The 516,905-nt window shown below is 28.7% G+C and overlaps 11 protein-coding genes and 3 long non-coding RNA genes across 24 annotated transcripts in view; 7 read left to right on the plus strand and 7 right to left on the minus strand.

The window, feature by feature from the left end:
- Positions 1–39,228: 39,228 nt before the first annotated feature.
- On the minus strand, positions 39,229–69,299 carry LOC148234802 (trissin receptor-like). Of its 2 annotated transcripts, XM_088185720.1 has the most exons (7): positions 69,024–69,299; positions 55,763–56,022; positions 52,836–52,980; positions 51,416–51,575; positions 48,744–48,941; positions 46,461–46,595; positions 39,229–40,884 (listed from the first exon to the last, which is right to left on the minus strand). In XM_088185720.1, the coding sequence occupies exons 2-7, from the start codon at positions 55,959–55,961 to the stop codon at positions 40,378–40,380; spliced, it is 1,344 nt and encodes a 447-aa protein (XP_088041846.1). In that variant the 5' UTR covers positions 55,962–56,022; positions 69,024–69,299; the 3' UTR covers positions 39,229–40,377. The 2 variants fall into 2 exon arrangements, with proteins under 2 accessions (XP_088041846.1, XP_088041847.1); XM_088185721.1 differs by lacking the exon at positions 69,024–69,299 and having other exon boundaries at positions 55,763–56,371.
- A 14,206-nt stretch (positions 69,300–83,505) lies between these two features.
- Positions 83,506–84,104, plus strand: LOC148234803 (uncharacterized). The gene is made up of 3 exons (XR_015809545.1): positions 83,506–83,610; positions 83,674–83,812; positions 83,878–84,104. It is a non-coding gene; the product is annotated as an uncharacterized LOC148234803 (long non-coding RNA).
- A 74,887-nt stretch (positions 84,105–158,991) lies between these two features.
- Positions 158,992–163,651, plus strand: Mpc1 (mitochondrial pyruvate carrier). The gene is made up of 3 exons (XM_088185530.1): positions 158,992–159,105; positions 162,821–162,921; positions 163,065–163,651. The coding sequence occupies exons 1-3, from the start codon at positions 159,041–159,043 to the stop codon at positions 163,250–163,252; spliced, it is 354 nt and encodes a 117-aa protein (XP_088041656.1). The 5' UTR covers positions 158,992–159,040; the 3' UTR covers positions 163,253–163,651.
- A 6,336-nt stretch (positions 163,652–169,987) lies between these two features.
- On the minus strand, positions 169,988–180,370 carry wts (serine/threonine-protein kinase warts). 2 transcript variants are annotated; one of them, XM_088185844.1, is made up of 5 exons: positions 180,264–180,370; positions 176,838–177,298; positions 172,636–174,862; positions 172,272–172,555; positions 169,988–170,913 (listed from the first exon to the last, which is right to left on the minus strand). In XM_088185844.1, exons 2-5 carry the CDS (start codon positions 177,069–177,071, stop codon positions 170,491–170,493), a joined length of 3,168 nt encoding a protein of 1,055 aa, XP_088041970.1. In that variant the 5' UTR covers positions 177,072–177,298; positions 180,264–180,370; the 3' UTR covers positions 169,988–170,490. The 2 variants fall into 2 exon arrangements, with proteins under 2 accessions (XP_088041970.1, XP_088041968.1); XM_088185842.1 differs by having other exon boundaries at positions 172,272–172,570.
- Positions 177,292–180,366, plus strand: LOC148234806 (uncharacterized). Its single transcript, XR_015809567.1, has 2 exons — positions 177,292–178,469; positions 179,056–180,366. It is a non-coding gene; the product is annotated as an uncharacterized LOC148234806 (long non-coding RNA).
- A 2,329-nt stretch (positions 180,371–182,699) lies between the features above and the next one.
- LOC148234807 (NADH dehydrogenase [ubiquinone] 1 alpha subcomplex assembly factor 4) lies at positions 182,700–183,736 on the plus strand. The gene is made up of 4 exons (XM_088185791.1): positions 182,700–183,061; positions 183,118–183,224; positions 183,282–183,486; positions 183,557–183,736. The coding sequence occupies exons 1-4, from the start codon at positions 182,920–182,922 to the stop codon at positions 183,679–183,681; spliced, it is 579 nt and encodes a 192-aa protein (XP_088041917.1). The 5' UTR covers positions 182,700–182,919; the 3' UTR covers positions 183,682–183,736.
- On the minus strand, positions 183,723–189,173 carry escl (embryonic ectoderm development protein escl). The gene is made up of 7 exons (XM_088185789.1): positions 189,024–189,173; positions 188,810–188,946; positions 188,168–188,339; positions 187,796–188,095; positions 185,205–185,444; positions 184,979–185,131; positions 183,723–184,312 (listed from the first exon to the last, which is right to left on the minus strand). The coding sequence occupies exons 1-7, from the start codon at positions 189,099–189,101 to the stop codon at positions 184,112–184,114; spliced, it is 1,281 nt and encodes a 426-aa protein (XP_088041915.1). The 5' UTR covers positions 189,102–189,173; the 3' UTR covers positions 183,723–184,111.
- Positions 189,174–190,255: 1,082 nt separating this feature from the next.
- On the plus strand, positions 190,256–193,003 carry LOC148234809 (pfs47 receptor-like). Of its 2 annotated transcripts, none has more exons than XM_088185768.1 (5): positions 190,256–190,335; positions 191,220–191,488; positions 191,560–191,765; positions 192,242–192,391; positions 192,463–193,003. In XM_088185768.1, exons 2-5 carry the CDS (start codon positions 191,245–191,247, stop codon positions 192,562–192,564), a joined length of 702 nt encoding a protein of 233 aa, XP_088041894.1. In that variant the 5' UTR covers positions 190,256–190,335; positions 191,220–191,244; the 3' UTR covers positions 192,565–193,003. The 2 variants fall into 2 exon arrangements, with proteins under 2 accessions (XP_088041894.1, XP_088041895.1); XM_088185769.1 differs by lacking the exon at positions 190,256–190,335 and adding an exon at positions 190,339–190,451 and having other exon boundaries at positions 192,463–192,708.
- A 2,823-nt stretch (positions 193,004–195,826) lies between these two features.
- On the plus strand, positions 195,827–374,935 carry LOC148234810 (angiotensin-converting enzyme-like). Of its 2 annotated transcripts, XM_088185990.1 has the most exons (13): positions 195,827–196,082; positions 216,345–216,372; positions 239,397–239,595; positions 359,358–359,575; positions 368,031–368,180; positions 368,251–368,344; positions 368,414–368,737; positions 368,808–368,899; positions 368,975–369,263; positions 369,325–369,472; positions 369,556–369,726; positions 373,066–373,173; positions 373,253–374,935. In XM_088185990.1, the coding sequence occupies exons 4-13, from the start codon at positions 359,369–359,371 to the stop codon at positions 373,848–373,850; spliced, it is 2,181 nt and encodes a 726-aa protein (XP_088042116.1). In that variant the 5' UTR covers positions 195,827–196,082; positions 216,345–216,372; positions 239,397–239,595; positions 359,358–359,368; the 3' UTR covers positions 373,851–374,935. The 2 variants fall into 2 exon arrangements, with proteins under 2 accessions (XP_088042116.1, XP_088042115.1); XM_088185989.1 differs by lacking the exon at positions 216,345–216,372.
- On the minus strand, positions 321,430–323,065 carry LOC148234811 (uncharacterized). Its single transcript, XR_015809613.1, has 2 exons — positions 321,969–323,065; positions 321,430–321,878 (listed from the first exon to the last, which is right to left on the minus strand). It is a non-coding gene; the product is annotated as an uncharacterized LOC148234811 (long non-coding RNA).
- A 301-nt stretch (positions 374,936–375,236) lies between the features above and the next one.
- LOC148234812 (uncharacterized) lies at positions 375,237–386,012 on the minus strand. Its single transcript, XM_088185987.1, has 22 exons — positions 385,971–386,012; positions 382,750–382,930; positions 381,440–381,508; positions 381,027–381,382; positions 380,834–380,957; positions 380,649–380,773; positions 380,279–380,584; positions 379,922–380,218; positions 379,390–379,857; positions 379,162–379,323; positions 378,904–379,101; positions 378,104–378,248; positions 377,778–378,038; positions 377,580–377,713; positions 377,239–377,508; positions 376,965–377,180; positions 376,616–376,904; positions 376,367–376,549; positions 376,075–376,302; positions 375,741–375,913; positions 375,454–375,675; positions 375,237–375,392 (listed from the first exon to the last, which is right to left on the minus strand). Exons 2-22 carry the CDS (start codon positions 382,925–382,927, stop codon positions 375,246–375,248), a joined length of 4,551 nt encoding a protein of 1,516 aa, XP_088042113.1. The 5' UTR covers positions 382,928–382,930; positions 385,971–386,012; the 3' UTR covers positions 375,237–375,245.
- A 3,817-nt stretch (positions 386,013–389,829) lies between these two features.
- On the minus strand, positions 389,830–484,787 carry Cad99C (cadherin 99C). Its single transcript, XM_088185986.1, has 25 exons — positions 484,601–484,787; positions 422,676–422,733; positions 401,847–401,948; positions 398,839–398,904; positions 398,584–398,762; positions 398,157–398,279; positions 397,828–398,082; positions 397,588–397,737; positions 397,306–397,524; positions 396,688–396,882; positions 396,291–396,428; positions 395,965–396,229; positions 395,703–395,905; positions 395,492–395,632; positions 395,295–395,424; positions 395,045–395,205; positions 394,807–394,980; positions 394,530–394,739; positions 394,055–394,303; positions 393,442–393,987; positions 392,880–393,373; positions 392,128–392,355; positions 391,819–392,063; positions 390,530–390,923; positions 389,830–390,450 (listed from the first exon to the last, which is right to left on the minus strand). The coding sequence occupies exons 3-25, from the start codon at positions 401,932–401,934 to the stop codon at positions 390,321–390,323; spliced, it is 4,983 nt and encodes a 1,660-aa protein (XP_088042112.1). The 5' UTR covers positions 401,935–401,948; positions 422,676–422,733; positions 484,601–484,787; the 3' UTR covers positions 389,830–390,320.
- Positions 484,788–494,305: 9,518 nt separating this feature from the next.
- mRpS24 (mitochondrial ribosomal protein S24) lies at positions 494,306–495,118 on the plus strand. Its single transcript, XM_088185539.1, has 3 exons — positions 494,306–494,410; positions 494,521–494,710; positions 494,775–495,118. Exons 1-3 carry the CDS (start codon positions 494,378–494,380, stop codon positions 495,062–495,064), a joined length of 513 nt encoding a protein of 170 aa, XP_088041665.1. The 5' UTR covers positions 494,306–494,377; the 3' UTR covers positions 495,065–495,118.
- Positions 495,119–504,339: 9,221 nt separating this feature from the next.
- The window catches only part of twin (CCR4-NOT transcription complex subunit 6-like twin), a 136,008-nt gene continuing 123,442 nt past the window's right edge, over positions 504,340–516,905 (minus strand). For 2 of the 7 annotated variants that reach the window (XM_088185995.1, XM_088185997.1), the window contains 7 exons: positions 508,455–508,523; positions 508,072–508,384; positions 507,844–507,995; positions 505,277–505,522; positions 505,029–505,206; positions 504,813–504,952; positions 504,519–504,740 (listed from right to left, as the gene is read on the minus strand). In XM_088185995.1, the coding sequence (XP_088042121.1) occupies positions 504,664–504,740; positions 504,813–504,952; positions 505,029–505,206; positions 505,277–505,522; positions 507,844–507,995; positions 508,072–508,384; positions 508,455–508,523 (1,175 nt within the window). In that variant the 3' untranslated portion in view covers positions 504,519–504,663. Of the gene's footprint in view, positions 504,741–504,812; positions 504,953–505,028; positions 505,207–505,276; positions 505,523–507,843; positions 507,996–508,071; positions 508,385–508,454; positions 508,527–516,905 lie in introns of all 7 variants that reach the window. The other 5 variants (XM_088185992.1, XM_088185991.1, XM_088185994.1 and 2 more) reach the window with 4 other exon arrangements.

Genomic DNA, 516,905 nt, shown 5'->3' on the forward strand with positions numbered 1-516,905 from the left:
TGTATGTATTTGAGGGGCTACATATTTAGTCATACAAGCTTTCTTCGGATGTGACGCGCAAATTAAATATTTTCCTACCAGACGCCCTTATGTCAATTTACATATCCTGACAGCTATGTATATACAAATTAAGCATAAGCAATATATCTGTAAATTGTAAAATATCAGAATTATTCATGAACGAAACTGAGCTCAGATGTAAATAGAATAACGAGAGATTGTTCACTAAATGTAATTTGATATATAATTCCTTGAAATTATTGACTAAAATTCCGTTTATCTTAACACTTGGTTGAACCCAGCCACATATCAGAATATTTGGAACTTGGTCGAGTGAATATATTGTATTAGGATGCATAGAAATTAATTATCAATGTATAACCTATAAAATAAATTCAATTAAAATAGTAAATATATAATATTTATTTCAATATAAACCATCATAATAAGCAATAAATTAATAGCAACAATTTTATTTTCAAAAAATAAATTAGGTATTTTTTTATACTAAATACATCTGATAAATACAGTTATTTTAGCAGGATTAAGTCATTGCATCTGTATAGTTTTAAATAAATATTTTTGAGTAACTTCTTTGGTCCTCTTCGTTCATTAAATTCACCAACCCTGACTAATTAGTTCGCAAACAAATAACTTTAATAAACATATTTTGTCATATTCGTTCACTTTATTTATCAACCCCTAACTAATTTATAACGCTACTTACTAGCGGATTTATTTGCTTAAAATAAACATATCAAGCTCATAAAGGACAACATTCGAGTTGAAACTAGTTTGAGATCAAAACTTTGCACTTAGTCATTGAAAGTTGTCTAGAATGAGACAGCGATAAAATGGAGGATGTTTAAAGGAAAATGTGTTACACTACTAATTGAACTATAATTAATGAAAGGGAAAATGGGCACATTTTTCATTTACAAACGTCCTTTGTATCATTTAGTCTTCATTAGCTACTGTATTCGTATATAACTTTGCACATACGGTGACTAATAGAGGTACTAGTCTTTCCTTTAATAATAAAATTATTTTTTATATAAACTAATGATAATGTGTCAGAAAATAATCAAATGATTAAAAATGTGGGCAATAGAAAACATAATAAGCAGAGACGATGACAAAATAGATGTAGTATATAAATGTTTTTTTTTTTTGCTTCTTCTCATATAACATGATAAAGGAACGACGTTTTTTCAAGATATCGCAGCAAAAAAGATAAAGATTAGAATAGTAGCTCTTGGATTTTTTTATTGTCGGAGCTTTAAGCACTACAACATGGTTTCAATTCAACGATAAAGATTTGCTATTTTGATATTGAGAAACAAAGTGAAGCTAACTTGTCAATTATCTTATCAGTGGGATAACCCTTTGTGACTCGCCCTATATTTATGTCACATTAAAGAGTTAAGAACAGAACTATCATTCATTATTCTTGACTTGAAAAAGAGCAATATCACATCTAGAGGGATATTAATGATGTTTAAATAGGCACATGGTCGAATCAATGTAACGAAATATGAACAAACAACCATTAGATTATTTCCAACGCTTTAACGTATATTTTAATCAACATTATATTAATTATTTATATATTGTATAAGGCTAGTTTTTGTGACTTGATATAAAAATAACCATTGCACCTTTTTGATACATAAATATATTTCTTAAAAATATAATTTCCATCTACATAACATTTACATAAATTAATTTTATTTAAACTTATGAAAAAAACTCATAAAATCCATAAAAAAATATTTGTGTTTGGTATTTTATTATATTTATTAACTAGCTTTTTTTCTTAAAACATATGCTAATAACATTTTGTGTGATTATTACGACAGGCAGAATTAAAAAATAATATATTTAACAGTATCATTTATTACTATTTTCCTGAATAATAATTATACAACAATTTTAAGTCAGTTTACATATAATTTATATAAACATTGTTACATATACGCCAAGTTTAAGGCTTTCACTGCGTTTGAAGAATTCATTTGTTGAACTCTGAATTACGGACGCTGGACCAAGAATGACATGAAGAGGGTAGCGGCTGTGGTCTTGATAATCGGCGTAGATTCACTTGGTTTTGAATTTGGATATACTATTGTGTGTCAAAGTGAAATTGTTTATGATGTGCTCTTGTAAGTGAATTCCGAACGGAAGTGTAGATATAAACGCTATGTATCCACTTTTATTCGTAAGACATAATTAAATTTGTAATAAATGCTACTTATACAATATATATATATAGTCCCAGCATCCTCATTTTTTTTATAGTACACTTTCAAAAAAACTGTGATTTTCTCGCGTTGTTTTTTTGAATAAGTCTCTCTATATTTTGCCGGAGATTTTCCCAGCATCCTCAGGAGTTTTCAAATTTTTTTATGGTAAAAAATTCTTCAGTATGCTCCTATCCGCGGAGCAGTGAAGGTGTAATAATATTCAAACTAAAAAACGTGTTTTTAACATTTAAACCAAAAAAATAGTGCGAATAAAAAATCTTTCCCAGCGCGAAGTAAGGGGGGATAGGAAGAAAAACTATATTTTTAAATTTATTACAATGTAGGTGAAGCTCGTAAAATAAGGGGAATGTGAATAAAAACTATATTTTTAAATTTATTACAATTTAAGTAAAGCTCGTAAAAAGCACGAATGCTCTCAATCTCACATATGCGCTACTATACAATTAAAAAAAATAGTAAAGAAAATCGTATCGATGATTTCTTCAATGCTCAATTTAAGGCAAATGTTGAATTAAATAATAAAAAAGTTACTGCAAACAGATATATTATTTCCAAACTAATTGACGTGATTTGCATTTTATCTAAACAAGAACTTTCTTTTTGAGGACACTCTGAAAATATACTGATTATATAATGCGGTTATTTCTGACTTTTGTAAGAAGGAGCGTCGAATAAAATTAATTTTCAATAAAAATAAATACATAATATGTTTATAAAGTAAAGAAAATAAATTTCAAAATATAGTTTTGTTCAGCCCCCCCCCCCCTAACCTCCATATTATCAATATGTAATAAAAGTATATATTTTTCACTATTTTCAACGAAAGAACGTCATTTGAAAATGTCGTAAATTTGGCACATATAAATTAGATTTAAATAATATAAAACTTGAAATCATCGACATTATACTTTTAGAAGGTCAAAAAGTCCACAACAAAGGTGACCTTCGTGTCACTCTCGCATTAAAATATTAAAAATAAACAAACAACTTGCATTAAAATAATTGGAATTAGAGATAAATATTTTAAAAATAGACAAATTGTCAACTTTCGATAAAAAAATTTTTTTTTTGTAATCTGAGATGCACGACATTTTAATCGTTATGGTTTATATGAACATGACACGTAGCATAGCCTTGAACTCGTTTGCACTTGTTTATGCATCTCGAAATATTTTTAAAAAATCAGTAGCTATATGACATTAGTCATTAACGGTCGTGTTACATTTTTGTCGAATAAGTGTTTTCGTTGATATTTTTTATAATAATATCCCTTTCGGTGTTTTTAATTAGCAGTGCTTTATAAAGTGATTTCAATTCATTTTAATTACCAGTGTAATTTAGTGTATGTGTTAGAATTAAGCAGTGTATACAAAAAATTAGTGTTTATAGCTAAAATTTGTGTGTTATACACACAATATATTGTTGCTATGCAAGGTCGTTGCATCAGAGTGCAATCGACGCGTCGCTTCTACCGCGTCCCTTCCACCGCGCCCCTTCCGCTATGGAGTGACGCCGAAGTCGCGTGGCCCGCGAGGATATTTACAATTGTAGGCATCATAATGCGGTTAACAAGGTAATGTCTTTGCAATTTTGTGTGTAACCCTTTGTGCTAGTAAGTCGACATCGTATTCCAAGCGTTGCACTAAAACTTGAAATGCATTTATTGGCTTTGTGTTGGAGCTAATTTTGCCAATTTCAATTTATTAATGATAAAAAAAGTTGTGGTAAACACATTTTAGTATTATTCAATTTTTAACTTATGCAAATAAGTGAATAATGTTAAATTTACGAGTGTAAGTTTATTGTAAAATTTTTCATCGGAACATGGTCGTACACTTTTGGTGTTAAGACCGATACTTGACAGTTTTACGGTGTTAAACTGATTTTTTCCTTCAAAGGGAATCTATATTTTTATGATATGGGATGAAACGGGATTATATGCTCTAATTGTGCATAATTCTTACTTAATATTGTGTGTCTGTTATGAAATAAAAACGATTTTAGTATGACGGAAAAAAAGAGCGAGATGCAGCAGAGCTCGCTATCTCGCTCGCACTATTCAAATCAGCGATTGACAACCATCGACATTTTTAGCGGCAACTCAAATAATAATATTATATTACTCTTTTCGACCTAGTAAATTAGTAATCTGTGTTTTAATTATTTATAAATACATATATTGATTTATTTTTAGAAATTATCCATATAATTACGAATGACGATATAATAATTTGATATTAACTGTGTTATTATTACTGTGATAGTAATACTACTGAAGGGCGGGTCTGGCGGGTATACCTAAAGGTATACCTGCCCTATAACAGTACGCATACATTGCAAGTCGAGTCGAAAATTATTTATCAATTTAATGAAACATTACAGAACAAATGTAATGATAAATTTAAAATCAGCGTTTCATTTTAGTACAAAATATAATTATAATATATATATATATATATATATATATATATATATATATATATATATATATATATATATATATATATATATATATATATATATATATATATATATATATATATATATTGATGTTAAATCTTCCCTGGCGGCCTTCTATGAGGTTCTTTATTGTGCATTCGACCAGCTCTTTATTCGAAAGCGCCCTCAAGTGCTTAACGTGTCATATCCTAGATGGTTTTCTCATGAGATCATCTCATTGCTAAAAAGAAAGCACGCCTTTCATAAGTTATGGAAGAGATCGGGACATCCATCTGCTCTCGAGGAATTTCGTTCATTAAGAGCACGCGTTAAGTGTTTGATAATTTCCTGTCATCGCAATCATTACAAAAATTGCCAAAAACAAATAATTAATGATCCCAAAGCGTTCTGGAAATTCATTAGCACTAAACGCGCTACTCAGTCGACGTCGAAAGTGATGAACCTCGACGATAAAACATTGAACGGTTCACAAAATATAGCTGACGGTTTTGCGCAATATTTTCGTTCTGTTTTCGAGGAATATTTTACGCCTTCTGCTCAGTTGCTTCCTTCTTCATGTTCTTGGTCTTCAGTACTGACCACCAAAGAAACTGAGCACTCAGATCTTAAATACGGATTTAATAAATTAAAGACAGGGCGTTCTTCTGGACCTGATTTAATTCCCGATTTTATTTTGAAGGGTTGCGAAGTAAGTCTCGCTGCTCCTCTAAAATGTATTTATGATCTGATTCTCAAAACATCATCATTTCCTGATCTATGGAAATGCACAAAAGTCACCCCTATTCATAAAAAGGGTGACAAATTATATATAAAGAATTATAGACCAGTAGCAGTGTTGTCAGCTCCTGCTAAATTATTTGAAATAATTATTCATAAATATCTCTACAATCACTTTCAGCAAGTTTTATTAGACCAACAGCACGGGTTTCGTCCTGCCCGTTCCACTGTTACTAATCTTCTGTCGTTCACCAAAACGGTGACAACTTCTCTCGATGCCGGAATTCAAGTAGACGTCGTGTATACAGATTTTGAGAAAGCCTTTGACAAAGTTTGTCATACGTTATTATTAAAAAAATTGTCGAACCTCGGTTGCTCAGATAATTTAACTCGGTTATTTTCGAGTTATTTAAGCAATCGTAGACAGTTTGTAACCTATGGTGGCCGATTGTCAAAGGAATATTTTACCCCTTCGGGGGTTCCTCAAGGATCCAATCTGGGACCTCTGCTTTTTGTGTTATTTATTAATGACATAAATACAGCAATTAAAAATTCAAGTTTTCTTCTTTACGCAGATGATTTAAAATTATATAAATGCATTCGATCTGTTGCGGACTCCTTCTCTCTACAGAGTGATTTAGACTCTCTGTGGAGATGGGCTTTCGTTAACCGTCTGCCCTTTAGTGTCGGAAAGTGCCATACTGTGTCATTTTCTCGATCCCGTTCGCCATCAGCTTATTTCTACCATCTCGGTGGTAACATTTTGACTAGAGAAACTTCCATTAAAGATCTCGGAATCACTTTCGAGAGCAAATGGAGGTTCTCTCTACACATACACGACGTCTGTGAAAAATCTTCCAAGATGCTCGGCTTTGTTATGAGGAATGCCTTTCACTTTGACGATCCGTCAGTTATTCGCATCCTCTATGACACCTTAGTTCGTAGCATTCTTGAATCGGGATCTATAATTTGGAATCCCCGAATAGCCAAATATTCCCTTTTAGTAGAAAAAATTAAAAAAAGGTATTTAAGATACCTTTACAAAAGGACATTTGGTTATTATCCGTTCTTATATCCCAGCGCCTTTCTTTTAGGAGCGTTGGGATATGATTCGCTGAATTCTCGCAGAAAGCTGTATGTCGCTAAGCATTTTTTCAAACTACTAAAAGGTGCTGTCGACAATCTAGCTATTCTCGAGGAATTCCAGTTTTGGGTTCCGGAACATTTTCGAGAATCACGATCGAGACCTCTTTTGATGGCCGTTAAAAAAGGCTAGGACATCCGCACTTGCCGACTCGCCTATAGCTGTGGCCATCCGGCTCCTTAATACGCTGGCATTACATATCGACTTATTTAATGTTAGCTACGAGGATCTGATCCAGTTTATATCATTTAATTTTGATATTTTATAATTTTTTGTTATGTTTATTATTTTTAAGTATGTTCTATTTATGTATATATACGTTTTTTATGTTTTATAAATTTAAAATTTGTTTTCGACCATCGTGGCGCATTGGGGTAACCTGTTAGGCCACGATGGTCTTAATTTAATCTAAAAAAAAATAAAATATATATATATATATATATATATATATATATATATATATATATATATATATATATATATATATATATATATATATATATCGATTTTTTCAATGGTAAATCGATATTTTAGTATAAAGTGTATAAATTAACATCTCATAAGTTGCAAAAATATCTAGAAAATCTGCGTCAACCGAGATAATCAAAAATATACTTAAGATGATGACCCCAACATCAGAGGTTGAAACGTTGACAAGAAATATAAAGTGAGTAAAGGAATGATACACATGTGTGTATATTTATATATGTACATACCCTTTTTATACGTCAGAACATAATAAAAAATCACGTTTTATCACGTACGATGCACAGGGTCGTATTAGGTTTTATACGCGATAAAACACAAAAATACGCTAACAATGAGATGTTTGTATGCTTGTCCAATTTCTTGACAAAAAATTTGCAGGGCAAAGAAAAAATATATATGTATTTTTTGCGACGCAAAATTTAACATATATTAGACTTGATAGAGAGCCTGAGATAAATATGTATCTTGCTACAAAAATATTATGATTTTTTGACATTCGATTACCGATTAGTTTTCTCGTCAATGAAAATGCTTAAGCTAATATTTTGTACATTTTTGTGGGTTATTTATTATTATTTTTTTAGAAAACGTATGTAACTGACGACTATATAAATATAATAAATTATTTTAGGTTTAATAATTTAATTTATTTTAAAGGAATGTATCATTGCCTTAATATTATATTGATACGTTGATGTAAAAATTATATGAATTACACGATAAATATTTTGTTTAAGATAAAATAATGAAAAAAAAAATAGATTTTAAGTGAAAAAAATTAAATATGTAGAATTATTAATTTTATTGAATTTAAAAAAAACTGGTAAGAATTATATAAAATGTTTATTTTGTGTAAGGTTTACTTGACTATTTTTAATAAATTACAGACAAGCTAAGGCTCATTTTTATTCCAAAAATTGTTTTTATAAACTGTTTTCAGAATCATAATTGTATTCATTAAAACATTTCATAATAATTATAAAAGGAGAAAATAACATAAAATATATTGAATACAAAATATTTTAAATAAGCTTTATTAAACATGTGTGTGGTGCTATAAGAAACTTTATTTGAGCATTTATCGTTTATCTTCCTGTGATGTATACCGAGTGTACATGTTATGGCCATATAAAAATATATTCGATTTATACACTTTATTATAATTATATAAATATCTTACAGACATGAATTTAAATAAAAAACGTGGTACCCATTTAAATTTAAATAATTACTTTTATATTCAGAATTTTAATTTTTTCGTAAAAAATATATAATCAAAAAATAATTGTTGACATTTTAAATTATAAATTTCCTATGATGTACACTGAGTGTACATGTAATCTGGTTATACAAATATATTATAAAAAAAATTGCATTTAAAATTGACTATTATTAAAATGACCATGTTTTAATTTAAATTATACATTTTTACAACAACATCACCGTAGGAGGAAAAAAACACGCATATCTTATATATATATATATATATTTTATTTATTTTATTAGAATTCAATCCATATTTTAAGTCTTTATTCACATAACTATTAATATATTATTTATTATAGTATTCGCTTGAATTAATTTTTCGCATTTATAAAACAGTTCTATGTGAATCTTCCTTTTTTAAAGCATCACAATGGACAGTATATTTAATTGCTGAATATGGCATGTGTACATTCTATAAATAATTTAATTTATAAAATAATTTCCGAGAGAGATTTGTGTACATATTTACCAATTAAGTATTTATATTATTAACTTATTTATTATATAATGTAGCTATGACACAAAATTATTTTATAAAACAAACGATTTATTTTGTGTTACAGATAAAACCTTACTTTCCTAAAATAGTCCACTCTTATTTTATAAATCACTGGTTTTATAGATATATTTGCTTTTACATGTACATTCGCCTTTAATAATTAGGTTTATTCTGAATTTCATATATCTAAAAATTAATTCTATTAAAAAAAAAAATTTATGTTCTAATCTTGATTATTTACAGAAAAGTATTAAAACGTAATAATACACATTTAAAAACTAAACACACTGCTTTTAACTTCTTTATAATACACCTCATATAATTTTTTTTTAATAAATTAATAGCACCCGCAATATAATAATGTTGATGTGAAATCTGTCCTATTGGTCTTTTATGAGGTGCTATATTGTGCATTCGGTCGATACTTACTCGCTTAATGTCAGCTATGAAAAGCTGGTCTAGTATAATTTATTTTCAATATTTTCAATATTTATGATTTTTTTTATTGTTTATGTCTTATTTTTGTGTAATAAAATATTTTTGGTCCATTGTGACCGATTATATAACCTGTAAGGTCATGATAATATAGACAAATAAATTTACATGAGACTTTCTATTATATATAATTAAATCTAAACTTCTGGGTATTCAATTTAAACAGTTATATGAGAATATATATTACAAAAAAAATTGAAGGCTCGTTTAAGGTAGCAAGATGTTTTAAAAATTCATACGACAAAATAATAATGTAAAAACGTTATCTCGCAAATTATTATTATTATTGAAAAATTAAACGTAAGAGCTCATCGCTAGCTTTGATATATTACACATTAAAGATTGAAATAAACTGCTATTTATTTATTTATTACTGGAGCTTCAACAGTTCAAGATTGATCTTAATATTAATTGAAAGTATTTATGTACATACATCATTCTGTGGGTATAAAGGTAAATTAATTAACAGTAAAACGATTTTTTCTGCTTTATTTTGTATTTATAAAGTTTTAATTTCGTTTGGTTTCCAACAATATAAAACTTTATTTATACATGTATCTTTGTATATAGAATTAAGGTAACGTATTATATATTATACGAACGCAAAGTTTTTATTTTTTCAACTCATACAAAACAAGATTAGCTAAATCAAATTCAGACCATATCTATCTACAAAGTTGAACAAAATACCTAGTATATTTTATTCTAAAAATACATCACCTTGTTATTGTACAACTTTTATCACGTAGCATATTTTTTGGAATATTTTATATTTACCTTTCACTTTTATTTAGTCTATATAAAAGGAGTTAATCATAGTGTATATTATTTTATAGTTCTGTAAATACAGCTTTATATATAATAATTAAAACTTTAATAAAGTAAGGCGCTGCTAGTGATATATGCTTAAATATGTCAATTAAAATTAAAATGCCTTATAATTATTATTAAGATTAAAATATAGCGTATAAAAAGACGCAGAATCACAGATGATGGTTGGCCGATTGCATCGCTTGCATGTTCGATCAATGAAATATGTTCACGCTTTAAATAAATGGAACTACAAAATGAAATAATTTCTATGGTCGTTAATGCAAGAAGTAACCAACAATAACGGTTTTTACAGAGGTAGACACATTATATATTATATTCTTTACGCACATAATAGTTGTTTTGTGGTTATTACAAGCGGTTAATGGACGTGCTAATAAGGTATCTGTTTAGTTATGCAATTATCTTATTGTTATTAGACCTTTTGTCAAAACGTGTTGCTATTTCCTTTTCATGAGTTCAAAATTATCGTTTGAATAACCAATAGGTTCACTGCACACCTAAATGGAGTAATATAATTTTCACACAAATAAATTTAAAAAAATGTATATCATTCAAAATATCCTGAATAAAAAAATTTTTATTATAGAATAAATGGCAATGATAAAGGAAAATCTTGTTATAAAATAAAACTTGTAGGTTTAAAATAGCTTAAAGTAAACCATTTTTTAATCATTTAAATTATTAATTTTATGTTGAAAATAAATTTAATTGCCAATAATCGTTGATTAAACAAAAACTGTTGCTGTAAAAACTAAGAATACTAATGACTGATATTAAAATTTATTAATATATGCTTCGGTTCTTATCTTTCTTATTGTTTTATAATATTTCATTAGATAATTTTTAACTTCTTTATTAGCAAAGTTTTCATCGAAATATTTGTGAAAAATCATATCCATAAAAATAAATTTGTAATAGATATTTTATTCCCAATGATGTATATTGCTTCTTCGAGCGTAAAACTATGTGCATACATTCTAATATGAATAAATCTTACTGTAGCTTATAAATGGTTTTGCTGTTCTATCGGTTAACTGGTAAACAAATTATCAGTGGCGTTTCAGTTAGTTGTAGTAAAATGGTAAAAATAAATTCATACCTGTTTTTTTCAATTATATTTCGAACGACGATTAACTGCGAAATAATGTTAATGGTTAAAATATGAAGTAGCCAGAATTTTAATATAAATTTTCATGTATCATTATATTGACAATCTCTATTTCCCGTGGCGAATCAAAACAGAGGCTATTCTTGTTTATCTGTGTCAATCTTCTGTGCGACATATATGTATTTAATCGAATTTAATCATTGCGTCATCAAAAAATATAAGAACTGACACTTTACACTGTTAAAATGCCCGTCATATTAATACATTTTCAAGGTGGGGAGTATGTTGAAGTCAGATTCGTGTGCAATGTGCGTTTTTTCCAAGCGGTTCAAAAATTTTGGGTAACTTACTGAAATCTGATATATTTCTTATGCTTGATTGGCGAGATAAAATACATTTTAATTTGTTTCAATAATTTTTTTTTTTTCCAAATATATATTTTTATGCAATATTTTGATATTATAAGTTAACAATTGAACTAGTATTAAATGATATATTTAGCTACGCAACGTGAATATTTAATTTTTACGAGTCAAATAATTTCCACCGGTTAGTAAAACATATAAAATTTTTTTTATAGAAATCTTTTTGTATCATTATTTTGTAGTAGTAGCGGAGCGTATTTTGCTATGAAAATTATGATTTTCAATATTAAATAATAACTTAATTATTTAAATTTAAATCCATCAATTATCTTTATTAAGTCTAAATAGACGAAGCTGTGAAGTTTTTCTAAAAAATGAACCAAATTAATTTTCAGCTGGAAAGCCGCCACTTGTCAATTGTCAATTAAAATATAATTTAGTTAACTCTTGTAACCACTTGATATTTCTTAATGAAATTTCATAATATAAAACGCAAACTTTGATTGTAAGACATCTTTTTTTATGATAATCGATCGGAGTTATAAGTATGTATATAATAATCAGTTTGATCCAACAGAAACAATAAATATATAAAAACACAATAATTTATATAGAATTTAAACCATTTTAAAAATGAATTATCAACTTTACCACTGTTCTATCGTGCTGGTAAGTTCAGAAGAGCTTGCTGTCATTGCGACCTAAAAACCGATACTTTGCATGATAAAACAAGCAAAACAATAAATATGTATTTTTATTTCTAAGCTCCAATGAATTATTAATATTAAATAAAGTAAGATAAGTAATACATTATACATTTCTCTGCGATAATATATGCTAGAACGTTGGGAAAATTTATGTTTTAAGGCAATTACTTTACTACAAAATTATTCAAAGCCTTTAAATATTAAAAACCAATGAAACACATTGATCTAATCACAGTCCATCAAAATTAGCTTAATAAATTATTAATGTATCTAAACTTTTGCGGAAATTTTCTTAAATAATTTTAAATATTTATAAAAATATTTTCTGGATTTTTTTATGCACTTGTAGATTCACCTATGGCTATTGCCATCTAGCTCCTTAATACACCAGAATTGCACATTGATATGTTTAATGTCAGCTACGAGGAGCCTGTCCGATTTGTATCATATAATTTTATTATTTTATGATTTTTTTTGTTTGCTTCTTTCTTTGTATTTTAATTACATATTTTTGTTGTGTATTGGAATTACACAATGTATTTTTTTCAACTATCGTAACATATTGGAGAGAATTGTCAGGTGACGATAGTCTTAATTTAATTTTGTAAATAAAAAATCAATGTTATTCGTCGCAGTTAGATACACGTTAATATGAAGTAATAATAAAAAATCATTTTTTTAGTTAAACTCTAATAATCTGGACGTCTCATATTAATTTATTAAAAAAACACTAGTCAAAATATTCATTAATGAGTCACCCCTTATCTCGCCTTTTTATATATTTGTTCTATTTTTATTGGTGTAGCTGCTTCAAAATAATTTATACATAATATTAAAATTACTTCATGTGATTTTTATTACTCCTGTTCGGTAACGCCAGAGAAAACTCAATAAAAAGTATTTTTTAAAACAGAAAGTAGTTAATAATAAATAATTTAAATGTTCGACAAACTATGTATGTTAACAGTATAAAAAAATTTAACTGTAACTAAAAACAGGTTTACTAGTATAGTAAACGCTGACTGAGAACCTAGATTATTATTTAAAAGAAAATAAGAAGACATCTCAAAGCTTTCATTATTAAAACACATACCTATTTTTATTCCTCTTTCATAAAGATTCGGCTCGTATAACACATTTTTTAAAATTGTAATAATAAAAAATCAGAGATATGAAACATTTTTATAAATTGCTTTTTATAATAGGTATTATATATTTAAATACAACCCCTTAAATATTTTATTTATATACCGAGCCTGTGATATTTTAATGAATAATCAATTTAGATAAATTTTAGCTATTTATATTGCTTGTAATTTCTTCATAATTAATTTAAAAGAAACATATGGTAATTTTAATTTGAAATTGTTTAGTGACTTCTGAGCTGTCTTGTACTGTATAAGTGTAGATATTAATATATTTGTTTTATATATATAAAATTAATTTTTCGTGTATAATTTATTATTAATTATCCCTTATAATTGAATTTTCTAATTATATTTTCTTACACACCTTCCAAATTTTAGCCTTTACTATTTAATAGAAGCAAATTAGTTTTGCTCAAATTCAATAACAAATTATTTTCTTTCAGACAATCTCTAATGTATAACTAAGCACTTTTCCTACATTTAAACACATTTCCACGAATGTATCATCCTCATTAATATTATTCTTTTTGAAAATAATGTTTGTTTATTAATTTTTGCTTTTTATTAATAAACAGTTTTCAAACCATTTAAATCCATACACTTATTAAGTCTCATTTATATTTTTATAATTTTTTTTCTTAAATCGAGAAACACCGCACGTTTTTTCTGTCCAATTTAACATGATAAGTTGTAGGGGCTGTCTCTGTTGAGTGCTTTTCTCCGAATTGTTAAGGTAAAAAAATCGCGAATTCAAGAACAAAGTAAAAATTACGCATGTTTTTCATATTCAAGTATCCGGCGCCTTTGGCATTTGCCTTCGTCATATCTCGTACCCCACTGTAACCACAGCACAACGTATAAATTTATCCTATAACACTTTGTTTTAAGCTTTGTCATTTTATAGCATAACGGTGCTCCAACGGTGTACCGCGATAACAGCATATTTTTTCAGGGGTAACGAATACGGTGCGTCGAGCTTCATGCGCCAACGTCGCACTACCCCTGACTTGCCTCTGAGACTTCTTGTGTGGGTGTTAACTCAAATTCATAACTGCTAGACACAAACAACAGCGAGTGTGTGTGGGTGTCCTGATATGTGAAATTGGCCGTATTAACGTTACGTAAAAGAGTGAAAGAGTGTTTAACCCGTTACACGCCATAGCAAAAAATAAATACGACCCGCTTCAACTTGCGTATAATCTTTAGGGCTAATTTTTTCTCAAGCTCCCTTAAGCACGAGCGAAATTAATTGGAGGAAATTGCTGCGTGTAATTTCATTACAAAAAGTGTCGGGTTTAATGTAGGGGGCTGAATATATGTATATGTAAGTAGGGGGGTTTAAAGATGGGTTCTCGATACTTTTAATGCCCCCGATACGATCTGTAGGGAAAAGAAGTAGGTTTTTTATTGAAAGCAACATTAAATGTTTTAATCAACTGATCCGGATGCTTGTTTATTCGGGTTTTTATATATTTCCTAATGTATATTTGTTTTACAATCGAATACAAAATTATTCAAAATTTTGAATAAATAAATAAAATAAATTCGTTACGTATCAAAATATTATGTTAAACGCGTTACAGGTAAACGTAAAAATTCTTTATAAACAATCAAGTAAGAACTGTTAATTTAAATTAATATTAAATACAAACTACGTAATATGTACCTAAATGAACTTATAAAAAGACAGGCTATTCATAAAATAAGTTGTAAGCCTATACGACATCTACTTGTGGTAAACACATTTATTACAGTTCAAATTGAGAACTCACAGTGACTAAAACATGACTGCTACACTAAACCAAACTTTAAAGATTGAAATGGAAAGACCGTTTAGAGACAGGTTAAACATAAAATAAGTTATGGGACAAATTATAAAAAAATTGCATTGGATTTTCGACTTCAAGCTAATATTAACTACTGGTGACTCGGATACAATTTCTGGGATGAAACAAAATTTTAAAAATGAAATAAAAAGGCTGCTAAAGTCAGCCTGAAAGTCTATGCTTGTACTGGATCGTCTGTTTTAATTTGGGGATGATCAATGGTTGTGAGTTCAAGGTCTGATATTAAGTAAGTAAAAATGAAAGTGTTGAGGCGGTTTCTATGTATTACTTTTAAATGTAAATTTTTAAAATATGTTCAAGCTTAGAAAAACAGTTTTTATTATTCGCTGGTTTATGTATAATATATTGCATATAATCACGATTCAAAGCAATAAGGAAGCAATTTAATGAAATAATATATGTTACAAATTATAACGTATTTCAAGATATATGCTATAAGGTATATTCGTAAATATTATAATGACTTAATTTAAAATGATTTAAAGAAAATAATAAGACCCGTGTTACTCCACACCAAGCAATGAAATATTTAACTATACCTGATTTTTATTTTTATAGTAGACACTTTTTAGTTTCTAGACGTATTCATTAAATTTATACTCGAAATTTGCGTTATTTAGCGTTAGATTTTCACCAAATACTCTTCTATATTCATCAATAAAAGTCCCGTATTATTTTCACATTAAAATTACTGCATATAAATATTTTTTCGTCAAAATTAGGTTGGCGTGTTATTAAGGTTTTTGCAAAAGGAAAACTGTTTCTTAATAGTTTTTTTACTTAAATATTTTAATATTGCACTTAATTACAGCAGCGAACTATAGGAATGCTAAAATCCGTATCAGACCTTTTTTGTTAGATATTGAATACAAATTCAAGAAGGTGAATTATTAGTGTGTTATCTGATGTTCTGAGAATTTTTGCCAATTTAAATAATGTTTTTCTAGCTACAGGTGTTCTTTATTAAGATTTACATTCGAGTTACTTTGCCATAAATATTTTAATTTCAGCAGTGTTTTTTTATGAGTAAAGATTTACGATTAACAAAAATGTTGGCTTCTGGTTTGTATTGCCAATATATATTTTTAATTTCTGTGAATTTTGATCTACTTGGTTATTAAAAAGATATCAACCTTTTAATTATAAAATAGCGAAAGGCTATGTATTTATACCGCTGACAATTATATTTTATTTGAGTTATTTGTTATGGGTTTTCACGTGTGTAGGTACTTTTATGTAATACTGAAAATTATTTATAAATTTATACGATAATTTTTCTTGATTTGTATTGCCTATTTTTTTATTGCAGTGTATCATGTATATTATTTATGTAATTATAGAAGGAACCAGTTTATTTTCAAATAGTAAATATATATATATAGGGATAAGTGTTTATCTACAGCAGATGTTTATATTATGCTTAACGCTCGGGCTACTTTGTCATGGGTATTCATGTGTGAAATTGTGTTAGTACTTCTATACAATATAGAATTTTTTTTAGTAAGCTCATACGATATAGAAAACGCTAACTAACATCTCAACTTTTTTATATTGTTATAATTTTTGTGTAATTTGAGAACCACTGATATAAATAGTTCTTTACCAGAGTTGTTAATATTTTTCTTAACACAAAGGCTACTTTGTCATGTATATTTTTTATTTGTGTAATTTTGATAGTGAGGCAGAACAGTTTGCTAGAAAACGAAATCTATGATTTTATATTGATTTTTTCATAATTAATGGCGTAAGCTTAAAATATTGAATTCTCCTTGTCCACTGTTTTTTTTATTTATTCCAAAAGTGCAATTGTGGCTGATTAGAATAAATCTTCCCTAATCCAAAAGTGCAATTGAGATAATAATGAAAAATATATATTCTTTAACTTAAAAAAATATCATAAAAAATGACGCTTATTTTATTAATAAAAATTTAATTATTAAAAGCGATAAAATTTTACTTATGAAATTCTTTCTTGCGTCTCTGAAAACATGTTTGTGGCAAACTGTTTGTTAACTGATTTTTTTATTCGCGTGACAACATGTATAATAAACAATTGTAATCGTGCTGATTGATCGTATAATTAGAAAAAATGCGTCGGATGGTTCAAAAGTCATTTTTTTATAATAACAAAATAAATATGCGTTGCTTGCGACGAGTCTATTAAGCAATAAATTTTATGACTTCCTTGGCAGGCTTATTCTAATCGCATAACTATGCATATTTACATTATTACGTAATTGTAAATATGTAAATTAAAATAAAAGTTTTTATACGTTTTTACTAATCATCCTTGTTTGTCTATCTGAATAAATTAATCTACTTATTCTGATTTAATTCAAGTAGCTATAATAATATACTTGTATTTATCTTACTTTTGAACGACAGTTTATTTTGATTCAAGGTAAAGATTTTTGTTTGATTTAATTTCATATGTTTTTTAGTCATAAATCGCAATTAAAAAATCATTATTTATTTATATCTTAATTAGTTAATTTAATAAAAAAAAATGAATTATTGGTAAATATTTTTGTTATGTATTTTATTATACTGTTTTTTTTCAATCTATTATTTTTTAATTAAAAACCGAAATTTTTATCTATAGATATTTTTAACAAAGAACAGCGTCGCGTTTTTTCAGACAAATGATATGTGCCACACAACCCGTAGTAATGAAATCAGCAATAAGTGTAGCATATAACGCGTATAAAAAGTGGTTTTGCGTTTTAAATAGAGTATGACACTATCCTTAACGTTTTAAACTAGGATAATTTTACATGGAAACAAATAAAAAAACAAAATTTTTAGACAGTTTGAAAGTATCCAAATTTCAAGAATAAATACATTTTTTGTATATTTTTTTTAAACAAAATTATAGCTTACAGTTTTTTTTTAATAAAATATCGTGGTTCTTAATCCGTTTTTCTAAATGTTTTTAAATTTTTTTATTGTGTCTTAGAAAATTAAATAAGTGATAAATATCAATTTTTTTATCATCAACATAGAAAAAGTTTTTTGACGTTTAATAAAATAATAACCATAACTTTTGCTAAAAATTTTTTTAGAAATAATTGCAATACATATGTAGATAAAAACTAAGTTATTTTTAGTTATAACAATTAAAATAGTTATTTAAAAAATCCTTTAAAAAGTTATCTTTCATTCCACGAATTTATTATAATATGCCATACGTCGTCTTTTATTGTTAAATAAAAAAATCATATTAAAAAAACAGTTGATAAATGTCTTTAAATATTATCCGATAAATCACCAAACTTTAATTTTTACAAATCTATTACCTATTTTAATTTCCGTAAAAGGTAATTTGGGAAACCATTACGTTGTAATCCATTTCTTTGTTAGTTTACTATAAACCGTTACGATGTATAATAAATCTACCTTAAAAAAAATACAATATATACTTATTGTACATATAGTAATTATTTAGCCTTCACAATATGTAAAAAATCTTTAGCTCAAGCATTAAGTCAATGATATGCAATAAATACAATATTTCAGTCGCTGGCATATGTATTATGCCATACTAATAAAACAATAAAAATGTCGAAGGTTTGGAAAAACAAAAATTTAAATCGCGGATGTTTGGGTTACTTTGTTATCAGTATTTATATAGGCTCAGTTTTCTCCTGGTTTGTATTAGTCATACTGTATTATATCAATTTTAAACAATTATTTTTCCATAATGAAAGTTCTCTTAACTTATTTATTTTATGTCATTTCATTTTCAATGGATTAATTGTAACTTTTATCAAAACAAATTAAAGCTGTAGACAACAATAAATATATTATATACATACATTAAATTATTAAAAATAAACATCAATGAAAGTTATAAATAAAATATTTAATCAAAATATATTTTTATATAATTCTATAATCTCACTCTAAATTGAATTAAAAATATCAATGTAAGGGTAAGAGCTATAAAAATAATCGTAACAGTCAAAAATTTTTAACGAGAGAGAAGTGGATTAAAACTTACTTGAGCCCCTATTTTTTTAAGATCGAATTAAATAATTATAATTTTAAAAAAATAAAAAATTACACATTTTTAAATATTGTCCCTATAAAAGCAAAATTGCAACATTTTCTTTTTAGTTTATTGAACAAAACTGAACACTGCTAATTTTATTTATTTTTTATTGGTTTATTAGAACATAGGGTGAAAGCCCAATGCGTTACAACGGAGTAGGAATCGGTGACATATATTTAAATAATTATATATTGTAATGTATTAAACATATTATAATCAATATATGTTACTTTGTAGCTAAGCCTGAATTTTTTAATTTTCAATTATATTTTTTAAATATTTAATAATATGTTTTTTAAGTTTGCTACCGTGGCTCGAACTCGCGCCCTCTGGCTTACCAATTTTAAACCCTGCAAACTACGCTATTCCGACCTTAATTTGGTAATAAACTTTTACACTTTATTAAAATAAAATTTAATAATGCTCAGCAAAATAATAATAATATTTTGATTTAGCTATTGAGAAACGGACCTTCAATTTTATAATTGAACAAAATTGACACAAACTCTGTTGAATAGCTTAATATCAAGCTTTTGAGGTCCTTGACATTTTATTCAAACTACATAAATTTAAAATAAAGTATATAGGAATAGATTTTTTTCTCAAACAATGAATCACAAAATATTATTATTACTATCGTCTCTGAAAACGTTTTTGTGGCAAACTGTTTGTTAACAGATTTTTTTATTCGCGTGACAACATGTATAATAAGCAATTGTAATCGTGCTAATTGATTGTATAATTAAAAAAGTGCGTCGGATGGTTCAAAAGTCATTTTTTTTTTGTAACAACTAAATAAATATGTGTTGCATGCGACAATAAATTTTAAAAATATATTAAAATATTATTATTACTATCGTAAAAATAGCATACAGTGTGTTTATATGTATATTAAAATGTACAGGTGTTTGTCGATCGATCGATTAGGAAGAGAATATACAGTGATTCGCCTATATCCCTAATTACTTTTCTTGATGAATCTGAGTCTTTGTGGGTTATGGTTCGTTAGGAGTAATTATGTAGTATATACATATGTAGGTATATACTATTATATAACACTATGCTGTTATGTGTCACGAGCAGGACTTACATGTGATATATTTAAGGATTAAAAGTTATCTCCTTTTCCCTTCTATATACATACAGTATATATTTTTCATATTAATGTGAATATTTTTTATCGTTTTATATCTGTTTTTTAATATGTATTAAAATTAAAATAAGTAGGTTTACGCTGTTGAATTATTATGATTGCAAACAATTTATAATTTTATACAATTTTTATTCGATATATAATTTTTTAAGCCAATTAATATATCTCAAAAATGTGAGTCTTTTGATATAATGATTTTTATAATCAAATATGTTTATTAATTAAATTTATATAAAATATTAAATATACATTATAGGTCATAAGATAATGGTAAACATGATTGAAAATCTAATCATGTGTGGCAAACAGAAATATTAAAAGTTGATCCTACGACTTGAATGTATTATTTCTTCAGTAATACAGCTCAATGTCTGTTAAGCAACAACAAATAAGTTTCAAAGGCTACATTGTATTAAAAAAGTTTTTTTATATAAGGTATGTTTTGTACTAAATTAAAAAAATATTTGTTTTACAATTCTACAACCGTTTTCATAAGAACATATTTTTTAAATCTAAAACCTAGTACATTTATTTGTATGTAAATTTTATTTAAAAAAAATACATTTGTATATAATTATGTTTGTACATTTTTTTACAATATATGTACAAGCTTATATTTTTTTGGTTATGGTGGTTTTGGTACAAAAAGTGTATCGTGTGTAAAATCCTAATTAAATACAAAATATAATTAATAATACAATTTTTTGATTTATGGAATTGCAATGTAATAATAATAATTGCAATAATTAAATACAGCAATTTATAAAAAATATAAATATGTAGAATTTAGGCATTAAAAAAACTATGATGCTATAGAAAAAATAAATCATTTTAAAGCATTTTAGAGCACCCAGAATTGCATAATAACCACGCAGTCTAAAGCAATCAAAATCCGACAATTACTATCAATTACTACAAAACTTTTTAAACTATATGTTAAGATTCGAAACTAATGCCCTCGCAACTAATATGCGTTGCTTGAGATATCCTTTGTAATTGTCACACATCCACATTTGAACCTAAACTTTCACATAAGGACGTATTGGAGATGGAGTTAATCACTACATAAGATTTTATACTCAGTTAAATTTTACTTATTTGACCAGAAAGTCTACGATTTTTCCTTGTTTGACACCGATTCTGCCATTTTGTAAACTATATATGTTTCAAATTAAACTGAAAAAATATTTCAAATAATCATTTTAAAATGCTCGTTTCCTGTTATTTAATATATTTAATTCATAAGGTTTACATTGTGTTTTATTATATATTTTTTATTACGATCACTCTGTATTTTTGTATAGAACAGTACATCGTGTGAATTAGTCTTTAAGAGGTGCTAATTGCCAGCAAACCACTTTATTGAGTAGTGAAGCAGATAAAAGAAATGTCGGCAGATACTTTTCGAAGCTTTCGTGCTTAGAATAAGACTATGAGATTCATTAATATTACTTACAATAAAGCAGATAGAATACAAGTCCAGAATTTTAAATATATTCTAATTTACATTTTCAGTCAATGAATTTTAAGTAAGTAGTGCAATTACAAAAGAGCATATCGATTAATATAAGCTTAAAACTCTAAACTTACTGATGTAAATTGTTCATTTATATATACTATAATAAGTCAAATTTCGCAGTATTAAATCCATATTATTATTATTTAATAATAATTTATTTTTGCAATAAAAAAGATGTAATTTTTATATAAACAATATTGTATACCAATTATTCCAACATTTACTACAATATAAAATAATTTCTATTCATAAAACATATTTTTTGTATAAAAAATAAAAAAAAATAAAATACATTTTATATTCAGATTATTAGCATTTTAAAGACCTGATTTTTAACAGTTTTATTAAAAATGTATGAAAATAAATTTTACGTTAAATAAATGCATTTAAGCAAAACGCAAAATGAGAACACCCATAATTAAGAATCGCCAGAATCGCCAAAAAATGTAAACAAAAACGTTTTAAATAGATCAGTTAAAATCATTCGACCGATATAATAATTTTAATGCCAAGGAGTGGAAATTAAACATATGGCCTAATTAGATAAAATAAACTCGTTTACTATTAACCAAAGCCGTTTATATTAAACATATAAAAGGGTAAAAAATAAACACAATTACAAATATAAATTATATATATATAAATTTTGACAATCACTCTTTTGACTTAAATGCTATAAATAAAGCTTAAAAAATGCAATAAATACAAGGAAAACTAATTTTTATTCTCTGTAAATGAAATAGGTTTAAATGTAATATTTTATTTTTAATATTAAATTGTTGCTATTCATCATTTATTTATATACAGCTTTTTTATTAGAAGCTTTAAGTTTAATTTAAAAACGTTTATGTATATATTTTTCTTATTTAAAGAACGGTTATTGCCGTAATAGTTTTCAGGTCGTCTCGAATATCGCATTAAACTATTGACAATTCAAAGTGACTACATGGCTGGAACAGATCTAATTATTAAAGTGAAAGCTGAAGTTTTTTCAGAAATTTGTAAAATAATAAATTATATTTAGACGCTTTTATTACACGGTTATTCTTATAAATTCAGTTTCACCCTTTTTTTGATGTTACAACTCAATCTTGAAAGTTTTTTCTGAATGTTTTGCAAGATACTGATTTTTCTAGTTTATCCATATAACGACTTCTTTGCTATGATCATTAGAATTCGATTAAAATTTTCATTAAAAATGAATCAAGAAATTATTTGAAATCCCAAGTGAGACGTTGAATTATATTATAAAGGTGACACAGCTTTTTTTACAAAAGCTGTCAAGAAAAGCCTTATCAAATTAATTCAAACAGGAAACGCCAAAAAATTGGATAGATAGACAAGTTAAATATCGTTGGTTCAAGCTTATTTTCTTCTCCAAAGAAAATGAGGATTAGATTGCACAAAATATCTTATAAAATGATATCTTGAAGGGATACGCTCATAAGAGATGAAATCAAGAATCGATTTTACCATTAACCCTGCTGAATCCACGTACGACTAGTCGTCGTTTAAACTGCATGGATAAACTTTAATGATCAAAACGATCCCTAACATTTTAATGAAAACTTCATTGCTTAATTTGGATTACTTACATTCAGATCGTTTCACTGCATTATGGTTCTTTGAGCGCTAAAAAGCGTACAAGATCTCCTAATTGGCGATCGTTGAACTTCTATATTCGTTTGTGACTATCATCCCTTTTGTAATATATTTTCGTATTCATTGGGTCATGTAAATTTATATTGTTATGACAAAAATTAAATTTACCCTTAAAGTTAAAATCGAATTTACCGTATGCTGAAAACATATATTTGATTTATGAAAACGAACTTTTGACTTTTCTTTGTCTTGTATTTGTTTTTATTATTTTTTACCTTTGATGAAAATAAGGCATTTATTGCTTGTAGAACTTGATGGTACGATTTTTTATTTGTAAATAAAAAGTGTTTATTATTATTAAAAAAAAATTGTTTCACGCTTGTGTCGATTCTACGTAAGCGCCAATGGATTTAAGTTTAGGTGCACTTGTGTGTTTCGTGTAAATGTTTCAGACAGATTTAAAAAGCGGGGTAAATCTGTACCAACTGAGTAACTCAATCAGACCTACACGTAAGAATCGGTGACATCTAATTATTAATTATAAATTATTATGTACTATACAATTTATAAGCAATAGAGACCATCTCTTTTAAATAATAACCCATTTTTATAAATAAAAATTCGAGTGGCGCTGCAGGGGCTTGAACTCGTTACTAATCTGAGACGTTGCGGATTACGCTATTCCGCAAATCTTTTAAATTGTTTGCTATGCATCGATTGTGAGTTTATATATAATATATAAAACTTATTGATTACTAAGCCGATATAAACTCAAAAATATAATGTAGAATCCATACGGTATTATGAGTTATCATTTTTGTTACAAAACTGTTTTTTTTGACGCGTGTCAAGTGAGTACATTAATATTTATTTATTTAATAACCAAGACAGTGTTTAATAAATTATTTTTTTATAATATAAAAGTTTAAGAAATTGAAATAATTTATACAGTTTCACACAATTAGCAATATCATTCATAAATAAAATTAATAAATATTTTTTTGTCATTTGAACAATCACATAAAAAACTGCAGTTAAAATCAAAGAAATATAAACCAGGGCACAAAACTGACATTTTAATTAATGTAATACATTCTATATAACATAATAAATAATATATCTCAATTAAAAAATTGAGTGTTTTATTAGAACAACAATGTTAAATCATAAATAATTTTGCTGAAAATTTCTAAGAAATCGTAAAATAAAATATTATATCAATTCTATTTAAAATGAGCCTGTAAATTTACATATAAATTGAGCGTTCTCATATTTCTAGCTAAAAATAATTGCAAATTTGTTGTTAATTATTAACTTCAATATTTATATTACGTTTTTGTTTTATTTGTACTACGCCCTTTGATGAAAACAAACAAATTTATACAACCACACACATTTTTTTGAGTTTGTCGTTGAAATAAAACGGGTCAAAACCATATGTTTGTTTTACGTTACCATACAACTGTTGATAAATAAAAGCCTTTTCCTTACCAATTATTAAAATACGATTTGTTTACTTGCCATTTAACCAATTCACAAAAATGTATCTGCTCCGCTTGATTTAATTAAATTCCATTAAATTATTCCCAATTAATCATTATGTTTGCGATTTTCTTTGTTAATGACAAGGCAGCCTATTTCGTATAATTTATCATTAATATAATAGGATTTAGAACTTACTACAAGGGTTATAAATGAATAATTACCAAATCACAAAAATCCTTAAAGCTTTTAACCTTTACTGTTTATTTTCATACAAAAATTTAAAATGTTTATTGTTGATTTTATAAGAATGTTTTACATACATAGGTTTTGTATTTTTATAATATAAAAAAATATAATATACTATTAACGAGTTCTTAAACTTATACATTAACAATAATTATCTAATCTTATACATAAACATGTGTATTATATAATCATATAAAAAAAAGAATTAAAAATAAATTGCAATATCGACAGTCTTTTGATGTACGAATATATTTTTAATTAAGCCCTCTTAAATAATTAACTAGCTATTAGCTGTCGTAAATATTTTATAGATGTACTAAATTTTTACCGTTACACATTAAAAATCCCATAAATAATCAATACTTTATGCGTCTAATAAAACTGATTAACTTTTTATCATTGATGAAACTGTATTATTATAAAAATAAAATGGTATTGTATTTTTTTACTTTATTCGACGCTTATTTTAGTGGCAGATGGATTGACATCCAATGTGTCTTGATTGAATACTTTGAAAAGTTTCTTTTTAAAATATTGAAAAACTTGTAAAAAGTTTTGAGACTATATTATTTCTATGTAAATTATTTCACAGATATTTCTTTGCAAATATGAATTTCAAAGCGATTATAAATTGATTTTTAAAACGAAATGGAGTCATATACTTTTGATTAGACCTTTTTGTTCAAAATTTAATTAAAAGGTTAAAACGTTTCATTGCTAAAAAAATCCATAATTTATTCTTAAAAATACATACGTATTTAAATAAAGTATATCTAAGATATAATTATGTGACATAGACACCAATCTTAACAACTTCTTAAAAAACAGATTTTTCATTATATTCTTAGAAAGTGGGTACAAATTAAACTCCAAACGAATCTATAATGCTTGACTATAAATATTGATTAATGAATCGAGTTATTTTATATTATTTTTTACAACAATAAGAAACAATCGTGTAGTATGTCTGAAAAAACATAATTGTAGTTCAAAAAAAGGCTTATTATTAGCTTAGTCAGATTCTATGAACTGTGTTTAAATCGAGTGGTATTTTTATTGCATATTTGGTTCCAGTTATCTGATAAAACATTACCATATTTCTAAGCATTTTATGATTTTTTTTATTTAACAATGTGTTTTCATTTTGAGAATAAGATATTAAAACCTTTGATTCGATTAATCATGATCGTTTCTCAAAGCTTCTTATAATATATATCGTGTTCAGTAAAGCGAAATAATTTCTCATCTGAGAATTGGCTTACTTGAGTCTTGTTATATTAAACTACAAAAAAGCTTTTTTTACTTATTAGTATTGCCCTTATATTTAGACTTCTATATATTAAAATTTAAAATTAAGAAAGTGAGTCTGTGCATCAAAAATAAATAGCATCATCAGTCTTTTTGAGCAATTTACATATTCTTAAAGATAGTCTATTCAATCTTTAAATTATTTATTTGCTTATAAGCAATGTATCAAATAGTAGATACTAAATCTAATACTTTGAATTTTGAACGAAGTCATTCATTGAGTGATAATACATAATTTTGAGACAATAAAACCTGATTTTGCTTTGATAAAACTTATTCGGTACAAATTATGTCGTAACATATTTTATTCCTGAATTGAAGCTTTGTAAATATAAATATTTATCTGACAAATTAGCAGCCTTTCAGTATTTAAAATTATATATATATTTTATTATTAAAATATGTATATATTTTATTACGGAATTCTAACGACCCGGCGAGATAAAAAATGCATCACTAAAAAGTTTGTATGTCACCCAAACAGCCGAATTGCATTCCAAAGCTCACCACTAAAAGAGACAAGTCAGATTTGCAGTTGATATGCCTGAAATTAAAGACGAGGAGGTAAGGCTTACCGCCGGGGCTCCGCCCGTGGCCTGCCTTGGGAGACTTTCAGAGCTAAATCTAACTTTTTTAACCCAAGGGCTCCTTAAATGTTCAAACTAGGCCCTCTGCTTTTCGCGGTATTTATTAATGACATAAATACGGCAGCAATATTTTTTTTTCGGTATGAATTTGATTTAAAATTGTTTAAATGCCTTTGATCTGTGGCGGACTTCTTCGTCTTACATAGTAATTTATATTCCGTCAATCCTTTGCCATTTAAAGTCAGAAATTGCCATATTACAATGCTTTGATTTTATATTTATTTTATAATTAGTTACTGCTCACAATTAAATAAAAATTTTAAATTTAATTTTTTTTTAACATTAGCATACATATGTTACCAGACGCATTAAATGCGATAGCTAATTTTTTTTATTATTTAACAGGTTAATCAAGTACCAAACGATAATCAAATCACTGTACACAATACAACTTATGAGTAATGACAAATACATTCTACTTACTATCGAAAGACGTGCTTTCAACTTGACTTTATATAGTTTTAACAAGTTTGTCACACAGTGTTTCACAAGTAGTTATAGTTACCCCCAAACATCCGTCCAACTCTAAATCTGGCAAACAATATCTTTGTTTGTCTTAATTGAATTAATAGTAACATTCACCTCGTTCTTATTGCGTTTCTAGAAGTGTCAGTTTATTTTTAATATTTTAAAATAATTCCATTATTGATTGTTTAAAATCATTGATAGTTGTATTAAAACTTCATTTATTTAAAAAAATATAATAAATAGCATGAATTGTAATGAATACTAAGAATAAGTCGTCCCAAGTCTAAAGCAAATTATTATTTAAATTGGGATGCTATTAGGCTGCAATAGTCAAGTCCTGTTTTTCTACTACATATCTTTACTCATAGAAGGAAATAAATGTTTTTCTATCTTCTTCTCTCATCGGCTCAGAATCCAATTATAAATAATGTGGCGTTAACATAAAAAGCTTTAAATAAAAAATGTAGAAGGTTAACACTTAGGTTATCCAACCAAAAATTACGATTTTGTGAAAAAGGAAATAGCAGCACGATTTGACAAAAGGTCTAGTAACGATAATATAATACCTAATACCACACTTGCGTAACTGAACAAACACCCTCTTAGCACGATCGTGAACCGCTTGTAATGACCATAAAAACAACCCTTTGTGCGTAAATATACAATAGACAATGCGTCTAACCTGTGTAAAAACCGCTATTGCTCCTTTGAAATATACTTATTTAATATATAAACATATCAAGTTAATCAAATATGCAAACCATGTAATTTTCCAACTAATTTCTGCAACTGTAAGTATAATAAATCTGACACATTGTCACATCAGGAGATGATCAAGAAATTAAAGATAAGAGGGTCAGACACAATCAGTTGCATCGAGAGCAGACAAGCACACGATTCAAGGCGGCAGACAACCAGACCGAGACCGAGAACAAATAATAACAACAAACACGAGAGACCTCAGTGAATCATTTCAGATGACATTAATTAGTCCATAAAATAATTACAATTAAACACTTTTTCTACAATTCAACTAATTAAACTCTTTTCCAACGTCTTTTTTCACTGCAAATGCACACCCTTTCGGCCTCAAGCGGTATTTTAAAAGATTTAATATAAACCGAAACAATAGATCAAGTGTCCTTAAAATCCAGAGTTCAAATTTCATATTTATTTTTATTAAATCTACCGTTGTAACCTGATAGGCGTAAACCCAATGCGTTACAACAGACAAATCTGTACCAACGGAATTAGTCAATCAGACATAATGAATACCTATAATATAAGTATTAATCACCAGACTGAAATTCTGGGAATCGGTGACGTTTATATTATTAATTATAAATTAGATTTACTATTCAATTTATAATCAATAGATGTCACTGCAGCTGGGGACAGTCTTTTTAATAATAGCACCTTTTATAAATCAAAATTCGGTGTAGCTGTCGGGGCTCGAACCTGCAACTTGAGAGTTGCTAATCTGATACGTTGCAGACTACGCTATTCCGTCCTTATGAAAGTGTTTTTTTTTATTCCTTAATGTAATTAATTTATTTTATTAATATATCTGATAATTTAAGAAATTTAGTTAGTTTGTGCATAGTTAAATTTATTGACTGTAAGCTATAATAATAGTTTATAATAAAAAAATATTTAAAAATATTAGATTTGGATCTTATTTTTGTGTCTTATTATTTATTTGAATGTGTCTATAATATCTAACACTATTGTAACGCATCGGTCAATCGCATCTCATGTTACAACAAAATATTAAAATAAATATAAAAATAAACAATATTTGAGGTCTATCTGGTATTTTTTTTTTCAATTATCGTGTGGTAAAATGTCATTGTAAATAAAACAGAAAAGATCATCATTTTTTTCTAAATTTGTGCTAAAGTATTACATAACATTAATACTAATTCAAAAATATTTAACATTATAAATAAAATATATACTAAATTTCGCTTACTGCCTATTATTTTAACAATAATTTCCACTGCGCATGACACAAACGTCAGAGGAAAACTAAACACACGAAGACTCGATAATTAAGGTCGATGTCCTGTATAATTGCTTTCACATCTTAGCAGTATATTTATACATTAAGCTTTTTGATCCTTTTCACTGTACGAAATACACATTTCACAAAGCTTAACAGCAACTGAAACTTTTTCTATATTACAACGCGATCTTTCAGAGCTTTTCTAAATAACAATTTCTAGATCAAAGTTTGAACGACTGCTTCAAAGACTTAGTATTCTTATTGGATGACAACATACAAAAGGCGTGTCTTATGACCTTTGCTTACTCTCTAAATGAAATAAAAATTATAGCTGTACTCAAAAAATCACAAAAAAAATCGTTTTGTTTTATACCATCGTATATATTTAATGACATTTTTAATATACAAAACGTCTTCGGTTAAGAATCGTTTATCAAAGTAACTGGCTTCTCCGTATATTTATATCATTAATTTTGTCCCTTGCCAAGGTTCAATTAACTGATTGGTGATTCAACAATTGTGTCTTAAACATTAACCGTTTAGTTACTGCATACCTATTAAATATATACGTATATATTGTATGTATACTTCTAAAAATGTAATATTCTTAAATTTGACATTACAACAGATGTCACTATATTAGTTTCATAATTTTCGATATTCTGGACGTCTGATATTACAGTACATCTTCAAACTTTACACCTGTGCCTTTCTTAATATATTCGCTCTCCCGAAAAATAAGAGAGAGATACAAATGTATTACTTTATCATAATAATTCGTAAGAAACGGCCATATCTTTGATCAATCGCAAATGAAAAACCATTCAATACAATTAATTAAAGTAATTTCTGATAAATATTTAATATTAGAATACATTTTCTAACAAAAATTTTATAAATATCGAAAAGGTCAGTCATTTTTTAGAGATAATTAATGTATTTTAGATATTTACATGTAGTGTATAAATCATATATATATATATATATTATATATACTGACAATAGTCACTAATTACAGTTTTTTATGAAATTGATACCTACAAAAAAATATAATTTTTGTCAGACATACAGCAGCTTGCTTCAGAAATTTTATAGATGTTTAACCCTTTCAGACCTGGTGTTCATAATTATGTACATCAAGTTCATTATTTTTTTTTATGAACTTGGATCGATATTTTTTATTCACACCTAATTTTTTTAAGTCTGGCAACATTCATTAACCTTACTTAAAATTTACGTCAGCGTGTGTCGAGTTGTTCCTGAGATATTCGGTAAATTAAGACATCATGGCCGAGAAATTTTCAAAAGTACAAGGTAAGTGTATTTAAATTGATTTTTTTCACAGAACTTATAATCAAAGTTTTAAAATATTTACATATAATAATGTAGAAAGATTACAGTTGATTTATTATTATTATTTTTTGTTTCCTAAAAACATTTTTTTTTAATTTACGATCAATTAAAAATGATGTACATAATTATGTACAAATAGTCCCCATGGTTGCAATATAAGAATTAATATATTTTCGATAATGTTTTTTTTTGTACTACTCAATCGTAAATTATGCACTATAAATAATCAATTACTTATAAAAATAGCTATTTAAATATTTTTAGAAAGAATCTACGACCCTACAAACGAAAAGGATATGGAGGAAGTTTACGAATTACTTGAAGATTCTGATTTTGGACTAGATGATGACGAATTCGAAGACATGGACACTGAATATGAGGCTACATCAAATATAATAAGAGTAGGTGCTGATCGCATGGATGCAAATAATATTCCAGCAGATAGACACGACATTGAAATTAGTAACACTGAAGATAACGAGTTGATAACTAACAAACAAAATATTAAATGGCGGCGTAGAAATTTTGAAAATCCAAACATAACTTGGACTGATAAAACGAACTTGAATTATACTGATATATTGGATCCGATAAATTATTTCAATAAATATATAAATGAAGAGGATTTTGAAAAAATGGCCGAATTTACAAATTTATTTGCAATTCAAAAAAATTGTAATAATTATAAAATGTCAGATAAAAATGAAATGAAAACACTTTTTGGACTACATATAGCAATAGGAACTTTAAAGTTGCCTCGAGTACGTCTGTTTTGGGATAGATCTCTTGGTATTAATTTATTTATTGATTCAATGTCAAGGGATAGATTTTTCCAATTGAGGAGTAATTTACATCTTGTAAATAATTTAGAAATACCTGCAAATAATATTGATAAACTTTATAAAGTACGTCCAATATATAATTCAATTAGAAAACGTTGTCTTGATTTACAAAAGGAAGAAAATTTATGCGTTGATGAGCAGATCGTGCCTTTTAGAGGGCAACTCTCAATAAAGCAGTATATAAAAGGAAAACCGTCACCATGGGGAATAAAAATTTTTGTTCTTTGTGGAAAATCAGGACAGATGTACGATTTTATTATTTACCAAGGTAATACGACGGAGTTAAACTGCAACAAAATAAAACTCTATGGTTTAGGAGCATCGGTCGTGCTTCATCTAACAGAGAGTATTCAACAGGAAGGGCATAAATTATATTATGATAATTATTTCTCTTCATTCGATTTATTAAAAACATTATACCGCCGTAAAATATACGCTGCAGGAACAATACGAGTTAACAGGTTTGCTAATCCTCCATTACGATCCGACAAAGATATGAAAAAAGAAACGAGAGGATGTAGCGATGAAGTTACAAGCATAGATGGTGAAGTAGTTTTAGTCAAATGGCTGGATAGCCGTGCAGTTACACTCGCATCAAATTTCGTTGGAACTGGTGCAATTGATGAAGTTGAACGTTGGGAGAAAAAAGAAAAAAAATACATCAAAGTAAAACGTCCTGAAATTGTAAAGCTATACAATCAATCGATGGGAGGCGTCGATCTTTTAGATCAATTGATAGGGCTTTACCGAATATCTATTAGATCGAGGAAGTGGACCCTTCGATTAATTTTTCATGCGGTGGACTTGGCAATTGTAAATAGTTGGTTAGAATATAGATGTGCAATGAGAAAATTAGATATACCACATAAAAAACAATTAGATTTATTACATTTTCGGATGCGTCTTTCTGAAAGTCTTGTAAAGATGGGCAAATCTAATATTTTATCTAATAGAGGGAGACCAAGCAAAAGTTCGCCATCACCATTAGCAAAGCGATTAAAATTTGGTCAGGAAGTATATACGTCCTATATCGGAAATACGATATGACATGACAGACCACATGCCATTTCTCGATAATAACAAAGAGGGAAAAAGATGCAAAAATAACTGCAATAAGAGGATATTGTGATAAATGTAAAGTACATTTACGTCTCACAAAAAAACAAAATTGTTTCGCCTCGTACCACCGCAAGTAAAAAGTTTTATTTTATTATCAATATGTTTTAAAAATAAGTTTTTAATTGTATTATAGTATAAGCTATAAAAATTATGTCTGTGTGGAATTTATTTCATTTAATTATTAAAAAAAAACTGCATCGATTTCATTACATTGTGACGCTTGAGACGGTTTGTACATAATTATGTACATATTTTTTTTTATAGTAAATATGAGAATAGAAAATTTATTTTAATGTTTTTATTTTCCTTAAACCTAAATGAACCCAAATATATCAAAAAATATTTTTTATCGCACTTAACAATAAATCAGGTCTGAAGGGGTTAACAAAATCTTTTTCAAATGCTTTTATAGAATTATTATATCTCAGCAATGTCACAATGACTTTTGTCAGTAGATAGACGGTATATTGTAAGATGTTTGGCAGTTTTCTTTGCAGTTCTTTTTGTCAATAATAATAGAGCTTGCGGATCTTAATATATAATAATATAACAGAAATAAATAAATTTTATATTGTATTTTTTTTTTAATTAAATAAACTTGATTGATGTCCTCAAAAGAAATAATATGGTGACGTTAAAATCTTTACATTTTAAATTATTTATATTTATCTAAAATACTCTAAATGTTAGTATTTTTTTTATATTCCGTCTTTTTGTTTGTTGAAGTCATCTGAGCTTTTTAAGCCGATTTTCTAAAAGAGAGTGTAAATATTTCATTTTCGCTTGTAAGCCTATTTTTATTGCGGTATATGGTAAACTTATTTCTCGAGGTTCTGAAACCATTCTGAAACCAAGTCCATTGCCGAAGACGCAAAATTTTTATTTATATTATTCGATGGTAAATTAATTCAACGTACTGCATATTTTTTAATTTTTCGATAACCATTTTTGGTAATGTAAAATAAATCGAATGAAAAATTTTTCTAACAAATTATGCTTCTATCGTTAAAAGTCCAAAGCGGCCTATCAATGGCAGTCTTTCGTTTATCCTTGAGAAATCTAGTATTAAAACAACAATATTTTAAAAAACGCAATTGATATAAAATATTAAAGATATGTTACAATTTTTCTAAATATATTTTTAATATAATTAATTTTCAAGATAATAGTAAATCTCGTATAAAGTTGATTTTAAGCATTTGATTGTTTTTGTTTAGTGTAGTTTGTTTTTTACCGCGAAAGCCGCTTCTATATATTCTCTGTTCTGTGGCTACGTCGAACGCATTCCCACTCCCCAAATTGCAGGTAGCACGAATGCAGCGATCTTGTATATTCGTGTCTGGTGTGTCTCTTCTTGACTTATTTATATGAATTGCTACAAATGTTACAGACATTTCATAAAACGAATTTATACTGATTTAAAAAAAAATAAGATTTGCGAAATATTTTTACTGAAAGTATTTAAAATCACCTGTTTTGAATTTTAATGAATATAAGTATGTTATAAATAAATCAAATAATATTTTATTTAATAAGCGTATTTTAATAAAAAATATATATAAGATGCAGAATAGAAGGCAACCCTAAACTACAAATATACCTAAACTTTAATAAGAAAGAAAGTTAATTTTTAAAAAAATGGCAATACTCAAGATAACCCATTAAAAAAATAAAACTAAATTATACAATAAAATAACTGAAAATCCTCATGAAAACAGAAAAAATTACTAGTCTTATGCCAACAGAAGCTACGGACAACTCTTTATGCAAAAAAACGTCACCAATTCATATTACTGATCAGGCTATAGAAAACAATGAAAAATCTAAACCATTTACTGAACATCAATAAGAAATCTTTCTCTCAGTGCAACGACTTACCTGATATGTAAAAAAAATGACGAATAAACTTACGGACCTTAGGTCTGTGGTGTTTTCTATAGGTCAAATATTCAATAATAAAGTGCTCCATATACTACAAAAATTAAAGCTCCTTTATATATTGCAAACAAGTACATTGGCAGTAACTGCAAGTATGAAACTATTATATATAAAAAAAAATAAAAGTAAACTAGTTAAGGAACCATCAAAATGTAAAAAAACTTAACCGTATAAATACATTGTAACAAACGCACAGCAACATATATTTAAGATATATCAAGACTAAACCACAAACATATTAAAAATGAATAGAACAGGTAGAAGAAGATTCCACTGGGTACCTTCCAGCGTTTTATTCTCTTTCAATTGTATTATTATTATAACAAAGGATCCACATGAACATCAAATTGTATCTTTATCGTAAAATAAAATATTTTATCGAAACGTTGTATTAATATCGCTGACGCAAAAAAGCAGGCGAAAAAAAGCGTTAACATCTTTATTTTATAATGGACTTTCGTCTATATATTCTATAACACAAATATATCCAATTCAAGGAAGAGATATGAATAATTTGAAGTAGAGCCGTCAGCATTATCTAAAAGTATGTAAATGTTTTACCCACGATATTCATGTATGGTTTAAAAACTCACTTCTAGGAATGTATACAACATTTGCTCGATATTAATGACTCCTAAATACGAATACTATTAATATTTGCTATATTAAGCCGCTCATGATAACATTAAATACAATTAAGAGTAATTTTGTGTGATTTTAATATATATTTTTATTTACCTATATAGTCATGTTTCTAAATAGCTATTATTGTGTAGATATTTTATTCATGAACGGTATACGAAAGCTCCTTAAGATTTTCATGACAATCGCAATCGAAAAACCCATCTTGAGCCATGGTAAAAAACCTTTTTACAATCACAGTAAATTAAATTTGTAAAACGCACACTTTGTCTTTAAACGTTGAACTGTTTTATAACAAAACTTTTTTTATGCGTGTAAAAAAGGTTGAAGATAAATTTTTAACGACTTTTTCAATCTTCAAACAATTTAATTATTGACAAGATCAAAGACTCGCTGATAGCATGTTTATATAAACATTACTTTAAGAGGCTTAACTTATATATAATTTTCGACGTGAATTAAATTTCTAATAAGATTCACAATATATGCAAAGTTATTTATATTCGTGGATTTAAACGACCCTTAGAATATTTTGTCATGTACAACCTTCTCGGGTGGATATAAATAACTAAAGGTTAGGTCTCCCGCTTTATGAATAATTAAAATTCAGTATCAAACAAGTTTTTCGAAAAATATCATTTTGCTTTGTTATTGTGTACGCGTAAAAGGCAATATTTACCTTCCGCTGTAATAAATTTTCCATTCATTTTTTTGCGCAAAAATATATATGTACTTCCTTTCCCTTCTCAATATGAATCACCATTTAGCGAATTGCTTTCTGTTTTGTCTTCGTACTAGGTATATTTATCATATTTCCAGCCGATTTTCGATAAGAAAAAATTGGCTATTTAAGATAATAAAAAAAAATAGCAAACTTAAATTTGTTTGTACAATGTTTTAGTATGAGTTTTAGAATGCAAATATTATATTTTTAGAATGTTTTATTTAATATAAACTCTAGACTATTTATTTGTAGGTATATTTTATTTTGAGACATAAAAAAATATTTAATTTTTTTGCACTTACATGAAGTTGAAAATATATTATATTAAATATAAAAATGTAGGTGCCGATTTATTTGTCAACGCACAAAGTAACAACACTGATGTGGCGGCGGCGAGAGCAAAACTTTCTCTGGCGACCACGACGGTAGATCCTTCATATCATATTTACCAAGAACATATATAATAATTCAATAAAATACTACTGCAGTAGCCCACTTTATGTATAATTGTTACGTGTCACGATACGTCTGCCAAAAGAAACTTTAATACCATTACACTTTAATTTATAATATTATACGATTTCAAATTCTTTGCTTTATTGCCTTAAACTTTGACTCAGAATTTAATATTAAATATTTTTTTAATTATAGAAAAATATAATATACTATCTATAAGAAAAAATAAAAATTATTACACATCAATCTATAAAGTTATGTTTCTGATTTTTTTTCTCTGCCAAACGGCATATAACGTACAGAAGAAGGCTCACGTCTTCTAAAACGGTACCGGGGCTTCGCCCTTGGTTGGTCAGGTGCACGCAAAAGACTATTGATTTCACTTAATACTGCTTCATTGGATTTATACACCGAGAGCTGCACCACTACTTCCTACAGCACTAAAGTGCTTCACTAATTACAGCTCCAAATTCTCAGTGGCGAAATAACTATTTTTATTTATAATATATTATATATATATATATATATATATATATATATATATATATATATATATATATATATATATATATATATATATATATATATATATATATATATATATATATATATATATATATATATATATATATATATATATATATATATATATATATATATATATATATATATATATATATATATATATATATATATAATAATAAATGTGACTTTTAATTATATATTTTTTTTCTTAACTTTCAAGTCTAAATTTCATCATATTTGGCAGCCACATACATACTAGGATAGTGGTGACATCCGACGTGATAAAAATAGCTAATTATTAAAAAGAAAAAATTCATTAAAGAATGAAAATTAATTTTAAGGCGTATGAGCCAAACATGACTTGAATCCATTTTAGCCCGACTGAACGAGAAAAGCGATATTTTAACAGATTTTGACTCCTAAAGACATATCGTTGACCCAATAATAGACGAGCGCATTGAGTATCCTTAAATATCGTCATAGTCCGCTGACTTAACTCTACAGACTCAAAAATTCAGCTGTTGTGTGAATCTTCACCAATGTGAAGAAGGATCTAAAGGACACAATTTGTTTGTAATTTAATATAACTGTCAAGTGAGACTGTGGCGACAATAGGGATAAAAAAATAAAAACTGATACAAGTAAAAATGCTAGCTTGTTGATTGAAATATAAATAGATCATCAAGATCTATCAAGTTTTGGTTTTAAAAAATTAAAAAAATACTACTGGTATTAAATATTGTTATACCGGTATTATTGCCGATATCGGTACTACCGGTATTTCAAACCCTATATATATAGATTGTAAAGGTATTTAATAAATGTTTACTATGACATACCTCTTTGATTTAAACAAACCATAGCGTTTAGCCAAAAAAATAGAGTAGACTCTAAATGTTGACCCATGATCAACTGTTCAGCGTGGCTCTCAACTGTTGCTAATCCTGGCGCTTGGCAAATAAATGGAATTTTTATAAAATGTGATTAGATAATTTTACTATATTTCTTCTTATAATTTCTCTCTTTAAATTCGTTCCAAGAAACATTGTTACTAAATTCAAAAGTAGTGTTGAACGGTCGCCAGTTATAAAGTAGTTTGTGTGTCACTATTTATTAAATAAAATAAAAATTCTCAGAATCGAACTTAATTGCATACGTAAATATAAAGCAGACATTATGTGAATCACACAACATTTAGCGTATTTTAAAACAAAAGTTTCACTAGAAGGAGCATGAATTTTATTTTTTGTGTATGAGCTCATTATACATCTGTGTTTTACGTATTTTCAAACATAACACAAAAAGTGTGGAGTTTAGTAAAAAGCTGCCGATGAAGCTTTCTCAAAATTTATCACAAATAAACATCTCCATTGTTTAAACTTTATTTCGTTCACTTTAATTGCGTTATGTAATCTGAATATTTTAAAATTCATCAAATTAAAATTTGGGGTGAAAGTTCTATTCAAACTGAATTAAGAGGCAAAGGGGAAGTTCTAATGGGTAAATTACGCACGTAGTACTATTTTAGAAACAAAGGAGGACATCTGTTATGATTAGTTTAATTACAAGAACGGTGTACTGAATACATGTCTCAATAATCATACATTACAATAAAAGCTTTATTACAATTCCAAATATTATTTATTACCAAAGACACAATTATACATTTATTAACAAACATGTAATTTAAAATAATTCCACAGATTTATAAAAATAAATACATACATTAATTAAATACAAAAATAGAACTGCACAACATTTTTGTTTCAATTATAATTTCATCTTATTTTTGCGTTAATGTATTTTTGGTTAGACAAATAATCATAAGCCATTTTAATGGATATTTTATAAATAATTAAAATGTATGTACTATGTTGCATAATGCAATTTTAAATTATGAAATAAGCTCTTTTTCTTATTTTAGTATTAAAATTGCTCATTTAAAATACTCAGTATATTTTCTTCTGTATATATCATAAATATTATTTAAATATTTTTAAAACCGTAATTTAATTTTATATTGTATTATATTTTAACACAGATTAAATTATCTTATCTTTATGTACAACCATATGTATATCACCATTCAATAAAATCATTGTTTCCAGAAAACCTACCTATGGTTATAAAAATATTACCATATCTATAGCCAGCTTTACGATTAAATCTTTGCGTAAATAACATGCTGCGAATAATAAAATATAATACATACAGCTGTATGGTGAAGTAGTCATACAAAATATAAAATCTACTAGAATATAGAACTATACAAAATTTTGGGTAAATAATACTGAGTATTTTTATAACGATTTTTAAACAACAAAAAAATACCATATTTTGCTTAAAAATACATAATTTTAATCTCAAAATTGTATTACGTATCTTAGTGTGACATTCATATTAGGTCAACAAAATATAAAAATATCAATATTGTACTTACAAAGGATATAATATTACGAATCACGATTTTGATTAACTAACCACCAAAAATATCTATCGAAGTACATTATAAGAAGCTTTACTATCGCATATTCTAATTTTCTGCAACTAATTTGACCAAAAAAAAAACAATTTTTACAGCTCACAAAATAAGAAACTCGCTAAAAGCTAACGCCATATTCGACAAAAAAAATACATAAACACTGACCCCTAAAATCTAGACATTTACAGCTTAAATAAGCATAGAATTTTACATTTAAATTAAATTATTATATTTCTTGTCAAAAAAGGTACAAATTTTTTATTCAGTATAAATAACATTTATATTTTTATTTATTGTATACTTTTATAGTATGTAAAATATCATCTAAAAGCGATTCTTGGAATCGTTTTAATATTAAACTTTGCCATAAAGTCTTGCGCAAACAACACAAAATGTATTATAAAAATATGTTTATTGTAGAGAAAACACCCTTTTATCCGTTGGTTCGCTTAAAGTGCCTAATTAATTCTCAGCCTGTGTTATACGTGTCAGAGCTCGTCGGTGCTATAGAGCTACAGGGTGCTCTAGTAGAATGCGTGGAGCTGCGTCGCAACAAAGACGGCAATTGATTGTTGGAATTTTGTTTATAGAGCAATTTTTGCTTTTTTTGCGATGCTCTGCAATTGCAAAACAACAGTTCGCGCATGCCCTTTCGGAAGTTCCTAGATAAGAACGCGTACAATAACGGGTTTATGGCTGAATTGAAGTATGTTACCAAAAACGTGAGGGGAGTGAACAGGGTGCTAAAATTCGAACCACCCTGATAGTTGCTTGACCAATACTGCCACATTTTTCGAGCATGGAATGGTAAATTGCATACGGCAAAGGTTAAAACGACCGCAATAAGCATTCTTATCACTCCTTTTCTGGCCCTCAGAACATTTTTGGATAGATGAGTGAACTGCTGGAATTGACAGGGTCCACCCCTATTCCGCCAAGTCATAGCTGTCGGCTTCAGTTGGCTGTTTATCTTGAGCTGAAAAATATATGATTAATTGGAAGTCTATAACTCTAAAAAAAATATTAATTTTAAAAATATATAAGAACCATCTTGACATCTTGACCTAACAGAGTATCACAATGCGTCACAATGGTCAAAAAACTACAATTATTTTTTAAAAAAGTCCTGATATATTAAAATTAAATAAAACAAACTGAACCAGCTTATTGTAGCTGACAATAAAAAGATCAATGAACAATATCAGTATATTAAGGAGCCCGATGGCGAAAACCATTGAGCCTCATTTACGTTTAGAGAGAATCAAACTTTCGCTCAACAGTGATTTCGAGATCTTTAATCAAACTTTTTCTATCCAAAACATAGAAATAATCTCATGGCAAATGAACTCGAGAAAATGACATAATATGACACATTCATACACTTAAAGACAGACAGTTGAGAATAAAATTAGAGAGAAGAAGTCCGCAATAGATCATATGCATCTAAATAATTATAAATCAGCTGCACACATAAAAAAAATGATTTATAACTGACTTATTTATGTTATTAATAAATAACGTAATGTGTAGAGGTCCCAGACTGAAACCTTGAGGTACCCCTGAACTATTCTTTTTTTTTACAAACTTTCTGCGATCGCTTAAATAACTTAAAAATTATTAATTTAAATCATCTGAGCAATTAAGGTCCACATTTATTTTTTACCACTAATCATAACAAACTTTGTCGAAGGCCTTCTCAAAATCCGAATATACGACGTATACATATATTTACGCAACGAGAGTTTTTGTGAATTTAAATAAAAGACAAACACAAGTTGATATCAGATTAATAAAAAACTCTTAATTAAAAAAAGTCTAGTAATAAATGTAATATTTAAAACAATATTTTTTAAATTAATATAATTAATTAATAGTATTAATAAATTTAACTCTGTCAAAATAAAAATTATTTCATATAATATACAGCAATAGATTTTTTTTACTCAATGATCAGTAGATTTATATTAAATTATTAATTATTATGATTATAAATTATTTTCAATAAATTGTTTAATATATTCAATAAAAATAGCTTGTACTTGGGGCAACACTTAAACTAACTTGCAGCTTAAATTCAGGGATCGTCAAGTGATCCATATACTTTATATAAAATAATATTTCTTAAATTATTATCAATTAAATTCCATTCAATTATAAAAATAAAATTTTAATACGAAAAACTTTAATGAAATAAATATAATTTTTTTTAAATATTCAATATTTTTTAAATTATTATAATATTACTAATAGTATTAATAAATTTAACTCTGTCAAAATAAATTTGATTTCATATAATATATACATATAGATTTTTTTTATATTTAATGAGCAATAAATCATTTAATTAAATATATTAAATAAAAATAGCTTGGACTTGGGGCAACAATTAAACTTATTATAATTGCAGTTTAAATTTAGGGTTCATTAATTAATTTACTTAGTTTAAAAAGGGAAACTTTTATTTAATTCATTAACTTGTTTCTGTTTATTGCATTAGCGTTAGAAATAAAAATAGAAACAGTGAAAAAATATATATAAAAGGCCATCTGATGTTACTATCGATCAGGCGCGTACGGTGAGATACTTTCCCTTTCGCTCGCTCTCGTGCTAAGTGACGAGAGTGAGTGAGATATAAGGGTCTGCTATCGATAAAAATTTAAATACGCGTTTTTAAATTAAAATTATTACCGAAAAATTAAAATCAGGAACCGAAAAATGCACGTCATGTTTAATCAAATTTTAATGCTCTCTTTCTTCAATTAAAACGGTATTGTCCACCATGATTTATTACAATCGTATTATTTTTTTAGTTAAGCGCTTTATGCGTAAAATAATATGAAGAAGTCAACCAGAATTCTTGGCAAACAAATCATTGATTTTACACCGCGTAATGAATCGACTTTGAACGGCTTTTTTGACCCCATTAAATGAGACGGAGGTGCAAAGAATCTTGGTGGATAAGTCATAGAATCTTCAATAAGAAATGACAAAAAATTAAATATAAATCCTAGGCGTAATTGAAGCAAGATCAAAATATATTGAAAAAAAGGATATATAATATATAGTTCAGGACATACAAACAACAAACATGTTAAAAATTGTATACTATTATCTGGACTATTTATAATGATACAAATAATGTATATTAAATTTATGTTAGGCATATGCTCCTACAGCTGATAAAAATAACGAGGAAATCAAATAAATTTGAGGATATGTATCATTGTTAATTATATTTTTAACTATTAGAAAATATTAGATAAGGTTCAAAATATTTTTTGAGAAGTGAAATATGTAAATAAATTTAGAAACAGTACAAGCAAGTCACTAAGGGTTCATTCAATCACACGAATAAATGAAGTTTCATAAGCTAAATTGGTTCAAAGTTGTTTTTGTAAATTAGTTTGTGAGAGTGTCAATTATAATAATTTACATTCAAATGTATACAACGTCCACAATGGATACGACATAATCTACATGAGACATGTATTTAATTGTGTTTATTATAAAGTCAAGCGTGTTTACATATTTAGATTTTCGAATAATAAGTATAAGTACATACATAGACAGCTGTGCTAAAGTTTATAGACTTTTGGGTATCGTGAAAGGTTATAGGTAAGCTTTCTCAATTCCCGAGACTCATAAACCCATTACATATGTATGTTTCTTCATAGCATATTTTTACACGTGCTGCTCTTATATCAAATGGTGAAGTTAAATTTTAATATATTTTTCTATCGGTACATTAAAATATTTACTGTAATATTACGGTGATTTATATGACAAAATTATGAATTTCGAAATCTAATACAATTGTTTAATGCTTATATTTTTTTTAATAACGACTTTAATTAATGTAGATAAAAAATATATTTATTTTTATTTTTATCTCGCAGAGTAAGATAAATAACAAATACATTATTTTTTAACAATAATAATAAAAATATACCATTATTTTAATTGATATCAGATATTATTACTTCAACTTATGTTAGATTTAATGTCTTTAAAACTAAAAAAATAATATTTAATATACATATATAGTGAAAATAAAGAAAATATATAACAATTGCAAAGCTAATATAGTACGTGATAGTAATAAAATACCATTATCTGCTATTCCAAATATTTGCTATTGCCGAGTAGTGAAGGATAAAATATTCAAGTATACGAATATATTATATGAAGTTATTAAGATTTAAAAAATCGTTTGATTAATGAATACATTTTGTTAAAAGGCGAGAGTGAGTGAGAGTTAAGGGCGTGTTTTAAATACGTTCCGCACGCCCACTTCTTCTCACTCACTTCCGTCACTTAGCACGCGAGCGAGCGAAAGGGAATGCATCTCACCGTACGCGCCTGACATACACGTAATTAAATATGACATATAAAACAATAAAGTGTCAAAAATATTTATTTTAATTTAAAAATAATAAAGAATTCTGTGTTTTAAAATTTAAATCAGTATGAAAAAAAAAAATTTTATACTAACTATTGCTAAAAAAATAGCATAATAAATTAACTTGGTTATTAATTATATATTATCTGAATTGATTTAAAAAATAAAAAGTTCAGTACCAGCGATTGATAAAGTCCACAGCTGCACAAAATTTACTCTGAAATATGAGTATTTTTTGGAATTTCAGCAAAAATAAAGTGTTTTTTCTATATTATTTAGGTGTTTTTTTCAGGGCTGTGAAGTCGGAGTCGGAGTTGGAGTCGTGGAGTCGTGGTGTTTTGGCCGGAGTTGGAGTCGGAGTCGGAGTCATGAAAAATGAGCGACTCCGAGCATTTTTTTAAATTATGAAATTTATGAATTTTTAATTGCGTAATAATTAATGTGTATAGCGTATGAATATTAAACGTGTAGAAAAACGCCAAAAATACCTGACAAAATTAAACTTTTTTGAGTCGGAGTCAAAGTTGGAGTCGGAGTCGGAGTGGAGTCGTGTTGTTGGTAAATATCGGAATCGGAGTCAGAGTCGTGTTTTTTTTAACGACTCCACAGCCCTGGATTTTTTACTATATTATTTTAGTATTTCCTTTGTTTTAATGACTAAGAATTGAATTTTTATTTGCTAAAAACTCTTTGCAGAATAGTGGCAAATTTAAAAACTTAAGCATTCATAACACGGTTGGATAAAATCCTACAAAAATGTTTGCTTATTAAAAAATGTTTATAAGCTAAACCTGCATCGAAATAAAATATTTAAAAAAAAAATTTTTTGCTTTAAAACAAGTTTTATATTTAATTTATCGAACCTCCATACAAGCTTTTTTGAGACTTGCAATTTTCTTATGGATGGTAATATTTAACTAATTCTGTTATAAAAAACATATAAAAAAATAACATGAAACAAAAATTTTAATTATGCAGCAGTACATCAAAAAAAATACTACATCTATATACAAAAAAATTAGAAATGGCACACAACTTGATCGTTTTTTTATGGAAATTATAAATATTTTACTTTAAATATAAATAGTACTTGAACAAAACTTGATATAGGCCTATTAAAAATAAAAGTCATTTTATTTAGTTTGTATCACTGTTGTTTTGCTTAGGGTCTGGGTGACAAGTGAGAATTAACCATTATAATTAAAAAAGTATTAAATGTATGCTTGTGGCTTTGAATTCAGGGTTTGATAAGTGATCTATTTATAATAATTTACTACAAATATTAATAAAAAATAAAATAAAAAAGGGCAAATATATTTGGCATTCAAATATTGCAATGTTCGGATTAGACTTTATTTATGTTCCTATTTATTTAAATTAAATTATGACTATTGTGACCAATGCGTCACGAAGGTAAAAAATAATACATTTTTACGCTTAGACTTTTGTGCATTTCCCAAAATTAAAAAATAAAATCGTTATGAGAATTGCATCAAAAAATATATACTTCATCAGATCAAAAAGGATATAAATATAAAGAATAGTCAACCACTTTACATATATTTATAAATATGTAATTGTAAAATATTAGTTTTTAAATCATATAGTGAAAAATATCGTAACCTATTCTTAACCTATTTTTTTACGTATTACACATGAGCAAATATAAAATTGTTTTTGACATTTTGTGTATTATATTACAATAGGACTTTCTTTTATTGCGTGATTTCTACTGTGAAATAGATAACAAGAAAAGTATTTTTATTTCGCTTGAAAAAATAGAGTATTACAATCGAATGAAAGAAAAAATGAACGACGAGTGAAAGGATATCCTGAATGTTTAAAAATATTTTTTTATTTAAGACATAAATAAAATACAATACAAAATTTAAGTGTGATTTCAATAAAAAGATTTATAAAACATTAAGAATTAATTTTAAATATCCTGATATAAGATATTTATTATTTTTAAATAAATCTAAAAAAATTAAAAGACCACAATGATGTTAAAAAATACTGTTTCTACGTCTATGTTACATGAAAAATATGGACAAAAAATTTTATTTACTATTTGTAAAGTCTACACAATAACTACACAACAGCACAAGCTATACCATTGATGCAAATAAAGCCATTTAATAATATGTTTTTACCCGATTGCCGTTTAAAATCCTTTGACCGCAATGTCTTGCACAATAGGAAACCCCACACGTCCTATTGGGCTGGGCGATTAGCTCTATCCCCTGCGAACTCTGCCATAATCCTACAGCTATCCTTGTGTATAATATCTGCAATATAAGGTGTTAAAAAAGCACAACATTTAATAAAAAAAATATCAGTCATAACTCTTTGCGGTCGCTTATCTAAGCACCTAAAAATCCAGTCAAAATAACCAATCATAACATTTTTTTACAGCGTTATAATTTTGGTTTTGCGAATGAATTTTTTTTTCACTTTATTTATATTTAAAAGTATTATTTTATTCATATATTTTAATACGATCAAGAAATGGATCGTTTTTGATGCATAAAAGAAGCACAAAACAAATATAATGGAGTTGGATTACCTTTGTGTATGATTCTTAATTAAGAAACATCTGCAATTTTATTAAAAAATATTACTAACATAAAAAAAAAGAAATAAAATAATCTCTGATATTTTATGATAGTAAAAAAATAAAACTTTAAATTACAACAACAAAAAAATAAATGTTTTTTTAATGAAATAAAAAAATATTTTAAAACGTTTATTTTTATTTTACTGATTTAAAATAAAATTTCGTTCCAAATATCTAAACCATTTTTTACCTCTCGGTTATTTTTTTAATTCCATTAACATGAAATGTCGAAAGCTTTAATTTAAAATACTTTTCACATCGTCTGAATTTTTTCATCGTATATTTTTTCTGGTGTCCTACATCCAAGACTATTCTTATATTGTATTTTCATATTATAATTTTTCAAAGCATCTTTGACATTAACGAATATCTAATGAATCACCTACTATTTCACAAATGTTATGTTTTAAGAAATTCATATGCAATATCGTTTAAATTTCTTTAAGGCGCAATTTTATTTTTAAATATTAGAATACTGTTTTTAAATATGCACTAACAACGGCTATTAAAATAAAAATAAAAAAAAACACTTATTTTGGGATTACCTAATATTATATTATATTATTTTCTAAGCTATTTTTTAAATCATGAATTACACTAAGTCCCAAATAAAGCTATATATTGTAAATATATTAAGAAATATCGCTTAGAAATTATTTTAAGCAATTTTATTATTAAAAAAAATTATATATATATATATATATATATATATATATATATATATATATATATATATATATATATATATATATATATATATATATATATATATATATATATATATATATATATATATATATATATATTTAATTTGTCTCAAACTATAAATAATTAAATGTAAAACGTTAATTGTTAGCCTATTTTGTATTAACTGGATCACTGTGCAGCTAGCGCGTACGGTGAGGTACGGACGTGCGTTCCGCACGCCCTTATCTCTCACTCACTCTCGTCATTTTACACGCGAGCGTGCGAAAGGGAAAGTATCTTACCGTATGAGCCTACTGTGCAACAAAAAAATATATAATATTTCTCAATGTCGACTAATTCATATATTAATATCAGTCCAATGCATTTCAATTTGAAAAAGGTTATTCATAGAAAATATCGTTTAAACTGAATGTGAGCATAAAAAATATGGAACGGAAATACAGCTATTCAAATATTATTAAATAATAATACTCAAATCAGTCAAAAAAATAAATACAACGCTAATCAGATGTAATATATAAATAATGTTATATTTCATACAATATTTTGAGTATCGGTTTCCAGCCTAGAAATAACATTAATTTGTATTCTTGTTCAATATCTTACATTTTATTTTTTATTACTATTTCAGTTACATGTTTATTATATAACATAACATAAAAGGCAAGATAAAGACAATGTAATTTATCACAATCACGTATCAGTTACCAAGAGAGATAATCCTTTCATACATTTTCATATAATATTTTATATATTTAATTTCAGAACTATATAAATGTAAATGATAATATTAAAAACATACACATAATAATTAGCTTAACTCTTATTCTAATGTTACCAACCGCAAAGAGTATATGAAATCGTTTCTCTATATATGTACAATTTCATTGAATATTTTAATGTACACGTATTTTCATGAATAGATTGAGGAAAAGCAATAAACGAATGTATTGCTGCGTAAGCGTGAGATTCATTGATGAAAAGCACAATTGTGGGATTTTTCGGTTTAACGACTGAATTTAGGAAATTCACCCTCGGGGAGTTTTATTTTATCCCTCGACCTGAATAAGACTTCGAAGAATTTGGGTATACTTATGTATATCATACTAACCGTCATTATGCACAGCGGTGTCAAATATAAAAAACAGAAGTTTATGATGTCGAAAAGCTCAGAGTCGTACTTCTTTCGATGTGATATGCATATGGTTTCTGTCTCGTTATTTCCAAGCTCGTTTGTGATGGTTTGGACCCATACGAATTTAGGGGCACTGTACAATGCACTCGTCATCCATACACCAACAATGACAAACTATTAAAAAATACATATAATGAGTAAGAACAATCAATTAATATTTAAAGTTTATTTATTAATATTATTTTAGAAAGTTTGTATGAATATTTAGTGGCAAATATAATAATATTATAAAAGTTTTATCTTTCAACGTTTATTAGATAAGTTTGAGTCACTCGTTTATAAACTTTTTCAGGTAAAAGTAATTCAACAAATATATTGGGAAGCTCAATAATATAATATAATTACAAAAATGTTATACATAAATATGATATAATAATCACAAAAATTGTGTTAGATATTGCCAATTTTCTTTTACAAAAATTTTGATTTTTTAATACAAAAATCATATTTAATAATATTTTTTGAACTGATTATGATCTACTGTAATACATAGTACACGTTAAATATGTTTTAAATTAAGTTCATGTAATGGTCTGATTACATGGATTTTTAAAATAACTACACTTTCTGTGTTTATATAGTTTCATTATTATCAAAACTGTTATTATATAATTAAAATGTGTTCAAGCTGAATTTTATTTATCTTATTTTTATGGCAAAAATATACATTAAATCCAAAATAATTGTAAATTCATTATCTTATCTTTATGGCAAAAATATTGTTATACAAATATGTGGCTTTATAAATATAAAATAATGTCGTATTTTATATTTATAAAAGTAAAATATACATAAATAAATGTATAAATAACGGATTTTATACGGCTTTTTAATATCCACGACGTTTCGCCAAAATTGTTCTTCAGCATCACTTAGTGGTATTTTTTTTGTCACGCAATTTTTGTTTTTATAGTAAAAACTAATGCGTTAATTAATTTACACTAAAAAAAATGCGAAGCACAACTTTTATTATTATTTGCAGGAGTTGGTGATTGAGTGTTGTGGCTTATTTATTTATTAAAATTAAGCAGATTTATTTAATTCACTAAATTTAGTATTAAAACATAATTTGTAAATAAAAAAAGGAACCATTACTAATGAATTGGATATACGTATAATTAAAGCAACATGCGAAATACTAATTACATTATTAAGTAAATAACGCATTCTCCGAAGAAAAAATCGGTGTGGTCGGCTCCAACGTGAAATTACTAGTGTATTGTATTTTACACTGATATTGGAACTTAGTAATTATTTTTTTTTTTAATTAAATTAAGACCATCGTGGCCTAACAGGTTCCCCAATTCGCCACGATGGTCGAAAACAAATTTTAAATTTATAAAACATAAAAAAAGTATATATACATAAATATAACAATACTTAAACATAAATAAAAATTATAAAATATCAAAATCAGATCCTCATAGCTAATATTAACTAAGTCATTATGTAATGCCAGAGTATTAAGGAGCCGGATGGCCACAGCTATAGGCGAGTCGGCAAGTGCGGATGTCCTAGCCCTAACGGCCATCAAAAGAGGTCGCGATCGTGATTCTCGAAAATGTTCCGGAACCCAAAACTGGAATTCCTCGAGAATAGAATTATCTTGGCCGATCCAGAAAGCCGTTTGAATTTTTTTTCTGTCACGTCGCCAATGTACTCCACTGCTTTGGTGTAGCCAGAGTAGCTCTAGGTTTATATTAATTATAATATTCCCCCCCCTACCCCATATTATATTTTTTTAACACAGATTGGTATAAAAAAAAATATTTACATTATTTATTTGTTGTTTTTTAATGTCCACGACGTTTCGCCAAAAGTATATTTAGCATAATTTGGTGCACTTTTTTAATTTGACTTCCATTAATAATAATGGTTTTAAACGCTTTTAATAAAAATAATATTTTTCACAATTCATGCAGACACAAACACACGTATTTAAAAAAAAACACTACATTCAGGAAAGTCATAAATTTTAAAAATCTATTTTTGAGCTCATGGAATTAATAATAAATTAGTTAATATAACATTAGATACAAATTATTAAACAATAAAATATATTAAAATCAATGAGAAACATACAATTAAAAATATTTTAGTTTAATGTATCATATAAAACAATGAATTTAGTCCAAAAAATCGAAGATATGTGAAAAACTAAAGCTAGATAATAAAAAATATTTTTTTTTAATAAATTTAGTCAATGTTTTAAATAACTGGTGATTTATAGAGAACATAATATATCAATGTTCTATGTTATCAACCATTAAGTGATAAGCTATTCAACCGATTATCGTTGTTCGAGTTAACACATGAGCTATACAATAATCCCCAGGCAGTATTAACCACTATTTGTACTTAGCTCAATTTGCTATTTGATTGAGATCAATTTAATTTGCTTCTGTTGAATATCTATTTACTATATTAACATATCTAATGGCAAACCATTTTTAGGTCACCTATTGTATGTAGGAGTATTATATTTATGTATAAAGAAGAGGGTTATAAAATTTGTATAAGCAAAATGTCGACAAAAATTGTTAATGGACTATTGGAAGCGAAGTACAAAAGGTAGTTTTAATACTCACCCTCAGTCTGGTTGAAGTGAGGATCTGTTTACATGTTATGGGGTGGATGATGGCGAAGTATCTCTCAGTGCAAATAACCACGAGAATAAATATCGAAGTCGTGTAGCTCAGCGAATGGACGAACTGATACATTTTGCACAAAAAGTCTCCGAATACCCAACTAATACGTGATAAACATAGATTTTATTTTTTTTCACAATCAAAAAATAGGAAATGTGTCAGATGTTTTTTTCTTCATATGAGTACAAAAGAACCCAGAAAATAGAAACGTACAATTGTGTGATTTACTTCCTTTTTTAAGATACAAAGGTGTCAATCGACACAATGGCTCAAGACCCGCCTTTGTTAGCGTAGAAAGTTGCGGTGTTTTGATAATCACAATGCATTCAAACAAAGAACGCTTCCTTGTGTACAGGACGTGCCAAAATAAATTTCCGATTCAATTACGTAAATAAATCAAATATTGACAATAAAGAGAATGGGATGAATTCTTAATTAAATACAGTGTACAATCAATAAGCGCAAAACTCATTTAATCTTTTGAAAGTGTCTTTCATAAAGACGCTAAAACTTATATATGTACATTATAATGTTTCAGTGTTTTAGGTTCGTCTTTATAAACCAAGTTTTTTTATAAATTCTAAGCATGTCATATGTCTACTAATGGCAATGAAACGTGAAATTGTTTTTAGATATTGGAAAAGTTTTATCTTATTGAATTCTCATATACATTTTTATATTAGTATTGTTCAATAAATGTAAACATATAGGAAGCAGAAAAATCAGACGGGTTTTTAAAAGATCATTTTCCCTTTTATATTTATGCTATAGACCTTTTTTATAAATGTTTAATTTTACTGCCATAGTATCTTTATAATGAGCAAAAAATGCCACAAAAGAGTTAGACTTTAGGGATACCCTTAGAACTTTTAATGCTACAAGAAAAATAAAAACATGAATTAAGAGGTTTTTTTTTTAAATATATAATAAAATACTCGATTCTTAAGATATTTAATTTTTCATACTGAATCTATAAAAGTGATAATAACTAAAAGCTATTTTTACAGATTCAATATCCGCGACGCAATATTTTTAAATAAAAAAATGTTTTTAATACTTTTCCCTAACTGATAATAATATAACAATAAAAAGCTTCATTTTATGGTTTCAGTTAATTTTTCAGAAATTTCTTTTGGCTTAATCCATACATAGGAACGCAAAATATATTAGATTCTATCAACCGTTACATTATGTACAATGTACTTATCGTATAATATGAACTTTTTAATATCCGACACACACTTTGAATATTTTATAAGATCGTAACGTTATTCACATTATATACACATATGTGAAACACATAAAATAAATACGTGTTTTGACTGTGTTAAAAATATATATTATAGTTCGATATGCATACCTGGGTATCAAATATATCGAAAGGTTTTGAAACACGCAGAAAACGCCCACGCAGAGATCGGCTAGCGCTAGATTCGCCAGAAAAAAATTCGTGGTGGACCTCAGCCTCCTCGATAATGTGACTACCAGAATGACAAGGAGATTACCTGGTAGGAAAATGTGTTTTGAATAATTGGTAAGGCATGCTTTAATTAAATAAAATACAGAGTAGACAGTGAAATTCATTACTGATTTAAATATTATAAATAAAATTTACTGACATATTTATTTCCTCAACAGTATAAAAATGAAGATCGATATAAGAACCTTAATTAAAATTTAAAAACACTGTACTTAAAAATCCAAATAATTTAAATCTAATTTATCAGAACTTTATTAAAATCAAAATAAAAATCTGTTCTTATTTAAATCTATAAAACCAAAAATTAAGCAACTGATCTTGTTAAAATTATCGATTAAAATAAGGTTGCACTTTTCAGCTTGTCATATTTTTATTTGTATTTTAATAAAGTTCTTATAAATTATTTGGATATATAAGTACAGTTCATGTTTCTGAATTATACTTAAAATTTTTAAGAAAAAGTAAAATTTTAGTTTTAAAATCAATACAAACAATAAATGTTCATATTAGGTTACTAATTTTGATTGCTTTTGCTCAGTGGTAAAAATAAATTGACAGTTCTTTTAATACAATTTTAATATGTAAAGCCAGTAGTTTTATTATTATACAAATATAATGCGTAGAGGTAAATACGAGCACGCGGGTCCCGAGGTTGCAAATAGGAGTCAGCTATCGTTGTGACGCAATAAGCATCGACAAAGAATGCCGAGTGCATTTATAGTGAATATAATAGAGATGACTATCATTTTTTTTATGTAGAAGTATATTTTAAAAAAATATTTGTTATTGTTGCATAAGTTGTCAGTAATTTTATATATTTTACTGTAATTCTTTATCTATTAAACAACTTTGTCACTAATATTTTAATTAAAAATTATTTAAAGAAACTTTAGGACTTTTTTAAAAAAAAAATCATTGTGAAAATTTACAATAGAGTATAATATTGGAGTATTAAAAAAAATGAAATATAAAATATTTCAGATTTCTTAAAAAATTATGTAATTTCAACTAATCTATGAAAGAAGTTCGTAAAAAATTGAGCAAAAAACTAAGAACTACTTGATTTAAATGCACAACTAATAATAATATAAAGAATTTTAAAAGCCACAAAAGCATCTGAAAAACTACTTATATTGTCAAATATGCCCTTTTATAAAACTCCTTACTTTTCGATGATTAAACAAAGGTTATTGTTAGTTTTATATAAACTAAAATATAGGGGAATATCAAATTTAATGCAATTCTATATTTTTTTCAGCAATAAAAATACATTTCAAAACAATGCATTGATCTATCAAAAATATTTTTAGTAAATGTATTTATAAAATAATTAAATAGCTTTTTCAGGAAATTTAAACTTATAAATTTATTTTGTAAAATACTGTATACTAACTGTGATTTCTAAACAAAATATACATAAATGACTAACACCTGATTTTTTTTTTTTTTTTTGAAAAAAAACGTATTTTTGCATTTTTCTCGTGCCTGTAAGATAAAAATTAGTGATTGTTATTTAATTATAATTTCAATCAAACATTATTAGGTTTTTCTATATGTTTCTAACATTGCGTATGAATATTTAAAATATTGACATACATGAATTGTAAGCTGTCATATTAATTTATACCCCCGAATTGAACGTCCAAACCTGATTTTGTATATTACAAGTACATTGACATTATTTTTTGAGCAAAAATGACTTATTTATGTTCCCACAGATCAAGAAAACATTAAAAGAACAACGTTTTACGATCATAAAGAAGATCAATGAATAATTACTGAATATACTAAAGACCATATTTAATAATTATTGATTGTTTCTATTCTGTTTTGACGCATTTGTCTAACGCCTGTATTATTGAAACGGAATATTAACAATATAAAAGAGCAAATTATACGAATATTTTACGCGCATTACGAAAAGTGGAAAAGTTTTTGACTTTAACAAATTTATTGACCTGTAAACTTATCTGATTTTGACGCTCGATGTCAGCTGAATTATTATATATACGTATATATATTATATAAACTGAAAAATATTGAGCTTATAATTAAATAAACATTATCGAGAAATTTATGCAAGAGAAAGCACCGATAACTCTATAATAATAAGCTAGAATGTATATTTTACACCTACACTTACATAAATTATATAATATATATAGAGATCTTACATAAATTATATAATATATATAGAGATAATATATATAGTTTTAATTTAATACACATATACACTTATGTATATTTATTATTTATCTTTTGAATATATATATATATATATATATATATATATATATATATATATATATATATATATATATATATATATATATATATATATATATATATATATATATATATATATATATATATATATATATATATATATATATATATATATATATATATATATATATATAAAATACATGGCTAGTTAAATTATAAAAATAAATAAATAAAGACAAATTTATTAAATCTTGAATTTGGCGTAATTTAATATATCATTTTTCAGTAAGAAAATAAAGTTATATTTAAGAGTAAATATATAAAAACACAAAAGTAATATTAAAAATGATATTTGTATAGTTAGGATCGTTTAATTCACAAATTGAGATTTTTTTCAATGAGATTAATTTTAAATGAATTTATGTTGACAATACAACATCCATACAATACACAAAATCATTATTTGTACCAAGAAATGTATATAATATCAGAAAATGTATTGTTATTTATTATATATATTTTATATATATTGTAAAAAATCAGTAATGAGTTATACTGCTACTCTGTATATATTTTATTACCGAAAAAACAACAACAGAACACGATAGAATACAGGCTGATGAAAATCACTCGTACATCTGTTCTATCAAATATATATTCGTCCTCTTCTGGGATTGTCGCAATAGATATGTTATCGACATTTTCCCGTAGGATGTTAATTTTCGATTCGACTATGTAGAATGTTTCATTGTCCCCAACGCCGCTGATCTCTTGCTCCATTTTACGTGAAAAAAAACTACGTTGTATTATGCTAGGAAACTTTCATGGCTGAGATCTAAAGCTGTAAAAAAGAATTCATTAAAGATACCCATATAAATTTAACTCGATTAATCAGTCGATTGCAGCTCTCTGGTTTATAAATTATATACGAAATTTACACGCATAATTAACTACCGGTCTGGCACAACGTTAAAATATTAAATGTATTATCATAAAGTTAAAATTTAATTGAAACCTTTTGGGTATAATTTTAAATAAATACCTCTTGTTAATGATTACATTGGCTTGAAACCTCTTTTAATCATGTTAACGTTAAATCTATTTGTAATTTAATATAGCTATTAATTAAAAATGCATCGTATATTGTATTTTAAAAAAATATAGCACAAATAGAACGTTTCATAAACAAGTGTTGCTATAGAGTTAAAACATTTTAAAACTCTCACTAATGAGACTCAAGTGAAGAGAACCAAAGGATTAATGCATAAAAAGCGTTAAAGTGTAAATTTTCTTGTTATATGAGTACATATGTAAATAGTTTATTGTTACCTTATGCATTATGTTAATGTAACTGATATTTAACACAATTAATACATATTGAATTTAATAATTAGCATTTAATAAAAAAAAGTGATCAGACTTTTGATTAACTGCGGAAATTATTTTCATGTTACCTTAAATTATAAATCAATATAGAAGGCTTAATAGTTTTTTTTAACGACGTTATGATTTCGTCAAATATAAAATAATTATACGTATATCAAACATGTTATTATTTATCAAATATTTTCATGTACATATATTAAAAAAAATATCTCTTTTTATTAAACTGTATAAACCAATTTAATTTGATGTGAATATTTATTTTACAATTTAAGCATAAACTTATTTAATACATGCTATGAAATTAATATTTATAAAATAAAATTTGATGTAATAATAAATAATCAATTACATCGCAAATCAGTTGACACAATATATACTCACTAACTAAAGCACACGGTAATTAATAAAATATATAAATATATATAGCATATTCGTTTAAATTAAATATATATAAATTTATTTTTATATATTTTTACATATTATAAAAATTAATTTAATAATTTATGTTTTATATTTTTTATTTTATTTTAAACACTTTTAGGTTATGTATTAAAAAAAATTAAAAATCGATTAAATATTTCTTCAGTTAATTATGATGTACAAACAAATAAAGTATACGTTATATTATATGAAAATTTACCGTCGGTTGCGAATTTATGCGAAATTCGTGTAGTTGGGCTGAACGTAGGTTGTCGACTGAAGCACGCACAGTTTGAAGGCAAAACCACCTCCAACAAAACACCCCCCAGTTCACCCCCAATGTTCTCCATCATCTGGACCTACTATTCACAATCGCTGCGCGAAACAATTTTTTTCAAATGTGCTTGAAGGCTCGTTCGTAAATTGTGAATATTATAGCTTTATTTCTTTGGTATTTTAAGAAAGCCAATAAATTTTTAATACCATATTTGCATAGGTATTCAACACGCTTATATATAAAATACAAAATATGCTACATAGCTTTGATCTCAATCAAATATTATTAAGTCGTAAAATTACCATTTATAAAATAACAATTTCTAAAAAATATATGATCCAATTTCCCCATGGACGAGTTTACTCGCACATTTTGATTTACGATATGCACAAAACTCTCCACTAATATATGTATATCTAATCCTAAAAAAAATGTGTAATTCAATATTAGAAATGGTTCCAAAATGTTGTCCTTTTAATATTTTCTGTATCTGCGAGAGCTTAAAAAATTACAGAAGACCACATATAATAAATACAGTGGATACGGCATCATAACGGTGTCAGCTTTAACCAAAAAATAATGAGTTTTTATTATAGTCTATGCATGTATATTATCATATCATAATTTTAATCACAATTGTATTTATTGTGAATATTTCGTTGCAACATCACAGGCATTAGTTAGTTAATGCGTTACGACCATGTTAACACAATCAATATCTACTAAATAAATAGTGAAATATAAAAAAACACCAAAGTCGCTGGACTAAAATCAAAGTCTAATGGCTCACTACTATTAATTTCCAACTTTTTTTGTCTTATTTAATATTAAAAACTTCTTTTAAAATATAAAATGGTTGAAAATCAACAACATACAGTAGACCCCCTAATAACACGGTAAATTGGAGACGTGCTAATTGCATTCCCGTTACTTTATGTGTATTTTATATTCCCGCAACTACACGCACACAAATAGCACGCTCCCAATTTACCGTGTTATTGGGGGGTCTATTATATTTTAATATATTTTTCTGTACTTTTAGTTTTGTAAAAAACATTTTATATAACAAAAAGCTTGATTATTGGATATCTTGTTTTCACGACCTAGTACAATACTAATTATTATTTTATGAGTATACATAGCTATCTGTGATAATCGATCGGAATTAGTATTATACAATATAATAATTACCAATTCTTATCTTCTAGACACGATTTATATTTATTTCGTGTCCTTTAGGTATTCGACATGGACCTTATCAATGGTCTATTGTACTGGTTTTTTATCGCCTCATACAAAAAATTTGGATAGTAATGCTTTAATGATTATACAACCGAAAAAAAAAACTATAAGAAAATGTACCTTCAAATTCGGTCAAACTTGGCGTACTTTTTGGTGCGCTTTCATTAAGGTGATTTGACCTTTGTCTTAACCTATTGAGTAGTGAGCTATTTTATTTACATTTGTTAATTTACCCCAAGAATTTATTTTTTATTGCATTTATAGAAAAAAAATCAGTGGTTCTCGACATTTTATTGCTTTGATTAATATGTTTTATTAATTAATTTTAACATTTTTCTATTATTAAATTTTGTTAATTTATTATACATATTTATTATTCGGCTATTGTGTATTTTTTATATTAATACAAAATCTTGTTTAATAATTCATTTCGTAATCTTTAATTTATATGTATTATTTTCTACAAAAATCGTGGAAAAAGGATGAAATAGCGTAGTCCGTAACGTCTCAGACCAACTCTGAGGTTGCGGGTTCGAGCCCCCGCAGCGGCACTCAAATTTATAGTTATAAAATTGCGCTTTTATTAAAAAGAACAACCTCAACTGCAGTGACATCTATTGATTATAAATTTTATAGCACATATTAATTTATAATTAATAATAAAATAACTAAAAGTCTGGGAATTGTTGACATCTATATAAAGATTGATTTACAGATTTTCTCATTGTAATACATTGGGCTTACGCCTGTCAGATTACAACAAAAGATTTATTATAAAATAAAAAAAAAATCAATAAAATTTAAAAAAGTATTACTTTTTCAGTTGTAAATGTAAATAAATAACTATCTGGGGTACCTCAAAACAGTGAAAGATCGACCACCGTACATGTACGGCGATACTCCTCAAAGGATTAATGGCATGATTTTAAATCCACGATTAATTACCTGTTATGAACCGTAAAATAAATAATGGTTGTCAGTGACTTTATATTACTCAGCAATTTCTTTAATATGTTTTTAAATACTAATACTCGTAATATAGCTATTATTATTACTACCCTTATTTGTTACATTTTATATGTAAGCCACCCATCTCTCTCGTCACCTTTGACGTATCCGTGTTCTCCTAAAAAAGTTTTAGCAATTAATAAACCCTCAATCAGAACAAAGCATTTTTACCTAAAGTATTTTTTACCATAATTTATTCTAAAAATAACGCAAAATTGTAATCAAATTAATAATTTTCTGAGCGTGATAAATTCCATCGTTTTTTTAAATGCGTTTATTTCAATAATCTAAATAATTTTACAAAAATACTAATTATATATATTATAATTGATACTAGTTTATAAACATTACAATTTTTTATTTGCCACATTTTGACAAATAAAAATAAGAATATAAGGTATAACGTTAGCGGTTATAATTTAAGGAAAAAATTTTACAATTCAGCAAAAAAAAAAAAAAAAAATTAAGTGATAATTTAACTTAAATTCGCAAAAGATGTGGAACCATAGATATGTTGTATTTAGCCTCTAAAGCAATATCGATGGCTTAAAGTGTAAATTTTCTAAATCCACTTTAGGGTGAAAATGGGAATGTCGTCTCGTACTTTTAATCGAAAAACACGTGCTCAAAAAATTGCTATCTATAAAATCTCAAATTAAACACTACAAACACTCAACTAAAATTTGATATTTTGTTTAATTTTCCTATTTTCAAGTTGTCTACTTAGTTTTTCTTGGAGCTTGCAATTTTACATTTTAAGCTTGGGCGGTTTGTGCTTAAATTTCAATTTAAAGTCATTAAATTTCTTCGTGATTGGTTTAAGGCCATTTGTTAAAATATCTGTATTATCAACGTATACAATTTTACTATTATATATTTATTGATAATAAAGTTAAAATAATGAATATTGCAACAATTTAATATTATATTGAAAAATAGTTATTATATTATATATGGAAATTATCAAGAGAAATACAATTTTTAATATGAAATAAAGTATTAGCTGCTTCGTATTAAATAAAATAGTTTAAAGTGGTTACCTTAATGATACTGGTAATATTGAATTTTTAAATAAATTAACCATATTTGCCAGAAATTCACAATATTTCAAGATTTACTCAAAGTAATTTATGTGAAATGTTATCAAATGGTTTTATTAATTAAATTATTCGAATAAAAAGAATATTAATCAAAAAATTTGATTAATTTAATTTAAAAAAGTAATTTAATAACATTAAGAGAAAAATCTCTAAGAATCCTGATATTTGTACCACGCAGTAAAATTAATAAAGAAAATTTTCTAAGAACCCTAAGGTTCGTACCACGCTCTTCTGCTAAATTCATATACACACAATTAGATTATTATATATTTAGCTTGTTAAAAGTCAAATAGAACATAATTAACCAATTTGGTCAGAAACTGATTATTATTTAATTACTTTACCGCATACAAAATTATTTCTATAAATATAAAATTTAATTTGCATTACCTACATTTATTTAAAATCCAATTCATATGAATATAAAACATAGTTACCATTCGGTATCTATTTTTATAAATTTAATAACATATTAAATTGCTCAGTATTTTAATATAACAATATTCCCTAGACACACGCGTCAAAAAAATATTTCATAAAAATAATGATAATATCAAATACCGTTTGAATTCCACGTTTCCATCAATACTGTCAGTTGGATGTTTTTAAAAGTAATTGCTTGTCTGGTTTAAGGTAAAAAACAATAACTTTTCCATGTAGTCCTTTTGGCTAAATATTGTATATAACAGTTAATTTAAAATTTAACTTTTCTAGCTAAAATGAATTATTAGAAAAAATAATATTTTTCGGAAAATTTAACTATTAAATAGTTAAAATAAAATTATAAGCTATAGCTAATATTGTTTACATAATTTAATAAAAATATAATGATAATGTAATGTATATATCATACAGAAAACAAACAAATTATTAAAATAATCTTCCTTTAATGTAAGAAATTCCTAATTTATAATATATATTAATATATGCTGTTTTCCTTATGTATTTATAAATAAATCAGTAAAACGTACTTAATGTAAAATTTAAATTAGATATTGTTATTTATATATTAATATATACGTTATATATCATGTGTATTATTATAAAATATATGTAATGTTAAACATATTTTTTTATAAATTTATATAACAAATTAATCAAAGCAAAAGATAAATTTTATTACAATAGACATATTAATACAATATATCATATATTTTATATTTAATATATAATAATGAGTTGTTTGCAAAAAAATTATGCAAAAAAAAATTTTTAATATAAAATTTTTTTTTATTCGTTAAATGTTTAAATATAATATAAACTGAAATTAATTATTTACGTATTTCTTTATACGCGATAAATATATTAGAAAAATTATTGTAATTACGTCATTTATATTTCGCCAAAATATTTTTGGCATCATCAGGAGATTTTTATTTTTATATACACTTTTTTTTACATTGCACAGATAGAGTTTTATAGTTTGCTTTCAAAACTTGAGTTCGTTAAATACTTCATATATTTTTTTTTGTACCAGACGGTCGCTACTCTAAACAATAATAATAAAATAAAACCGATAGTAAAAATTTTTACCTAATAAGTTATTATAAATTTTGCTAATCATGAAAATAATAATGCTTTCGCTCAATTAAGCATTGTTCTCTTAAATTTGCGGAATAATTAGCTGTTTGTGAGAAAATTCTTTATAAAGACAATCTGATGAAAGACAAGTATTTATATTAAATAAATTTGATTGAAAGGTAAGACATTTCATAAAATACGGCATAAGTACGCAATTAGTTTTTGATGTAAAAATAGTCACAATCTTAAAATTTATATTTCGAAAGCATTGTTGTTTAATTAAGAATTCTATGGTTTCAATATTATATTTTGAATACCACTGATGATGAAAGCATATAAAATATTATATACATACATTTTTGTTTAATAATTGATACAGTTGCGAACAAATAGCTTCAACTTTCAACGTTAGTTGTCCAAGTTGGTTTAAAATCAATGTAGTTGTTAATATAAAAATGCCAGTAGAATTTTTACTGAATATAACAATCGAAAACTTAACGATAAGTTTTTATGTTTATTACCTATAGGGGTAAAAATATTTATATTACATAATTAGATTTAAAAATATATAATATTTTGGGTTGTAGAATTAAATTATGTGACTTTTTCAGTCAATTACATATTTTATACAATTAATATATGTGTACTAATATATAGACAGATGAATTAAAATGTTGAGCTAGCAGTTTGATGTAGTGTTTATTTGTTCTTGCAAGCCTTTTTATATATTTTTTGCGAGTAACATATTTATTTCTGCCAATTATCTTCCATCATCTAATGCTCATTATTTTATAAGAGTATAATCCGGTATCTGTACAGTTTTTGTAAGCAGAGAAATAACAGTATTTTTTAAGCATAAAAATACCATATTATATCTTAACTACGCATTCAAGTTAGTACAATTATATTGTTCAGCGGTGATAGACGGTTTTAAATTATTTTACAAGATTACATTTATTGTTTTAAACTATTAGCTGATTCGTTTTACAAGTTTCTAATAAGCTTTATTTATTCAACAGTAAAGTCTGCGAGGACTTTTAATTCTGTATCATTTTCGTATAATTTTTTTGTAATGATACTATTATTAAAATTATACTTATATTACCATTTTTATACTAAATGCAATAGTCTTGATAACGCGTAAAACTAAAGGAAATTAAAATCACTTAATGCTCTTCAACGAGACTGGTTTACATGCCGAATGCGTTCCAATTTTGGCTAACACGTGTAATGCTCGGCAGTTCACACTTTATACAAATAAAATATACGAATTATTTGTTAAGTTTGATTTGTAAAAACAGAATATTTATCAAAAGCTAGATCTCACTTAAGTTATGAAATATAATTTAATTAGACTCCTACAAAAAGGTGCGACGTATATTGTTCAAAGCAGAGCATACTTGTCTAAAAATCTATCAATTGGTAAATCTATTTTTTTTATTAAAATATGTATTAATTGAAAAATTTATAAACAAAAAAATACAATATAAACCTGATGGCTTTTGAAACCATTTTGTACAAAAACCCTAGAATTTAGCATTAAAAAATCATGAAGAAATAGTTCAAAACAAAAACAATTTTTAACCAAATTTTTGCATAAATGCGTTTTAGAATAGATAAAAAATTATTTTACTTTTTTACTTGAATGTAATTTTTTAGAGTGGTTTCGTTGTCTTTGGAAGAAAAAAATTAAAAGATTAATTGATAACATGTCACATAGTATAAATAATTGTCAATTGTTGGATCATTATATATTACAGATTTCTGCTCTAAATAATAAATATTCACTTTAACAGATAAACGAATTCCAGATATCGCATTAAAAAAATGTTTCGTCCTCGCTTTTAACCGATAAGCATCACAAAGCGAATATTCTTGTTACCTGCATATATGAATGTGTTAATAGAATGTTAACTATCGACATAAAATTTAATGATTGTGTAAATATTTGCTAGATACATTTACCAAAGCTTAAACTATGTTTTAAATATTTATATATAACTATAAGCGTTACAGCATTACACACGTATCTATTTGTTACCTACCATATTAGTTATAACAGTAATTATAGTTGTGGATATATTTTTATAATATTCTATAAGAGTGAAACTTAATTAGCAAATTTTTATTTTGTGACTGATTTTTTAATATGAAATATTATTTTTTATATAAAAAATGATTTGCTTAAAACTTTAAAAATTGAATTACGCTTTCTTTAGATATTTATACCAAAATGCGTCGGTAAGTGACAAATCTGTATATTGTATATTGAAAATGTTACTTAAAATAAAATTAACCCTTTTAATTGGAGCATAAGAAAAACAGGCACTGTCGTTACTAATTACTTAAAGAGTGTCTTACATATGGCAGCAAAGTGCTGCGATCTATATGACGTCAAAGTAATAATTAATTATCTGTAATTATACGAGTGTGTAGTTTAGAAGTATGTAAATAAGTAACTATACAACAATAAATAATAATAAATATATTATAGAACAGGAAAATAATTTTAAAATAAGTACTATAGTGAAACGGTAAAATGTAAAAAAGTGCATATTACTTATTTATTCAGTGAAAGAATGAAACCTCTCAAACATTGCTAGAAATCAATTTGACTACAAATTGAAAAGTTAGGTTCTGTGAAAAACCAGATACACCAGAGACGAGTGTGCAATAGGTATGACCTGTCCTTAACTATTTTTTCTAGATCCAACATCAAACTTAGCTTCTAGCTATAATAACTTTTTTTTATTTTTAACTAGAGATATTTTTATTTAATTTAAATTATAAATTATAGAGTTGATTACCACTTTGTAATAAAATAAAATTAATGCAAGCAGCATATTATTTTTTTTTGTAACTTACTAAATTTTGCCTACATATATTATTATTATAACACATTCAGATTTATAAAAAAACAATTTTTTAAGGCACAATATGTAATATGCATATAATATATAATTTGATTGTACCACTAAATAATTTTACCAGTACCTCTCTATATACTCGAAAATAAACTTCGGATAAATACAATTTAGAGATTATCCAAGTTCGATTGGTCAAACGTCGTTGATGCCTAAATAATTAAAATGCCTAGAATTTCGTCCAAAATAGGAATTTTGTATATAAATAAATTAGCATTCACCAGTTTTCCACGGATTTTGTCGCTCTATCCTTTTTGTAAAATAATGCATCGATTATTTATAAATTAACAAATTATAACACTACCTTTACTGTACAATAATATTTTTTCGCATATAAAAATTAACCTGTTTTTTAATTAAAGCTATCTTACAAATATTAAATATCATAACACATGTAATTTATTTATATAACATGATTCATTTAGAAAGTATTATTTTATAAACATACTTAAAACCACCTCTTGAATGTAAATATTTATGCTTATTATTTTTATAGAAAAAAAACAGACAGGTTTTAAACACATTTTTTATATTGTTGAACGAAAGTGCTTAGTATTTTTTATAAAATAATAGTTTTTCTTATAGAAAGTATGTAAAATAAATTAAACAAAAAGATTCATAATAATCAGCGTTCACAGAATAATCACACGTCCCTAAAAAAATAAGAATTGACTACAACAAAAACTATATTTATTAATATAAAATTATTAATCATCAAATAAAAAAATATTACGGTCCTTTTAATGTTAGATATAGAAAAGGCTTTTAACACGGTATAGCATGATGGGTTGATTCATAAAATATACAAATAAAAAACCCTTATCTATCTGCTACGCTTTAAACGCGCATATCTAAAAAGTAAAATCTATGTTGTTCATTTTGAAGATATTCTTAAAATAAAATAAATTTTAGCAATTGCTCAGTCTTAAACCAATCGCTAATTAATTACGAAAAATATTTTTAAGAATCCTAAATGAATATTTTGAGAGGTGGAAAATTAAAATCAATTGAATTGAAAAAACACGAGCATTTCCATAAAACCTAGACAAACTATTTCACTACCTATCTTAAATGAAGATGGCAGTAACGTAAAATATAAAATAAGCATTAAATACCTGTGCCCACATCTAGATTACAACCATAAATTTAATATACTACAAATTTTAAAACTTCGTTGTAAAGGACTTGCAGCTATTGCGACCCTTAAATCAATATTTAATATAAAAAAAAGCGTATTACAACATACAAATTCTAAATCTATTAGCAATTAATCAGACTCATTTCTTAACATAGGACTGCAAATATCAGCAGTAATACAAATTTTACTAAATTGCAAGTAGGATTCTCAATCGAATTTATTTTGATTTTCAGCTATATGAATATTTTAATTATTGATAAAATATTCGTTTAAACTATCTCACAACAAAATTAGAAACATATTAGAATGAAAAAATTTGTACACTTGAGCAACACAGGTAGTCAGTTTATATCTCAATATACCCGAGTGACTAGTGCTGCTCCAAAACCCATGGTCCTTTATGCGCTTTTATTTTGTTTCGAAATTCAAGACTATAAGACGCTTACTCTCAACTAAAAAATCCTTTAATGCCTTTGAAAAATATTTGCCAATAAAATGCTTATCGGGGTATCTACTACGACCGAAATTCACAGAATTAATTTGTTATACGAAACAATCTGTTCAATAACCCCACCCTCGTTATAGTTAAACACTTACTTTAAAATCATAAGTGAGTCGCAAATTTTTGATAAAGTTTGTGTTACGTTTTTTTATTTGTTGTTTCAAGGCGCAAAGATTTTATTTCAATCAGCTATATAATTCGATCAGGGTTAATCTATTTGAAGTTATTTAATTTATATGCAAATCGCCGATACGAATTCGATCTTAATGTTTATTAAATTCGTTCTATTGTATATAGTGTATATGTTTTATATTTATAATGTTCAAATAATTTTGCTAAATTAATTCAATCACAGCTAATCTTAATTCTAAAAAGCTAAAATGACGTCATTGATCAAAGAATGTGTAATAATAAATTAAGCATTTTTCTTTTGACGCCCTTAATTTGCACAGCATTGTGTTATGCATATATAATAAAATTCAAAAAGTGTAACGATTATAAACGTTATTAATAATTAATTAAAATAATTATAATCAACCAATTTTTTTATTAAATAAAATTAATTGATTTTTTGTTCTGATTCGTTACATAAATTAATATTAGTAGAGTAAAAATAAAGAATAATATTATACTTAAAAACTACGAAATGCCAATGCGCATATAGCTTTAGAGGCTCAATAAAATATGGCAGCCGGTCAAAAGAGCGTGCGTCAAATGAGCGCGGTCATATAAGCGCTGCGTCATAAGAGCGTTTATCAAAGTAGCGCTGTAACAAAATAGCATGCGTCAAATGAGCTGAGAGACATATGAGCGCCTTAAAAAAGAGAGCGCGTCATAAGAGCGCAAAAATATTTGGAGAATATCAAGTAATGAATATTTTAGGAATTAGGAATATAAAATATAAGTAAATTGTGGGAAATTTACAAAGAATTAAAATTCACGAAATATAGGCGGTAAAATTAGTATTTTATGTGTCAGAGCATAATGACGATTAAAATGATTAGTAAATGAAAACATTATTATTTATTAATCATTACGTACATACGAAAGTATGGCTCACCATTTCCATACATACGATATACGTCAGTGAGATTAAGATTACTATAAATAATACTGTAAGATTTACAATATTTGACAAAATACCATTTTTATCTATAACTAGCTTTGAATATCGCCCCAATATTTTTAGATATTATAATTTGAAAGATAAAGATAGACATAAAATCTTGTGGTTTTTAAGAAAAATATAAAAAATAATCACTAAAATCGAATAATTAATTTTTTTGCAAAACAAGCACTACAACATTTTGAAACAATGCTCAATGAAAAGATCAAATCTCCTAAAAAGACTTACCAAACTCCAATTGACAATTATACATTAATTTCAGTGGAAGAAAAAAATTGTAATTTCTTATTAGAAAACCCAATACCTTGGAAATATGAAAATACTGTTATTCCCTAATGATTGTTGAAATTAAAACCATATTTGGACATATCAAAATATTTAGAATTTACAATTTTAAAAGGGGACCATATATAAACTTGTTTTAGAAACAATATTTTTATTAGCTTACAAATAATAATAATAAACTAATCTCCCTTAGTAAATTGATTAGTGTTTTTATAAATCGATATATTATTTTATAGTTTCGGGTAAATGGATCTCTTGGTGCAGAGGTATTATATTAGGTTAACAATATTTACTTGGCGCACCATACCAATTAATTTTCATAATATTTAAGATTAAAATAAGCATAATCCATCTTGTTTTAAGTGGTTAGATATCGTTCCTACTACTATCACTGTCACAGTAATAACATTATTATATCGTCATTCTTAATTAAATGAATAATTTGTAAAAATAAATCAATATATGTATTTATAAATAATCAATATTATTATTTGTGTTGTCGATAGTTGTCAATCGCTGATTTGAATAGTGTGAGCGAAATAGCGAGCTCTGCTTGCATCTCGCTCTTTTTTTCTAATCGTTTTTATTTAATAACAGACACACAATATTAAGTAAGAATTATGCACAATTAGAGCATATAATCCCATATGATAAAAATATAGATACCCTTCGAAGGAAAAAATGAGTTTAATTGACACCGTAACTTATCGGTGTCAATTATTAGTCTTAACAACACGCGAAACGACCATATTCCGATTAAAAATTTTACAATAAACTTATTATTGAGTTATTTGCATAATAAATGTATTTCAAGTTTTGTCGACGTAAGAGTGCAACGCTTGGAATACACTCGGATGTCGACTTACGAGCACAAAGGGTTAACTACAAATAGTATATATTCGAAAGACATTACCTTGTCCTTCGGCGTGACGGGTCGTGCAGGGGGGGCATCGGCGCGGCGTCTGTAACGACGCCAGCGCCACGCGCCACGCGCCGCGCCGATGCAATAAACACTATTATACACACTACACTAATTTCAATTATACACTGCTTAATTCTAACACATACACTCAATTACACTATCACTTTATAATTTAAAAAAACATCGAAACGGATATTATTATAAAAAAATATGAACGAGAACACTTATTCGAGAAAAATGTAACAAAACAATTTATTCGACTGTTTACGACAGCGGTCGCATAGCTACTGGTGTTTTTTTTAATATTTCTAGATGCATCCAGACAATTCAAGGTTATGCTTCATTAAAAATAACAAATGTCATTCACCTCTTTGTCTATTTTTTAAATATTTATCTCTAATTCGAATTATTTTAATGCAAGTTGTTTGTTTTTTTAATGCGAGAGTGACGCGAAGGTCACCTTGCTGTTGTTGTTGACCTATTTAAAGTATAATGTCGAAGATTTCAAGTTTATTTATATGAAAAATATTATTAAATTATAGTTAAAACATTCATTTTGCTGAATTTAATTTAATCATATTGTATAATTATCAAAAAGAGGGTTACTTACGATTTTTTAAATATTATACTAAAATTAAAATTAAAATTATGTTTACGATAATAAGACTTAAAGTAGTAATTGGTGAATCTTCATGATTCTTTTATTAGTCTGATATTTAGTTTTAATGTGTTATTACTAGAGACCTAAATTTTTCGCGATTACGATTAAACTATTTTTTTGTGAATTTCGTGTTCCTTCCATCAATTTCTTAAGCCGAACCGCGATGCTGTGAAAATTGAATATTATATTTTATTTATTGCATATAATTAATATACCTGCCCTATAACTGTACGCATTTATTGCTAGTCGAGTCTACAATTATTTGTCAATTTAATGAAACATTACAGAACAAATCTAATGATAAATTCAAAACCAGCGTTTCATTTTAATAAAAATATATGTATATCGTACGCATGGGGATGGGGAGCCATACTTGAGTATGTACGTAATAATTAATAAATTATAATGTTTTTATTGACTAATCATTTTAATAGTCATTACGCTCTGGCACATAAAATACGAATTTTACCGCCTATATCTCGTGAATTTTTATTTTTTGAAATTTCTCACAATTTACATATATTTTGTATACCTAATTCCTAAAATATTCATTCAAGTATTTTTGCGTTCTTGTGACGTGCTCTTTTTTGTCAAACGCTCATATGGCTGTCTGCATATTTGACGCACGCTATTTTGTTACAGCGCTACTTTGGTAAACGCTCTTATGACGCAGCGCTTATAATGCAGCGCTCTTTTGACGCACGCCCATTTGTCCGCGCTCATTTGTGACGTTGCCAGAAAATATATTAATTGTTCCAGATCTTTAGTTAAATACACTCAATTTTTTTTTTATTTTACTTAAATTGTAAAAGTTTTTTAAATTCGTTTTCGCAAATTATTACCATTAAAGTTTGATTTTTATATATATTATAAGGTTGTAGCTAATAACAAATCAAATCAGACTTGACTGCCTGCAACAACTCAACTGATATGAAAATAAAATAAAAATGATGAATTTTGCTGACAAACATAAAATGTAAAATATACGATATTGTAAAAACTAATTTTATACGAGTGCGTAATTTTTACAAATCAAGCAATCTGGCCTTACAGTAAACGTCTTGTTATACGGTGTAATTGAAAAAATGATAAAGACGATTTTGGACGCTACGAGATAAAGAAACGATTCGGAAAAATAAGAATAAAATCCTTGAAGCTGGTCTATGGCACAGACGGGTGCCTTTGTTCTAAATGTACCGCTAAGCTATAGAAAGAAAATTTGATCACCCACGTCGAAGGATGTTATGTATAAAATGCCATTAATCGATTTTCGAAAAGATGAATGAAACCAATAAATCCGGCAAACCCGAACATTTCTGATAAAAATCCAATTTCAAACACAAAAGTCGGATATCGATTATAATAAATGCTTAATTATAAAATACAATGCGGTAATAATTTATCAACAATTGTTGCTAGAAGTTTAATAGTTTATATTCAAAGAGGTTTAGTTTCGAAACACTTTCAGTTAAATTCGCTCATTAATTATAAATAAAGTCAGCCGTTCGACCGTTAGCTTCAGTTTACTGATAAAATATTACATAATTTAATTAAAATATAAGCTTCCTTTATTATAAATATCTTTGTATGTTAAATAATACGGATCGAATTTAATAATCGAACTAAATATTTTAGTAACGGTTTCGGCCAATATTAATTTAATTTTTTCATTATAAATCTGACCATCATGATATGACAAGTTTACCTAATGCATCAAGATGGCCATTATACAATCAACAATAAACATGTAAAAAATATGAATTAAAAAATACGGTGCACACTTAAAATATATAAAAACCATTCCACATATTTTTTACTACTCTCGTCGAAAACATCCAAGGAAGTTCGTTGAGACGTGCAAAAGGAGCGTTCTCAACCGCTGATGCCAAAGTCACGTTCCTTATTATTTAAGAATAAGAAACGCGATCGCGACTCTCTAGAGCAGCGTTTCTCATCTGAGGTCCACTTGGTTCTTGGGTTCACAGGAGCACAATTGTTTGCCTCTGGAAAGACCATCTCTCAAGACCATGCGGAGGTTACAACAAACACGAATAATCTCGAAACGCACGTCTGACGCACGAATCAGACAGCGTTTCAATCGTGCGTCAGTATTTTTTTGACTGTTGTATTTGAAGCGCAAAATATTCCTGCGCTTATCAATTATTTTTACTTCGTTAAATAATTTTAATATAAACTAACTTTAGTTTAAATAATGTTTATAGCAAATAACTTGAATAACCATTAATCGTGTTTGCACCACGCATACTTTAATTGATAATACGCATCCGCAGAGACGTCGTACAGCGTGCATCGAAGAAATAGATTCTATTAAGGAGGATCCGAATAAATCGATTTGTGTTATTTTAAAGCTCTATACCTTTAAGAAAAACGGCCTTAAAAAAGCCGGCTCAGCCTCTACACATATTTGAGATATTGTCAAGAGATATTTGCATACCATTTCAGGGTAATGATCACGTAAAACACCATTTTCTAATAATATCATTTCTTTTCTTATTACGGACATAAGGCCAGTGTCATTTTTAACTTTAGATTCACTTTAATCAAGCTTTCTGTTATTGCTTCATTTAATTGCTCTTTCTTCATTATTTGTTCAACTGATGAGAATTGTACTACTTTGATATTATTACTAAATCTCGCTCATGGTCTTCAGTTAACCTTTCAATTATTTCATAAATGTCTGCCTTTTAGATTTACGAGTTGTTAAAGGGAAAGTTATATCAATATTATTCTCATCTAACGATTTGGTATTTATTAAATATTTAAGCGTATCCGTTAAATCTATTCGTTAAGAGTTTGCTCGTTTTTTAAGCGCAAAAAATATTTAATAAAATGAGAAATATTTTTTTTTATATATAATATAGTAATAATATAAAATGGCATTTTATGCTTAAAATTCGTTTTTATTTTAAATTTTTTTAAGAAATAAAATCGACTAAACATAAGTGTTTATTAATTTATATTATATTTATAATTTAAAAATAAATACTGTGTGCGCTTTCAATATAAATAAATATATAATAAAGCACAAAACTACTTCTATTTATAATACATATCCTGCTTACAAATTATTTTGTAGTTACACTGTCATTGAAGGATCTTATCAATTAATCCTAAAAAAAGGGACAAGCAAAGATTTATTTGAATCAATTTTCTCTGCTTTAATGAAAACTTCTTGTCGAGTGTTTATCGAACTCTTAAGTGGAGTGTTTATTGAATTAACTGAAAAATGGTCCCACTGAACTTTGCATCGCAAAAATACATTAATATCATTTTTCAGTCTGTGCATATTTTAATAATTTGTGACACTATGCACATAAATTTTTATATACATAATGTATTGATTTAAATATGTTATTATATATTAAATCAAATATATATAATTGCTTAAAAAAGTTGATTAACGTCCAAATATATATATTATATTTAATATATTTGTTTCATATGTGATATGAACTGAAAATTTATTTGACATTTTCACGGCAGGGTTAAGTTGTAAAGATTTAATTTTATTATTCGTCTATGTGAAGATTAAAAACCATTTTAACACTCAACACCCAAAAGCGTATTAAACTATTCTATTTAGCGAAAGCTTTAATTAAATTTAATTTACCCGCTTGCAGCAAAATATACTTTGAAAGCAACTGTAACAATGATAAAATTTTCACTAACATTTAATTAGCATATCTATTGTGCGAACAAGTAAGCTCCTTTTAAGTCCTTGCATTAAATTTGAGGCACATCTTAAAAGATTCTCTTTGGTATACTACTTCATTTAACACTTAACATATTATATAAAAAATATGATATTTGCTCAACAACTTTATATATTATACATATATACTATGATTTTCTTTAAAATTACGTACATATATATAATTTGAAAAATTACACTTTTTCAAAGAATCGAATTTCCATTTTCGAAAACCATAATTAAAAATATGAGTTCTACGGCGGTGTCTATTTCAAATATCTATTACATCAAAGCCTTACACATAATTAAAATTCAAAACCATTCATTGTAAAATTAATTTATAACGTCAAAGTTACACAAGCGCGTGTTTTGAATTTAAAATCATTAACCTAATATTAGACACGTCATAAAAGTTAACTTAAAAAATATAAACTATAATTATCTTAGTAAAATTCTGCTGCAATTTATTTTATTAATAATATGTAATTATATATATACTTATATTATTACTTAAACTACGATAATATAATACAGATTCAGTTACATGCTTTTATAACAATTTTAGAATGTAATTAAAATGATTACATCGTTCAAAAGTTTGCTTCGTTCTTACTTACATTTATTAAAAAATGTACTTAGAATTTTTATACAAAATTATATGCTATTTTTATAAACTTTTAAGCCTATAGTCGTTTTTATCATATTTTAGAAATTACTATGTACTATATTTACATTTACTGATATAAAAAATGATCACTACGCTTACTTAAAATATATATACAATAAGCTAAAATCAATACTACCATTACCAATATTCTAACCTTTTGATATATACTAAATTGTATCATTTACACAGCGAGTAAAATATATAATTTATATTTAAAAAAAAAAACATGCTTAAAGAAAATTACTAACAAATTTTAAATCAAAACTTATCAAATAAATCAGATAATTGAATCTGTAACGAAAACATAAGTGTAATACAGCTATGTATCACAAATAGCATTATAAATTTATTATATGTACATTTTTATTATAAATTTCCCCAATGTGTCATGATGATCAGTATACGAATAATATTTTTTTGTTTTGAGGCCGAAAATATGTCCAATTTAGTCAAAAAATAGACGTCGGAAAAATCTGGTAACGTTAAGTTGTACAATTTACCAAATTGCTTATTCTTAAAATGTCATATATTTATACTCTAGATTTGAGTTTTCTCGTGCGAATCATAGATGTGGAAACTGGTTGGCTAATTGTATGTTTATATAGTGGTTTTTACGCCAGAAACTCATTGTCTATTGCATTTTTTATGCACAAAAGGGTTGTTTTTATCTGCCTATAAATGAACAGTTAATATGCGGATGCTGTCAAGAAGGTTTTAACACTATTGTTGCAATTGTGATATTGAATATTATCAAGCACATTTAGGTGGACCTCTTTAATTTTTTTTTAATCTTTAATAAATAAAGAAAACTAAAAAATCAGTGCACCATTTATCCTTTAAAAAAGTTAGTGAAAGCAATTTTTCATTTTTAGAGATAAAGCAAATTTATTTTATCACGTTCGCTTTATTTAATTTACAACATATTAAAGCAAAAAAAGCTTGTAATTGTGTTGGTTTAGTTAAATTCCGTGTATTTAAATAAATTACCACAAACTAACCCTTAACTCTATTTTGCTACTTTATTAAGTAAATTTATTTTAATCCAATTTATTCATAACGATTGACCTTTTAAATTCAGTTAGGAAAATTTTTTTATTTGGTGTTAAAAAAAAATAAGAAAAATGAAGTAAATAGTATTAGCATATATGTACACAATTAAATTAAAATATAATATTAACTGAAAAAATCTAAAAACGCGTTGATAGATTAACGTGCCTTTTTTGTTAATAACTTTAAAAAATGTAATGGAAAAGTATTTATTTTTAAAAGTCGATTAATCTTAATTATGAAATTAAAGAGTAAACAAACCCGGTATAGGGGATTACGGCTGACTCACACCGTGGATATAGTTCTGAAGTTCACAATCTCGGCGAAGGGCCGTGAACGGAGGATGCCATAAATATGAGTGTATATTTCTGGCTGACCTTCTAAGGTGAACTATGCTCCACTCTAGAGGCTGCAGTCTCAGGAATTAAATAAAGTCTCACTTGCCAACATCAAAAACTCGGTGTAAAAGAATAATTAATGGGGTTAGCCGGCCAAGGACGAGGCTTAATAAGAGGACTTAAATGGAATATCTGATAAGGCAAAGGTTAAAAGATATTATTAATTATAAATTATTATGTGTAATATAAATTATAATTTATAATATCGTTTTTTTAATAATAATATAACGCTATTATTAATCATAAAATCATAAAAAATAAATATGTAATAATGATTATTTTTATATTTACAATTCTTCTTCCGCGTTTAATCGAATTTTTATTCTTGACGTTTCGCCAAAAAAATCTTTCGGCATCTTTAAGAGATTAACTTTGGGGTACTTTATTTGTCTTTGCACAAATTAATTTAATCGATGCGTTTCGAAAAATTGGTTTCTCATATCAAAAATACGACTTGATAAAACTAGTTTATAAAACTTGTCTGTTCCGCGGTTAGTGCACTATATTTTTTCGTTTGATTTTAAATTTGTACGTAAATATATTTTTTTGTAAAAAAAAAGTAAGACGATCGCATATATAATTTATATAATTTGTTACATAGTATTTTTAACGCAAATTTATATGATTATTTTCATATTCACAAATTATTTTCTGAGTTCAATTTATCTCTCTTCTCGCATCTCTTTTGCAAACGTTTCAACTTCCCATGCTTAGGTCATCATCTCGGGAGTTTTCTTGATCTTATCTCTGTGACGCATATTTTATATCTGCGTCGTTTTTGACTCTTATGACTTTCCATTTTTTTGTTGCTAAGGAAGCAACTTATCTTTTTTTAATTATTGTTTTTATATGTGTATTTATAATATAATGTATTGAAAATAAATTGCGCTTTTATCTCTTTTCTTATATTTATAGCCATTTATTTTAATTATATTTCAATCGTTTCTCTATTATTTTTGACAGTGTAAATTTTAATTTTGGCTAATATTTATGTTGCGGTTTGTGTTTTGTTTTTCATTTTCCGGTTAAATTAAATAATTTAATTTATATTTTACGGTTAAATTAAATAACCGTAAATAATTTTCCGGTTAAAATAAATTCAATCCACTTTAAATATTTTTCTTTAAAAAATAAATTGTTAATGGAGTGCTTCTTGAAATTAATTAAAATAAGTTTTAATTAAAAATAATAATACAATTTTTTTGTCGCTGTGTGTATTTTTTTTAAATAATTTACAGCCTCTGGAAAAAATCCCTGCTTTAACTCTTTTATTCTATCTATAAAATCTACTAATATATATATAAATTAATTATTAAGTTTGTAATCCACGCATCGACACAACGATAAAGCTAACTTTATCGTAATACTAATATTATCTTAGTACATTGAACAAATATATTTACACCATAAACTATCATGTTTATAGAACACATAGATTACATGTTTACATGAATATATTCTAAACATATCTAGAAATTCCTCAAGAATGAGTGGCTGGCTATCTTGAAAGGCCTAGTTGAGATATTGCTCTCATGAGAGGTTAAGTGTAGTGAATAAAAAAATTTGTACGCATCTATATATTTTGCTTTACTGCATATGTGTATATGTATATATATATATATAAAAAAAACGGCTTTTCCACTCATCCCTTTCGTTGCTATCTGCCTTTCGGCCATTTGCCACTACACACTACCTTTTATACATCGCAACCTACGTTGAACTCCAATCGTATACATGTGTAGGTGCTCTTATATATAAGAAATATATGTTTAAATGTAATATAAAATATTAAAATGTATCCAAGAGCTTTTCATAAAAATCAATTGAATGAAATGAACCGCAAGATCGCAGAAGTCAAAAGCTATCGATTGTGAAAAAATGTTTAAAGGCTTTATTTACCTTTCTTGTCAGATGTTTCACTTGTGTGATTCATGAATAGTATATATTATCTATGAATATATGTATATTGTATTGTCAAATACAGATTTATATGTAAATAACACATTAAACAAATAATATATAGCATCAAGAGTGAAAAATAAAATAACATACATATATTTCAATAATCCAATATAAATCTGCTATAAAATGCATAAAATAATATAGTTATTAAGCCGCGTAGAGCGAAATTTCTAGTAAAATCAAAAGATTATTTTTATATGCTCTTGAAAAACTGTTAAAAAACATACAGAGCCATTAATATTTTAATATAAGTGACTTTAACAAATGGTGAACGGGTTTATGTCGACCACTTAGACTAAATGGCCAAAGCCAGTTCCCTAATGAATGCTCCTGTATATCGTGTGCATTTCATCAGAGTGTAAATGAGTCTTTATTTGGTGGCGGTACGATCCTTTTACTCGAATGAATAAAATCATGTAAGAGTAAATTTGAAAGTATGTTTAATATTACATGCACGAACGTGTTCCAGGGCAAAAAACTAGAGTAAAGATAATTCATGATTATCTTTACTATTCTGTAAAAATTTTAGATGAAATAAACAAGTATATTAAAATTAGAGTATCGGTATTGAATATTAAAAAAATAAATAATAATGTATATTTGTTAAAGTAATGTATTTAAATATTTAGAAATCGTTAGCATACAAACAATTGCTTTGCTTACTATTCATAAACTAAAAAATAATTGATCTAAAATTCTCTTTTGAAAATTGCGAATCATAAGCAAAAAAATGTCAACAAATAATTACAAAGGTCGAAAAATTCTAAAACCATTTTAAATTGAAATATTTGCTTTTTGATTTAATTTTATGTAAAAAAGATTTTAAATAGTATATAATTGTAATATTTTATTTTCTTGTTAAAGAATCATATTAGTTAATTGCTAAGCATACATATGCTTTCACATAACTGGGAATAAATAATTCTATAAAGAAAGGTTGAAAAGGAAGTTACAAGAAGACCTTTTTACGACCCTTTATAAAAAATCCAGTATAAATTCAGAATCAGATATGTTACATTACAATTTAACCCATATTACATATCGTAGTTTGATTTCTTTAATAGATGAAATTGAAAACTAAGCCTGAAACAATTTCACAACAAATATAAAACACAGATTTAAAATAATCCGCACATCTATTGGCAATATTCGTAGAACCATTATAATAAATAATACTAATTATAATAAAAGTAATAGAATATATCTTGCATAATTTAATGATTCGCCTTTGTACAAATTATTTAATTAATAAATTGCTAGCAATTTAATTTCATGGAAACATTTCTGGGTTCGACTTTATTATTTATTAACCAGTTTATTTTTAACATTTTCTGCGAATAATATCCTAAAAAATATTTTAATAAATACTATTATTCTCGACAAAAATAGGTTAGTTAAAACAATAGCACTGATAAATGTTATTTTGTCTGGACGATTGCCTGATAAAAAATATATCATCATAAAAAATACTTGAGCATTATTGCCGACATGGTGACTTAACCATAAAGGAAACGTATCGCTCGTTGCGTGCATCACGCTACGGCGTAGAGCTTGCATCTTCTACGTACTACGGTGGACAATATCAGTCCGGCAATAAATCTTACGCAAACTAAATATACACACATCGGAGGAATTCGGGTCAATATGTTTGTGTTAAGGCGTCCTAAGTATGTAACTATTAGCCCGTAGCTTGTTTTCTAAATGAAAGAATGAGGGTCGGTATAGTGATGAGTTGTAAACATACTTTGTAGTACGTGTAAACTATTTAAGCTATACTGTGTTTGTATCTCGCTTATTATTTTAGATATGAATGAATCGATCACTTAATATATTTTTTTATTTGTATTTTCTATTATATTTTTTTTGAAAAAAATATATATTTAAAAACAAATAAAATAATTGAACTTATCTGCAGCTAATGGTTCAAATAATAAATGTCTTATGTTAAAATTTTACAGAAAAATTATTTTTAATAAGCCCAACAGATGTCACTGCAAAATATATATATATTATTTATTATTTTGTTTTAATATATATTTCAAAAATATTTTATTATAAAATTATAAAAAAATATTTTTTCAAATTTAATAAATAAAATAATTTATATCAATATTTTCCGAATAAATACGGATTTGGAAAACTTAAAGTACGTAGCTCCATAGGACCGGTTGTAAGTTCTTTATTTTAAAACCAGGAAAAAACGTAGTATATGTAAAATCTTACAGAATAATTAGTCTATAGCTATTTTATTAAAAATGTTTTAGTAGCTACTGCTACTTTAAAAATCCAATACTACAGTAACGAAAGATAATCCCAAACCACAAATTTGGCTTCCTGTTGGTAAACGAGATTTTTTAAATTTACAACAGAGAAAATATTGCTCAACTGCTTACCCGGATTTAAGTTTTAAGTTTAAGTTTAAGCTTTCAACAAGTTGTGGCATATGGGATTAAAATATATATTAGGTAATCCCGGAATTAATGTCGTTTTTTTAATAGGCAACTTTGGCTTAGTATTTTTGGGTCCGATGAGCAGTGAAGACGTGCGTTGTAATTTTTTTCTTCTCTGTGTACCTTTGCCTTCCTTTTAAACAAAAAAAAAAATTTCTACCCCATTTACAAACAATGGCAGAGACGTGTCCTTCGGAAACACATTTAAGAAACTGTATGCTGTTTTCGTTTCATTAAAAAAAAACTGCGACAGAAGCAACAGAATGCATTTATGACATTTACGATGATATACTGGACAAAAGAAAGTGCCAAAGTGGGTTCAAAAAATTTCCAACGGGCAATCTCGATTTGAAGGACGAGCTTCGAAGTGGACGGCCCAGTCTAGTGGATAGTCCAGCTCTAAAGGCGGAAATCGAAGCAAATCCGATTATGACCATTGATGAATTATCGAAGAAAGTCGGCACATCACGGTCGAACACCCATCGTTATCTTGAGAAACTGCGAAAAGTTAAAAAATAAGGTATCTCGGTTCCTCACGCGCTCACCGACGCAACAAAGCTCAACGCCTCAACACATGCAAAATACTGCAAGAAAAGCAATATTTTACCCCGTTTCTCCATGACTTTATCACCAGAGACGAAAAATGGGTTCTTTATCATGATATAAAAAAATAGAAACAATGGTTAAATCGAGGTCAAACCCCAATTCCAACACCAAAACCAGGACTACATCCTCGGAAAGCATTATTGTGTGTGTGGTGGGATTCGAAAGGTGTAATTTATTATGATGTTTTAAAACAAGGGCAAACTGTTACTGCAGCCCTCTATTGTGAACAGATGGACAAATTAAATACGACGTTACAAAAAATTAGACCTGCTCTTGTAAATAAAAGTAATGTCATTCTTCAACATGATAACGCCCAGCCGCATGTTGCCGATATTACCCGTAAAAAAATCCAGAACCTTAGCTGGGATGTTTTATTGCATCCACCCTATTCTCTGGACTTGGTACCGAGCAACTTTCACTTATTTCGCTTTTTAGAAACGCAATTAGGGAACAAAAAATTCGACAATTCGACAAAAACTGAAATCGGGTCTTTCGGAGTTCTTCGAATCTAAACCAAAAGCCTTTTATGAATAAGGAATTTTAGATCTAGTAACAAGATGGCAAAGAGTCGTAGATAACACTAGAAATTACTTTGTATTAAAAAAATATTAAATAATTGAAAAAAAAAATAAGTTTGAGTTTTAATAAAAAACGACATTAATTCCGGGATTACCTAATATATATATATATATATATATATATATATATATATATATATATATATATATATATATATATATATATATATATATATATATATATATATATATATATATATATATATATATATATATATATATATATATATATATATATATATATTACATATTTTTTTAATAATTTAAATAAAAATTAAGAACACCATGACCTGACAAGTTAACCTAATACGTCACGATGCGAGAAAATATAAACTATAATACAATTTTAATCAAATTAAGTGGTCTCCCACGGTATTTCATTTAAAGAAAAAAACATTTTTTTAAACGGGTAAAACGCTTTTATTGCAAGTCGAACTAGCCTTTTTATGAAAAAATGCATTAAGCTTTTCAATTATAAATAGAGGCGTGGTTTAGTTGATAAATCCTGCAGTATAAATATTTGGGAATACAAAATAAAAAGCAATAATTATAGTAAAATAACTACGAAGACGCAAGTACAGAAAATATTATTGAGTAATGGGGAAAACCTTCCAGCTTAAAGTGTAAAATAGGCATTCGTATTCAACTTTTGAGATCAGAAAGAAAATCATAAATAATTCAGTTTTTATACAAAATTAAATTTTAAAGGTGATATTAGATTCTCGTTGCTATCTATGTTTTAAGCCTTTATTGCTTACAAAGACTTTAAAATTAAATTTGTAAGACTGGAGAAACATTTAATTACGAAGAGATCAACTGGAAGATTGTAAAAAAACTATTGATTTAATGTTCTGATGAATCGTTTATGGGCGATTTACCCACATGATATTTATTGATAGAAGTAACGATAAAAAGAGAGATGGCAAAAAACAAAATTAATAAAATATCTAATTGTATAATTATTGTTTAAATGTCAAGTCATGATAATAAAAAATAAATAAAATATTGAAGTCCACTGTACATAAAAAAAAAATACTCTTTATGGTCCGTTTGAAAGATCCATTAACGTAATCATCAGGCACGTTTGCGAGGTGACGAATACACTTGTTCAGCAAATTGTAAATAACTATAACAATTTTATTTATAATTTTTCTCAGTGTGTGGTTCGAAATATGCTTTAAAAAATCACAAATTATTATAATACAGACATTAAATTTCAGCCTCAAATAATTTATTACGTAATATATATTATAAATAAACATTTTTCACATTTAAAAATCAACAATAATATTAAAAGCATGCCATGAATTTTTTATACTATTAAATGAGTCAATATGTAACTTCAATTACGAACTATAGCTATGTAAATATCAATCGCCTAATCAAATAAATGTATGTTAAATTTCACGCTGCTATCGCTTTGTGAAGTTAACTGCCAAAATGATAGTACAACAAATCCCAAAAAACGTCAAGCTTTTTTTCTTATTTTATGAAAGCATATGCGGTATCTTTGGATTGAAAAAATTAAAAATACACAATGGCGAAATAAAAACGATAGGATTATACTATAAAATTTACTCAATATCAATAAGCATCTGCCTAACGATACCTGTTGTCTCATTCATGAATGAAGACTTTAATCGCTTATTTAAACTCGTCAACAACATTTTTGTATGTGCCATAGTCATAACGGAAATATCATTTCTAAGGTCTTACTGGAATGTAATAATTTCCAGCGCTTTATACAATCCAAAACACATATATAAAATTTTCGTAACTTTTATGAATGTAGATAAAATTATAAATTATCCTTCAGAAATATTGTCAAAAAAATTTTGTTACAAATATTTGGTTTATAAAGTCTCTTTCATTACAATATTTATTATGTATGAATATTCTAACATGTTTATGTATTCGAGAGGTGTTTATTTAAAATTCATGTTGCACTTCATGATATTAATAACAGATCTAGAAATTTTACATTTTTTAAACATTTTAAATTGCGTATCTAAAAGGTTGGAATATATGAATAATAAAATCAAAACTTTTATCTGTATAAATTTTGGTAAAATTGATGAAGTGCGTGAATGTTTATCGACTTTATTTTGGGCAGAAAACTTCTCATGCGAATGCCGCAGTGATTTTGAAATATTTTTCAACGATAAAATACATGCTTATAATAATTTGGTTGATATCATAAATAGCCTCAACAAAAATTTTGGATTGATGGTAAAGTCGAATTTAATCTTAATTTATATATACAAATCATATTTTTTTTATAATTAAAGTATATAAGTGATTCTAAGTATATTGTCTACATTTGACAAATTTCATAAATAATAATATCTGTAAAATTAATTTCAATTAACAATAAATCATACATATTTAAAATAATAACTTAATTTTTGTATTATAGATACTATTTTTAGGATTAGATATTTTTTGCGCTCTTTGGACAAGTTTATTTGCAATGATTTGTTATGAAAATTCTATGCGGGTAAATAAAATACACAATTTTATAAAATATATATATAATATTTTAAAATAAAACTTTTTATAGGAGAAAATATGGGTTGTAAATTGGTGTATTTATCAAGGTATAAAATTTATGATGTTTACTATTACTTGTGAATTTTTTGAAGAAGAAATGCGAAGAACTAGATTATTATTTGGTAAAATATTATTATCGAATAAATTAGGTACACTATATATTTTAAATATATTTACTATAATATTGCTTAATACTAATAAAACCTTGTTACAGAAAATACGCAATGTGATTTGATAAGAAAGCATCTTAATGTAATATCTCAAGAGAACTACAAGATTTCTGGTTGGAATATGTTTAACTTAAACTTCAGATTTGTTTTTAACTTAACAGGTGTTATTGTGTCATATATTGTAATCTTGAAACAATTGACGACGTAATACATATTTTCATGTATGCTTATAGACAACGTATAATAAATAAACATCCAAATACAGCTACTTTCTTGCATTTTTTATTTTACAGTGACATTTGATAAATTACAAGTAGCACTCTATTTAAATATGAAAAGCAACTCAATTTATCAATCGTGTAGTAGTGTTTTATTTTCCAGTTCAGTTATTAATAAACATTGCTAATCATGCAATTTGTCAAGTGCTTGCATTTAATTCTTTACTTAAAAAACAACTATTGAAAAAATACAGTCTAGAATTCATATAATAATTAGAACTCATAAATATATTTGGCGCATATACTAATAAATAGCTTGATTTTCCTACACAGAGCACGCAACATATAATTGAGCGTAAGAAAAACATGGATTCTCCAAATTCAATCCACATACTTGCAACGATTGACCTTGTAATACTAAATAAGTATATATTTAAACAATGTCACGTTACATGATATGACGTCAAAATTATCGCGAGCGCGTTTGAGCCTGAAAACACTGAAAAACAACAGTGTAACTAAAAATATTTCATTCTCTAAGCACTTCTGATATTAATAAGAACAAACTGTAAATTTTTCAGCGAAATCGATCCAGTAGTTTTTTATTCTTTAGGGCACACACATACGAATGTTGCCTTTTATTTATATAGATTAAAATAAAACGTGGTTCATTTTACATTATAATTATATTAAACTCTGATATATTAATGTTAAGTTAATCGCCAAAATGGCACTACAACTATTTTCCGAAAACGTCAAACTTTTTTATTTTACGGATACATATATGGTATCTTTAGATTGAAAAAAATATAAATACACAATGGCACAATAAAATTGACTAGATTATATTTTAAAATACATACTTTAACAACAGGCATTTGTATTACCAGTTTTAGCTTATAAAAAAGAAAATACTTGGCATTTATTTAAAAATTAGCTGTCGGTACCTCACTGCTGAGAGGTACCATAGCTACCGGATCCTAAACTTTTTGTGTTTTTACCATTACTTTTATTTAATATTTAGCTTTAAACGTTTTTTTATTAAATACCGATTATTAATATATCTTAATTTATATATTATACTATATACATAAAAAAAGATTGATATTACTATTCTTCAGATAAACAAGACTGTCATGTATTATTAAATATTTTACGAATCTTGCAACATCACAAACATGAAATAACTGCAAAAGGATTTTTTAATTTAAATAATTCATTTATGTTTAATTTTTCAGGATTCATCCTATCATATGCGTATATTTTTAATCAATTAAGTATAAAATAAAAATATATATTAAACATTAATGTGTATATTGTTTAAAAGCACTGTTAATAAATCGATACATAAACTATTTGTTCTTATTTATCCTCTTTAATATTTTATTATCAAACTTTATTGCAATTTATAAACATATAATCTATTAAAAACGTCAATGTTTTACACTCATATTAATAAATAATTAACAAACAGTAGGTTTAAAAATACAACACACAATTTAGCTCCTTTATAAAATTCATTAAAAAATATTTACTACTTGTACATATAGAGTAACATTAATGGATTACATTAACATGTGTATATTTCTAAAGTAATCTATTAGTAACTCTAATAATGTTATCATTCAATTTATTAAATAAATTATAAATTTTGACAGTTTATATAACCATATATTTTCATTTAACTATCTAACATATTGTTGTGAAGTTAGCTGTCAATATGATTCACAAAAATGTCAAGCTTTTTTTCTTATTTTACGAAAACATATGTGGTATCTTTGGATTGAAAAAAATAAAAATTCAGAACGGAAAAATAAAAACAATTGGAATATACTATAAAATATATACTATAACAGTATGCATTTGCATGACTATACCTATTATAGCTTACATGAAAAATGATGCTGAAAATTTATTCAATAACATCAGCCCAATATTTGTAACCGCCATATTTATGGCAGAAATATCATTTATGAAATCGTTCTGGAACGTAACTATTTCTAGTGCTTTATACAATCCAAAAAACGTCTATAAATTATTTGAAAGCCTTAAAAAAGTAGATCAAATCTTAAATTATCCATCTGAGATTTTATACAAAAAATTTTGTTACAAATATTTAGCTTGCACTGTTTCTTTTATTGCTTTATGTATTACATATAAATGTATTAACATTATTATGTGGTCAGGATTAATTTATTTTAAATTTATTATGCACAGTATGATAATGATAACGGATCTGGAGATACTACATTTTCTATTTATTTTAAATTGCGTATCTAAAAGGTTAGAATATATTAATAATAAAATTAAAACTTTTATCTGTGTAAATTTTGTGAAAATTGACGAAGTGCGCGAAAGTATTTCGACTTTAATTTGGAGAGAAAATTTCTCATGCGAATGTTGCAGTGACTTTGAGAATTTTTTTAATGATACAATACAAGCTTATAATATTTTAGTTGACGTCATAAATAGCCTCAACAGAAATTTCGGATTAATGGTAAGATTCAATTAAATAAATATTAAAATCATACATATGTATATATAATACTTTAAATATGTTCAATATATTTTTTATATTGCTAATTTTTTTTATTATTAAGCCATATTGATTTAGTATATATTTACTACTGCTTAATATTTAAATTAACAATAAAATATTATTTACAAACAAACTTTTACATAAAAAAATATTTATGTTGATAATTTCAAAGAAAATTAATTTTCGTTTCTTAACATATTTTATGATATTTGCTTAATTTTTTATAGATACTGTTCATGGGATTTGATATTTTTTACTCATTTTGGACAAGTATGTATGCAATTATTTGTTATGGAGATGCTGAACGGGTAAATAATATTTATAATATACACTATACAAAATATTATATTTTAAAAGTACATAAGATAAACTCATTATTTTAAGGAAAAAATATGGGTTGGAAACTGGTGTATTTATCAAACTTTAAAATTTATGGTGAATGCTGTTATTTGTGAAATTTTTGAAGAAGAACAAACAAGAACAAGATTATTGATTGGTAAAATATTACTATCGGAAAAATTAGGTATTTAGTTTAATTTTAGTCCACATTTATATACGAACATATTTTTACATTAGTTCATGCTTTTTACAGACAAAACGCAATGTAAATTATTAGTAAAATACTTAAATGTAATTTCTCAAGAAAACTACAAGATTTCAGGCTGGAATATTTTTGAGTTGAACTTCAGATTTGTTTTTAACCTTATAGGTGTTATAGTGTCATATATTTTAATCCTTAAACAATTGACGAATTAATCTATGTTGTTTTATGTATGCTTATAAAAAAAATATTAATAAATATGAAATCTATGACATTCGTTTCGTTGCACCCCTTGTTGTTTTTTGGGTAAAATGGACTCTAGAAAAAAACTAGTACACATATGATTATATTTAAAATACAACAAAATTTTGTAAAAATATATATTAACTAAAATTTATGTAGCCACATTAAATATTTATTTTTTTATTATCAAAATCTACTACATTTTATTAAACGCTGTTTCATTTTTTTTCAGTTCTGTATTCAGTTTGCTTTCTAGAATATATTCATATAATAAATATGATGTTCATAAAAATATATGAACTATTTTTTTTAAATAAATTTAGTTCATTCTGAATCAATTGATATATAAATATATTCTTCAATCTTATAGGATCGCAAAGTAGATTGCAGCCTTGATAATATACTTCTATCAAATGCATACAAATTCACAATAATAAATTGCTTCAGTCGTAAATTTTCTTTTCAATGGTTATGTCGTCTAAAAATTTTTATTACACATCATTTTGTGGCGATCACACATTGATGCTTGCGTTAATTTACTGTGACCAAAATCATTATCCATCAACAAGGAAGCAAGACAATATGGTAAAGGATGGACCACACAAAAGCCCTCGTTACGACCAGAGAAAATAACACGCAAGTCTACTTATTGAGAGAATATTTCTTTGTTGCGAAAACGTCACGGATATAATAAATCACAAGATCCATTAGATTCTTGTTGCAGTAAACGACCTTGGACAATGCCCCTTAAGTGAATTTCGCCGTTCTAAGAAACGAGTACATCTATTGGCTAGATGATTGCTGCATGATTGTGATTGGTCAGCAAGATTTTAAGCTCTGAATACTTAACCTGGATTCCGATGAGGAGAAGGCAATCACAAGCAGTCTTTAGCCGCCTGTGGATAACATACTGTCATGGGCGCTCACATCCCTAGAAGGACTCATTTATACGAGCACCACCATAGCAGATAAGGATCATCTTCCGCTATACTGTCACTGCCACGCCACCTACAAGACATTTGAGGACCTCCCACAAACATCATTACAGCGCCAGCTTCTCCACCACCACTCGGAGAAAACATCTCACCAAATATCGTCTGTCGCAATTTTTATAAAATTTAATAAAACTCTAAATAGCTTCGACTAAGCGTCTCACTGGCTACAGTCACACCCTTAGGGTTCTCAAACCTTAAAATTTATTATTTTTTACTAATATATATGTATATTACAAATTTTAGAAATATTTTTATACAATACAAAAAATATTTATCGGTCTTTAATTACAATTACTACATCATAGCACTGTGTAAAAAAAATTGTGTACCGTTTATTTAATATAATTTTCTATTTGCGGCTCACTGTCATTGAGACAGCTCGCTATTGACAATTAGAATTTAGAAGTGTTGCCATAAGAAAACCGCAAGTTAAAAAAAACTTTTACTGACGCGTTCAAGAGAAAACTACACAATTTATTATAATAATAAAATTGTGAAACACTAATATAAATATTTTTTAAATTATGAATATATATACATTTAAATTATATTTAGTCAAACTATTATTTTTTTGCATAAAAAATAGTTTTTAATATATGAGATATTATAAATATATTATTTATTTTCGTTTTATATTAAACATCAAATTTTAAGATGTATTGTGTTTTTCCTCACAAGTATATTTCTTTTATAAAATTATTAAAAAATATTATGCTGTACAGAAAAAAAAATGCTTAAATAAAATGTATAAATTAATACAAAAAAAAAACAATGGTCCCAACACAACAACACAATCAATGAAATATAAATTATCTCATAAAAACAAACATACAAGGGGTCAGTCAGTTAGAATGAAATATTTTTCAGTGTCATATTTTAAAGAGGGTGTATAACATATACTATTTATAATCATTACTTAGAAAAAGTTTACCCCACTACAAATAGAACAATAAAAATATATATTTTGAAAATTAAATATTTATCAAATAATAAAGCTCTATCTTGAAATGTATGAATATTTTAATAAAATATTATAGATAAAATTCTTGGTTCAAGAGAAAAAAAATTAAAATAGTTCTTAGCAATTTGATTTAGATATCAAAAAATTTTAGTTTAATTATAGTCGATTCAGATATTACTATATTTTATTTTTAACACTATCAGTGTTTTTTTAAAAACATTATAAATAAATATTGCTTAATTAATTTAACAATAAAACTGCTAAGAATGTCATTTAAAAAAATATTTCCATTAAAGTTATTAATATTGAATAATTGTTTTTGCTACTAATAAACCATTATATTTATCACACCCTTGAGATTATATTTTATAGAAATGCATGCAAATGGAAATTATTTCAGTTTTAATTGTATTTTTCTATGGTCATGTTGTATAAAACCATGCTAACTTTTGCGACAATAGAATCACATCAATTTATAAAAGGAATTCTAGGAATCAAAAAAATTAAAATTAATAATGGAAAAATAGAAATCATAGGCCCTTTTTATATGACATATTCGCTAGTTATATGTTTGTTAAATTTAGGTGTAGCTGGTTCAATATTAAAAGTTTATATTAATAAGTTATTTGAACCAACTATGAATAAAATTCTTTTTAATACAGTAATTCTAAACATATTAACATTTTTAATTTCCTATTTTATAATATGTTTTAATAGTATTTTTATTACCACAACAAATGTTAAAATTATGTATGAATCTTTTATTAAAATAGATAATATTCTTGGTTCATGCAAAAAAAATGATTTTAATAAATTTCACTTAAGTTTTTATTGGATTCAGATATCATTTTTATTTTTTAAAATAATCCAAGAATATCTGTATTATATGCTTTGGGCAACTCAAACAGCTGATGCATGTTTTCACATAATGTGGATAATTGTCGACATGGAAATATTATATATGATACATGAAATTTATATAATAGCTAGAAAATTTGAATCTGTAAATAATCTATTGCAATATTTTGGCAACGCAATCTCACATAAAAAGTTAAAAATTGAAAATAACCTTTTAGAGAAAATTTGGAAAGAAAAACCTTACATAAATAATGTTTCGTTTAATTACCCTAAAACAACAAAATTGCCTACTTCTCAATTTATACAAGCTTATGATTATTTATTTAAATGCGTCGATTTGTATAATAAAATATATGGATTTTTGGTAAATAAATTCATAGCAACTTTACTATTTACAAAATGTTATTTCTCAATTTTTTTTTTAGCATCTATCTTTAAATATGACGCTTTTCTGTTCGTTTGTATTAACATTTACAATAGTTTTTATAGATCAGTCAGATATATCGGTAAGTTAAAAATAGTTGTAGCTTGAAATACGTTACTATTTTAACCTTAAATTTATATTACTTAGAAATTGCTTGCGAGTTTTACTTGGTTTATTTATCAAGCCATAAGAAATATTATGTTTGCAACAATAAGCGAAATATTACAACGAGAAATAAAACGCTCTAAATTGTTAATCAATAAGCTTTTAATACTGCAACATATAGGTAAAAATATAATGTTTTTATATGTTTTTTTATAAAAATTAATATAAAATTGCCTCATTTCAGATAAACCATACGATCATAAATTGCTAAATTTTATGAAAATTTTACAGCAATATAAACACGAGATAACCGCAAATGGATTTTTCAATCTGAATTTTTCATATATGTACAATTTTTTGGGGATCGTTTTATCATATTCTATTATTTTTATTCAACTACGTTAAATATAAAGTACTCTAATTTTTATTTTAATAAATATATAAACGCAATATTTTAATATTATTTTTTATATTGTAAAATTTATTTATTAGCTATATAATTTTATTATGTAATTATTTCTAAGATATTATGTATTATTGAATAGTATTTAACATGTAAAAATATGTTTAAGTTTATTTTGTGTGATATTATATAATATAATATTTTTAATAATAATAATTAATAATTTAACTCAATCTTTACTTGTGTTAAATAATATTAAAAACAATTAAAATAATCGTTTTAAATAAAAAAAAATATTTAATGCTTCTTAAAAACACAATATGAAAATATTTACTAATAAACTTCTAACATATTATATAATTGTTTTTAATGTATTGATTATTTTTAATTTAATTTAAAATACAATAAATATTCATAAATATGTTTTTTATTACCTCAATTAATTATAATAAATCTGAACATTAAGTAATGCTCTTTTTGTCATCCTATTTTATTTTTTATTTAAAGTATTTAAAATATTTTTGCTTTTCAAGCTTTAACCCTTTGGACGCGGAGTCGCCCAATTTAAATTTTTTTATCTCTTTACGCAAAAATCGGTGAAAAAAATGTTTTTTAAAACTTTTTTGTGAATTAACATAAAATATCATTTTAATTAAAAAAAAATTAAAAAATTAGAACATTTAAACACAGTACCGAGATAAAATTTGCATTTAAAAAAAACAATTTTATATTTATTTTTGATTAACGCGTCCAAAGGATTAACAAAACATTATTTAACACCCAAGAATATGAAACGCATAAAAAATTGAACCGAAATTTTTAATAAAGATTTATTTATTTTTGCTTTTAAAGAATAGCTAAATAACTCATATTTTTTTTTGACTTGTGAAAAATTCTAGATTTTGCAAATAATTAATGACATCAATGTCTGGTTTCTACGATTAAATCATATTGATATTTTCCATTAGTAGTGCAATAGTATTTATTCCATAAGTAATTTATGGAATAATTACTATTGCACTACAATATATTTATTGTTCCCTTGAGAATATATTTTAATCAGACGCTAATGTTATAAATTAATTTAGTTGCAAATTTGCATTTTAATAACAATGTCGTCCAAATATTTTCTGACGTTTGCAAATATAGAAACAACTCAAATTTTAAGTGGACTTTTGGGTACTCAAAAAATAAAAATTTGCAATGGAAAAATAGAAACCATTGGCCCTTTTTATATGACATATTCGTTAGTTGTTTGTTTAGTGAACCTTACACTAGCGAGTTTTATATTTGATGTTTATTTTAATAATTTATATAAATCTGCTGAAAACGAAATTCTGTTTACTGCTATAATTTTAAATGCAGTCACATATTTCAGTCTTTATTTCACACTTTGTATAAATAATATTTTCATTAAAACAAGTAAGATTAAAAATATGTATGAATATTTAATTAAAATAGATGAAATTCTCGGTCTATGCGACAAAAATAATTTTGTCAAATTCCGCAATAACCTGTATTGGATCAAGACATCATTTTTTGTCTTCAAAATATTGCAAGAGATTTTGTTTTACATGGTTTTATCGGTTTTGACAACTGATATTGGTGTTCGCCTAATAGGCATAGTAATCGACATGGAAATGTTAAATATAATAATTGAGATCTACATTATAGCTAAAAAGTTTGAAGCTATAAATATTATATTACAAAATTTCGGAAAAGCAAACTCATATAATAAGTTTGAAATCGCATGCAGTATTTTAGAACAAATATGGAGAAAGAAACCTAAGATTACCAAAATTATGCAAATTAGCCCTGAAATAATAAAACTACCCATAGCTCAATTAATAGCTGCATATGAAAATTTATTTAAATGTATTGATTTGCTTAATGAAATATATGGATTTCTGGTAATATTTTTATTATTAAATACATATTTTAATGACAGAATATATTGCAATTAATTTATATTTTAGCATTTGCTCACAAACATAAATTTCTTCTGCTCTTTTATGTTAACATTTACAATATTTTTTAAGAATCAGTCAGACATTCAAGTGAGTTTTAAAAAATATATTTCATTTCAATATCTTATACACCTAACCTTTTATTTTATATTATTAGACATTATGTTTGAGTGTAATTTGGTTTATGCATCAGAGCCTCAAGATTATTATATTTTCAACAATAAGTGAAATTTTACAACGAGAAATTAAACTCTCAAAATTGTTTATCAATAAACTTTCAATGGCGACAGATATAGGTTCGTATTTTTTATATATACATATACACTATATATTTTTTAAAAACATACATACATAAAATATGTGTTTTTAGATAAACAAGATAGTTATGCATTATTGAATATTATGAAAGTCTTACGACAATATAAACATGAGATAACTGCGAATGGAATTTTTAATCTGAATTTTTCGTACATGTACAATTTTTTGGGTGTTATATTATCATATTTTATAATTTTTGATCAGCTACGCAAAATATAATTTTTTGTAATGTTTTAAATAAATTAGTGAATAAAACTTGTAATATTTATTTAAATATGGCAAAGGTCATTCCTAAAATAATATATATATATGTATTTTTATATTTGTTTTATTACTAAAATATGAAAAATTGTTTTGCTTAATATTTTTTGCGAAAGTTTTGCATCTTATGTAAGACTTAGATACTTTGCCATATTTCTACAGTCTAGAAATCAGCTAATTTATTGAGATATTATTTTAATAAAATGTATATTTAAGTTAAAGACCAAGGGGTATATTAGTTTGTTTATATAATATAAAGGTGATATTTATTCAAGTATTAATTTTTTTCTCTTAAAGCATATAATGAGAATTTTACAAAAATATATTATAAAGGGATCATCAGTGACTAGCCATTTGTCATACTATTTTTCATCTGTATTCTGATTTAAAGTCTACTGTTCTATTATAATATATATAAAATTTTGTACTGTTGGCAAATAAAACGCACATAGTAATTCGAAAATCTCGTAAATATTGCAGGCACACCCTTTTAATTAAAAATCGGTCTAAGGGCCGCAATAGCGGCAAGCCTTTTAACACTTAAAAATCATTTTAGAACGGCGGTGGCTAAGTCAGCCTATATTATGTGAATATAATTGATTGTTTTATTTTGGTTGATTTCAATTTTCCACTATTTAATTAATAGCTGTTGATTGTGTTAGCCCGGTTGGCAACAAATATTTAATAATTAATTTATCTTTAGCAAAGTGGTAAAATAAGAACATCTAAAGCCATCTTATTTATCAGGTAAAATATTTTTAATAATAACGTGTTCATTTTGAATTGAAATGAACAAGCGTAGACATAAAATATGCACTTAGCGTTAATTGATTCCTCGGCTAGTCTTTTAAATAATTTATTACATTCCCAGTGGTCATTTTATTGTGTCGCATAATTGTAATTGTGTATATTGTTACTGGTAAAGTAATGAAGTATTTCTAGAAATTATTATTCAATATTTTATTTGCCATTTTAAATAGTGGTAAGACGCCGTCAATAATAAGTTTAGAGACACTAAAATATTGTAGAAAAATATGCATTTTATAATACATCAAATTCAGTATGTCTGCTTAAAATATTAATATGGATCATAAATTATCTACATTAGATTGATCGTACCCTAGATGTTATATTTCAATATAATATATTTAGTTGCAAATTTATTTTTTAATAGTTATGTCGTCTAAAAATATGTTATCGTATATGACAATAGAATCAAATCAAATAATAAGCGGACTTTTGGGTACTCAAAAAATAAAAATTAAAAATGCAAAAATAGAAATCGTTGGACCTCTTTATAAGACATATTCGTTAATTCTGTGTATTTTAAACTTAACCATGGCGAGTTTTCTATTTAATGTTTATTTTAATGATCCTGCTAAAAACAACATTGAGTTAATTGTAATAATTATATCTTTAATCTTATTTTGTATTACCTACTTAATACTGTGTTTAAATACTATATCTATTAACACAAAAAAAATTAAGAAGATGTATGAATATTTTATTGAAATAGACGAAATTCTGGGTCCATGTAACAAAAGTGATTTGGACAGATTTCGAAATTATTTATATGGGTTTAGAATATCAATTTTGATTTTTAAAATATTACAAGAAATGGTGTTTCAACTTGTTTGGTCGATTATGACTACTGATATTGGTATTCGCATAATGGGAATAGCAATTGACATGGAAATAATAAATATAATAATTGAGATATTCATTATAGCAAAAAAATTTGAAGCTATAAATAATAAATTACAAAAGTATGGAAAGACAATCTCATATAAAAAGTTTAAAATCGCAAGCAACACCTTGGAAAAAATTTGGAGAAGAAAAAAACCAAAGATAAACATAATTTTGTTTATTAATCCTAAAACTTTAAAGATACCAATTTCTCAATTGATAGATGCCTATGAATATTTATTTAAGAGTATCGATTTGCTAAATGAAATATACGGATTTTTGGTAATTATATTATGAAAATTATTTGAGTTAAATATTATATTGCAGTTTATTCATATTTTAGAATTTAGTTACAAACATCAATTTTTTCTGTTCATTTTTATTGACATTCACAATATATATTAATGGATCAAATTTTCAAGTAAGTTTTAAAATATATAATATGTTCCACTACATCATTTATTTAACCTTATTATTCAATATTGATAGACATTATGTTCGGGTATAATTTGGTTTACGCATCAGAGCCTGAAGATTATTATATTTTCAACCATAAGTGAAATATTACAAAAAGAAATTAAACGCTCAAATCTGTTAATCAATAAGCTTTCAACGTTGCCAGATATAGGTTTGCTAATATTAATATATATTTATAAACATTTTATTTTAATAAATATATATAAACATTTTTTTTAGATAAACAAGACAGCCATGTATTATTGAATTTTCTGAAAATTTTACAACAACATAAACATGAGATAAATGCGAATGGATTTTTTAATCTGAATTTTTCGTATATATACAATTTTTTTAGTGTTATATTAACATACTCTATTATTTTTAATCAACTACATACATAAGCTTTTATTAAATAGATAAATACATATGAATTATTAATTATTGCTTCTAAAAAACCAGAACCTAAGATAAATGTTAGAGTTTTTTCCAGTTTAAACATTTTGTGTATATGTAACTCAAATATTTTGATTACAATATTTAATAAAAAAATAATAAAACTGATTTTCGTTTCATTATCCTATTTTTTTTTTAACTAAAATATATATTCAATTTTTTATTTGTAATTAAATTTACATGAAAAATTAAATTACCAAAGGTTTTTGAATACAGTTGATTTTATATATTATTTAAATATGATGTTTAAATAATAAAATTAAATAAAAAAAATAAGTAATACGTTTAAGGCATTTCAATAAAAAAAATATATTTTGTATATCTTAATAATGTGTTACAATACTTACTCATGATGCTTAAATAGTTAAAAAGATATTTATTATACGAATATAAAAATTGTGCAGGACACCTGGTTTTGCATAATAACCACAAACATTCAAAAGCCAATAATAATCACAATTGTAACAGTCAAGACACGCTAGAGACAATATATATTGTTTTAAATTGAATACCATGGATGTGTATTTCCATAGAAAACGCGATTAGTTCTTAATTATTCATCAGAGCTTCCTCAAACGATCGATTTAAATGAGACATTTTTATCTGATGATTCAATTATGAGACAGATCAAAGACTAAGGAGCATTTTTTCAAGCTGAAAGTAAAGATTGCTTATTTTTATTTGTGGAATTAATTATAATTTGCAAGTAATAAGAAAATAGTGTTTTAAATATATAAATATTTAAAAAAAGTAGTCAATTTAAATGGAACTGTATTTTACAATACTAATGAAACATTATATTTATCGCACCCTTCAATCAAATATATACAAATGTTCGGAATATCTTCAGTTGCAAATTTGTTATTCAACAGCTATGTCGTATACAAATATGCAAACATTTGCGATAATAGAGTCAAATAAAACAATAAGCGGACTTTTGGGAATACAAAAATTAAAAATTCGCAATGACAAAATAGAAACCATTGGCCCATTTTACATGACATATTCGTTGATTCTGTGTTTAATAAACGAATCACTGATGATTTTCGTAGCTAAGGATTATTATGATAAAATGTATGAGCCTGCTAATATCGAAATCCAGTATATTGTATTAATTATAAATCTAATCACGTTTTCTATTCTTTATTTATCTCTTTGTTTTAATAGTATATTTCTAAAAACAAATAAGGTGAAAAAGATGTATGAATATTTCATTAAAATTGATGAAATTCTTGGTCCATGCGATAAAAGCGAATTTAATAAATTTCGCAATAAATTAAAATGGCTACAAATATCATTTTTCCCTTTTAAAATATTTCAAGAGTTTATGAATCACATGATTTGGTCTATTTTGGCGTCTGATGTGAGTGCTCGTTTAATAAACATAGCTGTTGACATGGAAATGTTACATATCATAATTGAAATATACATTATAGCTAGAAAATTTGAAGCTATAAATAATATATTGCAAAATTTTAGAAAGACAATTTCACATAAAAAAATTAAAACTCCAAGTAACCTTCTGGAGAAAATTTGGAGAAAAAAACCTAAGATAAACAAAATTTTGTTTAGTAGTCCGAAAACATCAAAAATTCCCATAGCTCAATTAATAGATGCCTACATGTATTTATTTAAATGTGTGAGTTTACAAAATGAAATTTACGGATTCTTGGTAATTTAATAATAGTTCAATAAAACCAATATTTTTTATAACATGATATTGCAATAAATTAATATTGTAGCATTTGATTACAATAATCAATTTCTTCTTCTCTTTTATATTAACATTTACATTGATTTTTTTAATGCAGTCAGATATGCAAGTAAGTTTAAACAAATAGTTATACGATATAATATCCTACTTGTTTAACCTTAGATTAAATAATAGTAGACATTATGTTCAGGTTTAATTTTCATCAGAGCTTAAAGGTTATTATATTTTCAACAATGAGTGAAATTTTACTAAACGAAATTAAGCGCTTAAAATTGCTAATTAATAAGCTTTCAATTTTGTCAGATATAGGTTTGTAAATTATAATATATATTTACATTCATATACAGTATACACCAAAATATACACATAAAAAACATTTTTTCCATATAAACAAGATAGCCAAGTGCTATTAAATATTATGAGAATTTTACAACAATATAAACACGAGATAACAGCAAATGGATTTTTTAATCTAAATTATTTGGAGTTATTATGACATATTCTATTATTTTTAATCAACTACGTACGATGTAAAATGTATAATACATACTATATTATGTTTTTTTTTAAATATATGTTTATTAAATGCATGTGTGATGTATACTTATTTATAAATATATAAATATATGTATTAATAAATGTTTACTACAAAAATTATAGAATTTTCAACACAAACATAAAGTGTATTTTTACTATTTTAACCTAAATATTTACAATATAATAAAAATATTTTTTGTGAAATTTTTTTGTACATTTAATAAATCTATAAATAAAGTAAATATTATTTATTATCAGTTTTTTCAATAACCGTCCATTGAGCATTACTTACAAAAAAAACGCTAAATTATAGATAAACAATTTGTTCTTAAATAAAGGAACATATTTACATACGAAACTTCATAAGCACGAAGCGGTAACAAAAAACAAAACATTCAAATCAAGATTCACTGCTCAAAATCTTACTTTATCAGCCAGTAAAAATATTATTTTGTTACGAAAGACCGCAAGGCTAAAAGTATGAATGAATCCTTAATAAATGAAGTATATAACTGGTCGATCAGCTAATGATTAATCCCTCGTCAACCGACTCAAGCAGTCCTGCATAACGTACAACGGCTCACCTACTTCAACTTAAAATACCTACACCATCTTTAATAAGAAGAGGTATTGATACGCCTACTCCAGCAGATGCGCCTTGACTCAAAAGTATAGCTACATGGTAACCATTGCCGTTACCAATACTAGCGCCATGCGAGTCCGACCCTTATGGGCGGGCACCCAGCTTTTGACGACTAGATGAATGGGATTCACACACCCCGTAGTGCTAAATATTTTATTGGAGTTGCATTATCATTTCGGTATTATCTTTGTAACAGTACCACCCTCTTCATTATTTAAAAAGCACCTGTTAGCATTTCATCCTCTTTGAGCAACAGGAATCTATTTCAATTAAGGATAGTTTAAGTATTAGTGAATCTCATATGAATAAACTATATTATATTCTTTTGAACAGAATTGCTAAACGCCAAGTATCAGACCGAATTGGATTAGATTTAGTAAAACCCGCAATTTTATACGCTATCAATGTAGATTTTGGCGAACCAACTTTAACACAGCAATTTTTCTGTCTTGCCGTTTCGGCTACTACAGTTTCACGACGCGTTAAAACTCTTTCATTTGACATTGAAAGTCAATTAATCAAAAGTAAGTTGATTATTTGCTCTTAACGAACTAGTTATTAATGCCAAAATAATACATCTAGTGTGTGAAGAATAAATTGATCGATTCTGTACAAAAGAAAGATATTATGTAGCGACATCTTCGCTGAACGTACTCTTTCGACATTGAATTTACGCCTCGCTTCTTGTACGAGCAATCACCTCTAGGACACGCGCAGAAGGACAAGCACTGACGCCTTCCAGAAGGAGATATTCATAAGAGTTACTGTGTACAGTTTGCTGTACAAACGTCCTCCACAAATCAACAACTAACGCAACCGAAAATATCGAAGCTACTACACCTGACTAGAACGCTTAAATTATTTGTTTAATATTTTTTTGTTTAATTTTCATAAATATATGACTTAAAAAATTCAAAATTTTCACTTTCAACTTAACCGTGATTTTATTTTAAATTTATATTTTTAAAATGTAATTAATTGTATTTAAAAATATAAAAAATTTTGAAATGTTTTTAGTTGCATTTTTTAAATAATATTGTTATCGACCTCTACTGAACTAGCAAAAGTATGCCAATAGCGCGAATATATGCGTGTAAAAATGGTGTGGCGTACACTGATTTAAGGATTATGCGTTATTTTTACAACAGATGTTAGTTTCATTATTGATTTTTTTTATGCTGTATTGATCAATCATTTGCGTCACAAATTGCGTTTTGATTACTTATATGTGCACTATCAACAGATTGCTGTTTTATAATGCTTTATTTATTACCTTTTTATTGTGAAATTATTATAGGCATAATAAACTGTTTTTATTTATATTAAAATAATACCATACACCATCATATAACATTACTTACAACGACAAACTAACCCACTTTAGTTGCGACAAATACATTACGTACATTACACGTGAAGAGCGTTATATTACCTAAAATGCCAATTATAAAAGGCTACAAAAATGCTAAGCTACTCTTCAATTTCTATGAAAAAACTTGTGGTTTAATCGGATTAATGAAACTCAAATTAACAGATGACGGAGTAAAACCAATCAAGTCGATGTATAAAATATATTCTGTATCAATCAGTCTCATTATGTCTTACATCGTCTCAAACTACGTGTATAAATACCTTAAATGTAAAAAAAACTTGGACACGACTCTATTATGGGTTATAGTTATATCTATTATATCTTACATCAATTGCTATTTAACCACTATTGTTTCAAGCGTGCTTATAAAACCAAAGTCGGCTTATAAAATATATAAATATTTCATTAAAATCGACAAAAAGCTCAGTTATCCATCTGAAGTTTTTAATAAGCGGTTTGCAATAAAATATTTATTTCTCAACATAGTATTTTTGACTTTATGCATTTTATACATGCACGTAAATACTATACTATTCGCGAATAATAGCTTTAGGAGAGTAATTTTACACATCATGATCATGATATCGGATGTTGAAGTTTTACATTTGTTAATTGTGATCAATATGCTAAGCAGAAGATTTGAATTAATGAACGATAAAATTAAGTCTTACTTCAGAAATAATGTATGTATTATTAACGAAGCTTGCGACGATATAATTATGCGCTTTTGGAGGAATCATAATTTGTATTACACAATCAGCAATTTTGAATCATTTTTTGATAACATTATCAGTGTCTATAACGATTTGCGGGACTTGATAAATATAATGAATAACAGCTTTAAAACAGTGGTAAGTTCTTATTATATTTAATTAAAATATTTAATTATAATGTTATGATTTTATAGGTATTTTTCTTTGGAATGAATATATTTTTCGCGTATTGGACAAGTTTATACGTAGCTATTTGTCTCAAAGACTCTTTGATTACAGTCAGTATAAAAATATTTAATAATGTTTTTAAAACATATATTAAAAATTAAATTATTGTTTCAGGATAAAATATGGATTATAAACTGGTGCTTTTTTTATATGGTAAAGACATATATTTCAACGATAATATGTGAAATTTTTGACGAAGAGCAGTGCAGAACAAAGATGTTGTTTGGTAAAATGTTATTAACTTCAAATCTAGGTAAAAAATTATCAACTTACAAAATTGTATGTATATGTAATTGACTGATTTTTTTTATATAATATTTTCTAGAAGAAGTGAAGTACAATAATTTGAAAAAATATCTAAACATTGTCAATCAAGAAAGCTGTGTAATTGAAGGCATTTTTTTTAATATGGGTTTTAAGTTTATTTTTCAAATAATTGGCAACCTTATGGCATATATTTTAATATTGTACCAGTTGGTTAAGAATTAGTAAAAAAAATAATTAATAAATTAAAAAAATATTGTGACTATTAAAAAAATAATTATTGGATAATCAATTTTAAACTAAAATGTGAGAGAGTTTCGACTAAAACACTGGATTGTTTTGCGTATTTTTCACTATTAAGACATACATATTGTAAAAAAAGACTAACAGTAGAGCTATCAATACTGAAATACCATTATTTTTTTATTTTTTTTAATTGTGCGAATTTTTGGGTAGATTTTTCCATCTTAATTAATTGACCAAAAATCCATCGTCAATTTTACAGGGCCTTTGAACCCCTATATGTAAAATAAACAAGAGCTAGAACAACTGCAATGTGTCGTTTTTATGAATCTTTCCTTAACCATTGTCTTCGTCGCAATAAATCAAGAAAATATATAAACAAACAATGAACCATTAAGACGTACATGTCAGATCCTGTGTTTTATTCTGATGATGTTTTAAAAATCACAAGTGTTTCAAATTTCAACATACGTTGATTGTTCCTAAGGTGTACCAAGTATGCAGGGATGCATTTAACTAGCGAATGTCAAAGGAAAGGCTAAACTAATGACGTAAAATGTGCAAATTACAATGGAAACTACCCAGCAAAAAATAAAAGATGTTTAGTATATAATCAAATCCAATAAAAACAACATCCACAACTTTGAACAAAAATACAAATAGAACCAACCAACGCCACACAAACAGTTAGAAAAGACGCTGCGCAATCGATCGAAATATGAGAAGAAACGATGACTTATCCGAAATAAAAAAAAAATGATGAAGAAGCAGAATGACCGTCATGCTACATATTGGAACGCTAACGGTATATTACACCACACGCAAGAAATTTAAGAAAAAATCTCGAAAAACACATTATTTGAATTTTATATGAAATTACAATATTATATTAGTGTATTTTGAATATTATTAAATATTTTTTGTATTTATTTAAAAACCTGCATATATGTAGGTGCAAAGTCACGCCCTTTTGACATCAAAAGTCAAAACCCAATAAAGATTGCCTAAACAATATAAAGATTTTTCTAAAGCTACATACTTCACTTTAATATGCATATAAAACAAAATACCTGTAGATGAAAATTACTTGATAAAAAATAAGTATTTGTTTTTAATAAATTAAAACTAGATCAAATTAGAAATACAAATACAACTTTTTATCATAATAATAAACATTAGCCCACTGTACTTTAGCAATTACTTTAAATCGATTTTTGTCAAACATTTTTCGGTCTGCATTTTACCATCATTAGTATGTGTGTATTTTGACATGAAAAGACAGTGTTGAAATGTCATACCATAGCAATGCCGCCCTGTTAAATTCGTATAATATTATTGGTGGATTTTTCGGAATACTTAAAGTACCGCCAAGAAGATACTATAAACTGTACGCTTTGGCACTGTGTGAAATATTATTTATATCGAGTATGGTACATACCTATAACTGGTTCTGTACACGTGGAAAAAAGGCGATATACGGTACTTTAGACAAATACTCTTATAGCATATTCATAACGATGAATCAATTCACGTTCATGATTTTGTATAAGACTACAGCTATAAATAACATATTTTTTTGTGCAAAAAAGTCTAAAAATCTGTTCGAACACATGACTATTGTAGATAAAACATTAAATAAATATCTACTGAAATTAAGACATGACGATAAAAGCTCGTACATATTGTTTGCCATGATTATTATTATACTATGTTACAAATTAATTCAAATAACAACAGTTACATGGAACTGGTCTTTGAATTTCTTTTCTGTTACATTTAATACATTAGCCACGATAACTGATCTGGAACAACTCTTTTTCGTGTGCGAAATAAATATGATTGCGAAAAGATTTGAAAATCTTAACAAAGTCATGTTTTATTTAGGAAATGAAGGATATGGAATAAAAGAAAACCAACTCGAAGTTCCAAGTGGTATTTTCACTAAAATGTGGAGGAGAAATTCTATTGAAATGCAAGTTTTGAGTTACAGAAATCCTAAATGTTGCATCGATGACCTCATAGATGTTTATAACCATTTAATCATAATTATACAATTACAAAACACAATTTATGGATATACGGTATGTTTATCTTTTTTTAAACATTGCTGCATAGTATTCTATAGCTTAAAAACATCGACTATAAAAGGGTTGGGAAATTTTCTGGGCAGCGAATTGGATTGGATATTTTTTTATTAATTTTTATTGTAAAAACGACTCAATTAGCTGATGCTGTGGTTAATTTTAAATAAATAAAAAATACACTTTCTAATTACCGTAATTACTTATATTTCTAAGTTAATATTTTGCAGCTGTGGACTTTCTTAATGAATTTTAAATTAATTCGAATAATGTTTATTTTGTTGATTTTTTAACAGGTATAAATAAAATTAAATTCCGTACTAATTTTTACTTTGAAACACTTTTAAATTTATATCACTAGTCTTAATACCCCTTAATCTTTTTTCTAACATATATTTAAGTGTGTATAAACTGTATTAATTATTTAATATACTATTCGATTAATGAATAATTAAATAAAGAATATTTTAAAACTCAACTGCCTAAAATGTAAAATATTTGTTTTAAAATAATATAGACGTTGAACTTATTCAGTAATATTTCTAAATATTGTATGTATGTATATATATATACAACATGTATATATTAATATATGTATGTTATTTCAGCTACTGGCAATGGGTTTGAATATTTTTTTTTGCTTTGTGAACTCGGTTTACGCATTGATTTACATAAATGGAAATTTTTATGTAAGTATAGCAATTTTTACTTAAAATTGTTCGATATTGCAGCGAGATTCGAATCAATTTTAGAGTTGTGATCATGGCAGGTCTCTCACTGCCGAAATATCAAATAATAATAAGTCACAATCATTATGAAAATCACTTGTAAACAATTATTATTACTTGAAAATTATTTTTTACATATACGTATGTATAATACTTTTCAGATTATTGTAGAATTTATCGCTTGGATTCTACTGCTATTCCTTAAAACTTTTACTATGTCGGCCTTTTGTGATATTCTACAGACAGAAACAGATAAGACCAAAATATTGATCAACAAACTAGTAACATCGCCTCTACTTGGTAAAATGTGTTCATGTACGTTTCTTTGATAGTTGCAACATTAATTTTTTTTATTTTAGAAACTGAAAACCACTTTGTATTGATGAAGTTCTTGAATCTAACAAAGAAATCTAATACTCAGATAACGGCTCATAACTGTTTTAATATTAATTTACCTTTTATACACAGTATATTGGCTATGATAACTTCGTATATTATTATACTTAATCAGCTATCATGAAATTAAATATATTTTAAATAAAATTACTCTTACGAACAATAACTGTTTTCCTTAAACCTAAACAAAACCAAAAAATATATTTTCCTTTTAAATATTTTTTTGTAATACTAATAATTAAGTAGTATTTGTAGTATGTTAATAAAATATAATAATCTGAACAAAAATAAATTATTTAAAATATATATTTCATAAATAAATTTTATTATATTATATTATGTGGCGGCTAAAATGTGTCACACTAGCAAAAAATAACAGAATTTCAATCGCCTTAAAAGCTGGTAAGATGAAGAATGATCTATCAATTAAAATTCCAATGATGCACTTCGGTTTTAAAAAACTTCCAAAGAAGATAAGTCATAACAAGCAATCCAGTTAAAAGTTGCTCCGCCCTTTTTAGGACCCCAGAAGTCCTGAAAAAGTCCAGCACTTAACTGAAAAGACTGCAGCTAGTAGAACTGCGCTTTGGAGATTAGGCCTTCAGAGAGCCTGCCCCTAACGGAGAGTAATTGCGCCACTGCGACTACGCCTTCTAGAGGATCAGCGCTAGAAGAGCGCCCTTCAGGCACCAAAAGGTCAGCGCCTTCATACTAGATGCACTTTATATATTTTTTTTATATATATACACTTTATATTCAATAAAGATGTAACATACCATTTTAAATTTATAGCCTTATTCAGTACCTCACACATAAATCTCTAAAATTATAATTAAAGTTTACCGTTTAAAAAACATTTTAAATATAAATAATAACTACTTTATTTAAATTTAAACATAAATAATAAATATATAATAATGAAAATTTACAATAATTAATTTTAATTTACCTTAAATAAATTTTATCAACTATTTATTGTGAAAAAATACATATGTATAGCCTCTTTGCGAATTATAATATAATGGTCATAATTACTAGTTATATGAATATAGTTATCCGATTTAACGATTACTTTCAATCATGTTTTTGATATTTATTAACTGAATGGTTAGAGAATTAGCAATGAGACACCAATTGGCCGCTGCAGAAGTTTGTATTATTGGTTAAATAGTTACATGTCATCTAAAGTTATTTACAGAGCGAATCAGCGCGCGAAAAAACCTGTGAAAGAAAAAAAAAGTATCTGTCCTAGCCGCCGAATTGTTACCATAAAACATGTATGACTCCGAATAGGAAACTATAACAAGTTTACAAACAACTTCCACCATAGCAATTTGATATTGTAAAATTCGACTAGTAAGAAAGACAGTGATTTTAGCATTCACTTAAAAATGCAGATTAATTAGTACAAGCAATGAGAAGTAGTGCTCTAAAACACGAAGGGTCGGTGCGAGCGACTGTTGTTCCGGCACGCAGTAAGGTCGGTGCGAGCGAGCGAGAGTGATAGTGATAGCACATTTGAGAGTTAATATTTTAAATTATTGCAACGTTATCCAAATATCATAAAATTGTCTATATTGCTTTTAAAAAATAAACTGTCTAATATAAAATTTAAAGTTTTATAAATTAAAAATATATATTTTTCTCTTTAGATTACATTACTGCTCTTGTAAAAACCCTTAGCAGAAATCTCTATTTTTATATGTATTATGTTCTGAGGCCAAAGGGGTATGCCTTTGCAGCTAAAATAAACACTTAAAATCTGGTATCCGTTACGCGTTCCGGAATGACCATCTGTACCGTTTCACTTGAGGCGTAGACATATTTTGGGGGCGTGTTCGAGAAACATCCTCATCTGCGATTCGCCAAAGCTGTTATGAAATAGCATTGAAGAAATGAAAATTGATCACAGGAGAATGTCACAGCAGCTGGGTCGAGCCAGGACACTTTCAGAATCATGGCAGAACACATTACGACAAATCTCAACTGCTCCGCCAACATCATAGCCGACAATAATACAACTCGACATGCCAGCGAAGATTTTCTGACTGTCAAGACCTGCATATATTTGGGTGCAAAGTCACACCCCTTCGACTTCAAAACTCAAAACACAATAGAGATTGCCTAAGCATTATAAATATTTTTCTATAGCTACATAATAAGTCTTAAGATAGTACATACTTCACTTTAATATCCATATGAAACAAAATACTTTAAAACTCTTATAAGTGCCTTTAGATGAAAATAGTTTGATTAAAAATAAGTGTTTGATTTTAGTAAATTAAAACTAGAACAAATTAGAAATACAAATACAATTAATTTAATTTTGTATGATAATAATAAACATTGCCCCACTGTACTTTAGCAATTATTTTAAATCGATTTTCGTCAAATATATTTCGGTCTGCATTTTATCATCATTAGTATGTGTGCATCTGGACATGAAAAGACATCGTTAAAATGTCATACCATAGCAATGCTGCCTTGCTAAATTCGTATAATATTTTTGGTGGATTTTTCGGAATACTTAAAGTAAAAACATATAAGAATACCGTAGTACTACCAGGAAAATACTATAAACTCTACGCTTTGGCTCTGTGTGAAATATTATTTTTATCGAGTATGATACATACTTATAACTGGTTCTGTGAACGTGGAAAAATGGCGAAATACGGTACTTCAGGCAAATCCTCGTATAGCATAGTCATAACGATGAATCAATTCACGTTCATGATTTTGTATAAGACTACAGCTATAAATAACATATTTTTGTGTGCAAAAAAGTCTAATAAGCTATTCGAACACATGACTATTGTAGATAAAACATTAGATAAATATCTACTGAAATTAGCACATGACGATAAAAGCTCTTACACATTGTTTGTCATGATGTTTATTATACTAATATACAAATTGATTCAAATAACAACCGATACATGGTACTGGTCTTTGGATTTTTTTTCTGTTTCATTTAATATATTAGCCACTATAACTGATCTGGAACTGCTCTTCTATGTATACGAAATAAATACGATTGCGAAAAGATTTGAAAATCTTAACAAAGTCATGTATTATTTAGGACATGAAGGATATGGAATAAAAGAACACCGACTCGAAGTTCCAAGTGGTATTCTCACAAAAATGTGGAGGAGAAATTCTATTAAAATACATGTTTTGGGTTATACAAATCTTAAATGTTGCATCGATGACATCATAGATGTTTATAACCATTTAATCATAATAATACAATTACAAAACACAATTTATGGATATATGGTATGTTTATATTTTTTTAAGCAATGCTGCATGATGTTCTATAGTTTAAATACATCTACTATAAAAGATTTGGAAACTGTTCTTCCTAAAATGTAAAATACTTGTTAATTGTTTTATTTATTATTTTCTAAATAAACTCACATAAACCAATCTGTTTTATAATGATAAAATAAAGACATGGAACATATTCAGTAATATTTTTAATATATATATATTTATATATATATATATATATATATATATATATATATATATATATATATATATATATATATATATATATATATATATATATATATATATATGTGTATATATATATATACAATATGTATTTATTATTATATGTATGTTATTCCAGCTACTGGCAGTGGGTTTGAATATTTTTTTTTCTTTTGTGAACTCGGTTTACGCATTGATTTATATAAAAGGAGATATGTATGTAAGTATAGTGATTGTATTGTTTGATATTGCGGCAGAGATTTGAAATAATTTTAAAGTTATGATCATGGCATGTCGATCACTGCCGAAATATCAAATAATAATAAGTCACAAACACTATTATTATTTTTTAACTATTTAAAAATATATGTATATTAATTTCCAGATTAACTTAGAGTTTTTCACTTGGATTCTACTGCAATGCCTTAAAACTTTTACTATGTCGGCTTTTTGTGATATACTACAGACAGAAACAGATAAGACCAAAATATTGATCAACAAACTAGTAACATCGCCTCTACTCGGTAAAATGTGTGCATTGATTTTTTTTCTAATAGTTGTAACATTAATTATTTTTTTCAATTTTAGAAACTGAAAACTACTTTGTATTGCTGAAGTTCCTGAAATTAACAAAGCAGTCTAATACTCAGATAACGGCTCATAACTGTTTTAATATTAATTTGCAATTTATGCACAGTATATTGGCCATGATAACTTCTTATATTATTATAATTAATCAGCTATCATAAAATAAATATATTTTCACAAAAAATAACTGTAAAATATTAAAAAAATAAATAAAATTTGTATTCATTTAAAAATGCACTAAAATTTTAAAATATATAAGTAAAAAAATAAATATTTTATTATAATACATATTAGGAACACACTACTCGGACGGCGGAGGGACTTTTTGCAAATACGTGTTAAAAGCGTAATAAATTCGATTTTAATTAGTCCATTTGCATAGCAGAACAATTATTTTCGTAACGATCGGAGATTTGGACGCAGAAAGTCAATGCTTTCATAAGTGAATCATAAACAAAGGTCAGTCGATGCCTTTACTAATACAAAATAATGCTGTTGTTTTTAAAAATATCAACTATCGGTAAGATTTACTAGATTCAAATATCTACCTTTATGCAAAAGTAGCAGACAATAGCAAATATATGATTAATAAAGAAAAATAAGCTCTTTATATAAGGGCTGATTTTGATAAATGGCCTTTTCACTTCAATCGTTTAATTTTGGACCAGCCTGTGAACGACCATGAGTTTGAGCCACCTCAAATCCAGATTTAACACTCCATCCACGTATAAATATATAAAATATTACAAAGAGTGTCATAGATAAAAAAAAAACAATATTTTATAATTAATGAAATGTTTTAAGAATACGATTTGAATTACTAAAACTCATTGTACTTTAGCAATTACTATAAATCGATCGATTAAATATTTAACGGTCAACATTAACAGCTATTATTATTTATAAATTACATAAATTATTTTTATTCTCTATTAATACTAGTCTAGCCCAATTATACAATGAAATACAACGTCAATATGTCATACCATGGCATTGTTGCATTGTTAAATTCATACAATATTTTTGGTGGAATTTTCGGAATACTTAAAGTAAAGACATATAAAGATTATGTAGTACAGCCAGGAAGGTGCTATAAATTATATGCTTCGGCTTTGTGTGTAATATTAATAACGTTAAGTTTGATACACAACTGGTTCTGTATATTAAGGAAAATCGCAGTGTACGGAACTTCGAGTAAATCCTCCTATAGCATAATCATAGTGATAAACGAAATAACGTTCATAGTTTTATACAAAACTATCGTTTTAAATAACATTTTTGTGTGTTCTGAAAAATCGAAAACACAGTTCGATCACATGATCAGTGTCGATAAAATTTTAAATAAATATCTTCTGAAATTAGGACACAATGATAAATGCTCTCGCACATTGTTCGCCTCAATGATACTTTTGTTAATATACAAATTGATTCAAATAATTTCTGATGCCATAGCATTGTCTTTGGATTCATTCTACTTGTGGTTTAGTATCCTTGCTACGATTACCGATGTGGAAATGTTTTTTTACATATTTGAAATAAATACAATAGCCAGGAGATTCGAATATGTCAACAGAGTATTGTATTATTTGGGACAAGGGTTTGGTATAGATAAAAACCGTCTCGAAGTTCCAAACGGAATTTTCACAAAAATGTGGATGAAAAATTATATTAGAATACAAGTTTTCGGTTACAAAGATCTGAACTGTTGCATCAGAGACATCATAGATGTTTATAACTATTTAATCATAATAATTCAATTACAAAACTCGATTTATGGATATATGGTAGGTTTATATAATATGTATTAACTAAGCAATTGCGTTTCACGGCTTCTATGATCATAATAAAAATGACAAAATATTACATAGTTATATACAGGGCTTTTTTTAAAACAAAAAAGGTGCCGGAACTCACTTTTTGGGAAGCTTTTTACTAAAGAAATTTTATTCAAATAGCATTTAAATGAAATTTTAAGCACCTTTTCAAATGTCTCGAAACGCATAAAAAACAAACCTAAGGTAAATGAACAAATACAAATATACAACTGAAGATTAAATGTAAAAAAAATTATAAAACATAGTGATTTCCAAAGTTTTGTCCAAATTTTCTTCATTCTATGGCCGAATGAAATTTAAGAAATCACAGATCAACGTATTTTGAAGGATCGAAAAGTGGCAAAGGTAGTACAATGTGATTGAATAACAAGGGTCTTGAACGAAGTTCCTATTGAGGTAATAATTAGATTCATTTAAATTCAATTCCTATTTCCTTATGTTCACATGAATAAATAGGAATTTAATTCATAGCACATATCAAACGCAATATTTTTTCAGGATGTTTTTTCGAGAGTGTATTCGAGAAATCTACGAATCATTTTTATTTAGTTTATGGTAGTCTGATTTACATGTTCCTAAAATCCATCTCTCCAAATGTCCAGTGAACATCAATATCTTCAGGCCAATATTTTTAATTAAGTTCGCAAGACCAATGTGCAAATTCAACATTTTTTCTACCTAGTATCCTGTTTAAATTGACTCTTATCTTAATCCAAAATCAGGGATTCATTTGCACCTCATGAATTTGGCCAGAAAAATGCATGTTATTTAATGAAATCAAAATTTTAATAAAAACAATCACTGACTAGCCAACTTTTGTCCTCCTCTCCCTGAAAAAATCATAAATGACGTATCTGATTCGGAACCAGAAAATCTCGGGTTATCCCTCAAAGAAAATACAAAAAAGCAATTTCGAATACATCCCAAAAATATGTTATTTCAGTAAAATCATATCGGAATACATTTTCACTAGTAGATATATATATATATATATATATATATATATATATATATATATATATATATATATATATATATATATATATATATATATATATATATATATATATATATATATATATATATATATATATATATATATATATATATATATATATATATATATATAATTTATCTGGCAGATGCTAGTGAAATGATAGGATTTAAACTTTTCCATATGTAGTAATATAAAAAGCTACATACTTATCATTATTTCACTAGTGAAGTCTAAATACAATTACGCCAGTATATATATATTTTTGCTAGCGAAAATATAAGTAATAGACGCTAGTGAAATTATATGCTGTTCTCAATTTGACATGACTATATGCTGTTCAAACCCAAACCTAACCTACACAAATTAACTAAACCCAACTTAACCTAATGAAAGTTTAAGACTAGAACTAGAACTTTCATTAGAGTTTAGTTGACTAAGTTTAAGATACAAACTTAGTCAACTAAACTCTCAGGGGTAAATAAACGAAAGAAGAAATACAGACAGACGTCGCATCTCATATATTGCTCCATAGTTTGTCTGCACTTTGATATTGCATTATGTTTTAAAATATGATAGCTATCCTTACCAATATTACAAAAGACTTCTAAAATAGGAGTATTGGTCAAAATATATTTAAACTGAATTTTGGTAAATAGGAGGGTGCAAAAACAATCATCACTTTTCATAAGTAAAAAGTTCACGTCAAAAGCAATAAAATTGTGTGCGGTCGTTTGTTCATACAGCAAACATTGCAACGTCGTTTATACTAACAATGAAATTTATTTTTGAAAAAATCTATGTAGTGAAATCTTACGTTAACTTTTTTTTAAATATAGTAAATGAATTATCAGTCTTTTTTCATACGTTTTTAACAGTTATTAGAGTCTAGCTCTATGTATATAGACCATGGTCTAAAATCTAGAACCGATCGTTCCCAATACGACCACTTATTACTTTTGACATGGATTTTTTCTTTCTGAAAAAGAATTGGATGAAGTTTGCCTGCAATTCACCGCCAGCAATTTATCGCTAGCAGTTTACCGCAACGTCAATTGATCGTATAATTTTAAATTTTTATCGCCAATAATACATATCATTTATATAAATTTATTGGTCATTTTAAATTTAAAATAATGTGGTATTTTTAGAATTAAGTGCATTTAAAAATGGAATGGACTCATTAATTCTAATAAATAAGGATTGGTTAAAGTATATTAAAATCAAATTTTGACTAATAGGAGAGCACAAAAACAATTACTTCTTCTCAGAAGTCAAAAATTTACGTCAAAAGCAATAAAATCATATCGGCGACGGCACGATTTTATTGCTTTTGGCGTGGATTTTTGACTTCTGAGAAAGGATAATTATTTTTTGCGCTCTCCTATTAGTCAAAATTTGGTTTAGATGTACTTCATTATATTTTTACTATTTAAAAAAATTGAAACAGTAAAAATACCGTAAAAAAGTTGCCGTACATAAAAATATTTTTGGTTCCATGACAAAAGCTCCAAGGAAAACGACTTAAGCTCCAGTCGACAATTGATCCACATTGCATAAGATCCAACTCCAAACAAGATATTTAAAATTATATTTTTAATAAATAAAGTAATAAAAAGAGGAGTAGCGGAAATTTGTATATTGTTATTTTTCAAGTTACTAAATATCGGTGAGTCATCCATATATCATATTTGGAATAAAATAATATATATCATAATTAAAATAAATATGTATATTATAAAGGTCTTATTTTATTATCGACTATATTTAGAGGCCGTGGAACATATTAATAAATATTCTTTTAACAACTGTTCTATGTATATTATATGCTATTGTAGTTATTGGCTATGGGTTTGAATATATTTTTTTCATTTTTGAACTCTACTTATGCAATAATTTATGTAGCAGAGATTAGTTCTTATGTAAGTATTTTTATATGCTTTTCTGTATTCTAAGTTTGAATACTACATTTGTTTAAATTAAAATTCCAGGTAAGTACAGAGATATCAATCTGGTTTCTACAACAATGTATTAAAACGTTTGTAATGTCGGCGCTTTGTGATATTCTACAGACAGAAATAGATAAAACAAAAATGTTGATCAACAAACTAGTTGCATTGCCACAACAAGGTAAAATATGTACATTATTAATTTTTTTATTAATCATAGAACTAATATTTTTCAATTTTATTTCAGACCCCGAAAATTACTGTCTGATGTTAAAGTTTCTAAAACTTGTAAACAAATCCAAAACTCAGATTACGGCGTTTAACATTTTCAATATTAATTTATCTTTTATACACAGTATCATAGCCGTAATAGTATCTTATATAATTATACTTTATCAACTGTCAAACAAATAGGTTAATTTTGGAAAGAATGGCATCAAAAGCAAATACGTAATACTTCTATCTACAAGTTTTCCAAAATTAAATACTAAATCATATACCATATTAAGGATTTTTAGTAGTTTTATTCTTTACCTCAAATGTCTTAAAACAAATTAAAAAATACTTTTAAAAAATTCAGACATAAAACAGTAGTAGTATCATTTCATTTTAATAAAATAAAATAATAAAATAGATATTAAAAAAATAATATTTACCAAAATATAGTATTTCAACAACAATTAGATATACTTAGAGTGCCCTAGAGTTGTGATCACATCCTTTATTCTTGCTTGTCGCGGCAAGAACGCTTGAGAACGCTTCTCTCGCATAAATAAATTAGATTTTCGTAAAACTAATATTATAAAATTTTAAAAATCGTAATTTGAGTAAAAATAAATAATATAAAATGACATTATTTTACTAATTCTAATAAATATAAATTTATTTAATTTTTGCGGCCATTACCGGACGAATTTGCTAATTTTTAAAAATATTTTTAATAAATAAATATGTTTTTTTACAATACAAAACACAAATAAATCACAACTTTATTTCCTTTTAAAAAATAACATTAGTTTTTTGTGCTGCAAAAATTTGTTTAAATGAAAAATGCTTAATTGTTTCTTCCTTTATATAAACAAATTTTAGTTTAGAGAGGAGGTAGGATTTTTTTCTCAGGGTCCTAGCTTTTAACTGAGAAATTTCAGAACAGTATTTAAAAAATATAAGAGTAAAGATTCAATGCATACATACAGACATTCACTCAATTTTATATAAGCATGTATATTACATATATTTATTATATACTAAAGTTTGCGAAAAAAAATATAATGAACATTTTTAAACAACACAAAATAAAATATATGATTACATAAATAATTGTTTAGTGAGAATTTAAGATGTTACGTTATGTTACGTATATTGTTTTAGAATAACATAATTTACTTTATTTACTTTAAAACGCAGAAAATGCAATTTATATTTTTGAATCATAATCAGTATTACTGAGAATCAGGTAAAAATACTATTTATATGTATTTATAGCAATCAATAAATAGAAAAACACACATAAACCATCAATTTTAACGACAAAACAATTTTCTGTAAATGAATTATGTAATTAAAATTTAATTTGTGACACTCAGCTCTAATAAATAATTTTTTTTTTAATATATTATTTTTTAATCCATATATTTAAAAAAAAAGTTTCACACACTTTGATTACGGATAAATTATGTTTAATTAATGAAAAGCGTTTGCGAATAGATACGCTCTCTCTTTACTAGGCGCTGGGCATAGACACAGTTTTAAGCCACTTCATGAGTTGATTTTGGGTCGACAACCAGAAAGGATAGCGCGCATCATTTTTTTGAAAAACGGTATGCTTTTTACTTTTTTTTATATATATGTTAGTGTAAATTGTGTAAAAGTGTTTTTGAGTTCAAAATCAATGACTGAAATTGCGTCGGAAAAAAATTTTTTTTTGACGAAACTTCATATAAAAAAACTTTACACGAATACAAAAAGTTCATAAAACATTTTATTTAAAATTTTAAATCAGTATTTTTGGATAGATATGGAAGAAACATTATTTGTAAATTGAAAAAAAAAACAGTACTGGTGAATTAGATATTAATATAATTGTAGAATATTGAAAAATATTCGATATAAATATAATTTAAGAATATTGGAAAATATTCGATATAAATATAATTAAAGAATATTGGAAAAATTGCCAGTGGAATTAAGTACGAAGGTGTAAATTTGTATAATAATATTCCAAGGATAATCTGCAAAAATGAAATAAAGATACACCTTCGTGCAATAAGAAATAAATTAAAATATTAAGTATTTATTTATTTGTTTTGTGTAAAAATTAAACAACCCTGACTTGAATAGGGAAAAATAATTCCGTTTTTCTTGGTAAATAGCAGTGAAAATGTCACATTGTATATTTATTTTATATGTCGTCATAATATACCATCGATACATTTCCGAAAAAACTATTTTCAATAGATTTTGTTTTCGCTATATAATTCCCGGCCCGTAGTATACGTCCGTATCAATAATTCGCGGCTTTTAAAAGGTTAAGTTAAATAAATTAATAAATATTAATAACAAACTGATAATCAAAATTCGGCAACAACAGTGCTCAAACGCCACTTAATTATAATTAAGTAAACACCTAACCATGATTCGGGATATTTTTAATAAAAAAATTGCATAAAACGTATTTTTTCACATTTTGCTCTAAAAAAAATTACGTGCTATGTAAAACAATGTATACCAAAAGTTTTCTAGTTCTAAGGATTTCGAGAGACTAATTTTTCTACAAAACGTCAAGTACAAAAAATCAACTTACGCAGAAAGAACGAAAAATAGTTAATCAATACGTCACTTACCTTTTTGAGAAGTGGGTGCTTTTGTACCGCGCCTTTTCTTACTCGCATCTCGTTTGCCAACGTTTCGATCACCGATGTTGGGGTCATCACCTTGAGTGTAATTTTGCACTTATCACAGCCACCGTTGCACTTATCACAGACTCTTGGGATCGCAGACATCGTCTTGATTCGATCTTGTGTTTTGTTATTTTCTGTTTGCTTGTTACTAAGGAAACAACAAGTGAATTAATTTTCGAATTGATTTTTTTAAATGAATTTATATTTGTATGAATTTTGTTTAAATTTAATTTTGCTTGGTTTGCTTTCGTATCGTATTTTTTTATTTACAGCTATTTTCTTTATAAACTTACAAAATATTTTTCATTAAATAAAAGAGATGACGGCTAAACAATTCCAGATACTTGGTTACTGGTTTTCATCTCGTTTGTTCAATGCGATATTTTACCCATAATGCTGTGTCATCAAAGTAGTATGTAATACCTAAATGCATTTTTAAATAATATTTTTATATTTTGTTCGAATTCCTTTGCTATTGACAACACAGAATTATCTCTTGCTTTAAGTTTATTCTTTCAGCACAAGTAAATTATTAATAATTAATACATCTACAGCAATATTAACTTGTTTAGATATTGCTTATTGTTGCGACATAATTTATTTGCAATATTTCAGTGCTTTTATATCTAATTACATGTATACATAATAGATTCTCAACGTATTTATGTTGCATAAAAAGCAATTAACCTTTATGTGTATAATAATATTTTGTATTACAACATCAATCGATCATACTTTCCCGATTATTTCAAAACAATTTTCATAAATTATTTATGAGTCAACATTAAAATATACACTTTATTTTTTATTGTCCATCAACTACTAGTTTTCTTCAATTTTATATTGAAAGACAACGTGAAAATGTCATATCATAACATTTTTTCCTTGTTGAATTCTTATAATATTTTTGGTAGAATTTTCAGAATATTAAAAGTAAAGATGCGTAAAAATATCGTAGTACTTCCGGGAAGGTGCTTTAAACTTTACGCTTTTGCTCTGTGTGAAATATTATTTACATCAAGTATGATATATTTATATAACTGGATATCCGATAAGACGTCAGTTATCGAAAATACAGGCAAACCTGTATTTTCGCGAAATCTGTAATTTTTGAAAAATCACTGCAATGAACCAAATGACATACATAATATTATACAAAACTATTGTTTACAATAACATATTCGCGTGTCCCAAAAAAGCGAAAACACAATTTGAATACAAGAAGAGAGTCGATAAAATTTTAGATAAATATCTACTGAATTTAGCACACGACAATAAAAGCTCTTATGCTTTGTTTGCCACACAGATAATTCTCATATCATACAAATTGATCCATATATGCGGTAATACAATGAAATGGACCGCAGATTTCTTTTTTGTGTCGTTCAGTATCTTAGCTATGATTACCGAACTAGAAACAATCTTTTACATATTCGAAATAAATAATATCGCGAGGAGATTCGAGAATCTCAATAAAATCATATTTTATTTAGGGAAAAATGGACATGGCTTGGACGAAAACCGAATCAAAGCTTATGACGGTATTTTTACTAAAATATGGAGTAGAAGATCTTTTAAAATACAAGTTTTGGATTACACAGATAATAATTGTTGCATCGAAGACATCATTAATGTTTATAATAATTTAATTATAATAATACAATTACAAAACGCGATTTATGGATATACAGTATGTATATATTTATTAATTAAGCAATGATTTCATGCCTTTTAAAATATATCCTCAGGGTCTAAACAACAGTTTGTTACAATAATAAAAATTAAATTGTTTTTATGATTTTTGGTAGTATTAACACATTTGCTATGCCAAAATACATACAAATTAATTTTATTGCTATTTTCATATAATACGTTAAGTATTTCTTTAATTTTAATTTGAGAACTAATTCTACTAGTTCTTTTAGTAAATCTATTCTAAAAGCCATGGAACATTTTTATTATTATTTATGAAGCAAATATTATTTATACTGTTATATATATTATTGCAGTTATTAGCGATGGGTTTGAATACTTTCATAACATTTTTGAATTCGGCTTACTTATTATTTTACATAGCAGGTTCAAATTATTCTGTGAGTATAAAAATAAATATTCAAGTTAAACTGTAACTGTTTTTTAAAATAAAATCAAAGGTGGGCACGGATATTTCTCTATGGTTTTTACATCAATGCAACAAATTTTTTACTGTGTCGGCAATATGTGACATTTTACAGACAGAAATAAATAAAACAAAAATATTTATCAACAAACTAGTTGCTTCGCCATTACTCGGTAAAATGTGTACTCTTACAGTTTTTTAATAAATCAATTAATACTATATTTTATTACTCCTTTCAGAAAAAGAAAACTGCATCGTAATGTTAAAGTTTCTGAAACTAATTAGTGAAACAAAAACCGAGATGACGGCTTATAATGTTTACAACATTAATTTATCTTTTGTACACAGCATTTTGGCCTCCATAGTCTCTTACGTTATTATACTTAGTCAGCTAAATTAAACAGCATTAAATTTTTTTCTGTATGCTAAAGTAATGTTGTATTTCCTAATATAAATGTATTTATTAATATTATTTATTATGTCATTATTATATTTATTACTTCAACTATATCAAATGCGCATTGTTTGTATTATGTTCAAATATAATACATGTATGTATCAACTATGTTTTTGTGAGCTCCAAATATAGAAATATAAAAACGTACTTAATATTTAATCAAACGTAAACATTATATTATAGATACAAAGAATCTAATACAGAAAACATTGACAAAAAAAATTAATTTTAAAAGCTTTAAAAAAGCTGTTCAGATAAGGTGTATAATTTTTTTGTGAATACTAATAAATAAACGTAAATAAACAAACAAAGCAGCGGATAGAAATTTGTGCAAAAGTCAACAATCAAAAAATATAAAAATAAAGGAAATACGTTATAAAAATATGCTCTAAACAAAATTCGAATAAAATAAATAATGAATATTCTGAGTTTTTGGATCTGGACCTCCCGCCAATCTTAAATATTGGTCTATGTAGTGCGTAAATTTACGCAGGAACGCGATAACAGTAAAAAATGCACAAGTTTGAATATCTATTTTCAACTAGAAAATTTAAAAATTTATTTAAAAAAGCCACAACGTAGCAAAAATAATATTTAAAAAATAAGAAGTTAATGGTCCGGTGTTCGCACCCTCGCTAGCTTCGGTACCTAATGACAGTGGGGTATCGACAGCTAGTTATATAATTATAACGTAAATTTATTATGTTTCTATTTAACACGTAATTGTTAATTGACATAAATTTGTAGAAAATAATGTTGAATTATAAATAAATTATTTTATAACGACTTTCATTGTTTATTTATACAGCAAGATGTTATATATTTAAATGCATTTCATACCTTTTTACTTGTATATATGTTCGTATATTCTCAATTTATTTATACTGTTAAAAATCAATTAACATAACTGTGTATTATAATATTTAGTAATACAAAATCGATCAATCATACTTTCGCGATTATTTCATAGCAATTCCCCTAAATTATTAATGAGTCAACATTAAAACAATCTACATTACTTTTTAATTGCACGCTTTATTTTTTATCGTTTATTAAATGGTAGTTTCATTCAATTTTATAACGAAAGACAACGTAAAAATGTCATATCATTACATTTTTTCTTTGTTGATTTCTTATAATATTTTTGGTAGAATTTTCGGAATACTAAAAGTGAAGACGCGTAAACATTATGTAGTACTACCGGGAAGGTGCTTTAAACTTTATGCTTTTTCTCTGTGTGTAATATTATTTATATCCGGTATGACAAATTTATATAATTGGATATGCACACGCGAAAAGACGTCAGTAATCGGAAATACGAAAAAATCCTATAGAAAAATCATTGCAATGAATAAAATAACATTCACAATATTGTACAAAACTATTGTTTACAATAACATATTCGTGTGTCCCGAAAAGTCGAAAACACAGTTCGAATACAAGAACAGTGTCGACAAAATTTTAGATAAATATCTACTGAATTTAGCACACGACGATAAAAATTCGTACACTTTGTTTATCACACAGTTAATTCTAATAATGTACAAATTGATCCAAATATACGTTAGCTCAATGAATTGGACTGCAGATTTATTTTTTGTCTCGTTTAATATCATCGCGATGATTACCGAACTTGAAATAATCTTTTACTTATTCGAAATAAATACGATCACGAGAAGATTTGAGAATCTCAACAAAGTCATATTTTATTTAGGAAAAAATAGATATGGCTTGACCGAAAATCAAATTAGAGTTCATGGTGGTATTTTTACTAAAATATGGAGAAGTTCTATTAAAATACAAGTTTCGCGTTACAGAGATAATAATTGTTGCATCGAAGATATCATAGATGTTTATAACCATCTAATTATAATAATACAATTACAAAACGCGATTTATGGATACACAGTATGTATATATTTATTATTTTAGCAATGATTTCATGCCTTTTAAAATATATCCATAGCGTCTCATAATGCACAACAGTTTATTATAAATTTAAAAACAAATCTGCTGAAGCTTCATTTTTAAAAGGTTTCATTCTTTAGATATCAGTGATTTTTTTTCATGATTTTTGGCAACATTAATAATAATTTTTCCATACTTTTGCTATGCCAAAATACTATTCTATTTTTATATAATACGTTTAACGTTACTTTGATTCCAATCTTTAGTCTAGCTTCTAGAATATATTACGGATTTTAATATGGTAAAAGCGAAACATTTATATATAAAAAAAAACTATTAAAAACTTAGCTCAGTAGTAGTTCATAAAATGACTTTTTGTTATATTATATTATACCAATAATACGTTACTTAAATTTTAATACATTTTAGATGATTTTACGCGTTCTTGTAATAGATTTATTCTATAAGCCATGAAACATATTTATTAATATTTATTAGGCAAATATTATTTATGTTATTGTATATGTTATTGCAGTTATTAGCGATGGGTTTAAATACTTTCTTTACATTTTTAAATTCGGCCTACTTATTATTTTACATAGCAGATTTAAATACTACTGTGAGTATACAAATAAGTATTTAAGATTAACTGTAAATGTTGTGTAAAATAAAATCAAAGGTGGGCACGGGTATTTTTCTATGGTTTTCACATCAATGCCTAAAAACTTTTGCTATATCAGCAGCTTGTGACATTCTACAAACAGAAATAGATAAAACAAAAATATTTATCAACAAACTAGTTGCTTCGCCATTACTCGGTAAAATGTGTACTCCTACAGTTTTTTTAATAAATCAAACATTTATATATTTTATTATTACTTTCAGAAAAAGAAAACTGCATCGTTATGTTAAAGTTTCTGAAACTAATTAGCGAAACAAAGACCGAGATGACGGCTTATAATGTTTACAACATCAATTTATCTTTTGTACACAGCATTATGGCCTCCATAGTCTCTTACGTTATTATACTTAGTCAGTTAAATTAAACAGCATTGAGAATTTTATCCGTAGGCTTAAGTAATGCTGTATTGCTTAATTTAAATGTACATATTTATATTTATTATATTTAATACTTTAATTATATCATACATTATTTGTATTTTGTTTCAATATAATGCATTGATGTATCATATTCTGAGCTAAAAATATAAACATATATAAACGTTCTTATGATTTAATCACATGTTCTTTATACAATTGTAGACAATATACACATAAACAATCTAATACAGTCTACACACAATTCATACTAACAAAATCAAACAGTTCATACTGTCATTTAAAAAGCTTAAAAAAGCGTTTCAGGTCAGCTGTACTGATTGTCGTGAATACGCATAAATAACAATAAATAAATAAACCACTCAGCAAATCGCATTCCATATGACAAAGGACAAAAAAGTAAATTTTAAAATTCATTGTCTTAGAGTACGCTCGGGATAAGGATGCTGGTTTGTTATTGTGTGCGTGTACATGTATATGAGAGGGATAAGCGATGTAGCATGTACTTCGTTGTCTCGCTTTCTCTTTTAAGGACAGTCGCTGATTCGTCAACGCTTGTATTCGTCATTAAAGTGCAGTGTGGCACAGAAGTTCGATCTTCTCTAGTGATTTATTTTAAATATTTTTGTGTGATATTGGTTTAAAACCCAGATATGCCCACTGTCCCATGGGTAGGTCACTAAACTCGTGCCACTGTTTATTTTATTTATAAATGAAATTTTAAGAGAGCAAAATTTCTTGGGCATATCAAGGCTTTAAATATACACTGTAAGTTATTCGTTCTCTTACCCGTGGATTAAAATATTTTAATTATTTTTCCATTAATCCGTACGTTGCTGGTTTTTTTACACTATTCTCTGTAAGGCTTAAAAAAGTTATTATTCTTATCGTTGCGCCAATGATAAAGTTTTAATTTATTCAATGGATTCTAATGATTTAATAGATTCGTCGAGCCATTAAACTATCTGCGAATAATTTCTTTCCCCATTTTATATCTTTTTGCTTTTGAAGAATAGCTAAAGACTTCATTATTTTTTTTGACTAGTGAAAGATTTTGAATTTTGCAAATATTTAATTAACGACAGCAACGTCTGGTTTCTTCAATTATATAATATATTTTTAATAGTCCGTTGAAATTACCAACTTAGCTAAGATGTATGTATTTTAAATAAACATATATTTTCTTTTAAAATAAAAAAAAATAAATATTCTGAGCGAAATTGTTTTGAGCCACGCAGTTCATGCACACAATAACAAACCGGAATCCTTATCCCGAGCGTACTCTACAATGAACCGATTCATTGTCTTACAATGAATCGGTTTTATTATTGTACATGTATATATTTATTGTGAAAAGTCCTCAAATTAAAAATAAATGTATACATATATACACTTATATATGAAAAAAAAAATTAATTATCTTTTAGTAAAGTTTTTGTAAAAGTATTGAGAAACTAGAAAGCATGTATTTAACAAGCTAAATATTGTCATCAGAAAAAAAAATTGTTTCAGGAAAGATATATACATATTATTAAAAAAAGACAATGCACATAGCACAATATTGTTTTGACTGTTTTTCATTTAATCGGATCCAAAAATTGCTAATCAAAAATTAAAAATTGGATTTTGAGGCTGAAGGGGTGTGACTTTGCAGACAAAATAGACGCCGGAAAGTTGGCTACAGTTTATTGTTGAAAAAAATTACCAAATTAAAATAGAACATGGTGTAAATATTTTGAAGATAGCGCTATTGGATAAAATGATGTACCTAAGACTTCTGAACCGAAAACTCTTTTTTTTCCTTGAATTTCAATATAATATATGATTACTCCATATGAAATATCTTTCTCACCCAAGTTAACAAGATGCAAAATTCTACGAATATTTATCTATTTCACAAAACCCATTTAATGATAAAGTAACCCTTCCCTGCAACGATATTCGATGTATGCATAAAGTCCGCTGTATTCGCAGCGACATTAAGACCAGGTAGTGAGAGCGGTGTATCGAAAAGAGACAGGAAAACCCTATTTAAGAGTCTGAAAATTTAGATATTCAAGCACATTTCGTTTTAACCTCCTCCAGCATTTGTTGGTTAACGAAAAAAAAAGTTAACAATTTTTATGCAATATGAAATATCAAATGCATTGATATTTTTTAATTATTACTTTTTAGAAAATATAATAACAGCAATAAAGCAATTAAAAATAATATTCAAAGTATTATGCGTGTAATAAAATGTAAAAATATTACCGGGAATTGAATGTTTCTTGATGATCCGCTGAGATCTCTCGTGTTTATTGTTGTTTGTACTCGGTCTCGTTCTGGTTGTCCGCATCTCGAATCGGTTGATCTTCTCTCCTGGTGCTTTTGAACGTCTCTGATTATTTTGTTTTGAAACGCTTGCTCCTCTGCCGGTGTATCACGCCTTTTTTTGTCTTGATAGAAGAAGTTTACGGAAAATTGCTTTGCTCGCATTTTCAGCCAACAAAATCAGTTCCCATCTTAAATAAGTGAAACTGCAAGGTATATTTCAAAAGTCGTTAATGCTATGAGTATATTACATATAAATATATTTCGAAAGTCGTTAATGCAATGAGTATATTACAATAGCGGTTTTTAAGCGGGATAGGCGCATTGTCTATTACATACTTTACGCACAAAAGAGTTGTTTTAAAGCTGCCTAACGAGCGGCTAGCGGACGAATACTGACAGTTAAATTTCTGATAAACATATTAATAAGTATTATTCTATTGCTATTATTTGTCAAAACGCGTGCTGTTTACTTTTCGTAAGTTTGAAATTGTACGGTTGTAGGTCTTTAACTATTTTGAGATACTCACTCCCAGGTGTATACTTGCAAATTAATAAATGTGTATAAATTAACTCACTACTCAAAGGGTTAAACAACTTTTTAACATTGACTGTATAATATCTGGTATTTGAATTAAGCGACAATAAAATAATAAATATACATGCTTTTTATATTCTATGGAATAATAAATAAATAAAAATAGCTTACGATGACAGTGTAGCTTTAAGTGCTCTTAAATAACAACATTGGAAAAACAACTTTTTGTTTTGGTCGAATTCCTTTGCTATTGACATACCATAATATTATTGTAAATAATAAACACTCTTACAGCATTATTTTTATTGTTTGTAGTTGATCGATTTTATGCTTATATATTGCTTAACGTGCTGGTATTATTATTAAGTACATGTCAATTTAATATATTTTTTAAAACTAATGCTTATTAATATTAATTTGTATAAAAAAGTGTTCAATTATATTTCAATTAATTTAAAACGAAATTCCTTTATGAGTCAACGTTAAAAAAATTTTAATTATATTTTAATTTAAATGGAACTCGGATTTATTTTTCATGTCATTTAGTCTCATAGCTCTGATTACTGACATAGAAACAATCTTTTATGTATTCTAAATAAATACCATTGCAAGGAGATTCAAAAATCTAAAAATTATCATATATAATAATATTCAAAAATAATATTTAAAACCTAATAAGTTTATGGTCCGGTATTTGCACACTCGCTAGCTTCGGTACCTAACGGCAGTGAGGTATCGACAGCTAGTTATATAAACTAATTATGTTTTTTATTTAACACGCTATTGTTGATTAACATAAATTTTTACAAAACAGTGTTGAATTATAAATAATAATATAATAAAATAATACAGCATTGTGTTAACTTGTATGTTGTTAATCGTCTTTTTGCTTATATTCTCAATTTATTTATGTTGCTAAAAATCAATTTACATGATTGTGTATTATAAAATTTAGTAATACAAAATCTATCAATCATACTTTCGCAATTATTTCATAGCAATTCCCATAAATTATAAATGAGTCAACATTAAAACAATCTACATTACTATTTAATTGCCCATTTAATTTTATATCGTGCAGTAACTGCTAGTTTTGTTCAATTTACAGTGTGACAACGTGAAAATGTCATATCGTAACGTTTTTTCTTTGTTGAATTCTTATAATATTTTTGGTAGAATTTTCGGAATACTAAAAGTGAAGATGCGTAAAGATTTAGTAGTACTACCGGGAAGGTGCTTTAAACTTTACGCTTTAACTCTATGTGAAATTTTATTTATATCGAGTATGATACATTTATATAATTGGATATGCACACGCGAAAAGACGTCACTTATCGGAAATACGAAAAAATCTTATAGAAAAATCATTGCAATGAACCAATTAACATTTATAATGTTGTACAAAACTATTGTTTACAATAACATATTCGTGTGTCCCGAAAAGTCGAAAACACAGTTCGAATACAAAAACAGTGTCGACAAAATTTTAGATAAATATCTACTGAATTTAGCACACAATGATAAAAACTCTTTCACTTTGTTTATCACACAGATAATTCTAATATCATACAAATTGATCCATATATACGGTAATTCAATGAATTGGACTGCAGATTTTTTTTTTGTGTCGTTTAGTTTCATAGCTATGATTACTGAACTAGAAACAATCTTTTACATATTCGAAATAAATACGATCACGAGAAGATTTGAGAATCTCAACAAAGTCATATTTTATTTAGGAAAAAATAGATATGGCTTGACCGAAAATCATATTAGAGTTCATGGTGGTATTTTTACTAAAATATGGAGAAGTTCTATTAAAATACAAGTTTTGCGTTACAGAGATAATAATTGTTGCATCGAAGATATCATAGATGTTTATAACCATCTAATTATAATAATACAATTACAAAACGCGATTTATGGATACACAGTATGTATATATTTATTATTTTAGCAATGATTTCATGCCTTTTAAAATATATCCATAGCGTCTCATAATGCACAACAGTTTATTATAAATTTGAAAACAAATCTGCTGAAGCTTCATTTTTGAAAGGTTTCATTCTTTAGATATCAGTGATTTTTTTCATGATTTTTGGCAACATTAATAATAATTTTTCCATACTTTTGCTATGCCAAAATACACAAAAATAAATTTTATTGCTATTTTTATATAATACGTTTAACATTACTTTGATTCCAATCTTTAGTCTAGCTTCTAGAATATATTACGGATTTTAATGTGGTAAAAGCGAAACATTTATATATAAAAAAAAAACTATTAAAAACTTAGCTCAGTAGTAGTTCATAAAATGACTTTTTGTTATATTATATTATACCAATAATACGTTACTTAAATTTTAATACATTTTAGATGATTTTACGCGTTCTTGTAATAGATTTATTCTATAAGCCATGAAACATATTTATTAATATTTATTAGGCAAATATTATTTATGTTATTGTATATGTTATTTCAGTTATTAGCGATGGGTGTCAATACTTTCTTTACATTTTTAAATTCGGCCTACTTATTATTTTACATAGCAGATTTTAACTCTTATGTGAGTATACAAATAAATATTTAAGTCTAACTGTAAATGTTGTGTAAAATAAAATCAAAGGTGGGCACGGATATTTTTCTTTGGTTTTTACATCAATGCCTCAAAACTTTTGCTATGTCAGCAACTTGTGACATTCTACAAACAGAAATAGATAAAACAAAAATATTGATCAACAAATTAGTAGCTTCGTCATTACTCGGTAATGTGTACTCATACAGTTTTTTTAATAAATCAAGCATATATATATTTTATTATTCCTTTCAGAAAAAGAAAACTGCATCGTAATGCTAATGTTTCTAAAACTAACTAGCGAAACCAAGACCAAGATGACGGCTTATAATGTTTACAACATTAATTTATCATTTGTACACAGCATTTTGTCCGTTATAGTTACTTACATTATAATACTAATTCAGTTAAATTAAACAGCATTGAGAATCAACCACTTAGTGTTTTAATTATATATATATATATATATATATATATATATATATATATATATATATATATATATATATATATATATATATATATATATATTTAATAAATCTTCTGTTGCAATCTGACAGTCCAATGCGTTAATCAGATATAATAAATACCTACAAGTAAATATTAACCACCAGACTGAAAGTTTGGGTATTGGTGACATATATATTATAAATTAGTATGTGGTATATAATTGTAACTGCAGCTGTGACCGTTTTTTTTTATAATAGCGCTTTTTAATAAATAAAAATTCGGGTGCAGCTGTCGGGGCTCGAACCCGTAACCTCAGAATTACTAGTCTGAGACGTTACGGACTACGATATTTTATCCTAATGGTGATGAATATGAAAGAAGATCAATCAAAGCTGAATTGAATTAATTTTTTGGTAATAAGCAATGGAATTCTTTTTGCTTAGATTTTTTAAATGGCCATAATCGCGTGACAAAAAAATGAGCATGTTTTCTAAAGTATTTTAGCGGTAATTACACTAGTTTTTTTACAATCTAAGTGCATTTTCAATCTAAGATATCTGTTTGTTATCAAATATCGTCCTATTTAATATTTAAAAACATTTATCAAAAAAGTACTTAACGATATTTTTATCAAGGAGCTGATATTTGTAAGACGCACAATGCAATACTGTATTTATGCTTGATAAAAAAGATAAAAATATCTTACGTTAGAAATGTAACTTTAACAGTTTTCCATTTTGGTCGAATTCCTTTGCTATTGACAAACCATTGAATTACCTCTTGCTTCTGGATAAATTATAAATAATTAATACAGCTACATAATTATTTTTAACTTCTATAACTATTGTCTGTTGTTGTCGGGTTTTACTTAGATTTTGTTTAAGCAACGTTGCAATATTTAATGTATTATATATTATATAATAATAACGTTATATTATTTTCCTATTTAACGCGCTGTGTTTGATTAATAAAAAAATTAAATCAATTATACTTCAATTACTTTACAACGACTTTCATTATTTATTTATGAGTCAATATTAAAACAATCTTTAATACATTAAAATTCAACACTTCATTTTTTAATCGCTTATAAACTACTAGTTTCGTTCTATTTGCCAATGAAATTCAACATAAAAATGTCATATCATAGTATTTGTGCCTTATTGAATTCTTATAATATTTTTGGTGGAATTTTCGGAATACTAAAAGTAAAGATGGGTAAAGATTCTGTGATTCAACCAGAAAAGTGCTTTAAATTATACGCTTTAGCCCTGGGAGTAATATTATTTATATCTAGTACGATACATATATATAATTGTATTTCCATACGCGAAATAATGACGATTGTTGGAAATATAAGCAAGTCCTACAAAATAGTCATAGCGATGAACCAATTAACGTTCCTAGTTATGTATAAAATTATTGTTTTAAATAATATATTTGCGTGTTCCGAAAAGTTTAAAACACAGTTCGAACACAAGAACAGTGTCGATAAAATTTTAGGCAAATATCTACTGAAATTAGAATACGACGATAAAAGTTCTTACACGTTATTTGCTATACAAATGATATTGATATCGTACAAATTATTTAAAATATACAGGGATGCAATAAGATGGAATATTACTTTATTTTTTATTCCATTTAGTCTTATAGTTATGATTACTGACATTGAAATACTTTTTTATGTATATGAAATAAATATCGTTGCAAGGAGATTCGAAAATTTAAAAAAAGTCATATATTATTTGGGGGAAAAAGGATATTGCTTGGACGAAAACCGAATCAAAGTTCATGACGGTATTTTAACTAAAATATGGAGGACAAGTTCTATTAAAGTGAAAGTTTCGGGATACACAGATATTAACTGCTGCATCAAAGACATCATAGATGTTTATAACCATTTAATTAGTATAATACAATTACAAAACGCGATTTATGGATTTACAGTATGTTAATTTATTATTCAAGCAATTATTCCATGGCTTCTAAAATATCACATTATGTCACTGAACAACAGTTCGATCCAAAAATAAAATTATGTCTGCTAAAGTTTTATTCTATAACCCTTAAATGCATGGTGTTGCAAATCTGCAACAATTTATTTAAGCGCTTATAACTCAGTCTACGTTCAATAAAGGAACTTTATTTCATAGTGTTACATATGTGTGACAAACGCCGAGCCATTGTGTTTTCAAATTATTCCGATAGATGTCTCTATACACATGATAATCCTATTTAAAAAAAATCGTCAGGTGCAGATTTTTCACATTTTGGGAATTTCAACATTTGAATTGACTCTTTCAACGTCGAATAAAATGTATTCGAGTCAATAAAAGGATCATTTTTTTTAAATTAATGATGTTAAATGTACAGCAGCTGCAGCACATTTATAATATGATTCAAAATCAGGGACGTCATTTGTCCCCCTTGTATTTGGCCAGAATGTTATGAATTTTAATGAAATAAAAATATTTAAAAAACGATCACTGACTAACCAACTTTTGTCCCCCTCTCCCTGAAAAAATCATTAATGACGTCCCTGATTCATTCCGGAAATTCTCGGGTTATCTCTCAAAGAAAATCTAAAAAAAACAATATCGAATCTATCCCAAAAGTATGTTTAAAAATATGTTATTACAATGCAATCATATCGGAATACATTTTCACCAGTAGATATATATTTTAACTAGTAAAAATAATTTATCTAGCAGGTGCTAGTACAATATGATATAAACTATTCAATATGTATTAATATACAAATTTACATACTTATCATTACTTCACTAGTGAAGTCTAAATACATTTTCACTAATAAATATATATTTTTACTAGCGAAAATATAATTAATAGGCGCTAGTAAAATTATATGCTATTCTCAATTTGACAGTTGCAAAACATAAATTTGCTGTTCAAACCCAAACCTAACCTACACGAATTAACCAAACACAACTTAACCTCATAAAAGTTTAAAACAAACTTAGTCAACGTAACTCTCAGGACGAAATAAGCGAAAGAAGAAGTATAGACAGACGTCTCATCTCACATATTGCTCCATAGTTTGTCTGCACTTTGATATTGCACTATGTTTTAAAAATATAATAGCTATCCTTACTAATATTACAAAAACTTAAAATATGGGAGTATTGGTCAAAGTGTATTTAAGCCGAATTTTGGTAAATGGGAGGGTGCAAATCACTTCTCAGAAGTCAAAAGTTCACGTCAAAAGCAATAAAAATGTGTTGGGCCCTTACTTACATAGCAAATACTGCAACGGCGTTTATAGTGACAATGGAATGTAGTTAAATTTTACGTAAACTTTTTTTTAAATATAGTAAATGACTTATTTAATATGTTTTTAACAATTACTAGAGTCTAGGTCTATGGTGTAAAATCCTCAATCGAACGTTCCCAATATGAAGACGACTTATTACTTTTAACATTAATTTTTTACTTCTGAAAAAGGATCGGATGAAGTTTGCCTGCAATTCACTGCCAGCAATTAATCGCTAGCAGCTTAGCGCAACGTCAATTGCTCGTATAATTTTAATTTTTATCGCCGATAGCACATATCATTTATAAAAAAACTATTGGTCATTTTAAATTGAAAATAATGTGATATTTTAAGAATTAAGTGCATTTAAAAATTGAATGGACTTTTTAATTATATTTAATAAGGATTGGTTGAAATATATTAAAATCAAATTTTGATCAATAGGAGAGCGCAAAAAACAATTATCACTTCTCAGAAGACAAAAATTCACGTCAAAAGCGATAAAATCGTGTCGGCGCCGTCGCAGTGGGAACGCTCGGTAACGAGCGTTCCCACTGCGACGGCGACGGCACGATTTTATTGCTTTTGACGTGGATTTTTGACTTCTGAGAAGTGATAATTGTTTTTTGCGCTTTCCTATTGGTAAAAATTTGGTTTAGATGTGCTTCATTATATTCTAATAATAAAAAAAGTCACAGAAATATCTATTGACAAGCAAGCAAACAGCACGATTTTATAGCTTTTGATTTGGATTTTTGACTTTTGGCTCTGCATTTAAATATTTGCTCGAAACGTATATCAACCTTTAATCTTTAATAAATTATAATGTATATATTATACATATAAATATATCTTGATCGTACCAAAATATAGATTAATATATTATATGTAGACATATTCTAAAAGCCATGGAAGATATGTATTAATATGTAATTTATATTAATAAATATGATATTGCAGTTATTGACGATGGGCTTAAATATTTTCTTTTCACTTCTAAATTCAGCTTACTTAATATGTTTTATAGCAGAATCAATTTCTTATGTAAGTATTGTATATATATATATATATATATATGAATATTTAAGTATAACTGTTATTATTATATAAAATAAAATCAAAGGTAAACACAGAGACTATGATCTGGTTTCTACAACTATGTCTTAAAACTTTTGCTATGTCAGCTGTATGTGACATTCTACAGACAGAAATAGATATAACAAAAATATTGATTAACAAATTAGTAGCATCGCCTTTACTAGGTAAAGTGTATATATTTACAGTTTTCTTCTAATATGTAAAACAATAATATATTTTTTTTATTACAGAAATAGAAAACAACATAATAATGTTGAAGTTCCTAAAGCTAACTAGCGAGATCAAAACACAAATGACAGCTTATAATGTTTATAATATTAATTTGACTTTTTTACACAACATTTTGGCCATTATTGTTTCTTATATCATTATACTCAATCAGCTAAATTAAATATTTTTAATAATACACACACATACATTTTTATTTATTTTTATTATTATTATATTTTATATTGTTTTTTTATTTAAATAAATAAAAAGATATGCGTGGACAATTTATATAAGTATTTCTTACTTGCGTCTCATTTGCCGTAGTTTCGATGCTGATGTTGAGGTCATCATCTAGGGCGTAATCTTGACCTTATCTTAGCCGCCGCAGACTCGATTCGATCTTGTATTTTGATATTCTATTGTTTGTTTGTTGCTAAGGGAACAACAAATGCATTAATTTTCGAATGGGTTAGTTCAAATGAATTTATATTTAAACATATTTATATTTTTAGCTTAATAATAATTTAGTACAATACAATAATGAAACATTAAATGTAAAATTTAGTAAATTTAAATCGGTATCTTTTGAAGAAATTCACAACATGATTTGTAAATTAAAAAAAACACTGATAAATTAGATAATGAAAGAATTTTTTTAATAAATAAAGTACTAAATACCTGATAATTTGAATCAGTAGATATTTTTATGAATTTTTATCGCACTTTAAATTAGATTAGTACAAAGTAAATAGGATTGAAATAATATTAAAAAATATAGTGAAAATGTATGTAATCGATTATGTTAGCTAAGTACATAAACAATACACGATTCAATTTAATTCATTCATTATAAATTCATTGCAATGTTCTTGGGACAGCGTAGGACAGTTTAATTAATTCATTCAATATATTATCAGACGTTGAACATAACGGCAGTTTATTTGTTAATAAAAAATGTCCAAAAATAAAAATAAACGCACACGTGAAGACTTAACTTGGATTATTAAAGTTATGAACATACTTTGTAAACCATTCGGAATTAAAAAAATAAACATTATAAACAAAAAAAAACATGTTGTAATGGGATTTTACTACAAAATATATTGTGCCTTATTGGTGACCATAATAATTTTAGTCGCAATTTATGGACACATACAATGGGGAAATTCAGATAATTTTTCTAATTATATTTATGCCTCATATACCTTTGCATATTACAGTTCTGTTTGCGGTTCTGCTTGTGTGATTTTAAAAAATGTATACTGTTCAGCTGAGTATTTTTTAAAAGTTTTTCAAAAATTAGATATGTTCGATTGTGAGTTAAGCTATCCAAAATGTAGCAATATTAAATTTGCAATTGCTACAATTTTATCCTTGTATGGATTGTTTAAAATTCAAGCTATTTATTTGGACCTAAATTATTTTAGTACCGAAGTAATATTATACATAACTCATTTCACATGGATAATAATCGAATTAGATCTGTTGTATTTTATGATAATGGTGCTTTACATATCGACTCGTTTTTTAATTTTAAATGTATATTTCAAAACCATGATTGATGATGAATTATCTGAAATGAAGATTGAAAAAAATATTACTATGAAATTATGGCATTGGATTTTTTACTGTAAAATACCTATAGTTCTAAAGACCGATTTAAATTATTTTTATTCACTGTATGCACACTTAAATGATGTAGTTAATTACCTTGTTTCGTGTTTTGGATTTAGTGTGAGTAATAATAGTGCAACTTGAATTAATAAATCAAATACTACAAATTATATTATTTATTACAGATTTTAGCTGCTAGTCAACTATATTTTTCAGGATTTTTAGCTACTATAGCAATGTTATTTCAATTGTGGCAAACAAATCATCCAGATGTAAGTATTTAAAATTGATTTTAAAATAATATTTTAATAAAAACATTTATAAAAAACAGAGAAATTATGCAACTTTAATGTGTACTGCTTGGTGTGTGACACAGTTATATTTTAATTTTTTACTGACAACATTATGTGAAGTGTTACATTCAGAAATCGACTCGATGAAAACAACAATTATAAAATATTTCCTTAATAATCTAGGTAATTATTTCTTACTAAAAAATATGTTTATATGTTTCTAAAAATTTATTTTAATTTATTTACAGACCATGCAAAAGAAGATTTCATTAAAAAAATAATTATAATACTATATCGGAACGAATCGAAAATTTTTGTTTTAAACTGTTTTACAATTGATTACAAATTCCTGTTTATGATGATTGGATCTGTTATTACATATTTGATTGTTTTATATCAATTATCTCCGTTCAGTAAATGAAATAAAATTTAACATTGTAAAAATCGTTTTACGGTCGAATTCCTTTGCTATTGACAAACTATTAAGCGGATTCTTTCAGCGTGCGTACATTGTAAATAATTAATACTTTTAATAAAATTATTTTTTTGTTGTTAGTCGACTTTTTGCTTAGATATTATTTAACGTACCGATATATATAAGTATTTATATAATAATAATGTTAATTTAATATTTTTTTATTTACCACGATATTGCCAATTAATATAAATTTGTACAAAAAAGTGTTCAATTAAACTTCAATTACTTTAAAACGATTTATGAATCAACATAAAACAATATTTATTATATTACAATTTAACACTTATTATTTTATCGCTTAATAACTGTTAGTTGTGTTGTATTTGCCAGTGAAATTTAACGTAAAAATGTCATATCAAAATATTCGTGCCTTGTTAAATTCATATAATATTTTCGGTGGAATTTTTGGAATATTAAAAGTAAAGATGTGTAAAGATTCTGTAGTACAACCAGGAAAATGCTTTAAATTATACGCTTTAGTCTTGTGTGAAATATTATTTATATTGAGTATGAAGCATGTGTATAATTGGATCTGCATACTCGAAAAAATGTCGATTATCGGAAATATAAGCAAATCCTACAGAAAAGTCATAGCGATGAACCAATTTACGTTTCTGGTATTGTACAAAACTATTGCTTATAATAACATATTTGTATGTTCTGAAATGTTTAAAACACAGTTCAAACACAAGAAAAATGTCGATAAAATTTTAGGCAAATATCTACTGAAATCAGCATACGACGATAAAGGCTCTTATATATTATTCGCCACACAAATTTTAGTTATATTGTACAAATTTAACCAAATATACAGGGAAACAATGCAATGGAATACGAATTTATTTTTCATCTCGTTTTACCTCATAGCTATGATTACCGAAATAGAAACGATCTTTTACATATTCGAGATAAATATGATTGCTAGGAGATTCGAAAATCTAAACCATGTCATATTTTATTTAGGGAAAAATGGATATGGGTTGGAGAAGAACCGAATCAAATTTTATGGCGGTATTTATACCAAAATATGGAGAAGAAGTTCTTTTAGAATACAAGTTTTGAGCTATACAGATATTAACGGTTGCATCGAAGATATCATAGATGTTTTTAACCATTTAATCATAATAATAAAATTACAAAACGCGATTTATGGATTTACAGTATGTTAATTTACTTTTTTATTTAAGCTGTGATTCCATGGCTTCTAAAATATATCTACCACGTCAAATAATGATTCTGCATAACAGTTTATTACAGATATAAAAAGGTATATGTGTAAGCTTTATTTTAAACACTTTTACTAAAATAAAAAAATATGAAGCAAAGTACTATTATTTTAATTTAGATCAGTTTAGTCTCTAGATATAATTAGGCTTTTAAATTGTTGTAATAAAAATAATAGCTTAAAAATTACTAAATTATTTTTTCTGTAATATACGAATAATACATTGCATATTTTTTAATAGATTTTTAAGTATAATATGTTGAGCTTAATCTGTGGTTTTTATTTTACATCTTTGTTAAAATCGTATATCTATCTTTAATATATAATATTAAAAACATTTTTCTGAAATTAAAAATAATACATATGATATATTTAAAGATATTTTGATTGTACCAAAAAAAAAGGTTGATTTATTATATTATAGTAGATATATTCTAAAAGCCATGGAACATATATATTAATATATATGTATTAAACAAATATTATAATTATTGTCATATATACTATTGCAGTTATTGACAATGGGTTTAAATATTTTTTTTTCATTTTTAAATTCGGCTTATTTATTATTTTTTATAGCAGATACAAACTCTTTTGTAAGTATTGTATATACAATATTAAAGTATGATTGTAATATTACATAAAATTAAATTAAAGGTAGGCACAGAGATTATGATCTGGTTTCTACAGCAATGCCTTAAAACTTTTACTCTCTCAGTGGTTTGTGAGATTCTACAGACGGAAATAAATAAAACTAAAATATTGATTAACAAATTAGTGGCATTTTCCTTACTCGGTAAAATGTGTACTTTACTAATTTTGCTCTAATAAATAAAACATTAATAAATTATTATTTATTTCAGACAGAAAAAACTGCATCATAATGTTGAAGTTTCTGAAACTAGCTAGAGAAATCAAGACTCAAATAACGGCTTATAATGTTTATACTATTAATTTTACTTTTGTACACAACATTTTTTCTGTCATTGTTTCTTACATCATTATACTTAGTCAGCTTAAATAATTATTTTTAATTATAAATTACACATTTATTTATTTACAATATTTTTACATTTTTTGGTGTTTTGTTTTAATGAATATGTAGGGTCTAAATATATGCGCGGAAAATTTTTGTAATTATTATTATATAGTATATATAACAGTGTACGTATATTTTTTCAGTAAAATTATTTTATTTCTTAAATTTAATTTTACTAAAAAAACTAGTGAAAATGTACAAAACAATTTAATACAAAAATCGTTTTTCTTTAAAAAAAAATATGCACGCTTGTGAAATGACAGTTTTTAGTTTGTAATACAATTTTACTAGCAACTGTCAGTGAAATTATATTTTTACCAGTAAAGATATACATCTCTTGGTGAAACTTTATTTCGATATAATTTCACTAATATGCACAATAGAAAATATATTTTAATTATACACATTTACTGTAACATATATGCGTTTTGTTTCTCATACCTTTGTCTGCAATTTAGATCCGTAATTTATTTAATTCTCTGTTTATTTATTTATAAACATTTGTAGCACATATGCATCCTGCAAAGAAAAAAATATACATATGAACAAAATTAATAAATCGTTCTAGGATAAAATTCTTAAAAATTGAAATTTTTTTGTATGAACGATTTATAATAATAAACGCAAAGAAAATAAAAATAATAAATTATTAACCCTTTTTATGGCATAAATTATTTAAATATTATTTCAATAAATTTATGATAATTTATTTAACCCTAAATTACATAAAAAAAATATATTACAAAGATCAAAGGTTTATGACACCAGGAGCCCAATGAATACTGGCGATTTTACAATCATGCGCGGTAAAAGGGTTAATAATATAAATAAAAATTGAGTTTTCTTGATTGATTTAAGAGCCCTTTTATTTTAATTGGAGGCTCTCCATCAATGAAAAACCAACATTTAAATTATAAGCAAAATGACCGACCCCTACAGAATAATTTTAATTCCGTGAAAGCTATCAAAAACTCTTTCTACAAAAATAAAATCGACAAACTTATAAAACATATTTTCTTATTTTTTTTTAATACGTGTGCAAGTAAATATTTTTTGGTTTATATCAGAAAAAAACTACGTCATATATAATTTCTGATACACAATTTTTTATTTTTTTCGCGGTTATAACCTTTTACAGTACTCTTCAACCAATTGTCACAAAATTAAACATTTTTAAATGATACAGAATCATATATTGTACTGCTATTCAAGCTTACATCAAATTGTTCAGTAGGTAATTTGTGCATTTGTATAATATAAAGATATGCATTTGATATAAATAATGTTATTTCATTATTTTTTTATTTAACATACTATTTTTTAATAATATAAATTTATACGAGTGTTTAATCAATTATACTTTAATTATCTTAAAACGATTTCCATTATTTATTTATGAGTCAATTAAAAACATTCTTTAATATTTCATCGTTTATAAGCTGCTAGTTTTATTCTATTTGTCAATGAAATTCAACGTAAAAATGTCATATCATAATATTTGTGCCTTGTTGAATTCTTATAATATTTTTGGTGGAATTTTCGGAATACTAAAATTAAAGTTAATTAAAGATTCTGTAGTACAACCAGGAAAGTTCTTTAAAGTATACGCTTTGGCACTGTGTGAAATATTATTTATATTGAGTATGATGCAAGTATATAATGGGTTTTGCATACGCGAAAAATTGGCGACTATCGGAAATAAGAGCAAGTCTTTCAAAATAGTCATAGCGATGAACCAATTAACGTTTTTAGCATTGTACAAAACTATTGTTTATAATAATATATTTATATGTCCTGAAAAGTTAAAAACACAGTTGGAACACAAGAGCAATGTCGACAAAATTTTAGGCAAATATTTACTGAAATTAGCAAACGACGATAAAAGCTCTTATACATTACTTGCCACACAAATACTACTAATATCTTACAATTTTAGCCAAATGTACAGGGATGTAAAGGAATGGAATGCGGATTTATTTTTCATGTCGTTTAATCTCATGGCTATGATTACCGACATAGAAACGATCTTTTATATATTCGAAATAAATACGATTGCAAGAAGATTCGAAAATCTAAACAATGTTATATATTATTTAGGGAAAAAAATATATGGCTTAGACAAAAACCGAATCGAAGTTCATGGCGGTATTTTTACCAAAATATGGAGGAAAAGCTCTATTAGAATACAAGTTTTGAATTACAGAGATATGAACCATTGCATTGAAGACATCATAGATGTTTATAATTATTTAATTATTATAATACAATTACAAAACGCAATTTATGGATTTACAGTATGATAATATTTATTATTTAAGCAATGATTCCACGGCTTTTAAAATATATCCATAAAATGACACTGTACAACATCTAAATATAATACTTAAAACATGATTTACCTGGGTATAAATAAATAAATTGTATGATTTAAAATTTTTATATAATGTCTATAATGTAGAGTATACAAAAAATATAGGTTACTATAGAATATATTCTAAAAGCCATGAATATATACATATATTAGTATCTATTAAATAAATTTAATTTATATTTTTATATTATATTATTGCAGTTATTAACAATGGGTTTAAATTGTTTTTTTACATTTTTAAATTCGGCTTATTTATTATTTTTTATAGCAGATTCGAAGTCTTATGTAAGTATTGTATATATATTTGTACATTATACATATATGTAATATATTAAAGTATGACTGTAAATATTATATAAATTAAAATCAAAGGTGGGCATAGAGATTATGTTTTGGCTTCTACAGTTGTGTCTAAAGACCTTTTTTATGTCAGCGGTTTGTGACATTCTACAGACAGAAATAAATAAAACTAAAATATTGATCAACAAATTAGTAGCATTGCCACTGCTCGGTAAAATGTGTATGTTAACAGTTTTGCTCTAATGAACACATAAATAAAACACTAATATATTAATATTTATTTCAGACATAGAAAACTGCATCGTAATGTTGAAGTTCCTGAAACTAGCTAGCGAAATCAAGACTCAAATGACAGCTTATAATGTATTTAATATCAATTTGAATTTTATACACAGCATTTTGGCAGTCATTGTTTCTTACATCATTATACTTAATCAGCTCAATTAATTATTTTTAATTATAAATTACATATTTTTGTATTTAATAAAATGACTATATTTAACATTATTTATTATTTTGTTTTAATAAATATATTAATTATTAATATTTATGTAGGGTCTAAATATAGAAATAAATTTGGATACATATTATATTATATTAAATTAAGAAGTACATCACATGACAAAAAAATAACGCCAATAAAGTAAAAAAAGTGCATAAAGTTCGATTTACCGTCAAAAAATAACTAGCGATATGACGCTAAAATTTCCTTTCCTGCATAATTTCTAGAATATGTGGAGAACAACGACTGCTGTTTTTTAATATTAAAATATAATAATCGTGAAACGAGCGGAACATACATTTTTCCAAACCAAATTGACCCTTTATCTACGCTCGCACTACTAAATCAAAAGTAGAATGAAACTGTACATTTAAACATTATTGTTTTATTCGTTATAATAAAAAGAAAACAAACTAGTCATTGCCAATAATAATTTAACCCAAAATTCTCACGCATTAAGAAAAATTAGCTGTATTCCAGAATATCTTATATCAATGCTGACCACGAATTAAATTAGAAGCGTTTCTGAAGGGCTTGTTTACGACATTACTTTTAATGTTCTTTGCTCGTCAGCAGCGATGATTTTCTGCATATGTAACAAAGTGTCGGTTTTTTTATACTTTTGCTTTGAAACGTCTCCATCGAATCACAGATGCTGATGATAATTGGCCAATTGCATCGATTGAATATTTGACCAACGAAATAAGTCTACAATTTGAATAAGTAAAACTGTAATGCTTGCACTACACTCTCTGGAAGTTGTCCGAACCGAGGTCGCCGCCTTCCGAGTAGCGGCCACACTGCCACAAATTTCATAATTTTATAAAATCAAACTTTTTTATAATTAACGTTACAAACAATGTTTAATTTTAAATTAAAGAAAATTATGATATTCGGTATTTGTTTTTAATCGGCTAATATACTTTAATGCCTGTACAACACTCTCTGGAAGTTGTCCGAACCGAAGTTACAACTGAAGACAGCCGAGACTTACGACATCGAGTAAGCGACCACACTGTCGCAAATTTCATATGCCGTTCGTGAATTACGTCTGGACGGCGGCTTCTGTCACGTACAGCCGGTATATTTGCGCGCGATCGAAAAATGTGACAAATAATCGCAATTTTTAAATCGTCATATTATTAAAATTACGCTACTGATATTATAAAAGTTTGTGTGGGCACTCACTAATACAATATCAATGACAACTTTTCGGTCGTAAATATTCAATTTACGCAAAATCTTTGTCGACATATGATACTTCAGAATACGATAACCATATGTGTGACTATCCTAGAATTTGTCGCCATCGATTATAAATAAGAATTTGTTATGGTGAGACATTTATTTAAACTGATCTAGGAAAATACGTAAGGATATTGGAAAAGATTTTTTTAAACAAAATCAAGTACCACAAATTATTTTTTAATTATTTAATTTTATATGAAAAAAATATAATAACGATATCTGTTAAAAGAATATACTAGCAAAAATATAATTAATCCCTTTTGGTGCCCTAAAATATTCAAAGATGTCAGTAAGAGTCTGTTGAAGTCCCCGATAAGCATGTAGTACTATAACTTGACCACGTGACCACGATGCAGCGCTTGTCATGCGTGTTAACCATGGGACGCCTACGATACAGATAAATGATATGATATATGAACGATAAATGATACAGAAGCATATATTGTATTGTTTTTCAAGTCTACATCAAATTTTTCAATAGGAAATTGTACATTTGTATAATATAAATATATATTTTGATACCAAAAATGTTGCGTTGGTAAAAAACATTTTTAAAATCGTTTTAAAGTCTGATATCGATTAGCTTTTTTAGATATTGTTTAATTTGCCAACGTTATTGCTATGCAATATGTAAAGTACATTATATAATAATAACGTTTGATTAATATAAATTTATGCAAAAAAGTGTTTAATCAATTATACTTCAATTACTTTAAAACGATTTTATTTATTTATTTATGAGTCAATATTAAAACCATCTTTATTATATTACAATTTAACGCTTGATTTTTTCATCGTTTATATACTGCTAGTTTTATACCATTTGTCAATGAAATTCAACGTAAAAATGTCATATCATAATATGTGTGCCTTGTTGAATTCTTATAATATTTTTGGTGGAATTTTCGGAATACTAAAAGTAAAGATGGCTAAAAATTCCGTAGTACAACCAAGAAAATTCTATAAATTATACGCTTTGGCCATGTGTGAAATTGTATGTATATTGAGTATGATACAAATATATAAATGGATCTGCATACGCGAAAGAATGGCGATTATCGGAAATACAAGCAAGTCTTACAGAATAGTCATAGCGATGAACCAATTAACGTTTTTAGTGTTGTACAAAACCATTGCTTATAATAATATATTTATATGTCCTGAAAAGTTTAAAACACAGATGGAACACAAGAACAATGTCGACAAAATCTTAGGCAAATATTTACAGAAATTAGCAAACGACGATAAAAGCTCATATACACTATTCGCCATACAAATAGTAATGATATCTTACAAATTATTCCAAATATACAATGATACAATAGAATGGAATGCGGATATATTTTTCATATCGTTTAGTTTTATGACTATGATTACCGATATAGAAACAATCTTTTACGTATTCGAAATAAATACGATTGCGAGGAGATTCGAAAATCTGAACCATGTCATATTTTACTTAGGGAAAAAAGGATATGGTTTGGACAAAAACCTAATCAAAGTTCATGACGGTATTTTTACCAAAATATGGAGGAAAATTTATTTTAGAATACAAGATTTGAGTTACACAGATATTAACGGTTGCACCGAAGACATCATAGAAGTTTTTAACCATTTAATCATAATATTACAATTACAAAACGCGATTTATGGATTTACTGTATGTTAATATTTATTATTTAAGCAGTGATTCTATGGCTATTAAAGTATATCTATAGTGTCACATAATGGCACTACACATCAGTTTACTACAAAACTAAAAATATATATGTTGTAACTTTATTTTAAAATGTTTCATTCTTAAAATTTTGGAGACATTCACCGCATTTCAACCAAAACAAAATTAACAAAAATTAAATCGATTGTTATTTATTACAATGATATAAAATATAAACTATATTACTCTGATTCAATTCTTAAATTTAGTCTCTAGAATATAATTAGGATTTTTAAAGTAGTAAAAGCGAAACATGTGGTATAACAATTGCTGTTAAAAAAGTATTTATAAAATTATTATGTAGTAGAATTTTATAAATATATTTTTGCTTTAATATACGAACGATACATTGTATAAATTTTAATATATGCTAGATAAATTCGTAAGTGTATATTACATTAACTTCAATCTGTGGTTTTTATTTTTCTTAACTTAAATATAACATCTAGAATATTTAACCCTTAAATGTATGGTGTTGCAAATCTGAAACAATTTATTTAAGCGCTTATAACTCAGTCTACGTTCAATAAAAGAATTCTATTGCATAGTGGTACATATGTGTAACAAACGCCGAGCCATTGTGTTTTCAAATAATTCCGATAGATGTCTCTGTACGCGTGATTATGCCATTTAAAAAAAACGCTGGGTGCAGATATGTCACATTTATGAGAATTTTAACATGTATTTTCATTGGTGCTAGTGGATATAAAACGAAATAAAAATTATTTATATACTCTAAAAAGGTTAGTCTACCGTTGTTTATTTATTTTTGATTTATATTTTTTGTAATAGTTGCATAAAATAAACAAAACATGCAGTTGTAGACACTGGCCCATATTAACCAAATGCAAAATTTCACAAACATTGTGTAAAAAATGTGGAGTGGTCTTATGTATTATAAAATAAAAATTGTTTTAAGAATTTCCACTTGAAAATATTTTTTGTATGTTTTTAATTTTAATATATTTTGTTCAAATTCTGCATTATGCTGCATATTTACAATAAGATGTTTTTTAAATATAATCCGCAAATAAACCTTAATATTTTTTAATTATTTTTCAGCCTAATTTTATTATAAAAATATTTTAATTTTTTAATTTGTAAAAATCATGCATTTAAGGGTTAAATTATAATTTTTCTGAGTATAATTGAATCAATTTTTATATTTAAAAACAATATATAGTGTATATATGATATATATATAGAGATTTCTCAATTGTAGAAAAAATATAGATTAATTTATTATATGTAGTAGATGTATTCTAAAAGCCATAGAACATACACATAAATAAATATTTATTAAACAAATATTATAATTATTATCATATATGCTATTGCAGATATTAACAATGGGTCTAAATATATTTTTTTCATTTTTAAATTCGGCTTACTTATTATTTTTTATAGCAGATTCAAAGACTTATGTAAGTATTGTATACATACATACTATATAAATACAGATGTATAATTGTTAATAGTATATAAAAAAAATCACAGGTGGGCACCTCGATTGTTATCTGGTTTTTACAGCAAGGCCTTAAAACTTTTGCTATGTCAGCAGTTTGTGACATTCTACAGACAGAAATAGATAAAACTAAAATATTGATTAACAAATTAGTAGCATTGCCACTGCTCGGTAAAATGTGTACAATAACAGTTTTGCTCTAATAAATAAAACACTAATATATTAATATTTATTTCAGACATAGAAAACTACACCGTAATGTTAAAGCTCCTAAAACTAGCTAGCAAAATCAAGACCCAAATGACGGCTTATAATGTTTATAATATTAATTTGACTTTTGTACACAGCATTTTGTCAGCCATTGTTTCTTACATCATTATTCTTAATCAGCTTTAATAATTATTTTTAATTATAAATTACATTTTTATTTATTTTCTGTTTTTATATTTAATAAATTTACTCTATTTCACATTATTTGTTTTTTGGTTTTATTAAATATATTAATTAATAATATAAATTATATATATAACTTTCAGTGAAATTATAATATTACTTAGAAAAAACTGATCCAGTGAAAATGTATCAAACAATTGAATACTCTCTGGAAGTTATCCGAACCGAAGTTACAACTAAAGTCAGCCGAGACCTATGACTTCGAGTAAACGACCACACTGTCGCAAATTTCGGCATCAGTGAATGACGTCTGGACGGCGGCTGCTGTAACGTACAGCCGGCATATTTGCGCGCGATCAAAAAATGTGACAAATAATCGCAATTTTTAAATTGTCATGTTATTAAAATTACGCTACTGATAATTATAAAAGTTTGTGTGGACACTCACCAATACAATATCAGTGAAAACTTTTCGGTCGTAAATATTAAATTTACGCAAAATCTTTGTCAGCTTTTGCAAAATGCCATAAGGCATAAAAATGATACTTCAGAATACGAACACCACATTTGTGACTATCCTAGAATTTGTCGCCATAGATTCTTAATAAGAATTCGTTATGGTGTGACATTTATATAAACCAATCTGGGAAAATACGTAAGGATATTCGAAACGATTTTTTTTAACAAAATCAAGTACCACTTATTATTTTTTAATTATTTAATTTTACATGAAAAAAATATAATAACGACATGTGTTAGAAGAATATACTATCAAAAATATAATTAATCTCTTTTGGTGCCCTAAAATATTCAAAGATGTCAGTAAGAGTCTGTTGAAGTCCCCGATATGCATGTGGTATTATAACTTGACCACGTGACCACGATGCAGCGCTCGACATACGTGTTAACCATAGGACGCCTACGCGCATACTGAAATTGAACCGAGTTATTCGTTCTATCTCAATTTGCGAAAAACCATATCATTATCTCTATCACGCGAGAGAGCGAAAGGGGAAGTATCTCACCGCTCGTGCTCGAAAGAGCAGCTCCGACTTCGGTCCTTTTGCTGACAATGTTCGGAAGCGCTCGAAGCTGGCCAAGTCGACTGAATTACCCCCACTTTACCTCCCGTTCTCGATAACCTCGGACAACTTCCTAGATATTTTAGAGCGGGCAGAACCGAACTCGACCGAAGTAACCCACTATATTCTCCGTCCTTTGCCAACCTTGTCCAACTTCCAAAGAGGCACAAGACGCCATCGATTAAAAGACGCACTTCTGAATTCAAATTACATAATTTTTTTAAAAACATACTTCTGATAATGTATAGAATACTGTTTATGTGTCTAATGAAAAATATATAAATAACTTAAGTTGACAATGTAACTTTAAGTACTGCGCTTCAATTCCATTAGTAGGTTATGAGTCAACATAAAACAATTATTATCATATATTAAACACTCAATTTTATCGTAATTTATAAACTGCTAGTATTGCTTAATTTGTCAATGAAATTCAACGTAAAAATGTCATATCATAATATTTGTGCCTTGTTGAATTCTTATAATATTTTTGGTGGGATTTTCGGTATACTAAAAGTAAAGATGGGTAAAGATGTTGTAGTACAAACAGGAAAGTGTTATAAATTATACGCTTTAGCCCTGTGTGAAATGTTATTTATATTGAGTATGATACATTTATATACTTGGATGTACATAAACGAAAAAATGGTGATTATTGGAAGTATGAGCAAGTCCTACAAAATAGTCGTAACAATAAACCAAATCACGTTTATAGTTTTGTACAAAACTATTGTTTATAATAACATATTTATATGTCCTGAAAAGGTTAAAACACAGTTCGAACACAAGAACAGTGTCGACAAAATTTTAGGCAAATATCTACTGAAATTAGCATACGACGATAGAAGCTATTACACATTATTGGTCACACAAATACTAGTGACATTGTACAAATTAATCCAAATATACAAGGATGCAATTGAATTGAATTCGGATTTATTTTTGACGTCGTTTAATCTCCTAGCTATCATTACCGACATGGAGACGATATTTTACGTATTTGAGATAAATACGATCGCAAGGAGATTTGAAAATCTAAACCATGTCATATTTTATTTGGGGAAAAAAGGATATGGCTTGGACAAAAACCGAATAGAAGTTCATGACGGTATTTTTACCAAAATGTGGAGAAGAAGTTCTTTTAGAACACAAATTTTGAGTTACACTGATATTAACAGTTGCATCGAAGACATCATAGATGTTTTTAACCATTTAATCATAATAATACAATTACAAAACGCGATTTATGGATTTACAGTATGTTAATATTTATTATTTAAGCAATGATTCCACGGCTTCCAAAATATATCCACGGCGTCACATAATGATACTGCACAGCAGTAGATATATTTTAAAAGCCATGGAACATATTTATTAATATCAATTAAACAAATATTATGTATATTATCATATATGCTATTGTAGTTATTGGCGATGGGTATAAATATTTTTTTTTCGTTTTTAAATTCGACTTACTTATTATTTTATATAGCAGAATCAAACTCTTACGTAAGTATAGTATATATGATATATGTAAATACATGTATATGAATATTTATTTATTACTTCAAATAAAATCAAAGGTGGGCACAGAGATAATGGTTTGGTTTCTACAGCAATGCCTTAAGATTTTTATTATGTCAGCAGTTTGCGACGTTCTACAGACAGAAATAGATAAAACTAAAATATTGATTAACAAATTATTAGCATTGCCACTGCTCGGTAAAAATGTGTATATTAACAGTTCTTTTATAATAAATAAAACATTAATATATATTTATTGCTTTCAGAAATAGAAAACTACATCGTTATTTTGAAGTTCCTGAAACTAGCTAGCGAGAGCAAAACCCAAATCACGGCTTACAATCTTTATATTATTAATTTACCTTTTGTACACAGCATTTTAGCCGCCATTGCTTCTTACATCATCATACTTAATCAGCTAAATTAAATATTTTTACATTTGATAATTTAACTTTTTTTTATATTATTTGCTTTTTTGTTTAAATAAATAAATTATTTATTAATGTTTTAGGGTCTAAATATATAAATAAAAAAAATGTGTGGATATTTTTCGTAATTATTGTGAAATTAAATTATCATTTTTAAAAATATAATTTTACTAACTAGGCCAGTGAAAATGTATTTAACAATTGAATAATCGTTAATTTTTTTTAAATACGCAAATGGACATTTAAAGCCTGTCATATAAAAATTTAGAGTAGCATTAATTTCACTAGCAACTGTCAGTAAAACTATATTTTTACTACCAAATATATATATATATATATCTAGATAAAATGATTTTTAAATTTATTATGATTTCACTGATATGCACAATAAAAATATATTGCATTAGTACACATTCACTACAAAATAAATCCGTGACTTATAAAAAACTACAGCAATGCATCATGCAAAGAAAAAATACTACATATGAACAAAATCCATAAGAAAATGAATTTAAAAAACATACAATAATATCTATACCACAATGTGCTTACAAACTGCTTATACCTAGATAAGAACAATACAATAATATACGACAAATTGTTTAAATATCATAAGAATTTGCATATTTCTCATCAAACAATAATCGGGAACAGAAGCACTTGTAATTAATTGAATCTTCTAAAATCTCTGATTGTAATATAATAATATTTCCAACCAGCAACTTAAAGAAGTGCTTTTCAAAGTTTACGTCGACGCGACGCAAAGGAATCATATCCCAGCATACAATATATTGTGAGAAATAAAAGTGAAATTTATTTATATTTTCTCGTGTACAAGTGAGTCGGTTGCATTATTTGGCAACCAGACCAGAGAAGCATGCTTAAAAGTAAGTATATAAAACACAGAGTAACTATACGGAGTATCTAAGATACTTTTTTGTATATGTTTTATATAAGCTGATGGAATATAGAGTCCTTGAATTCTCTGAAGTCATCTGTACGATGAAAGGTGTTGTTATCTATTTTAAAATCAAATTTAAGTTATGTTCCTACACGAACATAGATTTTCAACATTGAATTAAAGTTTTTTACAATTCTCAATTTAATATATTTTAAGAAATAATTTATGGTCATCAGCGAAAAAAAAGAGCAAACATCTTTATTTATATTAAGTAGATCGGATTAATTATTTTATTTTAATGACTAAGACTTGAATTTTTGTTATAAAATAGAACTCCTAATAACCCTCATAATATTTTCTAAAAAAATAAAATACATTTTTTTGCAAAATGGTGACAAATTAAAAAACTTAAAAATGTATAACACCGTTGGATAAAATCTTACATAAAAGTTTGCTTAATAAAAAGCATCAAAATAAAATATAAAAAAATAGTTTTTTGCTTCTAAACAAGTTTTATATGAAGTTAATCGGACCTCCATATAAACTTTTATGATACTTGAAATTTTCTTAAGGCTGTTAATTCTTTTGTTTTAAAGATTTAGACTTGAATTTTGCATACAAAATAGAACTTCTAATAAGCCTCATAATATTTGCCAAAAAATAATATTATATGAAAAATTTATTTATTTCAAAATTTATTGATATGGGAGTATTGGTCAAAGTGTATTAAAACCGAATTTCGGTCAATAGGAGGGCGCAAAAATACTCACTTCTCAGAAGTCAAAAATTCACGTCAAAAGCAATAAAATCGTGTCAGCGCCGTCACAGTAGGAATTAATGTTCCCACTGCGACGGCGCCGACACGATTTTATTTCTTTTGACATGGATTTTTTACTTCTGGGATTTGCTACATGACAAAAAAGCCATGGTTTGTGCCCTATTAAACAATATTACTATATATTCTGCGAATCGTTGGCTCTTTTGAACTTTTAAAATAAAAACGGTGCATATGGTCACTTTGGCTAGAATAACAATAGTGCTATGCGCAGGGTGAAATATATTTTTTTAGACTCCAGCGCATCTTTTTAAAACAAATAGTAGTTTTTGCTGTTGATAATTATGTGTAAATAACGTCTCGAGATGGATGTGCTATAAGTTATTCCGTTGAATATTTATAATTATTAAATTAATTGTTTGGTTACGAGATCTCTCTTTCATTGTTGTGAAAAATACTTTACTTTGAGCCGTATATTCATTTGTTCGATATTATCGTTTGAATCACTTCTAAATCATAACAATTTCAGGTGGTTGAAACCCATTGTTTAAATTTTTTAAATTTAAATGAATTGTTGGTTGATCCCTATCACAATGTCTAAAAATAAGGATAAAGAAATGTTTAAAGATAAGTAATGGAATAAAAAAATTTAAAACATAATATCAATAAAAACGTAAAATATGTATAATAATAAGAAAATATGTCATAACTATTATTACAAATATATTTGTAAATAAATATATATTTTCTTTAGTATAATGTTTTAGTGAGCAATCAAATTTCAATTATTAATAATAATAATAAATATTATTCCATCGTTCTTAAGCAATTACTTAAAAAACATTTTAATAAAAACAATATTTGTAATGGTGACATAATGACATAAAAGGCTTATCATGTTTCAATTAAATATATTAATTTTTCTTTGCTCGAAAATGAATTTTTACAATAAATTTGATACTGCAATACAACGTGAAACAAGTCATACGTTTAATCAATAAATCAACCCTGGCCTAAAAACCCTTAATGGATCATTCTCAAGGCAATGTTTCGTTATGTAAAATTTATAATATTATTGGTGGAATTTTCGGTATACTTAAAGTAAAGACACGTAAAGATTCTGTTATACTATTAGGAAGATGCTACAAACTATACGCTTTTACTGTGTGTGAAATATTAATAATATCATCTATTATTAATATATATAACTGGTTCTGTACTCTAGAACATATGGCTAAAAATACAAGCAAATCCTACAGCTTAGTAATAATTATGGGCCAATTAACGTTTATAATCATGTACAAAATTACTGTTGTGAATAACATCTTCGTGTGTCCTAAAATGGCAAAAACACTGTTCGAACACATGAATAGTGTAAACAAAATTTTAAATAAATATCTTGTACATGAAGATAAAAGCTTTTATACATTGTTAGTCATAATGATACTTATGATATTGTATAAAATTATCCAAATAATCTTCAATAGCATGGCGTGGTCTATCGATTTTTTCGACATGTCGCTTAGTATTATAACTATGATTACTGATATAGAAACGCTACTTTATGCATTCGAAATAAATACTATCGCCAGGAGATTCGAAAGCCTTAATAAAATCATGTTTTGTATGGGACATACAAGATATGGAGTTGAGGAAAACCGGCTCGAAGTTAAAAATGGAATTTTCAACAAAATATGGAAGAGAAGTTTCATTGGAATACGAGTTTTATGTTACATAGATTTAGGTAACTGTTGCTTTGAAGACATCGTAGATGTTTTTAAGCATTTAGTCGCTATAATAGAATTACAAAACTCGATTTATGGTTATATGGTATGTACATATGTTTTATAAATTACCGTACTTTTTATATAAGAAGTCATTATAATAATTGTAACATATTTAAATTATAGTGTTACATAAAGTGTATTTTTATGTAGTTGAACTCATAATTTTGTACAGCTACGTGTGGTGCGTTTTTATTTTTTATATGAAATTTTGTCAACAAATAGTTTGTGCGAAACTATAAATTTATCCATTTAACAAAAAATAAAAACAATGATCAATAGACATTTTATGCTAAATATATATTATGCACAATATATTATATTTTATTACAGTTACTGGCAATGGGTTTGAATATATTCTTTTCCTTTTTGACCTCGACCTACGCATTAGTTTATGTAATTGAAGCAAGCCCTTCTGTAAGTATGCATATAAATACATAAATCTTAATATAATTTCTAATATTTCACAATAAAATCATGAAAGACTGGCATAGTGATTTTGCTCTGGTTTACACAACTATGTTTCAAAACTTTTGGTACATTGGCGCTTTGTGACATTCTAGAGACAGAAATAAGTAAAACAAAAATATTAATCAACAAACTTGTAGCATCGCCTTATCTTGGTAAAAAAAATGTATACAAAAACTTATTTTCCTAACACATATAAAATTTATATATTTTTAATTTATTTCAGAAACAGAAAACTACATCGTATTGTTGAAGTTTTTGAAACTAGCAAGCATATCTAAAACGCAGATGACAGCTCACAATTTTTTCAATATTAATTTACCTTTTTTGCACAGCATTTTGGCCATCATAGTATCTTACATTATTATACTTAGTCAGTTAAATTAAACAGCATTGAGAATTTTATCTGTAGACTCAAGTAATGCAGTAATAACTTCTTATACTATTATTCTTAACCAACTATCACAATTTTAAATATTTTTTACTGATTAACATACAGAAGCATATATTATATTGATTTTTTTTTTAAGTTTTCCAATAGGCAATTTGTATATTTATTTTTATAGCAAAAAATACATTAGTACCAATATTCAAGCTTTAAAAATAATTCATGGCCATAACACTAGTTGTTATGGCAAAGATATATTTGGCTCAAGTCGAGCGGAAACTCCCGCTCGACTATCCTTGCACTACTGGCTCGCGAACTGCGCGATCGCGATGCCGGACCAATATAATATAAATATGTAGAATAAATTACAATTACTAAAAGCAGCCTAATCTGTTTCTTATTGATCCTTCACATATGCCTACAATAAATCTAGTTGTTTATGCCGCAAAGGAAATTTTTGCATCATATCGCTAGTTATTTTTATGCGGTTTTTACTTTATTGACAGTTAATAGTACTAGTACTATTTATTTAAATCAATTTATTATGATTAAGTTCAATTAAAATTAAAATAATGAGAGAATCCTTGATTAATTAATGCTATTTATTAATGAAATACTAACCAAATCGACGATAAACATTATTACTATTTTTTTAACTAACATTGTGATTATACATTTATAATTATAAAAGACTACCTTTCTCACAACATTATTTTAACCAATCTAAATTCACATTATCGTTTAATACTATGCTCTATATTAGTCAAATGTGTCCCCACTACGTACTTTGGTAGGGATCAGAAGATCGCAGCGCAGCTAATAATTGCCGGCATCATTCCATTAAGTATATTAGATAATTATAAACACTGGTGCCAATTGGCATGATAATAGAGCGTATTATGAATTTTATCGCACTTTTAATATAAACGATAATGTGAATTTAGATTAATATAAAATAAATAGAGTTAAAATATTGTTGTGAGAAAGTGTAGACTGTTATGATTATAAATGTATAATCACAATGTTGATTAAAAAATAGTAATCATGTTTATCGTCGATTGTGTTAGTTAAGTACATAAGTACAAAATAAACAATGGACGAATCAATTTTATTCATTCATTAATAATTCATTGCGATTATATTGGAACAGTGTATGTTAGTTTAATTAATTCGTTAAAAAAATAACTCATTCAATACATTATCAGACGTGGAACATTACGGCAGTATATTTCTAATTAAGAAAAATGTCTGAGATTAAAAATAAACGCACACATGGAGACTTAACTTGGATTATAAAAGTTATGAACGTATTTTGTAAAATATTCGGAATTAAAAAAATAAACATTGTAAACAAAATAAACCCTGTTGTAACAGGGTTATACTATAAAATATATTGTGCCTTGTTGGTCACTATAATAATTTCAGTCGCAATTTATGAACACATACAATGGGGAAATTCAGATAATTTCACCAATTATATTTACGCCACATACATCTTAGCATATTACAGTTCTGTTTGCGGTTCTGTTATTGTGGTATTAAAATCTGTATACTGTTCAGCCGAGAATTTTTTAAGATTGTTTCAAATATTAGACACGTTCGATTGTAAGTTAAACTATCCAAAATGTAGCAATACTAAACTGGCATTGTGTACAAGTTTATGCTTGTATGTAATGTTCAAAATTCAATCTGTTTATCTGGATGTAAGTTATTTTAGCACTGAATTAATCTTATACGTAAATCATTTCACTTGGATAATAATCGAATTAGACCTGTTATACTTTATGATAATGGTGTGCTACATATCGACTCGTTTTTCAATTTTAAATGTATACTTTAAAACCATGTTTGAAGATGAATTGTCTGAAATGAAGACTGAAAAAACTATTACTATGAAATTTTGGCATTGGATTTTTCACTATGAAAGTCTTTTAGTTCTGAAGACAGATAAAAATACTAATTTGAAATATTTTTATACTATGTATGAAGACCTAAATGATGTCGTTAATTACCTTGTTTCGTGTTTTGGATTTAGTGTGAGTATTAAAAATGTAACTTGAATTAATAAATTAAACACTTAATAATACAAATTAAATTATTTATTAGATTTTAGTTGCTAGTCAACTATTTTTTTCAGGATTTTTAGCAACCATATCAATGTTATTTCAATTTTGGAAATCAAATCATCAAGATGTAAGTTTTTTAATCTTAATTTTAAAATAATATTTTAATAAAAACATTTATATAAAACAGATCGAGTATGCAACTTGTATGTGTACTGCTTGGTGTGTGTCGCAGTTATATTTTATTTTTTTATTAACTACATTATGTGAAGTGTTACATTCAGAAATCGACACAATGAAAACTACACTTATAAAATATTTCCTAAATAATCCAGGTAATTATTTTCCACTAATAAATATGTTTATATGTTTCTAATTTTTTTTTAATATATTTACAGACCATGCAAAAGAAGATTTCATTAAAAATATAATTATAATAATATGTCAGAACGACTCAAAAATTTTCGTTTTAAACTGTTTTACAATTGATTACAAATTCCTGTTTATGCTGATTGGATCAATTATGACATATTTGATTGTTTTATATCAGTTAACTTCATACAGTAAATGAAATAAAATTATAATCAATATTATTATCTCTCCTAAATATATTTTTCTATTCGTTCTACTAAAAATGTAAATTTATAATTAAACAAACTATAAATATATATATATTATTTTACATACATTTTTTTATTAAACAAACTATAAATATTATTTTTTTAATTAACGTATCCCTTTTTACTTCATATTAAGACATGAATTAAGGTTTCTTTGTGAATAATTTGAGCAAATACTGAAATAATTGAGAAAGTCGATCTTCTGCAATAAAAGAAACGAGCAAGTTTCCTTTAAACAATTTACGTAAGTATATACAGTATATAAAAACTGATGGTTCCTGTCTCTAATTTATATTTGAACCATAAGATTTGTAAATATATATATATATATATATATATATATATATATATATATATATATATATATATATATATATATATATATATATATATATATTTGGTTTGAAGGGTTGAAAAATCAATGGAGAGTTTTTATGAATGCCTTTGTGACGAATTGGGAAAATATTTCTTTATGATGGTAAAATTTTCAATAAAAAATAAAATGGTATAACCTACAATTTTCGTACATTTATTTATTATGCTGTTCCAAATATATACTGCTTTCCAACTCCAATTTAGAAAGTAGTTCATACTTATTAAAAAATAGAAATATGTATGTCCAATTTCATAGAAATTAATAGCATTGTTTCACCAAAGATTCTCTCGATTTATGTAGATACATATTCCATTCATTTTAATTTTAATTGAACTCAACTGTAATATTTTAATCTTAATAAATTGCTTCAATTATATAGTACAACATAAAACAACAAAAAAATGCATAAAGTATAGCTTACTGCAAAAATAAACAAGCGATATGACGCAAAAATTTCCTTTGTGACATAATCAACTAGATTTATTGTAGGCATGTGTGGAGACCAACGATTGACAACCGCTGTTTTTAAATATTATAATAAAATAATCGTGTAACAAGTGGAGAATATACTATCAAATTGACTCTTCGACTACACTAAATCAAGAATAGTCTGAAACAGTGAATTTAAAAGTTAAAAAATAATTCGCTAAAATTAAAAAAAAAACAAATTAAACTAATTTGAACTGAAATTCTCACCCACAAATTAAAATGAAATTCCGTTACGACATATTTTACCATAAAATTCGAAATATAAAATCTTTTACTCCACATTAGAGATAAAAACAATATAAAAATTGTAATTTTTACAACTGCCTGTAAACCAAAATTGTAATAAAATGACGATATTGCTAAATATATTGTGACAAAAGCACACTATATTTAGATTTCCAAACTGTAAGTATCAATTTTTCTTTCAGTCTTTAACTGTGAGCTACATATCTGCTATTGTATCAAGCCTTTTATCAAGATGCATAGCCAGTCGGTCGATGAGAAATTAATCTTGTCGTTGACCGAGCTCTGTCAGCTGATTCTTTGTCTACTAAATAAACCACAACTCTGACATTCGTCGCTCACGGACTTTAAAGTAAAATCTTTTTGAGTAATTTTGGCTTTGGGATCAGCTATAAAAGGACGTCATTAAACCATTAACGGACCATGATTTAAATAAAATATGAATAATTAATAACAATATTTCTATGCATTATTGTGCATTACGAGTTGCGGCGCAGGCCATGAATAAAATAAATTTGGGATTAAACGAGGGTAGTGTTAGTCAGAGAACTGTGAGACATTGATCTGAGAAATTTATTACAGGCGATAATAACATTGAAAATGTACCATGTAAAAAACCTCCATCTGCTGTTAAAAAAATGAGAAATAATGTTGAAGCTAATCTATAAAAAACTGTACGGACACTCGCGGCAGAGTTTCTCCTACAATCTATATGTCATGTGAAAGGCACGAAAATGAACAATTAGGTACCACAGAAAAGATGTTTTTTTTTTAAAAGTTCGGATAAACCTTGACCTATTAAAATGTAACCAATAAGCACAAGTAATAGTTATAACGAAATAATAAGCCCAACGAACAAAACACGTGTTATAACTTCATCAGACTCAGAATCAGATAGTGATGAATATGTTACCGATGTAAGTGGTCATAGTAAAACTAAAGATGACAAAAAATAAAATAATACTGACAGTATTCTGAATGACTGGTTTTTTTAAAAATTCATCAAGACTACCGTTTCCCTTCACTACCTAACCAGGAAAAATTTTCGACTCTTCTGGCAAAAAACGCTTTCGTAAAAATCCAATGGTTAACGGGATAAATAAAATCATTACCTGCGATTAATCAGGACTGGTTAGACAGCAAAGAAATTCCAAATCCGAGTTTGCACCTGTAACAAATTATAGTGATGATATGGTGATATTCTGTGTGAATTATTCTTAGATAGTTTTTTATACAGCAGAATACTATTGTAGGGAAATTAAAACCATGCACCGAAAATTAACCATAAAACTTCCGATATTGATAAACAGACTTGGAGCAATATTACTTCAAGATTATGCACACTTTTACTGTTGCAAAATTAAACGAATTATGATTAATTTTTTTACCTCGTCCTCCAGATTTCCTTCACCGTTCTCCTTGAGATTATCACCATTTAAAACATTAATTCTTATTTCTTCAGTTTATATGAAATTCAATAATAATAGTAATAACACAATCTCTAAAAATGAAAAAAAAATATAAACAAGAGAATCATTTAATCTTAAATCGTCGATATATTTTTTTAATTTAGTCTATTATGAATATTAAAAATATAGTGTTTAATATTTCACTAAAAACCCGCTACTTCATATAAAACAACTCAATACTTATGTTGCTGCTTTTTTGAGTACCCATTCGGTTGAAATGCCCACAGTCTCAGGTCACTCGTTGATTTTATCGACCATTTCTGACGTGTGACCTCATTTGGATGGTCTGGACGCTCATCATCAAAAATGCTCGTACAACCGCGTTTAAATTCAGCAGTCCAATATTTTATTGTTGATATCAAAGACGCAGAGTCCCCATAAACATCGTTTAATTCGGTGTTGATCCCATCGTTCGTTGTATTTTCAAAAACAAGTATCTAATCACTGTACAATATTCGATTTTATAAATTTTTCTAAAAATTCAAAAAGTATTCGCTTTCAATAACTGTTGAACACAAACTAAGTGACGTAGCAGGCTGACAATTGACAAGTAGGCATTTAAAGGTTTGTATTTATGAATAACACTATTTTTATGATACTGGTAGTGACATATCTTGCCTAGGCCGACTAATATGGCCATTTAATTCATGTTCGGTATTGCCCCATTGGCTATAAATATTATTTGATGTTTATTTAAAAAATATTTAGATATCATTCGATGTTGACCATATACGTTTTATTTTATGCGCTGGCAACATTAAACTGTTTTGGCAGCTGAAGTGTGGCAACTGTTCGTCCAAGTGTCAGTCTGCTGCACGTCGATTTCAACTCGAGTCGCGATGGCAGCCGTAGGAAAACTTTTAGGACAGCTCAAAAGCCCTGAATTTAGGCAATACTTAATGAGGTATAAATAAACATTCAGGTCAATACATTCGACATTGATAAACATGTAAATATATCATCTCAAGGTCTTGTTATGTATTCCATTCATATTTATAACCATTTTACCATAGGATGTTTCCATCTCGTTTTGTTTACAATCGAATTAGAATATCTATTAAATTTAAAAAAAAAATCGTATTTTTTCTTTATTTTTTTATTTAAATATATGTTTTAAAATTAAATATTATTTCAATACTTGTAAACGATTTAAAAAATAATAATTTTACAAAAGTGTGATCATGGGTAAATTTTTTAAATTTTGGCATCAATCCATGGCCAAATTGATTGATTTGAACCTTGTCCCAATTCTGCGTGTGGAGTTCAAGTTTAATATAATAACATATTTTCAATTGCTTATCTATTTTAATGAGTCATTACATAATATAGTGGGTTATGTGATATAAATAAGAGGGTTCTATGAAAAATTAAAAAAAAATATTTTAAATTAATTCTTAGCCTAAGAGCATTACATAAATAACATTATTATTGATGGAGCCTACCTTTTTTCCTGAACCTAGAAATATCTAAAAAAAAAACATTTCAATTACGAGTCAATTGATGAAGCTCTATAAAATAAGAGAGAAGCCTTTGAAGTTAATTGCAATCAAATTTTGGGGTTGGTGAGACTTATGTTATAGAAGTCCTTGTTGGTATCTCTAAATGCGTGAGTGAGTGTCGAAGTGATCCTATTTAAACCATTTAAGCCTTTCAATCGTATGTCAATTTCAATTTCTAATAAAGCATGAGTATATCTCCCGGGTAACCATTATAAACAAAACCGTTGTGGTCCTTTCCCTTTCGTTTAATATAATCCATATAAGAAAGGCATTTTTATGAGCAAAACAATGATTTTGTGTCTACGACCATTTTACATTATATAAGTAGTGACAAATGTTTAATAAGTTTTGGTTATTGTGATGTTTATGGTGAGCATCTATAAACGAAACGAAAGGTAATGTTTTGGGACCATATCTTTGTTTATGTCATTTTTGTTTGCTCTAAATATAATGATTTCTCTTGAGGGTTTGTTTGTAAAACACCTTTTGTTTAATTGACACTTTCAATTAGCAAAAAAAATTAGAAAACTCAATTAGCTTAAGAACTAGAGATGAATGAAGAGAGAAGCTATTTCCAATCTGTTGTTATATATACAAAATTCCAATGGAAAGAAGTCCTGCCAAATATAATTTTGTATAAAAAATAGTTCTAATAATATTTGTGTTGTACCAAAAAATCTCTTAATAAAAATCTATAGATGTAAAATAAAACTGGTTATAATAATAAAAATAGGAAATTTATATCATATCAAGAAAATTTATGTTTGAAATAAATTTTGTAATATTTATGAACCAAAATATTATTTTGTGTATTACTTATGTGAAGCGAAATATTGCAATAAAAAAAATTATATCATTTTTATAGTCTTTCACCCGAAACGGGTAAAAACCTAAATATCTACATAAAAACCCATAATTTAACAAAACATTGCTAAATATAATTTTATTAAAAAAAAATCCATTTTTGCGTCTTAGCATAATTATTTGCAAATGTACTCTAAATTACTTAGTTTTATTGACATCTGTTATCTTATCACCATTACTCTTAAGTGTTACATTTGTCGATGCTTCAAAATATGTATATTTTTTATGCCTGCTTCTTTCATTGTTATAAACTGAACCAATTGATAGTTAATAATATTCATACGTATGAAGGTCTCTACTTAATACATAGCGTTCGACACTGAATACGTTGCTACATTTATTAGCTTGAGTAAATAAAATAATTAACTGCTTAATATATCTTATCAGATATACACACACATCTATTCCATAAATGCAAAACAAATATCATTCGTTCTAAATTTGAAATTTTACTGATGATCTCCGGCCTTGCTTTTTTCAACAGATTTGTGAGAAGATCTACAAATCTAGAAGAGGTTCATATCACAAACTATGTTTATTTGCTGTTCAAAAAGTTGGCAACTTACCGAATCAAAAAAAAAACAATACCAGAATAATTGTATAATATTAACTTTTTACTGAAAACATATAGATAAGTTTATTATCACAAAACCCATTAATCAGTTCTATTGCACCTAATCTTATTGAATGACCTTCCGCCTTTCAAGTCATTCAGATATAAATATGAAACTATTATATAATAATGATAACTATTACTGAGTATATTCGATGGTAATGTAATTTAAAACATAAATTCTAGTATGAATTATTAGCATATTAATAGATTGCTTTAAATTAAGATGCTTACAAAACAATATTTTATTAATCTAGTTATAAACAAACTATTAACAATATACTTTTATAACTGAAACAAAATATATATATTATAATCAAATTCTTGAATGAGTAAAATGATAATTTTATTTTATACAATTGCCAGAACCCTCAGTTCTGATCTTAGCTTTATCAAAATATAGTTTATTTTTAAATTACTCAATATTCATCCAAGAAGAGTCATCATAAACTTTTCTGCAAATGGTTGTGGGTGGAATTTTTTAGGTTTTATATAAAATATGGCACTGATTTTAACTCAATCTCTTAGTTTTTCGTTAGTAGTTTCATCACTTAAAAATACTGCTGCTCAGTGAGTTTTCTTCACAGTATTTTTAACTACTTAGTGTCGAGAAGAGAAGAATCTGCTGCAGAACTCTTTTAGTCCACGTGTACTTTTGTAAGAGTGGCATACATGCATCATACTACTTTTTTGCTGCATGCGTGATTTGTACTACCATCTGTCCGATGCTCTTCGATCTATATTTATATAAAACTAGTGTCAATTTAAATATTTATATATATTTTTTTTTTAATATATATATATATATATTAAAAAAAATATTTACGTGTTTTTTTCGCGTTCATCTTGGTTTTTGAATGAGTTTCTATATTTTGCTGAAGATTGTCCCATCATCATCAGGAGTTTTCACATTTTTTAGAGTTCATTTTTTTTTATTTCACGCAGGGAAGGATTTTTTATTCGCACTATTTTTTATTGGTTTTAAAGTTAAAAACACGTTAGTTTGAATATTATTACCCTCATTGCTCCGCGGATAGGAGCATACTGAAAAAATATTTATTGATCGTTTGTCGTATTGTTGCAAATGTCGAATCGTTGAAAACGATATACAGCACGTTACTGTTATTATTATTAAATTGTTTATATTTTACGCGATATTATATTTTTAAAAAAAGAATTAAATAATAAATTAAATAGCACTAAGTTTCGTATGGAATTCAAACCTAATACTAAACTAAACCACTGGTCAAATATGTTAATATCTATGAACACTTATTTATTTATGCATCTGGTGAGCATTGAAACTTGTTTTTTTTTCCGGCGCCCAATGCGCGCAGAGATTCTGATTGCCTAATCAAATCAGTAACTTATATAAATAATGATTCAGGGCCCTATCAAAGCAGTTTCTCCTTTCGCACAGTAGAAATGGATCACTGAACAAACATTGTATTTGTAGAGCTGTGAATTCACATGGCCATTTTAAACACATACAAACATCACCTTACTAAAAAAAACAATCACTTCCATTTTTAATCGCCTGTTACCTTCTTTTCAGAATATCCTGTATATATAAGATACCTAATTTTTTTACTGCTTTTATTTTTATATATGAATATAATATTTTTTTTTTATTTAATTTCCAGCACCCATTTTTGGGGGCCAGTTGCCAATTGGGGTATTCCAATAGCTGCCATTGCTGACATCAAAAAAGATCCAAACATAATTAGTGGAAAAATGACTTTTGGTAATTATTTTATTAAATTTATTTATGCAATTTCAACGAATCTGCTTTGTATAAAATTTAAAAATAATTCTACCATTGTTGCCAAAATTCATACATCTGTATAAATCACTCCATTATGCCAAAACATGCTTTTATTTTTGCAGCTCTCTGCCTCTACTCCATGTGCTTCATGCGTTTCGCATGGAAAGTACAGCCGAGGAATTTACTACTGTTGGCGTGTCACGTCACAAACGAATGCGCTCAAGTGACCCAGGGTTGTCGATTCGTCAACCACCACTACTTAGGAGGCAGCAAAGAGAATGCTAATGAAAAAAAAACCGACACGAAATAACTTCCGATATATATTTATGCAAATGTTAAACATGTAGAAAATTTTATTTATTCGTCGACAATCTTGATATTTTTTTATTTAGTTATATTCGCACTTATTCGCGGCGATTTACTTTGTTGTTTTGTTTTTGTTGACCGTTTAGATGAATTGGTACAATTCGTTAGGACGTTAGATGCATAAAAAAAGCACTGTAAGTGCCTAGAAATAGTTTTAATCAAATCGAAGTGTTCTATATTGCAAATGGCGCAAGCTCAAAGCAATTGTATGCTATTTACGTATATAACTTTTACCACTCCTGAATCGAGAGCTGTGTATTTTAAATATAAACGAAAAATATTGTTGTGAACAATTGTATATACATATAAAAATTATATCTGAAATATAATATTTTTTTACGCACATACCTCTTTTATTTATTTCTAGTTTTAAGCATCAAATATTCACAATATTATATTATGCAATACGATAAAAAATTAGCCTGTTTATGAAGTCATAACATTTAAATATTATAAGAAGCACCTGCATAAGTAGTTATGTGTCGGAGAGACAAGACCTGCCATTTTCAACGATATACACTACCAAAACCTGCAACGATGTTCATAGCCCTGATTTAAAATATTGTTACCCAATTAAAGAATAGACTATTTCCTGTATTTTCCATAATGATATTATGGCATACGTTTTTTTAGACTCATCCTTTCTTATTCGTCCGTAAAAAAAAACACGCGTAACTAATCCGTTCTGTTAAATATGCAATGGTGAGTGTATAACTCTTAAATTTTTTTTCTAAACACATTCATTGTGCATTCGAATCTATACAAATCATAATCTGCAGAATTTTTGTTCCTTTTTTTTCATTTGACGACACGAGTTAGTTTTACGGGTGTTAAAAATAAAAATCTCTGGCTACAATGAGACAGAAAAAAGAGCTGTAATTGTCGCTCTTCACTAGGACGACAGAACCTGGCGATATATTGCCTGAAAATTAAATATTCTTAAGACACAGTGGACAGTTATTAAAATATTTAAAGATACATGGCTAAATTGTGATAAACCTTGATCTGAAAGTTCTAGAAATACCTCGAAACAATGGGATCAGCATATTTTAAGTTATAGAAATACAATGCTTACGGCAATAGAAATTGCTTCAAATGAAAGAGTGGTTTTGAAAAAATATCATTCTCAACCGTTCAACATCGATTAAGGGTAGCGAAACTTAGAGGACACATTATTGCCAAAAAGTCTGTATTACGACGAGAAAATGAAAAGAAGAAGTAAGATTGGGTATCTAAATTGCATACTTGAATGTTGGTGCATAGTTTTATGGTGTAATTGAATCAAATCGGAGAGTATTTGTTAGACGAACGTGGGGTTTGAATTATTATTTCTCAGCAGCGGGATTTAAAAACCTCGTAAAAACAGATTTTCAAAAACAAAAAATTTAAAGCAATTTTAGAAGAGCAAGTACTATCTGTGGACAGACATTTAAACAGGCCAGGTTTTATTTTTCAACATGACAATAATCCCAAATAATTGTGCAGGGGGTTTCTACATATAAAAGAAGAAAGAGGAATATTAAAAAATATTATTTGGCCACCCCAAACGCCAGATTTAAATCGAATTGAGCTTTAAGAGGATGAGCTTGATCAGAAAATTCGCCAGCACTCACTATATTCCCAAAAAGCTTGATGGGAACGACTATAGTGGGTATGCTAACATATTAAGCACTATATTGAAAAAGTTAGTTATTAGAATGCCAAGAATAATTAAAGCAGTGCTATATAATTGGGATAGATTTTTTGATAAAAAGGCAATAAAATATTTTTTTATTATTTTGCTTTAAAAATACTATTTTAGATTTATTAATGAACATATATTCCATCCTTCCTACAATCTTGTTGTTTTTTTTATTAATTTATCTAATTTATGTATACTAAGAATATTAAAATAAAATAGTGTGGCCTTAAACTTTTGACCGGTAGTGTATATGCCAGAACGTCGCCTCAAAAGTGGTCATTTCTTATTTGGAACAGCAATTAATATTTATCAATGCAATCAGGTTTCTTCTCGGCAATAGATATTGTGAAAAAACAACCATTATTTTAATCAAAGAATATTGCATAGTGAAAATTTTAACTTATTTATGAAAAATAAACAGAGATATCTGATTTTAGAAATACCATTTAAATGGTGAAGTATAAAGACAATATTTATGTCATTGTTATACTTTTTTTGCTTAACGTTAACTGCATAAGATCATTTCATCTATGAATTCTACAGTAAATGACAAGTACAAATTAAAGGTGCTAGAAATATTTTAATGAAAAACTTGAATCATAAGAAAAACTTTTGAGCTCGGTGTGCCAAAATTCTAAACTAGCTTAACTCTGGTGCCGTGTAATATCTAGAATATTTTTTTAATTTTGTGAAACTTGCAGCCCTAATAAAAAATAGTTATATTTTTAATAAACTTGTTTACTATAAAAGCAAAAACAATCAATATAAATGTTGTTGAATTGCATTTGCATTGCATCTTCAATTGAAGGTTGGTATTTCGCACACTTCAAGCCGGGGCGGGGCCATCATCTCAGCTACAGAGGGGGCAAAAGTTAGCCAGTCAGTAGTCGTTTATTTTAATATTTCGATTTCATTATGAAGTATTTCATTAAATGACGCATTTTTCTCGCCAAATACAAGGTAAGTCCACATCAAAAGCAATAAAATCGTGCCGTTGCCGTCACAGTGAAAACACTCAGGTATCTAGCGTTCATATTAATACTTTTTATAACATTATTATGACTTACAATAAGTGAGAATCGAATAAGGCATATATATCTAAACCAAATTTTGCCCAATAGGAGAGCGCAAAAAACAATTATCCCTTCTCAGAAGTCAAAAATCCACATCAAAAGCAATAAAATCGTACCATCGCCGTCAATCAACGGCTTTTATGTATACAAACATTACATTAAAACCTTGTAATTTTAAGTTCAGTTCATTCATATGAACAAAGAAATCTATAGATAAACATCATTGTGTTAAGGAAATTTTGCCAGATTCTTACCCTCAATAAATATCTTAATTTCTACAAATCTCTTTAACAATTACCTTCAGCTCAGCTACCTCACATTAATGAACATCAGAAGTCCTCCATAGGTTGAATCAATTCCCTGCTTGTGGAAGGTTCGAGCAGCTATTAAATTCACTATTTTTGTTACAACTGACATTCAATCATTTAATTATGTGAATCCTCCTTTAAGGTTTAGTAACCCTAAGGAATGTGACTTTGCAGCTAGTAAGACGCGGGTGGAAACTATTAAAAATGTTATTACATATATTGCGACTACTACGATGGGCGAATATTGTTTTCTACGAGCAGTGGTGGAAAAGCTGGCGCAGAGATGATGTCCGTGGAAGATCCTCAGGGGTCTTGTAGGTAGCAGTGAGTATCTGGAGGCAATTCCTCTTGCTGCGCTGATCGTGTTCGGGCGGCTTAGATCGTATTTTTGCATCTGTCGGTGGGAGCGTGTCTGCCTTGTCAGGGCTGCAATGCTTGCTGACCAATCACAATTATGCAGCGATCATCCAGCCAATCGTTGCACTCACTTCTTAGAACAACGAAATAAGTATACGCTTTTAGAAAGTGACATTTGCTTGATGTATATATCCGAGGTTGAATTGTGTAACGGGAATGTTGTGGCCATACGGAGCGTTTTGTCTTCCGGTGATATGTTTCCGCGACCGTTTCGTAGCACAGAAATATTCATTCCATGCACCAGAGAATCCTTGCGTGTTATTTATGGAGGAACCTTTTAGTTCTAGTCGTAACGAGAGCCTTTGTGTGATCGCACTATTGTCTAGTTTATCCTTATTGATAAATAACTTTTGGTCACAGTAATTAATGCGAGTTTCAAGAACATGACCCCCACAAACGAAGGCCATCTGTGTGGTCCCCCACACTCTTGTTGGTATTTCACATCTCTTCCGACCATATCGGGTGCCGCATCTGTCGTTACTGACACAACTTGACACATATCATTTTTAAAACAACTTTAAATATTCGTACTATTGGTACTGATTGTAACTTTATCAGCTCTTGTATCATTTTTCGCAACTGATGCGTGTCACCTTTGTCATCACTGCAATAGGCAATTTAGACAATCTATTGATATAAAGTTTTTATGGCACATACGAGGTAGGAATACATATAAAAAATATTTTTTAATGTATTTATTTACAATTATATAATACCATATTACACCAAATATGATTTTTCACAATATTCATTGATCCAACGAGACATAATAAAATCATTCATTTATACAAAATATACATTGGAGATTGCCTTATCTTAATAATAACAATATTCCTTTAGGCACTAGTCTTTTATGGGAAGACACTTATTTTTTTAACAATATATGTATATATAAGATATATTAAAATTCATAGAATATATTCAATAAATAGGCACAACGTAGAGCACGTTAATTCAACTAAATAACAACATTTTCTTTATATTAAATACACATTTAAATATAATGGATTCAACGTTTGTATAAGTTTATAAAAATCGTAGTTTTTATAGATTTTACAGAATATATATATTTATTCAAAAATTCATAAACAAAGCATTCGAAAAATCCACTATCAGTCTAAATATTCCGAGATAAATGTTTTAGAACCATTACGAACCGTTAGTCTCGAGATATTTTCAGTCATCCGATTTGGATATCTTGAAAAATACAATTTGTGCAAGACGGACATATTTAATATTTATACAATTAGCGTAGGCTGCAGAGGACAAATTATACAAACAACACAAAACTGACACGTCTTCGTCTCAGTTTTAATCGCTGATAAGTCATTCTAAAATTCATTTTATTCGCACTGAAATCTGCGATTTAAAAGAAAATAAATTTTAACGATGTTAGGAACTGAGTTGACGATTTTGAAGAATTAAAAATCAATAGGCAATCTCTAAATATAATTTTTTAACTTCTGTTATTAGGTTATTGGAAAATTTTAGTACCTCGTGCCTTATTTCAAAATCTCAGATTTGAAACACACTACAAAGTCACGCGTCAAAACTCAAAAATATAAATTAATTAATTAAATTGGGGGAAATGTATTAACCTGACTTAAAAATTATTATTGTTTACAATGTTGGCAAAGATACAACATATTGTCTAAAGCTAAATTATACACTTTTTCCGGTCATATATTGTATTACATCAATAATATAATTTATCGATTAATGATAAAATCAACGGTGGACAAGAAATTGAAGACCTTTTTACTGTCAAAATATAAGAATCTATTGTCACAAAAAATATTACCATTTATTGAAGAAATGCTTTAAACGAATCATCTTCATATAAAACCGACTCTTAGCAGCTAAACAGATTAGTCACTTGAAGAATAACAAATAACAAATCTGTCGACAGTTTTTACTCTCTTCTGTATTTCAAATAAGGTCTTCAATTGCGTATAGTATTAATATTACCGATTGCTCAAATGCACACAGTATACGTTTACGTATGTTTCGTGTCACAATTTAATTGTGTCGCAAATAATATTTACACTAGAGACAAATCACAGTTGTGTTCGAAGAAGGCGACAAATAATCTCGGAGAAGAATGCAGCGTAAATAAAAGAGTAATTGTTAACACAAATCAGTAAAATCTAATTGAATAATAATAAAAATGCATCGACGCAATTTCGATGAAAATAAAAAAGAAACACTAAAATGATTTACTAATTCCTGCTATTCTAATAAAAATACTGAGTATTAGCAAATTTAAAATAATTTCAGAAGAAAAGCTGGCATTTTCCATCAATTAAAGAATCGAATCAATGAGCTATGGCACAATGGAACCAGATGCTCTCCTCGGCATAACAAGCGTGATCGACAATTCGCCCATTTAGTGACAAGTGTAAAAATAGTAACATGAACAGTGAATGACTTCTTAGAGAAAGTAGATGTAAGCCATATTGTTGAAAACTCAATTCCAGACAAGGTAGCTAGATTAATTAATAATTATTACAGCTCACCAATGAATGAAGTTGGATGTATTTCAAATTTTTATATTACTAATCCTTTGGCGAGTCGAAGAAATAAGCCACCTAAAACAACATTTGACAGATGAAGTAAACCAAAGTTTTTTGAGCAGGAGTGACCGATGAGAACCGGGAATGGCCGAGCTGTAGGATTAAGTCAGTGTATAGATAGTTACATTACATCGTGAGTATTGAACTATGGCCAAAATAATTATAATGAAAACCACAGGATATTAATCTAAGGGTATGGACACATCGCCATTGTTAATAAATATATTTCATTTAACACACTCTCGACCATTCGCCAGATCCAGCGAGGATCCACTACATTAATATTACATAACGATAATAATAATGTTAGTTTTTACACTTGTTCATTTACATACCGTAGCTGTAATGCTAAAAATATTGAATGCAATTTCAAATGCTTTATATTTACATATTTATTAATTTAATATAATATAAACCTGAATTTTAATAACATTTTCAACAATACAGCTATGATATATATAATACATCATAAGATTCTCATTGACAGTGAAATTAGATTGGAAAAACGCATACAATAAAACCGTAACGACAGCACATCCATTGAATAAATAATAATAAAAAAAAAAGTAAAATGGTATTGTCAAAGCAATGCACATATAAATAATGTTTAATAATACTATATTTATATACATTTTATTTAAATATATTTTCTATCAAAAGAGAATTTCACGTATATATGCAAACAAATACTTAATCACATAAAATTGAAAATTTAGACATTTCTTTATGTATATTTATTAACTCTATATATATAACTTAAAATATATCTAAAAAAATATAGCAAAGGCACCAAACGATATAATACAAAATACAGATAGTTCTTATAATATATACATATAAGCCAGATATAAAGTATGTTTCGTGTGAATCATGAACTGTGCGATCTTCAAGCAACGTCACTTTAAAAGGTCCAAATAACTTTACCTCTATAAGTCTATATTAATAAATAAGTGATCGAGCACTTTAAAGCTTCTAATATTGTTAAAAACGATTATTAAATATACACAGCCACTAGACAACAGTGATGGTAAATTGTATTGCCAAAATGTATCTTTGCAAGAAATCAGGGGCGAAATACTATATGACGAAAGCGTAAGCCATAAGAAGTTTTTAATATCTCAATGCGAAGATTATACATATACTGGTCCCTGATTCTCTTTATCGTCCAAGATGATTCTGCTACCGTATTCGGGTCCGCCGTCGACGAAAAATCTCCTAAACGTGAACTCGAAGAATCCATGACTGTTGTTCAGCAGTTCGTTGTCGGACTTGTTCGAATCCGAACTGCCCGAGTTGCGCAGCTTATCCGGGTCGATCGGATCAAAGTTGGACGTGTCGGTGGGGAATTCTATTTTGGGTATGTACGGAGCGTCCTGTCCACGCAGCCCTTTGTTGAAATCGATCTTTCTAAAGAACGGATGGCTTTTGACTTCGTTCGCATCTTTTCCGAGACGGTTCTCCGCACCAGAACATAATTTGAGAATAAGATCGGTGCTCTCTCGTGACAAATTGGCCGATTTCGGAATATGCAGAGTTGTCTCCCAATTTATAACCTGAAAATAAAAATTCAGTAATAATTAGTCTCGTTCACTAAGATAAGATACGACAATTTATATGAATGGTTTTTTAGATCTTTATTTTTTCTTTTTATAATTTTCTTGGGAACTCCTTTCTCATCCACCGTATTCTTCAGACATTGCTCCAAATGACTATTGTCTATTTATACCTCTACAACAAATAATTTATTGCTTCCAAAAATACTTTATTTTTTAATCAGAGATAAAAAAATATTTATGATATGGAGAATAATTGTAGAAAAATATTGAGAATATAGAATTCAGAAAAGTATTACACGTTTTAATTTTTAACTCATTTAACCCGCACCTTTGAAGTCGCAAAAAATTATGGAACAACCTGATACTAACACAACATGTATTTTAATTTAATTGGAATGAAGACAATTTTTCGCCTAATCTCTATTCGTTCGATTCTATAGTCTATTTTTTTAAAACAGTCAGTCGACAAACTTCAAAAATATTCATAAATAAAAGCATATAATTGTTGATAATATTGTTAACCCTTTACTCGCCAAAGACCTTTTCAAAAGTTTTTCAGCGAATTTGTCAATAATTACGTTTGAATTAAAACCAAGGGGGAAAACACAGATTTTGATATATACAATAGTAGACCCCCCAATAACACGGTAAATTGGGGATCTACTATTTGAATGCCCGTTACTTTATGTGTGAGCGAGCCAAAGGGAGAATATCTCACCACAAGCGTCTGATTCGTACGTACGTATTACAAAAAACTGTATGAGTATTTTCTAGTTCCCAAAATAGCACGTTCCTAATTTACCGTGTTATAGGGGGGTCTACTTCTGGTGTATATTGCACAAAAATCATGAATTTAGTTAACTTAATTACTTCAAAAATTAAAGCAATTTTATAAAATAGTAACGATTTTTAATAAAAATCATAACCATTAATGTTGAATGAATAGGTACTTGGTCATTGAATAAGAAATTGATTTCTTTTTAAAATATTATCTGATATTACCAATAACAAAAATATGTTTCCAATAAACTATTTAAGAAAAAGCTTAAAAAAAACGTCGAGCTTACCTCGAATTTTTTTAGCCAGAAAAATGCGTGTCATTTAATTAAACACTGAATCTTATTGAAATAGAAATATTATTGTCGTCAAAAAGTCACTGGTGTTTCAAAGGTTAAATTGCGCAAAATTGGTTCCGACTGGTCAAACTGTAATTTTCCGATCGCAAAGGGTTAATAATATCCAGTTGATAATTGTATAATTTTCGAGCAACAAAACCAAAAATATTTATCCAAAGGAAAAAACCAACGACACAGTTTAAGAAAGCATATAATTCTACATATTTATACAATACTAACTTTGAGCTGAGTTTCGTCGGGAGACGAAGCCGAGAAGGGCGGCGATCCAACGAGCATTTCATATAAAATGACGCCGACAGACCACCAATCGCATAGCTGTGTATAACCGGTACGTTGGAGAACTTCAGGGGCTATGTAATTCGGAGTGCCGACCAAAGAATGCGCTAAACATCTTTGATGTTCCTTTTTTCTTCTCCATTCAAGCGGCTTCATCTGTCGGCAACGACAACCGCCATCGCGCCACTCCCCTTCGGGCTCCATCGAATCCTGCCGATTATGCTCCCCTGCGAATAAGACGTCTACAAAATATAATAACACATTATCGTTAAATCAAAATATAAATCGACCACAATAATTCACTAACCGCTTCTTTGATAATATTTAGAGTTGTGAGTCCATCGGAAGCCAGTGCACAATCCAAAATCGGTGAGTTTAATATGTCCATCGCGATCTATCAAAATGTTGTCAGGCTTAATGTCTCTGTGGATGAAACCCATTTTATGAACACTTTCCACAGCACACGTGAGTTCGGCTATGTAAAATCTAGCCAGATTCTCCTCGAATATTCCTAACTTTATGAGCAAAGACATTAAATCTCCACCAGGTATATAATCCATAACAAAATATAAATTATCTTTATCTTGAAAGCTGTAATACAATTTGACGACCCATTCGTTGTCTGCCTCTGCTAAGATATCTCGTTCTGCTTTGACGTGAGCCACTTGGTTTCGTTTCAAGACGTCAGCTTTACGCAGCGTCTTCATGGCATACAGATGTTTAGTGTCGATTTTACGCACTAGCGTCACCTCGCCGAAAGCGCCCACTCCAATATGCTTGATCTGTGTGAACATAGACTTGTCCATTTTGGCTCTTTTCAAGCGAATGTAATTGGACTCTTTTTGCGACAGCATTCTTCTCATCTGACATTGAGTTTCATAGCTTAAGCCTATTTTGTTCATCTCCATTTCCAATTGCATCTTTCTGTTCATGCGTTGCTTATATGATTTGATTACATTTTCAACATGCTGCTCCATGAAGAACTTGAACGCTTGAGGTGAGTAATTTCTGACTTTAGAATCTCGCCGTTCGTCTTCCTTTTCTTTAGTCATTCGCTTCCGTTCAGGTATCGGTGATTGGTGACGTATTTTTTTATAAGGTGGGAGATTCGGCCGCATTTGATCGTTGCCGTTGACGGTCAAAGCTTTATTTGCAACGCAAGACGAAGGCATCGGCGGTAGAGCCGGAGGTATGCCATCATTATTTGAACTGCAAGCATAATGGGGATTTTGACATCCTTCGTTCGAGGCACTTTGAGGACTTTCAGATCTAGAATCGGCGTTGTTAATAGAAAACTTTTTGGAGATTGCTAAATGTGAAAGTTGAGAATTGACTAACGGTCCGTCTTCTTGATTTCCGTAAGGCGGTGGAGGAAGTTGATGATGGATTCCTCTCTGCACGGCCAGCGCTTGCATAGTGGTGGCGTAACTCGGAGGTTCCGTGGTCGGAACGTTCGGATTAGAATTCGAAGCCGCAGAAGGCATGTTGGTGGTGTTGGGAGATGGCGGCTTCGGACTGACTGAATATCCGGATACGTGATTTTGCTGTATCGATTGCTTTTGTTGAATAGAACTGGCGTACGAAGGAGGAGGCGGTTGAGGCGACGGAGCTGAGCACACTGGTTGAGGCGCAACCGGCGCAATGGCCGTTTGTAATATAGGTTTTTGCACTTGAGTACTTTTTACAGATTGCATTATAATCGGAGGTTGAGTTTTCGCCTGTCTAGCGCTCCACGCTTGCAGAGGCGTAGGTCTAGCCATAGGCGAAGACGTTCCCATGTTTTGTGAGAACGTAATAGGACTAGGTGAGCCGGCGGAATTTCCTCCGGAATATATACTAGAAGATGGGCTTTTACGATAGTCTTGTTGCGACTGAGTCGGGCTTTGCCTGTTTTGAATCGAAACAGAATAAGGCGGAGGAGGAGGAGGGCAACCGGGTATCGAATAGAGAGGAAGCAATTCGGGAGTATTTGAGTTTGATTGATATTGAATACTGAGCGCTTGCATTTGTTGGTTGAGTTGTTGTTTAGCCTGGGGTCCGTTCTGGACTATCATAGGCTGTCTTCCGGACGACGAAGTCGTCGTCCCGGAACTCACGCCGGAGGTGACAGGACTGGCGCCTCTGGCCGGTGGTACCGGAGGCGCCGGGGGCATTCGTTTTAACAATTGTTGAACGGAAGGATGCATCAAATGCGGAGGGGGCGGAGGCGTCGACGTGCATCTCGGCGGCGGGGGAGGAGGAGTCTCGCCGAAACTAGAAGGAGAATATTGCCTCGTCAATTTTTCGTGCGGATGAGATAAATCGGTCAATCTCGGACTGTCAGAACGGGAACTTCCAGCTCCCGAATCTAACGCCGGACTGCCACGGTGCAGATTTAGCTCCCTTTCTAAACTAGGTTTTCTTATAAGCTTATTGCTCGATGGACTCAGTCCGGTGCCTTTGCGGAGTCCATTGTTCGAGTCTTGTTTCAATAAAATATCAAGCGCCGCATCATAGCGACCGCCCACATATTTTAACGCCTTTAGTGCGGTATCCTTAAAATAAAAATATTATATTAATAAAAGATTAACATATAAATTAAATTAATTAAAGACCTCATTAAAAAAACAACCATTACTACAAAATCAAATTTTATTCATGAATAATTGATGGTTTTTTAAGCCTTTTAGTTATATACTTTTGCTACCTTGACGAAAATTAATACAACCACCATCATTAAAAAAAATCAGATACCTGTTTAGTTAGGGTTCTCAATCAAATATTCGAATTATCCGCCGATTTCCTACACAAATATTCTATGCGATACAGAATTGTTAGTTAAGCGATCCATTTCGTAAATGTGTTGTTGCAAACTAGCATTTGAAACTTTTAACAAGCGTGATTATTGACAGCTGTCTGATTTACAGTGCTAAATATTTAAAACAGGAACATTTTTATTATTTTATTTTATACTCAAAGGTCTTCAGCCCCGCAGCTATGGTTCTTTATCGCATATTCGATTATTCAAATTATTTGCTTGATTTTCAACTATACGAATATTTGTAAAATATTGGTATATACTACCTCTAATGAAATTTAAAAAATATCTTAGAATGAAGCAATTTGTATAGTCGTTTTTTCTCTCAATATTCCAGAGTAACTAGTATAGCTCTACCATCAATGATTCTTTATGCGCTTTTATCTTATTTCGAAATTCGAGACAGTGATACGCTCCTTCTCAACAAAAAAAGATTTTAAATGCTTTCAAAAAACATTTAAGAACAGAATGTTTGTGGCGGTGTTTACTATGACCGAATTCGTAGAATTCATTCGTCGAAAGAAACAAAATGTTGGAATGGCCTACCCTTTATTATTGTTTAATGCTTATTTCAAAAACAGGTGTACGTGGCAAATTTTCGTAAAATTTTTGCAAATCTGCACAAAACAAACGTCAATATGGATCCGATTTTTATTCCTAACATTATTAGCCATTGTATATACAATAAATTCAATAAAATTATATATTTAATATGTTCCATCAATTTTGCTGAATTAATTCAATCGCAGCTGATCTAGTGATTAAATTTACATGCAATTCCTCACAAAACAAACGATGAAACGACTCCGATCTATAGTAAGTTATTGGGCATAAACTCGAATAAAATTATGTATTTAAGCTAATTTTGTTTCTCACAAACTGTATTTAAATGAAAAATAAATGTTTTTTTCATTGTGAAATGAAAACATGGAGAATTGAAACAATCATTTTACCGTGATTCAATATGACTTCGTAAATTAGCTATTAGTGAAAGAGCACTTTTGGTAAAACCTACGATAGGAATGGTTCATTCTTTATTATTATGGATCTTGAAACACATGCATCATATTTTCTTAGATTTCGTTATATAACGAATTTTCGTATTTATTCATTTTGAGATACAGAGGGGTACATTTGCTTACTCTTAATTTTGCCATAGGCATGTGTCATTTGAGTTAAAATAAAATTCACCGCGTCTCATTATTTTATGTAAACAACATGCACGGAAAATACAAGAATTTTCTTTAAAAAATTTAAATCATATTTGATTTAAGTGATTTATTAAAATATTTAATGCATTTTTTTTAAATGTAGCAACATTGATATAGATCCTAGAACCCGCATAAGATCAGCCACAGTGAAAGGGTTAATGATTAATTAAAATAATTATTTTTTAATTAAATATTATTTTACATTAATTGGTTCAATATATAAATATCAGTAGAAACCAAGAAAAAATAACGAATATTATTATATAAATATATTCAATATTCGAATAGTTGATAACCACTAATAATTTATTGAGAACATTAGCTGTAGTGCTCAGGGGTAAATGACATTTTTTTAATTATATAATATATGAGTATTTAAATAGTAATTCTAATAGGTTCGGCAACTAAAGAGTTAACAATTTTATATAAATTTCAATAGAAATATTTTCGGTAGTTCTTTGTTGAAATGGTTGTTTTCAAATAAGGTTATCGATTGTTTACCTCTTCGAATCCTTGAGCGAGAAGCTGACCGAGTGAGTTTCTAAGCGCATTGTAGTCTCCGGAAGCGGAGCTGACGCCCGAACTGACGGTGCTGGCGGCAGAAGAGCCAGCCTCGCGCTCTAAGCTGTTGGCGAAAGGCAGTAACGAATTTCTAATCTCCGCTAAAGCTTTTTGATGGTATCCTGAGGAACGCGCGGCTGTCTTACTGAGCGGCGGCGGCGCGCCCGGGTTCATGGCCTTCGCTTCACCCCATTCCCTGCCGCCGCACCTAGCCCCGCATCTGCGTGCACTCAAGCTTTTGCACTTTTAACCGTAATAAAAAAAGAGCCACAGTTCCAAAATAAGGCAATTATCAAGTCTATGTATAAAATTGCACTTAAACGTGTCCTTAAATATAATCCACAAATTTTATAGGCACTTTATTTCTTCACTTCGCACTTTATTTCTTCAGACGAATCAACCTGGAATAAAAAAGAAATACTTATTTGAGATGATAGTAGTGATTTTCTATATATCTAACTATAATAAATTATGATACATAAAGCTCGTATTTTTTGGGTCAGAATTTATATTACATGGATCAGAATTTATATAAAGAGGTAAGAATATAAGCAGCCGGAATAAAAATAAGATGGTCAGAATCATTTTTTTCAGTCGGCAATAGTGTTATCGAATAGTGTGGTTATTGCTATAACGCTGAAGATTCGTCCAATTGATCGATCTGTCATTTGCATATCGGCAAGGTGGATTTATTAATAAAAAAAATTATATCCAATTTTTATTTTTCTCTTAGTGTGATGACCACAGGTGTCGCCATAGTCAAACAATTTGGCTTGTATTTATTCCAGCTTCATTCGCCGCTCTGAATACCTTCACGTCATACATACAATTAAATTGATATGTTGCAGATTCGTTAAGTTATTCATGGGATGTTCAATGTTCGCTCACTACCGCTAGCGCGCACCTAGCTTATCAAATAATTTAGGTGCGAGCGAGATATGTTATAAAATATTTTTTTATTTTTTTTAATTCACACGATCGTCCTATATTTTTATTCTGATCATTTGATATTTATTCTGACCCTGAAAATTTTAATTATGACCATTCATTATTTTAATTCTGATTGTCTTCTATTTTAATTCTATCCTATATATTTATTCAGACCATATGTTATTTTTATTCCAACCATTTGATATTTATTCTGACCCCGAATAGTACAAGTATGGCGATTCATTATTTTAATTCTGATCGTCCTATATTTTAATTATGAACGACAAATACTTTTATTGCGATGGTATACTATATTTATTCTAACCATTTGATATTTTTTGACCCTTAATAATATAATTATGATCATGCATTATTATAATTCTAATCGTGCAATATTTTAATTCTGATCCTCCCGTATCTAAATTCTAATTGCCCTATATTTTTATTCTCACCATATGCTATTTTTATTCTGACCATTTGATATTTATTTTGACCTAAAGTTAATTTAAATTCTAACCACTTAATTTGTTGCCTTAAATATAAGAGATTTAAAATTCAAGTTAGTATGTATTATATAAAGCAAAATTCTCAGAATGTTTGTAGATTTTTCGATTTTACTTTACAAGCCGATTACTTCATAATGTGTAATTTTTAAAAAACTCTCTTTAACTGTTTAACCGATCAGTTTCTTATTATGTGATTAAAAATAATATATTCTGAAAGGGCAGTCAAATTTGTCAAATTTAATTTTTTAAATTCATAAGTTCATAAAATAAACAAAATGCAGAGCAAATGACTATAAAATTGGTCACGCACTGGATTTTATGATGACATAATATAATGTACAAGTCATCCCTCACATTGAAAACACTTTTTAAAATTTTTGCGTCACGCTTGTTATGTATAAAATATAATTAAGATGCCTTTAGGCGTCATGCACAGTTAAGAGCAGATGACGCATATATGCGTCATTTGACAACTACCAACGTATATTTCAGGGATGGCATCAATACACGCTATTTCGAAAATCGGCAGAACGTGGTGGAAACCTATATGGAAACCTACCTTCATAAAATTTAAAGACACTTAAAATAATATAAAATAGATGTGTAAATTTTTTGGATTATTAATTGTCAAGACATATTGGGTGCATAGTTTGTTTGACAGTCAAGTATTAACGATGTATCTTGTTACGTTCGACAATTTCTTTATTATGATGATGACGGAGCAATGAATTTGCATTAAATTTTGTTTTACAAATAGAATAAAGCGCAGTGAAGTGGTACAAAATGTCAGAGAAGAATATTGGCGAGTATGCTATGTTTTTTAGAGAGCTGCAAAGACGTCCAAAATTACGAGAGGGGCAGTCTAGCATTTCCCACTGGTGAAAAATTTTCTTCTGAAATAATTTGTATAAATTTTTGTAAGTAATTTTTTTCTCAATAAAAAAGCGACCGAACTTAAAAAAAGTCATTTATAATTGTAAAAAATGTTTTTTTTTTAAATAAATTGGACCCCGGATAACAGAAAAGGACGCTTTACTTTAACAAAAAAAGGTTGGATCTATGAATGACACATGCTAAATGTATTATTACGCCACTTCACATTCAAAACAATGAGTCTGGTTCCACCTTGAATCATTTGTATTGGTCAAATGATCGAGAACTGATAAGGATGTAAAGTCTTTCCCATTACTCAATAATATACAGGCATTGTAGTACTCGATCACTTATACCTGGAACTTGATCACAGAGCTACCACTTTCGTAGTTATACCAAATCGACCATGATAAGCAACCGCTTTCACTTTGATAGTCTGATTTGGCTCAGCTGAGCAGTTATTCCAAATCACCTCGAGTTTAACTTTATTTTCAATATGACTTGAATAAATCAGTTAGCTATTGTATATTAACAGCTACATCAGCAAAAAATATAAAATATTAGGTCATAGCATTTAACTAAAAGTTTAAAATTAACATCCAGTAAAATTTTGACTACTGTCAACACAATAATAAATAGCAAATACAAACAATATGAAAAAGTATACATTTCCATGGAGACGAAATGTTGATACATTTTGCGATATTGAAGAGACTGACAGCAAACGTCGCTTATAAGATTCCATTTAGAAATTGACATAAACCATGAAAATTTAAAGAGCTGTCGTCGATCTCGACGAGGATGCGTTGTTTAGCATCCGTCAAAATTACGAACGACACAAATAAACGGAACGAGGATAGGAAGGTCGCCCGCGAACCGCGTCGACGGCGATAGTGACATTTCGATAGGGTAAATCCGACGGCACAAAGGGGGCGCGAGCGGAGGCGCTCAGGTTTCTCGACGCGCCGTCGAGGTCGCGACGGTCCGAGGTCTGCGGGCCGACGACCCCGAGGCGCCCCCTCGCGACTCTATCGTCCCTCGGATAGGCGATACTCACAGTGCGGGGGCGGAGGCGCGGTGGCGGGGGCGGAGTCCCGGCGCGGCCCCCCGCGGCCGGCCATCTTGCCCGACTGCCACATTCCTCGACCGCGTTCGCGAACGCACGGCGCGACGACTTCGCGAACGCACCTTTTCGCGCGATGCCGTCAACATTTTCACTTTTTTCATTTATATTCATCGATAATTTTAAACAAATATCAATAATCATTAGTTACAAGTTAAACGAATATTTAAAACGTAAGAACTTTTTTACTTCATTGTACAAAAATATTTGTACAATGTTTTTCTATGAACAAAATTTACAATAAAAGACCAGTGAAAATGTCATATGTATTTGTAAAAATACCAAGATTATTACAAAATCGCTGTAATACGTAATAATTATTGTAATGTAAGTACTGAAATATGCGAATGCATTGGACATCTAGACTAGCGTTTCTCAACCAGGGAGCATGTTCACAAAGAAAAAAATACATTTAGGGAGAGCGTAGCCAACTCTAGAAAGAACATACAAACATAAAATTCAATTTTGCATATATTTATGTAATTTTTTCTTAATAAAACTATAAAAAATAATTTCATTATTTATTTTAAATTGTGTTAATAATGACAATAACTAAACACATACACACTGTACATATGTGGCCAACCTTTCAGCAGCCGGGGCAGATTTTGAAAATGAAATTTCTTGCCGGGCTGCACAATCAATTTTTATTATTATTCAAAGCAAATAAAAATATATCATTCGTATAAGACGTAAAGTGTTCACTGTTGCCTAGAATAATAATTTTAGTTAATATCAGTGCAAGTATTTCAAAAAAAGACTGTTGTCGCGATTTTTTTTTGTATGTATGAAGTATGTATGAAGTATGACAACAAAATTTCAAACTCTCGAAACGTAATTTTTTCACTTTTTCTTTAAGGTACTGAGCGATATTATGCTCTTGAATTAAATAAAACGAAACTAATGTGAAATCAACATATTTTTTAACTTAGAATTACATAATTTTACAAATAATAAAAATAAAAATTGTTGACGTTGCTACTATTCGCAAAGAGCCTTTTAGGCGTTTTCTGATTTGAGATTTAGTGTGTTTTAAGCGACTAAAAAGTGACTTACATGTGTAAGTATTACGAAAGAGGTAAATCGTTTTTAGAGCAGATTTATAAATTCCGGGATATTTCCTTTTGTTGTTATATTTTTATAAGAGTCTTTTATTCTAATCTGGTGGAATTTTTGTCTTAACTGCGTATAACATGCTAAATCACAGTGTTTCATTTGTAGATCCCCTGGTAGTAAATTAACATCTACCGAGAATGATGAAACAAACGCGGTAAAAAGCACTCGATGTTTTTTAAAATCGTGAAATATGTTTTCAAATTAAAGTTTCAAGTTGAATATCAACGAGGCGTATTTATCCGCTGCCGCATGTGTGGCGTCGGTTTGCAATAATAACGTAAGAAAGTGAGTAAAGATTTTTTCTTTATCTGTTGTTCCCAAATCCCGAGTTTCATTTCAAATGCGGACATTATATCAAATATTTTGTTAATAAGTTGTTGTTTACCCCGTATACAGATATTAACAAACTAGTTATATCAATGAAAAACTCCGGATTTTGATTTCAAGCTCTGGGATACTTTTTGGCTTGCTTGCGAAGAATGATTGTATTTCTTTCTTTGATTCAATCACCCTTTTCCACATTTTTATTTCTTTTTATTCAGAATATTTATATATATATATATATATATATATATATATATATATATATATATATATATATTTTATTGAATCAGCAATGTGATGCACCATAACAATTGTAGAAGATGAATTTTGGGACGCAAAATTGATTGTTTTTATATTACATTAGAGACATTCGGCTATGAATTATGAAGTGTATGCAAAAAAATACTTCGTCTTTACGTTTCGACTCCCGATTTTAAGATCATTATCTCGATCTTACGACTGTTTTATTGATTATTCTGTAATAAATAAAAATCAAATATCTATAGATTTCTTTTAAATAGAAATTAGTTTTAGGTTTTAAAGTCAGTCATAGAGAATGTATTTAATTTTCTGGAAATATTGTGAGGTCTATGCAAAAGGGCTTAATTCTTAATTCACACAGCTATGTGCATTTAATTATGTATCAAAGGCTTAGTGTCATATTAAAATTCAATCTAGGTAAATTATATTACAAATAGGTATGCCTGATGATTTTATTTTAAAATATTTTTTTTAATTTTTGTAATTGTAGTATTTTCTGAATAAATTGAAGCGTAATTATATTTTATATGCTGAAATTTAGTTTTTTCTTTTTTTCAAAGAGAAATATTTTTTGTTAATATCGTTATATGATCTTTATTACTTCAACAATAAAATTTAATATTTTTATATATTTAGTGCACTTAACGGCATTAAATGCATATTTTTATTATTGCCGTCGCAATATATAATATATTAGGACCAAAACGTATATATCTAAATAAAGTAGACATGACATCTGATTGAAACATAACCTAAAATTAAAGCGTTTATCTTTACGATTGCCGAATATTTTGTTAATTATTTAGCACATAAAGGAAATAATGCTTTATATCGATCCATATAAATGAAAAAAGATAATAAATAGTCTAATTGTACCAAAAACATAGCGATGGGCATCTTTACGTTTTTATTTCGACCATTTAAAAGTTTCAACATCGAAAGCAGAACCTTTAGGTTATTAGATAAAGCGAAACCGATCCCGGCGCCCAAGCATAAAGCCAACATAAATGAATTACAACAAATTCTAAAAAGTAAAACGTGTTATATAATTTGCGCTTTTTGTATATTAATCTTGTTTCTTTTTTAGAAAACCCTAATCTTGCCAAGGAAATGGCTACAAAAAGCATTCCACTAGATGATCGATTAAAAAACGTTTTCGTATCGTCTATCGATCCCAGCGAAATTCATGCCGCGGTATTTATATTTGATTTTAGAAACAAATAACTTTTATTGATTATTGTATTTTTACAGGATAAAAAAAGTAATAATAAATTGCCGAAAGACAGAACTCCTCCATCTGATTACGAATTTGGATTCAAGGAACCGGAATTCATCATTCCTGGTCGTCTAAGCCTACGTGGTGTTTTTGAATTATTCTCTTTATATGAAATGTCAAATAGAAAGATCGATCACAAAGAATTGGGAGAAAAATTCAACATAAGTGCTGAATCTGTTGGTAAATATATTGCTTGCATTAATCATTTTTTGCGTACCCGCTGCTAATGTCAAATATTATGAGTTTATAGGACTCCTTGTTAAGTATTATGGCTGCTTTGAAATGCTGGAGACAGTAAAGAGTAAGCGGACTGGAAGAGAACAATATATACCATTAAAACTATGGGAGGGTGAACATAAGAAAATATCTGAATAATAGATTTAAAATAATTTGTTTTCAATTAAGTAGAAAATATATTGATTATTGATCATATTGTTTTTTATTAATGAAAAAATATAATTTTACATACTAGATCCAGTCATATAAAATAAATCAATTTTAAATATAATAAATAGTTCATTTACATAAACAACCACATCTTTTAATTTCATTAAAAAAATAACTTTCGATTTGAACCAGCTTTAACTTTACTAAATTTAAATCCTGGTCTAGTAATACAGTAGTCTCTGTTATTATAATAAATTATTCACTTCCACTATTGAAGAATAAAAAAGGATTGTACAATTATAAGAGATACAATCTTAGAACAACCAAACAAAAATTGATGTATTACGTGAGAAGCAACTAAAACGTTTATTATTATTACAAAAGATCGCATTTATACGAATGTCTATAGTATGAACTTTCAGGTTTGTCTGTCCCATCTCCAAATGGTGCCGTCGTCGCAGACGCATATCAAAATGTTTCCGTCTTTGCTCAAAGAGGTTTGCCGGATAGGAGATATACATTTTGGATGCTGCAGAGTAGAAATACGAGTGTTGATAGGATCGTTTTCGTCCAATTCCCAAACCATAGTTTTTCCTATTTGATTTCCAAGCACGATAGTCTAAAAAAAACAATTTACAATCATCAAAATTAAATAAAACTAAAAATTTTTGCCAAAAAAATAACTCGATCTATATTTATTTATGAAATTAAACGCTGATTTTAGCTGTATCGTTAGTTTCTTAGGTAGATTTTGATAAAAATACTACAAGCTAAAATATATACAAAAAAAAAAACAGTTTTTAAGCTATCGATTTTTAAAGAATGATTATAAAAAAGTTGAGTGGTACTCAAATGGATAATGATAATGAAGTTGATTTCGCCAACAAACTGTCCACTAAACAGATAATAAAATTGAAGAGTAAGCTTGTGAGAAAGGTTAATATGGTAATCTATATACAGATTACTTGAGCGCATAATTTATTGCTATAATTAATTTTTGATTTTTTAATTATTTTAAATAAAGCATTTTGCCCAAAAACTTTAATCTTATGAATTGATTTTAATATTGATATTTTTTATAGCGTATATATTTTTTTATTTATACGGGTGATTTATTAAAAGGATTGCTCTATAAAGTTTGTCTTTACTTAGTTTTCAGTTACATATGGTGTTAAAAACAAGATCTTATTAGAAAAATAACTAAAGATAGAGCTCAAATTAGCTGATAATTTACATATAAATTTTATCTTGATAGCAAAAAAGTGAAAAATTGTACATCGCTTACCTTTTGCCAATAATCAACAGCAAATCTAATAAACCAAATTTCGCATTCCTTATAATCGAATCGGTGAATAACAGTCACAGAATTATCACCTGGACGGAGTTCTTTGTCTTCTAAACGACCGGGTTTCCAGCACACGATCGAATTCTCGCAGGACTGAAAGTTACATAGTATAATAATACAATCAATATTTATTAAAAAATATTGCTTCATAAAAATATATACTAACCTTAGATAAAATTAAGTCTCCCATCCACCTGACACAATCGACATAATTTCTATGAATATCCCTGGTCGAAAAGTCCGGAAAGTGTTCTTTCAACGAGTTGAAAGGCCTTGTGCTTCGATGGACGTTAAACGTATAACTTTGTTTAATGGCTTCGTGCATCGAAGGCTTATCTAACCTCCACAGTTTTAAAGAATGATCCATTCCGCACGACATAATCCTATTGCCGAGTAGATCAAAATCCTAAAATATAGTACAAATTTCATAAGAACTCGTGTAATGGTAAAGGTTCGTGCTTGTTTCCTAATTAAATTGACGCCATCTATTAGCCACTAATGTTAGTGAAAGTATACTTTCACTGGCGTTTTAGGGAATTCATATTCCGAATAAACTTTCACCAGTGGATGTTTTTTATTATAAACGAAAATAAAATTTCACTGGTATACGCCGGTGAAAGTATAGGTTTTGACAGCAACACCTTCACATCCTATACACAATTAAATAAATTCGTTGAGAGTTATTGATTGGGTGTTAAATGTACAGAACAATGCTCACACGATCGTCCTTTCTTTTTAATATGACCCTGAAATACATAATTATGACCATTTATTATTTTAATTCTGATTGTCCTATATTTTTATTTTGACCCTAAATAATGTAATTATGACCATTCATTATTTCAATTCTCATTGTCCTATATTTTTATTCTGAACGTATGCTATCTTTATTTTAAGGATTTAATATTAATTCTGACCCTGAATAAAATAATTATGGCCATTCTATATTTTAATCCTGATCACCTATATTTTTATTCTGACCGTATGCTATTTATATTTTAACCATTTTATATTTATTTTGACCCTGAATTATTATGACTAGGTTCACAAAATATGAATTCACTGACCTCGAGCAGTGAATTTATAAATCTATTGTGTGATATGCTTTCACTGAGTGAATTGGCGAAAGCATACTTCCACTAGGTAAAATATACTTTCACTGGGGAATACAGATTCACTGTAACATATACACTGCCAGTCAAAAGTTTAAGGCCAAACTATTTTTTGTCAATATTCTTAATATAAATTAGATAAATTAATAAAAAAAAAGACAAGATAATACAAATGATTAATATAAATATATTTATCAATAAACCTAAAACTATAATTTAAAATTGTATTTTTGAAACAAAAAATATTTAATTGCCTTTTTATCAAAAAATGTATCCCTATTGGATAACACGGCTGTAACTATTCTTGGGATTCTAATTACCAATTTTTTAAAGTAGTGGTTGATATGTTAGTCCTTTTAAGACTTTTTAAAAATATAGTGAGAGCTGGCGAATTTTCTGATCAAGCTTATCTCCTAAAAGCTCAATTCAAACATTTCAAATTTTGATTCATCAGACCACAAAACTTTGCACCAACCCACAAGTGTCCAATTTCGATGCCCAGTTGTACCTCTTCTTTTCATTTTCAGGTCGTAACGAAAGGCTTTTTGGCAACGATGCGTCCTCCAAGTTTCACTACCCTTAATCGACATTGAACGGTTGGCTGATTTTTTCAACACCATTCTTTTGCACTTGGGAGCAAATTTCTATTGCCGTAAACCATCCATTTCTTTCACTTGAAATTACTATATTCTGATCCCTTTGCTTTGATGTGATTCTAGGACTTCCAGATCGACGTTTATCACAATTTAGTCATGTATCTATAAATATTTTAATAACTTTGTTTAATAATTTTAAGGCGACATAACGCTAAGTTATGTTGTCCTGGTGAAGAGCGACAATTGCAGCTAGTTATTCTGCTATCAAAATATTTTTCCGCTCCATTGTAGCAAGAGATTTTTATTTTTAACACCTGCAAAACCAACTCGTGTAAATAGTAGTAAGTTCAATAATACGAAACTAAATGATATAAAGGAACACAAATTCTCCAGATTGTGATTTGTATAGTTTCGAATGTACATAGCAAAAAAATTGGAAGAATTGTTAAACCCTCGCCATCGCATATTTAATAGCTAGGTCGGATTAGTTACATTTGTTTTTATGACCCTCTAAGTAAAATAAGAAAGGGCGAGTCTAAAAAAACAAATACCATAATATTATTATGGCAAATACAGGAAATAGTCTATTTTTTAATTAGGTAAAAATATTTTTAATAGTTGAAAGAAATAAAGGTAGATTCATGAGTATGAATATCGTTGCAGGTTTTGGTCTTAAACTTTTGACCGGTCTTGTATATACATATATATATATATATATTATTAAAATTTATTTATTTTTATCATAGAGCAGTGGTCATCAATCTAGTCCGTACTGTCCTTCCACGGTAGGCGTTACAAATTTTGGTTTTCCTCCATAAATCGAAACATGGCTATAACAACTTCGCATGTTTGATTATATATTTATAAATATAGTACTATTTTTTTACAAAATTTTCCCCCCTCTAAAATATATTTTACACTTGAAATAAATTGAGTTACTGTGACATTGTTAGGCGGTAAAGAAATTTTTCTCTAAGTTATACACAAAAAATGGGCAGTAGGTATAACAAAGTTAATGGTACTATGATATGCAAGATGTGTTTACTTACAGCACTTAACACTTCGTCACGATGTCCCTCAACGCCGCCAAAAATTGCAATACAGACATCAGTCAATATGTTCCAAAGTCGCAACGCGTGATCCTTACTCGCCGATAATAGCAAATTCGGATTTATAGGATGGAATTTGACCTCATTGATGGCATGACCGTGTCCCGTACAATGTTTGATGCAAGCTTGGGCTGCCGGACTGAATATCCGAACAATTCCACGTGAACCAGCGACAGCCAATATCGGATTTCCGGTATCTTCTTCGTAAGACCATGCACAAGTATAAAAATTTTCATCGCTCTGTAAAATATAATCATGTTATTTATTGATCAGTTTATTGATTTATTAACATTAAAATGTCTTGATATTTACGTCGGGATCTGAATAGCACTGCAACAATTTAAAACCGCCCAACTCAGGACATTCGTATATAGATACTCGATTGCTACCGACGACGGCAAATATCAACGGCTGGCCTGCTCCGAGGTGATGGTTGAATTGAGCTCCGAACAGCGGCTGTCCGTGATCTTCTTTTGCAAAACACCTGTTTAGAAATTAATTGGTTACATTACATAAAATTTCAAAGAAAAAAATATGAAAAATCGAAACCAAGGTTTAGTAGAAGGGATTTTCAGCAATAAAATATATAATGGTGATAAAAATAGTCTTTTCAACAGCCCGTCGAGTTAACAAGATATAGCAATATTGCTGCATTGATGTCTATAAATATATTATGAGTATCAACGTTATATTCCTGTCTTTCGTAAGAGTGTAAAGTATTGGTCGCTTGTTAATAATTAATAATCCATATTGGTACTATATACGTTATATTTGAGTATATATCCAATGGCAACGAGTGCTAGTCACTAAAACATTGGGTTATTTACATTTGAAAAAAGGTGCGAGACTTCTACATGTTAATCAAGAAACAATTCATTGATATATATATATATAAATGAGTGTATTCTAAATTTTGTATCTTTACTTTTCGAATATAAATAAAGTACCACATACATAAATTTGAATGGTGCTTTGACAACTTTTGGAGTTTTTCTCCTCCCGCGCCTTCCTTTGCGACCTCTGATTGTAGGAGTCTCACTACGAGAAGTGTTATCGGTGGTTGATGTACTTCCGACGCTTGAAGTGTCGTCCTTTTAAAAAATATAAACACAAAGACTTATTTAAGGTTAGAGTTGTAAATGAAAAACGTAGCTAAAGAATCACATACGGCGTCGTTATCGGACTCTTCGCAAGCATTTGGCGCCGGACAAGCGTCTGGCAATCGCGGAGGGGCGGTAGAACACATTTTAACAAAATAACAAACAAGACTGCCCGGTGGGACGCGCCAAGTTTTGACAATATTGGCCTTAATACGTTTAATTTCGACTATTAAAAATAAAATTTTTAATGTAAAACAAAACACGACATTGTAAATTCTGTACTAAAAGATTTTTAAATGGTATTTTAAATGTTTTTAACATTAAACTCTTATATTTAAAAAAGTAAGACTCAGGTATACCGTATATTTTGCACTAGTTATATCATAAGTATAGAATCAAATATAATAAAAACGATTTAAATAAACTGCTATGTACAACTCGAACTGGAATTTTATGAGTTATTAAGTGTATTAAGTGTACATACCTCCAACTTTTAAGTAATGCGCGTATTATATGCTTAAAATAATCGAGAGCATTGTATTTTTATTATTTATGTGTTAAACTAAAGTGACCAGACGTTCTTCTTTGAGAGGGATTGTCTTTTTTTAGCTATTACAGCATCCCTAAATTAACAAGAATTTTCAAAACGACCACTTTTTAAACTCTCGCAGAATTCCTAAATGAATGAAAATTTCTTCCAATTTATTAAATTAGCGAATTACAACCAATGGCAAAAAGTTTTGATCAAAACAAGATTTAAGTTGTTACCGATACTTCTGTTGAAGTTATATCCGCTTTTTCAATATTTTTACAATTAAATGAAACATAGCTGCTAGATTAGGAATAAAATATAGTTATTAAATGAAAAAATGACGATCGAGAGACATTTTTCTAAACTTAGGAAGGTTGACTTTAAAGGTTCGAATTAGTTGATCAACAACTGTCTCAGTTTTCGTCGGTTGCCTCGGATTTCGTTGGCGTACGCGACCCGCGCGCAGCGCAATGTTACGTTATTTCTTGTTGTATGAGAATCTAGCCTGCCTGTCTAGCCAAACGATTCCATTGCTTGCCAGTGTTAATGTTTTTGTGCTTTTTTTTATTGATTGCGAGTGTTAACGAATTAAATGGATTTACATTGATTCATATGAATAATTACCTCGGTTTTCATCGGTTTCGGATTTCAACGATTGTTTTCAGACGGATTATCGATGAAAACTGAGGTACCACTGTCCTTGAATAGCTTTATGCACTCAACTAAGGCTTAAGAGAGAGAGAGAGAGAGAAACTGAGTGCTATCAGTTCTTAAAAACACCAGCTTCTTATGTTGAGCAGCGGTGTGGCAACATCGGGAACTGTCAAAACGACTCCATGCAATAAATGGTTGGTTTTTTAATTATATGTTGCTCTAAACTATCATTTGACTAGCATGATACGTGTGAAAAAGTGACCTTCACTGTAACAGTAGTGAAACGTCCATTTGCTATTCAAACCCAAACGTAACCTAATGAAAGTTCTAAACCTAATTATAGTTTTTAAATTTTTTGCAAAAATGTAATTTAACTGATAGGCGCTAGTGAAATTATATGCCGCTCTAAAATGTTTATAAAACTCAATTTGACAGTTGCGAAACGTCTATTTTCTGTCCTAATATAAACATATCCTAATGAAGGTTCTAAAACAATTATAGCTTAAGAACTTTAATAAGATCAAGTCCGAAATACGAACTAAGCCAAATTATCTTTCATGGATAAATTAGCAGAAAAAAGAAGTACAGACAGACATTGTATCTCCCATATTGTTCCGTAGTTTGTCTGCACTTATATAGTACATTATGTTTTAAAAATATGATAGCAATCCTTACCAAAAGCAATGAAATCGTGACGGCGACGGCACGATTTTATTGCTTTTGCCATGAATTTTTGACTTCTGAGAAGGGATTTTTTTGCGCTCTCCTATTGATCAAAATTTGGTTTAAATATGCTTCCAACATTCGATTCTCACGTATTGTAGGTTGTAATATTTTTATAAAAAGTCCTCATATAACACTACATAACCGAGCATTTCCACTGCGACTGCACGATTTTATAGCTTTTGACGTGAATTCTAAACAAAGTAGGGGCATTTGCCCCCCCCCTCCTCCCCCTTTAATTTGGCTACAAAAATGTGTCATTTAATGAAATATTATGAATCTTAATGAAATCGAATTATTAAAAAAACGACTTCTTCTGACACTATCCGTGCTAATTTTCACATTTATTTTTCAGAGTTATTATAGTATCTACGTCAATTATGGATGAAAATTATTTAGATAGTTTGAAAAATTTATCTGGCGAGTTGAAATTAATTGTCAAGGACACGGTATGGAAAGAATTTACAAGATATTTGCTGTCTTCGTGCCAAGATTTTACTTCTTTTTTATTACACACGGGAATGACAGTAATTATTCCATTTATTTGGAACAAATCTTGGGAAATGTTTAAAAAAAAAAGAAAGTCATCATTAGACGAATTTAATAGTAAAAATTATTTACGTAGTAAGATTTTTATTATAATACTTCGTTTTATTATAAAAAGTTACAAAATTGATACTTACATTTTTTTCCAGATAAATACTGGAGAAATACATCTACCAGTAATTATACTTATGAAAATGATCACTTGATTGTCGGCTATGAATTTGATGGAAATAGACTAAGTTTAGGACGAGTCATGTTTAATGGGGATTATTTACCCTGTAAAATAAATACATATAAAAAGAAAGTCTATGTATCATGGGGTGGACTAGAATTTGAAATAGAAGGAGACTTTCAGGTATATTTTTTGTTTTATTTTATCTAATAGAAAAAAAGTATATATTTTAAAATCTTGGTGTAAAATTGAAATTCTGACAAACCATGGAGCATTTGATACGATTATTAGTGAAATATTATGTGAGTTTTATTTGTAACTAACAAATGTTAATTATATATCTCTAAACCGAGGCACCATATTAAATTTCAGGTATTATTGTAAAATTAAGAACTGGTAATTTATTTTTAATATTAAATTTACCTTTAAGACAAAATTTTACTTTGAGTGTTTTAATTCTTTTTATATATTTCACAAATTGACTTAGTTATCTGACGAAATGAAAACCTTAACAAAAGCTTAAATCTTCTCCTTAGAATATATATAAAAAGATTTCGCGATAGGGTTTAAATGATTTTTTTAATTAATGAAGAATTATTTTCTAATGTGGTTTTAATTTCATTTTGTAATTTATTCAGAAGTTTTTTTTAATATTTCAGGTATGTTGTTTGCCTGAAGATGATATAGATTGGATCGATAGTGCACTAGGAGAAGTACCTGAAAATGCAGTAATTGTTGGTAGAACGCACGATGAAGAATTATTATACGCTGGTCGTGTAACTCACAACAATACGCTTACAGTTGGAAAGGTATGATTATACATCTCATTATAAATTAAATGTATTTTAAATAATATATTAATAACAATATTATTTTTTAGGTACATCCTTCACATGGAACCTTGTATATTCCATATGATGCTCGCGAATATAGGTATGAAAATAATTATCAAATTTTGGTGATGCGCTCGCAGAATTTGTAAATCTGTACTTACTTTCGAATATATGTAATACATCAAATACTTTTTTATTAAGCATATATTACATTCTAAAAAACATTAGTGAATCGAAATTTTAGGTACTGAACAAAGTCCCACTATTGGGCCCGAGGGCGTTGGCCTTCTCTGTAGTGCAATAAATGTTCAAGAAATATTGAAGGTAAATGTTTTAGTATTTATATATAAGTTGGAAAATCATATATGTTAGCAGAGTATTTTAATAAGTATTTAATAAGAAATAAAGATACACATAAATAAAGATATTAGAAATAGAGACAATTTAAGGATAGTTAGGTATAAGAAAATGAGTACGAACAGGGTAAATATGTACGGAGGTGTAAATTTGAATAATAATATTCCCAGGACAATCCACAAAAATAAAAGTAGCGGGTTTCCTAAATAGAATAAAATACACCTTTATGAATTAAGAAATAAATTATAATATTAAGACTATATTCATTTTTTATTTTTATATTATGTATTATATGAATGTTTAATTAAAATTTGTTTAGTGTAAAAATTAGCCAAATTAATAATAATAGTAATTTGACCACATAACATAAAACTGTAATTAATGTGCCTTTAGTCAAAAAGTGTATTGTCTAGTTATTATTATACAAATATTTAAAATATATTTTTATTATAAAGAGTCTTTAAGACATATATAAATTAATCAGTTACCATATTTATTTCATATTATATTTATAATGTAAATCAAATTTTATTTATACATCATTTTCCAATTAACAATTTATTGGACAGAACAGAATACGGAAGAAATAAGACATCCTATTGAATTTCATATATAATAGAATGTATTTATTATATAATATGTATATAAAAAAAACGTTTGTGTTATTGTTGTTATTTTGATAAAAAATCATTTTTATCATCTCCATTTAAGAAAACTTTAAAATTTAATATTTAATCTTATGACGTTGAGTTTTTAAAATAGTCAATTTTAATTATTTAAGATATTGTGGATAAAACAAATAAAGTTAAAAGCTTGATTGTTTACGGTTCCACCATACAATTTGCATAGCAAAATTAAATTAGTAAATGATCTTATGTAACTAACGTATGATAAAAATGGCCTTAGTCTGTTTGTCATTATTTAAATTTATTTACTAAAACCAAAGATTGAATCTAAATAATATTATTTAGAAATTAAACATATTCGATATTTTTGATACAAGGAGTATGAGCTTGTAATACTGTAATACTTAGATCACTTGGACACAATCAATACAGCAATAACATCTTAACAATATTTAATAATAATGTGTTAAATATTATGATATAATCACAAAAAGTGTGTTCATATTCCATATTATGTATATTTGATGTATATTTTTTATACACTGCTTATATTTGTACTTTTTTATAAATAAATTATTAAATTGATCAAGTGTTTTGGTATATTTAGGTAGAAAAGGTATCGTGTAGTTTAAATAGGTGGTTGGATTATTACGCAAGTGAAAATTATGAGCATAGCAATTTTTGTTTGCACAATAATCCCCGAACCATTTTATTAATATATTATACTACAAAAAAAGTTTACTTAAAATATCAATTAAGTTAATTAGAACAGATATATAATTATTAATAATAGCCACAATTTACACTAATAAAAATGGTTTGAGTCTTAAATATTATAATATTATTATCATATAAAACTAATAGATGGCAAGCTTATTAAATTATTTTCATTATACGTAATAATATGTATTAGTGGAATAATAAGAATGTGAGAAATTACATTGAATATTTAAGAGAATTTTCTAAAAGATAAAGTGCATTCCGAAAAACGTTTATATACAAGTATACTATATATTAATTGAGTGTCTCTCATTTTGTTTCATACCGGAACGCTAATTAATAAATATAAAATTATAGAACGTCTTTACAACTTCATAAAAACTAAACACATACATTTTGCAAATATTTTATTAAATAAGCGATAAATAAGGGTCAGAAATTCCAACCGCTTTGTTTGTATTTTTCACGTGAAAGCAACCTTTCATACTAAGGTTTAAAATTCAGGCAGATATGGTCCATTTTCTTCTCAACGTTCGCAGCATTTCACGAAGACGTAAAAATATATTTTATTAAACAGAAATGCCGCTATTTTAATTATAAGCCACAATATTTTTAAAGTTTATTTTGTATTTGAAACATATTCGGAAAATTTTCAGTTTTGGCCGTAATAAAAATGCTACACATAATGAATACTATAAGTCAAATCATTTTAATATTTGCCTTTAATTAACCTATTATACTTTAAAGTCGCCTTAGGGCGCAAAAGTACCTTACGTTTGCTCCCGATTAATTCCGATACTTGTTATTATGTAGGTGTGGATGTGTTTTACTTTTAAAACTACTTTCAAAATTTTGCTTGGGACATTGGATAGAAACTGTGAAGTCCAAAGGTTAAAATTTATATTGTATCTAGTTAAAACTGTTATTTTAAACATTTCCAGATTCGTCATATTATTTTATTTATTTATTAAATCTTTCATTGTAACCTGACAGGCGTAAGCCAAATGTATTACAACAGGATAAATCTGTACCAACTGGGTAAGTCAATCAGATGCAATGAACAAGCAAGCATTAACCACCAGACTGAAAGTCTGGGAATCGGTAACATCTATATTAATAATTATTAATTATTACATGTAATATAATCTATTACTAATAGATGTGACTGCAGCTAGAGTCGTTTTTTTAATTATAGCACATTTTTTTGTAAATAAAAACTTGAGTGTCACTGTCGGGGCTCGAACTCACGACCTCTGAGCTACTATTCTGAGACGTTACGGATTACGCTATTCCGTCCTTGATTTAACGAGGGCCAAAAAATACTTTTGAGCAACGACTAGATAGCCTCTGATGGTGGGAAAGTATTTCTTATAAGTTTTTCACATTTATTTGACTCATCGGCAAGTAACATGTAGTAGGCATTTGCTGAGAAGCTGTTATTTATCTTGTTTTTGATTTTATGAGAAGCAGTTTGGCATTACAGACAGTTGCCATAAAACTAAACTAATATCAGCAGCATTTTTCATTACTCATTAATAGGTGTATCATATTAAAATAATTATTTAATATGTACTATTGTACACTTAAAAAATGTGGAATATTTTTTTATTCAGTTGTAGCAACATTTCCTTTGCGATTGATAGCAAACAACGTTTCAGTGTTGCTAGCATGCGCGCACGACAAAAAATTAGCGCCAAGCCAGTCAGTCAGTCGCTCAGCGGCGCTCGTGTGGTGTGTGCGTTCTCGTCGCTATCTCTTTCGATAGTTTCCGGAAACTTTTTATCGTTATATATCAAAACAATAGTTGTACTTTCTATTTAACATATTAAATTAATACCGTTGTGTTGTGACTATCATCGCGTATGTGCGTCAGTGAACTTTTTTTTAAATATATGCATAATGAATGAATGCATTGTTTTTATAACAAATAAAGCATAGTGACCGGTGTTTGATTATTGCAAAAGGTAAGGATTCAATATTGTTTTTACATACTATATGATTCTTGTAAGAATCGGACTTTATTTTTTAAATATTATCGTACACATACATATGTAGATAATCTCTTACGATTATCTCCGGATGATTAAAGTTGCCCTTGTGATGCGTTTTCGATTATTCATATTGTAAAATAATGCTCAAAGTTCACATATTTTAGCGATAAAGTAAGACAACTGTGAGAATTTCCTGTTGGTCTTGCAACAAAAAACACACAGGTGAGCAATTCGCGAAATTGTTTCGCGCCTCGGGCAGAGAATCGCTCTCGCTATAACTAAATAGAAAATACTATCGGAATTAAATTATAGTATGTTGTATAAGTGTGACGTATTACATACATAGCTGTATTATTAGTGAATAAATTAATTTAAAAAAATGTATGGCCGAATTTCACGGTGTTATAGGCACGTTATTAAAATAAATTTTGTAGGTTAAAAATAGCGATTTGACACTTGTCAAAACAGACGTTCGTCGCATGTCTATAATAAATCTTATTTCATATTATGTAACACTATTTTTTGTTATATTAATTAATAATAACAATTACAGTGTACAACGATATTTTTGCTACAAAGATAAGATATTTTAATTATAGTTAATAATGCACTTCAATAATGTCAATTATTTTTATTAAAAATTAATTCTTTTTTTATCTTATAGCTGCGAATAATTGAACGTATGATTACCAACCGATGTAATCTCGGGAATATGGATCTACATGGTAATTGAAATTATTATTATCAATTTAAAATATTTTTTGACGCGAGTGTCTAGTGGGTAATTTTATATTAACCATACCGTTCGATACCGATGTTATCCATTATTTTAAAACAATATCGATTGAAATTTAAATCTACTTTATATAAATTAAGTTTTAAATAGTAAAGAATCATAGTTGATTATTGCAAGTGAAGTATTATGTTTATAAATAAAATATCAAAACTATACATTGAACAATAGATATGTGAATTATTTTCTATTTGACTTTTAAAAAGTGCTGTATTGCTATATATATAGTAATCTAATTGGGTATATAGATTTCAATATTTTAAAAATGCGTAGAACAAATACAAGGTCTACTACTATAGTCTTTTCATAAATGTAATCAAGAATATGACTATTTTATAATTGTATGAAATTTAATCTTGAGTCTTTTTAAATTTACTGATATTTAAGCTGGGATAATAATTATTAAACTAATTTATTATACTATTGTTTATTGGGTTTAGTTGTAATTTTTTTATATATAATAAAAACAATACGTTTGCCACAATAATAATATTCAATAGAATCTTATGTTTATATATCATCGTTTTAATTTTTGTGAAAATCATTTTTCAAAACTTCTGCTTTGCTATACGTTAAATCATTTTTCAATATTTTATAATATAGACGAGTTAAATAGTTTATTTGTTTATAATACGTTTTTTGTAGGATAAATAAGTTTAAGTATTTCTATTAATAATTTTATTATTGTTATATAACAATATTGAAGAATAATATTTTTTCAAGAAAACTTAGCTAACTATATTTAAATACAATATATAACAATGATTTTAATTGTCATAAATATTTTTATTATGCAATAAGTAGTGCGGTTAGTAATATTCAATAAAATAAAGTATCATGTGTCGAGCTAATAAAAAAATCTAGTCTGAAGTAGAGTAGAAAAACCTTTTATATGTTCGATTTTCAGTAGTTTCGACTAATTACAAGTTCATGCAAATAAGAAATTCACATTTTTTATCACGCCCCTGTCGCCAAAACTTTACGTGTGTGAACGTTTTTCATTTTCCTATATCATTTATATTAAATTATTTGATTTTCAACTATGGATATCCTTTGGGTTAGTCAGTCATAATGGCTCTGTGAAAATAAATATTAATTTTGTTTATCTTCCAAGCGTCTCTATTGATAAGGTCTGGCGTCACAATATTATGATTAGACCATGTCAATAATTTTTAAAACCCCCAAGAATGTATTATTTATAAAAAAATGATAGTTCGTAAATAACAGCTGTATTTACTGATTTGTATTATATATGTTTTGTATACGATACAAAAATGCAAATCGTTAAAAACAATATGATTATAAAAATATACTTATCAAACCACACTAATTAAACATCACACTGGAGAACATTATCCGGGAGCGCAGACCCTTGACGACGCGCTATGTCCAATAAAATATTCTATAAAAAAACACATCGCCAGTTTGTACCATTCGCGAGCTTTTCATAAGACAGTTAAACAAATTTTGGTTATTATTTTCATATTAAATGATTTTAATATTCACTCAAACATCCGTACGCTTCGGGTAATACGGTAGCTCCGAAGAGCTAACGCATATTCCAGTGTTGCAATATGTGAAAATAAATTATCAAATTTATCTTCCGGAGACTTGCCAAAATTACAAGCTTTCTGTAGCGAGCGTTCCTTATCCTGCGTCATATTGGGGGGCGAATTCTCATTATGTTGTCCCTAATTATCATCCGAAACTGTGATGACATTTTCAAGAAGACGTTTTCATTTCCCTGTTACGCGCCGGGAGGCAGCTGCATTATTATCGCAAAGAACCCTCAGCATCCGGTAGATGATTTTTTACTAGAATAAAATTAGCCCTCACCCCTTGACGCATTAAAATTAAAACGCTTAAAATTCAACTACAAATAAAATGTACAGGCACACTAGAAAATGTTTTATTTTCAGTAAAGTGTAAGTGATGCTTTTTATCATCGTGTTTTTGTTTATAAATTGTTTACATAAGCAAAAAATGATAATTTAAGATTAACTAAAAAATATAGTTCATCTTGTAAATGGTTTTTATTATTTAAGTATATATAGAAAATGAATTTAAAAAAATGTTAATGATTAACATTTATGTCAAAAACATATTGTTGTTGCAATATTACATTACAAAGTGTACAGAAATAAAATATATATTTTAGGTTTCATAATAAAGCATAGTCAATAAATTACAAAAAATCAATTTATTTAGTCAGTGCATAATACATTACACATTTTTGCTGAAATTAATGTGTCAGCTTTTAATAAATTCTATACTATGAATTTAATAATAAAATACATGTTTATCAACTAAATATAAATCGGGTAACTTATTACAGATTTTTTTTTATTCCTAATTGTCTCTTATTTCCGCCATATCTAAAAGCCACCCTTTTACTACTCTATAATTGCTTTTATCCACTCCTTTGTTATGGATTTTGTGTTATTTACAAGATATTGCTCGCAATTATACCGCAAGAATCTCAAAGGTTCGCAAGAATATATCCTTGACTCGATATTCGGTTATTATTATATATAGCTACGCATATCGTAAATGTAGAAGATAATAATTGTATATTAAACGTTCTGTATATACAGTTATGAAGTCGAAGCATAATTCTATACATAACTTAATAATTGGGTCCGAAACATTAAACGATTTATTTTTTGTATAATTCGAGATTAAGTGGTTAGATTCATTTTAATAATGCTTAGTCATTAAATTACGAACATGCCGAATACCAATGTCATTAATATTTATATTTATGTTATTTGTTAATAACACTAAGTTGATTTGCTGTATATTTTTTTATGTTCGCTACCATTTTTTCAATTATTTGGTCGTGATAGTATGGAAAATTACGAAAGTAACTCCCATACATAAAAAGGGAAACAAATATGTGTCGATTTTATCAGCACAAGCCGAATTACTTGAGATCTTCATAAGTATGTTTTGAAGCAAGTTTCATAAATATGCTTCAAACCATATCGAAAAATATTTGATTTATTACCAGTATGGTTTTAGTATCCCAAGATACGTAGCAACGAATTTTTGGAATTTGTGATGAAAAATCTCGGCATTGATTATCAAGTAGATGTCATCTACAAATATATTTTTCATGTTTATTAACTTAAAAATATAAATCAAGTTTGATTTAAAAAAAACACCCGTCAACACATTTTAATTATTACTTATTTTAATTTGACAGAATATGTTTTATTAAATATTGGTGTTAAATATTAGCAATAAGTAAGTCTCAATAATTATATTTAAATATAAAACGTATTTGAAAAAATTGCGCAAAATGTATGTTTTTTTTTAAAAAAAAAAATTTAATTGAAAAATAATGCAATGGTATTTTTTTCTGTTACATAACATATGTCTGAATGGAAATAAAAATGTACAAATAGTTGAAAGAATTTCGTGTATGCAATACCTACTTTTGTTTTTACTTCGCCAGCCATCCTTATCATAAAAAGAAAGCGCGGATTTCAATGTCACATTACTGGGAACTGCTAGGTACCGTTAGATTAGCCTGAGATAAAGAAAATAAATTCCTTTTATGTTAATACGTCGCGCATATACAAAAATACAAAAATTTCGAGCATGTTAAATATTTTTTTAAAGTTTACGCTGAAATATCAGCCGGCGTGATTTTTCATATTTTTTTCATTTCTCGGCAGAAATCGCATAACATTAAAATATAGTTGTTTTGAACTATCATATAATTCACTGTTAATGTTTATTCAACTACAAGTTTTTTGTTTTTATTGTATATTTTTTTTCAGATCCATAAAAATCGATTACATTCACTTTAAACTTTTGCCCTTTTTATTTTTACATTTCGATTTGTAAAAGCTGGGAGGGCTACTCAACTTTTGTTGGGGCAAATACAAAGCCCTATTTGCGACAGTATCTATAGTACCATCCCTCATTTCTAGTGTCGTCATAAATTGCCCGCGGGGGTGCATTAATTTCCCCCGAAGCGCCAAAGTACATTTATTATGTAGCAATTGTGCGAATTTTATAAAAGAGGCCACTTAGCGGAACCCAAAGCGACTATGCCATTATTGAATTTATACGTGCGATATCGGATAGCCTTTCTGATGCTAATCCACATCATCGTGTGATTTGCTATTAATTATTTGTTAACGGGTGTTCCGACAGTGAATTAGATCTAGGTGTAAGCGCCAAAGGGGTGCAGAGGTTTAGTGTCACTGTACCGTAAGCGTTTGGATTTTGCGCAATTCGATTTGAATAGAACGACCGCAGGACTATGGAGTGTTTGAGAAAACGTGATTTTGCTTATACATTTGACAGTATACATATATTGGTACGTCGATTGCGGACTGTCAGTAGCCCACGTAACATTTTCTGGTAGACTGCGAATCGTTGAGAGGCGAGGTAAACTTTAAATTATATGTTTACTTACACAATACATGATTAATACACAGCTCCCTCAGAATTTGATAATATAATTTTTATTACTTGATTTATAGAAGCGAAGGATTTGTAAATAGATCTTTTAGTTTAAAAATATATAACAATATAGCTATTAATTATACCTAATAATACTGGGCTTACCAAAATCACTTGAGCGTATCTTTGATGAATCTTGTGATTGTGATGGTTTGAAGAAGGATTTGAGGTCTTTTAATTGAGCTCTCTGTGATTTTTCAAAGCTTATAAATATACCTATATATTAAAAAATATATTAATGGCATAAAAATATTATTTTTATGAGCTAGTTGCGTCTCTGACTGATGAAGATAGATATTATCGGTGTTCTGGCGGACTGTATGGTACAATGTACCATTTGATAATACTTGTTAAATAATTGAGATTCCGCTATATATACCGTTATTGATTACATTTGTTATAATGTGCAGCGACAAGATGACGTCATTTTCTTCTTCTCGGTTCAAGTCTAAAGTCCAAACTACGAGCGAGAGACTCGTATCAATTTTACATTGATAAAATGTATAGATTTAAACCAGAAAATAATGTATATTTTATTAAAAACTCATCTAAATAGATTTTTAAGTTAAAAGAAACAGCGGAAATTTTTGCTATTTTTCAACAATTTTGCATTTAGACCAGAAAATAATTTATATTGTATTAAAAACTCATCTAAATAGATTTTTAACACCGAAAAAAACAGCCCGAAAAATACAATACTTATTTGTATTAACCAAAAATGCAAGTGTTTGTTATTATGATTAGATTGTTATTATGATTAGTTTGTTATTATGATAAGATTGTTACTTATGATTACTTTTTATTATTTTAGTTTGTGGTATATATAATATTATCTTGTAATTAACTGCTGATTTGATTTTTAATGTTGATTTGTATATGGAGCGCTGTTTTTAGCAGAAGCCAAGAAACGGTGAGATCACGTCGGTGGGTCACCACTTTAGCGCCTGTCCTTCAGGGAGGCGCTATGGTTGTGGAAGCCAGAAATAAGTGAGGCGTGTGCTCTAGAAATAATACGATAGTAGTTCTAGCGACTCATATTTATAATAAATATTTAATTCGATACACGTGTGAATAACGATAATGACATATTAATGCGCAACACGTGTAAATAATTAATTATATACAATTTAATTATTTTTTAATATGTGAATATAATAATTTATCAATGCGAATTTATTTTTAGTAAAACTATATGTAGTTTATTTGTTGGTTCCAACATATGTAATTATACTCGGGTTTCTGTTAACAAATATACATTTTCAACATGGAGAAAGTGTAGTAATTTTACACCAAAATTTTTACGCTAAGAATTATAATTGTCATATTCAATCCATTTTTCTCAAGAATCAGTGCATAAAAACAAACAAACGCCAAACTCAAATAGCTCAAAAACGGGAATAATTAAAACGAATACATTTTTTTAACAAATAAAACCGTTTAAATATTAGAATTAAATCAAATTAAAAAAATATTCATAGGGATTATATTTATTGAATCATATATCAACATAAAAATAGAATAAATAGCGATAAAATAAGAACCTCGTTCCTTAAAAAAAAAATCAATACTTCCCTGTGTACTTACACATACCGGTACTACCCTTCAGGGCGACTGACTATTCACATGGCACGTCATGATTACGCATCGCAACTGTTAAGAATATAGTTATATTTCAGCAGTGGTATTTTTTTGCTAACAAATTGATGATATTAGTCGATTAAATAATAAGCTCAACTATAATAAAAATGAGCGTATACTTTCCTTAAAAAAATATCTTTATAATTTTTTTTGTGAATAAAAACTGTGCAATTTTGAAGTGATTAACTAATAATAAAATTTAAAAAAATCATATTTGTAATGTAGAGGTAAAATCCTAGCTTAAAAATAAATTAGATTCAATCATAAATGTGTAATTAAATTGTTTCAATTATATTATTAAAGAAAAAATTGAAAACGAAGCTAACGAAACCTTATGTTCAATAGAAAACTCAAATACGGTAATTTAATATTATAGTTTAATAGAAAACTCAAATACGGTACGTTTACTTTTACATATAATATAAATCAAGTTACCTTCTTTATGTGGCAAAATCTCGTTGTACAGTTCAACGAAACAAAACTCATCCCAAAACTCTGGACTTAATGTACATATTTGGCTTAATTTCAAAATACATCTATCAAGAATTAACTTTATTTAATAAGCAATTTGTGTGTGTGGCGTTTCCTTCAAAAGTTGGAGAAGAATTCAAAGTGGTTTGTAAAGTTCGACCCCAAATCGCAATGTTGTTGAATCGATATAATCGTATAAATTTTCATCGAACTTCTGGTTTGTTTAATTAACTCGTAATATCAACATAATTGATGAGTCACAAATATTACAATATAATGTACCCAAAAAGCAGTGTTCTACTTTTGCCTATAAAAATATTAATCATATTATTGATATTGCTGTAAAAAATAAATTTTTGTACCTTATATATTTTTTTTTATTAAATTACGTAGATCCGCGTTTATTTGATGATTACTAAATTATAAATATAATTATTAAGGTACATGACTTCCAAGTAAAATTGTGCAAAATATTGTATGTATATTTTTAGAACACGTCGCGTGAATAAAACATAATCCTTTCATACTTTATCGGAGATCAAAAGGGACGCTGTGCTCAATCTTAAGGGATGAATTTTCTTTTGCATGCAACGAACTGCTTCCATCAGCGAAATGACAACATGTGAATAGCGTGTAAACATGTCCCGGATACGTGTACTTTTTCTAAGCTTTTTTTATTTCAAATACGTATTACTTGCTTTAAAAAATTGTCAACGCGCAAGGGGAAAACTGAACGCCTTTTGTTACATTACATCAACACTGAGATGGATAGTTTCTGATTAAAAGAAAGTCATTTCATAATTAATTAAAATAGTATTTATTTATTTAAAATAATTTAAGACCATTGTAACCTATCACGATAGGCAGAAAACAATAAATAGTATTATTTTAATACCCAAAAAATAAAACGGATTAAAAAATAATACATTAAAAAAATCATGAAATAATAAAATAAAATGATACAATCATTTCTCCGAGTGGTGGTTGAGAAACTAGCGGAGGGACGTTGTCCAGTGGATGGTCATCAGAAGTCTGGTAGTTGTGACAGCGACGGTTTAGTGCAGATTCGTTACTCTGCTGCAGCGATGGCTTCCGGGAGTCCCTCTCTGGCCCTTACCGTCTATATCCGTATGGCCTCGGGCCGTGTCTGGCCGTATCTGACTTCTCCTCATTGAAGACCAGCCTTGGAAAACTCACTGACGAATCACAACAATGCAGCGACCATAGAAATATGTCGACGCCTCTAGAAAGTGACATCTGCTTGATGGACATCCTTCCGTCGAATTCTGTAGTAAGTATATTGTGGCTATACAGCTCAATGATATGTTTCGCAACTAATAAATATTTTTTCAATTACGTGTTATTTATGTGAAACCCTTTTTTTCTGGACGTAACGAGGGCTTTTGTGTGGTCCTTTTCTTTACACTCTATTGTCGAGCTCATTCTTACTATTACGGATGATCATCCTTGATTACAAAATAAAAAAAATGACGGTGCAGCCGGAGTCACTTCTTCCTGCCAGTGTGATAAATTTTAGCACCAGTTTTTTATTACACATCACTAAACAAGGCTCATACATGACTGGATTAAGAAGTGACTGCCATTTTAAACACACAATTTAATTGCCATTGAGGCCTAGAAAACTCTGACTCGTTACGCAAATCTTGACATAAATGGCAGTATTGTAAATTAAATTAAAAAAAAATGTTCCATTCGTCTATTTAAATTATATACTCGTATAGTAATGATTCTAAAACTTTTTTCAATTAATTATTTTTCAACTATTTCCGATACTTTTATGTAGTAATAAACATTAGTTGAAATGGATAAAAGGAAAAGAGATTTACATAGAAATATATGTGATTCAGTCACCATAAAATATTATTTTGATATCGAAGCATTACGCATTTCGCACAATTCGACTACAAGTCATCTATCCGCCTCGCGACAAAACATGCCGTATACGTTTTTTTCACCGAAAGTGTGGGAATAAGTGGTCTCTGGGCTATTATGTCGAATCCACATCTGTTGCCGGAGTGGATTCACTCGTCATACAGCCAATATATACACCTCCGCGGTGACGTAACGACTTGTCCACAATGCCTCTTTTATTGCCCAATTTGTGATTTACACCACATTTAACGATTACTTCCACGTTTTTTCTTCCATTCCGTTTATCCATTTGACACTATACGGCGCTCGTTATCATAAATTGTATACAGACCCAAACATTCTGTCAAATTTTAAAGAATTTAATGACGCTACTTAAAGCATAACATTTGATATATTGTCGTCAATCACTGCATTGTCTCAATTCGGTAAAACCAATGGTTATTGCGAACACGTCATATCCAGTGTCGAAAATTTTGCACCCCCCGATTAAAAAATATAATTAATTTATATTTGTTACGATCATCTTGAACAAAGTTTAAGTTTATGTTTATACGCACGGCATCTCAGTAAGACTAGCGATACGACGCTAAAATTTCCATTCAAGCGCAATTAACGCTTTTAAAAAACATTTATTATAAACTGGCACAATTAAAATAACGAAAGAATGCGCTATTTTAAGATGCCTTACCATTACGCAGACAGACAAAAAATGCCAGCGAAAATAGTTATTTAAACAAATCTCACGGTTGCTGGTTTAAAGCTAGAACAGTATTGTTGTTAAAAAAATATAACCATTTGTCACCACCGAACCATAAAATTGTAATTGTAATTGAATCGCGCGGCTAAATAATTATATAGTATTGCCATACTATAGACTGTTTAAAAAAAAATTTGTTAAGTTTAAACCAATATAACTCTTTCGAGTTAAAATGGTTATATATTTATTTTTTTCGCTTTCATTGATTCAAAAAAAGTTTTGGGGTATTTAATACCCCCGTATCATCGTGCAGCCACTAGATAATATACTATCTTGTTGAAATATGCACGTGCCGGAAATGCAGCGGCGTTTATTAAGGGTGGAGATTGACCACGCGGCTAATTAGTTAAAATAAAACCATTTACCAATTAGAAAAGTCGCTCGCAGCAAACATATAAATCGTTCGTAAGAACTTAGACCACACACACGTCACTTTCACCTATTTTAAATATACATATTTATTTATTATATACATACATTAATAAACAAAGATATCACTTCCACTCAGTAACTCGCTAGCTAAAAAATTCAAACACCACTTGGTCCTTAAATCTAGTCATAAAAAATGCATTATATCAGAACAGAAATATAAGTATTTTACAGTTAATACAAATCGCTGCCGGCAGAAAGAGTTCGCTAAAAGATAACATCATATTCGACAAAAAAATTACCGCTCTTAAAAGTAACCTGAAAATCGCTTCTACAACTTGCACATTGTTCGTAGTAAAAAATGCTGTTAGAATTCGCTATGTATTATAATTAACTTTTGTCGCAAATTGCATTTATGGTTATTAGACTCAATTAATAGGATAAAAACACGAATGATACAATTCTCCTCTCTTGAAGATGGATGTTATGGAAATAAAAACCAATACTGTGCTTCAAATATATAGTAAAAGAATTTGAATTACATTAATATATGTTTTAAAAGTAGTCTAATCCTGACAAAACCATAAATTATCTAAATATTTTTTATAAAGATGTCTTCTCGTTTTTAATGGACCTTTTAAAGCTTTTTAATTTCAATTATTCATATCATTTACAATATTATTAGGTCTGATCATTAAATTACCATACCTGGCGTATCGTCGTTTGTACATTTATTTTATGTATCATATTAAAAAAGTGCTAAATTTGCACAAATATTATGATGCTATTGATACTTATAGCATATCTTTGCATATAAAAAATGTAGGTCAAACGCAATGGGTATTTTTTCGCACTTGCTGATAGTGCACATTTTATATTAATTTTAAGAGCGCATAACAGAAAATCTTAATATTTATTTAGTTATATTGCAGTTATAAAAGAGCAAACGTTTGCTTAGAATTAACATTATTTGGAAAGTAGGTATTGTTAACTACGATAAAAAAATAAGTAGATAGCACAAATATGGGCTCAAGTGCTACTTTATTTAACTTTAAGTACTATATAATTCAATAGAGAAATAAAATTTATATTTCGCATTAAATTATTAATTAATACTTTATATATATTACAAAGCGCACTGACATAAACCACAATTGATTGCTTAGAGTACTTCATGAAGTGGAAGTTATAACTTTGCACTTCTCACCATCTCGGTATAAAGTGGTTGGCGATTATCTAGCGTTCGCCACTCGAGTTAAGTGCTATTTAGATTCGTAGAATATTAAAGTCGATGGAAAATTTGTAAACATGAAATGTTTCCATAGTGAGTTTAAATGGTAAGATGTCTACTATTTTGCGCTCATAATCTCGTACTTAGCGCTCGTATTTCTGCGGCGTTTTACCTGCTTACCTTTCAATAGTAAAATATCGCATAAAAATAACTATATTTAAAAAAATGCAAAAATATTTGTTGTAAATAGTATCGTTTTGTATGAACGGTGTATAATAATACACGTAAACAAAGGAAATCTATTTAATTATAATAATAAAAATAAAAATTGAATTTGCTTCGTTGCTTTCTATGGCACCGGTGATGCGTTGTGTTGTTTCGACCAATAAAAAATAAGCATTCAAATATAAAACAAGATGGCCGACAGTACCGTGACAACAGTTTTAAATAATTGTTATTTAATAATAAATTTTTGCTAAGCGACAATAATTTTCATTAATTCGTCATTTGACTGAATATAAATAATCGGATTGCAAATTAACTAGGTGTGTTATAACTATGAAAATTTTATATATACATAATGTGTTGAGGATTAGAAGAATACATTGATTAAATTAGATAAACAATCTTCGTTATGAAATCTTCAAATTTTGTATTCCCGGCGACGGGCTACGAGGCCGAAAAGTGAGTTTTTTCCTTTTATATTACATCAACATTATCATTGCTTCCAATTTAATGCACATATACGTTAGATTTGACTGAACGTTTAAAAAGTACCTAGGTACGTTTTAAACGTGACATGTAATATATACTTAGTATGTATGAAGATTGAGATTAATGTCGATCAAACCGTATAAATGCTAATAAAACGTTTTTTTTCTAATGATATTTGGGGAATGTTTCATTTTAATTTATGCGCTTCCGGAAGCGGCTTGTATCACTATATAACAAAAATATTTTATTAATTTTTGAAATGTTTTTACTTGCATTTTTTAAATAATACATTATAGGTGTAAAAATTTACGATCTCTTTTAAAATTTCCAAACTATGCCGATACGCTGCAGTTTCCCGATAATAACCTTTATTGCAGTGCAGGTAGAAAAAAAATCACACACACAATCGTATTTTCGTGCGACGTATACGAATTTATTCTTGTGACTGGGCTCTAGCTCTAGCACGCACGAATGTATGTATGTACAATTTGGAAGCCGTGACGTTCATTGATCTAGAACATAGTTTCCCAAACTATGTTCCGCGGAACACTGGTGTTCCGCGGATCCAAAATTGGTGTTCCGCGGAGCCTAAATAGATATTTCACAAAAAATTATAGTAAATTAAAAAAATTTAACATATTCTACTTCATAATGAAAGGCGAATGACGGTTAAACTTAATTGAGATTTATGACGTCAAGAGAAGGTGAAGATTTTAGTACCTAGAAGTTGGGTACAGCCAGTGGCGTAGCTATGAGGGGGCGGGCCGCCCCAGGCGGCACTTGCTTAGGGGCGGCATATTCGCGATGGGATCGTCTAGTATGGTTTTTAACCCTTAATGCACTAAAACATATATAAATCCACAAATAACAAGAGCTTAATAATAACCAATTTATTATTTTAAGAAATGCTGATTTTATGACTGCAAAAAATGTATAGGGGAGGGGGCGGCAATTTTAAGGATCGCCCTGGGCAGCACATACCTTAGCTACGCCACTGGGTACAGAAAAATAAGCTAAGTGTTCCGTCAAAATTTTCGGATTTGCCAAGTGTTCCGTCGCTGAAAAAGTTTGGGAAACCCTGATCTAGAACAACCATTCCCATTTAACTTGATTAGTAGTTTTGAATTAAACTATTTTTTTATTTGTTATATTTAGTCAAAATATATGTATTTATATATGTGATAATAATAACTGAATACAATTGTATCGTATATTGATAGTAAATCTGCACGTTATTATATACAAGCGATGTTTATGGAATACAACATTATGCCTCCACTACACTCTCTGGAAGGGGTCCGAACCGAAGCTACACTGATCTACGACTTCGAGTAAGCGCCAACGCTGTCGTAGACATTTCATATGCCCGCGCGCTTCGGACGATGACGTTCGGACGGCGGCTGCTGTCACGTACAGCCGGCATATTTGCGCGCGATCGAAGAAAGTGCCAAATAATCGCAATTTTTGAATTGTCATATTATTAAAATTACGCTACTGATAATTATAAAAGTTTGTGTTGGCACTCACCAATACAATATCAATGAAAAGTTTTCGGTCGTAAATATTCAATTTATGCAAAACTTTGTCGGCTTTTGCAAAATGCCATAAGGTATAAAAATGATACTTCAGAATACGAACACAACATGTGTGACTATCCTAGAATGTGTCGCTATCGATTCTAAATAAGAATTCGTTATGGTGTGACATTTATATAAACCGATCTAGAAAAATACATAAAGATATTCGAAACGATTTTTTTTAACAAAATCAAGTACCACTAATTATTTTTTAATTATTTAATTTTATATGAAAAAAATATAATAATTATACATGTTAGAAGAATATACTATCAAAAATATAATTAATCCCTTTTGGTGCCCTAAAATATTAAAAGATGTCAGTAAGAGTCTGTTGAAGTCCCCGATAAGCATGTGGTATTATAACTTGACCACGTGACCACGATGCAGCGCTCGTCATGCGCGTTAACAATAAGACGCTTACGCGCATACTGAAATTTAACCGAGTTACTCGTTCTATCTCAGTTTGCGAACCATCATTTCATTATGTCTGTTACTCTCGTCACTTAACACGCAAGAGAGCGATGGGGAAAGTATCTCACCGCTCGCGCTCGAAACAGCAGCTCCGACTTCGGTCCCTTTGACTCGAAAAAAATGCCGACAATCTTTGGAAGCGCTCGAAGCTGGCCAAGTCGACTGATTTACTCCCACTTTACCTTCCGTTCTCAGTAATCTCGGATAACTTCCAAGAGATTTTAGAGCAGGCAGAACCGAGCTCGACCGAAGTAACCCACTATATTTTCCGTCCTTGGCCAACCTTGGCCAACTTCCAGAGAGTGTAGTTCAGGCATTAGTCTCACGCATCATAACTGCTTGAAAGGGTTTTGTGAACTATAACAATATTTTCAATTACATTTATGCTTTTTGATTAATAAATATAAAACACATTATGTTTAATTTATACTACTATTATGTACTATTCATAGATTTTAAACTAGTATAATCAGTATTCAAAAAGGAAAACACGGAAGTCATTAATGTTTTTATGACCTGCGTCAAATATAAAAAATACCATATCTGTACTTTTATGAGCGTAGAAGGCTTATTTTTTCTGATTGATTATTTACATAAATAATGTAGTTATTCTATACTTTTGAGTCATGGCAAAGTATTCTGAAACATTGTATTTTGCTTTTAATTTGCGACACATATTTGTGCCACGCATAATATTAAAAAACAACACGATTGTTATGATTAAAACTGTCACGAACTCAATCTTACGAGGATTGTGCTATTGTACTGAATTATTGCGTGGCATTACTAATACAATGGTTTGAAAGATTTAGTATTTTGATCGATCTACATAAATAATATAATATTTTTGAAATATTCGCAAGTGTTAAACGTTTTTGTTATAAGCGTTAACAATACGTTACACCCCATTAAATTATTCCAGGGGGCGAAAGGTATCATTCTCCGATTTCAAACGACATATTTACATATCTCGAGCTTTTAATCTATCACTATGCGTTACGTGGTGGCATTATAATGCTACGAGCAGTGGCAATAAACGAATATATTGAACAGCTTTTAGGATGTGTTCAACGACTGTTGCCATCTGTTGGGGTGGTGCATGCAGTCGTTCTCCGTATCCAATTAGGAAACATTGGTACATTCTAAAATGTCTGCTACATATATAGAAGCACTGGTAATTTAATAAATTTGCGGTGATTAAATCCACACCATAAAGTCTGCACCTGCACGTCATTGTGAACGAAATCTGTTCATGGAAGTGAAAACACTATCAGGGTGGCGTTGCGGATTAAGCATTTGAGATATTAGAATATTTATATTGTGATTTCGTCCCAAAACTTTCTCGTTAGGGGAGACTTTCTTTGTGAACTCCCTTGGGCATCAATGATTGAAATATCTAGTTCGAAGGGGGCAAAGTTTATATTTTGCAAGAGGCAGGTTTTGATTTGCAGAAATCGTAGAAACAATAATTAAAGAAAAGTAATTGATTACGATTACTCTCTATTAGGGTTTGTCGAATTTTAAAATCGGTCTTTTCCTATAAATTTGTGAGATTAGAAAACCTATTTTTAAATTAAGGAGATTTTATTTATTTTAACAAAATTAAAACTAGCGTGACCATCAGGTTAACCAAATGCATCACGAAGGAAAAAGAACAATACATAGTTTTATTACAATACAAAAAAGTAAGAAAGAAAATAAAATAAAATTTAAATGATACTAACTGTATCAGCTACACTTAGTTGACATTAAATTGACTAATGTGCAAATCCAATGTATTATTAACCACTTCAGGATCACAGTACTTTTTAAAAATTACGAAAAATATCTGGTACGGACCCACCCTTTTCTATGCAACGGTATAAAAAAATGCAGCCGTTGTAAGACATTTAAAAGTATTTATATAAATTTATTTTTTAACAAAAAAAGGCTATGATAATTTTAATAAATCGGGCATGAATTTAAGATCAGATGGCGGCAGCCATAGGCGAGTTGGATTGTGCGAACGCCCTGGCTCTAACGGGCATCAAAAGAGGACGCGATCGTGATTCTCAAAGACGTTACGGAATCCAAAACTGCAATTCATTGAAAATAAATCAGGAGATGATGACGTCTTGAAAATCAGATCAAAAATATGATTTAGAAGAGCAGCGATTTTCTTCGAAACCCTTCAAAATAAAATAGAGAACCAAATCAGGCCCACCTCATGTCTTCAACTTCTCAAAGCCGTATTCAAGATCTGAGCGCTCAGTTTCTTTGATGTTCAATACTGAAGACAAAGTACAGAAATAAGGCAACGACTAAACGGAAGGAGAAATAGATTCCTCGAAAACAGAACATTTAGAAATATTTTGTGAACCGTGCAAAGTTTTTCTATCGAAGTTCATCATTGAGTTTTGTGCTAATAAATTTGCTGTGATGTTTTGTGATCATTTTTAATTTTGTTTTGGCATTTTTTGTGTTGACAATTTCGAAGACATTAAAGTAAAAAAATATATCTGATCTGTGGATATGCTTGAACAATAATATAAATTATTTTGCAAAATATTATATTTTTAACTTGAAACTTACAAAAATGTAAAAGATTTGCCAGTATATAAATCTGAATATATTTCCTTCGTATTTTTCATCCTTGAAGGATATATTTTTGCTCCAAAACCACAGTGGAACAAACCAAATATAGTGTCGCTAAAAAGGACACGCAATTTGGTGCCACGCGAACGGCAAAAACGCACATTCAAAGCCGGGTGCTAATTAATTGGTTAAAGCTGGAACAATGCGGCCGGTAAAGCCGTAACGGATTGTCGGAACGTTGATGTAACGTAACAATAATGACGGAGTTACGATGTATTCTTCAAAGTTCAAAGGAGTGCGGTGCGTGCTTTGTGGTTAGTTGACTGGGTGGGTGTGGTTTGCGGAATTTGCTAGTGTAATGTATAGCCGTCACGAAATCTCACTTTGGATTGGTGCTGAAAAAAAGTACTAAGCTCGATGACGGACTCTTTACATAGCTGATTCTCATGGCTTAGGACTGGGGTTGGCAAACTTTTTTTATAAGGGCCAGAAATAAACGTAATTCTCTAAAATTTTCAAGCACCTATTTGCATATTTTTTCTATTAAAATGTATTATGAATTTGGGACACTAAATATTACATTAAATTTTTGAGATAACATTTCATAAAACTGGGGGTCGAAAATCGCCATTTCTTATGTAGAAAAATATTGCAAATGTTAACCTGAACTTTTCATTTTATGTACTTCATCTTTGAAAATTTCTTGTCACACACATAGGTGCTGCTAAATGAAAATATAAATCCTCAAGCATGTAATACTAATTTACCATAGCCTTTACCTGAAAGACACACTTAAAAAAAACTGTGTGAAGACCACACAGGCTCTCATTCTTGAAACTCGCGTAATTACTGTCACCAAAAGTGATTATGTAACAATAGTGTGATTATACAAAGGCTCACGTTACGACTAGAACTAAAGGTTTCCCTCATAAATAACACGCAAAGATTTTCCGGGCATTGAACGAACATTTCTTTGTTATGAAACGGTCACGAGAAACAATATATCACAGGAAGACAAACAGCACCGTAAACCTAATATTTCGTTATACAATTCTTCGACCTCGGAGAAATCTCTAAAATGCGTATATTTAAGTTCTAAGAAGCGAGTGCAGTGATTGACTGGATGATCGCTGCATGATTGTGATTGGTGAGCAAGCTTTGCAGTCCTAGATACTTAAGCCTGGACTCCGTTAAGGAGAGGCCAGTCACAAGCATTCACCTGGCAAACTCCAATAGAGTACTCGTTGGAGAGGCCAGTCATAAGCAGTCACTTAGCAGACTCCGGCTGACACTCAAAGAAACTAGCAGACGCCCGTCCGCCCGCCTGCAGACAACATACAGTCATGGAAGCTCACATCCTGAGAGAGACATAACCATTCGAGCACCGCAACAGAGAGGGATAAATCTCCGCTATACTGTCACTACCAAGCCACCTACAATACCTCTGATGATCTTTCACCGACATCATCCCTCCGTCAGCTTCTCCACCACTGCTTGAAGAAAAAAAAAAACTTGCATAAAATTGAGTCAATAAATAATACATATATCATTTATTTATTATTTATTGACTAAAATTATATATATATATATATATATATATATATATATATATATATATATATATATATATATATATATATATATATATATTATTAATTTAATATTCATTAAATTAATAAATAATATTTATTATTAATTAAATTAATCATGTATAATAGATACTATTTTATTATTTTTTGATAAATAATAAATAATATTTATTTATTGACTGAAATTTTTTTTTGATTTCCTTATAAAAACGGCTTTAAATTCCTTATTTATAATTATCATTATACATAGTAAAAAAAATCTTTATATGTTCATTTTACTAATAAATTAATATGTTCCTTGTCGTTTTTACGATAATGTCTTAACTACTAAAATCGACAAATAATAAAATGAAAAAGCCTTATATGTAGTTTATACTTGGTCAAGTTTAAAAACCGGAAAGATATGGTAACAAGGAAAAGGGTACCGAAGACAACAACAAGGGTGACGGAATTACTGCAGACAAAAAGTCGGTATTGTATTCGAACCAGGATCGTAAAAAATAAAGGTTCTCGAAAGGTCAGGTAGGAGAATTGACCCTTGGAGCAGCTCTTACACAAAAAAGGTATTATTGTCTGTATGCTAGAACTGCGAGGGTGTAATTCATTTAAAACACTCAAACCCAAGCAGATAATTACCATATTTTTAGACAGTAAAAAATAAAATGTATGAAGAGGTTAAAGCAGAATTTGTGTTTTAACTTGAATCCTCCTGAATTTAACGAACGAAGCATTAACATTTGACAGATAAGTAAAGAAAGGTTATATTGAATGTAGGATTTATTTTATCAAATTTACTAATCTATGGTCTATATAGGATTCGAACCCAAGTTTGTTAAGTATTAGTGATCGATTTATACCACTGGCTAAGTATATACGTAGATTTACTTTAGTGGTAAATCTCAAAAAAATCACGTATAATGTATATCCTATGTTTTTTTCTTAATTTTTCAATGAACGTATCTTAATAAAATAATACTTAAGCGATCAGTGAGCTATTCAGTAAAAGTTGTAGTATAGTATGAGCTGGTGCGTTATCGTGGTGCAAAATCTAAGTTCTTTGGTTGCAATTCTGGTCGTATTTTTAAATTGCATCTCGCATTCCGTTTAGATGCAAGGTTATATTTATTATTGACCATTAAGATCTAATGGTAAAATACCGCAGATATTTGATTGAACTTGGCGTGCGTTCTTAGCAAAAATTCTCCCTGATGTTAGGAATTCATAGTTTTAATCAAGGAAAACAGGAAGGAGTATCTTAACATTTACTAGAACTTGACTTTTTAAAGCACTTACATTGAGATAATTAGATCTTTGTTTTGATTTTACAGCTATATATCAATGTTTTGTTGGAGTATTTTTAAATAAGAATTGATTTTCAAACTCATATTATTGAATTCTTTTGTTTTTGATTAAAGGCTCTGTCTGTCGACCAATGAAAAATCTGCATTCAAATATAAAACAAAATGGCTGGTAGCAACGTGCAGTTGTTTATAAAAATAATTTCATTCATTTTTTATGTGCGTTGTTTGATTTGGATGAGTGTTACAAATCAACTAGGTACGTTTTAACTATGAATATAAAATATAAACATAATGCGTCTAAGGTTTAAAAGTGTACACTGATTAAACTATATATACAATTATAAAACAATCTCGGTAATGAAATCTTCAAATTTTCAGTTCCGTCGATGGGCTCTGAGACCGAAAAGTGAGTTTTTTTGATTTTCTATACATCAAAATTATCATTGCTTTAGAAAAATAATTAAAAATAGTAGGAGCTTTATACAATAGTTAATAACATTACGAAACATTATATTGTTACATATAATTATCCCAAGGCGTTGGACGTATACATTTGAATTTCTCATACTACGTCATATGTACCCTAGGGTGAATGAAAATATTATACACATGGGTTAGATTTGTAGGAAAATAGTACACAATTGCATCTATAATTTAAAGAAATAAAAGCCAATATTTTACCAAAAAATATCATTTCAGTAGTTTCATTCCGAGTGATCTACGTTAACGGTTTTTATCCATTTTTGCTCTATAGGATTATTTTTTGTAAAGAATGACTAAATTCAAGATATTTATTAGAGAGAATCTATTATGTTCTTAATAGAACAAATACCTACAGATGATATAACAAATAAAGTATTTATAGTTAGTAAATATCATAAATTAGCATGAATCATATTTCAAATTAACTCAAGTCACCATTTATTAAGATACATATTTATGTATAATTAACTTAATTCTATCAAAATATCATATCTTCATTAAGGGTTTTTAGCATTTTTGTTCTATTTGAGCATTTTTCTTAAATAACAGTCATATTCAGTATGAACAGTTGTAGTAAACTTAGTATGTTCTTTATAAAACTTAATACTCGCAGATAATGTGAAAAATTCAGTACTTAGTCTGTACAACATACTTATTCAAGTCAAATTTTGATTTGTTTTTTTAAATATTTGTGTTTCTTTCAATGTTACAACCATAAATACAAATTATATATCTGAATTAACTATTATGCAACTTAAATAAGTAACAATGTGTAAGTGAAAGGATGTAGAAACGTAACCAATTTTATGTTTAGAGTGAGAGTGTTATATATGTATAGAATAATAGTAATGTGTTTCATACTTAAATTAAGATTATAGTTTGTATGTATGTACATACATATATAAACACAAAATCAGTTGAAGTGGTGATTACATTTTGACCCTTAATATCAATTTTGCATTATAAAGTAGGGAGTACAAGTCTGTGTCCCATACTTAACTGTAACATAAAACAATAATCATAATGTTGTTATAGTATTTATGTTTCAATATATAAAATACCTACTGATGTCAGACAAATCAGACATATATCTGATTTTTTCATTCACAGTATATTTTTGGCATCATTTAGTATCTGATTCCACTGTGATGTGTATATGAAAGAGTTTTACGTGTAATCTCCTGAATGACAGCAATTAAAACGATTGGTTTAACTTGTTTGGATAAACATGGTTTTTACCTACATTTTGAAAGACGTAGAATATCATAAAATGACATGTTTTGTAAACAAACGTACAAACGTCAACGAAAGCACGTGCGCGCGATTTGACAGATGATCTAAAGCAGATTCTTGAACGGCCATTTAATTTTAACGTCTGCTTATATTTAATAATACTTTTTTTATTAAATTAAAAATATTATTTTGCTATATTATACAATAATATATATTTTTAGTATCAAAGTAATAATAAAAAAATATTAAAAAATTACAATTTACAACTACTAAGTAGTGAGACAGTAGATTAAAATCAGTGGGATCTATTTAATTAATTTAAAATTATTATTAAAATACATCATACAATTAATGTGTGTCACTAAGCACGATCTAGATCGATTTTATTAAAATTATTCATCCTTGAGATTAGGAAAATCTAAGAAACCCTCATCTATGAATATCGATCGGAATTTTAATTATGTAATACTAATCACTAATACCGATTTCCCAGATACGAAGGAACTTAAAAAAGCAATTTGATTCATATGGGATTTAAACTATGGTCTTTCAGGTATTAGTCACTGACTTTTACCACTGGTCTATTGTACTGGTTTATCAGTCTCCTACGATAAAGCGCACCAAAATTACCAGAGAAACTAGCTTTTGTCTTAAGCAACTAATGAAACAGCAATTACATTAATACGTTTCGTATTATTTTTATTCAAAATTATATTTAAAAATATAATATATTTGTAGTGAAAATATTAAAATAATGTCAAATAAATGCAAAATTATATTATTTTAGTTACTAAAATGACTGATATATAACTTTACATAACAGATGACCTAATCGATAAATAACAATAAAATATACAACTTACAAATGACCATTCATCCCACACCATAGTTTGAATATGTAACGAATGAATACTAAAATTATATTCGACAAAATCAGAATGAATAAAAAATTTGAGGATCCGGTATTTACACACATTCACTGGCTGCAATCACTATCGTGAGGTACTGACAGCTAGTCTTATATAATATATAATTATTCTAAGCCGCTTCCGTTTCCGGACGCGCTCGCTTCAAAATTGAAACACTCTACGTTCAAATTTTACTCTGTAAATCGTACCGCTCTACATGACCGGTTTATAATAAGACAAGTAAACAAAACAATAATATAACTGTTTTTAAAATTAAAGCTTTACAATAAAATTAGATTCAGTCAAAATATTTTTTTAACTTAAAAAATATTAAATTCTAGAAAATTATTTCTTCCTCTGTCCCGTAATAATAGTAGCAGTTGATGCATTTAATTTGTGTAATAATAATAGTAGCAAAAGAAAATATATATAGAACGCAGCATTTATTATCAAAAAACTAGATTAAATTAAAAAATAAATTAAAAAGATTACTACTAATTTTTATTTTAATTGTTCGAATAGTTTCTGGATTTTTTAATAATTTTAAACTTCTGGGAAGGTAGGAAGTTTTACTTTCCCTTTTTTTCATCTTTCACAATGGGTTCAACTGAAAAAAACAATTAAATACTGAAAAAAACAATTGATTTTGATCGAAAATAGCTATAATTCGTAATATGTGTTAAAACATATGACAAATGTCATGAAACATTGATTTTGATTCAAGGCTTCGCAATTTTGCGCTACAACGTAACTTACAGCTGCATTCGCCAATAATTTCCGTTTATATATTTACTTGCTACTATTATTATGGGACAGAGGGACTAAAAATATATTATGCTACACAGAAAAAAAACATTATAAATCAATTAATTTTATTTAAGGACTAGCTGTCGGTCCCTCACTATCGTGTGGTACCACAGCTAATGAATGTATGAATACCGGACCCTAAACTTTTTGGGTCATAAATATTTTTTTGATTTGTTCTGATATTTTTTAATCTAGTTTTATTATTTATTATTATGACAATTATTGTGATTCGGCGATCACTAAACACAATATATCTACTTATAATAATATTTCTATAACAATACAATTAGATGCTTAATAAATTATCACAATAAAATCAGTGATTAATGTTTAATTTTAATTTAATTAATCTTTCTTGTCATATCCGATGTCTTTGTGGCTCTCTTGAAAACATTTGTTTTATAGGTAAATCCTGAATTTTGACTTAAAATCCTTGCCAAAATCATTATCTAACATTCGCCTTACTTTACTATACAATATTCCATTGTAAACGCAAACTTATAAGCGAATTCCTTGTACCGCCATCGTAAAAATAAAGATATCGCAGAGCGTGATAAAATGCGTCGTCAATAAGTATCTGTAAAATCCAAAATACGTGTTTAATATGGCTGGAAATTGCCACACGCAATAAAGATAATAACACTAAGATAAAAAATGAATAAACTTTACATACCTCAAATCCAAAAACATGTGTGAACTTTTCAATATGACAAGTTGATGCTGCTGAAAATCAAAGGAATATAAAACCATTTAAAGGAGTAATTGCTTATCCTTATTCAGAGCACTGCATAAAACGAAATTTGTGCAAACGTTAGAATAACGTTCCACCCAAATAGAGTGCAGTAAATTATCCATAAATTAATTTGGCTCACCTATTCCATATACGTTTTTGTCGCTCGTGTGGCGCCAATCGCGTGCCATTTTCAGAACAGCGCGTTTTACGATCAACAGGAAACGCCTTTGCCGTAGTCCTTTTTTGCTTATTTTTTTCACGTATCACGTACACGTTAATCGGTACGCTTTTTCAGTGTCGCGTTGCTGGCGGTCGGTTTATTAAATTTTCAATTTCGAGACCCCGCCAGTTTATACTGGCGCGGCAGGAAACCGCAAACAGGCTATATTACGTTTCCGCTGAAGCCTTCAAAGCCATTATTCAAGTGTTATCGTCGAGAGGTATAAAATGGACGGTGTAGAGTGGACCACGAAGTCACAGCGGTCCATTCTACACGAATTCGACTTAAGCGCGAATTGGGTCAAAGCACTTGTGCGGTTGGTAAAAGCAAACGGCTATTGGGAGAGGTCGTTACGCTACTTTGTATTGTGCCGATTGTCGCCTGATCTCTACAATATGCGTAGATTCAGGGTTTCTTGTATGGCACCATAAACAACAGTATTCGGCAGTAAGTTTGCACTAGGATATTGCTACCCCTCATCCTACGTTCGCTTTCTTTTCTTGAGAAATTATGCTGTAAATCTTGGGCTTTCACTAAAGAAGACAGCAATGTCTTCATGTGTGAAATGTCTGATTATTGAAAAATCAATACCAACTATAGTCAACAACTTACATATACTATTATATGTAACACATATGTATATAAATGTTATCATTACTACAAATATACATACTAGTAATTGATAACGTTTGAGTTTTAAGACCTACAATTAATTTTCAACTCAATTTTTTTTTCAGCATAGGGCAGATTGTTTTTGATTTACTATTGTCAATAAAAATACATTTACCTATGTATCATAAAAGTGATTTAAAATGCCTTCGCGTTGAAAAGGTTAAAACCGCCTAAAAATAATGCAATCTAAATTTGCTATTGAAATAATATGTTTTTATTTTATTTGCTACTAAACTTTTATAATAAAATAAAGTTTAGTATTATTGGTGCATTTAAAACTAGGTCTTGCGCCATCCAATTTTGCCAATGTAAAATGCAATCGATTAATTGCTTCAAGATTACATAGTTACGGTAAATGCGTTATCGCAATCGATAGTAAAATAAACTAGTAAACAAATTAGCTTAATAGTTCGTTATAGGCCTGTAATTTTATTATATTTCAAAAACGAAACTCATTGTTAATAAAATAATAAAAAAAACTTCAAAGAAATCCTTGAGGTGTTTAGTTTGTAGCTTCTTTTAATAAAGGCAAACAGCACACCCATTTCATAATTAGTGCCGGTATCAAATTTCTTATAATAAATTAGCATTGAACCTAATGCGTCATAATTGTATAATAAAAACATATGTACATATATATAGGTGAGCCAGCATAAGGCGCTGTCTTAAAACTTTTAGATGTCAGGGAAAAATAAAATTTTCGTGAAGCGAGATTTAAATGCAGGAATATTATTGCTATTATGGCGACCATTCACTACCATTAAGGAGATAATGACGTTTCTCGGAACCACTTGTTTCTCTTAACGATGTTTAAAATTGTTTTCTAATAAATATGTAAAGCGAGAACTTATAGAAAGAGATTTCAGTAAGTCGTACGTTTCTAAAAAGTTTTCCGAAAAAACTTTTATTTCGCTATAAATGGTTTAGAGTGAGCCACAGTGAGCCCTTATTTTTGGCCCAATCCTTGGCTTGTTTGAAATCTACTTGTGACATAAGTAACTAAATTCAATACAAATATAAATCTATTTTATTAATATAAATACAAGAGTTGCAGAATTTATTTATGGGGGACTTGTTTGAGCTGCAGACTCTAGGCACGTTAATTTTTACTATCTTCAGAGGTCCATATGTGGCGAGCCAGACTGACCAAGGGCGTAGCCCCGGTGGCAATTCCGTTGAAGCACTTTCTGTGTATAGTTTCACTAGTCAAGGACAAAGCCTTGACCTTTGGTCTTAAGCCATGCGTCTTTTCTGATGTGTATATACATATTTCCAGCGCCTAAAAATATATAAATAATAAATTGCTGTGAATGATAATTACCTATTATTAATGACAGTAGTTCAGTGGTATAAATCAATGGCTAAAATAATAGTTTTTTATGTGATTAAAACCCAGATTTTAGGTATTAGTTATTGTGTCTGATAGATCTAAAAAGGTGCTTATTATATAATATATCTATAATTTTTAGCGATAATCGCAAATAATGTTTTCCTAGATTTTTATAAATCTCTCAAAAGAATTCTAAATAAAATACTAAGTATGTATATATATCAACGATTTACAGACATTGATTTTACTCTGAATAAGACACAGTATTCACCCAAACGTAACGCATTAGGATAGCGCCTTTCATATTGTGCAATTAATTATTATAATAATTCTGATAAAAGGGAAGGGCTTTTGAAAACCAAACTTTAAATTTAAATGGCTCATCAGAGTGTATTCTTACGAGTCATCCCTTATCTCGGCATGCCTATAAACTATAAAGATTTTAACTGTATTTGTTTGTGCTTTTACATAACTATATTATATAATATATATGTGTAATCATACTATACACTCAATTTTTTAATTTTTGGCAGTGAACATGATTTTGCTTTGAGGTCGATTAACATTGAAATATAATATTAAAACTAGCATATCTGATTAGCATACCATATCTGAAAGATCTGTGTCTGAATCATATATTGACTGGGAGATCAGAATTAGTAATTAACAGATTCAGTTTTCCTAGATTTTCCTAATCTCACATAATCTCACTTTAGTATTAGTGTGATTGTTTTAATATAATTCCATGATAATATTATATGAGTTCACATCTGTCTGAATAATGCAGTCGTATGTGGCTGCTTTCTTAGTATTTTTTGTCGCTATCAAATGGCGCTATCCACTTGGTGCAATTTCCAAAGTCTTGTATCCCAAGTTGTATCACGTATAAGTTCTTAACACTTTATAGGCCGTTAACGCGGTAAGGTGTTAGTATAAAATTGTTAGGAGCCGCTGATTCAGTTATAAAATAAATATCCACACCCAAAACAAATATTTTTAAGCTATTTTTTTGATAGCATTATTAGTGGAAAAATAGTCGTCAATAGATCGTTTATTAACACTGCACCCCAATCGTAAAAGTTTTAGGTTTCGCTCGTTAAACTGTCGGACATAATTTAATTGATAGCAATAAAAAGCAATGACTATCCTCGAATCACATTAAAATAATATAAATTTCAATTTATTGACTCGTTTTGTATGCAAGTGATTACTTAAAATTAAAAATAGTGATTTTTTCAGCGGCCTATGAAGTGTTAATAAAGTACACAGGCGCTATGTTTGCGCTTTTATATGGGATAAGTTTTCCATACTTTCGCCGTAACTGCTAATTACAAAGATTTAGGGGTGTAACTGAATGATTTTTTTTGTTAAAAAAAAGTTCTGTATCTACGTTGGAGATTTGACAACCTCGCACTTGTCATTTCGCATTTAACTTATTTGTAAATGTAATACATTTTCTGTGTGTACGTGTAAAGTATTGAATATTTTTTTTTATTCAATTCATTTATTGTCACGCACGGTCTGCACTCGACGGACAAATCTAATGCCTAAAATGATAGAACCAAATTAAATCAAACTAGGAAGATTTATAATATATATTATTATATTTGTTAAGTTTCGAATCGAACTCGAATTCACTTTTAAATAGATATAATATTATAACTAATTTAGAACTGACATAAAAAACTGTTATTGATCTAGTAAGATGCAGATATATATGTATGTATATAGTGGTACAGTAAAAACGGTTTCAATACCAATGTTCATCTTATCTCTTTAATGTATTTTTTTATTATATGTATAAAAAGTGATATATTTTTCACACTGGCGATTTTCTTTCGCCTCCATTTATCACCATACGCCATCTTATTATTATGTAATATATAAAGGGAAATTATGCAAAACTGATACATTGTTTCGCTCGCTACGTCGCCGCTAATGTATTCACGTTGTGACCGGCGATTGGAATATTAAATTTTTCGGGCATGCTAAATTTATGTGGCCGAAATACTCACGTCAATCACGTTCCGTAAGGTTGAATGATTTATTTTCCTACGACAAAAAAAGGCACTCGTTTGTTATAACAACGTAATCGTCCCCCCAATAACAGTCTATCTATATTTTTTTTTGTGGAATGAAACTCAATACACAATATGTACACATGTTATATTTCTATACTGTTATCATTTATCGATAATATCTTTTAACAGTCACAACAGTATGGGTGGTTTGTCACACCTGCCGATTGTCGAATTTTCGACGAAATGTCGAACAGGTGATGTATTTTATATACATACACGATTCATATAATGCATGCAAGCAGTCTATATATAATTATTATTGCCATTATTATATTTTACGATCTAGATGTAGTAGTTTAAGTGTTGCGGTTCAGAACCTTTAATCGAAATAAATATACGTTTGATATGATAATTACGTATAAATAATATTTTTGCTTTTGTAATATAATAGTAGTAACAGTATTGTGTAACTTTATTTTATTATTAAATACTCTGCAGGTTATTTGCAATTTCTTTTATTAATTGTAGTATATAACGGTTTTGCGAATTCAGCTGTGTACTGAGTTATCCAATTCTTTAACGTTTCCTCTAGGGATATTGACTTTTTGTAATTAAAAATATTTCTTTGGTAGATCGAGTTGAACGTGAGTTAATAAGTAAGCGTGTTTTTGTAAGACATTATTACATAAAGTATACATTTTTATTTATTAATTTATTTTAATTTAATATATATTATATACATAATCTTATATAACATATTAACCTTTGATTGGTGACTTAATTTTAAGCATATATGCACATATTAGGAGTGAGTTAATTTAAATATTGAAAAAATCAATAATTAAAAAAAATATTATGTTAATTATGAAAAATTAAATTAATGTTACTCAATATTTTGTGTATATGGTTAATTACAATAAACACATTTTATTAAATTATTTTTATATTTCAGGGGTGTGACAAAATAATTGGACCACCCCAATATTTCACATATTTTGATATTTTGCAAGAAACTAATGTAGGAAATAAATGTCGTGCGTTAAAAGATATACAGCTCGTTAGTAAGCGATGGTTTTAAACAAAAATATGTATATGATACAGTTACAGATTTAACAAAGGAACTGTATTCAGTGTGCAGCAATTTGTTGGTTCTGTCAAATCATTCGGATAAAATAATTACATTTTATTTTCTAATCTCTTTCTAAACTATCATCCTTATCATAATTGTTCGTAATTAGTAATTTGTGGATTAATAATAATTTTTATTTTTGTGTGTAAAACAGTGATTCTTATAAAATGGTCAAAATAAAATCAATCGGGTGACTATAGTCAATTTACGCGTTCAAAGGGTTCAGGAGGTGAGGCCAAATTCTGTGTCCAAGGAAGTTCTTGAAGTAAAGCAGTGATCCAAGCGTCAATTGTGTCTTGTATGGTTTTCCTATCGCGTTATGTACGATCGCTGTATCCCCACTACGCATGTTGGTAGGCATCAAAATATCACGTCCCGGTACCTTGAAGCGCCACAAAAAATATATGCGTCATGCTTATCTGAGCAATGCTGTACTGGCATTTTATTAAATAAAGGTTTTATATAAACGGCTTGTTCTTAAAACCTGTTTAAATAAATTGCTTTTAGGAAGCCTTTTTACTAATATTTCCATAAAAAATATTATTTTATATAACTCAAATCTGACTGTTTAAAACATTTTTTTATGGATATTTTATAAACCACTTTTTAATGATCATTTATTTTTTTTAAGGACAGTACGTAGTGTAGTCCGTATGTATCAGACTAGTAACTCTGAGGTTGCGGGCTCGAGCCCCGGCAGCAGTACTTTAATTTTTGTGCTATTATAAAAAAACCGGTCCCAGTTGTAGTGACATCTATTGATTATAAATTATATTTCACATGTTAATTTATAATTATTAGTATATATGTCACCGATTCCAAGTGGTTAATACTTACTTGTAGGTATTCATTATATCTGATTGACTCACTCAGTTGGTACAGATTCACTCCGTTGTAATGCATTGCGCTTACGCCTATCAGGTCAACGGAAGATTGAATAATAATTAAAAAATTACTACATTCTAGATTTTTTACCCCTATCATTTTATTTTAAAATAATCACGTAAGAAATTTAGCTATGTGCTAATTAAACTGCTTAGGACAAAATCAAAAGATCATGAAAGGTTTTTTTAATGCGTCATGATGATCATTCTACAATTAAACATTAAAAACAAAAAAACAGTTATGGTGCACATTTAAAATAGATAAGCGCCATTATACATATTTTTTTGCCAACTCCTCATAGCTATCGCCGAAATCATGAAAGAATAAGGGACGCGATCGCGACTCTAAAGCCTGCATCCGAAAGTTACGCTTTGCTGAAAATGCAATGAATTATATCCCAATGCTTCTAATGCCACTAGGATACAAATACGGATACTACCTGTATTGTCGCTTGTAGGTTGGCAATGTCTGTCGTCGCCGTAGTGTTGTCAAAGTAACGCGTGACTCCAGAGTAACCAACATATATCAGTCCCCCACAATTGAATTAAAATAAAACGTATTCCAACGTCTAATAAAATTTTATACAGAAATAAATCTGTAATCGTACAGTGATGATAAATATATCTTTATTGTTCGACTTATGTGTTGTTTTGGGTCAATCTTGAATACTGCATGGGCTTCGTAAATAAATAAAGCACATGACAAATTCTGGTTGCCATAAACTTTAGTTTAATAGAAAGATGACTAGATGTTATATATTATACAATATTTAAAGGATCTTTTGTAAGCTAGAGATGAATTTAAAGCACTTCTATTATTATTTGCATAATAGATAAAATATTTTACGCACTATTACGAGCCGTTAAGTTATATTACTTGTGCTTGTATGATATATTGTCGGTTAAGTAATTTATTATTGGATAATATGCAACTTATACACGCATTTTATTAGTAATTAAGTTTAATCTTTAAACTGAAAATGCGATGTTTGTATAAGCATGTATATATATTCTTAGTATGATATTATAATACGTTACAATTAATTATTATATATACGCGGAAAATATATTATAATTGAAATTCTGAGAAATATTGAAAGCGATATTTTATTTTTCCATCTCGCATATGAGGGATTTGTCAAAAATTTTCGCATGAGTTAAATATAATTTAATCATAAAAGATCGTTTATTTAAGTTTGCTTTCTATTTTTCATTATAATGTTTAATGGATATCGAGCAATATTTACGTATAATTAACTTTAAAAAATATTGTATTAAAATGTAAAATAAAATTTTAATATGGCCTAGCAAACATGTTTTTTATAAAATATATTTAAATTAAATTAAACGTAATAAAAAAATATTTCATTATTTTAAAAAGATTAAAACGTATAAGTACCAAAGTCTGACAAAATATAAACATATATAAAAACGCTGTTTGCCATTTTAGTGACATACGTAGTTTTTTTTATATTCCATAATTTTATTATACTTGGTAGAACTTGTAATAATACCCAATTGTAACTTACTTCTTAGGAATGTCGATTCAAATTATACTTAACAGTCCCATTAATTTTGCCAGTCAATTCAGATACCTCATCAGAGGATGGCCTAGATTCACCGCAAACCAGATCATCCTTACAGATCAATTCACAAATGCCCTGGAACGCTTCATTCTCACGTCTCGTTGAGCGATTATGCAAAACAAATCCGCATAGTTTAAGGCTTAGATTATCAAAGACAAAGTCTGCTTGTGACATTTCGAACCTCTGCTACCAAACCAAAGTGCAAACCTCAGGAATTGTGACCTCATTGCACAGTATCAATGTCACGAACCGATATCTTAGTTCATTATGTATTATCGATATAATATCGATTGATCGATACAGAGAGATTAAAAGTCGTTTCGCCGAAACATAACGAATGACTCACGGCTTAATGTGATTAATTAAGTGCTGGAGATAAGAGTAACATAATTCGTAAGGAATTTTCACCGGCCAGCGTCTCTCGCAACGATTCTAATTGCTCTCAATTAATTACAATTTGTGGCCTTCGGTGTTAGCATATATAATAAAAAAACACGTTTATCTAATAGTAAATAACTCAACTAGAAAAATAGTTACCTATTACTCTTTAGAAAAGTCTGAATTAAAACAGATGATATTTTTCAGCTATTTGAGTGAAAATAAACTGTGCTGGTAGAATGCAAATGGTACCTCACCGTATATATTGAATTATATTTTATAAATGCATTTTTAACATTTTTAATCTTTCACAAACTAAATAGTACAAATAAAATAAAGTCATAAGCTATGTATTATCAAGGATATTTTATGAAGCTAATGTTAGCATAGAGTTAATGTAAAAACTATGTACTTTACGTAATGTGTTTTTATTCAAAATGCCTCTAATATTAATTATATTATTAAAAATATCTTACTATAATTATTAAACTTATGCTGTAGAGTAGATTGTACATAAGTTAGTGCTTAAATCGTTTGTTTATAAAATGATCCTTTTTTTTATGTGATGCGTAATTTAATCAATGCTTTTTACTAAATAAATGTATTGCCTATTTAAAAACTTTCTTCTTATGTTTTTTAGCTTCGTGTTACTTTTTAGATATATATAGTCAGTGGAAAATAAGGGAAAGTAGATTCTATAGATAAATCGTAACAGTGTAGCAGATCGTGTTAGTAGTCCGAAGTAGAATAGTCGTCAAAGGCAAATTCTTAACATTTTAAACGCCGCGAACTATTAGTATGGTCGTGCACTGAAAATCGAGAATTTTAAAATACGTTTTTTATTTAAATATAATTATCGGGAATTGTGAAGCTTATTTTGAAGCATATTCCGTTGACTATTTGGGTAAAAATATGTATGAATGAAGATAAAAATGTATGAATAGTATTAGAAAGAATTCCGTGTATGTAATACATGTTTTTATTTTAACTTCGCCAGCCATCCCTATCATAAAAAGGCCGCAACGGCGCGATGATTTCTCTATTACATAACAGACCTACTAAAAACTGCTAGATACCGTTAGACTTGCCTGAAATAAAACATTTTTTTTTATATAGACACATTGCGCATATCGTACACAAATATTGAACATCTTAAATTAAATTTTAAAAATGTGTTGAAATATAGCCAGGTGGGATATTTTGCATAGTGGGCCGATATTTCAGCATTCTGGCTGATTTAGAGTTAATATTTTTCTTCTTTGATACCCCAATAAAACTACTTGGGTTGATCCCCTACAATGCATCATTTTATGCTCTGCTTCTGCTTTCAATCAATTTGGGGATCATCGTTTTCGTAGTTCTTAGCCATAGAGATATCGTATTTAACAAATAATATGCACGGATTTATAAGAAAATATTATTTGTTAAATATTTTATTTTGTAATACCGGTAGTATGAAGATAAATTTTTGCCCCAATACCGGTATTTGCAACCGAAAAATTGCGTTCGTTTTTAGTAGACGTGAGTTTGATAGTAGATAATGCATTTTTCAGTTGCTGTAAATTTTCTGTCTTTTTGCCAGTTGTTTCGAATTTATTAAATTCTTTAGCTAGAGACCGGTACATATTTTAGTTATCGCAGTTATCTCCGTGCTTAAAATTTTTAAGCTGTTTGTTATGGATTAATTGCTCTTCAAGACACATTTCACTGTCAGCATGGGCTATATTTAGTATCACACAAACTTAACTTCGCTGCTTCCATTTTTCTCGCTATATTGTGTACATATTTTTTAGATGTAGTTTAAAAAATATATCTTTTTTCTATTCATTATTAAGTACACTAGAGTTTTAAAGAAACTTACATATAATATATATTTTTTATGGTAATTCTTTGGCTTATTTCATTTTTAATTTCATAAAGTTGCTCCAAACATATTTGATTATTTTCTACGGTTTTGAATAAGAATTTCAGTGCTCTTTCTGCAGATAGCAATGTCAAATATTCGAATGGCTTTTAATGCTGTCATTAACATTTCAACAGTTTCAGTAAATTCTAAATTATACATATCATCGATCTTCAGATAAAGTAACGCCCTTTTAACTTATATTTTTATTTAAAAAATCGCTCAATCAACTCCATCGTATTTTATTGGTTTTGCAATCCAAAATCAGTGACAGCTCTTTTTTTCAATTTCTTCTACAAATTTTTGTAATACACAATTTTAACAGAAGACTTTTTAAATACTTTAAATCAATCTTACGGATACATTTAATTATTTTTCGCATCTGAACATCTATAACAGTCGTATTAACTTATTTACATCATCGGTATAAAAATATTAAAAAAATATTTTACCTAATAAATCCCGTTACAATAAGAATTGCATGTTTTAAGACCATGCTGATGCAACTTATGTACACCGAAGCGAATATATGACTGATTTGCAATATTCGCAAATAATAATTCAGCTAGTTATTGCAATACGTTAATTTATATATATATATATTTCATATTATTATAATTTTGATATTGAAAGAATTTTATATATAATGAATTATATAACACATATAAAATTGTAAAAGTATTTAGTTTTTGAGAAGCGAGAAATAAAATAATATAATTAATTAAAAAACGTCCATTGTTTATGTTTTTGGATGTCTGGTGTATATATCTAATTATTGAGCGTTCTCCTATGGCGATTTCTATCAAAGGTTATTTTTCAAAGCGCATTGTTTAAAGTAACGTTTTCAGACGTGGAAAGATCATACATTTTTTTCATGTGAAAGTGAGTCGAATAAAAACATTAAAAGTGCGTAAAGTTAAAAACACCGATTTTTGACCTGTAAAAAACACAAAGACAGTAGATTCAGTCTTTCCAAAAGCTCTAGTAAGCATTTTTTGTTTATGTTTGCGAAAGTCTGTGAGGTTCTTATTTTGTGTTTTTAATTTATGTAGGATCTCTTCCATTATATTTTAATTCATCTATAATATAGCTGGACATTTATATTTTTATAAAACACATATTATTTCAAAATATTCGGCGAAAATTTAAAGGTTAAAAATATTACTAGTAGCGGGAAAAATAATTAAAAAAATGTAATATATGGATTTTCTTATTAAGCACACACATTATTTTTATATTAGTTTTATTCTGAATGTATTATTTATTTAATGTATAATTAATTGATCAATGTATTTCTAACATAGAAAAAACTAATGTATTTATTATACAATACAAGTGACTCTAATCCGATAAATTTATGTGCTAGTAACTGGATGAAATTATGCGATTAAAACTAGTTTTTCGTAATAAATTAGGTGTGTTCTAGGCGCGGAATGATTGATTCGTCAGATCGTATTTTTTTCACACGATCACGACACATCAATAACTATTAAGTAACACATTAATCTTTTTTTGTGATGCTAATGTAATGTGGCGAAAATCGATCGCTAGAAAGTACGTAATGAAGTAATGTTTTTGGCGAAATTTTTTGACGCAAATTATGAAAAACGGCGGAAAACTTATATTGGCGTCTTGAGGTGCAAACGTTATTTATTGCACGATCACTGGAGTTTTCTTTTTCTCATAGGGTTTAATATTATTTAACAAATATAAATATGATATCTAAATAAGCTCTTAAATATCATATTTTGTGTGGCAGAAAGTTGCAACTTTACAGTATAATTATTATTAATTAAATTTTTTTATTTAGATAAATTACTGAGTTGCTGTTTTGATATGTAAATAATTTACTAAATCAAATTATATCTGCGTCTTTAACGACTAATTATTGTACTTTAGTAGCCGTGACGCAATTGATTTCACGATTTATCTACCGCATTGTGTACATAATTCCACAGTTTTCTTTTTATTACACACCCGAAAAATATAATAAGATCTTCCAGTATCAGAGATAAGATAGTAGAAAGTTACAAAAATATTTTATTCTGCTCACAACTCAACAATAGATTATACAAAACGCGCTCGTATAATCGCACGCATCTCGCATTCCTTTCGGAGTTCTCATAAATATTCATTGCACAAATACATACTTTATTTTTTTAGCTATCGACATAAAAAAGTTCCGAAAAAGGCTTTATTTGACCGCATGTCTCGCAAGAACAACGGTCCAAGTGCCCAAAATTTATTCGAGGACTTCACGCGTGCACGCACGTAGTCCAATACTAAAATAAATCTTGAGTATCTATACCAATGGCAATGTCATGGTATATTACAGTCTATTTTGCACAGTTATGGAATAATACATTATCGATTAAGAAAGCAACGTTATTTTTTAGTAACATTTATTATGCTTCCACATATATACGAATCAAATGACTTTTAATTTAGGAGGCTATATAACAAAATTTATTCTAATCTGAAAAAAAATTGTGGAATGCACTCACTCAAAAAATTTGCATATAGATCTTATATGCTTTAAACACCTTGTTTTGTAAATATCATTTTTATCTGCAATAAAGTCCCTAACTAAAGTGCATAAAAAAGTAATTCAGTACAGCAATGTTCCGGTAATCATCACTTTCAGTCCTCGGTCTTTGACAAATCTCGATGATTTGGGGCGGAAACAGACTCATTGTTATCTTGTTGAACTGTATTTGCGTCATTACGACGATATAATTTAACAAGTTCAACAGTTCAACAAAGAGGTTCAAATCACCACTTTGTGAACGGTATATGTTGTCTTTCTAAATAACCTGTTATACTGATCTTGCTCGGCGTAATTATTTCAGTACCGACCTTCTTGGCTTTGCTTACAGTTTTTATGTAAGTGCTTTGAGACTGTTTGATACGTTTATTGGATGTCAAACTTTAAATTCCGGATGTGGACTTGGATCAGTGTATGCGAAGAGAGAAGCGGTGGTTTCTGCGATCTTCGCTAGTCTGATGTTCGGTCGGCCTACTTTGGTCGATGTTCAAGATAGAGAGCTCTTGAATATATGATTTCGACAAATTATTGTGTGGATTTTAGTAATAGTGTCGCTTATAAATTCTCAGACGAAGTGTCTAAAAGTGATTGGTACTTGATTTCGTTCCCGTATTTTTATACTCGTGTATGAGATTTGTTGTTCGCCTCCTTTCTGTAGAATGACAAATTACAGAAGGGTAGCGAGTTTTTTTAAAACAAATTGTCGTTGACCGGCGAACAAATTACGAACGGCCATTTTGAGGGGAAATCCGGCGTTTACCTTGTGACTTAAGCTGTTAAAATATTTCTCACGGTGGTGTCCCATTTTTTCTTATACGGGTTAAACGATTTTTATGATTTAATAGCATAAGTTAATGCCTACCACTGTGAATAGAATAAGAGTTCAATTGATAAACCCGATAAGTAAGGTTGAGGAAATATAGTTAAATTTTGGAGGATATTTATTGAGAAGATTTAAAAAACAGTTTTGTGTTCAAGACCCAAATTTTAATTATAAAATACATAATAAAAACATGATTAAAATTGAGCTAACATAATTATTTAAGTACCTTATTTACATGAGTAAATCAAATCAATGATGTTCAGTTTGTTTCAATTTTTTCTGTTTTTTTTTATGATGCTGCTAATTTTATTGATTGCTATTTAATCTATTTTTTATATATTGTATAAAATAAATATTTTCTTGATCGTGTATTATATATTAGAATTCTAAGAAAAAATCGTGGTAGTTAAATTTAAAGGTTATTTACTGAGAAGAATAAAGACACACCTTTGTGTTCAAACACCCAAATTTTAATTATGAAAATTTGGATAAAAAAGTACACAGTAAAATTATAATTATAATATTTTATTATTTAGTAATTATAAATGTCAAAAGCAACGACTGCCATCGAGTGTATGTCAAATTTAGTTAGGTTAGATTTGTTTAAATATTTTTTATTTAGTTAAATACATATACATGATTAGGTATTTGGTTTATTTTTCTATGTATATTATAACATAGATATGTACTGTCAAGTTATCAGTTTAAATCGCAATCTTATTTATATTTGTATGTATCTTTTTTGTATTTTTTGTATGTTACTCAATTTCTTTAAATAACTATTCTTATATACTTTTTTTTAGCTTATGTCGTATTTATTTTAATCTTTGTTTTAGTAATGTATTTTTTAACTCGTGAGTTCTAGTCTTGTTTTAATTTAGTACTATCGAGCTGTTTGTGATTAAATTAATTTGAACTTCTTTCTGGTTTTTTAATTGATATATGTTTTAAAAATGTTTTAAATTCTTTCATCTTCTTATTGATTTGTTATCATATTTTGATATTAGTAACGTCTCTTTTTTGTTGATACACTCTTCAGATAGATTCTGATTTAATCACTTTTTAGGAAAATCCATTTTACATAATCTGAAAATAAGTCATTTTAAATCTGTTAGTGCATCCTTAAACTGTATTGAAGCACAATCATAAACTTAAGTGTAGCCCGTTCTGTAATTTTGTGTAATTCCACCTGCACAATTTGTTATAACAAAAAAGGCATTCTAATGATTATTTTAAACAACGATAATAAGGCTCAACCACAGTGTTTTTCACTTCTTATAACAATGTAAGAGAGGTCTCGTGACTCATGAGTAAATAATTGTGTTAATACTTTACAGATTTCTTAATAGCTCGTACGCTTTGAGACGTTAATCACTCTTAAGTACAGCTTAAAATCTATTATTTGTTTGGAAAGGATGCATGGTAGACGATATGTTCTACTCAGCGCATAAGACTATTGTTTTTCTACCATTGGTTAACAATCGCTGAAATGGCAATCTGAACTGTTTCTCTTTAAAAGCGTAAACACATCTCGTGGGTGTGTCCAAGAAGCGATGCAATTATACCGCAAACATCCTTATCTGTGATTCGCCAGAGCTGTTTTTAACTAGCATTATAAAATACGCGAAACTCGCTCACAGCACGAGACATTAGCAGATTGTCCAGCATCTCATCTGCAAAATTATAATTCAATTAAAAATAATTCATCTTGACGTTCAAGCGAAGATTGCTTTTTTCAACTTTTAAGACCTGAAAATATTAAACTTACCGCTAAATTTCTTTATTTGTGTTGTAAATTAATATATGTTTATAAAATAAACTACCTAAACATTTATACCCGAAAATTTTAATAATTATGGTTTATAAAACTAAGACTTAAATCAATTAGTCCAAGATTTTTTTTTGTTCTTACACTATATGTTGATTTTATTTCATTATTAACTTTTGGTTAGAGTCAAGCTATGAATGTTATTTATATTAATAAAAAAGTTTTTCTTAGATACACATGATTAAGTCTGAGAACAACATTTATGTTTTATACCACAGTGATTAAAAATCAACTGTATACAGTTCGATGTAATAAGTTAACTAATCCTAATAAAGTCAGTTCAAAGTTGAACTCTGATTTTAACCAGTGGGCGATAAGGTTTAATTGATCCGTCAAACGCAGATTAATCACCGTGATTCGTTTAGTCGTCGGACATTATGACGCTTTATGGCTTTTTAACGGTGTTTTTGTAGAAAAACATAATAAATCTCTCCTTACGTTCTCTCGAGATATTCAGGAGCGGTCGTAATTGAGGCTGAGATAATCGCAGAGCGGTTTACGTATAATTGAAAGTGCAATCAATGAAATTGAAAATGATACGGCAAATCGCCCGAGGGGAATTAGTTGCCGCAATCAAATACTTGCGATTATGCTTTTATAAGTATTTATGAATATTATTCATGAATGAATAATACAAATGAACAGTACATTTTAAATGCCAGTTAAATAAATATAAAATAATGATATTTTATAAATGTAATATGGTTTTGAAGTTGCCTTTATTTAATAGTTATTTTAACGTAGCGCTCACGTTTTATATATGTATTTTTTTAATGTGACCGTAAAATTTGTGCAAAAATAAGTAAATACATATATGTTTTCATTGTAGTACTATAATATACTAAAATAGTCTTTAAGTCTTATCGAAGATCACATTAAATTCTAAACTAGATCGGATTTTCCCGTGCTTCTAAATGTCTTCTCGATAGATTTAGTGTAGCTTCGCTTAAACTTACGTTATTTGAAGTGGTGGAAGTTAGTGTAAAAAGTAAGAAAAAATGATTATGGCAATGTTTAAATAAACGTGATAAATCTATCGTCACTTTAAACGACGATGATTTGGGGTGGAAACAGACTTTTTGTTATTGCTCAATTCAGATGTTATCAGACTTTTTGGTGTGGATTCAAAACCAGTACATTTGACAGTGTTGTTTTTATTTATTTTTATTTATTAATTGCATAACTGCAAAAAAATCTGATTTTTAGGCAATTCAAGCGACATAAGTCAGTTAGTTTTATGACCCTATTAGCGATTCTTTGGCGACTAATTTTGTCACAATTTAATATGTAAAAATAATAATCACACTTTAATTTATATTATCTGCTTTTATAAGATTTTAATTTATAATTTCTATTATATTATGTATTAAAAATAAATAATAATTTAAAAATTTTATTTACTTGTGCTTGGTAAAATAAAATATATAAATGTAATACGTTTACATTATTGTTAATGTCGTTGATTATACATCATTTTTGATTATTATATAATTATTATACCGATCGATCATTAAATATTAGATTTTCATAAATTTTCCTTATCTTACTGATGATTAATTCCATTCGAGCTATCTCGTATATATATAAGGGTTTAAATCTTTAAAAATAAGCTACTTTGATTAATAAGAAATATCATAAATATTTTCGAAAATGTCTAGATGTTAAATAAAGGTCAAATGATCCCCCAAAGTTTGTTCAAGTATTTATATTCGTATATACCAGCATCCGTAAAGGTTATAAATATATAATATTAGTTTTAAATAGGGTGGGAGTAAATTTATAAAAATATTGCTCTTGTACGAAATTACATATAATTTTAGACAATTAAGATTGTTTTCATATATATAAATTTGAAACTAATTATATATATTTTCATTCAAAAGCTACATATGTATGTAAATAATTTGTATCCATACGTAAGTAAATAAATAATTTTCCAAATTTATAAATTATTAATTAAACATCAAAGCAAATGTTTCAAGATATCGTTAAGACAAATAAATTTTGGTCATATATCGTGATAAATTAATTTAAATCAAAGTACAATTGAATAAACAACTATATAAATATATATATGGAAATATAATAATAATTAATATATATAAAATCCAAAATATCTCAAATAGCTGGTATTAAAATATTATTATAATATATAATCATTATATTTATAGTTATTATATTGTAGGATTATGAATAAGTTTAATCTTGCATATTGAGATTATAAAAAAATATTCTATAAAAATAACCAAATTGTTATTAAAGTAAAAAATATTATTTTCCAAATAAATATGACCTTTCCAATGAAACTAGAAAAGAAACATTATTTAATAAAACATACTTTTGAGTCAAATATATTTATAACATCATACGTTTTAATATTAAAATGTATTAGTTAAAGCAAAGTTTATAAATTATTTAATAATATGTGTTTTATTGGGTATTTGATTTTGATCACATATGTATTTATATAATATTTGCTTCGTTGATTTTTCAACGGGTTCAATTCTGGTTTTCTTAGAATTATTTTTATACATTAATTTAAAGCAATTCGACAAATTATATCGCAACATAATTAATTAAATTAATTAATTACTAGAGCAATGATTAATGTAAGCATATATTTACATAATAATGTCAAATATGAGTTAGAGCATCTTATATAAATAAATACATTTTTAACTATATACATATAATACATATGTCATATAGCGGCTGTTGCTACGGCTAATACGATGACGACGTTTCTCAGAAACAGATTAAAGTTGCTTTCCAAGAAAAATATTTAGAGTAAATAAAACTGCTTTTTAAGAGAGATTATAAGATGGCTTATAGAAAAAATATGTTTCTGAGGGATTAAGTTTTCGAAAAACCCACTTCTTTCGCGGTTCGCCAGGTATATAAACGGTTTTAAGCCACCACAGCGGATAATGAATTTTGAGACGTCGATCATAATGGACCGCGCGTTTATTTAGGACGAGGGTATAAGTCATTGGATCTGACACCGGGGCTTTTGCCCTTGGATATACTGACATATCAAAAAAGCGTTTTACACTAAAACGGTTATAAAAATGTCTATATTTTATTATAAATTATTCAAAAGTATTTTTTAAATATTGAGGATTAGATTATTTTTGTAATATAAAAAAATACTGCTGTTTTACAAATAATAAATATAAACAACTTAGGTTATTTCATACAGTTTTATCTTCTTTCTATTGATTTTTTAACGTGTACAATTCTAGAATAATAAAATTGCATCATAACATAAGTCTCTTTTAAAAAGATACTTGAAATAATTGATATACTGTAACACACTCAGTCTTAAGTGTACATCTGACGATATATCTGTATAGAATATATATTTTTATATTTAATATGTAATATGAATATATTTTTTTAGGGGGAATAAGTAAAGAAACTTGTCGTTGATTTTTCACACTATTTATTATAGTATATTATAAATGAAGCAGAGTGGTAAATTGTGTTTTTGATTTCTTCTTTATCTAGTAGAGTTGCAAATAATAAATTGAAAATGTAGCATTAAATTGAAAAGGCTTTTAAAATATAAGTATTAGGTTTTACCATTCAATGGTTGACATCATGTACTGCATGATTTTTATTATTAAATGTCAAATAACCTATTGATGTAGAGCCTGCTTTTTCGACCCATTTCATTGCCGACTATATTTCATCGTTTTAATAACATCTTGTACGTACAAATTGAGAATCGCTCTTGTGCCTTACGCACGATGGTTGTCATACGAATTTATGGATACAATAAAATATTTTTAAAGCTCTATATTCCATTCCATTTCACCACTATACAATAACATCATAGCTTCGAAACAGAGACGCCGTTGTTATTTTTTCTTTATCGCTTCCTCCTTATTGTATCATGGTGATATTTTTTTATAGCCGTAACTTAATAACCCTCATTCACTTTTCAGGTCACTCGGCCGAGTTTCAGTGCACTCAAGTCTGGTTTTATTGCTTGGTGGACAACATTCGACGGACTCAAGTGTGGATACTTAAACACGCTTCATTTTTGGGACGGGTTGATGTGCTGTTGAACCCGGAATAAATCTTTTGTCTCGGATCTCGAATCTGCCAGGCCGTTCTGGATGATCTTCCACTAATAAATCACAGGTGAGACTATCTTGATAATATGCTAATAGACTGTGAATGCGGTCGAACTACAACGTAGTATTAGTAGGTTAACAAATTGCTTGGAATGATTGATGGATGGTCTGGTAGAAATTGGAATTAGAATCAATCGTTATGCGATGTTTTTTTAATGGCTATTTACCTGCGATGGATTATTACCGAATAAAAATGTACAACTGTGTACCTTTCTGTCCTAAAATTAAAATATGTATGTCAAAAGTATTGCAAAAATATTTATTTTGTCAAAGAACAGCTCAAATCAGTGTTCTTAAATGCTTAGACATAATCGCTATTTAGTAGAATAATGACTTTGAAATTTATAAAGTCACAGTTCTATGAAATTACTATCTTCCACTTAAATGCGCATTGTGTCTTTATTTTATACTTATTCTTTTTAATGAGTTTTATATGAGTTTTATAGATAACATTATTGTCCGTTATTCTATATATGAATGTTTTTAAAATACTGCTAAATCCTCTTCGTCTTAGATCTATCGATTCTAAGAAGTATCTTATGAATGACAATTAATATTTAATAAATATAACTCAGCCTGGAATCCTTGTTTGATGATTCATATTTAAAATTAGAAGCATTTTATTATTAAAACAACGTTGAAATCGTTGAGTATCCCTGGCACAAGTACTTGATCGGTGATTATTATATTATTAGATATTATTGATCCAATTAAACGTATAAATTGCGCTAAACGTTTAGCAGAATTGATTCTCCGATATTAAATCGCGGTTTTATCTTGCATCAGTTAATTCCAAGATTTTAGCGCGTGCTTAAAATAAATAAATAATCTTAGATTTGTTAATTTAATAAGTATCTAAAAATTGTTAATTTAATAAATATTAAAAATAATTAATATTTATATGTATTATGTAGTTTTTAATAATTAAATATTGTCTACCTGTCGTTTATATGACAGTATGAAAGGTATTGGAATTCTTGGAAGTTTTCTCATTTTTATGAAAAGGTATTATCCCATATGACGCTTTAATACTTTTACGCTGAGCCTTGAGCGAATGTATGTATGTATGTCACTAATAATCTGATCGGTTTTATAAAAGAATATAGATATAACAAAGTTTATGTTAAATAAAACTAATCGCTCTTGATGTGTGTAAGCTTTAAATTTAATTAGAATTTAAAAGTAGTTCTCTAATTGTGCTTCCCTAAAAGCGGCCATTTTAATTAAATATTAGTTACTTGGTCTAATTTGGTAGCTAAAAAAGGTCACACGAATCTATTTTTATTACAAGAGATCGAAAGTGTGACGTAATTATAATAAAATAGATGTTTATTTAAATAAAAACAAATCCAATTGTAAAATTTATTTATTGTTTCAACACAATATTTAAAATATATTTTACACAATCGTATAATACAGATTAAATAATTGATGGTCAGTAAATTTTAAGTAAAAGTCTTATGCCTGCACTATACTCTCTGGAAGTTGGCCAAGGTTGGCCAAAGACGGAGAATATATTGGGTTACTTCGGTCGAGTTCGGCCTAAAATCTCTCAGAAGTTGTCCGAGGCTACCGAGAACGGGAGGTAAAGTGGGGGTTATTCAGTCGACTTGGCCAGCTTCAAGCGCTTCCGAACATTGTCGGCATATTTCTGAGTCAAAGGGACCGAAGTCAGAGCTGCTCTTTCGAGCGCTAGCGGTGAGATACTGCGTGTTAAGTAACGAGAATGAGAGAGATAATGATATGGTGCTTCGCAAACTGAGATAGAATGAGTAACTCGGTTCAATTTCAGTATGCGCGTAGGCGTCCTATGGCTAACACGCATGACGAGCGCTGCATCGTGGTCACGTGATCAAGTTATAATACCATATGCTTATCGGGGACTTCAACAGACTCTTACTGACATCTTTGAATATTTTAGGGCACCAAAAGGGATTAATTATATTTTTGATAGTATATTCTTCTAATATATATCGTTATTATGTTTTTTTCATATAAAATTAAATAATTAGTGGTAATTGATTTTGTTAAAAAAAATCGTTCCAATTATCCTTATGTATTTTCCTAGATCGGTTTAAATAAATGTCACACCATAACGAATTCTTATTTAGAAATGATGGCGACAAATTCTAGGATAGTTACAGATGTGGTGTTCGTATTTTGAAGTATCATTTTTATGCCTTATGGCATTTTGCAAAAGCCGACAAAGATTTTGCGTAAATTGAATATTTACGCCCGAAAAGTTTTCACTGATATTGTATTGGTGAGTGCCCACACAAACTTTTATAATTATCAGTAGCGTAATTTTAATAATATGACAATTTAAAAATTGCGATTATTCGGCTCATTTTTCGATCGCGCGCAAATATGCCGGCTGTACGTGACAGCAGCCGCCGTCCGAACGGCATATGAAATTTGTGGCAGTGTGGCCGCTACTCGGAAGTCGGCGGCCTCGGCCGACTTCAGTTGAACTTTGGTTTGGACAACTTCCAGAGAGTGTAGTCAAGCATTAGTAATATTATTTAGTAACATTGCTATTTAAATTAGATTTATTTTAGCTATCTCATTTCATGGCTTAGAAAATACCAACATTTACTTAAAATTTAATAATATAAGCAGAAAGTATAATATGATTACTAACTACTGAGCCCTTAATTAAATTATCGACTAACATCAAATAAAATTACTAATCCAATAAATAAAATTCTGAAAATAACAATGCAAAAGAATCGTGTCAAGAAATATGTATAAATATAATTACGACTTTATTGAGCATCCTATTAAAATTTCTATTTAAAGGAAAACAGAAAAGCGCCGTACTTAATTCTTTTCCCCAGAAACTCATAATACTCGAATCACCTCCAATTAGTACTCGACTCTTATGTTTATAACCTCTGGAATTCAGAGGCACATTTTTTTATTACAAATTATTTACTTGCAATTTGAACCTTACGCTTTACGCTACAACGACACTAAATAAACATAGTACAACGATTTAATGTAAATAATGTAGAGTTGCAAAAATACGATGGTTATATTTTCTCGAGCCTTGTCACGATGGCGGGTACACATTTTAAAGTTAAGCCGCGCGGTTTTCGCTATTTCCTGTCCAAATTTGCGTTTTTCGCCTGAAATTATGAACGCAGTTTTTTTCTGGAATCCATTTTTTTCGCTTTTCCGACACATTAGCGAATTTATTAGTTACATAAACGCCCCGGTCGCAGACACCGTTTCGCCATATTTCACACGCAACGTTCCGTTTTTACGCACGCTCTCATGACAACCGAAAATATTGTGCATCTATTTTAATCACGATACAACTTGGCTTACGTTTTTGACATATATACAAAATAAAAATAAAATAGTTTGATATATTAGGTCCATATATAGCTAACTGTATACCGAAGTAATGTATAAAACAGATACTTCCAAGTCCTCTAAATATTTTGCCATTATATTGTTTCTAATATCTAGATTTTAGCAGTCAAATTGACACGGAAAATATTATATAAATTACCGTATATATATAGAGAAATAAAGATGCCGCTATCAGGCGGTTGAGTTGGAATGGCAGGTCTCAGAGAATCTTCGCCGGCGTGTCGAGTTGCATTATTGTCTGCTGTGTTTTCTGTGGAGCAGCTTGGATTGGTCGTGATGTATTATCGTGATGCTCTCTAGATGATCCGCTGATGTCTTTCTTTTCGATGTGACTTTTAGAGACTGTGACAAAGTGTCATATTTTTTATAATGTTGGTTCAAGACAGCTCTGGCCAATCGTAGATAATGATGTTTATGAGCTAATTTCATCGCTTCTTATCGGTCCCAGTCGATCGATAACCAAGCAGTTGAATGACAATATTAATGTGCACATAGTATAATGTATTGTCTGGCGCGTGTCCTATCCAAACAAAGTGTAGTTTTATTAGTGATTAATGTCTCGAGACCGATGTTTTATTAAGTAGTCTGTGGATCTCACTTTCGAGAAAGGTTGATCTCTCCTTTCGTTTGTTCGAAATACTCGTTAGAATGACTTTTAAATTGTGCAGGTGGTTGAAACCACTGCACTAACAAGTAACATTAATAAGCCAGTTTATATTTATTTATTTTTTATTAAATATTCCGTTGTAACCCAATGTGCTACAACGGGGTAAATCTGTACCAACTGAGTAGATCAATCAGATATAATGGATACCTGCAAATAAATATTTACTATCAGACTGAGTATTGGAATCGGTGACATCTATATTAATAATTATAAATTAATATGTGTAATATTATTTATAACCAATAGATGTCATTGCAGCTGGGACCGTTTTTTTTAAAACACCGCATTTTTTTATAAATAAATTCGAGTGTCACTGCCGGGGCTCAAAGTTATTGGTCTGAGACGTTCATAAGATTCCCATGTCGTCTGGACGAAGTACCGTTACACGAAATAGCATGCTTTATCTCTTTCTTCGTTGCGTGCGACACCCCTCCTACTTTTATTTCTAGGGGATCGGCGTCAGTTCTGGATTGTTAAATGAATAAATTTGATTACTCTACAATACCACTAACTACATTCCAAAATTTTGCTACTTATGTATCTGATTTTATTTAATTTTGCGCAGAATTTCAAAGTTTTTTTAAATAAATATAATTATTATAGTCATTAAACGTGTTCCTACTATTTCTGTTTCCAAAAGCAATAAAATATTTGTATTTATTATAAAAAAAGAGCATTATTACATAATAAAAATAAAATGGTGAATATTTCTTTAGAAGCGCAGGGTAACACCCCCACGGTTTATGGCTGAGAGGCAAATAGTAGTGGATTCTAATTAGAATGTAACGGTAAACCGTCGAGCTCGATAGGGAATCTTATGATGCTTACGGATTACGCTATTCCGTCCTTAAGTAAGCTTATGAAAGCTTTTGCCATAAAGCGTTGGAAACAATTTCTTATAATCTTAGTATACATTTAAAAGCTATGAAAGGCTTAGATTTGTTCATTTAGACTTTTCACCGATTACATGAAATCTGACTTTTATAATATTTTCGCTGATGAGAGAAAAGTAAAATTCCTCTTACCCTTTTCTTCCATCGGCTAAGAAGCCAATTATGTTTGATGAAGCGTCAATGAATAATTTAAAAATTTGTTTGTGGTTATGTGTATGAGATATAACGATTTTTGCCACTACAAAAATGTTTATAATAGGGAAATTTAAATATTATTTAAAATTATTGTTATTTATATGGGATATAGTGAATTTTGAGAACAATATAATCACCGCTGTTACCATTATATAACCATGAGACTTTTATTAAAAAATAAGCCTTACAAATCTCTTACTCTTAGCTGGCTTAAAAAAGATAATCTTTATCTCCGTTAAAAACTTATTAATAATAAATTTGTTCAGCCACCTTGTTTTAAAATATAATATAAATAATCGTATATTTGTAAAAACTCTTGAAAATTATAAAATAATATTAAAATATTAAACTAATTTTATAAAAATACTTTTTTTTGTCAAATACATATATGGAATATAACGGTTTTATGTGACTAAAATAACTGTCATAGTTCTTGTATTATTTCCATGAAACTTAATGTATAGATCTCGCAAATCTCTTGAGTCAGTTAGTCAAATCTGCCATCTTGTTTCAAAATTGCAGCTATTTAAATTATTTGTTGAAAAATCTCAAAGGTAAAATTAAAATAAATATTATCATGTTTGATTTGCCATTTTGTTTATAAATAACTTAAGAATAATCGTGATATAAAATGATAGTGTGGTAAAAATATTTGTGGTTTTTTTAACCGCAATAACAGTCGTAGTTTTTATCATATTACTATAAAACGTAATAAGTTGGCCTCACAAATCTTTTAACTAGTGAGTCATTCAGCCAAATTCGGCATCTTGTTTTAAAATGGTGGCGATCAAAATATACGTGAATCATATCTTAGTTAAAAATATTAATTCAAATAAATTTTAGCACGTTTGATCTTGTTCCAAAATGGCGGCTATATAAAAATATGAAATTCAAATCTGGTAAAAATCAGAAAAAAATGTTGTATTACATTTTTATTTATCAATTAAAAAATAGATCGAGTGAATTTTGATAGTAAAAAATATTATATCTTTACTATTTTTATTTACAGATTGTTTTACGAAAACTCGTATTTATGTAATTATTTTTATATTATATATATTTATATAAAAAATAATTATAGAACATCTATATTTGTTGATTTTATAAGATAATAGCGAACTCAGCCAAACAATAATAAACAATCCAAAGTCATAGTTTGCTTACATAATCGATCCTTACTTTGTTGTTAACAATCACAATAACAACTACGGTTAATAATCTAAATAACAATTTAACTGTTAATTTATGTATATGACTAAAAACCTACAAACTGTACTAAAACAATCGAAACAACAACTGTAGCTGTACTTTAGATTGTTTTATATTTTGTATTAAGTACAGTTGGTAGGTTTCTTAGTCATATACATAAATTAACATCAAATAAGGACATGTCCAAACTGAAATTCAAATATAAATCAGTAAAATTTGATACATATGCTTTATTTTTTATCAAAAATATTAATTATTTTATTTATAAGTGAGTAAATAGGACATGTGCAAATATATCTAAATATAAAAATTAGTGTCCTTGTTCAGTTTTTTTTATAACATAAGAAAACCGTCAGTCAGTTAAAGACACACATAAGCGCTTCTACTAGGAAATGACCATTAATTCAATATGATTATAGCTCAACATTGTTATTTATCTTTTTTTTAGAACCGGTATATTCTTTTTGTGCTCATCCTGTGCATAACCTTGACCATATCTTACCGGTAATTTTGCATATCCTGCCTTCGCACATCATTCCGAATAACCTCGCGAGAATTCCTTTTACGACAATCGTAAATCTCTCATGTCTTTGCCTCTTACCTCTTACTCATCGATCATAATTTAATTATTAAGTCTTTCAAACGTTCATTTGTGATTTTTCATCGACCTGTTGACCGAAATTGCATATACAGTAAACTCCGTATCCTTTTAAGGCTATGTTTTATGGAGATGATTTTATGGTAATGTGCGATATAAATCAAATGTATGATTTGGCCTCATTACGACAATTTCATTATATTGTATGGTAAAATACGTGATCATTTCATTATTGTGGTATTGCACATGTTGTCTTGTTTAGATAATGTAGTTGTTTGAACAGCCTTGGAATTCCACGTGGGAGATTCTTCTGTATTCGTTTGTGTATAACGCACAAGGTGATCGTGACATAATATTTATCTAATAACATAAATGTGCTTATCAAAATGTTTTAACGAATTCTAATTTCTCCAAATATTATACTTTGCTCAAATTTTTTTTATGTGAATAAAATTGATAAAGAATTACACATAACGTTATCCACTTTATTGAGAAATTTTCCAAAGTCTTTACATTAATAAAATTCACATCCACGTGTAAGTCCGGAACTCAATTTAAAGTTTATCTGTGGAGCTTAAGAACTTTTCGAGTGAATCGCGTGATTGGCACCATAGATTAAACTCAAGAAAAAAAGTTATTTTTATCACCACGACATGATATATTAGGTAAAATAATTGTCTTAATTTCATAAATATGATTAATGTACCATTTAATCAAATTACTCAAAGCTAATTGGACCGACAAAAGCACAAGCTGACAATACTAACAATATTTCTTGCATAAATGCATTATTTCTATTTTGTTTTAATCGGACGCTTCAGCGTGCATGCCCGAGCGTGTACAAATAATTGATATATTTATATATATTCATACATAAACGACTGTTTTATTAAATGTATTACATTAATAATATTAGTTCTAAACCGAAGCGCCACTTTATGATCTCATAAATATACAGAAAGAAATGTATATTGGCCGTTAATGTTAATATAAATGTAAGAAAAAACTTCAAGGTCATACTGATAAGTGAAGAACCGGTTTCATCATATTTTGCTAAATTATGTTTCAATGCAGTTTTTGATACTTTAAACTTGCTATTTACCTCCTATTGGTATTATATAATTATTTGTTGATTTAAAAATATTATAATCTTATCATTGCACTTCATAAAATAATGAAGAAAAATATTTAAAAAAAAATAAAATAATAAAACTGAATTATTTTCTCAATGCTATTAAATTAAAATATTTTTTGCAATGTGTTGTTTAAGGCTTATGGATTAATTGTGAACAAATATATTTGGTAGTTGTTCTTTTTTCTGAATTCGGTGATTAAAAATTTTGAATTCTCGTTTTTCTTAAAAGACTTTTTTTGATTGTGTTTTTACCCAGGTGATTATTTAAAAACATTAAGTCTCGCATAGAAAAAAATTGTATTTTTTGTACAATACTATTTAGTTGTTTATGCTAGTAGTAGTAGTACTTTTGAGTTGAAAGTTGAGAGCGGCTGCTTCTTAGAGTCGTTTCGGTCGACACTCGGCGTAGCTCTACTTGGTGCGAGTTCAGCTGGATTCGTCTGTTTCAAGTCAAAAATAAAGCCGTGAAAGTTCCTCACCTTTCCGTTTATGATCGTTAGGCTAACGCGATGAATTGGGGTGGAAACAGATGGTTTGTTATTGACTAAAATATTTTACCGTAATAATAATCGGTGAATTGGCAATGATGTAATTTTAATGTTATATGTAATCTAAGGTTTTAGTATTTCAGATACTGTTTTTTTCTACAGAATATATCATGAATCAATGATTAAAAAAGCTTAACTGGACTAATTTTAATTCTCAATGTAAAGCTTTGAAACAAAAAGATATAACATAATTTTATGACAATTTATACATTAAGATTAAACTCGTTTTGTATTTATTTATTTTATACAATAGCATATATAAGTTAAAATAATAATAAAAATTTCCACAAAATAATCAAATATAAACAAAATTGAAATTTTTTTTTTAATATATTATATAAATACATATTTCCTTAGTATTTTTTCTTATTCTCTGTTCTAATTATTAAATATGAATATTCTTCAATGTACGAATCGAAATGACCAACATTGATTCTTATCTGTTTTTTTATCAAATAACGTTTGCTAAAATTTTTTTTAGGTTCCAATAATAATTTTAACAAATGTACGAAACATAGATTTTTATCTTATCTAATTAAAAACGCATTAAATATAACTCAAAACAAATATATATTGAGTTGTGAGGAACAAAACATGACTTTGGAAGCGAAGCGCGAGTTTCTAAGCATAAAGCGTGATTTCTTGAGCGCAAAAGTCGCAGGTTGGTCTAAATTTTAGTGTAGTATAGCTCTTACTATTATAAAAAAATATGCTTATGCATTAATAGTTTATCAGATACTTTCGTTTTAAATTAAAACTTAAAACATTATTGAAAACTCCTTTATTATTATTATAAAAATAAATTGCAGATGGGTTGTGATTTTTTCCTGGTTTACTAAAATGATAAAAATTCCAATAATGATATAAAAAATGTACGAAACATACATTTTTATTTTATCAAATTAAAAGCTTCTGATAATTATTAATTATGTATTAATTATGTACAAAACGAATACATATTTAGTTGTGCGCAAAACATGGCTTTGGACGTGAAGCGCGAATTTTTGAGCATAAAGCGTGATTTTTTAAGCGCAAACCCCGCCAGTTGGTCTAAATTTTAAATTAGTAAAGCTCTTACTATTATTATAAAAATATACAACATTAACAATCAATCAGATACCTTCGTTTTAAATTAAAACGTAAAACATTATTGAAAACTGTTTTATTATTAACATAAAAATAAATTGCAGATGGGTTGTGATTTTCCCTGGTTTACTAAAATAAAACAATTCTAATAATAATATAAGAAATGAACGAAACATAGATCTTTGTCTTATCTAATTGAAAACGCCTGATATAACGCTAATTATGTAGCACAGGGGTTGCCAACCCGCCTTGAACATTTTTCGGGCTGTTTTATTATTATTATAAAAATAAATTTCAGATGGGTTGTGATTTTTTGCATTTATGTATATATGTATATAGCTTTTTTTAAGGAAGGGGATTACTAGTCATATTGTGAATTTTTGTTATTGTTAAGTCAGTCATCGCCAGGCAATGCATAGACGAGGTTATCAAAAATTTATGCAATATATTTGTATAAAAAAAGTACATTCAAAGATAAAAGAAAAATACCTTCTTTTGAATGATGGGTGGACAAGTTGATTATGTAAAATGTAAACTTTTGAGTTTTTATCATTTAAAATGATATAATTCCTCATTTAAGAAAATAATAAATAATATTATCATAGAGCAGATTATTATAAATCTGTACACAGTTAAAATAGCTTTAAATGATTCGTAGCTTATTTTTGTAGCATTATTAGTTTACGAGCTATTTGCGTTTTTAAATTAAAATTTAATGCACTATTTTGGAATCTTTTTTGTTATAGTATAACAGTTTTTTTCGGTTTATTATGTTTTAATATATATTTCTTATTGTTATGTTAGTCATCGCAAGTCAATGCATTAACGAGATTACCAAAATTTTTTGCTACATAATATTATTCTCAATAATTAAACCGTAAATTGTATATTTTTTACTGCATAAAATGTGTCTTTTGGAGAATTTCTGATTTATAAACATTTAAAGTGAGTTAAAAATAAGTTTTACCTTTCACATTCTTGCTCATAATATGAGGTTCTAAAGTTCTGATTGAACCTAAATAATATTGAAGCTTTTGAAGCTGAAGTTTATTCTCGTTAAAACGAAAAGCAAGGCAATCGTTTTAAACATAATTGCACCATTGGCAATCTGATTGACGGCTTAAAAAATCACTTGGAACTCTTACAGCGTATACTTTCAATATAAAATAAATGGAAAACCGTATATTGCGCGATACAAAATTTTATAACATATTTGGTCTGTCATAAAAAGACTAAATACAAAAATTTCATTCTAACCGATTTTTAAATAGTAAAAAATACGATAAAATTATCGGTTCACATACAATTTTGCAATGTATAGAGAATATATAAATGGCAAAATAGCACCAAAATGCATTAAAAATCCTTTTTTAAAAGACACTCGAATCAGTTAATATTTTGTAATGAAACAGTCAAGTGTATTAATATATACATTGATTTCTATCCCCTGAGTAATAATTGTAGCATTGTGTAGGAGGTACATGACAATTAGGCTTTATTTTGAAGGGACTTGAAAATGATAAAACGTCATGGTCGTAAATCACCAAATACGCTCTTTCTGACTCCATTTTACGGCGTAACGAGCGTCTCAGTATTAATTATTTTGGTCGCTGCTTCACGGGGAAAGAACAAGAGAAAGATGTCAAGTCAGGACAGAAGGGGCGAATTCGGAAGAAACGTTCCCTAAACCAATTGATGCGATCAAAGAGACGCGACACTTCTCCCCCTCGAGTTGAAATTTCATACATCATCAATTCATTCGACGACAGAACAAAGTGAAGATTGAGAGTGTGGCATCACCCCCAAATGTCTGGTTACCAACTTGACAACAGTATTATGATTGATACGTGAAGATCTGTCAGAAATGGGATATTCGATATTATCCAACGCAAAGAACGGTTGTTGAATGTAACTCTGACAATTTTCTATATATGCCGAATCCAAAAGCTCATTCATAAGTGGGTAAGCTCGATTGATTGCCCACATGATAGATCAAAAAATAATTATTGTGATCATATTGTTTAATACCGAGAATATTTGAATAAAGCTCAATCACAACACCAGTAAAAGACCTAGAACTGGATTATTACTACCCTTAAAAACCGAGTGACACGTAATGTTAAATATATTTAGAAGCGGCTTTATTTACGTATACGCATCTGTAAGTGAAAAGCCATGTATTTCATCTCAAGTAGTAAACAACGTGTGATTAAGCATGACTTTCTAATAAAATATTATCAATTAACTTGAAGCGTTATAATTTGAGGTTGAATGATCATATGTAAGGGTCACATAAGTTCTCCTAAAATGTTTGGTGTGTCACAGAAAAAATCCTAAATAATTTTCCTTATTTATAATTGGTTTGGTGTCGAGTGTTATTTTGCAGCAGAAAGTGTATGTGTCATTATCGCTCTTGAGAATTAAATTGAGAGTCTGTAGAGTAGTCGCCAGTGATTGAATATGTAACTTAGTGTCATAAATTTTATAAATGTTATTTGAGAAGGCTTGGACAAATATGAGATGAGGCATATTGAGTGTTAATCGCATTATAGTCAAACACCACATTTAAATCAATATATTTAGTGAAAGTTGGTTTCAATGTCCCAGGTTGGAATACCGTTCAATTATTACAATTAATATTTCAAACAATGCTTAATCGATGCGAGGCTTTTAGTGTTTTTTCTAGACAAGTTTCTATGGCTGTTAAAGGTCTGCGTGGTTATTGTGCAAATCTTAGTGTTCTCCCGTTTTATAATGTACATTTGTGAATCAAACATTTTTTTTGTAATGATTTTTAAAACCTCTACACCTGTTAACTTACCTAATTATTTTATCAATTTTCGTGGCACTTGAATTTTGCATAGATCAATAAAAAATTGGCATATTGATTTTTTAAGAGGAAGTGTATAAAAAAATCATACATAAATCAATTACCTATATTTTCATAATTATGTATATTTTAATAAATTAAATAAAAGTTACAATAAAAAAGTATTTAATTTTTAATGATAAAAAACGTATGTCTCCATTATAAAATTTGCCATTTTTTACAGACTTTTCACTATATTTTCCTGTTTTTCATAATAAAATTATAATAAAGTTAATTCTGCAATTTTTTTATACGTGTAAAACAATTTTTATAGTCAACGAATATGGTTAGATATTTTTATAAATCCTAAACTTTTTTTAATCAATAAAATTTTTACCATAATTCCAATTAGGGTAAGCTTTAGTAGTTGTAAATTAGATAATAATTAAACTAGATTTATATTAAAAACTGTCAAATACTATTTTTTTTATAAAAATTTAGTAATTTTTCTTGAACATTTTATTATTTTTACAAATTTTATATTTAGCCATTATAATATAGTTGCTTTTGCTTTTGTAATTTTATTTTTCAGATTAAATTAAGACCATCGTGGCCTAACAGGTTACCCCAATGCGCCACGATGGTCGAAAAATATGTAAAGTTAAATCATTGTATTAGTAATTTAAAATTATAGTTATTTTATATATATTTTTAATACCTGCGCTATTCCGCCACAAAATAAGTTAAATATCTCTAAAACTCCTTTATTTTTAGATAATTTATTTCGTATTAGTATTAGTTTTTAATAATAGCCATCAATTAAATTAAAATTGCAGTATAAAATTGGAAAAATATCTGTTTTTCAGTGATAAAAAACTTATGTTTCGATTAGAAATTTTGGCATTTAAATATGTTTTTATCATTTCTCACTTAAACAATATAACATAGTTGCTTTTGCAATTTGTTTTGTGTACAAAAAAGCATTAATTGTGTCATCTGACATTAGTATATTTTTATCTATATTTTAGACTTTTTATTTGTTGTTTTTTTTATGTCACAAAAGTGGTTAAATATTTATGAAGGTCCTCTATTTTTAGATAATTTATTTTATATTCTAAAATTGTAGCCCCTTTTTAAATCCTCTAATCTAACTAAGACTAGTATTTAATATAAGCCATTTTTTAATTAGAATTTCAGTTAAGAATAGCAAATTTATGTGTTTTTTCAGTAATAAAAAAATTGCTTGATAAAAACGATTAGAAATTTTGCCATTTTTCATTAACATTTACATATTTTTTGTTTATTAATTAGACAATATACCATAGTTGTTTTTGCAATTGTTTTGTGTAAAAAATACATTGTTTTTGTCATCTAAAATACAGTTAATTTTATCTATTTTTTACAATTGTGATTCATTTTTATAACCAACATAAATTAGGTTAGATATTATTTTAATAGATTTTTTTATTTAACACGAAAGAGTCGCCTAGTGTATTTGGCCATAGTAAATAAATAAATAGATATTAATATATACATATATACTTGACAAATAAAATAAAATCTGCAGGAAATATTGTAGATGTAGTAGAGAAAAATATATTTTTTTAGTATATTTTTTTGATAAATATCGCATATATATATATATATAAACTCTTGAAAAATTTAGTACTACAAAATTGCAAGCTTATGTTTTTATTACCATTACAGTTTTATGGGTTATAAGAGCACTTGAAATGCGTTTAGTTTTTTTACAAACCTATTTTGTGGAATATTTTTAATACTAGGTAATAAACAACGTGTCTTTTATATAAGTTCATGATCAATAGCGAAACAAGTTTGTAAAGGTGTTAGTATTTTTTCTTAATTTATTATATTACATTCATTTATATTTTTAATTTTCTATTGTAAACTAGAACATTTATTTAATTTTAAAGCATGTTTTCCTGTGTTCTCAATTTTGCAATAAACATATATAATAGCGAAAAAATGTATTAAATATTGAAATAATATCACAAAAAAAGACAAGATGCATTATTAATGTTTTTCAATGTCTCCCTTAAACTATGTGGCCTCCAAAGTTAACTACAAATTTTAATTACCTTTTCTTTATATCGTTTTTAATTAACGATTCACGAATACAATCATTGAAGATTGATCAGTTACCATCCTTACTATTCATCCTTCGTATTTATAATCAGCATAAAGGCAAATTGCGTAGTTCTAATTCCATTCCATTGTGATCCCTATTGATGGCCCATTTAGAGATTATCTCACATTTGTATTCAACACTCCAGCGCCGAAGGTTATTTGCATTTTTCTAATTATCGCATAGATTAGATTCCATTGTCGTTAGTCGCTTGATGATTTTCTTGGTTATTCAACGTTTTTGACCGGTCAAATTTGTACGCATACGTTTCATCACGTGTAATGACGAATTGTAGTTTTTAAATTTATGCGATGAGGTCATCGTGCGTAGTTTTTTTTTTGTTATACTGGTTATAACGTAACGTTAAGCTTTGTTATACACCGTTAGATTGTATCGCATTCTTATAATTTTCAACAAAATTATTGTCTTGTATTGTACATATATGCATATTTAAAACATACACCTACTATCGAATATCCACATTATTATCCATTAACCATTTGTGTGCTAAACCTGTATACCCAGTCATTCGAAATAATTTGAAATTATCAAACGAGTGCATATATAATATGTTTGCACTTGCATAACGTGTTTATAAATTAAAAGCAGTGCTCTTTCTGTGCGCTTAAAATAAGTGGGTAAAGGTGCACGTATTGCATCAGACATCTGTGTGATATAAAAAGTGTGCAAAGATGTGTAAAGTTTATTTTTAATATATTAAAGAACAGTTTTTGAACTCCTATATCGAGGTAAACTCGACATCGGTTTTTTTACCAGCCACTCCTATTTTTAGTTGGGCTCTACGTTTCTCTAAAGCTGTTAATAATTTAGATCTATTCTGATATTTTTTATTTCGGAAACATCAGGTAATGGTTAAAAAAGAGACGAATTTTTCATTCTACCACCAAATACCCATTCATTTATCATGTGAAATTAATTAAAAACGGTCTTCCTTGGGTTGCTCGACAGATGCAGCGGGTGCTTGATACAATAGTCTGTGTCGCGACGTATCACCTTGCATATTTCTGCAGAAATTCGTCTTTATTTTGTACATACGTTCAAATGGTTTTATCGTTTATTAGCTAATTATACAATAAAATGGTTTTTGCCTGCACTACACTCTCTGAAAGTTGGTCAAGGTTGGCCAAGGACGGAGAATATGATGGGTTACTTCGGTCGAGTTCGGTTCTGCCCGCTCTAAAATCTCAGAAGTTGTCCGAGGTTACCGAGAACGGGAGGTAAAGTGGGAGTAATTCAGTCGACTTGGCCAGCTTCGAGCGCTTCCGAACATTGTCGGCAAACGGACCGAAATCAAAGGATCCGAAGTCGGAGCTGCTCTTTGTGAGATACTTCCCCTTTCGCTCTCTCGCGTGTTAAGTCACGAGAGTGAGAGTGTTTCGCAAACTGAGATAGAGCGAGTAACTCGGTTCAATTTCAATATGCGCGTAGGCGTCCTATGGTTAACACGCATGACGAGCGCTGCATCGTGGTCACGTGGTCAAGTTATAATACCACATGCTTATCGGGAACTTCAACAGACTATTACTGACATCTTTGAATATTTTAGGGCACCAAAAGGGATTAATTATATTTTTGAGAGCATATTCTTCTAACAAATATCGTTATTATATTTTTTTCATATAAAATTAAATAATTAGTGATACTTGATTTTGTTAAAAAAAATCGTTTCGAATATACTTATGTATTTTACTAGATCGGTTTATATAAATTCTTATTTAGAATCGATGGCGACAAATCAAGGATAGTCACAGATGTGATGTCCGTATTCTGAAGTATCATTTTTATGTCTTATGGCATTTTGCAAAAACCGACAAAGATTTTGCGTAAATTGAATATTTACGACCGAAAAGTTTTCACTGATATTGTATTGGTGAGTGCACACACAAACTTTTATAATTATCAGTAGTGTAATTTTAATAATATTACAATTTAAAAATTGCGATTATTTGGCACATTTTTCGATCACGCGCAAATATGCTAGCTGTACGTGACAGCAGCCGCCGTCCGGACGGCTTATGAAATTTGTGGCAGTGTGGCCGCTACTCGGAAGTCGGCGACCTCGGCCGACTTCAGTTGAACTTCGGTTCGGACAACTTCTAGAGAGTGTGGTACAAGCATTAGTCCAGATGGATGTCTCAAACTATGAAAAATTAATTTTATTGCAGTCAAGATACTATTATATGAATATTTTAGATGAAGCTTCAGAACAATTAAAAAAACCATAAATACTCATAAATATGAGAATTCTTATTGTTTCGAATATGCCTTTTGCTTGCGGAAATTTTATTCTAGAATGCATTTTTTTGTGAGTTTTTATTTATATAATCTGTGTATTTTATTTAGAATATATATATTTAAACATATCACAATTAAAATTTAAGGACCAGAACCACAAAGGTTACAATGTTAAAAGTATGATTTCATTCATAAATACTAAAATATTTATAGTGATTTTTGAAATACAATTTTGCTTCTTCATTCTAAAGATTATAATAAAAATCTAGAACGGGAATTAACTTTAACTAAAATAGGTTATAAGTATCATAGCTATCACAAGTATTAATAATAATCTAATTAAAATTAATTTGAAGTATTTATCAAAGCAAAAGTGTTGAGCCTATTAAGATTTATTATAAACAAACTATTTTGAATTAGCTTACAATTTTAATCATGATTCTATTGTAGTTATATTTTTTTCATAGAAAACTGAAAAGCGCTTATATAATATAAAGACTTACAAGTTAAATTTCTTGTGTTGATGAAAGGGTAACTAAAAATACTTTAGTATGCATAATTTATGTAAAGAGCCACTTAATCTGTTTGCATTAACATTCGACTCTCAATTCTAAATATTTTTCTCACGCTGTATAACTAAAATATGTACTTGATTTTATTTGAAGTAATTTAAACCCATATTATACAATATAAACAACTGAGCTTAATTATTATAGCCATAAGAATTAATATCAGGTCAAGATTACTTGATGAATGAATGCGAAAGGTGACATAGCACGCACAATTAATACAACAATAGGCAAGGTTACGCATTTAATAAGAAAAATACACCGACAGTTTTTCCTATTAAGAGAAAAGCCACACCCAACATTTTTCCTATTATTTACCCATCAAGTGGCACTTACGCCCCCATCTAAGACCCTCGATACATTCATAATGCTTGATTTTGTTGATCTTTCAATCGATTCGTAATATTGACTCAACCTTATTAGGTATTGGTTACAAGCTTCTTTTATATTGGATTTTTTTATCAATGAATCCGTGGAGTAGTACTACAATTTTATTATTTATTGAATTCGTTCACCGCAATTATCCTCTCGATGACTTAATCGTTGCGCCTAGTCCATTGTTGGCAGTTTTATGGTTTTCGCGTCAGTGCGCTCAATGGATAATTGTTTCGTTGTTGCTTCATTGAAACCCCCTCACTGGTGACGTGTTATTTTGAACAGGGTGTATGTACTTACTGGACCGTCATAATCGTTTCGTTTCGACCGGATTTTTCGAAACAATGCCTTTTTATCGCAAAATCTCGTTATATATTTTATGCTATTAAATTCCTGGAAGTTTCGGGAAAAAATTAAATCTTTCTTCTACTCCAGTGCTCTTCCGATTCGTGAATGGTTCGTGAACTTCAAAATTAAACATTAGCGTCGCGAATCGCTCACAATTGGCCCGTATCAGCGTTCGTGACGGCCTGAGCTTCTCAAACGTTGTTTTCGCCGAGTCACTCGAGCGTAACCCATTAACCGTAGGCGAGAGAGAATACACACGTGTTTTACATGTGTGACACTATACATGTATATGTATATGTTGCCATTGAAAATGACAACAGTGAATTGAAAGTGTTAGTCCCGAAACGAGTGCGATGAAGTGTGTAACGCGGTTATGTCCAGGCTTAGAGATTATGTGAGTATTTTTATGAAGATACTCATATAAAATAAATAATAAATATAGAAAATAAAAAGAAAGGTATTCCATGTTGCGCGAAAAACCAAATAATCCACTAAAATACGATGGCCATTTTTGGTGCTGGGCAGGGAGGCATTTACCCCCCCCCCCAATTTTGTATGTCATTTAATGACATACAAAAATACAAAAATATAATAAATATTAAAAAAAATTACCACTGACTGGCTAGCATTTACCCCCTCCCCCCATGAAAAAATCTGAAATGACGTTCCAGATTCTAAACAAGAAATCTGTTAATCAGATAAAAACAGTCTCGAATCTATCTCGAAAATAATTTTTCATATTAGTGAAATCATATCGGAATACATTTTTACCAGTGAAATTATATTTTTTTATATTTTTTGTTGAAAAAACAGAATACTGAAAATCACAGGAATGTTGTATTTCTTAGGAATCATATTATACAGTGAAAACTCTTTGTAACAAATACTGAAATAACGAAATTCCCAGTATAACAAATTTTCAATTTGTCTCCGAACAACTTTTATACACAATATTTTCATTGTAACGTAGACTGATCACGGTATAACGAAATATTATATTGATGCTGTAGTAGATGTTAATTAAAAATAAAATAAAAATATATCTTCTTCCTTACATTAAATATAACGATTTTTTAGTATAATGAAATTTCTTTTTCGATTCCGTGAGCTTCGCTATACTGAGATTTTATTGTATTATATATTAATTTTTATGCGCAGAATATATTTAATCCAAGTGCTTAATCCAATCCAATTTATTATTATTTTTATCTCAATTTTTTAAACTCCCTCTCAGTCATCCAGCCACGTATCTACAAGAAACATACATAACAAAGTACGTGCTTAATTAAAAATATTTAATAATGTTACAATATACCAACCTTTAATGGCTGATTTGTGCCTTGGCGCCGTTGCAGTGGGAACGCTCGGTAACGAGCGCTCTCACTGTGAATGCACGATTTTATTGCTTTTGTCGTGGATTCTAAACAGGGACGTCATTAAGAGCGGGAGTAGGTAGGATAATTTCCCCCCCACTTTTTGAATTAACTTATTTATTTAGGAAAACTGCATCTTATTTGATAAAATATTATGAATCTTAACCCTTTGTACTCCAAAGTATTTTTAATAAGTGTTTTTCCAAATCCAATCCATTTTAAATAAATATATTTAATTAAATAATTTAATGATCATTAAATATATACATAAAAAAAATATTTCTATTATTTTATCTGTTTCTATATTACATGGAATAAATTTTATTTTTACGTTGACGTTTAATTAAATAGTAAATAATTCATTCACACACTTATTGTTTCAAGATAGTTATAGAAGTCCACATAATACTATAATATAATGCGGTAATTATAATAATAACTATTAAACAATTGAAATAATAAATGTGATGTTTATATATAACACATTTATTTTTACAGACAGATTTATTTCCGTTCTTTGTTTAGCTTGAAAATTAGAATATCTGTATGTGTCAAATATAACATGTAAGTGACATTTACTTGTGAATATTAAATTAAAATATTGTACAAATATTAATATTCTTTGTATATATGTATTTACTTTATTCAAATATTTTGGGATATGATTTAATTTAATATTATTATGGTAAAAATAAAAATAAATGTTCAAATCAAATTAATTTAACAACCAGTGGTTCATTAGTAATTTTTAGAACACGTTTGATTTCGACCGTTTGTATGACTCAACAAATTTCTATTGATGAGTCATCTCTTATCGCACTGCTATTTTTTTGTATTTTTGTGACACATTTTGGTTGCCACGCTGTCTATCAATATAAAATAAAATTTAAACAAAAAGATCAATATTTTTATTGTCAAATAAAAAATGACACGATCTGATTTAAAATTAATGATAACGTTTATTATATTTAATATAAATTGTTTTATCTTAGTGGTAACGATCTTTTATTTATTTGTTTATTTTGTGTCATTTAATCCTATTAATATAACATTTAAAAACGCAAAACATAAAATGCAGAATTGCTTTATAATTAATTTTATGAAAATCATTGTAAATTATTACGTATCGTATACTATTAGTTGGATTAAGTTATATATTAGAAATGTAATCAAAGATAAGTTTATATATTTAACTGTTTGAGAATTCAAAAAAGTACTGAACAAATATTTTTTTTCTATAATTTATTATAAATGCAATATAAAATATTAATAAATAAATAGCAACAAAAATAATTATAGAAAATTAATTCACTTTAAGGTTAATTCACTAACAAATTAACAAATGTTTATAAATGAATTCACTACTCAAAAGGTTAAGATATAGTATATATGTATATATTTAATTTTACATGTGTTAAGTTTTGTTTGATATACAGTTTAGTAGTAATATTCACAAAAAATATCATATGGAGAAATAATGGCTCTTAATTTAAAGTTTCTCTCCAAGGTCGTTTGTAAAGCAGTGACCGCGGGGCACGAATTTGATCCCAAGTTCGTATACATTATAAGTATTATACATAAATTATAAAATATACACCTAATCCACGTGTCGTAAATTTATGACCTAACGAGATATTACGAAAGTCCGTAACCGTAGTAGTATATAGAAATATTCGAAATCCAGAAGCATTTTAAATTTGTCAAAAAAAAAACCATCTGTTAGCAGAGTCTAGATTTATTGTGTTGTTTTTGTGCAGAAGCTGGTGCCAAATAGTCTCTATGATGGTCGATGATTCATCTGGCGAATCTTGGTAATATTCCATATAAAAAATATCCTTCTGGACTGTGTTGACCTCGAAATTCAATTAAAACTGACAACACAATCGAGATCTGTACGTAGCTCTTCAAGCGCGGTTTGCCTCTCAGTTTAACGCCAATTTAATCCTTTAAAATGAAAAAAATGTGCTCGTTCAACTTGAATTTGTATAATAGACAAGCACCGAATTCTGAATTTATTTTCACCGGACAATGCAAAGGTCCAGCCACAAATCAATAGTGTCGCTTTCGAATGCTTAGTTGGAATTGCGAGAAATATTATATATTATATGGAGAAATGGGTTGTGTTATGGGAGCACACGATGACCGTTGGTATAATAATTTGCACCGTATTATGGGTAATTTATTTAGGGTCATTTGTGTGCTCAAATCATTGTTATCTCGTGTTATGTAAACAGTTACTTGTCTTCCAGTGGGAATACCAAAAGCTGTTAAGGGGATACGACCTTTGGTCCTTGTTATTATTATAATAACATAGTGGTTTTGTTGTTTTAAATTGGAAATATATAATACATATACTTCTATAGCAATACTAGTATCGTAATCGTTTAAAAATCAACGAATAATACATAAAATTAGTAACACGAAAATTGGTTATAAATCGATCTCTCACAGACGGCTTAAAGAAAGGTTCGGTTTTTAGGGAAATTTTTTTAATTAATTGAAATAAGACTTTACAAGAATTATCTTCGAGTAAATAAATAATATGGCAATTAAGTATTTTTGCTTTGAAAATCGAAAGCATTTGAATAAATTTAATTATGAAAGCTGCTGATTTCTTAATCTTAATCCGTTTCATAATGTTGCATATCTGCAGCATTGTTTTTTTCTGAAATAGTTCGAATTTAATATTCAAAATATATTTTTTCATTATTTTTTTTATAGAGTAATACTTAACCTATATTTTTTTCAATGCTAAAAAAACATAATATGAAAATATATAAAAATAGCTGATCTTTTAAAATATAAAAAATCAATTTAATGCAATGTATTAATTTATTATATAGAAAATATATTTTTTTAACTTCCGCCATAATTCACAATTCCGATTTATTCCTGTATTTTTCTATTTAAAAATATTTCTGCGAAATTTATAAATAAATAAATAAACAAAGAGCAAACGTTTCAATATATCACAAAAAAATGTAATGGTATATTAAATTAATTTTAAATAAAATATATATCAAGTTAATCTACAAACATATAAAATCCAAAATATCTCAAATAGCTGATATTAAAATATTATTATATATAAGCATCTTATTTATCGTTATATTTAATTCTATATATTGAGATTATTTTTTTTCCTTAATATTAACCCTTTGAGTAGTGAATTAATTTATACACATTTGTTTATTTGTTAGTATACACATAGGAGTGAGTTAATTTTACGTATTTTTCCATAATTATTTCTGTTGTTATTTATTATTATTTTATATAAGGACGGAATAGCGTAACGTCTCAGACTTTATGACTAGAGGTTGCGGGTTCGATCTCCGGCAGCGGCACTCGAATTTTTATTTATAAAAAATGCGCTATTAATAAAAAATACATATATTGCTTATAAATTTGATAATATAGTGTGACACATATTGGGCAATATTCGTATGAGTCTGTTCACTTCTTTTCTTTACTTCAATAAAATAATTTTTCATTTTTCTTTACTTCAATAAAATAATTTTTCAGAATTAAAAAAAAAGTCGAGACTTAAAAATCTCTCTGAATAGAATATCTAAATATTTATAAAATACATACTTATACAATACGATGTATATTTATATACACACAGTACAAAAATTGTTAAATAAATTGAACCAACTGGACCAACTCAGAGGGGAGCTTTCAAGTGCTGTAGCTTAATCAAAATTATGTCGAAAGTTTGGCAATAAAAAATACTTATAATGAGCTTTCATAATGTAATAATATTTTATGTTATATCAGCATTTCTTTAAATATCACAAATGTTTAATATCAGATATACAAAATTATTTTATAGCATTGTTGTAAATTTTGCGCATGTCAGTTTTGAAGAGGGTCTAAAGTTTTCGATGCATTACTGCGACTCTTCTCAACTTTCATGTTCAAGATATCGTATTGTAATTGAGACTCTCGAAAACTTCTCTGAGCTTTCAGTTATATTAATATCTCTTCAATACAACACAAATTAATATTATTTTCATGAGCAAACTGCGACCCGCTAGCTGTTAAGATCGATATTCTTATATGCATATAAACTGTACATTTCTATGTTGTGGTGCAAACGAGCTATTTTTCATTTGCTAGTTTAACTCTATATATAACTTTATGCTATGCTTTGTATAATCAGCCCTTTCTAGATGACGGGGGGAGAGGGGACAAATTCCCGGAGCCCGTTCTCCTTGAGGGGTCCGACTCTGCAAATATATTTATAAAAAAATTAAAAACCGACCACAAATAATGAATCTGAACTAAACTACAGCTGTTTAAGATGTACCTATATACTGATGTATTTCAGGTATAAGTTCCTTTAGCCCTTTTTTATACATATTATACAATAAATAAAAGAAGCGGAACATTGCCTTCAAAAGTACCTACTTTCTAGGTAATACTTTCACAATAAACATTATTATTCAAAGGGACAGGTTGTAATTTTTAACGCAGCTCTGTTTGTGTTGAAATTTGTATGCATAATATTGTTTACTTTTTTTGCTTTTTGAACATTTAAAAATATTAGTCATGAGATACAAAATATTCAAGGAATGTAAATTAGTAGCAGTAAATTTAGGTATTCGATCTGAAAATTCAGTACCGATTACAGTGAAATCTCAGTATAGCGAAGTTCACGGTACCAAAGAAAAAATTCGTTATATTGATTGTAAGGATGATTATATATTTTTAATTTATATTTTACTACAATATCAAAATAACCTTGAATAAAAGATTGAAAGATCGTTTTTTGTTCATTTTTAATAATACTGTAATGAACACAAAAAAAATGTTTAAAAATGTTTTTTAAAAAAAGGTTGAGGGTCGGTGAAACACTTTGAATGTCACTTGTGAATACATGCCAATAATTCAGAGAAATATTGTGTGAAGTTGTAACGTCATTCTTAAATCCGGATCAAAATATTTCGTTATACTGAAATCATCTTCGTTACAATGAATATATTTTGTATGAAAGTTTTTCGGGAACAAATTAAATATTCGTTATACTGAAAATTTCGTTATTTTGGTATTCGTTACAAAGAGATTTCACTGTATTATTTATTCATATATATAAAATGTCATTTTTGTTATGAGGCGGCTCTGTGTATAATACATCATACAAACAACGAACATACGGTCTCTATATATTAGGTAATCCCGAAATTAATGTCGTTTTCTTAATAATAAAGCAAAAAATCACTTTTAAAAGTTTATTTTAATGATTCAAAATATTTTAATATTCTAAAGATATAACCTTCTCTTATCTCTCTGGCATTCTTTAAATTCCTTTAGCATAAGCTGTTATGCATAAATACAAAATATTTCGATAGACCCCTTTTCATGTTGTATTGATCGAAAAAAATGGTATTCGGAAGGAGCAAGGTCTGGAGAATAAGGTGGATGAGATAAATTCCGGCCAAGTTCCTTGATGTTATCGAGTCAATTTCGCCACATTGGAACACGCATTCTATTGCACGCAAATTCTATTGACTATTGCAGACTTTTTTTGCTTCCTCGTGCACAATAATTCAGCTGATAAATAAAGAAGCTTTCTGTTATTGTTTTGTCAGGTTAAAGAATTAATTAATACACACAAAATATATTTTTTTAGATTGAGCTTGGGCTTCGAGGTAGATTTTGTTATTTGACTTTTGAATAACCACTGTCTTCTACGATTGTTGTTCGACAACACCCATTAATCATCTTTAATTATCAAATGATCGATAAATGGCGACCAGATTTAATTCGTGTGAAATCCATACACATTGTCTCCAAGCCTTCCCAATCTTCTTTGTGTCTGTGCTCTGGTTTAGTATCTCGTCCAGTTAAAGTTAGTTTGCTTCCATTTATGCAACATCTTTGCTAGTCTTTTTTCACTTATTCTTATATGGATATAAACTGTACATTTTTAGATATTTAATCAATCATCTATCACTGTACAAATATTTTTAATGGCTTAAAAGATTTACTTTCATATACAAAATACGTACTCAGGTATAAACGGCCAAAGTAAGACTGACTGTTAAATTAAAAAAAGCGACATTTTTTTGATATTACATAATAAATAAGTCCGTATTATAAAAACATACAAATACAAATTAAAGCATCAAATAAAATGATTTTATCATTATTCTTAAATGTGCACAAAATCAAATACCAGTTTAATATACAAACTTACATTGTAATTGAAATTACCATTAATCCTAAACCAATAATATAAGATTAAAAACCATCCACTGAACCACAAACTCAATTGAATAAGATTTCCCAAACGAACCATTCAATAAATCCTGGTATTTTATTTATTTATCTCAAAAATCTCTCAAAGCTTAAAGCTTCTACATACATAAAACATGAGCTTATCGACGCATTAAACGCATTGCGATTATTTCCATTGCGATTTTCCCTGTCTCTTTTTATACCGGAACGGGGAACAAAGTGGCGATTTTCCGAATCGAAACACTTCCATCGCATGACATCAGCAGGGGTGTCACGTGCCAAGTGCTTCTTTAACGTTATTCAAGGAGATGTTCTAGATTCACAGCCAAGTGGCGGCATATTTTTGAAATTACGGAATAGTTTGTTGCGTATCAGTGTGTGTGTATCAACGCACAAAGAAGATTCTGTATAAAAATAGTACGTGAACGGATAAAAACTCGGCTGAACGTAAACAGAAACTGACGTATACGTATGATGCGTATCCAACACATACAAAGCATTTACATAATCTGAACGAATTCAAACAAAAAGTCGAACTTGAGACTTGTGACGAGCAAGAAGAGCTGGAACAAAGTTAACGTCGGGGGCCAAAATTGAAAACAATGAGTTCGGAATACTTTCGTTAATTACGTGGGATAATAGGCAAGGGATAATTATGGAATTTAATGACACATAAAATAATAATAAAATTTAAATATTTATTTATTTACAAAAAACTGATTTAAAACAAGTAAAAATTTGTGAAGCGAACTTCATTCCCCTTTTTAGCATTACTGCTGACCAATCACAATCATCCAGTCAATAGTTGCACTCGCTTCTTAAAATAATAAAATATGTATACGCCTTTAGAAAGTGACATTTGCTTGATGAATATCTCCGAGGTCGAATTTTGAAACGTTTTTTTTTTGTCTTCCGGTGATATATTGTTTCCTGTGACCGTTTCGCTACAAATAAATATTCATTAAATGCACCGGAGAATCCTTGCGTGTTATTTATGGAAAACTATTTTTTTCTAGTTTCATCCTATACACTATTGTCTAGTTTATCTTTATTGATGAATGATCATTTTTTGTCACAGCCATTAACGCGATATTTAAAAATGATATCACATACAAAAATAAATCATATATAAGCGCAAAAACTATAATGTTACACATGACGCATTTTTGCGTCATTGGCTCTCAATGTTATTTGCACGATTATTGCACAATTAATCTATCTGCGATAAATCTTTTAATATGTTTGTTATGAAGAACACATTTCACTTTGACAATCCGTCAGTTATTGCTTCATAGTTTGTCTGCACTTCAATATTACATGTTTGAAAAATATGATAGCTATCCATATCGATATTACTACGAATTTTTGATATGAGAGTATTGATCAATATGTATTAAAACTGAATTTTGGTCAATAGGTGGGCGCAAAAACAATTATCACTTCTCAATTATCACTTCTCAGTGGAAACGCTCGGTAACGAGCGTTTCCACTGCGACGGCGATGGCACGATTTTATTGCTTTTGGCGTGAATTTTTGACTTCTGAGAAGGGATAATTGTTTTTTTGCGTTCTCCTATTGGGCAAAATTCGGTTTATATGTTCCTCACTTAATTTTATATATTATTTTTACAGTCGTAGTGTGAACGCTAGATCACCGAGTGTTCCCGAGTTGTTGCGATGTCGACGGCGCGATTTTATTGCTTTTGACGTGGATTTTTGACTTCTGAGAATTGTTTTTTGCGCTCTTCTTTTAGGCAAAATTCGGTTTATATGTTCCTCGTTTAATTTTTAATATTATTTTTAGTCGTAGTGTGAACGCCAGATTACCGAGCGTTCTCATTACGACGGCAACGGCACGATTTTATTGCTTTTGACGTGGATTTTTGACTTCTGAGAATTGTTTTTGCGCTCGGTAATCTGGCGTTCACACTACGACTAAAAATAATATTAAAAATTAAACGAGGAACATATAAACCGAATTTTGCCTAAAAGAAGAGCGCAAAAAACAATTCTCAGAAGTCAAAAATCCACGTCAAAAGCAATAAAATCGCGCCGTCGACATCGCAACAACTCGGGAACACTCGGTGATCTAGCGTTCACACTACGACTGTAAAAATAATATATAAAATTAAGTGAGGAACATATAAACCGAATTTTGCCCAATAGGAGAACGCAAAAAAACAATTATCCCTTCTCAGAAGTCAAAAATTCACGCCAAAAGCAATAAAATCGTGCCATCGCCGTCGCAGTGGAAACGCTCGGTAACGAGCGTTTCCACTGCGACGGCGATGGCACGATTTTATTGCTTTTGGCGTGAATTTTTGACTTCTGAGAATTGTTTTTTGCGCTCTTCTTTTAGGCAAAATTCGGTTTATATGTTCCTCGTTTAATTTTTAATATTATTTTTAGTCGTAGTGTGAACGCCAGATTACCGAGCGTTCTCATTACGACGGCAACGGCACGATTTTATTGCTTTTGACGTGGATTTTTGACTTCTGAGAATTGTTTTTGCGCTATTTTATTAGGCAAAATTTAAATTTTATGTTCTTCATTTAAACTGTAATATTATTTTTACAGTCGAGCGTTCCCACTGCGACGATTTTATTGCTTTTGCCGTGAAGTTTTCACTTCTGAGAAAGGATAAATAATTTTTGCGCCCTCCTATTTGTCAAAATTCGGTTTAAATATGCGTCATTCGATTCTTACTTATTCTAAGTCTTAAGTTTGTAATAAAAAGTCATACTATGAACCCTAGATAACAGCGTTTTCGCTGCACGATTTTATTGCTTTTGCCGTGGATGAGTTTGGCCAGAAAAAATGCAGTCCCTGTTAACTCATACCTGTTAATATTCATTAATATCAAAAAATTATATAATGACGATAAAAAATGGGGCCCATAATAATTATTTTTCCAGGGCCCACTTTCGGCGGCCCTGTGTACTTTCTACATATTTTTAACATATATAAATTTATGTATGTAACAAAAACAAATAATAATAATTATTATTTCTCTCGCAACTAAATATATTATATACAGATATAAATTTAATTAAAAATTTAAGTTATTACACGAAAGAATAGGGTTCTGTACATTGTAACAGTAACGATTGTATCAGTAAGCTCACTATTGGATGTTTCATATACTGTCCTTTTGTTTTGCAATTTATGCATAGGAGAATTGATTACGTATTGGAAATATAATTGGATAGCATAGTTATTAAAATATTTTACAATGTAACATTGAGCAATATTCAACATTGTAAAATCAAGCTCATCACAATTTATATTCTCGAAGATTAAAAAAATCTAGGAACACATAATTTCATTAATGCATTAAAGTTTTAATTATAATTAAATATTATTAATTCTTATTTCTCAGGACAAATATGCTACGATAATAATAAATTAAATAAATATTAAAATAATATGTTAATCACTTGTAATCTTGCATTTTTAACGTTGTTTCATTAAATTGTTTATTACTTAAGTATAAAAAAATAATATATACTGAAATAAAATGACAACCCTGTCCGTGTGAATAATGATAATTGCAGTTGAAGCGAAGATAGATGCAATAGAAATCTATTCACTTCAAAGCGAAAGCTCGAGGGTTAAAAATGCTCTTGGGGTGAGCGAGCAAAAAAAGCTCATGTACATATGTACATACTCACATGCGTTGAAATTTCGTTTATTCTCCTGTCAATACCAAAAACATTCAACCATTGTTCACCTCATAACTATTGAAATTTATCATGACAATCCTTATGAAAAAAATGATAGATTTATTTTTTTCAGCACAATAAAAATTTACATATATACGATTGCATTGTTATAGACCTTTTTATGCAAGATTAATTAATATTATAATTATTTTCACCTATATGGCTTATAGATAAAACGGCTCCTCAAACAATCGGTCGTTCAATTATTAACCACGCCTGATTGTTAATTAACACCCACTAGCATTTGCATGTATTTGTAAACAAATTACTAATCCGTTTTAACAGGTTTATTATTATTACATATTATCTATAATATTGGGTTAAAGTTAAATATTTACACCACTCAAATTTATTTTTAGCGGTGCTAAAGTAAACAGGAAAAGCATTAATCCGTTAAGCATGCAAACATATATTAGTTATATTTAACCAATGATTATATAATATTAAACTTGCACGCATGTGTAAACATTGCTTATCATAATATAACATTAATCAATATATAACGGTGTTAAATACTCATTTTTCTAATATGCTTAATAATATTAAAAAAAAATATTTTAATTTCTCAATACATATATTGTTATATAAATATATTAATATTATAAATAAAAGCTTATTTATTGCAAAAAATATTTAAAACCAAGCTTTAAACATATTATATTAGAAAACATTGAAAAGAATTTGAGTTTGGCTTAACATAATTATTTTATATAATTAGTAATTCTTAAGATATGTAAATTATATAATAGTGTGATGCGGATTATAATATAATCGAGTTTTACAAAAATGTTTTTATTTTCTCATATATTATTTAGTCAATTAAAAAAACGCTTTGTTTTTGTATATTATTTTATTTTATATATATATTTAATATTACTTTTTTTTTAACTAAAAAAAGTAATGTAAAAATAGTATTTTTAAACGAAATCGATGTAAACAAAAATAGTCTTAGACTAATTTATTTTTTATTTAAATTCAATGTAAACCATAGTTTAGTTTTTATATATAAGTTAGATAATAATATAAAAATAGTTATGGAAAAATCTATATATAGAAATAGTTGATAATATAAAATATTTAGGAGTAATTGTAAATATATAATTAAATTTTGTAAATTATTCAGAATGAAAATTATGCTAACTATAAACATCTAATATGAAATTATATTACCCCATTTTAATCAATGTGCAAAAATATTATATATATGTTCAGTGTAATAATTATCTATATTATATGAATAAATTATTAAAATAAATAAATAGTGACCTAACCGGTTACCCCAATGCGTCACAATAAAAAAAACAACTTCGTTCATTAAAAAATAAATTATAATAATAATATGAAATATCTGTAACGAATACCGAAATAACAAAATTCGTTGTATAACAAATTTTAAATTTGCCTTTGAAAAACTTTCATACAAAATGTTTTCATTGTAACGAAGACTGATCTCAGTATAACGAAATATTTTGATCTGAATTTAAGAATGATTTTTTTTTATTTTCTGTTAAGGTATTAAAATTTGTTTATTGTAAAAATAGCTTTATAAGCTGAATAAATTAATAAAATAAATATATATATGTTATATTTAAAGTATTTAAAAAAATCTTAATCGCATAGATCTATATATATATATATAACAATTTAATATAATAAATATCAATATTGTTTTTGCTGTTATGGTTTAAAAATATGGTTAAGTATAACTAATTTTATATTAGTGCCAAAACTATTAATCATACAAAGCAATGAATACAAATAATAATGAGCTTACATATGATGTTTCGTTTTGTAATGAATTAAAAGTTTAAGCTTACTTCAAAAATACAAACTTTTAACGACGAGATTCGAAACCACATAAATATGTTAATCCTATTTACGGAACATGTTATACTTTCTGAAACGCCCTTTGAAAAAAACTTACGGCCCTAAAAAAATACATAAGTCGAAAAGCTCTATTCTACTTTTAAAATTGAAAAAAATTATATGAGTAATATATATATTACTATTGAGATCAACAAAAAAGCAATCGATTGCGCCTCTACAAAAATTGAACTACGGTTAATCCGCTAAGCACATGACAAAGAGCCGGATAATCCAAAAGTAGGAAATAGAGTACATACATACTATGTGCGTATGTATATGTAAGCATTTCAAATTTGAACCACTCTACTGAATTTCGTGGAAATCGCGAAAAATGCTTAGGGAGTGTATCTCGAGCGTTTTATCGCTCCCCTTCGCTTTAATAAAATTTTAGTGATAGCGTTTAACAGGGCGGCAAGGACCTATTTGATGCCAGATAAAATGCGAAAATGACCTTAATTTTTCTTCCAATGTCCCAGTCTGCACATTAGTGTAATTATTTCCTCGTATTTGCTATCATATTTCGCCAGCTGTAAGGTATTTTCACTTTAGAGCTCTACATTTTTAGTTGTATTGTAGCTTATTTGCCACTTTGTATTTTGGTAAATTACAAGAAGTATTGAGGCATATTTTGATAAAGTGTAAAGACGAAATAAAAACTAACTAGATTGTAAAAGTCTTGATTTAATAACACTATTAATTAAATTTATATCTTTTCTATAAAAAGCTGGATTAAAACTAGAGATGCAAAATAAAGGAAATTTTAAACACGAAAATTTACATATAAAATACTAGTTTAAAATAGTGTTTTATGCTTCAACGTATATGGGCAACGTAAAAATCTATTTTCCATTAAAATATTTATGTATTATGTTCCTAGGAAAATAATTTAGGATTTTTTTAGTGCATTTTAACGTAAATATGCTAATTTTTATATTTATTTTTAAAAGCCTTTTCCGGTCTGTATGTAGGTAAAATTTTATTTTATTTTAATATGAAATTAGAATAAAATTAAGACGTTGTTTGTTCTGTGCTCGGTAACATAAACGATTTATATTTCCATCGTTTTAAAACCTGCGACAAAAAGTGGATCATTCACAACAATAAAAAGCGGTCTGCGCAATGGTTGAACAAAAATAAAGTCACAGAGCATTTTACGTTACTGAAAATACACTAAAATAAATTTATTTTGATTATTTGATGGTCTGAAAAATAGATCATAACTCTCTCACTGGTTTATATAAAATATTTAATTCTCCTGCACGACAATGCGCGATCACACAATATATTAAAATTAAGCTATCATTTCACTTACAGATTAACATTTGGAAAAGTTATTATAGGGTTACCTAAAAAAATATTTAAAAATTTTAGGATCATAAATATAACAATCCAACACATGAATACATCTCTCGGTATTAGGCGCGTAGTGAGATACTTTCCATTTCGCTCGTTCGCGTGCTAAGTGACGAGAGTGAGTGAGACATTGTAATTATGACTCTTGATCGACCCTCTAAGGAGAGCCTCGCTCTGTGTATGCAACGTGGAGACTGCAATTTAAAAAAATGAAAATGTTATAGTTTCAAGCGACGTGTCAGTATATTATAACTGTCATTTAAATACATAAAAATATATATTAAACGATTTTTTTAATTGAATATATAAAAAAAATATTTTTAAATAAATACTAGAGCATAGATGATTAAATTAGCTTATTAATATTTTTACTACAAATTAAAAAATGTTCATATATATTTACTTGCTTTGTTATGCTTTTCTAAATAATTAAATTATGATGAAAAACTGTCATTGTCATCACAAATATTATTCTTCTATTGTAGACATAAGTCTTTATTTCTGCTTCTCATAACATAATAAAGTCACTGTTTAACTGTAATTTAATACGAGGGGTAATAATTTATTTCATACCCAACAATAACGCGCTTAGAAAACACATTAAGATCGTGAGATCGCATAAATATGTTTTAACGCTCATGTGATATTTTAATTACTACACATGTGATACGTTGTCTGCTCTATGATCTATGGAGTGTTTCTGTTTTCTAGACATTTAAAATTAAAATAGCACACAGTCAGCGCCGCACAGTCTGACCGATTATATATTTATTCCGTGGAAAAACAGTATGTTTTAAAATAACCGGATGAACCTTTATTATGGACATATTGAAGTTTTTCACTAATCCCAAAGACCCGCTATAAATGATAATCCATTCTGAATTTCCAATTTGAAATTACAATAATGTTAAACTTTTTCAAAGATGGAATTACAATTCGTTTAATCCTTATGTTTTATTGAACAGCACCTTTAGTTGAACGAAAATTTCCCTTTTGTGACTATTTTTGGAATATATTGATCTTTCATAAATCGATTATTCCACAGCTGTTTTGCGATGTTAACAAGGTACATATTTTAAAATACAGAGTGCGGTCTTTGAACTTATCTAGTTTGTGATTTTAATTTTAAAAATAAATCTTGAATTGCCAGTCATGGAATATATGTATTATTTTACAAAGCAATACAGAATTTATGCAAATATGTATTATATACATTTTCACGTGTTAAGAGTGACATCATAGTGCCCCAATTAAACGATATTTTATAAATTTATATTTTTATTTTTAAAAATACATTTATTTACATGATACAAGAAAGACAATTTCAGTAGCAAAGCAAATTATGGACGCGATTGTAAATGTAATAATTAAACACGCTGTATGTTACTAAGAATATATGTTACAGTGAATGTATATTTTTAGTAAAAATATATTTTCACCGTAGATATGAATTTCTACTAATGAAAATTTAATTTAACTGATAAATGCTAGTGAAATTATATTTTGCTCTAAAATATTATTTGAAAAAAACGTATTTATGTCTATCAAATTATTAAATATGTATTTAATTAAAAATGTATTAAATAGTAATTATTTTTAATAAAAAATTGTTACTTTTTTTTTGACGTCCGCAGAAAATATTTTTTAGCATCTTAAGATTAATTATTTGGGTTAATTTTATATCTTTGCATTAATTAATGTAATATTGAAACAAGCGTTTAAAATGTTTCCATTTATCAAAATAGTTATTAAAGATTTTTCTAAATTTATTAATATTTTACATCAAAGTTTTTGCCACAAAGATAAAATAAATTGCTTTAAATGTGCCAATATTTTATCCTTAATAGATATTTTCTTATATTGAGATATTTGCTGCAAAGTGAAATAAATTTCAACCAAACATTTTTAATTATAAATTTATGATTGTTTCAATAAATTTTGCTATTTATATTATAATAACTAAAGCTTAGACTTATTTTATACATATAAAAATTATATACATTTTTATTATTAAAAGAATTACAAAAAACTATGATTTTTATAATAATATCAATGATATCTAAAAACATGTTGCAAAAAAGTTACAATTTTACAATTTGTTTATAGTATAGTTTATTATTTGTATCAGTTTAATAAACACAGTAGTATGTTATAATATCAATGTGTAATTAAGTGTACTTTTAAGGCAATATAACAATTAAAATGGGCACGGCAGTCTTTCAAAAGAAAGTTCCACAAAAAAATACCTTTGTATTAAATAACATTATTAAAAAAAATAAAAAACTCAATAAACATTTATTTTTAATCTTTTTGATTGATAGATTTTAACTGGCCTAATTAGTGAAAGTATATTTCTTCTAGTGAAAATATAAATTTACTGATAAATATACATTCACTGTAACATGTATATGTATAATATAAAATTGTTTTACAGAAAAATACCTACATATTATAATGAATATTTTTATATTAACGGAATTTGCGTTATGCTGAATTTTTTTTTCTTGATTTCGCTGACAAATACAATTTCACTAATAAATACACATTTATTAGTGAAATTGTACCTACACATTATAATGATTGTGTGTTTATATTAACGAATTTTTCTCAGCGTTCAGTTAGAGTCTTTCCTTTTGATTTCACTAAAGTATACAATTTCATTGATAAATACACATTCACTGTAGCCTAAATTGTTTTACAGAAAAATACTTATATATTATAATGATTATTTTGCGGTTAAAGTTTTTTTCTCGACGTTCCACCGCAAATATTTTTCAGCATCTTTTAGAGAATTATTTAAGTGCATTTTATATCATTGCAGAAACTTAATGTAATATTTTAATCTGCGTTAAAAAATGTATGCATTTATTATAAAAATTATTATAAAAAATTATAAGATTTTTCCAAATTTATTAACTATTTATAACACGGATTTTGCCACAGAGATAAAATAAATTGCCTTAAATGTGCTAATATTTTATTCCTAATAGATAAGGTATTATATTGAGATATTTCCTGCAAAGTAAAATAAATTTCAACAAAACATTTTCAATTACAATTTTATGCTCATTAACTGATAACTTAGTTTAAAGCTAAAATTTAGATATATTTTATATATACATATATATAAAAAAAATATTATAAAAATTGCAAACTCTTGAAAAACCATGATTTTTATAATAATATTGACGATATCTAAAAACATGTTGCAAAAAAGTTATATTTTACGACTTGTTTGGTTTTTATATAAATAAAATCATCAGCTTAATAAATACAGTAGTATGTCATAACATCAATGTGTAATTAAGTGTACTTTTAAGGCAACATAACAATTAAAATGGGCACGGCAGTCTTTCAAAACAAAGTTCCACAAAAATTACCTTTGTATTAAATAATATTACAATTTTTTTTTTTAAATCTCAATAAACATTAATTTATATTTTAGATATTTTAATTAAGCTCTCGGTAGCTTCCCAGCTTAGTGATATTGACACGACTTAAAATAATTATTATCCAAGATCGATATTATCAGTGTCCTGACGGACTGCATAGTACAAAATAAAAATGTCGCCTATAACGTTATTTTAATATAAAATATAAATAAATCAAGAATCATTTCAGCGTTCTTAGCCCAAACTACGATTGATTTTTGTATAAACCCATAATATTAATGGCACATTCTAACCAATTTTTTTATTTTAGTATTTTTTACCACACTTTTTAAATCACATTAGAATAACAAAGCATCCTATTTTGTCTGACTTAATAATATATACTCAAATACCTACGATATATCATTAAAATTGATTACAAATTAATTTCGTATCGATGTTTGAAACAATCATAATCGTTTTACAGATCAGCACTTAAAACAGCGATTCTCTCCATATCCGTAATCACAATGAACTTTAGAATTTAAATACGGCATATGTGTTTTATTTAATGTTTTTTTTCACTCCTAACGTCAAAGTTTGTACTATGACTTATGAGCGTTTTTTTGCTATCTCTATTCTACGTTTCAACGTTTGCGCACAAGACTCGTTTAATTAACATACAACTACTAAACATGTTTATCACTAATTTTACTAAAAAGTGATGAGAAAAAGTAAGACATATACCGCGAATTTAATAAACAATTAATAAGTCTCTCGGTGATTCTAAACGATCAGATGGCGTGCCGTTGACTAGTAGAAAATTGACGTCGCACTTAAAAATACGTATATAATTCAGCGGTGTCATTTGAGAAGCACCGTTGATATAGTCAATTGCCTCAGCGACGTATCGAAACAAATTTGCGAATCAATTATTAACATTGCATAAAAAATACACACAAGTACTGGAACAAACATGTTTTTCGTTTCTCCGTAGACCTCTGAAATGAAGCGAAGTGATTTCCCGTTTCGTTATAAATCCAAGAATAGAAAGGTCGAAATCCACTGGAAAAAAGCTCTTCAATTTAATCATGTTTCCGTTATTAAATTTTTATTGTATTACCATTGAAAGCTCGTAGGAATTTTATTTTGTATTTACAAAATTATAATTACCTGTTGAATACTTTTAGTTAAAAAAATATTTATTTAGTTCATGTATATATATTTTATATACTTTATTTTATACACAATAAGCACATTTTTTACGAATATATTAAAGGTTAAAGATTTTAGCTGATTATTCGCTCTATATATAATATAATACTTTCATTAAAATAAATATAGTTATAATGAAATAGACTCTAGAGCCAACAATAGTAAAAAATATATATTGTATTATTATAATACACACACAAAAATATACAAAAACAATACATAAAATATTAAAGCTAAATTATACAAATCGGACCAATGAATAAATAGATCAATGTGCAATGTCAGCGTATTAAGGAGCCGGATGGCGAAAGCCATGAGCGAGTCGTCTATTGCGGACGCTATGCATCAAATAAGGTTGCGATCGTAATTATCAAAGACGTTCATAACATGCATAGAAAATAGTTTACCTATCTTTCACCGTTTAATGAGAGATAGAAGGTAAATAATAGAAGAACGGGCGGGAAGAAACCCATATATTTTATTGATAAAATTGCTCTTTAGATATTCAAAATTAAACAAAATTATTTCACCGTTTTATGAACGCTTCAATAAATAACTTTATTTTTATATCTATATCCGGTCCGTAAATAAAATCCACAACACCAGGCAAAATATATTTTTACTTGTATATCAATATTATATTTTAATTTTAATATATTGTTAATTATATCGACTTAGATAATTTGTGAAAAAATTTATTCGCATGCACTGAAGCTAAGCTTATTAGATACTGCATCACGCGATACACTCATTATTTCACGCTTTGCGCCCCCATGAATTCTAAAACCAATATAAAATGAATATCAAATGCATATACTTTTAAAATTTAGTAGCAAATTAATTTATTATCATATAATATTAAAACAACTTATATTAGTTATCAAATTGAAAATTTGTATATACATATATTAAAAGCCTTAAAGAAACTCATACAGATAAATCGATTAAATATTAAGTATAATTAGTATACAAATAGTTGGATTGGATACATTAGAAATGTATTAAAATATATTTTTATACATTTAATTCTTTGAGAAGTATCGCCGTACATGTACGGTGGTTGATCTTTCACTGTTTTGAGGTACACCAGATAGTTATAAATTTACATATATAACTGATAATAATATTTTTTCTAAATTTAAATTAATGTAAATGATTGCTTTAAAAAATCAAAGAGTACAAAATAAATTAATATAACAAATCAAAGAGTACAAAATAAATTAATATAACAACATTTTTTTATTATTTTATAAAAAAATATTAAAAACCTCTGTAGTGACTATTAACGCAAAAAACTACTGCTAAATTAAGATTTTCAAACAATATTTTACTAAAATTTAGAAATCTGAATTAAATGTAAAATTGCAATATAAAACAAAAAGTATTGATCATAATACTGCTTTAAAAGCTTTAGAAAAAGCAATAAATAATTTTAAAATATACGGAAAGCTTAATAAAATGTAAATGCTAAATAAAATAGTAACAGAGATGGTATTTAAATAGAGTAGTAACATAATAAAAAAAAATTTAACACATTATATACCGTGTGCATAAATTTATGTGTTTCGTCATTTTAATTTCATACAAAAAAACATACGTTAAACTACTTATCTACTATAACGTATTTATTTAGTCATTTAGCTAAAGATATCACAAATATCATATTAATTAAAATGTGTCTCTTAATACATTTCAAGTCCTTTTTATTACTTACTTTCCGTCATCATATGTCGACGTTCCTGCGCACATTTATTAATCTCTAACTTATTTTAAATACCTTTAGATATTTTGCTGCTTATATTTGCCCCTTTTTTATACACGAATAACAATTTTATCAGTTCTAAAGCAAAAAAAAACAATTAAAAAAATTATATTAAAAATTTATTTTAAAATTTTTGACTAATAAAAAAGTTAGAATTATTTAAAAAAAAATGTTTTATCCCAGATTATTGAGCAATAAGTTGCGATATTTCGTACTGATAAGGTAGTGTTTAATTGTTGTTTTACAACACCAGTAAAGACAACTACTATGTTAATGTGAACAACCAGCTAGATATTAGGCTGCAATAAAATTAATAAACATATTCAAATGCTATTTTAATTAACCTTAAGAATATTTTTTTATGTGACCTGGGTAAATAAATAATCACTATGAATTTTCAATCGTATTTTTTAATAAAGTGGCTATTTATTAGTACAATGATTTCACGCTTCTTTAAAAATGTTTGTATTTATAGAATAATTAAAAAAATATATAAAATCTTCTCAGCTAATAAACCATTCACATTTTGATTTTATTAGAAAAAAAAAACATCATTCGCGTGGATTATTAAATTTTAGTATTTTTTAGCAAAATAATACTATAAAGTAATTTTATTAAAATATTCTACAAATATTTTTATTGGCAATTATATATTTACAGCTAGAGATTTCAATCAAAATATTTAGATATTCGAATAACGAATATATTCGTTTTTTTTTATGTATTTGTTATACGATTATTTGTTTAACTATTTGTAAAACATTTTGATATATTTGTAGGGAAATATTTGAATCACTAAAAACCAACTTACTCTAAAAACACAGTTGTGTATAACAAAAACGCGGGTAGTTATTTTTTCTTTGATGTACCGCTGCCTTACTAATATCCTGTTTTGTTTAGAAAAAAATGTCTTATTGTCTTTATGTTGAATATAACAGCAATAGCCATATAAAATAAATAGCCGACAAACAAAAAATATCTTTTTAATTGCAGAACTTCCAGAAATTACTCATATTTTTAAGTTATTATTCTGCAGCTATGGATTTTCTAAATGACTGGTATTATTTATTTTATCTGTTAAAAAGTATGTTTAATGTAACTTATATATCTTTTCTGTAGCAGGTAAAAATAAAATTAAACTCCCTGCAGAATATTTATTTTTTAATAATATATTATTTTAAAGTCTTGATACTTTTCATTGTTTTTTTTATAACATTGTATTCATTATTTAAAACTTATAAATATTATTGTTAAAACTTTTTAATACATTCGAATATTTTATCATTTAATATTCAATAATAAATTAGTTAAAAATAAACCTCTATAATAAAACTCTATTTTCAGCCTATGAGTCTCATAACAAAAATTTTTTTAATAATTAGATTTATATAGCTATGTATTTTTTTTAAAATATTTTTCCAAGTTAATATTGCTTGCTTTACATTTTTAATTATTTTTAAATTTATATTATACATAAAATAAATTTATGTATATAGAAAATAGGAAAGCTTAAAATTTGGATACATAAGATTACACTTATAATTCGCAAGCGTGCGTTTTGATTGTAAATTTAAACCGTTCAGTATCATGTTATTAATTAAAATTGCAAAACTCAGTCAGGTCAATTAAGAAAGATGATCTTGTGCGATTATAATGAAAATAACGAATGAATGAATAAGCAAAGCGATACGTTTGCTCTTGGAGTGATCTTGACATTCTCATGTGAAGTTCAAATATAATTTAGCAAACATTTAAAATTGTATTAGTGTTAATTTTTATAAGTTATATTTAAAATAAAAAAATATATTTTAAACACACGTTTCAGTCAATAGGTTTACTACGGTTTTACATAGTAATCGAGGCCGTGTCGTCAGTTTCAGCCATTAACTCAATTCTAGACATTCATCACGAATGCATATAGTGTGTTTAAAACTGACTTATAATAAACACAAGTCATCTTCAAATCGGTCCTGCTTATTTCGAAATTCTGGCTTAACCACACTGAGTCGTTCTAAATAGTCGATTAACGAATAAACTTTAGACGATTAGCGTCTCTAATGGAGAATGACCAGCCTGGTTAATTAACCTGCATTTTACGATGGTCATCGAGATGAGTCTTGCTGGATTAATTGAACGGAAAAACGGCGTTTCTCAAATTTATATGTACTAAACTACTTCATGTAGTGTTAAAAAACTGCAATTATGAGCAAAGCAATCTATTGAGAGCGAAACATTATGATAAAAATATAAATTGGTATTAAATTTCAAGGTTAAAAAGTCACTTGCAATATGATGCATTGCAGTTGAAATGTCAATAAAATCTTGTTACTCGTTGAGTTGTGAAATTTAATATTTAATATTTATAAATAAATATATTGCTATCATATGATGAAAGTTTCAATCTTTATTACGTTCAAAGCCTAAGCTTTCTTTGACTGCGAATTTTGGCTATAACGCGAAAATGCGGGAATGGTCCGTAATATGTTGATTATGATCCAAAGATAGTTCAGTAATATTACTATTTTAGTGTCAGTCCAATAATTTTCACCCATATTTTTCCTTACATTCTGCAATTTTTTTTTTTTTTTTTTAATCTTATTTTTACATCATTATTTAAATTAAAAAAAACGCATTACATACTATTTTTGCGTAATAACAAGTTAAAGAAACATTTAATGAATTGCAGTTTAAATTTGAGTCTACGTGTTTTTCCATCAGAGGGATTTAAAATATCATTCATCAAACTGTTCCGTCGATAAAGTCGATACCTTCCAATCCGGATAATAAGAAGCACCCCCAGATCATTTAGCTCCCTGATTTTTGCACAGTCGCCTTGATACATTTTTCGCTGTATCCTTAACCACCTTGACATCAAACAAAGTGCACCCTATTTGAACTGTATAAATGTGTTCAATATTATTAGAAAGCCTTTTCCTTCCTTAATCTAAAACAATAAAACTTCTGTGTCAACTGGCTCATATAGGAACATAAAGAGTGTCTATATATGTTTTTATCAAAAGTTTCACAAATACTCATTGGTAAAAAAATCCTTACATTTAATATAACGAATTTTCAGTGTATCGAATTTTTTTATTCGGTCCCGTGAGCTTCGCTATACTGAGATTTCAATGTATTTATTAAATACGTTTCATTAACTATAAAACTATTATTAACATAAGTTTATTTGCAGGATATATAAATGGTATATAGTTGATGCTTATTACGTTTTTCAATTTATGAAAATGTGTAGCCATTTGCAACTTGAAACATTTTTGTAATGAAAATTTCGGACGATCATATAAGATTAGGGTTTGATTGATTTTCCTAATCTTACAAACTATTATAATGAAAAATTTTAATTTTGTTTGGTTACTATGCAGTAATTATGAAATGTATATATATTATTAGGTAATCCTGAAATAAATGTCGCTTTTTTAATGAAGCAAATTTTTTTATTTTTTATTTTAATAATTCAAAATATTCTAAATATATAACCGTCTCTTGCTTCTATGTCAATTTTTTCAACCCATCAGAAGAAAATGTTAGAGTCCTTGATGCAAAATATACCGTATTGCAGTAGCACGTAATCGGTCGCCAAAGCGTCGCTGTTCAGTTCCTCCAATGCTTTTATTGATACATATTCGGTAGTCAGCATGTAGCTATTTAGCTCAACTTTCAACATAGTTGAAAATAGCACAGTTGACCAAGAAATGACAGCCAGAATGATATATGCAAATGAATCGTCACCTTTAGGACGAGTTCTTGTTACATACAGACACACATGTATTTACTGTTTTATAGTACAGTTTAGTGTATTTTAAAACTTTGATGTATACCATATGCCAATACATACAATACAATACTTCTTCCCTATATAGCACAATGATTGTTCAAATGTATTTTATCACACACATAAGTATTATAAACTGTACCTGTATTTATGTGATTAGATTTCAAAGATATTATTTCTTTTAAGTTGCTGCAGTTTCACAGTTAAATTTGATTTAGAAACTTTATACATATCACACAAAAGAAAACGTGTTCAATTGAAGCATATCATCCTGTACAGTTAAATTTATTGAATTTACTACATATGGGCATTATATTTTATACACCAAACGTATTAACGCTCCGCTGCGCTTTGTTGTTAATTTACATTATTTGAGTTTGTGGCATGCGTTCTAGTGCTGGTGTTATTTATTTTTCTGTTAATATAAACTATGCAGTTTATATATATGTATATTAACAGTGCTTTCGTTTATAGCGTTGTTTACGTATGAACGTTTTAACGTTTTTATCTAATACTTTTTCACGTGTGGAGTTGCTACGTTTTCAAGTTTTTCAATGAAACATACGTTCGTTGTTTGTCGCTTTTAATTTTATTTGGATCTTAAATTAAATGTCAGTTTCATTTTACTGACATAAAATCAATCTCATGTATATATTTTAAATAAATATAAAATTCCGGCTTAAGAAAAAAAATTCAATGTTGCTTAAAAACAATTTTTAATTATTTTTTTTAATAAAAAACGAGTATTACGGTATATTGACCGGGCCCCCGACGAGCTTTTATGCGACTTGGCATATAGTTAACGCTCGTATTTGGTTCCTTTTAAGGACATAGACTTGAATTTTTGATACGAAATAGAGCTTTCATATATACTTACGATACCGTTTAAAAAATTAAAAATTAAAAAAAAAAGTTTTTTTTTCCAAAACACGTTTAGTGTTATGAGTCGATCGACCCACCATACATACGCTCATAAGACTTGCAATATAGTTATTATTTATACATATTTAAAGTTGCATTTTTGTGACAGTATAGAATTCTTAAGCACCCTGTGTATGCTCGTTAGCAAAATCCAATGTGTCAATATTTTGCAAAATGGCGACAAGTATAAAAATTTAAACACTCGTAACTCAGTAGGTTTAAATTTTAACGAAAAGGTCGCCTTACACGAAACGTTTAGAAGTCTAAACTACATCCAAAAAAATAAATAAAAAAACAGTTTTTTGCTTCAAAACAAGCGATGTATAAGTTCGATCGGACCCCCATACGAGCCATTTTGAGACTTTCAGAAGAGCTAACGCTCTTAACTGCTTGGTTTTAAAGATTAAAAATTAAATTTTTAGTATCGCATAGAACTACCGTGCACCCCCTATACGTTATGTATTAAAAAAATATATAATTTTTTTTTACAAAATGGCGGCCAATGTAAAAATACAAAGTGTCATAACTTAGTAAAATGAAATCCTACTGAAAAATGTGGTATGCAAAAAAAATTTAGAAGCTTAATTTGCATTTAATTCGGTAGATTTTGTATTAAAATATGCTGCTTATTTTATTTTAATTATTTATTTTTAAATATAATATATTTTCAGTAATAAAAATAAAATTATTTAATTGCTATGTTATATAAACTAAATGTTTTATTCGTTCGTCAAACACTTGATGTGCCATTTATTATGAATAAAAATAAGTCAGAAATCTGAAAAAAAATATGCAATATAAACATATAATATTTTACTAATAGCATTCAACGAATTTCAGAATTAATTAATTTTCAAAGCGTGCATTCAGTATATATTTAAAATTGTAAATATGTACCTATATTGTTGATTTTCTGCATATTTATGATTTTGAAGCCAAATGCTTGTAACTTTGCAGCAAAATAGACGCTGGAAAAGTTTATTTTAAAAGCATATATGTACCATATATATGTATATATAAAAATATAGATGCCGCTATTAGACGGGGAGTTAAAAAGACAGGTCTTGGAAGTCGGAGTCTTGTTTCTCTTTAAATTGCTAGGGGAGGATGTACTGAGAACATTGATTTATGGTGGCTAGACTGGACCCAAATGCAGTCCCTTAACAATATTGAACGGTGGAGACAAATTTGGTCGCAGAGATTCAGCGACTGGCCTTGTAATCAGGCTTACCATGAGTGAGGGGGGGGGAGAGATGGGACAAATTCCTAAGGGGCCAGTTCTCCTGGAAGGGACAGACCCTCATAAAAATCATAGCAAGAATATATTCATAAAAAATAGTTGTTTGCGATTTAATGAATTTCAGGTATAAGATTCTTTTGCCTTTTTATACATACTAAAATAAATAAAAAGAGTAGAACATTGCCTTCAAAAGCACCCACTTTGTAGGAAGTATTTTCACAGTAAGCATTTTTAATTAAAGGAACAGTGTATTTTTTGATGCTCTATTTGCTTACATATTATTGTTGATTTTATTGCTTTCTGAACCTTTTAAAATATTAGACTTAGTTGATAAGAAATCTACAACGAATGTAAATAAGTATTTTAATTTAAAAAGGAAGAAGCCAAAAAATAATAAAGAATTAAAAACAACATCATTGTATTATAAAATGGCAATAAATTTAGAATAGAATCACAACAACTATTGTTATAATAATTTTATATATATAGTCGACTTTTTGAAGTACAAAGCTATTTATTAATATTAAAACATTTTTTATTAAATGACGCCAAAAATACAATTTATATTATCCATAATAAAAGGCAAAAGTTGACGATCGCTAAATTAACAAATCAAATATGGTTGGATACCATATGGTGAGATAAAAAAAATCTAACCCATATACTCTGATTTTTCCTGATATAACTTCGTTAGTAGAAACATAGCTCTTATTTATTTAATAAGCGATGATAAAGTATAAAATCTAAGTAATAAAAAATCACTTAGCGATTATTTAATTATTTTTAATAATAAAATAATAATACATATACAATATAAATTGTTATTTTTTCTGTATGAAAGGTTCTAGATTATTTCTTCGGCGTTTGGCACATATTGGTTTTTCTCGATTGCCCTCTCATCTCAGCCTTTCTTACCCCACTGAACTCAAATACACACAAACACACACCTAAGTTAATTACCTTTTTGACCCAAAAGCTAAGGATAGGTTATTTTTTCCCTTAACCGTTTTGAACCATCTATTTTTTATTGACCCCGTGATTGATCGAGCCTTTTGACCCAGCGTTTAATTCTGAGACACTTATTCCGATTAAAAAAACTACCGAGAAGCTGATATATTTTTTATGCGAATCATCAGAAACCGTCGATCTTAGAGGAGGATGATGAGAAGAGTGCTCGCTTAAGTGGTCCTGTGTCTTAGTTTGTCGTCAAGTACCATTATTACACAGGCTGCCATTAATCAGATAAACAGCGGTACTTACCATGTCCCCATAAAGACTTTTGGTACCATTTGATAATGGTACCTTTGTGCTAAACCGCGAGCGAACTCACTTTGCGTTGCAGATTCAGAGTGCACTCGACTTTATACTTTTTTCGCAGTTAAAATTTAACTCGATTTTTCAAGTCTACATAACATACATATCCCTAGATAAAACATAATTTCAGATATTTTTTATATAACAAATAATTAATATGCGTAGAAATCTTTTGTACACAAATTAATTATCAGAACTATTGATAGTAATTAAAATTAAAATTTCCTTATTATACAAATTAATTACTTCTTCTTGTAATATGAAAAGCTAGGAGAGTTTTGTGTTTACCATACATGCTTTATTTAAGTTAGCATTCCATTGATCTTCAACCTAATACAATGCTAGTATGCTAATAGTAAACTAAAATACATACATTAAACGCTGGCAAATATTGCTCCAGCTGTATTAATTCACATGTACTAAAAACAGTCCAACTGGCGGCCCGTGAACTTACTTTTGCGGTCTGCAAAACAATTCATGTTTCATGATCTCGGTCAATTTGGCGTAGCTCCGATTGGTGCGAGTTTGACTGAGCTCTTGTTTATACCAAGTCTTAATGAAATAGCAGAAACACCCATCTTAGTCGTTGATCATCTCACCAATGTTGATATTTTGGGACGGAACCAGACTATTTTTGTTGTTGTGTAATACATATTTTAAATAATCAATTAGTGAGTGTAACAACATACGTTCTATGGATCGTGTAATACATGTTTGTTAAGCATAGGTATGCACCGACCCATATTTTTGTTAAAGTACTGTCTACGATTTTTTTCAAGTGCTTTGAAATTTGAATGCGATAATTATTTTTTGTTTACCCAAATGTTTTTTTTTAATCAATTAGTTTTATCCCTATTCTAGCGTGTTTTCCGTATACTAATTTCTATTTAATGACTAGAGGTAGTCCTGACACGTTTAAAAATACTATTTATATAAAATGTAAGTCATAATATAAAAATACATATTTCAAAAAAATCTTATTTTCATATCACAGTAATAAAAATGAATATATAAAAACCCACTTTATTCACCTATCACTGCCTTATATCCATCACTTAAACGCGTCGCGTCGGTTAGAGATGAAGACGGAGCGTGATTTTTTTTGTAATATTTTTTTACAACATAAGTTACAGTTAATCGATACCGTTAGAAAGGGCTTGAATTGTGCTTGTATCAACATTTTATATTTACCATACCTTCAATAGTATAAGCTTTTAAACATATAGACATTAGGTATAAGCTTTTAAAAAAATATTTTTTCGGTTCACCCTACATATTTAATATTGCAATTTATTTACTATATTTTATTTTATAATTATATGCAAATTAATATTATTCAACTATTTGTGTATGTTAATATAAAATAGCTTAACCCAATCGATCTCATATTATATGTCAGAAACATTATAATTATCAATCTGTTGCATTAAAACTATTGTACATCTAAAGGCTGTTTTGTAGAGTATATTAATGCATTTAAATGTATGAAGGTAGTAATTGATTATATAATCAATATTTTAATACTAATAATATTTAAAGATATAGGAAACATTGTTATTATATGATTTAAAGTTGGCGAAGTTTATATGTAATAATACTTATATTTTTATAATGTTAATATCTAAATATATCAATTATATATATTTGGGTGATGTGAAATATACTTTCCTTCAAGTCGCTTTTTTGCCATCCCAAAGGAAGCATTTTCTACTTAGCTTCAATACGGTTTCAAATCGTCATCGGTCGTGTAACGATCCTAAATTGAAAATATATCAATGGAGTATAATCAAAATAAAAATTATTTATAAAATTAAATTTATTTAAAATAATTAAGATATCTTGCAGAAAAAACTATTATTGACTAGGGCTAGATTGGGGCTAGGACGTCCGCACTTGGCGACTCGCCTATGGCTGTGGCCATCCGGCTCCTTAACACTTTACCTACCGGTCACATCAATTGGCGTCCTGAGCTTGCCGAACGTTAACTACTGCGGATGCCAATTGGCGTCTTTTGTATGTGGTTTACACATCAAATTGAAAATTTATATTTTAATTATTAACGACATTTTATTTTGATAAAAAATATATTTAGACACATATTATTCAATACAAATTCTTCAATTTCAATAACATGTCTAAAAAAATCGAACCTGTATCAAAAGATAGATAAATTTAAATAAGAAGGTAATATTTGCCCAGATCTGTGAAAAAATGCCGGTATTTAGCGTAAGTCTAACAGTGAAACTGTTGGTAGGTAAAGTGTTAATACGGCATTACACATTGACCTGTTTAATGTTATTTTTTTTTTTAACGATAATCATTTAATTTATTGATATTATAAATATTAATAAATTTATTAATTATTGTTTAAATTTATTTTTAAAAATGTAACTTTTAATTAAATTACTATTTTCGCATAAACCTAATAATAACATTCTGTCGTTATTTTATAAAGTTTTTGTTTAAACTTCTGCTACCTTTTGTATGTTCACTTTGTAGATTTTTTGACAGGTACTATATCGATAGATAAAAAATGGTTATTGTGTATCACGAATATATTATGTTTTTCAAGAATAATAATAAATACATAAAACATCCATACTACTTGTATGTTTAATAAGACGTACTTGAAAACTTGTATATGGTTCATTGATTATTTTTTTATGAAAAAAATATGTAATAAAAACAGTAAGCAATTAAACGATACATATATATAATTATAAAAGCATTTAAAATTTAATCAACAATAATTTGTATAAGTACTGACTGATTGGTCAGATATCTGAACGCAATGAAGTAAATAGTAGTATTATTCTATCGGAATGGAATTCACTTCTTCCAGTTTCTAAAATGTTTGCTATGTAGAACGTAGTAGGAACGAGCTCATTTCACTGTGATCAGATTAACCGTATTAAAGAGAACGTCTCTTCAACACAAAGCTCCATTTTCGTATCAGATTTCTTGCTTCATTATACACCCTGCACATCTGCTGAATGTTTGCAGATTGTCAGATACACAAGAGGCGAGGCACTTACGCACATGTACGTAATATGTATGTTTTTTTGCACTATGTATATTAACATAACATATACAAAGTCATGAACGTGACTTGTCTAATTAAACGCCCGCGTATGTTATAATAAAATTATAACATTGCGTGGAATTGTTAATTTTTTTTTTGGTAAGCTTCGTTAATTACAAAGATGATTTTGCTTTTAATTTATTTAATTATGGCGAAGGAGTGTTTTATGCGACTATGATATGTAGTAGTCCATATTTATTCTACGTGTAATTTTTGACCCATTTATGAGCTATTTTTAAACGTTGCGTATAATAGGTTATTTATAAAGTAAATATCGGCTGTCGATTGAGCAATAGCGAGAAAGTATACAGCAGTGTTTATTTTTAATGAATTGATATTTAAGTTTAAATTTAGTACAAAAAATATGTATTTCATGTTGCTAAAACTATATTCAGATAAGTATAGTTTAAATTAACCGTAAGAGTTTTGAATATTTTTATTTTATTCATTTATTTACAATTTATTTATACGTAAAACAAAAAATATTTTTTTAGTACGATATTGATTTGTAAAGAAAACATCCGATTGAAAGCCTTTCCGTATGTATTTGTGCAAAATCTAATTTATTTTCTATAATACTAAATTATAATATATACTATTTTTAATTTATTAATTGTCATGTCATGTTTATAAAGATATGAACTCTATTTATATGTAAAAAGTAAATGTTTTTAAACAATTTTGCTTATCAAAATACTATTAATATGAAGTATGTAAGACAAAATATTAAAATATTTTTTTATATGTATTTTATTAAATTTTAACACCTATTTAAATTTCTAAAACATATTAATATAACTATAAAATGCGTACAAATATTTTTTGTTATATTTATTTTATATTTGAATAAAATATTTTTTATAACCGAGTCTTCAGTACTAAATTATAATTATCGATTTGTATACCAGTATAAATTATATTTTCGATTTAATTGTTTTTACACTGTAGTGTTCATTTTAATTATAATGGTAATGTATCAATGGCTTAGTGTGACACGAATTTTAGGTAATATTTTACTGAGATTAAAACCATTACAAATATTTATATATGAGACGAAAAGCTGAAATCCGCAATTCTGTTATTATATTTGTATATGTTTAATTATTATATTAACATTTTTTTATTTTTTTACAGGTAAACATCTTTCACAAACTTCTATTGGATTATACTAAAATGTGACTTCTAAATCCTGCATTCTGCAAACAAAGGTAAAATATGATAAGATAATATTAGGGGTACCCAAAATAAAGAACGTTTTTTACTGAATAATTTTTACTGTCAGTCGTGATTTATTTGTCATGTCTTCATCTGGATAGTGCGTTACAAATATGACAACAAAAAAACATCCCAAGTTTTAATTGATGATGTATGAATTTCACAAAAAAAATCATTTGCGCTGTCTATGCTTAAGTTTTACTAGTTCGGTTAATAGTTAGAAATTTTTGTTTGGGCATGAGACACCAAAAAGTCAAGCCTAGAGGTGGGACGCAAAAAATCATCGATGATGACACTATAGCTGCATAAATTAAGGCCACTACAGAGATGTTGATTCAGGAGCTAACAAATATTTATGGTCTAGCATTCAAATAAGTTTAAAACATATTGGGAAGGCGTGTGCGTTCCACGCGCATAAGCGACGAGAACAAGGCGACGCGCCTGCTTCATACTGCAAGAACCACGCAAGAAAATAATAATACACTCGGATGGAAAACTGTTGCTCACATTGCACCATCATATTACCATTTGTTTAAGTCTCTACAATATAATATTGATGGTAAAAAAAATAAAAGTATTAGTGAAGTTATAACATTTCTTTTTGAATATTTTAACTCATATTCAGACAGTTTTTATAAATGTAGGATTAAAAATCTGCCTGATCGATGGAAGTAGGTTGTATCTGTAAATGGAGATTATTTTATTTTATAGAAAAATACTTTTCATTAAAAAAACGTCCTTTCTTCTGGGTACCCCTAATATTTTAATAGATATATATGCTTAAACTTGTATGTGTATATGTTTGTATTATTCTGCGTTATTTTAACTTGTATTTTCAATTAAGTCAGCCATTGAGTTATTTGATCTGATCATTTTTTACAAATATATTCATAATTACTATCAGCAAGTTTTGGTGGTAGTACAAATATATTCATAATTACTTATCAGCAACACGGTTTTCGTCCGCGTCGTTTTACGTTCAATCCCTGATACCTTACAAATTCAATTTGCTTTTTATATCTATGACGTTTTTCATTAACTTCTTCTTTAGAAGATAAGCAACTTTGTTTTCGAGAGCTACTTGAATGTCCACTGTCAGTAAAATTGTATCGTTTCTCTGGTTCTTAAAGATACATGAAGGGTTATCAAAAACTTAAGACCAGTCAATCAAATCATATCGTATAAAATAAATTAAATCTTGCATATAAAATATTTTCTTCTTGCACCTTAAAGCTTTTTTATGTAATTTTTCATATACATGTATATTTATGATCACTAGTATTTTCATATAATATTTAAGTGACCACCGTCAGTGAAATATTATTGCTTTCTAATTCTTTCTAATTCTGTGAAAGTGATAAATACTATATTATAAACGTTGCACCAATCACTGTTTCTTTGCGACTTTACAAGTTTTTCGATATGTTATTCACAAATATAATTATAATCACCCTCTGCAGGCTTTAGTAGACCAGCAACATGGTTTTTGTCCGCGTCGTTCTTCGTTCTATATCCTCTAATGCCTTTCGAACTCAGTAACAAAGTCTCTTAATACTAAAATACTGATTTTTAACAAGCATTTGACAAAGTTTATCATGAAACGATCTGAAATATTTAAGGGAACTTTGGAACAATCGCTGTTTCTTTGCTACCTTACAAATTTTTCCATGTAATTATTCACATATATATTTAAAATCATCGGAAAGCTTTAGTAGACCAGTAAAATGTTTTTCGTCCGCGTCTTTTATCTCTAACCTCGAAGGCGATGATGACAAAGTCTCTCAATTCTAATATCGAAGACAATGTATGTAGTGTAATTAATCTCTACTAACATTCAAAAAGCATTCGACAAAATTTGTCACAAACTTTGGTTTACAAACTTGTTGAATTTTGTTACTTTTGAAATACAGCAGGTATCCAATTTGAGTCCTCTGTCGTTCTTTTTGTATCAATGAAATTTACGCTGTAATTTAAAACTCAAACCTTTAATTAAATGCTGATGACCTGAAAATATTACAGGGTATTCGCTGTCTCTACAAAAATACGTAGAGTCACTAAAGAGGTAGTAAATATACTTTTCAAAATTATCGACGTCACATTTGTGGAGACCACTCAGCTAAATAGCGTTAAAAGCGCAATAAACCATATTGGTATAAGACTTAACAACTTACTATCAAGTGCAAATGCATCAATAACGACCGTTTAGTGGCTATTGACATAATAATATTGCGTTGATTGGATTGTGCTAAGCGGAACGACAAGTGCAGTGTTGTCAAATTTTATAAAAAAAGAATCTTATTTGCCCCACCTTGTTCTTTTTTTGTAAAAAAATTTTCGGTAAAAAGCCTCCATACAGTTTATCAATATGTCGTTTTCCACGCAGAGTAATATATTCTTATCTGATTATTGATGCAGTTCTGAGATTACCAATGCAAATTTAAGGTCGATTAGAGTAATTGAGAAATTCTTTTTTTTTGCTATTTAAATACTTCGAACCTCTATTAAAATAATTTAATAAAGCATGCATATTTTCAAACATCTCGCACGGACCCACCGTTTCTTATGCAGTAGTTACTACAAAAATACAATGGTCTTAAAACATGTAATAAAAAGCTTGACAAATTCAATTTTTAACAAAGGAAAGCTTAATAAAAGAATTTTTCTCGCAAAATTATAGAAGCTTTAGTCAAAACAGTTTTTATTTTTATAAGATCTCTTTGTGCAGCGAAATCTTCGAAATTTTAAAATATATGATTTTTCATTGTATATTTTTCATTACATATATGTATATTGTTTATAGTGTAATGATTCACCGTATCAACGTCCGTCTGTATGTTCTCATTTTTATTGGGCAAATACACTATAAATAATTGAATTTAATATATTTCTATGAAATCCAATCACTCATTTTTTACAAAAATAAGCTCAACGGAAGTGGCTCATATTTTTTATTATTTAGAAAGCTCCTACGAAATCTGGCGAACTAATTAGTAAACCTCAACCCCGAAGCTCCTGTTTCTGCATTTGTGTCTACAACTGTTTTTCCGAATGACAGACATTAATTCTGGATGTGTGCACACACAACACCATGAGATTGTGGTCTTAATGGTGTTTACACTCATGCGTGTAATCACCATAAATCACAAAGTGACTTATCTCGCTCGACATTGGAAAATTGCATTAAGGCGACGCTCGAAAGCTTATTTAATCTCCCCCGGTGGTCGCTATCAATTTCAATCTTGCGAATCTTGACTGCAATTGCATTATTGCTACATATGTATCCTATTTAGTGTGTGTGAGGGTGGTTCAATAAGTTCAAAATTTAAAATTTGTAGACAGTATGAAATATTTATGTAAATAGCGTTGATTTTAACGTTTTCGATAGCCTAATATTTTATTAAGCAATTTTCTTGACGCATAAAAATAATGAGTTGATTATTTATTTACACAGAAAAAATCTTAACTGATAATAGTAAACTGACCCAGCAATTTTAAACACTGCAAGCTAATTTTAGTAAACTTTGCTACGTCACGCAGTTATTTTGCAAATGTTTAATAAAATAAGTATTGGTCATATATATGTTCATATAACTATACACAATATAGTAATAGATGTAATATTTCGTAGTTTATTATTTAGTTATGCAATGCTTTGAACTAAGAAAGTTAATTCAGAGTTTGACGCTAACGGTGGTTTTACATAAACTTTTCTTAGTACGTTTCTTTGATCACAAAGACATATTTCTTAGAAATTTAATTAGTTTAAATAATTCTTACTACGAGCAAACTTTATTTCCATAGAGCTTAAGAAAAATTCTCGTTGCGAATCGGAGCGTTTCATTAAACTATTTTTATAAATGATATACATATAATAATATTTCGGAAAAATATTGTTACTTTTTTAAATTAAAAATATACCTCTTGAAAAAAAAAAATTATTGTATTTTCCATTATGTTACATATATGATACTGTAGAGTCGAGTCGACACGTAAACAATATTTTAAAAAACAATCGATTGTTTTTTTTTAAATTAACGGGTTTCAGTAAAATATAAAAAAAAATAGTTTTCACATAACGATTATTAAAAAAAAATATTTATTTGTGTACAGAGATTCTTATGTATTTTTTTGTGCACTCAAAGAGAAATGAAAAGGGATGATTCAAATCGTCAATCTAATATCCAAGTAATGGTCCGATTAAAGTATTTTAAATATAATATACCTTCAGATAATCGCAGATTTCGCTCTTGATTAGTCGCTTTGCAGGCTTATAGTCGTACGCAGGACAAATGTCCGGCCCATCTAAAACGTTGAATTTTAATAAATAAATTTTCAAAATAGGTCAGTAAATCTTTATCAATATCTTTCGCTTGAAGCTTAGTGTTTACATATTAAGCCCGAATACCAGGAGTGGTCATACCACTCTTGTATGGATATAATAATGCTTTTGAAGTGTTTTATTTAACACTTGTAAGGCGAATTTATTTTCCAAATAATCTCGGCGCTGATTTTAATTTTTGCGTTGATAGGATCATGTGCATACAAACGTCGTGGGTGAATTTTTTCTTTAATCAGATGGATAGAAACTAAATGTATATAGGAATAATTATAAAGTATTTCGAATAAAAATATTTGCCATTCAGTAAATTGTTAAGTCCAAGGCGTGTGTATGAAAGTTAAGGCCAAGAAAAAATAAGCTTAACGGCCAAATATATATAAACTATAACTCACTGCGGTCATTTACAACTTTCGGCAACAAAAATACTCTACGACTCACGAACCATCCGGACACATTTGTAATTTGTATGAAACTTACTAATTTAATCATCACTTTAAACTGCATTTTAATTCATTTTTTATTCAGTTTTATTGATACTGAGCAGTTAAAATATAAATTAAAGGTTTGATACGTTTAAACTGGCTGAGTTAGTGAAATTCGCTGTAACATAGACTAAAAAATACTAAATAGTATGTAAAGTAATTTTCAAGCTCTTTATTCAACTGAAAAAGCTGCTTTGAAGTGCTTTTATTGTTTAAGTTAAAACTTTTGATTATTACTTAAACTTTAATCAAATAAAGCCCGAAGAATATAATTAAATTGCAGCGCATTGTGTATATAGTCGCAAATAAATAAAGCAACTTTTCATATAACCCTTGGTTATGTATAATACATTCACATTGCATATTTTTTGCATCAATGAATGAAGTCATCATCTGTTCAATTATCGAACGGATTATGTTAGCTTATGCCAATCATAGCAGATATATCCTGTCGGTTAAAATAAACTATATGATTCAACCTCTAATTATAACAGCTTTGACGTCAATTGGAGCTTTTACAGAATATTGAAATACGATTCAGATGCCATAAATTTGCTTAATCTATAAAAAAAAACTAGTTTTTTGCGTATTGCATTGGAGCGTATAAAAAACAACAGGGAACTTTAGTAAATACGCTCATGTGTAAACGATCGAGCAAAAAACCCTTTTGTGTTTAATTTCATTAATCTTCGACCCTTAAAGGGTCTATGCGACCACATCCTTATCGCTCTTAATGGAATATGCGTGTAGTTCAATGCACTTTGTAATTAATCATATGGTCTTTTGATTTTAGAGTACACAATATATTTGCTTCATATTTTTTGTATATGCTATTAATATTTTTTGTATATGACATTTTCAATTATTATGTATCAAATCAATTAGACAGCACCGTTGACATGATGGGATAATACAATGCATTAGAGTACATTACACTGAAATCGATACTCGTATAGTGTTACTAATCCGATACTATTATTCGTTTAGACAGCAGACAATAGTGAGAGCTCTATACAAAACCGGGATTTTCCCTTTGACAAGACATAGAATTATGTACCGACAAATGCACCCTTTCAATTATTGCTCTAGTGGTACTTACACCCCGTTAAGGTGGGATATTCATCGTTAATTTAGTACGTTTCCGAGGTAGCCATTAGTAGGGTCTCACTTGAAAAGTTATCCGAGTAAAGTGCCCACATATCGAATAGCCATGGAATAATGGCGGTTATTGGTTCACTGCTGTATCTCGGCCATGCTTCATTAAGTATTCGATGAATCGCCAAGTGGTGCATTCGAAAGGTAACAAATCATAAATCACTTGGTTGAAATTGGGGAGATTTATGTGACAGTTATGTCAGCTTGTTCAACGAACCTTTAAAGCGTTCAAATAATTTATACAGCTTTCTATTTGCAAAAATCGTTTCAATTTTAGATTTATTTTCAGAGAAATATGTAAATTATAACACTGTATCGTTGCTTTATTTTTCAATAAAATAGTATTGATATTTGTGCAAAGTTTGTTGTTATTATTTATTTTTAAGCAACAATTGAGATTATTATGTACAGTTTTTTTTATATATTAGATAAAGTGCGTTCGTATGCTTCAGGTAAGCAAGCGTTCTCAATTATTCGTAGCATGTATTTTTTTATTCATGAAAAGTTTTTTTTGTGGTGGTTTCATTTTAACAGAAGCTCTTTTTGTCATAGACGATTAAAATTAGTCTTTGTATATCATATTCCAATACTGTTTTTTTTACGATGGATCTTTCCGATTTATGGCAAGTACTTTGACTTAATCTGCAAAAAGGTTTTCTCATGTTGGTGTTCAATTTCAACAAAGACACACCGTTTAATCACTTGCCAAAACTGGTTTTGTCATTGGTGCTTATGATTTAATAGCATAATGTTGGTCAATTTTTCTAAAAGCATTGGGTGGTCCAATTGCTAAATTAATGGGTGGTTTCATTACTGAATCCGACAGCAGTTATTATGAAAGAGAAGCCGCCGCGGTTTTGATAAGATTTCCAACATTTTTTTTAAGAATTGTCCTTCTTAATATTATGCCTAAATTTACTAGCAAGTCTAATATAATATTTTATATAAAATAAAGGCTATTCCAAAAATAGTGCACTGAATTAGAAAAAATCTTAAGGAAAAAGTTAACGAGTTCAAAAATGCTTCATTACATCTATTCTAAATAAATTATTTAAAAAATATTTTAAAAGCTTTCAACAAACATAGTATATCTACCCGATTCTTGCGATCTTTACCGAGAAAAAAGATATAATCTATTTTTTATAAAAAGTTTAATAAATAAAATTAGGTTTGCATTAGCATTTAAAGGTACAATCACTCTTGCGATTTAAATATAAAACTTTTTATATTTAAATCGCAAAATTGTTTTTATTATTATTTAAAAAAAAGATTATTAATATTATTATAATAATGTATTAAATGAAATTTAGATTAATATCAGTGTGACCCATAAATACAGGTTGTTCCATAATAATTTATTTTTATATGTACCTACATGCTGAAATGCATAACTTTTTGTAAACCAAAATTATTTTAATTGTTCTCTAATAAGAGAATATTTTTTTATTTTTTTATTGCTACTTGACAATCATAACCCAATGCGTTACAACAGAATAAATATGTACTAGTAAAAATGAGAGAGTCAATCAGACATAATGAATACTTACAAGTATTAACCACCAGATTCAAAATCTGTAAATCGGTGACATCTATATAATTAAATATAATTTATTATATGTACTTTAATTTATAATCAATAGATGTCACTTTGCAGTTGCGACTGTTTTTTAATAAAAGCGCATTATTTTATAAAAAAATTCGAGTTAGCTGCTGTGACTCGAACCCGTGGCCTTTAGTAAACCAGTCTTTAAAGACTACGTTATTTCGACCTTATATATTCAATAATATTGAACCGATGACAGTAAATAAGTTTTATTTTAAGCATAATCCGACAATGGCAGTTAATTTGTTTTTATCATGCAATGGATAGAGAATTAAACTTATCTTAGGTTGCCAGTAGAAACGAAATTCAAGCCATTGATTTTTTTTAATCTTTAGTTATAAAATGACAGGCGCAAGCCCTGACTGAAGTCTTGAAATCTATAACATTTATATTAAATAAATGATTATATGTAAAATAAGTTTGTCACTTTGATATTACTTTGTTGATAGGGACGGTTTTTTTAAAATACTAATTTATTTTTTAAATATAAATTGGGAGTCTGCTGCAGTGGCTTGAACCCACTACCTTAGGATTACTAGTTTGGTATGTTACGTACTGCGCTATTTCGACCTTGATAATTTTAACAATACAATATTGTATATGAAATGCATGAGTTAAAAAAACACATTATCTGGGAGCACAGACCCTCGACAGCGCGTCCTCAGAAAAACCAAGTGACACAGACTCGTAGCTGAACCTCAAATGAGGGCCTCACTCTATGGAGGCAGCTCTAAAGGCTGCCGTCTTGGTAGTGGCGTATGCTATAAATTTGGGTGAAGACTACTAACGGAAAGAAAGAAGGGATATATAATAAATTATATTTATTTTATATTTCATGTTTTCGTCTTTTCAATAGCACACAAAAAACAACTTGATACATACTTTTGTTTTCTGGATTTATACATTAATATAATGTTTACTTCATTTATGTTTTGTGGTATAATTCTTTTTCTATATCTAATAGAGACTATTTTAAATGATAAAATATCAATATTAAAAAATTAAATAACTGATTTATTAGTATCGAAACTTTATATAAGTTTATCTGTGTTATCTTGACCACTGCTTAATTATTTTATTTTAATTTAGAAACCTTTGTAATGACCTGAATAGGTGAAAGTCGAAAGGAGTAAGGTCTAAATAATATTGTGGGTGTGGTTGTAATAGACAACCCTTGTTTTGTTCACTAATTTAGATCTGTTCTTTCGAAGGGCGATGCTTAATCTTGTTAATTGTTCAATTTGTTGACTATCTATTTTCCATCTTTAGTCATTAATCAATGTAAAAAGTGTCTGAAAAAAGACATTTAACACGATCCCTTATTTGATAATGAACTCAAACATCATTCTGATATGATGTTGAAACTTCACCGTTGATGATTGTTTGACTCTAATTTGCAACTTTGTGAATTTTTAATGCTTATTAACAATAAGTATACATAAAAATCATTAATTTAATATCTCTATTAAATATAATATGTATATTTTTAATACATAATACAAATATTATTATTGTCTAAGAATACAAATATATAAACGTACATTATTTACATAAATTGTAAAAGATCATAATGGTCTTTGTTATTTTAGAACTAAATAAATCTACATATTTATAATTTATTATTGTTTACAAAAAATACTATAAAAGATATTTGAAATATATTAAAGATACTTATAACCTAATATTTCACCCACGATGAATTCAGACGCTATGGATATAATTAAAAATGCGTTATATGTGATTTATTCTCCTTTAAACGAAGCTTAAACGAGATTTTTTTAATATTCGCCCCTCGAAAAAGATGTATGCGGCAGTTTAACAGCGTTATTAATACAATAAAACGCTTAAAATTTAATATGTCCTTTTCACTTTTGTTTATCGGAATATATAATAATATTTTTTTACTTAGTTTGATTTAAATTATTCATCTGTGACATTAGGAAAATCTAAGAAACACTTACTTAGATTAACCAGAAACGATAGGGTTCATATGGGATTCGAACAAAACTATTTTAGGTATTAGTCATTAGCTTTCGTATTATTAAATATTAACATTATTAGTTTTTTATTGAATATTTAAATATTTCAAATTAAAATATCATATAGCTTTGAATATTTGGATTTTCGATTAATTATTTCACTGATAGACTCGATATTAATTTAATCATGTCATGCAGGATTATTTCTGTATCTATTCAGTTCTCTTAAGAGAATAATTAGCCCTTATCTATTGACGCTATTAAACTTCGTACGCTAAAGATCAATTTAAACTGATTTATATATACAACCAATATTATAAATAATTTTGAAAAATTGTATAGTATATATATTTTTTATATTTACAAAGTTCGTTAAAATTTTGCGCACCTCTAACTTGAAAGGTCATCATTTTGAATCAGTATAAAGACGTTGAACTATTTTTTTAACTTTTTTTTTACATTTATAGTTTATATAAAAAAAATATTTTAGCAAAATTGTGGTGATGGGTTTAAATGAGGCACAGCTTATCTGCTGCAGAAGATTTATTGCAGCTCAAGTCAATGAGTGTGTTGTTATTTAGCCGCCTCGCTCCAGAGTAGCCAATTAATTTCCCCCCACATTTTATTATTTTTGTTCAATGAATATTTTTTTTCAATGGCTAAATATACACATAATTTAAGTAATGCGTTTTTAGGGGTTGAACTTTTGAGTTTCCATTCAAAAAAAATAATTCTACGCGATTGATACGTTTAAAATATAAATGCGCATTCAATATGTATTTTAGCTTTCGTGCAATGTATCATACAATATATACATTTATCCCAAGATATTTATTATGTTTGCATACAAAACCGTCTTGCGGTTTTTTTGACATTCTCGTGGGGGGTTCCAGCGTGTATTTTGGCACCGTTTTTCGGACATTTGTATAACATATTTATTTTACAAATTTGCACGAGCATTCCTCCCCTAGCCTCCCTGCGGAGTTCGGATTTCACCCCGCTTTAATCTTGGGACCTCACAATGAGCTAGCTCGGCTTTCATCTTTCTTATTTACATAAATTTCATATACACACATTTATTATAAATATGCACACTTATATACATTGTACTTTAAAAACTCAACCCTTCGCTTTATTCACTTTAAACTCCATTACCTTAATGAGCGAGCGTCGTTGTTAACTCTACCGTTAATTTGCGTCTCCCTGTGTTCAATCTAACCGACAAAATGAGAATTAATATTGAATCTCGATGAAATTTGAAACGTTATCTCGTATGTTTGATTGTATGTTAAACATCTTATAATTATTACATAATACAGGCATGTTTCGCATAGAACATCGATTGAACATTAGCTATTCAACATGTTTATTGTACAAAATCCATATTCTACGTTGGCCAACAACCAATAACATGCTTAATGGTATATAATTCAGTTTTGCTGTGAAAATTCGGCTATTGTTAATATTTTAATATTACAAAATACGATTTTACAAGTTATTTTCCGCTTTTTCTGTATTTTATTCCTAATCGTATCAAAGATTATTTTTGTCTGCTAGCACAATTTTTTTTAAGACATTGTAACATAACATTTACAAATAGATAAACATTCCTTTTAACTTATTTATAGTCCTGACAAAGGTAAATCGAATCAGGCATTGAAGCCGCTTAACGCAAAAAGGGATTTTTATAAGAATCATATTATTTAAGTTCCATATATGTATATATTTTATAAAATACCGTAACCACATCCTTTTGTGACAATTAACTTGAATCAAATAATTTTAGAACTCGACTAGATAACTTATGCAACTGACATAATATAACAATGAATGTTAACATCTTAAGTGCACAATGGAGAATATATATCTTCATTAACTAATAATGCTGTTGAGCAGTTAATGTAACATTTAGGGTAGTGTTAAAACAATGTACATGAATCAGATATTGAACCTACTGATTTATTTACCATAACAATAATATGTTTTAAAACACTCCAACTTATACAAATGGTACTTTTTTAGACTCTTGTATTGTTTATTTATTAATTAATAACTTTTTTAGGGCTATTTGTTTACAACATATGTTTTATTATAACAAATCAATAAGCTATTAAAATTATATTTTTATTACATTAACTCAATGAAAGATTATACCCATTTCCTTCAGGTGATTAGCTATTAATGTGGTGTCATCTGCCTTAGGACATAAACCATCCTACTCATCCTCTCAGTGATTTCCTTATTATATATTTTTCACATTAATATGTTAAATATAATTCGATATAATATGCAACCGAAATTTGTTAGATTTAATATAGTCATATGCCTTTTTTATAATATGAAAGTTAAAAGTCTAATAATTATTTTTAATTATTCTCTGTACAATTACATTTACAGAGGTATCCTTGCCAAGCATATACATATGTAAAGATACATATTTATAAATAGTAATATTTAAAATAAAATAAAAATTGTTTGACTAAGATGCTTTGACCAACCCAAGCGTGAGTTTCCGCTCGCTCTTATACCGCTGGCATCCAGGAAGCTCGGACGCGTGATGATCATAATTATACTTAAATATGTAGAAAAGACAGAATAAAATATTGTAACAGCTTATTTCGCTGGTCTTTTGAAGCTCAATTAGATGGTCTTCCTGCTAAGGTCAAGATCGTACGCAAATAACAAAAACGTTGACTTTTCTTCGAAGGGAAAAATAAAACAATATGTATTATATATTAATATCTTTAGAATCAAATTAACTTCAATTAAAATTATTTACTTAGGAAACCTGCGTGTTTAAGTAGTATTTTATATTAATTTAGTTTTTCTGGACTGCCATATTTTTATCCTGTGTTTATTTTGGTGACCGGATTATTGCACAAACAAAAATTCTAAATATATGTGATTGTTTGATTGTCATATATATTTTACTTCTAATTCCAACAGATAAATTATTTTTTCTTTTTTTAAGTGTATGATACTAATTTAAATTACTTATATAATTGTAAAATATTTTTAATTATAAAGACATTATTTTTATATACATTGACGTATTCTTAAATATACATATATTTGTATATTGATTATCTATGATCAGAATTTATTTATTTTATTGGTTTAAGCAAATAATGGACGATTTATGGAATATTAAAAAAATACAGATAAAATAAAACTAAAAATAACGCGAAAACTTCAGTTATAAACTAATCAATACATCAAATGGGTTTGAGGAAATTCTAAGTATTTATTAGTATAAATTTTTCAGATATTTCACTTGCCTTAGGTTTGTCTGAATTCACAAAATCACTTTTATTACCATAATTTTCGTTTAAGATCGAACTAGAGTCACTGTTCCTACTTTAAACCAAGATTAATATACTCAACGTATGGCATTTGTTGAAACTTAACTCGTTTTGTTGCTGGTGTTAGATATGTCTTAAAAAACTAATATTTAATTGATGTTATTTTTGCTCACGCGCGCCTTTCACTCTAGTGGGAAGGTCATACTTATAGAGCTTCGAAGGACCAGCGAAACACCTTTTATTTCGTATTTTAAATACAAGAAAGATCCAAAATATACTTATAGTATAATGAATGATTGATTCACATAACAATAAATCTTTTATTAATATTATCTGATTTTTTTTGAAAAAATATAATAATGCAGAACTCAAAAATATGACACAACCGAATAAATTTATCAAGTCATCCATATCCTTTTCAGATTGAATTGCATGCATCACACATACACGCTCGGATGATTTTAGTCACATTCCAAATACTTGTGTTTAAATATGAACATTTTTCAGATATTTGGTCTGAATTCACTAAATCTTATTTACCACTAGAATTTACTTTTATGATCGAACTAGTGTCACTGTTTTCACTTTAAACCAAGATTAAGGTACTCTAGGTATGGTCTTTGTTGAAACTTGGCCCGCTTCTCGTATATCTGTCTCAAAGAACCTGGTATTTAATTGGTGTTATTCTTGCTCACGCGCGATCTTCACCCTTGTGGAAAGGTCATACTAACGGAGCTTCGAAGGACCAGCGAAACATCTGAGTATTTAATAATGTAAGAACGCGCATGTTCCATCTTGTTATTCATAAATCGAATAACATCCATATTATTATTTTTTTAAATTGTATCAAGTAATCCTTTAATTAACAACAGTTTTGAATACACTTGAATCGTATTATCGTTTCGTTGCTGAAATAATCAAGATAAACATTTAAGGAATAATAAATCAAATATCTCTATATGCTTTTATTTGTATGAAAAGTATTATTTAATAGCAAAACTATTTTTTGCAGTAGCGCTTTACTTTTCGATTACTTTAACCCATTTGGTTTTAAATTTTCGTAAATTCCTTTTGATCCATGATTTTAATAAAATATTTTTAATTTTATCTATATAATTTAATATGATCTATACCCATATAATCGAATGTACACTATATGTGATTCGAAATGCAACCAAAAAAAATATATTAAGAACACTGCATCAAGATCTAAAAATTAAAAATATAAAATCTGGATAGAAATGTACCCTTAAATGTTTCACAATTAATTGAATAAAATAGAAAACACGAAACGCAATAAAACAAAGGGTTTATTGATTTGATAATAATAATTCGCTGATGAATGATTTATCTATATGTCACAAGAGAAGAAAGAATTTCCTGAATGTCCAAAAAGCAGAAAGACTGCAAATAAAAATAAAATGATTTATATGTGACTTATTGATTTATTTTTCACATGAATTGACTAATCAGATCATTTTTCTTTATACATTACTCAGCGACGCAAATGGCAAACGAACTTTACAAATGCAAATGTAATGCATTTGATAAAATATGCGCTCAAGTTAAATACTTAAATTGAAATATACGTTAAAGTCATACTTAATTACTAATATTAAGTTTAATTTATTCAAAATTATTGTTTGGTGTACCTACACATTACCAAAGCAGCCCACATGCTCCTGTTTGAAGCCAATTCTCAATTAAAATTATCTTTCATCTGCACCGCCCAATAGTTTATACCCACATCGTGTTGCGTTTATTAAACGGTTAAATAATTTTGTGTCACACGTAAACTGAATTAAAACAATATACCGTGTGAATATTCTCATGCGTTAACGCGAAAGTGTATATTAAAAAATATATATTTCAACGGTATGGAATTTATAAGCGCATATTATACGAACGTATGAAATATTGTTCGTATTTAATACACAGTACATAAAATGCGAAAATGTTTATTCCGCTTTTCAACGTATCGAATAACAAGAACGGAAAAATGCTGAAAGCTGATTTATGAAAAATATTCACTTTTCGAAAATGAACTAATTCAATACTGTTCCTTATGCATTATTTTAAAAGCAACACATGTGTAAGCTTTTGAAATCAATATAGTCATGCACTTCTTTTGAATCGACATATTTTATACCACAATATGCTTTCTCAAAAGAGTACATAAATATATCATGGCATCGGTATATAAATATATATATTTTAAAAATAAATCGTAGAAGAGATTTAGAAAAACGCAGTTGGATATTCAGAGCTGACCTATTTAAGCATAAAGCGACTCCACTTGCCAAGTGCAATGTACAAATCCTGGACATTTCTAGTACAAAGGATAATATAATATTTTAGATTCGATTAAACGATATATGGACTAGCTTTTAAATTTAAAATATGTACTATGTATATTTGCTTATAGAATATTATTTAAATAAGAAAATATTTTCTTTGATTAAATGCTAATTGTTTAACTGTTTTTTTTCTGAATGTTAAGACTAGGATGTTCAGAAAAACAGTTAAATAATTATTGCTACTATTTTAGTCACGACTTTTTTTCACGACGATTTTTTAAGTGAGTTTTTAGATAAATACGAATAGAATTTTTGCTTTAAAATCATAATTGAAAGTTGTTTGTGTATATTGCTATAATAAACAGAAACAATTTGCAATGAATTTTAGTAGTAGTTTCTCTTTTTACCACAGAAGAAACGCGCAATTTATTGTAATGTATTGAAAAAGTCTGAAAAGTAATTGCCTCAAACTCTTAAATATAATGCAGATACTGAGCGAAATCTGGCTATTAGCACAATATTTATTAATGAGATAATCGGTTTCTATGGATGGCATTTCAGTTTTAAATTCACAATTGCATATTTTCTGTTCGTATAAAAAGTAACTTTTCACAACCATATAATTTTGTGTAGTCAAATTATATGTATATTTACTTATATACATTATATTTATTTACTCAATTAATTTAACAACTGATTAAAATAAACTTGCAGTGTCTCTTGAAGCAAAAAAATATTTTATCAAATAAATCAATATTAAGCGGCGTAGTATCCGAGGGGCGCAGAGCCTCTGGTTACGCGGCATCTGAGAGTACTCTGCTGGCGTCAAACCCCCGACGGGCGTACGTTCTCTGTGTGTTGGCAGGCATTCTCTGGGAGTGCGATAGGAATTTTTCCGCATGTTCTTTTTATAAAAAGCGTAGCCCCAGTATGCGACTCTATTTAAGGAATAGGCAAAATATAGTCCATTGCCTATTTTATCCAGTCCGCGATCATATATATTATTTCAGATATACCCGTATGTGGTGCTCTTATTGCTTTGCATTCTACGGTGATAATACGCAGTTATAATTCAGTGCTCCTTATATTTTTTTGCAATATTATCTATTGCTCCATAAATATTTTATCATTTCACTGTCGAAGCCAGAAAAAAAACTTCGAATGTCGTTATTTTAAAACTGAATTTAAATTAATTTATTGTTGAATTAGATGATAAAATATATTTATTTGCAATGAGGTTATGTCCGTATTAAATGAATAGTATATTCTTTTTCATAGCAATAGCATAGTTTTTTTTTTAAATTAAACTATAACCAAAGTCAGTTCACGTGTAGCTTATTTTTTAATTATTAAAGGAAAGTCATTTATCAGTGAAAATTTAATTAAGTAATGTTTGATTGTTGTCGCCGAAGCAATGTATTTATTTTTATCTAGCAGTTTTTTCAATCAAAGACAGAGCACATTGTGCGTAACATCAATAGCTAATTTAAAGTGGTATTTTTTCAGCCTTACACTGTCAACATTGACTACGAAAAAGTTAATATTTTGTATTAATAAAGGTTGGGTAGAAATTATAGCACTAAGTACAATAAATTACTTAAATTTACTGTTTGAACTACAATACATTGTTTCTTAGAGGAGTCAATGGCAATAATTAGCTTTTATTAATAGTCTAGATAGAGTAACTATAAACAAAAATATTTTTAATAAAGTACATACTAAAGTGAAATCGATTGTGGTAAAAATATATGCGGAACAAGTTAAGGGTTTACTTGAAAAAATATGAGTATTAAGTATTAAAGCCTATGATTAATAATTGTACTTATTATTAGCAGTTATTTGTGAATAACATTTCAATCTGCTCTCATAAACTTAACTGTCGTCAGTTCTATACTTTTTATTAGAAATAAAAGCCGATATTTTTTATCAAAAATGACCCCTGCTCTAGCTTATTATGTATCACCTGACAGGGGGTGTCTAAAAAATGCAAATTTAGAGATTTAATTGACTTAAAATTTTCCTCGATGAGTTATCCCTTATCTTGATATCATCAATGATTCATCCTGGTCATTGTAATATCCATGTTTTATTAGTGTGGCTGTTTAATAAACTTTAAAATTCGTTATACGTTGACTTAAATAAGGGAAATAATTTAAAATCAAATTAAATCAATATATTTAATTTTTACGAAGAACATATTTTCCGTCTCTGTCTCAAATTGTGCTTTTCAGCTTTTACATATAATAATGCTAATGAAAATACATATAAATTCTTTAGATAAAACATATATATTTACATAAACACTTTGAACTGATTACGTTTCTCGATACTGTGAAAAACTACAGTTTGAAAAAATTGATTCGGGCCTCACGAATTTTTTACCTTTTTTATAAAGGGTTATGGAAAATACTTTAACAAAAAATACTTTACTTTCTATACGTGCCTTTTTATGCTTTTAAAACCCCATAGCAAATCGTTCAAATTTAAAATTAATTTTATTGAATGGCTTACGAAAAGATATTGAGTTGATTTTTAACTGTAATGAGATCATCAACTGTATCTGAGATATGAGCGTTTAAAAATGTTTTTTAAGCCTCTCAATGTAAACGATTTGCGATAGGCGATATATTTTTTATTTGTGAAAAATGATTTGGGTCGAAATGAATACATTTGTCAAAGAAAAAATATTACTACAGCAATCCGACTGGATTGAACGCGCAATCTGCGACAGTTATATATTATTGAAATTTTCCCGAAACTCTTGGCGCTTCATTGCCATCTTGCGTCTTTGGGGCAAATTCATTATTTATGTAGGTCTGCCCACCCTTGCGAGGTCTTAGGGTATTACGCAAAGTGATTCACAGTGTTTTGACCCCGGTGTCTGAAATCACGTGCAAAACAGCGGTTTTCGAGCTTAATTAACTCCAACGATCGCAAATTTCCGACAAATTTGACCGAAACTCAAAGCAAAGGCGAAAGAAACAGCACAACATCAATCATTGCCTATGCAACCTCATATAATTATCCGAGATTAATACGCGAAGTTCTTGCGATATTTTTTTATATAATTCAAGAAGGAAATAAGTATGTAATATATGACTGAAGAAATCGGCAAATTAAAATCGAAAATCCATTCTTTATTCGCAGAAGAAAGCCGTATGAGTGCATGAGATGCTCAAGAGCTTTTGAAGCGAAGGAGTGAAGAATAAAATGTATTTTATTGAACCATATACGAAGAAAAATGCAAATGTTATCTATATGTGTACGCATTCCTTTTTCATATAGAAAGAAAAAACTTATATCAATGATATTCTATAAACGTATATTGTATAATACAAAATTTATATTTAATTTGTTTTGCTGTCTGTATTCGTTTAGGCCTTTATAGATATTATATTAGTTAAAAGCACTATAAATAAATACAAAATTGCTGCAAAATATTTATATTATTGGTAATTTTGGAATAAAATATGTTTTTTTATTAACACAAATTTTATAATAATATTGTTTTATGTTAAAAATTTATAAAGCAAAAAAATAGGCCTTTGGTATAAAAATCACTACAAAATTTTATTTGCATGTATTTTTATTTAATATTTTAAAAATAAACTGTTTTTATTAATGTTACAATATTAACAAATCATAATAAGATTATTATTTTTTTATTCAATTCTAAATCATTATAAATTAGCGCATTATTTACTAGTTAAAGATTTAATTATTTACATACTGTTGTTAGAATAAACCTTTTAAATTTTTACTTACGCTTTTCATATGCTTTATATTTTATATTATATAAAGAATAATTTATAAAAATCTCCTACATTTTATTAAAAAAAATACCGAGTTAATTTGACGTTATTTTTATGTTTACAAAAGCAATGTTCTCCCTCGAGACGACATCGCTTCCTTTTAAAAAGCGACAATATTACATTTTTAAAATTATTCTTAAGCCTTTAAAACACATTATTAGATTCTTTATAAACCTAATTATGAAACAGACAAAGCTATTATAAATTAGACTCATATTTTCTAAATCAAGCTTACGAATCACTCAGCTTTGTTTATTAAAATAAACTTTTGGCAACAATAACGATCATTCGGGATTAAAAAGTTTACGATTTTTAACTGACTGAATAACAAACGATTGGCACAGTTCTGCGCAAATATTTGGCGCACATCTTACATGTCTTTATGTTCAGTTTAAAAGCACAAAGAAGAGAATTAGAACATCTTTGTGTGCCGATTATGAACGTAAATCATGTGAACAACGTTGAAAATTTTCGCCTGGACGTGTGCCAGTTGATTTTTAATATTGATACTAATAAGTTAATAAAACATATATATATATTTACTAATACTATAAGACTCACCTTTTCCGTCGGCCTTCAATTTGTGATTTATGACTTCTTAATTGAGTTATAGATATATTTTTTTGGATTCGATCCAAACTACTTTTATAATAAAATTAATTATTGCAAATTGTTATTCCTTAGACTTTACGCTTACACAACAATTTTATTACTTTCATATAAAAACAATTTAATTTTTATTTTTACGAGGCGCCATTAACATTCACAGCATTGTTGGAAGATTTTTAAAATTAACCTTAATGGGTTAAAGTCGTTAATAATATTTAAGGATTCTTGAACTTTTTAACTTCAGAACCAAAAAGTAATTCGATATCTTCCATTTATTTTAGTAATAATCGATGAAGTTTTGAAGACTTACAAATGCTTTTGTGTTATATAAATATTTTCTCTTTGTTCTCAGGTAAGAAGAAACAACCATTTCCCACATGAGCTTTTGAAGTCATGGTAAGATAAGGATAACCGCAACGCTCTGGCTAAACAATATGGTAAATTATGAGCACTCCTCTTTGGCATTATCGTATCCATAAAAAGTCCTCTTCGATCCTTGGGACAACGCCCTCTGAATACTTATGAACATTGAACGCCTTTCCTGGATTGGGATATGAGATCGGGAAGGAAAAGTGGAATATTTTTACATATTATACATAAAGCGAAAGCTTTGTGTACACAATCAAAATTTGCGGTAAACTTTAATTAAGTCACGATTTGCCTGCGGAAAAACGTAATACCTCCCACTTGGAATACCAAAATTTGATGAATGACAACTAAATTTATGCACTGTTTAATCAAATTTTATTTTTAATGCCCGAATAAACAATCACAACGTAGAATAATAATAAATCACGTGTTTGACACGGTTATACGTGGAAGGAAGTACGTGACGTGAAATATTCCATTGCTCATGCGTTGTGTATATCAAATAGCTAAAATACGTATTTATATATTATACAATTCATTTAATATATTAATAATAAAATATTGGACTACTTTATCATCTGAAAAAAAAGCAATTTGATTTATTGAACGTTCATATTTCACGAACGATTTTCTATTAGTTTTCTTTCTGATATTATTGCTTGCGATTTTGATGAAAAATGTTAAAAATGTATCCTTATGGACACATTATCCAGTAACGCCTTCCACATTCGTCTCTCGAATCTAGCATTATCCATAAATTCCTTTAAGTGCGACATCTACTGCTTTATCCATTGTAGATATAAGATAGCCACAATACGCCTCCTCTATAAAACGAAAAATAGCATTAAAATCTGTAAGATCAGACAATAGTTTCTTATTTGATTTAAAGAAGTGACCCTAAACAAATATTAACAGATAATAATAACCCTTAATCTTGTTCATTAATATATAAGGCTTAATAAAAAATGTTGGTTTTGAGACGTAATTTTGTACATAAATCTACAGAATTATATCATATTTAGTACAACTTTACAGATGTTAAATAAATTTAGCACTATTAAAATATTTTAGTTGAGTTTTAAATTATACAGCAATCATTTTAATAGTATTTTATCTAAGTATTAAGAAGACGTTTGTTATTAATAATAATACATAGTAATAATAGTAAAGTATCATGTTAGATGTTTATTTAGTAAACTATGTTGTTTTCTTCTTATGGCCTTAGATAAGATCTTTTATTCTTTTGATAATATCATATTTGATTATAAAATAATAGTAGAAGTTGCTCTTGAATGCTGTGAAATTTTAATATTATTGTCAGTTGACTTTTATTATGTATTAGGTTATGTTGTTCATTGATTTTAATATTTAAAACGATTAGTTAATGCGACAATAAAACATATTGAACTATTGATATTTTAATAAAAATAAATAATGTTTCGACGCCGGAACAGTTAATAATGCTTTATTTTTATTAAACATAAATAAAATACCACATATACCGAAACGTAACTGCCGTTAAAAGTCGGTGACTTTTTGCTGGAGTGTCGAATTGAATTATTGCCGACTGTAATCTGTCGTGATGTGGTATTGTCATGATACTGGACTATTCGCTGATGTGTCTCCTTATGGTTAAATCTCTTCTGTGACCAAGTTTCACATATTTTATATGGCGAATCGCAGGTGAGGATGTTGGTAGGCCAATTGCATCGCTTCCTCCCCCCCTCTCTCTCTCTCTCTCTGCCTCTCCGTCTGCCTTTCTGTGACCAAGTTTCGCATATTTTATATGGCGAATCGCAGGTGAAGATATTGGTAGGCTAATTGCATCGCTTCTTAGCCAGACGTACGAAATGTGTTTACGTTTTAACCGCTTCCCGGGCAATTTTTTTCAAATTTTTGTAAAAACATATATTTTTTTCATAATAATTTATAGTACATAATTAAAATATAACGTAAAAAATATTTTTTTATTTTTGTTATATACATATGTATTAACTAATTATTTAATATTTTTATTTAAAAAAATATGTGTATAAAAAATGACCGAAGTCGCTCATAAACTAACATAAACGCATGCTCGGTATCGGATTTCTTCATATAATGATATTATTTTTTCAATACAATTTATCACGCATATGTGCGCTCGCCTAAAATGCTACAATTTTTTGCACTTTGAGAAACAGTTAAAAGTATAACTTCCAGATGGCCATTTTGGAGATCGTTAACAATGGTGTAAAAATAACAATAGTCCTTTTGTGCAGAGTGGAACACATACTTTTCACACAAATAGTATTTTTTCTGTGTTGATAGGCGGTCCGTTAAATATTATTAATTTTTAACGCAATTGTTCTCATATATTGTTAGGTCTTACTTATTTTTTTTTCATTTGTTAGAACTAGTCGTAAGAATGACCTCTAAATTGATTATGCAAGTGGTTGAAACCCCCCCACAAATGTTATTAAATAAAAAGTTATTCTAGCTTCATGCTATCTTTGAAACTGGATCGAAAATCTTCGCCATGAAGATAAGTAAATCAACCACAACCATCTTAAATAATATTTATTTACACACTAAAGATATGATGTTATTTCCAATATTGTCTTTTAATACCTATTTCTATGCTAATATTAAAAAATGTTTTCCGTGTGCGTGTGTCGTATGTTTGATTGTTTTTTGTCATATTTAACTTTTGATCGTATTTGTTTGCAATTTTATATACAAACATCGCACAAGATGGATCCAGAGTTTGCTTCGTAAATATATTTACCGAATCATATAATATTCCGATTCAAGTAACCAAACGCACAGCAACTTTTGAAAGACTCGAAAGTTTTGCTTTCGCATTTTCGCTCAATTGAAATTGAGTCGTAAATAACAGTCACGACGAAAATTGCTCGCTATAATATTATAAATTCTATACATAATATTATAATATATAATAAAATACAACTGGTGCTCGGATTCTTTGTAAAATAATATTATACCTGAAGTACGATAAATTTAAAGGCGATTTATGTTTTTTAAGAACATAAAAGTAATTATATTTTAAGTAATAATATTTGAGTTCAATGATGGCAATGGTTATTTTTATATATCCTTTCAATTTACTATGATTTTTAGGATGTAATCGTAGATTAAATCCATTTAATAACAATGACATTTCGCATTTTAGTCCAATGGTTTATATTACAGCTTATATTTATTATTTTGTTATTTACAAGCTTAAGTTTATATTTAAAACTATAAATCATAAAAAAATGGCATTAAATTCGTGTCATTTGTGTACTCGTTGTTTTAAAATCGACTTGGATAATTATTTGAAGTGACACATATTTTATATTGGTTTTTAATTAGAGCTTATTCATCTTATTACGTGATTCTGTTATTTTTTTATTAATGGAAAGTTAGCTTTATTTAATTATACTCAGCAAGACAATACGCACGATTTGCAGGTGCACGCGTGGATTAAAGGTTAGTTTGTTCTAGCAGTTTATCTTTATCTGCTCATTTTTACTTTATTATCATATGACGCGTTTTGCGAAAATTCCGTTGCACGTTTGTTTTTATAAATATATTTTCGAGAATATTCATTGTACGATTCACCAGCTTCTATTGGTCTAAAAAAGGAACAATTAGAAGGAGCTTTATCTTCTCTCATTGGATGAGATTTTTTTGTATGTAAGCCAATTCTTGATGTTGGCAATCGAGCGGTACTCCGGCTTCATTCTTTGGATTTTGCAAATGCAGTCAACAGAAAGCAGCCGCAATAATCTACGCGGTCCAGGTTTGCTTTATTTAATCCTATAATATTATTGAATATTATAATAGCACACATAATTTTAAAACTATTGCAACAATTAACACAATAATTGTGTAGTATTTTCCTGATTCTTAACCCAATATGTTAATTTTCCTAATTAAATCAAGAGTTTTTCAAAATTTACGATCCGAGTCGAGTCGTTCAAATTTAACTGCGAAATTAGAACTCGGCCAATACGCGCTCATGGGCTGGGACCATAAAATACTTTACTCGTAAAAAAACAACACAAACGTAAAGAACGAAACAGGAAACAAAAAATAACGCAGCAGCAGAGCAACTATGAAATTTTACTATCGCGGAAATCTTTGTTCTCGTAAAAGAACGGCGGAATAGCGCAGAATAGAGAATAAGACATCGGACGGACGGGCGAGAAGCACGAGAAGAATGGAAATTATTTATATCGCACGTGAGACTTTGGAAAATTTTATCACTAGACACAAAAGACTGAAAATATTGCCTGAATGCCTTTCGTTAAGTTGTGAACGAATCGGCGTTTTAGAATTTCAGTAGACGTAATTTACGTCGAAGTTATTGTGTGAACTTTTTGATGTGTAACATTTTTGCACTTTAGACAACAATAAATTGCCGGAAAATTGACGGGTTACTATTGTCACGAAAAAGAGTCACGGTTAATTGTTTAATTTGTTTAAAACTTATATTTTGTGCTTGTATACATTTAAAGTTATAATTAGTATCGTAACTAAAGTTTATATGTATTTATATATCATATGAAATATAATTGGTTCATAGTAAATAATATCATTTAGAAAGTTTTAATTAATATTATTATCAGTATTTCATAATATTGCTGTGTCTTATAAAAATCATATGCATTTTTTCTTTACATGTTATTTTTAATAGTGAAATATCAGATTTTAGCGATGCGATTCGAGCAGCACGTATTGCATCATTCTTTCCACAACTACTGATAGTCTATGATTCTTCTTGTAGTTAAGACACGCCTTTTGAGTTATAATTTGAGAAACAAAAACATCACACAATTGTATTTTCGTGCGACATATATGACTTTCTTCTTGTGGCTCGGCTCTAGCACGCGCGAATGTATGTGTGTAAAAATTGGAAGCCCTGACGTTCACTGTTATAAATATATTTTATATATAATATTTCCACATCGCGACGGTTTGGTTCTTGAACGAAAGTTACCAATTGCCGATGAAATTGTATCCTTGTGGACTGGAAGTGAATGGTGAAAGTGAAATGGTGAAGTGAAAGAAGCTAACCTCCGAAGAACCAATAGGATAAAAAGAGGCTGAGAAACCCTTACATCAATTGAGATTAGGGATATATATAAAATGTGGGAAACAGTGCAAAATTTCGTGGAAAAGCATTAACTGAATAAAGCTGTAGAAGTGCGAGCTCTGAATCTATTCAATTACAATGCAATTTAACATTTTTACTAAATCCTCAAAGAGGGGCAAATGTGTCAGTAGATATATTCTTAATTGAAGTTCCACGAAAAATATTTTATTGAGCTATCAGTGATACACAGCAGTGATTCCAATATATTTAATAAATTCAAATATTTTATAATAAATAAAAATAATAAAATACACTTCTATTTTGTATTAATTAATTTAATATCATTATTTTTGAATTTTAGAAAAATCAGTATAAGTTTTCATTATTTCTTATGAAGAAATTTGCTTTGATATACGAGTGTTTAGAAATACATTTCTATTTATTTATTTATTATTTATTTTATTAATTTATTTAGCTTAATAGCTAATCTTTACATCTAACAAATTTAGTAAACATATATAAAAATATATAAAAAATACATAACAGAAAGAAAAAATAAAAATATACAATAATAAAGTCTTAATATTATAATTTATTTCTATATGTACGAAGGTGTTTTTTTATTCCATTTATGAAACCCGTTATATTTTTGCTGCTTCGGATTTCTCTTGTAAGACTATTATATAAATCAAAACCTCCGTACATAATTCCCCTAGCCGTACTTGTTTTCTTATACTTAATTATCTTTAAATTTTCTTTATTTCTAGTATTATATTTATGTACATCTTTATTTCTTATTAAATACTTATTAAAATATTTTGGTAACATATTATTTTCTAACTTATATATAAATACTAAAACATTCATACTCAATATTTCTTGAACATTCAACCATTCTAATCTATCAATCATACTTTTACAATTAGTTAATCTATTTTTATTTAAGATTACTCTCATTGCCCTATTTTGTAAGTTTTGCAACATTTGTTTATCTAATTTATTTAACATATTTAATAGTGTTGCACAATAATTAAAATGGGGCAATATTATACTATTGTAAATTTTTTTTTTGTATTTATACTTAATATATTTCTTAATCTAGATAATAAACCTATTTTTCTACTAATTTTTTTTAATTTGTAATTACAATGTTCTTTAAAATTTAATTTTGTATCAACAATTACTCCTAAATATTTTATATTATCCACTATTTCTATACTAGAGTTATTTATTACTATTTTGGTACTATTATCTAACACATTTTTATAATTAATAAACATACATTTAGTTTTATTCTCATTTAATTTAAGTACATTATTCTTTAACCATATTTCTAATATACTTAATTCATTATTTAAATTATTTACAATTTCTTTAATGTTATCACCTATGCAATACATTAATGTGTCATCCGCAAATAGATGAATTTTACATTTTTTCACGTTATTAACTATATCATTAATATACAAAACAAATAACAATGGTCCCAATTTAGACCCTTGTGGTACTCCATAAGACACTAATTTCTCTTCAGAATATACATTATTTATTTTAACTTTTTGTTTTCTTTTATATAAGTAATTATTAAACCATCTTAAAACTATATCACTTATACCTATACTCTCCAATTTCTTTAACATTATTTTTCTGTCTATTGTTTCGAAGGCTCTCTTGAAATCCAAGAAAACTGCTCCAATGATTTTGTTTGTATCCTTAGCCAACAGCCAATCATTTATCACTACTTGTAATGCAGTTTCAGTCGAATGCTTTTCTCTGAATCCCGATTGTTGTTCACATATTATGTTTTGAGAAGTAATAAATTCCTTTAATTGTTTGATTACTACTTCTTCTATTATTTTTTCTATACACGGTAGCATGTTGATTGGTCTCATTTCTTCAACTTTTTTACTATTTTTTATTTTAGGTATAGGTACAATAGTAGCAATCTTTAAATTTTCAGGCATTTCTCCTAAGGAGAGTGCTTTATTTATTAAATAATTTAATTTAGTTCCTATTATTTCCCATGTTTCTTTAATTATATTTATATCTAGTTCATCAGTACTAGTTCCTTTTTTAAATTTACATATTATGTTATGAATTTCATCTAATGATACTGATTTAAATTTACTAAATTTTACAATTATTGCTTTATTATTATATTGTACTAAATTACTAATCCTTGGTATTGAATTCACAATTTCTTCTATGCTCTCAATGTAATATGTATTCATTTTTTCTGCTATTATATAAGGATCTTGATATATATTTCCATTAATTTCCATTTTTATTATGTCGTTTTTCTGAGTTGGATTAATTAATTGTTTTATTGATTTCCTCATCTTATTTGGATCATTTTGTATTTCATCTATCAATTTTTCATACCATTTCTTTTTAGCCATTCTTAATACTTTGACTGCCATATTTCTACATTGTGTGTATGTTTTCCATTTTTCATTAAAGACTTTATATTCTATTTGTTCTGTTTTTAATATTTGAAAAATTTTGTATGACTCATCTCTTTTCTTTATAGCATTTTTAACATCATCATTAAACCACGGTTTTGGGTTGTAACGATATTCCTTTTTAAAATTATATTGACTTTTTGTTTTACAATCTACTATATTCTTATAAATTTTGTTCCATATCATGTTAACATCAATATTATCTACATTCCAGTCACATTTTTGTAATTCTAATCTTAATTTATTAAAATTAATTTTTTTAATATCAATTTTATTTGTTTTTTTAACCTTAAGTTCATTATGTTTTTCTATATAAATATATACAATAGAATGGTCAGTTATTTCTGAAACAAATTATGCTCTTAATCGAGGATTCACTGTTTATGTATTATATTTAATCAAAACTGCATAAAACATTTAAAGCTACTTTAATGCCTGCACTACACTCTCTTGAAGTTGTCCGAACCGAAGTTACAACTGAAGTCAGCCGAGACATACTACTTCGCGTATGCGACTACACTGTCACAAATTTCATATGCTGTCCGGACGGCGGATTCTGTCACGTACAGCCAGCATATTTGCGCGCGATTGAAAAATGTGCCAAATAATCGCAATTTTTAAATTGTCATATTATTAAAATTACGCTACTGATAACTATAAAAGTTTATGTGGGCACTCACCAATACAATATCAGTGAAAACTTTTCGGTCGTAAATTTTCAATTACCCAAAATCTTTGTCGGCTTTTGCAAAATGCCATATGGCAAAAAAATGATACTTCAGAATACGAACACCACATCTGTGACTATCCTAGAATTTGTCGCCATCGATTTTAAATAAGAATTCGTTCTGGTGTGACATTTATATAAACCGATCTCGGAAAATACATACGGATATTCGAAACGATTTTTTTAACAAAATCAAGTACCACTAAATATTTTTTAATTATTTAATTTTATATGAAAAAAAATACAATAACGATATCTGTTAGAAGAATATACTATCAAAAATATAATTAATCCCTTTTGGTGCCCTAAAATATTCAAAGTTGTTGAAGTCCCCGATAAGCATGTGGTATTATAAATTGACCACGTGACCACGATGCAGCGCTTGACATGCGTGTTAATAGGACGCATACGCGCATACTGAAATTGAACCGAGTTACTCGTTCTATCTCAGTTTGCGAAACACCATATCATTATCTCTCTCACTCTCGTCACTGTCTCTCTCACTCAACACGCAGTATCTCACGGCTCGCGCTCGAAAGAGCAGCTCCAACTTCGGTCTCTTTGACTCGGAAATATGCCGACAATGTTCGGAAGCGCTCGAAGCGTGCCAAGTCGACTGAATTACCCCCACTTTACCTCCTGTTCTCGGTAACCTCGGACAACTTCCGAGAGATTTTAGAGCGGGCAGAACCGAACTCGACCGAAGTAACCCACTATATTCTCCGTCCTTTGCCAAAACCTTGGCCAAATTCCAGAGAGTGTAATTCAGGCATAACGTTTGACCTTAAACTATAATATATAATTAAATTTCTACTGACTATTGTGTTACTATAATATATTCACTGAATAATTTTTTTTTATTGATATTGAATCAAATTTAAATTACCTGTAAAACAATAATTGATATTATAATTAAACTATATTGCTACAAATTAAGATTTAAATAGCTTTTAACCGTCGTATCTAAAGAGCCAATTTCACGGTTAAAACTATGTGTTTTTACGCCCACATCATCACGTCTGGGCCGTTGAACTGAATATATTGTTCTAATATACATATTAACAAGATGATGCTTCTTCCCTGAAGAAAAAATTCAATTAGAGTATTTAAATCTAGCTTCAATTATTATAACTGTTATATAATACACACATTGAATGACCTGCGTGTTTCTATTACGAAATATAGATATTGAAAGTATGTTATAAAACATTAAGTATAGATCAAGTATTCGTGTCACGTTAATATTAAAAATCAAACAGGTGTGTAAATCATAGTATGCCTACCGCAAATATTTGCAATAATTTCAATAGGCCTATCGATTATGTATTCAACGTTGGCGTGCCTTTTTAACGACACCGTTGATTGATAGTAAATTAGTGTTTTCAGGTCAGTTTTTTCACACACTTGCCAATAGCCGGTTAACAGTTTTACTATGATCAATTGATAACTCGATTTAACTGCGAATGTAATTTGTATCTGCATAGTCGCAATTTTTTTTTTATTGAATATTTATAGTCAGTAGGTCAGGGTTTTTTATTGAATTCTATGGGCATTGAAAAGGCATTTCATATGGTGCATCATCTTAATAGTACTTTCACTGTTCCACGATGACTATCATCTCGTAACGGTTTTATCTTATCTATTATTAATGTGATCACATAATTTAGTGTGTATCTTTTTTATAAATAAACACTGCACTCTTAAGCATTCTTGATAGTGCGTTTATGTAAATATTCATGTAAACATTATCTGTATAGCACGCACTTTTATTATCAAGGTGGTTCTAATCGCTTTTTAACTTATACAATTTTATAAATTAATGTTTAGCCTTCTTTCTATTATTATTGTATAGATCATTTTTCCAACATAAATATGAAAATTGAGTCACGTTATTAATTGATTTCAAAGGTTTTTATTTAAGTCAATTTTCAATAAGATATGGTTAGTTTTAAATGATGACTTAAGAAATTGTTTATTAAAATATGTAAATATTATATTAAATAAACACTAGTAATAACTACTTATTGAATTTTGTAGTTTGTACTTAAATCTATGTAGTGTTTGCTTTGTAGCCATTGTCATAAATTAATGTATAGCATGAAAGAGTTTTTGACACTTTCGCTTTTTCGCAAACAATTTTTTGCTCGGCTCCGTTTGTGTTTAAATTTGTTTGCAAATTATTGTATTGTATTGTACTTTATTGCATTTTTAATTTTTTTTCTTAAGTTCTTTCAGCCCTTTTTATACATATAATACAATAAATAAAAGGAGCGGAACATTGCCTTCAAAAGCGCCTACTTTCTAGGTAGTATCCAAAAGGACAGATTGTAGTTTTTTGACGCGGCTCTATTTTTTGCAAATTATTGTTGACTTTATTGCTTTTTGAACGTTTAAAAAATATGTGACACGAGTGGAAATATTCAAAGACTATAAATTTAGGTATTGGATCTAAAGATTCAGATGAAAAACCTAAGAGAGAAGCAATGAAATAACGAAAAATTAAGCTGAATCATATAAATTTAATTTTTTTGTAGATTGTATTATCAGTAATTTGACAACTAGATTTAATGCAGCAAAATAAATAAATAATAAATTCAGTTTCATGTGGTTATTCCTAAAAAAATTCTAGAAAAACAGTATCGAATCTATCCCGAAACTATTTTTTAAAATATGTCATTTCAGTAAAATCATATTGGAATACATTTTCACTAGTAGATATATATTTTTACCAGTGAAATTATATGATTTGAACTTTTCTATATATATTTAAATGCTTATTATTATTTATTTACATCTGATGTATAAATGAGTATTTTTTGGTAAAGTTATATTTTCACTAGTAAAGATAAAAAAGAGGCACCTTTGAAAGCGATACCATAACACGTATCAATTTTATTGTTAACGTAATGTATCATTATTATGATAAATAAAAATAAACCGCGATGGTATTGTATATAATTGTTAGTGAATGTGTATTTTTTGGTAAAGTTATATTTTCACTAGTAAAGTACAAATACATTCTCACCAATAGATAGGAAAAAAATTATTTAACTGATAAGCGCTAATTTACTACTCTAAAATGTCTATGAAACTCAATTTGAGAGTTGCGAATCGTCCATTTGCTGTACAAACCCAAACCTAACCTAATGAAAGTTTTAAAACTAACTATAGTTTTAGAACTTTTATTAGGTCAAGTGCAAAATACAAACTAAGCCAATTCATCTCTCAATAATTACATACAGACATTGCATCTCCATAGCTTGTCTGCATTTCGATATTACCCTATGTTTTAAAAAATGATAGATAACCTTACAGATATTGCCATGGATAATATAAGAGGGCTGATTAAAGTATATTCAAACCGAATTTTGGTCAATAGGAGAGCGCTAAAATAATTATCTCTTCTCAGGATGAAAAAATTCACGTCAAAAGCAATAAAATCGTGTCGTCGCCGTCGTAGTGGGAACGCTCGGTAACGAGCGTTCCCACTGCGACGGCGCCGACACGATTTTATTGCTTTTGACGTGAATTTTTGCATCCTGAGAAGAGATAATTGTTTTTTGCGCTCTCTTATTGGGCAAAATTTGGTTTAAATGTGCTTTATTCGATTCTCACTCGTAATATTGTCATAAAAAGTTTTTAGCGTTTTAATCGCGATGACACGATTTTATTGATTTTCACTATTCACTATATGGCAACACATTACTTATTTTAATAGTACATTCTAGTACAATTTAGTTGCTAACTGAAAAAATTACATTGCATTATTTTACAATTTAAATTATTTTTTTAAAAAAATACATTTGACGCAAATTTTTCAAATACATTTTTTATTAAATATACTTATTGCTAGCTTATTGCTAATATTTAAAACATATGTTTAGTGAAGCACATTTGTGGACTATTTTTAAATCTATTAAAATATATCTGAATGGAGATAAAAATGTACAAATAGTAGAAAGAATTTCGTGTATGTAATACACACTTTTATTTTCACTTCGCCAGCCATCCCTATCATAAAAAGTGACCGGCGGTAAGCCGCGGTAGCGTGGTCATTTCTCTGTACATAATTACTGGGTACTAAGTACCGTTAGACTTGCCTAAGATAAATCAAATTTATTCCTTTTATTAACATTTAAGTCAGTTGTTTAACGCAGTAGTTATAGTTAATAGTATTTAAATTTAAACTAAATGTTTTTATTTTAATGTAGCTAATAATCGAAAATATTCAAAACAAAAACAGTTTTTTCACATACTGGATAGTACATATATGTAAAATTCGTTTATATAACGAATGGCTCAAAGTTCATTATTAAATAAATATTTGGAAAGTGACTTCTTAGGCTGGCTTTGGAAGCAACAAATTTAGGAATGAATCTTATAATAAAAATGTGACATATTATCCCTAAATATACGGTTAAGTAGATGCTTGATCTAAATAGTACATATATATTATTAGATCCCAACAACGCAGTACAAAAAAAGTTTCGTCTTCGTCTCCCGATTTTTTCTCTAGCTAAATGGTGAATCATAATAAATTTAGTTCAATTTTTTTCTAGAAGAAAATCGACGATATTAAAAAAAAATTAATTTCACATTGTAATATGCTTTAAAAATAAAACGATTCAATATTTATTTATAAATTAAATCCACTCTTATTAAGCTAAGCAGAAAATATGACATCATACCACTAAAATAAATTAAACGTGGCAACACAGTATAAATATAATAATATTTAGAATTTTAATAATAATATATTCCAGACATCTGTCCTTTGCCAGTTGTTTCGAATATTTTAAATTCTTAAGTTAGAGACCGGTATTTATCATTGTTATCGCAGGTATCTCCATGCTTAAATTATTTTAAGCTGTTATTGATACATTTAATTGCTCTTCAAGAAACATTTCAGCATGGGATATATTTAGTTCCATACAATCCTCAATTGATTTAAAATTATTTTCGCAGCTTCCGAAGAGTCTGTTTAATATTTCTCAGATACAAGATTAAAAAATGTATCCTCTTGTTGATTGAATACACTAGGGTTTTGAAGAAACTTATTTAATGGCACAATTTTATTTTTTATTCTTTGGTTTAATTAATTTAAAATTTCATAAAGAAGCTACATATTTATTTAATTGTTCTCTGCAGATAGCAATGTTAAATCTTTTGTGTTCAAAAATTTGATAGTTATTTGAATGGGTTTCAATGCTATCATGAACATTTCAACAGTTTCAACAAATTCTACATAATACATATCATCGATATTCAGATCAAGTACCACTCTTAAAACTGAAGTTTATGTTTTAAAAAATCGCTCAATCATTATATCCTTTGCATTCCACCAAAATTAGTGTAAGCTTTGCAAAAAATTTCACTAGGATATTTCGGTGAAAATTAAAATTGAATTTACCATGTTCGAAATTTTTGTATGATATGCTTATTATAGTTTTTCTAAATATCATCGATTTTCTTCTCGATAAAAATGAGCTAAATTAATACTTTTATTATATAGACGCCCATTTATTAATATGTACTATTTAGCTCAGGCATCTACTTAACCATATATTTAGGGATAATATGTCACATTTTTATTATAAGATTCATCTTTAAACTGGTTGCTTTCAAAGTCAGCCTAAGTAGTCACTTTCCAAATAATTTTATTGCAGTTACAATAGTTTTTTTTTTAATGTAATTAATATTTATTATAATTACTGCGTTTAACAAAGAAAACAATTGACCGTCTGATTAAATTACTGAACATAACCGAACAAAATTACTAACTCAATAAATACAGGTCTTTAATATTAACTGTAATTTTTAACTCGAATAATATTATTCATGATGTATACAGCTAGTTTAAATTTGCCACATACATTTTTTATAGCATACATTATCAATCATTGAGTTCAATAATTGAGTGTCTAGAACACGCAAAACCTAATATTGAATTGCATTTTACATTGATGTATTCGTTCAAGTGCAAATTTACGGTAATATTATATGATTACTATTATGGATCACGACTAGAATATTATATATGCATACGTACTATAATATAAATTTACATTTATTGCTTTTTAATTCAATTTTTTTATTGAATATTTTGTGGAGTAACGTATGTATTTTTGTACGTTCGAGTCACGTTCCAGAGAAATTGTCCGTCTAGCAATTTATTTTCGTGAACGCTTAACTTACAAGGGTTAAATGAAAAAGCGTTGAGTTGAACAAAGTTAGATAAAATATTACGTTACACAAGATTTTAATTTAATACGCAGCAACTGATTTCCGCGAAGTGGTCTGAAAAATATGAATACTCTTCCGTGCATAAAACATATCGTATTTTTCAGAGAGAATATTTTTTTATAATATATATATGATCAAAATAAGTCCCAATGGATTTCAGGCGTGTGTTCTATATTTATTTATAGTAGGAATGTTGCTATTTGTATTATAAATATACTGTTTTTATTTGCATCAATGTTTTTATATTAATCATAATTATTTAATAAATAAATTATATTTGCAATATACATATGTAAGAGTCGCATATAAAGAAAAATTCAGTTCAGTTAACTCGCAAGGTAAACATACGTTCTTTTCTCAAGTGACCTGACATAAAAATCTTCGGAAAACCACATAGTAGATACTAAAACATAAATACAGTAATACATTTATCAAATACGAAATCAATCATTTATTTATTATACATAAAAAATGGATCTAGTCTGAAAATGATAGTTATGTTTCAAAATTAATTTATTTTAATGAAAATATAATAAATTATATTCTATTTCTTAAACATCATATAAAACATGAATCATAGATTATTTAAAATAATTATTATTATTTTAGCAAGTTTTAATGGACCAACAATATGGTTTTCGTCTCGCCCGTTCCACTACCACTAATCTTCTGTCTTTCATCAAAACAGTGACAAAATCTCTTGAAATATAAATACAAATATAAGTCGTATATATTGATTTTTAAAAAGCCTAGGAGTATATTTGTCATTAATTATTATTAAAAAAAATCTGACCTTGACTGGTCAGATTTTTTCGATTATTTCAGATTTAATAACTAACTCAATTATTTCATATTTTTTCCTGTTATTTACAACTGAAACTATATTATTTTAACAAAGTTATTTGTAGATATTGCTAATAGCACCTTGAGCGGTATCGCCGTACATGTACGGCGGTCGATCTTTTACTGTTTTATAGTACCTCATATAGCTATATATATATTTACATATATAACTGAATAAACATAAAATAAAAAACATTATATTTTTATAATATTATTTTAACTTTAATTTGATGTAAATGGTTTTTATGAAAAATAAAATTAATAATTTAAAGAGTATGTAAATGAACATAACAAAAAATATGGTATATTAATTTTATAAAATAAATATTAATAGCTTCTAAATTAATAAAAAAAATTTCACAAAAAATATATTATATATATATATGTAAAATAAATTAACAAAATTTAATATTAGAAAAGTGTTAACACACTAATAGAAAAAATAGTTAAATATATCAAATCAATTGAGGTTGAGAAAAAGTGTTTTTTTTTCTATAATTGACTATAAATGCAATATAAATAAATAACAATATTGAAAAATACGTAAAATTAACTCACTTCCAGATGCTTACTAACAAATTAAGTTTATTTAAATAAGCTCACTACTCAAAGGATTAAATATAGCAACGATTTAAATATGCACGAACTCAAATGTAAAATTCATAGCTTTATGTTTGTAGTCTTGCCACTTCCACAAAGCATTAAAACTGCAACTCTACTTAATATTCTATAGACTTTCCATGACTTTTGATTAAGTGAGTCATATCCGTATTTCTTTGCATATTCCATACTTTTCACGTTTCTGCTGATTCAAAATATTCCATACTATTCACGTTTCTGCTGATATATTATTATTTTTATTAAAAAAATACAGGTGATTGTTTCAGAAGGTAGACCGAATTGATTATTTTTTAGACCGTCGCGGGTCTGAAATTAATCGGGGGGTGGTTGGCGTAATCAGCAACACATTATTATTTTTCTTAAAATTCAATATAGTTCAGAAGTAAAAGTAATTAAAAAGGAAGGAATTGAATCGAGCATTCCCACTTTATAATGAGCACCGCAGGCATTTTTTTTTAATAAATATTTTTAAAATTACTTTAATGTCATCATAAAAAAATTTTTATGTTGTAAGCAGGTTCTAAATTTAGAAGATTTTTTTGTGATATACTCTTATGTAATCATGATAATCACATCATAATTAGCGCTACATGATTTTTTTTTAACATACTTATAATATCAGAAAATGCATTTATAATAAATAAAAAAAACCCAACTCTCTGGTATTTTTTTTATATTAATAAAAAAGCAGTTAATAAATTTTTCTTTAACATTCATTAATAAAACAATACATATTTGGTCACTATGATATAACAGGTTTCCTTAATTCGTCATAGTGGGTTAATAACACAATAAAAGATAAAAAATAAAAAATAGTAAAATAGCAAAAACAACATTGCAAAAACGCAATAAAAACATAGGGCACGTGCTCTTGTTTATAAACTAAATACAAGGTCATTTAAAACATAAAAATAGGGAAAAAGTTAGATTTGTTGATTTAGTTAAATTCGCAAAATACAGTTGAAAGAACCTAACCTCAAATTTTGTATGGGTGACTAGTGTTCCTATAACGGAGTCCCAATCTCTACACTATAGGAAGGTCGACTGTATTTTTTTTGTTGCTTGATTTTTGTATTTTTCAAATCATTTTAAGCAGCATAGAAATCTAAAATTGACATATTTAAAAAAAAAATTGTCACTTTGTAATACTAATAATTTTAAATGAATTTTTAGTACAGTTTTTCCACTTCGAATGAAAATAGTGAACCATGCAATAATAAATAATTCTTAATGTCTTCAAAATTTTGCAATTAGCGGTCAAATTCCCCATGGTCTGAAATAATTAAACCATAATTTTCCAAATCTGATACAGAAATTTCAGTCACAATTTTCTTTATTAAGAAAGTGATTTTTCGTTTTCAAATATTTTTAGAGAAGAGAAACAATTGAATACTATATAGTATATATTTTCCTTGTAATTTAATATTTAATTTATTTAAACTATTTAGAATATTCACTAAAAAATTAAAACTTCAGCCGAGGAGTCTGTTTCAGTTCAGGAAAATTATTAATTTTCTCTTTCACGTCTCAGACTCAACCACATGTGAGTAATATGAAATCTGTATATATTCAGATTCAGAAATCATCTAAAATTTATACAAATCAGTCTTAATTTCCACTACATAAAAAAATATTTTCGGGATAGATTCGAGGCTTTTTTCTAAATTTTTTTTAGGAATAATCACATGAAACTGAATTTATTATTTATTTATTTTGCTACATTAAATCTAGTTGTCAAATTATCGATAATACGATCTACAAAAACATTAAATTTATATATTTTCTTTGCTTCTTCCTTAGGTACTCGATCTGTATTTTTAGATTCAATACCTAAATTAACTGCTACCGATTTACGTTCATTGAATATTTCCTATTATGTCTAATTTTTTTTAAACATTTAAAACGCAGCAAAATCAAAAATAATTTGAGAACAAATTTTAACACAAATGCAGCCGCGTCATAAAACTACAATCTGTCTCTTTGAATCATAGTGTTTATAGTGAAAGTACTCCCTAGAAAGTGGGTGCTTTTGAAGGCAATGCTCCTTTTATTTATTGTATGTAGGGATTCCAATTATTGACAACATCGTTATATTTCGTGTACAAACTTGCGCGAGTTGCACGTGTCATCTGTGAATCTTTGAGGCTGTGAGTCTAAACGTGCTTTTTCAGCAGCAGGCTGCTTAGGAACCAAAATCAGATTAAGGCTAAATGATAAAACACTTGATGCTTTGATGTTACTTCGTGAGTTTTATTCAAAATAATGTTTTCAATTAATTGTGTCTATGAATGTACATAGAATGTACATACATAGTCAAAAGTTCATTTTTTTCTTCTCAAATAAATATATAAGACCTTCCCTTTTTTATTTTTATTATATTATTTTCTATTTTAAGTCCAAGACTAAAATTATACGTACTTTATACATTGTACGTTATAAAAAACAGATGTAAAAATATATTGTATTATTCATTTTAAATTATTTTTATCGATAAAATAACATGAAAATTATCCCGGGACTGGTCCCGGGATCCCGGGATCGACTAATTGCAATACCGAAATCCCGGGATCAAAATTTTGGCCCGGGATTGGAATCCCTAATTGTATGTATAGCTGAAGGAACTTATACCTGAAGTACGTCAGTACATACATCTCAAACAACACTAGTTTTGTTCATATTTATTATTTGAGGTCGGTTTTTACGTTTTTTATATATGATTTTTTCCAGAGTCGGGTTTCTCAAGGAGAACAAGCCCCGGGAATTCATCCTGACCTGATTACAACATACCTTAAGTTATATTATTAAATGCAAAAATAGATTCAAATGGAACTTTTTTTCGATGAATCAATGAGCTGTAAAAACTCGACCATGTCAGGCCATTAGCGTCATAGATTTATGTTGTTTTTTTTGTCTACATAATAAAGTTCAATTAAATATGAATGGCGTGTCTTTAAGATCAACATCTTGGAACGCACTATAAATACAACGTTTCGGATATAAATAACGCAGCGCTTTCTAAATACAAAATTAGCGCTCGGCAATTCTGTATTAAATCATCCTTTTGATATTCTCTTAGTCACGTAATGTGTACCTTTGTGTCGTTGTCTATTGTTTTTACCAACACAATTTGTATTCCTCTATTGTGAGCGGGCGGTGTGTGTTATTATATTTTTAACCCATTCACGGCCATTGTGACGGCGCTTCAACACTTTCGCGTTTGTTTGCTTTTCATGCAGATTCGCACATACACATAAGAGGAGCCTTATCTGGACAAAGGAAAATAAGGGTGCGATGATAATGGATGTACGCTGGGGTAGCTCTTGACCAGCAACAGTTGGCGAGGGAAAGAATGCGCAAATGATGGAATAATTCTTTCATTAAACAACCAGGGATAGCACGAACAATAACAGCATGCACATTGTACGTTTAACAAAAACGTCATTGAAATAGCTATTACTCATTTATATGTACTCACAACTGTAGTTATCGCCAAGTTCGTTATTTATATTAAATAAAATTGTACAAAAACAGATTTTTGAAGAATGAACTTAATATAAGTAATGATACATAAATTTATATGTTAAGTAGGTTCTGATTAATTGTTTGTATAATAAGATTGTATTTTTGGTGATAAGCGCGCTTTTTTAATAAATATCGGTCTGAGGGTCGCAATGGCAGCAAACTCTTTAGAGCGAAGTCGAAATAGTGTGGAGTTTTAAATATTTTGTAGACTACTGAAATCTTCTGGATGATCCGCTGAGGTCTCTCTTATGTTTATTGTTGTTGTTTGTTCTCGGTCTCGGTCTGGTTCCCTATCGTCTTGATTTGTGTAATCGTCTGCTTTCAATGCGTGTTCTTGTCTCTGATCCTCTCAAACGACGGTCAAACGCTTACTTTTATTGTAAATATTAATAAAATATACATTAAAACGAAAAAGTATACATCTTAAAAACAATTTTATTTTAAAACTATTAACTCAAATTACAATTAATTTATATGTAGTACTACGTAAATATTATATGACATGTTCTCTATCGTACCAAAAAGTCTTTTCGTCAACTTCTTTGTAACGTATACGTTTGAACTGATATTCAAAACCTGCTATATTTCTCTAATAATCAACATTTTTCTGAGACCACTGATAAAAATCCATAAATTTGAATCACTTCTGATGACATACCTTGGCAAAATTATTGATCCTATCGCTTTCGTTTAATGTTTTATGAGTAACATACTAAACGTTAAAGGGAAAAAATATATGAAGCTTTTATAAACCACTTTAAAATTTGTTCCAATTCATTAGATAGACGATTCTTCAGTTCAAAAATAACATGTATAATATCTTTTTCTGGAACATTTTTGTGAATTGTATTTGGTCAAGAGATTACATTTTTAAGGCTTAATAACCCTGTGACTTTACAGTAAGTAAAACGCAGGTGGAATCTAGTTATTTAATTATATTTACATATGTTATGACAATGTTTTCTCCAAACAGGGGTGGAAAAGCTGGCGGAAGGATGATGTCCATGAAAGATTTATTATTTATGTAATTTTTCTGGTCGTAACGAGGGTTTTTGTGTCGTCTCTTGCTTCTTTGTTGATGAATGATCATTTTGGTCACAGATTTTTAAGAATAAGACCCCACATATTAATCTAAATGCTTTCGAAGATTACGTACAATTTATGTTAACTTGTGAAAATACCGTAGGCAAAGCTTGATGAATTTAAATTTAGATTTTGAAACGAATCAACTAAGTTTTTAATATTTCTTATAGGGAAATTTGCTTTGATATACGAGTGTTTTGATGTACAAGTTTCTGAAATAAATTATGTTACACTGTATATATTAGGTAATCCCGGAATTAATGTCGTTTTTTATTAAAACTCAAACTTATTTTTTTTTTCAATTATTTAATATTTTTTTAATACAAAGTAATTTCTAGTGTTATCTACGACTCTTTGCCATCTTGTTACTAGATCTAAAATTCCTTTCTCATAAAAGGCTTTTGGTTTAGATTCGAAGAACTCCGAAAGACCCGATTTCAGTTTTTGTCGAATTGTCGAATTTTTTGTTCCCTAATTGCGTTTCTAAAAAGCGAAATAAGTGAAAGTTGCTCGGTACCAAGTCCAGAGAATAGGGTGGATGCAATAAAAGATTCCAGCTAAGGTCCTGGATTTTTTTACGGGTAATATCGGCAACATGCGGCTGGGCGTTATCATGCTGAAGAATGACATTACTTTTATTCACAAGAGCAGGTCTAATTTTTTGTAACGTCGTATTTAATTTGTCCATCTGTTCACAATAGAGGGCTGCAGTAACAGTTTGCCCTTGTTTTAAAACATCATAATAAATTACACCTTTCGAATCCCACCACACACACAATAATGCTTTTCGAGGATGTAGTCCTGGTTTTGGTGTTGGAATTGGGGTTTGACTTCGATTTAACCATTGTTTCTATTTTTTTATATCATGATAAAGAACCCATTTTTCGTCTCTGGTGATAAGGTCATGGAGAAACGGGGTAAAATGTTGCTTTTCTTGCAGTATTTTGCATGTGTTGAGGCGTTGAGCTTTGTTGCGTCGGTGAGCGCGCGAGGAACCGAGATACCTTATTTTTTAACTTTTCGCAGTTTCTCAAGATAACGATGGGTGCAACCGTGATGTGCCGACTTTCTTCGATAATTCATCAATGGTCATAATCGGATTTGCTTCGATTTCCGCCTTTAGAGCTGGACTATCCACTAGACTGGGCCGTCCACTTCGAAGCTCGTCCTTCAAATCGAGATTGCCCGTTGGAAATTTTTTGAACCAACTTTGGCACTTTCTTTTGTCCAGTATATCATCGTAAATGTCATAAATGCATTCTGTTGCTTCTGTCGCAGTTTTTTTTTAATGAAACGAAAACAGCATACAGCTTCTTAAATGTGTTTCCGAAGAACACGTCTCTGCCATTGTTTGTAAATGGGGTAGAAAAGATTTTTTTTGTTTAAAAGAAAGGCAAAGGATCACAGAGAAGAAAAAAATTACAGCGCACGTCTTCACTGCTCATCGGACCCAAAAATACTAAGCCAAAGTTGCCTATTAAAAAAACGACATTAATTCCGGGATTACCTAATACAATAATTCTGAGATGAAATTTGTTCTCACATGGCAAATTGGTTATTAAAAGATGAAGGTAATGACTTCAAACTTCTTAGAGAAAAACCAAAAAGCACTTTATTTATTTACGACATTGTATCTTAAGTGAATTTTGTAAAAAGTAATTTGATTACAATGTGCCTATATAGGTATTATATTTTTTTGTCCACAAAGAGTCTGAAATTAAATCAAGCTAATCTAGAAAATGGGAGTTTTACATATTCTTCTTCTTTCTTATTATATTTTCCTCGTTATTTTTGATTTTCATTCCAATACCCGCCGTTGTTAAAATTGTTATCAAGGAATTGATACGCTCGATGTGGCTCAATTATTTGCCTCCAAATACAGAAATGTATAATAAATATTATATTTCATTACCGATACATGAAATTACACTTGGCGATAATAATCTCTAGCGTCGTAAACACAATAAAAATATTACGACCGTATTCTATCTGATCTAATTAAAAGTGAAAATAAAAACAAGCCTGGGTGGAATCAAAAGAAAATTCTCGGTAGCCGTAAGTTTAGATTATGAAACATTTGTTTACATACTATCTATGAGTTATTTTTCTTAAAAAAAAAAAAATTTACGACCGGGATGGGCTTGACGCGTCTGGCCACTGGAAGAAAAGTCCATATATCAAACTTGCACGCGTGCATAAAGTCTTGTTTAGAAAAATCTACATGAGTCCGATGCTAGAATTTGGATAACGGCACAATGTTGATGGCGGCGAAGCCATAAAACGAGCCAATATCATATCAGTATATCATACGAAACGCATAAAATGTAAAATATATAATGCGGTCTGTGTCGCAGAAAGGGCCTTTTTTCGCCCTAGGGGTCGGGCGGTTTGTTTCCTGTCCTAGAAAAAGTTGTACATACCATTGCTTCCCTTAGAATGTCATACTCATGTTAAGGGTGAAAGGCCTAGAAGTAGTAGTTTGTAATAATTAATGGAATTGGAGAATATAAGAAAATTTATATAATACAATATAGTGATATTTCATAATAAAATTCCTTTTAAAATTATTATAATTTATGGTAGTTATTTTATAGCGTCAGGAAAACGCAAGGATGAATAGCATAAATTCTGATAAATGGAATAAGACTGGTATTAAAAAGGGTCGAGTTTTCACGCTATGCAGTGGCGTATAGTGATTATTTATGATCTCAAATTATGTTTGTTTATACAAATATTATTTTCTTCTTACAAAATTACAAACATAAAATTATATAAAAATTCAACAGCTAATAACTAAAAATTAATGTAATAAATAACAGCTGACTAATTAATGTATTTTTTTAGCACAGTTCATTTTTATTTTTGTATGACATGTGGTTTTAATGGAAAAAAATAATAAAAATGTAAATGAAAATAAATATAGTATATATTACATTAATTAAAATCACAGCTTAGGACTACAAATTTTAATTATGGGATGAAAAAATAATAATGTAGAACTTTTGCCATTACAATTTACCTTTTCCTGTTCTAAAAATTCCTATTTATAAGCTGAAGCTTAAAAATGATCTATGGTTGCTTTTAATATATATGTTCATTATTTTTAAAAGCTGTATTTAAATATTTTAATAAAATCGAAATTGTCAAATAATTAATAATTTTGCCATTATTTGTACATAAAAAAAATCGAGACCTTATATTATATATAGGTGTTTTTAATCAACTCTTATGTTGAAATTCTTAAAAAATATTTATAACTGCATGTTTATTATTGATCATATTATATTTTTATTTGTAATAGACTTTGGATTGATTTAAATCTGTGTTTCGAAAAACTTTTAATAGTGGTTTTTTAAAATAAACCGTATTAAAAATATATAACTTTCGTCATTAATAAAATAGTTAACAATAATTTTGCTGTTTAAAAAATCAATTTAGAGCTCGAAACTCGAAATGAATTTAATATATAATATTTATAAATCATACATATACATATATGTATTTGCTAATTAAATATTTTAATAAATCAAAAATGTTGAATTACGGTTATTTTGACGAAAATTCTGAACAATAAAATCGATATTTTGTAGAAAAAAGTAATAATTTAAATCAACGTACAATTTTACATTTAATCAATTTATCTTATCTTTGTGCCAAAACTCACAATTCTAAAGTATAAAAAACAAATGTATAATATCATTAATTCAAGTCACGACTAAAAAAATTGCTCTTTATTTTTTTATTGCAAAATTATTATTTTGCCAAAATACTTTAAAATAACTCATGATATTTATATATTAAAATATATATATACGTGGTATTTATTTTGCTTATTAAAATCTGAATTAAAGCTTATTATTATTTTAATTATGGATTTTTACAATATAAAAATAGCTTTAAATTAAAATATTCGACGAAATTCATTATTTTAACAAAATACTGATTTATAATTAAAATTTGATTTTTATTATTATTATTATAAACATTTTTTATTTATTTAATGCGTGTTATGGGACGCTCTAATGTACTTAAATATTTAAAAAATAAAGTAAAATTATTGATATTTAAGTTATCAAGTAAAAAAATTGCTCTGTATTTTTTACTACAAAATTAAAATTTTTAATTTGTAAAAATATTTTAAAATCATTCGGATTTGCCTATATTTTTAAAATATCATAAGTATGCTACGTAGTATAATTATTATTGTTTTAAATCTAAGTTTAGAGCTTAATATCAATATTATGGATTCTTACAATAAGAAAATAAAGCTTTAAATTAAAATATATTCGACGAAATTCATTGTTTTAGTCAAATATTTATTTATAATTAATTTTAATATTGATAATAATACCTTTTTTATTTATTGCAATCATTTTATAGGAGGCTCTAAAGCACTAAAAATATTTTAAGAAATTATAAATATTAAAGTCGATTGTAGTAAAATTGAAAGTAAAATTGATCTGTATTTTTTACTACAAAATTAAAATTTTTATTTTGGCAAAATATTTAAAATTCATTCAGATTTGCATATATTTTTTAAATATAATAATTTTGATACATAGTATGTATTTTGATGTTTTAAATCCGAGTTTAGAGCTTAATATCTTAATTATAGATTTTCACAATAAAAAAATACTGCATTAAACTAAAAAATATTCGATGAAATTCAGCGTTTTAATGAAATACGTATTTATAATTAAAATTTAATTTTTTTTATTGATAACAATACATTTTTTATTTATTAAAAGCATTTTATGAGAAGCTCTAAAATACTAAAATATTTTAAGAAATAAAGTAAAATTATTAAGAAAAAAAAAATTTGCCCTGTATTAAAAGTTTTATTTGACAAAATATTTAAAAATAATTTACAATTGCATATTTTTTAAATATAATAATTAATATACGTAATATATATTTTTTTGCTTAAATCTGAGTTGAGAGCTTATTATCTTAATTTAAATTATACGTGAAGCTCTAAAGTATTGAAAACATTTTAAGAACCAAAGTAAAATAATCAATAATAAAAGTCATCTAGTAAAAAAATTGCTCAGTATTTTTTTTTTGAAAAACCATAATTTTTTAACTTTCACTTAAAAAAAATACTAAAAATCATTTATATTTACTTGTTAATTATAGATTGTGATAAATAACGATAAGTAATATATGTATATCGCATTGAATTTAATCTGAGCTTAGGAATTCAATTATGCTTTGTCATTAAAATACAAAAACATTAAAAAGCTACAAAAATATTACGTTTTTAGATTTTTATTTATTTTTAAAATTTTATTAATGTATAATACATATTCTTTAATAGGTTTAAATTCATATAATTGTATAAAATAAATATATATTTGTATATATTTTTATATAAGAATTGTAACAAAAAAATTTAGTTTACTCTCACTGAAAAAATGCAAAAATATATACATATAATAAAAATTGATTTTAATATACTATAAAAACTAAACACATAAATAGATTCCTAATAATAATACGATATTAAAAAAATTAACAAAAATTGTAGCGAGTTTATTTTTATTATTTTACTACTATTTTTTTTTTCTATTTTGAAAAATCTTGAAATTATTCTTTAAAATTATATTTAGCAAGTTTTTTAATAAATGACATTTGAGTGTTTGGTGTTAAATAGTAATGAATTTAAATCAGCTTGTTATGTTTAATTAAACTCGATTTATTTATATAACTTTGAAGCAAAACTGTTTTGTTGCCTTATACAACTAACAATATCTACTTACAATTAATGTGCCTTTAACCTGAAAAGCAAGACTCGTATATATTATATTATTATCCGTAATACATACACATTACCCACATTCGTTACTTAAGTTTTCCGATAGTAATTAGTTAAAATTTTACCTCGGGGCTTTCCCGTCAAAAACTTTACGTTTAGACTTAACTAGAACGACTGAATAAGTTATTAGTTCAGTTGTTTGCGTTCGCAATGCTTTTTACTTACATATCGTCATCAAAATTATTAATATAAAATATTAAACAACGTCACGTCACATACTTTTTGTGTCTGAGAACAATTTTTACATATCTTCTCATAAGATTGACCCTTCTTTACAACGTTTGAATATGATGAACGCGTATGGAATTCCAATGTGTACTCTAGGTCTAGAACGCCGGCGGAAGAGGACGATCGTTAATGCCTGTAAATATTACTATATATAGAATGTACATATATAATACGTGTAGAGGTTATCCGAAAAATATCAATGTTTTTCTATTTCTTATTCCACGTATTTAATATAAATAGTACTTTCGTTACATTTATATTTATACTTCAACGTAAAACGTTATTCGTACCTAAATAAATAGGCGTCCATGGATACAATCGGCAAAGTATCGCTTTTATTCCCATCGGTCCATTATTTCCATCTGCTTATTAATTTTACATTTTAACCAAATATCGCGTAGGAAGATTTTCATAGAAAATGATCTGCCGCTATATAGCGTTTAAGTAACCTGAAAGTATTTTTGTTGTTGTTATTAAGTAAATAAATAAATATAATAAAGCATTAAAAGCCTGTAAATACATTAATAAAACCAATCCTTGAAGTTTCGGGATTTTTCGTCAAAAACAATATAAACAAATTTTAAATGTTTGATACACCTGCACCTGTCATGTGCGGGATCGTTTAAGTAATAAATAATAATTTAATGTCTTGTTGGCATTATGTAGTTTACTTCTTTTACTGAGATTTTTTAAATTGTTTTTATCTGAAAACGTGCATTTAAAAAATCGTAGATTTCATTGTCACTATTATGATTATGATTATCACAAGTTCCCTGGAAAATCATTTAAATATGTTAAGTAAGTCGTCGCTGAAAGCTTCGGCTTTTCCTTTACCGTCTCTGACCCATTTTCCTTTATTAAGTTTGATTAGTGGATAAGATGGTTGAAGGTTTCTTATTCTCTTTGTTTCTTATTTTCTTCCTTCCAAAGCGAAGACTCTATAGCAGTAATGCTATTAAGATATTTTTAGAACGCCTTGTTCTTTTCTTTGGTCATTAGTTTTTTTCTTGAAGAAGTCTTAAAAAGAGACTTTTGTTTATCTTTTGCAGCTTTAAGTTTATAGATTACAACTCATTCTTTTATTTAATGTTTTTTAGAAATTTACTTTTTATTGTAACAACTATTGGAAAATGGTCGAATGAATCTAGCAAACTTTGTTATATTTAGTTAAATAGTTTTAAAATTACAAGATTACAATTTTGATTTGGGATTGAAGTCGCAATTAAACCATATAACATTTTAAAGAATTTATACCATACTTTATTTGTGTTGTCTAAAAGTACACTTCGTTTCAGTAATAGTTTAGGAAAAAGTTTTCTATTATTTAATTAAGACCTTAACGTAACGGTGTTCTTATTTTAGGTAAAGTTAATGACGGCATTTATAATAATTAAGTTTGTTATTGTTTGTACACCAATTTGTTAAAGTACCGTCTCTTTGGAAAATTAAACAATTTTATACACTTTCTATCTGGACTGTCAGATTTTTTTTTAAACAACTATTAATAAAGGTTTTATGTAAGATCTTCAAGGAATACCTGAAGTAATATATTATAATATTTTCTCTCACAAGTTGAATTTAACTTAGAACATATAATTGTTACTGTGAACTTTCAACTTTATGGTAAAATACTAGATTTAAAATAGAATTATATATTCAAGTTGGACAACAAACTTGTACGTCTAAAATTATTTTGATACGGTCTTAAAATCTGGTATTTTAAATATTTACAATATCGATTTAAGAATCTCAGTAAAACAAGATAGAACTCGGTCTTACATAAACATCTGTAAATAATTACTGAAAACTATATATAAATGATTTTTTTAAATTATAATTGAATTTCAACTCTCTCATAGTAAATATTTATAATTAGGTATCAAAAATGCTAATTTAGTAATATTTAAGGAATTCCGAGCCAAAATTTTTATCCAAAAATATATTTTTTTTACTCTGAGAAGTAAAAAAAATATATTTTTATACACATAAAACTTATATTAGCCTATTTTATAAACCAGTGGTTACAAACCTTTCTCAACTCACGGACCACTAAACTCAAAATGTATGCCGCAGAACACTGCTATAATTTTTTCATACAAGTAACATTATAAATATGAAACAATGCTTGTTTTTGCACTATTCGAATTCGATATTATAATAAAAACATATAAAAATATTCACAGATTATTATGAAAAATGGTAATGTTGATTCACAAAAAAAAACGTCAAACTGTGGATCTAGTAATAAAAAATAAAATAAAAATTAGAAGCATACTTGAAACAATTGATTTCAAGGATCTTTAGAAGACCGATGATACGACATGCGTGTCATGAATCCGCCAACAGTTACTATTCGGTGATACAAACCCTGTGCCACATTTTTGATAAATATTATCAATCAATGACACAAACCAATTATAATGATCTTAATCCATATTAACATTTTTTTAATCAAATTGTTTTTTTTAAATATTTTTTTATATTTAAAAAAAATAATTTGTCATTCCCAGCAAAGTTTACTAGAATATATATAGTGCTATGATACGTTAGAGATTGATGGGATGTAAGTAATAAATAGTGACTTGAAATGTGCTTATTACCAAGAAATACAAAGGAGATTTTTTGAACAATTTTAGTAATATCATATTTGTGACATTTTCGGCTAAAAAGCTATATATTATTATGTTAAAATAAATATGCAGTTTAACGTATTATATTTTTTAAAATGCACAAATTTGTACACTTGGTATTCAATGTGTTAATCAATCGTTTTTTAGTACATATATTTATACTTCTTTCCTATAAAGTAATTATGCCATATTTTAATAAAAATGTATTTGAATTTGGAGGACAAAAGCTGCAATTAGTTTTCTAATAACTTACTATCAAATTGTTTTTAAAAATACTTAAAAAACATTATTAAAAATATTTTCTGGTATTGCATGCCTTTATTAATGGCAGTTTCATTAATTAATTAAAATGTGTTGCTTGTTCAATGTCGAGGCATTTACTTCATAAGTCTCTAAGGAAATAAGTAATACAGGTAATTAAATATATTTGTCGTTGAGCAAATAGTATGTAAATTACTGTAATAAATATTTAATTTTGATTCTATATGCATTGTTTACAAATATATTTTGTAGAAGCTATTAATCTAATGTTGAATTTCAACTATTTCAAGCGTTCCTCACCCAAAACCGACTCTTATGTCCCTATACAGAATCTATCTTGAATTCTTCCCCAAATATCTTTGTTTGAAGTGCATATCTCAGCACCACATTAACCAATTTTCAATAAAACGCTCCGTTTAACTAACGCGGCGTTAGCGGGAATCGAACCCGGAACCGTCGAACGTGTTTGTATAATAAGCTCATGTGGATACCGCATCGACGATATATTTTTATTTTCTATCTCTATTAAAATTTACGACCTGTAATTTTGTGCCCGTGCACGCCTCACGTGCAGTAATTGATTTTATGGAAATCAAGCTCGTGTGTCATTACTGAAACGTGGCGCACTTATTGAAAAATGTCTGTACGCTCACCCTGTACCGTCTGGAGAGTTTCTTCTCTATGGCACGATAAATAAATTTTGTACGCCCTCGAAAATAAATATCGAAATATACAGTGTGTTTGTCATGATTCGCTCTAAAGGAACTACATAGAAAAATCCATGTCGACAGACACTCGCGAACAAAATATTATCTTTATAACTAAATCCAAAAAATAGTTTTTATTGCGCTGCTTGATTTTTCCGTTATATTATGATAGTTCCAAAAAAATAAAATACGGTGAAATGCCTCTTCGTAAAGGTTGAGGTTAAGCTTTCATGGTGGGGGGTACGTTGACGCTAGATTTGCATTAATGTGTTTTTGCGCAAACTTGCGTCAGTAAGTCACCGTTAATCAAACGAAGCGGTCAGTACGCCAAACTTTTTAACACATGCAATAAGCACGTCTGGTGAATATGGTGGTAACAAGTCTAGCTTCTGTAATTCAAGCAGTGTTGTTAAGCCAATTTCGGCTGCTTAATCGCATCTTTTCATCGAATTTGTAGCCATCAACATCCTCTGTAATTGATTGGATAGTTTTCATGAAGCTGTAATAAATAACAACAACGCTTATGACTAATGATAATAATAAATGAATTTTATTTACAAAATACAGATAAATTTATAATTGCATTTGGGAAACAAAAAGCGGTGATTTAATAAAATATATTAGTAAGAAAAAAGGAAGGGTTTGTAAACTTCAACCGGCAAATTCAATTTTTTATAAAAATTAGTACTTTAAAATGAATTACAGTGGCGGCTAGAAATAATTTTTGTTGCGGTTGATGCTTAAAAATATTCGTAGAATAGCGGATAAATAATTTGATAACTTATATTACACCGCATATTAAACTAACGTAATTTTTTTCTGTTGTATCTAAGAAAGATTTAATTTAGTCAACAGATAAGATTCAATTTTGTAATGAAATTAAAGTAAAATGAAAAAAATAGCAAAGAAATATTTCAGAACCACTCTTGTTTAGATTTTGTCAGTAATTTTAATCGTAAAAACACGTAAAAGGGCTCACCCGTCCCAATATATTAATGTTCTATTATTAACAGATACTTCATGAAATGCCGATCATTATCAACTCTGGTAGATAATAAACTTGAAATCATCATAACATTTTGATTGAAAAATGTATAATCTTCTATTTATGAATCACATAATTATACAAGCAGAATTTGTTCTTTACATATTTTAAAAAATGAAGAATAAATATTTTTATCACTTTTAAATCGATAATAAATATTAATTAACTAATTAAATAATTTATTTTGGGTAATTGATATTAAAATTGCATTGGAGTATTAAAAAAATCTGTTCACATCAAGATTGACGATAAATAATAACAATATACTTAAATGCCGTTTTTCGTGTACAACCGTCCTCCGAGTATGCCGTGTGCATTTTTAAAAAATACTCCTATTTTTTTTGTTTATTTTTTTTTAATATTTGAAGGTCAAATGTAAAGTAGCAGCTCTATTAAATATCTCAGAAATATTTGAATTTGATATAATTATAGTCCAACAACACTTCTAGTACTCGATCCTTTGACCAATGCAGATGACTTGGGGTGAAACCAGACTGTTCGTTTTAGGTTTATATACATATTATTAAAATCATTGGCATATGTAATGTAGTATAGATTAAAAAATGTATACACTTAGTTACGTAGCTAGTCTTTGAAATATTGAAAAAAGTATTAAACTGTTTTAGTGCAAGTGCTTCAGCATTATTAATAGATACCGTTAATCCATCACTACTTTTTTGTATGTAATACCAACAAAAACACACTAAGTACACTTTTGACAAGTTTTTTTTCAAAATTCTATTGTGTCAGAAAAATCAGATCAAAAAAATTATTATTTCGATCGATTATCATAGATAAGATTTTTCTAGATTTTCCTACTCTCATAGATACATAAATATAATGAAATTGCAATAATTTATCTTGAAGTATCATTATAATTTATTACAATTTATGAGTCACAGTACTTTGTACTACAATTTAATAAAATATTATTAAAGGGCAATAACATTTTATTTACATTTCCCTCTCTCATCGTTTAATGACATTAACAATTTAACAAGAATTCAGTAAATCATGTATCAAAGAGGTAATGTCAAAGGTATCTAATTTCGGAAAGTTTCATAAAAACCGTTTACCTACAAATGTAAGTCCTTTTGATATTAGAGACTTCTGCTGTTTTGTCACGAGATCATCGATACCTTTCAGTAGAAAAATCTCACTATATATTTTAACAAATATTGCATATACACAAATTTATTGAAATTACTTTTTTAAAATATGTATATAAAATAAATTACTTTTACGTATGTATATATTTATCGAAAGTCTGTAATTTAATATCCTTTCCTCGTTATTTTTTAAAATATTACAGATATAATATTTTTAATACTTCATAGAGTATTTTTATTTAAAGTGACATGCCTCAATAATTATATACATATATATACATACATATGTTACATAGTACACACTCGATATCCGCTCTTAACCCATTCGATTCTTGGTAAAGCCTCGGGATATTTAAATGTGCGGCAAAAGCTACGGTTAAAGCCTTTGATGTACATGTTTCGTGTTATTCAAGCGGAAATAAAAATTTTCGCGTCGCTCCGGAACACCCTGTAGCGTTTGCTGAACTGCTCCGTCCTTTCACATACATAAAACTGCGTTCACGTGTCGGGTGTGTTTTGTTCGCTCCGTTCGGATGCACCATACGTTCAATTACATTCCGGTTAAATGAAACCGATACATGTAATACAGTAATGTTATTTGCACTCCTTACCGCATTGAAAAATTTGGAAGTATATAGTTTATCGTAATGAGAATCAATGTGCATTTACCAAAAATTATATATTTACAATAATAGATATATAGTATCAAAGTATATGATCCTCAATTCGTGGATCTATTGTATATCAGGCACGTATGGTGAGATACATTACCTTTCGCTCGCTCGCGTGTTGAGTGACGAGTGTGAGTGAGAGATAAGCGCGTGCGTTACATGCGTTCCGCACGCCCACTTCTTCTCACTTACTCTCGTCACTTAACACGCGAGCGAGCGAAAGGAAATGTATCTCACCGTACGCATCTGCTGTATATACTAATGCTATTTCAAAATTAATCAGAATTAAAAACAAATATGAGCTAAACTGTCGTTTCCTCGATCATTTTTATTTTGACAGTTGGTCTCAACTTTTTTTTTATTAAAAATATTAAATATTTTATTTATACATATTTAAAAAATTTCGTTATTGTTAGATTATGTAATATAAATTAATAAGAAAAAAAATGTTTTTTTACGCAATTAATTTAAACACGGTAACTACAAAATAACCTAATATAAAAACGACTAAACTGACATATTTTAATATTTGCTTGCTAGGTGTGGAGTAACGTCAGTAACTATTATTAAAACAGTACAATCTTTGTAAATTATTTTTACAGAAATCAGTGCTTAATATTTTATTTATAATAATATAATACACGTTACATATAACATATTATTATAAATAATATACGTATAATATTATAATATATTTATTATATTATAATATACGTTTTTTCAAATATTTACATCAATTATTGTAAAAGAGAAATTATTTTATATGTAAAAAAATATATTGTTAAATTAAAAATACGTTAGGCATTTATTTAATCTCAACAATCTTCTTATTGAAATTGTTTTGTTATTAAACTGGTAGTAAACATAAAGGACGATGAAAATTAATATTGTGGTATTATAAGTCGATGACTTATAATATGAGTATATCTCCGAAATATTGTCCTCTTTTATATTGTGTATATTTTTAATAATAAAAATGCCTATTCGAAAGGAGAAAGTAATTGCGTATCGATGATAATTCAATTTCACGATATTTTTTTACTTAATAGAATTTAACTGCTTAATTTAAGCTCAAGCTATAACATATTATATATTATACAAAATAGTGAGTGCTATTGATAGAAATTGAATTAGTATGATTAACTTTTTTTAATAAATATTTATATTATATAACCATACATTTTTTAACATTTTTTTAACTCTATCTTTGTATGTGATAATATATATTTTTTCTCAATTTTATTTGTATAATTACAAAACAAGTCATTTTTGCAATAATGATATTATATATTCGTGTCTGTTTTCGCCATAGTAATGCATCACGTAGTCTCAAAGTCGTATCGAAGATCAAATTGAACTCTTGAAAATTCGAGTGACTGCTTTATTATATTTGATCAGTGAGAGTAGACTTTTAAGGATCTTTTCAAGCAATTTGGTGTAGTTCCGCTTGGAGCGAGTTAAAATGCACGTTATTCCAATTTGGAAGCGAAGTGATAGTCCTAGTTATAAATTAGTAATTTAGGGTTTAGTCAAACGTCGCTTCATTTATTTTTTTATAATTCATACATTTGTTTTTCTCTAATACATATCGTATTAAAATATTTTTTGTAACGACTTGTAGATTTCGTTATTATCTGATTATCTGGTAGCTTTGTACTCGTTCGGCAAATATTTTTGACACCAATCCTTTTTCTTGTTAAAGTAAGGTCCACCGTCTATTTCATGGAGTTTAATTGGCATCTGCTCTGATATTATCTAGGCCGTATACGTACGGCCTAATTGGACAAAATAAGTGCTAAATTCATTCTCTTTTTACGAAAATCTGAACTACGTATTTATCGAGCATAGCAATGCCATAAAGTTTCTTAACCGCGCTATTTAATAAATACACTTACATTGTTTAGTGGTGACTAGTGCTTATAGATTTTTTACCACGTTAATTAAAGCTTATTATTACGGTTTTAGAAGCGTCTATTGAAATTTCAAATTGCACCCCTTAGTGTCCAGTTCTAAAACTATAATTAGTTTAAGAACTTGCATTAGGATTTCTAGATATTTATAGGGGAAAAAAGTGCTAGAAGAAGTACAGACAAACGTCGCAGCTCGTATGTTTCAATTCGATTTTACACTACGTTTTAAAAATGTGATGATATCTTTACCGATATTACTATGGAATTCTGATATGAGGTATTGGTTAAAGTGTATTCAAATCGAATTTTGATCAATAGGAGAGCGCAAAAACAATTATCACTTCTCAGAAGTCAAAAATTCACGTCAAAAGCAATAAAATTATGTCGGCACTGTTGCAGTAGGAACGCTCAACGTTCCCACTGCAACGGCGCCGACACAATTTTATTGCTTTTGGCGTGGATTTTTGGCTTCTGAAAAGTGATAATTGTTTTTTGCGCTCTCCAATTAGTCAAAATTTGGTTTAGATATGCTTTGTTTGATTTTTATTTATTGTAAGTCGTAATATTGTTATAAAAAGTATTAATAAGAACGCTTGATAACCAAGAGTTCATATAAATGCAACGGCACCGACACGATTTTATTGCTTTTGTCGTGGATTTTTGAACTATTAGTAGTGATATATTTTGCGCTCGTTCATTTCATTCTCATTTTTTTAATGTTGTACTATTATTATAAAAATCATTGAATGAAGGTTAGTTTACCGGTCGTTCACACTGCGATGGCGACGTCCAGTCGTTGAATTTTGACTTCTGACATGAGAGTAAAATACATTTATACGGGTCAGATGGGGGTGCATTATGTTCGTCGGCAAAATGGAAAAATATAGAGCATAAAATGGCGAAATTCTCTGGATGCTTTTTATATTTCGACGGAACAGACTGTTGCAGTGAGAACGCTCGGTACCGAGTGTTCCCACTGCAACGGCGCCGCCATGATTTTATTGTTTTTGACGTGATTTTTTGACTTCTGAAAAGAGATAATTGTTTTTTGCACTTTCCAATTGCTCGATATTTGGTTTAGATATATCTTCATTCGATTCTCACTTATTGCTAGATTACAAATCGTTTTCACTACGATCACACGATTTTATTTATTTTGACGTGGATTCTGAATATACTGTGAATCTTAATGATATGAAATTGTTAAAAAGAATCAGTGATTTTTTTATATGTTGGTTTATCTTTTATATTAAAAATATCCTTTGCTGATTTTTCAAAACTTTAATAAATTAATATCCATTGACTCTATTGAAAGTGTGTGTATTATCTGATTTATCTCACGGTCTCATTAGTCTTCTGGGAGCAGAGTTCGACACCAAAGGTCGCAATTTCTATACAAAAAACATATTTTCTTCGCACCACTTCAGCACATTTTTTTCAGAAACTCACTCGAAGCGCGGATCATTTTCACAATTCACACCCACGAATCTCTGCGTTGTATTCTCCTCCGTTGTGCCGATCTTACGTGATCCCTATATATAGTTCGTGTGGACCGTATAAACACGGAGTTATTGACGCCAAAGGGCGCTTTTGTGTCGTGGATTCGGGAATTTATTTGTGGCAATCGATTTATGGATATGCGGACGATATTCGAATACCATTTAATATTTTAATGCGATTTTCCCTTATCCCTCTCATTCAGAAGAAAAAGGAAACTAGATTGTGCGCGAAAGAAAGAGTGAATGATGTGTTGTTTTGCAGCCACACAAAAGGAGCCAAATATTAAATCTGCGGAGCTAAAACGAAATCCATTTAGCACCAACTCGGCACAAACGTAGCCCAAGTCATTAGGCGTTTCGTAAACACCCGTTAATCATACACAAAATGCATGAGAAGAAAATAAATTTCATCTAATTATACCGCTGTTAGCCTTAAAGTATAAAATGGTGTTTAAAAATCTCATTTAGTTATTTTATATTACATTTTTCGCATTCAACGCTTAAAGGGTTAATGAGTCTATTTAATTTTAACACAATCTATAAAATTAACAATTTGGCTTAAATTGATTGGTACACAGATTGATTACTACCTGATGGTTAAGACTAAACCTCAGATTCGATCGAGTGTTAACTGCTTTTTTATACTGTCATCAAATTACATTCCAGTTTTAATTGAGGCATAATTTAGACATGAATATTAAACAATCTATCCTATCTCATATTATTTAAAACATTTTTTAAATTATTCAATCCAATAAGCACTTTTACATATTCCTCAATAACTCTTGTCACTTTTCAATAACTTTAGTTTTCTTGTATTAAATTTAAATTTATTTTCTTAAAGCTTATATTTAAGATTTTTAATTTTTTTCTATAATATGCATTTAAAAATGCTTTGCAGTTTTTAAGCCACCTTGTACGATTTGTACACTTTAAATTTCATTTAAAAAGATTAAGTCTTAAAAAAAGAATGATTCAAAGCAAACTCGTTTATCTTACGAGATTTTTCCGCCTCCCTCTTCCATTTTCCCTCGGAGGAGAGAGCAGAATGCGCGCAGATAAATGAACGCGAAGAAAAAAATGTTGACGATCCCTTTCGTAATCGATCTGCCGCACATATTCACGCCGTATCGGATAACGTTCGATGGGTCGAAACTCTACCGCATAGTGGCGAATTCACACGACACGACGTATTAACCGAAAGTTTTTTTTATCACTCTCTTCTTCCCTTTTCATCTCTCGTGGGTTTGATGCGTGTCACCGCCGCTTTGTACAACCGCAGATAAATAGGGAGGATCGCCTCGTATCTACATGTCCACTTATCGAGGCCTAACTTTTGTCCCTTCTGGGAGAGGGACTTTTATCTTCGTTTCGCACTGTCATCTTTAAAAAAATTACGCGCTGGCGAAAAGTCTGTTTTGACAGGGCTTAATTTTAATATTTCCGTAATTAAAAACCCGGCACGAGTTAGGATTACGGATTACGGCAGTTTAGAGTTTCGGGTGCGTGATAATTCCGCGTGAAAAAAACTTAACTCAATCTATTTGGTTAACATCATGAGTTATTTTTAGCATATTTATTATATAATATCAATGTACATATTCCAAACGATTTTTTTATTGAATTATAGTTGTACAAAATATAATCATTACCATAAGATTTATTTTATTTCATAATTATATTTGTATTTACTGCAAATCATTCATTGCTACAAACCAGTTAGTTAAATACATCAACAACTACTAAGAAAGTAGTGGGACACCAAACTGAAATCAAAATCTATGAACCAGAAACATTTATTTTAATAATTATAAACTATTATTACACCACGAGATTAAAATAATATAAAAAAACCTATTCTGTGGTAATCGATAAAAACTATATTTATTTCATAAACACAAATTCCAATCTCCGAGACACACTAGAAATAGATAAACACTAAAATTCATATAGGATTCAAACCCACGTCTTTCAGATGCCAGTAATTTATTAACACCGCTGGTCTTACGTGCTGGTTCTTGTTCTTGTTCTTGCATAAACAAGTCCCATAATGTATTTTTGAAAGCAAAAAAACGGCATAAAAAAATCAATGCAGATATTTTATTATATCAACATAAAACTTTTTATAAAAGCAGATTTCTTAAAAATCAATGCCAAGTTCGTTAATCAACTTTATCTAAAGTATTGTTCCAAAATAGCAGCTATTTAAAAAAATAAACTTTGTTTAATAACTTTTTTTTTAAATTAGTAAAAAAACGTGTTGAAAATTGAGTTAGTATATGTATGCCAAGTTAAATAGTCGGCCTAATTCACCATCCTGTTTCAAAATGGCGGCATTTTTAACTCTTCCGTAATTCGGTTAAAAAAACCTGGGGCGACCACACGCAAGTGTTTTTACTGTAAATATTCTACGTCATTGAAAGAATATTTCTTTGTTGCGAAACGACCAAAACTCGTTTTAATTTACTGTGACAAAAATAATCATCCATCAACAAGGAAACAAGACAACAGCGTAAAGGATTGGAACCACACAAGCCCTCGTTACGACCAGAAAAAATGTATAAATAATACGCAAAGAATTTGCTACAAAACGGTCACAGATATAATAAATCACCGGACCCACAAGATTCCCGTTGTAATATACGACCTTGGGCAATGCCTATCAAGCATATGTCGCTTTCTAAAGGCGTATACCTATTTTTCTGTTCTAAGAAACAAGTACATCTATTGGCTGAATTGTGATTGGTCAGCAAGCTTTGCAGCCCTGGATACTTAAGCCACAAGTAGACACCCGCCGCACGCGGACAACATATTGTCATGGGCGCTCACATCCCGAAAAGGACTTCTTTATACGACCACCGCTGTAGCAGAGAGTAATCATCCTTCGCTACTTAAAAGATCTTTGAGGACCTCCCATGAACATCATCCCTGCGACAGCTTCTCCACCACCTCTCGGAGAAAACATCTCGCCATCTAGATTTCACCAAGTGTCTCACTGGCTACGAAGTCACACCCCCTAGGATTCTCAAATCTTAAAAACCCAAAAAAGTAAGAAGATCAAAAATGTTCTATAATAAATGATAAAATTATATAAAAAATAAATTTAAAACTTTTTCTATCACACATATTTATATACATAAATTAATTTAATTCCTGCGATTCTTTTTTATTTATTAAAATTAAATCAAGACCATCGTGACATATCCGATTATTCCAATGCGTCACGGTGGTCGAAAACAATACATTTTTTATATAGAAAGTAGCAAAAAATCATAAAATATTGAGATTAAATGATACAATTTATTTAAGATTTAACGATATCTGCCCTAGTTTTATTTAGATCGCTATAAAACTTGCCTCAAAAATAGATCTTGTAAATATTTTAGTTAAATTCGCTAGTCTGTTCCGCCATCTTCTTTCAATATGCCGGCTATGCAATTTAGAAAAAAAATCACAACTTTCGACAAGTCTTTTTCTCACGGTCGATGATGTTTTTTATGATACATACTCAAAACTATGCTTAAGGTTAATACATAAATAATTATATGTAAAAAAAACTGTGTTTATTTTTATTTTTTTTATATACATAATTACATGAGAGCTTTTAAGTAGTACATCTTTTTTCTTGTAGCCATTTTTATTTAATATTATTATGTACAATTTGATGTTGTATGAAGGATATTCAATAAGTAAAGATACATATGTATGTACAAAGTCAATATTTTATTGCAATTTATATTCCGTAGTCAGAATATACCTCAATTAATTTGTATTCTTAGATTAAAAATACTAAATCTAGATAATAATTTTGGATCGGCTTACAATACCTTTATTATTTTGTTAATTGGTCTTGCAATTACTGTATTTAAAATATTTTCTGATATTATAGATTGATTTCTAAAAAAAAAAAAAAACACAAAGTTTTTCATTGACATTACACTTTCACTCTATTTCATCTTAACCATCCTTATCCTGCCTAACATACACTATACCAATTTGCCACGTTTTATTTGTTTATTTCATCGTATAATATACTTTGTAGATAAATTAAATAGAACTTTCTGCTTTCGCTCATAAAAAAACAATATAAACGAACCTCGCACTCGATGCTATATAAAGATATAATTTTCTAAACTTCCTTCGTAATTTACCATTATCCATTAGGCTATGTTGGTGTTTATACAATGATGCTTTATATGGAGAAACTTCGCCAAAAGCATCATACGTTTTCTTTATGCTTCGGAAAATCTGACACAACTACACCACCGCAACAACGTATTTTCTCCAAGCCAAAGCAGTGGAAAATGTACGTAGCACAGAAGCGGTTTAAAGCGCGTGGCTTTCAAACAATTCTAGTAGATAGAACACGTGGTAAGCGGGATAAGCTTCACGTAACGACTATAATACGCTTTTGTCGGCCACACTTTATGAGTAACTGCGATTTGTAACTATAAAAAACAACGTTTACCCGCTGATAAACGCAAGCAAAAAATATTTGTGTCTGTGTGTAATAATAAATAAAATCGAATCATTCAACTGGCCTAAATAAAATATAAAATTAAACATTGTTTCATTATTTATCTCCTCCGTTAGTAAACGAGTCACATAATTTCATGATTAAACCAAAAAAAATGAATTAAATCCGTTGTGTCCGGCAAATAATTATCGCTCGCATAAATCTGATTTATGTGTTTTGATATGTCGAATACTTGCCTTAATCTGGTTTATGAAATTTAATGCGATGTATCACTGTGATATTTTTTATTTTTTATACATTGAATTTATATTTTACAGCAGAGGAATGGTGTGTGTCAATTAGTTATAATTATGAGGGTGGTGCCATAGTTTTAATGACTCAAATGGTTCTAGTTATGATATAAAAATATAAAATTATTTAACATAAACTTTCTTTAATATATACAGTACAGAAATACATGAAAGATATATTTGTACAATTATAAAAAAATTCTGTCCTTAAAGCCAGCAAAAAATATTAATGTCCTATTATATCTCTATATATATTTTTAAAAAATGGGAAATTATTAAACATAATTAAAAGTTCTTACACCAGTTAAGTATTATATTCCAAAATTGCTTTAACGATTTTTGCTGAATTAAATAAAATAATATAAACTTTTAACAATTTAGGATTTTAATGCTTATATATATTTTTTATACATATATTAAATTCTCTATAAGCAAAAGTAGCTCATTTTTAGATAATTTTTAAAACCTTATATGTACGACTTGAATTAATCACCACGATATTTATCTGTGCGATTAGAAAAATCTAGGAAAACCTCATCTCAAAAAAATTAAATTAAAAAATTTAAATTAATATGTTTTTTATTTCTTTAGTTACATATGTAAATATATTATGGAACTATCTGGAGTACCTAAAAACGGTGAAAAATCGACCGCTGTACATGTACGGCGATACTTCTCAAACGGTTTCTTCTCAAAGCAAACCGTTTTAATACATTTTAAATTATTTATTTCCATATTTATCAACGAGTTTGAAAAGATCTAGTAATACTGATCATAAAAGCTGAACGTTTGTAATTTTAATTATAAAAATCATTAACCCTGATTTTCTTTTAGATATTTTTATGTGACATTTAAACGCACTTTTTCACTAGTATAATATAATTTTCTTAACATCCTTAAAACATATACTAAGTAAAAACTTAATATTTCTTTTCATCATTCATTATCGTATTGAAATCTATCAAAAATAAATAAGGAGCCCAGATTAGTCTACTCAAGGCTTACCATAAAAAAGGTCACTTCAGAAACTTTTACATTTTGGGATACTAAGATGTGCTTGGTTTGAATGTAGAATTGTATTGAGAGCTAAATAAAACAGGTCATTTGTGAAGTTTTTTGAAACCGGGATCGAAGGTACAAAACTGGGAAAATCCTGATTAAACCGGGAAGTATGGTAAACATACGCTGAAGGGGTAAAATATTTCTACAATATGCCATAATTTGCAAACTGTCTATAATTTTTTAAATAACTCGAGAATAACCGAGTTGAATCATCCGTGCAACCGAGGCCCGACATTTTGTTTAATAAATATACCCATAACAAAACGTGTCAAATGCCTTCTCAATATCTTATCGTGCAAGATAAGGTTAGTAACAGTGGAACGGGCGGGACGAAACTTATGCTGTTATTTACTAAATAAATTTCATTGTTTTTTTTTAATCCTCTTTATCATAAGATGCCGTCGTTTTTTTTATGTAGTATAGAATTTACATTATAACGTAGTGGTTTCGCAATTTTTTTACATGAGAATATCATTAGACAATGTATTTTTTTAAAATATAATAGTGTTTCTATCGAAACTTATGAATTATATAATATAATATCTATATATGTTGTAATATATATTTTTATTTAACAATATGAATTCTTATTGTTGCATCACAATTAATGGCATAGTATTTATATAAGAAAGATTTAGAAATTCCAAACAGAAATGATTTCCTCCATATAGCATTTAAACCCACGTTTTTACTAATATAATATTCCCTTTACATCCTTTTTAACTTATTAATAAATATGTTTTCATTATCTTATTGAAATATATTATGTAAATTATTATATTATATAATTTATAATTAAAACGAACTGTTGTATTTGACCTAGAGTATGTCATATAATCTCCATGATTAATTCCGATCCCTCAGTCATGCCAGAATTACAAAATACATATACTTGGGATTATCAGGATTTGAGCCCTAAACCGCTTTCAAATAGATTTATGTAGCCGTTTTAGATCTATTGATTAAATCCACAATTACAAATAAAATACATCTCGTACGTAAAATCTGTGAAATTTATTCAAAGAGAGTTGAAAGTTGTTTGAGCCGCACGCTTTTCCAAAAGCTTTCCCTTTGGCGCACTTTATTTTTCACTTTCCTCACTTTGACGTGCGCTACCTACGTATTAGCACACATACCCACAACTATGTTCGTGAGTAGTAGGGTAGAATAGAGAGAAATACACGAAGGTGTTTCGAAATGAAACAGTGATGCATATACGGTAATCCGAGTCCTCGTACTGAGACACGTACACACTGAGAAACGTATGTTGTAAGGTTTTCTAAAATGTGCGGTAACTAGGTTTGTTAATTTCCTTCCTAGAACTTTAATTAGTTACTTGCAATTTTAGAGTCTTAACTACAAAATAGTTTTTAAGCTGAGATACTCGCTTATGAGACTACAGTAAATTTATAAATAACCTTTTCCCAAATTCATATTAATAATACAAAAAAAAATACAATAAAAAATAAGATATCTCTAACATAAGAAAAACGCATTTTTAATTTAATTTGTATAATTGATTATAATTTAATATAATGCGTAATTAGTCTGTTGTAATAATCCTTACATATGTTATTGCTATTGTAGTGATGTACAAACTTTAGTGATATGAAAACCAAATAAGATCTAAGTAGTCTCCATGACGTTTCTTAGCGCTAAGAAAGTACATGAATATTCCTAAAAAAATATTTCCAAAATATGCATACGCGTGCACCGGTTGCTGCAACTCTTTAATAAACCTGAACTTATTTTATTTCATTTTTTGCCGTCTAAATATGTAAAAATCACGATTACAGGAGGTGTTTTAAGACGCTTAAAGAATAGATATTGTTATAAGCGTAAAAAGAGTATTTTAACGCAACTTTTATTATGCTGCTACAAAATAATCTATACACAAAATCTCAGGAAATTTTAATTATATTGCATTTCAAAGATTCTTCTTAATAATATCTGCGCATATAATATTCCAAAATCACCATTTTTTAATCCCAAAAAAGCCGCTTTCCCGGATGAAAGTGGTGAAACAATTGATCCTAAAAAGCCACCAATTTCTATCTCAAAAGTAACAAGCAATACTATTACATTGTTCTTTTAATTCTGACACATTGAGGAACTGCAGAATGTTATAGACCACGTGGTCATATTTAAAAGTAATGTATTTCGTACACTGTTACTTTGCGATTTTTTTTCACAATACCTAAGACTGCTTTATTGAGAAGAGTGCTAAAAAAATCACACTGTTTTAGATTTTTCTAGTCCACTCGTATACTTGGTGGAGTGACAGGCATACATCACCATACTAAACTTTATATATTTAATGAATTTCATTAACTTTTTGATTCACTTTGGCTATGCATAAAATTTATTTTGCTACATACAATTTTAACAACTTTAACCTCTCAACTACGTACACAATGAATAAAAGAGCGCTTCGTCACTTTATGTAAATTTTTTCACGCATCATTGCATAAAATTTCTACTTACGCTGTTTCGTATTTTTAATGCACTTGACGTATCATACCATAGTGAACATTTATTCGTCGATGAATTTTAATGGAGCTTACATTTATACTACCAAAAAAAAAAACGAAAAAATAATGCATATGCGGCGAAAATTTTAAGTTATTACAGCGACTATTCTAACTATATGTAACACTGCTAATAATTTGCAGAACTATATGTTTTGAATTTTAATCGCATTTTTTTGTAACATATGCTAACATAGAGAAATGTTTTAATAAATTTGATTGTATTTTTACCACAATGATATGATAACATATGCGCTGGTGGCAAATCGTTAGTTTTCCTCTATTATTTATAATATTTTCTAGTATGTTATGCTTGCACTACACTCTCTGGAAGTTGTCCGAACCGATGTTACAACTGAAGTCGGCCGAGACCTACGGCTTCGAGTAAGCGACCACACTGTCGCAAATTTCATAGGCCATGAATGACGTCCGGACGGCGGCTTCTGTCACGTACAGCCGGCATATTTACGCGCGATCGAAAAATGTGCTAAATAATCGCAATTATTAAATTGTCATGTTATTAAAATTACACTACTGATAATTATAAAAGTTTGTGTGGGCACTCAACAATACAATATCAGTGAAAACTTTTCGGTCGTAAATATTCAATTTACGCAAAATCTTTGTCGGCTTTTGCAAAATGCCATAAGGCATAAAAATGATACTTCAGAATACGAACACCACATCTGTGACTATCTTAGAATTTGTCGCCATCGATTCTAAATAAGAATTTGTTATAGTGTGACATTTATCTAGAAAAACACATACAGATATTCAAACGATTTTTTTTTAAATCATGTACCACTAATTATTTTTTAATTATTTAATTTTATATGAAAAAAAATATAATAACGATATATGTTAGAATAATATACTATCAAAAATATAATTAATTCCTTTTGGTGCCCTAAAATATTTAAAGATGTCAGTGAAGTCCCCAATAAGCATGTGGTATTATAACTTGACCACATGACCACGATGCAGCGCTCGACATGCGTGTTGACCATAGGATGCTTACGCGCATACTAAAATTGAACCGAGCTACTCGTTCTATCTCAGTGTGCGAAGCACCATATCATTATCTCTCTCACTATCGTCACTTAACACGCAGTATCTCACCGCTCGCGCTCGAAAGAGCAACTCCGACTTCGGTCCCTTCGACTCGGAAATATGCCGACAATGTTCGGAAGCGCTCGAAGATGGCCAAGTCGACTGAATTACCTCCATTCTCGGTAACCTCGGACAACTTCCGAGAGATTTTAGAGCGGGCAGAACCGAACTCGACCGAAGTAACCCACTATATTCTCCGTCCTTGGCCAACCTTGGCCAACTTCGAGAGAGCGTAGTGCAGGCATTATAAAGTACCATATGTTTTTATTATTTTTGACGTAATTATATGTACTTATCCGAATTCCATGCTTTCACAAATATAATGGGTTATTGTTTGATTGTAGCACAGTGGCTTAAGAAGTTTTAAGTAATACATACAAACAATAGTATGTTGTGAAGTTATATTATAGATAATATTATAATTTAATATAAAATATTTATACATTTCAGATTTTTATTTACATGTTGTAGCTCTTTCTTTACTATATAACTATTTTTTAGCCGATTTTAATATCTACATCAAACGTAGTTGTTGATGACATTACATTACTTCACACGCCCTTGATCTTCATATCATATTCTGGCACACGTCCAATCCTAATTTCTGTCCATTCCAACATTAATATCCTCACAACCTTGTCTACGACCGTTGGACAGATATATAACTTTTACGACTGTTCAGCATTTTTTTCCTTCTGACAAAACCTTATTTTTTTACCTTATACAAAACCATTAGGCGTATAATGGAAAGTCAAAAAGTTTTGTGTATAAAACCCGCTATAACATATTTGCGGTCTATTTGGCAAAACTTTGCAAATTTACAATAGTAGTTACGGTTTCGATATCCGAATACGCACATAGTATATAAAAGATCGGTAATTTTACTCGGCTAGTGAAAAGTTTTTCCTCTTGTAGAAAAGCGCTTTAGCTCTCTAACATCTGTTGGTGCGATATTTTCGGATAGAAACTTTGGCCACAGGCCATCGCTGGGTTCAAGTCTCCGGTGTGTGTACCTAAGAGGATTCAGAAATAAAACCAGAAATGGGTTACCGTCTTTCGGCCGAGGAATACATTTTTGTTTATTAACATGTGCATATTTTTTACGGTGGCTAAGCTGGTTAAAATTAAAATAGAAATAATGTCAAAACATTTTTGAGGCTTCAAAATCTTTTAAGTAGATTAAAAAGACTCGCCTGTTTAATCTACCAAATAAAACTAGATAATCAACAAAGGGAGTATTTAAGAATATATAAATTAGGACTTACAAAATACAGAAATGACGCATAATAAAAGAAAATGTCAAAGAAGGAGAGCGAGGTCAAACCGGGACTTTATAAGCTGCTCAGGTGTTCCTTGGTTTGATTGCCAATAATTTTACGTAGAATTTTTCTAACGATATTTTCATGGCCGGGAACACATGCTTTGTATATAAGTAACACAAGATGGATATATAATATTATAATAAATAAATAAAAAATAGTTTCTATATGTATTTATTAAGTAAAATTAAAAATAATATACAAAACATACTCACAAGTTTTTAAAGATTTATTAATCAAAGACATCGTTTATTTAAAACTGTTTTATGACATATAAATTAAAAACATAATTTTGTAACAGAATAAAAATAATAAAATCAGGGTCAGTCAGTCTAAAGTTCACATTAGTTATGTATTACGTAAAGAGTTCTTTATATTTATTTTCTTTAATTTTAAAAATAACTAAAAGTGAATATAACCATTATAAACCAATCAAAACTTTTCTTTATTCATGTATACAATTAAAATAATAAATAATAATGATTTGCCCAAAATTATTGTTGTATTTTATAAAATCAGATAGTATTTTATACATTCATAAATTGACTATTAACATAAAACATATTTTTTTAATACATATATATTATAATATACATATATTTCTAACTAATTACTTTTTATCGTTCTTCTGAAAATCGATCGCACGACTGATAATGTATGTTATAATAAAACAGATTTATTGTATTACCAGTGAGTATCTCAGAATACCAATATGTTAGCAGCATTTAAGTTTTAACAAGTAAATCGTATTCATATTGATGTTAGTTTTTGTGAAATATTATGTGACAGTATAGTAGACGTGACTGTTTTATTTTTTTGTGACAAGAATAGTTCACAATATAACGTCAATTAAAATGTAAGTTTAATTTATCTACCTATAGATTTTCATTAAAATGGTTTTACACCTTGCAATGTAATTTATAAATTGCATATATTGTTACCTTAATTTTCCAAACGATTGCCTTTTTTGTACAGCCAGTACAAAATAAAAATATAGCGTAGCAATACATCAAAGGTATACACACATTCGGCTTTGTTTGTTGGCAGTGGTAATAGTATAAATCTATCAACATCGTTTGGTATTTGGAAAATGTTTACGCATGTTTTCCGCAGCATTCGTTGTGGCCCATAAAATTAACTGAGTCTTTCACGGTGATTTTTATTATGTTTCATATAACGCACTTACGATGGTTCTTAACGTTCTGTTTCTTATAAATTTGCGCTAATAAAAATAATCAATAACTGATAAATTTATATGTTATTAAAAAAATTATCAATAATTCATAAATATCATAAAAAAATCATTCACAGATAGTTACTATCATTTGCCATCAAGATTCTTAATCTTTTTGGCCAGCAAACCAACGTAAAGAAAGACAGAACTAATAGGAATATCAAAGAATGACATTTCTGATGTACCAATATCTCAAATACTGGCTTAATATTCATTAAAGATAGTGAAAATGCTTTTTTAAATTCTCTGCTAATTAAAAACACTAGAAAAATCTGATAATTTGAGCATGAATTTAATTAACTAAGTGCTAAAACTTTTTTTCTTTTGCAAATGAATATTTTTACTTGTAATTCAATAATGCCATTATATCACAATTCTTGATTTTTAACATATATTGGTTCATTAATTGTTTTTAGATGAATAAAGTCGTCTTTAGATGCAACTCCCAAAATTAAATTTATCTGTATGAAGAAATAAAGCTGCTAATGTTAGCATTAAGCTTAGTTACTATATTTAAATTGTGTTCAGTTAGATTCACTTGCAATGTAAATTATAGTAGTGTAACTTGAATATTGCCATATATTTCTCACTCATGAATAACGTCCCCCTACTGACTGTGATTTCTTAACTTGAAAAATAGACTATGTTTGTAACATTTTATTTTTTTTCAGATAGTGAAAAAATGGCTTCCCACCGCTTCTGCGTTTGGGCCGTCCTCTGCCTGGCATTTTTTACTGTCCTTGGAAGAGTATCCTCTGACAGCAGCGACGATAGTGAATTGTTGTCAATTCTAGACTTTTTAGAATTAGAGTATGAAGACGTGTGTAACGGTAGTGCAATGAAAGAATGGGCAGTGCTGGAACAGAAACCGAAAGCTTTTGCTGAACACGTAAGTATACCGATAAAATATTTTATATGTCACTAACTCAAGTTTGAAATGATAATCTCTTGGGTGATTACTCAATGACAAAAAGTTTTAATGGTCAGATAGCAAGATGTCGAGGGACGTCTTAGATTAGACAAGACAAAGGTATATAATCGAGGCTTTTGATCTGATAGCTTAGTGTCTATAAGAGCAAATAATGTATATAAACTATGTTTAATATAAATATTAGTGGTTCTCAAAAATTATTTGGTTTGGCTTCAATACTCTTATATTCTAATGTTTCTTATTTTTTTTATTATGTATGTTATTTTCTTATCAATTTATATTTTTTATATATTCTATACTATGTATACTATAACATAAACATAAATAACATTTATATAAAATTAATTTGCTGTTATTAGTATTTATTTTAAATTAAGAAATCATTATACGACCAGCACGATAGGCAAATAAAAGTCGGTGAATACCTGAAAGGATCTGGGTTCGAATCCCATATAGATTTTAAATATTTTTCTATTTTTTTGAGATCATTATTTATGATTTTTATATAATTAATTATATAATTAAAACGTTAATTTTTACTAATTTTTTAATTGTAATGTAAAATTCATTTCTGGTTAATATTAGTTTTAACCCTTTGAGGAGTATCGCCGTACATGTACGGCGGTCGATTTTTTACTGTTTTGAGGTATCCCAGATAATATTATATGTATATAGTATGTAAATTGTAAATGATTTTTATAGAAAATAATACCATTGAATTGATTTTAAAAAAAATAAAAAGGCCGAATAAATATGTTAAATAAATTAACAAATTTTAATAATAGATTAAAATATACTAATACAAAAAAGTAGTTAAATAAATAAAAGCAATAAAATATTGAGAATTCTTCTATAATTTACTATAAATTCAATATAAAATAGTAATAAATAAATAACAACAGAAATAATTATGAAAAAATACATAAAATTAAATCACTTCTTAATGTACACTAACAAATTAGTTAAATGATAATAAATATAATTATAACTTTATTATAAAATAATTAACATTCACAAAATACACAAATTTATAATTATCAAAAAATCACGAAAATATGTATTTATTTTATATAAATAATTATTGACTAAATATTTAACATTATCAAACTTTTATTAGTTAAAAACGTACGTTTTTTTATAAATATACAATGACCGTTGATGCAGAAAAACATTTTTAGCGAACACTGCAACAACGCTGAAAAATCTGTTTAAACATTTTTAAGCAACACTTAACTTTCACTATTTAATGCCGTTTTTATTTTTATATACATTTTTTTTTAAATAAATTTTAAAATAAATTTCCCGTGCTTTTTTTAAGTGTTGAAAGAAAAATCGTGATGGAAAATAATATCGCTTGCACATTATTTTTATTTATTCTTGTAATATCTTATAATGGCATTTCAAGTACAATTTTCTTAACGAGATTTAGTAAAATTTACTTTGCCATCTATTGGTAATATAGAAAATATTTAAGTAATATGTAAACCTAATAAACAGTACCACATAGAAATCTGAAAGATTGATATATATTTCCAAACATTGTCTGAATTAATTTAATACTCAACCTTGCGAAAGTTTTGACTGCATAATGTCTTTCGAATATGTTTCATTAAAGCATCTCCGAGGTTTATGCATCACAAACTTTCAAATTATTAACTCAAGCCCTTACTGTACATTCTTCGAAAGTTTGATAACATAATATCAAGATTTAATATCTCATTTTATATGTATCCTAATGTAATTGAAAACAGTTATTATTAGTTATTTAAAATTTAAAGTAATATTAAATAGCTTTTTATGTGTTCATATTATGGATCAAATTCATTCTCTTCAAGCTTAATGGAAAAATACTTTTAATATTTCTTACGAATGCTCTTAGCATAAATCACAATGCATTATACAGGGAATTATATTTTCCCTGACCCACTTACTTATTAATCATTTACAGCAACCGCCACTCCATTTCCACCCTGAGTTCTCTTCGTCTCTTGTCTGTTTTGTTATCATAGTTCCGGACAACACAATAGCGAAATCAAGACGACTGTCTCGGCAGTTTAAATTAGCATTATCAATCTAGAGCTTATAATATAAATATTTTTTTAATTAATATTGCCATATAAGAACATTTATTTTTAAGCACCCTATATAATATTAAATATTTATTATATTATGCATTGCATGTATTGTTTGTTATGAAGTGTCCTAAGCGCTAACACTTATTTGAATACAATGAGCGAGCAAAATAGGTACAAGTGTTAAATTCAAAGTAGGTTTAAGTATTTCGGCTCTTTCGCAATCCTTGTGTAAATATTCATTGGCTGTAAGTTTGGATTTGCATAATTAGTAATAGTTTTCTGCGAGAGAATTGCGCTACTGACAGTGAGTGATATGAATAATAAAATATATATATATTATATCAAATATGTGTCTCATATAAATAAAATATAATATTGTATTGTATTTACTTAACTGTATTTTATTACATTTCTGCGGTATAATACGCCTTCTGTTTATATCGTTGTATTGATTTATCGCATACAACGTACTTGATGGTTTTTTAATTGAAATTGTAATCTACATTTCCCAGTAATTAATGATCTACAAACCCACACTGAAAAGTTGACAATAAATTTAATTGTGAATACGTGAACATACTTCGAATTGAAATGCTTTTAATTACATACAATAGCTTTAAATTAATTCAATTAATTTTATTTAATTTATATACCATATGGGTATATAGGTATTAATAAACGCAACTAACTAGAAACATCTGTCGGTTATAAAAACGCCGTTAAACTATAGTTTCGTTACTTATCTATGTATTCTTCTCAATAAATAGCTTGACCCTAGCATCGCTCTGCGGTATGGCAGTAAATTGGTATCGAAATATAAAAATGTCTAAATATTTTTTTTACGTGAATTTTTATTAGGTTTTTACGATCTTAACAATGTGATTTATGAGCTTATGTTAGAAAAAAACTTACAGGTTTATCAGAACGATCCAAAAAATCCGTCTAATATGATAACAAAAATGTTTTGTGTTATAATAAAAATGAGCATTTTTTTTACTATTTTGCGTTTTAATTAAGAATACTAATTTAATATTTTAGCGTTAAAGTATAATATCGTATATATTTTAGCGTTTAAGTATAATATCGTATATATTATATTCGTACTGAAAAATAGGCTTAAACTATAATATAGATAATTATAACTAACTGTCGGTCTCTTACTATCGCGAGGTACCGCAGCTTATTGTAGTGTGGGTACTGGAGGCTCAACTTTATTTTTGCTTTGTACTGATTTTTTCAAAAATATTTATTATTTATTTGTTTCAATTAGATATACAAACTATTAGGTGCGCTTTATGATATATTATAAAAAGGGTAAAAAAGCATTTCTACATTTCGTCATATTTTTATTGTTGCTTAGCTTTATTTTAATCTTCCAAAAAACTGACGGAACGTAAAAATATTTTTAAAATAGCATAAATAATATTCTATGTTTTCTTAACAAAATAAATTACTCTCGCTTATTTTATTTATTTTGAATAAATATTCCGTTATAACTTGACGGCGTAAATCTGTACCAACTGAGTAAGTCAATCGGATATAATGAATACAAACAAGCAGGGCTTTTTTTTAAACAAAAAAAATGCCAGAACTCACTTCTTGTCAAGCATTTTACTAAAAAAATGATATTCAAATATCATTTAAATTAATTTTAAAGCAGCTTTTTCTATGCCACGAAGCGCATAAAAAATTAAACAAAATTTATATAAGAGATTTATTTATTTCAAATTTAATTGATATGAGAGTATTGGTCAAAGTGAATTCAAACCGAATTTTGGTCAATATGAGAGCGTAAAAACAATTATCACTTCTCAGAAGTCAAAAATTCACGTCAAAAGCAATAAAATCGCGTCGGTGCCGTCGCAGTGGGAACGCTCGGTAACTTTCTCGGTAACTAACTCGGTAGCTCGGCATTTTCCGAGTCAGAAGCTGCTCTTTCGAGCGCGAGCGGTGAGATACTTCCCCTTTCGCTCTCTCGCGTGTAAAGTGACGAGAGTGAGAGATATAATGATATGGTGCTTCGCAAATAGATATAGAACGAGTAACTCGGCTCAATTTCTATGGTCAACACGCATGTCGAGCGCTGCATCGTGGTCACGTGGTCAAGTTATAATACCACATGCTTATCGGAGACTTCAACAACTCTAAATATTTTAGGGCACCAAAAGGGATTAATTATATTTTTGATAGTATATTCTTCTTACAGATATCGTTATTATATTTTTTTCATATAAAATTAAATAATTAAAAAATAATTAGTGGTACTTGATTTTGTTTAAAAAAAATCGTTTCGAATATCCTTATGTATTTTCCTAAATCGGTTTATATACATAAATGTTACACCATAACTAATTCATATTTAGAATTGATGGCGACAAATTCTAGGATAGTCACACATGTGGTGTTCGTATTCTGAAGTATCATTTTTATGCCTTATGACATTTTGCAAAAGCCGACAAAGATTTTGTGTAAATTGAATATTTACGACCGAAAAGTTTTAATTGATATTGTATTGGTGAGTGCCCACACACACTTTTATAATTATCAGTAGCGTAATTTGAATAATATGACAATTTAAAAATTGCGAATATTTGGCACATTTTTCGATCGCGCGCAAATATGCCGGCTGTACGTGACAGAAGTCGCCGTCCGGACGTCATTCACGCCGCGAAGCACGCGGGCATATGAAATCCGCGACAGTGAGGGCGCTTACTCGAAGTCGTAGATCTCGGCCGACTTCAGTTGTTACTTTGCTTCGGACAACTTCCAGAGAGTGTAGTGCAGGCATTATAATATTATTTATAACCAATAGATGTCACTGCAGCTAGGGCCGTTTTTTTTATTTATAATAGCGCATTTTTTTTTATAAATAAAAGTGCAAGTGCCGCTGCCGGGTATCGAACCCGCAACCTCAGATTTACTAGTCTGAGACGTTACTGATTACATTATATTATTTCCTTACAAGCCGATAACTGAAATACGCGTCATTGTAAAAATATTGTCAAAGATGATATATAGATTTTTTCATTTACACTAATGCCTTCAATATTTTAGTATAATTAGCCTCAAAAATTGATTTATTTTTATATTTATTTCATATATAATATTTTCATTTTATTTTAATAAATACAAACATGATTTAGTAGCTCATTATTAGAGATTTTTTAAACCAAATATATATGACTTTGATTTTAATTAATCATTACAATATTTATCCGTGAGAATAGGAAAATCTAGAAAAACATAAGCTGTGATTATCAATCGGAATTATAATTAAATATTAATTTTGAATTTCGATCTCTCAGATACGACAAAAATTTAAAAACATAAATGTACCACTATAAAATAATAGTTAAATTGTCACCACATATCGTATTTTAATGAAAAAAAATGATTTCCTGAATGGTAAAGGTATAAAACATCTGCTTAATAAATTAAATGTGTTTATTGACTTGTTCTGCATCCATCGAAAAAATCTTGAATTTAAAGAAATTACTTCAAAAGTTATAGCGATGCTACGAAATCAGCATTACAAAAAAATCATATAATTTTGAATAAATGTTAAACATAATAAGTGCTTAAAAATAGTAATCATAGTCCTATTAATAATTAGACTATTCCTAAAAAATATTCATACCGTCAGTGTCAGTTAATTAAAATGTATCGCTCTACTGCCATCGGTTTGTCGTTTCTGCTTTATGCGCTTCTGCACAAAGCGCAGTAATAAATGCCATATGCCATATGTTTTCCAGAGAGAAAGAGAAAGAAAGAGAAAAGCCATAAACTGAGATTGTAAATAAAAATGCAATGTTTTCATATATTCAATATTTTCATCATAGCATTTCTTATATTAACTTCATTTATATTACACAATACACAACGCGATGCACACCATAAAATATACAATATTTATTACGATACTTTTTCATCGGGTTTTTCAAAAAGCCTTTTGTTAAGGGCACTTCCGTGTAATTTAATTTGTCAGAGTGAATTAACCGACTTACGCGAGACGAGTTCAAAGTTGATTATATTTTAGTCAAAATTAATTTTGTTGTTGTTGTGAACGCTGATTTCGTAGAAATTATTTGTGTATAATTAGTTAGTTGTATCGAAACTTTTTTATTTTTATATATTGACCCTATTTGCTCTATTTTATTTGGTGTTATATTTTTAAGCCCTTACTTATCAATATCAACCCCTATTGTCATAATCGTTCTAACACCCGCGGTTATGTGACGATGGCTATCCATCAATATAATGATATTTTTACCCGCATTCAATAAATATGTTTACCATCTCTTAATGAATCAATATAAATGGAAAATAAAAAATATATTGGAGAAATATTAAGATTTAATTTAGGATATATTTTTATACAATAAAATGTTTATTTTTATTTTTTCCTTTTTTATAATTGTACACAGAAAATAAAATAAGCATTAAGTAGCTTTCTTTGAATTGAAATACGCTTTTTTATCTGTTTATATAATAAAGACCTAACAGTTGCGTGGGTCTTTTTGTGTATATTGTCAAAATAAAAATATTTTATTTTTTTAGTATGAGGCAACTCTATTTAAATGTAACATTTACATGTAAAATAATTAAATTTAAAAAATACTATGTTTACTAAATATTGTTCATCTTCAGAGTGTTAAATTTGCAATATTTTTTTTTAATTAACAAATTTTCATGTGTCATCAAAGTATACTTTTTATATTGCAATCATAAGTATTAGCACATCTTCCTTTATGCTTTATTTACTTATTGTTTAAGCTTTAAGGTTTATATTTAAAAAAAAAATTTACTGTAAGTTATATATTGTATGTACTATATGAATGTATATATTGTAATAAAAAAATTGTGAATGAATGAACCATCTTTCGAACCAAACATATACATTTTTGTTATTTTGGTGTAAATCAAAATCAAGTTTTGCATAGTTACTCTTAAGGACCCTGTTCAAAACCTAAGCACTCTTCACCTCTATTTGAATACAACATTCCCTCGCCATAAATGTGTATTATAATTAATAGCATCCATTAAAAAAAAATCTCAGTTGCACTCCAGGACCCAGAGGAAAAATATAGTCACCTATACTTCACACCTTCTTAGTCTAGACAAAATTTTGCAAAAATCGTTTACTCTTTAGTTTTTTTTTAATTAAAACAAAAAAAAAACATTTTTAATAATTTTAATTTCTCGTTACAAAAAATTTCACTGAAATCTGCTGATGTTTGAGTTTTCACAAAAAAAAATCTGAATTAATTCGGGCATGAGCGGGAAGCAGTTAATAGTAATATAAAACATTGAATATGGATCTAAATCATTTTTTTATAATTACTCTTAAAGATCCTAATAAATACATATGTGCTTTTCCTCTTTTACTTAAATATATCATTTCCTGCTCCGAACATAAATATGTATTATATAGAATGGCATCTGCAGGGACGTCATTTCAGCTTTTTCCAGGAAAGGGCAAAAGTTAACCAGTGATCATTGATTGCTATTTCCATTTCATTAAATGACATTGAAGAGCTTTTATACAGTCCCTGTTTAAAATCCACGTCAAAAGCAATAAAATCATTCCGTCGCAGTGAAAACGCTTGGTTATCTAGCGTTATTATTAAAACTTATAATATGTGAGAATCAAATGAAGCATATCTAAATCGAATTCTGACCAATAGGAGAGAGCAAAAAACAATTATCACTTCACAGAAGTCAAAAACAATAAAATCGTACCGGCGCCGTCGCAATGGGAACGCTAGTTACCGAGCGTTCCTTCTGCAACAGTTGATATATATTTTTCCAGTGAAAATATAATTTATGACATGAATGTGTATTTTTTAATAAAGTTATATTTTCACTAGTGAAGTCAAAATACATTTTCACCAGTAGATATATATTTCTACTAGCGAAAATATAATTTAAATGATAGGTGCTAATGAAATTATATGCTGCTCTGAAATGTCTATGAAATCCAATTTGACAGATGCGAAACGTCCATTTGCTGTTCAAACCCAAACTTAACCTAAATTTATATAATAACGGTATAATGATGAATTTGTATAGATTAGGTTTTGGTTTGAACGGCACGGGAAACGCAGTGGGGAGTAACAAAGCGTGGCGCCGTGTTAACTATCAAGTACCAAATAAAGTACTATTAAACATTTAACAAATATATTGAAAAGTCAATGACTTTTTTTAGAATTTTATTCTAGAATGTATTTATTATCTAAATAATTATTAGAGTCATCTATGGGTGCTTTTTAAACTAATATTTTAATTTTATATTAAATATAATTGTGACCAACAGATGTCTAATTTATTTTATTTTTTAGATGGAAGCTGAAAAAGCATTCAGCAATCTTGTGAAACTGCAAGCTAATGAAGTTAAGAACACACAAACTGGAAACACACTCATAAAAAGAAAAATAGAACTACTGACTATGCCTGGTGATACTTTGCTTGAAACCGATGAATGGAATAAAGTAATATATATTTCCTTAATAATCTGTATTTATAATGCTTATTATTATTATCATTAATATATTTTTATAGTTGGTCACATTCGCTAAAACTTCAGAATACGAGATGGAAACTGAGAAGAGAATATCTTGCTCACACGATCAACACAAAAAATGCAACCTTGCCGGTAATTATGAAATAAAATATAAATATATACATAGTCAATGATGCTATTGTAAATATGTTATGTTAATAGAATATCGCAAATTGTTGGCTGATTCTATGGATGATAAACTGCTATCAACTGCTAAGAAATCATGGGAGGCACACTTACCGGACGAAAGAAAATTCGCTACTGAAATGCTGCCTTTAGTAAAGTACGCCGCCAAAGCTAACGGATTCGACACTGTAAGAGATTATTGGGAAATGCTCGTCGAATACGAAGATGCATATTATAAAGCTAACGAGTTATGGGATTCAATTGCGCCTTTATATGCCAAATTGCAAAAACATGTACAGAAAAAACTTGCTATGATACATGGAGATTCTGAGGATAAAACAATTCCTTCTCAGTGGTTAGGTAATATACATATTTTTTTTTTTTGTTACATATATTTTTATGATTAGTGTTTAATTATGTTTTATTTCAGGTTCACTTTACGGAGAAGATTGGATAAACATCGCTGAATTGGTAACAGAACCAAAAGTATATAACAAATTAAACGGAGAATTAGAAAATCATGTAATACTATCAGTTTATTATCGATTTAAAATTTATATTAATTATTTATATTATAAAATTTGTTATGTATTTCAGAATATTGGTGGAATCAATACTTTTAAACTAGCGAGTAGCACTCTATCTAAAATGGAATTGGGTCCGATCTACGACAAGTTTTGGAAAGACTCGAAGTTCAACAAGCAATGTCCCTTGAAGCTGATCAATGATTGCCAACAAGAAGGCATGAGGGTCTCCACGTGCAGTGATATAAATTTTGCGGAATTTTTCAACACTTATGAGGCAGCAATGTCCGTTAAACACGCTCAGATAAAATCACAGAAAATGTTGAACACTTATATACTGAAAGAAGCAAACAGATATTCTGGTATGATTCATTTAAATTGAAGTTCAAAAAAACTGTGTCTAAATTATTGTAATATTTGTAGCTCTCGACGAAAGCATATCAGGATTAGGACCACTTATTGCTTCAGAGTATCACCAGAATAGTTTAGAAGGACTTTTCTTCTCTCAGAAGGATAAAACAAACACTAAAATAGAATTACAGCTTCTAATGGCATTGAGGGACTTACCGAGGTAAATATATTTAATTAAATTTTTAGACTATATTAAATAATATATTAAGATAATTCTATATAATAAACATTTATACATTATAGACTTGCCTACTATTTGAGTGCTGATAAATGGAGACTTAGTGTGCTTGAAAATCCAGGAACAAAAACAATAGATGCTTGGAGTGAATACAGAAAGAATATTTCCTTAGTTTCAACGTCAAAGAAAGACTATCTGGGAGATCCGAACATATTATATAATAAACCATATATTGGGTGAGTATTACACAACTTGATCGTTATCATCTATCTTTATGTTTCTTAATCCTGAATTGAGTGCAGTCTAGAAGGAACATCCTAACATTTCTTTATCCTGATCTATTTATTTTTATTTAGTCTCTCGAGGCTTTCTTCTTTTCTTCGTATATCAATACCAAAATTTCTAAATAAAAAAGAACCTATATTTTAATTTTACCCGAGATATTTTATTTTTGTATTTTAAATGTGTATGAAAAATAAATTTAAAAAAATTAAAAACTATTTAAATGTTCATACTTTGAAAATATGTTTCTTTATTTTCCATAAAAACTTCCATACTGCCTCCTCTTCAACATCTTGAACTTTGCAAATGCGTGTCTGTGTTTCATCTGCTGTTCGGTGTGTTCTTAACCATTTTTTTTACATAAAGTTTTGGGTTCCAAATTGCAATTTGTGCACCGTGGAGTTTAATAAACATTAGGTTTGCAGCATGTTTAATAAGCTGGATCGAGTATCTGTTATAATTAAATTTATACAACTAAAGGCCTTTCCAAACAGAGAGCGAAGCATTTTTATTTTGTAATACACCGAGTCCTTCGAGTCTCGTCACACAGAAAGCGAACGCGAAGCGTTCCGAGGCGTTTTCACGGCGAACCTAACGCCTTGACAAACCCATGGCGAAGCGAAACGCGAAAGCGAAGCGAAGCGTGAGCGCGATAGTAGTATTATATGACTTTGTATGGAAGACGACAGAGAGACAGCGAACGCGAGACGCGAAGCGAAGGCGAAGCGTGCCGGTTGTGATTGTTTACAAACTATTCGTTAGACATACGAAAATAAGTATAAAATCGGTCTTCATAAGATTCAATTATAAAGCCTATGATACTCTTCATAGTCTTTCTGGGTTTTATTTATGTCGTGTACCCAAATTCTTTGCCCTTTTTCTTATTTTTTAATAATAAAACAGTCAAAAATAAAATATCGTCACGCTTTCGCCACGCCTTCGCTTCGCTTTGTCCACGTGTCTAGTGTGACGTCTTCGTATTGCTCACGCTTCGGTTCGCTTTCACCACGCCTTCGCTTCGCTCTCTGTTTGACAAAGCCTTAAATCCTCTTTCACTCTGCAGAACTACATGGCACAGTTTTTAAACATTTTATTAGTGAATTTAAATTTGGTGGAATACACCATCCGTTATTGTCAACGTAATCTCTAAACGCATCAAGTGTTTTGGAATAAGAAATTGAAAATCGTCTGCATAGTGATTCTAATTCACTATCGCCAAAATCTGAGGGTATATCTGATGGCCAATTATTGCAATTTAATATCCTGAACTCTGATATGATATCGGTAGATTCCTCTTTTGTTACCAGCAAACGCTTTCTCATATCGCTAGTAAAAGACTTTTTTGTAAGTCTTTTTCTTCCACGGCGAAAATAATACCAGTTTAAGATATGTTTTACTACTTTGCTTCGCGTTTAAATGGTGATATTTTACGATCTCTTATGTATACATTATACAAATAAATAATAATATTTCCATACCAGCAAAAATACATCATCGAATGAGTAACTGTCATACTCCATTTCTAATCAATTGTAATCGCCAAATGTCAGAACGAAAATTTTTCAGTTTTAATGCTGTATGTATATTTTTTGCATTCTCGTAATATCCATTCGCCTACGATATTTGATAATATTTAATATCAATATTTAAGATTTTGTTAGGGGTGTGACTTCGCAGCCAGTAAGACGCAGGTAGAATCTAGTTTTATTATATTATTTATACATATGTTGCGACAAACTATTTTGTCCGAGTTCGTTATTCTCTGAGCGGTGATGGGGAAGCTGGCGCAGGGATGTTGTCGGTGGAAGATCCTCAGAGATCTTGTAGGTGACGTGGCAGCGGGTGTATAGCAAAGGTTGATCCTTCTCTGCTACGATGCTTGTATGGTGAAGTCCATGACAGTATGTTGTTTGCGGGCGGCGGGAGTTTGCTGTTCTCTTCGAGTATCTGCCAGAGTCTTTGAGTGACTGCTTGTGACTGCCAGAGAAATACTAATGAGACTCTTAAAAATAACATAGTACTATGGGGGTTGGATCTCGCTCATCCAGCCCTCAAAAGCTAGATGCCACCCATTGGGTTGGACTCGTAGGGCCCAAGTACTAGTGGCGGCAGTGGTTTCCGATGGATAAATGTAGTAACTTTCTCCTCCTTGGAGATAAGCCTTAAATACTAAGGGCTGCAAACCTTGCTGACGAATCACAATCATGCCGCGATCGTCCAGTCAATAGATGTACTCGTTTCTTATAACAGCGAAATATGTAGTAAATGCCTTTAGAAAGTGACATTTACTTGATGGGCATTATCCAAGGAAATTATGCAACGGAAATTATCCATTATGCAACGGAAATCTTATATATCCAGTGATTTATTGTTTCCCGTGACCGTGACCAATGACGGAAAATATTTACAGTTTGAACACTAACGTGTTATTTATGTGATTCTTTCTGGTCGTAACGAGGGCTTTTGTGTGGTCCCATCCTTTACGCTATTGTCTTGTTTTCTTGTTGATGAATGATCATTTTGGTCACAGTAACGCGAGTTTTAAGAATAAGACCCCATAAAAATATTTTTTAATATAATTGAAAAGTAAATTCCGTTGCAATATTAAAGTGCCAGGGCGGTGTCCTGGCTCATAAAAAAGTACCAGGGCATAGGGACGTTTTTGGAGAAGCAGCTGGGGGCATTTGCCACCCCCCCCCCTTTTCCTTGAATTTGACTAGAAAAATACGTCATTTATTGAAATACTATGAATCTTAATGAATTGATTTTTTTCTATTGTATAATGTAATTTACTATTCCTTCTCGTTTTGAAGGTTATGATCAGCTGTTGTGAGGCATTTTGGGTGATACACTCAATTTTTTCTCTGTAGAAGCTCCAGTGCCTTTCTTTTTACACCGGCACATACAACGTATTAAACTAAAAGACATATTGGAACGCTTACAAAATTTTGGTTTGACAAATATAATTTTTGAATAGACTCGGAGATAACATGCAAGACTGTCTGACACCCTTTTCATTAAATCAACACAATTTTTGTATTGGTACTCTAGAACTATTTTACACAGTCTAACGTATTTTTTGTTATTCAGTATTCATTCTCGACTAATTATTTAATAAGAGACTAGTCTCACTGCTGGAATATTAAATGAGTTCAAATGATCATTCTTAAGTCATACACAATTTTTTTGCATTGTCAGTCAGAAAGAGAGTAAAATCCAGTAGTTATGTTGATAATTGATCAAAATCAACTATAAATTACTAATATATTTACAATAATATATATATTTTTCAGAAAATTCTATGGCATCATATTGAAGTATCAACTTTTTGAAATTTTAACACAAAACGATAACGAAGTACCATATTTTGAGATGTTGCAGAGTAATTCTAAAAGATTACAGTGAGTGTGTTATATATATATATATATAATTTAACTTGTTTGAGTTTTCATGTGATTATATTTTTTTATTTAATTTCAGTAATATTATGGAGAGAGGATTCAATCAAAGATGGCCAGCTATCATCAGTGAGCTGGCGTACATTCATGAAATAAGTTCTGAAGCTTTGCTCGACTATTACACTACATTATCGGAATATTTAGATGATGATTCAGATTTTAAAATGAATATGAAAGAAACTGTCGATGAAGAAGAAGAGGAGGACGAAAAAATAGATGAGGATAGAAATTTAGGCGAAGAAGATTCTAATACTGGAGATGATCTAAACGATGATATTGAAGATCACGCTGAGATCCAAAAAGAGGTGGATATCGCCACTGAAAAAATGTTACATATCAACGAAGAGCGTAATAAGATTGCGGAGAAAGCAAAGGAAGAATCTACAACTCTGAATGCTTTTTTGATACCTAAGTATAGCAACAATCCTGCCGCATCTTCTAGCGATTTGTCAGATCAAGAGAAGAACGACGAGATTGACACTGCGGGCTTGCAATATGTTTGGATCGGATTAGGTGTTTTATTGATTGTAGTTATAGTGCTGGGTGTGATAGTAATCGGAAGGAAGAGATACAATCATAAGAAGGCGTTGGAAAGAGAACGGAAGCAAGGGTCTGCGTAAGGATTGTGAAAGACATTTTTTAAGTGTAAATATGACAGTTCAGTATATTTGTAAAAAAAATATATTTATAACTCGTATTTTATATAATTCTCTATTTACATTGTACGTGTATGTTAGATTTACTTAGAATTAAATATCATAAGCTTCTACGTATTAGAATGTGTCCATCTTTAGTCATGTTAACAACTTTAAAAATCACTTATTGTATCTACTATTAATTAATCATTACCTCATTCTAATAATTTTATTTAAAAGATAATTGCAACTAATATGTCATATTTAACAACTTACACTAACTTGCAAAATCAATGAGTACAAACTAATATTTTTTCATGTTTGTTTTAATTTATTTTAAAATACCAATCATGATGTATTTTTCGTTCTGATCTATACCAATATTTAATATTAAAATAATGATAATATATCAAATGAGTGATCTCTAATAAAACATTAAACATCTCTACTGATATTTCAGATAAGATTTTGCAAATAAATATCTACGTCCATTATTATGGTTCTTCATTGTCATTGTATATCGTTGTAAAGTTAAATTTAACAACCAACTCTTGTACAAAGTAGCATATAGAGAGATTGTTATTATTTATTACGATATGTTGCTTATATTATGTCATACAAAAAAGCCAAATCAATCCTTTTAGTTTTAATTATTTATATGAATTCGTTACTGTCTTAAGGATTTCGTTTACATTGATATGTTTGAGGGTTTTCATTAAATAAACAGATAAATACCATTTTTATTATAAATAATTAAATATCAAAATAATATATATATTTATTACTAATGTGTATATGTCTGTTTATCAATTGAATAAGTAATTGACAATACGCCTGATATTCATATATATGTACTTTTAGTTTCATTGAATTTGAATGGAATTTCAATAAATTTGATAATCAACTTTCAATAGAAGACGTAAGGAGAGCTGGTCTGTCTGTTTATTAAAAATATATAATAGTGTTTCTCTATGGTATGTTTTATCATTGTGTTCAATAGTATATCAAAATAAAATCACTGTAATAAAAAATAATTAGATAAATAAACGTTAAAAGATTTATGATTTTTTTGTGCTTTGTTTTATTTTTCATAAATTTAACATAAGCTTAAAAAATATTTTACATAAACATATAGTAAATATAATTAACAAATTATCCTATTTATTGACTTATTTATTTCATATAATAATAAAAATTAGTATCAATATAACAGACTTAAGTATAAATGCGATCACAACTTATAAATTAAATCTAGGAACCCTTGACTTGTAAATGTAATTCTATCACTATTATTTATTAAATATTAAAATACATAAAAAAACATTTCTTATAATATAGATGTATAAAAATATCATTTCTTTATATCATACATTTTTCCAATCATTGAAAGCATACATTTCCGATTTCCAGGCGATTAGCTTGATCAGGTCGACTCAAATCGTTAAAGGCTATGTCTACGATCGGTAATCTAGTAGCTTGGTCTGTATTATAAACGATCACTGTTTTCGCCCATTCTTTAGTTTTATACTGTAAATTTATAAAATTAATAAGTAACATTTCTGTCGAAGTAATAAATTGATAATATTACCTGGCATTCGTCTAATTCTGTGGTATATCTAAATCTATGACTTCCTCTTGCAGTGAGTTCCGCGTCGTTCCACGATAGGAGTTTCAAAGCTTTGTGATGAGAGTGAGCTTGATAGTCATAATAACCGATTGAGTTTTTGCAGTGGAACGTGATGTTTTGACTAGCTTTGGTTGAGAGCAGTTGAAGGAAGCTAATTTGGTTGCTATCGGCTTTGTACGTCAACTGTATAAAATAATTTATGTTTAGTTTTTTTGTTATTCATTTACTAGGCTATGATTTTACAATACCTTGGAATTAGTATCAATCTCACTGAGCCAAATTTCACTCTCCGGTCCTGTATATTTCAGTTCTCTAGTTTGAGTAGGCATCGGTAAAATGCAAGTTGATCTTGTTTCCATTTCGCACCACACTAATATAGCATCTTGAATGTTGCCTGCATTTGGATCAATCCAGTATTTTCCTGTAATATATTTATATATATATATAATATATTTTATATTAGTAATAGATTTAAACACTGTCATAATCGCAAAAATTATTGTACGATGTGATTCAAATTTTGATGCAGTGACTTAGTGATTATTTCATAGATAGAAGTAACGATTTTCATATTATTATTACCACTCGCTAGTTCTGGATATGCAACGTTCAAGTCTCGACAGGTCCTAGCTGGTGAAGATTTTTGGCCATTTGGTTTCTTGAACTTTTCAAACGATGCCTTCAACTGTTCGTAAGCCTTCATCACAATTTCTCTTCGCTCGTCTTCAGATATATCTTTGCCAAAGATACGAGGTAAAGTAATAGTGGGATCATCGCCTTGACTATTAGGTCCTTTTTGATTGCTTTGCCCTTAAAATACATACATTATAGCATTGATTGATTAGTATCAAGGCAAAGTGAGATATATATTTACCGGCAGTCAAAAGAGCTGTGATAGCAGCTGCATCATATCCAAATTCAGCAGGAGGTCCAGGCTGTCCTGGAGGACCAGGTAAACCATGAGTACCAGGCTTACCGTCCGATCCTTGAGGACCTCTTGGACCAACGGATCCGGGTGGACCAGCTTGTCCTACATTTCCTTCCCTTCCCGGTGGTCCTATAAAACGTTTATATCATTATATTTAATATCGAATATAAAAAATGATACTTTACAGTAGCGTACCTCTGATTCCAGCATCTCCATCTTTTCCAGAAAGACCTGGCATGCCAATCATACCCTTTTCACCAGGCAACCCCGGACCTCCAGCCAAACCTTGTAAACCGACGAGACCTCTATGTCCTTTAACGCCCTTAGCTCCCGAGTCTCCCCTTTCGCCTTTAATTCCTTCGATACCAGGCGCTCCTGACTTTCCTCTAGGACCGATTGGTCCATCTACGCCTTGTGGACCTGTTTCACCGCGTGGACCTCTTTCTCCAGCTGGGCCGATTGGTCCAGCTACTCCTTGAGGACCCTAAGAGAATTTTTATTAAATTAATATTATTATTTTGCTTTCATTTCATAAAATACATACTTGAGTTCCAGGAGCTCCAGTATTTCCTTGCTGACCAATCGGACCGACTGGTCCTTTATCTCCAGGTCTTCCAGAGATACCAGGAATGCCTTGTTTTCCGGTAGGACCGTCCATTCCGCGTTCTCCTATAGGACCTGGAGCTCCTTGCGGTCCTACCAATCCCATAGGACCCGGAGGTCCAGAATTGCCTGATTTTCCAGATGGACCAACTTCTCCCTGCAGATATTTCATTATTAAAATCATATCTACAGAAATAAAACAGATTGACACTTACGATTGGTCCTCTAGGTCCCATAGGTCCAACACCTCCAACCATGCCTTGTAGTCCAGTAAGCCCCCTTTCTCCAGGTAATCCTTGAGGTCCAGGCTGTCCTAGTGGTCCTGGTGGACCATCAGATCCACCATCGCCTTTCGTGCCATCGATTCCAGGTTGCCCTTGTAATCCAGCTGGGCCTGGATTTCCTGGTTTGCCGACATCACCCGTAGACCCTTTAGCCCCCATCAAACCAGCTGGTCCTTGAGGTCCGGTATTTCCAGATTGTCCCTATAATTATACATATTTAACCAATATTCTATATTTATATTGATATTTAAATTAGATTTAATGTTAATTACCGGTGTTCCCATATCACCAGGTCTCCCAGGAAGACCCATCAATCCAGTTTCTCCACGCTCTCCCTGTTCTCCTCGACTACCTTTACTTCCAGTCAAACCAATTGATCCGCGTGAACCGGGTTCTCCAGGAATACCTATAAAAGAATATAAATATTATAAATGAGACAATTTTATATTTACATTAATCAATTATTTTACCTGCTGCTCCTGGAATTCCTTGTTCGCCTTTAAAGCCAGGGTTTCCTCTTTCGCCTTTACCGCCAGGAGATCCAGAAATACCTGGAGGTCCCATTAAACCAGAGAGTCCTTGAGGACCTGCAGGACCCCTTTCACCAGGTGTTCCCGTGGCACCAGATTCTCCAGGTGGGCCAGATGTTCCAGGATCACCCCTTTGACCGGGTTCTCCAGTGGGACCAGCAGGACCAAGCTCCCCTTGTTGTCCTCTTTCGCCCTGTGGTCCTGGTAAATTTTAGTTAGTTTAAATAGTGTTTTATACACATATGGTAAAATTATTGCTTAAATACCTCTCGGTCCTTCTGGTCCTGCTGAACCTACACCTCCTCTTTCACCCTTTTCGCCTTGAATTCCCGGTGGACCGCGTGAACCAGGCAAGCCGATCATGCCAATTGATCCTTGATATCCCCTATCTCCTTTAGCTCCCATTAATCCCTATGTTACAACATATACAATATATCATACGTTCTATATTTTTTTATACACAATCTTAGTCATCATAGATTTTTACAATCTGGCGTGTGTTTATTTTTGTTTTAAGACAAAGTTGCTTGTTATTGATTTTTATACAACGATTGATATCGTTCATCTACAGTTTGTATATGTTCTTTATAAGTCCTATCCCTCTATGTGTCTGATGAATCCTATCTACTCCAAACAGTTGTGAACATATTTTTTGGACTTGTCGGTATGAAAAAAGTTACAACTAACCTGCTGATGTTTATGACTTATTAGCGTAATATTAGCTGAAAACTTTTTTTGATCTTGGACGTTTGGGACCTGTTTTTGTATGATACATCACTTATCGAAAATTGCATTGTTTGCGATTTACTTTGTCAACTATGTTAATAACTTAATATCGTTAGATTCTTACCAATGTGTAAATTTAGCTTATGTTCTCAGTTACAATATTCAACATTGAGCTAGACACCGAAGAGCTTGGTTGTTTCCAATAATTTTCAATGTAATTATGAAATACTGCTAATTTCTCACGACAGGATTTGATTTCGAAGTTATCTTCTCTCATATAACAGATTTATTAGGATGCCCGACTATTTTGACCATGACTGTATTTAATTGAAAAACTAACCGTTAAACCATCTATTCCTTGAGCGCCAGTTTCACCCTTCAGTCCTGGTATTCCTGGTTGTCCGATAGGTCCCCTTTCACCTGGATATCCCCTCTCGCCGCGTTGTCCTGCGGGACCAGGTGTTCCTGGTTGTCCATTGATGCCTTGTTCTCCATCTTTTCCAGGACTTCCAAGGTTTCCAGGAGGACCAGGTAAACCCTAGGGAATTTTATCAAAAAATATAGAATATAGATATTATTTATATTATTAAATAATTACTCTGAATCCAGTTGGTCCTTGAGCTCCCGGTGAACCTCTTTCGCCACTTGGTCCAATTGGACCTTGCGGGCCTTGTAAGCCTGTTGGTCCATCCTTGCCAGCATCTCCTCGAGGTCCAGTTGCTCCTGGTGGACCAACTTCCCCATCTCTTCCAGATTCTCCCTAAAACATTCACCAATATTACACCATAATAAATTGTAGATATCCACTGGATTAAAAAATACTTACAGCTAAACCTTTATCGCCTTGGCGACCCATTGGTCCTGGTGCACCTTGAATTCCTTGAGATCCTTGTTCGCCTGGTTTACCATCAGCTCCTGGAATGCCTCTTTCACCTGCACTTCCCGGTTTGCCAGCAACACCAGGTCTGCCAGTAAGTCCAGGAGGACCAGGAGTTCCGGTTAAACCCATTCGTCCTACATCACCCGTAGAACCTTTAGGACCGTGCAAGCCTTGTGCTCCTCTCTCGCCAGATTGCCCTTTAGATCCAGGAACTCCATCTGGCCCTGGTAAACCTCGATTTCCTGGCGGTCCTCGTTCTCCAGGTGGTCCAGATGCGCCGACCACCCCCCTATTACCTCTTTTGCCTCGTTTTCCTTCGGGTCCATCTGGACCTGGTGGGCCTCTGGGTCCTGCAACGCCTAATTCACCTTTAACACCAGGTTCACCTCTATATCCCCTCTCTCCCAGAGCTCCCTAAAATAATATTCAAGGGTAAAACATTGCATTTTTTAAATATAAATCTTATTCAATCAATTACAGAGTTGCCCTTAGGTCCAGCTGGTCCAACGTTTCCAGTAATACCAGGAGCTCCTCTTGCGCCAGGAAATCCAGGAGGTCCCGTTACTCCGTTTGTTCCCGGACTACCCTTTTCACCGTTCACGCCATTTAATCCAGGAACTCCTTGAGGACCAACTTCACCCGGCTGTCCTGAGCGTCCGGCTTCACCTCTGGGTCCTTGCAATCCTTGACTACCCTTAGGTCCTTGACCTCCAAGATCTCCTTTATTTCCAGGATTTCCCATGAATCCCGGAGCTCCAGGTTTTCCAATAGAGCCCTTAATAATATATGTGTTATTATATTAAGTAAATATTCGATTAATTGTATAGATACTCACTGGTTGACCAGGTGGTCCAGCAGGTCCATCTTGTCCACGAAGGCCTTGTGAACCAGTAGGACCCTCTCGGCCTCGTTCACCTCTAGGACCTACTGAACCTATAGGACCATTTGGTCCTATTGGTCCTTGCAATCCAATACTTCCTTTTTCACCTTGTAGTCCTTGTTCTCCTTTACTACCATCAAGACCTGGAAATCCGCGATGTCCTTTTAATCCCGTAACACCAGGAACTCCAGCTAATCCTCTAGGTCCTGTGGGACCCTGACTTCCAGCAGTGCCCATTTCGCCATCTTCGCCATTTTCTCCCTTTACATAATACATAGCATTTTATTTCATCATTATATAGTTACTCTGAATATATTAATCTTACATCTTTCCCAGATAAACCTGGCAATCCTCTAGGTCCTATAGGTCCAGGTGGACCTGACACACCTGGTTCGCCAGTATCACCTCTAGCGCCTTGAAAACCTTGAGGGCCCTGTGGTCCTGGAGAGCCTAAAATTTATTAATTTTTATAATATATGATTTTTTACATATATAAATAAACTATCTTACCCACTGAACCTCTGCTCCCTACAGGTCCCACTTGAGCTTGATAGTAATGGAAAGGATCTGGTACATCTGGCCCCTTATCACTTCCAGCATTCGATAATGCTAGTTGTTGGTAATACGTCGTTAGCTAAAATACATATAAAATATATATATAAAAGGCACATGATAATACATAGCAAACTATAATTGAGTATACATCTGGTAGCGGCCCAGCAATGCCCGGATTTCCAGGTACTCCAGATGTTCCTGGATGGCCAGTTCCGCCCGGTAGGCCCGTTTGTCCTGTGGTTCCTTGAGGTCCAATGTCTCCTCGAGGTCCCGGTATAACTCCCGAAGTAATGGTTCCGCCTTCTGGTAAAATCTGGTGCGTAGGTGTTTCTCTAGTCGTTGGCAATGGGGTGGTAGCAGGTCTTGCAATCTCACAGTTTGGTATTTTGGTACATTTAACTTGTCCGCGATAGCAGATACAAGAGGTGCACGCTTGCACTGCTGTGCTGTCGATATGTTGACCTTCATCGTAAGATCTTCCTCTTACGAAACATTGCCTTGGACCTATAGTAGAAAAATGTTAGTATCACAGTTTAATTATTAGTAATAAGATAAACTTACGGGGTGGCTGACGGTGTATGACTGGAGGCGGATCTGTGGGCTCTTCGTCTATTTCGCTGGTTGTTTCACCTAAAAGGGGTATAAAAAGAATATTAAGCATTTACCAATAAAAATGATTTTGCAATGCAAGTGCATATATGTATTCTGAAAAGTCGCTGGAAATGCTGAATAAAAAGAAGGATTGATTCCACCTTTCAAGTGAGTAAGTCTTAAGTTCATATTGCCATCTTTACCAATGAAGATGGGATATTAAAAATTCACGCTACTTCGTTCCTAGCAAAATCATATAAATGCATATATTCTTATAGAGATATTTGATTTTTTTCTTTGAATCTTTTTCAGCAATAAAGGGTATTTTACATTTTTGAGTTTTCAGACAGTAAAGCAATATTTAGGGATCCTGAGGATTAATCGTACAGAGCACGAGTAACTAAAAATATTCATCATTTTATAGCACACTTTGACAATCTGCATATTTATTTCTTCTCGTACGTTAATCTTAAATATTTCTGATTAAAATACTTTCTACCAAACGAAGGGATTCCGCCATACAAAAAATATGTAGAGGACCAAAATTAAATCCTTGCGGTATATACGACACAAATAACGAAAGAATGTGCGCACTTTAAAAGATAACCGATCGTTACCCAATCATCAAGAAAGGTAGTGAAACTACAATTCCTTCTGGCTTAAGACATATTCAACTTGAATGACAAATGCACCTATTAAACATATATGTAGAAAATAAAAAACAGAGACAAATATAGAAATCAATCGTACACCGATCAAGAAGGAAAGGTCTGACCAAGCAGCCGCTTCTCTCTTCGCGGCAATCTTTGGAATTTAGAGTTCAACTCAACTGGATTTTTAAGATGATTATATAACTTAACTGACTCAATAATAATTTGTTACAAACTAAATTTGTATTTTATAAAAATATCAGGATGAAAGTATACAAGCTCCTTAACAATATTAAACCATTATACATACTTTTAAATGCCACGTGTTTACATTATAAATGTTTTGTATGATCCTCAATGTATAATTAACAAATATTAAGGGCCCCAAATAAAAACTTTTAAGAACACTTACTTGTGTATATTCATCCTCATGCTTTGATAAATTCTGATATTTTTAATTTAAATAATATAAATCTGAAACTAGCAATTAAATGCTTTACGAAAATATTATATATTGATTAGAAATGTTTTATCACATGAAAAGTATATTATTAAGAAGATATATTTTCAGTTTAAGAATAATATAAGATCCTGGAATGATATTTTATTTATTTTTTAATTAATACATACTGTCATAGTCTTCAAAGTTATAAACAGAGGAGTAGTCATCATCGTCTTTGGAAGGTTCTTCAGATTGAGGACGGAGGGCATGGTGACGGCCTGCTCGTTTTCCACTTACTCCTCCGACGCCCTTCACTCCCAAGACTTCCAGGGCTAGTAACAAAGTGAGTATCCATAGCTTGCGCATTTCCTAAAAATAAATATAAAATAAAATCCCAGGCGTAAAATACTTCATTACAGCCCTGTTCTTAAGGGCAATTAATCATATTTGTCCGAATTTGCCAGCTGTCAGTGATTGTATATAAATTACAACACGCTCTTAATTGTTTCGTTGGCACTTTTGCATTTGTATCAATTGAAAGGCGCTAGAAATTATCTACATAAGCATTCAACCGTTTTAATGGGTCAATTCAGTCATTGCATTAAATTATGTAACGACAATTTCAGGAATTTTATATTAGAAATTTAATTCCTAATTTTTTTATATAGTGCAGATAGAAAAATACATTTTGTTATCCATATGATAAATTATTAAACTGAATCAATTAAAAATTGATTGCCAAATGATCGATGTTCTAAACTCGTATGTTACAAACTATTAGTTTAATTGAAGTGTTCATAAAAAAGCTACACGCGGAAGAATCTTCAATAGGTTCATGTCTTCAATAAATTTGCCAATAAAATTATGTAAGCGCTTCTGACAAGTGTTGCGAACAATGACCGAAGAATGTGTCTATTTTAAACGCTGTCTTCATAGTCTTTTTGCAATTTTTAATTTTTTAAGAAACATTTTACTGAGGAATGCCTTTTGATTGACTATTGACATAATTGAAGTAATCAGAACTAACGAGTAATTTAAAGAAGATCATATGCAAAGTCGATCGTTGATCATCAGTTATTGTGCTCTCAATTAAAGTGCTTCAATGCATGCGATTGTATTAGGTCAATGTAGCATTTTAAGGAGTTTGATGACCGAGATAAATATGAAATGTGCCATTTATAGATCATGCTGAATCAAATCATTGCAGATTTAAATTTTATATAGAGTTAATATTGTAGATTTTATTATATTAAACATAAATATATTTCCCTTTCAAAATGATCAATGTAATGTTATTTTCCCATCATAAATTAAATACTTTCTGTACTCTAACCTAAGCACCACATTCCTATTTTTTTAATATTTTCTTCACAATTTGTTGATCAATTATATATATTTTTTAATATGAAAAAAATAAATCATACATATTTTTACTACACTATTAGATTGTCTTCAGCATGATTTATGTTTTTATTAGACGCCATTAAAATTTCAAAAGAGAATCTTTACTTTATAAATAAAAAAAATACAAAAGATACAGAAAATTTTCTCATTTTTCCCGAAATTTTCACATTTCCCCGAGACTTTATAAAAAAATTCGTTTAAAATATGTATATCGACAAAACACTTATTATCACGACTCTAAGTCACTATAAAACTCACAGCCGAAAATCATTGTGTATTGACGGATTGTCTACACCGCCCCTCAACTAATTTTAAAAGTGCTTTATCGAGTAGATACTACCCCAGAAATACAATGAATTTTTTCCCATCACTCAGAACGCGAATCGCTTAAAAAAATACTGAAGTGACACGCGCTCCGCACAACGAAACCGAGCATCCTCAACGCCTCATCGCAAACTTTAGTGATGTGCATAGAAAATCTCCATATCTGTTTGAACGTCACTCCCAAGTATTTCTGCTAAAAATATCTCTGCATAAGCTGTGAGAAAATTCTACTAGACAAGGGGATCTGGAAAATGCGGAAAACTCGTACGGTAGTTGATCGTCGATCAAACCTCAAGCCTCCACAGCGACTCCAGGTCTTTTCCAGAGAGTGAATCTGATTTTTTGGGAATATTCTGAAACACTTTCAAGCCATCAGCATCAGAGCTATTAATTGCAGCAAATATTTTTCATTTATAAAAAGAGTGACAATTTCCATAGCTTTTATACTGACGGTGGCGATTTAAGTAACTCGAAAAAATACCGTTCGAGAAACCGAATTCAAAAGTTACTTAACTTTAGAAGAAGTAGCTAATAACAGGCTTCGTCTAATGCTTTTTGAAAGTCGGTATAGACCATATTGACATGGGATTTGGAATCGAAGGATTTTGTCACTGCACAAGATTAGCGACCATGGAACGACGTAGACTAAACTCGTGTTATTAAGTATTATATTATAATTATAATATATTATAATATTTTTACATTACATTTTTACGTTTAATATTACATAACATTACATTTTTACGTAACTAGACATAATGCATTATGAAATATATATCCGTGAAATCGACTGTAAAATATCTATATATACTAAAATTAAATATAATAATATTATGGTAATGCCGCTATGAGTAGTTACTAGAAAAAATGAGAGCCTTATGATCCAATTATGGCAAAAATACTGACAATTCATAATTATTAACTTACAATACTGTATAAATAATATTACCAACCGTTAATGAATATTTTTTTCTTAAGCATCATTTAATTTTTTCCATTCTAAAATAATCGTTTTACAGTAAAAAAATCTTAAACTATTTAAAACTATTTAAAAACCATTAAATAGATAGCCTTGTTGCTACTTTACAGTATATTACAATGATATTTATATTTAATGCCTGTAAAGTCGAAAAAATTTCAGGTTCTCTGATTTTTTTACTTCACTCCTGAGCTACATTTTCTATTTTCATACAATAATTTTTTAGCCATATTCAATCAAAAGTTTTGATTATATTTTACTAGTACAATATCATTTTATTTATAGAAAATGTTTAAGTTAAATTAACCATATCAGACATTTTTTATATCATACTTTATTCTTGAGAAAGTTTCGAGGTTCAAAATGTAACGCACTAAGTAAGTCGCACGTAAAATAATATAGTATCTTAATATCTTATTTTATAATTTAATATTCAAATAATATGTATAAAACATTTTTTTTAATTTATACTATTTATATGTACAACCGATAAAATACTAGTAAAATAAATAATTAACAGGGCTAAATTATAACGAGAACTTTTTAATTGAAATTTTCAGTTATAATGCAATGTTCTTCTTATTTCTAATAAAAACAGCATTAAATACTATATTTCAGATATCAATATAATACAATAATGGTTATTATAAGTTCTAAAATAAGAATTACTAACGTTTTTATAAAGTAAAAGAGCTTACCTACGTTTGCCTTTTCCCTAGACCCTGATCTGGCCCGTGCTGCTGCGCGGGCCACCGAGGGTCTTATGCTCTTCGGATAGACGATCAGCGCCTTTTAACACATTCGGGTATGTCGTCACTCTTTACCCTAATTGTGATTGATTGCTAAGTTCATTGTAACATTGCTTCCAAAGGCCAATTGGAGAAAACCAACAAATCTCAGATGAATTGCAAGAGACTCAAATTAAACTAAAAATATTTAATAAACTTTATTTTCTCATTGCTCTGAATTCAATAGAATAAAAATATTTTTTGTATAAGTTTCCTATTAATCTTGCACTTTAAGCAACAGTCATCAATTTTAGAAAACCAAGCTTAAATTTTTCATACATTAGAAATACATAGAAAAGTATTTTAATCAAGCAAATTAGTGTCATTAGTGTCAATAATATCATTGCACAGATCTGAATACAATTGATCTATGCAACAGATGTACACAATCTATATAGCATATTGTATTAATACTTGATGTATAATTGCATTGAAAGTAACTTATTGAAAAATCGATAAAAATTAAACCTCTACATAGTTATATAAAATATAATTTTTAAAAAGCTATGATTAAATCCAAAAATAAAAAAAAAACAGTAAAAAACGCAATGTAAGTACAATAATTTTGTTATTATGTATTTTATTTACTAAACATTGCATAAATTTGATCTACTTAACCGATACAAGCCCAGTGTCTTTTTTAGTTAAACAAAAAATTGTAAGACTTGTATTTTAACTAAGCTGATATTGTAGGGGAACAAGCGTCAAATAATTTCCTCAAAAGATAATTTTTTGTGTACAATGGTAAACGATATTTGTCATAAACCATATAAAATACCGGATAAGAACTCTGCAAATACTAATCGGGAAAAAGCTGAGAACGTGTTTCGAAAAATACCGTCCGGGGACGTAATTTATTATTATTTATTTATTTTATTAATTTATTTAGCTAATATAGTTAATTATTAATACACTAAACAACATAATATAAACATATACACGAAGGTGTTTCTATTCCATATAGGATACCCGCTACATTAGCTGTCGGAAGCTAGCAAGTGTGGGAATACCGGACCCTCAACTTTTTGGGTTTTAATTATGATTTTTTTAAATATATTTTAAAATTTAATGGTTCAAATTATAAATTATTATTTAGGATTTACAATGATAGTCAAAATGGTTCAATCTATAAAAAAATACTTAACATTTTCAATTCATTTGAAAATAGGTTTACAACTTGACTAAATATTTCCAGAAGAAACATTTTATATTATTTAACGTTAGATTTAAAATTTAGATATTTAATGATAAATTTAAATATTGTATATCATTAATGAATAGGTTTAAAACTTAGCTAGATTATAATAATTTAAGCATTGTACAGTGAAATCTCAATATAGCGAAGCTCACGGAACCAATTAATATATATTTCTGTATACTGAAAATTCGTTATATTGAATGTAAGGAAAATGATATATTTTTATTTTATTTTTAATTACCATATTACTAATATTTTATTTTATAAAGAACATACTACATAAGTTTGATGTAACTGAATATCTTGAATTTGGCTATTCCGAAAAAGGAATGATGGCACAGAACAAAAATTGAATAAAAACCATGACGTATACATATTTTGCCACATCGGAATTAAAAATAACCCATTCTTAGATATTTTGGCTATCGATTATTCCAGGTATGCAATCACATATTTATAATCATTGTAAAATGTCGTTTATTAGATAAAATTCAAGAAACTACACATTTATAAGCTGTCCGTTGGCTGTTATATATAGCGTTCGACATTAACTTTCAATCCTCATACATACTAAGGGTATATTACACGTTCATGTTTAAAACATATATGGGCTATTTGCAATTCTTAAAATCTAACGTATATGTGCATTAAATCGAAAGCAATGATAATGTTTATGTAATATAAAAGAAAAAACTCACTTTTTGGCCTCGGAGCCCGGTGACGGGAATTCAAAATTTGAAGATTTCATTACAAAGATTGTTTTATGATTGTTTATCTGATTTAATCAATGTATTCTTCTTATTCTAAACACATTATGTATATATTTAAATTTCATAGTTATAACACACCTAGTTAATTTGCAATCCGATTATTTATAAAATGAAAAACTCACTTTTCGGCCTTGGAGCCCATCGCCGGGAATTCAAAATTTGAAGATTTCATTGCGAAGATTGTTGTATGATTGATTATCTAGTTTAATCAATGTTTTCTTCTAATCCTCAACACATTATGTATATATTTAATTTTCATAGTTATAACACATCTAGTTAATTTGCAATCCGATTATTTATATTCAGTCAAATGACAAATTAATGAAAATTATTGTCGCGTAGCAAAATTTTATTAATAAATAATAATTATTTAAAACTGTCGTCATGGTACTGTCGGCCATCTTGTTTTATATTTGAATGCTTATTTTTCATTGGTCGAAACAACAGACCGCATTACCGGCTGCTCGAAAATCAATCAGAGCAAATTTAATTTTTATTTTTATTTATTATTATAATTAAATATATTTCCTTTGTTTACGTGTTGTTCGTACAAAGCAATGCGATTTACAGAGTAGAGAATTGATTAATTTTAAGTTATGCGCGTCTGGAAGTGCATAACTTAAAATGAATAAATTATATATAAGATAAGATATTAATATACAAATTCACATCTCCGTACATTATTTCCCCGGCCGTACTCATTCTCTTATACCTAACTATCCTTAAATTGTCTCTATTTTTAATATTAAATAAGTATGTTCTATTCGCACGACTGGTTCTTTACCCTTTGACTGCAGATGGCATATTTAGACGACATTAAGATAATCGCTAGTATACATTGGACACCTAAATATGCCATGAACTTTTACGCCTTGTAATATGGTTATTTATATAGTTTAAGGCTAAAAATCACTTTTTTTATCGAACTATAATATTTAAAGAATTTATGACGTAATTATATGCCCACCACATATTAGCAAAGTGCGAAATGGCGTGCAAAAATACCAGTCGCGGCCAAAGCGTTAATTGGCAATAATCCTAAAAGATATTCTTTGAGAAAAATGGAGACTTGTGTTGTGAGATTTATATTATAAGACTCATATACAGCAAATTCATTATATTTTAAATACATTTTGCTTTGTTTATAATAAAATGTAATTTTACACTCAATATTATTGAAGAGCCGCGGTTTTGCGACCCCTGTCTTAGTCGATGGACCCCAAAATGTGTAACATAAAAATCAGCGTTTTTTTATTTATATTTCATGAAAATATTTGAAATAAGCTTTCATCAAATGTTGTTTTAATTTTATAGTTTGATGGTTATCTTATAAACCCAACTTTATTTTAGTAGTATCTAAGCATAACGCATTGAATTGAGCTTTTGAAAAAATCTGTTTAATCCAATTACATCCCCAGATAATCATAATTGGTTGTGACAACTAAAAGTGGGCGAGCACTAAACCTCCATTGGGATGGCTATGTGTGTAAAAACAGATATACAGCAACTAAATCAATAACTTCTGGTCGAGACTCACTTCTGACAACATCATCAAGTACTTCAACCAGAGCTCTTCAACTTTGACACACTTTGGTGAGTCAAAGTAAAAGGATTCAACCTTCGCCAATACTTCGGAGATGACTGTATCATTCTCACGCAGGCACAGATAAAAGTACTTCATGTATTAACATAATTATACAACTTCACGTAAACGTGACTCAAATTAATGCAAAATATCATTTTTTTTGTAATAAACAAATAAGACAATATATTATTCCATATTTTAAGTAAAAAAACAATACAAGTAATTCATATTGATTTTTATTTTTTTATAAATACATATAAAATAATATTTTATGAGCAAAATTTTTATTAATAATAAATAATTGTATATATTCACTATATTATCAAAATATATAAAATACACTATATTTTATGGTTCTAGTTCGTAGGTATATGTACAAAACAATTTTTAATTTATATAACAAATCATTCACAAGCATACATCGTTTCATTTCAATATACAAAAATATATATTAATAATATATACAATTTATCATTTGAGTACATATATACATTATAAAATATTTAAAGTAATAACTATCACTAAGTTGCAGAATTTTTTGGCTATTACAGTACGTAGTAAATTCTGCATTGGCAGGAATTGAACAATCGTGATTGTACAGTCGAAAACACAAACATCTCAAAATGTATCATGTGAAATGACTTTTTGCACACATTTTGAGATTCTGCATAGTGAAATATTCACTTTTCATTTAATACATTTAATCCCTAATCACAACTCGGTTGTTGTCTCGACTGGAGATCTATCGTTCAGATACGAAAATCCCATCTGTGCGTAATCTCGTTTACCGAACGTCACGTTATCGTTCGATGGACTGGCCATGCCTTCTTCGTCTGAAGAACTGTGAATTAATAGATACAAGTTATATGTATATTTATAAAAAAACTTAATCAATTATGATAAGTTTGTAATATATTTACCGCTGGAATATTGTATTATGACCCGGTATCTCATCGTAAGCCATGATAGCTCCTTCCAGGTTCCTCTTTGAGTTGTTATTGTTTTTATTTTCATTCTTCTCCTTCTTGTTCAACAGATTGAGATTGTTCTTGTTTCTGTTGAACGTGTTGTTCTGCTGTTGATTCCTATTGTTGTTCCTACCGAACGTATCCATGAAACTATTGTTTTGTTGATGGTTGTAATGATGATCATTCCTCGGTAAAGTCGACAAGTGATGGTTGTTGTTTCTGTATATAGAAGCAACGTTGTTTCTGTTTAACGTGTGGATATTTGAGTGCATGTAATCAGTAGGACTTGCAACACTTGAAGCACGAGCCGTCGTTGCGGCTTCGGAAGACGTCGGACTGCTTTGCCCTAGAAAATGATAACAAATTATTATTTATTGCTTCTAATTTGACATGAAGATACTATAGTTCTACAGTATTTTATTTATACCACCAGTTTTAAATTTAATTTACTTAAGATAGAAACTAGGAACGTCATTTCAAATTTTTATGGGGGGACAAAAGTTGGCTAGTAAGTGGTCGTTTTTTTAATATTCATATTTCATTAAATAACATGCATTTTTATGGCTAAATTCACTGCAACATTTATTATACATTGCATGTAAATAAATAATGATAAGTATGTAAATGTATATATTACTACATATGGAAAAGTTGAAATCATATAATTTTACTAGCACCTGCTACATAAATTATATTTTCCCTGCGAAAAATAGGCACTTTTTCTTGGCGAACTTTGGCGGGCTCGCAATGGTTGGTGCTGCCTCGTGCACCGTTCATCCATATTTATATTCAAACAAGTAATTACTATAATTTTAAATAAAATACTATTGCTGCGGCTCAATCTGTGTCTAATTGCCATCCATCACCATCCGCCGCCAAAATTTAATTTTCTACATTACAATATTATTGTCAATTACTATTTTTAATATTAAAATGAACATCAATATAAGTATAAAAAATTATGTTTGTTTATATAATTTTAGATCGATCTGAATAACATTTTACATAGTTACTCTTTAGGACCCTGCTCACCCTCTTCCCCTTGCCTGAGCTTAATTTTGCATAATCTAGGATAAAATATAAGTAATTTGAATATATTTTTTATTGTTAATTGTGTCAAATAGTATTAACATCTTTTTATTCAAAATCTTATTTTTGTGCCAAAAGAGGTACAAAAGTATTTTACAGTGATCATATTAAAGTAACAAAGTAGCAATAAATGCCAAAAGAAAAACACTAACCATTATCTTTAGTTATATAGCTGACGTTGTCTAAGCTAAATGTGTGATTGTTAGCGCTGAAGTCCAATTGTAGATCGTTACAGCTATCACAGTCATCTAAAGGCACAGCCATGTTCAAAACTTGCGTTTCGTATTCCTTAAGACTAGGGGTATCGATACTTGGTGCCGTTCCACTAATTACTGGGTCGTATCTGGACGGAGCGTTGCTATAGTGTCTTTGGATCCTTGATTTATAATTTCTATATCTAAAATTAGAATTTTTTTGTTATAAACACATATAGAGAGGTAAGATAAGTTTAAGAGTATTACCTGTTCCAAGATACACAAATATAAATAATGCCAGCCAAGCCTAATACGAATATAACACAGGCTATGACTATGAGAGCATATGGGAACGCGTCGGGAGCTGCCGGTGATAATCTGGGCCGAGGAGGATTAGGTGGTGGTAGCGGTTCCCTTACGGCTGCTGCTGTAGCTCGGACAACTCCTGACATGACGAATGTTATGTTTGATTGGGCACCCGGCTCCAAAATCGACCTGTAAATAATATATTATATAAATGATCATTTGGACTGTAATAATATATAATCCATAAGTCGCTTTTAATTTGATGTTATTATTATTTGCATTCTGGAGACGTTCCTTTTATATCCATCTTTAACGATTTAAATTGTGTTTCCTGTTTTGCTTCTTTGTTACTATTTAATTTTAAGCAACGACTTTAATTTACGAATATCTGTAGTATATAAAGTATGTAAGTAAAATGACAAAGCAATGAATAAAAAGCATAGTTCTAAATCAGGTATGGCAAATCGTACAATGCAAAGAAAGCACATTGGTTGGAGCTCATTGAAGCATTTCATTAAGTCAACACTCTGTTTCAGCCCATAGACGATTTACATCGACAAATGCCATTGCAGTAGCTCTCAAAATCTCAGCGGGAGCATGAATAGGATAACTCAGATTCAGCCCGCAGTCAAAGAACGTTAGCCTTTTAAATCGGCATCGTTAAACTATGTACGTAAAGCGATTTACAGACTACTCCATATATTAAGCCTTACCTCTGTACTCTAGATGAATTCCTCTCTAAAATCTTTCCAGAGCTCGGATCTATGACATAAAACCATACATCTGTTCCAGTTGAATCCAACTCTAACGTATCATTTTCATTGATAAACTGCCTCGATGTGAACTTCTCAATTCCAACAATCATATCGGTCTTTTCCTCCAAAACTTTAGATATGTTCTTCGACTGCATTCTTATCGTTTCAGGTCTAGCGTCTTTGAAGACAAGAATCAATTGATTCTCTTTATTCAAAATATTTACAATAACAGGAGCGATTGTAGATTTATAATTATCCCTCGAACTAGGATTATCTCTAGCCATGACGTTCATCACAAACGGTAGCACTTCCTCAGGTACGGACTCGAAAGACTTTGAATTTCGAATAACGCCCGTTTTAGGATCAAGGTTGAAGTATTCTTCCGCTAATTCATTCCATTTTGACTCTTTATATTGAATCATTCCATAACTACCACTATCAAGATCTCTAGCCTGAAATTTATTATTATATTAATACAATTATTTATAAATCAATTCAATTTATTTTATGTAATTCATACCTGGACTTGAATGATGTTAGTATCTAAATCGAAATCTTTAGATACAACAGCATAGTACTTCTTTTTAGTAGCTTTAATCTCGGACTGACCCGGGAAGATAAACATTGGCGTATTATCGTTAACGTCAGTCACGTGCAATTTTAAGTTAGCATAACTCCTATCAGGATTAACGAGACCCTGAAGAGAATCTAAGTGAACTTCTAATAAATAATCAGTCTGATTTTCATAATCTAATTGTGGCTTTTTTAAGTAAATGGCGCAGTTTCTATCGTCGGTCATCGTCGCATAGAACATACTCAGTTCGTTTCCTCTAGTAATTTCACATTTCAACGGAATGTTTTCACTATGAGCTCTATGATTAATGATCACTATAGTTTTTAATAAAGTATTTGCTGTAGAATTTTCAGGTACTTCTTCAGTGTAAGATGTATCAGCAAAGCTCAGACCAATTTCAGGTGGCACAGTTGCTACGTGTCTAACATAAACACTAATAGTACTGACACTAGATAATTGCGGCTCTCCCAAATCATAAGCTCTTATATCAACCTAAAAATGATATTATTATATAGATTGATTCTAAATAGTTATATGATAGATTTGATTTATTATTTACTTGATATTCGCTGCTCAGTTCCTTTCTTAAATCGTCTCTGATCCGAAGAACTCCAGTATCCGAATCTATTTGGAAATATTTAGAAGCCATTCCTCTTCCTACTAATTGATATCTAACTTTGTTGTTAGGTGATGTTCCATCAGAATCAGTGGCTATCATAGTTGTTACGACGGTTCCGATTGACACTTCATCGTCTAATGTAATTGGTCGAGGAACTGATGTGAACGTCGGAGGTAAATCATTGCGATCCTATTGAATAAATCATATATTATTAAAATGTATCACTTATAGTTAAAAACTAGTGAAGGTAAGGAACCATTGAAATTCATCAGCAAATTAAAATGTGCTCAAAACATAGGTTAAAAGATAATTATCTACCGACTTTGGATACATGTATATAAATATAATGAGTATGTTTTATTGCATCAAATCTTAGCCTCAGGTACAAACCGCTATACATTATTAAGAAGCTTACCTCAACATTCACAACAACTTGAGTAGTTGATCCGTCCAGTATTGAATTATTTTCTTCCGTTCCAATGATCAATATATACATATTCTCTCTTTCATAATCTAATCCTCTGATAGTTTTCACAACGCCGGTCTTTCGGTCTATAGAAAACATATCAGTATTGCCTTGTTTGATTACATATGTTATTTCTTTCATTGTATCAGGATCTTCAGCCTTAAAATTATTAAATATAAATTAATAATATAAATAAATATGAAGTATTAAAAATAATAATACATACAGTAACTTTAGTAACGAAAAAGTCAGGCATATTTTCTGGTACGTTGATTCGGTCAAACATCTTTGAAAACTTTGGAACTTCATCTGGTACATCCAAAACACTGATAGTGACTGTAGCAGTGCCTAATCTTGGCTCAGGAGCTCCGTCTTTTGCCGTCACCACAAATACATACTCCTGATAAAAAAATAGCTTTAGTATAAGTTCAACAGGAAAAATTAAAATGCTTTTTATTATATACATTTTTAGTCTCATAATCGAGAGCCATTTTTGTAGTAATCTCTCCGGTGTGATTCTGGATCCTAAATGGAACATCTGACGGTAAAGAATATGAGACTTGTGCGTTTAGACCTTCGTCGAGATCAACGGCGTGAATTCTTCCGATTGTCGTATTAATCAAACCTGTAATATTCATAATAGCATTAATTAATTGTTCCCTGACTACAATAAGAATGGTACAAATTTTAAAATCAGGAAGGAGTATAAATTACCTTCTTTGATTTTAAATATATATGGTTGTTCGCTTTCAAGAAATTCTGGATTCTTATCATTAATATCAGTAACTTTTATATTGACCGTAGCAGTCGTAGATAGTTTACCAGTATCTTCAGCTCTCACTAACTGCAAAATGAATTAATTATATATATTGTTTCAAGTATAAGCACAATAATACAATTGTTAAATATACCAATTGATATCGAGTCAAGTCTTCTCTATCTAATTTTCTAATCACTCGAATCATTCCGTTGACGGAGCCGATAGCAAATTGCCTCAGATCGTTACCGGATATGATTGAATATGTAATAGGATCATTTTCTGGATCGTGAGCCTGGAATAAATTTAATATATTTTCAATAAAGTATAATACCATTAAAACAGAAATAATTAAAAATATATACCATCACAGTAGCTACGGTCGAATTAAGGCTAGCTCCCTCAGAAACTTGTACTTCATATATATTTTGCTTGAATATTGGAGCTTGCGTGTTCGGTCCAGGTGATATGTCTACTTCAACGATACCTTGACTAGATAATCCTCCAATATCTTTAGCTTGAACTGTTATACTATATTGTTCTCCAGCTTCTAATTTTCCAACAGTTTCTATAAATAATAACCCATTATTAATTACAATTCACATATAATAAAAATAAAAATTGTACCTATATCTCCGGTTTTAGGGTTTATCTTGAATTTATTAGCACCGTTGTTGGACACGTGATATATTTCATAAGTCATACGAGCATTTTCAGCGAAATCGTTATCAGTTGCTTCGACTTTAACAACATGTCGGCTAACTTCTCCGGCCGGTACGTTAACTTGTGGTAGTGGATTTAATACAGGAGCATTATCATTAACATCATCTAATGCTACTTCTAGAGATAATGGTGCTGAAGCTCCTTGACCTGAAGCTTCTCTAGCAACAATCTATAAAAGTCAAAATTATGAAATAAATCAAGCTTTAAATATTATTCATATAGATACTTACTTGAAATCTGTACGTTCCGGGACTCGGTGGATCTCTATCAAGATTCTCTTCATTAACAACTAAAATTCCATCCTTGTTTATTTGGAAGTAGTTAGTAGTCAATTCGTAAGTATAACTCGGCTTAATATCGTTAGATCCCTGTAAATATTTATAAATATAATATTTACTAATAAAACATGTTTTTTATATATATATATATTTATATTATCAATATAAAATTAAACTTATACTTGAATATTGTTCTAAAACATAGTGCTTAAAATTAAATAAATAGCAATAAATATATTAAAATAAATTTAGCTAAGTTTAAAACCATTCATATATTTATTACTTCATGCGTTCCCCATGAATTTGTGTGCTTATTAAGTATAGATCACAATAAAGAATAGATAAATACCAAATCTTCATCAGTGACTGTAAATTTGATGGGATTTCCACTTTCGTCCAACACTTTTGTGCCAATAGGTTCGTTTTCGTTCACGTGTCCTTTCGTAGAAGACGCGTGTATCTGAGGCGGATTTGCATCTACAGGTTTAACCAAAATCATTAGCTTGGCGGTTGTGAATCTCTTTGCTTCTGATACTTCTTCGGCCTGTAAATATAATACAAATATACGATAAATTCTGTTATTTATTACATAGGAGTCATATGAAAATCTTAAAATTTGTTAACACAGTGCCATTATAATATAATTGCTGCACGCTTATTACTCCAGTAAATATATAAATATAGTAGGAATTTAAAAAAAGAGTGAGTTCTATTAAAGATTCTCATTAACAAATTCCATGCTGAGGATCTGAACTTCATAGTATTTTCTACATATGCTGTTCTCAATTAGTTGTGTAGTGCTAAATTAAAGTCTGCAATCTAAAATGCAACTTTAAACTCTTCTATATAAATAGAATTCACTACAGTTATTCGTGAAAACAGTTGTAATGTTGCAGTAGTTGAATTGTGTATCTTTGAAAAGCTCAAATGACTCACCCAAAACAAATAAAATATTGTACATATATACCTTTATAATGAGATCAAATTTTTTGGCAATTCCAGTATCGACGGCTTTGATTTGCCTTACAGCACCGCTCGTTGGATTTATTTCAAAGTAATCTTGATAAGATATAGGCGATCCTTGTAAGATGATGTATTTTATTGGTGAATTGATCGTATCCATGTCGATGGCTTGAATCTTTTCTGGATATATATTTAGCGTACCGGCTAAGATTCCGCTTGATACCTATTTATAAAATATATTTATTAGAAGTAGAATAATTTAAATATATTCAAGATAAATACTTACAGAAGAAGTGTATTCAGGATTAATACATGATCCGTCATGCAACATACATCCTTGATATATGAACGATGGATCTTGATCGTCATCATCTTTGATGTTCACTGTCAGCGTTGTCGTACTAGAAAATCTCTCAGAAGAATTTCTAGCTCGGTCCTAAATTAATTAATATTTAAACATATATTATATTAAAATAACGGATGATATTATATTAATATACATATGTACAGTATGTTATATACTAACCGAAGCTACTATTGTAACCAAATATTTCCTGGTCCTTTCAAAATCCAACGTTCTATTCACTGTGACTTGACCCTGATGTGGAAGATTTATAGAAAAGTATCCGTAACCATCGGCAGTACTAATTCCAACATCCTTAGAGTTTGATATAGATTGTTTGTCTCCTTCGACTATAAAATACTCAGCCAGACCATTAACGCCGGCGTCAGCATCGGTGGCTTTAATATTTTGGAATATAGTTGTTCCTACAGGTGTAAGCTAAAGTAATAAAAAAATGATATATTTATATGCTTTATATATTATAAAGTATTTTTAACAAAGATAATAAATACCTCAGATACTGTAGTTTCATATGGCGTGTTCTGAAATATAGGTGCATTGTCGTTGATATCGGTAACTCTAACTATGACTGGAATTGTTCTCTTCTTTTTCGTCGCTTTCACAAGACATGTTAACTGTAAATATTACAATATTTAAGATAAATAATATAAATAATGTCATAATAAAACTGTCTCCGACAATTGTCTATATGTTTTTTGGCTAACGGCCTAATGCCTGATAGCCAGATTAGTATTTTTATAATTATTGCTACTTTTAAGCTTATTTTATTTATTGACATAAACTATTTATTTATGAGATATGTTTAATCATATTATATAATATACACTTAGACATTTTCTCAACTGATTTGAGTAAACAAATGGAAATATTAATAGTGGATATTAAAAAAATATATTTTCTAGAGACTTAAATACATACCTGAAAGATTATATGAGATAAGTTATCGGCATCCCTGTCGAGTGGTTCGAGCAGTTGCAATTTTTTACCGTTCAATATGAACAAATTATTCCCTTTTGGGAAGACTAAGTCTAAGATAATATCAGAGAAAGGATCTCCTTCGATCGGAAGCTCGGCGGGAATCGTTGACTGTCCCACATCTGTAACGAAAGTGAAATCCGATAATGAAATCGATATATCAAATATAATAATAAAAAATAATGGAAAAAAACCGACAGCTCCCTCTGCTTTCTTCGATGTCAACTATGATACTCGATTGTCCAGTTTCTACTTCGCATAGTCCTGAAAAAATATTGATATTGTATTATATGCTATAAAAAAACCTGTCAGCAATTATGATTAATTTTCAATGGAGATTGTGATAGTCATTGTATTCAAATGTGACTGTCCTTGATGTATTTTTATGTATCGATGACTCAATTTTTTATTATGATGTTATAATATAAGAATAGACCTATAAAAATATTGACATAAATATTTTACTGCTGTATTATTATTATTATTCCTCGTTGCTTAACAGAAAAAAATAGAATGTGAATACAAATTCAATTTAACAAGAAGTTTTTCGTGTTTTATACTCAAATAATGTATCGCTTGAGAATAAAATGTTGCATATTGCACATGACATTGCATTAAAATGACCACTTATGAGTAACGAGTCAATCTATGCTACCACTAGACATCATAAACGAAAATAATTAATTTGAAAGAGTAGTAGTAAAAATTTAATTGTTACCGTGCATGATTAATAGTACATTCTTAACGCAACCAGAGTGAACAAACATATGTTATGCAACATACATATGACTAAAACCAGATACTATTAAAAAATGATAGGTGTAGTTAAGTTTTTCAGAAACAGAACCAAAAAGTGTGTTGGTTGAGCGAGATACAAGCTTTCAGATTTTCGTAATAAAAATATATTAACGAAATATTTTATTCGGATAAATGTTTTTGATTAGCATAGATATTTAAAAAGCTACAGCAATTGTAAATTATTATTTACAATCAAGATTTAAAGAACATGTATTACAAAAACAGAGCATTTTAAATACTAAAACATCATATATGATACTGTGTATCATAAAATATTTTATTTATCTTTATATTAGATTCATCAATTGAACCACTCTCCTATCATAAAAGGCACGTTCATGTTTAAGAAAAAATGGGTTTCCTAGTTAACATAGAACAACACCGTGGGAAACATTTTAATGGCTTAAGTGATAAGGTATGCGATATAAACCAGAAAGGCTTAAAATATCTGTCGCTTTGAGAAGATCCTATCCCCAAAACGACCGTTCGTAATTTGTTCATCGGCCAATGGCAATTTGATTAAAAATACTCGCCACCCAACAACAAAATTTAACATGGGTATAAATACTGGAACGCGGGCAACTACGAATCACTTTTTCTAATCACTACTCCTCAGACATTTCGTCACACATCAAGAGCCAACTTGAGCCAACTTTAACCAAGAAGAAATCGACTCAACTTCAGACCCGTGAAGATCGCAGAAGCCGCCGCTTCTCTCTTCGCAACCACTAGTTGCACCCATGGACAACACTTCTCAATCATTGAGCAACATATTAAATTAAATAACAAAAAACTTTGTCCATATAAAAATAAAATCCGAATATTTAGTCATTGCCATAACATAAAAACTTAATCTTGTGTACGAAAAACAATAATAATTAATAAAATATAAACAAAACCGCGCAGCGATTTTTTTATTCTAGAAAATCACTTATATTTTAATTCAAGTATAATATAAAATTACTTACTTTATAATACAGAGTGATCCAATTGGAGTTTTATTTAAAAAAAAATACTACTAATTTATTTTCCATCATAAATTAATCAAAACTTGATTGAGTACTGAAATTCTTATTATTCTAAAAATATGTTTAAAATCTCACAATAAATTAAAACAGATTTATTTATTTATTTATATTAAAAAGGTAAACCATTATTTATTAATAATATTTAAAAAATCTACCTTAAAAATTATTATTAGTTTTTACATACCAAATTATGCAACGAAAAATTTAACGTTAAAATAGCAGACAATGCAACGAAATTTTATACACTTTTGTTTTTAATTTTTTTAATAGTAATTTTATTTTTATTTTTTATTTCTGTTTGACAAATACAAGTTTTTACAACGTGTAACGGTCTGCTTCTTTTGCCCGAGCGAGAAAATAATCTAATATTATAATAAATAATACAGTTTTGAATCGGTATAGATCAAAAAAGTAGTCTTACATTGCAAATAAAAACAATAACTTTTAATTATTGTTCAATTTACACGATGCAATTTTTTACCATTAAAACAAAAATAAAAAATCTACGCCGTCACGGACGTCACTGTAGTCACGATTTTGTCTAATCTGACGAGTATTAGAGAAACGTGACATTTGAAAAAATACATCACTCACATTCATAAAATATTTTAACACGTTTTTTTAAGCGTGGAACTGCATCTGAATTACATAATGTTTTTTATTTAAATCATCTGACGTGTTAAAATTACACACCCATCAACGACGTTCATTCGGATAGAAAAGATTCACGACTATTTTTGCACATTTTTTAGAGACATCAGTGTGCTTATGATAGTATTGAACAGCTACCCCACGCTCAATAGTTTCAGACTATTATTGAGTCGGACTTTCGCTTCAGTATACTGCGCAGACTGAGGCTAGGCACGACCTCCTACCTGGGCTGTCGCGATCGAAAAAATTGTCACAAGAAACTACTGATTATCTTGAACATTGCCAATATATTTAAGGTGGCGGAAACTTGACGTGTCAATTCGTAATTCTAAGTCTGTTTCTTTTGCTCGAAAAAAGTAACGTTTATTATAAAGAAATGAGCTCATTTAAAAATTGTATAGTTTATCAATCGATTAACTGTTAAGAGGTGTTTATATATATTCTTTATGAAACGTTTTTTTTAAGTATTTATTAGGGAAAAAGCAGGCGTGAGTCTTTATAATTCTTAGACTTTTTGCTTTTAAAATATTCTCCGCTGTTTAAAATGTAAAATAATATAAAAATCTTAATATTTTTAATCTAAGTAAGAATCTGATGCTGTACCATGACCTTACTAAAAATTCCTATGTGAACACAAAACCTCTCTTTATACCCATGAATGTACATGAAGAGGTATAAGATAAAAAGTTTCCTATATAACCATGTCGAGAGTATCATACTATATCTCACCTGCTTTCGCTCGTACAGTGTGAAAGAGACATAACAAGAGGCATAAGGCCGACACTCTCATCGCGGAAGTTGCTATCCGCACTGGCATTCCTCAGCCTCCTCCTGAAAAAATAAAAAGAAGTATTTTTTAATTGTTTAATAGTACTATTATTAACAATAATTATGACGCGCTTTGAACGCAGAAACGCATTTTTTAATTATGGATACCTTCGTTACGAATACTCACAACATTGTCATTATAATTATTGATTAAAAAACTAAATTTTAATTGTTTAGGCATATTAATTAAATCATTACCAAGTTTATTTGTGGCGTAGCGTAAATTTTTTAGATACTTTTCATTAGGCTTTTAAAAAATGTTGTGATACTATCACTTACGTAGTCATTTTCTTTCAGTGACAAAGATATTGATTATATTAAAAAGCTATTTATTTAAACATAAAAATAAGGCTCAATTGTGAATTATCTAGTACATGTTATTAATTAAAAATAATAATCATTAAGCCTGATTAAAACTAGAAATTAAAATATATTATATAGTACAGCTTTAATAAATTTAGTGTTACATTTTTTTTATATTAGATGTATCTGTGTAAAATTGAATATATGTTTCAAAAAGCTGTGATTTTGATCCTTAAAATATATTTTTAATACTATGATAAAAATATAATTATTGTTTATATACAGTAAAACTTATGTCATACAAAAAACAACACTCCGAATGATTTAAATTACAACTTGTATAATTCTTTAATTAAAGTTTAAACTGTGTCAAATCCATCTGAGTGTTAGCAGGTTGCAAAATCGTGAGAACCCATTGTTTGTCTGTACACAATATAATTATAATAAAAATGTTTGTCCAAATGCGAAAATGTGAACGAACAATGGCGAATTGCGTGTTCGATGAGCTTCTGATTTTTTATGAGCATCGAGTTAATAGTGAACTTACCGTTATATACTTTCGACAGTTTTATAACACAATATAAACAAAACCTCACTTGAGTTTTATAGCTTAACGTAAATTTATGTTCTTATTATTGAGGTTAACGAACGCGTATGATCAGATGTAATGCACATATAATTAATTTCTGCGAAATAACAATAAAAACTTATGAAATTATACCGATAAATTTATACAAAAGGTAAAGAACTAGCAAATTTGCATGGTGTAGAAAACATAAAAGTTTATATTATAAAGTACTACTAATAAAAATTGCACTTTCGAGATATATTAAGAATTTTTATTGCTACTTAAAAATAGGGAAATATACATATTTTATTGTAAGATTAGAGCAAATCGCAATAAAAAATCATTTATAAATATTATCGAAATACATTTTTACCAATAGGTACATATTATAGAAAGTATAATTTATCTGACAGGTGCTAGTAAAAGTATATGATTTAATATATGAAAAGTAAATGTAATTTATTTACATGCAATGTAAAAATGTGTATTTTTCAGTGCAGTTATAATTTAACTATCGAGGTCCAAATACATTTTCACCAGTAGATATATATTTATACTAGCGAAATTATAATATAAATGATAGACGCTAGTGAAATTATATGCTGCTATAAAATGTCTATGAAACTCTTATAAATTTGACAGTTGCGAAACTTGTACTTATTGTTCAAACCGAAACCTAGCCTAAAGTTATTAAACTAATTATAATTTTAGAACTTCCATTAGATCAAGTCTAAAATACAAACTAAGCCATTAGTTCAGATTTTTGATCATTAATAATTTATTACAATAAACTCTAAAATCAAAGCATATATAAATTTAAATACTAAAAATAATGTGTAATATATTTTATTATACAAAAGCTTGGTTTAATATCATGCATGGACATTAGTAAAAATGTGTATATATATATATATATATATATATATATATATATATATATATATATATATATATATATATTTATTCACTGTACATATTTAGTTAGCCATTAGCTCAATGCGGCACAACCAGGTAAACACAATCAACAACTATTAAATATATAGTGAGACACCAGACTGAAATTAAAATCTGTAAATCAGTGGCATATATTTTATTAATTATAAACTATACATATGTCAACATGCGTGACCTCTCTCGATTTTATTTAAATTATTCATAACTAAGAAAATCTAAGAAAACTTAATCTGCGATTTTTTATCGAATATGGCATATGGGATCCGAACCTAGATCTTTCATGTTTTAGTAATTAGTTTGTATGCCATATATTATATCAAATATATATCAAAACAATTTGTAGATACCCCACATTCTTCTATATAATTTTATAGTCATCATACACAAGTCGTAGCATGATGGCACGTCCGTTTGATGCATTGTATCTCATGAGGTCGTAGATGATACGGTGAGATCACATGCGGAGGGAAAATGGCAAATTGATGCGTTTTACTCTCAGCAATATTGTGATGATGAGCACGACGTTAGCCGAAGAATAATCGATTATGACGAAATGGAAGAAGTGGAAGAGTGAGCGTATCTCTTTTGATGATGATGGGATGGACGCCGAGATGCGAGTGTGGCGGATGAGCAAAGGTGAAATTCAAGTGTCCTCATTGCGAGACACGAAACACTACTTCCAAACCGAGCTCACGCCGGAGATTACCGTTAAGGGCTCGCCGCTAAAGCACGACTCATAAATGTCGGATTGGTATTTTGCGACAAATAAAGCGAAATGAGGTGTAAAGTAACATTTGTGCGAAAAAAATCTTAAGAAACACTTAGCCCCAAATCAAGCGAATCGTGAGGCTGTGGAAAGAAAGTGGAACTTATTTATAAAAAGAGTGTCTTAATTTTTATACGAAAGACAGACAGTATTTATATTTTAACACATTATTTTAAATATAAAAAAACCTTGAGTTACAACATATTCTTTACAGCATTTTTATAGTTATTTAGATAGCTTTATCTATAATGCTGTCGTAACCTAGTCACGACAGTATTCTAGATAATTTTATTGGATATATATGTATACATATAGAGAATTTCTGAGTTTTAAATACTAAAAAAGAATATAAAATATAAAATAAAAGTTACATCAAACTCAGACAAATCGAAAACCAGTATTCAGTCATATGGTTTATATTATAAAATATGATTTTAAAATGAAAACAAGTACAATAAAGTGTATGTGTTGACTCCATCGTTTATTTAAAGACAGAAGCGAAGTGTTAGTTATGAAGGAAGTGATTCAGTATGGCAGTGTTTTGACTTGTACGAGTATACCTAAAAAGACCAACTCAGTCCACTGACCAATATTGCTGATTTAGGGTGGAACCAGACTCTTTGTTCTTATACATATTTTATTTTACTGTATAACTGTGATTCGAAATCGTTAAAATGGACAACGCTACTATCCTATAAAATGCTTAGTGCTAGGGATTCCAAAAATACCGACTTTTGCAATACCGGTATTACCGAAAAAAATATTTCTATCGACGGTATTACCGGTTTTTACCGGTAATACCGTCTTCTTTTATTCAACTTCTATTATTAATTCTCCCAATTGTTTCATTTATCATTAATTTGTTAACTATTGGTTATTAATAATTAATTAATTTGATAATTTACGTTAGTTGATTGTTAATTACTTTCATAATTATTAAACTTATTAAATTTTATAAAAGATACACAATACATTTTTTTTGAAAATGTACTATTTAATCGATAAAATTGAATAACAATGAGGAGGTCAAACAATTTATTAAAACTAATTATTACATTATTACAATACATACATTCAAATCATTACATTACGTTTATTAAATCAAAATATTTTATAAAAAGAAACAGAAAAAAAATAGAATGAATTTATTTACAATATTTTTTTGTATTAAAATAGGATTTTAAAAAACACAATGTATCTAAACTTTCGTCCGCTAACCTAGACCTTATTCACGTGCAAATTAATCCTGCGGCTGAAAAGGCTCTCTCGGACTCTACACTAGTAGGACGAATGGTTTTTAAATATTGGTAAACCATTTCTAAATGTTTACCACAAATGTTTTCCTCGCAAAAAGTTTTCATTTCTTTGCGAATCGTAGTTTGTAAATTCGAGCTTCTATTTACTTTTTCATTTCGCACATTATAATGAAGATTTTGATGCATTTTTTTATATAATTTTCCTTTTAATGAGCAAAAATTGTTGTCACTTGGCATATCTTCATTAAAAATAACTTCTTCAGGATTTTCATCATCTTCATTTTCATTTTCCTCTTCATATAAATTTAATTTCTCTATCAATTCTATTATTAATTTGGTTATCGTTGTTTTCGAAGGTAATTTAAATATGCTGTGATCATTGTGATTTTGTTGTTCTGGGTTGTGTAGAAATTGTAAAACTTTCGAATAAATTGTGCTAATTTCTGCTGCGCGTACTACTGATCAGCAAGGATGTCAAAACAAAACTGTATAAATTTGGCGACTCTTTTGAGAAACAGACCGAAAAAGATCTTGCCTTTCCGGCCGGCCTTTTTTACCTGCTATTCAAGAGCTGTCAAATGTATCGGAATTACTTCCGACGGCCATTCGCTGACTCCAATCCGTCCAGATAAATTAGGTATATTGGGGGTCATAAAATATAAAAGCTTCTTAGAAATGTACACCCATCTGTTTTGTGTTGATGTAGACGTAGACCATGAAATGCCAGTCAGCAAAGAAATAGGACTTAAAATATAATTAAAATATATAATTTTTAACGAAATTAATAAATTTCGGTAATTACCGGTTTTTTATTTTGTAATACCGGTAATACCGAAGATGTAGTTTTCATCAAAAACCGGTAATACCGGTTTCGGTATTACCGGTAATGGAATCCCTACTTAGTGCCTATAAATAGCACTTTTAGGACACTTATTTGGATAAGTTTTTGTTACTGTGAATGGATACCGTTAAATGGGCGCATGGTCAAATATACGATATCTTTTTTTAACGCAGATAAGAAAACACTTTCAAAGGACAAGGTATATGAGACCCTTCTAGCGATTCTTCTGCGATTTCATCACCAGGATTACAGTAAAACCACACAAAAATACGTTTTATTTATATGTATAATATAATACTATAAAATAAATTATATACATATGCCTAAAAACGCCCAGATCCGTGTTTATATGGGGGGGGGGACAGGTAAGTGTATTTCCCCCCCCCCCCTCATAAAACAAGAGCATAAAAATTCATGTAATTTAATGAAAGGCTATAAATCTGAATGAAATCGAAATAATAAAAAAAACTGTCGGGATAACCTATGCCCCCCCCCCTTTAAAAATCTGAAATGACGTCCTTGGTTTTAAACCAAACATTCTCAGTATATCCCTCAAAAAAAATCTGTCGCGAAAATATTTCTAAAAATATGTCAGTTCAGTAAAATCATATCGAAATACATTTTTACCGGTAGATATATATTTTAACAGTAAAAATAACATTTATCTGGCAGGTGCTTATAAGATAATATAATTTCAACTTTCCCATACATTTACATACATATCATACATTATACATGTGATGTATAAATGTTACAGTGAATGTGTATTTTTCAGTAAAAGTAGAAAATCTAAAAAAATCTATCCCAAAAATATTTTTTTAAATATGTCTTTTCAGTGACATATTTTAACTGAACGATATATATTTAATTAGTGAAATCTGGCAGGTGCTAGTAAAAGTATATGATTTCATATATGAAAAGTATATGTAATTATATGCAATGCATAAATGTTACAGTGAATGTGTATTTTTCAGTGAAGTATTGCAGTACAAATACAGTTTTACCAGTAGATATATATTTCTAATAGCGAAAATATAATTTAACTAATAGGTGCTAATGAAAGTATATGTTGCTCTAAAACGTAAATGAAACTCAATTTAACAGTTGCGAAGCGCCCATTTATTGTTCAAACCAAAACCTAACCTAATGAAAGCTCTAAAGCTAATTATAGTTTTTGCACTTTCATTATGTCAAGTCTAAAATACAAACTAAGCCACAATATGAGACATTCTAAGAATTCGCCATTTTATTTCTAATGCACGCCCCCACTTTATGCACCGGCGCTGTATTAATTACGTTGGCTGCAACACAAAAAAAAACGAATTATAATATGCTACTTCACGACTTTTATTATTTATTTTTTTTGGTCCAAATAAGCCGTTTTCACGTGTCAAGCAACATTTATCTCAGATCACTCCTCGAGCGGCATGGAATACAAATATTACGGTACACCACTATTGTTATCCGTACAACGGATAATATTATGATCGCAGCTGATTTATTTATGATAACAGCATGAGAAATTCTTAGCCGTTTTTACCTCAGATCACTCCTTGAGCGGCATGCAATCTCAATAATACAGTACACTGCCATTGCTATCCATATAACGAATAATATTTTTATAAATTAAATATTGGTGTCGCTCGCAAAAATCTAAATTTACCGGTAGCTATTTTTCGCGCTCGTAAAATCGCGCTTTGCGCTCGAAATGTTAGCTATGTTTTTATGTTAACATAACTCATTACTTTTTATATCTTTATTTTTTATTATTATTTCATTATTAAGTGCAAAAAAACATACAAAAATAAGTTGTTTATCATATCACCTTATATAATATTAGCAATACTTTAATTATAAATATTTTAATTTTTTATTGCATAAATTTAACACTTTGAAAAAATAAAAATAAGGATTACTTCAAAACTTATTTATAATATAAGAGTGACTATTTATTATATTATAACCATAATTTATGTTACTCTACTATGATTTATTAAACTAAATCGGTTAACTTTTTTACAACTAATCATAAATCGTCACTTAAATAAAAGCTTGTTCTTAAGTTCTGCATTCTATACACAAAAAAATGATCTTGTGTACAGTATATCATATAAGATGCTTTTAAAAAAATAAGATTTACTTTATTTCACTTTATATTATTCCAACTATTATCATATATTGACTTGCCATCATAAAAAAATAAACGATTAGATAATGCATCAGTTACATTATCGGAGAAAGTGCACGAATAAAATGCAGTTGCCAAATTCAGCATAATGTTACGTTTAGATAATAATAGAGCAATTTTATAATATAATCGAAAATAGTCATGAATATTTTATTAAATATGTGGTTAAATTTACTGCAATTTAATACAAATAACACTTTATGCATATAGAAAGCAATCAATTTTGCATAAATTTTAATTGATTGTGGTAATATTTACAAGATAATTTCCTTATTCTAGTAACGTTGGAAATGGTAACGGAAATCTATAAAATATTAATATTCATTAAAATATCTGTCACACATATTGACCTGGCTATCTAGTACCTACAGTCTTTCTTTAGAAATATTTGTGACATGTCTGTCATGTTTCCTTTTGTGAGTATTTATTGTATTATAATTTCAATATCGGACTTTAGAATCTTTACGCAATAAGCCCAATTCAAAATTCGACCGATCATTCCCCCAGCTTTCACCGTCACGATTTTGGTTCAATACCAACGTCAGTCAGTCTAATCATCGATTTGTCAAAATCATTTTCATACCTTCTACAATTTTCACGCAATCTGCTAAACGTACGCAATAAATAATTGGTAGAAACCTCAGCGAGGCTTTACACTAATTGCCCGCAATCTGTAACTTTTATAATTGTAGTCTATTCGTTGAGCTTAAATTACATATAAAAAATACTAGTACGTGTGTAATTAAAAATACAAATTTATATCAATTAATTATATATAGCATAGTTCATGAGTTGAGTTTATCTATTCATATATTTTTACAGAAACTGTTGCGCTGAATACTTTTCCACAATTAAAATTCAATGTGTAATAAATTGCGGTTAAGCAGCTTCGCACACAATATAATTCTCATGCAGTAACGGAATTCGAATGCACTTTGTTGCACTTTAACACCGGACACATTTATAACTGTAGACTTTGTAGACACATGTGGGTCCAATCAAGACACTCAGGAGAGACGTTACAATCGCAGGAAAGGTGCGATAGCCATTAAATACGCATTTTTCATAGAATATATATAAATGCAAAGTTTGCCACATATCACGTGTAAAAAGTGAGAAAGCAAACCTAATTTTTGTGTAAATTTACGTAAGGTATTACAATGCTTTTTAACGAAACTTTAAGCGGTCACTTGCATAAGAATTTTGTTAATATTCATGACCATGTATTGTGATCGCCGATTGAATTGTCAATGCCCAAAAAACTTTTATCACATAATTTTTTTGTTGAACAATAAAATATTTATTTGCTACGTAGTCGGAAGAAGTCGACGGTTCAATAATTGGTCACGTTTGTATACAATAAAAATATTGGCAAAAAGTGTTAGAAAGTTGAATTGAACCACTGAAACAAAGTACAATTTTGCAAGTTTTTTATTGTCGATAAATAAACTACTAGATTTGACGATCTACTTTAATAAATAAATAATTTTTAGGTTTTTTTATATTTAGTAAAAAGTCAATTAAATTAAATATTGAAGAATAAGTATTTTCTTCAAAAGCTTTTTATTATCTAATAGAAAAATCCAGATATTTTCACTTAATCAATTTATATGCAGAAATTAAATGCAAATTATATTTAATATTTACATTGATAAAATATTATCATAATTAAATTTAATACTTAATTTTATAACTAACCATGACAGGTTTTTCTAATGTGTCAGTATTGGCTTGATAATAAATATTTTAAAGTTTTATACACAAATTATTGTGGTTACAATAATGGTCCTCTATATATCTATAACAACAAAGATTTAAAGCCAAATAAAATACGTATTGTATGAAATCGATATGTAGCAACAACCGAACTATCTTGCAAGGCCAAGGATACGAACAAAAATCATAGGATCAGTTTTCTTGAATTTCAAGAGAACTTTCGAAGCAATAATGCTAAAAATAGAGATAGTGTATAAGTGAAATAGCTCTAAGATGATTTCCTAATTATTTAAAAAAGAGAAAGCAAAAAATAATATTCCGGTGTACCACAGGGTTCCAAATTAGTACCATTGCTGTTTATATTATATATTAATGATATAATTAATATTATAAAAAAATGTAAAATACATCTGTTTGTGGACGACATTTTAATTTATTGCTTAAGTGATAATGTTAAAGAAGTTGTAGATAATTTTTATAATGAATCAAATATAATATAAATATTGTTAAAAAATATTGTACATACTTAAACTAAATATATATGTTTATCAAATATTAATATATGTTAAATAATAATATGAAAATAGTAACTAATAAAATAAATTATAGAAATAGTTAAAAATATTAAATATTTAGGTGTAATAGTAGAAAAAAAATTAAATATTAAAGAACATTACAATTAAATAGGATGAAAAATAAGTATAAATACAAAAAAATATATTCTACAATAATATTTTATTGCCTCACTTAAATTATTGTGCAACAATATTATATATGCTTAATAAATTAAATAAAACTATGTTGCAAAAATTACAAATAAGTCAGTAACAGTAGTTTTAAATAAAAATTGATGTACTAGAAATATGGATATTCAAGAAATATTAAAGACGAATATTTTAGTATTTAAATGTAAGCTAGAAAATAATATCATAATAAGTATTTATTAAGAAATAAAGATGTACAGATAAAATACTAAAAATAGAGTCCACTTAAGGATAGTTCGGTATAAAAAATGAGTACGGCCAGGGGAATATTGTATAAACAATTAACCAAATTAGCTAAATAAATTATTAAAATTTTTTTTTTTTAATATTTAACGCATTTTTTTATTCAAATTCAATAAAGAGGGGGGGGGAAATATCCCCCACACCCTCCGAAGTATTTTTTTTATATTATTTTTGATATGTATGTTTTGATTAAATTTGTTTTGTCTCTAAATAATTAGCTATATTAACTGAATAAATGAATAAAATAAATAATTAATATTCAATAAAGGACATACAATTTTTTGGTTAAATTCAAAGGGTGGCAAATGTCCTCATCTGCCCTCCCCCCTAATTATTTTGTATACTAAGTTTTATATGTGTGTTTTGCATTTTTTTGTCTATAAACAATTAGCTATATTAACTGAATAAATTAATAAAATAAATAATTAATATTCAATAAAGGACATGCATTTTTTGGTTAAATTCAAAGGGTGGCAAATGTTCTCACCTGCCCCCCCTCCCTAATTATTTTTCATACTTTTTTATATGTAAGTTTTGATTAAATTTGTTTTGTGAATAAACGATTAGCTATATTAGCTAAATAAATTATTAAAATATACTAAATAATACTCATTATTTATTATTGTCATATGATCGCCCAAAAATGACCACCCGTAAGGCATACTTTAAACAAGAAATATTCAATAATGCTATCGGTTCGAAATTGATTTTCTTGAATAATAAAAATATCGATGTTTTAGAAAAAAAACGACTAAAAAATACCAAAAAACATAGTTTACGTTTTTGGTTATTTTTGAAATTCTATGCTACGAATAAAACACAATATTTAGTCACATCTTAAAACTCACGACTTAATAACTCGAAAACATCAAGATTTGCCAACTTATATTAGCTGATCACAATGCATCAGAGACCAGAGAGATTTATCATTTTTACAACTGCGAGGCTTTACGACTCATTCTGATTCGACTTAGTGTTTGTATGTAAGTCAAGCCCAACTGTGTCTTATTTTTTTCAGGTGATTTTTTCAAGCCTATATGTTGTTAGCACTGACTTTCAGCAACTTTAAAAAGTGGTAGGCGCTACGTAGATAATGCAATGAATTGTATCCTAACGCTCCTAGTAAAAAGGCACTAAAATACAAATACGAATACAACCCGTACTCCTTTTTGTAGAGATATATCATACATTTCCTTTGTATTCTCTTTAACAATAATAAGTAAAAAGTACTTGGCTACACTCAAATTCCAGACAATGGAGCCATATTTGAGGACGCTACAAACTAGTGTATCGTACAGAATGCGAATTTCCAATAAATTATTGATTCATCAATCAATTCCTGCTTAAAAAGTTGTTGTATTTTATATAATCAAACATTACTTGCAACACACAAATATGATTCTTTATTTAAATAAAAAAGCATTTTAAAACCCTTTTCCATCACCATTTAAGTTGAAGCAAAATATGCACGTTATCATCTATTCAATGTTTTTACTTGTTACATTTATAGTATTATTAAGTACTTTAATTATAAAATGTTGCCACCGTATCGAGGTGCTGTAATCGAACTTCTAAAAATTTTCTTTAACGACGCAAAAAAAGTTCTTCCAAAGATTTCACAATAGAAAAACGACAATGGGTCCGCGTAAAAAACGAAGATTGATTCGCGATTGTCCGTCTCGAAGCGTGTCCGCTCTATCGGAAGAGGAAATGGGATTTTGTCATTTTTTGCCCATCATACATTATTAGCATCTTCTTCTTTTTGGGCAAAGGCATCTTGCATAAAAAAAAATTAAGAGACTCGAGCGAACCGTTAAAATCGTCCGCGGGGGTCACAATTATCAAACGTCGCGGCGGTCAAACGAGTTTATTCAATGACCGCACGAGAAATTATACAAAATCGAATTTGGAACATTTTTTTGGATTATTCTCGTACACTGACTATATGAGAAAAAAACAGTTACCGACATACCATTCGCAGTGATGTGTGTGTGTGTTTTTTTTGTAGTTTGCCGTATCGCATTGATGCGCTCCATCCGGGTCAATATCGATAGATAGATTGATATCGACGTATGGATTTAGCTTCTACATCGAATGATAAAAATCTGACAAGCTCAACACATCTCAACTATAATGAATTTGATTAGATTATAATCGGAATGTAATTCAAATTCGTTTACTAGTAATAACTCATTTTAAGGTCTAAGAAAAAATGGCAATACTTCCACAATCATTAAAAATTATGATTTATATTATGAAATAATGTAAATTATATATTTACAGTGTAGGGTCCATCGATTAAGCTTTTATTTTGACCGTAAGAACAAAACTGTATTACTAATCAAAATATTCATAAACCAATGCCATTAACATACACGAAATGTCGGTTAAAAATTCAGAGGGATTAGCTAAATGCATCCGATAGCATGCTTTCAGAAATACAAGTGCTACGAAGTGTAACCTGTTCAAAATTTAATAATCGCGCAATACAAAAATATATTCCAGTAAGAGAACAGACAAATAATGGCAAATCCTATTTTACCCCTAAATATTCCTAATTGGCTGTTAAAGCAAAAATGTGCACGACACCTCCCCAAGGCGGACCAATTCCATTCGGAATTCGCTTACAACAACACAAGCTCATTATCAAAAAAGTATTATTTTTAATATATATGTATACAGCAGGGGCGTATATTCAGGGTGTGCTAGGTGTGCGGCGCACACCCGCAAAACCATCTAAAATATAAATTTAGAAATTTAGAAAATTTAGGGTGTAAAGCGACATCATTTTGCATACAGTAGTATGCAAAATTATAAAATTTTAATATGCAGTGTATAGTATGCATTGGTATTTGTCATTCGCTCTGAACGTTTTCGCGCGAGCGATCGTTTTGGAACAACACATATAACGCGCCGACCTTGCGCGCGGCCGCCGACTAAAGTAAATTGTTCCGAGATTTAACGGCTGAAGTCGATCTGTCGGCTGGCAGCGCTCAGTAGTAAAATTGGTCTCGAATTTGGTGCACGACCGTCGCTGCTTTTTTATTACATTATATCACAATAACAGGTCACTCATTTTTTATATTTTGGCGTAAAATAGTTTATTATCTTATTTACATATAATCAATATTTAATTTTCTATTCTAGATTATATTTTTTTATTTACCCCAATAATGATGAAGAATACTGTTGAAGATATTCTGAATAATCCATTTTCAAAAAGAAGTTATGAAATTAAATTGAAGATAATCAAAATTGCCAAACCACGTCCACCTCTTCTCAATTTATTTATGAAGCATAAAGACAATAAATGTGAATATCCAAGACATTTTTCATTTTCATCATATGAACGAACTGAGTGGTTAACAGGCTGCGAACTTCAATCTAGATTGTTCTGTTGGCCATGTATATTGTTTTCCAAAGAAAGAAGCGTGTGGAGTAAAAGTGGATTTGCTGACCTTAGTCATCTGATAACGACACTGAAAAAACAAAAAAGAGCGCAGTCACACGTTCAATCATTTTTTTCTCTCAAAATGTTTGGAAAACAACGAATTGAAGTCATGATTGACGCTCAACGTAAAGCTAATATAAGTCAACATAATGAACAAGTTCATAAAAATAGAGAAATATTAAAAGGAATGATTGACGCAGTAGTATATCTAGGAAAACAAGAACAACCTTTTCGAGGCCACGATGAATCATGTAATTCACTAAACAAAGGAAATTACCTTGAATTTTTAAATGCACTTCGAGAATACGATTCTGTTTTGGATACTCATTTAAATACTGCAACGGTGTTTCGTGGTACTTCCCCATTCATACAGAATGACATAATTGAAGCGATTGGTGATGTTATTAAAGATCATATTAAGGAAGAAATAAATTCAGCAAATTTTGTCGCTATTATTCTTGACGAAACTTCAGATATAATGACGAACTCACAGCTCTCGACAGTTTTGCGTTTTGTTTATGAAGGTAAAGTTTACGAGCGGTTTATTGGCTTTACAGACGTTAGCTCTGATAAAACAGCCGATGGCTTATTTTGCCACGTTGTAAATATAATTGAAGAATTTCAAATTCAAGAAAAATTAGTTGGACAGACTTATGATGGGGCGAGTGTAATGAGTGGGCATATTAATGGTTTGCAAGCCAAAGTACTCGAAGTTTATCCACTGGCCATTTTTACACACTGCTATGCTCATATGTTGAATTTAACATTACAACTAGGTCTTTCCAATATAAAAGTGTGCAAATCATTCTTTCAAACTTTAAATGGATTGTCTGCATTCTTTTCGAAATCTTCCAAACGAATAAATGCTTTACAAGAGTTTGTAGCTAGAAGACTTCCTTCTGTTACACCTACAAGATGGAATTACACATCACGGTTAAGTAACACAGTGCAAAAATACAGAAATGAATTTACGGACTTTTTTCGAGACGTCGTGAAAAATTGTGAACTATGGGACCCCGACACTGTAATAAAAGCACGAGGTTTTCTTAGCTTTTTGGAAGATTTTGAAACAATAAAACTTCTCCACATATTTTCAAACCTTTTTGAAAAAACTGATGTGTTATACAACATTTTACAATCCAAATCTTTTGACATATTATATTGCTGTAAGAAAGTTACCGAAATTTTGCAACAACTCAGACATGAACAGGAAAATAATTATGAAACATTATGGGATTCTTATGTAACGGAAGAAAATTATCCAAGACTGAGTAATGATTTGCTTGTTGAAGAAAAGCACGCGTTTAGCCAACTATTTAATACAATAGTTGATAATATATGTAAGCAAATTGAAAACCGTTTTTCTTCAATGTCCAAATTGGAATATTTTCACCTTCTGGAGAAAGAAAAAAATGATCCAAATGAATTACTTACCAAACTGCAACAATTCTATGGAGCATTATTTGATTATATAAGTTTAAAAAATGAGCTTGCTGTTCTTTATCATTTTCCTAAATTTGCAGAGAAATCTGTTCATGAGCTTGTACAATTTATGAACACAAATAATCTTGAGTCAGGTTTTCAGGAAATAGATAAATTAGGCTAACTAATATTAACTCTTCCAAGCAGTACTGCTTCAGCAGAACGTTCATTTTCTGCTCTGAAACGAATTAATAATTGTTATCGAAGTACCCAAGGCCAAGAAAGGCTATGTGGCCTTAGCTTGATTTCAATAGAAAAAGGGATCCTTATGGATATCAAAAAGAAGAGCACTTTTTATGACAGCGTGATAGAAAAATTTATGATTAAAGAAAGAAGATTAGATTTTATATATAAATAATTATAAGTTTATGTTTATTGGAAATTTGATATTTTTATATAATAATATTTTAGATTAGGTTTGATGTTTATTTATTTATTTATATATGGGAAAAAGCTGTAAGGCAGTTTAGGCATGTCAAAACCTCGGCTAATAAAAATGAAAAAATGTACTTTATTTTTTATTTTTTATAGCACACCCAATATTAACACCCACTGTACGCCACTGGTATACAGCTAATAAGGCTGATAATAATTGAGTAACAAAACTACAAGTTCTTAAAAATAATGTGAAAATATAATATATGATATAAAGTTGATTCATAAATTGAAGACCATTGTCATAATCATACATAAAACCCATTAATCTATATGTATTAATCTCATTGTATTGTAACACATTGAAAAATAGCTTTTAAAATACAGTGATTCATTGTTTGTTGATTTAAAATAATAATAAAAAATATTTTAAAACGAATTAAACAATTGCCTATTGCAATATTGTAAATTAGTAAAAAATAATCATTTTTTTCATTTATCAAGGACGGAATAGCGTGACGTCTCAGACTCGTAACTCTGAGGTTACGGGTTCGAGCCTCGGCAGCGGCACTCGAATTTTTATTTATAAATATGCGCTATTATTAAAAAAAAACCGGCCCTAGCTTCAGTGACATCTATTAATTATAAAAAAAGAACACATAATAATTTATATTCTCAAATATACTATATAATTATTTTTATTGCATTTCAAGCTATTGTATCATAAATACTATATTTAAAAGCAATGAAATTATTTTTTTTATAATAAGTACCGAAAAAACTACTCTTTGTGTGGAAAGGATGCGAGATAAACTACGCATTTTATCCTGAGCATAATACTATTTGCTTAACGATCGCTGGAGTGGCCATCTGAATCATTTTATATTTAAAAATATTAATGTGGGTGTCTAAGAAGCGATGCAATTGGCCCACCGACATCCTCATCTGCGATTCGAAAAAGCGCGACAGACGCAGAAGAGCCCGAGCAGACGGAGTCAGAGCAGTAAAGACTGGACAAGTCCATGCAATGACACGAGCATCATCACAAGAACACATCAAGGCGTACATCTCTACGAAATATAGTCGACAAAAATACAATTTGATACGCCAGCGAAAATTTATCTTCAAGTCTATCTTCCGTCTCATACATAAATAGTGATGCCGGAAGTCCATCAAATTAATATATAATGGGTGAAAAAAACTGTTACTTGCTTTTTCGGCGTCTAGTTTGGCTATTAAGTCACACCCCTTCGGCCTAAAAAACCGAAATATATAATCTTGTTATTACTATTACTTTTATCTGATATTTTTAATTTGATCTTGTAAACTAAAAAATAGTTGTTAGTCAGCAGCTTGTACTTAATGTTTTACTGTTTATAAAAAATGGTATTTTTCTGTGTGTTGATTAGGCTCAATTAGTTTCCAGATCCATAAACGCCTTCGTCTTGAGTTGCTTAGAACGAGTTATTATGTCAACTCTGTTATTTACATAAACTATGTATTAGTGTTTTCTATTGATTTGAAACAAAAAATAAACAGTTAAAATTTCACTGTGCTTCAAAGCTAGTAATTATCACTCGGTTTGACACGTTTTCTCGCCGACAGCCAATTGTCTATGATGAGTTGTTCCGAATGACTTTCGGCGGCAGAGCATCGAGCACACACAACTGGTATGACATGACACGAGCAAATAGATCGGTCAATTGCTAGCTCATTGAGCCCGGCTCGTATCCGCGGACCGGCACGATGGCCTCATTTCTCGAGACTTGCCGCTCATTTTTTATTTTTCTACTTCTTCTCCGGCCTATGGCGAACGCTCTCGCTCAGGAATCTACGAGCAAGAAGTCGAAAGCAGTTCCTCGAGGCGGACCGTTATAACACGCCTCCTCCTCCCTCGTGCCTCTGCTTGTGCCGATCGTCGTGCTTTCCAAGTTTCGCTAAAGGAAGTTTTACTATAATGGTGGTCAATGGTGACATTGCATTGTTTTCGTGCTGTTTGACCTGCCGGTGTTGTCGGTTTAAGATGGAAAAAGCAACTTTGTCGTCTGAAATGCGGTGTATCCACCACATTTGTAGGTTGACGTAAAATATTCCTCATGTGTCTTATACAATACCTAATAAATGTATGTATACCCATAAGATCAGAATGTATCTACTACATTTATATACAATGACTAGGCCTGCCATGAGGGTGGGAAGAAAACGAGACAAATTCTCGGGACCCGATTCATGAAAAAGTAAAAACCATCCTCAAATAACAAATCTGAACTAAACTAGTTGTTTGAGATGTATGTAATGATGTATTTCTGGTATAAGTTCCAAGTATCAGTAGAGTACGCTCGGGATAAGGATTCCAGTTTGTTATTGTGTGCGTGAACTGTGTGGCGCAAAAAAATTTCGCTCAGAACATTTAATTTTTTTATTTTAAAAGAAAATATATGTTTATTTAACATACATACATCTGAGCTAAGTTGTAAATTTTAACGGACAATTAAAAATATATTATTTAGTCGAAGAAACCAGACATTGATGTCATTAATTAAATATTTGCAAAATTCAAAATCTTTCACTAGTCAAAAAAATAATAAAGTCTTTAGCTATTCTTCAAAAGCAAAAAGATATAAAATGGGGAAAGAAATTATTCGCAGATTGTTTAATGGCTCGACGACTCTATTAAATCATTAGAATCCATTGAATAAATTAAAAAATTATCATTGGCGCAACGATAAGAATAATAACTTTTTTAAGCCTTACAGAGAATAGTGTAAAAAAACCAACAACGTACGGGTTAACGGAAAAATAATTAAAATATTTTAATCCACGGGTAAGAGAACGAATAACTTACAGTGTATATTTGAAGCCTTGATATCAATTAACCCAGATATGCCCAAGAAATTTTGTTCTCTTAAAATTTCATTTATAAATTAAAAACAGTGGCACGAGTTTAGTGACCTACCCATGGGACAGTGGGCATATCTAGGTTAAACCAATATCAACACAAAATTATTTAAAATAAATCACTGGAGAAGATCGAACTTCTGTACCACACTGCACTTTAATGACGAATACCAGCGTTGACGAATCAGCGACTGTCCTTAAAAGAGAAAGCGAGACAACGAAGTACACGCTACATCGCTTCTCCCTCTCATATACATGTACACGCACACAATAACAAACCGGCATCCTTATCCCGAGCGTACAAATTTAGGTATTCGATCTGAATTTTCAGATCGAATACTTAAGGAAGAAGCAAAGAAATAACGAAAAATCAACAACAGCACTAGCTGAAATATATTAATTTATATTTTTTATAGATTGTACTATGGGTAATTTGACAACTATATTTAATGCAGTAAAATAAATAAATAATGCATTCAGTTTCATTATTTCGTTACTTGAATGACAACGAGATTCTGAAAAGGGTAAAAAACTAATAAACAAATACAAGATCTTGGTGAGCTGTTATCCAAAGAAATATTAGATTTAATATCAATATATGATGCAAAAGTTGAAATTACAAATATTTTACCTATACAGTTGCTAAATAAAATAAAACAATTTAATCTTGAAGCAATATTTTTCAATATTGTTATTGGTTTAAGATTATATTGTACAATACCAGCAGGGACGTAATTTGGGGGGTAAGTGAAAGCATTTGCCCCTCCTTGAATTTGGCCAAAAAAATGCATGAGATTTAATTAAATACTATATGTATCTTATTGAAATAAAAATATTATAAAAAGTTGATTCTAAACCAGAAATTCGCAGGCTATCCCTAAAAGAAAATCTAAAGAAAAAGTCTCAAATCTATTTCATAAATATTTTTTAAAATATGTCATTTTAGTAAAACCATATTGGAATACATTTTCAGCAATAGATATATATTTTTACTAGTGAAAATATAATTTATCTGGCAGGTGCTAGTAAAATTATATTATTTCAAATTCTTCATATGTATATATTTTTTATTATAGTCATTTATAGTCCGTCCAAGATGTTAACGCTCATCATCGTTGTGTTGGAAACAAGGGTGCGTGTACGTATGCATGCATACATATACAGTTTTCCACGAATTTGTTTACATCGATAAGAGAACGTTACCAGTACTAAATCAGGTCTTTTTTAAGGGTTGGAAATTGAATTAAAATTATAAAATGTTATATTTTTATTATAAATTATTGTCATGTTGTGTTATTTTGTAATCAATAGAACAATTCCTGTAATATTCTATTGGTATTTTTTAAAAATATTATATTAAACAGGAGAGTGATACCAAAACTGCTATTATGTTTTTGAGTTAAATATGTAATTTAATTAAATCTAATAAATAAGAAAGTGATATTTTACATTATCTTCAAAAAATTAAATTAATAAAGAAAAATTAATTTAACGTTAAATTTCACATAGTCACCCTATTATATTCTCTCACCAATACTGTAGCAATGAGCGTTCATATCTTGGACGGACTGTACATACTTATTATTATTTATTTACATGCGATATATAAATGTTACAGTGAATGTGAACTTTTTGGTAAAGCTATATTTTCACTAGTGAAGTACAAATATATTTTCACTAGTAGATATATATTTTTACTAGTGAAAATATAATTCAACTGAGAGGCGCTAGTGAAAATATAAACTGTTCTAAAATATCTATAAAAATAAATGGAACAAACGTCTATTTTCTGTTACTACACCACAACTATTTATAGTTTTGGAACTTTCATTAGCTCAAGATCAAAATACAAACTAAGCCAACTCATTAACCAGGGGAAAAATAAATACAGACAGACGTCGCATTTCACATATTGCTCCATAGCTTATTGGCAATTCGATTTTAAACTATGTTTTAAAAATATGATAGCTATTCTTACCGATATTACTATAAGCAACTGATATAAGAGCATTGGTTAAAGTGTATTAAAACCGAATTTTGGTCAATAGGAGGGCGCAAAAACAATTATCACTTCTCAGAAGTCAAAAATTCACGTCAAAAGCAATAAAATCGTGTCGGTGTCATCGCAGTGGGAACGCTCGGTAACGAGCGTTCCCACTGCGATGACACCGGCACGATTTTATTGCTTTTGGCGTGGATTTTTGACTTCTGAGAAGTGATAATTGTTTTTTGCGCTCTCCTATTGGTCAAAATTTGGTTTAGTTCGTGTCAGCGAAAAGCATTCACCTGCAATGATTAAAAATGTATTTATGCAATACAATTTCAATGCTTGTAATTGTCAATGTGAGACTTGACATCTTTTTTTATGAATCGGGGTGACCTTAGAGCATTTTCACAACTCTGGAAAACAGGAGGATCACAAAAATGAATAAACTAAGTTATTTATATGTATAGAATAATATATAAATATTCTTAAATATTATAGAGAAAAGCTGTTTAATTTATAATGAATAAGTTTTACGCTCCTTTTTTAGCAAAAACTAGTAGTATACTTTTGAGAGATGATTCAAGCATTATTTATTCTATTGAAATTTTAGAAGCACTGACTCATACAGCCTTATATTTAATAATAGGTGTATATAGTATTTACATAGCAACTATGACTAACTCATTCCTAAAATTTATTAGCAATTTAATTTCCGCTTTATTTAATATTTTACGTTTCTTATTCCATAATAATATATTATATTTAATAATCATAGAATTATTATTGAATAAATTTTCAATTAATAACCAAATATCGTATTTCATCGGATCGTTTTAAATAATATTTATGCATTATTACTTTTTTAAGATACACAGAGAATCAACAGTTGTTCAGTGACTAATCATGTAAAAATGAATGAAACAGAATCATCAGCTTACCTAAACCGCCTTTGTCAGTGAATGTTGATCATTCGAGAGCCGTAATCGGTAGCAGGATCTATAAATTAAAAAATGCATAAATTAATATGTATTATAATAAATATTTATATGTTACGTTTAAAAACTTATAGAATTAGACAGTTAATATATATGTAAAATACATCTTAATACAAATAATATATTTTAATGATTTAAGTAATGCCTCAAACTGTATTTAATCATTTTAATGAGTTATGTAAACGTTGTTTAAGAAATCTTTAATGCATTCAATAAATAACCTTGTATCTCAATTTTTGGATTTATCTCAATGGATTTCATTTGAGACTATCAATTATCATAGTAGGTATTTTTTATTATTTATTTGTGAACTATTCGGTAACAACTAGATTTTAAACCGTAAATTTATACATGAAATTATTTTAAACGGTTCAAATTCAAGTTAATAACACGCAATAAATATCACAGTGTCTATAATATTTTCGATAGAATTTCTCTCGGACGATAAACGCCGTCGATTAAGCGCAATTAAACACAATCTTTGCGCACCCGCAATAATTCATCGATTAGTAGAAATATCGGCGATTATAAACAATTTTTTTCGCGTGACTACAGATAATTAATAACGGTTATTTCCCAATATGTAAATTATACTCAAGTGTGTGCCACAGCCGAAGAACACGTTCAGTTATGTCACGAATTGGTAAGAATTATTTTTGCGTAACCCGTCGAGATTCGAGATGTCGTCGCCCTGGAGAAAGTGACTTTTGAAGAGACTTGCCGATTTATTATTTTGTTGAAATATGTGCGAATTTTTGGGCGCAAATCTTCACTTCCGCGTCCTAGTTTCAGCGGGGGTCACGAATTTGGGTAATCGCAAGGCCCGAAGGCGATGCGAGTTAGTATTTTTTTTTTATCAGAGAAGACAGACGAGCAGACGGTTGCTTTCTATAGTTTTCGGTAAACTAATGAGCGGCTTGTAGTAATAAAGCAATCCGATGACGCTAATAGCGAACACTCCGATTATCGCAAGAATATCACGTATGTAATACATCGATCAAATCTTTAGAAAAAAATCGTAAAATCTGAAAATGTTGTAATGTCAAATATTCTGAGACATTTCTTGAATAGATAAATTTTATAATTAAGAAATAATTATGTAAATATAATTTAGGAACATAATATAACATAATCCTATATAGTAACTTCCGTCAATTTTGTTCTTCGGTTGTCGTTTATATTAGTAGTAATAATGTATTCCATGTTTAACTCTTGATAAAGCTCTTATTGTTTTTAATTATTTTTCAGAAGCAATAATGACCTACAGGCGGCCCTCGACTTTCGCACATTTAAAAAAAAACAATTTTTTTAAATTTAATTTTTTTTAAAAAACGTTCTGATAGCGGTAAATCTTTTGCTTCAATCGGACGTTCGTATGATACAAACAGGTCTACGATATGTTCAATTTTGCAAAAAAAAATATAATTAAAGAATACGTTCAAAATTGTGGAAAATAAAGATATATTTCCACAATCTTTAATGATATGTTTCCAAAAAACACAGCAAAAAAAAACATGGATGAAATGGAAAATCTTTGTCATCGTAGATCGATGACCAGCATCAAAAAGATGTCCCTCTGAGTATTTCAATTATTCAAGCAAAAGCTCTTAGTTTGCACAAAGATTGGAAGGATAGATTAAAAAAATATTTTAACACGGTTTTTAAAGCAAGTAACGGTTGGTTTTACAATTTTAAAATGAAGTATTCTTTTCATAACATTAAATTTACTGGAGAATCGGCTGATGCGGATAAAGATGCTGCAAAAGAATTTATTTCCTAATTATCCAAAATTATTGAAGATGTAGAATATTCCTCTAGTCAAATATTTAATGTAGACGAGACAGGTTTATTTTGGAAAACTCTTTAACAATGAAAAATATGAATGAAACCTTCACGCACCTTGACAAATTTTTAAATATTATGGAAGATTGTGATCCCAATGGAGAACGCATATCTCAAGTGCGTGGGGCGATCAATAAAAACATAGCATGTTATAAAATACTATATGAAGAAAAGAAAAAGTATAGTGGAAAACAGTTAACTCTTGATAACTTTTCAAAGAAAACACCCGCAAACCCCACTTAAACGTGTCTCTTAAACGCCTCTTAAACATCTTATATTTACTTGATAAATTAATATTTTAAAATACACACAATTTCAATTTTTTTTACTTCCCTCGACTTTCGTACATTCAACATTCGCACACATTTTCAGGAACCAATTATGTGCGAAAGTCAAGGACCGCCTGTATATGGCTACAACGTAGAATTGGTATATATTAACAAAGAGTGAAGTCACGGTCAGCAAGTATTATCTTTTTATAAAGAACATACTACATAAGTTTGATGTAACTGAATATCTTGAATTTGGCTATTCCTAAATAGGAATGATGGCACATAACAAAAATTGATTAAAAACCATGACGTATACATACATATTTTGCCACATCGGAATTAAAAATAAGCCACTCATAGAAATTTTAGATATCGATTATTCCAGGTATGCAATCACATATTTATAATCATTTTAAAATGTCGTCTATTAGATAATATCTAAGAAACTACACATATTGCGAGTCGTCACTCGGAACGCTGATTTTTTTTGCTGCAATAATGGTTTTAATTTCTTTTGCTGTAACCAAGTTTCTTCAGCTAAATAACCAACTGCATCACAATCATTGTCACGCGATCGACATAAAATATAGTATCTCCAAGTATCAATAGATAAAAAAAATCGTTTTATTAGCATTTGATCGACATTAATCTCAATCTTCATACGTACATTTAAAACGTACCTAGTTCAGTCAAATCTAACGCATATGTGCATTAAATCAGAAGCAATGATAATGTTTATGCATTATAAAAGAAAAAACTCACTTTTCGGCCTCGAAGCCCGTCGCCGGGAATTCAAAATTTGAAGATTTCATTGCGAAGATTGTTTATCTAATTTAATCAATGTATTCTTCTAATCCACAACACATTATGTATATATTTAATTTTCATAGTTATAACACGCCTAGTTAATTTGCAATCCGAATATTTGTATTCAAATGACGATTTAATGAAAATTATTGTCACGTAGCAAAATTTTATTATTAAATAATAACTATTTAAAACTGTTGTCATGGTACTGTCGGCCATTTTGTATTATATTTGAATGCTTATTTTTTATTGGTCGAAACAACAGAATGCATTACCGGTGCCTCGGAAAGCAATGAAGCAAATTCAATTTTTATTTTGATTTTGATTTTAAAATATCAAAGTACAGTAGTGGTACCTCGGTTTTCGTCGATAATCGTTTAAATCCGAAACCGCAAAAACCAAGGCAATTATTTGTAGTATATATTAACATTACTAGGCATGTAAACGTGCAATCAATAAAAATACAACGAAATCCGAGTTTTAAGTAAAATTACAATCTACGCTTAATATTTTTTTTATAAAAAAAGCATTGTTAATAATGTATTAAATTTACTGCTGTTTTAAGAATACAGTTTATTTTTTTAATAAAGTAAATTTATTCATATTTAGGGCGACAAGTGACGCGTAGCTTATTGAATTAATTATTTGCTTATATTAAACATGATAATTATTTGTTTACCACAATTATTAAATTATCTGATTTACATGCATACTTTTTTATTATTTTCTGTTATTGTTATTATTTTTAACAATAACATATATTATTTAAACAATTAAATATTAAAAATCACACACTTGTTATTGATAGATTATAAAATATATTACAATATAACCAATGATCCTGACTTAATTCATTTCCAACTGTAGTTCGTATCTCGAAACGCAATTCCCAATTAGCTTAATAATCTTATTGATTACCTAATTTAAAATATACATTTAATAATTATTTATTTGCCTAGAATTAAATTAATTACATAAATACCGAAAAAGATTACATAAATACAAGAAAAAGCGTAGTAACAACAAACACTGCTTGAATAAATAGTTTAGGCGTGCGGTTCGTATCTCGAATCTAGGTTCGTATGTAGAGGTTAAAATGATATATGAAAAAATGGACCGGTTCATAAGTTAAAAAAATACTAACAATGTAGAAAAATAAAATTGCTATAAATTATACGTATAAAGTAGTCTCAAATATTTATTTAAGAATTATTTCATTATGTTATTAAAAAGTTCACTAGAAGTGTCATAAGTATATACATGTAGTTCATATTTTTTAATCATTAAAATATGAAGTTTAATTCTTAATATTAATCGAATACTATTTTAATATGTAGATTACATAGTGTCAAAGAAAAAATATCGGAAAGCAACTAATTGTACTGAACAATTCCGTAAAAAAGACTAAAAAAATATATAAATGATTATATTATATTAAAACAAAAATATTGTTACATAAATAATATACATTGTATTACTAAAGAAATTTTTAAGACCCTCCAAATCGTCGCGATGAAATTAATCGCATGCTCCAGCTAAACATTATACGTTTTTCAATCGCATATTTGACCTGATCAACGAATATAGGTGCTGATGGACACTTAGATTTCATAATCATTCAGTAGACGATCACAAATAGTCTGTTTCCGCCCCTAATCATAGCATTGGCCAGATGATCGAGAGTGTCAAGAGCAATGTCTTTTCATAACTCTGAGAGAATGTATAAGCTCAAACATGGCTTACTAAATTCAACGTTAGAAACGTTCCTGTAAGTTGAATGGTCAGTGCAAAATACAAGGTAATGCGTTATTAACCATCGCCGACAGGTACCTAAACCATCAAGAATATATTAAACATGCCATACAAATTATATGATTGTCAATTCTAATAATGTTTGGATCATCGTACGCAGATAGTCTATGTATTAGACATTGACAAATCATTGCATTCACCAGATAAGACTTTGAATTATTCTAATTTTTAAAAAATATATATATATAAGCTCTAAAATTCACTACCCTTCATTCAGAAGCAGAACCACAACTTCTGACTTCAGTAATATCGACTTAAACGGATTGTATATGTCCGAGAAAATTGCTGCATTTTTTTTATGACAGACCAAGCCCAGCTCAGAAGTCTATATATCTTGAAGATTAAGTGACATAAGATTACAAAAATAAACACATACATATATGTATATGAATACTAACTGCTCCAAAAATTCTTGTTGTACAATATATTGCAGTTTCAGTGTATTCATTTTACTAAAAGGTCAGAAATTTATGAATCTGCTCTTATCTACAACTAATTTTATTCGTACGATAACTTTTTTATATATATTTTGTGTCGGATTATTATCAACTTTTTATAACAATACAAGTGTGCGTACGTGTGTGCATTTCATGGGAGGGTCCCTTTGTCATTTCCGGAAACGGTACTCAAAGGTCCACTGGTTCAGAGGGCCAAGCCTCGTTAAAACGACCAAATAGACGATCGTTTAGATTGTATTGGTATTTTAATTACGTTACCAAGGGACAAAAATTTAATAAGGAGATCTCGAACACACCAAGCGTGAAATTATGCAATGGAAACGACGGCGTAACCACCACAGCCAACCATAATGACCAACGCCGAGATAACCTCAGTCGATTGTTTGGGTTAAACTTTCACCCGGGACAGAGCATGCAGATTCGAGATTGTTTGTTTATTATATTATAATCGTGATTTTACCGTTTCTTATTTATGCAACGTTCTATTACCGTTTGTAATACGATTTGCTTATTAAGTAATGGCTTTTCTTTGGATAATTAATGATTTTTTTCTTGGACTCGCACAGGATGTGAGCAATTGATTAATAGGCTCAGATCGAGCGAAGCAGCTTCGTTCGTTTAGATCGATGTAAATATTTATTTTGAACTTTCTAACGAGTCGCTGCTCTTCAACTGCATCGATCACCATGTCAAATTGGCTCATTTTCCGAATGGATATAAATTAGAAAACGTTTTGCACAACACAATTTGCAATTATGATTTTTAACGTGTAAAATAATAATTAAAATCAAGGATTGCAATTCACAGTTAAATGGTTATTATTTATAATTTACAGTTACGTTTTAATCTATGTGTGTATGTCACACCTTACATCTAATATTTACAAAGTTTTACTAAACGTAAGTTTGATAAACGTTAGAGCATTTTTATATTTTATTCTATGCTAATGAAAATGTAGATATTATAAAAATATTGACATAAATTGATTGGATAGTATTGCTTCTACATTTTTTACTAAATAAAATAGTACAAATAAAATGATTTTTATTTTTTTTTATTTTTTTAAAAAAACATTTATTTTTACAAAAAAATTTAATTTAAAATAGTATTAATCTAATCTAATGTATTTTATTAAATCAAACTGTGGCACTAAATTTACTATCAATATGAAATTAAGTTGTTTATTTTATATTATTTTAATATAGATATTTATAAATATAAAAATATGAGATAATTCATAAAAAAATAGAATTAAAATAAATTTTATATTTTTTATTATAAAATAAAAATCTTCAAATAATTTTGTCCAATAGGAGCATTTTACATAAATTATAGTTTGGGTTGTATTGAACGTTTTTTAATAAATATGTCGTATTTATTAAATCAATATTCTACTTGTATCTGTCGGAATTTTAGCCTGAGTCGAAATTAATCACAAGGACTTATTAAAAGCCTATAAAACTAAGAGCTTTATTTATTAATTATTTTCTTAAAAAAACAGTATTTTTTTATTCGTTATGTAACCAATAGTTGACCAGATTTGAAATCACTTAGTAAAAATGGCCCTAGCCAAAAATACAGTCAGTACAAAGATTTACAGAATTTTAAATCGTAGCGATTCACGATAATGCAATTCTTAAAATATGTTTAGTAGACCAGTAGTCTCTAAAATAAAACAAAAAAAATAGTGCCTATATTGGTAAACAATATAAATTTATTTAAAATATATGTTGTCAACTCTTTCTATGACTATCCAAATAAATGATCACTAAGCATATAATTATAACTTTAATTAAATAAAAAGACCTCTCTTATCTCTAAAGATTTTATAAGCTAAAAATACGCATTAAGCTTACTTTCATCAGAAACTTTTAAATATAACTTGACATTTCGACTTGGAATCCAATAATCCGACTAAATCTCTAACATGTCTTTAAGACTACGCGACGATATATTTTAATATAATTTAAAAAATATAAATAGAGTTGTATTTAATTATTTTGTTTAGAATAAAACAGTAGCTTTAAAAAAATATGTTTATATGTATACACGTCGTTGCGGCTTTAGAGATTCGAATCGCATCAGAAGTGAATATATAAAAAACAAATAGCTTTACTTATAATTGAACTCTTAATTTTATTTTTTTTATAGAACATCTAAATGATTAATTAAAAATAGAAAATTAAAACATATAGTGGCTTTAATAATACAACAACGAAAATACGTAGACAGCAATATTATACATAAAATAATATTATAAGATAAGCCAGAGTTTTTTAAACTCGTGTTAGAAAAAAATAAGTTGCTGATCAATTAATTATAATATATTACATATTTGAGGTAAACATAAATACCATAAATTATGATAGAAATGTCTTAAAGAAATGATACTTTACTGACAACTATTTATTGTGCTTTAATACATTATTTAAGTTAAGCATACTTTTAATTTACCATATTTTTGGTTATGTATCAAGCGTTTTTTAATTTTTTTTATTAAATTTCAAGAAACGATAACATAATCTAAACTCATACTCATGCTATTAGCAGCTTGAAAATTATTTTTACTGGTTTACACTACAACGCGACTGAATGGATTCGTATCACACAACGAAAAATAAAAATCTACTATAGCTCCTCAATTGACAAAAATAGTTTCGAATATTTATTGCTAAAAAACAGTTTGAAACAAAGTAGCTCTATTTGCGTCACGTAGTCTACGATCAGGTAGAACTCTTAGATTCTAGTGTTTCTGATGTAAAGCAATTTTTTTTAATTGTTCTTAAAATCGATATTTTTACTTCTACTTGTGAAAATGTCTTAAGACACACCTAGTATAAAAGACTGCAAAAAATAATAATCTACTTGAATAATATTATTATTTACATTTATTTTAGTGAAAGCAAGTATGTACATATGTATTATATATCCTTAAATTGCTTTTGTACGTGATGTCCAACGGGACTTTTAACAATAGATATAATATTACATTATCTTATAGTACACAACATATTTTTTTTTATTAAAATATTGTATGCACCAAAGCAAATAAACATAATCTCAAATCGTTGCATAATCGAAATCGATTTTGCAGTGAATGGTGAGCTCGATCGAGCATGAAAAAACTCGTACAAGTTGACTGTTACAGATTTCTCGTCAGCTGAGAAACGGCAGCAGGTGGCAAGTGGTCGTGGGCGACTATACCAGTATACATTATACACTCTTGCACCAGTATACAAGTAGTAAATATAACACTGCAACGGCCACCATAGTAGGATTTGCGGTTTGGCCTCAGAGCACGCCTACCGCAAGCTCCTGCAATGAATATCGTGTCCGTGGACTTTTTACACTCTCCTTAGGATGATAATGTTTCACATAAAAATATCACAGCGGAAATGCACGTGTGCATATATAAGATAAATTCGGCAAGGTTCCAAATAAGGATGCGAGCCCTTTCGAGTCGAAAGTAAATTTTGCGAAATCGAAAATCGTTTATGGCGATCTGTATCGAGATGACGTTTATTGCGTATGCATTTTTCAAGGAAAATTTAACGAGCGGTGGAAATAAAAATATGCTTTAAATTTTATTTTACTGATTAAATGGATGCAGTAAATCGCTTTAGGATTATATACATATTTTATAACGATTAAATATATATAGAAGCCAAAAAAATATATTATGCGCTCAACTTTTAATTATAATTTATAGACAATAAGGTACTATAAAATTAAACTACTGCTAATATTATTTTGTATATATTTAATGTTTTACAATATATACTAAACATATTTTTACTTAGACTTCTCAAAAATATTTAATTACATTTTTAAACAAATGTAACGATTTTTCCAATAAAAAAAAATCAATTCCTTAAGATATTGTCGATTTATTTTTTTAGCTTTTTTTATACATACATATTTTATTTTTATTGTAAAAATCTTCCTAAATTTGTGATTCAATAAAATTCAAGTTTTTTATATTTATTATAATAATTATTACTTAAGACTATACAACAATAAAGAAATTGTGAGGTTTATATATGATATGTAAAATAGAAAAATATATTAAAATTAAACTTTTAATAACATTAAACTAGTTAAAAAGTTACACTCCTAAAATATATTTTTTTTCTTCACTTTTATATTTATCTTTAATCAACCAATTGTTAAAAATATGTATAAAATAATAAGCATTGCAGCAAATTGCTTATCAAACTACACCTAAAAGCGAATATTTATTACTTTTATTTTTCCTTAATATTTTTATATTTTCTTATTATATTACTTTTTATAAAAGGGGTTTTAAACCAGAATTTTGAGCTCATATTTAAAGTATTTCTATATACACTTAATAAAGATTTATACAATACTAAAATAAAATATTTAATTAAAATGTAATACACATTACAACAACTCGGCACAATAAATAATTGTATTTTTATATAAAATTTAAATATTTTTTTTACATATAATAGAAACAAATAATATATATTTAAATCACTACGATATCCAAAATAATGCTTATTTAAAAAAAAATATTTTTACTTTTTATATATATTGTATTTTTATACTTTTCTGCATTAAAAATCAATCTAGAGCTCAATCTTAAAATGTATTTACACTAAAAAATTGGTAAAAACCAGTAACTTAACGGTTTATTTAAAGAATGAATTCCTCGGTATTTTTAACTCTTTAACCCCATAGGCCGAAAACGGCTGTAATCTGAACGGCCGGTCTGCCGTCCTCTTTTCTTTGTAGGCCGGCCGGTATTACCGGCCTACAAAGAAAAATTTGAGAGTGATTTTCCAATACGCAAGCAAACGGTGTACTGTTGTAAATTATGATAGGTATTTCAATTATAATTTTGAATTAAGTTTAGGTATGAAAACTGTTATGATGTGTCAGTGGCGTAGCTAATGTATGTGCCGCCCAGGGTGATCCTTAAAATTGCCGCCCCCCCTCCTAATACATTTTTTTAGGGAAAAAATCAGTATTTCTTCAAATAATAAATTGGTTAATATTAAGCTCTTGTTGTTCGTCGATTTATATATGTTTTAGTGCATTCAGGGTTAAGAACCACACCCATCGCGAATATGCCACCCCTAAGCAAGTGCCGCCCGGGGCGGCCCGCCCCCTCCGCCCCCCCATAGCTACGCCACTGTGATGTGTACCTTTCCAAGATTGAATTCTAGCAATGAATCGATTTTTATTATTTTAACCTTTTATATGGCATAAATATTTTTTATAGTATTTCTAAATTACTTTTTTTGAGTTGCATAAGGTGTATGCAATTATCAAAAAAAAAAATCCTAACTTATCAAAAAAAAATTCGAAACAGTCAAAATTGCATTTTTAGTCAAATATTCTTAGTTTGTCAAAAATTACTTAAAAGCTTAGGGTTCAAATGATTAGTTTTGTAATAAACACTTCTAAAAATTATTACAAAATCTTGAATGAAAACATAATAAACATTTCAATAATTTATCACTTTTTGGCACAAATATGATATAACATAATTTTTAAAAATGTCCTTTTTATGTCTACTTTTTTTTTATACTTTACTGCAATGAAAATCAATCCAGAACTCAAAAAACAGCTTTCAATCAATCATAAATATATTTAAACTACAAAATATATCAACTTGTGTATTTTAAAATATCTATTTAACTGTATTCTTAATTTTGAAATAAAAGTATATAAAAAATAATCTCTAATCAACAAAAAATTAGCTTTTTTGGCACAACGATATATATAATAATTATGAGTTAATTGAATTTTTATGATAAATTTAATTAAAATTCATAGTCTTTAAAGACTTTTGCTTTGAAAAAATACATGAAAATCAATTTTAACAATATGTAGTATATTTAAAATAAAATGTTAGTACTATATTACAGCTATTGATTTTTATTTATTATACAATATATTATAAAAATCACTAATTTTTATGATTAGTTATAAGCATTTTATGATTTTTACTATCCATATTAGAAAAAAACTAATGGATTTTAAAATAAGCATATATTTCTACACATACACTATTTGTGGCAAAAAAATTGTTATATAAAAATATAAAATAAACTACATAAAAACGATAAATACAAGTAAAAAAATATATCATAGATTAGTTGAAAGCAGTATTTTATTAAGAATAAGTTTGATGCATATTTTTGTCATATAGTCAATAAATAGATAATTTTAGATATAGTAATATTTTAATGACGGACTTAAAATAAGCATAAAATTTAACTCACACATCTGAGTATTGAATTTTTGTATTGAAAAAAAAAATCTACACGTATAGCCATTAAAAATATAAAAAATACTACTATAGTGTAATAGTTATTTTTGCTGTTTAAATATACTAAAATCTAGTATTAATTTATTTATTAATTTCAATAATAAGTTAGATTTATTGAGCTGATAATAAAATTAATCAAATCTGAATCAAGCAAACATAGTATTAATCGGCTCTTGTAGAGAAACCACTCTTGTCATGTAAGCGTTTAATTTATTAACGCGACTGTTTCAATGTACATATTTAACTATGCTAAAACGTATATTTAGAAACGCTTATTGAACGCGCAGTTTACCGGCAATAAATTAACAATTAGAGAACAGCAAGACTGATGATGAATATTCATAGAAAGACTACAAATTCACAAGGAAGACTCATTCAAGTTCAAGTTTTGTATTGAAATTCTTGCGAAGACTCGTGTCGAACAATTAAATTACACATGCTACATTCCGCTTTTTGCGTGAGATCCAACAGGTAGATTCTAAATAAGCATTGCATAATATCTTAGAGCACCTCTGTCACATTTGTGGCTCGTAAAAAAAAACAACTTGCACAACGTGAAAGCAAAATCTTGCTCGGTAAATCATAGTTTGTCATTGGATAAATAAAAACTACATTTATATTATAAATCTTGAAAGTTGATTTTATCAAAATCAAGACGCATCATAGCAATATTATTTATGTTGCTTATGAACATCTACCGTAATAACGTTTGTGGGTCAATGAGTTCGATGGTGTATTTAATACATTATAGGAACTAATCACCGTAATTCTGATTCTTTTGGTTATAGTATTTCCGGTGAGCGTATTCAGAAAGAATGGACCACTAACGTGTCCCGCTAACCTTGAAATTTGTATCTCATACGACGTGCGAAAAATCTGAGCTTTATACCTGTCTCTTACCTGCACTAAAAAATAATAAAAGTCAGCTTTATATATACGACTGTATATTTATTGTGTAGATATAAAAGAACATCTGCTCTTAATGGAATGAAAAAAACGACATTTGGCTATTGAATTTTTATAAGAATGACAGCAGGCTGCAATAGCGTATTTAATAATATTATATTATAACAATAATGAAAGCGAAAGATATTGATGAAAATTCAAGATGAATTGTGTGATATAATATTATTTTTCAATCATAGATTGATATAATTATGCAAACAGAATTTTGCTTTCTAATAATCTATAAATATATAATATACACATAAATTCTCGTATAAGAACATTTAATACATAATAAGATTTACATATGTAAAGACTGTGTTTGTTATTAAGCAATTCTGTATTAACATTAGATTTACATAATAATCAGTGGAATTGATGCTTAATGTTGAATATTGGACCAATTTCTTTTATTGAAATGAATTTATACGAACAACTTTATTGGCTTATTTTTTATTATGGTATCATATTCGTTAATAAATCAACGATAATTAACCATATATTTTCAACGGCTAAAACATATAAAAATCCAAAATAGATCTTTTGTATATAGCTAGAATTTAATCCATAACTTTATTTATTATATTTACATGCTAATAAATTCGCAGGCAATGTGTCGATGTCAACTGAAAATATAGTAGCAAATATAATAAAATACAGCTTTCTGATTTTTATAAAACTCAAAGTCATATTTTTTGCTGTTTAAGAAGCTTTGTTCAGATAGTGTTTCAACGTGAATTAAGTCACTGCTCTTATTCTCAGATTGGCACAGTTTCGCTGTTTGAAACATTTAAATTATTAACTGATTCTATCTTATAGATTAATGTTAGGTTCATTTAAATGAGCAGTGATATCCACTAGAAGCGTTAAATCAGTCAGTTTTAATTTAAGTAAAGCCAAACCCCTCTGTCCCTTCAATTTTCCCAAAAAAATGCATGTCATTTAATGAAATACTATGAATCTTAATAAAATCGATTTTCCCCTCCCCTTCCTTCCTGGAAAAATTTCTGATTCTGAGCCAAAAACGTTTGGGTTATCCCTCAAAAAAACCTATAAAAACAGTCCCAAATATATTCCACAAATATGTTTTAAAATACGTCAATCCAATGAAATTATATCGGAATACATTTTCACCGGTAGATATATATTTTATAATTTATCTGGCAGGTGCTAGTAAAAATATATGATTTCAACTTTTCCATACTATACGTAATAATATTAATTAATAATAATACGTACTTATATTTATTTACAGATATGTATAAATGTTACAGTGAATGTATATTTTTTTAGTGAAGTTATATTTTCACTAGTGAAATCCAAATACATATTTACCAGTAGATGTGTAAATTATCGGCAGATCTAATATCATATTTATGTAGCTGTTTACTGAATTTAAATTTAGTATCTATAATTGATTTTCCTTCTAGCATTTTTTTTGGTTACATCAATTCATATTTTGGTAGAGTAGTTCTATGAAAAATTTAAGTTTTCAAATGGCAAATTTAACAATTTTTTTATCACTGCACTGCGTTTTATAAATATAATAGCTATCCTTAGCGATATTATTAAGGAATTAATATATAAGAGTATTAATCAAAGTGTATTCAAACCGAATTTTGGTCAATAGGAGGGCGCAAAAACAATTATCAACTTCTCAGAAGTCAAAAATTCACGTCAAAAGCAATAAAATCGTGTCGGCGCCGTCGCAGTGGGAACGCTCGGTAACGAGCGTTCCCACTGCGACGGCGACGGCACGATTTTATTGCTTTTGGCGTGGATTTTTGACTTCTGAGAAGTGATAATTGTTTTTTGCGCTCTCCTATTGGTCAAAATTCGGTTTAGTTGTTCCTTATTTGATTCTCACTTATTGTAAATATTGTTATAAAAAGACTTAATATGAACGCTAGATAACCGAGCGTTTCCACTGCGACGGCGACGGCACGATTTTATTGATTTCAACGTAAATTCTAAACAGAAACGCCCCCTCAAATTTGGCTAAAAAAATTTAATTAAAAATACTATGTTGAAATATTAAAAAAAACTTTTGCCCCCATGGAAAAAGTTTAAATGAAATCCTTGCATTTGACACTTTGCACACGCGTGATTATTGACAGGTGTCTGATTTACAGTGCTGTCAACATATGAAATGCTGATTCTACACAATTATATTACTTGCTCATAATTTACTGTTCCAAAAAATATATTTAACTAGTACACTTGTCTAACACAAGCAATAAAAAATACGCTAGGGCGAAGTTGTAACATAAAAATGAACAAACAATAATATTATAGTATTTGTATGGAAGGACCAAAAAATCGTCATGTGAATTAGGCGTGTGAATTAGGCGTGGCTTATAAAATATATACTATTCCTACATAGTAAATTCCTACATTACGTAAAAAAATGGTCAAGGAAAAGTAAAGGAGATGTTTAAAAACGTAATTCAAAATCATTATCGTACGATAGACAAATATAACCAAACATAAAATATATATATATAAATATGTAATTAATTGTAATGTATACATACATAAATAAATTTAGTGTTTCATGTATCAAAGTAATAAAAATATGAACAATTAACTAAATACTATTTACAAGAATAGAACGAAACATCTTTTCTTTCATCATAGCATTATTTGTGTTTTTTTAGGTAGAGGTCCCAACATCTGTAGCGGGTACAAGATTATATATAAATAAAAAATTGTGATTAAATCAATTAGACCGCAGTGGAATCGATATGGAATTAAAATAAATTAGAAGTTAAGTTTGAAATTTGATAGCTCTTCATTGAAACAACTTTTTAACATAAAATATTCAGAGAAGTAACGGGATTTCTATTGATGAATTTATAGCTTAAGTGCAGATTCAAGACATTCTTCAGGTAAATTTGTCACATCTCGAAAGATTCGACATTGTCATCGTTCAGTTCAAGCCGAAGGCACGGCGTTATTTGAAACAAAGGGATACCGTTCACATTTGCATAGAGAATGGCCAAAGGAACGCGTATACGCATACAGCAACAGGTGTTGAATAATTACAGATTTTATCCATTAATGGTCGGCGAATTCTATGTACAAATAAATGACCGCGCACGAAGAGACTACCTCCCAGGGAGCTTAACCTCCATTCCGGTCGTGCCGAGATACTTTTTTCCATTAGAAAAATCGCATATAAGTTCTGCAGCAACGGCGGCTCGATACCAAATTGAGAAACTTGGGTTAAAGTGAAGAAAGTTAAAAAGACTTCGACGAGCGGGGTGAAAACAAACCTGGAGACTTGCGCGTGAAATGTGTGATTTATATATTTATATGTACTAGTAAATAAAAATTAACTAATTTACAAAATAATCTTTGATTGATAAATACTAAATAAGTGGATCAGCCTGTTTATCAGATTTATTTTTTTATATGTAAAAAAAATATGTGTTTTAAATTATATCAGTAACAACTGATACTCGCTGTATGACTGACAAAGAAAATAATTTTGTCAATTTATTTACAAAGCATATTGAACATTTATTGCATCATAGATCAATATGTTTATATGTAAAAGCCAGTTTTGTGCCATTGAAAGATTTATGGGTCTATAACATTAATCGATAATTCAATATCTACATGCAATTCAAATAAACGAAAAATTATAAGATTATGTAACTATTCAATGATTTTATTACAAATAAAGGAAATTAATATTAAGACTAATAACGTATATAATATATTAGATTAATATCCTAAAAAAATAATTAAAGTTTTAAAATGGGTCATGTCTGACAGTTATTTTTACACCGAATGTATAAAAATTCATTTATAATAATAAGGAAGTTGCTTAAATTATTGATAAATAAATAAATCAAACACATCCGCAGGCTTTTCTGTCGTGCAACTTCTGATATAAAACCAGATAAAATTTATTTTCCTACGAAAAGTACTTTAATATTTATGTAAGAACATAAATTTGTATACCTTATGATTATGTAAATAAAACCAATGTTTATTTATATTTTATTATCACTGACCAAAAAACCCTTTGAATCAAATACTAATTTTTATTTTGCACGTGAGAGATAAAAATTAAGATCTCATTGATATTATAATTTGTACTCGATTAAGAATTTTAATTATTGTAAATATAAAGCATTAATTAATTTAATTTACATATATTACTTCTGCAATAAAATATGTTAAAACGTGTTATAAGAAATACACAGCCAACAAAATGATAAAATCGTGACATAAATTATACCGAAAGAAACCCAAAATGTTGAATAAAAAATTCATCCATAATAAATTATAATTTAAGATATAGCTATCTATAGATATAATTTTCAAAACCCTATAATAAAGAAGAAAGGGGCAGGTCATTTTCTGCTTATAAAAAATAAATAATATGGGAGGAGCAAATTGGCAAAAAAAAAATTGTTTTGTAAAGATTTTTTCATTAAATTGAAGTTCATTGTTATGTCATTGAATCACAACAAAAGAGTCAATGACACGACGGTCAGCGAAACGCATCATAGCATAATATTCATAATTCTTATGGCACAGTTTCCGGCGGTTTGCAGCAACTGTCACCGGTCCAATGCGAATGCAAATTGAATTAAATTTATAAAGCCATGTCTGGCTATAAAGCAGTGTCGTTTTTAAGACACCCATTTATAAGATGCATATCATTGTGCCGATTCTCACGGCGCGGTTTTTCAACCAAACAAACAATCAGTATGTATGTATGAATGTGTGTTGCAACTCCACTTTTTCAATCGCATAATCCGATTCCAATTAAGGTCTCTAATTCGAGGAGACAGCGCCGGTGCGAAAGACGATTCAATCGCTTTATACCTGGGTATATTTTTTGTTGTGGGTATGAAAGGGCGTCGCGGGTAATTGACAAATTACCTGTGGTTCAAGCGTGGGTTTGGAGCCCAAAAAAATATCTATTTAAAATCTGAGACCGCGGGCAATACTCTTTTGGGGAGGAAGAAGTTTGCCGTCATAAAAAACGTCGCTTTATTGAGGCGCATTCCAAATGGCTTTATTTAGGGGCGTTGTTCGTAACGCGCGCTCGGAATGTTACTCGAATGGATGTCGGATAATGTACCCGGAATTCTGATCTTGTCGTTGAATGTGTATTTTCTGTGTAACTGCGAAGCCAGTGATAAAGAAACTATTTATTTTAAAATGCTTAGTATTTAGTATTTTTATGGTCAATATACATATTTAACGGGTAATTAAGTTTTATGTATTTTCGATTGCTATGTAATCGATAAGATTATATGATCATTTTAGATTAGAAACCTGATATTTCTAAATAAACTAAATAAATTAAAAATATCTTTGCAAAGCAACATTTACATATAATTTTAAATTATAATATTTCACCGACTTACTGCCTACTTTATTTTAACATAATTCAGAACTCTTTCTGCTACATATTTAGATTAACTGTATTATCAGTTTTTCCCCATACGGTTTATTTTGCAGAAAATTGTAAAATTCGTTATGTTAAACTAATGACCTATTTCAATGATTATTTACATATTAAAATATTTTTTAATTATGAGAGTAAGCTTTTGATAATAAATATATATTTTTAAAGCACAAAGTGATTCTACAAAATATGTACAGAATTTTTTAATTTAAGCTTTTATTTTGCTTTAAGCAAAGTTATGTAGAAATTCATTTAAAAAAATCGAAACTATGCTGTGAAAAAAATGATTTTCTAGGCTTAAAATTAGCTTATAATATTTGTGGCAAAATAACGTTTAATACACAATGACTGTCAATCTATCTAGTAATTTCACTGTTTCTTTTTTTAAAAATACCTAATTTTAATGACTTAAAACTCACTTTTAGACGAGCTTAAAAAATAATTTTATCAAATTTAATTATATACAATCATAAACATGTATTAAAAATGATTATAAAAGTTGCATATATTTTTTAAATAAAAATGTGACTGAAACACATATTTAATATTAGTATCACCATAAAGATTAAAATTATTTTATTTATATGCAAACGTAAATTGGGCCAAAATAATAAAGAAAACACCAAAGCATACTCTGATCTCCTAATAAAAGTTTTCGAACCATTTCTACAAAATGAAGAAATAAAATGCAGACATTTCTGGCAGCACTGAAAATGTTAATACTATAATTAAAAATGTACCAAGCCTCAAAAAAGCTCCTGGGCATAATTTAGTTAAAAAAAACTATCGAAAAATAGTGTAAAAATATTACATTATTAAAACATCTTAACGCAAAATTTTACGTTATAATATTTTCCATCACAAGTAATCCTTATTCCAAAAGGAGAAAAGAACCCAGGAGATATAATTTTTTGCTTATTTTATTAAAAAAAATTGAGTAGCTACCATTACGTAATATAAATCCAATACTACAGAAACGAAAGATAGTCCCAAGCCACAAAAGTATTGCACATATTAACAAATACACTGAGAAAAAAAAGAGGTAATATTACTCAGCTGCTTTCCTGGATGTTAGTTAGGCTTTCAACAAAGTGTGGCATGTGAGATTAAAATATAAAATTAAGAAGTCACTACCTAACCATATATATATGCAATCATAATGTCATATGAGCGATAGATCTTTAATAGTAAAATAGCAAGACGAAATATTATCTTATAAAACCTGAAGTACATCAGAGCAGTGTACTAGGGGCAGTAATGTGTCTAATATATATTTACAACAGACTTGCCATATATAAACAAGACTACCTGCAAAACCTTTGCTGACTACAGTTATTGTGGCTTTTAATGCGCTCGAGAAAAATACTAATGCAACTCCAATAAAATATGTAGTACTACGGGGGGTGGGTCCCGCTCATCCGGCCGTCAAAAGCTGGGTTTCCGCCCATATGGTTGGACTCGTAGAGCAGTGGTGCACGCAACGGATACTAAAGTAGCTATACACATGTGGCTTTTAATTAGAACTCGGACATAGCGTCTACTTATTTCCAAAAAAAGCTAAATAAAATATAACAATGGCTTCGTATTTAGAGAATAAAGGCAAACGAGCTTAAGTCTGTCCATGTTTCGTTTACCATGAAAGAAAAAACATTAAATAATGCAATAATTCTACAACACAAAGCATACGTAGAAAAGCTATGTATATTTATAACTAATAAGCAAAACATCTAAGGATCAGCAAGCAGCTCAAACATTTGCAAAATAAAATTGTAAGAATTCTATTCAATGCTCCGTGATATGTTGAAACTTGTTTATTCAAAATAACTTTAAAATGAAAATTTTAAAGTTATTTTGAAAGTGGAAAAAAGTGGAAATTTTAAGACAGAAATTCAAGGAAAGACTGAAAAAACCTCCTAACAAATTAGCAAATAAATTTATTAATGAGAGATCAACGGGAAGCTTAAAGAGAAAATTTATTGATGAATCGCTGATGAGCAATTCACCCACGTGAGATTTAATAATAGAAATATTGCTTAATAAATGTTAAAAAAATATATGTGCAGTAGTTTTTTTTTATGGCAACGATATCATGAATAAAATCAAAATTACAAGAAAACTATGCATCCTAACAATATTTGTGGTAAAAAAATACTTTTATGTTTTACATAAATTGACCATAATAAAAAAATCATACACTTAACACATCAACAACAATAATAAAAATTATGTCTGTCAATTATACCTGTATATCAATTTTAATACAAAAACTTTAAATGACCCAAAACTCATATTTAATTAGTTTAAAATGTACTTTAGATCATTTTAAATTATAATTAATTATAAATATGCAACAAAAAAGCATGTAAAAGCTAAAGATAATCTCTTAAATAATTATATATTTATTTTAAAAATATATAATAGTAATTGAAAAACACATTCTATAAAAAATGCTTTTATATAATAATTTACCGTAAAAATTTTTTGCTACAATTTATATTTGGTTTTATAGATATGCATTAGTTTATCTAAGCTATTTTATTTCTATGCTAAGTATAAAATCTTTCTTCTAACACGAAATGTTTTTTTATTGGCTACAATTTCATATATAAAATATAAATTACAAAAAACTGACAATTACTAATTCATAATTATATTAAGCCAAAAATTTAGTTTTAAATGAATTGAAAGTATATTTTGTAGCATAATTTTATTTTATTGATACATCAATATGCACCTAAAATACTAAAAAAAAAGCAAAATAAAATAACAAATTTATTATACCTATAAATCATGTTATTTTATTTTTGTTTAGTTAGCAGTTGTACAAATAATATTGTATAATGGATTTAATTTATAGCTGAACTGAAATAATAGAATAAGAATTTTAGCTTATCACTCTCAAGGTTTTTATAATTTACCAATTAAATAGATATGTGTTTTTAGCCTTGATCGTATCAGAAATAATAATATATGTTAAATTAACAGTACAGGTGTATTTAAAATATATTTTTAATTTAAATTGTATACATGCAATTCGCATAAAAACATATATTATAATGGAGCACTGTAAGCAAAATATTATATAAAAATAATAGTGTTTATTTAATTTAATCTCATTTAACGTAGCAGTAAAATATAAAAATACAGTATAATTTAAGTCTGTGACATTTTGTCTCATTCTTTCAACATTTCCAAACACTAGAAACCTTTCTCCTGCATCCAAATGATTAAAAAACCACCACACATCTATTATTAATCACTGTTAATATATTTAATCTAAATGTTTTAAACCCCTGATAAAAAAAACTCGACAATACACCGAGGACAGATCATTAACCGAGCCCAGCAGGGTAGGTTAGGAGGGCCACAGGTTTAGAGCAAACGACCTTGTCCACGGGCGATTGGACAAGACCACCAACAAACTCGACCACTCTACAACTCTATATTTGTATATTGACACGCGCATGACACTTCCCCATAAACACAATTCATTTCGTCGCACTCCAAGGTGATCAACGTGTCGAAAAAGCGTATTGTTCCCGATCGCTAATTGGCGGTTTTGACCCTTGGGTCGTGAGCGAACCACGGTCTCAATTCCGGAAGTCGAAAATTATTTCGTAGATAAAGAGAGAGTAGAGCACATACAAATAAACCACATACAAAAAGCACATTCAATTTAGGAACACAGAGTGGGCCAATAGATTCTTGTCAGTGTTTAGGTACTACAATGGGATTCGTACGTTACATTTTATTTCGATTTATTAAACACAAAAACCTATCGAAAAAATTGCGTTTTTGAGTTATGTGTAAAGATTTGTTCGAAATAAACGTTTCTATTAGATACGCTAATAAAAATCTCTGACAGAACTATAAGAAAATAAATAATAAAATAAGTGTCTCGTTACTAAGTATTAAAAAAAAACTTATTTACCTCTCTCTTGATAAGTTGACATTTTTTTGATAGGTTTTTGTGCTATTAACCAGTCTATTTTAACATCAAATAACGGTATTTTTCATAGATTATTTTTTTTTTAAAATGTGTGTTTGGCACTAAATTGAAAATAACGTTTTCCGTAATTTTTCAATATACTTCTTTATCGAAAATTAAAGTATCTTTTGCGATAACAAAATACTCAAAAATGTTTTTAAATAATATATGTAGTACTTATAATGATATAATATTATGCATAGTATATATTTTATTTATGTAAAGTTAAGGACTTTTTGTGAATAAAATCGCTGCAAAAATTTATCCCATTTTTATTTTACGTAATGTGTTTTTTAAAAGTATAGCTTTATAGTAGACTAAAGATTAATATTTTTTGTATGTTTTGTAATAATGTTTTTCTAAGATATATAGCTGTTTGTATAAGCGTTTTTATATATTTATTTTTGGTACAACAGTAATAAAAAAAATTCAATATAAATGAAAATTTGTTACTTATTTACAATTTTTTTATAAGCTTATGCTTCGAAAAAATACTCAATAATGCTTTTTAATTCTATATTGTCTATTTATTATTTTATTATATTATAATGTACAATATTTATTATATTCATTTAAACCTACGATTTTTGGTTATAGTAAAATTTTGAATTCAAAAAATAGATAAGATTTTATTAATCGTAAATAAAGTCGCTACAAAAATTTTGCCATTTTTTATTTTAGGAAGTGATATTTTTTTAGCTTTTCAAATTTTATGTAAATATGTTTTTTAAAGAAATAGCTTTTTATTTAACCGTTTTTAATATTTTTTAGTACAAAACAATTAAAAAATAATAATTTATGTGCTAAATTTTTTCTTTATTTTTTTTTTTATTACTTATTCTATGATAAATACTGAAAAATGCTTTTAAATTCTATATTTACTATGATATGATGCATATTATATATTTAATTTTTAAGACTTAAGATTTAAGTTGTTGACTGAAATGATGAATTTATAAAATAGATAAGAAATAATATTTCGTATATAAAGTCGTTAAAAATTTTGCCTATTATTATCTTATAAAGTTATTTTTTAATATTACAGTGATTAATTTTTAAGTATTTTTCTGAAATACATAGTTTTTTCTATTAGCGTTTTTATTATTTTTTTACTAAAGGTACAAGCCTATTTAAAAAAAATTATATAGTCACTAAAAAAATTTACACTTTTACTTTGGTAAAATGGTCAAAAATGCTTTTAAATTATATATATATATATTAATTATAATATAATTTAATGCATAATATATATTTTATTTATTTAAAGCTATGGATTATGATTTGCAAAAATTCTGCCCATGATTTATTTTTTAGTATTTATCTGAAATATATAGTTTTTTCTATGAGCGTTTTATTTTTTTACTAATAGTACAAGACAATTTAAAAAAAAGAAGTTACATTTTTTCATATAATTTGTGAAACATATAAAAAAAAACTGCTAAAATGCTCAAAAATGCTTTAAAATTATATATTTATTATTTATTATGATAAAATTTGATGCATAATACCAATTTTATTTATTTAAAGCTATGGTTTAATATATACAAAAATTCTGCCCACTTTTATTTTACGAAGCGATTATTTTTTAGTATTTATCTGAAGTATATAGTTTTTTCTAAAAGCGTTTTTTTACTAATAGTACTTATTTAAAAAAAATTAAATAAGCACTAACAGTACTTATTTTAAAAAAACACATTTTTTTTATATAATTTCAGAAAATATTTAAAACAAAACTTTGCTAAAATGCTTTGCTAAAATTGTATATTGCCTATTTATTATGATAAAATATGATGCATAATACATATTTTATTTATTTAAAGCTATGGTTTATGATATACAAAAATTCTGACCATTTTTATTTCACGAAATGATCATTTTTTTTTTATTTAGTATTGAATAAAATAGTATAATTTATTTATTATATTTATGTTCATATTTATGCATATGTGTCGCGTAGATATTTGAGAAAATATATACATGACTTTACAATTTTTAACTTAGTTAATAATACTACCGTTTCCGCTAAGATCCACGTAACGTGTATGTTTTAATTAACCGTATATATGTATGCCTAATCTCATTATGTAAAATATTCGTTTTTTGTGACCCTAAAGAAACGAAAAACTACATTGTAACTGACAAACTTATTAAAAAAAAGTATTTTAATATGCGTTAAACTATTAATGAACAATGTCAAGAAGTAATCATAGTTGCTCTTCACAAATCTAGCGGTTATCTGTAACTTTTATCGATTGATATTATAATAAAAATTGCCTTACATATACATATGTAGCTAGAATCAAAAAAAAAATTTTAGTATTAAACTCGATGATCCCAAAAAATTTTGCTATTATATATTTGTATTTTAAATATTAAGATCCGAATTAAAGTGTAAAATTAAATTTAATTATACAGATTTTTTAAAGTATATATTTTTTTATAAATACATACAATTTATATTTTCTACCATTTAGTAATATAACATATAAAAGGTATAAGTATAAAAATAATAAAAAGGTAATGATTAGAAATATATTTTTGATTTGTATCGATGTAAGATCGATAGAACGTTTTTTTTAAATGATAAACTGATAATATCCATTTTTTATTTTGTAAAATATGAAAGTGTCTACTCTAATATTGTAAAGAAAATTTTTTGATAAGCATTCGTATGTCTCGTTAAAAGTCTTAGAGCCTGATTAATTTGCCGCATAAATTACAGGTACGTTTTTAATTAACAAAGCGACATTTTAAACCACTGATTTATCTCTCGAAAAAATCCTAGTCCATTAAAGACCCAGCTCATTTATCTTTTGAATGTCGTGCGAGATTCCAAGAAAAAACATTATAACATATTCCCAACCCACAATCGAGGAATAAAACGTATATAAAATTTATATAGATAATATACGAATGCCTTCATGCTTTTATGTTACGAAATCGTTACATATAGAAATATGCGCATTGCGTTTTATACCTAGGATCATGATCTGGAATGCGTCTTTATTATATGTATACCATATTTTCAATTGAATCGATACTAATTGCGAGTATGTGTACTCGCTCCAGTCTAAAGATATATGATTTAAAGATGCCGAGCAACGGTTGTTTATCTCTTGCGTCACAAATGGAGAAGAAAGGTGAATCACTATCTGTGGATAGATGCACACAAATTAAATGTTTCGAAAACGCATTTTAGAATGTGCGATTTTGGAATCGCTGACATTTTTAGAATTATTTGTACAGCTGATCTTGTCGGTGAAGAATTTAGTGGTTAACTCCATGTAGGTGATTTATTAAATTTTTGGCATTTTATTTAGATCGAACTTGTTATGAAACAGGCACTGATTTATTAATTGCTTTTGTATGGTATTTTAATGCGTAATATTATATATTTTATGATAGACGGAAAATAGTGGAAATGTAATTGAAACATAAAGAGCATGGGTTTATTCGTGACATGAAATCTAGACGTGCTAAGCAGTAAACCACTGCGGTCTAAATAAGGAAATATGATACAATGAATGTGAGAAGAGCAATATTCTACATTAACATACACAGAACATTTGCTCTACTTCTGCTAAAAAATCCTTATAGTATAGTTAAAAGAAGATATAGTTGCTTAGAACCGCTAGATTTCAAATTGCCTATATTATCAACACACAAGTACAAAAAATGATGCATCGTTTATCTTAAGATCGATTTTCTCTGACAGAAGCGTTTCGGTCCGATTTTGACGTAAGTCACAACAAGTTCATCGAAATCGAAATGATTCTTTTTGTGACTCGAACGCATGCCGCTAGTTTAAAGAGGAACAATGGACCACATCAGATTGAGTAACGGTATTAAAAACGGTCGATGTTCAAAGCCATTTCTGGCGAGATGAACTTCGTCTTGACGAAGATACGCCTCTTCCAATAATTCCAATCTTTGAGCACCGCGGATCAATGGCCGCCGAAAGCTTTCGCGGTTGCGACAAAGTGAATCGATTATTAATCTCGGAGCCGACTTAAATCTATTATTCAGTTAAACAGGGGAGCACAAAAAAATATCAAATAACCGATTTTGAACGCCGCTAACGAGAAAAAAACGAGAGAATCTCGAATTTTCTTCGAAGCTCGTCCAGAAGCGCCTCCGGGATGTTTACACACAATATTGATTGATAGTAATTGAGGTCGCGTTTATTTTAACATTGGTCAGTGATGTATTGTTGGTTTAATGCAAGTGAAGGTATTTTATATAAATTAAGACCTACGTTGTATTCTACGAACTTATCATCAATCACAATACAATAAACTTCAGCTTCGTTTAACTCATGATAAGTTGCTCTTAAAACATATATCCAACTTAATGGTACTTTCTTAAAGTAATTGAAATGTTTCTAAATAAATAAAAGCTATGATTTTTTTTATATATGGGTTACTTTTAACCTAATATCATGTCAAAATTTTATTCAATACTTAAAAAATAATACTGATAAATGTAAACTACAATCATTGATTACATTTATATTAAGCAAGAGCTAATGAAGAGATAAATAAAAAAAATAAAACAGAAACACACCAATGTCTATTCTATTGAGTGTAAAACTCGAATTCGTGACTTGAAAAAATCATATTTCAAAGATATATTCTTTTTTATAGATATTTTATTATCTCGCTATATATTTTTCATTGCAAAAGTAGTATTTAATACACCCTATTGCTTATACGTCTATAAGAAAAGAAAAATAACTTCAATATAATACTAGCTACTATTGCTTATTTATTGATAATCTGTGAATGCAAATATAAATATGTTAGTTATTTTTTTTTTTTAATATTTTATTAGATATTAAATTTAAAATGCTGAATTTTCTGTATTAAAATCGTCACAAAAAATGCTCAGTGTAGGTTTTTTGTTATATTTAAGCTAAACATTATTTTTCTAAGATTGTATTTAATAATAACTATTTTTATAAAAAATATTAAAATAAAATTTGCATATTTTTTTGGTAAAAATACTACAACAGCAGAATATATACATCACTCTAATTATAATAATGATCATTAAGTTAAAACAATACTATACAATTTTTATTTTATTTACCACAATTTATTTGCATATCAAAATCATTAAAAAAAATGTTTTTTTTTTCATTATTTTAAAATAAAATGAAGCATTAAAAATTAAAATGCTGACAAAAAGTTCTAATTAAATACAGATTATTGAATTTTTTTATAAAAAGTATAAAGAAAATAGTTGCTTTTTCTTAAATAAAATTTATGAAAACGGTAGAATTTATACATCTATTCAATATCATTGATTAGATAGGTTAAAAAATATTATGTATCATCAAAATATATTTTTTCAATTTTTTAAAAGAAAATATGATACTGTAAAAAAAAATTCTCTTTTTTATATACAGATTTACATTATTTTCATGGCATCATATTATATATCATATTTGTAGCAAAAAAAGTATGTAACACATTGACCTAAACAAAAATATTACTTCAGATAATATTGAATTTTTTTATAAAAAGTATAGTTGCTTATTCTTAAATAAAATTTATGTAAACACTAAAATTTATACACCATTACAATATCATTGATTAAAATCAATACTGAAAAATTATGTTTTAAATTTATTTTACTCATTAATAAATTAAATGCGAAACTTACAACTCTTTAAATTGTGATAAAAATGTATTACATATCATAATTTATCAATCGTGAAAATGTACAAACAATTGTAATTTGCGTGTGATTTTAATTATATACAAATATAGATTTATCTTATCTATACAGCAAAAACCTTTTAATATAATGTAATTATAGTTTAATTAATACAATTTAAATCACACTGAGAAGAGTTAAAATCGCTCAAAAAAAATAATGAATTTTCTGTATCAAAAGCGCATTTTTTCTATGATTATATATTTTAGTCACTCTTTTTTATATCATAATAATAATAAAATAGTTGCAAATTTAAAATTTATAATGATTATTGAATAAAAACAATACTTAGGAATTTTTATATAAAATTTAGTATTTTATTTGTTTACTCATTTAAAAATTGATTGTGAAATTTATATTGAAAATGTAGTAAATATCATAGTCTATTAAAATAAATCATGTATAAAACATATGTGAAAAATTAAATTTAAAAATTGAAAGACAAACGTTACAATTGAAATTTGAACGTGATTTTAATTATATATAGATTGATCTTATCTTTAAAGCAAAAATCTTTTTATGTATTGTAATTATAGTATAATTTTATACAATTTAAATCACATTGACTTGAGTAATAAAATCGCTCTAGAAAATAATGAATTTTCTGTATAAAAAGCGATACAAAAATACGCAATATTGTTTTTTTGCCAAGATAAAATATTTTTTATTATAATAATAAGAATGCGTATCTTAAAAAAATATTACGGCAATAAAATTTATGTAATAATAATATTATTAATATTCATTGAGTAAAAGTAATACTCAAAAAAAATATGTGAAACTAACAAATTTTAAAATTGTGCTAAAAATATTTTTTACTGTTTTTAAAGCATATGTATTAAAAAATTAAATCATCGAAAAATAAAAGATGATTCAATTGAAGTTTCCTTGTAATTCTAATTATATAAAAATATATTTATCATTGTTTTTGAGGCAAAAACCGTTTTTATACAATGTAATTATAACATAAATACAATTTAAATCACTGAAATAATCCCGAAATGAATGACGTTTTTAATCAATGTAAGTTTTAACAGTCAGTCGTGCTTTGAACGTTAATACCTGATATTGTTATATCTATGTTAATGTACATTTGGACTCCACATTCCGAAATTAAAAAAAGTGGACCCCATCAGTAAATTTCAAGAACGTTTAAAAAAAATCAAAATAGAAATTGCATTAAGAATAGATACTACATATGGAAGAATATTAAATGTCCTGGATGCAGAAATAAAGCAAATTCTACTCAAACTATTCATGATAATAAACCAGCTATAGACAGATTAAGAAGATTAGGAAGGTTTGGAAACAATGTGTATGGATTTTACGCAAAATGAGCGAAGAAAATAAGTCGATGAGTATCCACATATATCAAAAGCTTCTGAATTATTTGCTAACCGAGAAAAAAATTTTTGTACGACAACAAATGTCAAGTAGAAAAACCAACTTTGTGATTGCAATGTGATTGTATATTACGAAACTGTAGAACCTGGCTAAACAATAACAGCAAGTTTATATTGCATTCACACGAGGAAGTAAAATAAGACTGCACTTGTCAACAACATCGAAATAGTTCTACAACATGACAATGCAGTTATGTGGCGAAATTGATTTTGGATAATATCAGGTAATTGGCTGGAATATTTAATCTCATCCATCATATTATTCAGACCTTGCTCTTTTCGACTATCATTTATTTCAATCAATGCAACACTTCCTAGACGGAAAAACAGTGCTATCAGAATACTATAAATCAAAGTCTCCAACATTTTATGATACATGGAATTAAAAAATTGACACAGAGGTGGGAGAAGGTAATTTCACTAGAATGAAGCTATATTTTGAATCACTAAAATAAAAATATACATTTGAAAGCGTTTTTTTATGTTTTATTAAAAAACGACACTCATTTTGGAACAACCTAATAATAAAATCGCTTTAGAAAATAAAAAGCTCTACATAAATGATCAGAATAGGTTTTTTATTATATTTGAGTGAGCGCATTTTTTCGCTATGATTATATTTTCTGGCAACTTTTTTATATAATAATAATAATAAAATAGTTGTTTTTTATTTAATTAAATTTATTATGTCAGTAAAATATATACATTACTACAAAAATTAAAATAATCTTTGAGTAAAAACAATAAAAATCAGTTTAATCAACTTTTTTTTTATTTACATTAAATTCTTAATAACATTTATTGCAAAGTTACTATGTTAAAAATATTTTAGGTATTTTAATATATAATAATCAATCGTAAAAATACTATTTTTAACACATTGACTGCATCCAGATTTTTTTCTTTCTGAATGTGAAAATAAAATGTATTTTAGTGTTATTTTTTATTTTTAGCTATAAATGTATTTTATCAAAACTTGCAATTAAAAAGCTTTATAACATTTAATGAGATTTCACTATATATATATTTTTTAAGTTCTTCACATAAGGACTCTAATGAGTATCATTCGATCCATCGACCGTGAACATTTATTATCAAATTATCCGAGCGTACAACTTCTTCGGAAAACCGATCGGTTCTGGTTGTATCTTCACGCTTTTTCCTCACATGCATTTCTATTTTACACATAGAAATCATTAACACTCGCATTTATGATTTTCACCTGCCAAACGTCCGAGCCCACGAAACCGTGAACTCTTGGCCGCAGTAATTCAATACGTGTGTATATAACGAACAATGCGTGTTTTAATTATAATAAGACGACCCAGATTTTTAGTTTCCCATGCATGAAACGCACTTCGAAGCATGAAGCATGCAAAATCAAAATGCCATTCAAACACTATTGTTACATAAGGAGACAAATGTCAATTGCAAGTGTATCATTAAATGAATCGACGCACTCAAGGTTTTTCCGTCTCCCATTATGGCTTAAACGACATACTGTACATGACTGCAATTTTACATAATCACAGTAATGGACTGCAATTCTAAATACTGGATATTTATTATTAAAGATTAGTCAAACAGTTATGCGATAGATTTTTTATTTTGTGAATTAGCATATGATATTTTATATATTCTCATGCATAGTGATATTTATTAAATCATTTTTTCACGACCGTGACATCACCGGTAACGACCAGTCACGATCGATTTATGTTTCGTCACTCTATGACGACTTGTTCTTGTAAATGGATCGTGACCGATCCGTACAGATATTCCATATCACCTGTTTAACTGGATGAAAAGCATCAGTATCAAAAATATTTTAAAATTTAATAATAAATTATTGATGAGTTAATGAGACTTTTACTAAAATAGCAAGGTTTCCATAACCTTAAGTTTTAAAATATATTACAGCTTAATAATGCGATCGACCTTTGCGCGAATATTTGAAAAGAAGCGAAAAAACACATTCGTGATTTATACACAAGCTCAGAGCATAACTCATTGACAGTTGCTCAGACTCAAGAGCATTTTGACATTTCAGATATGCACAATTAGTTGTGGGTGCAAGAAATACATAGTGCAAAACAACATGACTTTGGAATATAATATAAACAGGTGCAATTATTATATAGATAGTCGTTTTACAAATAGTATTTAAATCAACATTTTAAGAATTTTTAAGACGAAAGAAAAAAAAACAATTGATTTAAAATACGTCATAACATCCATTTGCTCATCATATACTTAAAAATATATATAAAAGTGTTTGTAGCACTTTTTTCAGCGACAGCTGATTTGTGTTCAGTTTGGTTTGCCATTTTACCATGAATTTGGCCAGAAAAAGGCATGTCATTTAATGACACATACTAATGAAATCGAAATATTAAGAAACTTTTGTCCCTCCCCATGAAAAAATCTGAAATAACGTCTCTGATTCTAAACCATAAATTTTCGAGTTATCCTTCAAAGAAAATCTAAAGAAAACAGTCTCAAATCTATCCCGAAAATATTTTTTTAAATATTCCATATTAATGAAATTATATCGGAATACATTTTCACCGTGAATATATATTTTACTAATGAAAATATAATTTATTTGGTTGTACAATTACATAATACTAGCTGTCGGTACCTCACTATCGTGAGGTACCGCAGCTAATGAATGTGTGTGAATAACGAACCCTCAACTTTTTAGGTTTTAAATTTTATTTTTTATAAAATATGTTTTTCATATCTCATTGTTGATAATAAATATTATTTTCAACATAATAAATTATTATTGAGATAAAATGTATTTTTACATATTTTTTTGTGCATCTTATTTTTTCTTTGTTTTTACAACGTCCGAAAAAAGTGTGCTAGAAAAAAATTTTTAGAAATTTGAAAAAGTTTGAGAGCTGCTGGTTAACTCAATTCAAATTATTTTAATTTAAATTCTTAGATTACTTGTTTTTGTAATTTTAAAATCATCAATCAATTTTAAAATCTAATAATAAAGAAATGGATTAATTACTTTCTATTTCCAGCGAACCACATTGATACATTTATAACATGTCTTGAAAAATTCATTAAAATATTCGGACCGCATCAAAAGATACATAAGTTTGCCGAATGAAAGAAAAACTAAATATATTTATAAAACCTTCGCATATGTCTAAATGTAATTAAAAAAAAAATAAAATAAAATGAAAATTTATACATTTATTTAATCATCTCTTAAAGAAAATCAAATAAAACACTAAACATAAGCGGTAGGTAAAGTGTTAATATTCACCGGTTAGATTAACTTGGATTTTATTTAATTTATTTTTCGAGTCAAAAATGATATTTAATAGTTAGAATTTAAATTGAACTGATCATAATTATTAATAAATGGTAAGAATTATTTTGACAGATGGTCAGAATCATTTTTTTAGTGGGCATATTATTATCGTATAGTATGGTTATTTCTGTAACACTGAAGATTGGTACAACTGTTATTTGCATATCGGAAATTCGGACGCATCAACGCGAAAACAACAGTTCATGTCAAGAACACCAACTTCAGACCTTAGCTACGATCACCACTACGACTCTCCACGCTCGTTGACTGAACGTTGACCTTAGGCATTCTTTGATCAATTTATGTGCAAGCGACATATTTAAAAAAAATATATGAAAAGGATAGCTCTCGAACTGACTGTGTTAACGCAAACAGATTATAGTACATCGCAAATATTCTTAGTTGCGACGATTGCATTTCTTTTTTAAGAAATGATACAGCATACAATTACGAATACAGGCGGCCCTCGACTTTCGAACGTTCGACTTTCCACAATTCGCTATTTAAAAAAAAAAAACAATTTTTTTTAAAAAAACGTTTTGATAGCGGTGAATCTTTTGCTTCAATCGGACGTTCGTGTGATACAAACAGGTCTACGATATGTTTAATTTTGCAAAATAAAAATATAATTAAAGAATACGTTCAAAATTGTGGAAAATGAAGGTATATTTCCACAATCTTTAATGATATGTTTCCAAAAAAACACAGCAAAAAAAAAACACGGATGAAATGTAAAATCTTTGTCATCGTAGATCGATGACCAACATCAAAAAAGTGTCCCTCTAAGTATTTCAATTATTCAAGCAAAAGATCTTAGTTTGCAAAAAAATTGGAAGGATAGATTAAAAAAATATTTTAACACGGTTTTTCAAGCAAGTAACGGTTGGTTTTACAATTTTAAAATGAGGTATTCTTTTCATAATATTAAATTTACTGGAGAATCGGCTGATGCGGATAAAGATGCTGCAAAAGAATTTATTTCCTAATTATCCAAAATTATTGAAGACGTAGAATATTCCTCTAGCCAAATATTTAATGTAGATGAGACAGGTTTATTTTGGAAAACTCTCTAACAATGAAAAATATTAATGAAACCTTCACGCACCTTGACAAATTTTTAAATATTATGAAAGATTGTGATCCCAACGGAGAACGCATATCTCAAGTGCGTGGGGCGATCAATAAAAACATAGCATGTTATAAAATACTATATGAAGAAAAGAAAAAGAATAGTGGAAAACTTTTCAAAGGAGACACCCGCAAACCCAACTTAAACGTGTCTCTTAAACGTCTCTTAAACACTTTATATTTACTTGATAAATAAATATTTTAAAATACACACAATTTCAATTTTTTTACTTCCCTCGACTATCGTACATTCAACATTCGCACACAATTATGTGCGAAAGTCGAGGGCCGCCTGTAAATTTAAAAAAAAATAAGAAAAAAATGTTAAATTAAGTTTTTGAGATCTTCAGCAACAACTGACTATTAAAAATGACCATCATAAATACAGCACTACATTCTAGTTTATCTATTATATTATTGTATTGCACTCAAAATAACACGATCCATTACATTGGCAGCCACCAGCTCAAATCGTCATTCCTTAAAAGCATAGCGATGTAATAATGCAAATGCAAATGCTTTACCATGAATGATAGGTTAACTCCCATCTTCAACATTATTGAAATGACTTAACGTGGGTGGACATCAATTATGACCTTGATCTTGCCATCGAAGGCTTATAATAATATACACAATATTAATTATTAGTGGATAACATTCAAATATTTTTCAGGAAGTTAATGATAGAAACAAATATTTAAATACATTTTATATTAAATGTGTATAATATTAGTGGCATAAAAATTTTAATACAGTTTTACATTAGGTAATACAAGGAAAAGATAAATTTTGCGACCGTCATTTGGGAGCGCTCTATGACCTTTTGTGGATTAGCAAAATACTGGCAATTTGTAGCAGTGTTGTGATGTGAAAGGGATATTGCCCGAGTTGTGATAGAGCTACTTTTAACCGCGTATAATTTGTATGAAAGTACTGTTCATGATTCATAATTATTATCGACATACTAAGTCTTAATTATGCAACTGTGGTTCAAGGAAAGTTTAAAAGTTCGACAGACATTTCTAACCGACACCTGATCAGAATTTATATTTATGCATCCATTTCCGATTTTCAAGGCTGTTCCAATATGTGTGTAAATGTCATAGTTGAATGGAGTCGACTTTCAAATGGTGTCACGATATTGAATGTTTATGGTAATTTCAATATAAAAATTGAATTGTGTCTGCCCTACGTGGGTTTTTTTGTTTTCAAAAAAGAGACAGAATTGTTAATAAATAAGACTTTGTGTAACAATATTACGACTCACGATAAGTAAGAATCAGATGAAGCACATCTAAACCAAATTTTGACCAATAGGAGAGCGCAAAAAACAATTATCACTTCTCAGACGTCAAAAATCCACGCCAAAAGTAATAAAATCGTGTCGTCACCGTCGCAGTGGGAACGCTCGTTACCGAGCGTTCCCACTGCGACGGCGCCGACACGATTTTATTGCTTTTGACGTGAATTTTTGACTTCTGAGAAGTTGATAATTGTTTTTGCGCCCTCCTATTGACCAAAATTCGGTTTGAATACACTTTGACCAATACTTTTATATAATAATTCCATAGTAATATTGCTAAAGATAGCTATTATATTTATAAAACGCAGTGCAGTACAGTAATAAAAAAATTGTTAAATTTTCCTTTTGAAAACTAAAATTTTCCCTATATTATGAATTGATGTAATCAAAAAAATGCTAGAGAGAAAATCGATTATAGATACTCAATTTAAATTCAGAAAACAGCTACATACATATGATATTAGATCAGCCAATAATTTACACATCCTTCAAGATGTTTGGCACATGTTTTTTTTAATACATTGCATTTAAAACCCTTAATGATTTACCACAATTAACTATAAATAATTGCAAAAAATATATTTTTATTGAAATCATGCAACTTTAATCAACAAACAATACATATATAATGTTTTATTTATTGACTTAATATGTATTTTTCTTATTTGATCTTTTAAAATTTAATAATACATATTTTAAGTGTAATTATATTTTTCTAAATGTATTATATTTTTAATTTTAATGTATCAAAGTGTAAAAGTAAAAAAAGTTATTTCTTAACGTGAATAAAATATTATTGATTAGTAAATATTCAATTAAATTTTTATTAAAATTTATGTCTTTTATTTAAAATACTTTTCGCTTTACCAATATTAGAATTTCACTCATCAAAATCTCTCTCAATCGGAAGATTTCAGCAATACTTATAAAAATAGTCTCTTACCACAAAATTGTTTAATCACATGGAAAGATTTTTAAATAGTTTTATTAGAACCCGTAGTTAATTTCTTTCCATATAACATCAGACGAACGAATCAGATGTTCAAGTTAAGAGATTTAGCAGTATTATGCAAACGGATTTTTAGAAGATTTTATTGAAATACTATAAAGCACCCGTCATATTCCTCGGACCTTTCTCAATTAAATTTCTCTTATTAAAATCAATACAATTTATTTCAATTAAATATAGATGCAAAAATATTAGTTAATCAAGAATTAGCATTGAAGTGATAGGTCCATGCTTTAAAAATGTTTATGTTAGTTTTATCAATTTCCGAAACGCAACAGTGGTAAGCATCAGAGATAACCACAGTTCAACAGACTTTCCATATAACATAACAGATAAAAAATTCAAGCTTAGAGACTGAATAAATTTGTGAAAATGTATCTTACTACAATACCATATAAACGGATTTTATTGGGATGCGTAAAGCACTCCACATATGCTTCGGACCTTGCTCAATTCAATTTCTCTTATTGAAATCAGTACAATTTATTTAAAATAAATAATGCTGTCAAAATATAAATTGCTTCAGAATTTACATTGAAGTGAAAAATCCAAATTTTAGAAATTCACAAAAGTGCATGTATGTTTATGTTACTTTTATCAACTTTCTAAATGCAACAGTGGTAAGCAAAAAAATGTAACGTATGTATCAGAGATAACTACATTTCAACAGACTTTCCATGTAACATAACAGATCAAAAGTTCAAGCTTGGAGACTGATCAAAGATGTAAGCAGAACTTATGAAAATATCTGTTACCACAATACCATATAAACGGATTTTATTGGGATGTTATAAAGTACCCATCATATTCTTAAGACCTTGCTCAATATACTTTATTTAATTCAAATAAATGAAATAATGATATAAAAATATAAGTTGCTCCAGAATTAACATTGAAGTGAGAATTTCGTAATTTATAAATCCATAAAAATGTTTATGTTCATTTTATTAACTTTGTAAAGGCAACAGTGGCAAGCAAAATGTGTAACAAGTATTGCAAAGAAAATTTAAATTTCCGGACTTTTTTTAATATAACATAACATGCTTAGACTCTGAATAAAAATGTCAACAGTAGCAGTCACAATATCGTGTGAACAGATTTTAAAAGATTTTTATTGCGATGTTATAAAACATCCGTCATATGCTTCGGACCTTGCTCAATTAAATTTATCTTATTCAAATAAAATACAATCAAATAATATATTAATTGATCGCAATTTGATCCCAAATGATTTGTTAAACATAATAAATAAACCTATAAAAAAATGATATATGATTAGTGTTTTTTCCAGATTTTTAAAAATAAGAAATTATATTAAATTCAATTTGATATTCTTTTAATACAAAATCTATACTTTTACATATTATTTCAAGTGCATAAATAATATCAATCTAAGGTGATTTTTTTTAGCTAATTACATACAACAAATATAGCAAATATTAAGAGAAACAGCTAAAATACGTTTGATATACTTATGTAAAAATATATTTATATGACGATAAATATTAGGCTCTTACTATAAAGTTTGATGTATTGAAAAAGACTGGTAAAAGGACAGCAAATTTACACTAAATGAAAGATGTTTTGTATTTAACCCTTTGGGTGGTATCGCCGTACATGTACGGCGGTCGAACTTTTACTGTTATATATTTACATATATAACTAAAGAAGTATTAAATTAAATAAAAAACATCATAAAATATTTTTTAATTTGATTTTTATAAATAATAATACCAATAAATTATAGAGTAGGAAATAAATTAACATACCAAAAAATATTTTATATTAATTTCATAAAAAATATTGAAAGCCTCTGAATTGACAAAATATACACAAGCCCAATAATATATAATAAATATTTAAAATAAAAAAACGAAATTTTATAATAGAAAAATGTTAATACACAATACACAACAATACAAAAAAATAGTAAGATAAATCAAAGCAATTAAATTTTGGAAATCGCAAATTTTTTCTATAATTTAGTGTAAATGCAATATAAACAAATAACAACAGAAATAATTTTCTTTGATTTTATAACTAAAAAACGTACTTTAATAGCTAAATAAACGTTAAATGTTTAATGGTTTTTAAAGATCATTTCAAAGCAAATCAATAGATTTTAATATATATATATGATTTATAAGTTGCATTGATTTTATATCAAATAAATTATAATTGAATGGTACAAATAAATATTTTTGTCAGGTAACAGATAGTATTAATTTTCAATTGCAATTGCATTAAAAAACTACTAAAAGTATATTAAATTTGACATTGAATCTAGTAATTATATTAAAAAATCAAGTGAGACTAATTCGATAAATATGTACAGCATATATTTTTATGAATCATCTTGTAATATTACTACACACTTTTATTTGCAGCTCGAAATACACCTGAGCAAGTCAATAAGTGCTTCCAAGCTAGTTTCGAAATGAAACCATTAATTTTGCTCAGACACTAATTAAATATTGTGAATGTCGACAGTTAAATGCAGAAGGAACAGAAATTCGCCTTGAGCCACCAGACACATATTATTAAGTACACGAGCAAAAAATATATATACCCATATTCAAGGTCATTTTTATATTGTAAACTATGGAACAGTAAAATCGATAATTTTGAAATTGTCAATTCGACCTCGGATAAATAATAGAAAATGATAGTCGATTAAAAAAATTATAGACTGCACGCTGCTTGAGCCATATGTTCTTGTAAGATGATATAGTGTGAGATTTATATCTGGTATCCTACGATAGTAGAAGCTTTATTGCTTCTTGTAGGATTAACCCAGTCATGCAATGTTGCGTGAACGATTGCCGAGATGAAATTGATATACATGCACATTATTTAATTAAAATTTATTTATAATAATATAGAGCACAATAAATATTAAGTTAAGCAATGGAATAAATTTATTATTATAATAAAAATCTTTTTATTGTACATTTATACAGCATCTTCAATAATTATCACAAATCAAATCGATTCCCGACCCTTGATAAACCCACGCAGTGATGTCACCGCGACCGCAACATTTTCTTAAAAGGCTCTAATAAAAATCGGATTATACACACAGCCACAGTATTTTTAATAAAAACGTACACGTTTTTATTACACGCATTCACGAAAAAAAATAACTTCATCTTCGCTAACATCACGTATTAAATTAATATCGAAGCGACTATGATGGTAAAACGCGGCTCGGTGTATAACGACAGGTTCGTTAGCATTTTAATCGATTATGCGATGTAAGGTAATTAACGATGTAATATTACATAATTATACACATATATATGCATATAATCTTATCGAAGAAATGTGAAGATGAGAGGAGAGTTCTACGAAATCACGTAGTAGAGTAATTAATTTTTATCTCTGGCTCGAACTATGATTTATCGACGATTTCTTAATGGGGGAACTTACGTACTAAAATGCAAAGCAATATTTTTAATAAAATAAATAATTAATCAAAATCATGAATTGAAAAATTAAATAGTAAATAGTTTTGACATAATAAATTCCGGTTTGATGCTTCAAATACCGGTGATAAGTACATAGAATTGGGTACGCTTCTAGATGGGTTTAATAAACCAATGGATCATATATCTCAGTAGATTACCCCTCAATTTTCTCCGTCTTTCAGATGCCTAAAGCAGATGCTGTGATAAATTCGATCTAGATCAATAAATCATATCGTAAATTTAACCTATCCTCTATCTACGTCTGAGAACATATCTTGTTAATTAATTGCTAGCTTTCTTAGGCTATGTTCAACTATTGCATATACACTGCAGTGAAAGGCTAATGATTTTATTTATGTATATAATAAAAATCTTTCTGTAATAATACTTTTATACTTGGAAGTTATCTTAAATCAAATTCTGATATAACATTAAAAGCTATTTATATTTAACTAAATTTTTTAAGTGTTTAAAGTCGCATTTTTATAGCAGAATTTTACACATTTTATAGTTAAGGCGTCTATTACAATATATTTTTTAATAATTTATTTAGTTATACCTGACAAGACATTTATGGTAAATAATAAGCAATATTGATCGGTTTAAATTATATTAAAATATTTGTTTTAGAAAAATAAATAAATAAATAATTAAATTATAAAATCATCATAAAATCAGTCTTTATCTAAATTCAGAAAAGTTACAGCAATACAATTAAAAATATGTTTTTTTTCCAAAATTATAATCTAAATCATAATCATAATTTCAATTCTGTATTTTAAAGCATGAATTTATTTATGTGTATATTTACATAAATATTTAATAAATTATCTAAATCAATGATTAAAATTAAACTTAAACTTATAAGAATCAAAAAAAAAATGTTGTAAATTTAACTACAAATTAATTTATCATATCTTTGTGAAAAAATGTATGGTCCTACATTAATTTAATAAGAGACAAAACCGTGTTATTAAAATTTTTGCACAAAAAAAATGCTACTATTTTTTAATTTATTTAATTTATTGTAAATTTTACTGGTGATCCCAATGCGTCACAGTGGTTTTGTAATATTACCCAAACAAGCGCTGGAAAAGTTAAAAATAAATTTAACAAGTATTAGTATTTTAGCAATTTATTATATATTATATTATCAGAAGATATGATAATAGACGTTTATTTATTTCTAAAAATAGAGTTATTATTCCATCACAAAAATATATTTTCATCAGAAACTGTATTAATACGTATACATATTGATTAGTGATGTGACGCGTGTCACATATTTTTAATACTACCCCTTTGAAGAAAGGGAGAGACGGTTAGATAAAGCCAATCGAATAAGTGTTTAACTCCACCCCTGATATATATTACATTTGAAAATTAAACTTTTAATGCTTATTCGATGCGTGTTTTTTAATAAACATGTATCTAAGCATATTTTAAAAAGTTGTGACTATTGTGCCATGTGGGTTTCAATCACTTTTGCAATTTCTTATGATTTAAAAATCATTATTTTATTCGTTTCAAAGATAAATAAAAATAAAAAGTTAGGCCAGATATGGTATTATCACAACAATGGAAAAGAGATCTCGTGACCAAAAAATTAAATTTTAAGTGAACATATTTCACGGATCAATAGTCTTAATAGCACATATATCTCAAAACGTTATTCATATATGTATAAGTACTATTGTTTTTTTACACTTTGGTGATCCTCGCCATCTGGACCGTTTATATTTTAAGTCGTAAACACATTTCATGGGTGTGTCCAAGAAGCGATTTAATTGGTCCGTAAACATTTGCCTGAACTGTCTCGAAAATATGACACTAAAACTATGACACTAAACCGCGTAAATTTGAGGGATAAGTGTATTTATCATTATATCGTATATAATTCTTTACGACTAAATTTAACACATTTAATGCATATATCAAACGAAATCATTTTACTGCTTCATTTGTTTTTTTTTTGTGTTTTAGCATGACTTAAAAATATAATAGAAATCTGGATGGTATTAGTGCGATTTTATATTTTTATTTTAAACATTGATCAAAGTATATTCGAACCAAATTTTGATCAATAGAAGAGCGCAAAAAACAATTAACACTTCTCAGAACTCAAAAATTTACGTCAAAAGCAATAAATCGCAGTGGAAATCAGATTGATTGATAAATATGAAAAATATAGTAATGATTTTAATTTCTATAAATTTGTTCAAAATATAAACAGAAGTAATGATAAGTATATCGAACGTATATCCGTATCGTATAGTAAGGACGTAAATCCAAACTTGTTATCTCTTTCTTAATTATTAATATTGATGAAATGTATAGCTCTAGAACTGACTATGTTAACACAAATATATTATTTATAAACATCTGTGCCGCTTATAGCAAATATTTTTATTTAAAAAATAACAACGCGAACTGTACGTGTTTTTATGCAAGACGACCATGCTTTTGTAAAATCGCAAAAAATAAAAATGGATTGGGAATATAATAGGCACGCTTAGACGTGTTTTAATTTCAGAATACAATTCAAAAAATATTTGTAAAATAAAAAATTCCATAACGCCGCGCCTGCCACAAGATCAGCGAATCGTCCATAGAACACATCACGACAGATCCCAGCTACTACACAGCCGTCAATAATACAACTCGACCTGCCAGAAAAGACTTGCTATTTGAACTCCACCGCCTGATAGCGAAATCTATATTTTTCTATATACATATTAATTTAAATATGATTATAAAATAAACTGTTACCAGCTTTTAGGGGTCAATTTAGCTGCAAATTCACACCCCATATGCTTGAAATGCTACCAAAAATATTAAATATTTAACAAAATTATAAAAGTGACCAGCAATATTGTAGCACTATTAATATGCATTATATTTTTGCCATCAATCATATTTTCGTGGCATAATGAATATTGACCTAAATAATCTATTGGTCCATAAAATAAAATAATAAATACTGTATCGACTAAATTTCTTACTTGCTGCAATATCATTAATTTAGTTTAATTTATTTGATATATAATACTACTCATAGTTTTTGTATATAGTATCAATTCTGACGTGCAGATGTATATCAATCTTTATTGCAAGATTGCTTTATAAGAAAAATTACACAATAGACCGTTTTATTAATTTACAATCACATCGTCCAATTAAAGACACGCTTTTACATCGGACCGATAAAATCGAGCCGTTGTTTTAATTTTTATTTCATTTTTTCGACCGCCGTACATCAAGCGTGTTAAAGTTCACCGTTGGCCATAACTCAACTCCTACCGCCGTCGGTCCTTATCTCGATAAATCTCCGAATGATTCCGTTCTTGTGCAAACACGAGGAAGAAGAGGGCTTTCAGAGAAATGCTCTCCGTGGCGGATTCAGACGAAGAAGTGGGTTTGCGGCCTGCCCACGCCCGCTCACGCAAGCCGACACACATCCGAACAGAAACCAGATACAGACTAATGCCAGCCAGAGATACCAGTTCACTTGCATTCCTCAACCATGAATTATAGACACCGGTGCCGATGGAATGTACCTCAGCCTCACAATTGTCCCGGGGTACCCGCTCCGCGAGCTTCGCCGCACTTGTCACAGACGTTATCTAATCCCTCCCGAGCATTCCCGAAGGATGCCCCATCGACAATGGTGGCCGAGGACATATTAAATAAACACAGACATTGTGTACGGATATAATAAAAATAAATCACGATTATATATTATATAAATAACTAAATTACCGAGCACGCGGCTCGCCAATGATTATAAAGGAATGTGATCTGTGTCGAATTGTTAATTCAATAATAAGCGCGCTCCCATAGATGGCTATGTAATATTAGCGCTGTGTAATTTTCATCGATACCAACGCAGTTCGATATAATTGAAACGTCAAATTGAATATGAATCATCTTGAAAAAAATGAAACAAATGGCTCAAAATTGTTTCAAGATTTCAAAGGAAGTGCGGACAAGGAAATTGATGTGGTACTACAAGTAAATACAAGATTTTGAAAAGGTCTTCAACAAGGTTTGCCATGGTTTATTAATAAAAAAATTGTTGGGCCTCGGTTGCTCGGATGATTTAACTCGGTTATTTGAGCGAACCTATGGTGGCCAATATTTCCGAATATTTTCCCCTTCGGGGGCTCCCTAAAGGTAAAATCTATGCTCTCTGCTCTTCACGTTATTTATTAATGACATTAATACAGCAGTTACAAATTTAATTTTTTTCTGTATGTATTCATTCTGTGATTTAGATTCTCTAAGCACATGAACTTCCATCAACCGTCTGCCTTTTAGTGTCGGAAAGTGCCATTCTGTGTCATTTTCTAGATCCCGTTTGCCATTAGATTATTCCTACAAAAAGTTTTGTCTAGAGAAACTTCCACTAAAGATCTCAGAATCCATTTTAAGAAATGTTTCGGGGGGCGGGGGAATGCTATTTGGCGCATCCCCATATTTAAAAATTTTCGAATACGTTATTAACGTAAATTTTCACAGCAGCAAAAATTAAGTAAAATGGTATGAACAGTAAATACAAATCATATTTATATGTTTTAGTTTGCAACATCCTTGAATCGGAACATATAATTGAAATCCCTAAATAACCAAATAATCCCTTTTCTTCGAAAAAGTTCAAAAAAGGTTCTTGAAACACTTTTATAAAAGGATAAATGGTTGTTGTCTGTTCCCCTAAACTTTAAGGGAAAGCACCTTTTAGGCCTTCCGGGTGCTGTCAACAATCAAACTAAAGAAAACGGGCAAGAAAAGGGTGGGTCTTTCTATTATTTTGTTTTGATCAAAGAACGAATTCTGCGAATTCGGTCGTAGTAAACACCGCCGCAAGCATTATATTCGCAAAAAAGTTTCGAAAGTATTTAAAAGTATTTTTTTATTGAGAAGCAGCGTCTTATTTTCTCATATTTAGATACAAAATAAAGACGCATAATGGAGCATGGATTTTAGAGCGGCACTAGTCACTCGGGTATATTAAGAGAAAAAACAACTACCTGTGTCGCTCAAGTACACAAATTGTTTCATTCTAAATTTGATTTGAGATAGTATAAAATAATATTCGTATAGTTAAAAAAATATTTATATGTTCGATTGAGAACCCTAGTTGGAAGATGCTATACTGCGTTATTTCTCGATCCTGTCCGCCATCAGAGAACATTTTTGCTAAAGAAACTTCCACTAAAGATCTCAGAATCCCTTAAGAACCAGTGGATATTCTATTTACATGTAAACAACGTCTGCGAAAAATCGTATGAAATGTTTTGTTATGAGTAACGCGTTTCACTTTGTATTATTATTTGTTTATTGTAATAATACAATGCATTGTTTATTTTTTCGACCATCGTGACGCATTGGGGTGACCTATAATGTCACGATACTCTTAATTTAATTCAAATAAATATAGTTAGCCGTAAAAATTGGTTCGATTATAACGATCAAGCATTTCTGATGAGTTATTAATCTATAAGTTTATTAGCGTCATTTAATAATATATTTTAGTAAATTATTAACGAAAAGTTAGACTTCACAAACGATACAAAGTTTGACTATGCGCTGAAGTTAATGAAAAAGAGTACGAGTCTTTAAAAATTAAACATAGAAAAAGCATTCGACACGTTTTAGCGTGACATAGCGTAACGTGAAAAGTAGAAGCTATATTGTTTAGCTAGACAATGAACAACGAGTGAAATATAATTTAGAGCTCCTCATGGCAGTATTGTCGGGCCATTTTTAAAAATATATTTGTATGCTAATTATACAGCCATATTAACAAGTCGGTGGAAGAAAACAAAAACAGAATAAGAGTAAATCATATATACTCTCAAATATGAACAAGATTGTAAGTCTAGAGGCACGTGAACTCAAACAAATTTCATTACTTTGTTCTAAAAGACTTTAAACCTATATTTTTAGAAATAGCACATCAATTAAACGCATACCAAATTAAATGATTTTTAAAAAAATTGCAAGCGTAAAATTTCACGTTTTTGAGTGCTTCCAAAAACCTCTCTTTCTTTGTCAATCGCCAGGCATATTAAACATTTTGAGCAACACTAGTTCGTTAACCAAAGTAGAGAGAACAGTGCACTCCATTTTTTTGTCCTAACGCTGGATTATCTACACAACCCTAGACTTCGGCCAGTCGGGCCCCATTTAAGGCATCCTCCAGAGAGACTTCATCGATGGCCTCTGAGACTGCAGCCTCTACACTACATCCACGGAGCGAGAGTTAGACAAGAGAATTCGCCACATCATCCCTTAACAATATTTTGCTATAAAGACGATATAAGAAGATTTAAATGAAGGATATAATTTTTATAATAATAACTTCCACCTGATATTCATAACTTAAAACGCAAGGGAGTTTATCCTAACTATCAACAGAAACGGGGATAATAAAAGAAGCAGCCGCTTCTTTCTTCACGTCACCTCCGGACTAGATTTTTCAGACTCAAGTGAACAGTCCTATTTTTTTTGTATTTTTCATCATTATATTTAGCTATATGCTAAATAAATTTATTTTCTAGTTATTGACATATAAATATAACAATGATACTATTATTATTATAGCAAAACTATCAAAGTTTAGATTTTTAACAATATTTTGCTATATAGAGATTAAAATGAAAATTTTAGATATTGTTAATTTGTTTCGAAATAAATCTGAAAAATCAATTAAAATTACATTTTAATTTTGCTTGTAATAGAATATGACATATAGGTTATATTAAATTTATTTAAAGCTTAGTTTAAATTTTATATGATAATAATGAATTTTTGTAATAGAAAAAGAACTATATGGTAATATAGGTATTCAGATTTTAGGTTTGTGTGTTAAAACAATAAACTTAGTGCCTACTTTCTTGAATATATGTTATTATAAAATATAGCAAAAATATTTTAATACTAGCATATATTATGAAATTCACATAGAATAAAATGTGTGTGATTAATTTAATAAAATAGGATCTATAAATTATTTCATTGATAAAGAAAAAGATGTATTAGTCAGATTGTGTAATACATATTTCAATATTTTCTTTGCGCATCGATGAGATATTACATAATAACAATTCTTCGGTTATTATTGACATTTATCTGCGCTGTAAATGGACATTATAAAAAAAGCATTACTATAATATTTTTTGCTAAACTTGCGTTTATAATGTTCGATCACGATCGTGTCTAACAAATCGATTGAATAATATCACCGCAAGTGCAAATCGATCGATTGAATCCGCACACGAAAGTAACGAAAATTCGGCGAACCGCAAAATTCGACCCAGTTACACGTTGACGTGTAATAATAATATAACAAGGCGATTAATTTGCGTTTACTTATTATTAGGTAACGGCCTTTAACCAAAACAATCGTTACAAGTGTACGATTATTTCCGCTCGAGAACGCAATAAACCGTTTATTTTTTCCCACACACTGTAGTACCTATTTACTATCATTACGCAGCGGGAATATACGTATGTACTATGATGGTTGTACTAAGTCAAAAGTCGTTAGCTCTTAGTGAGCAACAATTAAAAATGAATTGTCGGAGGGAAAGTGTGACCCGGCGGAGATGCACTCGGAGAAAGCTCAACGAATACTTTAACTGTTTTTTTAAACTCTAAAATGTTCGAATTCAATCATAATAGACATACGTCGAACAAAGAAAGAATGTGAAATTTGTTTGTGCTCTTTTTTATGTCCACGTGAAAGAGTTATTCGCTGTCAATTAACAGGAAGGAAATTAAAATAATGAGAGATGCGCGTTGATTATATTCAAATGATGGACCACGTGCTATATTGTATGGTTTACAATATAGTATATTTTTCATATGATTTTACAATCACTGTGTTGTGTTTTAGTTAATAATATTAATAAATGCGTGATCACTTTATTCCAGCAGGATGATATTTTTAATAGATCGTGAGAAAATAAATAGATAAAATTATATGCGGCAACCCTGATATTATCATTGTTTGATTTTTCCTTCAGAGTGCTTCTGTTATTATTTCCGTTAATTGTTATAAATATCGGTGTGACGAAACGTCTCAACAATACGAAGCTAAACGCGGAAATTCATGCGGTGAAATCTCATTACGTGAATTAATAACAATCATAAAAATAACCGATGCAAAAAATCAATGCTGCCAGTAGAACACACAAAACGTTTCCGCCTAAATAAATATTACGTGCGTTATTTTTTATTTATTCGACGTTTCTTCGTACGGTACATAAACGTTAAAAAAACCTGTTGTGACTAAAGTGATTCTTCTGGGCGACATTGTTTGTCAACCACGTTGAGCAATATGGTTTGTGTTTTGATTAATCATCATAACAAAACAGTGAAATATGGACTGAGAAATAAAACATAAATTCATATTATGAATAAGCTTAAAATAAAATAATTATACAATAAAAACACTTTTGTGAAACATATTTTATATATTTTTATGTCCGTATAATCTTTTTTTTATTACATCGAATGTCAGAAACCAACATTATTTATCTAATAAATTAACACATAATCTAGGAAGCTGCATCATAAAAAGCGTAAAGCATTGACTAAGCACAATCTAACCGTGAAATTGATATTATTAGATTTGAGTTTTTGTAAGTACGATAAAATAGATATTTATAAGAAATATATGGCATATCTTACAATTATGGAAACGATGAAGAAAATATAATTATAAAAGTAAAAAAAGGGTTTCTTTATAGAAGCAATTAATCCTTTCAACGCCAAGCGCATGATATGATGCGCAACTAAATCTACTGTCTAACGCCAAGCGCATGATATGATGCGCTCGTTAAAACCTTCGTTTTTTAAAGAAACGGAAAGGTAAAAGTTGGCAATATATGTTTTAAAAATCAGTTTGAGTTCCTAGTAAACGATTTCAGTGATTTTATTTATAGAATTTGCGATGAAACAGTGGTATATATAATTATAAAGTCACGCCTTAATTTTAGTCGTTTGTATTTCGCGCGCGGTTTCGATCGTGCTTCTTTAGACCACTTTTAGGGTTAGCACAAACGCATCGCGGAAATTCGTTTTTTTATACTTTAATTTATGAATCGAAATTAAATTATCTCATCAATATTTCAATGATAATTGTGATTTGTAAATACTTGTGAATATATTTATACGTTATTTCGACTGTTTTAATATTGTCAACTGTTTTTGTGATTGGTTTTTATTGTTTGTAATAATAAAATAATAATAATTACTATTAAATACTTATTAATAAATATAAATAAGACATAATTAATAAAATATCAATATTAACTCATAGTAAATATTAAATTATAATAATAATAACAAAAACGATTCCTTGTCGTAGAATCATTTTATTCTACTTGTTCTATTATTTTATAATTTATTTGTAATGTGTTTATTTATTTACATTAAATTAATACCATCGTGACCTAACAGGTTAACCCAATGCGTCACGATGGTCGAAAAGTTTATTATTTATTGTATATAATATATATATATATATATATATATATGTGTGTGTGTGTGTGTGTGTGTGTGTGTGTGTGTGTGTAATATATATTACCTACATATTCCGCCTGGAGTGTAGATATGTTGCACTCTTGCCGGTCCCAAGCCCGGATAAAGGAGGAGGGTTTCTATCATGGAGCAAACCAACCAACGTGGATAAATCCAAATAGTTATGAAAAAATCACAAAGAAATAATAAATCCGCCCCGATTCATAATGACCTAGACCATGGTTTCCCAAACTATGTTCCGCGGAACACTGGTGTTCCGCGAATCCAAAATATGTGTTCCATGGAGCCTAAATAGATATTTCCCAAACATTTGGAGTAAATTAAAAGAATAAACATATTCTACTTCATAATGAAGGCGAAGATTTTAGTACCTAGAAGTTGGGTACAGCAAAATAAGCTAAGTGTTCCGCCAAAATTTTCGGATTTGCGAAGTGTTCCGTCGCTCAAAAAGTTTGGGAAACCCTGACCTAGACGATCGAAATCTAGATAAACGATTGGACTTCAATTTTGGAAGCTGGAATGTGCAATATTACAACCAGGAAAAATGCAAACAATAGCGGAAGAAATACTAAAACTCAAGATATATCTAGAAGCCCTACAAGAAATTAGGTGGAAAGGCCAAAACCGATCACCGGTTGTAGTGCCGTGGAAGAAGAAGAAGAATATGTATATATTATAAATTATACATATAATTATATATAGTTAAATGTAACATCGTACCTTGCTATCAAGTTTTATTATTTATTATTTTTATATATAAAGAAATATGACAACCTTCAACAACAACCAATTGCAAACACCATTGATCAAAAACAAACGGGTTGGTTATTAGGGTTATTTTTGTGTACGATATATGTGATTTTGTATGCATCAAAGAAATCTTGTTGATTTGTAAATTTTTATAACAGGATGTAGGTCAGACGAAGAAAAAATGCGTTGCAGATTTATGTATTAAAATTGTTTCAGTGTGAGCATGACCCTGCTTGTCGTTCGCTTGTATAGTGCCGCGCGCGTGCATGTGTGTGTAGGTGTGTGTACGCAACACACGGACCGACCAATAGATTTAGTTTTGTTCACTTTATATTTCCAACAATACGACTAAAAATGTTTGTTTGATATAAATAGAATGTTTAAATCATGTTAATCATACATATATAATTTTAAAATATAAAAATTGAGTATTTTGGCTGTAATGATGTGTTAAACAGAGTAAGTAGCCAAAAAATTATATCGCTAAAAACGCATGGCGTACAGCGAGTAATTAAGAATTTACCGGTCGGCGGTCTAAGGGTTAATAGCAATAGAAATGACAATATTAGCGACAATTTTCATTGTCAATTTATTGTGCAAAAAACGTAATAGAAAAGCTTCATAAAAAATGAGTTGCCACAAAAAATAAAAGATTTTATGTGGCAGTTGAAATTTGATTCATATTGCTATTTAACCTAGACTTTCAGAGCTTAAATAGCTGTTTTGATATATATTTTTATGTCCATTGGCAGATTAGGGTTGTTCCTAAGAATCCTTTTAAACCTAACCTAAGCAACTAAGAATCTAATCAATTAATAAGTCGCTAAGTTTGAATCCCATATGGACTTTCTAACGTGTCTGTGAGATTGAAATTAATGATTATTATATAATTATAATTTTGATCATTCATATAAGATAAGGATCACCTATATTTTCCTAATCTCAGCGAGCTAGGTCGTAGACACAGAATATTTTATATGTATTAAAAAAAATCTTTACCTTCATCAATATGGATTAATCCAATATAAGCATTATTAAAATGTATTTTGGGAATATTTTTTGAAGCAAATCAATGACATTACAAATAAAACTTTAATTAAATTAAAATACAAGCTAAAATAAAAAAGTAGGCAAATATAAAAACCATAGTTTTATAGTACGGATAGTGAAAAATATCTTTTTTTTGAGAATAAATATATTTTTCATTGTAAAAAACGCATTATTTAATATAGTACTATTAGGGCTTATTGTTTTTTAAAAACAGTATTGTACTAAGACGAATTTAAGTCTTAAACAAAGACCTACACCCAGTGGCGTAGCTATGGTGGGGCGGAGGGGGCGGGCCGCCCCGGGCGGCACTTGCTTGGGGGCGGCATATTCGCGATGGAATCGTCTAGTGTGGTTCTTAACTATGAATAAACTAACATTTATGTAAATCTACGAATAGCGAGAGCTTAACAATAATCAATTTATTATTCTAAGAAATGCTGATTTTATGACCCTGCAAAAAAATGTATGGGGGGGGCAGCAACTTTAAGGATTGCCCCGGGTGGCACATACCCTAGCTACGCCACTGCCTACACCCTTCTGACATATTTGCAAAATCAATAAAAAATATTGTATAGAAACAGATTAAAAAAAGCAATCAAAAACATGTTTTTAGGAACCTGAAGAAATATTTTAAATATTTGAAACAATCGTTAAAGGAACAAAAATATAGTTCATAATTTTTGATGGCATGAAAACTATAAAACTGAATTTAATATTCAGTTATAGAATATTTTATATATAACTTTTTTTATAAAACGTTCATAAAACAGATATTTTAAAAGTGGATTCATATAGAAACTCTAGTTTTAATCTTAATTTATTAAGCATGACCCTTTTTATTGTGAGTGTTACTTTAAATGATAAGATATTATAAATCAAAAGCTTTTCTAAAAACAGATACATTTTCATACCTTACAAATTAATAGAATATTCAATAAATCTAGCGCATTTAAAAACTAGTATTAAAATAACAAATTGTACAAATTTTTATTGCTATGTAAGTATTAAAAAAATATATTTTTTATACTCTAAACATGTTTAATTTGAGTTTTAATTAATCTATGTATATACATCTGAGAATATATCTTGAGTATCAAACCAGTTTTAGTGAACAGTAGCCTTGTAGAAACGATCAAACTTAAAATAATGGTCGATCATTTGACCAAACTATTTTTGTATATAAATATATGCATTAAAAGTAAGCCATTACTAAAATATATTTATATTAAAAATGAATAAGATTATGAAATAATCTAGTCTCAAGCGTCTCAACTTTTTTAAGCTATAGATTTAAATCGAAATAGTTTGAAGTAAATTCAAGTAGAAAGCATCCATGGAAAGTTGTTAATATTATGCCTTCAATTCGAAGAGTATTGCTGCATATAATAAACAATGCTTGAGTCTTTACTGCATCCATTGAAGAAGAGAAGCACAATCGCTAATCAAGTATGCTTATATTAGCATATTTTCTTGGAAATTCTACTTATCGATTGGATACAATAATATATAAATAACTTTTAATTAGACTCACCTGTGCTTTAAAGGAAAGAAAAGCACACCGGACGATGTACCTTGTTCTAGACGAGAAAACGTAAGTGGAAATAGGTTCGGTGGGCAATTAGTGTGCTAAACAGCAATGTTTATTGCAAACTGTGGACCTGTTCTGTTGTGTTCGACATTTCGCAAGCGGGCCAATAGCGAATGCAAGTTTTCCGCTTTTAAAAGGTCTAAAACGAGGTCACTTTGTGCCACCGACGCCGCTTGATAAGCATGCGTATAACAAGTGTACTTTGCACTTAAAAAAATAGTAAAAAATGCTATCATTGATTTTCGAATTGGGTACGCATAACTGTGGACTTTCCGGTTAAATAACCCATCAATGCCCTCACCTCAAAACATACTTGCAATTATGCAAATTGAGGATATTAAATAATATTATTTTTCAACTGAAATATCAAGAGCTGCTAATTAAAATTGATATTATGAAAAATGCCAATTCGCATATCCCGAAAAAATATATTTTTATCGAAATTTGCAATGTGTTACAAAACACAGATGTGTGATGGATGTATTGTTTGAACAATTTGTCATGTTTTGCGGTAATTATAGATTCAGAATTCTTTACCATATAAACATACATTAAAAATATTTTTCAACAGTAATCATAATACTATCAAATAGTTTGCAATCTTAAATATTAACCACATTACAAAAAACACGTCTCAAATTGTACCACTGTCTCTTGTCAATTTTTAATCACATTTGACAGCTGATTCAGTATATTATCAAGATGAAAATAACAGATCAATTCACTTAAATTTTGCTTTAAATAAGGAATTAAATGAAAGGGGGAATTCCAAATATTAGAGAAGGCTTTTGGTGAGAATGCAATGTTCAAATGAATGGTACAAATAATTTTAAGACTTTAAGAGGCGGGCGACTTAGCACATATTGTCTAATCACTATTAAAGTATCTCCAAATCAATTTAAGCATGAAATAAGTAGCGCACAAGCTTGTTCTAAAACTGACAATGTTAGCTCACTTTTGAATAAATCGCTGACGATCCAAAATTACCCTAACGCATCATAATGACACTAAAACAAACGTTCAATCGTCTCAATGGAAACGCGTAGAAAAAACAAACTCAAAAAAGCACGTCAAGTTCGATCAAATGTCAAGATTCTACTTTTTTCACTTTCATTATAACAATATAATAGTACTAGTACAAGCAATAAGTAAATTTACGTCGTTTGCAAATGACGATCTAAAAATAACGGACATAATTGTGAGCACACAACTCTTGAATATTGCACCACGATAACGCACAAGCTCACATTTCACTATTCATTAGTAAATTTTTGTACAAAAACGAAACCGTCGTAATACCACAAATATATTATTATTAAATATGGCCCTCTACGACTTTTTCCTTTATTTCCACAGAAAAAAAACAGCAAATGGTGCATACACAGATGTTTACCGTATTTGCAAAAAACAATAGCATAAGTGTAGGGATTGCAATACCGGTATTAAAAAATGAAATAACGGTAATACCGAAAAAAAATTTTGCATACGTATATTTTATTTGCTGAAAACGATATAAATGATAAGGATAAACCTAAAAGTAACCCAATCGGCGTAAGATATCAATGTAAAAAATATTATGCAGAAAACATTTTTAGCTAAAATTAAATTTTTGTTACTTTTAACATGTGTAGTAATATATATGCATCAAGAGAAATCTTTCGAAAATAAAAGTTATTGAGATATTCTAAAATAAATATTAAATGCGCAATATTTAAAATAAATCACATCTCAATCACATAATTTTATTTTATTTTTATTAAATCCTCCGTTGTAACCTGAGAGGCGTGGGCCCTATGCATTACAACGGGCATATCTGTACCAACTAAGTAATTCAATCAGACATCTAGAGTCTAGATCAGCGCTATCCAACTTATCTTAAACCACGGGCCACTTTTTCTTTTGCAAAGATTTCGGGGGTCAAAGTCTTTCGCTGTTGAGAGCCATAAAAAAATCACCTCGGACGCTTATTATTATTATATATGTAAAATGAAATTAAAAAAAAATGCGCTTAAAAAATGTATACAAACAAAAATGTCTGAGGTGACTTTTTTAGTTATTTTTTAAGCTTCACATTAAAGACATAAATTGGTTCGCGGGCCGTAAGTTGGACACCGCTTTTCTAGATAATTAATATATTTTTATAATTACTAAATAAAAAAAGTAGCATACAAATAGTGTGCTGATTATTTTACTAGGTTAATATAGTTTTTATCTTTATTACCCAATTTTTTTACATATATAAAAAAATGTAGTTTATAAAGAAAACATTATTTTATAGTATTTCTAGTTAATATATAACTTTAAATATAAACTATCCATAATATTATTACAAACAGCCAATATTGTAATCGTTTTGTAAAATTTGCTGAATCTAAATGGCTCATTGATATAGAAAATGCTGTTTTAATTATGAAGTATACTTTAAATACACCTGACGTAATTTAAAAATAAATGCTGAAAAAATAAGAGCAATGAACAATGCACCTGCTTAATAATCGCGATGCTTGATCTAACAAATGCGCATTCTTCAAGCAATTAAATTGCACAAACGCCTACATACAAACAAATTTTACGCATTCCTCAGCTGACAAAAGATATTATTTTCCATATTTTTGCATTTCAAAGTAACTCCCTCTCCCTTCTTATTATCAAAAGATGACATACACAGATAAAATGAGGGCTTTGAGAGCCAAAAATCACTTATTGAAATCGAAAAAACAACATCCACCAAACGTTTTTAAAGTATGTATCAACGATGCTAGGCCACTACAAAAGAAGATTCATTCAACAACTCCAGAGCATTGTGATTTTATTTTCACTTGCTAGATAATAAGGAAGTCAGCTCGCAAAAAACGCGCCTTACAAAAATGGTTTAATTGTCAGATAATTAATAACTAATTAGCGGGGGTTCTTCTTCGTAAACTTGTGCATTAAATCATCATAACTACGATAGTTACTTGAATAAACTTGGAAATAGCATAATATAAATAAAGACTGTAACTGAACGAACCACCACAATATACTTTGTAATATCCAAATGAAAAAATAGATCCTTTAGACATAAAGGAACAGGTAAACAACACGTCGTAATTACCCTAGAAATGCAGAGAAAATTATATATATATATATATATATTAGGGACGTAGCCCTATGGGTGGTTGACCTTGCGGCCAATGAGACTCTTGTGTGCATCCTAGTAGACTTTTTATTAAGTTATATTTACATGTGACAAATGGACGATTAACGGCGTGACGTTTCTTTCTACTGCGGTGAAGATGGCGCAGGTGGTGATGTCTCTATCTTGAGCTTCTATCCAATCTGATGTGCAAGAACTCGAGAAATCTGATGTGAATTTTCGAAAGCGAGTTTTTGATTGTTCAGACTTTCGAATTCTTCGGAAACGGTTTGCAATGTAGTGATTTATTGGGTCCGTTTTATTACAAAGGGATTCTCTTAATGACTCGTGTTGTGTGGTCAAAAGAAGCCATCTTGTGCCATGATATTTGTTTCATTGTTAATAAATGAACCTTTTTGGTCACAGTCATTAACAATGAAACAATATCACGACCTATCTGTGTGGTCGCCATAATATTTTTTGTTGCATAACGGTTGCACAAACAATACGCCATCGGGCGACAATAAGCATTTATTACATGATTTGATCTTCGAAAATGTCCATCAAATAAATTTCAATATCTTGAGGCGTGGACATACTTCGTTATTCGAATAAACGAGCGCAACAGTTTGTTGAATGCTCTCTGCATTGTTACGATTCGTCGGAGAGCTTCCCAACATACGTTACATAAGGTCGGTCTCTAACGACCAGAGAGGAACAGAGACATTGGCGGACTACGAGACATCTGCAAAGCGGCCCACGAGAGACATCAAGACAGAGTTCTCAGAAAATCATCCCAATGACATCATTTCTCCGCCAGCGCTTGAAGAAAAGCTTCCATAACATATGTTATACTAAATAAATCGTTATCAGTTTCCAACGTCTATATTTAGCTGCGAAGTCACACCCTCCGGTAATAAAATTCGCACAAAAACTGTTCCCAAGATCTTGCTGTTTAATTACATTGTCAATACGAGAAACTTATATACCTTTAGTAAGATAAGATATATTCCTGTCACAATCCTTTTATTTTTTTTAATATTTTTTTCTTACTTGTAGATGTTTAAGTTACGGCGTGAAGCATCTTCATGATTTAAAGTTTCCTCAGTGAGTGCACTAAGGGTGTTATTATCATTGATAATGCCATTATTATAATTATAACAATATTAACATAAACGCTTCACCTTTACGTGCATTATATAGATTATCACATTCTAGGCAGCCTACGGAGCTATTCGTTTTATGGTGGCATTTTATGGCACGATGCATATTTTAAGATTGCTCGGCTCGTACGTCGTGAGGATTGCCCTTCGCAGTTTCAGACCCTCTGTATCTAGCATCTTTCTCACACCTGTCGTGGCGGATTTTCTCCTTCGGTGTTTTCCTCGCAACGTCGGCGGTTATTACCATTTTTTTCTTGCGATGAAAAAATATAGATAAATGAGAAAAAAATAACACACACGCGACGCGTCTCGAGCGACTCGGTAACGGTCCCGGACAGTAATTTGATTAGCACGTTCGTTCGTCGATAGTTCGATTTAATGCAAATATTGAAGTTTCGAATGTGAACCACCGTTGGTGATACAAAAAATGGCAGTAGAGGATTGTGTTATTTAGCATTTTGATAATTTGCTATCTGCTGAATCATTCAGTTTTGTTAGTAATTTACATATCGATGGCTTTAATGTAAATTTACTAACTCCACTTCTGGATGAAAATTACTAACAATTTAATCTTGTGCCTTTAATCGAAATACACATGCTCAAAAAATTCTTCAAAATCTCCAATTAAACACCAAAATTTCATATTAAGAAAAATGAGATACTGTTTTTTTTTCCTATTTTTAAGTTGTTTTTCATCTAAAGTTAACAAATATGGAGTTTTAACACTTTAAGCCATCAATATATATTTTTATTTAGATTGTAAATCAAGCTGATTAACAAATTAAGCTAATATATAAACAAGGTCTGATTTTCAAATAAATTTTATGGTGATCTAATTAAAGTTTTAATGATATGTTTCAATACAAAATTTCAAAGGGTTTTCTGGTAATAGTCGAAGAAAAATTCAATGATTTTTTTAAATTGCGTTAATAGACTCTTATTAAAAAAATAAAAAAAATCTAGTACATCATACTTAAGATCCATTAGATGAGTCTATTAATTTATATCACATGAAAAATGAATCAACGAAGAAATCAGCGTGAGAAATCACTGAACAAGAACACTAAAAGAACACGTTTCAAACACATATCATAATCATAACACATGATAGTTTGAAGTATATTCCTAAGAAATGCAATATAGAATGCAGGAAAACTGACTGAAAATGTTTCTTCATATTAAAAAATATTGGTACATTATTTAGTTATTTTTGAGCTGTTTAGAAACAAGTAGTTAATTTTTACCAGTTTTTGATTATATAGCAACCTTATTACATAGCAATTGAAATTGATAAAATATTACTTAGAAATATTTCTAATCTTTGATTAGATATGGCACATAGAGCTTCAATTTAAAATGAGACTAACAAGAGTACAGAAAAAAATTGGAGGTTTTCGAGATTTTTTTAAGCATTAAATTTCGATTAAAGATGACATCGTTAAATCATTTTCACCCAAAAGTGGAGTTGGCAAATATTTAAGCCATCGATATATTTGCTCATTTTTTGTTACAAATACATATGTATATTGGATATAAAGAATTTTTAAAACGCGGTAACTTTCGTAACTTTAATCATAACTAGGGTTCTCAATTGAATATTAGAATTTTGTATATATTTCGAAATCAAAGACAAGAGACGTTTCTTCTCAACAGAAATAAAGCTTTTACGCATTTAAAAAACCATTTTAAATAAAAAGTTTTTGGCGGTATCTACTATGACCGAAATTCGTAGAATTCGTTAGTTGAACTAAACAAAATATTGGAAAGGCCCACATAATTATTGAACGTGACAAAAATAAATATATTGTAAAATAATCGTATTTAAATTCATTAATATAGTCATAAAAAATCAACTCGCTTTACAAGTACAGTAGCCCCCCCCCCCCCAATAACACAGTACATTGGAGATGTACTGTGTTATTGGGGGGGACCACACGATGATTCGTACATACGTATTGCAAAAAATTGCATGGATATTTTCTAGTCCCTCATCTACACGTCCCCAATTTATCGTGTTATTGGGGGGTCTACTGTATATCAAGGTCTGTTACTCCAATCGAAGTAACAGGAATGTCCAATCAATCAACTCATTTTTAGCATTTATATTACAGACTTTAACTTCCATTATAATGATTATTTCAATTCATACACTTTATGACATGTACTCTGAGTGTACATCACCGGAGTGTGCGGATTTTTTTTGCACCGTAAGAGGAAAAGAGAATCATTAAATAACTAAACTAAACCCATAATAAGTCAGCCTTGTTTTATCTTAAAATAAAAATAATGTATATCAAATATAATGGATATCATTTTTTTTTAAATATACATATATTTATGTTATAATATTATTTTATTTTTATCGATCATACGAGATCAAAAATATCCAATGTTTAACAACTATTTATCATAAAAAAGTACCAAGCTGGAAATATTTTTTCTATTGTGACATTTAATAAGAGTTAATATTATTGGAAGACCATATAACTAAAATAAATGATAATTGTATTCTGACACTATTTTTGCAGATTAGACATTATTTTTTCAATCTTAACCTAAGGTTTAGATCAAAATTACTAATTGAAACTGTTTATGTTGTGTATTTAGAAATATTTTCTTAGTAAAAATATTTCTGAATGAACTACAAAGATAATCGACATGTTTTTTTACTAAATCATAATATATTACATGGTACATAAATTGCATACATAAAATAATGTATTTCTTTCTGTAACTACAATTAAATGTTCTATTGCATTATTTGTTATATCATCGTTAAGCAATCAACAGAGATTTTAATTATTATTATAATGGTTCTTAATAGCGTGTTTCATATTTTAATTACACTTTATATCCCCATTCAATACTATAATTATTATGTGTAATTCAACCAAAAGTAATATTGACCCCTCGCTGTTTATTGGCGAAAGTTGTCTAACGTCCCAGCAACAACCATAAAATATCAAAATTTATTATTCACACACAATTTTATTGAATGAAAAAACAACAGCTACTTAAAGCTGTGCCTCAGCATCCATCATTGTCTTTGATCATCAATCTTGTTGTTTCGTAATTATGTCGACTTGTAATATGGGGTATATTAAATACTTTTTGCTCGATTGACCTCTAATATTTTTTATAAATATGTTTACAAAATATCAAAATAATTTATACACATATTTACTGTCATTCAACTCGAGAGAATACATAAACAATTTCGCCCACATATATCTTAAAATGGACACGTCTAATGAATGACAGTGTTTTTTTTTAATAATATTTGAGCATCTTAGAAGGCTTTCTATAGGTGGCATAGGTCATTTTCTGACACAAGCCCGTCGAAAGGTAGAAGTGAAAACCTTACCGATTTCACAAGTAGGCGTCGAAGAAGAAGAGCCTATCAAACTTTCATATTATTGCTAAGCGATTTCTACTCGAGTCACACTCGAAGGGTGTTCTGTGTGGCAGCTAATTAACCTTGTCGTGAATTCGTATCGTGATACGTTTTAAATTAATATGCGACGAGAAAAGCCTTGAAAAGATCACAGCTCAGGTATCGGCGAAAGGAAAGGCAAATCGAACAATAAAAGAAGTCAAAGTTGCGGTTTTCGAGTTACGCAATCGGTACCGCTGAAGGTTTTCGCATAATACGTAATCGATTTATATTGATATCATATTTGTACACGCGGATGAAATTACTTTATTGAGACGTTAAAGTTTTTAATGCGCGTGATGCAATTGGACGTAAAAATGTTTTATCGAATCGATCAAATTTTAATAGAAACTGTGAAACGTTGGCAAATGTATAATTTCTCAAATAATATAATAATTCAAGAAGTCGACTGTAAATGGGAGCTTATGGTGGAACTTTACGCAGAATCGTGACCGATATAATTCCTCTATCTTTTGTAATGGTTAGTAAATCTCGATCGCGTTTTTTTAAAAATACAATTGCCACATACTGCAATTTTTAAGTAATATATCAACTTCGGTAATTGTTATAGACATGTATAGATTTATCTTATCTAAAATAAAATATATGGATAATCTTGTATTTACAGAATTTTTTAATTATTACTGCAAAATTGTATCAAAATAGAATATAATACGCATATAATTTTTCATATATAAATAAAATGTAATATTTTTTTATTGTAGCAAAAATAATTTTGCGAAACTTATCTATTTACATAAATTATTATTGCGACATTAAAAAAACAATCGCTTAGTATAAAAGCGGATAAAGAGATTACAAATGTTGATAAAAGTAAAAAAAATCTCAGGCTCTTCATTATCAGTCCTTTGTCAAATTTATGGCGAAATTTTCACCACACTCTATTAAAATCATTACATCTTAATAAAAATGCATTAAGAATGACATCATATGTATATATGTATGTGCATACACATACAAAAAGATGTATCTTGTGAAAGGCAATATCTATCGAGCAGGTTCTCTTATCATCCATACTGGTTTTGGCTTTCGCCATCTTCCCAGCGCATAAATTATTGAGCATGCTTTTTTTTCCAATTCATTACAATATACCCGCAAGTCAAATTCAGATTGAAATAACCTAATTAATTTCGGTAGTCACTGATTGACACTCCCGGGAATTGGGTTAATTGTGTAATAATTAATTAAATATAAACCGACATGCAAATAAAATGCTTTTCTGTTTCAATAAACTATACGTAACTGCAATTTATCATAGGTAACGATTTTAGAAAAATAGATTACAATATTATAGAGTATGTTAAGTAAGTAACAAGCTTTTCAAATACCAATGACTATATATATGATAATTTCTCTCGAGGTACATAAAAGTTCATAAGCTCCCTGAAAACAATTTGTTGTAGTCATTGAGCAGATGTATTATTAAAATAAATTCTTAGTGATATAATAAATTTTAAGTGACAATGTAAGTATCCAAAACAGATGGAAAATAATTCAACAATAAACTTTGTCTATGGTATAATAAAAGCTAGTAATTATCACATATTTAAGGAAAACTGCTTAAAATTTCAAAGAGAACCCACTGAACCAACATAGCTTAAATAGTATTAAGTTGCGATCTTTATTAGTCCTTAGATATAACTAACAAAAACATAGTACATACTACTAAAAAATCATAATCAATTCAATCCACTTTCGTTCTTAATTGCTGATGTATGCTTATTAGATGCATTTAAAACACATACATAAATGTATTGATGCTACCACATAATCAGTCTATATTGCAGATCTTAAGTTTGTTTAGACAGCACTTCCAAGAAATGCATGATTCATTGCACAAACATTTTGTCGCTTCCGAGTAAAATAAGTCTTGAGTTTACACGCAATACCAATAAAAGGATAACGCTGTATGTGTCACACACTCTTATTTGTTATGAATATAAAACAAGACGGAAAGAAAGGCATTTTAAAAACAAACAACACTTACTTATTTTTGTCACTAAAGCGGCAGAAAAAAATCCAATCTACAATGCACTATATCTTTTATCACACATAATGCTCCTAAAGCACAACTTTGGCCTTTCCACCAGTCACTACGAATCAAGCACTATTATTTTTGGTGTCAACTTTCGATATACAGACACCACCGTCCGCGGCAACGGCCGGAGAGCACTACCGCCCACAACTTTACCTGAGTTACCTGTCGAAGGCCCCCCTCCCCCCTAGGCCTGTTCGTTCGGCGCATTTCTGGTTTTGTCCCCCACCATATGGCAATCGACACCGGCCAGGCACAAGGTGCGGCGAAATGACGCTACTTCACCACATAACAGGGCTGCTTAATCTCCCGTCTATGGATGCTGATTCTGAGGATATGCTGCCATCTCAGACAGGGGCTTCCAACATGCTTTCCTCTTAATAACAACCAGAAGAGAAGGAAATGTAGACAACCAAATACGCTACATATGAGAAATCTTGCTTCAAATTTTTTTTGAATCATTCAAAAGCACTTAAAAACTATATAATTGTCTCTTAAATTTGATGTAAGTCAGTTGTTTCCAAACTTCATTACTACGCCTCAAGGCAGGGCCGGCCCGAGGGGCAGGCAGTACAGGCGATCGCCTGGGGTGCTAGATCTTGTGGGGCGCCGTGATACCAATTAAAGTCGCAACATTCACTTAAAATTATCAAGCAATATTGTTAAAGAATATAATCTGATATTAGTTTTTTTATACACTACTGTGTACTCTTTAAATTATATCACACGTAAAAAATCACGACAAAAAATAAATTATAATTTCTTAAATACCCACAATCGCAAAAAAGAACATGGTGTCAAATATAATATATTACTACTTTAACCCTATAACGCCTGAATTTAAAGTTTTTGAAAAAAATATATAACTTAAAAATAAAATTCAAAAAAATATAAAATATAAATATAAAATTTTCATTTTTATTAATGAAATGCGACGATATCGTCTACATCGTTGTCGGCTCCAAAAACTTTATATTTTCGGTACTAGATACGTTTTAATTAAACGTTACGAAAACGTCACGCTCGGCGTTATAGGGTTAATTTGACTTATATTTTTGCGCTCATCAAGTATTAATAGGGGGGGGGGGCGCAAATTTAGTTTTTGCCTGGGGCGCCAAATAACCTAGGGCCGGCCCTGCCTCAAGGACGTCATATAGGGGGGGGGAATACTATTTTAATGAAATCGAAATATTAAAAGAAACAGCCACTGACTAGCCACCTTTTACCCCCCCCCCCCCATGGAAAATGGCTATTTGACTCACAATTAAAAAATGTGAAAAATTATTTGGCTGCACAACGAAATATTTTTTTTAAAAAAGTATTTTTATATTCATTTATTCTTATTAAATATGGCTTTTTAAATGAAAGCACATCATTATAGCGTATAAAACAATATGAAAAATATATATTAAATATGATATGATGTCAGTCGTCGTGTTTCGTACATATTAGAATATTATTATTGCATTATTTTTTTATGTTTTTTTTAAATACCTTAAACACATCTGTGATTTTTAATTCGTATAAATAAATGCTTAAAACATCACAGTTAAAATAACAAATATTTTAGTAGCCTAATTTGAGGCTTTCAAAACAGGCTTATAAGCTGTTAAATTTTATCTGCTCTTGTATGAGATGTGCAGAGTTCCGTATTAAATAAAAATATACATAATCAATTGATAGCAAATCTCAGAATTCAACTATATAAAATAGGGCAGCCTCCCTTTGAATTTCCCCATTTATTTAAATACGATGAATCTTAATGAATTAGAGAAATAAAGGAAAGCTGAATTCTTAACTAGATATTCTTGGTCGTTGAGCGAATTTCGGTCATAGTAGATACCAATACAACATTATATTTACAAATGTTTTTCAAACACGTAAAAGCATTTTTTTGTTGAGAAGAAATCTGTTAAGATCACAAAATAAAGGCGCATAAAAGATTATGGATTTTGGCGTGGCACTAGTCACTTGGATATAAAAATAAAGACCACCAGTGTTACACAAATATACAAATTGTTTCATTCAAGAATTTTTACAAATTTCATATAAGATAGTATTAATGAATATTCGAAAAAAATTTTAACAAATTCTATTAAATTATAAATGTGTATTTTTCGGTAAAGTTAAATTGGTACTAGAGTAGTCCAGATACAGTTTCAGCAGTAGATATATATTTATACTAGCAAAAATATAATTGCACTAATAAAATTATACGCTGCTCCAAAACTCAATGTGCCAGTTGCGAAACGAATATTTGCTGTTCAAACCCAGCCCTAACCTACATAAATTAACCAAACCCAACCTGATCTAATGAAAGATCTAAAATGAATTATAGTAATTGAACTTGTATTAGGTCAAATCCAAAATACAAACTTAACTCTCAGGGGGAAATAAGCGAAAGAAAAGGTACAGACAGACGTCGCATCTCATATAATATATTGCTCCATAGTTTATCTGCACTTCGATATTACACTTTGTTTTAAAAATATAATAGCTATCCTTACCGATATTCTGTGAGAGTATTGGTCAAATTGTATTCAAACCGAATTTTGGTCAATAGGAGGGCGAAAAAAACAATTATCACTTCTCAGAAGACAAAAATTCGCGTCAAAAGCAATAAAATCGTGTCGGCGCCGTCGCAGTGGGAACGCTCGGTAACGAGCGTTCCCACTGCGATGGTGACGGCACGATTTTATTGCTTTTGACGTGAATTTTTGACTTCTGAGAAGAGATAATTGTTTTTTGCGCTCTTCTATTGACCAAAATTCGGTTTATATGTTCCTCATTTAATTTGTAATATTATTTTTACTGTCGTAGTGTGAACGCCAGATTACATAACGTACCCAATGCGACGGCGACAGCACGATTTTATTGCCTTTCACATGAATTTTTGACTTCTGAGTAGGGATAATTGTTTTTTGCGCTCTCCAATTGGTCAAAATTCGGTTTAGATATGCTTAATATGATTCTCACTCATTGTTACTCGTAATATTGTTATAATTTTTTTAATATGAACACTAAATAATCAAGTATTTTCACAGTGATGGCTACGGCAGAATTTTATTGCTTTTGCCGTTGAAGAAATTTTGGGGGGGGGAGCAGATGAGGAAATTTGCCCCCCCCCCCTTGAATTTTCTCAGAAAAATGTAATTATTTTATAAATTTATTTAGCTAATATAGCAAATTGTTTAAACACTAAACAAATTTAATATAAACATAATCCAATTATAAAAGATTTGAGGATTATCCTAGAACTATTATTATACAAATTCACACCTCCGTGCAATATTTTCCCCTGGCCGTACTCGTTTTTTATATCTAACAATTCTTAAATTGTCTAAATCTTAATGAGAAATAGCAAAAATGCGGAAAAAATTTAAAATAAAATTTAAGATCAATTAAAGTGCATAGTTTCACTCAATAACAAATATCAATTATATTGGATTTCTTGCTTTTTGATTGAATTTTTATTGAAATAAATGAAACCTGAACAATTAAGAGTATATCCTAAATGTCATCACACATACACCAATACGGTGCCAGTAATTTTAAATGCAAGATGTTTATCGTTTTACTACAGAAAATAAAACAAGGCTCGTGTATTTCAAAAAAATATAAATTATAGGACATCAATACGAATTGAAGTGACATTAAAGAATTTTCCAAGGAAAACTGTATTATTTGACATCAGTCTTTATAACACAAAAAATTACAAATATATCAAAAAACTTTTAAGTGTTTTAAATTATTTCAAGAGGTCGGGTGGAAAAATTCCATAGTAAAAAAAGAGATTCTTACAAACCTTCTGTTTATTGAGTTTAAAAAATATTTGAGTTAAGGAATTTATTAAAAGATTAACATATGTTAAAAGTCATAACTGTAGAAGTTGATAAAATATCTATTAAAAAAATATTCGGTGAATAAACTAACTAAAATAATAAACCAAGGAAAGGGTTGTGGTTAGATAAATAAAAATATAATATTAAAAAAGCTATATATATAGGCAATTGTCAATGAAACCAGAAATAAACTGCCAATAAAAATTGGTAAATCCTAAAATGCTCGACAGCAGGTTTTATTTATAGCAGGCAGTTGTACACATTTAACTTCACGGTTTTTAAAGGTTAGTCCTACACTAAATTTACACATGGGTGGAACAATATTTTTATAAAGTATTAAATGAAATTGCATCTGCAATTTATCATTTTTTAGTTAGCAGTAATTTAAGCGATATAGCACTTACGGTTTTTTGCAGACAGATGTGACGAACGGATCAAGAATCGGCCAGTTGTTATTATGTGCACTTATTTTCTGCCTCGTTTTGCACTGAAAGAAATTAAAAACAAAGGGTTAATCTTTCATATAAAAAGCCATTCATTTGTTCCCACATACTGGATTTTTGGAGAAATCAAGTAGATAATACGCCAACGGTCACAATCGAGGAAATTTTGAAATTTTAAAAACATGCATCAGTAAACTAGAAATAACCTCCAAAGAAAATTTCAAAAAACAACGGATCAATTATTGTCAGATGAGAACTCAACTTGGATACACAACAGTGTCGCTATATATATTTAGTTGTAATTTTGTATATCGTCATTTTACTCTCTGTAGATATGTAATTAAATGTAAATAAAATTGAGAGATACCTACTACAGATGTGCTTAAGCGATATTGCGTAAATTTCACCAGTAATTATCTGCAAAAATTGTGATAAACATATAAATAAAGACAACTATTAAATATGGCTTAGATATACGTCCGAAAAATATATATATCTGCCCAAAAAAACGTTATTGATTGAAGAAATGCTGCTAACACGCTTGAAATGGACCAATCGACACAGAATCTGGACTGTTTTGAATTGAAAAAGAGGGCCTTTTTGTAATAAGAATAAAATTTATAAGTGTCAAATGGGCTGGCAAAAGATAAAGCGTATAATATCTCAAGGAGCCAAATGATATGGGGGTGTTTCTTATATTCCGAAGTGGAAGGTATTCACTTAATCTTCCAGACAGTAAAGTGTGGATTAAAAATTGTTTGACGAACGGATAAGCTATTTGTCAAAAGTATATTTTTAATAGAAGTTAAAAAAATTTAAAGATAAAATACTCCTCACTGTCGCTTTGTCGCTTATTCTCTCAATTTTTATTACTAATATGGATTCGCAATAATGATAAGAAACAGATTATAATATGTTTATCATTATTTGTTAAACATCCACAGTGTCGCGACAAAATTGTAATATATTTTAATTTGTAAACTTCAAATAGCTTATCTTGTTTCCAAACCTTTGCGGAAACCTGATCAAAACACGAAAGTTCTACAAGATCTAAAAAAATATTGTCTGAACTTCTGGAGGCTTGTATTTTATAATGGATGCATTAAAACATACTAGCCAAGATGCAGCAATAAAATACGCGTGATCTGTTATTGAGATGGTGAATATAGTGCCCTTTATATTTGGCAACTTTGGTCTTATTGATTTTTTTTGTTTTGGTAAATTGTGAGCAGTTCTTAGTGGAATAAATAGTTTGATGACTGCAGCTTGTAGTAGTTTGTTTAAGTTATTAACTACTAATTTCGTCTTAATAATTATAAAAAATCCCGACAGTTTTCAGGTAAAAAATAGAAGAAGAAAACACAAGTGATAAAAATATATTAATCCGTTTTTCAAACCCATTCTTAACTAGGAGTTTTAATTACCTACAAACAAGTATGATGGAAGAAAGTGTAATAAATGTGGGGAGTCTATTTAATCACAACAACGCTGCGTTCTGTCGTTCACTTTTCGCCGCACCATACGTCACGACTTTGTTACCCCTGTGCCTTATTTAATTAACATAATATTTTTAATTATTATTTTTAAAATCAGCTCCAACAACCTTACCATGTGTTGAGCAATAACGCCAAGGACTTTTCTCTTTTTATTTAAATTTTAAAATTAATAATTGCTAGGGGGGAGTACCGTGGGGGACCTATTTGCTTATTATAAAATAATAATCTGCAAACGAACGGGAAACACTCATCTACATATAAAATTCCATTTAATAAAAAAAACATTGAACTTCCCTGATTTGGCGTGCACTTGCCGCAAGTCGCCTGCATTGGATATAACTTCAAAAGCTCTCCATACTGAGCAACACGTCAATGGTTTTAAAATGTTAATCATTGAGATGTATTTTTATTACATCCAATGCATCACGCCAGGGCTGCGATCAATTTTAATTAAAAAATAAATACACATTCCCCCTCTTTTGATGCTTGACTGACGAGATAATACACAACGAATAAGCGCTCATTAACATGTAACACCTGTATGATTTCGCATGGGTGTATGTGTGTGTGTCAGGTGAATGGTACGACAGGTAACTCGGTCGTATCTTGGTCAGGTGAAAGAGCATCGGATCGGGTCTCCCACGCGGCGACCGAACAAGGAATTACGCTACTTCCTTATATAAATAATAGACGTATACAGAATTTTACATTATGCTGTGCGCAAACAAACGAGCTAATATCCTAGGTATAAGAAAGGCTCAGATTCGCACGCCTGCAGCTCGACAGGGCGTTGAAAATCGCGATGAGAAACGCTAGTTACGCCATTCAAATGCACCCGTGTTGCTAATTTGGAAGTTAGAAAAATACTATTACGAGAAATGAATATGCGAAATGTTACTAATTGGTTCTGAATAGCACACATAAGTTATACTACTGATCTGACCCCCATTTATTTTTTATATAGCATCGTAGCGTTCGTAGTCGTAAAACACGAGTGACGTGATAATCGCGAAGACTTTCATATACAGTTTTTTTGCTTATATTATATTACACGTGTTTAACATTATTATTAATTTATAATTATAATAAGTTCAAACCAATTATCTTATACCATAACTTTCTAGGTTTCCTCAATGCGTTTTAATGGCCTTAATACAAAAGAGTTCAAACATTTAATACTCAAAAATACATATGCACATACGCATACATACAAGGCCGGCGCTAAGAAACGCGGTACCCAAGACAAGAACCGGGTAGCAAATTTAAACTGCCATATGCCTAAAACCAAGTGTAGCTGATGCGTGCGAATACCGACCGAACCCCGAGTGTAGTGTCTCTTTCTAGCATTCACTCGTCTCTTTCTAGCGCGTCTTGGAGGCGCCTCGCTGCCGCTCGCGCCGACTTTTACTATCAAACCAAACAACCTAACCTTTTTTTAATGATATTGTATTGATTTATTCTAAATTTCATCTTTTTTTAATATCAATAAAAAAAGGAGCGATCACACAAAGGCTCTCGTTACGACTAGAACTAAAGGGCTCTCCCATAAACAATACGCAAGGATACTCCGATGCATTAAATGAATATTTCTTTGCTACGAAACGATCACGGGAAATAATATATCACCGGAAGACAAATAACCGTAAGGCCACAATATTACCGTTGGAGTTATACATCAAGCAAATGTCACTTTCTAAAGGCGTATACTTATTTCGTTGCTCTAAGAAGCAAGTGCAACGATTGGCTGGATGATCGCGGCATGATTGTGATTGGTCAGCAATCTTTGCAGCCCTAAATACTTAAACCTGGACTACAATGAGAAGATGGCAGTCACTTGACAGACTCCGATAGAGACTGGCAGACTCCGGCAGAGACTCGAAGAGACTAGCAGATTCACCCCGCTTATTCATTCACAACCGACAGACGTGAAGATACGACCTGAGACTTCCGAACACAATAATCGCAACAAGAGGAATTGCCTCCAGACACTGTCACTGCCATCTACAAAATCCCTGAGAATCTTCCACGGGCATCATCCCTGCGCAGCTTCTCCACCACTTCTCGGAGAAAACGATACTCGCCCATCATAGTAGCAGCAATATATGTAATATAATATAATAAAATTCTCAGCAGATTCCACCTGCGTCTTACTGGCTGCGAAGTAACAACCCTTAGAGTTACAAAACCTTACAATTTTATGATTTGCGCAACCCAGAACTCGATATAAAAAACAAAAAAGTTGAAAATTCATACTAATTTATCATATACTATATAGCAGCAATTTTTTTTAATAATATATAAAAAAACAAACTCAAACATATGTGATTTTTAAGTATAAACAATGAAACATATTAATAAATATATGTATTATATATTATTTAATTACAATAATTTACAAAAAGTGGCATTTTAGTTCAAGTAAATAACATACTTGAACTTACTACCATTTTTTATTTTATTATATATTATAATCATACGCAGTGGCTTAGCTATGGTGAGGCGGAGGGGGCGGGCGGCACTTGCTTGGGGGCGGCATATTCGCGATGGAATCATCTAGTGTGGTTCTTAACCCTGAATGCACTAAAACATATATAAATCGACGAATAACAAGACCTTAATAATAACCAATTTATTATTTTAAGAAAAGCTGATTTTATTACCCTGCAAAAAATGTATGGGGGGGGGTGGCAATTTTAAGGATCGCCCTGGGCAGCACATACCCTAGCTACGCCACTAATCATACGTGCCTAAAACATAAAAGGGCAGCCTTAAATTGTTAATAGAATATTTGAAAACAGTAGATATTTTACGTTGAAATTAATTCTAATAAATATTTATAAAAATAATATATTCATCATTTCTCAATTTGCATCAAAACATCTTAAAAAGTGGTAAATATCTCAAAACACTACGTCAAAATTAATATAAACATTAAAATCACGTTTCTCACAAATAAATTTTCCGACATTTTATGATTGCAAAATCGGTAAGATAACGACTCATGGCGACTCAAGATGACGGCTTGGTTGTGCCTAGTGGTGTAGTTCTAAAAAAACAAGTACAGAACGCTACTCCCTTTTAGGTGCTCAATGAGATTTTAGTTTATGTGAACCCGAAATATCCTGGATATTTTGCCTGTTGAGCCTGTTGTTAATATATTAAATAAATAGCATATTCATGTGTAAAAATAATTGGACCAGACATTATTTTTCATATTTTTGTAGTTTCTACACACTTTCATGTAATTTAAAAAAGTAAAACAATATTTTTAATTTAAAAACTTTATATCTAGTAACACCACCTTTTTCTAAGGATGGAATCACACAAAAGCCCTCGTTACGACTATTAAAATGGTTTCACATAAATAACACGCAAGTATTCTCCAATGCATTGAAATAATTTCTTTGTTGCGAAACGGTCACGGGAAACAATATATCACCGAAGGACAAAAATCACATTTAGGTCACAATATTCCCGTTGCACAATTCGACCTCAAAAAGTGAATAGTAGTGGCGTAAACCCAAACTTCCCATATCTTTCTCAATTATGAATAATGATGAAATGGATAGCTCTTGAACTGACTGTATTAACACAAATATGGTATAGTATCGATATTATCTCTTCTTTAAATATAAAACATTTATCGTCTACTTTAAATTACAAATTATAAATATCTAAATAGGGTATTAGTCGTAGAAAAATGGGTAAATAAAATGATTGTAAAATTGTAATAAAAATATGTTATTATCCAGCTGTATTATAAAATAATTTATAATTTTGAAAAAATCATATTAGTTTATTGTTGTAACGCTGTTACACGTTCTATAAAACTTTTCCATTTGATTACAAAATTTATGTATAGTAACTATAAACTCACTCAGTTACTATTAAAATGCACAGCTATTGGTTTAATTCATTTGAGGTTATGTCAATCTGTCATTGAATAATATGGCCGCTCTTCTTTGCAGCTCACTTAAGCCGGTATTTATCCGATTTTCTTGTTTTAATCAAACATTAAAATTTTTATAGTATTTTTAATGTAATTAAATATTTTTCTTATTAATTTTCATATATTGACTATGATTTTTCAGATTTGTAATAGTTTGATAACGAGAAATGTAGACCTTTTAAAATGCGGACTCCACACAACATCCGTGGCTTGTCGAGTCCAATCCGGCAAATACCGAATCACTCCAAAGAAAAACAAACCTCTGACTTACGAAATGGCCGTACCGCCACACTACATTTTCCATAGAAAAAATTGGAACTCTTGGAACACATGTAATATACTTTGCCATTATTATTTTATTTAAAATTACTTTTTTATTGTAATATTTGTCATTAGCTAACATGGACGGTGGACTGAGACGCTCCGAGACGGCCGTCGAAGACATGTTCATACGGAAATTCATAGTTGGGACTTGGCACGATATGATCATGACGGAAGTTATAATCAAACGACAGTTTAATCACATTCGGATTGCAGCAATCGTAAGACAAGCTTTGATACCTACCAAGATGTACTTCCTCATCGGATACAGCGAAGAACTCCTGTCTAACTGGTTGCAGTGTCCTGTCACTATGGAGATTCAAACGGTGGAGAAGAAAACAGATGTTATATTCAAATACATTTAAATAAATTTATAGTCGTTATTTTTAGTTGGTATATAAAATAAAAAAAAATTAAAATCCGTGTAATTTTATTGTAATTACCACACATTAGGATGCTTTATTGAGTTAACCGTAATTAAAAGCGAATATACTTGTTAGTTTTCACTGTAGTCTCCAAGTCAAATAAAACACAGCTTCAGAAACTTTTTCTTTTGGCAGACCGGTAGCAAAATTTTCCATTGCATTGCGGACCGGTATCAAATTAAAAATCACGAAGTTTGTTTAAATGCATGATTATCTAATTTGATATGGACATACTATTATCGTTTAATAATAATTGTTGTAAAGTTGTTTTAAAATAATAAAAAAACGTACTAATAATTTTTTTAATATGAGATATTTGTTGTCTTTACGAACAATATTATAAAAGATTTAATAAACAAGATTATAAAATAAATTTTGTTATATGGTAAAAAATTATATACAATATTTAAAATTAAAAATACAGAAAGCTTTCGGAAATAAACTTAAACATATTAAAATAAATTTAAGATAACTATAAAGTTATTTTTGACCAAACATTAGTGAATAAAATGAAAACAATGTTAATTTAATGCGAAAGGTGAGCCTATTTATTATTTACAAGCTTATCAAATTGTGGATAGTTTTACACGTAGAGGAAAACGAAAATCTATATTGTTCCAGTACTTTATTTTGATAATGCTCATGGACGAAAAAACAATTTCGCATAGGTAAATTGCAGGAAACGGTAGAAGAGCTTTTAAAGCAAGTTTAGAATATTATGTTTTTAATATTAATCCAATAATTTGTCTTGCAAATCTGCTTTTGATGATTGATTTTGGATCCATTCAGTTCCTGTTCATGGATCATCTTACCTTGAAAAATAAAATTCGAAACGATCGATTATGTTGGTTAAAAGTCCAGTAATGACTTTGTTAAGATGAAACAGAAAGCATTTCACCTGCATCAATGATGGTTGCTGCTAAGTTATGAAACATATCATAACAATTTTTAGACACTCGGCTCTCCCATGCTTAAAGCTAAAAACGGTCATCTCGGAAATTTTGTTAAACTGGTACCGATGGTATAAAACCAGGACAAACCCTACAAAACCGGGACCGATGTGTGAAACTGAGACATACGATAAGTATTCATAACCATCGATCTTGTCAGTCATTGTGAAGCACGAAGCTGTCTTTCCAGAGCTGGATTTAGATTAATAGGCATTCTATTTATGAAGCTCGAAAATCGAATATATGCTTAAAAACTTTCAAAAGTGAATAAAATATTTATATAAAGGCAAATCATAAATAGAAAAGAATTGAATTATATCAAATAGTTACCGAACATTATTCATAACCACTGGGAAGTCTTTTGAATGATATGCATTTTTCTGGCCAAATTAAATGGGGGGGAGAAGATGCTCTCACCTGCTCCCACTAAGTGACGTCCCTGCTAGCTGATCTTCCATATCAAGGCGTCGAATTATAGTGGTATTTGAAATAGGTACTTTAGCTTCTTTTTCGCCGCTGGCTCATCCAACATTTCTAAGCATACATCCTTCGATGAGCGTTTCGCTAATTGTATGTTTTTTTGGCTTTAGCTCATTTTGTTTTTTTTTCTCAATACAGGCGGCTCTCGACTTTCGCACATAATTGGTTCCTGAAAATGTGTGCGAATGTTGAATGTCGAGGGAAGTAAAAAAATTGAAATTGTGTGTATTTTAAAATATTTATTTATCAAGTAAATATAATATGTTTAAGAGGCGTTTAAGAGACTGTTTTCCACTACACTTTTTCTTTTCTTCATATAGTATTTTATAACATGCTATGTTCTTATTGATCGCCCCACGCACTTGAGATATGCGTTCTCCATTGGGATCACAATCTTCCATAATATTTAAGAATTTGTCAAGGTGCGTGAAGGCTTCATTCATATTTTTCATTGTTAAAGAGTTTTCCAAAATAAACTTGTCTCATCTATTAAATATTTGGCTAGAGGAATATTCTCCATCTTCAATAATTTTGGATAATTAGGAAATAAATTCTTTTGTAGCATCTTTATCCGCATCAGCCGATTCTCCAGTAAATTTAATATTATTAAAAGAATACCTCATTTTAAAATTGTAGAACCAACCGTTACTTGCTTGAAGAACCGTGTTAAAACCTTTTTTTAATCTTCCTTCATTCCAAGCTTTGTTCAAACTAAGAGCTTTTGCTTGAATAATTGAAATACTCAGAGGTACATCTTTTTGATGTTCGTCATCGATCCACGATAACAAAGATTTTCCATTTCATCCATGTTTTTGTTTGCTGTGTTTTTTGGAAACATATCATTAAAGATTGTGGAAATATATCTTTATTTTCAACAATTTTGAACGTATTCTTTAATTTTATTTTTATTTTGCAAAATTAAACGCATGGTAGACCTGTTTGTATCATACGAACGTCCGATTGAAGCAAAAGATTCACCGCTATCAGAACGTCTAATAATTTCTATCTTTGTCTTGAATCGTGTGAAGTTTATGAGTCCTTGATTTATTTTTGTTCGTATCAAAACAAGTTTTTCCGTTTCTCACTCATGTTTATATTTTTTTTTTTTTTTTTTTTAATTAAATTTAAAAAAATTGTTTTTTTCTTAAAATGTGCGAAATAGCGAATTGTGCGAAAGTCGAGGGCGGCCTATGTACTTGAGTGCCGCTCCAAAATTCATGGTCCTTCATGCGCCTCTGTTTTGTTTCGAAATAGGTGACAATGAGATGCTTCTTCTTAACAAAAAAATGCTTTTACGCCTTTTTGTAACATTTGTAAATTAAATGTTTATCGACGTATCTACTATGACCGAAATTCGCAGAATTTATTCGAAAACAATGTTGTCAAAGCCTGTCCTTTATTATCGTTTAACTAATCGGTAATGATTTCCATGAGTTTCTGAATGGGTATATTCTGAGATATAATTTGTTTCTGTATAAAAAAATATATGTATAGAGATTAAAATATGTATAAAAGTATTTCAAAATAAGCATTCCACATAAAATAATTTGATTTATTTTAACTTATGTTAAATATTCACAAAAGTGATGTTGCGAGTTTCAACATACGTAAATTAATACGAGAAATTACATACGTATAAATACTAGAGATGCTTGCTTTTTATCCTCTATAAGTATGAACAGGCACATTTGAAAAAATGGGATCTACTTGGTGAGAATTCGGATGAACTCTCGTGTCCCAAGTTAGTGATATCAAGCGAAAGTGAATAAGATGCACTCTGTATGCGCTTATATACGTTTGGTCTGACTGGGAGAGGTTTCCTTACTCATCCACTCTCAACGCGATGACTAAATACGAAGATTTGATGGTGTAGGATTTATTTATTTGTCTTTTCCTTTTAATGAAGATTTGGCAACCTCGCACTTATCAACCTACTGTATTTGTCAATGTAATACAAAAGCATTTGTATTTGTAATGGCTCCGAACGACCGTTAAGGACGCTTTTATCCATTTGCTCGGATTCTGATCCTCGTCCAATATGCATTTGTCGGCATAATAATGGATAGTAGACTAATAGCATTTTCATTTATTGCGTTTTTAACGCGTATATACACAGCGCCTTTTATTCACCGTCAATTCAAATAAAAGCTTTACACCTCACCGATAGTCTAGTCGGTGGTGTCCACGCCCTCTTCGGATAATTTTCGATAGTAATAAAAAACTGATCTTCGATACTGATACATTGTTAAAATATCAGATATGATAGTTTAACAATGGCAGAAAATCAGTATCGAAGAAATGATTAAAAGAATAAAAATAGTAAAATTTCATCCAAGTATTTTATTTCATCATTTAAAAGATGTAAGTTTTCACAATGGTTACAAACATATTGACACATGAGCTCGCGAAAAATTCTTATATATATATATATATAAATATATATCGGAAATAAAATTGTGACAAGACACTCGAGGGCCAAAAGTCAGAAAAAATATTCTCTCAATACTACGTCTGAATCTTGTACGTTTCGCATATAACAATAATTACATACAGTTGTTAAAATCACATACAAATGCGTTTGTGGCTTGACAATATTTTTTCTTAACGCTACAAACATTACATACATACATATATAGAAGTTATTTATTACACGGCACATTTGTACAGTCGGCCAGACACCTCACAAATGTATAAATATTTGTACTTTTTTCTCAACTGCTGACAATATAATATATTTATAATTTATATGCGGACAAAATACAATTAAAAACATTATCACGTTACTCAGTGTGATGCGTGTTCAGGTATTAACGTATATTGTCTCTATCACAGTGTTATAAAGCATAATCTTTCACAATGGGGGCGAAAGTCTAAAAAGACGATCGTAAACCGTGTACTTTTTTTCCTTTAAATATATTTTTAAATATTGTATTTTTTAATTGTGCAGTCTTATACTTGAGCCACTTAGTTCATCCGGAATATATTCGCTTAACAACAACGATTTAAGTCAAAACGGCCAAATCTTATTACATACATATAAATTACAGATGTCTGGTCGACACATAACAAAAATGATGATTTTTTCAACAAAATTAAAAAAAAAACAATACTTTTACATCTTTGAGCTTTCGATTGTAAGTCTTATACTATCCATCGTTCTACAATGCCTAATGTGAGGAATCTTTTGATATATTTCCAATTTTATTATAAAATATATAACATTTCTTTTTATTTATGTAAAAAAGATTTCATCAAAACATTATAAACTACATAGAAATAAATTAAATAGAGAAATACGTTCACCCTGCTTATGTAGTTTGGATCTGCGTCGACGCACATACGAAGCATTCAATGAGATAAAATACGATTCACCGTCGTTTTAATAAATCCTATCAGAATTTTCTTTGTACTTTTGCAACAATATATTAATTTGCGTGTGAATATTATTTACATGAATTAAAATACCAGTCCGATTTGTCATCATTATTGAAAGTACATTTGCTTTTTTTTTATAAACATATCAAAAATAGATGGAACAATATTCCTGTTCTTGAGGATGATGATAATTTGCTAATACAGTAGTTGGAAAATTCGTCACAATCGATATTCTCTCATGTAATAAGGATAAATCAAGAGTAAAATTATATCATTAGATTAACGTCGAGTAATGAATGATTTTTTTATTTATCTTTTGATTTACCCTAACTAAATGCTTCTATTTAAAAATTGTGTCGATCAAAACGCAGAATAATCTTTAATTGGACACGTAAACGCGTCGCCTACAATACTTTACACATATGAAAATCGCACAAAACTCAATCCAAAGTATCGTGATTAATTGCACTGAGATTTGTATTATCTTGACAAAAAGACCGATCAAAGCCAAGGCACCGTAATTGAACTACAGTTTTTACAGAACTTATCTTAAATTTGATATTTTTTATTTAAAGAGATGCGAATCTGAAAAAACTATAGTGCGATAGATTTTTGTCAAAAAAATAAATAATAACGCAAGAGCCGGGTGGTCGTAAAAAAATGATTGCACAATTGGAGACTAATGAAAGAAGTATTAAAATTTCCCTTACATTATTATGATTTTTTGTAAGTACACCGAAGATTGCTCCTTTTTGTACTAGCGTTTTATTCGATAGGATTTCCGGGCAAATCACACACAGGCACGTATATATTTGTGGACTAAAGACGTAGAACTTACACGCGTCTTTGTATAAATAAAAAAAATATATATATATAATTATGTATACACATTTTATGTAAATAAGAATTTTTACGCTGGCACATTGTGTTTAAAATGTCTTAAGAATTTTAATAATTAGTAACCATTCCGTTTGTTGACTATACAAGAAAAAATTACGGAATATTCTCAACACGCACGTAAACTCATCGCACAACTGATTTTACAGCTAAAAACACGCCAATTTTGGACAATTAGTTAATGTGATTCAATATCGTCGATGACGTCAATTTTCATCTAATTTATTTAATCCCCTTATATATATTATATTTAATAATTAATCTCATCTATTCAATCATCAACAATTTCGCCGAAAATTGTCTCGCTAATATACACCACATAAAAAAAATTGATTGAAAAAAAGTAAAATCACCCTAAAAAAATTGATTCTTAACGGGAAAATTGCATTATATGTACAAAAATAATGTGATATAGTACAGTTGGCAAAAAAAGACCTATTGTGTAAAATGAAATTAATTTGTAACAATCTACGTTTGCTTGTGACTACCGTATTTAACATCTAAAGTAAACGAGTGATATTTTGTTGATCTATAAAAAAATATAAAATATAATCTGGGCAACTATTTAATGCTAATATATATAAGTACGTTACATTATCGTTACGGAGATCTATACATGCACGCATGTTACATACACAAATTTATGCATATGCACACACATACATACGCATTAGGGATTTACACAAAATTCATTGTGCTGACATTTCACCAGCTATTTACATCAATTATCTATCATATTACTATACATCGATGAATTCATAAGGGAAAACGAATTAATAGTTGAACTTTACATATAAAAAAATAGCCAGTGAAACGTTCTACAACAAAAATGCAATAAGTTCGAAATAACTGAAATTATAATATTAATAAACGAAGTCATAAAAAACGCACAACTTTAAAATTTATAATACATTTGCACACCGATCCTATTAACTATTTCGAACTGTCTTGCAGCAGCTTTAAATATTCTTTTGTACGATTTGCATACACCTTAACAATATTGTACAAACTCAGTTTACACTTTAGCCAACATGTTAACGTCAACCTTAAATTACTTGACGTTTATTCATAAATAATTTAGCAATATTGCACTTTTTTTTATTATATACTTGAAGTTATTCGAGCCCTTTATGATTAATATAATAGAGAAATTATTGTCATGAGAATCAAAAAAAAATATATATACAGACGATATGTGTTTAGAATAGAAGCTAAATAAACATAAACAATCAAAGGTTGACATTAATACAATTCATTGACTAGCGTGTGCGAGTGCAATCATATAACGCATTACATACGCACACACAAATTCATATATGCTAAAATTATTATTATATCATCACAGTGTAAAGACGTTATCTTAATGAGATAAAGATTATATGATTTGATCAATTCTTACATATGAACGAATGAATATAAAACAGAAATGCAAAAATACGTTAATATCACAAAGTTTCGCAACAAAAAAATAAGGAATTATTAAATATACGTACATTATTTTCACTTGAGGTGATCTATAAAAAACAACATATTCACAAACGAGTTATGCTATATATTTATTGTTATTAAAAAATATGAAAAAAATTTGGTCTGACTAAAAAAAATATACACTTTTCGCCGTAATATACATTTTTTTTAAATTTATAATAAAAATCATCTAAAATGAATATAGACAAATACATTGCTATAGGAAATGTAATAAAAAATTCATGCAAAATTTTAGAAGCGCAGGTATAAAACGCTCGTCATATCAAAACGCACAGGTACTTTTAACGTTTGGAAATGCTTCTCATTTAGCACCAATTCAATTTAAACATATACATATATAATAATCTATTGTACAATTGGTATATAAGTAATTTTTATATTTTTTTTTCTTATATCAATATAACATCAAAGTGAATTATAAACATAACGTTTCGGCTCCGTAAAAGTAAGATTCGTTATATCACAATTTTATACGTGGTTATCAAAGTCAGATATAAAATTATACATTTTTAGAAAAGAGAATATATTTAATACTTAATACTATCAGGAACAAAAGTATTTTTACAACTTTGTTCAAAACTTTACGTTTCGAGGTGTTTTCTAGATATATAGTATATACATATATTATCACAGTCTCGTTTGTAAAGATACATTTGTTGCCGATAATATTCATACCGAAAAAAAGCTATATTGCTCTATTTTATAACTAATAAATTGGATACGAAATATTGTTCGTTCATACATAAAACGTTACAAATATAATATAATTAATTAAATAAAATACCCGCAAATACATCAATCTTTATAATAATTATACAAAGTTTAAGCGTGTCATTGTCTTTCAAACATTACTTAATACATAATAATTTTATCACCTCAAAGTCAAAGTGGTAAACGTTTATATTCACAATATCATTATAGTTATACACAATCTGATCGACGATTGCAAGCGGGAAAAAATTGAACTTTTTCTTCAAACGCCGAGATAAAGTTCAATCCGTAATCGTTTGACAAGCGTCGATAAACAACGGCATTATTGACTATCAAGACAGCTCCGATGTTTCATCGAATATGGTCGGCAAAAGTACAACAAAGATCAACTTGTGCGCGCATAATCTAAAAACACATTTTTTTACAACATTTTTTCTTTATTATAAATATATGTATTTAACTCGTTGATTTTTTCTCTTTAGTAACAAGAATATAGATTTTTATTCATCTTTCCTCTAATAAAGTCATTAAAAAATACACAATCATTAAATTTATCTTGTTCCAACAACGTTGATAGTGAAAAAATTGTGGCCGGATGAGACGTTTTACAAAAATGAGCTATGAAAACGGGCAGTGCATTGATTCGTATATATATATATATACATATACATGTATATATACATATCACAATCGCTAAATAATTTTGGAACAAGTCAACAAATCGGGACAAAAGAGCAAATTGTACGCAAAATCAGGATTTGTCATATTTGTTATCAAGCACTTAATTAAAAAAAATTAACGATTATAACATTACATAACCATAAAAAAGTTGTCCGAGTCGATACGCACACGTAAAAGAACAAACACCGTTACAAAATATATGCTATGCAATCAACAAACGACAAAATAAAAATATACATCATTACATTGAGAGGGATGAAAGTTTATGGATGAAAATGATTACAGTTTCTAACCTAAAGAAGCTTATACCTTAGAGAATAAAATAATAAACTAACGTGGAAAGTCCAAATTCAATGCAGATTCGCTCTTTGACAATAATTATAATTAAAAAAAAGATCACCAAACTCTCTGATAATTTGAATGTTTCATTTCATGTCATATATATTATATATATTTAAAATTATAGTAAAAAATATTGTAGTAAGTAATGAAAATAAAAAAACATTAATTTATCAGTGAATCAAGAATGACTTTTTTTCAACATAAATCACATTTTTCGGCTCAAAACTATACAAAATTCATCTAATACAAATATTGAGAAGTCACAATAATATAATTTATAATGCAAATCTATTTTTTTTAATAAATAAATGTATAATATAAATATAAAAAAGTACATGTGACGTATGAAAGAAAAAATCATTCTTCTAAGAGTAATCTACAGTTATTGAGTGGCACCAATTATCTTAATTTCATTTAACATAATCATTCAACAAATCTTGCCGCCAAACACTTAGTCTCTAGCGCATGTCAATGATGTTGATGGGAGTAAAAGAAGTTGTTGAGATCAGTACCCACGGTAAGGATGGGACATCAGGATATGATTGGGGTGGTTGTTGTTGAAGATATAGTACTCGACGGTGCGTGGACTGCAGAGATCGACGTTTGCGGAAGCCGCTACCGACGAGATATGATTCCGTTTGATTGTGGAGCGTACGGAATCATCTCAAGCTCCACCAACAATGGGAAGTGATCTAATAAAAAAAATATATATATCAATAACGCATAATATTTCCATAAAAAACGTAATTAAATAAAATACACACCTGAAGGAATGTGAGGATGTGGACATCCAATGATTTTATTTTCTCTGAACCAATCTGCCGAGAGTGGTCCCAACAAACCTAACGGTGTCATGCTCTGTTTGGAATAAAATATATAGTCGATTATACCCTTAAAATCGAACCTGAAAATAAAAAAAGACATACATTAGATTTCCATTCTAGCAATCATATTTAATTAAATAAAATTAAAACGCTTACGTATAATTTGTATATGGCATTATATCTTCGCTATACGCAGACGCTAGCTTGAACGGATGATTAAATTCGTTTGGACGTTCCGATCCTGATATGCGTTGTAAACTTGCTGTATAACCTAATTCTTTAAAATCTCTATGATCCGAGGGGACTTTTCCAGACGTAAGAAATTCTATCACTCCTGTATAGATAAAAGTTATCCAATTATTCCCATTCTAAGACTACGCAACAGTTATTTTATGTATACTAACCGCTGTCGGGCAGAGAGTTGAAGTCTCCACACAGAAGCAACTGCACGAGCGGGTTTGTGTCGTGTCCGTTCGGATTCTTTGTTTGGATCCTAGTCAGTTGGGATGCTTCATCCAAGATGATCTTCAGTTCGTTGCTAAGCATCATGGTTTGAATTAGTTTCACGTCGCTGTATTCGGGGTCCCAATGTATGTGCGCTGTGCATACTAAAAGCGGTTGACCTATCTGCGCTGCATCCGTCGGTACTCCTTAGAAATAATAATTCAAGGTATCATTATAAATGTATTCGCAAGAGCGTATGACATCAATTGACTCGTTGTACAGGGTAATCTAAGATTAAATAAGTGAAATTCAGTATGTTGCCATTTGGCAACAATGTATAATTCCATACTAAGCAAACTTTTTAAATTCAGCGTTATTTTATTCTTAGTTAAAAACAAAGACGTTGATTACGTAAGTACTGGCGATTTTCTTGATGACTTCTATAGAAGCCATCTGCGGTGAAAGGGTTAAATATTATATATATAAAAAATAATATTTCTTCTATATTATATGAAATAAATTCAATTTTGACAGAATTAACTTTAGAAGTTAAATTTAATATTTATAATGTAAATATTAATTTAAGAAATACAAAATATTTTTTTTTTTTATAAAGTTTATTATTTATAATTGAAATATTTAAAATACGTTTAATTTAATTTATTTATAATATTATTAATTTTTAGATATATTTTAAATAAGTTTTAAAAAAATGTCCAGCCTTATGGACATAGGAATTTCCAGTAAAAAAACATATATCCAATACGTGTGGGCAAAAGATTCCAAATGGTTAAATTTTGAAATTCAGTTGACCCCCCAATAACACGGTAAATTGGGGACGTGCTATTTGGGTGCGTGTAGTTGGGGGACTAGAAAATACTCATCCAAATTTTTGCAATACGTATGTACGAATCAGGCGTATGTGCTCGCACATTAATTAACGGACATCCAAATAGCTCGTCCCCAAATTACCGTGTTATTGGGGAGTCTAATGAATGCGTAGTATTGGACAGTTTTTTTTTTTATTTATCAACAGTTTTTCTTCATTTGGGGTACTGTTTATTTTTTGACCAAATTTTTACATTTATACCTCTTTTATTGAACTTAATACAAAAAAAAAAAAAAACATTTTTATGGTACAATTATTCAAACACACTAGCATTTTCCAAGACACAAACTTCTATGTGACAAAGATTTCAAGTTTGGTGATTCATATTTTGCTAAATCTGTTACTAAATTGAAGAAACAAGGGTCAAAATCAGTTTGTGGTGCATAAAATATGCATAACATGTCACAACAAACAACCGCAAACAAATGTAATAAAAAAAGGAGAAAAAGAAAGTATATCTTGTTCCCAGGCCAGAGCCGACTATAACATGTATATGGCAGGAGTTGATCGTTTTGAACTTGCAACTCTTTTCATCATAGAATGTACCATGGAAATTTCGCCGTTGGATGAAAATATTATATAACTATGTAGATTTTATGTAAATTCTTTTATTTTGTATTGTGAGACTATAAGGGAAAAAAGCTTACGTGAAAAACTAATATCACACTTAACATTTAGAAACACATTAGCGGACGAATTAATCAGTGATTTTTTTATGTACAAAAAGACAGGAGAGAAATATAAGTAAAGAATCTAATGACCTGGATGGTTCTCACTGGATTGGAAAAAGAAAAAGTTTCCAACGAGCAAATTTCAGTACAAAGAACAATCCAAAACGAACATCATATCTATCCAAACAATGCAATGTGCACTTTTTTTAAAGCTTACCGTGTTAACGGTTGTAAAAAAATATACTTAGATATTTTTGTTTTCTTGACTATAACTTTTCAATATTTTTTTATTTTTTGTAACATTGTATAATGTATGTTTATATAGTTGTATAGTATATGAGGGGGAGCTGTTTTATTCATATTGGATATTATTATTATATTATATTTTGTAATTTAAATTATTTATCAAAGTATTTGGTTATTTTATTAAAAAAATATTTTTTCAAAATTTGTCCTAAATGGTCAGTGGTTAATAAATCACCCACCTAAAAATCTTAATTTTTCAGAAATAATACATAAATTTAAAAAAAAAATATGTTAAATTTTTGAATTTAAGAAAAAAATAATTTGCCCTATAAAGGGTTAAAGAAGAGATTAACAATTTATCAGGAAAATGTTGAAGCAGGAATAATATTCGAGAAAAGTTTTATGTTCAAGATATAAAGAAGAATAACATTAAAAAAATTAAGAAAAAAAAGCAAAGCAATGATTTAAACATAAAAATTAATCTGTCATAATCTGAATATTTATACACTATAAGAGTTATTTCAACAATATTGTAATAATACTGGTTTATGTTAATAAACTCTATTTTTCATTGGTTAAAATTTTAATAATATCTTCCCATATCAATAGCACCTAAATTTAAATTGCAATAATTGCATATATATTCCCAAGAATTGTAAGGTCTTTATACAGTGGTATCAACATAAAAATAATGTTAATAATAATTTACCAAGACACTTACCATTTTCCCACGCAGCTTCTTTAGTCTTCAGTAGAGCCGCAAGACCGATGTTGTCCTTGGGCATGACTCTGTTTAACATGTTGTCGGAACCTTCCGAATTCGCCATCGCCAATTGATTAAATTCTATAAGGTGTTCTTTTACCAGTGTAAATCTATTCAAAAATAAAACACATTGTCAAGATTTAAATCATAAAATTGCAGTAACGTGAATAAAATTTCAACACTAACTTGGCAGATCGGAAGAAAATCGCACAACCGTCCACGAACTTCCTTTCGCTCTCCGACATTGTCTTGGCTCTCGATTTCGGCGAGAAGATTCCATCGTATCCGTCCTGCTTCAACTCCGGCAAGAAATAGTTGTAGAACTGATCTGTCTCCAATTCTTGTAAGCTAATGATGTCAGCACTGTAATGCCTGATCTCGTCGAGGATGCGATTCTTGCGATATTCCCAGTTCAGGGCCCACGTCGGGCAGTATCCATACATCTGTCTGGTGGCGTACTTATCGCACAGAACATTATAACACATCACTGTGAAAATACCTGCAAATAAAACATATTGTCAATAATTTGAACACTGATTTGATGAAAATACAATGATACTGTAACTTACATGTTGGTCTCGTTCGGTTCGGTCTCGTCAGAGGAATCCACGGCCGCTGAGGTGGACCCGGTACACTATCTGCTGACAAAAATAAAATTATCGATTAATTAATGTGTGACACATGTGAATCCGTAATAGGAAATTGAATTTTATACACGTATATAAAAATAAACGAGCGGGCTACTCAGAGCAGGAAATCAGACGTCCAATTATAATGGATGATCAGATATGATTATAGCTGATCAATAATAGGAAGAGATAAAACCGATGCTGTTCCCATACGTTTCGCTGCCAAAATTAAATTAATAACGGCAATGAAAACTTAATTGCAGATTAGGCTTTGATCGTGTTAGATATGTATCACATGAAGTACAGATCATGTCTATGATTTTTTCTATTTAAGACGTTAATATGGCGATCCAAAGAATCATATTTTTTGTATTACATTATACATACATCTGAGTAAGACTGTTTCACTTTTATTCCGAGCGAGCAACGTCGCTCTAACGGTCAGGAGCAGGGTCAAAGGGAGATCAATAGTGTGAATTCCATATATTTTTTTTACGAACACATATATGAGGGTATACCATGATGGTATTCAACTAAATAGAATTTGACAAATTGTGTATTTGTTATAGTCTAACTCACTAACCCTTAACCGATTCTCCCCCATATCGTTTCAGCACACACTAAATCAATTCAACGTGTTAGAACGCGCCAGATACAAATTTATTCTGGTCGCGGGGTGGCGTGCCTGAGAGCGATCGAAAATTGGAAGCGAATCATTCCGCAGCAGATAGCATCGATCAGGAATTTGAAAGTCGAGTAGGCGTCGCGCGATCGAAGGACAAGTGAGGTTACCTAAGTAAATTCAGATAAACCAAGGCACAGATAGATATTATTACTATGTGAGTAATATTCTCGCGAACTTTTACTAACATAGTCAAAGCGCGCGGTTTTGGAACCTAAAAACCCAATTTTTTTTTTAGATCGCCCACACCGCAATGATGTTGCGGTCGCAATTTTCGGTATTTTTTCCCCCTATCGAATTTTTAGAAAACTCAATCGCTCGATACTTAACATGTACGAGGCACGCGAATAATTCCATGTCTGTCGCGTATTCGTTTTGATTTGTGATGTATTTATTATACACGTCGCTTCAGCGACTGTCAGGCTCGTTGTTTATTACGATTGTTATCGAGAATTTTGCTAAAGTATCTCGCGTATTTTTTTTAAGCACGAGTATTGATAAAAAATACATTAAGCTTTTATCGTTTTTTTTTTCGATGCCTTATTATTAAATATACTATTGTTCATCAAGCTTCAAATCGATCGAAAGATAAAAGTTGAAAGGGTATGCAAGACAGTCACGAAATGTTTAGGAACGATTGATGCTATTTATAGCGCATATGTTTGACTAGCATGGTACACATGAAAAGCTAACATAATCGACTATATAGTTATGTATATGTGTATGCAAGTTTTGCATAGTTATTCTTTATGACCCTGTTGCGAAACTTGAATCAGTTTTATTTATCTACTATTTCTGGATAATCGCCTTCCGATATACGTATGTAAATATAACAAGAATGACTTTCCCAAACTAATCGAAGAATCCAGCGATTTGATTTTCGAATAAAAAGAGTAAATTTTCCGCTAAGCGGTTTATGTATAATACAGAGATAGATAGGCATTATGGTTCTCAATCGAATATTCGTAGATAATACCTTGAATGAAATTTGAAAAAATCTCAGAATGAAACAATTAGTATAATACTTGAGATGATCCAAATCTATGCGCCTTTATTTTGTTTCGAAATGGGAGGCAATGAGACGCTTCTTTTCAACAACAACAAAAAATCCTTCACGCATTTGAAAAACATTTGTGAATAAAAAGTTTATCGGCGGTATCTACTATTACCGAAATTCGCAGAATTCGTTCGTTGAACGAAACAAAATGTTTGAAAGGCCCAACCTTTATTATCGTTTAACGCTCATCCCAAAAACAGGTGTGCGCTGCAACTTTATATGAAGTTCATGTTACGTTTTTTTTATTTTTTGTTTTAAGCCCCAAAGATTTTATTTTAGTAAAATAAATAATTAAATCGCGGTAAACTTATTTTTGATTATTTAATTTATATGCATATCCGCACAATACAGATCCGATCTTAATGTATGTATATCAAAGGTTGGTTTTTTAAAGATTTATTTTTCTAATTGCCAACACTTTTTCCAGCGACAGCCAATTTGACGGCTGATTTGGGCTCAGTTTGGTTTGCCATCTCACCGTGAATAGACAACGCTTGCAAATTGTGTAAATTTATTTCGAAAATCGTGGTTCAGTTTGCGTAACTTACTATTTTAAGGTCGACATAAACATCCATTCGAGTAAGTAATTCGAAGAACCATGGATCGTTTTCGCACCACGCATCCGCAGAGACGTCGTACAATGCAGTTGTTTTTGGTGTGGAGCATAGTATTGAGGAGGACCCGTATAATTAAAATATTGATTATTAATCAATAATTATGTTTGTTATGGTACATTTTCCACTGCAGTTGAAATAAAAAAATGTTAAAAGAATCTATTTTATTCTCAATAAACAAACTTACAATTAGGAAACAACGTAATAATAGCAACGCTAACGTTACGCATGCAAATGTCAACGCGATAAACGCTTTAAATGAAATAATACATGTCCGCTCTAAATAGATTATCGTTAATCGCTACAACGAGCATTAATAGGGTTTGAGTCACGTCGTCGTTCATTTTTCAAGATCGATCATTTTTTTCTAGATCGATAGAGTCGCGTTACATACACCGCAATCGTATCAGGTGTCGCTCGTTGACCCTGGTGGCTGCTGAGGAGCTAGCTAGCCCAGACGACCGACTTCCAACGGCATGAGGCGGACTTAGCATTGCCATTCCGGTCATGGTGGACCTTGCAACTTGTCCGTCAGATGTACCGGTGCCCAGGCGTCTACCCCAATTGCGGCGCGGGGCACGAGAAGACGAAGAAAAAACGAGGCCAATAGATCAAAACCCGTCCGAAAACGAGAAAGATTCGATCGTGAGGCGAGCACGCCAGAAACAATGACTGACACGCGATATGACACGCTTGACTTTTTATTATTTACCACGCCGTTGTTGTGGTAGGTGTATGGGAAAGGATAGGATACGGGTTGGGTAGAGTTACTTCGGCGGAGGTCTGACGTGAACGTTGATTGAAAGTTTATACTGGTCGAGAATAAAGCACGGAGCGTAAAGCGTATAGACATTACGGAAACATTAGATGCTATTTGTACAATATAATTTTAGTCCAGTCGACTACGCTCCATTCAAAACATCTGGAATATACGTGGTATCATGAAAAATTCACCGATAGACAGCCAATGATAGTTGAATACAGATTACACACTTATTCGTAAAAGGTAAAGTATAACGTCCGCTAGTCTCTTTATACATACATATATTACTTGTATCAAGTTTCGACGGTCAATCTAAGGACACGATATAAATGACGCATATTAGAGATAAAACGTTGGTTAAGCAACGCTTCAAATAAATCAATTAATTTTTAACAAAATAGATTAACCTATATATTATATGCATATAAGCTGTGAAAGCGCTGCTTTATCTATTTTATGTTTTTATAATAATTTTATTTTATTTTTTTAAATTTTAAATTATAAATAATGATGAAATGGATAGCACTCGAACTGACTGTGTTAACGCAAATCAGATGTCATATAAAAATAAATCTATCATTAACTACAGTGATGTTATTCTTCATTTATAATGCCAAAAAATCTACAAGTATACATATGACGATGTACAAATTTTATTAGCAGGACATGTTAGGTGCAGTGAACAGTTGATTCGTTGCAGAGAGTTATTTATGGGGTGTTCACTGTTCTGACAAACGCTCACTCGCTAGTACATAACCTGTCCGACTAGTTATAATTAATAACTATTTTATTTCATGAAATTAAAAAAATATCTGCCAATCTCCAGGCATCAGATACAAGACCAGATAAAGTATAAATACACGTACCACTATTTTTAATGGACGTTTTAATAATCGTGACGTATCGCAACTGTTAAAAATAACAATTGTCTTAATTCCAAAAACACACTACACTATCTCATTGGCTTAATTCATGCATTCGGCAGATAATTTGCTTAATTCATGAATGAAGCAATGGACTTGCCCATTTCACGCAATAAGCAATATAATATATACACATACAATAGTCATGAATGGACCAAATCAGCGTGTTTTAAAGAGTCGCGACAGACAGGAATATGGTACGTAATCGTGATTATCTATGGCACTAGAAGTCTTATATCTAGAACGCTACTCCTCAGTAACGTCAGTATTATGAAAAGGTTGATAATACAACGAACTGTATTTCATGGCAATGTTGCGCATACAACTAATAAACAAGCCTCTCGAGTTTCGATACATAATCATACTTTTTCGGCATTGTCTGTTCATGCATATCATCGAAACTCAATTTAGTTTGCAACGACAATTCGACGGCGGCTTCAAAGACTATCAAAACCGCAATTTTTTTAAACATAATCACTATAGAGGTCTAAACCAAAAAGTCTTTTTTATGATCACTCATCCGGTGCACGGCAACTCCCTCGATTTGCAGAAGGTAAAAAGCGAACGCATGTCTACAGAGTATCGCTTTTCCCGAGCTGTGGCACGAAAGCGAAAATTAATTAGGAAACTGGATATTTCGAAAAACGTCGCCGGCTTTGCGATGCCCTTTGACTTTTCCGCTAGCGCTGCTGTTCAGTCTTATTTATTTACAAAGTGATCGATTACGGCGCTGATCGCGATGAAAATACACACACCATATAAACACAACGGGTAACTGAAAATGAAAACAAACACAAAGCAGCGGCTTTGAATTTGTGTTGTTCTTTCAAATAAAGATATTTATAAAAATATATCTGATACCGTACTATTATAGTATGCGGTTCGATAAAAAAAAATGTAATACGGGAGAACCCACGTCGTTCCTAATATGATATAGTGTCATCATGTCGTCTCTTATATAGATGATGGTCACTACAGTTACGTTTATACATTTGATATAGACAATCGTGTCACTTGAACTTCGCTTCTCCCACATAAATAGGTTTCGTGCAAGAATTTAAATTCAGTATAAAAAATCTATCGCCAGTTTGAGACGTTAATTGTAAGGCAGTGGATTAACGCTCAAAGAACACAATACATATAATTAAAAAGTAAATTTATTGATTAAATCGCTAATAAATTGCGGTAAAAAAGACAATTTGCGATCCTCGCGCAAGTTTTTTTCTTCGTTAGGGTCAAGAATATGAAAAATGAACATGACTTCGACGTACGTAAACGGCGAGCTGAGCGTGACCAATGCGTGTTTTCGCATAGTCGAAAAAGCCTCTCAAAAATATTAGCGAGCATTGATGGCGAATTTTTTTTCCGAGAGGCTATTGAACGAAAATTGAAAGAATTTTCCACGGACTCAGTGCGAAATGACGACGGTAGAGAATATTAAAAGTATACATAAATAACAGAGGAGGAGAAGACGACGAGACGAATGAAAGAGAGGCGGCGAGTGACGAGGTTAAACAAAGAGCGATGTGCCGCGATGATTGAGTGGCTTCTCTCGGTCAATGTCAATGCTGGACGACGACGTGGGATCGTTAATCAGCGATCGGCAACAATCGGAATTAAATGCTTTGTGATGATTGTCGGCAATGCTTTTTACGATCCAATATTGAGCGAAATTTGGAACTCAATAAGATTTTTGAGTGGTAGTCTTCAAACCTCAAACACTTAAACCCTAAATATCGAGAGATTGATTATATTTATACAAAAAAAAATACTGCGCAGCTTGATTTCAATATGAATTGAATGATCCTAAAAACATTATAAAAAAATGTTTCACAAATTAGTTGTAATATCCACTTGTCGAGTTTTGTCTAAATTTTTTGTTCTATGACAGTCAGATGATAGCATAACAAGAAAGGAAATAACAAAGATTTTATATTTTGAAATAAAGTTAAAATACATATATGGTAAGACATGTTCAATTCAAAGTGAAGGCTGCTGTTGTTTATCTTGTATTAGAACCTTGAACTGTAATGTGGTATTAAACAAGACAACACGCATGTCATTTTGGACATTTAAACGGTTTTGATTTGATGGTTATTAGTAATGAAAATCCCGATTCGCATAAATACGATGCCTAACACCTAATGCCTGCACTACACTCTCTGGAAGTTGGCCAAAGACGGAGAATATAGTGAGTTACTTCGGTCGAGTTCGGTTATGCCCGCTCTAAAATCTCTCGGAAGTTGTCTGAGGTTACCGAGAAGTGGGGGTAATTCAGTCGACTTGGCCAGCTTCGAGCGCTTCCGAACATTGTCGGCAAAAGGACCGGAGTCAAAAGGACCGAAGTCGGAGCTGCTCTTTCGAGCGCGAGCGGTGAAATACTTCCCCTTTCGCTCTCTCGCGTATTAAGTGACGAAAGTAAGAAAGATAATGATATGGTGTTTCGCAAACTGAGATAGAACGAGTAGCTCGGTTCAAATTCAGTATGCGTGTAGGCGTCCTATGGTTAACACGCATGTCGAGCGCTGCATCGTGGTCACGTGGTCAATTTATAATACCACATGCTTATCGGGGACTTTAACAGACTCTTACTGACATCTTTGAATATTTTAGGGCACCAAAAGGGATTAATTATATTTTTGATAGCATATTCTTCTAACAGATATCGTTATTATATTTTTTTTCATATAAAATTAAATAATTAAAAAATGATTAGTGGTACTTGATTTTGTTAAAAAAAATCGTTTCGAATATCCTTATGTATTTTCCTAGATCGGTTTATATAAATGTCACACCATAACGAATTATTTAGAATCGATGGCGATAAATTCTAAGATAGTCACACATGTGGTGTTCGTATTATGAAGTAGCATTTTTATGCCTTATGGCATTGCGTAAATTGAATATTTACGACCGTAAAGTTTTCATTGATGTTGTATTGGTGGGTGCCCACACAAACTTTTATAATTATTAGTAGCGTAATTTTAATAATATGACAATTTAAAAATTGCGATTATTTGGCACATTTTCGATCGCGCGCAAATATGCCGGCTATACGTGACAGAAGCCGCTGTCCGGACGGCATATGAAATTTGCGACAGTGTGGTCGCTTAATCAAAATCGTAGATCTCGGCCGATTTCAGTTGTAACTTCAGTTCGGACAACTTACAGAGAGTGTAATGCAGGCATAAAACTTCCAATAGCTTGCTTTATAAGTTTACAAGACACTTTTACACTAGTTTTTGAATAAAGCTTTTAGTTCTAAGATCAACGAAGTCATCTTTGGTTAGGTCAGCATCTTCGATTTACTGACAGTTTATATTATAAAGAAAAGTAGTACGCCTTGCTTTAATTTTATTATTAAGAAAATGATTTTTAATTGAGTCATGTAATGTTTCCCATTATTGCAGATATTTCTTTAAAAAAATAGCATATACCTTTGTATTTCACTTGGTTCTTCCTCTAGAACTTCCTCTAAAAATGGAAGCTTTGCAATCTTTTTCCAAATTGTTTACTTAGCTAAGAAAGTTTGTAATATAATATAATATTTCAGTTGATAATTCTGAATGAAAAGATTTAATATAGTGAAAAATATTAGCAACGCAAGCCGTTAAAATATTTAAAGAGTGGACTTTTCCTTTATTCAAGAAAAGGAGAAGTTTTATCAAGCGTTTAAAAACTTGTCCACTTGAAAGCCAGCGTATTTCTGTGTGATAAAAAAGCACTTCAAATTCTGCTCCCACTTCTTAACAAAACATACAAGAAATTGCTTTAAATAAATGTGATGAATTTTATGGCTGCGTAAAATGCAATAAATTGCGACGACATGGGGAGCGACTAGTAAAGGGCATATTTATTACCAAGCATCACAGAAGCTCTATGAATGCAAAGAGAATAAAAAAAATCCATTAAAATAATCTACTAAATTACTACTACAAAAAGTTCATAAGCTTAGAGACAGTCTAAAAAAATACGCACTCGCATCAAATAAGCATTGTTTAAACTATATTTTATAATAAACCATCTTGAAAATAGCTTTCACTAAAGAAATTAACAGTAGCGCGATTGTTTCTCAATATGCATTATCTCCCATTAATTTGAGCTTTTTTATTAAAAAAATATTACAAATTATGTGTCACATTACCACAAAAAAAAATAGTACAAATTATGTACCACCCCTGAACTCGCTCATCAATATAATATTGATTTTGGACTAACCAAAGAACATTTTCACAACTGCAAGGGTGCATTTTTATGTACATATTTCAGTATATTGTATATTTTGTATAATAAATTATTATCTATTTGTCTATCACCACTCGGTCACTAATCCCGAAATAATATTAATAAAA

The sequence above is a fragment of the Plectrocnemia conspersa genome, unplaced genomic scaffold (assembly GCF_051122295.1).
Source record: "Plectrocnemia conspersa isolate PC_06_02 unplaced genomic scaffold, ASM5112229v1 ptg000005l, whole genome shotgun sequence".
NCBI lineage: Eukaryota > Metazoa > Arthropoda > Insecta > Trichoptera > Polycentropodidae > Plectrocnemia > Plectrocnemia conspersa.

Excerpts from the sequence above, each read along its gene's own strand:
- LOC148234802 (XM_088185720.1), bottom strand. The coding sequence starts at position 55,961 with ATGGAGCAAGAGATCAGCGGCGTTGGGGACAATGAAACATTCTACATA. Across the intron at positions 51,576-52,835 it reads TCGATATATTTGATACCCAG|TTGGGTATTCGGAGACTTTT; the intron begins GTATGCATATCG and ends ATCACGTATTAG. Across the intron at positions 40,885-46,460 it reads GGATTTTAAACGGCAATCGG|CTCAAGATAAACAGCCAACT; the intron begins GTAAAAACATAT and ends TATATTTTTCAG.
- Mpc1 (XM_088185530.1), top strand. The coding sequence starts at position 159,041 with ATGGCAGCCGTAGGAAAACTTTTAGGACAGCTCAAAAGCCCTGAATTT. Across the intron at positions 159,106-162,820 it reads TTTAGGCAATACTTAATGAG|CACCCATTTTTGGGGGCCAG; the intron begins GTATAAATAAAC and ends TTTAATTTCCAG. Across the intron at positions 162,922-163,064 it reads TAGTGGAAAAATGACTTTTG|CTCTCTGCCTCTACTCCATG; the intron begins GTAATTATTTTA and ends TTATTTTTGCAG.
- wts (XM_088185842.1), bottom strand. The coding sequence starts at position 177,071 with ATGAACCCGGGCGCGCCGCCGCCGCTCAGTAAGACAGCCGCGCGTTCC. Across the intron at positions 172,571-172,635 it reads TAAATATTATCAAAGAAGCG|ACGTCTTATTCGCAGGGGAG; the intron begins GTTAGTGAATTA and ends TATATTTTGTAG. Across the intron at positions 170,914-172,271 it reads CCGACGAAACTCAGCTCAAA|GTTATAAATTGGGAGACAAC; the intron begins GTTAGTATTGTA and ends TTTTATTTTCAG.
- LOC148234807 (XM_088185791.1), top strand. The coding sequence starts at position 182,920 with ATGGGCATCTTTACGTTTTTATTTCGACCATTTAAAAGTTTCAACATC. Across the intron at positions 183,225-183,281 it reads CCAGCGAAATTCATGCCGCG|GATAAAAAAAGTAATAATAA; the intron begins GTATTTATATTT and ends GTATTTTTACAG. Across the intron at positions 183,487-183,556 it reads CATAAGTGCTGAATCTGTTG|GACTCCTTGTTAAGTATTAT; the intron begins GTAAATATATTG and ends ATGAGTTTATAG.
- escl (XM_088185789.1), bottom strand. The coding sequence starts at position 189,101 with ATGTGTTCTACCGCCCCTCCGCGATTGCCAGACGCTTGTCCGGCGCCA. Across the intron at positions 185,445-187,795 it reads GTGACGAAGTGTTAAGTGCT|GATTTTGATCTACTCGGCAA; the intron begins GTAAGTAAACAC and ends ACTATATTTTAG. Across the intron at positions 184,313-184,978 it reads CTGTTGATTATTGGCAAAAG|ACTATCGTGCTTGGAAATCA; the intron begins GTAAGCGATGTA and ends TGTTTTTTTTAG.
- LOC148234809 (XM_088185768.1), top strand. The coding sequence starts at position 191,245 with ATGGATGAAAATTATTTAGATAGTTTGAAAAATTTATCTGGCGAGTTG. Across the intron at positions 191,489-191,559 it reads TAGTAAAAATTATTTACGTA|ATAAATACTGGAGAAATACA; the intron begins GTAAGATTTTTA and ends ATTTTTTTCCAG. Across the intron at positions 192,392-192,462 it reads ATACGCTTACAGTTGGAAAG|GTACATCCTTCACATGGAAC; the intron begins GTATGATTATAC and ends ATTATTTTTTAG.
- LOC148234810 (XM_088185990.1), top strand. The coding sequence starts at position 359,369 with ATGGCTTCCCACCGCTTCTGCGTTTGGGCCGTCCTCTGCCTGGCATTT. Across the intron at positions 368,900-368,974 it reads ACGGAGAATTAGAAAATCAT|AATATTGGTGGAATCAATAC; the intron begins GTAATACTATCA and ends TATGTATTTCAG. Across the intron at positions 369,264-369,324 it reads AGAAGCAAACAGATATTCTG|CTCTCGACGAAAGCATATCA; the intron begins GTATGATTCATT and ends TAATATTTGTAG.
- LOC148234812 (XM_088185987.1), bottom strand. The coding sequence starts at position 382,927 with ATGCGCAAGCTATGGATACTCACTTTGTTACTAGCCCTGGAAGTCTTG. Across the intron at positions 378,249-378,903 it reads AAGGAATAGATGGTTTAACG|GGATTAATGGGAGCTAAAGG; the intron begins GTTAGTTTTTCA and ends GTTGTAACATAG. Across the intron at positions 376,905-376,964 it reads CTGGAGCTCCTGGAACTCAA|GGTCCTCAAGGAGTAGCTGG; the intron begins GTATGTATTTTA and ends AAATTCTCTTAG.
- Cad99C (XM_088185986.1), bottom strand. The coding sequence starts at position 401,934 with ATGCCAGTGCGGATAGCAACTTCCGCGATGAGAGTGTCGGCCTTATGC. Across the intron at positions 393,988-394,054 it reads AACTGAGCAGCGAATATCAA|GTTGATATAAGAGCTTATGA; the intron begins GTAAATAATAAA and ends TATCATTTTTAG. Across the intron at positions 393,374-393,441 it reads CTAACATCATTCAAGTCCAG|GCTAGAGATCTTGATAGTGG; the intron begins GTATGAATTACA and ends AATAAATTTCAG.
- mRpS24 (XM_088185539.1), top strand. The coding sequence starts at position 494,378 with ATGGCCGCTCTTCTTTGCAGCTCACTTAAGCCG. Across the intron at positions 494,411-494,520 it reads TTTGCAGCTCACTTAAGCCG|ATTTGTAATAGTTTGATAAC; the intron begins GTATTTATCCGA and ends ATGATTTTTCAG. Across the intron at positions 494,711-494,774 it reads TTGGAACTCTTGGAACACAT|CTAACATGGACGGTGGACTG; the intron begins GTAATATACTTT and ends ATTTGTCATTAG.